The sequence below is a fragment of the Daphnia pulicaria genome, chromosome 6 (assembly GCF_021234035.1).
Source record: "Daphnia pulicaria isolate SC F1-1A chromosome 6, SC_F0-13Bv2, whole genome shotgun sequence".
NCBI classification, from domain to species: Eukaryota; Metazoa; Arthropoda; class Branchiopoda; order Diplostraca; family Daphniidae; genus Daphnia; species Daphnia pulicaria.
Genome location: NC_060918.1, coordinates 10,129,206 through 10,576,993, shown reverse-complemented (window position 1 = coordinate 10,576,993; position 447,788 = coordinate 10,129,206). Strand labels below are relative to the sequence as shown.

At 42.0% G+C, this 447,788-nt stretch overlaps 74 protein-coding genes, 13 long non-coding RNA genes and 1 other non-coding gene across 180 annotated transcripts; 41 read left to right on the top strand and 47 right to left on the bottom strand.

Annotated features, from left to right (window-relative positions):
- Positions 1-4,158: 4,158 nt before the first annotated feature.
- On the top strand, positions 4,159-30,797 carry LOC124343134. 4 transcript variants are annotated; one of them, XM_046796288.1, is made up of 7 exons: positions 4,159-4,650; positions 22,500-23,007; positions 25,976-27,701; positions 27,780-28,595; positions 28,726-28,772; positions 29,697-29,829; positions 29,964-30,797. In XM_046796288.1, exons 2-7 carry the CDS (start codon positions 22,662-22,664, stop codon positions 30,025-30,027), a joined length of 3,132 nt encoding a protein of 1,043 aa, XP_046652244.1. In that variant the 5' UTR covers positions 4,159-4,650; positions 22,500-22,661; the 3' UTR covers positions 30,028-30,797. The 4 variants fall into 4 exon arrangements, with proteins under 4 accessions (XP_046652244.1, XP_046652241.1, XP_046652245.1 ...); XM_046796285.1 differs by lacking the exon at positions 4,159-4,650 and adding an exon at positions 11,255-11,825; XM_046796289.1 differs by lacking the exon at positions 4,159-4,650 and adding an exon at positions 13,834-14,382.
- On the bottom strand, positions 4,557-8,750 carry LOC124343417. The gene is made up of 3 exons (XR_006919251.1): positions 8,520-8,750; positions 8,101-8,322; positions 4,557-4,636 (listed from the first exon to the last, which is right to left on the bottom strand). It is a non-coding gene; the product is annotated as an uncharacterized LOC124343417 (long non-coding RNA).
- Positions 30,798-34,871: 4,074 nt separating the features above from the next.
- Positions 34,872-50,323, top strand: LOC124343135. Of its 4 annotated transcripts, XM_046796293.1 has the most exons (8): positions 34,872-35,168; positions 35,254-35,375; positions 44,841-45,077; positions 45,442-47,626; positions 48,603-49,334; positions 49,411-49,457; positions 49,698-49,824; positions 49,897-50,323. In XM_046796293.1, exons 3-8 carry the CDS (start codon positions 44,873-44,875, stop codon positions 49,940-49,942), a joined length of 3,342 nt encoding a protein of 1,113 aa, XP_046652249.1. In that variant the 5' UTR covers positions 34,872-35,168; positions 35,254-35,375; positions 44,841-44,872; the 3' UTR covers positions 49,943-50,323. The 4 variants fall into 4 exon arrangements, with proteins under 4 accessions (XP_046652249.1, XP_046652250.1, XP_046652248.1 ...); XM_046796294.1 differs by having other exon boundaries at positions 34,872-35,375; positions 44,844-45,077; XM_046796292.1 differs by having other exon boundaries at positions 34,872-35,375.
- A 134-nt stretch (positions 50,324-50,457) lies between these two features.
- On the top strand, positions 50,458-55,417 carry LOC124343410. The gene is made up of 3 exons (XR_006919245.1): positions 50,458-52,227; positions 52,552-52,621; positions 55,279-55,417. It is a non-coding gene; the product is annotated as an uncharacterized LOC124343410 (long non-coding RNA).
- A 714-nt stretch (positions 55,418-56,131) lies between these two features.
- Positions 56,132-70,302, top strand: LOC124343356 (14 kDa phosphohistidine phosphatase-like). 4 transcript variants are annotated; one of them, XM_046796689.1, is made up of 4 exons: positions 56,132-56,254; positions 60,625-60,819; positions 68,642-68,766; positions 70,016-70,302. In XM_046796689.1, the coding sequence occupies exons 2-4, from the start codon at positions 60,657-60,659 to the stop codon at positions 70,109-70,111; spliced, it is 384 nt and encodes a 127-aa protein (XP_046652645.1). In that variant the 5' UTR covers positions 56,132-56,254; positions 60,625-60,656; the 3' UTR covers positions 70,112-70,302. The 4 variants fall into 4 exon arrangements, with proteins under 4 accessions (XP_046652645.1, XP_046652646.1, XP_046652643.1 ...); XM_046796690.1 differs by having other exon boundaries at positions 56,142-56,254; positions 60,628-60,819; XM_046796687.1 differs by lacking the exon at positions 56,132-56,254 and adding an exon at positions 59,829-59,983.
- Positions 60,366-67,870, bottom strand: LOC124343194 (phosrestin-2-like). Its single transcript, XM_046796425.1, has 8 exons — positions 66,578-67,870; positions 65,886-66,172; positions 65,100-65,235; positions 63,892-64,044; positions 63,653-63,800; positions 62,425-62,675; positions 62,010-62,200; positions 60,366-61,516 (listed from the first exon to the last, which is right to left on the bottom strand). Exons 1-8 carry the CDS (start codon positions 66,836-66,838, stop codon positions 61,033-61,035), a joined length of 1,911 nt encoding a protein of 636 aa, XP_046652381.1. The 5' UTR covers positions 66,839-67,870; the 3' UTR covers positions 60,366-61,032.
- Positions 70,303-70,418: 116 nt separating the features above from the next.
- Positions 70,419-76,667, top strand: LOC124343265 (deoxyribonuclease-2-alpha-like). 3 transcript variants are annotated; one of them, XM_046796535.1, is made up of 8 exons: positions 70,419-70,552; positions 71,099-71,279; positions 71,342-71,630; positions 73,091-73,297; positions 73,719-73,830; positions 74,003-74,132; positions 74,293-74,390; positions 75,379-75,527. In XM_046796535.1, exons 1-7 carry the CDS (start codon positions 70,419-70,421, stop codon positions 74,347-74,349), a joined length of 1,110 nt encoding a protein of 369 aa, XP_046652491.1. In that variant the 3' UTR covers positions 74,350-74,390; positions 75,379-75,527. The 3 variants fall into 3 exon arrangements, with proteins under 3 accessions (XP_046652491.1, XP_046652489.1, XP_046652490.1); XM_046796534.1 differs by lacking the exons at positions 70,419-70,552; positions 74,293-74,390 and adding exons at positions 70,565-70,822; positions 70,887-71,001 and having other exon boundaries at positions 75,379-76,667; XM_046796533.1 differs by lacking the exon at positions 74,293-74,390 and having other exon boundaries at positions 75,379-76,667.
- Positions 76,668-81,301: 4,634 nt separating this feature from the next.
- Positions 81,302-84,156, top strand: LOC124343208 (ER degradation-enhancing alpha-mannosidase-like protein 1). Its single transcript, XM_046796446.1, has 10 exons — positions 81,302-81,835; positions 81,906-82,082; positions 82,141-82,312; positions 82,383-82,566; positions 82,630-82,804; positions 82,876-82,975; positions 83,050-83,241; positions 83,309-83,479; positions 83,539-83,772; positions 83,841-84,156. The coding sequence occupies exons 1-10, from the start codon at positions 81,555-81,557 to the stop codon at positions 83,928-83,930; spliced, it is 1,776 nt and encodes a 591-aa protein (XP_046652402.1). The 5' UTR covers positions 81,302-81,554; the 3' UTR covers positions 83,931-84,156.
- A 298-nt stretch (positions 84,157-84,454) lies between these two features.
- LOC124343147 lies at positions 84,455-88,395 on the top strand. Its single transcript, XM_046796332.1, has 15 exons — positions 84,455-84,832; positions 84,900-85,356; positions 85,420-85,554; positions 85,622-85,767; positions 85,819-86,056; positions 86,114-86,233; positions 86,299-86,499; positions 86,563-86,749; positions 86,816-86,976; positions 87,054-87,190; positions 87,265-87,447; positions 87,507-87,817; positions 87,883-88,006; positions 88,068-88,144; positions 88,204-88,395. The coding sequence occupies exons 1-15, from the start codon at positions 84,548-84,550 to the stop codon at positions 88,316-88,318; spliced, it is 2,877 nt and encodes a 958-aa protein (XP_046652288.1). The 5' UTR covers positions 84,455-84,547; the 3' UTR covers positions 88,319-88,395.
- LOC124343370 lies at positions 88,140-89,067 on the bottom strand. 2 transcript variants are annotated; one of them, XR_006919178.1, is made up of 4 exons: positions 88,906-89,061; positions 88,757-88,852; positions 88,522-88,693; positions 88,140-88,450 (listed from the first exon to the last, which is right to left on the bottom strand). XR_006919178.1 is itself a non-coding variant. In XM_046796706.1 (4 exons), exons 1-4 carry the CDS (start codon positions 88,937-88,939, stop codon positions 88,395-88,397), a joined length of 345 nt encoding a protein of 114 aa, XP_046652662.1. In that variant the 5' UTR covers positions 88,940-89,067; the 3' UTR covers positions 88,140-88,394. The 2 variants fall into 2 exon arrangements, 1 of the variants encoding a protein (XP_046652662.1); XM_046796706.1 differs by having other exon boundaries at positions 88,757-88,839; positions 88,906-89,067.
- Positions 89,068-89,142: 75 nt separating this feature from the next.
- Positions 89,143-90,205, top strand: LOC124343342 (uncharacterized protein C1orf50 homolog). Of its 2 annotated transcripts, none has more exons than XM_046796664.1 (4): positions 89,143-89,340; positions 89,413-89,662; positions 89,726-89,810; positions 89,875-90,205. In XM_046796664.1, the coding sequence occupies exons 1-4, from the start codon at positions 89,316-89,318 to the stop codon at positions 90,073-90,075; spliced, it is 561 nt and encodes a 186-aa protein (XP_046652620.1). In that variant the 5' UTR covers positions 89,143-89,315; the 3' UTR covers positions 90,076-90,205. The 2 variants fall into 2 exon arrangements, with proteins under 2 accessions (XP_046652620.1, XP_046652619.1); XM_046796663.1 differs by having other exon boundaries at positions 89,410-89,662.
- A 150-nt stretch (positions 90,206-90,355) lies between these two features.
- On the bottom strand, positions 90,356-93,552 carry LOC124343202. Of its 2 annotated transcripts, none has more exons than XM_046796436.1 (10): positions 92,607-93,552; positions 92,406-92,545; positions 92,205-92,305; positions 91,984-92,118; positions 91,669-91,908; positions 91,455-91,566; positions 91,199-91,386; positions 91,000-91,125; positions 90,700-90,939; positions 90,356-90,631 (listed from the first exon to the last, which is right to left on the bottom strand). In XM_046796436.1, the coding sequence occupies exons 1-10, from the start codon at positions 93,021-93,023 to the stop codon at positions 90,501-90,503; spliced, it is 1,830 nt and encodes a 609-aa protein (XP_046652392.1). In that variant the 5' UTR covers positions 93,024-93,552; the 3' UTR covers positions 90,356-90,500. The 2 variants fall into 2 exon arrangements, with proteins under 2 accessions (XP_046652392.1, XP_046652391.1); XM_046796435.1 differs by having other exon boundaries at positions 91,000-91,137; positions 92,607-93,551.
- A 168-nt stretch (positions 93,553-93,720) lies between these two features.
- On the top strand, positions 93,721-95,716 carry LOC124343355 (protein phosphatase 1 regulatory subunit 14C-like). Its single transcript, XM_046796686.1, has 6 exons — positions 93,721-93,882; positions 94,099-94,315; positions 94,379-94,462; positions 94,570-94,656; positions 94,722-94,763; positions 95,110-95,716. The coding sequence occupies exons 2-6, from the start codon at positions 94,106-94,108 to the stop codon at positions 95,149-95,151; spliced, it is 465 nt and encodes a 154-aa protein (XP_046652642.1). The 5' UTR covers positions 93,721-93,882; positions 94,099-94,105; the 3' UTR covers positions 95,152-95,716.
- Positions 95,629-97,319, bottom strand: LOC124343307 (iodotyrosine deiodinase 1-like). The gene is made up of 4 exons (XM_046796610.1): positions 96,413-97,319; positions 96,226-96,351; positions 95,973-96,163; positions 95,629-95,914 (listed from the first exon to the last, which is right to left on the bottom strand). The coding sequence occupies exons 1-4, from the start codon at positions 96,810-96,812 to the stop codon at positions 95,729-95,731; spliced, it is 903 nt and encodes a 300-aa protein (XP_046652566.1). The 5' UTR covers positions 96,813-97,319; the 3' UTR covers positions 95,629-95,728.
- Positions 97,320-98,265: 946 nt separating this feature from the next.
- LOC124343239 lies at positions 98,266-100,829 on the top strand. 2 transcript variants are annotated; one of them, XM_046796499.1, is made up of 7 exons: positions 98,275-98,676; positions 98,859-99,017; positions 99,076-99,193; positions 99,269-99,372; positions 99,435-100,263; positions 100,330-100,405; positions 100,473-100,829. In XM_046796499.1, exons 2-7 carry the CDS (start codon positions 98,891-98,893, stop codon positions 100,692-100,694), a joined length of 1,476 nt encoding a protein of 491 aa, XP_046652455.1. In that variant the 5' UTR covers positions 98,275-98,676; positions 98,859-98,890; the 3' UTR covers positions 100,695-100,829. The 2 variants fall into 2 exon arrangements, with proteins under 2 accessions (XP_046652456.1, XP_046652455.1); XM_046796500.1 differs by having other exon boundaries at positions 98,266-99,017; positions 100,333-100,405.
- A 101-nt stretch (positions 100,830-100,930) lies between these two features.
- Positions 100,931-104,685, top strand: LOC124343327 (neurogenic differentiation factor 1-like). 3 transcript variants are annotated; one of them, XM_046796642.1, is made up of 4 exons: positions 100,931-103,767; positions 103,839-103,944; positions 104,000-104,229; positions 104,297-104,685. In XM_046796642.1, exons 1-4 carry the CDS (start codon positions 103,467-103,469, stop codon positions 104,410-104,412), a joined length of 753 nt encoding a protein of 250 aa, XP_046652598.1. In that variant the 5' UTR covers positions 100,931-103,466; the 3' UTR covers positions 104,413-104,685. The 3 variants fall into 3 exon arrangements, with proteins under 3 accessions (XP_046652598.1, XP_046652597.1, XP_046652600.1); XM_046796641.1 differs by having other exon boundaries at positions 103,830-103,944; XM_046796644.1 differs by having other exon boundaries at positions 103,830-103,944; positions 104,018-104,229; positions 104,297-104,684.
- Positions 104,686-105,255: 570 nt separating this feature from the next.
- Positions 105,256-108,668, top strand: LOC124343182 (WD and tetratricopeptide repeats protein 1-like). Its single transcript, XM_046796400.1, has 12 exons — positions 105,256-105,515; positions 105,635-105,848; positions 105,909-105,937; positions 106,011-106,219; positions 106,286-106,376; positions 106,449-106,559; positions 106,634-106,745; positions 106,805-107,103; positions 107,167-107,237; positions 107,310-107,732; positions 107,798-107,990; positions 108,068-108,668. Exons 1-12 carry the CDS (start codon positions 105,450-105,452, stop codon positions 108,299-108,301), a joined length of 2,052 nt encoding a protein of 683 aa, XP_046652356.1. The 5' UTR covers positions 105,256-105,449; the 3' UTR covers positions 108,302-108,668.
- On the bottom strand, positions 108,649-110,494 carry LOC124343281 (cleavage stimulation factor subunit 2-like). Its single transcript, XM_046796553.1, has 7 exons — positions 110,261-110,494; positions 110,116-110,194; positions 109,878-110,058; positions 109,486-109,813; positions 109,193-109,358; positions 108,900-109,122; positions 108,649-108,843 (listed from the first exon to the last, which is right to left on the bottom strand). The coding sequence occupies exons 1-7, from the start codon at positions 110,310-110,312 to the stop codon at positions 108,727-108,729; spliced, it is 1,146 nt and encodes a 381-aa protein (XP_046652509.1). The 5' UTR covers positions 110,313-110,494; the 3' UTR covers positions 108,649-108,726.
- A 45-nt stretch (positions 110,495-110,539) lies between these two features.
- LOC124343380 lies at positions 110,540-112,391 on the top strand. Of its 2 annotated transcripts, none has more exons than XR_006919188.1 (5): positions 110,540-110,554; positions 110,712-110,915; positions 111,367-111,469; positions 111,755-111,997; positions 112,065-112,391. It is a non-coding gene; the product is annotated as an uncharacterized LOC124343380 (long non-coding RNA). The 2 variants fall into 2 exon arrangements; XR_006919189.1 differs by having other exon boundaries at positions 110,703-110,915.
- Positions 112,392-112,722: 331 nt separating this feature from the next.
- On the bottom strand, positions 112,723-115,194 carry LOC124343383. Of its 2 annotated transcripts, XR_006919195.1 has the most exons (5): positions 114,862-115,194; positions 114,211-114,774; positions 113,529-113,706; positions 113,354-113,468; positions 112,723-113,107 (listed from the first exon to the last, which is right to left on the bottom strand). It is a non-coding gene; the product is annotated as an uncharacterized LOC124343383 (long non-coding RNA). The 2 variants fall into 2 exon arrangements; XR_006919196.1 differs by lacking the exons at positions 114,211-114,774; positions 114,862-115,194 and adding an exon at positions 113,752-113,914 and having other exon boundaries at positions 113,529-113,649.
- A 669-nt stretch (positions 115,195-115,863) lies between these two features.
- Positions 115,864-120,972, bottom strand: LOC124343229 (ornithine decarboxylase-like). The gene is made up of 5 exons (XM_046796481.1): positions 120,711-120,972; positions 119,795-119,955; positions 119,271-119,723; positions 119,124-119,200; positions 115,864-118,439 (listed from the first exon to the last, which is right to left on the bottom strand). The coding sequence occupies exons 3-5, from the start codon at positions 119,497-119,499 to the stop codon at positions 117,171-117,173; spliced, it is 1,575 nt and encodes a 524-aa protein (XP_046652437.1). The 5' UTR covers positions 119,500-119,723; positions 119,795-119,955; positions 120,711-120,972; the 3' UTR covers positions 115,864-117,170.
- A 4,003-nt stretch (positions 120,973-124,975) lies between these two features.
- Positions 124,976-127,813, bottom strand: LOC124343242 (stromal membrane-associated protein 1-like). The gene is made up of 8 exons (XM_046796502.1): positions 127,499-127,813; positions 127,346-127,435; positions 127,238-127,281; positions 126,954-127,093; positions 126,595-126,887; positions 126,260-126,529; positions 125,889-126,194; positions 124,976-125,826 (listed from the first exon to the last, which is right to left on the bottom strand). Exons 1-8 carry the CDS (start codon positions 127,623-127,625, stop codon positions 125,675-125,677), a joined length of 1,422 nt encoding a protein of 473 aa, XP_046652458.1. The 5' UTR covers positions 127,626-127,813; the 3' UTR covers positions 124,976-125,674.
- Positions 127,814-128,167: 354 nt separating this feature from the next.
- Positions 128,168-131,800, bottom strand: LOC124343146 (exportin-2-like). Of its 2 annotated transcripts, none has more exons than XM_046796329.1 (5): positions 131,715-131,800; positions 131,312-131,398; positions 130,409-131,247; positions 128,685-130,338; positions 128,168-128,621 (listed from the first exon to the last, which is right to left on the bottom strand). In XM_046796329.1, the coding sequence occupies exons 2-5, from the start codon at positions 131,394-131,396 to the stop codon at positions 128,284-128,286; spliced, it is 2,916 nt and encodes a 971-aa protein (XP_046652285.1). In that variant the 5' UTR covers positions 131,397-131,398; positions 131,715-131,800; the 3' UTR covers positions 128,168-128,283. The 2 variants fall into 2 exon arrangements, with proteins under 2 accessions (XP_046652285.1, XP_046652286.1); XM_046796330.1 differs by having other exon boundaries at positions 131,624-131,738.
- A 109-nt stretch (positions 131,801-131,909) lies between these two features.
- LOC124343181 lies at positions 131,910-135,509 on the bottom strand. 2 transcript variants are annotated; one of them, XM_046796398.1, is made up of 12 exons: positions 135,443-135,509; positions 134,859-134,923; positions 134,629-134,795; positions 134,411-134,558; positions 134,098-134,238; positions 133,833-134,033; positions 133,596-133,766; positions 133,323-133,530; positions 132,939-133,259; positions 132,723-132,858; positions 132,188-132,657; positions 131,910-132,128 (listed from the first exon to the last, which is right to left on the bottom strand). In XM_046796398.1, exons 2-12 carry the CDS (start codon positions 134,896-134,898, stop codon positions 132,053-132,055), a joined length of 2,079 nt encoding a protein of 692 aa, XP_046652354.1. In that variant the 5' UTR covers positions 134,899-134,923; positions 135,443-135,509; the 3' UTR covers positions 131,910-132,052. The 2 variants fall into 2 exon arrangements, with proteins under 2 accessions (XP_046652354.1, XP_046652355.1); XM_046796399.1 differs by having other exon boundaries at positions 132,227-132,657.
- On the bottom strand, positions 135,086-136,944 carry LOC124343299 (E3 ubiquitin-protein ligase Siah1-like). Its single transcript, XM_046796592.1, has 6 exons — positions 136,767-136,944; positions 136,400-136,601; positions 136,211-136,268; positions 135,911-136,150; positions 135,645-135,837; positions 135,086-135,591 (listed from the first exon to the last, which is right to left on the bottom strand). Exons 1-6 carry the CDS (start codon positions 136,889-136,891, stop codon positions 135,414-135,416), a joined length of 996 nt encoding a protein of 331 aa, XP_046652548.1. The 5' UTR covers positions 136,892-136,944; the 3' UTR covers positions 135,086-135,413.
- A 191-nt stretch (positions 136,945-137,135) lies between these two features.
- LOC124343295 (solute carrier family 35 member E1 homolog) lies at positions 137,136-138,988 on the top strand. The gene is made up of 9 exons (XM_046796585.1): positions 137,136-137,355; positions 137,431-137,702; positions 137,831-137,901; positions 137,970-138,070; positions 138,135-138,216; positions 138,280-138,360; positions 138,452-138,551; positions 138,628-138,773; positions 138,837-138,988. Exons 1-9 carry the CDS (start codon positions 137,297-137,299, stop codon positions 138,951-138,953), a joined length of 1,029 nt encoding a protein of 342 aa, XP_046652541.1. The 5' UTR covers positions 137,136-137,296; the 3' UTR covers positions 138,954-138,988.
- LOC124343340 (peroxisomal membrane protein 4-like) lies at positions 138,969-140,387 on the bottom strand. The gene is made up of 4 exons (XM_046796661.1): positions 140,126-140,387; positions 139,462-139,723; positions 139,243-139,391; positions 138,969-139,168 (listed from the first exon to the last, which is right to left on the bottom strand). The coding sequence occupies exons 1-4, from the start codon at positions 140,221-140,223 to the stop codon at positions 139,069-139,071; spliced, it is 609 nt and encodes a 202-aa protein (XP_046652617.1). The 5' UTR covers positions 140,224-140,387; the 3' UTR covers positions 138,969-139,068.
- Positions 140,388-140,541: 154 nt separating this feature from the next.
- Positions 140,542-142,580, top strand: LOC124343280 (UV excision repair protein RAD23 homolog B-like). The gene is made up of 7 exons (XM_046796551.1): positions 140,542-140,758; positions 140,844-140,922; positions 140,992-141,214; positions 141,267-141,357; positions 141,417-141,695; positions 141,755-142,051; positions 142,112-142,580. The coding sequence occupies exons 1-7, from the start codon at positions 140,693-140,695 to the stop codon at positions 142,220-142,222; spliced, it is 1,146 nt and encodes a 381-aa protein (XP_046652507.1). The 5' UTR covers positions 140,542-140,692; the 3' UTR covers positions 142,223-142,580.
- Positions 142,581-142,753: 173 nt separating this feature from the next.
- On the top strand, positions 142,754-145,567 carry LOC124343223 (fatty-acid amide hydrolase 2-like). Its single transcript, XM_046796473.1, has 11 exons — positions 142,754-143,240; positions 143,319-143,538; positions 143,607-143,824; positions 143,890-143,929; positions 143,999-144,070; positions 144,140-144,294; positions 144,367-144,510; positions 144,569-144,667; positions 144,736-144,903; positions 144,984-145,166; positions 145,235-145,567. The coding sequence occupies exons 1-11, from the start codon at positions 143,022-143,024 to the stop codon at positions 145,334-145,336; spliced, it is 1,620 nt and encodes a 539-aa protein (XP_046652429.1). The 5' UTR covers positions 142,754-143,021; the 3' UTR covers positions 145,337-145,567.
- Positions 145,568-145,573: 6 nt separating this feature from the next.
- LOC124343309 (syntaxin-1A-like) lies at positions 145,574-147,372 on the bottom strand. Its single transcript, XM_046796612.1, has 9 exons — positions 147,195-147,372; positions 147,022-147,093; positions 146,848-146,959; positions 146,691-146,765; positions 146,529-146,625; positions 146,368-146,456; positions 146,216-146,286; positions 146,021-146,155; positions 145,574-145,953 (listed from the first exon to the last, which is right to left on the bottom strand). The coding sequence occupies exons 1-9, from the start codon at positions 147,222-147,224 to the stop codon at positions 145,762-145,764; spliced, it is 873 nt and encodes a 290-aa protein (XP_046652568.1). The 5' UTR covers positions 147,225-147,372; the 3' UTR covers positions 145,574-145,761.
- Positions 147,373-147,932: 560 nt separating this feature from the next.
- Positions 147,933-151,640, top strand: LOC124343222 (fatty-acid amide hydrolase 2-like). The gene is made up of 11 exons (XM_046796472.1): positions 147,933-148,605; positions 148,668-148,887; positions 148,983-149,200; positions 149,263-149,302; positions 149,982-150,053; positions 150,114-150,268; positions 150,330-150,473; positions 150,556-150,654; positions 150,731-150,898; positions 150,972-151,154; positions 151,228-151,640. Exons 1-11 carry the CDS (start codon positions 148,384-148,386, stop codon positions 151,327-151,329), a joined length of 1,623 nt encoding a protein of 540 aa, XP_046652428.1. The 5' UTR covers positions 147,933-148,383; the 3' UTR covers positions 151,330-151,640.
- LOC124343326 lies at positions 151,432-153,030 on the bottom strand. Of its 2 annotated transcripts, none has more exons than XM_046796640.1 (3): positions 152,439-153,030; positions 152,154-152,372; positions 151,432-152,025 (listed from the first exon to the last, which is right to left on the bottom strand). In XM_046796640.1, exons 1-3 carry the CDS (start codon positions 152,680-152,682, stop codon positions 151,733-151,735), a joined length of 756 nt encoding a protein of 251 aa, XP_046652596.1. In that variant the 5' UTR covers positions 152,683-153,030; the 3' UTR covers positions 151,432-151,732. The 2 variants fall into 2 exon arrangements, with proteins under 2 accessions (XP_046652596.1, XP_046652595.1); XM_046796639.1 differs by having other exon boundaries at positions 152,433-153,022.
- Positions 153,031-157,923: 4,893 nt separating this feature from the next.
- Positions 157,924-160,610, bottom strand: LOC124343312. Its single transcript, XM_046796618.1, has 2 exons — positions 159,793-160,610; positions 157,924-158,122 (listed from the first exon to the last, which is right to left on the bottom strand). The coding sequence occupies exons 1-2, from the start codon at positions 160,608-160,610 to the stop codon at positions 158,110-158,112; spliced, it is 831 nt and encodes a 276-aa protein (XP_046652574.1). The 3' UTR covers positions 157,924-158,109.
- LOC124343155 lies at positions 159,604-164,801 on the bottom strand. Its single transcript, XM_046796345.1, has 3 exons — positions 164,786-164,801; positions 161,501-164,199; positions 159,604-161,428 (listed from the first exon to the last, which is right to left on the bottom strand). The coding sequence occupies exons 2-3, from the start codon at positions 164,117-164,119 to the stop codon at positions 161,351-161,353; spliced, it is 2,697 nt and encodes an 898-aa protein (XP_046652301.1). The 5' UTR covers positions 164,120-164,199; positions 164,786-164,801; the 3' UTR covers positions 159,604-161,350.
- A 6,670-nt stretch (positions 164,802-171,471) lies between these two features.
- Positions 171,472-171,858, bottom strand: LOC124342084 (cysteine proteinase inhibitor 8-like). The gene has a single exon (XM_046795057.1). The coding sequence runs from the start codon at positions 171,856-171,858 to the stop codon at positions 171,472-171,474; it is 387 nt and encodes a 128-aa protein (XP_046651013.1).
- Positions 171,859-173,331: 1,473 nt separating this feature from the next.
- LOC124343268 lies at positions 173,332-175,243 on the bottom strand. The gene is made up of 4 exons (XM_046796537.1): positions 174,811-175,243; positions 174,415-174,740; positions 174,263-174,344; positions 173,332-174,187 (listed from the first exon to the last, which is right to left on the bottom strand). Exons 1-4 carry the CDS (start codon positions 175,034-175,036, stop codon positions 173,592-173,594), a joined length of 1,230 nt encoding a protein of 409 aa, XP_046652493.1. The 5' UTR covers positions 175,037-175,243; the 3' UTR covers positions 173,332-173,591.
- Positions 175,244-175,782: 539 nt separating this feature from the next.
- On the bottom strand, positions 175,783-186,438 carry LOC124343257. 3 transcript variants are annotated; one of them, XM_046796523.1, is made up of 4 exons: positions 185,851-186,398; positions 185,063-185,424; positions 176,674-177,075; positions 175,783-176,602 (listed from the first exon to the last, which is right to left on the bottom strand). In XM_046796523.1, the coding sequence occupies exons 2-4, from the start codon at positions 185,313-185,315 to the stop codon at positions 175,962-175,964; spliced, it is 1,296 nt and encodes a 431-aa protein (XP_046652479.1). In that variant the 5' UTR covers positions 185,316-185,424; positions 185,851-186,398; the 3' UTR covers positions 175,783-175,961. The 3 variants fall into 3 exon arrangements, with proteins under 3 accessions (XP_046652479.1, XP_046652480.1, XP_046652481.1); XM_046796524.1 differs by lacking the exons at positions 185,063-185,424; positions 185,851-186,398 and adding an exon at positions 177,144-177,425; XM_046796525.1 differs by lacking the exons at positions 175,783-176,602; positions 176,674-177,075 and adding exons at positions 184,085-184,707; positions 184,772-184,993 and having other exon boundaries at positions 185,063-186,438.
- LOC124343336 lies at positions 179,502-180,637 on the bottom strand. The gene is made up of 3 exons (XM_046796652.1): positions 180,350-180,637; positions 179,998-180,216; positions 179,502-179,899 (listed from the first exon to the last, which is right to left on the bottom strand). Exons 1-3 carry the CDS (start codon positions 180,552-180,554, stop codon positions 179,679-179,681), a joined length of 645 nt encoding a protein of 214 aa, XP_046652608.1. The 5' UTR covers positions 180,555-180,637; the 3' UTR covers positions 179,502-179,678.
- Positions 181,389-182,395, bottom strand: LOC124343338. Its single transcript, XM_046796655.1, has 3 exons — positions 182,138-182,395; positions 181,814-182,032; positions 181,389-181,703 (listed from the first exon to the last, which is right to left on the bottom strand). Exons 1-3 carry the CDS (start codon positions 182,349-182,351, stop codon positions 181,504-181,506), a joined length of 633 nt encoding a protein of 210 aa, XP_046652611.1. The 5' UTR covers positions 182,352-182,395; the 3' UTR covers positions 181,389-181,503.
- On the bottom strand, positions 183,018-183,650 carry LOC124343371. Its single transcript, XM_046796707.1, has 2 exons — positions 183,332-183,650; positions 183,018-183,263 (listed from the first exon to the last, which is right to left on the bottom strand). The coding sequence occupies exons 1-2, from the start codon at positions 183,501-183,503 to the stop codon at positions 183,100-183,102; spliced, it is 336 nt and encodes a 111-aa protein (XP_046652663.1). The 5' UTR covers positions 183,504-183,650; the 3' UTR covers positions 183,018-183,099.
- On the top strand, positions 186,069-186,141 carry Trnav-cac. Its single transcript has one exon. It is a non-coding gene; the product is annotated as a tRNA-Val (tRNA).
- Positions 186,439-186,711: 273 nt separating the features above from the next.
- LOC124343179 lies at positions 186,712-190,855 on the bottom strand. Its single transcript, XM_046796396.1, has 7 exons — positions 190,154-190,855; positions 189,244-189,492; positions 188,942-189,167; positions 188,670-188,866; positions 188,378-188,593; positions 187,725-188,288; positions 186,712-187,650 (listed from the first exon to the last, which is right to left on the bottom strand). Exons 1-7 carry the CDS (start codon positions 190,491-190,493, stop codon positions 187,325-187,327), a joined length of 2,118 nt encoding a protein of 705 aa, XP_046652352.1. The 5' UTR covers positions 190,494-190,855; the 3' UTR covers positions 186,712-187,324.
- A 7,627-nt stretch (positions 190,856-198,482) lies between these two features.
- Positions 198,483-200,539, top strand: LOC124343414. The gene is made up of 4 exons (XR_006919249.1): positions 198,483-198,578; positions 198,748-198,849; positions 199,005-199,229; positions 199,873-200,539. It is a non-coding gene; the product is annotated as an uncharacterized LOC124343414 (long non-coding RNA).
- Positions 200,540-202,822: 2,283 nt separating this feature from the next.
- LOC124343365 (protein C10-like) lies at positions 202,823-204,328 on the bottom strand. Its single transcript, XM_046796701.1, has 4 exons — positions 204,073-204,328; positions 203,847-203,986; positions 203,719-203,755; positions 202,823-203,182 (listed from the first exon to the last, which is right to left on the bottom strand). Exons 1-4 carry the CDS (start codon positions 204,113-204,115, stop codon positions 203,019-203,021), a joined length of 384 nt encoding a protein of 127 aa, XP_046652657.1. The 5' UTR covers positions 204,116-204,328; the 3' UTR covers positions 202,823-203,018.
- A 3,933-nt stretch (positions 204,329-208,261) lies between these two features.
- On the bottom strand, positions 208,262-221,105 carry LOC124343151. 2 transcript variants are annotated; one of them, XM_046796340.1, is made up of 7 exons: positions 220,470-221,105; positions 218,916-220,394; positions 214,998-215,395; positions 214,796-214,887; positions 212,788-212,840; positions 212,437-212,708; positions 208,262-208,992 (listed from the first exon to the last, which is right to left on the bottom strand). In XM_046796340.1, the coding sequence occupies exons 2-7, from the start codon at positions 220,391-220,393 to the stop codon at positions 208,496-208,498; spliced, it is 2,790 nt and encodes a 929-aa protein (XP_046652296.1). In that variant the 5' UTR covers position 220,394; positions 220,470-221,105; the 3' UTR covers positions 208,262-208,495. The 2 variants fall into 2 exon arrangements, with proteins under 2 accessions (XP_046652296.1, XP_046652295.1); XM_046796339.1 differs by having other exon boundaries at positions 218,916-221,105.
- A 177-nt stretch (positions 221,106-221,282) lies between these two features.
- On the top strand, positions 221,283-222,357 carry LOC124343362 (40S ribosomal protein S12-like). The gene is made up of 4 exons (XM_046796697.1): positions 221,283-221,418; positions 221,531-221,575; positions 221,801-221,935; positions 221,999-222,357. Exons 2-4 carry the CDS (start codon positions 221,559-221,561, stop codon positions 222,261-222,263), a joined length of 417 nt encoding a protein of 138 aa, XP_046652653.1. The 5' UTR covers positions 221,283-221,418; positions 221,531-221,558; the 3' UTR covers positions 222,264-222,357.
- Positions 222,358-222,629: 272 nt separating this feature from the next.
- Positions 222,630-228,588, top strand: LOC124343375 (kelch-like protein diablo). Its single transcript, XM_046796711.1, has 18 exons — positions 222,630-222,881; positions 222,954-223,153; positions 223,208-223,556; positions 223,634-223,792; positions 223,860-224,070; positions 224,129-224,230; positions 224,309-224,668; positions 224,737-224,945; positions 225,024-225,211; positions 226,195-226,368; positions 226,426-226,546; positions 226,625-226,738; positions 226,804-226,923; positions 226,985-227,108; positions 227,178-227,332; positions 227,427-227,486; positions 227,553-227,844; positions 227,912-228,588. The coding sequence occupies exons 1-18, from the start codon at positions 222,858-222,860 to the stop codon at positions 228,100-228,102; spliced, it is 3,153 nt and encodes a 1,050-aa protein (XP_046652667.1). The 5' UTR covers positions 222,630-222,857; the 3' UTR covers positions 228,103-228,588.
- LOC124343402 lies at positions 228,508-230,494 on the bottom strand. Of its 2 annotated transcripts, none has more exons than XR_006919235.1 (3): positions 230,361-230,494; positions 229,089-229,204; positions 228,508-229,036 (listed from the first exon to the last, which is right to left on the bottom strand). It is a non-coding gene; the product is annotated as an uncharacterized LOC124343402 (long non-coding RNA). The 2 variants fall into 2 exon arrangements; XR_006919234.1 differs by lacking the exon at positions 230,361-230,494 and adding an exon at positions 229,304-229,590.
- LOC124343350 lies at positions 228,667-229,977 on the top strand. Of its 3 annotated transcripts, XM_046796680.1 has the most exons (8): positions 228,667-228,734; positions 228,826-228,840; positions 228,907-228,994; positions 229,061-229,196; positions 229,254-229,371; positions 229,472-229,521; positions 229,590-229,677; positions 229,739-229,977. In XM_046796680.1, the coding sequence occupies exons 3-8, from the start codon at positions 228,946-228,948 to the stop codon at positions 229,826-229,828; spliced, it is 531 nt and encodes a 176-aa protein (XP_046652636.1). In that variant the 5' UTR covers positions 228,667-228,734; positions 228,826-228,840; positions 228,907-228,945; the 3' UTR covers positions 229,829-229,977. The 3 variants fall into 3 exon arrangements, with proteins under 3 accessions (XP_046652636.1, XP_046652635.1, XP_046652634.1); XM_046796679.1 differs by lacking the exon at positions 228,667-228,734 and having other exon boundaries at positions 228,751-228,840; XM_046796678.1 differs by lacking the exons at positions 228,667-228,734; positions 228,826-228,840 and having other exon boundaries at positions 228,859-228,994.
- Positions 230,492-239,421, top strand: LOC124343123 (focal adhesion kinase 1-like). 7 transcript variants are annotated; one of them, XM_046796260.1, is made up of 19 exons: positions 230,745-230,843; positions 232,772-233,200; positions 233,419-233,801; positions 233,869-233,984; positions 234,052-234,330; positions 234,413-234,751; positions 234,822-234,902; positions 234,968-235,229; positions 235,319-235,357; positions 235,476-235,661; positions 235,722-235,895; positions 235,967-236,189; positions 236,248-236,438; positions 236,517-236,721; positions 236,786-237,302; positions 237,586-237,711; positions 237,776-238,141; positions 238,211-238,317; positions 238,386-239,421. In XM_046796260.1, the coding sequence occupies exons 3-19, from the start codon at positions 233,477-233,479 to the stop codon at positions 238,567-238,569; spliced, it is 3,720 nt and encodes a 1,239-aa protein (XP_046652216.1). In that variant the 5' UTR covers positions 230,745-230,843; positions 232,772-233,200; positions 233,419-233,476; the 3' UTR covers positions 238,570-239,421. The 7 variants fall into 7 exon arrangements, with proteins under 7 accessions (XP_046652214.1, XP_046652216.1, XP_046652215.1 ...); XM_046796258.1 differs by lacking the exon at positions 232,772-233,200 and having other exon boundaries at positions 230,492-230,843; XM_046796259.1 differs by lacking the exons at positions 230,745-230,843; positions 232,772-233,200 and adding an exon at positions 231,548-231,807.
- Positions 239,422-240,272: 851 nt separating this feature from the next.
- LOC124343394 lies at positions 240,273-241,798 on the top strand. Of its 5 annotated transcripts, none has more exons than XR_006919218.1 (5): positions 240,273-240,405; positions 240,475-240,621; positions 240,682-240,885; positions 241,302-241,580; positions 241,640-241,798. It is a non-coding gene; the product is annotated as an uncharacterized LOC124343394 (long non-coding RNA). The 5 variants fall into 5 exon arrangements; XR_006919219.1 differs by having other exon boundaries at positions 240,281-240,412; positions 240,475-240,616; XR_006919217.1 differs by having other exon boundaries at positions 240,281-240,412; positions 240,475-240,616; positions 240,671-240,885.
- A 373-nt stretch (positions 241,799-242,171) lies between these two features.
- LOC124343396 lies at positions 242,172-244,571 on the bottom strand. Of its 8 annotated transcripts, none has more exons than XR_006919224.1 (7): positions 244,318-244,570; positions 244,108-244,251; positions 243,778-243,889; positions 243,476-243,699; positions 243,275-243,396; positions 242,706-243,136; positions 242,172-242,641 (listed from the first exon to the last, which is right to left on the bottom strand). It is a non-coding gene; the product is annotated as an uncharacterized LOC124343396 (long non-coding RNA). The 8 variants fall into 8 exon arrangements; XR_006919225.1 differs by having other exon boundaries at positions 242,706-242,926; positions 244,318-244,566; XR_006919222.1 differs by having other exon boundaries at positions 242,706-242,964; positions 244,318-244,565.
- Positions 244,572-245,146: 575 nt separating this feature from the next.
- LOC124343316 lies at positions 245,147-247,115 on the bottom strand. Of its 2 annotated transcripts, none has more exons than XM_046796622.1 (3): positions 246,995-247,115; positions 246,200-246,283; positions 245,147-246,126 (listed from the first exon to the last, which is right to left on the bottom strand). In XM_046796622.1, exons 1-3 carry the CDS (start codon positions 247,079-247,081, stop codon positions 245,482-245,484), a joined length of 816 nt encoding a protein of 271 aa, XP_046652578.1. In that variant the 5' UTR covers positions 247,082-247,115; the 3' UTR covers positions 245,147-245,481. The 2 variants fall into 2 exon arrangements, with proteins under 2 accessions (XP_046652578.1, XP_046652579.1); XM_046796623.1 differs by having other exon boundaries at positions 246,200-246,280; positions 246,995-247,114.
- A 54-nt stretch (positions 247,116-247,169) lies between these two features.
- On the bottom strand, positions 247,170-248,823 carry LOC124343247 (neugrin-like). 3 transcript variants are annotated; one of them, XM_046796509.1, is made up of 2 exons: positions 247,435-248,823; positions 247,170-247,374 (listed from the first exon to the last, which is right to left on the bottom strand). In XM_046796509.1, exons 1-2 carry the CDS (start codon positions 248,695-248,697, stop codon positions 247,249-247,251), a joined length of 1,389 nt encoding a protein of 462 aa, XP_046652465.1. In that variant the 5' UTR covers positions 248,698-248,823; the 3' UTR covers positions 247,170-247,248. The 3 variants fall into 3 exon arrangements, with proteins under 3 accessions (XP_046652465.1, XP_046652466.1, XP_046652467.1); XM_046796510.1 differs by having other exon boundaries at positions 247,170-247,375; positions 247,439-248,817; XM_046796511.1 differs by having other exon boundaries at positions 247,170-247,379; positions 247,443-248,817.
- A 296-nt stretch (positions 248,824-249,119) lies between these two features.
- On the top strand, positions 249,120-254,613 carry LOC124343128 (protein eyes shut-like). Its single transcript, XM_046796269.1, has 10 exons — positions 249,120-249,943; positions 250,032-250,183; positions 250,249-250,515; positions 250,593-250,706; positions 250,857-251,100; positions 251,206-252,370; positions 252,441-252,784; positions 252,852-253,071; positions 253,129-253,456; positions 253,558-254,613. The coding sequence occupies exons 1-10, from the start codon at positions 249,690-249,692 to the stop codon at positions 254,292-254,294; spliced, it is 3,825 nt and encodes a 1,274-aa protein (XP_046652225.1). The 5' UTR covers positions 249,120-249,689; the 3' UTR covers positions 254,295-254,613.
- On the bottom strand, positions 254,411-260,058 carry LOC124343345 (plasmolipin-like). 5 transcript variants are annotated; one of them, XM_046796671.1, is made up of 6 exons: positions 259,385-260,058; positions 259,151-259,321; positions 256,491-256,668; positions 256,213-256,386; positions 256,027-256,125; positions 254,411-255,899 (listed from the first exon to the last, which is right to left on the bottom strand). In XM_046796671.1, exons 3-6 carry the CDS (start codon positions 256,623-256,625, stop codon positions 255,759-255,761), a joined length of 549 nt encoding a protein of 182 aa, XP_046652627.1. In that variant the 5' UTR covers positions 256,626-256,668; positions 259,151-259,321; positions 259,385-260,058; the 3' UTR covers positions 254,411-255,758. The 5 variants fall into 5 exon arrangements, with proteins under 5 accessions (XP_046652627.1, XP_046652626.1, XP_046652622.1 ...); XM_046796670.1 differs by having other exon boundaries at positions 259,151-260,058; XM_046796666.1 differs by lacking the exons at positions 259,151-259,321; positions 259,385-260,058 and adding an exon at positions 257,689-258,628 and having other exon boundaries at positions 256,491-256,671.
- Positions 260,059-270,438: 10,380 nt separating this feature from the next.
- Positions 270,439-277,966, top strand: LOC124343233 (PDF receptor-like). Its single transcript, XM_046796487.1, has 10 exons — positions 270,439-271,296; positions 273,462-273,632; positions 273,786-273,908; positions 274,555-274,763; positions 275,241-275,344; positions 275,519-275,711; positions 275,901-276,121; positions 276,209-276,364; positions 276,451-276,634; positions 276,849-277,966. Exons 2-10 carry the CDS (start codon positions 273,584-273,586, stop codon positions 277,164-277,166), a joined length of 1,557 nt encoding a protein of 518 aa, XP_046652443.1. The 5' UTR covers positions 270,439-271,296; positions 273,462-273,583; the 3' UTR covers positions 277,167-277,966.
- A 3,597-nt stretch (positions 277,967-281,563) lies between these two features.
- LOC124343114 (basement membrane-specific heparan sulfate proteoglycan core protein-like) lies at positions 281,564-341,337 on the bottom strand. 19 transcript variants are annotated; one of them, XM_046796219.1, is made up of 59 exons: positions 341,150-341,337; positions 339,879-340,546; positions 321,307-321,877; positions 321,074-321,236; positions 320,836-320,999; positions 320,604-320,750; positions 319,354-319,692; positions 318,225-318,338; positions 314,404-314,517; positions 313,786-313,932; positions 313,186-313,305; positions 312,601-312,711; positions 310,179-310,400; positions 307,984-308,115; positions 307,344-307,451; positions 306,145-306,276; positions 305,864-305,971; positions 304,904-305,011; positions 304,715-304,831; positions 304,347-304,463; positions 303,628-303,687; positions 303,180-303,407; positions 302,909-303,037; positions 302,530-302,667; positions 302,333-302,464; positions 302,148-302,264; positions 301,841-302,079; positions 300,961-301,773; positions 300,798-300,870; positions 300,490-300,615; positions 300,292-300,411; positions 300,048-300,158; positions 299,722-299,841; positions 299,318-299,434; positions 299,081-299,197; positions 298,782-298,895; positions 298,485-298,546; positions 297,708-297,848; positions 297,499-297,639; positions 297,088-297,431; positions 296,609-297,017; positions 296,222-296,542; positions 295,584-296,166; positions 294,771-295,118; positions 294,041-294,358; positions 293,510-293,649; positions 291,856-293,449; positions 291,382-291,545; positions 291,219-291,315; positions 290,488-290,760; positions 289,520-289,669; positions 288,096-288,264; positions 287,925-288,022; positions 287,458-287,621; positions 286,440-287,386; positions 285,667-286,373; positions 285,337-285,537; positions 284,903-285,266; positions 281,564-283,730 (listed from the first exon to the last, which is right to left on the bottom strand). In XM_046796219.1, the coding sequence occupies exons 2-59, from the start codon at positions 339,960-339,962 to the stop codon at positions 283,667-283,669; spliced, it is 13,671 nt and encodes a 4,556-aa protein (XP_046652175.1). In that variant the 5' UTR covers positions 339,963-340,546; positions 341,150-341,337; the 3' UTR covers positions 281,564-283,666. The 19 variants fall into 19 exon arrangements, with proteins under 19 accessions (XP_046652175.1, XP_046652164.1, XP_046652162.1 ...); XM_046796208.1 differs by lacking the exons at positions 281,564-283,730; positions 307,984-308,115; positions 310,179-310,400 and adding exons at positions 283,739-284,717; positions 311,828-311,953; positions 312,165-312,329; XM_046796206.1 differs by lacking the exon at positions 281,564-283,730 and adding an exon at positions 283,739-284,717.
- A 1,403-nt stretch (positions 341,338-342,740) lies between these two features.
- LOC124343225 (formimidoyltransferase-cyclodeaminase-like) lies at positions 342,741-346,280 on the top strand. Its single transcript, XM_046796475.1, has 10 exons — positions 342,741-343,125; positions 343,231-343,317; positions 343,489-343,585; positions 344,132-344,184; positions 344,275-344,442; positions 344,605-345,101; positions 345,195-345,336; positions 345,397-345,558; positions 345,685-345,852; positions 345,968-346,280. Exons 1-10 carry the CDS (start codon positions 343,072-343,074, stop codon positions 346,145-346,147), a joined length of 1,608 nt encoding a protein of 535 aa, XP_046652431.1. The 5' UTR covers positions 342,741-343,071; the 3' UTR covers positions 346,148-346,280.
- On the bottom strand, positions 346,177-349,786 carry LOC124343180 (SET and MYND domain-containing protein 4-like). The gene is made up of 8 exons (XM_046796397.1): positions 349,487-349,786; positions 348,875-349,139; positions 348,223-348,796; positions 347,734-347,831; positions 347,259-347,667; positions 347,116-347,179; positions 346,955-346,998; positions 346,177-346,881 (listed from the first exon to the last, which is right to left on the bottom strand). Exons 1-8 carry the CDS (start codon positions 349,577-349,579, stop codon positions 346,317-346,319), a joined length of 2,112 nt encoding a protein of 703 aa, XP_046652353.1. The 5' UTR covers positions 349,580-349,786; the 3' UTR covers positions 346,177-346,316.
- A 2,556-nt stretch (positions 349,787-352,342) lies between these two features.
- LOC124343209 (fatty acid amide hydrolase 1-like) lies at positions 352,343-355,512 on the bottom strand. The gene is made up of 15 exons (XM_046796447.1): positions 355,270-355,512; positions 354,977-355,180; positions 354,863-354,919; positions 354,700-354,787; positions 354,493-354,628; positions 354,302-354,420; positions 354,141-354,228; positions 354,040-354,080; positions 353,849-353,979; positions 353,554-353,774; positions 353,441-353,483; positions 353,296-353,383; positions 353,060-353,233; positions 352,833-352,978; positions 352,343-352,767 (listed from the first exon to the last, which is right to left on the bottom strand). The coding sequence occupies exons 1-15, from the start codon at positions 355,381-355,383 to the stop codon at positions 352,654-352,656; spliced, it is 1,764 nt and encodes a 587-aa protein (XP_046652403.1). The 5' UTR covers positions 355,384-355,512; the 3' UTR covers positions 352,343-352,653.
- A 185-nt stretch (positions 355,513-355,697) lies between these two features.
- Positions 355,698-357,150, top strand: LOC124343305 (60S ribosomal protein L5-like). The gene is made up of 5 exons (XM_046796609.1): positions 355,698-355,829; positions 355,974-356,159; positions 356,231-356,365; positions 356,429-356,809; positions 356,877-357,150. The coding sequence occupies exons 1-5, from the start codon at positions 355,827-355,829 to the stop codon at positions 357,078-357,080; spliced, it is 909 nt and encodes a 302-aa protein (XP_046652565.1). The 5' UTR covers positions 355,698-355,826; the 3' UTR covers positions 357,081-357,150.
- LOC124343296 (short-chain dehydrogenase TIC 32 B, chloroplastic-like) lies at positions 356,883-358,730 on the bottom strand. The gene is made up of 6 exons (XM_046796586.1): positions 358,451-358,730; positions 358,284-358,391; positions 358,038-358,211; positions 357,755-357,965; positions 357,489-357,690; positions 356,883-357,431 (listed from the first exon to the last, which is right to left on the bottom strand). Exons 1-6 carry the CDS (start codon positions 358,584-358,586, stop codon positions 357,240-357,242), a joined length of 1,023 nt encoding a protein of 340 aa, XP_046652542.1. The 5' UTR covers positions 358,587-358,730; the 3' UTR covers positions 356,883-357,239.
- On the top strand, positions 357,765-359,038 carry LOC124343411. The gene is made up of 2 exons (XR_006919246.1): positions 357,765-357,863; positions 358,928-359,038. It is a non-coding gene; the product is annotated as an uncharacterized LOC124343411 (long non-coding RNA).
- Positions 358,892-362,696, bottom strand: LOC124343139 (transient receptor potential channel pyrexia-like). Its single transcript, XM_046796311.1, has 4 exons — positions 361,428-362,696; positions 360,764-361,360; positions 360,130-360,704; positions 358,892-360,064 (listed from the first exon to the last, which is right to left on the bottom strand). Exons 1-4 carry the CDS (start codon positions 362,528-362,530, stop codon positions 359,172-359,174), a joined length of 3,168 nt encoding a protein of 1,055 aa, XP_046652267.1. The 5' UTR covers positions 362,531-362,696; the 3' UTR covers positions 358,892-359,171.
- Positions 362,697-363,878: 1,182 nt separating this feature from the next.
- LOC124343319 (putative hydroxypyruvate isomerase) lies at positions 363,879-365,328 on the top strand. Its single transcript, XM_046796630.1, has 6 exons — positions 363,879-364,207; positions 364,294-364,342; positions 364,409-364,520; positions 364,606-364,784; positions 364,845-364,964; positions 365,032-365,328. Exons 1-6 carry the CDS (start codon positions 364,058-364,060, stop codon positions 365,217-365,219), a joined length of 798 nt encoding a protein of 265 aa, XP_046652586.1. The 5' UTR covers positions 363,879-364,057; the 3' UTR covers positions 365,220-365,328.
- A 227-nt stretch (positions 365,329-365,555) lies between these two features.
- LOC124343196 (chitooligosaccharidolytic beta-N-acetylglucosaminidase-like) lies at positions 365,556-368,411 on the bottom strand. 2 transcript variants are annotated; one of them, XM_046796430.1, is made up of 10 exons: positions 368,321-368,411; positions 368,029-368,132; positions 367,741-367,963; positions 367,035-367,665; positions 366,736-366,971; positions 366,530-366,670; positions 366,238-366,452; positions 365,993-366,143; positions 365,797-365,921; positions 365,556-365,720 (listed from the first exon to the last, which is right to left on the bottom strand). In XM_046796430.1, exons 2-10 carry the CDS (start codon positions 368,121-368,123, stop codon positions 365,642-365,644), a joined length of 1,896 nt encoding a protein of 631 aa, XP_046652386.1. In that variant the 5' UTR covers positions 368,124-368,132; positions 368,321-368,411; the 3' UTR covers positions 365,556-365,641. The 2 variants fall into 2 exon arrangements, with proteins under 2 accessions (XP_046652386.1, XP_046652385.1); XM_046796429.1 differs by having other exon boundaries at positions 368,029-368,148; positions 368,321-368,406.
- Positions 366,867-368,516, top strand: LOC124343412. Its single transcript, XR_006919247.1, has 2 exons — positions 366,867-366,976; positions 368,435-368,516. It is a non-coding gene; the product is annotated as an uncharacterized LOC124343412 (long non-coding RNA).
- Positions 368,517-368,534: 18 nt separating this feature from the next.
- On the bottom strand, positions 368,535-369,320 carry LOC124343364 (FK506-binding protein 2-like). Its single transcript, XM_046796700.1, has 3 exons — positions 369,047-369,320; positions 368,823-368,986; positions 368,535-368,725 (listed from the first exon to the last, which is right to left on the bottom strand). The coding sequence occupies exons 1-3, from the start codon at positions 369,220-369,222 to the stop codon at positions 368,676-368,678; spliced, it is 390 nt and encodes a 129-aa protein (XP_046652656.1). The 5' UTR covers positions 369,223-369,320; the 3' UTR covers positions 368,535-368,675.
- A 102-nt stretch (positions 369,321-369,422) lies between these two features.
- On the bottom strand, positions 369,423-371,441 carry LOC124343256 (adenosylhomocysteinase-like). Its single transcript, XM_046796522.1, has 8 exons — positions 371,298-371,441; positions 371,034-371,224; positions 370,824-370,976; positions 370,650-370,758; positions 370,505-370,584; positions 370,020-370,433; positions 369,755-369,949; positions 369,423-369,685 (listed from the first exon to the last, which is right to left on the bottom strand). The coding sequence occupies exons 1-8, from the start codon at positions 371,320-371,322 to the stop codon at positions 369,554-369,556; spliced, it is 1,299 nt and encodes a 432-aa protein (XP_046652478.1). The 5' UTR covers positions 371,323-371,441; the 3' UTR covers positions 369,423-369,553.
- A 950-nt stretch (positions 371,442-372,391) lies between these two features.
- Positions 372,392-374,106, top strand: LOC124343293 (V-type proton ATPase subunit d 1). The gene is made up of 6 exons (XM_046796582.1): positions 372,392-372,624; positions 372,689-372,860; positions 372,940-373,276; positions 373,342-373,518; positions 373,577-373,654; positions 373,716-374,106. The coding sequence occupies exons 1-6, from the start codon at positions 372,504-372,506 to the stop codon at positions 373,875-373,877; spliced, it is 1,047 nt and encodes a 348-aa protein (XP_046652538.1). The 5' UTR covers positions 372,392-372,503; the 3' UTR covers positions 373,878-374,106.
- LOC124343304 (probable tRNA(His) guanylyltransferase) lies at positions 374,097-375,438 on the bottom strand. Of its 2 annotated transcripts, none has more exons than XM_046796607.1 (5): positions 375,181-375,438; positions 375,021-375,121; positions 374,780-374,960; positions 374,449-374,722; positions 374,097-374,379 (listed from the first exon to the last, which is right to left on the bottom strand). In XM_046796607.1, the coding sequence occupies exons 1-5, from the start codon at positions 375,288-375,290 to the stop codon at positions 374,131-374,133; spliced, it is 915 nt and encodes a 304-aa protein (XP_046652563.1). In that variant the 5' UTR covers positions 375,291-375,438; the 3' UTR covers positions 374,097-374,130. The 2 variants fall into 2 exon arrangements, with proteins under 2 accessions (XP_046652563.1, XP_046652564.1); XM_046796608.1 differs by having other exon boundaries at positions 375,217-375,436.
- Positions 375,439-376,020: 582 nt separating this feature from the next.
- Positions 376,021-382,177, top strand: LOC124343140. 2 transcript variants are annotated; one of them, XM_046796313.1, is made up of 6 exons: positions 376,021-376,427; positions 376,998-377,768; positions 378,355-379,179; positions 379,237-379,514; positions 380,337-380,383; positions 380,450-382,177. In XM_046796313.1, the coding sequence occupies exons 2-6, from the start codon at positions 377,022-377,024 to the stop codon at positions 381,670-381,672; spliced, it is 3,120 nt and encodes a 1,039-aa protein (XP_046652269.1). In that variant the 5' UTR covers positions 376,021-376,427; positions 376,998-377,021; the 3' UTR covers positions 381,673-382,177. The 2 variants fall into 2 exon arrangements, with proteins under 2 accessions (XP_046652269.1, XP_046652268.1); XM_046796312.1 differs by having other exon boundaries at positions 376,022-376,427; positions 380,447-382,177.
- A 244-nt stretch (positions 382,178-382,421) lies between these two features.
- Positions 382,422-385,156, top strand: LOC124343216 (threonylcarbamoyladenosine tRNA methylthiotransferase-like). Of its 4 annotated transcripts, none has more exons than XM_046796460.1 (10): positions 382,422-382,546; positions 382,667-382,902; positions 382,964-383,035; positions 383,092-383,220; positions 383,280-383,381; positions 383,446-383,840; positions 383,901-384,046; positions 384,115-384,295; positions 384,369-384,515; positions 384,580-385,156. In XM_046796460.1, exons 2-10 carry the CDS (start codon positions 382,683-382,685, stop codon positions 384,868-384,870), a joined length of 1,683 nt encoding a protein of 560 aa, XP_046652416.1. In that variant the 5' UTR covers positions 382,422-382,546; positions 382,667-382,682; the 3' UTR covers positions 384,871-385,156. The 4 variants fall into 4 exon arrangements, with proteins under 4 accessions (XP_046652416.1, XP_046652412.1, XP_046652414.1 ...); XM_046796456.1 differs by having other exon boundaries at positions 382,662-382,902; XM_046796458.1 differs by having other exon boundaries at positions 382,633-382,902.
- Positions 385,157-385,297: 141 nt separating this feature from the next.
- LOC124343221 (zinc finger protein 501-like) lies at positions 385,298-388,817 on the top strand. 3 transcript variants are annotated; one of them, XM_046796469.1, is made up of 7 exons: positions 385,298-385,587; positions 386,452-386,790; positions 386,870-387,038; positions 387,112-387,246; positions 387,317-387,598; positions 387,669-387,835; positions 387,903-388,817. In XM_046796469.1, exons 2-7 carry the CDS (start codon positions 386,474-386,476, stop codon positions 388,459-388,461), a joined length of 1,629 nt encoding a protein of 542 aa, XP_046652425.1. In that variant the 5' UTR covers positions 385,298-385,587; positions 386,452-386,473; the 3' UTR covers positions 388,462-388,817. The 3 variants fall into 3 exon arrangements, with proteins under 3 accessions (XP_046652425.1, XP_046652424.1, XP_046652426.1); XM_046796468.1 differs by having other exon boundaries at positions 386,284-386,790; XM_046796470.1 differs by having other exon boundaries at positions 385,382-385,587; positions 386,500-386,790.
- A 390-nt stretch (positions 388,818-389,207) lies between these two features.
- On the top strand, positions 389,208-392,098 carry LOC124343231 (diacylglycerol O-acyltransferase 1-like). 2 transcript variants are annotated; one of them, XM_046796486.1, is made up of 12 exons: positions 389,208-389,376; positions 389,500-389,739; positions 389,823-389,951; positions 390,047-390,144; positions 390,227-390,279; positions 390,357-390,465; positions 390,529-390,669; positions 390,750-391,006; positions 391,075-391,119; positions 391,188-391,366; positions 391,428-391,578; positions 391,633-392,098. In XM_046796486.1, the coding sequence occupies exons 2-12, from the start codon at positions 389,510-389,512 to the stop codon at positions 391,810-391,812; spliced, it is 1,572 nt and encodes a 523-aa protein (XP_046652442.1). In that variant the 5' UTR covers positions 389,208-389,376; positions 389,500-389,509; the 3' UTR covers positions 391,813-392,098. The 2 variants fall into 2 exon arrangements, with proteins under 2 accessions (XP_046652442.1, XP_046652441.1); XM_046796485.1 differs by having other exon boundaries at positions 389,208-389,415.
- A 116-nt stretch (positions 392,099-392,214) lies between these two features.
- LOC124343361 (ubiquitin-conjugating enzyme E2 variant 2-like) lies at positions 392,215-393,382 on the top strand. Its single transcript, XM_046796696.1, has 4 exons — positions 392,215-392,319; positions 392,660-392,808; positions 392,868-392,993; positions 393,065-393,382. The coding sequence occupies exons 1-4, from the start codon at positions 392,292-392,294 to the stop codon at positions 393,203-393,205; spliced, it is 444 nt and encodes a 147-aa protein (XP_046652652.1). The 5' UTR covers positions 392,215-392,291; the 3' UTR covers positions 393,206-393,382.
- Positions 393,383-394,120: 738 nt separating this feature from the next.
- Positions 394,121-395,705, bottom strand: LOC124342083 (serine/threonine-protein kinase Nek1-like). Its single transcript, XM_046795056.1, has 2 exons — positions 394,406-395,705; positions 394,121-394,340 (listed from the first exon to the last, which is right to left on the bottom strand). Exons 1-2 carry the CDS (start codon positions 395,703-395,705, stop codon positions 394,189-394,191), a joined length of 1,452 nt encoding a protein of 483 aa, XP_046651012.1. The 3' UTR covers positions 394,121-394,188.
- On the top strand, positions 395,354-399,801 carry LOC124343236 (ileal sodium/bile acid cotransporter-like). The gene is made up of 6 exons (XM_046796495.1): positions 395,354-397,446; positions 397,518-398,313; positions 398,385-398,520; positions 398,591-398,762; positions 398,829-399,049; positions 399,115-399,801. Exons 2-6 carry the CDS (start codon positions 397,772-397,774, stop codon positions 399,547-399,549), a joined length of 1,506 nt encoding a protein of 501 aa, XP_046652451.1. The 5' UTR covers positions 395,354-397,446; positions 397,518-397,771; the 3' UTR covers positions 399,550-399,801.
- A 1,190-nt stretch (positions 399,802-400,991) lies between these two features.
- LOC124343384 lies at positions 400,992-401,462 on the top strand. Its single transcript, XR_006919197.1, has 2 exons — positions 400,992-401,107; positions 401,324-401,462. It is a non-coding gene; the product is annotated as an uncharacterized LOC124343384 (long non-coding RNA).
- Positions 401,463-401,816: 354 nt separating this feature from the next.
- Positions 401,817-404,570, bottom strand: LOC124343227 (aromatic-L-amino-acid decarboxylase-like). The gene is made up of 11 exons (XM_046796478.1): positions 404,268-404,570; positions 403,799-403,919; positions 403,604-403,717; positions 403,403-403,522; positions 403,209-403,338; positions 402,991-403,139; positions 402,812-402,926; positions 402,635-402,752; positions 402,470-402,560; positions 402,213-402,413; positions 401,817-402,139 (listed from the first exon to the last, which is right to left on the bottom strand). The coding sequence occupies exons 1-11, from the start codon at positions 404,492-404,494 to the stop codon at positions 401,930-401,932; spliced, it is 1,596 nt and encodes a 531-aa protein (XP_046652434.1). The 5' UTR covers positions 404,495-404,570; the 3' UTR covers positions 401,817-401,929.
- LOC124343400 lies at positions 403,378-408,464 on the top strand. The gene is made up of 10 exons (XR_006919232.1): positions 403,378-403,498; positions 403,579-403,732; positions 403,804-403,955; positions 405,731-406,124; positions 406,366-406,549; positions 406,614-406,751; positions 406,817-406,964; positions 407,212-407,617; positions 407,682-407,946; positions 408,011-408,464. It is a non-coding gene; the product is annotated as an uncharacterized LOC124343400 (long non-coding RNA).
- A 73-nt stretch (positions 408,465-408,537) lies between these two features.
- LOC124343403 lies at positions 408,538-412,954 on the bottom strand. The gene is made up of 8 exons (XR_006919236.1): positions 412,820-412,954; positions 412,463-412,732; positions 412,187-412,387; positions 411,903-412,053; positions 410,366-410,750; positions 409,742-410,034; positions 409,054-409,333; positions 408,538-408,994 (listed from the first exon to the last, which is right to left on the bottom strand). It is a non-coding gene; the product is annotated as an uncharacterized LOC124343403 (long non-coding RNA).
- A 1,499-nt stretch (positions 412,955-414,453) lies between these two features.
- Positions 414,454-417,329, bottom strand: LOC124343302 (RAB6-interacting golgin-like). 9 transcript variants are annotated; one of them, XM_046796601.1, is made up of 10 exons: positions 417,182-417,329; positions 416,936-417,117; positions 416,551-416,867; positions 416,338-416,478; positions 416,043-416,247; positions 415,603-415,972; positions 415,419-415,522; positions 415,280-415,349; positions 414,947-415,208; positions 414,454-414,873 (listed from the first exon to the last, which is right to left on the bottom strand). In XM_046796601.1, the coding sequence occupies exons 1-6, from the start codon at positions 417,258-417,260 to the stop codon at positions 415,940-415,942; spliced, it is 957 nt and encodes a 318-aa protein (XP_046652557.1). In that variant the 5' UTR covers positions 417,261-417,329; the 3' UTR covers positions 414,454-414,873; positions 414,947-415,208; positions 415,280-415,349; positions 415,419-415,522; positions 415,603-415,939. The 9 variants fall into 9 exon arrangements, with proteins under 9 accessions (XP_046652557.1, XP_046652558.1, XP_046652553.1 ...); XM_046796602.1 differs by having other exon boundaries at positions 415,280-415,344; XM_046796597.1 differs by having other exon boundaries at positions 415,280-415,522.
- A 210-nt stretch (positions 417,330-417,539) lies between these two features.
- On the bottom strand, positions 417,540-419,120 carry LOC124343297 (3'-5' exoribonuclease 1-like). Of its 3 annotated transcripts, none has more exons than XM_046796588.1 (5): positions 418,974-419,120; positions 418,760-418,907; positions 418,518-418,670; positions 417,745-418,406; positions 417,540-417,669 (listed from the first exon to the last, which is right to left on the bottom strand). In XM_046796588.1, the coding sequence occupies exons 1-4, from the start codon at positions 419,057-419,059 to the stop codon at positions 417,774-417,776; spliced, it is 1,020 nt and encodes a 339-aa protein (XP_046652544.1). In that variant the 5' UTR covers positions 419,060-419,120; the 3' UTR covers positions 417,540-417,669; positions 417,745-417,773. The 3 variants fall into 3 exon arrangements, with proteins under 3 accessions (XP_046652544.1, XP_046652546.1, XP_046652545.1); XM_046796590.1 differs by having other exon boundaries at positions 417,616-417,630; positions 417,766-418,406; XM_046796589.1 differs by lacking the exon at positions 417,540-417,669 and having other exon boundaries at positions 417,744-418,406.
- Positions 419,121-432,086: 12,966 nt separating this feature from the next.
- LOC124343317 (ubiquinone biosynthesis protein COQ4 homolog, mitochondrial-like) lies at positions 432,087-434,220 on the bottom strand. Its single transcript, XM_046796624.1, has 7 exons — positions 433,954-434,220; positions 433,744-433,878; positions 433,581-433,677; positions 433,418-433,520; positions 433,211-433,340; positions 433,030-433,123; positions 432,087-432,619 (listed from the first exon to the last, which is right to left on the bottom strand). Exons 1-7 carry the CDS (start codon positions 434,045-434,047, stop codon positions 432,463-432,465), a joined length of 810 nt encoding a protein of 269 aa, XP_046652580.1. The 5' UTR covers positions 434,048-434,220; the 3' UTR covers positions 432,087-432,462.
- Positions 434,221-434,366: 146 nt separating this feature from the next.
- On the top strand, positions 434,367-438,892 carry LOC124343195 (G-protein-signaling modulator 2-like). 3 transcript variants are annotated; one of them, XM_046796426.1, is made up of 13 exons: positions 434,367-434,884; positions 435,013-435,168; positions 435,251-435,386; positions 435,459-435,601; positions 435,694-435,817; positions 436,009-436,124; positions 436,259-436,425; positions 436,559-436,656; positions 436,747-436,950; positions 437,195-437,317; positions 437,501-437,654; positions 437,789-438,000; positions 438,102-438,892. In XM_046796426.1, exons 1-13 carry the CDS (start codon positions 434,808-434,810, stop codon positions 438,291-438,293), a joined length of 1,902 nt encoding a protein of 633 aa, XP_046652382.1. In that variant the 5' UTR covers positions 434,367-434,807; the 3' UTR covers positions 438,294-438,892. The 3 variants fall into 3 exon arrangements, with proteins under 3 accessions (XP_046652382.1, XP_046652384.1, XP_046652383.1); XM_046796428.1 differs by lacking the exon at positions 437,195-437,317 and having other exon boundaries at positions 436,747-436,908; XM_046796427.1 differs by lacking the exon at positions 437,195-437,317 and having other exon boundaries at positions 434,368-434,884.
- A 4,582-nt stretch (positions 438,893-443,474) lies between these two features.
- On the bottom strand, positions 443,475-446,794 carry LOC124343294. Of its 2 annotated transcripts, none has more exons than XM_046796584.1 (8): positions 445,847-446,794; positions 445,545-445,672; positions 445,132-445,315; positions 444,980-445,031; positions 444,748-444,883; positions 444,489-444,666; positions 444,256-444,395; positions 443,475-444,177 (listed from the first exon to the last, which is right to left on the bottom strand). In XM_046796584.1, exons 1-8 carry the CDS (start codon positions 445,860-445,862, stop codon positions 443,971-443,973), a joined length of 1,041 nt encoding a protein of 346 aa, XP_046652540.1. In that variant the 5' UTR covers positions 445,863-446,794; the 3' UTR covers positions 443,475-443,970. The 2 variants fall into 2 exon arrangements, with proteins under 2 accessions (XP_046652540.1, XP_046652539.1); XM_046796583.1 differs by having other exon boundaries at positions 445,545-445,675; positions 445,847-446,793.
- Positions 446,795-447,788: the final 994 nt, after the last annotated feature.

The following is a 447,788-nucleotide window of genomic DNA, read 5'->3' as shown; positions in this document are numbered from 1 at the left end:
AACGAGGTTTTTCCCATGCACTTAAACCCCGCGTTTCAATAGAGTACGCACACAACAAGATGGCTCAAACCCAAAATATTTATCTACGCCAGACAATAACAATAACTGGAAGGCAGCAGCAACAACATCAACAATCTTTTGTTGTTTCCAGTCGTTCGAAACGGCCGAAGAAGAAGAGACGGCGGGAAACGAAGCGAAACAAACGACCAATGAGAGGAAGAAGAAACGGGCCTCTGGTATATATATACAAGAGAGAATAAGGCCCAGGTGATTAGGTGGAGGAACAATATTTATAATATCCGAAAGAAGATCCCGCGGTGAATGGAACAACAGCAAGTCGGAGACTTTTCCACGACGATTTAAAGCTTGGCCGAGTCACCTTTTGCCCTTGTCTGACTCTCGTCTTCTTCTATACGCTCTCTTTATTTCTTATTATATAATGTATACATCCTATGCCCCGGTGTGGCATGGGCTTGTGTATCTCTATACAAAAACGCTGATAATATGTAAGTGGCTTCCGAATGAAATAAAATATACAGCGTGGCTCGGCTGCTCGAATGGGCCGTTGTACGTCTACTCTTTTGGTAATAATACTTACCATGCAGCCCCTAGTGCTGTATATATATCTTTCCTATTCTACTCTCTTCATGACCCGTTGCCTCTTCTCAATGAGCGACTGTTTGGTTGGAAACCAAGAAGAAGAGGGGAGAATAGATTAGACTATAAAAGTTCTTCTTCAGGTAAGATTTTTTTCTTCTTGTATTTCATCTTTTCTTGAGAGTTTTTGTGGACTTTCTAGCCCTCCATCGGCCCATGACAAAAGTGAACAATAACTCGGTGTGGCAGCTTCCAGAAGAGGAGACACTCAAGTGGTGCTCTTTTTCTCGTTGCACCTGAAACAAGTTTGTAAACTCTAAATGAGGTGGATGTTACGATCGCAGTGGGAAATAGAGATCCTGTTTTCTTTCATCCCCCCATCGCCCATATGTTTTACACAAGACGTGGCATGACCCCCCCCCCCTCTATACTGGCCCCTCGATTCCATTTGTCGCCCGGCCCTTTTGCTATAACCTTTTTTTTTTACTATTCTTTCATATTCTCCTGGACTAACGAGACACGAGAAAGGAAGCCCTTAGCGCCCTATAAAAAAGGTGAACTGATTGCTACTACCGGGGTCGCCAACAACCTGTCATGGCTCACAGAGTAAAACGATATGCACAACTGCACACAATGCAGCCCTGCGCCACTGGCCAAAATATAGGAACAAAAACGGATGAGGGGGTATATATCTATTCTCTCTTATATACAACTTGTTCCGGCTCTAACCTAGACCATCAACGGTAGCCCATGGCTTATCTAATACTGCCCCCCCCCCCCTTATCGGTCGACATTGTTTAGTGGACTGGCCCCATTTTGCCAAGTTCAAGCAAACCACATGACAAATTCCTACTACTATTCCCTTTTCTCCTTGTTCAATGATATGGGATACTATATCCTCTCTGCGCTGTTGTGTAACATAGACTCAACGTCCTTCTCTATAATAGTAGTACCGGCCCTGATGCAGAAACCTTTGATGTGTCATGCCCAATATCTGCTGCTGCTAAGGTCGCTCTCTTTCAAACCGGTTGAGCTGGACATTGGGTTGCATATTATCATGATGTTATAATTCGTCCCCTTTGGCTTATCGGCACCCGTTTTTTGGTTCTTGTCTCTCTACGATATATCCGGAGCAGCAGCCAAATGCACAAGAGACTGGCCAATCTACTGTACTGCTATTGGCCAAAAGATAAGAAGACAAGAACAAGAGGGGAAAAATGTTACGGGTTTTTCTTGATGGTTATTCTTGTTGTTTCACGAATGTTTTTCCTTGTAAAGCGAATCATCCGGTTTGTGTTGTTTTCCATCCGCCATGTTTGCTTGTGTCGAACATAGCTAACATTACCGCACGATATGTCGTAGACGTCTATTAGCTATTGTCCGTGTACCGGTATTCAAAGTATGTCCGCCCGTTCAAATGTCAGCTGGCTTTTTAGCTATGCTGGCCGTCCACTTTGTGTCGTCATTTTTAAAGGTGAACAAGCACAACAGCAACGACACAACAACGAAAGAAAAGAAATATGCCGTTCGCCAGAACCATTTAATGAGTCCCTATTATTGAAAAAACTGCGGGACTTTTACTTAATGCGCAATAATAATATAACACCGAGCACGCCGAATGATTATTGGACAACCGCATACGCAACATGAAGCGCCAGCCAAGAGCGCCATCACTTTTTGTGTTTGAACACAACAACAACAACAGCAGCAACAGCGGAAAATGTTTTCTTCCTCGGGCCGTGTTACCCGGTGCGTAGTACAAACGCTGAAAGAAAATTAAGAAGAAAAATGAAAAAAAAAAAAAACACAACACCCAAAAAAAGAAGTAGATATAATACAACCAAAGTGGCGATATACCCGAAATCACCTGTTCCAGCTCATCCCATTCCCGCGCCACGTATGATCGTTCTCTTTATATACACATATAAGAGACAAGACAACAAAGAATCCCATCAATCGGGTTGCTGGGCATATATACTCTATCTATAAAAGGACATGAGACAAACAAACCGCTCCCAAAACTGTTTTCTTCTTTTTTTCTTTTTCCTTTCCAATATCGTCGGGTGGAAAAAGAAGAAGAAGAAGAAGAAGAAGAAGAAGAAGAAGAGAATATTGTTATTATTATAACCGGGGTCTCTCTCCTTCGTATAGCGCAACGACCGCTGTAAAAATCGATAACACCAAAAAAAAAAAAAACAGAAAAAAACTCGAAAAAAAGGACGAGATAGAGTTAGTTCGGTCAGCAAACAGCACACCAGAAACAAATAAACACGGCCAGAATACTGTAAGAAAAAGAAAAAAAAGACCTTTGCTTCTTTTTTTTATATCGCGGCATGCAAATAGCGATGGCTGCGATTGATAAACCCAAATCGGATAGAAAGAAAATAAGGGAAAGGTAAACGAGTCGTCTTCTTGGCATCTACCTGCACAGGTAGAAAATTCTAGAGATAAAAAGAGGCTAAATATTATATAATAAATACCATCTCTCCTTTTTGACTCTTCTTTTCTTTTTTCGGTGTTTTGTTTCGATACGACTGGAGTAGAAAGAAAAGACAAAAAGGAGCTTCTAAATGGCTATTGCCGTTCCGCGTGATTGGCGCTATCCCAGCCTTGAAAACGACAACACCTTTTGCCCTCAAAGAAATTCTACAAATGGTATAAAATCGAAAGGGAAGAAGGCGAATCGCTGGGAGCCATCGCATACTATCTATTGCGTCTTGTCGTTATAATAATGACACCAGCACCGTTGACTGGGTTGCCTAATGATTTCGCCCTGGCCGGCCATTGACACTTTCCACACCAAAGTGAGAATTTGATTCGATGATGACGCTGCGTTTGATTCACTCTTTTAAAAATAAATAGTTACTATACAAGTATTCATTAAATCTTCTTTTTGGCCGGGACTTTTGGAGTTGTAATTTCCGTGCCAGTCTCGGAAACACATTCGTCTTTTTCCCGAAGGTAAAAAAAAGCGTCACGTCACATCATCAGCAAATGTTTTTAGAAAAAAGAGTTTTCCGAAAGAATAATTTAAGGACGTCCAAACACACACGTCCAACTTCATAAATACTCGTTTTTTTTTCTTCTTCTTCCCCCCAAATAGTTGACATCCCACAACAAGCCAAAGCCAATGCCACAAGTCAAAGCGGTAAAAAAGAAAGCCCTGGGCTGATGAGAGATGACTTTTTCAAAGTCAAGGGACAGCATGCACAAGTTCTTTCCCTTTTCTTCTTCTTCCCTCATGTGGGATCCCACCGTCACGGTGTCGTGTGCATTTCTTTTTTCAATTTTTTGGGTGGGGGTTTTGTTTCTTGTATTTTCCATGTTGGTTAAAGAGTTGACAAGAAGACGACAGTTCCAACCGAACGCAGCCAAGTTGAATGCGAAGCGAAACATGTACGCTACGCGGAGCGAGGCGAGATGATGAGCCTCTTCTTCTTTCTGTTGACTCTTGAGGAACAGAGAAGAGCAGAGGGCACCACACACACACTGAAGCCGGACCCCGAAAGGGGCCACTGCAAACCCACACACACACACACACACATACTGCGACTCACACACGGAACCTCAAAAGCCCAAGGAAGACAAGACAGACAGTCGAGAACGGACTGCCGTCCTTCCTGGTTGTGTGTTCCGCGTTACGTTACGTTACGTATTTTTTTCTTCGTTTCGTTTTCGCTTGACAGTTTTTGAATATTGACCGCGCCAGTAGACGGGACGACGGAGACATTTTGAATAATTCACCGACACACGAGCCAATGGATTAAATTTTTCTTTTGGGTTTCTTTCGGCTCCGTGACATGTTTCATGTTTATTCATCGGTTGTGAAATAAAAATAAAAACAAAAAAAGAACTCAAAAGTGCGGACGTCGACTGTAAGTTCCTCAAGAAGAAAAATTTTGTCTGAAGACAAATCACATATTTTAATTTTCGCAGTGCCACCGCCACCGCCACACACACACAGAGATAACATGAGTGCGCCGTGTTGTTTTGTTTGAAGGAGGCCGTTACATCACCCGGAGCTGCGTTTTCACCGGATCTGCGAGAAGACAGGTGAGTCATTTCTTTCTCTCCCCGCTGTTATCATCTCATATTATATTCACCGACTCTCCTGTATTCATACCAACCTGCTGGATGGACAATTTGGCACTATAGGGACGGCCATAAAGTCCTGAAACAATTTTTCCCTTTTCTTTTCGAATAAAAGTATCAATTGATGGTTGAATGCGACTTTCACGTAAGTTGAGAAGGTACAACAGGAACGACTCGATACTTGTCTATGGGTATTGCGTGAATTATTTCTATCGCTGATCCTCTTGTACACTGGGAGACCTTACAATTGTCGTTCGTTCGTGAAGAAATGTCAAACCCCCAAAAAAAAAAAAAACGAAACTCATCTTTGAAGAAAAAAAAAAGTTCAAGTCTATCGAATTATTTCTTTTTTAAAACATGTGGGTGTGACCCCCCCGGTTATGATTCATTCAGTTCCGGAAATCAGCGAACGAGAAAAGTAGTTAGGCTACCACGACTTTTTTCCTTCCGAAAATTAAATAAATAAATCAAGAAATTGTTTGACGCGTAAGACGAGGGGCTCTCTGCGTTTGATGTCTCGGCATTTCGCTTGGCTGCTCACGTCTGTTGATCGCATTCGAAGTTCGCGCTGGAAGCCACGTCTGGAAAAATGAACGACTTAGACCAACAACACAAGGAGGTAGTAGATAGGGGCGACTTGACCGCCAGTGAGCTTTTTTTCCTTCTTCTTTTTTTACAGGAAAATAATCATAACGTATTATACGACATGCATCGGGCAGGCCGGTTGTCCGGTTGTTGTTATTTTCCAGTTTAGAATTTTCGTCTCCCCCCACTCTCCTTCCACTGTGTATACAGATAGTACGAGACCCGACGTCAACCCAAACCGGATGAAAAGGTCCTCTGGGTTAGGCTTCAAGCGAAGCGACAAAAAACTGTACACGGTTGCGCGCCGGCCTTAGAGCCATTGAAGCAACAACGAATTGTAAAAAGGCCCTGGACTGCGCTCTATGTCTTCTCTCTCGTCCAATTCTTTCGGTTTGGCCCCTCTCTATCCCGTTCTGTGCTGCGTGTGGGTCAAGAACGGTTAAGTCTTCATATCTTGTTAAGTGAGAAGAACGTCAAAATCACAACTGTAGTAATAACCAAACAGCAACTGACACTTTGACCAAATGTTACGGGGGTTTCTTTCGGGGGGCCTCTCTCTCAACTGCCAATATTCGCCACCGTCAAATCCTTATAACCTTTTTTTCTTTTCTTTCTATTTTGGTTTGGTTTTTACCTTTGGACGACTTCTTGCGCCATCGGTTATCTAACACACACACACACACCGGGACTCCCGATATTATTAGTGTCTAGAATAGTAGTAGTATAACTAGTATTTAGTTGGTTTTTTTTTGTCTTCCTTTTCTCTATACGGCGGGTTCTATTGAGAATAGCACGTTCCTTTCCGCCATTAAAAACAACCATTAATGAAAGATGTTAGACGATAGTTGAGTCACACTGGCAAATGAGCGGCGGCCCATCCTAGTTCGCTGCGCATTATCTCAAATGTACTCCCCGCTGATCTTTCTTTTTTTAAATATCTTTCCTTATAACTTCCTTTTTTTTTTCTTCATCCCAAAAAACAGCTGATGAACGAAACGAATGAACATTGAGTTGAGTGACCATCTTGTTTTTTGTTTTTCTTTCGACCATTTGTGGAATAAAATTAAAAAGAAAATAAGAAAAAAGATTGCGTTTTTTTCTCTCTCTCATTGGAAGTGCGCAGTGTTTCGCAGTTTGGTCGAGGGCGTCACTCGTCAAACAGGCCAGCCATCAGCCAGTCACATCAACTCTGGCCGTCAGTCAAGAGAGAGAGAGAGAGAGAGAGAGATATTTTTGCGCCAGCCAAAAAACAACGAAAAGGGAAGGTGACCTCAGACCGGTTCCGGCATCGCTCTCCCATCTCTCTCTGCCTCTCCAGACTTTTCGGTGCGCTGAATAATCAAAAGCTTTTGGAACTCTGACGACACGTAATACGACTGACATGGACGACCGAGATAACAGTCGAGCAAGTTCACGGTCTCTGCGCTGTTGCTAGAAGAAAACTAAGAAGAGAGAGAGAGAGAGAGACAAACTAAAAGGATATAGACTCACACACACACACAAGAAGAAGAAGAAGAAGGAGAAGATAAGCTGATAATGCGAGAAGCCCCGGCGTGACTGGCCCATCTTCTTTTGCTTTTTCTCTATGTGTGTGTGTGTGTCGGGATTGCGCCGAACCCTTTGCACAAACACCAACGAATGGCGAGTCGCAGATAATATTGTAGACGCATAATAAGACTGATAATATCGTGGCGGCCACATTTCACCCATATAATGGCCGGCAACAACAACAGCAGGATCTCGCGCAGAGCGCAAAAGTCGCGCAATGCAAATTTGAAAGAATAAACATATCCTGTCGTCCTCCAAAAGAAATAAGAGAAGAAGGAAATATACACACAAGACTCTAATGGACTTTAGACTATCCGGCAGCAAAGAGTCTTTCATGGCCTTTTGCATGTACATAAGTCGACGCGCGAAGCCAAAAGTGGTGATTATTATGTGTGTGTGTGTGTGTGTGTATAATACATGGACATGTTATATGCATCGAAAGTTTAAGAGAGAGAAAAATCATCAATGGATCTTGTGTTGTGGGTGGAATATGGCCAGGTGACATGAAAGACGAATGGCGTTTCTTCATCTATATCCTCAAAGTCAATTTTTTTTCGTGTACACGTACGTGAATGTTTTGAAAAGCGACGATGACTTGATGGTCCCGGGCTCGAACAAAAAAATCTACGGTTCACTTCGTTGTTTTGGCTTGGCCTTGATGCGTTAGAATAGAGAAAAAAAAACTCGTCATGAAGCGATTCGGTTGTATAGACAGACGAAAGAAAACGACTCTGAAACATTTGTGTGTGAGTGTACTTGAATGACGTCATACTCCCGGAGATTGTTCAATAGACCGTAAGGGAGAAGGAGGAGTATCCGGTATACTTCAGTCGTCAAATGAAGGCAATTAAATAAGCCAATGGCAACAGTTGCTCGATAACGTTTAAAACTAATTTGATCCCGACCCGAATGTTTGTGTGGGGATTTGCGCCGAACCCCTTGCACAAAAACCAGCGAATGGCGTGTGGCAGATATGTAGAGATAATATCTTGGCAGCCATATTTTACCCTTATAAATAACCGACAACAACAACAGCATCTTGCGGAGCGCAAAAGTCGCAATGGAAAAAAAGGAACAAAAACAAGCCTGATCTGCAGTCGTTCGACAAATGAGATTTTTAGTGATCCCTGACTGAGATAAAACAAAAATGTCAAGAGAAAATAGTTGCAGTCAACCGCCTATAACTCAGGAATAATCGTACTCCGTACTGTATCGCGATTCACAATCAACGTCACCAAACAGTCAAAAAGTAAGAATAGATAGACAAATTTGTCCTACCTTTAAGCCTGGGAAATACGGCCAGGCATCCACATTTGCTCCATCTATTCCGCTGAAAAGTTGAAGACACCGAGAAGGATAGGAAAAAAGGACGTCCTCGTGAATACACCCACACACACATGGATGTACACGAGGGCAGAGGGGATTAAAAGAAAGTGGAAGAAGAGATCCATAACTCCATTGACATCGATAGTTTCTCCAATCCAGAGGGATGCTGTTTATCTAAATGAAAAATGCAAAATGGGTTACGAAAAATCTTTGGAGAAACAACATGTAAGGACAAGTTGAAAATGAGATAGTGGGTAAACCTTAATTGTTAATAACAGGAGAATTTAAGTTTAACATGTGATATGCGTACTGCATTTTTGCAAATCATGCATCTAGCAGGTCACAGAAATCAAAGTAACAAAAATCATTACCCAAATGATGATGTTAAGATTATTGCTGCTGACAGGTGAATACAAGCACAAGCAAAACTGGCATATCTAGTGGTTATGATGGCTGTCTCTGGCCTCAAATCTACCCAAAGGAACAGGTTACATAGTGCAAACAAACTGCCATGCATAGACAAGGGGCTAACATGATAAATGCTATTCAGAAACTAGCATTTCACAAATTGTTAATAAGGTTTACCAATCATTCTATTTGTACAGTATTAGTTTTATTTATCTGATAAACAGCATCCTGGAGTGTGTAATTGAACTATTCCATAAATAAGAAGACTTAAGAGTTTTTGAAAATTTTCTTTGTAAAAGTTCTGTGAAATAAAACGAAAGCAGCAGACGACACACGACACTAATCATTTAATCAGCCATGCTTGTTTAAGATATCGATAGAAATTAAAAATCGACCCCCTCCCCTAAATCTTAAAACGATCAAAGCTGATTTCTTACCCGCGCTCGACGGATTAGCTAAAACGGATTCAGGATTGTATTGGAATAGTCTAATAGATTCATGGAACAGCAGATCGAGATTATTTTCATATCAATCTGTTCGTCTCAACAAATTTTAAAATACAGCCTACCGCCTACCGCCTCCCTGGACGGATAAGATCAAAATAAAAAATTTTCATGAAACCCGCAGAAAGACCAAAAACCCGCCCTAATACCAGAGGACCCTTTTGGAAGCCAAAAGGAAATATATCCTGTCGTCCTCCAAAAGAAATAGAAGAGAAAAATAAATACAGAAGACTGCCGGATGGCATTTCTCCATTTCTCAATTCTCAAAGTTGATTCCTTTTTTCGTGTTTACGTAACGTACGTGAATGTTTTGAAAAGCGTCCTGGGCGCGAAAATTAAAAAAAATAAAAAAAATCGGTTCGCTGTGCGTCTTGGCCTTGATGCGTTATTAGAATGGGAAAAACTCGGTGTGAAGCGATTCGCTTGTATAGACAGGCGAAAGAAAACGACTCTGAAACATTGAGTGTACTTGAATGACGTCATACTCCCGGAGGTTGTTCAATAGACCGTAAGGGGGAAGGAGGAGGTGGGAGGGAGTAGTATCCGGTACTCTAGTCGTCAAATGAAGGCAATTAAATAAGCCAATGGCAACAGTTGCTCGATAACGTTTAAAACTAATTTGATCCCGTCTCACGCGTTTGTGTGGGGACGAATTTGCCAATTTTCCACTTAACCTCCAATTAAGTTTGTTTTTTGTAGCTAGACAATTAACAATCGCTATTTAATTTATATCGTGTTGAAAACTTGAAATGTCCCTGTTTTTTTATTTGTTTGGTTGGTTGTTTTTTTTTCACCAGGGAGGGGTTCTTTTCCGTCACGGGTTTACTATAGACTGGGTCGTCGAGTTGTTTTACAGTTTTCTCGAGTTGCTCACGAAGGACGTGAGTTGGTCGGCTCATTTTGTTTCCCTCCATGCGACTTTGTATTCACGATGTCATTGAAAAAGGTCCGTTGCTTTGAAAGAAACCAAATAAAACCTTTCGAGTTAACAAGGAAAAATCAAACGGCGGGTGGTTATATGCCATCATCCATTCTAATTCATCGGATTGATAAATCAGTCCAGTTTCGCCCCTTTCGTTATTTGAAACGAGTCACGAAATCTATGGGTGATTCCATCGATCGTAATAAGGCAAACACGATTTTATTTTTCAAAAAATTGTGATTTGCTATACCTCGTTTGTCGACATGATTCAAATTGGTGTCTATCACGTAATGGCTGATTTAAAAAAAAAAAATTCCGAATATTTCCCCTGCGCCATTTGCGAGCCCGCGTTGCTGGACACCGCAAAAATCGACGGAAAGTGCCCGCAGTTGTGCGCACGGCACTTTCGGCCGTCGTGCAATCAGTTTTTGGGTGGCCAATTATGAACACGGACGCCCTTCAAACGGCGACCGCAATATATAGTAGAGGCTATTCGCCGTAGTATAGAGACATGGCGAGCGTGTGAACGGCACGCATATGAGCTGGACTTTTCACACCCACATTTGTCGTCCCACATTCGAACAATCAAACACACGGGCAATGGGTAAAGAGAGAGAGAGCCCCATCGTTATAATCGCCCAGATATCAGCACACAATCACAAAAGAGAAATACAGTCCGCGTAGAGTATACACATTATAAATGGCTATGTAGTAGCGGAATGCCATACAAACTACACAGCAGCGCTCTACACTCTAATCAATTGAGAAATCATCCTTGAACCAAACCGTGCCTTGTTTCTCTCTCTCTCTTTCTCGCTAACAATAAAATATATAGAAAGTCTATTTCTTCTCTCCCCCCATCGTTCGGGAGCTGCTGCTGCTGCTGGTCCGACCGGCCACTAATTGCCTCGGTGCGCTATACAGCCAACCACCGATCATCATTCACGATCGGAGAATTCCATTTTTTATTATGGATATCTCTCTCGGAGAAATGTTGGATGGCCAACGAACAATAGGCCTTTGTGTGCGTGTAACCTACAGGTGCGCCACCCTCCAACGTAACCACCAAGTACCTCCCCCCTCGTTGTGTATACGTACCTCCGCTATAAAAGTTATATTTTTTCTTCCCTTGGAGATAGCTGTTGGCCAACTTCTTCTGCCGAGCAACAGCTATACTACTCCATTATTCTTTTTCTACCCTGTGAATAGTGTAGTACTAGTAGTACTACCCAGCCATCTCTCCTCCCCTTCTAGACACTTTGCTCACCAGCCTTGTCTTGTGTATCAAAAAGTACGGGCCTCTCATCGTCATTCCATCAGTGAATCGGATTCCGTCATCGGTGTCGGATCGTTTTCTCTTTTTCTTCGGTGCGCGGACCGACATTCTCGGCATTCCACAACAACAAGGACGGATCGTTGCTTTTAAAAGTCGTTGTGGGTGTTTGTTACTTTGACAATAACGTCGACGACGTTTTTTTTTTTTTTAAAGTGTCGTCATTTGCATCGCAGTTACACACACAAGTCGTGAAAACAACGAATTTCAAAAACGGTTATTGCGTCATTTTCTCCGACTGGGAAAAGTAGAAACTATTTTAAAAAGTTTTCTGTTTAAGGACGAAGGGGGAAAAAGAAAAATCCTGTTAAGAGGTTTTTTTTCCCAGTGAAATCGCGAAATGTTTACCAATGAAACTAATACAAGTTGGCGACGCGCTCCGTTGCGTCACGGCCAACATCAGCATCCGGCGTGCGGCGGTGACGACGACTCTTGTGTCACCGCAACTACCGAATCGACCACATCTTTCCCAATCAACCGAGGCTCCGTCCTTCGCATCAAATCCATTCCAGTAAAAAGAACAAGAATCTTACAGAAAATTCCTTTTTTATTTCTTTCTTTTTCGTTCGAATTTCTTCTCTTCGTCTTTAACGGAATGCAAAAGGTTATTCCACCGGATTCAATTGATCCGTGTTTTAAAGGCGTCATTAACCTAAGAGAAAGAAAAAAAAGAGGCTCTGCGCATGAACAAGTTTCTTATATTCCTTCTGTTTTTCCTCATTTCCCAATTGGCGATTCCAATGGGAGGAAACGACAAAAGTTCTCTTTCAACTCTCCTTTTTATTCATTTTCTCTTAATTTTTGATTTGCACTTGGCTGATGATGTGCTTCAAGGGAATATCAACTCGGGTTGTTGCCAAGTTGTCAGTCGTCCATCAAGCCGCCCAGTCCCAAGTCAATCTCCGTGTCATGCCAGCAGTTGCTTTTGCCCTTTCAAAATAATTGAGAAAACTAAAAGAAAAGGGAAATGAGAAAGAAAAGAATAAGCGAATGAGGAGTAGGGTATATGTGAACCTTTGACCCGCGCTCTGTCTTGGAAAATTTGTTATCAAAACACTTCTCCCTTTCTCTCTCCGTTTTTCTTAGCCGGGCCGGGTCTGATGAGAGACTCCGGAGAGACTCTGAAGAGTGAAGATGGATACGCCGGAAGGGGAGAATTTAAAGCGCAAACAGACACGAGAGAAACGAAAGATATTTACCCACATCTCACTAACTTATGATTATTATTTGTAGACACAAGGAAGCGAAGAAAGTTGTGTGTGTGTGTGTGCGCGCGGGGGAAAACTTATATACGTATATAGCCCCATAGTAGTTGTTTTGCCCGGATTGGGATTTTCGGTTGGTTGGCCATTCCACATGTTATTTGTGTGTGCGTGTCTTGATGGGTTGGCGGCGGCCTTCTGGTTCGGTTAAAGAAGATTTTTTTTTTCTTTTCTTCTTTCCTTTTTCTTCTATTAAGAGAGGCTGCGTTATACCTCCATCATATGAGGAATATATAATGAAATGGGATAATTACTCGCTCCTTTGGAGCCGTCGGTCGTGTTATTGGTTTCTTATAGAGTCTCTCTCTCTTTCTTTCTCTCTGTGTGTATCTTATCGGCTCGTATTTTGCCCTCCCCACAACAACAATAACAACAACAAACCATTTAGAAGACAACACACGAAAATGAAAATGAATCCTTTTTTTCATCTGTTTTTTTACTTGTCGAAAAGGGCAAGTAGAAAAGACGAAGGTGGTTGTGTTTGTTTTATCTTGGATTCCTTTTCCACCGTCAGCGCGGTGTATATCCATATCCATATGCACAGACGGAAGAAACTAAAAACTAATCTCCAAAGAATTCCCCGGCAGTCTCCAGACGGCCAGCAGCGAAATGAAATGCTGAAGAAGAATGTCAAATTGCTGTTTGAAAAGTATATTCCTGCATGGCTCCTGCCATCGTCTATAAGGAACTCCTGGAACTCTGAAAGGGACGATGTTATAATATATCTAAACAACGGTGTCACGTTTTCATCCACCGTCTTCTCCACTTCTGCTGGCTATCGTCTAGTGTTGCTGCCCCCTTTTTTTCTTTTCATTTTATTATTCTTAATTCCTCCTATTTGGTTTGGCGGCCACAAAATCCAAGAAACCCGAAAAGAAAAAAAAAAGCAAACGGATGAGATGCTGATACGAAGAGAAAGAAACAACACCGAGAAAGTCCATTCCCCAAAAAGTAATAGAAGCTCGATACCTTGAGGCACCTCTTCTTCTTCTTATGCATGAGACTGCATATGAGCCATCTGCTGCTGCTGCTGCTCTTCTATAGCGCGTACAATAAGACATGCCAGCAGCACTCCTATCCCCATAGACTTGGTTGTGTGTAGTTGCTCTCCCATAGGAGACCAAGGGGTGTGTGTGGGTAGTACCCACATCTTATAGCAGTCCATGCAGTGTGTGTGCGTGTGGGTACCTTCCTTCTATTTTCTTGGGTTACCTGAGACGGTGAAGGACTCGGCATCGTCAGTCAGTTAGTGCTAGGCGCTCCGAACGGTAGCCACCTCCACATCATCCTCTTTTCTCTTTTCCTTTGGCTGTGCATTATTTTATCACAGCTAGAAAAGTGAGAACTTTTTTTTTGGCAGTAGCTTATAACTGTATGCAGCAGGTGTGTGTGTGTGTGCGCGAGTGAAACTATTGGCTGTCTGGATGCTATTGTCGTTTGTTGTTTGTGTGTTTGTGATGCAGTGTTATTATTAGTAGTATAGTATTTCTAGCCATTTTGGAAACCAGCAACGGAATTCGTTGGCTATTCTTCTGGCGGGGCACTTTTGGAAAAAAAAAGAATAGGAAAGAAGCAAAGTGTTTCTCTCTCGATATATTACAGTGTGTGTGTGTGTGTGTGTCTGTCTGTCCGTTTCATTCCGGACCTGACCGGCATTACAAATGAGCGGCTGCTAAAGAAAGAAAGAAAGAAAAAGAAACAAACAAACAAGGGAAAGGAGGAAGAAAGAAAATATTACAACTCACCAAAAAGTCGAGAGAGTGATACATATATTTTCTCCCCTTTTTCGTCCAGGAACAAGCCCAGGTAAAAATAAAACAACAATTTTATTTCTTTCTGTGTTGGAGAAAAAGAAACAATTAGCGTTTATTAGAGTGGAGTTGATCCAATTTGGTCCAACTCAAACTGGACAAAACGAAAAACAAAATTCAACTCTTAAAGCGTAATGTACCCAGTAAGGGCAGTAACGTATAACTATATCTCTAACCTAAAGAGAGTACCCAATTTTCGGACTACGAAACAACGCCCGGACCGGGCCGTTGCCCTTATTATTGTCCGCCTTCCTATTCCCATGCGTGTATGTTGTCTGTGTGTGTATTATCTAATGGGGAAACAAAAAAACAACCAAAAAGAATTCGGGACCTGTTGGTGAACAAAAAAGGGAGCGCCGTCGAGCTGAGCGACTGACTGCTGTTGTTCATTTTCTCTCCCGGTCGGCGTTCTTCTTCTCCTGGAGAGATTGGGCGGTGTCGGACCGAGCTAGAGAGAGAATAAGACAAAAACAAAACAAAAAAGTATAACAAAAAGATGAGGCAGCAGCGACGATATGTTAGAGCTCAATAAAAAAGTTTCTGGTAGCAGAAGTACTCTGGCATTTAGGTCGGATTGCCAAATGAACGTAGCGACTACTAAGGAAGCGGCTAATGGCTGAATCGGCCTCGTTTTCTTTCTCGACTTTTGGCTCATTGCCTGGACTCTTGAGACTAATTGGACATTGCGTGATCGGCATACCGCGCAAGACTCTATACGGCGACGACTATAGGATGTAAAGGTGTACACACGGGAGAGAAAAGAAGAAGCGGGTCTGAGATAGAAATAATATAAGAGAAAGGTGAAAACCTATCCATCCATTTTGGAAAGATATTCGCAGAAACCGGAATTTGTATGACGGCGGGATATAGACGGGAGCTGCAGGATCCGCTGGCTGTATCTTATACATATATACATATACGTAGATGATGGCTATTATTATTATTCCCTCTTTCATCTCCTTATTGTGTCGAAATCTGCTACAAAACTGGACAGACAGAGAAGAATCGACGGGAAAGCTTTTCTCTCTCTCTCTCAGTCAGTCTCTCTAGTCCAGTCGCTGCTGCCCATAGTGTGTGAAAGGACCCCCCTCTGGTCCCACAACTCCTCCCGTCTGGTATTTTTTTTCGATTCATTCAGTTTCATCTCGCGAAAGACGAGGAGAAGGAGGAGGCGAATCCGGCGGCGATGATCCGCGCTCTGATCGTTTGTCATATTTTTTCCTTGGTCCTTTCTCTCTCTCTTTTCTTTTTGGCTATATATCCAGCAGTTGTTCTACTCTCTCTTGTCTTCAATAGACGCACACAAATTCTTTTCTCTTCATTCCAGTTCATCATCATCATCTGTTCTTCTCCTCCCTTTTGTCATTGACAGACACACCTCTGTATAGAATATCCCCCCTCCGTCGTAAAATAAGAATTGTTTTCTGAAATAGATTTTGTTGGACAGTATATCTGCCAGTCGGGATGTAGCTATCCTTAAAAAATGTAATACGGCGGAAGAGAAAAGAAAAAGAAGAAAAAGCGGAGAAGTCGGTCGCTAGACGAAACGTCCTGGCTGTAGATAGAGCTCTGTAGATGGAAGAAAACATTGAAAATAGATATCCGCCACAGGGGCGGATGATGAAGTGATGTGGAAATTTGTGGGGCGCTCAAAAGTCAAGAAATTTTTTTTTTACTTTTTCCCAAAAAAAGAGTTGGAACACGAAAGATGTGGAAAGCAGGCGCGAGGATGGACCTACTAAACAACAATGTGTAGAGAGCCCAAGTGATGGAGACGGGCCACACAACAGGTCGTGCCATCATGTGTCAGAAAAAGGTGAATCAAAACGTCGGGGATATGAAAAAGAAGAAGGAATCAAAATTCGGAAAAGAAGAAGAAGAAGAAGAAGAACCGGGGGGCAGTTATTGCAGTCGGTCGGGGCCCCAAATTCCACACATATAAGGATCTGCCCGCCTGCGAGGCGTGTTGATATCTAACCCCCGATCCATCTCTCCATTTTCTCTTTGCTTTTGAACACATTTCCCGCCGAGACTTTTGACGTGTCTGTTGACTTACTTCTTACACGGCAAAAGGCCCTATGCTCTCTCTTCTTCTTCTTTTGGGCGGAATTTGTTTCCTTAGGTCAAACGAGCCCAATGGAATTTCTCCATCGCTGCGCACAATGAATCGAAATTTGTCCCCCCCCCCCCCCGACGATGAATACGTTTTCTCTTGTGTGGCCCATTTCTTTTTCTCACAAAAACCATTTCTATGGAGAATTGTTGTTGATGTGCAGAGACGACAACCTTCTACGTGTATATCGCCCCTATTGGGCCCATTTAGGAGCCAAAATAGCCGGCTGCCAGCCCCTGTCATGATAATAACACACAAATAGACAAACACAGCAGACAATGTTGTTGGCTTTGGGTTCCGCCCGGCAGCCATCGTAATATCAAGCCAGCCAAGTGAAGTCATCTGCATCTCCTTCGCTCTTTTATTGCTGATGCTCCTCTAGCCGCCCTGTGTCTGTGTGTGTGTCTTTTCTGCACACGGGAAAAAGAGACTCTCTTTTTCTTTCTCTCTCTTCCACTTGGTTGGATGTCCATCAAACCGTCACAAAAGTTTCTACATCGCAGCCGAAACGACGGCGACGTTATTCCCATTCCGGCTACCGTGGCTTGTGCACAGCCAAACGTCAATGCAAACTCTCAACTTTTCTGTTGACTTATTCTTCTTGCTCGTTGGCCCAGCAAGAAGAGTCGGCAACACAAAAACTATAACCAAGAAAAAAGACGTGAGCGGTACAGTACACGTAAGACGCGCAATTCAGCCATTTTAGGCGATGTTATGGTTCCTTCTTTCTTATTATCAGAAATATGTTTCCTCGTCGCTGGCAACAACAAGTCGAGTGGCCGGCTTGTCTAATTGCGTTTCGAGTCCAGTGGAGAGGAAAGATGACTCGGAAATTGCGTTCACAACACCGAGAAGAAGAAGAAGAAGAAGAAGAAGAAGAAGATGACCAGTATGGATTGTCCGTTGTCAAGTCCAGATTCTTATTCCCAGGTTTTCCAATTGACGGGTTCTTCCAACACCTGCTGGAAACCCTGCCAGGTGGAAATGACCGTCACGCAGACGTGTATAAAGCCAGAGAACTTTTTGGTTTGGAGCTTTTATTTCAGCCAAAGTCACTCAAGGCTTTCCCCCCCCTTTTTTGCCGACTTGTATCTTTTTATGTTTGGGTCTCTTTTTTTTAAACTCTGGGAAGGTTTTGATGTGTTAGAACAACTGCTGACCACATGTGTAATACGTGTAAACCTTTGCTTCTTGCTTGGTGGTTACGTTGATAGTCTTCTAGCAGTCCGACCATTTTCCTTTTTTTTTTCTTTTTTATTTCGTAACTTTTATGTGTGTGGCATTTTGGTCGGTTGGTCATTCACGCTGCTGTACACCTTAATAACACATAGGCCATCGCACTCGCCCAAGACGGCCGAGTTCCTTGACACTCTTTACCCACTGATTGAAATGGCGACGTTCATTGAGTTTGCGGTAAGGGTTATCAAGCGCGCTTATACGTGGAACATCCCAAGGCCTACTTGGGTATCTAATAATAACACAAGTATATGCCCTTAATAATAATAACAAGAAAAAAAGGTCGACATCATTTCGCTTTGATGACCTGTTCTTGGGTTTTTTTCACTCTGCGTTTCCATGAAAAATGGCCAGCAGAACGTCCACAAAAGAGAAATCTTATCCCCCCCCTATCTGCCCATGGACTTGAAAGTGGCAGAAAGAGCCTAAAAGGTCGATTGCCAACTCCACCCCCATCTGTGGCCATGGAGAGTCTGTGAGTCTCTCTGGTGGGAAATCTAAATCTTGTGCCTTGTTTCTCTTCTTCTTCTTCTCCTTGTCACAAAAATCGTTCACAGAGGTGGAACGGTATTTTTCTCTATACCCTTGGATTTTCATCTTCTTCTTTTACCTTTTTCTACCTCTCCCTCTCTCTCCCTGTGTACACCTTTTTTTTTTTTTTTAGTTCTTCTACCTATATCCCCATCAACCTTTTATTTTCTTCTCTCCCTTCCTCCCTTCTTCTTCTCTCCACGGATTGACTTTTTATTCTTTATCGTCTTGTACGGAGAAGAAGAAGAAGAAGAAGGGCCCCAGAAAAACCTTCACAAGACAAGAGTTTTGTCTCTTCTTTATTTCTTTTTCTCTCCCTGGCATTTTCAAATAACCTCAGCACACCTTTCTAGATTTTTTTCCGTCTTCCTGGAACACAAGAAAACTAACCCCCCCTGGAAAAACAAGCCGAGGATAAATATTATACACGTATCTTCTCTATAGAAAGACATTAAACAACTTGCTCTTCTTTTTTCTGGGGGCCCCTTTTTGAAAGCTTTTTCGAAGAATTGATGTCGTCGTCGTTCATTGGAAGTATTGCCAGTTCGATTAGTTTTCGTTCTATTCTTCTGTGTGTTGTTGTGTGTGTGTGTGGGGGAGACCCCGTCCAAGGGATCGACTTTGAGGGGGGAAAAAGGGGACGGATGTGGGGCAGCAGCTCGGCTCTCATATGTGCCCTGAATACGTTGAACAACTTAAATCCCTTTCCAAAAGTCAAGGAATCAGGAAGACAAGAAAAAAGTGGAAGCAAAATGAAAAATCTCTTTTTTGTACATTTTCTTTTGTTCCTTATTTTATAGTTCGTTATAGAAATCCCCCCCTTCCGGTTTGACCTCGTTATCAATTCCGTACGGAGTCTGCGCGGTCTGGCCATTGGGAGATTTTGGTTTTTATTCCCGACTTTTGTCAACATCACCATATTGAGCAATGAGAACAAAATCTTGAAAAGGGTTTTTCTTCTTTCCTTTTCTACGAAAGTGAAATGAGTCGACTTCCCGTTTTGTTGAAACGATTCATTTACGCAAACGAGCGCGGCTGATTTTATCTGACACATTTCACCAAATAAGACACACACAGTTTGATTAACTCTAATTCACAGACTTGATGGACACAATTTTAATGAAAACTTTTTTTCTTTTCTTTCTTGTGTGTCGGAATGGGGAAATAATCACAGCGTATGTTAATCATTCGTGAACGTCTCTCCCGCGCGATAAGGCCACCTGTTGCGTGAACCGTGCTAAAAAAGGTAGCGGCTTAGATCTGGTTTTCTTTCTTTCTTTCCTCTTTTTTCCCCATTTCACATCCCGCGTTTACTATACATCACATCCACTTTTCATTTGTTTCGTTGAAATTTCATTTTCCAACAAACGGCGACAGACTGTTCGTCAGATGGGACTCAGGATAGAGAGAGAGACTCTGCCTGACGTAACAGCTTGACTGCTGCATATATAATCATATGCCCAGTCGTACACTGACACGAAAATGTTCGGTTGAAGAGCCTCCGACTTGACTCCGGCACAACATTTCTTTTTCGTTTTTTCATCACAATTCCCCTTATAATAGCAGTTGGTTTAATAAGTAGGAAAAAAGAAAAGAGAAGGCCAATATTTAGAGAACAAGTTGGGCGTCGTCGTTTTTCTCCTCCTCCTCTCTCTCTCGGATGAATCAGAAAATCACGCCGCCGGAAAGAAAAAGATGCGCGCGCGTGATGAAGAAGGACATGTTAGACCGGCTGCCGCTTGATGATTTTTTGTTCTTCTTAACATCTCAACTTTTGAAAATCTTTTTTTCGTGAGTTGAATTAGATAGATGCACACTCTGTGTACACTGTTGCCTTGCGTTACGTGATCCCCTTCTTCCTGACCGAAAAAAAGAAAGAAAAAGAAAATGATGAGAGTGAAAACGGTGGAGAAAATGGTGTAGATGAGCGTTATTCACAAGTTTCAATCACGATAATGGAAAGGGAAAGAAACACTCAAAAGCGACACGGGAGAGAGTGAGTAAGACTTTTGAACCTGAGTAGATTTGTGATGTTATCACGACCGGAGCATCTTCCCTTTCCAGCAGTTGATTCCACTCGCTGTCGTCTACATATAAATATCTACAGCGCGTACATGTGAAAACTTTCACTACTTAAAAAAAGAACTCTCCGTTTAAGATCTAAGGTTTATGTAACCTGTCGAATGTATCACGGGGCCAAGCACGACAGCCGAACGACGGCCATCGACGTCGTTGTCATGAGCGACAAAAAGGGAATTTGGAAGTGCCCAATAGGCACACAGCACAGCACAGACGGCGGCGGGATATTTCTATTCTTTTTAAAAATTAATAGTGGGTTGATGATTCTCACGAGATTCTCATCAGCCCCCATCACTAAATATGCCGAAAACGCTCTCGTCGTCCTCTTGTTGTTTTAATCCTCCTTTTCTTTTTCTGTTCGTTCCGTTTTCGGTCGGCGTCGGTGGGTGGGTGTGTGTGTGGGGAGGTGACGCCGCTATACAGCGTGTTCTAAGACCATTGATGAAGTGGGCGGTGTGTGGTGGTGGCGGCGGCGGCTCAGGTGAATGGCGGAGGTGGAACCGAAATAAGAATAAAGAATACTTTTGCTTTTCTCTTCTCTTTTGTCGGTTGCCTCTATTTGATGCTGCTGCTGCGTGATTCTTTTCTTTTTCTCGTTATTCATACAAGAAGAAGACGAGTTCTTTCGTTGATTTTTCCCACGACGTGTGCTGCTTGCTGGCTCCCGGTTCGGCCCAGCTTTCACTCTCGATTTCGCCCGAGCGCGCGCGCGTCAAACATTCGACAAAAAATTCACGATAATAAAAACGCCCGAAAGGAGAAGAAGAAGAAGCCTTCACGTTTTTAGAGACGGAACGCTGACGCTGATGGTGATGATGGGAATCCGACCGGCCGATTTCTCACGTGTGCGTTCACGGAGGCCCGACTTAATACTTTTTTTTTTGTACTTGACTCTGACGATTATTCCTCGTCTCGGTGCGCACACAACAGCAACAACAACTCTCAGACGGGCGAAAAGAGAGTTAAAGAATCGACTCGTGTCTTCTTGTATTTTATATTGCCCAAGAGCGGCAAGGTTGTCTCGGAACGCGCATGTTTTCTGGTCGTGATCCGGCCGTACAACAAGCAAACAAGAGATGATGTTGTTGTTGTTTTCTTTTCGGGTATATACTATAAGATTGTTAGAGTGTGCTGTACTTTTCCAGTTTTATTCCCCTAACCATCTTATGATCTATGGGCGACTGTTGTTGTTACCTAACAATGGAGGGAATAAGACGTAGCCGTTAAGGGCACGCCCTTGTATTTTTCTTTCTTCACGTTGGGAGTAAGTTGCTGGCCCTTAAAGTCCCGCATAGTGCATTGTTGTTGTGTTCCAGAATACAGAGTTGTTGTTATTGCCGAGGCTCTTAAACTGGTCGAATTTTTGTTTCTTTTTTTTTTTTACAATCTCTCCCATTGTCGTTTCACTTTCGTCGACTCTGTTTTGAATTTTTATTAGCGCCTACTTCGTCATCCATCACGTAATGCACTCTGCAAATGGAAGCGGGACCACACCGACTCGTGCGGGACCATTTTATATTTTTCTCTGCCCGATCGCGTGACGGATGGGATTCGAAAATAACATTTGACTGATTTCGATATGAATACCAAAGTGTTTTTTTTTCTTTCGGGGTGATCGTTTAGAGACACAGACAAGAGAAACGGCCGAATAATCGGCTGGAAAAAGAGGAACAAGGACAATCAACGCAAAAACCGGCAAGGCACAGTACAAAGACACAGAAACAAAATGTGAAGGTTTTCCATTTTTCTTTTTGATTCGGATTGGGGGAGGCGAAATGGTTTTTGTTTTTTTTCCCGAGCGTTTGAAAGTGGCAAGACATGGAAAACATCACTCGGAATAATAGGCCAGGCCAAAGAGTCGTGATTCATTCAAAAAGGTTTCACCCAGTCCGTGCGACCAGCGTACAGGTGCGCACTGGACAATTTGAAACAAAAAAACCTTTTTTTTTTTAATAAGTTGACAGAACAAAAAACTGAAATCTGACGGACGACTGTGAAAAGGAGAACCTTGAAGTTCTTTTCAATGTAGTCACGCCACTCTGTGATAATAATAATGTGCTGCTGTTGCAATCAATTTCTGTGTGGGTGTTGCTACTTGAAAAACTTACGGCTTCTTTTTGTTGATTGTGTAACCCTTTGGTTTTTTATTTCAGAACGGTGGGCCCATCTCTTGTTGTTGCTGTTGTCGTAGCTCTGACGGCTGGACCGACTGCAGAACTCACCACCCACCACCGACGGCCGGAGTCATCAATAACTCCGGTGGCAAGCCTCCAGGTGGCCATTTTGTACATCCGACGACTACCGTTCAAGTCACGATGCGCTGGTTCCGAAAAGGATCGGAGGACAACGCCCCTCGATTGATCAGTCTGTCGCCGCTCCGACAGTTGGACTCGGCGGCTGCGGCCGATGCCGAGGTCGCCGGTGTCGGCCAGTGGGCCAACTACCACCACCTGCGGCACAGAAATGACCAGGACACGGTATCCACCCTGGATCTGCCAATCTCATCGGGTCACACCATCCAGCACCGCCGTTCCAGGTCGGCCTTGTCGGACAACATGTCGGCCGAGCGTTCCAGCGCCTTCGCCGATCACCACTCCCAGCATCACCTTCCCTGCACGCTGAAGAGGAAGCCGGCCGTGAGGCGACGTAGCGGAGGCAAAGGTATGTGTCCATTTGGAGGGTCTTAATTGTGGCGGTTTCGGTCTCAAAGTAATTATTTGCTGGTTTCGTGCAAATGTTTATTTTTATTGTGTCTGTGGTAGCGGGGAGTAATTTGTAGAGACCAATTATTTTACTAAAATAATTCCGATCCGTTAAGCGGATGTCAAGCGCGGGTGAGAAAACCCATTTTAGATTTAACATAACAGTCGATTTTTAATAGTGTCTATCGATTTCTTAGTAATTACTAATTAGAAGAAAAGAGTCGTCTGCTTTTTTTGTTTAAAAAATGAGACGAAGTTTAGGCAGGTTACCAAACGGAATAATAGGCTAACATTCGAAATCCAGCTGAAGGTAAAATACAATTTGAAACGATTAAAAAGTATGTTGTTCAAGTATTCTGATGATTACAATCTATTGGTGAAGCAATTGTGTTGATATGCTAAAACGTGGTAAGCCTGGTAGAAAAATAAAATTTTCTAGTTTCCCTTTGCTTTTCGAGATTAAAGTTGTAACATTTTTCATTTTTAAGTATCATTAAATTTTTACTGTGTCATGCTGCAGTTAATAATTGTAGTTTCAACAGTTACTTTACAAATGGTTCATTGGTACTTTTAAACGTTTAGATTTTCTTGGAAGAACAGCACTGCAATCATTTGCCAACAAACCACCTGTGTTTCACCATTTAGATTGTTCAACGATTTCCAAATTCAGCAATGTTTTTGCTTCAATATGTAAAAGCAAAGTGCAGCTAGAAAATTTTACCTCCTAGTTTGACTTCTTCACCGAAACAACTGTAGTTGCTACTACACCCTAAAGATAAAGAAAGGAAAATAACACTAAAAGAAGAAGATTTACTATAAAGAAAGAAACTAAAGAATATCAACATAATTGCAGGCCTATTTCTGGCAACGACCTGTTAACGTTCCGCATTCTTTGACTCATTACGTATTCACCCCTCGGACAAAAGGCCCGTGATGTAAAGAAAAATTTTGAAGAAAAAGAAAAGAAAAAACAGAAACTTGTTAGTTCTTTTCTTTAGCCCCGTGTTCTTTTTGTTAGTTTTGATTGGATTGGATTTTGATTTAACGTTATTCCTTTTACCTGGTTAGTTAATAAGAGTGTTACACATAATTTTAACCCCCTCGAGGGCCCTAGATGTTGCCCAAACTTGTCCACAATTTATTGACTGGTTAATCGAGTTGGGAAGTTTAAAGAAAAGCGAAAAAGGGAGCGACGTCGACCGAATCTCATTTGATTTTTCTTCTTCTTTCTTCGACACAAAAAGAAGATTTTCTCTTTCCAAATAGAAGAAGAGAGCTAGCCGAACTCATAGAATTGTATAACTGATAAACATCAAAAAGATGAAACAGGGCCAGCAGGTAGAATACGTAAGAAAAGAGAAGGGGGGCACGCATTCTTCTTCTTCTTTTCTATATAAAACGCACGCGGCCTTGCCCATTCTAATTTGCCGCCAAATTGCCCATTTCGAAACCCACGTCGTCCATATCTCTTATTTCGTCAGCATTCTCTCTCTCTTTCTCTCTCGACTTTGATTGAGGAATTTCCCGTAAATGTGTTTTTTTCGTTGCGTCGTGCTGCCAGGAAATGACGACCGTTGCGTTTTCTCCATTATCTCCTCTGGCCTCTCTCGCCTTGTATTAGCGCGCTGTATATGTTTATTCTGCGCGCATATAAATATGTGGCCATCTCTTTCCAGCTGACTCACAGATTCCTCCCAAAAAATAACAAACAAGCAATTTCCCAAACTATCCCGGATGTGATTTTCGCATGCAATCCAACATTAAAAAAACAACAACAACAAGTGATTGCGTTGAAAAGCGAAAAGAGACTCCCGTGGCATGGGCCAAGGAGATGCGCATTCTATCACATCCGCCGTAAGAAAAAAGAAGACAAAACTAACTACCTATCACCGTACAGCCAAATAGCTCCGGCGACCTCTAAATAGTTTCTAACCTCAACAGTCCTCCTGGAGAAGGAGCTGGCAGGGGCCTTTGGCCCTGGCGACATGTACACGTTTATGCTATACGGTTTCCTTCCAAAATTATAAATTGCCAGAAACCCGCTGCTGCCTGTAACATATGTATAAACTCCACCTTTTAATTGCTGGGTCTTTCTCGGTTATAATCAGCTGATAACTTTTTCCTTATTCGACTCTCTCCTGCTGGCCGTTAACATGTCGGATGCCGTTGTTTCTCCGGCTACGTAATACTATACTTGCAAATTTTTCTTGCACGTCGGTTGCACCATCGTCCTAGTCGGTTGTGTGTGTGTCAATGGGCCCGTCCGCTCCTTTTGGTCGGTTCGGAGTTCAGACGTGAATTCCGTTCGAAAAAGAAAAGAAATGAACAAGGTAAACTCATTATCATCTTGGAATGTCTGAAATTATATACCGGGAGTTATGATAGTTAAGGTGACCTCGGGTATGTATTATAATAATCCCCCCTCTATCCAGCGTTGCTTCTTGCGGCGGATTTCCAAGTTGTGGACGGGTCAGACTTCCCAGTTTCTTTCAATTTTTAGTGGCTTCTTCTTTTTTTTTCCATTTTTAAGTTTCTTTGTTTCTCTTCTCGAATGGAATGTCAATTTTTAAATTTATTTCTTCTCCCGACTCGTTTTTCTCTTGTTGTTGTTGTTGTTGTTGTTCCTCCTCCCGCTGAGTGCTGGAAAACACGGAGGTGGAAGGGGGAGAGAGCCAGTGGCGCGTAGGGGTTTGTGAGACAAGATGTCAAAGATACCACCAGCATAAGAGTCACGAGAGAATCCCGACCATGTTCTTCTAGGAATCTTAATGAATACGCTAGTTTATATCTATATTTTAAATTTCCCGACCCTGTCCGTCGCTCACGGGGTCATCATTATCTCTCATGTCGATCTAAATTTGTTACTTTGAATTTTACCTAACATTTTGTCCGTTGTTGTTGTTTTCTCTCGGTACATTTTTTTCCAGGTTCGTGCGGATGGCGATCGTCCATGTCATCGGCCTCGTCGCCCCGGTGTCTTTCCAGCGCCGCCCTGGCCTTCCCGCCAGCTGTGCCCAAGGTGCCGGTCACTGCGGCTCATCGCAATTTCACGACGACCGAAGGGTCATTCGTCCGGCCGCAGCCGACGCCGCGGGTCCGCTACGCCAACCGAGTCCCGCTCCAGTACGACGAAGCCAACGACGAGGACAACGAGAGCGAGGAATGGATCCGCTTGTATGGACTCTGCACAACAGATGGCGGCACCGTCTCGGCGGCCACTGGCCGTCGCCTCTCGCCCATCCGGGCCTTCGGTCAGAACCACAGGAGAACGGCCAGCCTGGACAACATCATCGATGGATGTAACGACAGTTCCTCAACGCCAACGATGACGTCCAGCCGAAGAAATCGCTTGAGGGCCCAACCGGCCGACTACCAGCCGGCCGCAGTGGTCCAGAATCGAACGCGGCCTCCTTGCTGGAGTCCTCAGCGCTACATGAGCATCAACAAAGGATCGATATCCTCACCAAAGAGTTCGGTCGATGAGAAATTGTTGGCGATGAAACCGCTGGACGACGTAACTCCCACGTCCAGCCCGGGGTTATTCAAGACCAAACTGAAATCCATCTCGGACAAGTACCTGAAGAATCCGGTGGCTGGAATGGTCACCAACGGCAGAGACACGTTGACCGGCAGTCTGCTCAATCGCATCCGCAACCGTCAGCACCACCATCCCATGAAGGAAGGCGAAACTCCGGAGAAGGCCAACCGGAGTAGTTTCCGCAGCTTCTCGTGCAGTACGCTGCCCTCGCTGGATGATTTCCACCGGAAGAGACTTTTGGCAGCTTCCAGCTCTGCTGGCGCTGCAGCCAACACCTCATCCGAACTGCAGGACGAGCTGGATTCGCCCAACAGTCCCATCGTGTTGCGGGGCGAGCTGGGCGACAGCGACAGCGGGATCGTTCCCGAATGGTCCGACTCCAGTTCCATCTCCGAATCGTCCTACATCCGCCACTATCAACCTTGCCAGCTTCTCTCCTCCTGGCGGAAGCCTCAACCCAAAGTGCGACGCTCCCTGTCGCCCATCTTCCAGTACCGAGCCCTGAACACCAACAACATTTCCGTCGATCAGGTGGATTCCTCGGTCGTCACCGTCTCCTCTCCGGGACTGTTATCCACTTCCGGCGCTTACGAGACTCTCTGGCCCAACGAGGAATCCGAACCGCCAGTTCCCGAACACCATTCCATCTTATCGTCGGCCGATTCCACTTCGGCCGCCAATGGATCGGTGGAAGACTCGGACGACATTGCTCCCGTTCGAACCTCGTCACCATCACCGGCGGAAGACGAGGAGGAGACGTCGTCCGATTGCGACGAAGAAGATCGTCATGTGGTTCACACGACACGAATTCACATCGAATATCCGCCACCGCCGTTACCACCTGCGTCCGAGCCTTCGCTGCCGGCCAAAAAAGCGGATCACTCACCTCATTACTTGACGGCTTCGCTGGACAGGCGGGCCGTGTCCAGAGGCAAATCCTCGTCGGCCGGCAAAGTTGACAACAACGGAACAACGTCCGTTCACCTCATCAAAATCGAGCGTGATTCGGACAATTTGAAAGCCGAGCTAGGCATTTTCATAGCGAAAAAGAAGCTGACCAGAGGCAGCATTGGTTACCTGGTGGCTCACATTGTACCTGGAGGACTAGTCGCTCGGTATTTGCATTAAATGTTCTTCATTAAATTTCAAATCAATTGAAAACTAATAATTTTTCTATTTTTTTTTTAAATTAGGGATGGCCGGCTCCAATTGGATGACGAAATCGTCAACGTGAACGGCCGCCGACTTCGCAATTTGTCGATGGTTCAGGCCAGCGCCGTTCTGCGTTTGCCGGTGCCCGTCGTCGAGATGGTCGTGTGCCGGGGCGGAGACTTGCGGGCCAAACGCCGTTCGGTTGACGACATGCTGCAGGAGAATGCGGCGACAATCATCCTGGTCAACGGAGATTCTAAGCCCGTCCACTCGCGTCCGCCGATGGATGAGGAGCCCTGTTACGAGAACGTGATTCTACCGCCAGATGGCGACACGATGGTTCATCGTCTGCATCAGCAACAGCAACAAAAGTCGCCGCCGCAACACCTAGATGACTCTGGCGTGGAGATTAGCGAGAGCGGCAGCTGCAGCTCCGGTTCTCACCTGGAAGCCGACGGTCTCCTGGAATCGGCACCGTCGACCAATGGGAGCAGCGGCGGCGGATCCTTTCGCCGCTCTTCTCAGGTCAGAAAGGCGTTGAACCCGGATAATAATGACCCATCGGCCAGCAGTGGCGACAGCAGCGTCTCGACCACCTCCAGTCGAACTTACAGCGTCAACATCAGTGGCGACCTGGCTGATAGCAGTTGCCCGGCTGGCGCCAACGCCCAGCAGTCCGGCAAGGGTCCGAAAAAAGGTTCCGACTTTTGTACGCTGCCGCGCCGGCCTCGCACGCAAATCTCGCACTCGTTTTACACAATCGTCTACGAGAAAGGCCCGGGCAAAAAGAGCCTCGGCTTTACCATCGTCGGCGGCATCGATTCGCCGAAAGGTCCCATGAGCTTCTTCGTCAAAACGTACGTCAAAACACTTTTTTTTTGTCTTTTCTTTCTTTCTAGACTTTCGATCGTAAATTTGTTCATTTTCCTTTTGAACAACAACAAATGGGCTCATTGTCTTTTCCCTTTTTGTTATTTGTTTGTTTAGGATTTTTCCAAACGGCCAGGCAGCCGACGACGGCCGACTAATTGAAGGTAAGAGACAAAAAAATACTGAGGAGAAAGGAAGACTTTGAGGTTGTACCATTTTCTTTTGGAGAGATACGGGCGAAAAGACAAACGAGTTGCCCACTACCGGTCGTTTACGATAGTTGGAAACACATAAAAAGATAAAAAGGGACAATAAGGGTCCGGAGGGAGAAGAAGAAGAAGAAGACAAAATAAATATATAACAGAGACAACTTTCTAACGCGCTGACGTCGCCAAACAAAGGGGGAAGTGAAGTCGTTTTGACTTTTTTATAATCCCGAAATGTCTGGTTGACCACGCGCGCCTCCTTTTTATTTTTAAATTGCTGTCGTCTTCTTCTTCTTCCTCTTTATTTTCTCCGGCCGGAGGAGAAGAACCGGTCCTTTGGACAACACCGCAACATAGAACAAGAGCGATAGAGCGGCACTCGTGACATACCAGAAAATCCTCCTCCTCCTCCGACACACATTTAATAGAGTGGGAGGGAAAACTAGTCTTATCTCTCTCTCCAAACTAACTCCATTGAGCAGCGATATAGATTACGACGACTGTACCCGCCAACATGTATACGGTCGATGGCAATAGAAAGACAACAAAACCTGGTGGGAGTTGATAGTTGGTAATGGGACTGCCGATTTGGAAATGGCGCTGACCAATTCGCCCTACTTTTCCGTCCACTTACCACCCGGCCATATATAGATAGAATTTCACCGAAAATAATAACAAAGCAAAAACAGACAAAAAACAAGTGTGCTTAAAAAATGTCGAAATTCGCGCATTGTGTTCGGCTCTTTTCTCTTTCTCGGACGGGGAACACTCGGCGGGCCGAAATGGCCGCGCTCGCGCATTCCAATGTCGCATGACCGTAACTAACTCTTGTCTAATTCTCTCCACTTTCTTTGATTTCTTTCGCCCCTTGCTGAACAAAAGGTGACGAAATCCTGGCCATTAACGGAACCGGCCTCGAAGGACTCAGACACGCTCAGGCCATCGGTTTCTTCAAAGCCATCAAGACGGGCAACGTGGCCCTGCAGATCTGCCGCAGGTTGAGACGCAACCAAATGTAAGGCGTTTACCATAATTTTACCTATAAGAAAAGAAAACAATTTCACTTGTTCCCTTTTAACCTGTTGGAATACAGAAAAAGTAGAACGAAAATAATTCACTTCATGGCCATGTTTTTGTGTTCTCTCACAGGAGTCCCGACAAATCCCGGTCGTGCAACGATCTGCTCCAAGACACGGGCGACAACGACAGCTGAATATAAACTCGGCCCCACGGATCGCCATGAATACGTCAGTGATGGGTGAACTTATCCTCCTCGATCGAAATCACCGGGCAACCGTCTCTTGTATCCTTATATACATATTCCAACTTCTTTTTTTCTTTTTTTGGCTTTCGGGGGTTCGATATTTTTAGAACCGAGGAGAAAATGTATGTAAACGCGTCCGTCCGTCAACTGGTAGACTGTCTGTCACTTTGACGACGCAGGAGGGCCGCTGGCTGATCCTTATAATATTCAAAATCTTTTCAAAAATGTCTACCTTGAATTGTAATCTATGCGGTACATCTATCGATTTTTTGCGTAGTATTTGTATACATAATGTATATCCCACTTTCCCTCTGTCAGATATGATTTCTCTTATATATTTATATAGAAAGAAAGGGAAAAAAAAGAGCATCTTTCGAAATGTGTAAATCATAATATTTTCCCTTTTCTTTCTTTTTCATTTTTTCCTGCTGGCTGAGGAAAAGGACAGACATGTCCCACGATATCTGTACATGTGTATCGGCGTTTAGTCATTGCGTGTTCGCAAGTTTTTTTTTTCTTCTTCTTTTAACTATTTCATCCGTCGTGAATGTCTGCCCGGCTGTCCCGTTATTCTTTCTTTCTTTCATTCTCTCTACATGTAGCATAATGCTCGATCGTTTTCATTCAATGTGTTTGTGTGTATATAAATTGGCTGTCGTGTTATGTGTAATGAACTATTCAAAACAGCAACAACAACAACAAAAAAACATTTTCTACGAGTTTTTGACCCCGTTTTTTTTTTCCTTCTTCCTTTGGGCTATATCACTCACCGGCGTATACATCTAGTCCCGCGTCTACCATCCCGCTGAGAGCGTGAACAGATTCCGGGATGACTCGTTTCTCTTATCTTTTCATCTCCTTTTAGAAAAAAGAGGGAAAAAAACACACACAAAATCCTTCGGGTGATTGTATAAGAGAATAGCGCAACGCATATAGACACACGTATAGTACGTACACTGTATCCCTTGGTCGTACATTCATAACTTAAATTGCATAAGAGAAAAGAGTTTTTCCGAGAGAGAGAGAGCGACTTGTTGACGATTTGTTATCATCACACACACAAACCAACTGGCTAAAACGCAAAGCATAGAGTTCCACGCGCTGCCGTTTACATTCGGCCGTGTCTGCATATAATGGTAAGACGTGACCCGCATCGCATAGGGCATTTTTCGTTATTTGTTTCCAGTTGGCTGCTGGGTGAATAAATATATGCCGAATTCGTTCCCGACCAAAGAGCTCGAGAGAGAGAGAGGCTTTCTCTCTCCTTGTGATGGTCAGGCCACCAGGAATTCTTCATCATCATCTCCGGCTGGGTCCGTCGCGGGATATGTGTTCACGTTGCTACGGTCGTCAGAAAGAAGAGGTAAGAAACGGCGACAGATTTACGATCCCCCTGGAAGAGAAAAGAACTCTCGGGTTGACTCATTCGACATTGGGAGTGCACACATTTACCCGTGTGTGTGTGTGGATAACTCGTGTAAAGGGCCAGCGAGCTCGGATAGATTTAGTGGGAGAGATAAGAGTTTATGCAACATACATACAAAACAGAGGTGGATGGCTACACTACACATCTCCCGCTGTTTCTATCCACTTTGATGTATAATACAATGCCGCAAACGGATATCTACGACCAGCAACGACCGATTTGATCGCTTCATCATATCTCGCACGAAATCCATCACAAAAAGAAAAGAAGCGAAACGATGGCAACTCGGATAACTGACGAAAATGAAGAAGTCAAGGGGAAAAAGGAGCCTCGAGGATCGAAATTGTAATTGCAGCCAAAAGATTTTCACACTTTATTTTATTTTGTTTTTTTTCGGTCGCGCCCTTTTTTATCTTTTACATTTCATATCTGTGTGAAAGCATCGCGATCTGCTGGAAGCTGACCCGATTTTTTTGGCGTTTTTTTCTCTGTGAATAAAAGTCGACACGGACAAAAGGAAATAAGAATATTCCTCAGCTTGTCCGCGCTGGCCAATTAGAGCTAATGCGCCACATTGTTCGACCTCCTCTCTGATGTCGACGGCTGCTCACCTCTTTTTTTCTTCGTCACGGCTTCATCTCTCAGACGGGACATGAGCATTTTTTCCTAGTCTATACCTTCTCCTCATTAAGCCGCTTTAGTAATGAAGAGACTGGGCAGTAGGAGGGAAAACATCCTTCCCATGACAAAATCTCTCCTTATTTCTTTTTCCTTTTGGGTTCTCATATAAGCCGACGAAGTATAAGGGGGCAAGAACAATCACCTGATGACAGTCGCTTGTGTATTTGTGGTTGGTGTGCTGTGTGTACTACCTGACGGGGGCCCAACAGCGAGAAATGTCCAGCAGTCATATAAAAACTGGATAGAAGAAGAAAAGAAACAATATTTTGCGCTGATGGGTTCACAGCGGGTTGTCGCTGGGAAAACCAAAAGTCTTTTCTTCTTTCAAAGTCGAAAGAGATTTTCTTCATTCCGTGAACAGCCAACAGCGTTTGTGTTAATAGAATATCTCTTGGCCGGAGAGCAAAAAAGAGTCAACAGAAAAGAAACGAGCCTTTTGTCCAGACAAAATACACACATAAACACACACCGAAATTGTAAAAAAAAAAAAAATCTTATCTTATTTAATGTGTGTCTAGTTCCACAAAGGCACAGCTTTTTAGCAGTTCTTTTAAGAACCCCTTTTGAACTGCGTTGGTGCGGAGGGGGTCTTTTGTCTTTTCGTCTTGGGTTAACAGTGTGACCCCCTACCAGTGACCGGAGGAGTTGCGTCAGTCCCCTCTAATAATTATTTTACGATCCTCCTCCTTCATTTTCTTTTCTGAGATTGTTTTTTTGGAAAAATAAAAATAATAAAGTTTTCTCGGTCGAAAACAACCATAGAGAGTTGTCCCTATCTCACCTTCTATTTTACAAGTCCAATAGAAACAGACAGCAGATGGAAAACGGACGAGTTCGTTTGGTATATTAGAAAAATGAGAATCAACTATATCCCAGGTCCTGGACGGGGAAAAAAAATATTAGAAGGAAATGCAAATGACGTGTGTGTGTGTGTGTGTTGCACTCGGACTTTTGTGTGGAATAATTATTCTGGTGGCTAGTTCTTTTTAGCGTCGATAAAGCTGTCAAACTCCGAGTGTCCGATATCGTAGGAAGTCGAGTGAAAAAAGAGAGAGAGAAAAATACATTGACACAGTTTATGTTTTGTTTGACCTAAACACGGCAACAATAGTCTTATTAGAATATGCACACACGATGTGTGTGGGTAAATAATGGTAATGTATGTAATAACTACTAGTGGTAGCTCCTTTGTTATTTAGGGAACCTGGCATACTGGGACTTTCTCACAGTTAAGACACAATAATTAAAAATTGGGTAACCATCTGACATTCGAGTTGAATTGATCGACGACGTGGAAAACTACACGACGACGAACCCGTACGGCACGTCTGTTCATAGAGTTCCATTCGCTGTACTAATAAACCACTGCTATATGCACACAACAGTATATAATAACGACGACGGCCACAGGGCATTAATGGACCAGCATATACACGTACTGTATAACTACGTAACAGAACAAAAATGGCAAGAGAAAGGTTTCCCGAGACCGCCGTGCATAGGTTGTGGTTTGGCGAAATGTGTTGCGCTGGAGCAGAAAGAAAAAAAAAAAAAAAACGTGCACAGGTGGACAAAGTGAACGGAACAGAAAAAAACGAACAAAAACAAATAAGAGAACGTGATTATTTATACATTTAATTTCTGACTACCGTCAAATTATTTTTTTTACATTTCAGATTTTTTTTTTGGGGGGTTCCAGCCGAAACATTTTGACTGTGTCGTGCAACACGACAATGACGCCAGCAATTACGGAGTATGGAAAAGGACGTCGTCGTCATTATTGCACACACGCTCCGATGAATTCGAGACGAAAAATTCTTTTGGCTTTTGCTGGAATGAAGGAGAGAAGACGATTCCCAAGGACTTTCACCTCTTTTTCTTCGACGTGCCTGTTTGAGGTTTTTATTTTACTGGTGGCCACAGACATGTCGCCAAATGAAAACAAACGAAAGCCATTGATCCGCAGTCGAGCGTGAATTCAAACTCTTTTTGTTTTTTCAAACAGAAAAAGGGATGGAATAACCGGACGATGCACTTTGGTTGCATGCGTTTGGTTTGTTTCATTTCTCTGATTTCCCTCGACGAAAATATATTGTTGTGTGAGGAAGAAGAAGAAAAATAACTGATTATGGTCAAACGACGTGTTTTGGGGGTTATTTTCCTTTTTCTTTTTTTCTTTTTTAATGCTGTGATTGTTCCTAGTTGACCGCCGAGCAAATCACTGCCGGCAACGCCAGAGGAATTGTCGTTAAACGGCAAATGGCGGGGGGTGATAGGAGCGAGGACCCACTACCAGCTCAGTGCCATACAAGAATCCGTTCAGATTGCTGCAGCTAGCTCCGAGTTTACATTGCCAAGTGTTTGCTGGTCATCCACCTGTCAGCTGTGCGGTCTAAGTGGACAAATCCTAAATATCCCCCCTCCAGCTAGTTTGTTTCTTCTTCCCAAAAAATTCCCTGGCCACAAGTTCTCAAATTATATTCCGGCAAAAGCAAATACATAGGAGAGCTAGCTAGCTAGGCTTATGTGTCTAATATCATAACTGGCAGTGTATAACACAAGTGCTCGAGAGTAGCTTTTGTTTCTGCCGATAGAGCATGATGGACTCGTCTGCTAGTGGGTACACCCCTCACAATGCCCCGAGGGTGTCGGTCTGTACTCTCAAGTGGAGGCAACCGAACCGCGTGGAGGGCCAACCCCGACAGTAGCAGTTGTGAACGGCTGGCGAACAGACGTACGTTATTTTCATTCCACCAGCGTCGGTGTGTTTCAGCTGTCCATTGATTACATTTAATCTCTTTCGAATAAAAAGAAAAATATTCAAGTGCAGCCAATAAAAATTTGGACCATTTTTCACGAGACACTTTTGTGACGTCACTGAAAAGCATTTAGCCACCACCTAGCAGCTGTGTCTGACCGAGTTTTTATTCGTCTGCATTGACGTGGGTCGAACTTGGCGGGACCCAAGTGTCCACACAAACACGTAAGATACACACACACACTCTCACGCTGGCAAGAAAAACAAGTCATTCGAGTTTTTTATTTCGTGCAAACCTGAAACGGTGAAGTGTTTGTGGATTTCGTGGCCCCCTGTTTGTTCGGCTGTTGCCAGCGCGTGGCCCAGTCGATCAAAAAAGACTAGCTGAAGGATCTACACACCACCGAGGGCATACGCTACACAGACGAACAGGTGAGTCACATGACAAAATAAATCCCGCAATCACAGTTGGTCTCAAGTGAAGCGTATGGCTGTTATTATTATGAGAGTTATTAACCTACTAGTAGTATTAAGATGATTATTGGCGGTACGTTTCCTTTGTGGCGCCGGTTTTCCCAGTAGATGACCATTTTGTTGTTGTTGTTGTGTGTTTGATTACGACGTCGACCTAGTTGGACGTGGATGGTCGAATAGTCGTCGCCGCATCGTCTTACTTGTTGTTACAAAACGAATTAAGGATATACCGCCATTGCGCATTTCTTTTCCTGTTATCGATTGACTTTTTTCTGTCGTTCTTTTCCGTGCGGTTGTCTACTGCACAAGGCGGAAGAATTAACACCTGAGAGGTGTACCGATGGAGGAACTTGGCTTCAATTTGATGTTGTGAAATCCTAAACTTTTTCCTCATCCTCGGAATTATTGGTGTATCCCGAGGGCGTCCAAATTTTACACGCGGGAATCTCAACTTTCCAACGACGATTCATAGTTTTTTTGTTTTTAACGAAGAGAAAATTAATAAAGTAGATTTTGCTACGGTCGAAGCGATAAACAAAGTGACTCAGTGGCTCATGGGAAACATTATCAAAAAGGAGAAAATGATTAAGAATCCTCAACTTAACCATCTGACACTGGTTAAAACGAAATGAAACCAGAAGAAGCCAAGTTTTTTAAATGGGAAAACGCGGACATAGAGTGGGAGACCCATGTGTAATTAGAGACCCTGGTATCTCTCCTACTACTACTACTACTACCCCCTCCCAGCGTGCTCGCGCGCCCTTTCGTGTATTTTATTTATTTTATCATTTTCTTTTTTTTTTCTTTCGTGTCTGCTGTTGCGCGGTGGACTATAGAGCTAGAAATATCTATTCTTCCAGAGTTGTATAATGTCCTCTCTCTCTCGACTCCTCTTTTTATTTTTAATTTTCACGGCGGGGGTTTTTATATAACATTTGGATATATAGAGTGAAGATCGTGGAGAGAGAAACAAAAAGAAGAAGGAAATAAAAAATGGTTTAAAACACTAGGGGAAAAGCTATGAAAAGAGATTTTTCTTCTTTCAATTTCAATTGGGAAAAATAGAAATTTATATAAAGAAGAAGAAGAAGAAGCTTGTTGATGATGGTCTTCTCTGCGCTGGTCGGACACGCCTTTCCCGCTCGCCATAAATCTACTTATTATTTCTCTCTTCTTTTCATTCGTTACTTTCATCTTTTTAAAAAGCTACAGCGACTATCTCTACTACCCCACTCTCTCCTTATTTCATCTCTTAGTGAGGAAAGTGTATGGCTCTCAGCTGTCACATGCGATGGTTCGAGAAAAAAAAACGACATTTAAATCCAATAGGAAATCTTTTGAGAGAAAAGAGATCCGCAGCGCCTTATACGTTCAAAAGTCTCAAGTTCAACCAACGAGACGAAGCCTTAATGGATGGGAGTTGTCCCTATTCAAAGCGTATGCAAAGCGTGTGTGTGTGTGTGTGCGAGGCTGACGACTAGTTCTTTTTTTTTATTGTACCGTTGATTCTTTTTTTTTCTCTATCCTTTCCGTTTTGGTCAGCTGCGACACGAAGCATAACACAGCATCCCCCCCAGTAGAGTCACCTGTCCATAATCGACGAGAAAGATATGAAAGAGGTTCTCTTCTCGCTCGACTACTACCCCAAATTTGGGTGGTTTGTTGTTGTGTGCGTGTGCAAACGGGAATCACGGATGAGAGAGAACGAGTTTTTTTTTCTCGGTTGTATGTCACCATTGAGTTTGACTCTGATCCCTTCCGCGTCGCCAAACCAATCAGCGATCAGCTGTACCGAGAAAACACGGGGACCGGTAACTGTATAATTACATGGGACATCATCAAAGAACAGGAATCTCTCTCGAAAGAGGAGATTAAACACATCGCGCCAAAAAACAAGAGTCAACCAGCGACAACTTGAGCTGTTCCTGGTTGACTTGCTCCACTTTTGAATCTTCTTCTTCTTCTTTCTCATCTGCAATTTGGAAATGTCCAGAAAAGAAAACGAGTTTTTTCTCTTTTAAAAATTGATGAAACATCCCCAAAAAACAAACACTTGAATATACGTCACTTTATTTGAACTTTCAAGTTCATTCGAGTTGAAATAACTGCATCGCAAACACCCGGAATTTCAGTTTGTTGAAAAATCCGTTTACGGACACTAACAACAAAAACTGGCCCGGAGTTCCGTTAAATTTTGTGTTTGTGTCGCCTTTTTTTTCTTCCCCCAACCATCACTGGAGTAGCAGCTCTGAATTAGATGCGCGCACGCCTTCTTCATTTCCATAAAAATAAAAAAAATAAAAAGGGAAAAAAGATAAGAAAAGAAGCTGTATTTCATCCTGCATTAGTGACTCGTAAAAATTGCCGTTGAGAGCTTTCTTCGCCCGAGAAAATAAATATTTTTTCTTCCGAACTAAAAAAGAATAAAAGAATGAACCGTTTGAAATTGCAACTGACCGTATACGCCGAGCAAAAGAAGAAAAACCAAATCAGATATACCAAAGAAAACAAAATCGTTTAAACGTTCAACATGCAACCGGATAGCACCATGAAAAGAGAGCTTTTATAGATATACTGGTAGATATAGTTTTTTGGCCATCACAAGACAAGGCCGTACCCGAAGACATAGTGCGTCTGAGCACGAAGAAAAAAGCGCCGAGTTTCGTTCAATAGTTGTATAGAAGCTGCTGTGGTTAGAGGTCTCCATTCTCTCTTATCTGCTTCACTTTTGCCCGAGTAGAAAGGCACAAGGAGGCAATAAATAATATACCTGGAAAATGAACGTGAGAAGTCGAGAAACCAACTCACGGAATGATGGCGATTCTTTTATTGCTTTTCAGCCGCTCCTGACGCTAAGATCCGAAAGATGAGGAGCTCGCTTCTAATATAGACTTCGCCTGCGTCACGTCCAGCTGCTCTCTAAAAGTCCATGTTTTCGACCGTTAAATATTGGGTAATATCTGCTGGAGGATCTGCCAAACGAAAGAGAGAACCGCGTTTGTTGCTCCAACAACTCTCACGAAATTGTGAAAAAAAGGGGACACCGGACCCCATTATTCATTTATGGTGATGAATTTCTCGAAATCTTTCTTTTGTGGGTCTGCCAATGATTTTTTACTGTAAAAAAAAAATGCCCATCGCCATTGTTGTTGCAATTCTCCTTTGACGACGTCTTGCGGTTCAAAACTTGTTGGTACAAAAGTCACGACCGAATGATCCGTTCCCCTTGACCGACCTATAGTACTGTAAGACTGGGACATTGTCATTTTCAAAAGAAAACGAAGGACTTGTTATCGGATCGATTTTGTTATTGAGGCTCCATCTTTTTGAAATTTAGAAATTGGGTATAGAAAGTCTTCAAGAGAAATTTGTGTGCCTCTTCTTTTTTGAAAAATTGGCGGCCGTATTTTTTAGGTGTAAATCATCGAAGCCGACTGCGGTTTTACCAATCTTCTCCTTGTTCCGACACCCGTTTAAACTCCACTGCATTTCTCCTTGTCCCTTTTTGTTGGTGTTATTTTATTTTCCCATGAAAATCAAAAAAATTCATTGGGAAAAAATGGTCCCGCTGTTCGATTGGTTCGGTTAATGATGTGAACGCCGCTCGTCCATCGAGCGCGGCTTATTCTTGGCATGCCTATACGTGTGTCTTTTTTTAAATACATCTAGAGACATTAATCAATGCCCACCCTTCTCGATATTAAGTTTCTTTGTGGGTTGCTTTACGTGGGTGTTTAGAGCTTCTGGGCGTTCGGTAATGGCCGTTTCTCGAATTATTCTCCGTTTACTATTTGCTGGAGAAACAACCAAACCTCAGACGAATTGAGGACATGGAAGGAAACGCACAAAAAGAAATATCGATTGGGAACAATCGATGATTCCTCCTTTTTGGTCAACACAGTAAAACATGTACATATTCCCTGAAACAGAAAAATGAATTCCACTAGACACTAACTGCCCCCGCAACGTAGTCCAAAAATGGTGTAAACCTCATCTCTCACTTTTCTCACGGGCCCGAGGGCCGCTTCTATGTGTATCGTCCGTCATCATCTATCAATAAACAACGTAGTCTGTCGGCTACATATTATAGACCACGTTGATATCGAGCTGCATTTGATGTCTACGCCTTCGTTATATAGAGTCGCCAAAAAGACACAGTTGATCGGCTGCTGGCGGCGGTGGGTCATGTTTTTTGGCTTTACTTTCGGACGACGACGATGGGCCTTTTTCCTTCCATGTCCCCAATGACGTGGCGTTCTCATTCGTTCGGCTGGAGCGACACGCTTCCTTACACCAGAAAGGGAAAGAAAGAATAGCTCTACATAGATATCGATACGAATAGCTAGCGAAAAGAAAACGAGACAATCAAGCGGAGAAACTCATTTTTTTTCCTCTTCTTCTTTACTTTTCGGATGATGGGAGGGAGTATAATATATATAAAGAAGGCGGGCTCACAATTTTCTCCGCCGTCTGCGTTTATATATTTTCCTTCTGTTATTTCGATTTGGAGCTGCTGCTTTTATTTTTGCCGTTTGCGTGTTGTTGTTGTATGTCGTGCATTGTTGGGACCCAGCGGAGCGGAGAGCATTCAAAAGATTTCTAGCTCCTTTATTTAGGGGATGTACAGCAGCAAACTGGGGAGGGGGTTTGTTGTCGAAGTAAACGAAAGTTTCTTTGACCCTTTTGTTTGTCTTGTGATCGAAGAAAAAACTTTCGGTTCAATCATCAGAGTAGCGACTGATGTTTTGTTCCACTTTTAGATCTTCTTCTTCCCCGAAACTTTTTTATTTGTTATGATTTCCTTCCTTCCATCGATCGCATGCCGATGATGAGAGAGTCGCATACCAATTGTGCTGTTTCGCCCTGTTATTCCACATCGTTCCACGCACAAATCTTCTTATTCGTTCTGTTGTTGTTGTCAAAAAAAATTTTTTTTTTCGACGAAGAGAGTAAGGATGACTTGTCTTCATTTCTCCACTTAATTTTGTCACGATTTTTTCTCTATAAGAATAGACTCTCGAGTCTTGTTCGTTTTGGATTTCCCGGCGGGGACCACCCATCCAGTTTGACGGAGGTAGACGATGACGACTCGAGAGTGGCAGGAGGTGGTGCAGGTCTACCAGAGAGATATGCCAAGGACAATTCACATGATTTTCTTTTCAGTCCCCCTTTTTTCCACTCACTAAAAAATATATACGTATAAAGAAAAAATCGTGATTTTGACCCGCTCCCGAAATGCGCCAGACCAAGAAAACCCGAAAGTGAACGAACGAAAAACCTCAAAAAGACCTTTAATGATAATAACTCTTACGCCATTTTCGGGAGACTAGATAGTATAGGAACTGAGTTATGATTTCCTTTCGATTTATCTCTCTTAATTCACCATCTACTATTTATTTTTTGTTCCCCCTCCTGTTTTCCGTTCTACCGTATAACCCAGCTAAACATCCCATTTCCACTCCCATATCCGGTTGTACTTTTGCTTTGGCTGTGTGGTTCCGTCACGTTTGTTGTGTCCAAAACTAAAGCAAAAGAGGAAGAACACGTATACATCCAACCCCAACATTTTTACAGTAGCCACCACCCCTGTCGTTCTTCTTCTTCTTCTTCTCTTTTCGCTTGTGTGTGGCGCGTTCACGCAAAGGTCGTAAAATCCACAATGAAAATGTGTCCATAAGAAAAAGAAATGGACAATAATAAAAATGAAAAAAGAGAGAGAGAACGGAAGCGAAAGGTAGAGTGAGGTTTCTCTCCATTGTGTGTGTAGTAGGCACGGTGGGGTTGCGAAGGGTGGAAAAGCGGATGGAAGACGGGTCTCACATACTAAAGGCGAGGGGAAGAAGAATCCAGCGGATATGTGGATAGTAACGCAGCAATTATTTATATACGCCATCATAGTCGTCGCTCGCTACCAAGGTCTGGGCATGGGAAAAGAAACCAAGTTGTCCTACATATGACTGTACACTGAGCTCAAGTATAGTGTATAGTCGGAGCTGTTGTTTAACTCTTCATTCATCCATTGGCCTCATTATTTCCCATTAATGGCGGCTTCTTTTTTTACTTATTTTGGCAGTTCTTACACACACTATATTTCTCCGCTGGTCAAAGACAATAACCTTCCCTCGGCCCAACAACAACAACAAACCCACAAGTATGTGGAGGTTTCTAGTTTGGTCGGCAATACTTAATGGAGCAGAGTGTATTAGAGGGAAGAAAAAAAATCTCACGGTCTTCATCTCTTGCGGTCGAGTTGGTTAAGTGAAACGACGAGTATGTGTGTGTGAGACCCTGCTGTCATCCGTTTGATGCTGCCCATTCCTTCGAAAGGAAATCGATCCTCCATTTTTTTTTGTTTTTCCCACTATATCGGCTAAATATAGTCCAACTCGTTTGGGAATCGAAGGAAATCGATGGCAAATGGACGGGAAAGGACATGTAAGGCTTTTTAAGGTTTTTGATCCACTAACTTGTTGTTGGGAAATTGTCTCAAATTCCTTTGTCTCTCGGCCGTGCGATACACTCTTGTTTTCAGTATCTCTATTTCGGGCAAGGCCAACGGAAACTGAAATATTCACAAGACTAAATCAAACTGATGATGAGGTAACTTGGTAACAAGGACGGGCTCTTCGTTGTTTTTTTTGTTTTTTCTGACCGACATATCGTCACGATTTCACATTCGAAAATAACAATAGCAACCCCAAAAATACCGGTCCCCCCTATATAACCAAAAAGGGAGGGAGTTTCGTTTGTTCACCGGTGAGAGAAGGAAGATGAAGATTGTGAGCCATTGGAGAGATAATCATCACCATTATCGTTTGTTCTGCGTATTCCGTTTTCTGCTTGATGACTGGCCGGACAAAGCACCGCCATCAACAGAAGAGCGAAATTCGAAACCGTCGACCCGCAGACACGTACGTATATGGCGTCATTTCGCTTCAAGAAATCCGAAAAAAACCCTGTCATTAAAGTGGGAAAAAATATGAGGTGGATGAAGGGGCGGTACAGGAGAATGAAAAAAACAAAAACAAAAAAAAAGCTTTCATTCTCTCTCTCTCTCTACGACATAATTGTTGGATACGACTGGTATTGTCTATATAACTCCGTCATACGACTCGTTATGTATTCCGTTTATTTGAAGAACCACCCCTCGTACGTTCTACGGCTAAGCCCCCCCGCTCTTCACTATTATTATAAGGGTCTTAAATGTATTATATTCAATCAGTTTCTCCCGAGAACTCTCTCGAATGGTAGAGGAAATCTCTTCCAATCACAGAAGAGCCCACGAAGAGAAAGAGACGGACACGCTTTACTGCGTTCTGACGGACATCTCAACCTCGCCAGCATAATGAAGTGTGTCTATTGCAGAGCTAGGCACCACATATAGAAAGTAGAATCTGTGTTACTGATGTGGTTTTGTCTCAGATATATTCTGTTTCTTCGGTTGAGAAGAGGAAATCCGATCTAGATGATACGGAAAGCTATTTTCTATCTTTCTTATACTTTCGTTTCTTTTATTTTCTCGTCTTCTTCTCTCATTCGTTCCGCACGGATCATCGAAATGGAAATCATTTCCCCCCTAGTCTTCTTCTCACAATCCAGGAGACTCTGAATCGTTTCACGAATGAAAGTTATGCGGACGGTATTATTTTTATCCGAGCCGTGACAAGAAAGAAGAAGAACTGGAAACAACAACAACCAAAAAGTGTATGGGAAAACACGTAACAATTTGTAGAAATGCCGAGACAAATGTTTTTATAGAGAACGAAAGTTTGGGTCGCCGTTATTATCATCCCAAGGTTTTATTTTCTCAGAATGAGAAATGTGATCATATTATAAAAGAAGAGACCATCAACGACGGGAGAAAAGTGGTAGAGGACGACGATTATTTAACACGACAGCCACCAGTGTGTTGAAGGATGACGCAAAGGACTCGTTTTAAAAATTGCCATTAGAAAAAAGAAGAAAACAACGGAAGATGAAAGAGACAAAGAAGAAGGAGGAGAGACTTTGCCGGTGGTCCGTTTAAGTGCCGCAAAAATGTCTAACGACGTGCGATGTAACGACTTTCCATCTCGGCGCGTTTGTCGACTTGTAATCGAAATCGCTCCGTCAGTTGGTTTCCCAGTTAAAGTATAGTTAGTTATGGCTGTGTAGAGACTATAGTACCTCTGAGTCGAGATAGTTATTATACACCCCTGGTACCTATCTCCTTCCTTGGCTCCGGTTGTAAATGGTTCAACAAGGAGAGAGATGGGGAGGTGTAGGCTGTCGCCGGTCTATCGACTTGTAACATGAACACAAAAGAGGATCATCATTACAACAACTCGAGACTTGATATACGAGCGACACATCAGCCGACTATTTTTTTCCTGCAAGGAGAAGCTATTCTCGAGGGTTTGTTCTCCTTGTAGTAGAAGGAAAAGGCTAATAAATATTGCAGTACGGCACATGTATTATATGTACCGCTGCTGGGTCGGGGAGTGGCCCGTGCGATCTCTCCGTTGTCCGCCTAAACTATTGGGGGGAATAAATGTAATAAGATGGAGGCGAAGAAAGAGAGAGAAAAGGGCAAGTAACAGCAGTCGAGATGGAATAGACATAAAAGAAGAAGAAAGATGAAAGGAAAAAAAAAGTAGAAAGAAAGAAACAGCTGTCGGTTACGTCAAGAGGGAGGCGTGTAACAATAGACGAACGGCAAACCATTCCCGGCACAAGCTGATGGCAACCAGAAGTTCTCTTTCTCCCTTTTTTTTATCTGATCGTCGTGTCCATCTCTTTTCATCCACATTTCTACCAAGTTTTGATAGAGAATGAAAACTTGAGGCTGCGTGGCACCACCCGTCAGAGACGCACGCCAGGTGTGTCGCGTCAACTCTCGTGCCATTTTACTTTTTAACAATAAAAGAAGCAGCAGCTACAAGGACAACCAGTGAAAACAGCCAAGACGACGACCCGTCTCTTCTGCTGAATAGCACACACACAACACAGTATACATGCTGAACGTGTTAATTTATACACAAACAGCCATCCATGAATGGCTATCTCTCGCCACACAGCAACCAGCCTCTGTCTTCTTCTCCTAATGTATTCCGAAATGGGTTTCAAGTTGAGAGTCTCTCTCTTTCTCTTTTCTCACTAAATTCTTTTATTTTTTTCACGTGCCCGCCCATCATCTGTATACCCACATGCTCCTGCTGGGTTTCTTTGGACTATTCCCTTGCAATAACGATGATTCGTTTGAATATTATTCGTTATTTTTGTGATGAGCCCCAACGATGCTATTGAAACCTGACTGCTGAGAGAGATATGCAGCACGGCTGGCTCGTGCTGATTTGATTTGGCAATTTGGATGCGCGGAGAAAGTGAGAGTTGACCTCATCCTTTAATATTTTCCCTTTTCTTTTTGTATTTATTTTATTTTAGAAGATTTTTCCGTCTGGCCTGACGCAGTCGCCATGAGACTGTTCAAGCGACGTGTTTCCGACCCAGCGCCGCAGTTGGTCAGTTTAGCCGCCATCAATTCGGAGATGGACCAAGCTGGTGGATCCAGAGTCACAGCCAATAATCGACGGTACAGCAACAGCAGTGATGACTACGCCGATTATCAAACTGTCACGGCCATGCCGGCCATGGTTGTCGTCGATGATGCCCCCAGGAAACGTAAGTCAATCAGCATCCACGTATACTTATTCTATTTGTCTCATCTTCTATTGTTTAAACGAACACAAAGAGTCCTGTGTTGTCCCTAATAGATGTGCCAACCCACCTCCTTCATGCCAGTCATAAGTAAAATCCTGTTTGGAGATCTTTAGTGGCCGCCTTTCACCTTTTTTTTTCTCTCTTTCCGTGCATGAATGTAGCAATCATGTTTTGTCTTAAAATGTGCCTTGGTATCTTTTCATCGCCCTTATTATATTGGCCCGTTTCTCCCTCCTTGTGCCATCGACGTGATTTCTCTCTTTTGATTATTATTTTCAAAAATGTCTGACTCGATCACGATCTCTTCTCTCGTTGCATTTGGCAGCAGCGGCAGGTTTCCTCACGTGGGGTAAGCGAATGGGCAACAAGTTGGAGCAGCTGAAACGCGGACACTCGAGAGAGCGGTTGGCTCCCTCCAACAACGGCTGTAATAACTTGCTGGATCAATCACTGTCCAATTCGACTTGCTCCTTGAACGCGCTTAGTTCGTTAACGTCATCGCCGTTCGCTTTGGCCGTCAGTCGGAAACCCTCGTTCGATTCGTCGTCGTCGACGCTCAACGTCGAGACGTGTGTCAACTCCCAGTTGACGACGCAGACGGTCAATCGTCGCAACAAGATGCCCAGGCGGCCTCCGGCTGCCAACAACGGAGGTGCCGCTTCGAATTATCAGCAGCAGCAGCAAAGGAGATGCTCGACGGGGACGTCGTTGTCGTCGAAATTTCTCTTCAGGAGTTCGTCAACATCCCAACTGTCGTCTTATTATCGGTGCGACGATCCCAGTGAAGATTTGAACGCCAGTGACATTCAAACCCCTCGAAATCCAAAGTCCCCGACCAAATCTTCTGCGCCTGTGCCGATCCCGACAGCCGCCTCGGCCTGTTCCACCCCATCCACCAGCCACCGATCGTACAACAACAACAATAGCAACAACAACAACAACATGAACAGTGGCTATCTGCCCACCAAGACAGTCAGTTGCGAGAATATCCCCAGCATCTCGGCTGCCAGTCTACAAGCGGCCCTGCAGAAAGTCAAAGTGACGGACGATTCGAATGCTGTTGACCAGCAAGAAGTCTTCATGGCAAACAACCAACAACAACATCAGCCAAACGGTCACAACAATGTGCTACTACCCAGCAGTGGTTCCAACAGCCGGTTCCCTTATTCTTTTTTGCGATCGCGTTTGACATCTCTGCCGGAGGAACAACAACAACAACAACATCAACAACCTCCGTACTCGGCGGCGCCCGTGTCTGTCCCTTACGACGTCAATCAGATCAAAGCGAAAATGCACCAAATGTACACGGATTCAGTGACGAACGGCGGCGGCGGTGGATTGTCGCCGACGAAATTGCGGCTGAGCTCGTCGACTTCGTGCGTCTTCCGTGAATCTCTCGGTTGCATGGGCGTGGCGCCAGCCTATCAGCATCCGCCGTCTCATTACGGCAGCAGCGTCCTCCTGCCGCTGACGCGACAGTCGAGTACCGTGACGGACACGGACGCCGACAGCGGAATCGAAAAAGAAGCGTCGTCCGACTCGAGCTCCCTTTACGGCTCGGATGTGAGCAGCGGCGGAGGAAACAGTTGGGAATTGTTGGGCAGAAGTGGAGGTGGCAGCGAAGAGCGGCACGAATCTCCATCATTGGCGGAAGCCAGCCGGAATCCATTAGCGTCGCAGTTGTACAACAATCGAAACGGCTCCGATTCTCTGGTGCCCTTGTCACTTGCATCGCCGGCGGCAGCAGCAGCAGCGTCAACTCATCATCGAGGCCCGCCGGAAGCCAAGCCCTCGAGCCAAATCATCGGTGGCAACAACAACAAATGGGACTACCGAGAAGTGAAGCATCGCATGAGATCGAGGGCCTCGTCGCTCGACAACGTCAAACTGGGCGAGTCGAGGAAATGGTCGCTACCCTCGGCCGGCGGTTCTGCTCTGCTCAACTCGGCGGATCAGCACCAGTCACCATCGCACCGGAAATCGTCATCAGACTCCGTCCAAGCGAAGAGCCTCAGCCATCAGGCTCCTCTGGCGGCGGATCCGGTTACTCCTCCCACTTCATCCAAAGGGACCGAAAAGAAGTTGACCTCCTTCCTCAGAGGTCATGTGCGATCCGTTTCCTTTGGTCGTGGAGCGTTGACCTTGCCCGGCCGAAAATCGTCCAACTCCCAGCAAAAAGTCAAATCCGAATCAACCAGCACTGGATCGGCGCCAGAGGCGAAAGCGGCGCCACCGTCGGTTCAATTCCAGATCGGACACTCGACTCGTTACATTCCGGGCCGAGAAAACGAAAACAATTGCAGCAGATCGCCGTCATCCCTTCCGCCCAGTGGCGTCATCCAGCAGCAGCAGCAGCAGCCTCCGCCTATGACCAAACAATACCGACTATTGCGGCTCATCAAAGACGAGAGCGGCGAATTGGGAATTCTCATCACATTGAAACGCGGAGTGGATGGATCCCAGCAGGGCTACGTCATCGGTCACGTAGAGCCCGGAGGCGTGGCAGACAGGTACCTACCGTCATTCCTATCAACTAAACTAGTTTCCATTAGACAATACATAAATATAGCGGAGAGCCCATGTAGTAGTCTATACTATCTTATATATATGACTATTAGAACGTAGCCAACCGTGTGTGTGCTGTGCACGTATAAACGCGACTAGCGGCGCGAGACGCACGCAAACGACTCGAGACCTGGTATAGTACAATCATCGTCGCCGTCTCCGTATCTCGAGTTGTATAGCAGCAGAAGTCGTCGTCTTTCGGAGCGGAAAAATTCGTTAATGACGTCCTACAATGGAATGCAGACAGGGGCAACTGATGCCGGGGGATCCTGTGCGGTCACGGTCTTTTTACTTGCAATCGGGGATGCATCAAACGTCATATTTCTTCTTCTTCTTAAAAAAAAAAAGTTTTTATTTGGTTCCCCCCACGTCGTATTAGTGTAGTTTAACTGTTTTGTGCCGAGTCTTTTGTCATTATTCTCTTCCTCTCATTTCCTTATGATTATCATTGGAGGGCCCCGTCTGTTTTTCAATTTCACGCTTTAACTCAATCAGTCGAAAGTAGCTTTTTCGGTAATAAGAATAACGAGCAACAACAACATAACCAAAAGTTTTTCCTTCGTGAATGCCTTTTGCCTCATTCTGCGTGGTCATAATTGTCGAAAAACTACACCGCCGCCACTAGTACGTACATGCATGGGGCTCCTCTTTTATTTCTTTTTTTTAAATATATGAACATTCGTCGTTGAGTATAGGCGCAACGAGTGTACAGCAGTATAACTAGTGAAATTGTATAATAAGGCTCGACCGGACCGCCCGGTTAATCACAGAGTAAAAGTTGAATAAACTACCGGTTCCTCTTTTGTCCGTGTGTGTGGCCGATTGTTGTGCGTACCCCACACAGTTGTGAACGGATGGAAATGTTAATCACGACACTTTTTTCTTTCTTTTCTTTTTTTCCCCCCGGGAATGACTCGACAGGGATGGCAAATTACAGGTCGGTGATGAGATTGTCAACGTCAACGGCAAGCGATTGCGAGGCATCGACGTTGAAGAAGCTCGACACTTGTTGCGCAGCTCTCCTCGCGAAACGGACATTGTCATCGCTCGAGACGATCGTCCTCCGTCCGGCGCTTCGCTCACCATGACGTCGAAATCGCCAACTCAGCGGACCTTGCCGTCGCCTTCGTCGTTACCTTCACCTTCTCTTCCGGCAGCGTACGACCGGTCCAGCATCGGGGCCCATTTACCTCCCCAACACTTACAGGCCAGCACTCGGCTCTGCGGCGATTACAGCACTTACACGGAACTGTCAGCCCTGCGGGAATCTCTCAATTATCCGTCACTGTCCACCGCCGGAAGCGAAGACTACGAGGAGCCGGACTATGTCCGTCTTCCGCATTCCGTTGATTCCAGCGCTTCTTCACCTGCGCCACCTCCTCAATTGAGGGCCAGGAAACAACCACCGATTACCCGTCGTGAAAGTGATGCCTCGACTTCGGGACTGATGATGATGCCGTCCACTTCGACGTCGATATCCAGCGGCGACCGGGTGGATGGCGGCGGATCGGCCCAATTGCGCCGTTCTCGCTCACTTTCCACGGCCATTTGCGAAGTGACATTTTCCAAAGGATCACGCAAAAAGAGTCTGGGATTCAGCATCGTCGGCGGCCGTGATTCGCCAAAAGGATCCATGGGCATCTTCGTCAAAACGTAAATTCAATTTTTCCTGTCAATAGCTTTGGATTTAAATTAATTTCAATTATCTTTATGGGGGCGGATTGATTAGGATTTTTCCCAGTGGCCAGGCTGCCGAAGAAGCTAAATTGCTCGAAGGTATGTAAAAAGCCCACGTAGTAATTTCGAGTTCTTCTTTATAGTCGTCCTTTCTATTTTTTCCATTTTTTCAATAATCAGCTTTTTTTTTCCCTTTCTTCTGAAAAGGGAGGATCTCGACTCCTCCCCCATAACTACTACTAGCACTATACACTACATGTCGCCTTCTTCTTTAGAATTTTTTTTTTTTGATTTATGATCTAACCATTTTGGTCTTGTCCTTGGAAATTCGATCGCCAGGTGATGAAATTCTATCCGTCAACGACGAGTCCCTCGTCGGTCTCTCGCACGCCGAAGCCATCGCCGTCTTTAAGCGAATCAAATCGGGCGATGTCGTCCTCACCGTCGTCCGTAGAGGTGGCAACAAGTAAGTTCACGACTTTTTTTCATGAAGATTTATTGCAACCTTCGAGAAACTAAAAATTATTTTAACCATTAGGTACGGAAAAATGAAATCGATCGACACGCTCGATAAACTCCCCTGAACTATTCCAACCTGAATTGTTTTTAATTAAATCTAAATTAATTACTTGTATAATGTTGATACATAATTTTAATATTCTTGAATAATCTATTACATATGCATACAGTCTAGGCTACCATACTCAGAAAAAAAAACCATTGTGTTTTTTGTGTGTGTCTGTGTTGTAAAAATAATTGCGCACGTTTTTCTTTTTCTTTTTTGTCTTGTTGGTAATAATATTTGAAACAAACATTTTTGGACTTCCGGAAGAGGTTATAAATATATATGGAACATTTCACTGTATACGTTTCTTGGTGTGTTGTATCTGTATCCCCATCCTTGCGTGTAATAACTCGGGTCTGACTCGTTGAATAAATGACTCGTTTCCTAGTAAGCCCATCAACCTCGAAGAAAAGTGCACAAAGCCCCACTTATTGCATCAGCCATCCAACCATAGCCGGGGAAGGCTATATGCTTAGCCCCCGACGGCTATCTCCGGGTACATGTTTGATACAAACACACACACACACACAAAAAAAGGGAATTTCCATCTCTGCCCGCCCACTCTCCCTTATTCTAGACGAGAGCCGAGTTTTCTTTTTACAAGAAAACGTAATTGACTGCCATCGTCGCAGTCCCTTTTTTGAAATTTATTAATCATTCTTCTTCTTCTCCCTCTTCTCCTTCCGTCCTTCTCGAGCGCTTATTTCTCTCTGTCCACAAATTCCGTGCTGTGCACAAAAGGGTCCGGAAACCTCAAAGTTTGTGTCGAGTCAAAAGGAAAAAAGAAACAAGTTGAGAGAGAGAATGGAGGATTTGTAGACTTGTGAATGAAGAAGACAAGACAAATAAAAAAATAAGGTGTTTCGTGTGTACATACCTGCAAAGTCTCAGGGTCTTTTGAGGAACACAGCGACAGGAAAGGAAACGCTCATCATGTGGGAGGAGTATTAAAAATGCGCCTATAGTTCTCTGCGGCTGTGAGTGTTTATACATATTTTCACGCACCACAGATAGTATATACCGTTGATCTAAATAGAAAGCCTACCTGACTCTTATTTTTATTCTTTCAGGCTCTGATTTCAATTGCTGCGCATCCGTTGGTAACGGAGAAATTACCTAAACAAAATGGTCTCCGTATAGTAGCAGTAGTAGTAGGTGAGCACTGTCTACTGTTTCATCGCACTGCTTCTGTGTGTTAACACATGGGAAAGTCGGTTGAACTTATCACTAAACTCTTCTTCTTCCCCCCTCTTTTCCCTGAACAGAAACTTCCATGTGTGTGTGGATGATGGTGATTAAAAAGGCTGGAGCAATTCTCACGGTTACCTGCCTCTATATCAACCAGAAAACGACGTCCTTTTCAGACAAAAAAAAAAAAAAAAAGACGTCGAGCCGCGTGTTACAAACGCATTCAAAAAGGTGAAACTGTCACTGGAACTGGAAGACGAGGAGAGAGTTGAGTAACAAAGTTCAAGGTGTTGCGACCTTTAGAGAAGAGAAAAAAGGCAACTCTTCCATCCGGGTGTGAGTTCATGTCATCACAAATCGTATAACAAAACTTTTGTGGGACCGTTTTCCCTAACATAATAGTGCCAGTCCATGTTTATTAAATTATTAGATTCACGACGTTTTCCCTTTCACTTTGGGACGAATATCGACATCATGCGGTTTGAAAGAAATCATTTCAGTCTATGCAATCAAGCCCTGCAATCTAGATGAATGCTATCATGCTGATGATGGCCTTTGTTTGGCCCTTTTTCTCGCCTTGACACAAAGGATTTAGCTTTGTGTACTTTGGCATGAATATTGCTGGGACTTTGGGTTTCTATACTCCCCAGCACTTGCGGGGCGTCGTGATTGCATTCGTTTATAAGCTTATACACCATTATGTTATATTTTTCATCGCTTTTTGTGTCGAAATATCTTATTGGATTATTATTATTCCCACTCGTGTTGTACATTGACTTTGAATACATGAGGGTGTAGTGTACTATTATAGTAATCATATTCCTTTCACTTTCGCTTTCGATATGTAATTTTTTTTTGTTTTTATTCGAAGGGCTTCTTTATATGTGCCGTTGTCTAGAAATAAATTTATTCCCTCTTGTCCGCTTTTATCTTATATCTTTTTTTTTTTTTGCGGTTGGGATTTAGGGGCGGGGTCGATTTTGACAGCTAGTAAAAGAAAAGTGTCGTCTGCTGTTGTTTTGTTTCATAAATGAACCTAGATACCTTCAAGTTTACCTAATACCAAGAAGTTTAAGAAGCAAAACGGAATGATAACCATTCGAAATTCCACCAAAGGTAAAATGCAATTAAAAATAATGATTAATGTATTGGTCAAATATTTTTAAATGATTAAATTCAATATGGAAAGCATTGATTTGATTGATTGAGGAAAACATCTGGGGAAAACACAAGATTTCATGTTTGCTCTTTGCTTTTATATAGAGAACTAGAGATTATAAACTTAAAACCTTTTTTAATTATTTAAGTTGTGAAACCAACATAAATTGTCAGTCAGCAAATCATTCCAGTGGCAGGAATAAGTTTAAGTGGAAAAGTGAATCACGTAGATATTAGAAATGGTACTAATGGTAAACCTAAAATTTTAATATTTTCTTGAAGGTTCTCTTGAACTCACTTTGCAAAGTGCAACTAGAACATTTTCCTAGCACCACAGCACTGGCACCTCATGGTAAGCAATATAATGTTCTTGCTTCATTTCGTGATCGAGATCCGGGAACTATTCAGCACGCAGTTTGCCATCTAGTTTACATAGACACCTTTCGCCTTCTTCTTTTTTTTTTTCCTTGGCGTTAATCGTAAAGCTACCAATTTCTTTTAACTGGATGCCCCGGAGGAAGCTGTAGAAAACTCGGGTTGCGGAACACTCATCCACACACACGCTCTGTGTATTACACACTTAGGTATTTTATATATGCGCGATATTTCCCATGCGGTAAGATAATTGCACTCGCACGTTTCAGCTTCTCATTTGGTATTCCAATCTGGACGAATATTTAGGATAACAAGTGGAGGAACAAAAACAAGTTATTGTTAGCCATTTCGTTCTACTCTTGGCTGCTGCTCGCTTTTGTTGTTGCATTTCGGTTGTCTCTATATTCCCATCTGATATAGGAAAACTTATTCGACATTTCTTATTCCTTTATTTCTACCGTATGCTCGATCGCATATCGCTTGTCTCATTTTTGGGTAAAAGATCAAAATGGCGTTTGAACGGCGTAGAAACCGGCTAAAGGAATAAAAAGAATTGCGCAGGAAAAAAAAGAATCAAATGGTCAGCAGGGCAGTCAGCAAATATGACTACACGAATAGTCTCCCATTTTGGCCGAGAAAAAGTCCTCTCGGTCCATATCGGGCCGTCACCCCCAAAAAAGTCCATTCTTTCCCTAGAGCGTCGTGGCTAGCGCGTGCCGGACATGAATTTTCATTTTCTTTTTTAAATCAGCAGAAAATAAATAAAACAAAAATTTCTGCCCGTTGCGTGTGTGTGTGTGTGTTACCCTCCTGACTGAAACTCCCCTTCCATTTTCGGCAAATCGCTAAAGGTAGAGCCAACCCTTTTCTGGCTTTCCTCGCGTTCACCAAAAATAGAGAGAGAGAGAGAGAGAGAGAGAGAGAGAGAATACACACACACGCACGGACACAAAATTCTAATAACAATAATAAAAAATCATAAAAATAATCATAATAATAGAAATTTTTTGCAGCATCTCGGCTTTCCGAAAAGTCTTGATTCATGACTCTGCAAAAAGGACCGACACATCCCGCTACAACATCAAACAGACGGACAAACACACACACACACGGCGCAACTCTATGGCATTTGAAGCTCGGCCGGGAGAAAAAAGGAAAATAAAAATTAAAGAAGCCACAAACAAATCTACCGCTCGCTGGAGGAATAAAAAAGAAGAAGAAAACCTTTTGCAGTTCTAAGGTTTCTATCTGATATATTCGTCTATAGCTCTTTGATCTATTCAAATGAGTTTCTATTGATGTTGTTCACCGCGTGATCCTTATTCCGGCGTGAAAAGAAAAAGAAAGGCCACAGCAACGAGAGAACACATAACGAACGGAATGAAAAGGAAATGGCGAAAAGACATCCCTTGGCAATCACCTTCTCGCATCTACCGCCATCGCTTGCCCAAATCGGGGTAGACCGAAACAACCGACAAGCTTCGAGATATGGCTTATATTCACCGTCAACGTAATATAACCAGATTTTTTTTTTCTGGCTATACTCATGTACGTTTACAGCTATAGGCAACTCGATGGTTTACGTTACGACGGTTGCAGTTTCAAGGGCAGCGCGTCCAGTTTTTATATTTCCCTTTCAAATCTTGTCCAAAAAAACATTTGTGACTTGCATTTTCAGTTTTCCCCCCTACAGCAGAACTTCTGGTCTTGCACAAAGAAAATAATATCCACGACTATGCAACGCAACCACACATGTTTTTGTGTACACATCATAATCTTAAGGGAGAGAGTAGCTTAACTTTTGGCCGGTTCGACAATAACGAATGTTGTTTATCCTATATGAACTGATGGCGGCTGGACGCATTCTCTCCCGGACCTCTCTCTCTCCCTACTGTGTATAAACTCTCGTTGCTGTGTTATGATACGGAGGGAGGATCGGCTCTCTCCCCCTCCAAAATCCTCGACAGAATGTGTAACATTTTGATGAAAGAAACACGAGAGTCGGTTGGCAACTTGTAAGGCTACACGGCCCCTCTCGCTGTACAGTTGTCCGATAGCTTACACACGTAAACAGAGCGGAGAACTGTACACAAGAAGAAGAAGAAGAAGAAGAAGACAGATGGTGGCAGATGCACATCTCGGCAGTGTGGAAAAAAGCGTGTGGAACTCAACGCCCGAATGAATGAACTTTAGTCTCTATCACACACACCATGAATAATGAGGCTTTTTATTTTAGAAGATATGGCGTTATGATACAGCGCGATCATTGATGATGATAATTCAAGACACGGCATCATCATCATCATCGAATATCTATCTAATGGCGTGAAGAGGAGAGTCTCTTTTTTTTGGGGTTGTTGTTGTTTTTAATATGACCACCAGTCATAGTCACTGCTGTGTATGGTGGGGGGAGTCGGGGAGATATAGTTCCGTGTCCGGGCCCATTTCTTTATTGTGTATGACCCACCGATTCTTTTTTGGAATAGATTGATGGATCTCTTCATTCCTTGTCTTCCATTCTCAATTTCCAAAAAGGGTGTAGGATAGATTCTATTTTTTGGGTTTTCCTTATGAAACAACGCGGTGGAGATTGCTGCATATTAAATCATTTTTTACCTTTCTCTTTTCATTTAGATTCTCGTAGCCGGATCAACCCCGCCCATGGTAACAAAAACAACTGTGAATCATTATTGATTACGTATATTCCACTTTTTTTGTTTTTTATTCCGCCAAGCCGGTTTATTGTTTGCTGGTCTTTTTGTAATGAAACTGAAAAAAAAACAACAATGGAATGGAAAAATTTTGTGATCAATCGATTCTTTTTCTGCTTCTCTCCCGATGGTCTTAGACCTACGGCGCGTAGGTGCATGCAATAGCGCCATCTCTCTCGCTCATTCGTTGTCGTTTTCCTCCGCAATGATGGACGCCTCTATCTTATCCGTGAAGAAGGTTCACTCACGCGTGGGAATCTCGTCACGTCGTTGAAAGAAAAAGGGAGAAGAAAACAAAATCACCATCTTGACGCTAATGACGTTAGCCGATGATATACAAGGCGCTAAGATAGACGAGTGGCGTGTCTGCTCTGACATCAGCATTCCTCTTTTTACACTCATCCAACAGCAGACACAAATTGAATATAAAGAGCACGCATCCATAGAGGCATACACTGTTTACACATATGTAACGAGCTAACTGCCCTTGTATAATAGGCTATATGATTTAACCGGACAGCTCAAATACCCAGGCCGAGAAATCTAGATCAAATGAGCTGTCCTATAAGTTTCCCCGGCTATTTTGAAAAGGTTTGAATTCTTATTTTCTTTTGGAAATGACTAGGACAAAAATGTAGAAAGACCGATTCATCCAGGCAATACTATGTTGCGTATCACGTTGGAACGGGAAAAATTTCACGATCTGGTTTGTTATCGCCATCAGGTCATCGAGGAAATGACACACTGTTGTGTACCGGCACAAAAGGTGGGAATGATACGGCCAAAAGGCAACGGCGCAGTGGACTGAGCAGACGAAAATAATACCGGTGAATCGATTGTGGCTGACTGCTGACTGGCAGTGCATACATCTCTCTGATATCGTTCCCGTCAAAATTGTGGTAAGTTGGATTTCAATTCTCTCTCGCAGACACGTGACGTTCTCTCTCGTGGACAAGTTATAGGTTATCTATCGTAGATCCACCACGTGATTAGTTTCGTAGTATCCCCACATCTCTCTCTCTAGCTCACATGCCACATGAAAAGAAAATGCGTCTGTTCGTTCGACACTTTAGTTTTTCTTAATTGTGCTGACTGTGCTAGGGTGTGTGTATTATATTCTGTTGCATTCTCCTTTCTTGTGGTATAATTCTTCTTCTAACACCACTAGTGGTCCCGATAAGTCTCTGGCCGCAGGGCGGGTGACTCGACTTGAACAACGAAAAAATGTGTCTAGTTCATCTGATTCGTCGTGAAACTCGTTCAATTTATTATCGAAATATCCTTGTCGCTTATTTCTTTTTAGAAATCCATTCAAAGATGGAAAAAAGAAAGAACCGAATGGGAGAGAATGATATCGTGTAAACCGCAAGACAAGCCAACGACCAGCACACGAAACAAAGGGCGTCCTCTGATTCTTTTGGTTACGTGATGGTAATTCAATTTGAAAGCAAAAAAATAACCAAAACGAAAAAGAATTTTTATTTTTTCCTTGTTTTTCAAATACCATTACCTGATCCGAGTGCCATCTCTGTACGGGATTCAAAGATTCTTTCCATGCAAAGATCTCGTTTTTATTTTTACCGCTAGATGTCAGTTTAAGCACCGCGTTATGTAAGAATAATCGAATTTGTATCATTCTCTTTCTTCATAATCAATCATTACTAACTTCTATTCGAAGAGCAGAGACGAGCGGAGAAGCGATGATGAATTATTGCGCAGTTCATTCATCATTTTCTTTAAATTTCGTATCCGGTTCCTGAGATTCAACGTTGATATCTACTCCTCGAGTGTCTAGTTGGGTCTACATTCTCCAACTGATTAATTAGATAGTGGGTTTTGTCGTCCTCTAATATCCAACAATTCTTAAATTATGGCTTTCAATGAAGTAGAACGTGCGTGTATCAATGAACTACTCTGACATTAACTGTCTCTACCGTGAAAAACAAAGAATAGTTGAGTGCCTGCACGGGTACAGTTCGAAGCAGTCCCCGAGCGTTTCCGCGGAAAGAGTTCAAAGCGGGAGCATTATCATATTCAATAAATCACAAATAACCAAAACAAAGTCTAGGCATTTAAACGATCGCTACTCTGGCAATATAGGTCTGTAATATAGGTGCGTAGCGCAGCCAGGGAGAGAGGCAAAGTATTTAATCAATACATTACACTAAATAAAAGAAAAGATAGAAACCAGCAGAGTATGTATCGTAAATTCGACGGGAGAGAGAGACGGGAAAATGGATTCTCCCTCTCCTACTCAGCCAGAAAAAATCGATTTTTCTTTCTAACTGGTACAAATGTAATCGTGCTGCGTGTATGACGTAGTCTTGTGGCTTTAGAGATGGCTGTGGTCTTTCTTCATCTCGTTTCATTCAATAACCTCTGCATGACGACGAAAGCTACTAGTGAATAGATACAGAATGGAGGCCGCCATGTCCTAGAATCAGCCTCGCTCTGGGTTTTGCCATGAATTATTTTTGTTTCCCCCCTGTTTTTGTTTAGTCAATTCTTTATTTTTTTTCTGTTCGCCCTCATCAATTACGCCGTCTGGAGGTGTGTCGATTTCGCCATAGCAAACAAGAGCAAATCGACGGGAAGCGGAGAGTGAGAGCGAATTTAGGCAGAGCTCATTTGATCAGAGTGGTATTTGAAAGAATCTTTTTTCTTTCTTTCTTTGAGTCACTCTACTTCGATCCGCTCCAAATAAAGATGAAGGCAAACTCCCAATGAAGAACGAACTCCACTCTCGACAAGTCGAGTCGAGGAGTCCTTTATTCTTTAACCAATAGACGAACCATCATCTGTCCTATTTTCTTCCTTCTCCGCCTATCTAGCAAAAAGCTATTGAAAAAAAGGAAAAAAAAAGTTGGGACATCGTCCCTCTTCAAAATTGAGGGTTATTCACGAAAGATATGCACCTACAACGAATGATATATACATATAAAGTTCCGTCCGTCGGAAGATAGGATCATGCACTATGTAAGGCTGAATAACGCTTCTTCAAAAGACTAAACCATTTTTTTCCTTTTCTTTTGCCAAACTCTACTGATTAATAACTTCGTTTTCAAGCCAGGGCCAGAGAGAATAATAAAGAGATTTTTCTTTGGTTTCGATGGAATTTCTGATCACTGTTTGGGGTTTCGACGCTGGGGGACTGTTACGCAGTAGCATTTTCGGGCTGAATAAAGTAACAATCGTCTGGAAAGCAAGGGTCATTGTGTACCGTGTCGTCGTGGAGAGATCTCGATCTTCGTTGTAGATTCCTAATCTTTGTCTCAGTTACTCGCATTGAACGAAAATATAAAAAGAAAAACAGGGCCATTGAATGCTACGCCTCCGCATCTTTATTTGATCACCATAAAATACCCCAAATCTATACAGTGCAGCTACATATAGTGTTGAATACGTAATCCCGGCGGAAACAAGTAAATAACTAAATAGTATAGTCGAAGACCTCTTTGTGGACACAACGGATAACTCTCGCACTTTCTCTTGCATGCATATATATAGTACTCAACTCGCTATCGATCCCTCAGTATCCTTTTTAAAGAGGACGCCCGTTTCTTCGCGTCTGTCTAACCCATGGAACTCTAGGTCTCTCCTTTCCCATTTTATCTCCTTTCCAACCGTCTTCGCTTTTTGAATAAGTAACATTTACTATTGGAAATGGTCTTGTCAATAACATATTGAGAGGCAGGAAATAACGCTTGAATAGACCCGTACGTACCGTCGTCGTACCCGGTCGTACCGATATGTTGGCGTTCGGTCTGACGTATTCATCGTCGAATCTTGTATTTTCTTCCTGTCTTTTCTGCGAGTTTGTTCCGTGTTTAGATAACGTTTTACCCCTCCCAATGCTATGCATATAGACTCATCCTTGCTATCTTATTTTTCTGAGATCTTTCGCAATGTAATAAATCTTCTGTCTATAAAGGCTACACGGTATTGGCAGTATAAACTGACATTTGAATAGAAGCTGTTTTTCTCGACGCAAAGACGCCGAGTTTCATGCCAAATTTAACGGTTCAAATTCGCATTGGTAAAGCTCGCCGACGTGAATTTCAAGTTAGTCAGTCAGCTCATTAGTTGCGGCTGCTGTTGTCGTTCTTATGCTGATTAAAACTTGAAAGATATCAAGACAATTTGTGCTTCGTTATTGCTGTCGTCATCTCTTCTTAACTGTCAGGACATTTCAACAGTGAGATTAGAGTGGCCTATCCAGTCCAAGAAATGAGTCGAATGTTTTATCGGTCTCTGGTCAAGTCGCAATTACATTAGTCGAGATTAGTGATTCGTAATCATTCCCGAAAATATTTGCTAATTCCACTTAAATGCAACTTCAAGACAAGCGAGAAATGTTGATTGAAATAGAGCAAATAAGGCCGTTACATGAAATGCGGTCGGAAGGTACTAATTGTTCGTTGTTGACATGTTTGGAATACCAGCGTCCGTTACTATTGGTTACCGATTACGTCGACTGCTATTCGAGTAATTCGACAGCACTTGAGCCGGCTGAAAGCCTGAGTTTTGGAAGTTTAGTTATATCAAACTATCTTTTAAATTAAATTGTGTCCGCTCTCTCATGCATACAGCCCTTCTTGGCATAACTAGAATATTTTCATCAACAGGAAGTACACAAATGTTTACAACTATTTAGAACTTTTTATGATATCTGAATCCAGGTGTACCCACATTGTAGCTTATACTTACTTACTATGAAATATAAAGTTTTAAATTTTTACAGACAATGTTTATGTGTCTGCCATGTCTATTTGTGCATTTATGGCTTATTTAATGTGATGACTGATGAATGTCGATGGATAAAAACATTCCTGGGAAGTGATACTTCAACATGTGCTTGGACCAGTTGAACGTTTTTTTTAAATAGGTTTGACTCTTGAATATTTTGTTAAATCTTTGTGAGACCTCTTAATTCTGGTGGTCTTAAGAATAATATTTACATATTTATGAATGAAAGTATTCTCAAAATCAAAGAAAAAAAGAAATCTGTTGCTTTCTGGATCATCATATTACATTATTCAACAGCCATGCATACAATAGCGATACAGAGTTTTGGGAGGACATGTAGTATCTAGTTCAAAGTTAACTCTTGGCTTCAGTGGCTTTACAAGTGATTAAAATCTGGTTTTAGTACAAGATGTTTTTAATTTTTGAAGATTTATATATACTTTGGTAATATCTGGCATCTTAAAACATAACCCAAAAGTGTATTTAGAACAAATTAAGTAATTTTTTTTTCTTTTTTTATCAGCAGGAATTCCAAAGCTTCAACTCGCTAAAAGTATGGCGACATTACCGGCGAAATTAGACGCAATCCCTGCTGTTGATATCGACTCTGGCCGGTTTAAATACGTCCTGATTCGAGTGGATTTGCAGGATGATGCCGAGACGAAACAAGAGTTCAACAAAGTCATCGTGCGTGGTTACAACTGGGCCTCTTTCCATGGTAAGGTTACCATTAATCTTATGACGTAAGTCTCAATTAAGATCACACGAAAAAAAGTATCATTCACTAAAATAAGAAGGGAAAACAAAATCTCGGGTTTCCATAAGGACGGCGATCGAATTTTCTTGCGTCCATGTGACCGTCTCTGTGCGCTGCGCGTTATGTACTGCCTTGAAGACTTTTGTGTGTCTTGTTTGATAACGTAACTAGCCTTTACAATTTACCGTCTGTCTCTGCTGACTCCACTTCTTCGTTCTCAGAATTGGAATGAGCATGTAACGGTATTTCTTCAATCTCGTTCAATAGATTTTCTGGGTCAGAAGTGAGTAATTTCGGCTTTGTGTGAAGTTCGGCGCTGATGGGTCCAGTTTCGTCGGATTCGGGTACATTTCCCACTAAACCCTTGGTGTTACTGACATCATTTACAGATGAGGCGTTGTTGCAAAAGGGCACAGGACTGATTTGTCGTTCGGGGCTTTGACTTGAGTGAATCGCGTCTTCGCTCGCGTTTTCGCCATCGACAGATAAGATTTCCGGGCCGTCTCGCATCAAAACGAAGGGAAGTTTAGTGGAAACATCGCCACCAACTCCACTGACGACCAATCGGACTTTGACGTAATAAGAAATGTAGATAGCGAAGAAGTGGCGCTCGTTTGGCGCACTTTTCAATGTCGTCGAGGCCAGCGTCGACGTTAGCCTGTAAAGTTGGCATCAGTAAACAAAACAGAATACCGAATAATGGTGTGCACAGCATAAACAACAAGACGCCGGGTGTTTCACAGTTCATTTGTCTAATTTTAGCGCGAACCCAACCAACTTTATATAACTTTTTTTATTGTTTTTTTATTTTTTATTTTTTTTATTCTTGTATCCCCGGAAGAAAAACCAATTATAGTAACACTACGGTGAATCCTCTATAACCTTCCCCTAGGACTGCCGCGACTACTGCTCGTAATTTTTCGACGAAAGAATTACAGTCGACTGATACACAAAGTAAGAGATAATGTAATTGTACCTAGGAGAAAGCCGATTTGATTTGACAACACTACACAGTCGAGTGGGTTCCGTTGGGAACTCGTCTTCGAAACATAATACGAACGTGCCTGGACGTTACCAGCGACAAGTAAAGGGCCACAACTTGGCCTTGTTTGTAGTTGGAATATATGTCTAAAAAAAAAGTGGTCACGTACCTTCCGTAGCGGTCTTCGAGTGCTACCCAGTGTCGGCCTCCTCCATTTTCCATTAAAGTTAAGCAATACTTGCGATCGAGTGTGTTTCCCCCCGTCAATGGGAGCCCGTCCATTTCCTCCGAAACGGCGATGGTATTTTTGAATTTCCCGTTTGAAAACATAGTAACGTCGACATGTTGAATCGCTCGAATCTTTCCATTTTTGATTGGGAAAATATCAAGGAAATTTCAAAAATGCAATTAGATTTTCAATCCCATTCCCATTGGTTTTCCAACCATTGAATCTCAATTCAATGAACAATCTTGAAGCTTAATTCATTTCAATGAGAAATTTGTAGCGCATAAGAGCAGGGGAAAAGAGTTAAATGAACGGAAAAATAGGGGGAGAGGAGAATGAAATATTGTACAGTCAGTACCTGGATTTTCTTGACAATGCGGGACGATCGATTATGGATGCGAAGGCAGACGTTGATGGGAGATCCTTGAGTGTACCATTGGCGATCAAGTCCAACTTCAACCTTGAGAGCACCTTCGCGCAGTAGAAAGTGCTTGTCGAGCCGCAATAGAGGTGCCTCCGTTTGCTGGATGTCCGTCGAAGCGTATTGCACCAGTCGGATGGCCATGCGAATTTGGCTCCGTCGCTGTGGTTTTTCCTCGATGCTCTCGGCTAGTGTTCCCATTGGTGGGGCGGCATCCCATTCAACAAACGGGTCAATAAAAGCAGGGCGTCAACGTTAGTGGCAACCGTAAGGGGAGAGACGGAAAGAAAGAAGGAAAGAAAAAAAAGAAGAGTTCAGTTTGGAATTAAGAAGACAACAGGAAAAAAAGAGCGGGAATTTCAAATCAAGCTTATCGATCGATTGGTCTAAAAAGAAGTTGCTACTCCGCCTCCGTTGATCGAATGCGGCAACAAAAGATCTTTTGGTACGGTACAGTGAATGTATGAGAAACTGGATTGACTTGCTGAGAGAAGGATAGAGAAACCTTGACAAGGATTTGGGTGGGGTCGACACGGACGCAATCAAACCGGAACTGGGAATCAGAATCCTATTTTCTGTTTCTTTTCTTTTTCTCTAACGCGTTCTGTACGTCGATAAAAAAAAAAGGAAAGATGCCAAATTAAGGTTAAGCTGCTGTGGGTGGGCTAATATTTGGCCGGCGAAGCGAAATGAATGGTCATCACCTCTCTCAAGTCGAATTGTCCGTTCATCAAGTCTGGCAGCAAGCCGAAACTTTCGTGTGATTACCGACACACACATGACTAACATTAGCGATTTTCCTCAACAACGGAAGATAATCTCCTCTTGTGTGAGAATCGTTTGCTTTGCTTTTTGGATGGGAGGTAGTTTGGTTTCTGCATCACGGCTTCTTTGTTAAGTGATTGAAGAACAACGACCGCCTAATTCTCTTGAGAAAACAGGTCCTTGATGGAAGACGGATTCGATTAGGACTAGCTTCCCCTCCCCCCACCCCAACGGGCTAGGTTTTCTTCGACTTGATTACGCTTTTAACCGACCGTGTAGCACGTGACCCGTCCCTTCCGGAATCCTACTTTTCAAGACTAGACTCGCTCCATTTCGTTTACAATGGTCACGTCATACAGAATTCGTTCAAGGAGAAACGTTGCTACGAATAATACTTTACCCGTATAAATTCTGAGATCGTAGTTGATGCCAATCGCGGCACCTCGGTACTCTTTTGCCGGCAGAAGACGGACCGAGGCCGGAACGGAGTGATTCAGTTTCAAGTTGATGAGGTGAGCATTTGGTCCGAGTCGCTTCATCAGCACTTCCTGAAAAAATAAAAATAAAAACTGGATTCAGTCGATACGTTACTTTCCCTAACGTCCGTCGTTATTGAATTTCTTTTTTCTTTTTAAGTACCTGACATTTGGTGAGCGGTTGAGGAAGTGGAGCTCCTGGTAGGAGCGGATAAATTTGCTCGACGCACAGCACAGACTCGTTACTGAGTTTGAGTCCCATAACTTCCTCGTCGTCGCGACCGTAACGAAATGTCAACAGGATTTGAGCAAATATCTTTTTTTTTTTCGTTAGGCCAAAGTGAAGCGGACGGAAAATTTTCGAACGGTCCGAAACAGTTGTAGAAAAGAGATCGGCAAACAGAAAAAGAAAATAGAAACGAGAGAATAGTCATTGATGGGATTGAATATCGTCGAAATGTGACAGTTTGGCCATTAGTGATTATTCCACAGTAAAGATTGAAAGGGAAACCCAGAGTCCATTAGTGCTTAAAGATGAATCAAGTGAACTCGGTGGATGTATAGTAAAAGCAATCGTTACTTTATCCGTCTAGAACTTGGGTCTAATAATAAAGTATCTGACGCGTATGGGTCCGCTCCCTAATGCAAGGTGGAGAGTATATAGAGACTAGGAATCCGTTTCTCAATTATCCAGTCCCCCCGCTACTTGTTACGATACGCTACATGGCACGTAGCGTAATGGAGTGGATGATACTTTTCTGCACCCTACTTAATACTGTGTATCAGTGGCTTTGATTATTTTCCCCTTGCGTAATACCTAGAGAATCGACAAGGCCGTCATCTAGTCTCGCTGTAATCAACAGAGGAGCTCGACTCGGTATTGAAAATCGAAAGGGAGATAATATCGGAAAAAGGGCGTTCCATGACTTACAAGCATTCGCGGGATTGGAGGGAGATTTTCCAACCGGAATAGGTATTCCCAGACTCCCGTCATATTTCTTGTCCTCTTAGCGTCGAATGGGAAATGCAACAAAAGGACTAGGGGATTTAAAAAGGCTTCATCTCCGCTTCATTCTTCTACATTTCTATTGACATTTGACGATGTTGAAGCTAACAATAGAGAAGAACCACCTCTGAAAAATGGAGAGTGGAGAGCGAAAAGCAAACAATTGTGGGTTGTGCTGCTGTCTGCCCGGGAGAAGATTTGAAATTTTAATCGAAATGAATATTCATTCATGTTTCATAGGAATCTGTACCGCAGATAGAGTTTGCGCCCTCTACTAGCTGCTGGCATTTGATGTTACCTAACCATGCATAGACCACCATCGATCTTTTTAAATTTGAATAGACTTAGACGTGACGCATATTTACCTTTTTGTTGCGCACTTCCTCTGCGTCGGCGGTGATGACGGCGTGGAGTGGCGTTATGGTGTCCTTGGTGATGATCAGATCACGGTTGAGAAGGTAGAGTACCAGCTTCCCATTGGTTGAAACCTTCTTGTACACCCTTAACTCGGAGGGAAAACAAGTGGAAATAAATGCCTGTCTCATTGTTAGCTGGGCAATCACGGGACTCGTCATGTAATCATTATAATGGGGAACTTCTGAAGTCACGATGAGATTAAATTTGCTCAGATTCTCGCCATGAAAGGAAATCGATCTCTATTCGTATTTGAAACGTTCAACGAGTGAACGCATCCGCAGAGAGCAGCAAATGCGGTGGGCGGAAGGAATATATAAAGGCCGTTCTTTTTTTTTTTTAATTTTGTTGTTTTAATAAGAATGAGATCTTACAAAAAGTTCTGTGGACTGAACGATATCTTGTTGGCATTTTACAAAAAAAAAAATCGTAGAAATAATTGGTTTCAAATTGTTCACCTAACCCGACGTCAAAGACGTGACAAAAAAGTAGTTTTCTGGCTGATTTTTGTTGCGTCTCCTCCCTCTTGATTCTTGAAAGCAGCTTCGTTAAGTTTTGCTTGTCATCCACTTTTCGCTTTTCTCTACCGTATTCTCTCGCTCTTTCCTTCCCTAATTAGGATCATTTCATTTTCCATTGTAGCCTATAGGCTTCATATTTCACCAGTGAGGAAAAGTCAAAAAGGAAGGAAAAAGACATGCACGTCATAATGTTTAATTTATCTTGTTGTACTATACCTGACTCCGTCCGTATCTGAATCGTCAGTACAAGTAGGCAGAGTTGAAGGGCGTTTCGGCGATGCACAAGGAGCCGATGCTTGTAGCTGCTGACTGAGTCTGTCCAGATTGGCGTCTGTTGCAATGTCTTCGGCGCCAGTGATTGAAATTGGTGCTTTTTGCAGACTTTTCTGTCGTCCATCACAGTCGAGGGTGTTTGTTGGCAGGTGTCTGGGCTCGCTTTTCGTTTCAGTTCCATTAATCAGCTTTTCCGTCTTGTCGTTTGTCGGCACGTCGTTGCAGTTACTCTATCAAACAACCAAGCGAATTTTTTTTTTTTTCGGGATCAGATTAGGTGATAAATAGCTCATTGCCTCATTGGCAGCCAAAACTAGGATTTATAGCCCTCTTCACGGTCGCCTGTGTATACTACAAGTCTAAAGAGAAAAGTTTTAAGGCTACTGGTGGCCATCGCTAGCAGTTTTTATAGCGTTTCGCGATTGTGGGGTACATAGGATAAAAGAAACAAAACAGATGATAGTATCCAAATAACATTTTGTGGCAGTCGACAAAGGGGCTGGGAGTCACGCTTTTTTAGTTTTTCTTGGGACGCAATTTGACCACTGGGTCACAAAATGGTTTACGGCTCCTAGTCACACGACTTTGACCACCGTCTGGAAAGGAGTTAGTGCAAAGAGGAGGGTTTTTTTTACCTGTTCGTCACCAGCTGTGGGCCCAGTGTGGCCAGCGACGACATCACTGGTTGGAACGGTACACGCCGACACCAGATCCGACGCGTTACAGGGCTCTGAAGTCTCTTGAACGCCTCCGACGACGTTAGTCGCTGCTGTACGGGCCGCTGAATTCTCTTCCTCTTCGCTGGCCGTCTTTGAACCAGACCGAAAACGGCTGAGTAGAGTCGCTCCGGCGAACTTGCGCAACCGTCCCATTTGATGTTGCTGATGACCGGACATGGATAGCTCGGCCGGTTCGCCCGACTTATTGGTTGGTTGAACCGGCTGGTCGAAATTCTTTTGCGCCACGTTAGCGGCGGAAGCTAGGTATCGATTGAAACTGGGCAAATTCGCACGATTGGGTCTGTTATGTGATTGTCGAGAATGAACTAGCGAAAATTTCACGACTGCATTCCACGAGACGCACTTTCACCACGTTCGACGACGGCCGCTTACTGACGGCACCCAGCGAGTAGTTTTCCTTACATCTCTTCGATGTAAGACCTTCGACGTCGTGGTAGCTGCTCCCCCGTTCCCGCCCAGTTTGTGTCTCGGCGCCTGCGCACCTCCAATCCGCGCTCAGCGCAAAAAAACTTTCCTTTTCAACTGAGCTAACATTTGTTCCTCGGGTTTTTTTTTTATGGATCTCCATGACTTTGTCGGGTCGTGAATCGTGTCACGAATCTGATCGCTAGGTAAAACTTACATAACATTCATGACAGGAATGTGGCGAAAATACATTCGAAAAAAAAAAGTTATCACATCAAAATGCAGTATTGATCCTTCATTGATTGAATTGTCCGCCTCAACGGTGTCAACGGAATTCTTCTCCTTTTCCCCCAGGCAGGACATGTGATTGAATTGTATCGAGTCGTCAATTCAGTTTACTTCATCTCAATTTGCCTGAACTGAACAAAGAGATTTTCATAAGTCGAAGATATGACAAAATTGGAGCCAAATAATTTAATTTTAATTGTAAGAAAGTGATCCTTCTTATTCCATCTCAAACTTAATTGAAGTTTTCATTAGCGTCTTTCTTTTCCTTCTAAAAAGTTAATAGTTGTGAATATGCTTAGCGTAATTTATTTCCTGCTTCATTTGATTAATTCGGTGCCAAGTGCCAAGAGTGAATTAGTCTTTTAGACATGCCCTGACATTACTGTGTTATTGTTATCCTGCACATTCGCGGAGCTGCCACGCGCGGATATAATCCTCCGCCTTAGCACGACAAAGTCATTTTGTTCCCGGCGGTTTATCTTCTACACCTCGTGTGTAAATTTTTATTAGATGAGACGACGTCAAGGAAATGGGGTCTTGTCTAATTGGAGCGTGTTTTTGTTTTTGTTTCATTTCGAGTAGTTTTTCCCGTCTTAACAGACACGCAAGGCGGCGGTCGAGCAAGTACTACCCCGCAACTTCCTTCGCTTGATTGGAGACGGGTACGGTACAATGGGGAGGGGGTGAACAAGTGTTGTGTGCTGGTACTAAGGAGAACAACTTGTTGGTTAGTCAAGGAGAATGTTCTGCTGGTCGATATAATATAAATATGTTTTCATTTTCTTTTTTGCGCCTGGGCGTAAAAGAAGGAACACAAAAATAGGAGCGGTGTGGATCAGCGGATCCTTAATGCGGTCGTTGTCTAGGTGATGCCTTTGATGACGACGTTGATTGGACGATGGCGTCTCTATTTTCGATGCTGAAAACTTCTTTTTGCCCTTCTCTCCTATCATCTCCTTTTATGTCGCGGTTCGCTCATTATCCAACTTGTTGTGGTGGAGCGGCTATCCGGTCATCATTCTGATCATTTCTCCGTCTCGACATTTGAAACGAAGAATCTCCAAAAAGAAATTGCGTGCCCTCAAAAGGGATCGCAATAATTATCCGAACGCGGATCAAATGTATTCGAATGCATGCGCGCATAAAACGCACGAGAATAGCAGGAATGTTTCACCATGGGCTGTGCTCTCTCTCGTCCATCTTGCACTTTAATGTTAAGTCTACGACACAGACTCACTCACTCACTCCTTTTTTCTACCTTTGCAGCTGACATTTACGACAAGGTGCAAGAGGAATTGGAAGCGGTTGGTTTCGACACCGAGTGCCTGGGTGGTGGCCGCATCCTCCACGACCCGTCTAAGCGCTCCATTCAAGTCTACGGCTATTCTCAGGTTTGTTATCAACTCGCTTTCATCATTTTCAATGACCCAAATGTCCCCCGTTTGGAATTGGAATCCTTGGCGAGCTGGCTGTTATATAATCCTCCAATTGTAGTTAAGCAAATTACTTCACTTCTTGGAAGAAAAAAAAACGAAGAATACGAAGCGGGTCTCAGCAGAACTGGATGGTTTATTTTCTATTCTGCTTCTGTCTCATTCGCACTCTAACTCTACTACTCTTTTCATCCGCCTCTCACCAGTTCGACTATAAGCCTCATTACTGATATAAAAAGACTGGTAACTTGGTTCCTGTCATTTCAAGCTCCGCTTTTATCATCTTTGCACTCAACAGAGGGCCAGAATCGACAATGATGAGAGCGCCGGCCGACCCATTCACAAATCTCGTTAGAACGTCGGATGATTCTCCAATAATTGGTGTTGGCATTAGTATGGTTCGGGGAAAAGGAGAAGAAATGGGAAAAGAAATCGAAATGAGAGAGAGAGAGATGAAAGAGTTGAGGTAATTTTGAGCAAAGCGGAAACTGAAAGGCATTTTCTATTTCTGAGGGAACGAGACACCACAAAACCAACAGCTATTGATTTCAATTACAAGTTTCAGTGATGGGGAGACTCTCGATGGGAGTAGTTGAATGTCAAAAAGAAGGAGTCTGATACTGACTTATTTGTCTTCTCATTTCGAAGAGCTCGTCACCGTTTTCGAACTATCGATCCTTGGTCTATTTCCATGCACACTTGCAATCGAGACGAAAGAAACGGGGTAGACAAAGGCGTTTTTACAATTCGAAAACGTGTCGTATCTTGTGGGCGATAAAGTGAATAGGAAAAGCAGCGACATGTTCCGTTATAGCAATGGAAATATTTTGGGAACGAGCGTGTTTCCACCTGAATAAACACTGCAACGCAAGGGAAAAGGAAAGACACGCCTCTAATAAACAAGGATTGGAACTTTTTGTAAGGCACGGGATTGCGGTTGATAAATATTTACCTCCAGGAATCGAGCGTCTGCGACCGCTAAACAGAGGCACACAAACAAACTGCAGAGATGAGATATTTCCTAGAGTCGTTGTCGTCGTCGTCACGAGTGTTGCTGTAGGTTTCTGTTGATTTGTCTTCTTGTTCTCCATCCCCCACATCCTTTTCTTCCTCCGCATTGGTCCGCCCTGGGAAAGAAATTGTATGTTGTATCTTGTTTCCTTGACTCGTTGACTAACTCCGCCATTCTGTACGTATGTGCGTCTAGGGTTTCGGATTGGCGGATCATGCAGTGACGACTGAACTTCTCAAAGCCCGCTACCCAGACTACGAGTCCATCACTTGGACTAACGAAGGTTACTAAGCCTCCCTCCTCTTTTTTCTCCCCTCCATCTTTTCTTTTTCTTTTCGTTTATCTCCCTCCTTCTCAATTTCAATGCCCCTATCCCAGTGTTGAAGAAGCTGTGAAACTATGTGCAGCATCTTTTTGGAGACGGTCGTTAGAGGAGAATAAAAAAACAAAAACGAGTGAAAAATAAAGTTAACAAAATTGTACGTGAGAAAGAAAAGACAAATTTGTTTCCGCCAACATCTTTGGTTTCATTAACTGTTGGTTGCACTTGAGCGTCATCTATTTGACGTCATTCAACGCTTGTTTAATCTGTGAAGAAATGCATCGCGTGTGGTTGATCTCCGGAACAATGGACGCCGTTCTCATGGCCGTCGTCTTGTTGTTGGTCGCTACTCAGCCGGCGACCGCATCCTCGCTGTCCTGCCGCAACGAGGATGGACAACCTGTCGACTGGTAAAAACATCCATTTTCCTAACTTGTTTTAGATGTGTCGGATACGCTGGCGAATTCTCCACTTTGAGAATGAGCGGGTGATTGACGAGGGCTACGGTTTTGCGACGTACGGATGGATCTCTCCTGCCGGTGCTGCAGCAGCTAGTGGCTGGATTTATTGGCAGTCTGGCCCGCCTCTTTCACGCTTCGATGATGACAAATCCCTCAGTATTTCGTTTCGTCAATTTTTTATAAGCACACCATCGATTTCTCGTCCTCCCTTCAATAGTGGTATGTAATGATCAAGGGATAAGGGGCTTCTGAAGTTGCTTCAAAACACTTTTTTCACATAAAGTAAACAATTTCCCAAGTTTGGTGAATGGCTGACGGATGGACAGTTCCCTAACTGTCGACTCATTAAGAATCTATTGGACGACTTCCTTATATAATAGTGTGGCGCCCTCCATTTGGTGAGTGGAGAAAAAGTTGCAACGGACGTGAGACAATGGGAGTAGACACTTCTGGCTATCCGCAATTTATTTAAGTTAGACCTCAATTTACTTACAGGTTCGTCTTGTACAAGTTGCCATCCAGCAACAGCGGCGGGACAAAGGACGGGCGAGCCTACGTGTATCGGACATCTTCCAGCTCAACCCAGGCCGGCAGCACTTGGATCTCCTCTGGGCAGGCGATCGATTCGCCGAGTTCTCTACCCGGGCGAACACTCGAACCCATCTACAATAGTCCGGTGAGTTTCACTTGAAAAAAAGCAAACGATCCTTTTGTCTTATTCTTCTCTCCTTAATGAAGAAGGAACACCTAGTCGGGGCTGAAGAAGATAATAAACGATTACTGCTCATGTACAACGACGAATTCCCAAATGGAACGAGCAGCGAAACATCCGCCCACGCTAAAGGTGTCGTGGCGTTCGACGGGCAGTCCGGCTTTTGGTTAGTCCACAGCGTACCGCGCTTTCCTCCAGCTCCCGATGGTGGACCACCAGGGACTAAAGGCAATTACTCGTATCCAACCACTGGACTTCGCTACGGTCAAACGATGTTGTGCGTCAGTTTGCCACTCCACCAAGCTGATCTTATTGGTAAGTGGCGTGATCAGAGAGTGCACATTTCACTCTGGCATTGGTTTCTATCGTGTTTCACGCACTGTACATTAAGTTTGGGGCCCAAAACATCAGACTCACGGGCGTGAGTGTGTGTGTGTTGAAGACGTTAGAACCCGTGAAGCAGGTTTCGCTCTCACCTCGAGGCTATGAGAATTCCTGGCAACTTGCGTGATTTCCGCCAGTAATCGATATCGATGCTCAAACTTGGAAATGGCAAGCTAGTATTTTTTTTATTTTATGTCCCACTCTAGACAGCGAGTAGTTAATGGGAAGGGGAAAAGTTCCGTTCCCTTGAATTAATGAGTGCATGCCATACCGTCATAAAAAAAATATCTCTTGATGAGGAATAATAATGACATTAAAAATTAAAAGGGAAAAATCGCCTGAATGTAAACATCACGGATGATTGGAGTTTAATTATTTCTACCCGTTCGCCCAAGATTTCAGATTGCGCGATTCTAAAGTAAAAAGTTTAAATACTCTGCTCCTGCGAAAAGGAACTCTGTGAATTTCACGATCGAAACTCCACCGCAACTGCTCCAGTTTCTGTACGCGAGGGGAGGAGCGGATGCGATAAAACAATGTCGTTCATAGCAACTGAAAATCTTAAAATGATGATGAAAAATAATGGAAAATAAGTTTCAAATGTGCTGTGAGCAACCTTAGTTGAAGAGAAGAAAGCAAGAAACCCTAGTTACTCGGGTGTATCATTAACCATCTCGCAGGCTGCGCGACGTCCTTACTTTGTTGGCGTCTGGTATCGATTAATAATGGGAGGCAGCCCTGCTGCCCCTTGCAGCTTATTAGATTTCTTCTTCATTAAAATAATGAGAATAAGAGGGAAATCCCCTAGATGGAAACAAGGTGAACCTCCACCAAATGTTTGTTGGAGATAACGCTAGATGATTATATTGCTAGACCTTCTTTCATCCGGATCTCATTTCCAATTTGAGTGATTTTGAAAGCCGTCATTTTGTAAATTGGAAAAATCGAGGGAAGAAGATATGCAGCGGTTAGAATTGAAAATGGGGGGAGAATAGGGAAATCTTTTTGGTACGGTCGGATTGGTCCATCTGCAATCGACAAACGATCGATCAGATCAAACACGCAGAGCGCTTTATCGGGACGCTCCGTCTCCGCCGTCAATCAATTCACTCTGTCAAGCTCTTTTCCTCGGAAGGTAAAGTTCAAAAGCAGAAAGAAAAAAAGAGGAAAGAAGGCGGAATTTGCTATTCACAATGTCTCTCCTCCGACCGTTCTTTGAAGGCGAGCTCAGAGTGGAAAGCTTTGCCAATTCATTTTTCTCCGTTGTATGCATGAAATGCGCTTCTTTTTCTTCTTCATTGGATCTGTGTGGTGGCATCTGATATTGTCTGCGTGTGTCGCCGTCCTGATTCTTGTTTCTTTCTTTTCTTTTTCTTTTTGGATTGCTCCAGGGAAACAGCTGCTGTATTACCATCCGTTCGTCTATCATTGGAACGTTTCGTCGGCCAACAAAGAATGGATCCAGATGCTGCCTAATCTGGCGGCTGTGGCTGGAGGAGCTCACATCACTCAACCACCCTGGTCCCGCGCCACTCAGCTGTTGACGTCAGATCAACTGACCATCATCAGTTTTGCTAAATCTCGCCAATTCGGTCTAGGTAAGTCTAATAAGACAACGTAGTCCTCACTAATAAATTAATAATGGGATAGGTTTTAAGAAAACCACTAAGCAGATAACTGATGCTCAGATGCTCATCACGCAAAGAAAAATGAAATCAAAGAACGTTTTGTAGAAGGTCAACAACAAAAAATAGATAAAGCCTCCTTCCTGCTGATCAGTATAGCGCTGCGTGCTTAGTAATATTAGGATTTTGACATGCTATTCCAATCACGCGGGAGCTGCGCAGTCGAGTATAGGAAAATGGGAGTGGTCAGGAAAAAGCACAGCTTTCTCCCACCCGTTGCCGTCCGACCATACATCAATGTTTTTTAGGAGCATTAGGAGTATTTTTTGCTAATGTGTTTCATTCATAAATAAATGACTCGGTGTTATGATTGAATTTATCGATCTCCAACTAGATCTGTACGGGGATTGGATGGCGACTGCGCTGCAAAGTTCCCTGTACGTGGAAACGTGGACTAATGGACAAGGTCATCCCATGCCTTCTTTCTGCTTGAATCGCACTTTCACGTACGTGTTTAGTATTTTGAAATTACCGGTGCATATGTTTCATAAGTCATAACATCACCATTATTTAATAATGACGGGAGCAACCGTATTTCGGTATTTGTTGTGAAAGAAGACGCTCCTACAGAATCACGTTTACTTTTTTACCTTTGAACCTGTTCACGGATGTTGACAGAGTGCAGAACATTAAGCAGGTGCACCTGAGTGACGTCCAAGCCTTCCCGTCGCACAGTGATCACAGCAAATGGGCCATATCCAGTCGCCAGGAGGAACCGTGGGTCTGCATCGCCGACATCAATCGCATGGTGCGTATACTCGTATTGTATAGTGCCCTTTCTTTCTCGAGTTCTTATTGATTCAATTTTCCCGCCTTTTACCTTTGCTCGCCTGCCTTACAACGTGCACTCCAATCTTTTTACTCCCGCTTCTGTCGCATGCCTGAAATTGAGTTGACAACTCAAACAGAAAAAGAAATTCCATCCGCTGGAGTACAACAACAACAACGACATGCGAGAAATTTAAACGTTTGATGAAAAACAGAGCTAGACGATGGCCCCGTAAAGGTTGTTTCTTTTGGCTTGTTTATTTTAATTATTTATTTTTCATAAATTTTTTTTTTTTTTTTTTTTCGTGCGAAAGCGAGCGACTCTATCGCGTATGTGTAAGCTTGTAACCTTGTTTATAATTCAGTTCTACTTGGTTTATTATTTGTTTTTGATTTCCGTCTGTATGTCTTGGTCTCACCGCTCCATGCCTCACCGGTGTTTATATACCACGGATGAGTATTAAAAAAAAGAGCTCCTGCCGTTGCTCGGTAACCGGCGACGAATTCGAAGGAGTAAGTTGAGCTCGAGAGAAAGTGGATACAGACAGTAAAGGCTCGTAAAAGAGCAAAGAGCTATTTGATAAGATTCCGACTGCTACATGTTCCGTGAGTTATCTGATTTTCTCGGCATCTCATCTTATTTCTATCCACGTCAACTAAAAGTGCCGTAGCACTCAACTGAGGATGAAGGAATTCCAAGAAGACAAAACAAAATAAAGGGGAAAAAGAGCAGCAGAAGCAGCTTTCCATGTTTGGCTGGTTGTCATACCAACTATCATGTCAACGCGGTTCTCATCGACATTATTGAGAAAATCAACCAGATCGATGAGAAATACCTCGCCAATGCCCTGTGACGGCTTCGGCTTCTCCTCTCTTTGGCTTTTTCTATTCCGTTCGGGAGACATTTTGAATGAATAAATGAGAGGAAGGTAGAAACTTGGAATTCGATTAAGCGTTATCTTTGATTATTTGATCAGTTCAATGTTTTACAACGATATCACCATGGAAACGAGTGGAAATTCTAGTTTGTGCATATTCCACCTGTAAAAAGCGACCCCACAGTAACACAGGCAGTAATTTACTATGTTTCCTTATTCGTTTCTTTTCGATTCTTTATTATTTTGTTGTTGTCTTTTTTTATTATTATTATTGGAAAGGCTTTTCAACCATATTGGTAATGAAATTTTTTAGCTGGATTGCTGATCGTGCGGTTTTATATTTTATAGGATTCCCAGCGGCATCGAGGTGGCGGATCGCTTTGTTTCCGTCAGCTGGAGCTGTGGCGTGGGTTCGACCAGGCTGTCAATCAACTGGAACCTTGCCCACTTTCATCGACTTTCTTCTCCTCCTTGAATAGGAAGCTCACCAATACTATGAAGAAGAAAAAGAAGAAGCAGAAGAAGCCGATGACGCAACAAGACCTGTTAGTATAATACGCGTAGAGTATAGGTTGATTCACGAAAGAAACTTTCAAACAAAAGTTTGCGACTATTTTTTAAGCTTCCGTATCCTACAAGCTTGTTCCTTTTGGCCCTTCCTACTTGTACTAGTTTCTTAATATCTCGTCTCTCCCTGTCTCCGTCTGACGTCATTGAGGGGGGCCTACAATAACTTTTCTACTCGACTCCCGAATGTTTCAATCTATGGTACACTTTTCCTTGCAGACTACTATCGTATCATATTGCAATTCCTCTCTTTACGATGGAACTCGTCCTTATTATCTCGAGCCACTTTGTCTTTCCCCATGACAGATTTCTAAACCAATAAAGTCAGCCTGCGTTCTGCGTAGTCTTTTTTCCCGCTGCCTTGATGTGCACAGAAGGGAAAATTGGTATTGTGACACTGGTTAGCGAGCAGCAGTAGTCCTCCTCCTTGCGATTTCTCTTTCTCCTGCCTCCGCTTTTTCCTAAGGTATATTGTAGATGTTCTCTTATTGATCGCTTGTAGGCTTCTACTTATTTGATCCTTTAAGACCCGGGCCGTATATGAAAAGTAGTAGGCTATGTTCTGTTATTGTGCTTTTAGCTCCGCTGATATTCAGGTAAGTATATATGAGGTGCATCTGGGTGGATAAATATCCCATTTTTGGCGGATTGGCAGTGCGGGTCGCAAGTTGAATCCCAAGTGATGAACCAACCCGGGTGCATCCTTGCAGGCGTGGTCTCCACCCATTCGTTTTCGTTCCGTAGTCGCCCCGTTTTGACGACTGGGTCCTCAGTATTTTTCTTTTCTTTCCTCCGCTCTCCCTTCTAAATGGAGCAGCGTCTCTCGGACGACCGTAAAACAAAAGCATTAGCTAATGCTCGTCGACTCTAAAAATAGGCATTACTCTCTACTATAAATATAAGATGGAAAAGAGAACTTTAGAGTTATCTGGTAGGCTACATTTTGTACCACTTTGCTCAACCCAGTTTATTGAAACTTTAGCAGGAAATCGTCTACGTTTTGTTTTCGACTTTACTGGAAGAAAAGGAATAAACTGTATCGTTTTAATAAAAGAAATTGTAGAGATCCTATAGGAAGAAGTTTTTGGGACCCCAACTGTTACTGGCTACGATGTGATGTAACACTGAAGGGGAAATTTTTTCACGATGCCAACAGGCACCCCTTCCCACGCTCTCCGCCCTCAACTTTTCCTTTATTGTCACACAGGCAACGAGTACATCCTCTTCTGCTTTTTGTATCCTCGACATTTTTCTTTTGCTTCTTTATTCCCGATTCTCGATTTATTCGTTTCTTTTATTTCTTTCACAGTGCGCGCTCTTTCAAATCCTTCCGGTTTTATGGCTTAGCCTTTATTTACAACTACATCCGACACGTATGGCATAATGGAGAATCAGCTATTACCGATGGAAATCTTCTTTTGTGTTTACTCTATACTAGAGACTAAATGCCCCTCCTTTTTATAGTTCATCAGATTGTATGGCGTTTAGTTTTTACAATTTTCTGCCTATAGGCTATTAATCCCATTGTTGCTCCGTTGCAAACACGAAAAGAAGCTCTGTCGCGTGACTCAGCGTTTTTTTTCCCCCGTAGTTGATGACAAAGAGCGACCGTCGTCATGTAAGGACATGAGACGCAAAATGCCCAGCCAGTCATAACTCGTGCCATCTCGTGCTGTCGGTCGCGATTTTCGGCACGAGCTATGAGGTGATCGATCGTCGGGTGGGTGTGTAGGTCTTTCCTGCCTCCGCCTTCCTGTTACTTCCTTGAGCACGCACACATATTCCAGCGTATAGCGACATTGGGATAAGCCTTATACCATAGCGGCGGACTATTTCTCTCTTATTTCCCCATTCTTGCTTTTATCTTTTCTATCTTGGGTTGCCCGGCTTGCTCCACCGTCATCCCTCCAGCTCTTTGCTGAAACTGCGGCTGACGCCCTGCTCTTTGGCTCTCTTCTCGCTTTCTCATCTTTTTACGAAAAACAGGTCCCGATCGATGAAACGTAACACACAGTGGTGGCCTTCGTTCTCTTTCCTCCCTTCGCAACTCATACGCCACTTTATAATGCTTTGGAGCTTTTGCATTCGAGTTTTCTTCAGCGAGAATGGTCCCGTAGGTAGTAGGTCATTTGGTCTTCCGCTGAATTTTTCAGTTTTCTTTCCTCCGCGAGCATCGCTGATGTATACTGGCGCATTCAATCTTCTTTCTGGATTTTCATTAAAGTGCAAAGTATCGACTCCCACGGACGACCTTGTGGTTCAAGTCCTACCGCCTTGAATTATTTAAAGTCCCTCTGCAATTCATACCTTGACTGTAATCGTAAATAAGAATGTATTATGCAATGCTCCCTGAAACGTGAATACCCTATCCGCCTTGGCACCACCCCACATTCGATCGATCGTTCGTATTTTCCCTCATCTCTCTCAGAGTCCATTCGTCCGATCGAGTACCAATAACTTCATCGGATTGCATTACAAGGGTTATTAATTCATGCATAGTTGGCCGTCTGTGTGGGAAAGGGGGACGAGTACATGAATTCTAGAATCACGATTGTATTTCATTGCCGACTGTTATGATGATGTAGAGAATATCAGTAACTCTGGTTCTCATCTCCGGTAAAATTGTGGAAGCTGAAACTTCCGGTAGAAAAAGACTTAACTTAGACAAAGCTCGTCAGAAATGAAATACCAATCGTGCTGAAATAATAAACTAGCCCGAGTACTGCTACTGGTCCGCCAACGCATCACAAACTTTGAAACGAAGTAACATTCTATAACATTTATCGTGTGCACCATTGACGCACGAGTCTTTCCCGAGTTTACCCTGAATATTTTTCTCTGAATGGTCGCGTTATATAACCTCCACCTGGTTGGTTGTATAACTAGCGAAAATGGTGATTTTTTTTTACCAATTCTCATTTTTCATTATCTGTAGATTAGCAACAAAAAAAAAGACTAAAACTCTGTTATCCTTCCTTGATAAATCATTTTAGGTTTAGCCAATTCGCCTATTCAAAGCCTTGCGTAATTTACATAGTCGAAACCAAATTTGAGTAGCGCTTCCGGCATCGATTGCACAGTTCAGTGATTATATACGTAATGTTGAAGAGTGAAAATGAATTTAAGATGAAAGACTTGCTGAAATTCATCTAGAAAAGTGTTGAGTCTTTATTGATGAGATAAAATTTCTCTCCCTCATTAGCACGGGAGAATGAAATCAGCGTTTCAACTCTGCCGGTCGATTTTTATCGCCCCCGCTTCTTTCACACAAGTTTTCCCGACAGTATCAGTTTTACTATTAAAGTTTCTAAGCGCGTCCGTCATGGGCGTTTTCATGAAAGTAACGATGCTAGGCTAAAAGACGGACAGAAAAGGATATGAGGGCGATCCAAAAAATCCAGCTACTGAAGCTGCTAATGAGGCACCCCGTTCCGGACATCTTGAATAGAAAGGATATGCTCTGCGTCGATGAATTCGCAAGCTTGCAAGGAGTGCCTGCAAACAGCATTTCTAAAACTTTGTTTTAAATGACTGTTTTAATGTATGTAAACCGTTATTATTATACGTATAATAGTTTTCGTAGAACGGGGAGGGTTTTTAGATATGCTACGCGCAGCTTTACTATTCAGTTGTTGCAATGCTGATACGCCCCCGCGGACGGTGAACGACGTGAACGCCGTTTGTTATTCATTTCCAGAATTGATCCAGTCGTGAAAACTAATCCGCTCTTTTGTTATTATGTTGTGGGGGGGGGGGGCGCGTATGTTCACCTAATCTCAACGGCGATTCCTCCGCGCAGAAGTAGCAAGAAATCTATAGTCTACGAAATGTTACTACGTTTTAATTCCAGCGACGATTCTTCTTGGAATTATTAGCGGCGGCGCTTTCTGGAAAGTGTGATTAATGTTTCCTTGGTGAATCGATAAGCAGAGTTGTATTCAACTACTGCGCGGACTTGTTGAATGTCAAAATATTGACGTAAGAAAATGGATATTCAGTTAATAAACCTTCCTGTGTGCGCTGTGGCAGTGACCAATACATCGATTGGCGAGCGTGGTATTTATTTATTGTAGCACAGTGCACTCAACTGGCCGTCATAATGCGCCTGGGGAGTTCTTTTAGAATGGCTGACACTGTGCTTTTGATTCAAGAGTATACCACTACTACCAGACCATCATCGAGATTGGAGCACACGACTGCTTTTGTTCCCTTTGCCAAGCTCTCTTGCATGTTCAAGAAGTAGCCTTTACACTACCCGCTGAATATATATAGTGCATATACTGCTATAGCGAAGTAGCTGAGTATACAGCGAAGTTCGCTAGCCAAGTTTGTACAGGCCTAGTAGCCTACATAGTCCAGTTGTCATCGATGTTTACTAATTTGCAGGTTCCCGAGTTGTTTGCGAGTACTCTGTTGCCTACTAAATAGAGTTCCTGCGCAAATGTGAGCGACAATGGCCTCCGTCAAATGATTCATGTCTTGATTGTCTATATTGCTTTACATATAGAAAATGAAAGCATACCTTTAGGCAGTAATATATACGTAATCAGAGGGGCACGTACTATACACTCCGATAATCATGGAAATGGTTTCCGATGCGGGGGTTGAATTAATGAGTTTCCTGCGTATTCTGAAAGTATCTGCGGATCAAGCCAATAATGTTCACGTATCGACCGCAGTGATCATTGTTTGCTGCAGCAGCAAGATCTCCGATGTGCGTCCTTATATACGCACTATCAAGAAGCAAGGATCGATAATGGGATTACTATTTTCATTACTCGTCGTACAACATTACACAGTAGTCACGGAGATGTATAAAATATCAGAGAGAAAGCCCGAAACATTTGTTCAGTTTCATCAGATGCATACTTTTTGATTCCACCTTATTCTCTCCTTTCTAATAACCGCTGCGGGCGTGTGAAGTTGCGTATATTGTGATTGAGATTTCGAATCGTAGTTGGCTTATCAACTATCTTTGAAGGTTTTCTCGCCAGATCGGAAACCAATAATACTTCCCTTCCTCGAATACTCAGTTCTTCTCGGATGTGATCGTTGAAGCGTCGACGAAGCAATAACATTTCATAGTTAGCGGATGAACGCCTTCGCTGGCAATCAATCCAATGCATGCGTCTCCTTTATGGTTTAAATAACAGAACTTTCTAAAATATTTATTAGTGCGCAGTCAATCATCTCTCGAGGCGCATTTTTCTTTGAGATTAAAGCGGTGAAAGAAAAGAGTTAGAAAGCTAGGCCCCTTTTTTGTCAGTTATCTAAATTCTACTTAAGTGAAAATCTCTGTTGCAGCGTGTGATATTTTTTCGTTGGGCAACAATTAACTATCAGTTGACATGGAATATAAACCGGAAAAGTTCCTACTAATAAAATTGCTGCCTAATAAGATGAAGCAGATCGGGTTGATTACCTGGGAGTAAAATGTTTTACGATTTAAAGAGCGCGCGCCATCTCTATTAGTTTTTACTTGGCATCAATTACGTTTGAACAAGGCTCATGCATGGACAGCAATAACATCTGGCTACCTCGATGCTGACGGGGGTTTCTCAGAAGAACACAACTACCATAGCGAATCATATTAGTTTTATCGGTTTTATGAAATGATTTTTTGTGTTAGCGAAGCAAAATTGGCAATAAAAGCTTTACAAAGCCCCCCACGCACTCATGTTGGCGCCACTTGAGAATCTCGGGATATAGCAGACGAAAGTTGTGTTTATTATTTTTGTTGTGACGATTTGACGGAAATTAGGCAGTTGACCAATGAGATTTCGAATGGTGTCAACGTCAACCCATTCTTGAGCGTTTTATTCGTTTCCTTTCATTTCAATTCCATTTGCTGTCCGATTGTATTTTAGTTGGATTTATCAAAGTGTTTCTAATGGAGACGGGGTTTGGAGTAGTAGAGTAATTTGTCCTAGCCATGTCAACAGTTCTTCAATATAGAAATGATTGGAGTTTCAGGAAACTGTGCCTTTGTTTGTCAAATTCTGATCATACCACTAATTGTTCTGCCTTTAAACTATCCCTGTCTTTCACTTTTGTCAACTTGGGGAGAAGATTTCCAACTTAAATATTCACATTTCCCGGAAAGCCTGAGACTAGAAATGGTCAATGAAACAAAAAAAATGTTCTATTTTGGATATGATAATTACATGAATCTTGCCTTTCCTTTGGATGAGCTCAACCCTATTCTATGTAGTGGAAGAGGACCAGATTATGATAATCCGTACAATGCACTTATTTTACAATTTATATTCTGATATGACTAAATTTTTTTCTTTTTATTTCTTATCCAGATCAAATATTAATATCAATGATGTGCTGGGAAACTACTCTCTCACTTTGATTGATTCCCTGGACACCCTTTTGATAATGGGAAATATCTCTGAATTCAAAAGAGCAGTCAAGCTTGTAATTGAAAATGTCTCTTTTGAACAGGATTCTACCATACAAGTTTTTGAAGCTAGCATTAGGTAATGAGAAATTTACAGTTATTTATTGATCAATAAATGCATTCAATGTATATTACAGACTCTTGGGTGGTTTACTGTCAGCTCACCTTCTAATCATAGATAATTTCAAATACCTGGGTGATTTGGAACTTGATGATTATAACAATGAATTATTAGACATGGCCCATGATCTTGCAGCCAGATTGTTGCCTGCCTTTGATAATACAAAAACAGGAATCCCTCATCCAAGGGTAAGCTGATGGTCCACATGGATTTGTAAATTTCAGAATAACGGTGTTTTTGCTGTTTTTGAAACGTTAGGTGCATTTGATTAACGGTGTTCCCGTTGAGGGAATTACTGAGACCTGCACGGCTGGAGCAGGGACACTCTTAGTTGAATTTGGAATTTTGAGTCGGTTAATCAAGGATCCCGTTTACGAAAATTATGCCCGAAGAGCTGTCAAGTCATTGTGGGATCTCAAAAACAAAGACACAGGCCTTCTAGGTACTTATTAAAGATAATAAGCTGTCTCGTCACCAACTCATGTCTGTTTTGATTGCACAATAGGTAATACCCTGGATATTCAAACAGGACAATGGACTGGGCAGTTAAGTGGCATTGGAGCTGGCATGGATTCATATTATGAATATCTCTTGAAGTCTTTTATATTGTTTAATGAACCAGAAGACCTTGAAACATTCCAAAGTAGTTATGAAACCATCAAAGCTTACTTGAGAAAAGGGTAACTATTTCTTAAAAATTGTTTGTTCTGTGATCGATTATTTATTTCGCTTCTTATTGTTTATGTTGAAGCCGACAAAAATGTAATGATGGTGATGGAGAGCATCCAATATATGTCAACGTCGACATGAAAAATGGAGCAACCTCGACCACTTGGATTGATGCACTTCAGGTAAAAATATTCAATTATTGCGTTCTTTGGAGAGATGACGAGAAACTCTAAAGTCTAAACTGTGCTATTCACAGGCGTCCTTCGCTGGGCTTCAGGTATTATATGGAGATGTTGAAGAAGCCATTTGCAGCCACGCTTTGTATTTCGCGGTTTGGAAAAAATGGGACGCTATACCTGAACGATTCAATTGGCAACGCAAAGAGCCTGATGTTTCGTTCTATCCCCTGAGGCCAGAATTTGCTGAGTCGACTTATTTGCTCTATCAGGTATGCATTACCTTTTCTGTGAAAGCTTGTCTAAAGATTAAGTAATTTATGACATATCTGCTATAAGGCAACCAAAAACCCGTTTTACTTGAGAGTTGGCCAAGCCATACTTGAAAGCCTTAATCTCTACGCTCGAGCGCCATGCGGATATGCAACGCTGCACAGCGTCATTGACAAGTCACAGGAGGATCGAATGGAGTCTTTCTTCCTCAGCGAAACCTGCAAATATTTATATTTAGTATGTTCTTTTAGTCTTACCACCGCATCTCATTCTCTCATAGTAAATTTTTTGCTCAGCTCTTCGACATTCATCATCCAATTAACACGAATGCGGAAAGGTACTTGTTCACCACAGAGGGACACGTCATCCCAATCACTTCCGCTTTGCGCCCTTTCAATTGGGATGACGATGAAGTAGATAGTCACACAGGGAGATTGCTGCCCTCTTCTCGATACAGTCACCGACGTCATGCCTCTCGAGTGTCCGATTCAGATGTAGTGGCTGTGCCGAATAATAGCACTCATAGGGTTGTAAGTATAATAAACCATTCCGAGAGTATTGTAAATTCCATTAATTTCCTATTTTTCGATGCATATAGTGCTCTTCGGTGCAATTAGAACGTGGCTCTCTTCCGCTGAAACAACGCTACCTCGTTCAGTTATTTGATACCATTGGAGCTGAATTGTAATGGTGAATTGATCGAATCTTATGGATTTTAAAAGAAAAGTGGCTTAAGTAATAGGTTTTGGGGGGTCCCGGTTTTTTCCTCTTGAGATCCAACAAAGGATCCAAGTATAACGTTTGTTTGTGATTCCATAGCTCTTAGAAAAGTCTTGGCCTTTTATGAAAAAAGAAAACCTATTTAATAAGCTCTTTATATACAGATTGAAATACAAATTGAATTTATTGTTAAATGCCGAACATTAAAAAAATGTGCGTTTTGGTTGCTACTTCAGGCTTTCCTATTTCAGCCAGTATTATTTGTGATTTGGGTAAATCCCGTAGTTATCTTAAAATTCAAAACAATTCTTAATTTTTATGTTAGTTTCTGACTATATACGATTACTAGCTTCTAGCATAGACAAAGACCACCACCAAGACCAGTGGTCTTTGTCTATGCTTCTAGCTTCTAGGAAATTACATTTAAAAAATCAATGGCGGCTATGGCCATATGGTGACTCTTACGTCGTCTGCTAGCAGACATTAGGCAAATTGGCATTATCGTGAGCAGTCATGCGATCTTGCTTGGCTAAACGTAATATACAAATAAAATTTGTTTATTTTCTTTAAACTTTACATCAAAACATGAAAGCAACTACTGCTGTTTCATGGAGTGACAGCCAAAATGTAAGATCTTTGATTGCTGTGTACCAATTGGTGAAATCAAATGATCTAGGCTTCGTTTTGGTAAACTTTGGTCGTTTGACAGAACGTTTTTATGAAAAAGCTCTGGATCAGAACTACCGATGTAGCTTAACAGTTGCTCAAAATTTGGAGCTGGAAACGGAATTTGCTGCCCTAGCTGACTGGATTCAAAATGCTAAAGAGGGTGTCTTAAAACACAATCTGCAAGTCAAAATAAAACTGCAGGTAAGTTACATTCCAATGAAATTATGAACTTCATCGTTAAAGATATGTTTTGCTCGCGTTAATGTAGATCAACATGTTACAAACAGCTCGTTATATCTTGGTAAAAGGGAGTAAATTTCCACGGGACTATCATTGGACTTGTAACGTGATTAAATTGGCGCTGGAAACTGCCATCTATTGTCACGATGCTAAGCTTTGGACAGAAATGGATTGGTGTTTGAACGAAACCGAATTCTACCAACACAGTTTCATCCAGCGGTGGCACGAGATTCCATTTGAGCTTCGGGCACCCTACCTTTTAGACAGTTATTTACTTCCTGTACTCCGGCTGTTGTGGATTCACGGTTGCAAGATAGACGATGATGAAGCCCTTGATCGTTGCGTAACACTTTTTGATGTGATGGAATTAAGCCCTCAGCAAACTATCATCATCGCTAAAATATGTTTTAATGTTGGACTCGATCGCTTCCACCGCCAAAAATATGAAATGGCTGCCACTTGGCTAAAAATTTCTTATCGCTATGGTATTCCTATTACATCCTCAAATCAACGGTTAACTGATAACGGACATTTATGTTCCTCATTAGCAATTAGCAAACTATCAAGGATCAAACGAGTTCGAACATCTCCCAGCAAAACCTTGTATTTGATGGCTATTTGTCTCTACAAAGCGGATGTGTTGCAGAATCGTGACAAAATTCTTCGTATTTTGGACCTTGCTGGTAATTTGTAGGCTGAAAGATATTATAATCCATTGCTGTGCTAACATAATTTATCGAACATTTTCAGGTGAGACTTTGGCCATTGCAGAACTGCGATTTCGTACCTTAATACAAGGCAAACCACAGCTACCACATTTAGTTCAGAGCGCCTTAAAACTACTTTGCATTCACGTTAATCAGGACCTACCAAATTTCAGAACCAACGTCTTGAAGGTAATACGAATACTCTACTATCTTTAGCATAAACATAATGGATTCTCTTAGGTTTTCATGGAATTAGAACGAAATGGCCATTCTCAAGTGACAGTAGATATGCTCAATGCAATCCCTTGGCATACCGGCAGTAGATCCGCTCTTGATGTGACGATAGTGCAAGATCTAATGCCACATATTAAATGGATTTGCGCTGAAGTTGCCGTACGCCTTTGCATTCAGCGAAAATTTCTAAGTGGTTGCTACCTATGGTTAGAAGAACTCTCTCAGTGGACTCCATCTAGAAACAGTTATACATTTTTTTTTTTCGTTCTTCAATATTTATTACTTATATTTTCGTTCTTAGTTAACTCGGAATCAATGAAAAGTATTTTTGCACTGGCAGAAGCGCAAGCCATCAATCTGAACTCTCATTACCTCGCTCTTAAATGGTTTCAGACTCTTGCCAAAATAAGTCGTCTTCATGGTAAGTTGCATATGCTTAACAAATAACGAATTGGTTTTTAAATATGATTGATAATTTCATTTAAGGTGGTCCCTCTTCTGTTGTTGCCAACGCTATCCGCTACTCACTCTCACTAAATTCTGATCAGGGATTACTCGCTGCCAAGCAGATATTTGATAGTGGAATACCGCTTGCCGACCTTGATATACAAATGCTTCGTTTTAGGCTCTTGGTCGCTGCACTGGATGAAGATCTCACAAAGGCGAATGAAACCTGTCTAGAGCTAGGTTGTTAATTGCGGTGACAAACTAATCAAAAATGGTTGATTTTAGTTTCTTTGTTTACTTTAGATGTTCGTTACAAAAAAGAGGAAAATCTGGAAGCTGATAGCTGGGAGGAAGGTTTGCACACGCTAGAAGTATGCGCAATGGTTGCCTTGAAGAATCACAAAATGAATGAAGTTGTTTCAACCTGTCTGGATGCCATGATCAACGAGATCAGAAAAGGAGAGATCAGCCAAATTGTTCGAGTCATTCGGTATATACGTAACAACTAAAACCACTTTACCTATTCATATTTTGTGTGTATGACCCATATTTTTAGTTTCCATGTAAAAATTCTGTTTCATCCAACAATGGGCTATTTGGTAAATGCTGGGGACCATGCTTTGGAAACGGCGAAGTGCATCGACAATTTGATCTCCACTCTTTTATATGCTTATCGTGAACTAAAAGAGAGTATAGAATCACCAGATGGACCACACGGTAATTTTATTAATTCCAGGTTATTCGTATATTCCATATTTATTCAACAGATTATTTGTTTGCTATTTTGCGGAAAGATGGTAATGGACTAGAGCTTTGGTTTGGAAATCTTGCCTGGTCCTTAGGACGAAAACTAGGTTGCATTATGCCAGGGTTCTCTCGGCATCAGTTCTACAAACTTTCTTATAAATTGCTAAGTTTGACTTCCGAAAAGGTAATATAACGTTTATGTTTCAATATTACATTAGCACATTACTCTCAATATACCGCCACCATTATTACTTATAGGATCAGGACATTAATGACAGAATTGCTATAGCGATAACAATGGCCGTGGCTATCGGTATCAACTGCTTGGATCATCAACATTACCATAAGATACTAGGAATCTGCCGAGATGTAATTGAAGAATTCCCTAAGAAAGGCACTTTAAAACCAATTCAACTACACTTCTACGAGTTCTATATTTTAGTAGGACATTTCTGCGTATGTAGGTAGAGAATAATAAATAATTGTTTGCTTAAATCTAGTGTGAACTCGGAGAAATCAAGCGGATGTGGGAATTGCTGCGACAATACGAAGCGAATGATGGAATAAAAAGCGACCCAAATTTTTTCGAAGCATTAGCAGCTTTGGCTTCCAACGCCAGTCAGAAGTTTCTACGTCAAATCCTGCCACCCGTCGAGTCTCATCAGCTCCCATCAGTCGCACGTGAGCGCAATCAAAATCTGCAAGTGAAACTCTCCTGCATGGCTATTCATTGTTTGAAGATTTCAAACCGCATTCAAGCAAAATTCAATCAACCTTTACCAATTGATCGAATGGCTTTGAACTGGAAAAGGTTAAATATAATATTTAATATTTTAAAAAATGCCAGAGTTAAACGAATTCGAGAATATGATTTAGGATTATCGAATTGTCATCCGAATATATTTCACTTCGAGAAAACAACATGGATGAACATCTGATTTTATGTGAGGAATATCGACTTTTTATAGTCGAGAATCGTCAGCAATTTGATTCGACGGAAGTAAGATTTTTCAGTTTGCCAATGCGAATTTTTTTTTAACCATTTTCCATTATTGGCTTAGGTTTCTTTGTTTTTCAACTATGTTTGGAATGTGACTGTCGAAACCAGGATTTTTAAAGGAACAAAGGCAGCAAACAGGTACAAAACAATGTATTCCACTCACAAGATTGAGAATTTATTTATACTTTTGTACATAGGTGGCTGGATATATTAAAAAATGTGAGTTCTTTGTCCGTGGAACTACAAAAGCAATTTCGGTCACTTCTGAAAGACTTAGAGTACAAATGCAGTAATGGTGAATGCTGGAATTAAATTTATCGACAGTTCCTTGGTTTTCTTAAATAATAATGGTTGCTTAGAGAACAGGAGTACATTTTTCTTGCATTTGCTATGTTGAATCCTCATTTTCTGAACTTTCTTCGTAGTCAGAGTTACTGCTGAGTTCTGTTTAAAAAAAAATGAGTTTGAAATATGAACATGTATGTTGCCTGTTGATTTAAAAAAGAAGGTTATACCTAAAGCAGGTTTCACGCTCAGATTAAGATTTGTTGCATTAATTTGCTGACTTTCTGATTCAACTGGAATAACAATTTCAGAAGATACTTGAATAACATATGGATGATCACGTGTAGTCGGATTATTGGAATGAGTTTGTCTGTTTTGATGTTGCATATCCATTAATTCAATCTTTCAGGATATACAAATTTTAATGAAAGATATCGATGAACATTTAGAAATAAAGTAACAAACCTGTAATCTGTTTACTTGGCTGTTAACTTTTGAGATTAACTCTTCAATAGCTTTCAATTCACATTCTAAAATCTTCAAGTCAACTTAAAAAAAAGGCTGTTCAAAATTTCAATCAGGAAAAGAACTACAATAAAAATTGTTGTTATTACCTTCCTTTCCAATAACTAGCTTATTGGTAGCCATAATAGATCAGAGTTTCAGATCCAGTAGCACAAATGTTAAAATTCTAACATTAAAGTATTTTTTTAGTGGTTGAAACTTGAAAGTTGCTTTGCTTGAGACCCAACGTGCTTGAACCCAATTCAAACGAACGATTCTTCGTTAATGATCGCGATGAATAAGCCACCTAGTGTCTCTTTCTAAAGGTAGTAAAAAAAAACTTTTCGTCTGCTGGCTGTTTACGTTTTTGTCGGGTGGTTACATAACAGCTCATGCTGCCACAACCACAAGTTTAGTAGTTTAACTCGTTCATCACTATCATTCCTTTCGACTCTAAGGATTTTCGCTATAAGGGTTTCATCCTTTCTTATCTTTACGTAATTTAAAATCCGTTGTAACAATGGAACATTTCAAAAATACATCAGGTGATTTTGTTTCTTTTTATTCTGTGTAATTTATAATGTGTGTAACACAATCTTTTCATTCCATTTTAGCAGTTGCTTTAGTCGAACGACCATCGTCGGCCGATTTAGGTGTTCAGTTAGTTGATTCAGAGAGGTCTGGTAGGAAAACACAAAGTGATTTAGTAGAATTGGCCACTCAAATTCAAACAGCTGATGCATTTACACGCTCAAATGTCTGTAACAAACTTCAAGTTATTGCTGATCAAGTAAGATTTCTCCATGAACAAGCCAGAAGGATCCTTGAAGAAACAAAGGAAGCTGAAAACTTGCACCATTTTGCCTGGTATGATTTAAAATTCAATATTACTTGCACAATTCTACTAACTTTCTTTTATTTTAAACAAAGTAATTTCAAAAAGGTTCCTGGTAAAGTTTACTATCTATATCAAAGAACTTCAGGCCAGAAATATTTTGCAATGCTTTCTCCAGAGGTATGTTTTAGTCTAACTACAAATGCAAGTTATTTTCCTAATAGAAATTTTCTCATCATGTTAGGAATGGGGTGCAAATTGCCCTCACACATTTTTAGGAGGTTACAGACTAGAGGCTGATATGTCATGGACACCTACTTCTAAAGTAGAGAAAAAAGATAATGAATTACGGTTGATTAATCAAATATTGGATGGCAACAAGAGTGTGTCGGCTGCGATCGATATGGATCGAAAAATCCCTCAAGGCCAAATAACTTTCAATTAAATCTCTAAAACTGAATTCATACTTTTATCCACTGTTATTACACTGACTTCAATTTGGTATGCTGAATTTCCATTGCATACCATTAACTTTTTTGAAGTAATTGAAGTTAATACAAGATATTATCACAAGATCCCTTATTCAAGACGGCAACTAATGGCACCGAGAAGAGACTACAAGGTTACATCCCGAAGTGAACCAACTAATAGTGGTGATAATATAAGTATTTCACAGTGCATGAATTTATTAAGAACATTGTTTCATGTCATGTTAACTGAAATTCTAATTTAACATACGTAGTGTATTGAAAGTCCTCAATTATTAGTTGCAAGACAGCAACGAAAATTTTAAGTCTAATGTGGATTGGGAGGGTGTTACATCGTACGAAACACGAGATCTTTTTCTACACGTCGTTCATCTCTTCATCATTACAAATACATGCCATTGACTAGATAATCAGCGTCACGCGTGTGCCCACCTCTCCCGCGACGTAAATGGCGTTTCAGTGATCGAAGACGACAGCCGACGAGAAGGACCAGTACGGCCGTGACAGACAAACCTGCGCCCAAGACATTTAAATTAGATCCATTTAAATGTTTAATCTGACACAGAATTGACGTCAGTTACCTAAAGTTAATGCCCATGCTGCGCCAACTGTTTGCCTAGACCTTTCGGCCTTCTCCTCTTGGAAATCAGCTTGATTTACGCTAAAGTGATGGATGTGAGCATGGTTCGCAACGATTTCGGGTTTAGTGATTAAAGAGAGCGATTTGCTCTTGGCTGGAATCGTGATGTTTTGCTGAGCGATTGTAGTTGTTTCCACTGCAACAACTGGAGCGACCGTCGTAAGTTCTGGTGTTTTAACAACTATAAGAAAAAAGCTTAAAATTCAGTTTGATTTCTAATCTAATAATAATAGACTTTCACTTTTCTGTTCTGGTATGGCAGGAACTTTCTGCACAAGTTGGCCAGTGGATTCAACTACCACTGGACGGGAGTTATCCACTACAATCGGAGCTATCGGTTGGATAGGGCGACTCTCGACTGGTACAGCTAAGAAGGAATCTTTCACGTACACTTAAAATAAATATGGTTTACTTTTATTTTTAAAATATCTTAATCTTACGTTGAGGTGGACTGCTATTGACTATGACTGCATTATTTCTTTCCCAATCGTGCTTGCGACTGGGATAGACGTTACTGCTAGCATCATAGGATGGTCGGGCATCCTTTTCGTAGTAGTAAGTATTGTCAACGGCCCGGTAGTCATTCACGTTGCTTATTGGTCGATCTTGGCGTTCAGTCCATGTTGATCTATCACGTTCAATATTATGTAGTGAGAGGTCGTGCAGTTAAGAGAGCACTAGAGACTGTGTTTGTACCCATAGTGGCGAATGTCGGGATTGTAGTAAGAATTGGCGGATCGATCCGGTTCAACTGAATACGGGATAGCTTCGCCACTGATACCCGTTTGGTAAGGAGGGTGTGCTCGCTCTGTGTGGAATAAATAAAGAATAAGAAAATACGGTTTCAGCAGCAGTGTAACAAAGAAAAATGTCTGAAGGGCCCAGATTTTTATTGATATGTACTACGGACCATAGTTCCTCGTATTTTCCTGGCCTGTCCTCCAATGATTTACGTCCGGATTTGGCGGCAATTCAACCGATGCAACTTGATCCCGTTCGCTGTATCGATCGCGTCCTCGACTCCCTCTCCAATCTAAAGGCGGATGTTGGGCAATAACCGAATTCTGTTGGATATCGACCGGAGAATTTTTGGCATTGATGACTGGCTGGTGCGTCGTCACTAATGTCCTAGTAGTTGGAGTCTCCGTGGCTATTGTAAAGTTTAAAATTCCCAAAGTTTTACCATCAGTGTGCATCATGATCAAAGAACCGCTATAAGACGTACTCGTAGCTGGACAGCCAAGTTCGGGAGCTTCGTCACTTCCGTCGGAGCATTGAGCAATGCCATCGCAGGCATTGTAGATGGCGATGCATTCCCTGGTTGTATGACATTCGAACTGATATCGACTGCACGTTCTCACTGCATTGATAAAAGACGGTCGATTTCCATTCAACGCAATTCCTTTAAATGTCTTTTTTAAATGATTTTGTAACCTCAAATTTTACCTGGTTTGGCTGTAGATGGTGGCGTAGTAGTAGTTGGAGGATTAGTAATAGGTATGGTAGCAACGGGCTGTGCTGTCGTAGTGACTTCAGTGACCACGATCCTGTATGTGTGTGTTTGACAAGCCGATTAGTTATTGACTTAATTTCTAACTGACGTCAGAATAATTCGAACAGTAACGAAAAACCGGCTATGTGTGTTACTTTTTTAGTTGAGTCAGCTCTTCTTCGTGAGCGTTCTCACGCCGACGAATCACACCGCTCGTATAATGACTGTGGGAAGTGAACTTGCATCGGAAATCCTCAGCCGGTCCACAGTCGAACAGATAACAATTCCCTCCGTCCTATTTTCAAAAAAGAATATTTTAATTCAGGGATATCTAGGAAACTTTAGCCGGGTTGAACCTTTTCTTCGTAGACGGCCACATTACAGCCATGAAAAGAACAGCATAGATTCAAACATCGATCTCGAGCGTCAGCTCCAAGACTAGTTTCATTCAGGAATTTAGCCCCAAGAGCCCTCGAATCTTTAGTGCGGATGATGGTATTTTCGCTGATTTCGCTCTGTTCGAGGCAACCCCCGGTGCTAGTAGTGCTAGTGCTGCTGCTGCTGCCGAAAAGAGAGCGCTCCAAGCGGCCGTCAATGTTTCCCGTTCGGTGCGATCGATCGTCACCCAAAATGGCAGGCCAATGCACAGCATTGACGGGGACGATTTGATGGGTGAGCGAATGGATCACATCAACGGCAGCTTCTGTTTTACCACTTTGTACGGAGCAACCCAACAACAACATGATGGTAAGGCCGAGAATGATCGGAGCCATTTTCACATTGGTCAATGAAAAACTCCTGTGTTTACGTAAAGTTTACCGTTAGTCAACGACCTATAACAAAACCAATAAGATCACAAGGAGGGGAACAAAATATCACTGTGTGCTGTGTCTGGTTTCGGTGATCGGTTCTCAGCCGAGCACTTTTTGCCGAAACAGGGCACGGTAGCAACCCTCTGACTGCATACTACTCTTTCCTGTCCAAAGTCCAAACTATTACCGACAAGTATATCTGCGGCTGTGCATGCGCATTTCCCACCGACTCAAAAATTGGACGCGACGCAGCCGCACCGCGACTTCCTTTCGAATGCATGTTATTATACAGGGTTTTTTCTCTTTCCTCTGAGGTTATGCAGTCACCGTCAATAGTTAGTAGAAATCTAATATCATGAATTGTGGAAGCGTTATAATAGCGTCTCACCTTTTCACCTGTAAATATACTATACAATTTAAAAACTGACATGTCAGCAACCACAAACCCCATTGTGCAACAATAAGCTGGTGTGTCACCAATCTCCCCGTATATGACGGTAAATAAATAACATTTCTTAGTCACCGGATCCATAGACTTTCTTTTTGTGATGTCGGGACTTAAACTCAAATATTCCTATCAAGCTAGCAACACGTTCACATGTCAGCGGTTTTTATACAAAAGCGTCATCAGCGCCTCCTAGCGTCTTCCCACCTTAAACTTCTCATTCTGCTCATGGAAAAAAAGTCACTAGTGACGAGCTCCTCGCCTAAGACGGTCCGTTTTGACACACAGTGCATTAACATTTTTAGAGCCGACGAATTTAGATTGTGAAGAAAGCAAGCGTGCTTCTGACTGCTTCTCTTCTTACAACCAGCCGAGGTATTGGATTTCAGCCCTTCTATCGTACTCTCGATAGAAAAACTTGTATTCTTTTCGTATCTGACAGTATATGGCCGGTACTTAAGTGCTTCTTGTGTGCTGTATTCCGAGTAGTTGCTGGCCTTGAAAATAATATTTTTTTAATGCAACTTGTTTACCGTTATCGTTCAACTGATCAATTCTAAAATTTTCTGGTTTGTTCATTTTTCATTTCAGTGTGGTAATGGAGCATGGGTTATCATCCAACGGTTATTCCCCTGTACCTCGCATGGATAATCCTTTGAGTACTCGTGTTATTGCTGCAGCATCCCAAAGCTCACCAAACAACTCAGATAAAAATAGTCCCAACAGAGCCAGTCTTCATGTCGGATTCTCTGAAGAAAAAGGAGAAGTCAAAGAGAAGAGGGAGCGATTCCTCACTGCCAAATATGGGGTACTACATGGCAACTGTTTTTCTCATTATGAAAATTTATCTATTATACTTGTTCCTCTCTAGGCACATCAGATGGCACTAATAAGGAAAAGACTGGCTGTGGAAATGTGGATCTATGAACAACTAAATGAATTGCATGGCTGCACTGTAAGAATTTTAAATGATAATTATCCTGAAACAGCAAATGTCTTACATGATTTTAAGTCTAATAGCTTAGCTATAATTTATCTTAATGTGGCCAATTTTCTCTGTAGGATGATTCTGAAAGTCATGATGTTGATCTTGATTTAGACGATTTACTTGATATGGAAGATGACGACGAACGCCGCTCGTACTTACAGGTTTGTTATCGACAAGGCATACACATTTAAGTAGTTTGGCGCTAACTCTTGCTTCCTCTAAACAGAAATTGTTGTCGAACGCCAAAAGTACACCCGAAGCTGTTGATGTAAGTATTTTCCATTATCCAATCAGGTTTCCTATTGCATATCTCGTTTTCAAGTTGCATTTCTACAACACCTGTAACGTAAAACATGTTTATGTCCCGATATCGAAAGTTCATATTTACGTTTAAGACTTTCCCCTGTTGTCTACGGCGTCCTCTATTACGTCTACGGCGTTGAAATCCTTATCTTATAAGGCCGTTTTATTATCATGTGTATCAACTTTATCGCGATGGTTGAACTGCATTCCAAATTTCTTTCATTTATTGATTGTACAGGGGATTGAAAACGATAAGCGAATCCTTTCCAATGCTTCCCCAACTTATCTTTCTATTGTTTTATTTATTTTAGACATTTGTAAGCGAGTTGCTGAACCGGACTAAAGTTTTGTGACGACGAGGAAGGGGAAAACGCCCCCTGTGGTGATGATAAAACAAAAAATAGCAACGACCAACGAAATGACAATGAGTCATTCTCATAGACCTATTCTATTATGCAAATGGATAATTATTCGAAATATCCATCCATCGTTTCTCCACTTAGACACACACCATGCAAGCTCGTAATACAACAACTTTTATATGTAAAAAAAAGTGACACTCCCAAGTAATCGAAAAAAATGAATCCCAAGCAATTTGAATGCGCACATCCTGTGGAAAATCCCTATATCGATACGAGATCTCCCCTTTCCCTTCCGTCGGATGTCATTTTTAAAAATCCAATTTCTTGTTTTTAACTTCTTATGAGATGCATCAAACATGTACTTCTTAAGTCCCCGTAGCTCATTGAGATTTCTGTACGGGTAGCAGCTTAACCACTTGAGCTGACCAGGTTGACCGTATGCTACTTGTTTCTAATGAGTCCTCGATCATCTGGGCAGCGAGCTCTTCAATGAGCCTGTGTACTTCTCAAAATGATGATTGTTTGTCGAGAGGGAATACATAATTGCCGATCTTAACAGGGTTTTAACTCACTGGTAATGAACCATGATGTCGTGAAGTGGTTTTCGCTTGAAATCGGGCACTGTAGCTCCAACTTTTGGGTATCCAACGGGTAGCAACAACAGCAACTTTTCGTTTACTGGACGACCGAGTAGCACACGTATACTCGGACCACAGTTGAGTGGTGTAGTAGTCACTGTTACCAATCCAGCTTCCTGTAATTGAAAACTGTTTTACTAAAGTCTTTTTTTTTGCACAGAATTCATCAAATACTTGTATAGCTGCCAACAAGAAGCCAGTTGCAATGGAAACGCTAATTTCGTTGTAGTAATGGATCTTCTTTTGTCCGTTTCGTTTGAAACCGTGAACCTGTTTGAAAATTAAGATGAGCCAAGGAGCCTCGGTCAGGTACTCTTTCACCCAGGTCGTTCCAACCGGCTGCAAATCCTGGACCCAGACGTCGCCTGTATGTTTGTAATTTAATCTTGACATCTTTGATATAACCGTAACTGTAATTTAAGCACACCCATCCGCTGTTTGTAATTTATCTCTTCCTCTGCTTCAATTATTTGCCTAATTTGTTGTTTCATCTCGAGGTTACTCACAACAACAAATGTCCATGGTTCCGTGTGCGCTCCGCTTGGCGAGGTCCCTTTGAATTAGAAACAAAAGTCTAAACGCTTCACCTTTAAATTAAGAAAAAGGTAATTTACCACCAGTCTTGATGATATTCTCAATTACTTCCAAGGCTACCGGATCTGAGCTAATTTCTCGTACAGAACGACGTTGATTCATTCGACGGTAAAATTCTTCTGACATCCTAATCGAATCAGCTTCACTCGGTTTCTCATATTGGAATAAGATTGGTAGAACATCTTGATCCTCAAGAGATTGTTCGTCATCGTCTTCGATTTCGTTTATTTGCTCAATTGCTGACTCACGTTTCACTTGTTTTGTCTTGATGGAACTGTTCGTGTGCACTCGTTGACTTTTGTTTGCTGCCCGTTCGTGTGTTTGATTAAGTTGTCCCAACGCAACCCCAGCCGCTATGCTGACACTAATCAATCCGACTGTACGCCAGTGGCTTACAAGAAACGGTACATAATTTTCCATGATAATTCTGCGTCGCAGCGTCGGTTATGTTGACTTGTGTTTCCCCAACGTTTATTGGCTTAAGACGTGCAAGCAGGAAGCAACCACTTTTTGAGCTTTAACACCGTGAAAAAGGGAAAAAAAAATATTAGTACACTGCTACCAGTGCTTCCCTGCTGGGTGTTGCGTCGGGAGTTGATTCGTGCGCGCACACCACACGCTCGGAAGACTCGCTTGACCTTGGTGATCAGTTAAACACAGCAGAAAGATAGCTATATGCAACGCCAAGCTAAACCCAGAAACTGATGGTTTTGGAAAAGAAGGGAACAGGTTGAGACGCAGTTAACAAGCGATGGTCTGTCTGGGATCTCTGTTATTGTTTTACCCTTTTGGACTTGGGTATTTTAACATAAACTTTCCTGTGTGTGCTTTTTTTTTCTTAGCATCTCAAGAAGGCCGCGGTCATCGACCCTCCGTCCAAGGTTAAAGCGTTATGCGTCGATGGTGGGAAAAGAGCACCATACAGGTTTTTTTTTTGGGACAGCACTGGATCGTATAGATGTTATACCAATGAAAAAGTAGTAGACATGCCAAAAAATCGTGCGCAGTTTACGCCGATGCGCACCACAGCGGCAGATAGCATAACTAAACTTTTTATTACGCTTGACACTTGGCGTACTTCAAGATATCAGGTTTTCTACTTTGTTCTTTTGACACTACTTTGCATGAGCACTCGCCGAAGCATTTGAAAACCTCATTAACTCATTCACAGCTTTTCCAGATTTTTACATTTTAAAGAGCTTGTTGTTTCAATGAGGAAAATTGATTCCTCCAGACAAAGAAAGTTGTGCTGAATTTCCATATTTCTGTACAACTAAAAGTTTCGTGCTAAATGCACGCTGAAAGTCTGTTCTATTATACATGTTCTTCCCTTAATAATAGGGAGTCCTACTTATAATAATAGCCTTGTGACAATTTGAGTGAATAAAAGAAGTAAATTAAATACTTTTATCTAAGAAAAGAATAAAGAAATTTTATAAGATTATAAGAATCAAAAACCTGATTTAATGTTTCCTGTTAGCAGAGATGTAAATGTTAGACAACGAACAAGTTCCAGACTTTATTTTGTGTTTTTCGTCTTTATCATGCATTTATTCGTCTGGCGTAGCCTCCGACCGACAAGTGATGATTCAGCTGATTAAAGCTGACAATGGAGAAACCAGCACGGTACCGGTATATGGCCCGGTACTCACGGACGCTGCACTTATTTTATTTTATTTCAATTATTTTTGGTAAATGTTAAACTAGAAAAAACCAGATAGATGCTTATCTAAAGTAACTTGTTTCGTTTTATTTGTTAAGAGTCAGTTATCCGAAATTGTTAAACAGGTTTTGTATTTTTAAAATCCTTTTTTTAACATTAGGTGCACTGGTCACGATGATGTAAATTATATATATTATTTTCACGTTTTACATGCGCTTAACGTTTCGTAATTTATTTAATTTTTTATATTGTCCCAATTTTCCAAATTAAAGTAAATTAAAATGGAAATAAACGAATGCTTAAAATACTCTCCGCTAGATGGAGAAACCTGATCTTTGAGAAATAATAAAATATCTATGAATTTTAGAAAATAGATAGATAATGGTTTTAAGATGCTAAAATTGGTGACGAATAATTTACTTAATTTAAACATGTAAAACAATTAATAATTACTATTAACTTTCAGTCCGCTTTCAGTCACGTTTTTATTTCGGGATTTGTGCGCCCAATCTTGATGTTGCTGATTAGCTTCAAAACTTGAACCTTCAAAATCTTCCGTAATCAAAACTTCAAATTTCTGACCATTTCCCTTCACCTTGAGTTAGTTATTTCTCAAGTCTCGTAAGTCGTAACTCATAAATTTGTCTTTAACTCGAAACGTGCTAGCACTTGCTTTATATGCAGTAACCACCATGAGAATATAATAGTATCCAAACATTCTCACAGTGTGTTCGTGCTACAGTAACTTCATTTTTCAGTTCATCATATTTTCCCGCTCATACTCATCGTTTTCTTGTTTGAAGTAATTGGGAATCGTTTTGAGTTTAGACAAGCAATGGATCTTATTGTTGGATATTTATCTGCTGATCCCAGTATTAAAGGGATTTGTCTGCAGGATTATCAGAATAAAGAAGAATATGTTTTCACTGCATTCATAAAACTTGCTTGCTCTGCATTCAACGGTAAAACAATATTCACCATATATTTGTGTCTTGTCATATATTTACTGATATATTCTAGATCTTCTGAAACAAAACAATGAAACAAAAGTAGAAAATCAAGGTTTAACAGAAGAGGTGAAGAAAGAAAAGAAACAATGCTTAAAATTGACCAAAGAATTGGATGCCTTGAAGACAAAGTATTAGTCAATTAATTAATATTGATTAAGATATATGTTTTTTTATAACTTACTTAAAATATTTTATGTTAATAGACGAAAAGAAAACTCAAAATGCAAAAAGTGCATCACTTATGAGGAGGACCGCTTTGAGTTTGAACAAAAATATATGAAAATGGAAAAGCAATTCAAGAAATGTGGTAAGTTTTTCTCAGAATGAATAATTAATCACTTGATGGTAATAATGATGTTTTTGCTTCAGCATTCATTATAAATTCTTCTTTGGATGGAGATAACAAAGTCTTGGGACGGGTTCGGGATATAGTCTCTCAATCAGTAATTGAAAGTAACAATTCTCAAGATTGTAATAAGGTTAGTTCACCAGAAGAAAGACTAGAACTGCAGAAACAACTTTCAAACAGTTCATTCCCTATTGAAATGGATGATGATGATGCAAGCATTCTTGCTCCGTCATCTCCTGAAGGAAGTGATATGGAAACACAGCATTTTGGTGGCCCTGGAGAAGATATTGTTCTTTGCATTCCTGAGACAGTACCATTCGATTATCCTCAAATAAAGAGCAATACTCAAAAGTTCTTCAAGTCCCAACACGTTGCCCCAAGCCCCATTATAAAGCGTAGAAAATCTCCCACTAAACTTTCTACGAAGTGCTTTTCCCCTATCAAAAACAAAACAGTTACGCCTCAGAAGCAATCACAAGAAGATTCTGCATCTCTTTTGGACGAATCCATTTATAGCCCGCCTATTCTGACGGATTTCGGCTTTCCGTCTCGTCCGTCTGCAGTGCTCAATCAAGGCAAACCAACTGCCCAAGAATTGTGCTTACCTATAAAGACTGAAGCTCTTCGTCCGTCAGTGTCTAAAACGAGACATTCGGAAAACATTAATCCTCAAGAGATGCTGAAGAAACCTGGCCATCGCTCTTTAGCGGAGCAACAGACACCAACCAGCAAAAGAAACAAATTGCTCAAACAGACAAAGTTAACGTTGACTAGGTTGCCTAGCGATACGGCCTCCGCTAATGGCGCTAAAATTCGAATGCCAACCAAAACAGTCAGGATCAGTCCGCCGTAAGAAATTTAGCCTTTTTACCCAAAAATTCTCGTGATTCATCGTGACCTTTTTTTATTACATAGTAGGGATAATCAGGAACCAAAGAAAAGGCGCAGAGGAAAAGGACCTGAAGAGTGGCCTTGCAAGGATTGCTATCAAGTATGTTTGGTGCCATTATAACACCCTTTCACATGTTAATATGGTTTATTTTTATTTGAAATCAAAGTTATTTCTTGAAGCTGTGGAAGCCAAAAAGGTTGACGTTCGCAAAATGCCCGTTTCAATGAACTTTTGCGCTGTTCATAGAAACCGTTATACGTATTATTTGAACACCCCGCCAAACTTCTGGGATTGCGGGATAGGTAAGCCTCCGCGCAACGGACATCTTTATCCGCTTGACGCTTCTGCGACAAACGATGACGACGAAGAGGAAGACTTCTTAAAATGATCATCAAATCTTGTGATTCTTCTTTATTTCCAGTTCTCAAGTAGGAGACTATTTTTTTTTCTTTCCCTAGTGCCTTAACTGATAATATTCATGATCATTTATTAGAAATATATTTTTCTGTTCATTCTACCAATACCAGTGGTAAAAGTCGATAAATTAAAGGATAAATTAGATATTAAAAATACTAAAATAGTTACAATTTTTTATTGGAAAATAATCTTACTATTGCGTGAATAATTCGCTCAGTGCAATCAGTTTATTTGATTATTTTTCCAAAAAAAATTTGACATGAATAATTAATCTGTTTGTATCGCAACTAAATCCTTTGGATGTCAATATTTGTCACTAACTGGGTGAGATTTAAAAATCCCTGCCGCGATAGAGAGGACCGGATGGGCGCTTAGTAGTTAACAAAAAATAACAAGGGAGGTTGGCCTATCCAGTAGGGAGGACTCCCCTTCGTAGTTGAATACAAAAGACTTCGCTGGAAAAGAGAGGAAGGGTGGGAGATAGGGGGGAAACGATTTGTCGTCGAGTCCTCTGAGGCACGCGACTCGTTCACCAGCGGCACGCGACCACGATGAGCGTTAAGGGTTGGGAAATGGGCGTTCCGACCGCTTGCTATTGACAGCTTCACGAACGAGTGGGGATTTTTTGTCCGTGAATGTACACTAGACCCCTACACACACACCCAATTGAGATTTCACGGTGGTGTAGTTGTTTGTAAATACTGGTTTCGCGGTTCCCATCTTTCGAACTGTATCCAAATTGTCGGCATCGGTCGTCAAATTAGTTCCGCTTGCGTTGTCACCCATAACAGGAAATAGTGTGATGATCTGGGAAAAACAGTAGTTAAACTTTATCAATTATGTTTGGTACTTGATATCGCCAATCGCTTTTTTTTATTCGTTATGCAAGCGAGCATCGTGCTTATGGGATCTTGATCATGGGAACTCTTGCCAAACGTTAAAGTATAACAAATTGTGCTAACTGATTGTTCAATTGATTTCCTTCGGATTATTTTGTATCTTATAGTTGATGTATCTTATAGTTGATGTCAATCAATGTTTATCTACACTTACTTCTTTATTGGTTTGGAAGCCATCGGACTTATCATGACTTTCAAATGTTGACGACTGTGGGATTCGAAGGTGATTTGGTTCAACTCGTACGAGATGATGACACCGTGTCGAATGGACCGTAAAAACATCTGAATTGATAGACGTCCCCTTCTACTATTTTTCTTCTATCGTCCCAGTGAATAACTTTTTTCGTGCGAATGTGTGTATAAACAGCGAGGATACACACTATCTCTTTTGTAAGTAGAAGTGGGCGTCGCCTTTTGCTCGAGCGCAGCTAGGAACTACCGCCCCTTCACACGCGCTCACGGGTCGTCATGTAACCCACAATTTTCCCACTGTCAAACAAACGAATCAGCTGAAAAACATCACGATTAACTTTTAAAATCCCCAAGTTTAGCATGACGAAAACATATTTTTTTCCTGATGCCACCAGTATATTTGATAACTCCGATTCACCCAAGGATCCCTAATATAATTTTTAATGGAAAATCAACGTGATTACGTAGAAAACAATTACTGAATTCCTTAAAGTAGGATAGTTTCTTTTTTTCACAGTATATCGATTACGAAATGCTAACCTTCGGTTTCGGATGGGTTCAAACTTCGGCAGATTTTTGCTCTTCATTAATCTTCCATCAAGGTTCTCTGATATTTGGTCTAAATTCTGCATTCTAGACCTGTTTTTATTTTATTTTTTAACGTGGTAAGTGTTTAAGACGGAGGAGATTGCCAACCTCATGTGCGGGATTTTGATCTTTTAAGGATTATGGTCTTCCCTGCCCTAGTCTTTTTTATGGTCTTCCTACATGTACGTGGTTTAAGGTGAACTGATTTACATTGCTTTCAGATGATTTTCATTTTACACTCGCCAAAATTCTTAAATTCCATTCGTTTTAACGAAATAAATTTTAATTTTTCCTCTCAAACTCTTCCCAATTACATAGTCATCTTTTAAAATAAAATTTAATAAAAATCCCGTAAAACAAACTTTACAACGATTTTTTTTTAGCTTAATAGGAAATGTAAGTATACAAAGTTTAGATTAACGTATAGCAAATTCATAATGGTTTTAGGAAAGAGGCTGAAGGACTAGCCTACTATAGAGGGCGGAGTTTACTTTGTGTCCTGTGAGAAAGAGACCGACTCGCAAAACTGCAAGGGGATTGGTGGAAGAGATCTGATGGAACGAATGGGTCACATGTTCCCGACGTGAAGCGCCCCCTCCCTCTTCCCTTTCTTATTTGTGGACCGCCGTTCGTGAATCGAGAGAACGGTGGCAATAAGAAACGTGTCAAATGCAGACGAGGGCAGGGAAGAGCGAAAAGGGAAAAAAAGGGAGAAATGCATTGAGATCGAAAACTCTTGTGATTGGTCCAGCTGCTGAAGACGAGGGCTGAAATCCCCTTATATAATGCGTGCTACTTCCATCAGATCCAGCAGCAGCCAGATGATCTGAGCACTAGAACTGAGCGACATATTCTTCTGTCAGTCGAGCTTTACTTTCCCGGACCCAAGTTGTTTTGTAGCACCTCTCTGCTTCTGATCACTCATTCCCGCCTGTTCAGAATCACACAAAAAATAGAAGAAACTACCAACATATATACTAGTTCAATTGCCGAGACGAGTGGCTGATCCATCACACAGCAACGATTGAATCAAGGAATCAAAGTTCTAAAGAAAAGCAGCAGCCATGGCCAGCACCTCTTCAAGAGCAGCTGACGATCAAGTCCACTTATTTGCAGAGGCTTCCTTAACACCAGTTCAGTCTGCTTCGTCGACATCATCGTTTCAACAACACCAGCAGCAGCATCACGACTACCGTTTGTTGGATCATCCAGTCAATTTTGATCCGATAGCAGGACCGTCCTCTTCTTTCTACCATTACGGAGCCATGAATCCTGTCACTGCATCTTCGTCAACAGCCGAACAACATCAGGATGCCACATCAGTCGCCGCTGTCGGAATGGAAGGATCGGAACAATATTACTACGGTACTTTTTCCTTCATTCCATTTTCTTTTAAATAGTGTGAATGATTTGTTATGCAATTTAAGGATACCAAGGTGATGAAGGTGGAGATTCCGGCAATGAAGAAGGATACTACGCCAATAGTCCTTATCGAGTTCAACGCTTTGCAGCCAACATCCGTGAACGGAAGCGTATGCTCAGGTAATTTCTTTTTTGGTCCGGATTCCGTACGATGGAAATCATTGTCGAATTGAAGGTTTTTTCGCTGTGACAGCATCAACTCTGCCTTCGACGAGCTCCGTATACACGTACCTACGTTTCCTTATGAAAAACGGCTGTCCAAGATCGACACTCTTCGACTGGCTATAGCTTACATCGCCCTTCTCAAAGATGTCATCAAGTCTGATCAAGATCCGCTCACTTTTGTCGAAAAGTGTATGAGAGGAGAAATCAAACCCGAACGCGGAGCTGAGTGGAATACCAGTGGTAAGTTTTCCCTGAATAATAAATTATCCGAGTCTCATATTCATCGTTTTTTTTTTTTCCAAAATAGATTTAACTGCCAGACTCAGTTGGATCAAGTGGGAAAATCTTGGTGTTCGCCCTGGTCGCCGCATCGCTTTGGCTGCTCTTGCAACGGTCTCCGTCGCTCAAGATAATCCATACTAGTTTTTTTTTAAAACCTCTATTTCCTTTAATTAATATATCAATGTGTTTCATACCCATATCTAGTCATGTGTGAACATAGCAAGTTCTCCTATTGCAGCATTCGTGTCGCATCGTTGACCTTTCATGTATCATAAACACATAATCCAATATGCCATATTTGTTTGTTACCTTGTAATACTCGATGTGTAAACTCTTTTAATGGATAAACGAATTTAAAGAGCAGCTATTTAAGCCTCTTATTTTATTCTTCTGGAATAAATCGTTTAGACCGGTTTAGACCTGTTTAGACATATAATTGAAATTTGTTCAAATGAATGAACGATAGAAATTATTATTAATTCATTAGATTTTTCATTGCTTTCACTTTTTAATAGATTAATAGCTACTTATGTTTTTGGCTTATTATGTGACACTGGTTTTGGCCAGTTCGTGAATTCTTTGTGGTGCGTGCGCAATTGCGCATCCATGAAGACGGATGGCTGTTACTTCTGGTAACCGTAAATTTGTCAATTTCTCCCTTCCTAAGTTAAGATCGTGCAAAATTAAAATCGCGAAAATTCGAGTTTTATATTCAGAATAAAACATTGGAATTCTAAATTTTTTTCACGGAATCTCCACGGCGTAACATGATAATAAGATTTCTTTTTTCGGTAAAAATAATTGATTTGCTATTTTGCTATTTATTCAATTTGTGAAATTGCGTAATTCTAATTCATACCTGTATTATAGTGTGAATTTATCAATTTTTATGCAACTCGGAACAGTGGCTTACGTGCAGAAAAGAAATCAAACGTTTTTCAAGAATCTCCGCGTAAATTAGATCTACAATCCGCGTAGTTTTTGTGACACACCTGACCATACAATAACAAATCTTTATTCTTCAGAAGACCACACGTCCACTGTCTATGTCTAGACGACTACTTGTCGTTAATAAGAATTTCAGGTTAAAAATCGTAGTTTGTAAAGGAGTATATCAACTTCTCGTTGTCACGTCATGTTTTCGGTTTGAGAACTTTTACTCACATTGAAGTTTGAAAATGGAGGAACACAAATGGTTGAGTGATTCTTTGGTGATGCGTTATTTGAGATCCAAAGAGATAAACGTAAGATTGCCAGTACCTAAATATTCGTAAACTATCATGATGCAAGTCTGTGAAATGCTGTAGATTCAAAATTACCATTTTATTTCAAGAACCACTGTAAATAATTTTGTGTTATGCAGGACTCATTACGGTTGGTACACCAATCTAAGTTGTCATCCATGAAAAGTCTGATTGACCGACTTGGTCTAGATTACGAACTTACTGGTCATGGAGGCTGTGTTAACTGTCTGGAATGGAACAGTGATGGTTCAATTTTAGCATCTGGTTCAGATGACCTTCACATCATACTCTGGAATCCATTTTTAAAGAAAAAAATTGCTAATATAGATACAGGTAATTTGTATATAAGATAAATGTATGTTTGTTAAATGTTGATACTTATTGTATCTACAGGTCATCAAGGCAATATTTTTTCTGTGAAAGTATGTTGAGAAAAATTTATTTGCTGAATAATTTTTTCCAGAAAAATGTAACCCTTTTTTCTAACATGAATAGTTCATGCCACAATCAATGGATGGCTTAGTAGCTAGTGCAGCTGGAGATGGACGAGTCAAAATCCATTGGGTGGACCATGCACAATCTATGAATTCCACTCCTCAGACTAGTCTGCAATGTAATTGTCATGTTGGTCGTGTCAAACGTTTGGCGACAGCTCCTGATATCCCCTACCTACTTTGGAGTGGGGCTGAAGATGGGACCGTGATGTGAGAACAATTGTTCGTTAACACTTTCCATGATAAAATATTAATACAACGCGATTTTTTTTTTAGGCAATTTGACTTGAGGACACCTCACACATGTACGAATGGTCCGTCCAACATTCTTATTAATTTACTAAGCCATATGGGAAAACAGGCTGAAGTAGGCTACGCGCATGGGTTAACCATTATTTATTCCCTGGTCTATTAATATTTTATTTAAAATATTCTTCAGGTAAAATCGATCGCAATTAATCCCATTCGGACCGAACAACTTGTCGTTGGAGCTAATGATCCTTTCATACGCCTGTATGACAGACGAATGATTAAAATCACATCTGTTCCGGTAAATAGAAACATTTTCAACGATTTAGCTTTCTTAATGTAACATTATGTTTCTGCACTGCAAATTGATTATAGTTTTCCGCAGAAAGGCCCAACCGAGGTAGGCAATACTCATTGGCAACTAATTCACAAAGTGAAGAAAGTCGTTCAGCTATTCCGCTTGGATGTGCTCAATATTTCGCTCCGGGTATGAAAAAAAAGTCTTACCTTAAAGTTTGTCATTTAAAAAGCATATCTGTATTTAAGGTCATCTGCCTCAGAAGTTGGATGATTACCGTCGCCGTTTTCGCTCGTTAGCGTCGACGTATGTTACATTCGATCCGTCAGGTCGCTATCTTTTGGCGAATTTAGGAGGCGAACAGATTTATTTGTATGATTGCCTAACACCAAATCCCCCAATTACTCAAGTGCCTCTTTTGGGTAAAGAACCTTTAAATGGAATTAAAGGTTTCACGTTACCCCCAGACATAGAACAAATAAAAATTCAGGCCAACGCGGCCTTCCAGCAACGGCAGTACACTACAGCCATTGGATTGTACAGCAAAGTATGCGTAGCATCATTAAATTGTGGGCAATTAATGTTAATGTTTTTTCTTCTGATTCTACAGGCTCTCATCAAAGCACCAAATTCGCCAGTCTTGTACAGTAATCGCGCAACAGCTTGCATGAAACGTAATTGGTAACGAAAGAATTTTTTATTTAGTTTTGTGACGCCGTGAATGTGTTTTGATCGATTGTTCTGAATAATTAGGGACGGAGACACGTATGCTGCTCTCAAGGATTGCATTAGTGCATTGAAGATCGACCCTAACCAAATCAAACCCTTTCACCGGTTAGCACGCTGTCTATTAGATCTTGGCCAAGTGGTTTTGGCCGACCAGGCATTCAAATTGCTCAGGGAAAGATTTCCTCAACAAGCCAATAGTTCCACGTTCAATACTCTTCATGTCGAAGTCCAGAAAAAGCTTGAGCTTGAAGAACAACGTTCCGAGAAGGAAACTGCTCGGAGAGGAGAGTTGGATGATGAATCTGATTTATTGGAAGATGGGGACAATTCTCCGAGTTTAACAGAAAACGAAAAAAATTGGAGGGCGCAATACTGGGACTACTCCAGCCGTTATTGCGGTCATTGCAATACTACCACTGACATTAAAGAAGCCAATTTTTTTGGAAAGTGAGTTTTGTTTAGTTCTCTACAAAATTGGAAAAATAATATCTAACCAAATGTTTGTCTATTAGCGACGGGCAGTATATTCTAGCTGGATCGGACGACGGATGTTTTTTTATTTGGGATCGTAACACTGGAATCGTTGAACGAGTGCTGCGTGGTGATGAATCGATCGTTAATTGTCTTCAGCCTCATCCTTTCACATGTATGTTGGCCTCATCGGGGATCGATTCGGTGGTTCGCATATGGTCTCCGCTACCACAGGTTCAGATTAAAAAATTTTATTTTTGAATTATTTATTAGTCAACAGTATTTAATATAATTTAATTCTAAACCGTAAGGAAAGAGTCGTCTCAGATCGTTTGGGGAGTGTGGTACTTGACGCGGAATCAGCAGCGATGGCCAATCAACGACGCATGAATGCCGACCCTTTCGAAATGTTTCTTATGAACATGGGTGCGACGGCTGAGGATGCCATGCCAGATATTACAGTTCGCCCTCGTCGTCCAGCCTCATCTCCAGACGATGATCAGGACGAAGATCCTCGCGCAGCCATCCAATGTCGACAAAGTTAAAATAAGGGAATATATCTATATATTTTTTCTTTATCATTCGATTGTTAAGTTTTTTTTTGCGCTGGCTCCCCAATTCGATGAATTCTAAGAAATCCATGTTAAACTTTATCTCGCCTTGATGATTATACCTAACCTGTTTGTTACTTATCGAATAGTCATTGAGATAGCTTGATTCTCACAATTATTGGAGCATCAGTCACCATAACGAAGCAGCAGTTAAATGCCAATTGTACAACAGGTTAGTTTTCTAGTCTTCCTACTTTCTTCCTTTTTAGTTATTTGTTTTCTCTTTTTTTTTGGCTTCACAATTGCATCTGTACTACACACATTTGATGACAAAAAGACGATTCCATTTTGCAACCGAAAATTTGCTGCAATTTATTTAATCCTTCGATTCTGTGTCAACACAAATCATATTGGAACTGTTAACGATTGCTTCTAGCAATTTGATCCTTAAGAACCATAATGCTCTGGCGCTGCTCTGGTGGAAGTAGAGCGATTTGCTCATCAGACAGTTGAAGGACTTGCATAATCAGAGCAGCCTAAAAGAAACCGTCAAAATTATTATCGCAAACGAGCTTTTTTGTCTTAAACATACTTTTTCTTGATCTGAAGTTCCTGGCCCCAGTGCACGTCCAATAGCTCCTGCTGTAGGAGCAGCAGCAACTGGCACATTAAGTCCACCTCCCCCGCTAGGTAAAACAGGTGGAGGAACGTTTGGCTGAGATGCTGGAATAGGAGGTACACCGGGACCCGGCCTGCTCATCCCTGCTCGTGGGTCGCGTGGACCGGTTGGACCACTGGAACGCGGGTCACGCCTCCTAATGTAAAAATGAAATGCTGTTAAATCAGTATGAAGTTCCTCACTAAAATTGCAGCTCGTAAACTTACGAATCCATCTCAGGCATAGTCTGTGCAGGCCTTGCGGGCGGCTGTTGCTGCATCGTTGGTGGCAGTCCTATTCCTCCTACAGCCATGGGAGCGGCCGGTGGTACTCGCAAATCGTGGTCGCCTCGTACCATTCGAGGATCAGCATGACGTAAATCCAAATCTTGACCTAAAAACTAATGTCAGTGCATGCCTCTTGCAGTGACGCTAGGTCACTGGTTACAAAATACCAGTAAAAGGGCGATCTCCAAGGAGTCCCTGTTTGGGACCCGAGGTTGAAACCCAAGGTTCGTTACTTGGCATTGGAAAGTTGGATGTTTTGGCAAAGTGCTGTCCTCCCATTCCCACGTCGGTCTGGCCCGGACCCTTCTGCAGCATGCTAAGTGCAGTGCTGGGGTCAACTACGCGTATGACGACCAAGGCTTGGAGTAGGGCATAGGCAAGTTGCGGGTTCTGCAAAAGCATCTGGCGGGCTTCATTGGGGTTATTTTGCATGCACTGTTTCATCTGTTGCATCAGCTCAAACATCTGCTCAGGTGGAAGAGATGACACAGCCTTTGAAATCATTTCAGGTGCTTGAGTTGGGTCAACAGCATCACCATAGGGGCTCTCTGTTGTTTTTTCCTAAGTTTGAGTATGCTAATATTCAAATTATTTTTAAAGAATAATGTACAACTTAATTTCAAACCTGCATTAGACTTTGCATTTCAAGCCGCGATTTTTCTGTGCAAGCATTATCAACTCTCAATGTCCTTCCAGCTATTTCATAACCATTAAGGTTTCTCATTGCACAAAGAGCTGTCTCCTGATCACGATACTCACAGAATCCATATCCTTTGGGCTTTCCAGTTTCACGATCATAAACAATCCTTTATATTAAGAAGTTTAGAAAGGATACAAATTACATTTATCAGACATAAAATTACTTGAATGAAACTACTGGCCCAGCTTCACTGAAAATATCTTTGAGTTTCTCTTCTGTGACATCATAAGGAATGTTTCCCACTAAAAATTAAAAAAAATTGAAAATGCATCACACAGCAGACACAGTGATCTAAGATTGGCTGTTACCAAAGACGGATCGCAAAGATTTGTCTATTACAACTTGGGGATCGGTAGCCATTAATAAATAGTTAAGTTGGTTTAATTCAAAATATGATGATCAATGTTAACGTATTTAACGTAATTAAGGCAGAACTGGATGAGACGCTGCGTTTTCGAATCGAATATCGGAAGCAAACTTCTGTCAAGCAGCAGACAACTCAAGCATCATCACCTTGGGATTTCGTCTGTTGTGATGCTGCGGTGGTGGCTTTTTGGTGAAGACTTGATACAAATTTTGAAATTTGGAGGGGAGAATATTACGTGAGTAACAAAGTTATTTGCCTTTTATTGTTGGTTTATTTCAATTTCAATTAAGTGTGTCAACGAGCTAGAGCGGACATTCTTATTACTGACTATCGTCTTCGTCCGTGGATGTTAAGTGCTGTCACAAGGTGGCTAAATATTTCAGTGTGTTTAGGGATTAAACTATTCAGCTCTAGTGTGTTGGTAGAGGGATGTATTGGAAAGAGGGTCTCCATAGTTTTGAGACGAAAAACCTAAAAAGGCTAAAAATCTAAAATCATTCTTTTTCTTCCGAGACGCTGGCCGAGAAGGTTACTCCGTTACTCTAGACATCATTGCTGGGTACTTTCTTTCCTGACATTGTTCTTCATAAAAAAAGGTAATTCCTGCTTTTATCCTTATTAATGTGAATATTTTTTTATGGAATAACATGGCCTTAAATTTATACTTGCAAATTCCATGTGGCCATGCCCTGCTGTACACTATTTCAAAATGTCGTCTCTTGCTGCATGCTGCACGTTTCGTCACATGTCAAAGTACTTTAGAACAGTACAAGTAATAATGTTGAGTAACTTAATAATCCTAAGACTTTGTTACTGCATAAAAATACTGTGATTGAGTTTCTGATAGAAATTGAGTTTTTTTTTTAATTACCAATTACCACACTTTTGTAATCAAAAGTTACACGTTAGTTGCAAATATCTTCTGTGATTTGTTTTGCGAATTTTTTCAGTTGAGAGATGCACTTGAATCGAGCTTGCGAAACCATGCATTCTAGTTAATAATAATTAGAAAAGTTTATTTTGCTAATCTTACTTATTTGTTGGCAGGTTGATTGAGATTTTTCTCAGCGTCCAGTGCCAAATCGACAAGATGCCTCTGATGTATCATGTTGCGAGATGAAAATGGGAAGAAAACAGGAAATCTGAAATGGTAACAATTTACTTGAAAGACAACATAAGTGGGCTTGCATTTTACTTAAATTGTAGCCTGTGTATTTATTCTTTGCTTAGAAATTACTTGAGTTGAGTTAAAAATTGATTTAGATAATATTTGACAATAACTGCTTCAAATAAGAGCCTTTGTGAAAATTTTTTCATCAGCTTGTGTAAAATTGTAATTTTGTTAAACAATAGCTTTTCTCTAACAGAACTGAATTTCCCTTTTTATACTAGTTTGAAAATGTTTTTGGTTAACTGATATTCCTTTGCTTTGTAGATTCCTCGGGTCAGTTTGGCGTTGAAGCTGCTGGTGGTAATGTCTGGCGTACAGTGGTGTGGCAGTCATTTTGTGATTGAAAGTTGCACTGAAATGGATCTTCTGCAGACCTGCAGTTCAACTGACTTCAATTTACCATGTTGGTGTCCATGCAGTGTTGAACTTTTGTGTGAAATAGTTGGTGTTGCCTGATGGTCGTCTTACATTTTGGTGTCGTCTCTTGCTACATTTACCCACGTTAAGGTAATGATGGATGAAAAATTTTATTTAATTATCGACTCGGAACTTAATCTCTTTTCTTTCGTTTCAGTTCGATCGTATGCCGCCGTTTCAGACTTGATCCATTGTTGAAGCTGAGGAGTTGCTGAAATTCAAGACTGATAAATCATTAGATTTATATCAATTGAAAATGCAAATCTTTTGTCCCTTTTCCCTAAGTAAACAAAATGTCCTGTTGGTTAGTTAGAAAACCAGTGGTGTAATGATCGAATGAGGAACTGTAACGAGAAAGAAAAGTTAAACCACCAAAATTCTTTTACTCCGATGAATTCTACCGCTTTCACAACGATTCTTAAACATTTCGCTCTTAATCAATATTATTACCTCGTTAAAAAAATATAAATTGTTGAAACCAAAATTGTTTTCTGCTGTGTATTACTATTTGCGTTATTACAAAATTAGCTCTCTAACCCAGCTTAGCCCCATGCGATCAAAGTCTTGAAACAGTCTTTTTCGCAAAAAAATTTTCATTCATCCAAGTCCCGGCTACAGCGTCACTACCCCGTCGTGGCGATTTTCATTTATCCCATTTTTCCTTTTGTTAATATAGTTAAAACAATTTTTATTTTTTTTTTAATTTTTTATTTTTAAAAATAAAATCACATGTATTTCATGGCCCCCAGGGAGGGGGGAGCCTGTGACTTTCCCAACCGGGATAATAACATGCCGTTATTATTTTGTTGGTGCAGAAAGCCGGAGTTTAATCTAGCAGTTGTCGACTATGTCAAATCTAACATAGGGTCAGATTGCCACAATCATACTGCACAAGTAAAAACGCAAAAGACGACAGATGAAACCAATTCAAGTAAGCAACTCACTGGCAGAGCAAAACCACAAATAAAAGCGGATAAAAATATTTAAAGTCAGCAACACGGGATACCGCATAAGCAGAAGCAGAAACAGTTAAAATTTTCAAGTCAGCAATTCGGAAAAATTCTGGCACAGCTGCTTCAGGATAACTCCAGCACAGCTACTTCTGGATAACACTGGCACCACATCCTGCAAACAATGGTTGAAGTTGTCTTCATCACACCTTTCACCATCTGGCTGCAGCAAGAAGCGTGGTTGTAAGAGCTATTGAAGAAAATAAAAAAATTACCATCGGGAAACACAAGTGTGTACAGAATTACACAGGAAGTCATTACAACAAAAGAATAGCAGGAGTAAGACTAAACAGAACAACTTTGATATCTCAAATTTTACAAAACAAGATTTACCGTTGGCAAGGTATTCAAATTTCCACGGTAGCAAAGCAAATTGATCTCTAGTCATATGAAGTTAATACTAAATAGTTGTACGAAATCTGAAGAAAATAATTACTTTTGCTGTTGCATGAGACGAGACGTACGACTGGGTACAGGAGGCACGAGGCACGACATTTCGGCAAATGTACAGGCATTTTCAATTCCGATGGCAAAGTGGTATGAGCAATCACCTAAAAATTGACACATCGAGATTTTACATTCCGTTAACCTAAGAAATTAACAAGAAATACCTTTTCATTTTGGGAAACGTCACGATCGGCATCCCATTTCGGCTGCGTCAAGTAACATAATGGCCAAATTTGGTCCCTGATGACACTCCGGAGTGTCCGGACGGACACCTATTTTAGCCACCTAGCGACAGCAAATTGCATTGCAGCCAACTCCAGTACTCCACCGACAACTAGAAGTCTAGAACCCCAATACCCCAATATTTTAAATAATTTTTAAAAATACCCGACAATAGAACTCGTGCCCGACATTAGAACTCCACTACGCGACTATAGAACTCCACAAATTTTCCAATAATCTAGTGAAGATTAACACTAGATTACTCCAGGTCTCCAGCAGCTTTCCCTATGACACTGCATACAAATTTTTTAGTATAATCTATCTTAGATCATTTTCCTTCACTTTTCCAACATGCGTAGACCCAAACAACGACCCGACAACTAAACAATTATTAATGCAGCATCACAACAGACGAAATCCCAAGCTTAAAATAGCATGAGATATGACTTTTAAAAGTTTGGAAAATAAAAAAAATACAATATATTAAATCTACAAACGACAAATATCCTTATCATGAAGGACTTTAAGGTTTAGTTCACATTATAATACCTAGCCTGTGTGTGCCAAACAGCATCACACTTGGTCTCTGAATTTCGAATTTTAGAATACAAAGTCTTCACTTACAATAATTGACCTGGGCGTCGTCTAGGTTTTGTCAACGACTTTTCCTCTTTTTTTTTTCCTCGTTGTCGTTGGTCGACTCCGATTTTTTAATATTTTCTATGGACAAATGAAACCCAACGGAAATTTAACGAGGATCACGAAAATGAGATCCTTGTCGACGTCTGATCAATAATTACTAACTTTTTGTAAACCGGAAGTAAAGACTGAATCAATCTGTTGGGGAAATGAATCGGGTTTTCATAGCTATGAACAACGAGCTCTGTTCCTTAACTTATTAACCGTCAATTATCATGTAAACATATTTGAAAAATATTAGGTTGTAGCTGTTATCGATATTTATCCGTGAGGGAGCAACACACACTCACTCAGTTCTATGCAGGAAAATTAAAAACAAATCAGTGACACCTAATGGTAATACGAATGATTATTCTTCGACTGCTAGTTTACTTGTTTACTTACGGGGTTACGGCAACGTCAAGATCATGTTTTTTTTTAATTTGAGTTCGAACAACGTGGACGTGGTGATATTCCGATTTTTGTACAAAGGGGCTTAGAGCTAGAATACTAAAAAGAACTTGCCAAGTTTGAATTTCTTTAATATTTACTTTAACTAGATTTTGTTATAATATAATCTATGAAGTTTGAACTCACCTTATCACACGTTATTATCACAAATATTCGTTGATTTCCCGTTGGATATGCCTCAAATTTAATTTCCTCGTAGTCTCAGACCCAGACTCCGTCTGCCACGTTGGCACGTTCCATCAACATACATAAACAAAATCTTTTCGTCTGCTCTTTACCCCCTGAAACCCGAATAGTTGGTATAGTAGTGCCACCTGGTGGGTGCATAGCGTAAGGTAAATTAGTGGCTCGAATATACTGTGACAAGTTCGTGTTCCGAATAATATGACGAAGGATTGGGTTTTCCCAGAATTTTTAAAATGAGGACAACTTTCCATATTAGTAGACACATGCAACATGCATTATAGAATTCAGAATATACATGTCGCTTTTGACACAAACTCTAAAGTAAATTTGAACTATTCACAGTATAAACTAATAATACCTTTTTTTTACATCAAACGTCTCATTTTTTTCACATCAAAAGTGACTACTCACAATCACGTAACATTTTGTGCGCCGGGAAATACACTAACACATATAGAATTCGAAGATTACCAAATTGATTATTTGGGATACCATTTCTGATGAATCTATTGATTGATTTTTACATGTTGACTCACTGTAAGCTGGCGTCCAATGGCCTAAAAGGAGCGTGTTACTTGGATCGATATCGCTTTATCCGATAAAAGAAGCCATCGCCAAAAGTGGGTGTTATCTCCGGTGAAAAAAAAGAAAAGCCTGTACGCCGTATACGGGTACAATGGTACATGTTTCCGTATGGATGTCGGCATGCGGACCGGCCGCGTGACACTACCAACACGTCCGTCGTTTGCAAGTCACATTCAAGGAAATCTCTTCGTGAATAAAAATAAGGGTCGCTAGTCCACGTGACTGGAAAAAAAAAATCATTTGTCACGGGCCGCGTGAGCATTGTCCGCTTTGGGTCATCACACACGTCCTCAATCTTTTGGACCTTTTTCAATAATCGCAGGGTTTTGTTCATTGAAGTACTATCAACGACACGTGTACCATATACACACACAGATTGTATTGGCATATAATGTTTTCCTGTTTTTGGCTCCACTACATGGATCGATGACACTGATGGCGAGTGGGAAGGGGATGGACACACAAAAAACAAGGAAATCAAATGACAATCTCATATTGAAAAGGAACTAAAATAACGCATTTTCTGGTTTTTTTCGCTGTTCAAATAATTTGTATTGAATGAAGTTGAATTCGATCGATAAAAGTTGAATGGCTGAGACCGAGAACAAATCCAAAGCAAAAAGGAAGATAACAGCAAAAATTTTCTTTCAAAGATGTTCTGTGGTTTTATTTTGAGTGTGATACTATCCCCATCGTTGAAAGAATAGCTTTTTTAAGATATATTATTAATAATAATAATCATAAAAACTTAAATTTGAAATAAAGGAAAAAATATCCCCCTGTGGTATGGCTACTGAAAAAGAAAACGCTGCGGAACATCTCTAAATAGACGACAAGAAAATGTAATGAAAGGGAAAATGAACAGAAAAAAAGGAAAAATGACACTGATACCCCCATGACAGTATTGCGCATCTTTTCTTCCATATGAATTCAATAGTTGAAATAATGGGTAAGAAGGATGAAAAAAAAAAATTAGGTTTAAACTTTTTTTTTTAGATTTTAGAGAAAAACAAGTGTTGACGAGTCGAAAGAATTTGCCCAGTCGTTTGATACTTTTGGTAGTGTGGAGGAATGCCTGAGCAAATCCATTTCAATTCGTACAACTTTTTTCCTTTTTTTTTGTTGGTCCATTTCTGAATTAAACTCTTTCCTTTTTTCTTTTAGAAGTCGTTATTTTCTTGGAGTGGAAAAAACAAACAAATGTATCATCTTTTTCTTTTGAAGTATTTGGTCCGGCATTTCATTTTTAGAGAAAAATCAGAAGAAAAGAAGACGCACGTGCGAGGGGGTTTTTTAAACAAGACACAACAAACAGACACACGACGAAACCCATAAAGTTATAGCAGGAAAAAGTGTTTTTTTTTTTTCTTTTTTACTTAAAAATAAGGAGAAATAGAGATAATTTTTGTAAATCAGGCAGAGACTGACTGACGCTTTTGGTATTTTTTGGAGAAAAATTGTTTTGTGTAGACGGTGAAATGCGAGCGATGACGTAAGATCGCCTTTTCCATTAAAACAAAAGAAAATTTGGTGGGTCAGGAAGGGATTGAAAATGAAATCGAAAAAAAGAAATGAAGATGAAAAGAAAAAGAAAATACAAGTTTTGGTCAGTTTCTCTTCTGATTCTTGTTTCTTTGTTGTTGTTTCTTTCTCACGACTGATTATTACATCACCGAAGTGACTTCAAGTAAATCGGCCAAGAAATCAGCCGAGTCACCATAATTGTCGGACACGTCGCCATCCGACGAAGTTGACACGGCATCCGATGTCGATGGATCCTCCGTGTCGATAGAAGATGAGCAGACAGACGACGGCATCAGAAGATGAGTGCCGTTGTTGTTGTTGTTGCTGCTGCTGTTGTTGTACATCTCCATGGCACAAGAAATCTTGGGCAAAAGGTCAGCTGCCGGGAGGGGCGATGGAGACCCCATGACGAAATGCGACTCGGTGTAAGGAGCGCGTTCTTTGAGGAAAAACCAAGTGTGCGGTTGAACCACAGGGTAGACCTTGGGGACGGGAAAACCGTTGAAGCATCCAGCGGCAGCCAAAGTGTAGGCGCCCATATCTTCAAAAATCAACCAATCGCCAACGTCCATCAGTGGCAGTTGAGCGTTGGTGGCGATACGATCCAATCCGTCGCAGGTGGGACCCCAAATGTTGCAGCTGAAATCGGGACCCGGGCGGGGCTCCAACAGCAATGGCGTCACTACAGCGTGATCGTAGAGCATGCAGTTGAAACTGCCGTAAACGCCGTCGTTGATGTAATAGAAATACGACGTGTTGGCCGGTGTACGAGGCCCATCAGCGTCTTCGTCATCGTTGGTCAGCTGACGACGACCGTGAATGCGAGTGGCCAGTGTGAAAGCAGAGGCCACGTAATAGCGACCAGGCTCGGCAATGATGTCAACGCCGCAGCCCTCGGGGAAATGGCGATCCAGCGATGAATTAACGATGGCAGCGATAGAGTTGATGGAAGAGCCCCGATTGCCGGGATAGCCACCGCCCAGATCCAGCAGAGTCATGTTGATGCCGTAGTCACGGGCGGCCAGATCGAAGATCTGGCGACCGATAACGATGCAGCGTTCAAAGACTTCAGGCTCATCACAACCAGAACCAACGTGGAAGCTAATTCCAACCAAATCAACGCCCAATTTAGCGGCCAGGGCCACCAGACGAGGTGCATCTTTCGGGAAGGCGCCGAACTTAATGCCCAAAGGGCATTGGACGCGCTTGGCATCGCAACGGATGCGCAGCACCATTTTGGCCGTGGGATGATGTTCCTTGACCTTGTACAATTCGCTCTCGTTATCAAACGTCATGGCTTGGACGTTGACAGACGAAGCATAGCGAATATGCGACACTTGCTTGGCTGGATTAGCAAAAATGATGCGGTCCGTCTCCACTCCCAAATCCAACACTTTGGCAATCTCACTCTGTTTTTTCAAGAAAACGAGAAAAAGAAAAAGACGATAATTAGTGGAAAGCATGGATGAAATGCAAACAAAGAATATAATTTTGCTTGTGTTTTCGAGTTTGTTTTTTTAAAGAACGTCGGATGGATGACTGGAGCACGACGTCTTACCTCTCACTACGTGTCATTACGTGTGTGAAGAAGTTTCGAGTGTGAGTGTGTGTATGTTACAACAGCGACAATCACACGTAACCAGGTAGTAGTAGGTTGTTGGTAGTAGACAGACAAGGAGGTAACCGGATCAATTCAGCAAATGGATACCACAGGAGGAGGACCCGCAAGTTAAGCAACGCAGTTGGAACACGCGGATGATTGGTTCGGTTGGTTGGGGGGGATTTTGGTCTGAATGTCTCGCCCAATGTCGACGTCATCAGAAAAATCTCCAATGATGTGCCTGTGAATGCCCAGCCGAGCTTCACCGACAGAGAAATCCCTGGTCAGTTCGGATGATCAATTTGTGTGTTTTGCTCCGCGGAAGCTCCGGCAAAGACGACCAGACCAGGCCGTCCGTTATTTTATCCTAGTGTACTATATTCTTAACTCGTCCTCTATTTTGTGGGGGGGATTTGTTTTGGTTTTCGGTTTTTTTTTTTACCCTTTAAACCGTCAACGTCGAGCAATTAGGGTCAAAGAAACACGTTACTACCTTAGAGGCGCAGTCGAAGGAGGCTCCTAGCGAGGCCAGAGTCTCCAACACAGTCCGGTTGTCGTTGCATTTGACAGCTGTTTCAGAGGGGATAAAAATATTACGTCATTTATATGTTATGAAACTTTTAATAAACTGAAATTTTACCGTAAAAGGGAGCGACACGGGGCATTTTGAGTTTCCACTCCTTGTGCTTGCGGATGATGTCGCCAACGTCCAAGACGTAAAAAGCCTCTTCTTGGACACCAGAGTGGGCCACGTCGCGAATGACATCCCAATTCTCCTTGCCGGGCTCCAAAACGTGGATTTTGGGAGTTCCATCAGCCAGTTGACAGTCGGCCGAAGCGTCAACCATTGACAACATTTCAGGTTTCATTTTGTAAAGTGTTGCTTGTTTTTTGGTGGTTTGTTTTGTGTGTGATGACGTTTATGTAACAGAGAGATGTTGCAGAATGGACTGATGGGCAGAGAAAACTCGACTAATTTCCTCTGCTCCTTATTTTTTAATAAAGATAATTATAAAAAACCAAAGAGGCCGAGATCGAATCGACTGTTCCGAACGAAAATCTTTTCAGGATATGCCGTGGTATGCCGTGCAATCTAATAACGAAAAGATAACACGTGAAATTAGTTATCACGTGATTAAGAGAACAAGTGGTTGATTGAATTACTGTAGTCTTGAAGAGTTGGGCAACTATAATCAGTTAGTGCCCTAGGGTGGATATCAGGTTTCAGAAGTGTCCGGACCGGGCCACGGAGGTTCGCGATTCAATGCTATGTGCCAGCTAGTTCGGGTCCAGTATGAAACCCTAACACGCCCCGAGTTGCAACCCTAAATTGATAATAAACAAAATTGTTGAGGATTAAGTGTCCGACGTCAAATATCAAGATTACAACAACATGAAAAAATTCCTTCTAGAAACATCATCTCATCGGTTTATCAGTTAAGTGACATAAAATTTAACTGCATTAGAACTTTGCCCGGGTTCACCTTCTAGTAGCTGCTATCTAATTCGGGACTAGAGCCTTTTTTTTTTCTTTCTTTCAACATTTTATGTACGACGTGTCTATCTACAGCTTCTAGCCAGTTGGCACGTGAAACCAACCACCACCACCGAAAAAAGGAGAATAATAAAACACAATTGGCACCGTTTCAAAGTTCAATGTTCATGTGAGACGGTTCGTTTCGAAATCTCATCGTTCACATGCAGACAGCAATAACGAACGGCTAGTCACGACCACCGATTGACGCAAACGAGATTGTGAAAAAGAGTCTATATCAAATTTCAAACACAACAGGATTTTCTTCATACTCACAAAAATTAACATGCAAAGCCCAGCAAAAAGAAAAGAAAAAAACCTTTCTTTTTTTATTATTATCTCATTTTTTGTTTGAAAAAGGAGCAAAGGACTGGTTCGAGCCAGTTCCAACCAGTTTGGTTGCTGTGGAACCCATCATGGCGAAACGATTTGACGCCCACATCCTAACATGGCTCCCGACACCCAAAATTGGGCACCATTGGCATGATGCGTAGACATTTTTCGTTTAAATTTAAAAGAATAAAACCAACAAAAAATTAACTTTACCTTCTTAGGTGCGCACCCGTTGGGCTTAACTCTTAGCGGCGGAATTCTCAAAACGTTGAATTGGACAAAATCTCAAGAGGAGAATTAACCCCCAGTTTGGAGACAGTTTCGACGGGTTGGCGACGGAGAGAACTCGGACGACTCGTGCTGACGCTGTTACCAATGGCCGACTGAAACAACTGAAAGGATTTTTGTGGGAGAGAAGAGACAAGAAGACTTGGCTGTGCGAATCGACCAGTGTTCAACCTACGACTGAGTTTGCGGCGCAAGCGCGCGCCCACTTGGCTTTTTATATCTTGACCCCTTCCTTCTCTTTCAAATTGGGTGGGTGGGTGAATTGGAGAGTGGGTGGTGCGGGGAGAGACCACCCCTTTTTGTTGTATCTCTTACACAACAACATGACATCTGGCGGAGAATCTAGATTCACGTGTGACTTGCATGATAAAACGCAGACAAGTTTCAAAAATAAAAATCCAGATAAAAATAGTTTATGGTAATCAACTTCTCGAATAAAACTGGAATTCATTTTTAAAAAATAAAATAAACCTTGGTTGATTATTCTAGTCAAGTATGCCATGCCAGTTGCTTCCTATTACGATATGATTGGACGAGAAAAAACCAAACCGGCTTTTTCATTCACACTCTAATTATCTCTTCACTTTTATGATTGAGTGTGTGTAATTCCCCGACGTTGCAAAACATTGTAAAACTAGGAAAAAATTTCAGTCGATGACGACATTGTTAGAAGGACGTACGTTCGTAAAATGTACATGGAGCAGACGCCTTTGCAGTAGATAGGCCAGGACATTGGGAACAAAAGAAAGGAAATGACGCAAATCGATTATAATCAAAAGATTAAAAACGATTTTTCTTTTTTCTGTGTCTCTAAGCTCTTAATTCATGGAAATTCAAATAAAGATATGTGTGCCCGTCAAGGAAAGTTCAAATGGATCAGGCCAGCATGAATCCTTTCATTTGTATGCGACTATACCGAACGGGACGGGATCCAATTGCGGATCGGTGCGCACGCCACTTTTCTTGTCTAATGTTCTGCTGCCACCTGATCCGCGCATTTGCCTTCAAGTAAAGGTGACACGCGATCACCCAGTAAAGTTGTATGGGAAATCGAATATTCCAAAAGTTTCCTTTCTTTAAGATGGTGAGCGTTGGTGTCGTTAAACTTGATTCAAATTGCATCTTTCTAAAAACGTTTTCGGTTTCAGGCTCGGTCGGCCGGTTGGAGAAGACCAGTCAAGTCGAGTTCGATTTGGTTGGAACTGGTTTGTACTGGGTCGGCGCGGATATTTTGTTCCAGCTGGGTAGTATAACTATTGGTTGGCCTGACTGCTGGGTAAAACCACCTCCACCAAGAGCCAAACAAGAGGCAACAACTTCTTCACCACCAGCTGATTTGGTGTGTACGAGGGGAACAAAAATCTAGACCGCATCCATCCCCCCGGCATTGATACTCGGTTTCTTTTCTTCTTTTTTTCTTTTCCATTCCAAAGGTCAAACCCCCCTCCATTAATTTTCTTCTTCTTCTTCTTCACCCTCTATTTATATTGTGTATATACTTGTCTCTCTTCTTCATCTCCCCTTCTAAAGCAACACCCTCCGGAATCCATCCATCCGGAGACCATCTTGAGCGTTTTGCTGCCCCTTCGGACGACTCGGAAAACTGAGGGGGCAAAGAAACGTATTCATATATATTCATGTAAACATCAATTTAAAAATGATATTATTCATTTTACCTGGAATCTGCTATTTGGAAAAACGCTTCGAAATTTACCTTTTAAAAAAACGTCAACAACTTATGTATCGATTCTTTCAAATTTTCAAACCATTCTATACATATTAGAATAACATCAATGGATCAGATGAGAAGCCGTCAGATTTATAAGCTTTCTTTTTTTCTTTCCTTTTTTAGTCTCCTCCGGAGTCCTAATTTCTTTTTCTCTCAACGGAATTTCCTTTGTTTCCAATGCGCCGATCATTCCGGTTTTCTCCAGTCGGCTGTTTTTCTTTCTTCTCTTTTGATATCAACAACAAAATAAAATACTGAGAGGCCGACGAGACACACGAACCATCGACGTTATTCTTAAATATAATTATCTCTGGTATCCTTGCTCGACTGCTGTCTATACGTCGAGACAGACTAGCGTGATCAGACAATGCCCTTGATTTCCATAGAGGATTTTAAATGTCAATTCAGCCAGTCAAAAAAATGGGTGAGATCACGGGACTTGGCGATGATCCTTCTGTTAGTCTTTTGTATTTTGAATACTGAAAAATTCGAGTCAAGGTGACGGCGACCTCGAAAGAACAAACTTGTGGCTACGCTCCATACACAAGGCAACCAACCGCCCGAATCTTTCCTCAAGAGTTTATTTTCTTTTTAGTTTCCTCTCCGTGTGCTTCGGATTTTTCCTCCTGTCAAAATTACACTTTCAAATCTACTCATAATTAAAACGCGCTTCTAATAAATATAAACCCAGGAAGCTGCTAACAGAAATACGCAGTAATGTAAAAGTTGGCAGAATTTATTATATGATGGACTCAATAGAACGACCGCCAACTATTAGTCAAGTCCCGTTTGCAGGTTCACCGACCGACCGGCCTCCCCATTTCATATCATCATAAAAGGCTAGACGATGCCGGTTCTATCCTGGACTGCCATATCTCATGTGTTAACGTCGAAAACTCTGTATACAGATAATCGAAATAGTCAAGAGACGGGTAACTTGATGAGTAACGAGTTCGGTATCCAACTTGAACCATTTACTAACATTCTTCCTGGACAAAAGTTAAAAGGCAACCGCAACCCTCTTCTGAAAAGTAATAAGTTTGGTAAACCGAAATCAATGTTGGTCGCTGACCCAGGAAAGATGTAAAGCTCCAACGATTGAACAAAAATACGCGACACGAAATCGTTGGTCAACTTTCCCAGGTTTCTCCAACATATCGACGTCGTTTAAAAAGTATCTCTTCAATCCCAATTCAATAAGATGAGTTAGGTAGATGTGATCAACGAGCACGAAAGAGATCCATTCCGGTCGGAATGGAAGAAAAATGAGTAGGGCAAGGTTAAACGGGATAAAAATCCCATGTTCATTCCTACGTTATCTTTTGGGAAATGCGGCCCTCACACACTGTAGACATTGTGATGACCCTGACATTAAACCATAGAAAAATAAGAAATCAACATATCAGTCCCAGTAATCAATTATCAGGGACGTAAGAAGAAGGAAGTTGGACTGTAGTAATTCGCTTCTCTTTGGCAATGTGCACGTACAGTTTTGTTGCCGTGCCGAGGAAACAGCCCGGGCAGCAAACGCAGCAAAACTACAGTGCGACATGCATACAGTCTGGCTTTTGTGACTGCACGTCCGTATATAGGACATAAATGGGTGAAGGTCAACGTCGGTACGAACGTCCGAGTTTCCACTTATAGTACAGGGAGATAGACAGAAGAAAAAAAAAGGTCTCGTTCGTCCGCAAAGTCAATTTTATCTTTTTTTCCATCCGTCACTCACGACGAAACTACGTTATTTCCCGTCTGTTATTGACAAGGCAAAAATTCCCAACAACTCACATATTATTTTTTACCCGGCTGGTTATTGATTCAAGGGTTCCCAGGTTGGTTGGGTCGATTAAAACTGGACAGAAAAAGGCGCCTCTAACGGCCAACGTCATCTTATGCTTTTAAAAACAGGCCGGACACAACACACTCGACACTTTCGTCATCAACGGCAACATCATTTTCCACGACCCCAAATGGAGGCGTGTAGGATATCTGCGAATTGCAGTCACATAACAGAAACAGTCTGGTTTCTAGCAGTAGCCAATGATTCGATTTGTAACACTCGATATCTTTATTACACAGCTGATTCAGTGAAATCTAAGAATCACCTGAAAATGAATCGGAACGGAAGCAGACGGAAAAGCAAAAAATGCCAGACCGCCAGTCTATCATCAAGCGGATGATGAGATACTGGCGGCAATCGAAACCTTTCTTTTTAATAAAATTAGTAGAAAAGGAATAAAAAGAAAACCACACGTGCCCTGAAAATATCAAAGAGAAACTCAACTCTCCCTGAATCCCGGACATTCCAGCTCGGTTTTTTTTTGTGTGTTGTTGTCTGCGATTTGATTATGTAGAATAATTGTTCCGTTGCTTCTTTTTTTTGTTTTTCATTCTTATTATTTGAATCAATCTCCATTGACGAAATTGATCGAGAGCCAAGAAGAAAGAAGAAGCCAAAAAAGAAAAGAAAAACAAAATTTTTTAAACATGCCGTAAACATGGAAAGTAAGAGAAATGGGCGGGAGCAAAAGAGTAACAGAGATAATTAGGCAAGAGCGAAACGGCCACAAAACAACGACTTTTTCCATTAAAAAGAAAATTAACTTTTTTGGAGGGGGGAATTCGCACGAGTCCTTCCATTCGTATCAGGTATCACTGTTATATAAACAAAAGAATCACGAACGTATCGTGTGTGATTGTTACTTCCTTCTTTGACAATGAGGAAATTTCAAAATTTGAGGACAAAATAACTTCGATTGATTGATTAATTGATGGGACATGGAATCTGAAGAATTTCTTTTGTTTTACGTGGAATCAAATAAGATGGGTAGCTCTGCTGAATGTCTGCAAACGTGCTGGGGAAAAAAATAAATAGAAAATATCTCTATTCCTCCCATTTCATTTAACCTAAAGATTTTGTTTTGTTTGTTTTTTGCTTTGCATTTAAAAAAGAGAAAAGACGAGAAGGAAAAAATATCTACTACGCCGATGATACAACCACGATCGAAAAACTAACAGCTATAACGAGTGGTAAATCCGATCGGACTTTTGAGAGAGAGAGAGAGAAAAAATTCGAAAACAAACCCTGGGGATGGGAGACCTTTGGTATTTTTCTCTTCTTTAACTCGTTGGTCTTGAATGGAGGAACAATCATCACTTCTCACTGCCACAAATTGGTGGACAAGGTATTGGTGTGGGATTGTTGCTGCTGTTGCTGTTGGGCCGACTGCAGTCCCATAAACATGTTGTAGGGATTACTGTTGTTAGCAGCCATGGCAGGATTCATCGACATGTTACCCATCATCATCATACCTAAAACAATGGCGTTAATCAATCTTGAATTCATTCGAATGAGTCAAATATCAACAACTAACCAGGGACTAAATTCGCAGTATTAGCAGCAGGAATCATTGGATTATGCACGGTTGGGCCGCCAAAGTTCAACCCGTTCAACTGTTGGGATAGTTGACCCATTTGCCCTGCTCCTGTTTGAGGTATCGCGCCGTTCGTTGAAAACATTGGACTAGAAAACATGTTGCCCTGCGCTGGCTGTTGCATAAGCGGATTGAAATTGCCGGCCATCATGCCGCTTGTTTGATTCATTGACGGAGACGATCCAAATGCCGATTGATTTATTGAAGGATTGGGTATGTATGACGGTTGAGGAGTCGAATAAACTCCTGTAAATGAAAACAGTTTCTTGTTTTTAATGGGAACGTCGAAATATTTCAATGTTTTCCACTACCTTGAGAAGCAAACATATTTTGCATAGGTGGAACAGTAGCAGAAGTGGTTGCACCGCCCTGGTTATACAGGGCCATAATTGAATTCTTGTCCAATGTTCGTTTCTCCGTTGTACTGGGTGTTTTCTGGTTGAAAAAACTGTCTTCGTCGGCATTTTTCGAGGCTCCTCCCATTACATTGTTAGTACTACCATTATTAGTGGCAGCTGGTACAGGTGTCGTTAATAATCCACCAAATAAATCATTCCCTGTTGAGCTGTTGATTGCCGTATCTGTACAAAATTAACTTTATGTTACTGTGCTCAATCGTATTATGCATAGTAGAAGTAAAATCTACCTAATCCTAATAGGTCTTGAGCGGCCGAGCTAGTTTTGGTAGGTGCAGGTAGGGATGGCACTTCGATCGGAGCCGGTAGGCTAACTTCTTTTACCGCTGATGAGGAAGTTGAACTGATTGTCGACGTCGATTCAGCAGTCCGAGGAGTGCGTGACGACGATTGGCTAGGAGGAAACTCGAGAGTGGTGGCAGGACTTCCATTGGTCTTGCGTTTGGCTTCCTTTTTTCGTTTCATTTCCATTTCAATCTCGGCATCCCATGACACCTTCACTGGCGGTGGACAAACCCATTCTCTAAGAAAAAATATGGCTGTTCCAATGAAAACTAGAATAAAATCAACAGATAATGAATTGCATTACTTGGCTATGTGTTTTTTAGCTTCATATTTCGCTCTTATGAAACTCTCCAGGGTTGAATCTGTCTGTGGCCTTCGAAAACTATCAGGAAGGTTGGCTTCATACACTGCCCTTGCTCGGCTATTTCCCATTTGCTGCAGGGACTGTAATGTAGTTGGAGAAAGAAATGACTCATTGATGTGGAAATGCATAATTAATAAGGTCAAACTTGTGTTACTAGTGTCAAATTGAGACACAATTTAATGCTTACACTAATGATACGAAATTTTAAAAATGTTAATACTTACAACTACTTGTTCTGGGGTCCACGAATCTAAATTGACTGATTTAACTATGAGTAAAAGAAAACATTTAGCTTTTAAACTTCAGCATTTTACAGGTTTGAATTATCACACCTCTAGATATGTGCACCCCCAAGTTCCGATGAATTCCTGCACAACGGATACATAGGAAAATTCCAAGATTCCATGAAGCCCATCTTGGTCCTAGATATTGAATACAATTTTAGCAACAAAAAATTCACTTAAATTTGTATTTTTAAAAGAAACCTTTGGCATCACAGTCGACGCAATATTTGTTGTCTTCATCACGTAACATCGAGGCTAAAATTGTCTGGCATTTCTCCTGAATTAGCTTCTGTTTTTCCTTTTCGGTTCTGGACACGGGACTCGACATGACGTTTTTGGATGTATAAAATTGTTTCTATTTCCTGATCCACTACAATGGTGCAGTGTGAGGTAACGTAAAAAAAGGGGGCCGATCCAGTGAGACCAAAGACTTTAATCAAAACGTCAAGAGGATAGGGGAATGGGATGATATTGTACGATGGCAGGTGGCGTCGGCTCTCTACTCTAACTTTTTATTGTAGTGAGCACCGATTGGTCAAAGATGGTGTCGACTTCTGCTAGTGGTAAAAATAATAATACCAAACCAAGCTGAATTTTATCCATATGAAGAGTAAATTCATCACATCGGATTAAATTATTAATTGAAATTTTATTTATTTTTAATTAATTTCTAACACTTTTCCATCAAGGATTACCTCGTGAACAGATCCAGGCTGATGGCCCAAAGGCATTGGTAAAACCCAAATTTCATAAGGATGTGAAAGTTTCCCGTTCTTTAAAATAAGGGTACCAGGAAAAGGACACTGAATTACATCATGATGCAAAACGCCCTCTGTTTAACTAGATAACAGTTAACTACTTCCAAATGGGATATTCTCAATTCGTGCGAAAGATGCAGCATTTTATTCATGATCGATACAGAATGAAACGATAAAGCACAACAGCGACTGAGAAATGACAAGGTACGAGAAATAGATGAACATCCTTCAAGCTAGACAGAGATTCGCTGCCTGAAGATACTGCTGAATATAATTTTGAGCCCCCGGTGGCAAGGCAGCGCTAATCATGGGACCGACTCGACCAGGATTCTGCGTCGATAATCGGTGCAGTGCTTGAACGAGATAAGCTCGTGGGTCGGCTACTTCGGCGACTGGGTCGCGCTCTTTCTTGCCTACAAATATCAACTGGGAAAAAGCTGACTGATAGCCAGGTGTGTCCACGATTTCAACAAAGTGTTCGTCCTCTGGCACAGACTCGTCCTCTGGCAATTCAATCAAGCCAATCAAGGCCCCCAACACCGGCCCCCAAAAAGTGCTGTACACTCCTGAGAATTACAAATTGAATGTTAGCAATACAACATATATGTTAAAAGAGGTCAGAAAAATACCTGTAAAACATTCGGGAGTGTCGCAGAGCAGACGAGCGAGTCCAACGGCGCAAATTTTGCGTTCCAAAGTGCCCGACACGCGTTGAACATCAGGTACTATGAGACGATCGAGAACCATGGCGAAGATTTTCGGTTGGACAGCGTCTATGACGGCAATCAACTCTGTGGGACTGTAGCGGATGGCGAACAAGGAGAAAAAGACTATGATCGATTTGACGTACTTCGTTGTTTTGGAGGATGAAAGCCTCTGGAATAAGAGTACAAAGAGTTTACTCAAGAAAGGCGTAAGCGCTTCCTTGGGCAGATATTCAATCATGCTTTGCAGCAGGTAAAATCCTTCGTGATCATTAGATTTACTGGCCACTAGCTTTTGAAAGATGCCTAATAAGGCTTCAAGCTTTTGCGACGCAACAACTTGACGATTGCCAATTTGGATAAAGGCTTGAAGGAGACGCACTAATGGATGGATGTTTGCAGGGCGCTCCCAGAGGACTGGAACCAGCAGATGAGGGAATAAAGCCATGTAAGATTCAGGCACTTCAGACTGCCCACCGCGCAACTCGAGCATAAGAGAAAGAATTTGAAAAACATAAGGGACGAATTCCTGTACGTCCTGAAGTAAAATTTCCTGAAAAGAAGGAAAGAATCCTTCTTCAAAGGAAGCGACGGCTGATCGATCAGCTTTGCAACCGATGCGAACCGACAGCGAAAGTGTTTCAAACAGGTAGTGATTGAAATGTGGCTTGGAAGGGTTTCGGGACACCAACATTAACTTTTGATTCAGGCCAACCAAAGTGTGACCTAGATAGGGTAAAACAGCTTCTTGTAGCGACGAAAAGGTTCGCATGATGGCCTTCATGATGTATTCATTTTCTTCCGATCCCGCAAGAGTCATTGCATGGAACAAGTTTGCCAGCAATGCTTGCTCCATTCCAGACAAATCAGTTGCTTTAATCAAGGCCGATCCATCGGCTCCCTTGAGAATAAGCAATTTGTCGATGGCATTGGCTGCGTAGGAGTGAACGACCAGACTTGGTGAACGAAGCATGTCCACCAAGGGTTTCAACGAGACAATGATGGCCTCGCGGGGTAGGTGGTTGCGGAAAGTCATCAAGTATTTGATTGCATCCGCTTTCAAGACCATGAGCCGGTCAACGTTGGGTTGTTGCAGTTCGGGCACTATGTGCGTGCGGAAGAAATCCACAAGATCTACCAACTGGTTAGTTTGAGTCGTGCCGTGTCGAGCCGTCTGACCTTTCGAGGCTAACGCAATGATGAGATAAACGGCAGAATCCTTTGACCGCCAATTCTTTTCTGGGCTTTGTACGTACGACTCCAACATGACAGCAACGTACCGACCAAAGATTTCCGTCATCTGGGCCTCGAAGGATTTTGAAAGGGCTTTGACTAAGTCACAGGCTGCTCGTCGTCGAGTGTCTACGTCAGAACCTTCGATATCACGCCGAATGTACTCTTCTGGGTTGTCCTCGAAGAGTTCTTCATCCGATGGCCGGAAATCCATGTTGGGCAAAATAACCTTCTCGCAAATGGAACTCAGGATATTAGGGTCAGCGAAAAGGTCTTTGTAATGTGGTCGCTCTGCCACGGAACTCAAAAAGCCGATAGCATTACTAACGAGTGAATCGTACTTGACCTATAGACGAAAGAGATTTTGAACATTAGAAAAACCACTCATTAAAAATAAGTATTCAGCGGTGTCTTACCTCTTTGCCGGTTGAAACCAAAAGATTCCAGACGGCAGTGACAAATTGAGGCAAATAAGGGCGAAATTCTTCATCATACTTCGAAGCGTAGAGACTGATATTATCGCAGATTTGTGATTTTAATTGTTCGCCTAATCCGGCTTCTTCATCGCTGTCACTCTTCAGTAAAGGATTGTCGGTGGTAAGAAGACCAAGAAAGTTTTCCATCCATGATTTCATGTTGTCTTCAAAATGCTCGGGTAGGTCTTGAAAATTCAGCGAATAGAAAATTTTGCAAATGATGGTCAGAGAATTATAGATGACCTTTACAGCTGCCGGATTATTAGCATGTTGCGCAGCCAAACCCATCATCGTAATAAATAGGTCTGTCAGCGGCTTGGCAAAGTTGTCCAAAACCAATTTGATTTCAGTCCACAATTCTTGAGACTTAAACTCGTAGCGATAACGTTTAAAGATGGAATGGGCAGTATGCAACACACCGTTAATAACGTGGAAGTCACCCGTGCCAAATTTGTCCACCATTTCTTGAATTAAATTTGGCCATTTTGCAGGAAAATCTTCACGACCAATAATTGAAACAGCGTCACTGAGCTGGCGCTGAATAGATTCAGGGGCTTTGAGCATTAAATTGATGATAAACTGTTTGACAGTTTCCCGATCAGAGTGATGGATTTTATCTACTGCATCTTCTTCAACCTTCCAATTTCGTTTAATGTAATTCTTGAATGTCACAGCTCCAGCTGTTCTCAGTGTCATGTCAACACCATCTTTATCCACCAAATTTAAAAGCAGCAGTGGGTAATTTTGTTTGCCTTCAATGCTTTCAAGGCATTTTTCAGCTATTGATGAAAAAAACATTAATCATGCATTTATGTCAATACAAAGAATAATTGTGTAATATACCTGATTTTCTTGTAACTCCATCAGGTGATAGCGTCTTTTGAAGATGACCTAATAGTTCTGATAAATTTGCATCATTGATCTCCATTCCTGTCACACAAGAATACAAGAAAATCGTGAATCATCATTTCAGTATGAGGCTCATAAGACACTGAAACATCATTCAGAATTTCGGAGGGAAATTATTAAAAGATGTACCGATGTTACAACCAACTGATTTTTGTTTTAATTTACTTCTCTATTAAAGTTGTGCATGACTATAGCACATGGTCAAATAGAAATAACCAGAATGATTTTAAAAATACTTTGTCTCACCTGACAACTACTTCTAAGCACATCTATCAACACAACATTCATGCAAACTTATTCCTATGGTAATTCCGACGAATATAATAAAATAACTTACTGAAAATTTGTGAGTGAACGGTTGAAAATGACTTCTCTAGATTTAAAAATCGTCTGAACGAAGTTATCTGCCTGTCGGTGAAAATAGAAAATGTTTTACCGACGTAGTGACATAACCACTACCTAGATGGCGTAAAGCGGGAAATTACGAAATTACTATTTTTACACGGATTTGAACTAATAACAGTATTAAAACTCAATTCAGTTATTTGATTTATTAAATGTCTTGTCTGCGAAAATCAATTACAATTCTAAAAATGGGCCTCTTAAAGACGAATAAGTAAAAATAATAATAAAATAATAAGGCGTCATAATAAGGCGTTGATTATTAAATTGTTTTTAAAAATTTGTTTCAATTTCTTCTTCTGAATCAAAATCCGTCAATGTGATACCGTACAAAACATGTGATCCAATCCTGAAACAAATAATGTACGAATATTGTTTTAAAATTGTACAACATCATGCAATTCATACTGTTGATCCGTGGAGATGGAGTTCACTCTACTACTAGACCTTGATGATGATGTTATCGTATCCGACGATGAAGACGCAGGAGAGTATCGACGTTGTTGCATGTTTTTAAAGGTATCGTTGTCGAATACAACATCTTCCATCTCTTCCATTGGAATAGAAGAAATGTTGGGAAACTCGCGGTTGGTCGGACTGCTGTTAGATTTAGTCTTCAAGATTCCACGTTTAGGTACGGCGGGAAGTGGTGGCATGATAGATGACATATCGTTCCCCTCATTCGCTATTTGATCTCTATTGATTCCATTCTGGCGTTGGAAACTGCTGGTGATGGGTGAAACATTTAGTACAGCCGCTGATCGAGCTGGTCCCTGATCCACATTTTTCTCTTGATAAGTAGGTCTGTGACTGTTTCGTGAATAAAATGTTCCTTTCTCCGGATCGTAAACCATTACGGGGCGACCATTTTCTTGTTCCTGTTAAATTAACGAATGAGTTTGAATTTAGGATAAACAAAATAAATGTGTTGCAAACAATTTACGTCAATAACGAAATTTGGATTATCAACACCAGAATTCATTTCAAAGCGACTTGATTTGCCAACGCCTGTGATAGAAATGTCACTGTCGGCGCCTACAGAATGATTATCATTTTTTATTTCGTGATACTTTCTTCGCCTAACCAAAAAAATTTATAAGTGATTAAAATAATCATGTCTTAAGTAATTTCAAAAATATCTAATGAAAAATGTTGTTACTTTTTAGCGTCACGACGCATTTTTTGCCGCCAGGCGATTAATAACCCAAGGAGGATTAAAATAATTAGAATAAGGACGACACCAACAAAGATCCAGTACAAGTTGGCCAAGTCTTCTGGCAGGACGACTTCGTGAATGTAGCCATACTCCCTTACAGCTTTTTTTACTTCTTCGGTCGGGAAGGCGTAAGTGACATCAGTCTCTCCTGTTTTTTGGTAAAACGCGCGGACAATCACATGCGTCAGACCGCAGATGTCCATATCGACATTCCATCCATGATAACAGTTCTCAACTTGAACTATTTGGACAGTACCGACAGCACTAAGGAAAGCAATTTAATTCAATATACCATGTTCGTTGGAATAGAAGAAAAATCGCTCATACGTTAAATTTGGAACTATTTCGCCTTTTTCCAGCATTCCCGATGACTCGGCATACATCTGCAAAATTTCTGCCAGCTGTGAAGATGCTTCGGCGCCCACATAGGTGTGGTAGACAACATCAGTTAAAAGGATATCTGGATCAAATGGCAAAGGCGTGGGGCTTGTAGGCATAGGTGTGGTCATGGGCGCTGCTGTTGTCAAATTCTTTTCTATATAATTGAAACAAAACAAATTATATTTTACCGTCACCATCAACTACTTCTGTTGTAATTACCAATCACTTGGTAGGAGATGAAAAATCCTTTTGCGGAAACCTGTTCAGCGTCGGCGGGTCGTAAAACATTAAAAACTAAATGAGCTTTAGGTCCATCAATCAAAAATTGAACTCCTTTGTTAACACGCCACGAGAGGACAACTGCGCTCTTATCAACCGAAGGTTCCGACCCTGTAACGAAGCGAAAAATACGAATTTTTTTAAATACAATAAATATGCAAGAACTAGGAGAATAACCAGGTCCAAGTTTGATGTAGTCCCCGTTGATGCCTGCAATGTCCAGTACATTAACTGTGAGTAACAGGTCCACATATTCCCCTGCCACATCTGTGACATCAATCACATGTATATCTTCTGTTGTTTGAGATGGGTAAGATATTCCATAACCGGGAGAAGTCATATTTCCTGACGTTTCGTTATAATTGTGGATATTTGAAGCTATAAATAAGGATATAATTTAACTTGAAATTGTCAATGCAAATCAAATAATATATGTTTATACTCAAGACTGTAATGTTGTATTGGATTTTGAAGTTTGACCGATATGCCAGCAGGTTGGCCTCCATCCACAGTTCATTGGAGGCACTTTCATACTCATAGGTCGGATCACCATTTGGTAGCTCGTTTCCACCGTCACTAGAACCTAATAACAACCTTATTTTTAGGTAATATCGTAGACTACATGAACAACCCATCAACCTGATGAAATTTGAGCGATTGTGTTTTTTGGGGATCAACTTAGTTACAAGCGGCGATTATTGAAATCTATAATATATTTAGTAGTACATTCTATCTATAAAGATTGGATTCCTTACCACTCAGCTCCGGTGGGATATTGTTAGCACCAATTACAAGACCGTTACCGACCGAAAATGTGTTAGCATCTGGTCCCAGAAAAAAATCCTCGTCCGTCAGGATCAAGGTAATTTGTGAATTTTCACACGATGAAATTGTTAGTCGGTACTAGAACAATTGTTAAAAATAAATTACGTATGCAATAAAATACATGAAACTCGGTTCTTGATTTCTTTACCTTTCCGGATTGAGAAGAAATCATATTGTTTGGAAAATTGGGAGTCTGTATAAATCCAGACAGTTCACTCTGACAATCTACCTTCAAGTCTACTTGACATTCCTTATTTTGAAGAGTACAAGTGTTCGGGTCACCAAAATCAATATCTTCTGCTCTAGTCAATCCCACTATTAAAGCAAACACAAAACGTTACGAACAAAAGAAAATTTTACATATCTTATTCGTCTTACCATAAAGCAGGCATATTATTAAGAACATCCTCGTCGCCATTTCGATTTCAACTGTGCGTCACAATCTACAATTATAAAAATATCTCAGTTATCACTTGAGGAAAAAATGGCACTGAGACCTTTTCTTATCAGAACCTGACACCATGGTCGTCACCTACATTATCACATATTCATCGCACACCATGAAACATAATCTTATCGTATAATTGCGTAAATTGACGAATCGCTTCGTTTGAACATGGAGCCGTATAATTGATCATTGATCGCAATAGCAAAACTGTACAAGGCAACATGAGAGAAAATTCTGTTCGAACAAAAAAAAAATAATGAAAGGGGGAAGGGAAACAGTCGTTTACAACAGTTTTTTTTTGTTTCACTTGTTCGTGAATTGTGATGTCCAGGTGCACATACGGTAACACACATGCGAAAGACGGGAAACACGATTTTTAAAAATGAGCCATTGTCATCTCGACGGGGGAAAAAGGGAAATTAATTAGCACAACCAAACTTATTTGGCGAGAGGAAATAATGAGTGTCTCTCAAATTCGGAGTAAATTAACACATAGAAATGGTAACATTGATACCCAAATTGCCGTTTTCAGCAAACAACTGGGCGATAGAGGTGTCAAAAACGAGGCAGTCCGAGTTTAGAATGGCGGAAGATACGCCTTCGTGAATGGAGCGTGGCGTCGCTTCCCACGTTAACCGTCGACGGTGACCGCTCAATTCCAATCTAAGATAATTAACGCATGAGTCAATGAAATACATCGGAGTTTTAAAACGTACCGGTAGGCAAAGTTATCGGCCTGCTTTCTTGTGCCAATCAATTGGACGATAGCAAAAAATTGTTGCAACCCGTCATATTTTTCTTGCTTTTCCAGCACTAGCATAAAATGGTGACCAAAACAAGATTGCATCATAACCCAGTCGACGGCGCCGGGGAGTGCGATATCTGTTGCTAAAAAAACAATATCTTCTCCTGAAACAAAACAAGTTTAAAATCAATAGTTAATAAATGTTGGATTGAATGTTAAAAAAAAAAATGTATCAACCTTGGAGAGTCGTGATAGATCGATGTTGATTGAGCAAATGGGGCATTACTTGCTCTAAAGCTCCTTGCCATTTACAGGACGCCCCCGGACACGGACAAGAATAAGGTCGATATTCACAAGTCTCTTCATGATCTCCTTTAGCTGTGTGCAACATTGTAAACTGGCATCCAGAAGTAGAAAATTTGCAAGGAAAAGAAACTGTGGAAGCCACTTTTTCCATAGCTAAATTTCTTATATTGCCTAAATATCAACATTTATTTAAGAATTGGGCACTAAATATTTGTTCTGGTCAATCTCTACCTAAGGGTCCTCTGCAGGTTGGGCAGCAGGTGAGTTTTGGTCTACAGTTGGAACAGACCTACACAATTGTTTGAAATTATTATTTAGTCAATGAAATCTACTTTTTTAGGCAATGAAAGAAAAATATTTGAGAAATTTTAGTTGATGGTCTAAAATATTTATGTAACAAGAAAACACACAAAATCATACCAGATGACCACTTGGGCATTGTAGGATTGGTGGAAGAACATACTCGAAACAAACTGGGCATTCAAAGAAGCTAGCCAAGTCTGCTGAGGAAGCTACTGTAGAACCAGAGACTGATCCAGAACCAAGTGTGGATGTGGATGAAGAAATACTTGAAATACTTGAACGACTTTTGGAACCTTCTTGCTTGAGAAAACTCATCCTGCTGATCAAAACAAAAACAATACATTCTCACACACTTGTTAACACAACATGAGGTGGTATTAGCCAGACAAAAAAGGAGAAACTAAACCATCTTTTTTATCATGTTTAAAGTTCATTCTCTCATTAATATCCTATCTGCTATTATTTCATGAAAATCACAACAAACCTGAGATTAGAATCACTGCAGGATGTTGGAAACGTTATTTCAGTACAGAATTTACTGTTGTTTTTAGGCATAGAAGGTGGCCTCCGTGATCTCAACAAGGGTTCTTCCTTCTTCGTTAACAACATTGACTACCCAAATGCATAAAAAATAAAATAAGGACGGCTAAACAGTAGGTATCTTGAGCAGGCAGCTGACTGCAAGTTGCTCTATTTCTCATAAATGAAAGAAAATTCGAAACTTCTTAAGAATATTTTGTCAATAATTGAAAGAATTTTTTTTAAGAATTTCCAGATAAAAAAATTTCCGCAAAATAATTTATGAAACGAAAGATTAAAGTGACATTAGTTCCCATGACAACCGCTTCGTCCGACGTGGAATTTTTTTTATAATTTATTCAGCTGGAACGCCGATCACTATTCGGTGTGTTTGTTGATCTTAAGTTTGCACACTTTGACATTACATTAAATGACGTGAAAGTGAAAATATTACCGTAATATAAGTTGTACAGTTAGTTCAATTGATTATCAATCATGACGGATCGTCGACAAATACGTGAAGCAACCCGTATTGTTATTTTATGTGTTTTCTGGTTTGTGCTCCCATTTCTTCAATTATTTTGATCTGAACCAGGTCAGCTTTAAGTTTGTTTTTCCATTCCTTAAAGGTATCTCATCTCATCCAGCAACAATGTAATTGGGAAATGGGTTTTAAACGAATTCCCTTATCCAATGACATTAACAATGGTCCAGCTGCTCTCCATTTCTCTTTATTCTGGTCCTCTTCTTCAATGCTGGAATATTCGCCCAGGCCTACAAAGCAGCTTTTCTAAAGATTACTATTGGAAATTGATCATCCCTCTTGCATTTGGAAAGTTCCTTTCATCGGTCTTCTCCCATATTAGTATATGGAAGGTTCCTGTTTCATTTGCCCACACAGGTACTAAGCCAGTAGACTGCTCCTATAAAAATATACAACAACAAATAACCAAATTGAAATAAAGCTTGATTGTACTTTAAGATGTATTCATTATTTTTGCTAATGCCCATTTGTTTACTATAATATAGTGAAAGCCTCAATGCCACTATTCACAGTGGTACTGTCCAGGGTCCTTATGGGAGAAAAACAAACATTACCTGTAATTTTAATTCACTTTCATCTTGACATTTAGTAATTCAATTAATGTACTGTTTATTTCATTTCAAGGTCTATTTATCTTTGATTCCAATCATCATGGGAGTGGCAATAGCTACCGTTACTGAAATATCTTTCGATGTAATCGGAATGTGGAGTGCTTTAGTTGCGACGTACGAAATTAAAATTTAACTTATTTGTTGTTCAATTTGACAAAAATTTTTTTTTCAAATTTAGGTGCGGTTTCAGCTTGCAGAATATTTTTAGTAAAAAAGTCTTACACGACACTGGAGTCCATCATTTAAGACTCCTTCACATGGTGTTACATTAATATTGTTGGTTTTTCGGTACATGGCTTAATTTCATAAATTATTTGTTCTAGTTAGGCCAACTTGCTCTACTGATGTTCACTCCAGTCTGGGCAATTTTTGATTTATGGAAAATCATTCAACACACAAACATCGTAAGTGACAAGGAGTTCAGAAAGCTCTTTATGAATGGTTTTTCTTCCACAAGATGTACGATAATTTTTTTTTTTTTTTTTATTGTTAAAGGAACCGGAGACTAATATGTTCATGATTTTCACCTACCTCTTTCTCGATGGACTGTTAAATTGGCTTCAGAACGTAGTGGCCTTCAGTTTACTTCACTTAGGTGGGGATTACTTTTACTTATTTTTAGAAAGAGATTTCTCAAGCATGTTTTAATTTATTTCGGGGTTATTTATTAGTTACCCCATTGACTTACGCTGTGGCCAATGCCTCCAAACGAATCGCAGTGATCAGTTTTTCGCTGTTCATGTTGCGCAATCCGGTGACCTCTACCAACGTGGCAGGAATGGCACTTGCCATTTTCGGTGTTCTCTACTACAATAAAGTAATCTTAGCATATAATTGCGACATGATAACCTGAAATTAACCGAGATATAATTTCATTTAGGCAAAATATGATGCCAACTTACAAAAGAAGAAACTTACTGTTTTACCTCTCGTTGATCATAGCAATGGAGGAGTTGTTGGTCACAAGTTTGCCCTGAATCGCTTCCAGCACATATAATGTACACAGTTTAAATACAAAAAAAAATATCCCTATATATTCGTAATATTCCACATACCAAAACAAACCCAGTCTATATTTAATTAAGAAAAATTTTAAAATCTCATTGTAGATTTCACTTATTATGCCAAAGAAAATTTTTCAAATTGCTGAAAACGTCTGAGTCATCATACAGATAGACCATAGAACTTCTCAAGCTATCCTGCAATGTCCACCTGTAACAGATTATAAACCAAAGTTAAATAAGCCTTCATAATCTATTGCTTTTATGTACTTATTTAATCCATACCTATGGAATTCGAAAAGCCACAAAACCGATCCCCAAACAAAAGCAGCAAACCAAGGCCAAACTTCGAAATTTGGCTTGCTGATATAACCTTCTTTAACAGCAAGTTTCGCAAAGGCCACTGTAATTCTCGACAACAAATAGAGTACAATCTGCCCAAACAAAAATAGATATTAACGTTTTCCCGGTAAAAACGGATCTGCAAAATATTTCACATGATACCTGTTCGTTGATTTTATCATGAGTGCCAAAAACGAAATAACCGCCGATGAAAGCTGATATGAATGGATGAACGTTGCCTTTACCTCCCTCCACACGCCGCATAATAGCCATCAGGGTTTTGTAGATCAAAACGAAGGTGGCTAAATTTTTTGAGTGAGTATAAGTAGCACGCAGAATCCAGGCAAATTTGTCTCTTAATGAGCCACTTCTGAATAAAAAAGTCATCACCATCGCATGCGGGAATCGGATTTTGGCTCCATATCTGCATAAATTCGAAAAGCAATGGTTATAAATATATTTTTTAAACTCTCAACTGGCAGAGCTATTAACTATTAATACTTAGCTTGAGATATACATAGTTTATATAAATTTGCAAGAATTACATAATTGATTTGATTAAGTCATGTAATTTGTAGTTAAGATTACATTGATGTATATGAATAGTAAATTGATAGCAAGTTCACTGTAGCAATCAGTGTCTATCTAAGCATTATTAGCCCCTACATTTTATTGCTGATGCACACATTCATGGTAAAAAAATCAACCTGACAGATAAGACAATTATAACTTTTAATAATAATCGAGCGATTCAAGCCTAGAGTTGCAAACGACGAAGGTACCTACCAAAAACATTCTAATAAAATACCAAACATGTTTTACTTACACGGCTCCATTTCGAAGTCCTTTAACAATTGCTAGTATCGGGTGATACGGGACAGGAGAAGAACTAAGTAGCTGGTGGAAAAGCGTTGAAAGACTCATTATGGCAGTAGCTTAATTTTATTATATTTACAAAATTACAAGAAACAAAATAAAGGCTTTCTTGGCATTTCTATTTAACTTCAAGGGCAAATTTGTTATTCTGACAGTAGCAGAAACAAATCCGGTCGCACTTCATGACCGGATGGAATGTCGGCTGTGTCCATGTTGCCAGAGCAATAATTCTATACTTCTTAAATTTTTATCTAAATTAAGAATGATATATACATCTCCTAAGAAATTTAAGTTTTCAAAATATTTTTAAGGCATAAACTTGATAAAATAAAAATTTATCTCATTAGCTGTGTGTTCATCCATTGAGTTTGGCAACGTCTTAAATGCATGGCGGATTGGCGACTTTGACGTGATTTTTTGGTAAAAAAAGTTCGGTGTAATTACGGTGTTTCCATCAGTTTCCTCAAAAACAAATTTACGAATTTTTCAAAGACAGCATCGGAATCGAAAACAGAGAATGTTGGTGACGTTCAAAACCCTTCAGAATACTACGTTTCAAATTGAAATTGATCCTTCCAGCACGGTAAAAAACTTGATCTCCCGGCTACAACCGACGTTGAGCATTTAGTTGAGTCATGCATTTTTTTAACTTGGTTACTATAACATAGGTCAAAACTCTAAAGGAAAAGATAGAGAAAGAAAAGGGTGTTGATTATCCAGCTGTCGGTCAGAAGCTCATCTATGCAGGTTAAATTTGAAAGTGACGTGCATTGTAATTTATTAGGTAAGCTGACAGCTTTTTGTTTTTTTTTACAGGGAAAATACTTGATGATGTTAGTGTTTTGTCTGAACATGGAATTGATGAGAAAAAGTTTATCGTCATTATGGTTACCAAGCCCAAGGCTAGTGAACCAGCTACTACTACCCCAGCTGAGACCACAACACAGCCAGCGGCCACACCTGCTCCTGTTGTAGTACCAGCTGCAGCTCCAGCACCTACATTGGCAGCTCCACAAGGAGATGCTTCTGTTTCAACAGGGTATGTAAAAGTTTAAACAACAATTGAAATATTCTAATTTTTTTGATTATAGGTTATTGGCTGCTGAATCAGCACTGATTGTTGGGGATGATTACAATCAAATGGTTCAGAACATTATGGATATGGGCTATCCTCGTGATCAGGTATGTGTCATGTCCAGTTAAGTGTTGTCTTGAGTAAAACATGAACTGTATGTTTGCAGGTCGAACGGGCTCTTAGGGCCAGTTTTAACAACCCCGACAGAGCGGTCGAGTATCTTCTGACTGGCATACCTGACAGAGCGGACGTTGGTGAAGGTGCCCCGGGTGGTGGTGGTCAAGGTCCCGATGAAGCAGCACTCGAATTCATTCTTGGTGGAAGAGGGCAATCGGAAGCTGCATTATCGATGGAAGGAGAGGGTGAAGAAGGCGACGAGCTTGCTCCTGGTGAAGATCCCCTTGCTTTCCTGCGCAGTCAACCTCAGTTCGCGCAAATGCGACAAGTATATTTACCCATTAAGTTTCTTGATTCATGTACTTGAATTATGTATTTTTCCTGTAGGTCGTCCAACAGAATCCATCTCTTCTGAATGCTATTTTGCAACAAATTGGTCAAACAAACCCTGCACTTCTTCAAATGATTTCACAAAATCAAGCAGCCTTCTTTCGAATGTTGACTGAGCCCTCTTCAGGCACAGCAGGATCAGCTAGCGTTACACCTGCTAGCGGTGCTCAACCAGGAACGGGAAGCGGAAGAGCAGCAGAGTCACCTCGTCAGGGCCAGGAAGAAGGTGCTGGAGACTATTTTGCTCCTGGTGTCATACATGTTACACCCCAAGATAAGGAAGCCATAGAGAGGGTATACAATATTAGTAGTTTTATGTATATAATTTAAATCAATGTCTTTATTTGTTTACAGTTGAAGGCATTGGGCTTCCCTGAACATTTGGTAGTACAGGCTTATTTTGCGTGTGAGAAGAACGAAAACTTGGCTGCTAATTTTCTTCTTTCTCAAAACTTTGATGACTGAATATTTTTGACTTGCTGGAAGAAAACATGCGAGTGGGGGCGGTTACGAAATTGACGGAAGAGCTGCTGAGTTATTGTAAAGTTGCCCAATTTTCTTCCTGTATCGAACGTTTGCTCTAGCTGTCACCATCTTTTCTGTTTATCTACTTTTCCACTAGAGTGGCGTTCATTTTGCAGTTAATTACTTGCTGTTTCCCGCAACAAAATAAAACCCTGTATTGTTTGGAAGAGCGTTTCTTGGGTCATTACTTATTAAAAAATGCTCTGAAATGTTCTTTAAAAAAATCTTTTCTGTGTTGTGCCGTGTACCAGCACTTGCCTTTCTTTGAAAATAGGAATACAACAGCGAAAGGATGAAACCCTCTGTTAATAGTTTGTATTCTCCATTGAATATGATTATGATTGGTGATTGACTGATTGATTAACAGAATTGTGTTGTGTGTGGTGGAGTTGCGAAAGGCGAAAGGGTGTGGTGGTGTTTTCATAGTAAAAATTAGTAAAAACATTTACCGCAAGATGACGCGTTAAATACCAAAACAAGGGGAATGGAAGTGAATGTCACAATTGAGATTTGAGATTCGATGATAAAAGTATTAGAGCCCGGTTAAGATAGAGCACCTTGTGATTATTAATCAGTAGTTTTTTATTGATAGTAGATCACTGGATTATCAGATCAAAAAATAAAAGTTCGTCATTGTTCTGAGTAACTCGAACACTTGTTACTTATTGACTGTATTCGTTAACGTAGATTGATTGAACTTTCTCCTTTAAATATCCTTTAAATATTTCCTGCCCATAAAATGGCCTCACAAGCATGGTGTCAAAAAGAAAAAGTGAAAAACAAAGCCTGGTTTGTTAGGATTATTCTAACAGTGTTTTACAGGACCATTGAGATAATTTCAGATATGGTGTTTTGGCTTATACACAAAAAGAAAGAAAAAACAATTCTCCCTGCATTTGATAATCTCCTCTTGCTAGAGAGCGCTTCTAGTCTGGCCAGGAAAATCAGAACTCGTAAGGTATATCTAGTTGTTCCATCAAGAAATTCTGGTTGTAGCGTAACATTTGATGTGTCTCTTAATGCAATTTTTTAATAGGTAACCAGTGAAGAAGTAGTAAGGGTTTTCATTGGCAGAATCAAAACTGTCAATCCAATCATCAATTGTGTTGTTGACAATCGATTTGAGTTAGCATTAGAAGAGGCTAAAAAAGTGGACCAATTGATTCAATCTGGGGAAAAGGATGAAAAAACTCTTGAGCTGGAGACCCCTTTTCTTGGAGTTCCATTTACCATTAAGGATTGTTTTTCTGTGACAGGTATAGAAGTAATTTGCCACAAACACTGTATTATTTTTCAATAAATTTCTGTGTTGTTTGTAAATTAGGCTTACGCTACACTGCTGGCCTAGTGAAACGAAAAGACTTGATTGGCCAATTTGACTCGGATGTTGTGGCTTTGATGAAAAAAGCAGGTGCGATAATTTTGGCAGTTACCAACGTATCCGAACTTTGCATGTGGTGGGAATCGAACAATAATGTATACGGTCGATCGCGGAACCCCTACGATACAAATAGAATAGTTGGTGGTTCGTCTGGTGGAGAGGTGCAGTACCGATTAATTGACCATATTATATACGGCCATTAATTTTTTTTAAATTCCATTTTTAGGCCGCACTACTTTGTTCTGGTGGTTCTCCGTTCGGAATCGGTAACTAGCCTACCAAATCATAACCTATTTAATACCACAATACTGAAACTATTTACATAATTTCGAAAGGTTCTGACATTGGCGGATCCATCCGTATGCCAGCGTTCTTCAATGGAATATTTGGACATAAGCCTACAAGGGGTAAATATTCTCATCAATTAATTGGATATCTTGACGAATAAATCCAAAAATATCGTGTTTTGATTTTAGAAATTGTCAGTAACTATGAACAACAGCCAGTAGCTGAGAAAGTTTTACAGACATTTCTGGTTACGGGACCAATGAGTCGCTACTGTTGCGATTTGATGCCAATGTTCAGAATCTTAGCTGCTGGTAACATAGATAAACTCAAGTTAGATGAAAAGGTAATGAAATTTAGTCATTATAAAGCAATCTTCATATTTAGAAATACCTACTTAATTTCCCATTAAATAAAGGTTTCTGTTTCTAAACTGAGATATTTCTATATGGAAAGTTTCGGCAATATCCCGCTATTGAGTCGTGTACATCCGGATTTAAAAGAGGCTCAGTTGAAAGTAGTGCGTCATTTTCAGCAGGCTTACAACATCCCTGTTTCGAAGGTAGGCATTGAAATCATTAAAAGAAAAAAAAGGTACAAATTCATTTAAATTTACTTAGGTTGAAATGTCAAAATTCTATCACGCAATGGAAATTTGGTTCGTGAAAATGAGTACTGGTGGTAATCCGCCGTTTGTGGCGGAATTGGCAATGCGACAGGTGTGGTCTGAAGCCTTCCTATCTATACCGAAAGTGAAAATTATAACTATTTTTCTATAATCTTTTAGGGCCAAGTTTCTGTTGGGTTAGAGTTGTTGAAATTCTGTGTTGGACAGTCTGATTACACCTTGCCTGGACTTTTTATGGGGTTCTTGGAAAAATTTAGCCTTCCTTCAACGCATCCAACATCCGTAAAAATGTTGGCAATGTGCGATGAACTACGACGCGAGATACAGGTAATCGATATTAATTTCTTCTTCTTTTAACATTTCAAAAGGGGTTTTCGTTCATTCACTAAACCCTTTGGACTTTTCAGGAATTACTAGGTGATGACGGCGTTCTACTAGTTCCACCACATCCAACTGCGGCACTCTACCACAATCAGCCGTTAACGAAACCACTCAACGCTGCCTACACAGCAATCTTTAATGTGCTCGGTTTCCCCGTCACGCAAGTCCCACTTGGTCTTGGTTCATGGGGCGTCCCATTAGGAGTTCAAGTAATTCGAATAATAAATTTTTGCGATTCTAATCTGCATGCATCACTGCTACTTTTACCCATTACTAGGTTGTCGGCAATTTGCATAATGATCATCATACTCTGGCAGTCGCAGCTGAACTTGAACGGGCTTTTGGCGGTTGGGTATCTCCTTCGGCCGTAAATTGCTGATTCATTCCATGGGTCTTTAACAAACCTCGGAAAATGAACACAAAATTCCTACTTTTAGCCTTAAAGGGTTTCTATCAAGTCAAAGGAAGCTATAATTATAATGGCGCAATTAATATATTCCGCTTTCTTTTAAAATCAAGGTGATAATACGAAACATAATTTCGTTAATATGTTTACCGTTATCATTGTGCAATCTACTTATAGCAATACAAATAAAAAATTTAAATAACAACAGAATTTCAAAGTTTACTAGTTTACTAATGTGAACAGATTTTATCGAGAGACATACACGTAACAATTTTAAGGTAAAAATAATTTCAAATTTCATAAATGTCAATCACGCTTAGTGCTTCTGGAGTGTTTTCGTTACTTTTTTTATCGTAAAGCACAAAAGATCCCTGTAATAAAATACTGGACTAAAAAATCTAACCAAGAAGAACAGACAGAGCAATCACAACAGCTAAGATCACTGCTACAGAAGCAAGAGCAATGCAAATAATCTTTTTCTTTCGGAATGAGGACTGTTTCTGTTTTGCTTTTTCTAGACAAATTTTACCGTCATCCACCTGAATTGCCGCTTGAGTGATGTTCATTTCTATGCTGTCAATCACATCTCCCTGTGCACATCATAGTATTATTTTCGCGACATTAAAAGAAGTGAATTATTAAAGATTTTAAAAATACCTGACACTCTACCAAAAGGTTAAGCTCAACGAACAAATCATGCATTTCCTGAATATTCTTTTCCAAGGCAAGCAGTTCTTCATGCCGATCTTCTAAGTCGCGGAGAGCCAGTTTTGCCGCTTCACACTCTCCAAACTAATTCGTCATTTAATACAATAACGAGATCAACAAAATATAAGTAGGCCTATGTAATACCTCTTTCGAAAACACGGATACTCCACTGACCAACGCCGCTTCAATTTCATCGTCACCCATATTGTAGCCGGCTAAATAAAAGTAAATTTTGTCTAGCCACTATAAAAGTCAACAACTTTACAGTCACTAAGGGTAGAAAAAAAACCACTGACCAATTTCTAGTTGACGCTGAATCCGTCTTTTACATTTGTCTTCATACATGGTTCGAGTAGAACACAAATCTTCCCAAATTCCCTGAAATCTAAAATAGTTTGTTGAATAAAAGTCATCCACAAACGGCGTCTTAAAAGGAGTTTAGGAAAAATAATAAGACCTGTTTGTGAGAGAGGATTGCATGTTGCTAACCATTCGAAATTCCGTTTCGGACAGTTTTTTATTGCCGAAATCCTTTGATGATGACAATTTCAAATCTTGATGTTCAATAAACGCGCTTTTAGGAATAGAATTAAAGTTTGACAATCAATTATGAGAGTACCTTTCAAATCTTTTCCTATTTGAGTCATACTGGTAGTGATTAATTTTGATAACTTTTCCAATTTCTCCTTTGAACCTAAATTATTTGCACATAGTTAATAACTGCTTCTAATTTATTCTACATATATAGCTATGTGATAAATTTTGTTTATGTTTACTTTTTTCAGTTGTAGAAGAAGAAAGGATATTTCCATGCAACACTTTTATTTCATTAACTTGTTGCTGAACTGTCCAAAGTAATTCCTGTATGCCTTTGGTTTTTTGTGAATACTTAAAAGGATATTACAGCAACTATAATGTGTGACGTAAATAGTATAATAATTAAAGAATACTTTGGTGGACTGGTGTGCACTCACTTCCAACAAAGCATCACTTTCACTTCCTTGACTTTCTCCATTTTTTTCCTACATGGAAATACAAACAATGAACCAGTACCAGCAATCAGGAAAATTTTGAATTGATAAATCTGATGAAGGGAAAATTGGATGCTTTAAGGAATAGATACCTTCAGTTCCGCTAACCTGTCCTTAGGCATTTTTGTTTATTTGATCTGGTTTAACTAGAGAAAAAGGTAAGACCATCTGAAACAAACACCTGTTGATGCAAGGTGTATGTCGGTCTGTGAAATAAATTCGTTCTGCTACGACGTGACCACTCATATCAGCAGCGCGTCACGTATCACGTCACGCTGGTGGAGTTCTGAAAATTTTTTTTTTAAACTTGCGCAACATAACTTTCTGATTCACTTCCTGATTTATTCGTGATTCATCACTATATCTTATCCTGGCTACTTGATACGTGAAAGGAGAGATTTGAACTGATCTAGCGAATATATTTTTTTAAATCAAAAGACTGAATTTCTTTTTAAATAAAAACTAAATTATTTGTATACTGTTAATGTGTTTTGTACAAATTAAGAAAATATGATCTTTGGCAATGTTTGCTGTTTTATAGTGTAACACAAATGGTATTGAAATCACGCGGTGACTATCGTTATAGCCTACCAACACCGCCAGATGTAAGAACTCCGGTATGGAATGCGCTGCAACGAGCAACATAGTCTAAAAGAGCTAGGCGAAACTAATCATCTCTCAACCTTTCGTTCAGCGGTATACAGGTATCTTGATCTCAATCAGGCATTCTCTCACAAGAACCAGACTATAACCACCTGCCAACAAATTGAAATTTGCTAATAACAAACGGACATTTCAACTTGCCAACACATCATTTAGACAGGCAGTAGACATAACGTGACCACAATATGAGATTGACTTCTTAACATGTGTACCAAAAGAAATAACGTGTTGGCCTTTAACATAACGAAACCGCGATAATTAGGTTCAACAAACATTTATCGCGCTTTGTGGCAAAGTTGACTGATACATTATTACGAGACGAAGTGCATAGTGCGCAAGCAGTTTTAATTGTTTGTTATTTTGACAGTGCTTGTTCAGAGTCTATTACTCTGGCTTGTTGTTCAAAAACTGAAATAATATTTGGACAGAGCAGAACTTGTTATCTCTTTTATTTTCCATCCGCTGGTATCAGGTTGCGATAACCCCGTAGATAAACACGCACGCCAGCATAAAGACGGAGCGTGGATCCTCATTTCATGCCACCCGTGTACCGCAGTTTAAAGAAAGAAGCTGCAAATAAGTTTCCTCGAGAAATCTAATAGCTAGCCAAACATTTAAATGGCGAACTCGCAAGTTTGGTGCCAAGAAGAAAGCGTTAAAAATAAAACTTGGTTTGTTAGGCTTCTTCTCGCCGTGTTTTTCGGAATCGTCCAAATAATTTCCGATGCAATATATTGGTTCATTTACCGAAACAAAGAGAAAACCCAACTACCTGCCATAGAAGACCCGATCTTGTTAGAGAGTGCAACGAGCTTAGCCAAGAAAATCAGGACACAGAAGGTGAAACTTTTCCCAATTAAAAATCCATTTCAATTTTTAAAGATGAAAGTTTGCCTTATTAGATAACCAGTGAAGAAGTCGTCAGCGTTTTTATCAATAGAATCAAAGCCGTCAACCCAATCATCAACTGCGTTGTTGATAATCGGTTTCAGCTGGCATTGAAGGAGGCTCAAAAGGCGGACAAATTAATTCAATCCGGAGAAAAGGATGAAGAAACCTTAGAATTGGAGACTCCATTCCTTGGAGTCCCTTTCACCATTAAAGATTGCTTTTCTGTAGCCGGTAAACTCTAATCGTGAACGGCATTGTAAGTAAACTAATTGAACCGAGTTTCTTCTCCTTGCATTGCGCTCGGTACGCACGTGCGGATTGTTTAGGATTGCACTATACTTCCGGCCTAGTGAAACGAAAAGACTTGATTGGCCAATTTGATTCGGATGTTGTCGCTCTCATGAAGAAAGCTGGAGCTATCATGTTGGCAATCACGAACGTACCCGAACTTTGCATGTGGTGGGAATCTCTCAATAACGTTTACGGTCGATCGCGCAATCCCTACGATACCAACAGAACAGTTGGAGGCTCATCTGGTGGAGAGGTAAACGACGTAAAAAATACGAATAGGAGAATTAATTTAGTACGTTTACATCTGTTTATAAGGCCGGTCTTCTTGCATCTGGTGGTTCTCCCTTCGGAATCGGTAATTTTAAAATGATCTCTAATTTTGATCCCTTTACAATATGAGACGGAACTTTGGGGACTTATGGCTTAAGGGACGTGAGACGGCGGAATAACTAGCAGGACCCATGAATGGCATGGACCCATTGAAGAATAATTACATTAAGCGCGACTTACCAAAATGGAAATTGGTTTAGCCCGTCCAGAATTCACCGAAATTTACCTTCCACGTCTATCACAGTATCAAAACAATCACGAGCAATGACTGAGGGAACTACAGCACTGTAAGCACTTTTAACAGAAGTTACACACAAGTTACACACAAAATCACAAAACGAAAACGCTTGCAAACAAAAATTCATACACGCCCCAGAGAAATGCACCAGCATACCTGACTCGACTAATGACAAAACACTACTGCCACTAAGCTAGTAAGCTTCATTTTGGGTGCGAATTTTTGTGATGTAAAAGAGGAAGGGTCAGGAAACTACGATCAGGGAAGGGTTCACGAAAGAACCTTTTTTTAAAAGGTATACCCAACCTTCCCCTACCTTCAGCTTACTAATTTTTTTACGTATTATACAACGCAATGTAATATCGGGTAATATCGATAAGATGGATCGTCTTCAATGTGATGACTTTATTTTAAGTGATTATCTTATAATGTCGATAGTTCAAAAGTTAGCATATTTTCCAAAAAGGTTCCGATATTGGTGGATCGATCCGCTTACCAGCATTTTTCAACGGAATCTTCGGCCACAAACCAACTTCAGGTAGAGCAATCTTTTTGTTCTGTCAATTAGGTCAATACATTATACGCTCAAAATTTATAGGAATTGTAAGTAATCACGAACAACAACCAGTGGCGGGAAAAGTTCTTCAGACTTACTTGGTAACCGGTCCGATGAGTCGATTCTGTTCAGATTTGCTTCCAATGTACCGCATCCTAGCGGCTGACAATACCAAGAAATTGAAACTAGATGAGAAGGTAACACTACAGTTAGTATTACACTCGATTTCCAATTTCCAATTCCCATTTCACATTTTAGGTTTCCTTGTCCAAAATACGCTACTTCTACGTGGAACATTTTGGTAAAAATCCGATTTTGAGCCGCGTACATCCCGATTTAAAAGAGGCTCAGAGAAAAGTAGTGCGACATATCGAGAAAACTTACAATGTCCCTGTTCAAAAGGTGAGGAGGAAATCAACTTTGGGAGCAAAGACAATAATTAAATGCGCTTAAAATTTCACCAATTGTCATTGGTTGTCGTTAGATGAAATTCCCAAAATTGTACCATGCGATGGAAATGTGGTCCGTCAAAATGACCGCCGCTGGTAATCCACCATTCGTTGCAGAATTGGCTATGGGAAAGGTATCTTACCAAAATACTGTTCAACTAATGACTTTCCTCGAGGATAAAAAAAAGACTAAAGGTTTTAATTCAAAAGGGACAAATTTCTCTGATTGCCGAGTTTCTCAAGTATTGTGTTGGACAATGTGAGCACACATTATTTGCACTTGCTATGGGATTACTGGAGAAACTGTGTCCTCCTTCAACGCATCCGCTGTCTGTGAAGATGATTGAAATGTGCGATGAGTTAAAAAAAGAGCTACAGGTAATCAATAACAATCAGTGATAATTTCCATAGAAGGTGTTAAGAAAAATTCCGCTCCATCCACTTTGGGCAGGAACTTTTGGGAGATGATGGCGTTCTACTAGTTCCACCCCATCCTACTGCTTCCTTTTATCACAATCAATCGTTAACAAGGCCTTTCGACTTTGCCTATGTGGCGATTTTCAACATTCTCGGCTTTCCTATCACTCAGGTGCCACTTGGTCTTGGATCATGGGGCGTTCCATTAGGAGTCCAAGTACAGTCAATTGTTTTTTTCTAATAAGCTACTAAGGAATTAATACCTGACATTTTTTGTGTGGTTTAAATAGGTGATTGGTAATTTGCGCAACGATCACCTGACTCTGGCCGTTGCAGCTGAGCTGGAAAGGGCGTTTGGTGGATGGGTATCTCCTTCGCCAATCTCCTGTTAGTTCACGGAATATCTAAATTTGTCTTGAATTATTTGCAATAAACCATTCCTAATAATTTTCGACCAAAAATCGATTTTTGACGAATTGAACGGATCTTCTCAATTTCCTTATAGGCACACTGATTGTATTGTGGATTACATATTGAAAAATAGCTAATCGCGCAAGTATTAGCCTTATAATATAATAATGAATATAAAAATCTGTCAGCCCAATTTAAACCAAATTATTTGCATCCGTCGTCAAATGTATGATTAGATGGAGACCAATAGGAATCGATAAAGGACATCACGGTGCGTATTCGTTGTACAATTTAAGAAAAAAAAAAGGGGGGGGGGATCTATGTGATGCTAAAAATATTAATAGAAAAGACGGACCCGCACCAATGTAAAAGCGTTATATAATACTAAGGCTGCTGTCCGGCCACTGCAGCGGCAGCTTGCTCTCTTAGAAATTCTTCGACAAGATCAACCACAACCGTTTGACTTTCCACGTCTTGATTGTTGACATTGCCCTGGTGTGATGATGGGTCGATGGGACCCCATGGAGTCTCGACGGCTGGATGCCGCCTTATGGCTTCTTCAATCTGCTGATTTGTGGCGAAAACCCTGTCAACAATGTAGATGACGCCCATGTTAGAGCCGAGGAAAACGGGCTCTAGATTGATGTTGGCTTTGTTGATTTGAATAGCACCGTCGGCTACGTCGATTGAAGGAGTGGTGACGTTACAGAGTCCGATTCAATTGCGAACATGAAACAAATGGTAAAATCATTATTGTTATCATTTCATCAAGGGCACGATAAGGCTGTTGATAGTCTCTATTTACCTTTCGAACCACTGTTCGTCAAAGTGCTGGGTTTTTGATCGGCCATCACGATTTCGGAATTATTAAGCAGATCATCTTTTGTCAATGAACGCTGGACGAAATGATGAAGGAAAACGTCTTGACGCAACTTGGAGTCGACGTAGAAAGGATCGGCAATGTCCATGGGCATAACTCGTACGAATGCCCAGTTTGTCGGAGCAAAAAAGGTGAATTGTGTTCCTGCAATAATCATTGTTAGAGATAATAAATCAAAAATGAAAGTCTCAGTAATGGACAAACCTGTACCAGACAAATTCTGCAAGAATTCTTTTTCTCCCAGATTCAGGTAACTGACGACTCGACTCAGCTCTTTGTGGCCAGCCAGAGCATCTCGAATTTCGCTGATGACATTGGGTGGTGTTTGCTGAGCGTCCATGGCAAATGGGTGAAGCAATCCAAGGACCAAGACCAAGAGGAAAACGGCGTTGAATCGTTCGGTCCGACTGGTGCAACAGTATGACACGAAGCTTGTTATTGTGCCAACCAACATTTTGAGTCGACTGCTAGTCCCGTCTGTTTTTTGTCTGCTCAGTTGTTGCCTGTTTTACAGCAGTCACTTCCCGGTGAGTCAGTTTCCGTCTGTCAGCTGGCCTCGCTTTCGCAATATGGGCACTGGTGTTTACAAAGGAGACCCTGTACTCAGTTGAGTCGATAACCGATAGATGAAGCTCTTGATAAGAAGCGAAATAGAATAGAGGCCAGCTCGAAGTGGAAAAAAGGTAAAACGAATAGAAAATTGAACGTCGATTTCAGCACACGTCCTGGTTAAATCGTCGTGTCCAACTGGGAATATTGCTCCCGGTTGACAAGCCTTTTTATATGTGCACAGATGGTGTGAGTCAAATTGGAAGAATATGGTGGAACCTACACGTGCATTGCGCGTATGTACAGATGTGGGCGCTTGACCCGCCTGGTAAAAAAGGAGAAAAAAAAAATTGTAAGAGAAAACCAAAAACAAACAAGGCGTTGCATAGGTGAGGGTGTTTTATGTGCGGGCCGGGGACTGGTGACATACCGGTACTCTACAAAATGAGTAATGGTACTGCTGGCGTTCCTTCTCTCAGCAGAGTGAAATAAATTACTCAGCAACCTATTTAGAACAGGTTTTGCCATAACTGACAGCTGTTAATTCCTTAAACTAACAAACGAATGCACGCAATGCGCAGCACCTAGTCATTTGAGACAACACCTGTGAGTCAACATATATTGAATTTCTCTCGAAAATATGTTATCAGACATCGTCACCGCAATGTTATAGTTAGGACATTACCGCTAAATTGGTTGCCCCTGTCCTGTTATTGACGTTTAATTAAAAATGAACACGAAAGCGAAATCTTTTTTTAGTCAAATTTCTTTTTAGAAAAGGAAACTATTCGTTCAAAAAGATTCCATTTCTATTAGTGTCCAACCGGCTCACCCAGGTTCCGTTCACGTTTGAGACCGTCCAAACCGGCCGAGGTTTTTTTTTTCCTTTCGTTGCTTCTATATGGGGGAAACACGTATTACTTTTAAGCCATGATAATATTCAGACGCTTTCAGCGCCGGAGGAAATGATATTTACCTAGTTGCACATATTTAAGTGCTGTCCAAGGTGATCCAAGGCGAAAAAGAAAGCTTTTAAAGGACTCTCACTGCTTTGCGGCGAAAGGTAAACTTTCTCGGTTCATGTTTGGATTTTGGTTTTCCTGGTCGGGTTTTCTCGTTCGAATGCTAAAATTAACATAATCGTTCTTCCTGTTAGGTTACGATATTTTTATGCAGTTGGGATATGCAAAGAGCGGGAATATCGAATGATCGCAATCGTTTATTAATGTGAATTCAAGCACCCGCACTGTATTCATGTCATACCACGATAAAGACTCGGTCGTCATACAAAAATCTAAAGCGAGATTTCTGTGGTGATTACATTTTAAAAAATGAATCTCCAGCAATACGTGTTCAATGCCGTGTAAAAAAAGAAAGTGAACCATGAGAACCTCTGGGTTGGTAAAAAGGAGCCACCCAATCTTGCCCATGTCGGCTTTGTCACTTGATACAACATAGTGCGGGACCACGATGTTATTGATTTAATTTTCTTTACAACAGTGTCGGCAGACCAGCAGTAATATTATATCAACAACAACGACTGTGTAGTCCATGGAATATTGCGACAGAGCCAGTTTTTAGCGAATTTGTCTTCAAAGAAGCAATTCATGGGCGGCTCTTTTTTGTTCAAGAAATGGCCTTCAGCTGAAAGACATTAATTGAGTTTCATTCGCTTAGTTGGCCGGTACACGACCATAATGGAGGTGCTGGAATCGTGAGGAAGTGCATCGTCGCACTTGAGTAATTATCAACTCACCTTTGTTATTTTTCTCAAAGTGTTTAACATGATGCAGCTCCAAGCAGGAACAAAAACGGAGCGTCAACTTAAGAGGGGGAAAAATGAGTCAGCATGACGGACGACTTTCACACGGTGAGGGCATCGTGACTTTATCCAATTTGATTTAAATTTAAAAAAAACAACTAGATAAAGATAAAAACATGATGGCTATAGAGTAATCACGACTTGGTAATTTGGGTACACGCTATCAGCATCGTGAGTCACAATGCGGAAAGAAAGATCGGGTGGTTGTGTAGAAGAATTCGACTCAGCACTTTCGTAACTGAACAAGGAAATATTGATCCAGTACGACTGGTTAAATTTTAAGCAAAAGTGGTGTTTTCACATTGTTTTGGAGGTTACTTATTTTAGCCCTGGATTTATTCGAACGAGATTATCGTTTGTGAAAAATTACAGAATAACATAAAAATTAAAAGAGAAACATAAAAATGGTTAGGCAATTTGGATCAGTGCTGCATTGTCAGTTGTGGGAATACATTTAGATTGTGTGAGTTTACGAGTTTTGGACCACCGCTGGTAAAAAACGATCACATCGCATTGGATAGCGCCTTGAACTCCATCTAGCTCCAGTGTCAGTTTGAAATTGATTCCGGCCACGAATTGTGATTTAGCCTTGATAATTTTGATCAGAGTCACAGGTCCCGAGTTCATTTTTTCTGGTATGGCGGAGGTAGCAAATTCCGCCATCTCTTTAACTGTGGCGTCGTTCACGTCGATCGTTTTGTATCCGCCGGAAACGTCGTCGTCTTCGTCGGCGACTTGTCTGATTTTCCTCAATGGAGTACACGACAATCGGACCATCTTCTGGCTGTCTGTTTCGGGCTGATGGAAAACAATCACTTCGCAAGGGAGCGGCACTGATTTGGGACCAGCATTGGCGTAGTCAACTTCAAGGTCCAGTTTGTAGTTTGTTCCAGTGACAAGGTCAGTCGTCTCAGCCTTAACAATCTTGACGAGAACGAGGGGACCTGAGCTACTGGCTACTGACATGACAGAAGTGGCAAAATCGGCCATCTTCAGTACCTTCACGTCGTCAACTTTAGCCGGCGAACTACCAACGGCCAACACTCCGGCAGCAAACAAAAAAAGAACTGATGAAACCAGGATATGAACCATATTTTTCGTGTGGTACAAGCTACGCTGGGACGACGATTAAACAACAACCGATGCGAAGAGTCCGCGTCTAATGAATGGCTAAATACGACGAGAACGACATGTGTTTTATGAAGCAACCATCTTTTTCATGATGCTGCAAGTCCTGCGTCTATATGACTCAGTATACCTACATATAGTCTATTTAAGCTACATCTATCTAATAGAGTAATGTTAATCGCTTTTACCAATATCAGGATAAGTGTATTACAAAAGGAAAGCGAATTAAGTCATTAAAAGTTTTTGTGTTTGTGTGAATTTAAACTTTAAATCAACTAAAGACCACCACAATTACAGGTAACATACAACAGAGATGCAAGGCAAATTTGTACTGCGCAGCAGCAGCAGTTTACTTTCTTGTCTTGACTTGAGTGTCAGCATGTACAGCTTCGGCGACTTTGACTAAAGCATTTTTAGCCGGGAAACATTTACTTTCGCTTAATTTTCTGGTGTTGGTCCAGGACTGGTCGAACACGGTCACCTCGCAAAGGATGGCGCCTTCAGCTCCATTCAGTTCCAGCGTAAGTTTGTAGTTTTGTCCGGCGACGACTTGTGATTGAGCCTTGACGACTTTGACAAGTGTGACGGGTCCCGAGTTGGTGTTTGCCGAGATGGCGGTAGTGGCGAATGCAGCCATTTCTTTGACTTCAACGTCGTCCACATCCAATGGAGAAAATCCACCGGGGAGACCACCAACCTGTCTGGTAGTTTTCCTCTTGGGAGTACAGGATGACCGCAACATCTTCTGGGTGTTGGTTTTGGGCTGATGGAAAACAACGACCTCACAAGGGATGACTTCGGAATTGGCACCGGCCAGCTCGAGGTTTAGTTTGTAGTTGGTGCCGGAAACTGCCTGTGTTTCCGCTTTCACGATTTTGAGCAGCTTTACCGGTCCGGAGTTCATATTGGCTGATACGGCGGTAGTTGCGAAGTCTGCCATCTTGACGACCTCCGCATCGTCCACCTTGGCAGGTGAGAAACCGCCAACGAAACCGATTTGACGTTTGGTGAGTCTAGCGGCGTCGGCGGTCAGCATCGCGACGACCAACAGGATCGTTGTAGTCAGGAAATGCGCCATGATTTGTGTTTAGTATTGGCGAGACAACGATTAATAAACCAACCGATGCGAGGAGACTGCGACTAGCGAATGCCAACAAAGGTAAACAGGACAGGTGTTTTATAGGGCGTGCAATGCCTTTCAGGGCTAAAGCTAGACACTAAAGCGAAAGCAGAACAAAAGCCGGGGCAAAAACCTAAAGTCCTTGGAGAAGTCAACGTTGTGCCAACAACAGAAACCGCATTTCAAATTGCCTGCAGAGATTTACTGTTGTGATGACGTTGCTCTTTGTTATTATATCGTGGACCAATCAGATTCAGCCTCAACATCACGAAGCGCATCACCTGTGTTTTGTTAGCCAACTTTTTTGGGAAAACACAATTTTGAGGCTTGAATTAATAAAGAATATTGCTCACAAAGGCACATGAATCAGCAAATGAGATTGTGAATTAAAGATGATGGGATCAACTTGTTTAGGAAAATACCAGCGGGATATGGTAATCGAAACACGGGCTTTCATTTCATTTACACAAACTCTCCTTTTATTAATAAATGCGCATGACAGATTGCACGGGTCTGGGTTTTTCCACTAGTTAGCAAGAAAGAAGAAAGTTAAATCTGGTTAAGACTAGATGTGGTAAAAAAAAATTAATATCGTGGGGAAACGGAGTTGGCAACAAGCCAAGGCTAGATGCGTGAGACGTCACGCATTATATACTAGCTTCCGTTCCAGCTTTAAAGTACCTGATTTGTAAATATTGTGATGCGCATTTGATTTTTTTGGTTACGCTGACGTGTCGAAAAACGTAATATCCGCTTAGGAACTAATGCGCCGTACACAGAACATAATACGTTTTATTTGTGTTGTCGGCCTTGCAGCGCTTAATCTACAACTAAGAGGAGAATTTAAGTTGCATAGTATAACTGACTATGAAATTCACCTTGAATACAGCAAACCTCCAATTAATTGTTACGACACGCGCTAACAAACAAACGTCACGAGTTTATATGCCATGTTCGATTCTAACAAATAATAAATTTGTAATGAAAAACGTCAAACAGCAGAGGAAAATGTACCCCCTTGTGTTAGAAGCTCAAACGTAAATTTATAATGGTTGATAAAACAGGATGAGGCAACATAATCGAGAAAAAAACGTGTATTTCTTAAGACTGATCCATCTTGAAGTGAGGTCAGTAATTACAGTAAGGTATATAAAGGAAAGAATGTTAACTGCTAACCACATCCGGTTAATAGGAAAACAAGTGATGCGGCTATAAATACAACACATCTAACTAGTCAAACGAATAAACACAGCAAAAAATATTCATTCAAAGAACCACGTAGACACAAATTCGCCAGGAATGTATTCTTCGGCCGACGACGTGCTATTCAAGATTGTTCAAGACGCAACTGTGCTGTGAAAGTTCACGAGTTACGACAGCGTCTTTTTGAGTTGGGTCCGAGACAATCACTTCACAGAGAATTTCGTCTTTATCGGCTTCTCCTTTCAGCTTCAGTTTCAGTTTGTAGTTTATGTCTGTTGCGCACACTTGGGTCTCGGCATTTTCTATTCGGGTGAAGATGCTGAATAAGTTCCATTTGTCAGCTACGGCCTTACTGGCAAAGTCTGCGATTTCCTGTACTTTTGTGTCATCGACGGAAATGGGAAAGAATGGGTTAAAGAGCGGTACTGGAGCGACTTCGGGCATCGCTTCGGCAGATCCGTTGTTGATCGGGAGACAAGTGTAATCAGTGTCCTGAGTCACCACATCAGACCTGCTAATTACAATCAGGTCGCAAAGGAGGTCGTCTTCGTCGTCTTCTCCGTCGAGTTTTATCGTCATTTTATAAAGTGTAGTGGTTCCGTTTCCGCCGGGTACTTTTGACTGACCTACGACAGTTTTGATCAATGTGCTGTTAACAGGCTTCGTGGGTAAAGTAGAGTTGTTGGAAGAGGAGATTTGATGTCCAAAGAAGTCGACAAGAAGCTGTGATTTAGAAGCTCTCACACTGATGGAAGCGGAGTTATCGGCGACTGGCTCTGTTGCGTTGGGTTTGTTGAGCGAAGCTGAAGTTGTGCTGTCAATAGTCAACGCTACTACGACTAGCAGAAAAAGAGTCCTTGTTGACAGGTGAAGATGAGCGGCCATTGTTTAGCGTTAGAAAGAGGCTGCGTGAATTTACCGACTGCTACTGTCACAAAGAGACTGGAGAATGCTTTAAAGGGATGGGCATGAATTAAGTGCTAGTGCATGACGCGTACCCTACCCGGTTTGCGAACGTACCCCGCACACTGCCCCCTGGTGGATCTGTAGCAAAGTACCGGTAGCTCTCTCATTGTTAAGTGTGAAAAAATTCATCAATCAATCATTCAAATCAAGTACCTGATATTTGTAAATATTGTGATGCGCATTTTATTTTTTTGGTCACGCTGACGTGTCGAAAAACGTAATATCCGCTTAGGAACTAATGCGCCGTACACAGGACATAATACGTGTTATTTGTGTTGTCGGCCTTGTAGCGCTTTATCTATCTAAGAGGAGAATATAAGTTGTATAGTCTAACCGAGTCTAACTGACTATGAAATTCACCTTGAATACAGCAAACCTCCAATTAACTGTTACGACACGCGCTAACAAACCAAATGTGACGCAACTGGCATAGTAAAATAAACGTCATACGTTAATACGCCATGTTCGATTTTAACAAATAATTAATTGGTATTGACGAACGTCAAACTGCAGGGGAAAATGTACCCTTGTGTTCGTAACTCAAACTTTAATTTATGATCTTTGATAAAACAGGATGAAGCAACATAATCGAGAAAAAACGCTGTATTTCTTAAACGACTGATCCATCTTGATGTGAGGTCAGTAATTACAGTAAGGTATAAGGAAAGAAAGCTAACCACATCCGGTTAATAGAAAAAAAAGTGATGCGGCTATAAATACAACACATCTAACTAGTCAAACGAATAAACACAACAAAAAATATTCATTCAAAGAACCACGTAGACAAGACTGATTCGTCAGGAATGTCTTCTTCGAACTCGGCTGACGACGTGCTATTCAAGAGGCAATTGTACTGTGAAAGTTCGCGGGTCACGACAGCGTCCTTTTTAGTTGGGTCTGATACAATCACTTCGCAGAGCATTTCCTCTCCATCGGCTCCTTTCAGCTTCAGTTTCAGTTTGTAGTTGATGCCGGTCGCGTACACTTGGGTCTCGGCATTTTCTATTCGGGTGAGGTTGTTGAACGAGTTCCTTGTGTAAGCGACGGCCTTACTGGCAAAGTCTGCGATTTCCTGTACTTTTGTGTCATTGACAGAAATGGGAAAGAACGGGATAAAGAGCGGTAATGGAGCGACTTCGGCCATCGCTTCGGCAGATCCGTTGTTGATCGGGAGACAAGTGTAATCAGTCAACGTTAGTTCGTCCTTAGTCACCAGATCAGATCTGCTCATTACAATCACCTCGCAAAGGAGGTCGTCTTCGTTGTCTTCTCCGTCGAGTTTCAGCGTCATTTTAAAATTCATAGTGGTTCCGTTTTCTCCATGTACTTTAGAATCGGCTTGGACAATCTTGATCAATGTGCCGTTCTCACCAGGCTTCATGGGTAAAGTAGAGTTGTTGGAAGAGGAGATTTGATGTGCAGCAAAGTTGGCGAAATTCTGTGCTTCGGAGGCGCTGATGGAAGAGGAGTTATCGGTGACTGGCTCTGTTGCGTTGGGTTTGTTGAGCGAAGCTGAAGTTGTGCTGTCAATAGTCAACGCTACTACGACTAGCAGAAAAAGAGTCCTTGTTGACAGGTGAAGATGAGCGGCCATTGTTTAGCGTTAGAAAGAGGCTGCGTGAATTTACCGACTGCCACTGTCACGAAGAGACTGTGACTGGAGAATGCTTAGAAAGGGATGGACATGATTGGCTTTTATAGGGCGAGACGAGCTGAAAAAATCGGAGCACACAAGCAGTTGACGTATTTATTTGTCTACATCAAAATTCATCAAGCATGCTATTCTACTTTTTCCTCATGAGGAAATTTGATGAGTCAAAAGAAAACACAACGCAGTATGACGCAATTTTCCGGTTCAATTATTAAACTTCATCGCACGTTTGCGCACGTTCGTTTTGAATTTCATTCAAAATTTTGCAATACGATATGCTGACCACATCATTTGCTATTTCACGCGTGATTCGAATCAAATAACTGAATCACACCAAACAGTTAGTAAAGGAAATGAATCAGCAAAATTAATAAGAAGACTACCGGTATAACTTTCTTTAAAATTGTTTGGTATGATTATTCAATTAGTTCAATCGCTTTAAAATAATTTCCGTATACACTTGATGAATATCAACTTTGTCTATATTATTGTATCCTGATACAATTGGAGAAGGTAAAATATTTACTCTTTGAACGAATAACTGGGTTAACAGAATGAATATAACACCATTAGCATGAAAAATTGTCAACATAGGGCAGAAACATAGGACGCATAAAGAAATAATAGCGCAATTAACTTGATGTCTGGAATGTCTTGGCTTCGCTTATCCACGGAATGATTACTTAGTTTTTTCGTGTCCCAAAACAAGTAGATTCCGTAACCTTCCTTGTGCTTGTCCAAGATTGGTCGAAAACCACAACCTTAATAATAAATAATAATTTAAGAAAAATTAATATAATGTATATGCCTATAAAATATTAAGTAATAATTACTTCGCATAACATTTCGCGGTCTCCGTCAGCCCCTTTTACCATATTCTTCACTCTCAAAATCAATTTGAAATTTTTCCCGAAAAGAAATTTGGCCTCGGCATCCACGACTTTGATTAATTTCAGGATGAAAGGATTGTCGCTTGCAGAAATGCTGCTGGTGGCAAAATTTGCCATTTCTTTGACTTCGGGGTTGTTAACATCGACTGGAGAAAATCCGTTTGAGTTCAGACCTACTGAACTACCAGGGACCTGACGTTTATTGGGAATCACATCGGTGTTATTTTTTAGTTCAACTTCGGGTGGAGAGACGGTGGTGCTGACGACAGGGGCTTCAGTAATCACTTCAGGAATCTTGCTGGATGTTGTTTTATCCGTATTACATTTTGAATCAATTAATATGCGTGTTTGACTTCTCTCCTGATCAAAGACTACAACATCGCAAATTTGTATGTCCCTTTCGGTTCCAATGAGTTCGATAATCAGTTTGTAGTTTTTACCGGCCACTGTTTGGGCTTCCGCTTTGAGAATTCTGAGTAGCGTCACAGGTCCGGAATTCGCCGAGATGGAGTTACTAGCAAAGGCCGCAATTTCTTTGACTTTAACGTCTTCCACATCGAGGGAAGCGAATCCATCGCTGCTGTTTACACCGCGAAGGATAGGTGTGTAGCGAGGAACATAACGTGGACCAGCTACTCTGATAGTTTTGATTGGCAAACAGTTTGATTCGCTTAATATTCTCGTATTCGACCAAGTCTGGAAAAAAACAATTATTTCGCACAAGAGATCGCCGGATTGAAAAGTTGGAATTCCTGCCGTAGTTTCTTTGACCATACTGTCTAGTTTGAGAGTCAGTTTGTAGTTTCTACCGGCGGCATGAGCTTGTGACTCAGCTTTCACTATTTCGGCCAATGCGACAGGATTGCGGGTGTTTGATATCACGTGAGTTGCGAAATAAGCCATTTCTCTGACGTCGTCGGCTTGAACATCGGCGGGAGAAAATCCGCTCAAGGGCGGTAAAGAGGATTCAAGAATAACCTCGTCAATCGTCCTGACTGTTGCATTTCTAATGGGCAAACAAAGGGAATCTGTCATCTTGCGGTAGTCCTCTTTCTGATCAAAAACAATAACTTTGCATAGGAGATTTTCTGCTTTGGCTCCGGCAATGAAATGGTCTAGCTCAAGCGTAAGTTTGTAGTTTGTACCACCAAAAACCCTCGCTTCGGCACTGAGAATTCTTTGCAACGAAAGAGTTATCGAATTTCTACTAGAGGAAATGGCGGTTGTGGCATAGGCAGCGATTTCTTTGACGTAAGAATTGTCGACATCAACCGGAGAGTATCCGTCTTCGACGTGACTTGGAACGAGAAGAATTTCGCTTTTATTGGGGGAAGTTTCGCTCACGTCGACCAGACTAAACTCTTCGTCAAAGGGATTCAGTCCGCCGGGAAGATGAGTTCGGTTGAGCGAAGTGTCTTCCGCCTTTACCCTAGTGAATCCACCGCCAATCATACGCTCGGGAATTTTTTTGAATGAATCTTCTTCTTCTTCCGCATTTCCTTTGGAAAATCCACCACTAGGAATGTGGCGTTTGTTGGGCGGTGATATGTCTTCTTCATTTGTGAGGGGAAGCCCTCCGTCAATCGGTTTTGCAGCGCTTGGAATCGCCAATACATGCAAAGAATCTTTAAACGATAATAAGCTCTTGGTACCTGCTGTCGAACCACGAATAGATTTATCGATAACGGCAGACGGGTTTTTATTCTGTGTACAATTCCACTCGGCCAGGATCCTTGTTTTGGTCCACGGCTGGTTAAAAACAACCACCTTGCAGAGTAAAAATCTTTCGGTCTCGACAACGGCGATGGGCTGGCTGATTTCCAGAGTCAATTTGTAGTTGGTACCGGCAACGGCCTGCGACTCTGCCGTAACAATTTTGGTAACTTTAGTGGGTCCTGAATTCCTCTTGGATTCAAGGACCTTACTAGCAAAGATTGCCATTTCCTTCACTTCCGGATTTTCGACATCGGTTGGATAAAAGCCGCCTCCGATAGGACGAGATACGCTTGGAATGTGTCGTTTACTTAAGATTGCACTATTGTTGATTGGGGCTGAACCACTCAGTCCCAGGTCGTCGTCCTGAGGGACTGATGGGTTTTTATTGGGGAAGCAATGCGACTCGCTTAAAATTCGCGTGGACGTCCAGGTCTGGTCGAAGACAATAACATCACAAATAATCGAATTATCGATAGCGAGAGGTTGGTTGAGTTCCAGAGTCAATTTGTAGTTGATGCCAGCAACATTTTCCGACTCCGCCTTGACTATTTTGATAAGTTTAGTGGGACCAGATTTACTTTTCTTGGATGCTATGGTAGAAGTGGCGAAAGTGGCAATCTCCTTAACCGCAGGATCGTTAACATCAATCGACGAAAACCCACCACCGATTGGAGCTGAATTTTCCAATCCTTCTTCAGTTTTGATTGGCAAATTGGTCTGAAGCTTTTCACGTTTAGGACGAATCCAGGGGAGAAATGGACGTTTGTCAGGGGAAGCAGAGGCGTCGGCGATCAACGCCAGGACAACCGATAAAAAAAGAACCGTTACAAAAAATGTGTGTCCCATTTTTGGATCTGTTGTGTCCAGCACCACGAAACGAACAACCGACGCGAAAACTTCACGTGTAACGAATGACAACTGAAACACTGAATTACATTATATTAGTATTCTCACCGTTCGATTTCACTAAATTTCTAGTCGAGTTTTCTTGTTTGTCCAGAATGTCAAGAGAGAAAATTCGAGAAAGTCAATCGAGAAGGGAAAGAAAACAAATTGGTGTTATCTTTATATAGGAGCGTCGAGGCAAAGAAACAAACAAAAAAACACAAATAACAGAAAACGTTGTCGCTCATATGAAGAAAGTTGAAGCTATTTTGTAAGCAATCACGAACGTATTCGAAATGTGCATGCAGTGAAATCCCTCAATAACGATTGCGAAAAGTCGCCGGACAGTCGCGCAATCCCTACGAAACTAATTGCTAACACAACAGTTGATAGCTTATCGGATATAATATGATACAACATGAAAAATGTAACTTTACTCGTTTAGTATTGTTTCTGCTAATCTGGTATAACTTATAAGTCCGGGCTTCCTGCATCTGGGGATTCTCCAATCGGAGTTGGTAATTTTACAAAAATGTCTGATTCTGAACTTTTGACAAAGTGCGCGACGGATAATCTTGGGGAATGGGAGGTGGAAACTGTTGAATAATTAAATTAAGCGTGACTTACCGAAATGGAAATAGATATCAGCCCGTCCAGAATCCAACGAAAATCACCTACTCCAGTACTCCGTCTCCGTCCATCACACTTAGCACACTAGTGTATTAAAAGAAAACGGTGAATGAGCAATGATTGTAAAGTACAGCACCATGTACACTTTTTAAAACAGAAGTTACACATATAATTTAAAAAATTAAAAGCTCTCGAAGGAAAAGTTTACACGACGTAGAGAAATGCACCTGCAGTCCTGCACCGCCTGCACACCCGACTAAAAAATACTATTGAACTATTGCCACTGTCCCACTGATTTATTTTTTGAAAAATGTAATTGTGATGTAATAAATAGGGGGAGAGTTGGGAAATGAACTATCAAGGAAGTGAACCCTTCCCTTCCCCTGAGAAAAAAAGGAAGATCATAACAAAAAAAAAAGGTATACCCAACCCCATGAAACGCTTAAACCGCCCCAAATTTTCAACGTTATAATTCCCCCTCTCCTTCTTGTCAAAATATGATCATTTTATTACAAAAGGTATACCCAAACCTTCCGAAAAAGGAAGCGAACCACTTCCACTTGCCAAAAGTGCCATAAACAAAATTCGTATTAGGTAAATTTGTATTTTCTTCATCGTGCATTTCTAGGAATCTCATATCAATCATCAATGAAACATAAATTGATTTATTATCAATATCAAATTGACGTATTTCGTAACCAGGGAAAGCGTATACTATTCGAAACATGATTTAAATGAGTAAGGTGTATACTAGGTGATACACAATAACAAAATTGAATAACATAACGAAGGGTAACACAGGAGATGTAATGGGTTTTTAAAAACTGCGAGGCTTGCAAATGCATTACGAATTTCTTCGAGTTGCAAAACAAGTGGACTCTGTTAGTGTGCGCGAGTTTGTCCACGAAGAGTTACTTTTCCATGTCGCCTGCTCGAAAACTGAAACTACACAAAGGAGACTTTCCTCAGCTCCATCGTCCAGCTCTAGCGTGAGTTTAAAGTTTCTGCCGACCGCATCTACAACTTGCCACTCGGCTTTGAGAATTTTTACTAATTTGACAGGTGCAGAATGACCGCTCGACGCCGCTGCCGTGTTGGCCACCTTCATCGCAAACTCTGCTACAGCTTTGACATCAGGATCGTCTACATCAATCGAAGAGAATTTGTTAATATTGTCGATTGCGGCGACAGATACTTCGCGTTTGGGGAGCGAATCATTTTCTTTGCTTGGCAACGATCCACGTGCAGATGATGAATTCTTGGGCGAATTTTCCCCAACAACAATTGGTTTATCGCTTGTTGGGTTGTTATTGACTTTGCATCTGTGTTCACTTAGAATCCTTGTCTTTGTCCAGCTCTGGTCGAAGACCAAAGCATCGCAAATTAGAAATTTGTCAGTGGCCAGTGGCTGATTGATTTCCAGAGTGAGCTTGTAGTTGGTACCAGCAACGATTTGCGATTCGGCCTTGGCTATTTTAGTAACCCGAGCGGGTCCCGAGTTCCTCTTGGACGCAATGGCGGTACCGGCGAAGATGGCAATCTCTTTGACGTCGTTGTCAACATCAATCGGGGAAAACCCTCCTCCAATCGGACGCTGAGTCGTCGGAATTTGGCGTTTAGCTGGTGAAGCATCAGCAGCAACATTGTTCGGTGGGAACAATCCACTTGTGAACGGGTTTGTCCCATCCAATGCGGACTCAACTTCGGAGGTTGAATCGCTAGCGATAGGAATTGATTTAGTGTCAGAGCAGTCACTTTCTCTGAGTATTCTTGTGGATGTCCAGCTTTGGTCGAAAACGACAACTTCGCAATTGATAAAGCTCTTCGAGAAGCTATTAACTTCTTCCTCGTCCAGATTCTCAAGTCTAAGAACCAATTTGAAATTTTTACCTGCAACATCTTCGGCTTCCGCTAGAATGATCTTGTTTAATTTTAGAATTGAATTTTGGCTTTTTGATAGCGCTTTGGTGGCAAAAAGAGCAATTTCTTTGACTTCGACGTCATCTACATCGATCCGGTAAAATCCCACACTTATCGGGCGGGATGTGCTAGAAACTTGGCGTTTGGCGAGTGACTCGTCCACATTGAAAGAAAACCCACCGACATTCTGATTTGAAAAACCAGGAACCTGCAGTTGAGTGAGAGAAGATTCATCGAAAGTAATGGGTGGGAACCCACCGGAATTCGGACGTGAAACACCAGGGACTTGCAGTTTCGTAAACGAATCTTCTTGATCAATCGATGAAAATGCTGCACCTGCACTCGGGCGTGAAACCCCAGGAACGTGAAGCTTAGTGAGTGAATCGTCTTCTTCGACGGACGAAAATGCACCCAGATTCGGACGTGAAAAGCCGGGAACCTGCAATCGAGTTAGCGAAGATTCGTCCAAACTTGACGGAAGGAATCCGCTGGAAATCGGCCCTCCCGTACCAAGAAAAGCGTCATCCGTTTTGATCGGCGTGCTGATGGGTAAGCCAATTGGGCGTTTGTCGCGTTTCACACGAACGTGTCGTTTGTTGAGCGAATTCGAAGTAGCGCCGGCGAAAATCAACACTAAGACGACCAGTAGCAAAAGGCCCTTTGTAGGCAAATATTGGGCAACCATTTTGCGTGTGTTAGAAGAGGCTGTGCGGCTATGACGAAGTGGAGAACTATTACTGACTCCAAGAATTCACATCTGACGTATCTTAACAAAACGGCGAAACCAACTTATCGTCGTTTTTTTTTCGATTTCACTAAGTTTCTATTCAGGTTCCGAGCGTTTGTACCCGTCAGCGAGAAAAGGAAAGTCAATCTGATAGAAATGTGAAAGTGAAAACAAAACTGAATCATGTGTTAACTTTGATTCGATTTCACCAAATTTCTAGTCAGATTTCGAGCCTTTCTATCTAGGAAGGAAAGAGAAAGAAAACATCTAGAAAAAAAAAACGAGTTTAAACAGGTAAAAGGAATTTTCGATTGTCAAACGGTTTTTTGCCATCCAAAAGTGACCTAACCTGTCTCTTTCAGACCGTTATAGCGTTACATTCATGCGTAGTTTTACAATCTCGTGGAAAATACAGTATGTCTATTTTCGATTTTGGTTGTCTTGACATTCTAATAAAATGTAGGGAACAACCAATAGCGCTAATCAAACGATTCAAAAGTAAAAGCCGAATTTAGTTTTCATACATGTAAATTGGTTTCTTTGTCTCGCCGTTGCATTAACAAGTTCTGTTGACTTTTAAAAAGGTCCTCCCGCCAAATGCCAGAACGATGGAAAAAGATATTTGGAACAGATGCGATTTCCAAGAAATGTTTTTTGAAAATATTCCACGGGAGGCGCCAGAAGAGAGCGAAAGTCCTGCTGGCTTGGCAAGTGAATCTCAAATTTCTTTGATAGAGAATATGACTTGATTTTGTAAAGGCCTTTGACAATTGGCCGTTACCGTGCCTACGACGTTGGCGTCATCAGTTGGCCGATTAAATACGTCAATTTGCCATCAATGTTGTTACTGACGAATGTGGCTGAAGCAGCGCCATCAATGACGAGTTTCAATTGGAATATTCGGCGGATGAGCGAGTAGAGAGCAACCAACAGAAGAAGTGACGTCGCCAATGTACGTGCTATTTTTTGGGTTTGGATTTGTTGCGTCGAAGTCATTTTAACGAAACGAGTTGCCAATGCAAAGAGTCAATTGAGAATGCTAATAACATTTTGATTGTTGCCGTCTTTTTATAGGAAGACTGCCTTTCATAATGCAGCGACAACCTTGGTAAAAACCACAAAAGCGCCGAGTCCAAGGTAAAGTGGGCCTCGAGGAGTCCTTGCAGGCCTTGACGAAATTGATAGGCTTTTCAAAAACAATTATTTGCCATTGATTGATCATGCCTTGCGTGCGTACATTCTATTTCACGTTATAGATACGAATATAGATTAACAGGCTACCCCTTTGAATGTATATGGCTATGCAAAGCAACACGATAGAACCGCTTCAATCTAGTCAAAGGAGATCTAAGACAATTGCAAAAAAAAAAATTATGGCAATACTTTCTTTAGCTTCCATACTACATTAACGTCCCTGACTTCATGCTATTTTTTTCAAGATTTTTTAAATAAATTGGTCGTGTTGTAACAAATTTGAACGGTGTCGGTGGGGCGGCAGGTCCCTATAGTTCATAACATTTTCTAGTTGCCCTTCGCTTGAAGTGTTTAAAGTTAAAATTCTGGGAATTTGATTGTTTACCCACAGACAAAGTTGTGAGGTACAAAAACAAGCCTGATCTGCAGTCGTTCAATAATGTGTTATGTAATGAACTCTTACTGAGTAAACAAAATTAAAACTTCAAGATAAAACAGCTCCAGTCAACGGCCTAGCACAAGAATAATCGTACCCCCGTACTACATAACGACTGATAACCAACGACACCAAATAATAAAAAAGGAAGAATGGAGGAGATACATTTTTCCTACCTTTAAGCCTGGGAAATACGGCCAGGTATCCACAACAAGTGCTCCATCCGCAGAGAAGCAATATACACCAGACGGGATGAGAAAAAGGGGGTCCTCGTGAATACACCCACATTCACATGGGTGTACACGAGGACAGAGGGGATTAAAGAAAGAAGAATTTCTCCAATCAAATGGAATGCTGTTAATCTAGATTAATAAAAATTAAAAAAGGGTTACGTAAAAAATTGACACAAACAACAAATAAGTAAAAAAAAGTTAGAAATAAGATTATGGGTAAACCAAAATTTTAAAATAAACAGGGAGAGATTGAGGTTTCCATGTAATACACTATATTTTGGCAAGTTGTGCATCATTAAAATATCTAGCAGGTCACAGGAGTAAAAGTTATGAAAATCATTACCCAAGAATGATGCTAAGATTTCTGCTGATGACAGTGAATACAAGCACAAGCAAAACTGGCATATTGTGGTTATGATGGCTGGCTATGACCTAATACCTGCACAAAGAAAAAGGTTACATAGTACAAACAAACTGCCATACATAGACAAGGGCTTACACGATAAATGCTAAGGAACTCACTGATTTGTAACAGTTTCTCTTCTATTTCTAAGCTCTCACAATCATTATATTTCACTAGTTGTATTCTTAGTGTTCTCGTGTTATTTACCTGCTAAACTGCATGGCGGATTGTGTATTAAGCTATTCCATAGAGAGGCGACCAGAGTTGACACGACAACCACATTGAAAAATGTTTTTGTTGTGCTATTTTTCGTGCAGTCAGCCAGCCACGTACGTTTTCCAAAAGTGATCAGTTCCGTTTTCTTTGTAATCTTTAACTTTCGTCTCTTTTTTTAGACTGGACGACTGGTAAGGAAAAAGAAAGCAGACGACACTAATTTTCTACATAAAGTCATAAAGCCATCTTAATAAGATATCGATTATCGATGGAAATAGATTGATCGACCCCTTCCCCTTTAAATCTAAATCTCTTTGAAAACGATAAAAGCGATTTTCTCACCACCATGTCATCACGTTCGAAATCGGCTGAATAGATTGGGATTATTTTAGTATAGTATCTTATAGTTCATCTCAGTTTAGCCCCCCCCCCCCCCCACACAGTCAAGATAAATGTAAAAATTTACACTAAGCCGCCACAGGCCACAGTTACCTCCCTTGGAAAGCCGAATGAATAAGTTCGATGCGGAAATTGCGGGTACATCCGCATTGGTTAGAAATAGTTAGCGAGGCCTTCGCTCTCAAGTCTCCATTAATCGCCTTTCATTGCGGTGTTGCAAATAAGTTACACCACATTGGGTCGTGGTGTAGTGCACTGTAAATTATTTGTACGGTAAAGGCAAGAAAAAAAAGAAAAGAAAAAGATAATCTTTGAAATTCCCGAAATGTTATTTTGTATTGTCAATTTAAGTGTTACATAATTTAGAAAAATAAATGTAAATCAATATTTGTTGCACCTTGTTGAAACTTTAAACAAAGACAAATTTAAACTTACTACATATGTCCGATGATATTTACGAAGATTTGCACCAAATTTACGCAAAGTTGCAAATGAATAGCCCAGCGAAGTCAACAGAGAACACGGCAGATTGTTTATGCCCCATGTGAAATAGAAGTATAAAATTTTAATCGACCAGTAATTCATTTAACGCATATAATGTTTCATTATTTCGTCTTCCAGCTGATGGCATTCCAGGCACAGCAATCACATTTTTTAAAGGTTATACAACGCCGGAAATAAAAACCACTGATATTGCGTTACCCAAGGCTGATGTCCTTTGCAAAATATGTTGAAACTCAATGAAATACGTCTGATTCCAAAAACGAATAAAGCAACAATATGGTTCGAACGTTACTAAAAGAAGGTAAGCTATGTGGCAGTGTGAAACGAATCGTGCTCGTCGGTGTCCACTCTTCTTCCATTCCGTCAGTGATTTTTACTGTTCATAACAACTGCGATACTCAAACGAGATGAGATCACTTCATACCTTGCAATGAACTTGGCAAATAACAACACGACACTCAAATACGTCCTTCGAACGTATAGGAAAAGAACCTACTAACGCAATTTGATATCAAGAATAAGGCAATTATCAAACTTGTGTTAATTATTTGATCGTGAATAATTCTCATATGAAACAATTTGACAGAAATTTTTATTAAAGATTTGTTTATTACGGCACTCATTATTGGCTACACACTAAAAATATTCAATTCAAAAAATTTGTTTGCCCGTACAAACCGCCATGCAACTGGACTCGCGTAGTCGACGCGTGTTCGTCCACGGCTGGTCGAAAACGATGACGTCGCAGAGAATGACTCCGTCGTTGGCATTTTCCATCTCGAGAGTCAATTTATAATTCATACCGGCCACAACTTGCTTTTCAGCTTTTACGATTCGGATAAGAGTTGAAGGTCCGGAGTTGCTTTTTGACGAAATGGCTCTTCTTGAGAAATCGGCCATCTCATTAACATCGATGTCGTGTACGTTGGCGGGTGAATATCCTCCTACCAAGCCCGTCTGACGTTTATTGAGAGAGGCCGAAGTAGCCGCGTTCAATACCGACACGAGCACCAGGAAGAGGACCACAGTTTGTGCCATTTTCTGCGTTTCAATCTGCCGCGAAGAAGAAGAAAAGAAATTAACATCCGATGCCAAGGATGTCGCTGCTGCTGTCCAGACAGATATACTTACGATAAGGTCACGACGAGTCTTTTTATTACAGAAGTAGCTGGAAGCTTTCGATTGAGCGGAAGCCGTTTTTTAAAAAGATGTGCGAGGCTGAAGATCTGGTAGCCCACTGGCACGGACCTCAGCATCGATCCCAGTTGGCCATCAGTGGACAACCGGGTATTCACCTTGAAACAAATACAGTTTACCCTTGAACCTTCTTACCTGTAAATAATAGAAAGACGATTTCTTACCTGTAGGCCCTATCGCGTTTTCCAAATCCCCCCCCCCCCCCCCGAAAACGTAGGTGAGATACTTAACTAACTTTATTTCAGGTTTTAATTAATCCAGCGAACGGATCAGATCTGCTGCTGTTTCTCTTAAATCTTGGCTCCGTGCCGGAGCCAGCATAAGGTCAATAGACCTTCAATCTAGTGGGTTGGCCATTGGCGTGAAAGCCTTGAGCTGTTTTGCTTTTCTGTTTTCAATGCTTTTCCATCTCAATGGGAACCAAAGCAAAGGACAAAGCTGCGTGCATCCTCGTAGGCTGGAACAGAAGAGGATTTCAACAAGTTTTGCTATTTTATCCGGATATCAACAACACAATACGGATGCAGGTCTATTGCCAACGCTCGCAGTGATGGCATTTAGTTGACTGTATAACTACTATATGTCGTCGGGGCTATCTAATATGACGTTAGAATAATCGTCCACGAAACCCAATAAACGTCGGATGAATGTTTCAGAGGCAGCTCCGTCGATGATCGTTTTCAGTTGGAACAAGCGACGAATAAACGAAAAGAGAACCACGAGCAAGAGGAACGACGTTGTCAGTAAATGCGCCATGATGCTTCCAAGTTTGGAGTGTTACTGACACGATGTGAGAACTGATCACTACTTTGAAAATTGTCGAAATTGTCATAAAGGGCGACTCCCCCGTTGCAGATAGTAAAACGTCTGAGCAAACAGCTGAGAACGTCGCTGTGTACGTACTATTGCTATCTGCCTGGAAATATATATCTGTTCGAAAATAGAAAGCTGATCGTCCCAGATAAATGTGGGATGAACCCAACAATGTCATCTGTTCAATAACTTTGTCTTGATTTGGGGGGGTAGGTTTGTACCTCGACACAAACACAGCCAAGTAGGTCAACATTTGAAACACAACAAAGCACAAGACCTTCAGGGTTCGCGTTCCTTCTGGAGGGTATAAGGGTATTGACCTTGCGCCTATCCTGATGAGTCAAATGTAAGCCTGTTCCTCGAGTATGTAAAAATATAGCCCAAGACCTGCCTCAACACATTCGAAGTTGTGCCGTTAACCTTAATCTAGATGCCCGTTTTCATGTCTCCTTGAACCTTTTAACTGAACTGGCATCTCTTCAAAAAAGGAAGTCGAGTCAATAAGAAGCCCAACGGGCTATGTATTCATTTAAATTACTATGAGAGTATATTTTTCTTTAAATAGTACTCCGTATAAGGCCATATATATAGTAGCCCTTTGTAAAGCTATACGCTGTGGCACCCAATACTAGCTAACAAACAAACGAAGGGGGGTATACAATCTTTTTGGGAATGATAATAAGCCAAGAAAAATTCAAAAAATTGAATGTTGGTTAGCGACACCAAATCAAGACAAAATAATTCATGATTTCGTTTCTTATTTATTTCTTGTAAGAAGCGCTGCTGCCGCCCAGAGGTGGATTGCATTTAAAGGAGCTAACTCGACAGGTCGACGAACAGGGTTGGTCAAAAATCACCACGTCGCACACGGTGGCACCGATTTCGTCACTCTTCAGCTCCATTTTGAGTCGATAATTAATTCCGGCCAGGGTTTGCTTTTCAGCTTTAACGACGCTGACCAATACGAGTGGAGACGCCATAGAGTGGGCACCTCGACTCAGTTCCTCTACAGCGAATTGGGCAATCTCCTGGACGTCGGCTTGGCTGGGCGAAACGTTGACGTAATCGACGAAAATCGGATTGATCGGTTCGAGCGGAGTGGTGCGCAGCGGAATGTTGCGGGTGTGGCTGCTGCTGGTCTTATTCTCCGCCTCATCCGCCGGCGTTTTATCGCATGGCGAATACAAAGGGCCTTTCGGGCCGGTGGGAGGATATTTGCCGAGGATCTCGATGACTTCGTCTCCAGTCATGAAGACGCGATCGACAACGAAGATGGTACAGAAATCGTGGACGAGTTCACTGCAAGCGCAGGCTTCAGTTAGGATTTCGGCTTTATTGATAAACGTCTTGACGGAATCTGCGGGAAATTTTTAAATGTAAGAAATTTTATCTTTCGTTAAAAATAGCTAGACATAAAATATTGTTCACTTACTGACTGCCGGTCCGCATTTGGATAAACAGTCGGCTTCCGTTTCGTATAGATTCTCCGTTTTATGACAGCCGCCGTAAACATACTATTAATGTATTATTAAATTAATAATTAATTAATAATTAAAAATTAATTTATTATTAATTAATTATTGCCTGTTTGCACTTTCCCGATTTCGAGTCGAACGTCCATGACGGAAAGTAAGCCAAACAAGTGGCGGTGTTCTGTTTGGCAACTGGTGGCAGATCGCACGCTTCGACCGTGCTCTTCCTGTTGATGGCGGCCTCTGCTGAATCGGCCATGACGAGCTTGTCCAGTTTAATCAAATCGTCAGTCGAGATGTGCCGGCGAACAAAATGACGAACGAGGACCTTCAGTCGAAAATCGGCATCAATCAGCGGATCGATGGCGTCTTGCGGAGTTTGCGTCACAAAGGCATTCGACGTCGGAGCGAAAAATGTGTAGTTGATTTTCGTCCCATCTGCTCGAAAATGGTTTAGTCAAATGAATAAGACATTGGGTTAATTGATATTTGCAAACCAAATATTTACCAGGGCTGACGAGGGGCAACGCTTTTGCCAGTTCTTCCCGGGATGCGTTCAGGTAATTGGTGATCTTCCACATCTCCTCCCTTCTGTCGATGGATTGTAGAATTTCGGTCACGATATCGGTGCCGTGATGGTAATTGGCGGCCGGCGACGGCTTTGACGATACCAGGCCGAATAGGACAGTTATTAAAAGAGCGATGGTCAACATGGCGATTGTACTTTGTTTCATTTGTTTGTTGTTAGCAGTTTCCTCGGCAGCTTGAGAACAGCAGCAGTCATCAACAGCCAGAGAAATGGGACTGGGGTGCACCCAAGAGAGGGTCAGCCTATCTTATATATCCACGGAAATATACTACACACGACAACATTCGACTGGCCTATGGGAACTGTGTATATATGGAGAGACGTCAGTAGTATGTCGACCAGGCACGGCCCACTCTAGCTGGCCGGCCCAAGCTCAATAACCTTTAATTAGATACCGTTTTAACCTTGAACCTCACAGTTGAACCTTTAAGCAGATGCAGTTGAAATGAGTTCCCTCCTATGAGCATGTTGACGAAATCAATCCGTGTTCCAGTTTGACCGTATTTTGATTCGGTTAATGTAATTGAAGCGCTCTGGAAGTTGCGTGACATTCAAAGACATAACGTTAGATGGGCATTAGATATTTCCTTAATAGCAGATGGTTCTGTTCCTATCCTACTGATGTTGACTGTTGAGGTAGGTCCTTATAGAGTATACAACAATACACACATCAAGGCCACCAAGTTTAAAGGAGGAACATTTTTAGCTATTTTAAATTTTCCTTATACGGACCATTTTATTAATCTAGAAATACTAACAAAGGCAAGACGCTCACCAGCAGCATAAAGGTAAATTGCCACCACCTGTTGATTAAAGTGGTACTAGAAGCAACAAAGTAAAAGGGCTTCCAACACACATACGGTCATATTCTAATGAGAAACTAAAGTGAAAAAGATTTGCGAGCGATTTTTATTCAATGAAACCAGATCAGCCAATGCAGGGAGCTGCAGGGGCTGCCCCAAGTTGGACAGATAACTATAAAATAGATAATTCAGGAACAACCGTTAAAACCAAGACATTATATGGGAAAAAATTATATAACTTGAACTCCCTCCCAAATCAAACGAAGATCAATTTGCTGATCCTTCGGCTGGTGGGATTGGAATAATCTCAATTCTTGGAGGAGCAGCAACGATGGGAGGATCGCATTCGGAGGACGTGATCTGACGAGTGGATGTCCAGGATTGGTCGTAAACGACTACAGTGCACGAAATGACGTTGGCGCTATCTGCATTTTCTTTCAATTCCACATGAAGTCGGTAATTCATACCGGACACGACCTGCTTTTCAGCCTTGACAACCTGAACCAAAACGAACGGAGACGCTTGGTTGGCATTCTGACTCAACGCGTGGGTGGCGAACTTGGCAATCTCCTGGACGTCTTCTTCGCTGGCAGATGCAGCGCTGTAACCGCCCAACAAAACTAATTGCGGTGGCGGAGCAAGCGGAGTGTTGCGGATGTCCAGGGCTGGATCGTCAACAGTGGCATCGTCGTCAGCAGCAGTGGATATCGGAGCATTGTCAGGTGTGCAAGGTAGGCCGAGGCAGAGGGCCGTATTGGGATTGCGCTTGAAATGCTCGCTGATGGCATTGTGCACTTCGTCGCCGTCCATAAACACACGATCAACCAAATAAACCACGCCGAAATCTTGCGAAAGCTGAATGGCTTCCGGCTGGATTTGCGCATCTTTAATTGTCTTGGCCCTGGTATCTAAAAATCACAAGACAATCAACAATGGAATAAGACGGATATAAGATGACAAAGGTCATATCAGCACTTACTGACAGCTGGACCGCATTTGGCGAGACAGGCTTCTTCCGTGTCGAAAAGGTTTTCCGTTCCCAGACATCCGCCGTAGACGTAGTTGACGCATTTGCCCGACTTGAACGTCCATGTTTGTTTGAGAGCATAACATTCGAATCCCTTGTTTTCGATCGGAGGCAAATCGCAGATTTCAATTCCGCTCTTGCCGCTGAGAACGACTTCCTGCGCGTCGGCCATGACGAGCTTGTCCAATTTGGCCAGATCGTCGGACGAAATGCTTTGGCGAGCGAAATGGCGAATCAGGACCTTGTTGCGGAGACTGGCGTCCACAAAGAGCGGGTCCACCGTGTCCTGGGGCGTTTGCATCGTGAAGGCAAACGACGTCGGGGCGAAGAAAGTGTAGCTCAACTTTGTCCCATCTATTTCAACATTCAAAATAGATTAGACGAACCGAAATCAGTTAAATTAATTTACAAAATTTATTTACCTGGGCTGACGAGTGGCAACTCTTTTACCAGGTCGTCGCGGGATTCTTTCAGGTAACTGGTGACTCTCCACATCTCATCGCGTCCGTCGATAGCCTTCAGAATTTCGGCGACAATGTCCGTTTCAGTCGTCGGCTTCGAAGACACCAGAGCCAAAAGGAGGGCCATGAACAAGCCAATGAAAGTCGACATGTTGAAAGTTGTTTTTTTTTCCAGGGTTTTTTTGGCAGCAACTTGTTGGCAACAGCAGCCAGCAGCGGAGTCAACTGGCGACTGAGGATGAACAAGAACAAGTCGCTCCAACTTATATATGCAGTGAGATAGTTTAAACGAAATCGTGCCCGTCTGATTGCAGATGCATAAAAACCAGGTTGTTGTTGACAGACTGTTCAGGTTTTTACAGGGTGAAACGATGGGAATGTTTTTTTGTTTTTTGCTTTTTTTGTTTTTTTTTTTTACAGCGGGAATTGAAGAGGTGGAGGTCAGTTAACATTATGCGGGCATTGTATTTGGTTCGTTCACTACAATTTTCTTGAAACGCTGTGATTATTATGTGGAGGAAAAAAAAAGAGAATAGTTCTCATCCCATTATAAACAAGACACGATGGTAGGGTAAGGGAGTCCACTGGCCGCGTAAATTATTGTTAAACGAGAAAAAGGATATAATAAGAGCTGGAAGAAGACGAGTCATCAATTCATCAACCTGCACTTTAACTGAAGGGCAACCGAAGGGCGAACTTCGTCACAAAGTCGTAAAGATGATGATGGCCGTGGCCCGTTGTTAAGACTTCACGTCAGGCGTCAGGTGTTAAATATAATCGTCATCCGGTTACCATATAAAATGGCTAGTCAAGCGTGCAATCTGATCCTTTCTTTTTCTTTTTCTCGAATTTTGTTTTTGCTATTTTAATATTGCAACAGGCGATGAACGATCATGAAACTTATAAGAACACGAAGGACGTATACCGCTTGTACACATCCTGGTGCTGTCGACGGAGGTTCAAGGATAATAGCCGCCCGCCTCCTTTTCATAAAACTGCGTGAAGAATTTCGTGATTACGCTGCGTGCGGCTAGTGTCTTCTTGAAAGAAAAAATAAAATAAAAATTACGGCACTAATAAATTGAAATGCGAGCCCGCATGTCTTGGAAATATTCTAATTTCTTTATTGTATCATCACAATTATTTCAGGAATGAAGCGGATCAAATAAGACGGCGGCTGAACACAATGGCGTGTGTGACGTCAGAAAGGAAGTAAAGGGCAAATTAATCTGCTTATAGACCTGCCGCCGCCGCAGCATCAGCCGTCCTTTATTTCTTTGTAACATGTAAGCACCTCAAATCCATTCTTCACACAGTCCTTCAGCAGCAGCAGTCGGTGAATGCTGCGCACTTATTCAACGCGTACGCACCGCTTTCAATAAATGCGATCAAGGAAATCCAGCCGAGAGCCGACACACGGGTGCTATAGCAGCGTCGAAGAAAAGCGTATCACTCGATTGCACTGCCACTTCCGCCTCTTGACACTGTGAAAAAGAGCCTTGCCTGTGAGTTGTCTCTTGTGTGAAGGCACAATTGCACGGGCTGCGTGAGTTGGACGTGCTGATAAGAATAAGACGTGACAAAATAAACTTGGCTCCAGCTTAACAATCCAATAAAATGTACAAATCTCTCTCGAGTATTGATTTCCCCTTCGACTGCTGCGCTTCTCCGATTTTTAGATATTAAAAAGAGACTACGGGACACCAAATACTCAAAAAAACTACGTACGTTTCTTTATTATTAGTCAAATTTGAAAATTGAAATCGAAGGGAGGGACGACGACAAAAACCAAATTTTTGTTCATTTTGTCGTTGTGGCAGACTTATAGTTTGGACCCATAGTACTCGGTACTATAATAGCTCTGATTGTGGGTGGGGTAAGGTTATTATTTCGCAGAAATGTCCTTTTGTGTAGAATTCCCTTATTCAAATTCAGGATATGGAAAATGGTAAAAATGACAAGGACATTTTGTTTCATCGTTTGTCACGTCCCAAATATCCAAAGGGTGGCAACTTAGTATTGCTTGTTTGCTCAGTTTTTTTCTCAGATTTGCTTCCTTAGGCCTTTTTTTAGGGGAAGTACGATGTAGAAAAATAAGGCTACCCTTCCCTTAATGTGATGAAAGGAAAAGGCTGCGGAAATTTTCCAAGAATTTAGTTGCCATACTCCTTGAAAATAGCAAAAGGTATTAATTAGTTAAATTATGCAAACGCAGAGCAGAATTATTTATTTTTAATGTTGTTTCGTTTCTTTCAAATTGCCAGTAGTGTTGAGTCGATTGTAATTTGTATTTTATTCACTTTCATCAACAACGGGATATCCGTGTGTCGCATTATCAAGTGTATTTTGGAAAAAAAGGGCAATTTGCTCCATTGTTGCGAATGTGATGGGGAGCAATGGACTGAAGCGACAGAGAGGAAACAATAAAAACGTGAACAATACAGTACGACGGAGTGCTGGAGTACGTAACGTATACGTAATGAGAAATCTGATTGCTCATTGCCTAGGGAGGAATACGGGGGCATCGGGAGGTGGAGGCACGCCAAAAAGGCCGAAACCGGAATTGGGATTTTTCACGGAATGGGCTCTGATGGCCTCGCCGACTTCCTCGCCGGTCATAAACACTCGATCGACAAAATAGACGGTGCCCAAATTATTGGACAGTTGAATGGCTCCCGGCTGAATTTCCGCATTGTTGATCCGATTGGTTTTCGTGTCTGCAATTGATTTTTCAAAAAATAGTGTCAGTTACTTCCAATGATTTTGGACATATCTCTTCTCAGAAAAGTAGCCATTGTGTAATTGTTTCTTTTACCAGCAGTGCGGGTGAGGGCAGCTTCTTTGGCATCGGCCATGACGAGTTTGTCCAATTTAGACAAATCGTCGGACGAGACACGTTGCCGTGCAAAGTGGCGAGTCAGGACCTTGTTGCGGAGACTTTCGTCCACGACGAGCGGATCGACCGCGTCTAGTGGCATTTGCATCGTGAAGGCAAACGACGTCGGTGCAAAGAAAGTGTAACTCAATTTGCGGCCTAGATGCAACACGATATAAAGTCAATTCATTTTGTAATTCACTACAATCAAAAATGATTTCAGCAGCAACAGCTAAGCAACAGTTAAACAAGGTTAAACAGGACTTGAGCTCAAATGCGAATCTATTTTTACCTGAACTTTCCAGAGGCAATTCTTTGGCCAATGCGTCACGAGACATTTCCAAGTACCTGGCGACGCTATCCATTTCATTTCGGCCTTTGATAGACGCAAGAATGACGGAGACGAGGTCCGCTCCAGTTTGAGTTGACGTCGTCGCCGAGGAGACGGTAACGGCTAATAGAGAGGCCACCAACAGGCAAGACATTGATCTGATCATGGCTGTGGCTGTGCTCAACTAAATTTTGAACCGACAACAGTGGCCAGCAGTAGACTGGAGACTGGGATAACTGGAAATGGGTATCCGTCCTTTTATATCGCGTACGTATAGTAGTGTTTACTGCGTGATCCGAATATGTTCGTATATGGCATCGCTATATAAAAGAAATACCCTAGCAACTAAAAAAGAAAAAAACCCGGAGAGAAAGTTTGGCAAGGGCGACTAAAGGGCGCGATGAAGAGTATAATAAAGAGGCTATGTTCACTTTTGTGAAGATGGCGTAGTAATTAATAAAAAAACACTTTGTCATCGCTTCTCAAGGTTGTCTTTGCATCTGCCAAACGTTTTCCTATAAAAGGAAAAGCTCTGAATTGAAAATGTTATGAATTGAATTTATTTTAATTTGGAATTGCATTACCACTGTTCCGCCTTATAACAAATGGAAAATTTGCATAGGAGAAAAGGCTCAAAATCAATAAATGAAAAAGGAAGAAACTAACAAACCCTTTCTAAAAGGGGGTTGCGATGTTGTTCGTTCGTAGTTGTTCCCACTCGCCCGAATGTGGTTTCATTTACTTTAGCAACTATACAAGTTGAAGAGAAAACGACAACACAATTAAATAAGAAGCTATGAACCGCTTGACGGGGATTTTGGGCTAAAAGAGAAGGGTAATAAACAATTGCACGCTCAACATATAAACTTAACGGAACTAACCTGGTTTTCTTTTATTTCGATGCGTTACTTAATATCATCCCTCCAAGTTAAGATTATCAAGGCGATGAATTTGATGATTATTTTTAGCTAATTTGCATATTTTTCATTCGCATGCAAGATGATGCAAGAATTCAAGTGTATTCGAGCGTGGCCCCTAGACCGTATTACATTATTAAGAAGTATTTGCAGTGCCATCAATCAGTTAGTACCGAACACTATGGCTCACGGGGGGGATCAGGATTCAGGAGGTGGAGGCACGCCAAAAAGGCCGAAACCGGTATTGGGATTTTTCGCGTTATACGCGTAGATGGCATCCCACTTTTCATCATTGGTCATAAACACTCCATCGACAACATGGACGATGCCCAAATTATTCGCCAATTGAATGGCACCCGGCAGAATTTCCTCATTGTTGATCCGATTGATTTTCGTGTCTGCAATTCATTTAAAAATAGTCTCAGTTATTTCAGATGATCTTAACATCCATTTAGTTATCTTTGTGATGATTGAAAAGAGCCATATTGCATACGGTAGTTTCTTTTACCAGCAGTGCGGGAGAGGGTGGCTTCTTTGGAATCAGCCATGACGAGTTTGTCCAATTTGGACAAATCGTCGGACGAGACACGTTGGCGTGCGAAATGTCGAAGCAGGATTTTGTTACGGAAGGCGCCGTCAGCGGTAAACGGATCCGCCGTGTCTTGCACCATTCGTCTGAAGAGAGAAAAATCGGTCGGTGCAAAGAATGTGTAACTCAACTTGTGGCCTGTATGTGCAACACGATAAAGTCAATTGATGTCATTCGCTGCAGTCAAATATTCAATTCAGTATAGTAATCGGTACTTGAGCTCAAATGCACATTTTTTTTGACCTGAACTTTCCAGAGGCAATTCTTTCGTCAATGCGTCACGAGACATTTCCAAGTATTCGGTGATGATACTAACTTCAGATCGGCCTTCGAGAGACGCAATAATTACGGAGACGAGATCTTCTGTTTTGGCTGTTGTCGACACGGAGGAGACGGTAACGAACAGAAGAGAGGCTACCAACAGGCAAGACATTGATGCGAAAATGTTTCCGATCATGGCTGTGGCTGTGCTCAATTAGATTTGAACCAACAGTGGCCAGCAGTAGACCAGAGACTGTGATAACTGAAAATAAGTCTCCGTCCTTTTATATTGCGTATAGTGTGTAGTGTCACCACGCAATCCGAATAAGTACATACATGGCAGGGGTAGTTTAAAGGAATACCTCCAGCAACTAAAAAAGCAAATACGGCGAAAAGGATTTGGCAAGGGCGACTTAAAGGGCGATGAAGAATAAGAGCGATGTATATTTTATTAGGATGATGGCGTAGTAATCAATTAAAGAGAAAATGGTTTAGAATCAATAAATGAAAAAGGAAGGAACTAAATAACCTTCCAAAATGCGGGGTTGTGAACTTGTGATGCTGTTCGTTCGTAGTTGTTCATTTACACCTGCATGTTCAAGAGAAGACTACAAAAATCAAGAAAGAAGCTGTTGACCCGCTTAACGGGGATTTTGGGCTAAAAGAGAAGGGCTATAAAACAATTGCATGTTACACGTATAAAGCTAATGGATTTCCTGGTTTTCTGTTGTTATTCCGATGCGTTACTTATCATCCAGTTATCAACCCCCGATCGAGTTTTAGACAAGTTTAGAATATCAAGGCAATGAAATGAATTATATGAATGTTTCAAGATCATTTGCATTTAATTAAGACATTTGCATACAAGATTTCAAGTGTATTCGAGCGCGGACCCAGAACCGGATTACATTATTATTATAAATATTTACAGTGCCATCAATCAGCTAGTACCTAACATAGAAATCAAAGACCTCGGATTCGTAAGGGTCGGGTTCGACTCCGCACTCATGTTTCATACAATGGCTGACCCAGCTCTCCCAACCGTGTCCGAATCTCCAGTCCAGTTTGCATTGCTTTACGCAACTTTCCATATGTACAGCCTCAAGTTCTGCGAACACGTCAAGAAAAAAAGAGAATAAATTTCTAAAGTATTTGAATATTGAAATAAAAACCTACCATCCGGCTTGTAGATGGGAATCGATCCAGACGCTTGAGCCGGTTTGTCGCTACTAGGCACATTTTTCAGGGATACACCTTTTCCGGTGTCAGCCGGAGTTGGTTTAGATGACGCCATAGCCCAAAAAGTGGCTGCCATCAACACACAATTGACGATAGTGTTATGCTTCATGCTAGTAATACTCTCGTTGTCGACACTTGAGTTTCCCGCATACAACAGTCGATTGATGACTAAAAGAAAATGCGAAGAAGACCTTTGATTTATACAAGAAAAACAACTTGCAACCCAGACGAGTGCATCGGTTGATATGACGAACCGGGAGGAATTGCTTGAATCAAAACTAAACAAGAGAAAAACAAATACCGTAGCCTATAAAAGGTGCGGATTGTGTATGCAGCTGTGCTGGTTCAGCAGCAGTAAATTCCATTTTCAGGTTACGTGTACTTTAAATTCAAAATCCCGAGCAACTAAGTATAAGAAAAACTGGTAAAGAAGAAAGAAAAAAAAAGGGATGCACCGTAATGACGAGATAGCAACTGATGGGAATTGAGTCCCGAGAGATGAGCGATAAAACTGGTCGTCTCTTTTGTTTTTTGTTGCCCTGATGAAATGTCGACATATTTGGGTTTTTGACCCTTTGACTGTGCGCGCTCGGTTAACGAAGTCACGGTTGCTCTTCATAGAATGCTCTATTTTCTCTACCGTTACACACCAAGAATATAATGGAAGAATACGCAATAACAATATACTAATAAGAGCTCATCAAATAATTTAATGAAGGGATAATGTTCCAAACGGTTCCAAATGCTATGAAATATTTTCAATTGATATCAGTCAGGGGATGTGAATGGTTAAGGGGTACATTGGAATGAGGTAATCTGACGAGTCGCCGTCCACACTTGGTCGAAGACAGTCACTTGACAGTCGATGAAATGATTTTCTTCGCTTTCCAATTGTCCATTGAATTTTAATTGGAGTCGATAATTGACGCCGGCAACAATTTGCTTTTCAGCCTTGACGACGCCGATCAAGACGAGCGGCGATGCCTTGTTGACACTCAACGCATTCGTGGCGAATCTAGCCATCTCGAGGACGTCGGCGTCGTTGATTGAGACGCTGGTGAAACCGCCCAAGATCGGGATGGACGGTGACGGAGCGGGTGGTGGCGCAATAACGGTAGCACCACCTATGGAAGAGCAGGGCCGGCCGAGACACAGAGCAGTGTTAGGATTGTTCTGGAAATGGGCGCTGATGGCGTTGCTCACTTCATCTCCGGTCATGAAAACTCGTTCGACTAGGTAGACGTTGCCCAAATTTTGCAACAACACGATGGCTCCTTGTTGGATTTCCGCGTTGTCGATTGAAATCTTCCCGTCTAAGGAATGGACAACCAAAATAAAATAGTCGAATAAAATTTAAAAGACATATGATTTGCATACCAGCTGTTCGAGTTATAACGGCCTCTCTGGAGTCGGCCATGACGAGCTTGTCCAATTTGGCCAGATCGTCGGACGAGATGCTTTGGCGAGCGAAATGGCGAATCAGGACCTTGTTGCGGAGACTGGCGTCCACGAAGAGCGGGTCCACCGTGTCCTGGGGCGTTTGCATCGTGAAGGCAAACGACGTCGGGGCGAAAAAAGTGTAGCTCAACTTTGTCCCATCTATTTCAACATTCAAAATAGATTAGACTAGAACTAATGAATATCATATTAGAATTTGTTAATTTTTACCTGAACTAAGGAGGGGCAGCTGTTTCGCCAGGTCGTCACGTGAGGCGTTCAGGTAACCTGCGACTCTCTGCATATCTTGGCGTCCATCGATGGCCCGCAGAATTTCGGCGACCACGTCCGTCCCGACTTCCACTGTCGGCTTCGACGACACCACAGCCAAAAATGCGACCATCCACATAACATAGATGACGTACATAACATAAACGACGACGTTCATTTGCTTCATGTTTGAACCCAAACTTCTAGCGACCATCAAAGACTGGCGACTGGGGAATAATTTGGAGGCAACTAGCGTTGGTTATCCTGTGGGTTGGTTATATACCGGTAGCGGGTAGCTGCATTGGAAATTCCAGTACGGTTTCCTGCCAGGTGAAACGAGCCATTAGTTGGTGAATGGTGGCGCTATGGATTGCTGTGATTCGCTCGCGCCACCGCCTTGATTAGACTAGAGAGACCCTCACATGTCATTGCATTAAGCAATTAGTCTAGAGACCCTCAGACGTCATTGTATAAGGAAATTAATGCAAGAACTCGTTAGAAAACTTGTGCGATCGCTGTAGTAGAAAGGAAAGTGAAACACACAAGGGCAACGTATCGGATCAAAAGCGAAGAATGAGACCACTATACATAAGTAATGACGTTTTTGTGAGTTGTAAAAAAAAAAAAAACAAACAAACACGACAAACTTTTTTATTACGAGTTTCAAAGTAGTTTAGTAGATCAAGACTACTTTCGGCTGCACAAAAAAAAATAACTCGTTTTCAGCGAAGAAAGTAGTTTCCACCTACCGGAAACTACGAATCACTGATACAGCACGACTGACTGGCCAGCGGATGTTGCACGATTTAAGGAAGTCTCGACTAGTTGGGACAACTTCTAAGGGGATTTCCACACTAATTACTGTACACAATTGAAAACTGCTGCACAATTAAAACATCCATATTAGCTGGTGATGTGAACCATTCATCCAGATTATTAGATTACACATTCGATGACATTTTAATAAGCATCTGTAGTGTAGTGGTTATCACGATTGCCTCACACGCAATAGGTCCTCAGTTCGAACCTGGGCAGTTGCAAAATTAATTTTATATCGAAAATACTTCTTTAAAGACATGAGAATAATTCCCAGGAAACTATTAGAAAGTACTTGAACAATCTACACAACTTTGACTAGAGAAATCCTGAATTAGGAAAAAATGAACCAGGTGCGCACCAGTTGCATCTACTAAGGGCTGTCAACGTGTTTTCTATGACACCAAAACGAAAAAACAGAAAAAACACGCGCACGAAATAAATGTTCACTTTATATTCAGTCTGGTTTCCTTGAATCCGAGAAAAAATTTCATCGATACAACAAGTCTTACTTGCGATAATCAACTGAACGCAATAGAGAATGCCGCCCATCATGATCTCGCGCTGTTGAGAGTTTCCAACAACAACTTTCCATTTCCATATGCTAATGGCCTTTTATGGAAACTCTTTGAATGCAACCTGGAACAAAAAAAACAACATCCAAAATCCAGTTCTATTTCCCCCAAATTATTCTTTCCTGTTTTTCGTTTTCCCAAGGTCCCATCGGGTTGAACGCCGAATTTTCAACGGGTGCAGCAGCTACTCCACCATTCAGCAGATGACATGAAAACGAATCAATTTTGCAGATAATATATTTTTCATAATACAAAATGTAATAGGGTACAGTACTGAAATGCACAAAAAGAAAATGGTTGAGGATGCGTCTCGGCACACGGCAATAGTTATAGTATATACGCTGATTAGATTACATATACAATTATAGATACGTGGTGATGGGTATATAAAACGGTAAAAAAAAGAGGTGCCTATATACTATTATTATATATGTATATACGGTTTGTGTGTAATAAAATAAAAGGGAAAATAGTTGGAGGATATTATAGAAAACATTAGTATGAACTGCTCAAAATAGAATAGAATAAACACCAGTGGCTACTTGCACGAAATCGCCAGGTAGATGCAAAAAAAAAAAAAGGCAAATTGAACGATCGTCGCGTACGCCCATCAATCCCAACATTTCTCATTTGTACATAAAAAATTAGCGCTTCTTTTTGTTTTCTTTTGTTTTGGGCACTTTTGAATTTAAAAAATTAAAAGGAAAAAAACTTGGTCGTTTCGATGGGGACGACGACTGGCAAAAATTGCAAATCAAAATGGCACTTGTATAGTGTGGTGGAGGGTATCAAATAATTACGTCATCATCGATTATTATTGTAGCCTGTCTTCTCATTCGCGAATGACGAGTTTGCCCGCCGTCGACTCGGTGGTCGTCAACTCAGCCAGCAGGTCGACAACCAGCGTCTGACTTTCTTCTGCTGCGTTATTGTGAGTCATCGCCGAAGAAGAGGAAGAAGAAGAAGAAGAAGAAGAAGGTGGTGCGCCATCTGTTCCGCTCAAACCGAACGAAGGGATGCGGTCGGCGTTCTTGGTCAGCACCTGACTGATTCGCTCCTGACTTGCAAAGAGGACCCGGTCGATCACGAACACCGTCCCCAAATTGTAAATGAAAATGTCGGCCTCTTCGATAATGGCGTCGTTGATTTTCGTCACATCTGAATTGGCATCGTTAAAAAACCGTCAATTTAATCAAAATGCATCAGGAAAATTCAACTAGAATTGATCGTACTTGCAACGCGGGAGATGGTGGCCGTCTTGTTGCCGGCCATGGTGATGACGGCCCCGTCGACTAGGTCTCGATCGTGATACAACCGACGTCGCACGAAATGGTTGAGGAAGACGTCGCGCCGGAATTCGTCGTCAATGACGAACGGATCGGCCGTGTCCTGCGGCCACAAATTGAAAAAGGCCGAGTCTTTGGGGACGAAAAAGGTGTAGGTGATCATCTTCCAGTCGTCGTGACTGGGCAGGTCGTCCCTCAGCTGCGGCTGCGTCTGGTTGATGTAATCCAGAGCCAGACTGAAGGAAGGATGGCTGCTTCCGCTTCCGCTTCCGGAGACGATGCTGGGCGACTGCTGGCGAGTGCTGAGCTCCCGGTAGGTGTGCGAGAGGAACTGGGACGAGTACCAGGGTGATGTGACGAGCGGGGCCGATTCGACGTCGCGATGGCGGGCGTTCAACTCCCTGACGACCGTCGAGTTGACAAAGAGCAAATCGCCGACGAATTGAATGTTGCCCATGGAGACGGGCGTGTCGCCGTCAAAGACTTCCAGATCGTTGACTATCAATTTGCCTGTCGCAGTTTCGAAAATGTTTTTTGAATGAAATTGAATGCGCGCCAAAAATGGGAAAATGAATTTTCGTTTTCAAATTATTGATTACCGATGGGCGAGAAAGAGAAAGTGAGCGTCTTGCCGCCGAGAGTCGTCAACTCGTCCCCGTCTTTGATTTCCTTTTGCTTGACTCGCCCTCGAACGAAATGATTCATCATCGTCTCTTTGACGAAGGATTCCACGTCGAACGGATTGAATCCCCAATCGATCGGGTACCACTGGGCGAACGAGTCGTCCATCGGGATAAACGCCGTGTACTCTTCATCTGCATAACCACCGTAGAATGAATGATTTACTGTAGTTGGATAAGATATAATGGCGATGAAAGTATTATGTAATACCGTCCAAGAAGGAACTGGAAATGTTGACTTGTTCCAGGTAGCGCAAGAAATCGGAAGTGCCGCTGCGGAGAAAGTTGAGCACTTCCACCAGCTCCTCGTAAAACGGCCGACTGACGTTGGTCGGGATCAACTTTTGGCGATCGATCAGGACCGATCCAACTGGTTCGTGTTTCACCGTTTCTCCCTCGTGTCCACCGCTGAAATTCAATGCACGAAATTTAATTAATCGTTTATTTTCCTCGACGATCAGGTATGTGATGTTGATCGTATACCTTTCGTCGTCGTGAGCGGTGCCCAATTCGATCATGGGAAAGTGATCGCTGCCGTCGGAGGCGGTCACCATGGGGATGGCGCTAAACAGCTGAGACTCGGATCCTTCCACATCGCCGTGATACTCGTCCATGAACAGGTAATCCTCCAAGACGATGATGACTCCGTTGGGTGGCACTCGCACCTCTTTGCCAACAATCCTGATGCCATTGACGACCGCTGTCCCGTCTGATTCGCCCAAACAATTTTTGAAATGTTTAATTTACAATGACGTCATAGTGGGCAGTGGTGATGTGAAATTTACCTTTTCTGGTTTTGAAATGAAGTTGCCTGCCGCCCAAGGTGGTGACAGTCAGTGTTTTCTTGTTGTTGAGGCTGTTGTCTTTGTACCAGGGCGGGCTGAGTGAGGAGGACAGGTCGGATGAGATGTTGACGGCCCGTCCCAGGACGATGTGATTGAGCAGCAACTGGCGGACTCGATCCTTGTCGTCCGCAGTGGGTGACGGCCTCATGGGGGCGCTATTGCTGGGCGCCAGGATGGTGAACTCCTTGTCTGCGTTACATTCGGGTACAAATGAAATTGATTTTGATTATAAATCTATAGACCTGTTTTTGCCAAATGAGTCTTTCCAACAGAAATGAAATTGATTATGGTAAAGATGCGCCGATTTCTCCCGCGTGGCCTCGCCAAATTTAGCTGAGCCAGAGTGACTGGCCCTTTCAATATATTGGCAAATGTCAATGCCATCACACGGCGCATGTGGCTGCTGTTGCTGCTGCCCATCTGCCCACTTGCTGAGCTTGGGTGATGTGTGCCCTTGCGGCCTTTGCCTCATTCGCTTTCGTTGCCTTTCCCAGCCACTTGTCTCTCTCTCTCTCTTTTACCTTCCATTCCAGAGACATCATTATCCGCAGCCCATCTTTCTCTTTTTCTGTTGTTGTTCCATTCTCTTCTTCTTCTTCTTCTTTTTGAAATTTCGAAAATGAGAGAGAAATGCGAGAAACCCAAAAAGTTGTGACGTCACCCCGTCCCTTTTTTCCCCGATCCCCGCCAGTGATGATTGCCATGAGTTGTTGATTTATTTTTATATTGCTATAGGGGCTATAAAGGGAAACGTGAGTTGTTGTTGTTGTTGCTGTCGTCGCCTTGGGTGACGTGAATCAACTGCACTACAAAAAGAAGAAGAAGAAGAAGAAATGGGACTCGAACTGACCTGAGGTGAAGACGTCGTCGTCGAGGAAGACGAACCACAAGGAGAAGAATCCATCGACGGATAGTTGTTCCGTCAAATCGCCCGGAATGAAGGCCGTGTTGGGGAATTCGATGCCTCCATCGTCGGCTGGCTTCTGCCGGCTCTGGCTGCCCATCAACGACGACGCGTCGTCGGCCAACAACTGGTCGGCCAGCAGGAGCGACGATGCGGATGAACTCGTTCCTTCGACTTTGGTGGTGACTTCCACCAGGGCCGACTCGGACGTCCACTGGTCGACGGGCAGGGCGTGGGCGGCGCCAAATACAAAAATCAGCAACAGGTGGACGAGTGCCGTCGACATGTCGTCAACGTGCCGGGGTACGATCGCACCCGTTTTGTTTTTGTTTCTAAACTTGACGGAATTTCTTTCGGCTTTCACTTGTTTCGCCCAGCTTCCAACGTCTCTCTCTCTGACAGTTGTGCTACTGTTGTTGTTGTTGTTGTCACACCGTTTTTTTTTGCGATTGGGCGCCAATGGATTCACTTTCCACCACGCGCTCGGCTGTCCGTCTGCTGGGCGTTGAATGAATCAAGAAGAAAGACGGGAAATGGGTTTTTTGGGTTGAAAAATGAAAATAATCGACACACACACACACACAACGACGAAAAAGAACGTGAGAGAGAGAGAGAGCCGAGAGAGATAAAATGAAAAGAGATGCAATGGGAGAGAGAGAGAACAAAATTAAGGTAAAAAAAAAAAGAGAGAGGGATTTTGTGTGTGTGTGTTGTTGTCGGTTGCTGCTGCTGTACGTGTACAGGAGAGAGAGAGAGAGAGAGAGAGAGAGCCTGAGCAGTTTGACTGTGACTGCGTTGACCAGATGTGGGACGGACCCGCTTTTATACTCCAGTCTCCATCACATGGTGGACCAAAAGGTGGTGGTGGTGGTGCTGCTCTCCGTCGCCTCCCATCCAGCCGCCCTCCCATTTCTTTGGTCCCATCCAGCGGCAGTAGAGACTCTCGGGTGCATTATATATCTCTCTCTCTCTTCCATCAACAACAACAAATAACGACATACAAGTTGCTGCTTCCTCCCACCCCACCCTCAACTCTTTTCTCCTTATTGCAGCACATATCGAGTGCTGTTGTGGATCCATCGGTGGTGGGACTATCATGTAAATGCCATGGGAGAATGAGAGAGAGAACATAGAGGCATCGCGCCAGGGCCATGCAGCAGGGAATCAAGGAGACATTAGACGAATCGAATCAAGAAGAGGTCACCCTCATCTTTTTTTGGTTTTTGTTTTGGGTTGTTTTGCACTAGCTCAACACGGCCAGCAGCAGTGCAGAGAGATACAGGTGTTTTTTTTGTTTTTGTTTTTTTGGGTGGGAATAAGAGTGAGAGAAATAGAAATATAACCCTGAAGGAGAGATAATAAGCTATTATTGCTAGACCCCCTTTTTCTTTCTTTCTTATACTCCTCAAGGTAAATTGCATCCCGGTACACAACATATGCAGCAACAGCAGTCAGCTAGCTCAGCTATCACCATGAGGGTGAAAGAAAAGAATCTCAGCAAAGAATCGAAATGAATAATGAATCTCTCCGCTTTTTGTGCTGGGCTCGATTGATTGATTGACTGATTCAAACGGCAAATGGTTATATAAAAGATCGATGGACCGGTTAAATCAATTGGTCAGTTCTCTTCTTTTGGGGGTCGAGTTGGAAAAAAAGAAAAGAAAAACAGCCACGTCCGTGACAGTCGGACGTGGTGTGAAGCAAATTGAGTTTCTCGGAAAAATGTGTCCAAACAACAGTATATAAATGTATACATATATACGTGTAGATGAATGAATGAATGAATGATTTTTGATTGATTTGAAAGAAAGAAAAGAAAAAAAAAAATGAGTTTCGCCATATTTTTGGTTGGGCGATACCCCGACGACCGGTTTGGCGTGAATATAAATAAATATCGCCGTCTCTCTTTTTCTTTTCAATTTGACTCATGCGCGCTGCGGAGAACTCTTTCTCTTTTAATGATACCAATCTCCAAATGATTCATTGGAAACTTGCGAGAAAATTATTATTATTTGCGTTTTTTTTTTACAAGGATAGAAGTTGACACCACCACCGGCACCGGATATGGAACAACAACGTCGTCATACCTGCCGCGCGCTGCTCATCTTCCAAATGGATTTTTCACGAATAAAAAGTAGCAAGGAAGCAACCTTGTAATAGATTCTCAATGTCGAATGCTGTTGTTGTTGTTATTGCAGAGCCCATCGGAATAATTCACGTACGAACGTCGACCGGAGAGGACAAAGTGTAAAATGTGATGTAATGCGTCGTGTAAGACCCCCAAGTATACCAGCAGACAAACATATTGGCAATCAAAGATTCATTTTGTATCTAGAAAATGTTGGGGCATATGTTTTCCAGGTCGAATTGAATTCAGAAAATTACCCGATGACTGTTGAGAAATTTACGAACCAAGGCACAGCAGCCGTGAGAGGTGAATCGGCCTCGACCCAGACCCAACAGAATTATACACCCCGCCAGATCACAAAATATAGTTGACGTCATCATCGTCTTTCATGGAATTTCCAAAACGAAGGTACGGAATTTTTTTTTTATTAGTTTTTTTTCAAATTAATTGCGTTTCAATTCGATTCTGCTTATGTAATTATCCGCACAATTGATCCATTTCATGCAGCCGCTTTTACGAGCAGTATAACAGTGTATATCCATCAATGGGTAATTCGAACGGAAGGCGATTAACGGTTTAATTTATACGAGAAACCGCCCTCGCAAGATGGTAATTCCGACTATGACGAGAAATGGGACAGGTCCAAATGTGGAGCAATTACGCAAAACAGATAGCAATTCTATCATCCGTATTGTGACGCGATATGTAATATGCAGCCGCCGTTGGTTTTTTGACCGGAATCAAGTCTTTCTGGTTTATTGGAGTTTTGTATTCGTTTTGTCTGTTGGGGAAAAAAACGAGCGGCGCATAAGTTCGACCGACCACCAGAAGCCAAATAAACGGACCCCAAAAGCCAAATAGCCCGAAAAAGGTAATTCTTTTTCAAACACGGGAATATATAAGGAGAGAGGGAGGAGGAGGGCATTTCACTTTCACTTTCTCCCGACAAGCGACCGATCGACGACGGACTCTTATAGCACACACACAACATGTGATAGGACACGACGGCGGCTAGGCTGCCTTTCCTCTCTCTCTCTCCTTTTGATTTTTATTTTATTTTTCCATTTGGCCCCACGGGGCACAGCCGAAAAATAGACGGGCCAATGTCCAGTCTCTTCGTCTCCTGTTAATAAACCAAGCAACTATAACACTACCACTGCGCTAGCAATGTGCTCTCCCCCTCCAGACTAGTAGACTCCTGACACACACTCGAAATGCGCCGTCTAATCTGGGATCTATCATCCTCTTATACGTAGATATGCCTCCCACTTTCGTCTGCGGCCCAGTCTACTGTTCCACACAGCCCCTGCTGAGCCCAGCAGTCACTGTGCATCAGTTTCCACTCTCCTGCTTCCTCTTCCTTGCCCACTTAATACTGGTGGCATTAGATAGTGAGAGACGATGATCCACATTTCCATGCTGCCGAGATAGTAATAGGTTATGAATGAACCAGACAACCAGTCGCTGCGTCTCGTCTCTGGTCGTCAATTTGAATTTCCAAAATTATGTTTCCTGTCTGCAGGACTGCAGCAGAAATAGGGACAGTCAGATCTATACGCTAGGCGGAGAACTGATCGTTCACGTAAATGTATTCGAACGGCGTTCATCAGATAAATGTCAAACTGGTCTATTCGTGTTAACTGTAACAATGAATCAACAGTCGGTCGACTGCTTCATCAACTCGATCAAGTCGGCTGCACGCAGTTTGGGGCTTATTCCGCGCGATGGATACACGTAGACGGTGTCTACCTATATACCAACACCATTTCAGCGCATTTCAAGCGAATTGATTCGAGTTGTCAGCTCTCCTGATTTCCAACGTAACCGGCTCCTGTTTTCTCACAACTCTCAAGTCCATTCTGCTGTGGGAATATTCATTTTTCCTGGTAGCATGGAAGCGAGAGAGAAGTGTTAGATATATCTTCTCTTAGATTATCTCGAGCGAAACATCGCGCGTCGTCTATAGAGAGCTACCGAAAAAGAGCCCGCGAAATTCGAATTCATTAGCGACGCGCGGATGATTGAAAGGGAAAAGTTGACGGCGGCGTTTTAATCAGAGAGCCGAGGCTGTATGTATGAGAAGAAGAAAAAAACGAAAACGCCATACAACTTTAACTATTTAGTTTCTCTCTAGACCGCCGTTTGAGTTGACTTGGCGATCTGGGATTTATTTAGTGAGAGTGAGAGTGAATTTGGTTCTTTTTTCTGCTTCTGTGGAAATAAGAGACTTGAAAGAAAAAGGAGAAGGGGAAGACGGCGGCTGTTATACGCTGCCTGCCCGTGTGTCTGCTGTGTCTGCTGCCTACATCTCACCTGTAATAGTCGCATGCCCAGTTCGGGCAGCAGCACAAATCGCGACCCATTCAACGCGCTCTCTAACTTCTTCTACACACACACACACACACATGGAGCTCGCCACTATACTTGTGTGCATAGTATATATATTCTTGTCACCGCGAATGTGTGTCAAGGAGACGACGGCCCGCGCCAGCACCACCCAACCCACCTGTAATATCCACCTTATAACCTAAACGTTGGATAGTATAGTACTACTATTATATACACCACCCAAAAAAAAAGCCTCAAATAAAACAAAAGACACAACTAGATTTCTTTTTACCGGCTTCATTTCACTGTCATTTTCTATTTGGACTCGTGTAATTTGTCGTTTCACTTTTATCGGGGGTGACGTCATTACACACAACAACACTCGGACGAAATTTTAGTTTTGGGTCGGGCAAGTGCAGAGGCGCCTTCTGGGTTACCAGGGCGCGTGAGTGGATGTCATAAAATTCCGGATAAAGAAAAATGGCAATCAAATTGATTCCGTTTTTGCACAATCTGTCTACAGCAATTTCGATTTCGCGAGTGGTCTACTTATTATATGAAAGTGATTGTTTGCGTTGATTGTTTTTGCGCTTTGATTGCCGGCGTGACATTGACACCAACAACAATTCGGATAGATTTGTGGGTGTATAGACATTTCTGTACGATCATCAATGACCAGTGATGGTAAAGAGCTATATTTAATAGTCTAAAAGTTTCACTGGCGTTGTTTGCCCTTGGCCGTGCCAGGTATTTTCAAACAGCGGGATATGATTGACCGTCAGCTCGTGACCTAAATGCTGTTATGCCAAAACATGTCGCTACTATCCCACAACTTGAGTATTACGGACATGTGGTTTTCCCGGGCTGTGGCAACCATTTCATCATCCTATCCATTTTTTGAATTGCGCGCCTATCGGTTAGTTAATAAAAAGAAAAGGCAAATCAATGCCATCATCCTTGAGAAGAAGAAGTTTCATCACTCACACATGTCCGGGTTCGTTGGTGATACACGTCCTAATGATTATATTCTCCCACGGTCATAATAATTCGCCGGCTGAGCGACAATGATTACATCGCATACGCCGGAATGAATCGATTCGGACGGAGAATCGACCGAGTCATAATAAATAAATCAAACAATGCGGAACTGAGCAGTGTCAGTGCTGGATGAGAGTCAGTCCCCACATGATGCAGGATATACGTAAATACACACAATGACTGAAGGTCCAGCGATAATAATAATAATAATAACGTACAGCAGACGAAGAGAGAGAGAGAGAGAGAGAATCACATCCTGCTTCGCAAACAACAGGAATCGATGCTGTCAACATAATAATCAATCGAATGGATTCGCCGAGGCAACCAGGATCCTCTTTCCTCCTCCTCCTCCCATGCGCCTGTGTTTACTTCTATCCATCCATCCATCCACAATAGGATGCTGTGTGTATCATTATGAATTTTATGTAGGGAGACTGGAGAGTCACAGTAGATGGTATTGTGATGGAGGAATACAATATAAATGGCGCTCTCCATATTCTTCTGTGATTCTTTGCTGGTGCAGTCAAGGATGCGTGAGATATCTCCATTACGGCCATTAGTCTCTGCTGGATGTCTGCCTGTTCATCCATCGACCGGCCATCCAGCACAGGGGGAGAACGGGGATTCAATTTGGTGGGAAATAAACTCGTAGGCTCAGATGGTTGGAGACGTGAGAAGAGAAACGGCCAGTCAAAAAGGATAGAAAAATCAGCGGGGGAGAAGAACGCGGACGTGCGCGGATGGCCGTGTGGATGAGAGAGAAATAGAAAATGTGGCGATACGTTCGTGCCGACCAATTTGCGATTAGATAAAAAAAAGAAAAAAAAAAGAAACATCAAGCGAGCGGCCGTGATGATTATTCACGTCATCTCGTCACGAAGGTCCCGGCCAACGAATGGGCGATCTTTTCTTCCATCGCCTCGATCGTCCCATCACTGGAATGGCAAAAGTGCAACAACAAAAGGAAAAATAACAACACATACTACAACAGAGTGTGCTGGCGACGGAGTAGTCATAGGAGAGGAATGTCGGTATGAAAAGTGGCTGGAATGCGATGAGATATGCCAAAGCCGCAAACGCCAACCGGACAGAGAAATGCTGTACAAAGTTTCATTCTCCCCGCATCGTGATGCGAGCGTCATCGATAAAAAACACCCGCGCCGCTTGGCTTAGCATCAAACTATCAAACCTCATCCTCATCCTCATCGCGCTGATGTTGGGCTGATGCATTCGTGCGAGCTGTTATTCGTGTTCCCCACATCATCAGCTTCAGCTATTTGTTGATGCCGGCTGATTGATTGGTTTCATTCCTTTTTTGGCGAGGTGTTGTTTGCTAGATGATGATTATTTCGCAGCCGCACTGCCGTGGCGCATAACGGTCAGGTGAGACAGCCGAAGACGGTCGGACTGGCGACGCTATGTATAACCCATAAGACACTATAGGCGATTTACATTGGAAAGGGGGGGGGGGGGAGAGCTATTGATGGATAGACAACACAAGCGCGCTGACATGTGTGTAGCATCCATCCATCTATCCCAGGCAGGCAGCATATTGCAGTGTATAATCTTCCATTGATCCAAGGCATTGACAGGAACGCAGCATGAGCGGAATTAAAGCAAGAGAGAAGATTAGGCCGGACAGGCTGGCGCCTTCCTTTGTGTGATGAGACGTCTCAATAGATGAAGCATTTCATCGTCGTCGTCGTCAGAGGGTTGTTGTTCAATCAAGAGTTGTACAGCATACCTGTCTCTATTGGGGAATTGCTTTTGAATAATGGATATACAACTGCCTATTTTTAGAAATGGATTCACTATACGGACCTGTGTTGTGCTGTTGAACTTGACTTATTCAAGACATATTTCAGCCGCATTGAATGTAACCTTCGTCGAATAGAATGCCTATATATCTGATGATGTGCCTATGTATGTATAGTAGGTCTATATTTCGTGTGATGGAATGGAACACGAATGTTATTATTCCAGATGCTGGGGTACGCATTGGATTACTTTTCTACGTATTTATAGTTATGACGCATATAACCAGACACTTATTAAATGTTGAAGTAGATATAGATTCACCTCCTAATGACCTAATCCTTATGGTGACGCGCAGAGTACGAGAGTATTACTACGGAATATCCGGAAGTTTCGAGAGTATATACGGTCCCATTTCTCTTTGTACCTTTAGAGTCCCCACATAAAAAGGAATCCCCCAAGCAAAAGAGTAGATAGGCAGAAAGAGGAGCTCCCAAAAGTGTAATGCGAGACTTAAGCCTATACCCGCGAGGGTATAATAATGAGGAGGCATTGAACAGGCCCATAACAAATCAGAATCGAAGGAGCATGAACTTGAAATCATTAATTACATATACCTAATTACGTCGAGTTGCATCATGTGTTGGAAAGAGGTTCGGATGACTCATTAGTCATCTAATCCCTATGCACTACTACGACGTAGGCTATATATTTACTGTTTAGTATTTATGTGAGGACGTTTTCATTCCCTCATTCCAAAAGGCTCCTGGAGTCAGAGTCTTATTGTCGAGGTTTCGATCAAGATACTATCTACGGTTTTCGTGCTAATTTTTACTTTTATTTTGTCAGTGGACATAGAAATAATACCGATCCGATCAGCGGGCTTTAATAACCGCTTTTATCGTTTTTGAGCGTTTTTGAGCCGTTTAGATTTTGGGGGTCGATTTTAAATAATTTCTATCGATATCTTAAGATGGCTAATTAAAATTAGTGTCGTCTGCTTAGTTTTGTTTACCAGTTTGGCAGTTTCTCTAGTTTCAAACAAAAGTGTGATCGTCAAGTGTCAACTCTGGTTGCGTCTCTTTTTATGGATAATTTGCTTAATTAAATGCTGTTCAGCAGGTAAATAAAACTAAGAATACAAATGGAATGAGTATGTGAGCTTAAATGGAAGAGTTAAATGTGTTCAAAATTTGTGAAATATTAGTTCTTAACTTTAGCATCCATCATGTAAGTCCCCTGTTGATGCATGGAAGTTTGTTTGCACTATGTAACCTTCTTCTTTGTGCAGGTATTAAGGCCACGCCGGCCATCATAACCACAAGATATTCCAGTTTTACCTGTGCTTGTATTCACCTCTGTCATCAGCAATCATCTCAGCATCATCGATTGGGTAAGGTTTTTTTGTTCCTTTTATTCCTGTGACCTGCTAGATATTTTAATTATGCATGCTTTGTACACATGCAGTGTATTATAGTATGGTACTGTCTCATTTTCAACTTGTTTCTGTAAATATTTTTCGTAATCCATTTTTAATTTTTAATTTAGATAAACAGCATCTCTTTTGATTGGATAAACTACCGATGGCGCTGTCGGTCGAGTTAGGGATCTTTTCTTCTCCTTTCTTTAAATTCCCTGTGTACATCACCCCATATGTGTGTGGGTTTATTCACGAGGACGCGGGATGCCCTTTTTTCCATCCCGCCTGGTCGATTCAACTATTCTGCGGATGGAGCTCTTGTGGATGCCTGGCCGTATTTCCCAGGCTTAAAGGTAAGAAACATTCATCTCTATTCTTCCTATGACTATCTGGTGATGTTGATTCTAAATCATTACATAGTATGGCGCGGTACAGAGTACGATTACTCCTGAGCTAGGCGGTTGACTGAAACTGTTTTCTTTTGGCGTTTTTGTTTACTCAGTATGGGTTCATTGAATAACTTATGAAAGTGGGAAACTTAAAATTTTAAATTTTAAAAATAACTTATTTGTAGAACTACTGCAGATCAGGCCCAGTTTTGTACCTCACAGCTTTGCCTGTTTGTAAATAATCAAATTCAAGCATATTAAAAAAAAAAAAAAAAAAAAAAAAACACTTATTCAAGCAAAGTGCAACTGGAAAATGTTATGACCAAGCAGGACCTGCCGCCATACCGGCACCTCCTCGTTAAAGTTTGAATATGATTGTCTTAAAATTGAAGGATAGAGTAGACCTCGTCCCCAACGAAAATGCAAAGTCCCTCTCGCGGGTCTTGTTATTTTTCGGGAAGGTGAGCGATCGCCTGGGTCAGGTGATTGACCAGCAGCGCCTGTAATACTAGTTATAGATACAATCCATAGTAGATAGGAACGAATAAGAAGAAGAATGAAGAGGCCGTTGAAATCAAATCCATCATTTACTTTTGTATCGTGACAGCTCGCAGCCAAACCAAAATCTGACCTGACAAGACGACCGGCCATCTTCCTCCTATTTCTCGGTAACTTTTGACAGGCAGTTGGGCTCTGCTGTTAGTCCTCCTGTCCCAAACAAAACGTTGGGCTTCCACTACATAAAAGATGAACAAAAAGCCAAGGCCGGTCGGGCGTCCCGTAATATGCGTACCAAGTGTAGAAGAATCTTCCCGTTGTCTTGTCTCGTTTCATCACGGACTGGCGCGTACGCCGGGACATTGGGGCGTCGCGGCGCCAATAGTCCGTCACTCCCGAAGGCGTCCCAGAAGAACCCTTTGAGCACCGAGCCAACAATTAGGGGGGAAAAAATGTTTTTCTGTAGATGAATCAATGGAGCAACCAACGCCAACTAAGAAACGAAGAAACGAAGAAACAAAAGAAGAAGAGAGATGCAATCAAAAATCAATATACCTACAGACTTTTGGGAGCTGCAGGATTTGCGAGCTAGACAAGAGAGAAATGATACGCCAGCAGCCCAGATGGGAAATGAAATGGGGGGGGGGGGAACAATCAGCACCCTCCTTATTATTTCCCTCCTTCTTTCGTTGCACCCTCTTGAATCTCTCTCGCTATAATAATTCTCTTCATTTTTTTTGTTTTGTTTTACGAATAAAGAGAAGAAATTCTATCGATCAAAACCTTTGCTTTCATGGCTACAATAATGGTATAGCCAGCCAGACGGACTGACAGAGTCGTTTATATGGTTTACAGTCTACATGCATCAGACACTATCAAATAAGTTTATGTATATCAAAACAACAGTACAGATTCACGTAAGAAGAAGAAGTGGGGGGGTAATAAATGACCACGGGAAACGATTGCGCAGCAGGTGCATCAGAAGGGCCCGCTGCTTTCGTCTCTATATAAGAGAAAAGATATAGGAGGCAATCATTAAAAGAATGTCTTCGACTTTCTTCGCTACTGGGCTGTGCGCTGAACTTAACTGCTGGCACGTGCCATTGATTTAGACAGGCGGATCAGACATTCGCAGAGCGAAAATTAGCATCAGCTTTATTTCACTGTAGAGCGTGAGCGTCATTTTGCACTGCCGAGGGAATTAATCATCATTCTCCTCCCATTATTATAATCGTTGGTTGTTGGGAGTGAGACTGGCTATGAGTATTGGACTCAATTTTCTCCCAAAATTCTCCACCGGTTTCTTCCACTGAAAAAGCTCAAGGCAATAGACTGACGGATGAGATGCTCTTTGTTTACATAACCAGGAAAAAAAATAATGTAGAAGAAACAAAAGCTCAAATGGCTCCAATCACCAGGCTGTTAGCGAGGAGGTGCGTGTAAGTAAAAGAAAAAAGAAAAGAAAAGAAGAAGGTGCCAGGGCGTCACGGCGCCGCGTCTATTTTTCCCTTGATAAGATTTTGGATTGGATTGAATATAAAGAGGCGGAGAAATCGGCAGGCGCTTTTCATTTTATTAGAATTCTTTTCTTTTTCGTCGTGTCTCGAACGCGTGCGTGGAATACAATCCCCCCTCCTAGGCTCCCGCTTTATCATATCAAACAAACACCAGCAAAGTGTATGCGCGTCCAGTATCTTCTGGCACCGGTGATGGGGCAGCGCGGCTCAACCCAACAACACCAGCAACAACTGATGCTATACAGCAAAACAACAACACAAACTGCATTCCGGGACGTTGAGGCGCCGCCTGCAATGGCATGCCAATCACACACTCAACAAAAGTATAACCCGAAACGCGTGTGTCCCGTGTGTGAAGAGAACAAGGCAGCAGCAAAACGTTGAACTCGCAACTCTCTGACGGACGGCCTCGACACAACTATTTTTGTTTTTTTGTTTTTATTATTATTGGACTTTTCTTCTTCTTCTTCTTCTCCTCTTTGTGCTGGAGGTCATCATCTACAAGTCGGCCAGGCGCCCCGCCTAATTTTTAATTTTCAAAAAATGGTGTTTGCTATTTCTTTGCCAATTCAAACAACTGTTATGGGACAGATGAACTGCTGTTGTAGTAATAACTTGATAATAATATCACATTCGCAGAGTCACATCGCAACCGGCTGAGACATTAACAGGTTAATCATATGGTAATTTACTGCTGAGACTATTGATGGAGCTAGGAATAAGAACAAAGAAGAAATTGGAAAATTTCGAATAGAAAATAATAATTTAAGAAAAAAAAAATGAAATCCTTGGAGCAGATCTGCATAATCATCCGTCATATTCGTCTGGCCCTAGTTAAGGGACAAGGAAGACTGGAGACGAGGCGCCAGTAGAGTTGGATTATTCATCCGATTACAGCAACTTGCGCAAGTCACGATGATTTCCCCCCATCACCTAAATTTCCAAAATATAAGGGCCATGGACAATCCAAAATTTCTTCTCAGTAGTACGCATCTCTGCTGGCTGGATGACATAATCTTAAATAAGAATTCCCATTTTTGATTTTCATTTTGCTAAGGCACTACCTTGGATCGATCGCCGATTGCGTTAGTGCTTTCATTTACAATTAGGGGGCCAACATTAAACAGTAGCCGCTGGCGGCCAATAACTCATCAGCACATATCTCTGCTCATATCCGATGGATATCCATTTGTTAATCAAACAGGAATTAGCAAAATTATGCGCACAATAAATGCGTGTTGCAAAGTTCCCCGTTGGACTCGACAATTACACTGTCGACTGACTCTAATCAACTCTCTCTCTCTCTCTCTCTACTTTGTTTTTGAAAGCTAAACATATACTGTAGCTTGTAGCACTACTGCTACTAAATGGACTCTTTCCACCTAGAAAGAGATAGAAACAGCGCCAGCAGCAGAGGCACTATAAACGCCATTAGATTCCATCAACTCTCTCTCATCCCAACGCTCTTTTATCGACTGATAAAACTCGTTAGCAAGGACCAAAACGGCTACGGTGCAACAGAAAAAAAAAAGAGTCGAACAATGGAGAGAGAAAATAATTCGTTATTATTGCAAGGAGAGAGAAAAGGAATAATAACAACAATCGACGTGTAATCCAGAGGGAGACATTATTAGTTTTTCCATAAAAATGAATTGGCTTCTTCAAATGGCATTTGTTCCTATTGGCTTGGCTTTTACTGCACTTAAAAAATACAACACACAACAACGAAACGACAGAATTATTGCTGAGGTGCACCGTTGCACTGAGGAGTTGACGTTGGTATCGAATGGATGGGGGCCGTCATCGGTGGGAGGAAATGGGCTCGAAGTTCGTCGCTTAATCGCCCGACTTCCCCGTCCTCCTTCTCCAGCGAACGGACCAATTGAAGAAACTGCGCTGCACCTGCCGCAAAAAGAAGAAGAAACGCAAACAGATGTCGACATCAACTCTCAAAAGTCATCAATAACACATCACAACTGACAACAAGAGCGCCGATCGATTGCGTCACATTAGATCGAGTCAAGCCGAAAAAACACATGTCGTTGAATTGAATTTACATAACTAACATAAGTCGGCATGATTGTCGGGCTGAGCAAAGAAGAACTGCAAAAGGTAAAAGATATGAGAGGCAAACATCTGCTATGCACAAACATCCATTAAGCCACCATAAAGGACTGATGATGCTAAGGAATGAGAGCATAGCACATAGCAAAGTTGGATGGTCCTTCCCAAAACTGGTGCTAACCTTCAACTTTTCAACTTCTCAGTTATTCAAAATCCAAAGTATGTTTCTGTTGGTACTAATATAAAACTTTTACCCATCTATGATTCTGAGCATTCAAAGTTCATGTCCTGACCTGCATGACTTATTTTCATTTAACAAGGATTTAACATTTAGCAATACCGTGACTGCTGAGATACTGAAAGTTTGTTTTTACCTTCACCATCTCCAGGAAACCCAAAACGTTGAATAACCTAAAAAGACAAGTTGAAATCAGAGTGCTTACAAATGCGAAGAAAAATATAAAAGTTTTTAAAAAGGCCAAATGAAAGGAGAACACAGTACCTCTAGCTGGATCTGGGTAACTATGGGGAAAACCTCCCTCATGACTTTAACCATGTCGGTGCCAGCAAGCTCTCTAGCCCGGGCCAATCTCTCTGCATTTCCTGGTTGGCTCAAGGCTGCCAATATATCAGTGCATGCCTCTGTTTCAAGTTCATTGGGTTTGAAATGTCATCATAGAGATGCCTCATTGACGAAAATGGTATGATACCAAAAGCACAAAACATACCTCTAGCCTTTTCGGCGTCGAATCTTAGGACACAGTCATTCATTTTGCTTTGGTTGAGTCTTTTGATCTGGTTGTTAGTTATCCTATTGAAACTTCAAAGTAAACTATGTAATCACGTGCATATACAGAGAGTGCAGTGAAAACAGGGACTTTAGAGTCTTTGAACAAAACATATGCAACTCGCACATTAATCCACTATGGCGTTCTGTCAAAACAAATGGCTTCAAACGTAGTCTGCTAAAATTTCATTTTGCTTTGCCGACTCCGGATCTGGGATTCCGGAATTGAGCATTTTCTTGGAGGAGTATTCAATTTTCTGTTAAGTGGGAAGTCATGATTTAACATTTGAAATGTAATTGTAATTGAGTAAGCAAACGTATTACGAGAAACATTTAAACGATGTTACATAAACTTCTGAAGATTTAATCGACGGATGGATTTTTTTCAATTTTGTTACATTTTTGTTGACGAATGAAATCTAGATTGATCCCAAATGAAAACTTACATTGATTAGTTTTCTCTTTTCTATTTTAATTTTCTTTTTACCAAATTCTCTTAAAAAATTCTTTTTGCAAAATACGACCAACCGCTAGATGGTACTGGTTTGAAACAAATCCGTGCAACGCCTGTGAGTTTCCCTCTTGAATTGATAGCCAGCTTCAAATGTTTTAATTTTAATTCAAAAATTGGAATGAAACCTGTTTTCTGTTTTCTATTTTTTTTTTTTTTTTAATTTGGATTTGCGGAAAGGTACGGAATTTAGATTCTCATTTTTAGAATACAGCGCATTTATGGGAAATAATAATGACAATAATGATCGATATTCATTAATTCATTACGGTCTAATACTAAACTATGGACCATTATATATCTCACTTCCAAACTTACCCCCTGATTTATTCGATGCCCTGTTGCAGCAAAGGGCATCCATCATAAAAATCGCAACCCATAAAACTCGGCTACATCGGCTTTGGTCTTATACGCTCCGAAGTTGACTTCTCAGAGTCGTTCGCCAGTTCGCCTACTATTACCGATTACTTAATGCTGTGCAAAGCGCTCCATGCAATTTACCACTCCAAAATACCGTCCCTTTTGTCTATATTTCAATACATTTTCTCATTGAACAACTCTAAGTTATTCTATCCCAACTGTGTCTCTAATTACATTTAAGTGAGATGACAGCTTAGCCATCGTCTTCTCTGCAACATCCTATAAATTTGCGTATCATAAATAAAAAGGGTTATTTAAAAACGTCTAAAATTTAAAAAAATGAAGATCCTTCGATTTCTCCCTATCATTCTGAGAGGATAGCGCCGTCTTCTCGAATAGTGGGGGGCAGCTTCGTCTCGGTTAGAATTCCAATCGGCGAATCGGGAATCACGGGATCAAATTTTACGATGTCATAAAATGCGGCCTTGGCACGTCGATTTGTCTCGCATGATTGCAAGCAATAAATTCCCATTCAATAATTCAAAGCGATTGTTGTGAATGTTTGGCACAATGTGACCGTCATCACGTCATCCAGAGTGTCAGGTGTATGGAGGGAAAAAAGCCAAATATAGGCGCCAGTGACGTCAGATCGTTTTTCTTTTTCTTTCTTTTCTTTTTCACAAGAAAAAGTTCAGCCATCCATGTGCCTTCTTTTATTCAATCTCGTGTACATTGTCGACGACGAAGGAAACTGGAAAAGTTCAATTTTTCACTACAGGATACGTTCCTAGCCTTTTCGGCATTATATTATTTGTTCTCCCTTCATCCACTATATATACTGTGCCCGCGAGCTGCTGATCGGCTCTTCCACTCGACCGAATATCCTCTCTCTCTTGAGCAGTCTCTCCATTCCATCAATTATTACACGATTCAATCCGAATGAAATGACCCACAACAATCAAATGGTTGGATGCATAGTTCATGTTTTCGATTCAGCGCGCCCTCGCCCCTGTTTTATGCACGTCTGATCTGGCCCATTCCAATCGGGAAAACACAAAATCGACCCGAACGTTGAAAAGTCATGGATTAGTAAAGCGCCCAGCATGCTCTGTCGTTCTCAATGTTTAACTGCCACGTGTGCGTGTAATTATTAACCGAGCGATAACTGTTGTACACACTTCTTCTCAGCCCGTTTATTTTCTCATTTATTGCATACAAGATTCACGGCTTTGCGCTTTGCTCTGCTCTAATTACAAATTATGATAGTTGCGGTGGCGATCCACAAGGGCGCATCCTTACATAATAGTGCCGGAATATGTGAGGGGGACTTTGTGTTTTCTTTTTTTTTTTTAATAGAGGACTCAACAACCAAGCAACCATGCAATCAGGATCTGTGCCAAGCCAGGAATGATTCCAAAGTCTTTAATTAAAGGGAAAATCTTTCGTTGTGGGCGACGACGTTGAGGAAACGCGCGGAGCTGCGACTTTGACGCATTCGTCAGCAGCGACATTTGAACGATTTACCACATTCTGGTATGATACCACGAACGATTCTATTTACCGAATCTTTCTCGACAATAAACGTGTGCGTGTGTGTGTGGGAGTTTTTGTGCTAGTGGTGAGATAGTTTGGACTAACGAGCAACTCTCGAAGCAGCCAGCAGAAGGATCAAAGACACAGACGATCAAATAACAAGAGTCGCACATTTACCGCATTGTTAATGATGGTGTATAGTATACAAGCTCTTGTGGGACATCAACAACTTATCTTCTTACAATGTTTCACGCGCTAGAAATTTCACCAAGAAGATTTCGTCATCCAACAGCCTAGATGCAGATAACTAAACTCAAATTAATGACTCAGATTTATGAATGATGGAAATATGAAGACGGGTTATGAGAAAAATGAAAAAAAAAATCGCATTTTTTCTAAATTGAATTCTTATGGGGGCGTCTATAGATTGAGAACAGTGGTAGATCCTTGAAACTGTTTGGGGATGAGTGCGTTTCCTGCTACCTTGGGTTTAGTTTGTTAATTTGTTTTCTAAAAAGTAAGCCACAAGTTTTCTTTTTCGACCCCTTTCTCCTATTATTTTATCTTTCGTTATCGACTATTCCAGGCTTTTCCTTTCGTTATTGCGTAGTAGCGAAGTATAGTCCTTGTCAGCTGTTGTCAAGTGTTCACTGTTCAGCTGAATTTCTCCGACCGATTTTGATCCTGGCGTGAATTTTTTAAAATGTGTTTTCAACTGTCTGTGACTGTGTTTATAGGTGTTCTCCTTCATCTGTTGAACAGAGTAACTGTCAATCAGGAACCAGTTTCTTCCAAATATCTGGAAGGTTTAAATTTTTCGGTAAGTCCTGTTTGATTTACTTATTCAGTAGGCTCGCGCCGTCCCCAGATGCCCCCAAAATAGTTCCTACATACGTTGAGAGAGGAAAGTTACTTCCCACTCAAAACTTTAATTTCCAAATCGCGTGGCGTTATTCCTTAATAAGGCCAAAAAATTGTGTCGTGAATAACGTGCAGTACAGTCTAAAAGTGTGGATTTATTTCACTAGCAGACTTCCATTCTCAGCCGGAGGAAAACTTTTTTTTTAGTTTAGCCCCAAATAGAATAGTTGTTGTTGTTGTTGTTTCATTTGAAATTCGGTGGAGACTGGCCGAGGTCAAGAGGTACTATCTCTCCCGTACTATTCCTAGGATTGGATTATAATAGAAGAGCGAGTGCTCTGCTGCTAAAAGGACTTTCTCTCGCTCGTTCAAAGGGAGTGCGTAGATTGAATAAAACATTGTACACACAACAGCCAAGAAATAAGGGGACACGAGTTTCTGTTAGCTTTGCCTTTCGGCCTGTCTGTCATCCTCTGCAGGTCCAGCGACAATGTGCACCGCACCCAACAATCGAAACTGGAGCTTCTCCCTCGTCGCGTGGACGAGTGCCCAAGAGATGAGTTATAAAGTGCTGCTGCCAGGAGGCGCCGTTAGAAGCGTGGAGAGAATCTATTTTCAAACTCATTAACGTTTATAGCGCTAAATGATGGAAGGGCATCAGCCAGCCAGTCAGCGGATAGAAATGTGTGTTCTCATCTTTAATAGAACAGCTAATTGAAAAGGTGTTGCGCAGCAGAGTCGCCTGCACTTTGGTGACGCATTAAAGAATCACAAGAACAAAAGAAAACAAAAAGGGTGCTCCCCCGTAATCTGTCGCATGACGCAATGGCGCTCGTGCCGATGATTCAATAATAATAACGGAAGCCAACGTGATATGATCGATGTATTTATAGACGGTCGTGTCAGAGGGAGCCCAGCTGCAGACGGTATACACATTCATATAGAGGGGGGAAAAAACAAGCAGATAGATGAGGAAGAAGAAGAAGAAATGGACAGCAATAATGATGGCTGTACTTTATTTAAATTGAGAAAGGGGATATGTTTGAAATTTTTTGGAAACAAATTTTGAAAGCGAATTTTCTTCGGGCTGTTTTTTTTTTCACAGAACGTGAAGATCTTCGCAGGATCTCGATTTGTTCCTGTGATAATATTCGGCGCAGGTCCAAACGGCTTTGCCCAGCATCCGGCGGACCCGTAGACTTGCCGATCGTCGATTAGTTGATGATGTTATCCGATATCCACCGGTAGCGACCCCTGCTCCTGACGTGCTGATGCAACAGGATCCTTCACCCTCTCCAGCAGCACCTGCTGAACCACCCTGATAATTAACTCTGTGTTGTTGCTGCTGCTGCTGTTGTTGTTGTTGCTGCTGACGTCGACGTCCACTCCTCTTTCGGAACAAACTCCTGGACGATGAGGAGGTGGACGACGAAGAATTTGGCGATGATAGAAGCAACTGCATTTGCTGTTCCGTCTTTTGTATTTTCAGCCGGATCTGCTTGAGGATTCCGACTAGCAGTTCGTCGACGTTGTGCTGCATTCCGCTCGACGTCTCGATGTATTTGCAGTCGAAAGACGTCGCTAAAGATTTGCCCGCTGCCAACCCCAAAAACAAAACAAAAAATGAATATCAATTTTCTAGTCTTCTTTTATTCTATTAGCGTCATATTTGTTTGAGACCCAATTGTTCTGTTTCTGACGGGCTGTACACTTCAATCTTTTAGACTCGATTTTATTGACATTTTGGGCGTTTCTGGCTGTCGCCAGCAACGCTATTAGGAAATGTCCAGCAGTTCAATTTGGACCAGGCCAAACTTTTTTGACTTTGATGCCATTCTGATCCACTCTGGCGTCGACATTCTCTCCTACTAAAGTTGTATTGACGTGTCAACAACATCTATATAGACTCCTGCACCTTGTTCCGCGTAAAGCGCTTTAGGCGGAAATGTTTTTTTGCGGAAAGGGGAGGGGGGGTCTAAATTCAATCAGCCGACGGTTGACGAGTTCTTAATCATCAACAAAGTCGGCAAGAACTTCAAAAAGGAACTGTACTTGCTACTTTGTGGAAGCGGAAGACATTTGCGAAAACTTTGGTCGCCTTTGAACTTGAGGGGGTAATTCAAAACAACTTCACGTAGGCAATTTTCCGCTTCCGGTACGGAAATAAAAGTGATGGAATCTGGAATCGAATCCCTCGGTACACGAAAAATTAGCAAACCAAACGTGGGTCACTATACGTATGGCCAGGAGCGCTTTCCCCGCCGGTCTATAATAATATGGGGGGTGTAACATTTTACTATCGGAAATTCCGGACCTTGTTGGCGTTTAATAATTCCGGGAATGAGCAAATATCGGGAGCGTGTGTGTGGGCGCGGACCTTTTCCTTTGGCTTGGACGGAAAATAAGAAATCCCGCAATATAGATGTAGATTACATATTGGATTTGGAGATGAGGAGCGAAAACATTAGCATTTCATTCTCATTCCACCCGCTGGGGAATCTTTTTCGCCCATTCTCTTTTCATCAAAAGAAAAAGACGATGAAGCTCTTCCTGATGACTGTCACGTTCTCATTCAGCTCCTTTTGCCCAGCCATCGTGATGTGTACAACACACCGCCGCAATGGCTGCCTCTAGCTTTCTATTGTTTCTGTCCATTTCCTGACTCCCCCCCCCACCCTCGCTCATATATATTGGAAATGATTTTCTAGATCCGATAATATCGATTTCCCTTCCCCCCACCCCCTTGTTCCGTTTTTTGTTTTGTCCTTCCGGTTCCCGTTCCAACAGAAGCAGATGATGGAGCGATTCTTTTCTTCTTCGCGCATTCCCACCGGAGCTATTTCTTCTGTCTACACAAAAGATTTCTGGCGATATTGATTCAACAATTTCATCTTCATCTGCATATTATTCAACTATCTCGCCCTTTTTTATTTATTATCTAGTTGTATAGCAGCCGTTATTATGTAATTTAAAAAAAGAAAAGAAGAGAGGGTACCGTATAGTACGGTAGTGGTACTAGTACACTTTGCCATTTTTCTTTCGTTCTTTTGTCTCCCGTTTCCGGTTGCTCGTCTTCGTTCATCATTATATTCATTAAAGATTTCTGAGAGAGACGTGAGCGTCAATGCGTTTTTCGGCTGCTGCTGCTGCTGCTGTTAATGAGAAAATCTTTCACATTTCTTTGACTGCCTCTTTTGTCATTTTGCTCGTCCTTGTTCCTCGGGGGCTTTTTGGCTGTTGTTTATTAGGACTAGAACTTTTTCATTTCCTCAATTTAATTTCTGCTCGATATTGTTCCTCTCATCACGGCTGTTTTTTTTTTTCCAGTTATTTTTATTCATTAGATATTTCACTTGAAATGCTATTCGGATCCTTTTAAACTCCCATTTGCGTCATCCTTTTTCCCATTAGCATCACAGACGGACCGTTTCCGCCTCGTTTAATTCTCAAGGCCTATGCCGCAGTTCAGTTCGCTCTATGGTTTAGTCGCAAATTCGGGGTTTGGATTTTTATATTAAGTTGTAAAAGACCCTTGAAGCTCTGCGACAGTAAATGGATGACGGATATGCTGACGGACCACCGAGTGCCGCCAGCCCGAGGTAGAAAAAAATAAAAATAAAAATAAAACGAGAGAAAAATTCGGTTGACAGTCATTTGGCAGCAGTTGCGACGTCCTGTTATTTTCTTGCCATCTAATGGAATTTGGTCAGAAACAAAAAGAAGAACGGACGATCCGCACAGCCTTTAACTGATCTACGGGCCTCTTTTATACCCATGTTTTAAAAAAAGAATGGGTTCCTTATACTATTTCTCTTTTTAATGGACCTATCGGCGAGCTGTAATATTGAGCCAAGAAGAGGTTTTTCCCCACTCTTCATCACCATCAGTTTGTTTGGCTGCAACATAACTTTTTCCCGCCTGTAGATTATTCTCTTATTGATTGCATCACACGCCCCAGCCACTCTCCCTACCGACCGTAATAACAGTTCTGCCCATATACTACACGGCCTATATGAGCAATGGATAGCAGATGGAGGGGCACTACAGCCATTTCTATTATATTGGTCTGTATGGCCGCCGCCATCCATTGGCTGGTTCTTTTCCTATATTGATCTTTTTTTTTTCTCTCGGTCCTATATATATATTGATGGTATTGGTTTATCCGTCTATATGCGGGACGCAATTGAGGAGGGAAGACTCTCTCATTCCATAGATAATTGGTTTGGCCGAAATGCGTTCCTACAGCAGTCTAGACTCCGGCGACTTTTTTCCTCTGCTGCACCACCTGTGTCCTCCTCCCCCCCCCCCCCCCCCCCCCCCTATGGATGGCCCCCCATTATAATCCGGCCAGCTTTATACTCTTGACTGCCTATTTTTGTCTTATTTCTCCATCTCAAATGATTTTCACTCGCCTTTCTGAGACGCGGTGCTGCCAGTCGATACAGCAGCAGCAGCAGTTAATGTCGTCATCAGTTCACAAGCATCTGTTGGAATCATGCAGCCGTCGCCTGTTTTAGAAGGAACAATCCCCAAGTTGCATGAGAGCCCGGGGTACGATTTGCTCGAATAATTCCAGTTGAATTCAAAATCCCCGGCATATCCTCTCTCTCTCCGTTATAATACCCCCCCAAAAAAATAAAAAACGGAGCCGAGTTGTACACAGCAGCAGCAGCAGCAGCTCGGCTCATTGTCTAAAAAATATTAGAAAGCACAGAGAGATCTCCAGGGCGATTCTCCGCCCTCGTACCGATCGATATGGTTATAGGGGAGCAAAATGGATGGTGGCTGCAGCGGCAGCAGCTTGTGTACGGTGATATAGAACAGCAGTTTCTTGCTGTCACGATCCTTTTCACTCCCGCGATTAAATTCTTTTTCTTCCTTTTAGACAAATCGATCCTTCAACATCCTACACACTCCTCCTCTTGTATATAGCGCGTCCTTTTAGAAAAAAGACTATGGGGTCCTGATACGATTTGAAATCGCCTCTTTTTGGGTTCTGATTTTGTCTTGTTTCTTGGTCTTGACACGCGACTTACGTACCTTGCGGAGAAATGATTCGGCAGCGGACCAAGTCGATTTTATTGGCCACCAGGATGACGGTGGGTGGCGGGAGCATTTGAAACGGCGACGTCCGGCTGTTGTTGCTGTTGCTGGGTGTCAGGGAATCGTCGACAGGTAAACTGATTGTGTTGTGACGCTGGCGGCAGTAGGAGGACGACGATGTTGAGCTGTTGCTATTGTTGGTCAGCGAGTGACGCCACAGAAAGTGGAGGATCTCTTCCACTTCGCGGAGACTTTCGGCGTCGACGACGCTGTGTAAAACAAGGGGGAATTTTAATCAAAATTATTAGTTGGGAAGATTCGATTGGCTTATTTCGGTCGTTTTTTTACCTGTAGACGATGACGTAGGCGTGCGGATTATACGTCGCTATGCAATTCTCCACCTGATAGGTAATCAAATATGTAACTGACGTTAATGCTATTTCAAGGTAATTTTTAAGATTTCCCCGAAATGAAATTCATTAGCAACTCCACGTCGCTGCGTGAATCTTAAACGATTAATGAGATTCTTATTTGATCCGCCCCGTAATAATAATGACGGCAGTATCCATCAGTCGGCATCAACTTATAGAAGGTTAGGGGCTCTTAAACACAAATACCCTTTTATGTATCCACCCCTGTAAATTTCAGCCACCACTTTGATCTGACAGTGCAACTAACGGAGATTGTAGCCATCTCAAGTGAATTGCCATGCGGATGCTGCGGATGCTGTTGCCAGCCGTTGGGTGTCGGTCGCGGGGCAGTTGCGTGTTCCGCTGAACTGCTCGGCAGTGTACTTGGAGTGTGTCCTCTTTGACCCTGCGGCTGCAGGATCGTCTCTGAGACTCGCCTTTGGGTCTGCTAGACTCTGAGACATCTCTGACGTTGCAGGAACTACTTGAAGGACTTTATTTTTCTCTCTTTCCACTCTTGTTCCTTGATCTTTGCTTCGGTCCACGCCCAACCACTTTGCCATTCGTCATCATATTTCCCTTTGATCTTTTTCTTCTGAGGCGACTCTCCGCTTTCATTTCTCATTAAATATGGCTCGAATCGAGAATTGCATATGCTCAGTTGCCTACCGAACTAGTCGTCTTGTATTTATCTAAATCTTTTCGAGTTGTCGCGGCAATATATTGACATGTATATGCGACTTTTGGGTCATGTCTATAGCGGCGATGGCAAACTTTCCCCCGTCAACTTTTATGTCGTTGGACACACGACGCGCTCACCGACGGTTCAATACAACAAGAAATGTAACGCAATATATCATATTTCCTGAGCTCTGCAACTTTTGAATTTGCTCGTCTCTTGTGCGTCTTCTTCTTGTTTTGTGTATCAAATTTCAAACCTTCCGCCAGCAGCGGCTGGATGGGTGAGTTGGGGGGAGTACAATATATTAAGCCCCGGTGGCCTGCACGAAATGTCCCGTAACTTTGGCGATGAACACTGAGAGAATCTAAAAGAATAATAACGAACGCGGAGCGAGTACATATATATTATAACAGTCGAGAGAAAGAGGATGTTAAACTGGTGTAATACCTGCCCGGAGGGGTATTATGGGAAAAGTTCCACATGTTGTGTATACGCTCTGTTTATTGCCGACTGATTCAGAATGGGAAATAAGATGTAAGGCACGCAGGCGAGATGACCGTGTCTATATAGTCTAAACACGACATGTTTGGTTCTCTCTTTTTTTAGTCTGTGACATTTGCGATGCAGACAAGCTTGCTTGTCTGCTGCTGCTGCTGCTGCTGCTGCTGGTTTGAATATTGCAGCATCGCAATGAGACGCGGTTGAATGCGTATCATTTTAAATAGATGCGTCCGCCACAATAGTGTACGCATATGCTTTTAGAGCGAAAGGGGTTTATTATTAGTGAGATGGCAACTTTTTCCTTGTTCATTCGGTAGAATTTCCGTCAGTTCTTTCCATCTATTTTTAAGCGCGCGCGCGACATCTCAAATTTCATTTGAGTTCTCCATTTTTTTTTTTTTTTTACTTTTACCGGGAAGCCCAGGCGAATAGCGCCGAGTCATCATCGAATTTGTGAGAGAGCAAAATCCAATTGTGAACTTTCAGCCAACGAATATTTCCTCTGCTGTTATTACGCAGTGGGGAAAATCAAATCTTATTACAGTGACGTTTGCGACGAAATTTCCGTTATGATTGGGATCAAGTTCCTCAACAGTAGATACTATACCTTCGTCTCAAAAGTTGTACCTGCACCTCGGCTCTATCTTGGTGGGATTGCAGTAGGTATATATCAATGTTAGTACGTCTCTATAAAGTTGTTGGACGCGGTACTTAATTATGAATAGAAGGATGGCCAATAATAGCGAGAATATTGGAAGCTCACCGATATTTCGCCGTGCGGATGATCGATGAAAATCAATTGAGATTCCTCGCCGTCCAGGAGAACCGAAACGGAACGGTCGCAGGCGTCCTCGTCTGTAAAAACAAAAGACATTCGTCGTCGTCGGATCATTTCACAGTCGACCCCGGCCATAATAATCAAATGAATTGATTCGATTTCGAAATGAACTTTATTGCGTGTCTACCTAATGAAGCTTCGTACGTGTTGAGGTATTCAGACGTCATGAATTGGGCCGTCAGGGCTGTTTTACCAACGCCGGAAGCTCCGAGCATCAGAACTCTGAACGGTTCAGCTGTGGCTGCCCCCAACGAATAAGGGCCCGATGGCGGCGACGGGCCAGCTGTTAGATATTGTTGTTGATCAGCTCCGACCATCAGCAGAGATAACGAGGCTCGTCTGCTGCTGGATGATGACAGCGGCACGGCGGCCGGATGCTGTTGAACTTGATCCATGGACGAGTAGTGCTGATAGGGCGCAGACGAGTAGTATTGACCCTGTTGTTGCTGGTAGTGTTGTGGCTGGTACTGATACTGCTGGTGGGGTTGTTGGATGGGCGGCGGTGATCCGGCAACATTTTCCGTACTTGATCAGTAAGAGAAAAAAAAGCCAATTGCATTTGATGTGAGCAGTCGAATAGAAATAAATAAATTGTGTCACGACGACCCTATCAGACGACGACAGGGCGCAATGTCGTTCGGTGTTTATAAGATAGTGCCCACCTACGCAGGTAAAGTGCCGCTTTATCAATTCGTTTTAGGTGGTGTATAGAGGGGCGAGTGATTCTATTTATAGGCCGGAATCTACGCAGTGTAGTATATAGTCTACCGGTGCGTCAATTGCCTAGTCTGTAAATGCAATTGACTAAGGACCGAAATGCAATTAAGAGTGTTGGCTATTTCGGGACTGCTGTGTTGGATGCATCCAATGCAGATAGCCAAACTTTTACAATTGCATTTGCGGAGATGGGGGTGGAGGGATTAGAGAGAATGACAGCTTGTTATATACAAGTATTCGGAGCTAGTTCTTCGGTGCGCTTATTGTTCTGTCGAAAGAAGAAAGCAAATAACAATTGAGCAGTGACGTGGAACTATCCAGCAGCATCGGCATCAGCAGCCCTATAGCACATGTCGTCATTTTCAATCTTATTCTTTTAAATTGTGATGGCCAACTGTGTAGGCCAATGCGAATCTCATCCGCGCTGATTATTTCGAGCTTTATTTCGGTGAAATGATTTGCAAAACAAAATAGGAAAAAAGGATCATTGTGTTAATAATCAGAGATGGCGCTCAGCCGCACTATCCTCTTTGATTTCATGGGACGACAATCTAAGCCTGTCGTGTGTGTGTGCAAATAAATAGAAAAGGGCTCGAGTGCATCACCGCCCTATGCTAGTGTATAATAATAACAACAACACAAAGAAGATTAGTGTACCTAATTGGCCCCGACTGTTTTTTTTTTTCAAAGGGGGAAATCCTGCGCGGCGTCTATACGCAGAAAAGTTCTATTGCTATTGTAATGGGAGATAATATCAAATTTAAATAGCAACAAACAGCCCAGGCTCTGCTGACATGTTTTGTTCAAAAGCATTTTCAGATTCGCTGTAATCCCCCCGCCCATTTCAACGTGATTCCTCATTTATTATTTACCGATGCGCCGTCAGTTTTCGTGTAAACCCACAGCCAATCGGCACAGGCTTGAGTGCATCCCGTGTTGAACATTGAAAAAGGGGATCACCGACGCGGGTCTGTGAACCTTTCTCCGAAATGGAAACGTTCCGTGCATCAACAAGAATATTATTCTATCCAACATTCTCATCATTTTTAATAGGCCGTCGTCGGAATTTTATTAGTTCGAATAGAGGGAGGAGGATAATAACGTGTATAATGTACGTATATAGCCATAACCAATAGTCCTGCGATTGAATAAATACGTTGATTTTCCCACAGTGGCGGCCGGAGCGGTTGATATACTACACACGCGATCCGAGTATCGACGTCGATTTCCCTATAGATTGCCGCCGCTGCCGTCTGCCATCACGCCATCGGCTGCATTTGGTGGTGTTCCTATTCGTTGCCTACGGGCCGCACGGCCGCCACCGCCGCCATAGAAAAAATTCATAATTGATATTCCACCTAGCAGCAGCAAGTTTGTGTATTTATACATCTGGGAAATGATGGTGTATTTATAGACCCGTCGTCATCCTCCGCCTATACATAGATAATAAGAACGTGTACTTTCCTTAACTTTTTCTTTTTCCTCCGACCCTTGCGGGATCAGCTTGAGTCTGCGGACAGGTTTTGATTTTGTAGTGCGTCAGCAGATCCCCAACAACAACAACCGACAGTCTATGCGCGCATTCATGTAGCGCTTCATTGCCTGGCAATTTTCTTATCCAAATTGCCGTTCTATATCCATGCGCAATTTGCTATTCTTTTTCTTACACACCATATTCCTTTAGATATTTTCCACCCTTGTATAATTTGATACGTATGTTCTATTTAGAGACGCTGGATTCGCCCCTTTTCTTTCCCCCGACTCGAATTTGTACCTCGGGGAAAAACTCTGAGAATATATAACCAGTCGCCACGCAACAGCACCTCCTCTTCAAACAACACACACGTAATGTTTTCGGCTCCCGAACGCGTTGCCTGGCGCTCTCGCTTCGCTATATTCTATAGTACACAATTTAATGCGCGCCAGTTGAGTTACGATGGAGAGTTCTATATTTTTGACTCGCTCCTTTTTGTTATATATGCACTATATACTAGATCGGAGAGAAAGTAAAAGTTCATCAAGTTTGTCCGGTTGCTGCATGTGTGTGTATAGAATGGGTGTATGCTGATGCGTGTGACACGCATCTCACGAGACGCAACCAACAAAAGAGACTTTTTTGTACACATAATACGGGCGGAATTACAGTGACTTTTGAGGCTGTTCAAGGAAACTGAGCCGCGTGTGCAACTGGCACTTCATTTCCAAACGTGAGTGGATGTCGTCCACAACGTTAGCGAGCCTCGTCAAGTTTGGTTTTTTCAGTCTCTGCCCAATTTTTGTGTGTGTGTGGGTCTATTCGTGACCGCGCTATTGTGCTGTCCTCGTTTTAATTCATGCGGGTGTTTGAACTAGTTATATGACGAGCGCTGCAATAATTCACGCACGGACTTTTTTGCGTCTTTCCAAATGCAGGGGGAAGTATTTAGACATTAGCCCAGGTTAGTAGGGAAAAGTTGGACTTGGTATGAACTGTATAAGCCCATTAGAGACGGTGACGGAGCATGGCTGAACAAACAACAACAACGTGCGCATCTCTCCAGTCCGGCAGCAAGTCACTGGACCTACTACGTATAAGACTCTGATGTGGGTGATCGTAAAATAACGTCTGTATAGCTGCAAACCCCCCCCTTTTGCTCTTGTTTGGACGATCTATATAGCCTTTCGCCTATAAAAGAAACCTATAAAACTTACTTGTGCACACAGACACATGGTAAATATACACGGACACGCAGGAGCAGCAGGAGCGAGAACGTCTGGTTGAAATTGTTTACCAAATAAATGTGTGTGTAGGATAGACGGCGATTTTTAGTGTTGCACGACGAGGCTATTTTCGTTCAGGGTTGATTGTTTTAAATAGGAAATTTGTGAAAGTATATATATAAGCTGATCCTGCTGGGTGGGGGGGTCACATGAAAAGCGCAGAGCTTATATAACCTTTGCTCGCATATTCACTATGTTATACTGTATAGCCGCTTTTATGCCGTCAGACGATCTATAAAAACCTTTTTTGCAATTGAATCGGCGTTCACCGGGGTCCATCGGGACATCTATAAACGTGAGTCCCAGCACCATCAATATAACTAGTACACACAGTCGTCGTCGTCGTCGTCGTCATGATAATAACACTACAAAGTGGGGCTGTATGCGATATGCCCAGCTGTGCAGCCGTAATGGCCAATTCAGCAGCAGCAGCTCGGAAATATAAGACGTAAACTCGTGCGTGTTTTGATGACTCACTTTGTTTCTCCCCCCCGTCCGTTTTGTTTTTTATTTTGTTGCGTGACATCAAACAAGAAGGAAATTGAAATGTTGATATTATCATGTGTACCTGATGCTGGATGTGCTGGAATGTTGGCTGATGGCGCCGCCGCTCTGCTGTTGTTGCTGCTTGTGGGATCGCAAGGATCGACGGAAGGAATCGCCTCGGTTGACGACTTTGTTACTTTTGCCGTGTACGATAAAATGCCTCAACAGGTAATAATCGGCTTCATCACCTTCGCCTCCTACCGTCTGTTGATTGTTGCCGTAATAATGTTGTTGTTGCTGTTGTTGCTCCTCTGCGTTGATTGCCGTCGTCGCGGGATCGACCCGGTTGGTTCCCGGCAAACTGGTCCCTCGAGGACGGACCTTGATGGATTGCTGATGCTGCTGGACACTGTTGTAGTCGGCCAACAACTTTGGCTGATTGATTGAACTGCTGATGTTGTTGTTTCGGTTGCTTGTTGTTGTTGTAGTTGTAGTTGTACTGCGGGGAGCCACACGGACCGATTGCGAGCGAACGTGATGATGTTGCGACGTCGACGACGGACGATGATGACGCAGCGATTCCTTATTAGTACTCGTCTGCCCGGCCGACGATTCCAAACTCGGATTGGACGGCCGATGATGAAGCAACTCGCTGGCTGTTCCGCCGAAACTGTTGTTCTGCTGGAGTCGGCGGCCGGGAGCGGCCAGCGAGCCGAGGGCTCCCGATGGTGATTTATTCCTCATAGGCGATGCCGGAACTAATTCCAGACGCTCGATCGAGACATTGTTTCGCCCGCTGCTGGCCGTCTTGTTCTTCTTCTTCCCAGAACTGTCGGCAGCACCTGGCACGTTCAACCAATTACCAGCGACGTTATTATTGATTGCTCCTGCTGGACGTGCCGACGAGGTGGCCGATTGATTCCGCGGCTGCTGCTGCTGCTGCTCCTCTTCAATTCGACAACGTCTTGTCGGTGCCGATCTCTCGCGGACCAGGCCACGTCCGGTCACGGACGTTCCGCCCTTATAGACGTCCGTGAACACGTTGGACGGCAACACGGTTAATGACATGGGCACGGCGCCGGCCGACGAATGTCGACGACTCAAACGAGAGGCCCTGACCAGAGCGTCTTGCTCCTCTTCATGTTCCTCTTCTTCTTCGTCGTCGTCCTCGTCGTCATCTTCGTCGTCGGAATAATGACAACCCTTATCGGCCGACGAATGACGCTGCTGGGCCGTCCCCGTGTCGTCGCTCTGCTGATGACCACCGGCACTGATTATCACGTCGAGATGTTGCGCTCCCGACGCCGACGGACTCTGAAGGGTTGGCTCATCTTCAAAATGCTGATGGTCATCATTGTCGTCGGTCATTCGGCCGTCGACGGCCACCAATGGAGACGAGGAGGAAGAAAGTTGACGGGCGAAATCATCAGAAAGGGACGACATCATCAGCACGTCCTGTTGTTGTTGATGTTGGTGGTGGTGACGTTTGCGGACGTTGTTGGGCGTCAGGATCGTCACTTCGGCCATGATTGGCGCTGGATGATTGTCACCGCAATTCATTCTTGATAGAAAAACCACCCAATTCAAACACTCTTCTCCGTTGGAATTGCCACACTCGAAAGGAATGAATTCGTACCGGCCATGAATGCGTTCCGTCTGGCAGCTCACGGTCACGTTCGCGTTGGTTTCGGACAAAGTTGAATTTTGGACGACTAAACCAAATACAAAAGTGGGAACGAATATAGCAAATAGAGACTCGGGGATATATGTTGTGTCAAGTTCTTGACTGCTGCTGCTGCTGCTCACATTCGATCCCGACGGACTGTTGGCCGCAACAGAACCGAGTCACTCCTGCGCGCGTGCCGTTTTATAGTCACTCGGTTGGTATACACACACACATTTGAAGTTGCCTCATGTATAGAAGAGACCGTGGACGCGCATGACCAAATCCACCACCACCGGGTAAAAGAAAGAAAGACAAAAAGTTTCCGCTCGCTGCAGGATCCTCCCCGCCGGATAGTCCATCATATCAACGAAAGTATCGTCACCACTCGAAACTGTTTAGTACTAGTACTACTACTACGAGACTCTGAGATGTGTGTGCTATACATATTGCATTTTCCTCGAGACCAACGCAATATATAATATCGGCCCGTCACTCGGCTTCGATCCTTCCATATCAATTTATTTATGCCCATAGGGGATTATTTGCTATTTATTGCCTAAGGACTTTTACTCAGTTTTCTGTACTGGGCTAGGAATTGATTGAAGAGAAACGTAAAACAATTATGTTATATAATTGATTAATTTCTGGAAAATGTTGTTTTAAGATAAACAATTCATTTTAATTAAAATATCTACATCATTTTGTATTGTATCCCACATTTTGAATTGCTTTTTCATTTGTTAATAAGGAAAACATATTTTCATAACGAATGTGTGTGTTTAGGGAAAATCCAAGTTGGTTGGTACACGTGCGGACTTCCAACTGATTGACCTGCCACCTGGTGAGCAAGTTCTCTTCGTAACAAACGCTACTCGAAGATCCGTCTGTTAAAATTTTAGTCCTTTCGGGCATCGTCATCGTAAGTTTTGATTCATCCAATTTTATCATCAGCATCCATTATATTGAAATAATGGCTTGCCTACCCGTTTTCCAAGCTTTTTCACTTTACTCGGTGTTTTTTCAAATTGCAGAAGGAGTTCCATTTCAGCAATTAAAATCATGTCTGACATGGAAGGGTAAGTTTGGTGATCATTCCACTGGTTGTTTATATTTCAATAACTTAAACTCAGTTGTATTTTGAAAACGTTTGTTCAAACTATAATTTAGTCAAAATTGTAATCCCGAAATTTTAGTTTCGTATGTACATGCTAACTACTGATTGCTTTTAAAAGTCGAGTGTTGTCACATGTCCTGGGTGTCATAACTAAGTTAATGGTAACCATTTTATTTGTTAATTACAGAGGTGATGTGTTGAGTGCCCCAGTTGCCGGTGGCCCAATGGATATCAACACAGCTACACAGGAGGTTCTGAAGAATGCCATGATCCATGATGGTTTGGCCCGTGGTCTCCATGAGGCTGCCAAGGCTTTGGACAAGTAATGCTCATGGTTATTCCAGTTTCCTTCACAGTTGACTAACAAGTAAAATTTGATGAATAGGCGCCAGGCTTTGCTCTGCGTGTTGGCTGACAACTGCAGTGAACCCATGTACAAGAAACTGGTCACCGCTCTCTGCCAAGAACACAACATCCCCTTGATGAAAGTTGACAACAACAAGAAGCTTGGTGAATGGGCTGGTCTTTGCAAGATCGACAAGGAGGGCAAGGCCCGCAAGGTCGTCGGATGCTCCTGCGTCGCCGTCAAGGATTGGGGTGTTGAGACCGAGGCAACTGCTGTCGTTCTCGATTACCTGAAGAAGCAGTAAATTTCAACGACTGACTTCGAACGAGTTTAACGGGATGTGTTTACCTGCTGCTCATGTATCATGTTGTGCATAAATATATCCTGATTGAAGTCGACTGTGTGATTCTTTATTGGAATAGTAGTTATTGAAATGATTCGGGGTTTGGTGGTTTTCGGAATTACGTTTGCCGAGGTATTCTATTGAAACACTATCATGGTTGAAATTTGAATTGAAATCTATTGTAATTCGGCCTAATATTTTAATTTATTTGTCAATCAATAATTAAGTAAAACAAAATTGTAAATTTGTAATGTAATTTTTTTTAACAAGTTAACGGAAATGTGTATCGACGACATCTACCGGTAAAATGGAAAACTGGGTCAGTCTGGCGTTTCCCTGCCCTTACGGACAATTTGTACACAACTGTAGAAAGAAGAAAGTTTCCATCCGACGAGTTTTCACAAACAACATATTCTTCTTAAATAGTTCCACTGGATCTTTCAGCAATTTAGTGAAACCCGTTTATTGATCATCTGATGTGTTGGTTAACTTATTTTAGATAGCTGTGAAGCAGCTCTTGTGATTTGAGCTGTAGGCAATCCTCACTTTTCAGACATGTCCATGAAAGTCCCAGAAGAGGTGTGATAACATTGTTACATTATTTCATTCTCCAAACCGATTTTACAAATCTAACCTTACCTTCGAATATAGTTGGGTGCCGTCACGATGAAAATGGATGGTGTCAAGTCAGTTAATCCACTTGTGGAGAGATCCCCGTCACCTGCCTGCCTAGCCTATACATCTGAAAAGCACCCTAGGGCCTGCCTTGCAGAAATTAATCTGCTTAGAAGTCACAGAGAGCTATGCGATGTTGTATTAAATGTAGGCATCAGGAAGATCTTTGCTCATAGGTCAGTTTTGTGACAACATTATTTGAAATCATCTAATCTTTATTATTGTTACAGAGTTATACTGTCAGCGTGTAGCCCATATTTTAGAGCAATGTTTACTGGAGAGCTGGCTGAATCCAGGCAAACTGAAGTGACCATCCGTGACATTGATGAACAGGCCATGGAGTTATTAATAGATTTTTGCTACACTTCCTACATTCTGGTGGAGGAGACAAATGTGCAGACACTACTCCCTGCTGCCTGTTTGTTGCAGTTGCAAGAAATACAGGATGTGTGTTGTGAATTCCTCAAGAGGCAACTTGATCCCTCCAACTGCCTTGGTATCAGGGCCTTTGCAGACACCCATTCTTGCAGAGAACTGTTGAGGATTGCTGATAAATTTACTCAACACAATTTCCAAGAAGTATGTCAACATTCATTAAGACACTTTTGCTAAAAACACTGTTACCCACATAAATCTACTTCACTGATCAAAATTAGGTAACAGAAAGTGAAGAGTTTCTCCTTCTGCCTGTGAACCAGCTTATTGACATCATATCTAGTGATGAACTCAATGTCAGATCTGAGGAACAAGTCTTTAATGCAGTTCTTGCCTGGGTTAAATACAATGTCGCCGAACGAAGGGGTCATTTGCCCCAGGTATTTAATAATCCAAGATATGTCATTACATTTTCACAAAAATTTAATCGTTTTGTGGACTGTTTAGGTTTTACAGCACGTCCGGTTGCCTCTTCTTAGTCCAAAATTCTTAGTGGGTACCGTGGGCTCTGATCTGCTTATTAAGAGCGACGAGGCTTGTAGAGACCTGGTAGACGAGGCCAAAAATTATCTGTTGTTACCACAAGAGCGACCATTGATGCAAGGCCCTAGAACGAGACCAAGGAAGCCCGTCCGAAGAGGCGAAGTCTTATTCGCTGGTAAGTTCGTTGCAGTTAAGAATCCTTTGAGTCCATTGACCGAATTTGATCTGTTTAGTTGGCGGCTGGTGCAGTGGAGACGCCATCGCCTCGGTCGAGCGTTACGATCCGCAGACGGGCGAGTGGAAGTTAGTAGCGCCAATGTCCAAGCGAAGATGCGGTAAGCGTCGAAACCAATTCGATATACCTTTCCCCACTCGTAAACCCAAAATATAATAATTTCTTATTTTTTCTTTAGGCGTTGGTGTTGCTGTTCTTAGCGACTTGCTTTACGCCGTTGGCGGTCATGACGGTCAGTCGTATCTGAATAGCATTGAACGCTACGATCCTCAGACCAACTTATGGTCGTCAGAGGTAGCGCCCACGTCTACATGCCGAACGAGTGTCGGTGTGGCTGTCCTCGATGGTTATCTGTATGCCGTTGGCGGCCAGGATGGCGTCAGTTGTCTCAATTATGTTGAACGCTACGATCCAAAAGAAAACAAATGGAGCAAAGTCGCCTCGATGAACACTCGCCGATTAGGTGTAGCTGTCGCTGTATTAGGCGGATATTTGTACGCTGTTGGTGGATCGGACGGCCAGATGCCTCTTAACACTGGTAATAAATATCTTACTTTAGATTTTTTAGGAACAAATTAAATATTCAATAATGTTATTTACTTCCAGTTGAAAGATATGATCCACGCCAGAACAAGTGGACTTTGGTTGCCCCAATGTCAACAAGGAGAAAGCACTTGGGTTGCGCCGTGTACAATAATTGGATCTATGCTGTAGGTGGGCGAGACGACGCTACTGAGCTCTCGTCAGCTGAACGATACAATCCAAATACCAACACCTGGAGTCCAATAGTGGCAATGAGCTCAAGAAGGAGTGGCGTAAGTTGCCCTTTATTTATTCCCTTAAATGAATCTGATTAAAGATTTACTTATAAAATATGGACTGGTTTTCTATAGGTTGGACTTGCCGTGGTCAATGGGCAACTATACGCTGTAGGCGGTTTTGACGGCTCGACTTACTTGAAGACGATCGAAGTCTACGATCCGGAGCAGAATCAATGGCGCCTGTGTGGCACCATGAACTATCGGCGGCTCGGCGGTGGTGTAGGCGTTGTCAAAATGCCTCAACACGAGACTCACTTGTGGTAACAAGGGCCACACTTTGGAAAGGACTTTGGAAATTGTTGTTGGGACTCACACACACTTCATCCTGTCATAGATTATAATCGAAATTTTGTATGCGTTTCCTTCTTTCTCGTCGTACATGAAATATTGAAGCGCCTTGCGGAGTAGCAATGGAGTGGTACAATTTTTTTGTTTGTGTGTTTTTTTTTCATCTTACATTTTCGTTGAAGATTCTCAATTAAGACTTTTTCCCCGATAGTTCTTGTGCTGGACGCGGTGTCACGCACTCACGCATCTCTTACCAAAAAAAAAAGAATACACGTTTCTTGTAACCATTTAAATTAAGCCTTGATTTTTTTAACGATATTTTTAACTGAAAAATCTTGACATAGGTAATTGATGTGACAAATATTGTCTTTTTTACATTCCTGCCGTTTAATCACAGATAAAGACCACCGTCTTCTTTATCTATGGTTTAATTTTAATTCAATTACTAAAATACGTAGGGGCTTCGTTGACGAAAGTAGTAGCTCTGTTTCTTTCACAACAATCGTCGTCTGCTAATGTTTTTGGCTAAAGTTCTTTTGTTCTCTTTTCTTGCTTCTTGGGACAGCTCGATAGTTGATCTTGTGCTACAAAATATCGCCACAAAAGATCTGTGCTAATTGTGAAAATGAGCGAAGAATGTAATGCAAATAAAGCAGCCAGTGAAGGTGATGATTTAAATCCTAATATGAAAGAAGTTTCAGAACCTGTGGATATTTCAAAACCTGGCTCTCTTCATGCTAAGTATAAACTCTTTTACAAGAGAAATTTCCAGAATGTTTGTTAGCAGTCTAAGGCAATTTGAAGGCTAAACTATTTTATAATTTGAAAAGGTCTGATGATCAAGCAGAATGTGGCCCTAGCAGTTCATCTGGGGAAGCAACTCCAAAAAGGTTAGATATTTTGCAGCATCTTTTAAATAGAATTTAGGAACTTATTGTTTTTTTTTTCCAAACAGGATAAGAACTACTTCACAGTCTGCCCCTGCATTTATTTCTGCATCTCCTCCAGGATTTGTCAGTCTTGAAGAAATTATGAAAGCAGCCAACAGTGTTTCAAAGATGGCACTAGCTCATGATATAGCTGTTGATGACGATTTCCATTTAGAAAAGGTGGATTTGCCAAATGGAAGGTAGTCTTTATAATCACATGTCACATGGTTTTAAAAAATTAATGTTTTGTGTTTCAGTATTCAGAAAACAATTAAAGATATTGCACACAAAGCTTTTTGGGATTTGCTCAAAGAAGAGTTTGAAGAGGATCCTCCAAAATATGATAGAGCTCTTACACTGCTTGAAGAAATTAAAGAAGTAGGCCTAATTTTTCATGATATATTTTTTAAAATCTCTTGACCAAGTTCATAATATGCTAATAAACACCTTTTTAAGTGGTTGCTGTCATTGCTGTTACCCCATCAGACTAGAACTCAACAAGAAATCAAGGACAAGTTAGACACTGATCTGATAAGGCAACAGATTGAAGCTGAAACTCTGGATTTACATGTATGTGGGTCTACATTAATTATGTGGCTAAATTTTAAAGCAAATTCATTGCATTTTCTTTACAGAGCTATTCTCAATATATTATATCACTTATGGCAAAACTATGTGCTCCTGGACGTGATGAAAAAATCAGGGAATTAACAGCCATGCGAGATATCGTCCCACTTTACAAAGGCATTTTCGAGGTAAATCGTCATTTTATCTTAATTTACCCTTGAAAGTTCCATGTAAGTAAGTTTTTACCAGACATTGGAGTTGATGCGAATCGACATGGCGAATTTCACGATCCGCATGTCCCGTCCACACATCGCAGCCTGTAGTGTAGAATATGAAAGAAGTAAATTCGAAGATTATCTCAAAATAACCCCTGGTAGGAATTAGTTTTTATTTTGGTGTAAATAATTTTAAACATTTTATGTTTTCTTCTGTGTGGTACCAGATGGATTACGACACACCCGAGAATGGCTTCATCGCAATCGAAAAGAAACTTCGCAGTCTTCAGCCAATCCCACAAGTGTCCAAATGATACCCTCTGTTTTGGTCGATGCCTTCATGGAATTGCTCTGCTGGGATGACAGCCATTCGTGGCCTGAAGTAAATTAACATTTTTCCTTTAATCTTTTACGATCATGTCCAATTTTAAATAAAAAAATGGTCAGTGAAAAAGCATCTTTTTGTTTTTTTCCAGACTGTAGCGGTTGATGAACAGCGATTTTCAGAAATGCGGCAGAAACTAAAGGGCATTCAGGTGATGACGCCATTAAGTTCTAAAAAATTTGTAAAAAATATTTAATTATGTTTTGAAATCAAATAGATCTTGAGTTCAGTCATTCTGGTTTCCTTGAATCGCGATATCGGTTTGCAGCAAGCGTCTCCAGAATTTCGCAACAGTGTTAAAGAACATGCCGCTGTTGTGCTTGGCAATGCCAGATCTCCGACGGAGCTGGAGAATGTGTTACCCAATGTAGGTGCTCAGGTTGTGGAGGATATTAATAAAGCTCTGAAAAGTCAAGGAACTCCTGAACTTTCAGAAGACACAAAGAAACTGATTAATGCTGAAATAATGGCCCTTCGTGATCCAGGGAATCGAGTGATGGAGATCATACGTAAGTAACGAAATATGATTTCTTATATTGGTCTGAATGATCATTAGTTTTATGTTTGTTAAATTAGATTCTCGTATTATGGATTTCTTGAAACAAGTTATCAGCAATGAAGTGGCACGTCCTACCCAAATCCCGATGGGACTTTCTTTGTTGAAATCTGAGATTGCCGGGGTGGCTGGACGTTTTGCGCGTCTTGTGTCTCACAATCGTGCTATCTTTGCCCAACATTACGCAAACTTAATTCAGGATCAGGCTTAAAATGGTCGGTCAAAGTGTTATCCCCCCCCTTCCCTTTGAGCAGAGAGGCCTTTTAAATGAGACCGGAATCGGTAAATTCTTCCTAAAATTGTTGGACATGTTTTCCTTTTTCGTTTGTCATCGATCTAAAACCTAGGACTAACTCCCCAAAATTCATTTATTAGTTAAGGTAAATGTGACGTTAAGCGCCACGAATACGGTCTTTCTCTCGTCGGCTTTAGTCAAACTGCAACGATTAGTATGTCTAAATACCCTCCTTAACAAAACTTTAATTTTAAAGAACGAAGCAAATATTTTAACAGCTTCTTTCTCCTCAGTGTGTTGAAACGTGTGAGACATTAACATTGGAAATTCCAAATTCGGATTTATTTTTGCCAATACGATGAAATAATTTCTGGTGTAGAATTAATGCCGCATGAACAGAGTTCTGTATTTAACAAATGTTTAAACGCAAAACAGTCGTTAATAAGAACATTTCGTACTTAACGATCGTGCCGCGTATTATTCAGATGTGTTTAACAATGGCAAACAAAAGAAAACAATTGCATTATGGTTCTTACCGCACAGAAACGAAATAAACGAAAATGAAATTAAGAGGGAATACGTTTCAAAGAAGAGGGAGATTCATGCTGGTAAGCCAGGTGCAAACAAAAATATCACTTCCGCCTGTTAACGATCCGTCTTCCCCTCTTCCTCCATTATGCCTTAACGGATAAAAACAAGTGGAGCGATCGATAAGTATATCATTTGTTGTCCAGTCGACAGTAAGATCCGCTGGTTAATGAAACATTTCGCCTAAAAAAGGATGTACAACTAACTCATCACGACTAGAAGAGTCTTGCGATGTCCGATCAACAAGTTCTACCATATCCTACCTCGTCGTTCGTTACTGGTAAAAATATTTTCACTAAATTTACACTTTACCTGAATTAAACTACACCAAGGAATTACTTTTCAGTACAAGAGGGAAACGCATTTTCAATCACCTGGAATTCTGCGTCGCTGGGTACACAAGAAGAGAACTTCCGTCCGTACAGCAATGGATCATCTGCTACTCATTATTCGGATGATATTGGCGCCCACGGAGCAGGAACGTAAGTTTCTGTAGCGTTTTGTTAGATATTAATGAATTAGGTAGCAATTTTGTGCAGGGGGAAAAAGTGTAACATTAAATCCAATTATCGCCATATTCCTCACATACCTCACAGCGTCCGTCCAGCGTTTCAAGTAGCTCGACGAAACGCACGAGAGAGACGTCGTGTTCAATCAGTAAGCGAATTATTTTTTTAGATTTTCTGATTTCAAGCTAATAGTGTAGTTACAATTTTAATGTATTTATTCGTAATTAAGTAAATTATGTGAATTTCAGGTCAATGTTGCCTTTTCAAAACTTCACCAGGTTGTTCCAACTGACTTTGGGTAGTAAATTAATCACTATGAATAAAACAAGATTCACTTTATTACTTATTTCTTTATCACAATTTTAGAGAAAGCGAAGGAAACACGATCGATAAAACCAGAGGTCCAGCTTACGAAGATGTAAGAGCTCGTCGTTCGAGTAAAGTTGCTATCTTGGTAAGGCTGTACATTTGACCCATTAAATTTTAACGACTTGAATCCATCTGTGTTTTTCTAGAGGAGAGCAATTGATTACATCAGACTTTTAGAAGAAGTTCTGCTCATTCAACATCAAAGCGCTGTTATCTCCTACGTATCTGAAATCTAATGGTCATCCGTTCTACTAATTTTCGCTTAAGCATACTAGTTTTTAAGACCGATAATTCGTTGTCATTTCTGACAGTAATATGATAATCATGTGTTTGTTCATCTTTACAAAAACTGTTGGTTTAAAGTCTTCACATTATAAAAATTAATATCCTTAAAATATTTTGAGACTTTAAGGGCCGAGGCTCATAGATGGCTGCCTGTTATCAACCAAAGACAAACAATGTTACGAACCTTGCTTCATCTACAGTCATGCCGTCTATATTCGTGCGCACCATACAATTTCACAAGGTTACATTATCATTCACGCATTCCGCTCTACTTTTTGTTTTGATGAAGCTTATCAGCATTCTTCCCTTTGTTGGACACTGCAGTCTAAGAGATAGTATACACTTAGTCTGTGTATGGAGAAAATAATTTGATTATTCTATTGACCATCCTCAAACAGTATCGTAATTCCATCTTTCTATTGTGAACGTGAATGTCAGGGCGTGTATAGAGTAGCGAAGCGTGACTGTTATCTGCATAGTGACCTTCAGTGATCGGCGAAAAATATCCATATAAGGAGCGTTCTGTATAGCCAAGCGGAAAGAGGCCGAGACTTCGGGAGGATGAAGCCAACCACACTTACTCTTTAAGGAGCGCGTGCAACACGCAATCCAACTCTTTGCCTGCATATATTTATTCCCCACGAAAAAAAAATATTGCTGCTGGAGGAGAAAAGGTTACAGTAAAAACAAGAACTTGCCTTTTGGCTTCTGGCCTGTTGTTTGCCGCTTCCGTAAAAAAGGAGAAAACAAAAATGATTTGCGTGGGACCAAGTCAGCCTTGGGCGCTTCGTGAGTTGAGTTGCCCGTAGTAGACAAAAGAAGATTGTGAAGTCCGTAAAAGTTGTGTTGATTTTCGAGGAGGTTTTTGTCTATTTCTTTCTTGTATATTGAGTTATTGACAGTGAAATTCGATTACCAATGGTTTTCACACACTATTACATCAGATGAAATCATCAAATTCTACAGGTAAGAACTTTTCCCCAGTGTTTAAGCGTAGTTTTGTTGATCTAGACGGCTTGACCGAATGGGTCACTCAACTGTCATTATTGTCTTTTTCTCCCAAATTCCTTTGAATCAGTTCAAACTGGTTTTCTCCTTTATACAAGTTCATACTGAATAATATCTCAAATTCCAAGAGTTCTAGAAAGTGGTTCATTTCTTTCAAAGATGTTGCTGGTTGCTTCTTACCCGTTTCTATTGTTGAGACCAAACCCATCGTCAGAAGAGTCTTTACTTGCAAATGTGGTGCTGGTCTCAAGACATATTCCAATTTCACAACACGCTGTGAATAATTTCACATAGGTAGTAGCCGTTGCTCTGGAATATGTTTGGAATTGCCCTGTCAAAGTAATTATGCCAACGAGCTGTCAGCAGAAAACTGCAAGTATTGAGGGGTTGGTGGACCTAAGACAATGCAATGCACATAACCTTGCAAGTTTTGTCAGTCAGACAACAAGCAGACGTTTGGTTCATCGAATGCCAGCGGCTGGGTCTCCGGTTGTGCGCATTTGTTTGTCAGAACAGGGAGTGCGTGGTCTTTGAAATGTTACAGCACATTTGGCAGCAGCTTATTGAGACTCGTGTTTGAGGGGTGCGGGAGTTGTTAGGGGTGGGTGGGGTGTTATTATATAGAAGAAGGTCGAGTTTCGACACCTCTGCTGTCTCGTGAAATGGAATGCTGTCTCTGTGCGTATGTGTTCATGTGAAACTAAAGCGTCTAGGATAAAAAAACGCCACCCGAATGGGAGGGGATCGATCGACAAAAACTGTGTCGTGTCTTGGTCGTCGATGATTATCGTCTCAAAAAGAAAAAGGGAGGAGTGCGCTTTGTACTGTCGGGTGGGACGCACCAGAGTTTCGTGAAGGCGTGAGCCGGTCGTTTCGGGTTTATTTTGGAATCTCAGCCGCTCGCCGCTCGAATTGGAAAAAGGTAGGCGGAGTAGAAAAGGAGAAAACGAGAAGAGAGTAGTGGTTACTGTTTGTCTTGAGTGAGCGCGCGTTCACTAGATAAAAAAAAAAGGGAGGAAACAAAAACAGCGCGTTATTTACTGTCGACGTAGTCTTAGTGAAGAAGAACTCGACTTTGTTTCTCATGGATGAGGAAACCCCAAAAAATCCCCAAACAATCGAATCGTCAAACGAGACAGATAACTTTTCTTTTCCTTGTTTAGTGTGACGTTGTTGGGCTTGGTATTTTGACACGTTGAGCGATCAAAGAGGTGTAGAGTGATGATGGCGTTTGTCTAGTTATGCCCCCTGCTGCAGTCCTTGAATCAGGGCCCATTCAAATGGGTCGCACTTTTTATTTTTTCTTCATCGTCGTCGTCCCTCACTTTTTTAACGCCTCCACCACCATCAAAGACGCCCTGTCGAGGACAGATTTAACCTCGAGCCTTGTCGGGATCCTATGTAGTAGTACCCTTTTTCTTTCTTTCCTTGCCTCTTTCTTCCGTTCTCTCCTTGACGTGTCTGTTTGGCCTTTGAAAAGGGGAAAAGAAAAGAAGATGAAATTGGAATGGTGCCGGATCCCACATTCATAGAGCGTGAGTCGTCGGCCAGCGTCGTCTTAGCAAAACTTTCAGTTAATCGAATGGACTGACGACGACGAGTTCCCTTGCTAGAAGACGTCGGCACGGAGAAGAGACTCGACGACGTCGTGAGTCTCTGCGATTAGTGGCCGTCCGACTTCTTATTCTTCTCTCTCTAGAGAGAGATTTGCCCATTGCGTGTGTGTGTGTGTGTGTGTTTTCGTCTGTTACGTATCTATATTGCTCCTTCGGTCGGATGATGACGGACTAAATGACTATTGAGGCGGCCAAAATGGAGCGCGATTGGTCTTGGAGTGTGGCGTGTTTTGGTCAACAGAAAGACTATATGGATCTCCCTCCCCGTAGTTGGGGCGAAAAGGAAGCGCAGCAGCAGCAAGGGGAGGAGCCGGAATTGTGGACCAGCGGCGGTTATCAACCGGCCGTTGACTGCTGGTCGGCCAACAGTTGTGAAAAATTGCTCTCCAGCAGTCGAACTCGATTGGTGGGGGAGTCGACCGCCACCGACGTCATTTCGAACGGACAAGGAGATTCTTGGGGTCTCCGTCGCCGAAGTCGAAGTAGTAGCAACAGCAGACAACATCAAGTTGTCACTGATTATATTCCTGCTCCCAAAAACTTGACCAATTCTCCCAATTCGTCGGTCCAATTCCCACCTTTCTCACCGCCAACAAGTTCTTTCCACCACGAATCTAGCCCGTCTCCTTCTTTGCGACGGTGGAAACAGTTGAAATACGCCGGACGCAATTGGCGGAGTTGGCGACGCCTCTACAGCAGGTACCACAATACCTCCCCTTTGGCTGTCCGGCTCTGTACAGTATGACATTTACATCCGAAACATCAACCAGTCGAGCAGTTGCTGCTTTCTTGTAACATATTTAGCCCATTGGTCGTAGTCTAATCGCGTAGTTTCCTCCATCTCAACCCAAGGCTAAATTGACTGTGTGTTTTTAGAATTACTAAAGTCTTGGCATTTTTGTTTTTAAATGTTTCAGTATTGAGGAATTGCGCACGCTCCCGTCAGCAGCAGCAGTCCCGTTCCATCAGCGCAGAATGAGCGTCAGCATGACCAAAGAGCAGCAACAACTGCACCAACAACAACAGCACCACCAGCATGGCAACGAATGGAGTCCGCTCCAGGTGGCCAGCAGCACACGGCTTGGGCTAGCACCACAGATGGCCCGGCCGCTCCTCATCCAAAGCCACCACCACATCGGCGGTGGCAACAGTAGTACTAGTAGTAGTCACAGTGATATTCGGCCTCTGCTGAAACAGCAAATGTTGCCACCCGAACTGCCGCTGAGAAGGGGCGGATCGGTCGACCGGGTTCTCTTGCCCACGGAAAATTACAACACTAACACAACCAAATCATCTAATAGTGAGAAAAGACGGAAGTCTTAAGATTCTTTTTACATTATTGCTAATGACCCTTGAAATATTTTTAGGCGAAAGCGGAAGTTTATTCAATCCCATTAACAGCGTTCTCACTTTCAAAGTGTTTGGACCCAATCCCACCCAAGTGGTAAACATGGTAAAATGTTTGGAATCATCCACTGTCGAGGTATTGAACTTCTCAAAGATCGATGGGAATTATTGATTTACAAAAATATTTTGGTTCTTTTCAATAGGAAGCCATAGCTCAAGTGACGGAACGATTATCGGCCGGTCCTCGTGCCTATCAGGCCCTTTATGGCTTTAGAATAGTTGAATCGAGCAATCCAAAGGGCCCCCATTATTGGTTAGACAACACCTCGACACTCTCACAAGTGCAAGAGCGTTTCGCATTAGAAATGGTTGGAGCATCTGACAGCAAGTGGCGAGTCGAATTGCGAATCCGTTGCGTGCCAAAAAATTTGCACGAACTTTACGAGAAAGACAAGTTCACATTTCTATTTTACTACGATCAAGTGAGTCATGCTGTGAAGGCCAATTACGTCATCCTACCATTCATTTACCACCATCATTCTTCTTTGATTGAATTCTTGACAGACTCGTTTTGACTATTTGAGCCACGGATCTCTGACAGTCGACCCGGACCTTGCCGTGCATTTATGCTGCCTGGAGATTCGACGAGTCTTCAAGGACGTGTCCCCTTCGACGCTGGAAAAAAAGTCCAATTTGGAATACTTAGAAAAAGAATTCGGGTTGCGCAGTCTCTTGCCAGAGTGCGTCATTGCCAACGTCAAATCCAAAAATCTGAAGAAGATGATCCAACAGCAATCGAAAAAGTGTGTCCCGTTAGGTGAAGCAGCCTGCATGTTCAAATTTCTCGAACTCCTTCGCACAGTTTACCGATACGATCGAGAAAAGTTTCAGTGCGATTTAGGGGTAAATATAACACGAAACATCTACCTGTTTTACAGCTCATTATTTTTATGACTATTTTTCTTTGCTACAGACGGGTTGGTCCATTCCAGTTGAACTCATTATCGGTCCGGATGTTGGCATCTCCTACACGGCTAGTCAAGCGGGCAGTCAGGTTTGTTTTCCATTCAATTGTCGATTGAATTCTTCGCATATAAATGGTCCGCGTTTTCTCCACAGTTGATTTTAGTGGCAGATTTCAGTCACGTGTCCCAGGTGGAGACCCTAATGTCTGCCGACTGTGAGAGCCACAATAATGTACAGCGCATTGTTGGTGGGGTCAGCAGTAACAAGGCCGTCGTGCAAATCAAAGTTGCCGGCTCGCAGGAGCCTTTGCTCATTACTTGCAGTTCAATCGAGATGGCAGAAAACATTGCCGATCTAGTGGACCGTTATTGCCGTTTGGTCAACGGCACCAATCTCTCGTTGTGGAACAAACGAGGTAAAATTTTCGTCCTTTAATATTCTTTTATTCTTTCGTCATGTCGGAAATGTTCATTAACCCTCTCTCTGTGCGCTAACTTTTACAAGCTTCTCAAATGACTTATTACGGATGCCCGTGCTATCACGGTAATGTATTTCTTTTGAAAATCGAAGTAGTCTAGATTTCTTGGTTTGTTATTGGACTCGTTATAGCCTACCATGCTCTGTTCCGACCAGTTTTATTGAGCATTATTTCATTCTACAGATCTAGTCAATCGTTCGCGACCGGGATCGCGTGTCAGTACGACCAATTCTAGGAGTACCAGCAGAAATGGTAGTCCGGCTCCAATGGGACCTGGGCATCGAAGTCGTGTGGGCGGCGAACCAAGCAATGATACACGCGACTACGCTGAATTGTTCGATGAAGACGGCGACTATTCCACTCCTTCTGGTAATATTCTGATGAAAGAAATTGTTGCACGATGACTAACGAAATAACTGGATCTTTTAGTGCCTAATTACGAGTTGCCGCGAAATTTGATCGAATTGCAAGAAATCGTTGGATTCGGTCACTTTGGTGACGTCCACCGAGGAATTTTTCGCAACGGCAGTGGTGAACCGACAATGGTAGCTGTCAAAACGTGCAAAGATCAGACTATGGCCGACAAGTTCCTTGAAGAAGCATGTATGTTTTAACCCTTGACGAGCAAATGAATCATGAATTTTTAATTCACATGAATTTGATTTATCTAACAGACATCATGCAGCAATTTGACCATCCAAACATCATCCGTCTAGTTGGAGTATGTTCTCAGGCGCCAGTATGGATCGTCATGGAATTGGCAAAATACGGTGAAATGAGGGCATATTTGCAGAAAAATCAAGCCCGACTAGAGCTAGATTTGGCCACTCTTGTATTATTCGCGTACCAACTCAGTACGGCACTCTCGTACCTTGAATCAAAAAAATTCGTTCACAGGTATTGGAATGTCCTTTTTTATTATTTAGAAGCATTTTGATTGATGAAATTTCTACAGAGATATAGCAGCTCGAAATATTTTGGTATCTGCCGATGATTGTGTGAAATTAGCCGATTTTGGTTTGAGCCGTTGGGTGGAAGAGTCGTGCTATTACAAGGCATCAAAAGGAGTGCTGCCAATCAAGTGGATGGCTCCCGAGTCCATCAACTATCGGCGTTTCACCACGGCCAGTGATGTTTGGATGTTTGGTAAGACCCGAATTCTAGTTGTAATTCAGAATTTTTACTCCTGTTTGTTTTAAATTAATTTAACACTTTTAATGACAGGTGTTTGCATGTGGGAGATCTTTATGCTCGGAATCAAACCATTCCAAGGGATCAAAAATAGTGATGTCATTGGTCGGATAGAGAGTGGCGAACGGCTCCCCCTTCCAATTATCTGTCCCCCCAACCTTTACAGTTTGATGCTCCAATGTTGGTCAAACGAGCCTTCCAAGCGTCCTTGCTTCCGTGAAATCAAAGAGACCCTATAGTATGTAGTTTTATGATTCCGTTTTGAGAATGATTTCATGATCCTTCCATTATTTGTTTTTTAGTGAAATTCTGATGGAAGAGCGAAGGGAACGTGACGAAACAATGTCTCGAGAGAATCGTCGAGTGGCTGCTATTTCGTGGAGTTCGACCGGTTCCGCGGGTAATGGAGAAGACCTTCCTCCACCCAAACCTTCTCGGGTACCGGCCACTTACGTCGGCATTGGTGGAGGTGCCGGCAAGTCCGTACCTTCTGCATCCTCGGAGCAATCGCTTTCTGGACCAACGACGTACCTAGTGGCTCCCAACAGCGAAGTGTTGGCGCAGCTGATGCGCGACAATGAGACCCGCGCCGACGCCGGACATTACACCGCACCTGCCTCAGCCTTCAATACGTTCACGGTAGAGTTTAGCCACACAAGTTCGTCCAATTCCAATCCCGCTTCCCCACAACATAAATCCAAGACAAAGGGTCGCAAGAATCAACCAGTTTACGCCAACATCATGATGGCCGACGCAACACCACCATCAGCAGCAATAGCAGCCGCAGCGGTAGCAACCAATCCAGCTCCATACAAAGATGTGAGGATTAGCGCATGTCGAGTCGAACAACAACATACACCCCCGCACCTGGTTGGAGTCTGCATGGTTCGGCGTTGAGTTTGCCCCTTTATCCCTCCCATCAAAACAAAACACATCCAGTGGCTGCACTGTGCATGGCTTATCGGATTATGATTTCTTTTTTTTTGTCCCCGTTTTTTAGAATTTTTGGTTCTTTATTGAGTTATTTGTATTCACAGTAGAGTTGTTTTATACCCTGGTTGAATGGATTTTGAAATTTTAATTCGTGTATTTGTTGTCACAGGAACCAAACGAACCATCTCGCGAGCACATGGAGCAAGAAAGACGAATGCTCGAGTGGAAGTTGCGCCAACAGCAACGGCAGTCGGAAGAGGATAGTCGCTGGTTGGCCGAAGAAGAGAGCCATTTGGTAAAAAAAAATTTCTTTTGGGTAGCTTTCATTGGAATTTCTCATTGGCATTGTTTTTACGAAGCAGAGAAAGAGGTTGTCTGTTGCTGCCAGTTCGTCCGACCGATCCGACACGGATTCGATGGACGGAGCGAATGCGTGTCAAAAAGACAGATCAACACCTCTCCAGGGCAATCCGTTGGATGACCGGTCTGTGGTAGTGAAGAAACTGGAGCCTACACCGACTGCCCGTCTGGACCGAACACATGACAAAGTGTACGACGCCACTACATCAGTTGTTAGGGCCGTCATGTTGCTCTCCCAGGGCGTTCAACAAGCCAAAATTGAAAACTACGTTGACCTTGTAAAAAAGGTCGGTTTGGAACTGCGGACCCTTTTGACTAGCGTCGATCAGCTGGTTCCTCATTTTCCTCCCAGTACTCATCGAGAAGTCAGTTCATTTTCCGTTTTCTTTCCTTTTGGGTCCTCAACGTTAACCTTTTAACTTTTATTGAATAAGGTTGAAATGGCACACAAAGTGCTCAGCAAAGATATGGCTGAACTGGTCAGTGCACTCAAATTGGCCGAAAGGTACAGCAACACCACGTTGGACAACGAGTACCGCAAGTAAACAACGTCGTGCAAAATTTTATTGTTTGAATTTATCATAATTCAGAATGATTTTTATTTTCCAGGGGAATGCTGTCTGCAGCCCACATTTTGGCTATGAACGCCAAAAATCTTTTAGACGTGGTAGATCATGTACGCATCAAACATCCCCACGTCAACGTATATTTTAGTAGTTCCAATCGATCGCAGGACTCGTCTGCTGGCTGTTCTACTGCGGATAACACTTCCTATCAAATCAGCTCCTCGTAAGAGTACGTCCTCACGCATTTTTGAAAAAAAAAAGAAAACATCCTTAATTTTCTCTCTCTATCGCTTCCTATTATGACGATTATTATTATTATTCGTCGGCTGTGTGTCGCGTATCCCGAAATTCCAAGTTGAAATTATATGAAAAACAAAATAACTCGACTCGGTTCGCGCGACTGTGTGTAGTAATGTTTGCTGGTGCATCAGCTCATAGTGTATCACGAGCCTATGCCAATCACACACACAGACAGCAGTTTTTGTCATATAAGTAGTTGTGTGTTGCGTCCATTCTACAGATCCCCTTACTAGTCCTGACTTTTGTTTCCTTTTTCAATGAAAATGTCGGTTCCATCGCGTCAATCCTAATTCAACTATTAATTGTTCAACGTGGACGTTGAATGAGGCACAGTTATATGTAAAGATATAACCGGTCATAGTATTAAAAATCGTTTTCGATCGGTTGTATTCCTTTACGTTTTCCTGAAGCGCCGATGACTGCTCTCTTCCTACTCCCACCTCCTATTACATTCTTGTCGATTTTTTTTTGTTGTTTCTGTCACCCTATACTACCACAATTACATTTCGAAATAGAAAACGTTAGGTGAAACACCAAATACAGTACCTTTCGCTGGCTGTTCAGCCGTCGAGGAGACTAGAAAAACACACTACAAATTCAAATTCTTCTACACCAATTATAACCGGTTAAGGAAAAAAAAATAAGAAAAGATTCGTGGATGAAGAAACAACAAACTGTAATATGTTTATTCACATCAATTTTGTAATTGTCTGTATCATCTTGTCTTTCACCGTTCTGCTACGCATTGATTTAATACATGACGTCTTGAAAGCTGAAAATATGGGTCTGATATATGCTCGTTTGAATTCACCAATACCATTTTACCCACCGAATACTATATGTAGTATTAGTTTGTCGGTTCCATGCATCAAATTAAGCCTCTTTTTATGACTATGCTGAACTTACGTCAGGCCGCTAGCCGCTGTAGTCTAACGTTGCGCTATCTAATTGGGGTTGCTGACAGTAGAACTCCACCATTTTAAATAATTTTTAAAATTTCTTTGTATGCGACAGTAGAACTCCAACGACAGTAGAACTCAAGAGACACAAGAACTCCTTTTTTTAAATATTATTAAAAATACCCGACAATAGAACTCCAGTGCCCGACTGTAGAACTCCACTACGCGACAATAGAACTTCAATAATTTTTTTAGTTATTTTCATGTCCGATAATAGAATTCAAACGATTTTAATATTATAGAACTCCTTTGAATTTTAAATATTTTAAATGTCCTCCAACGATTTTAAAATTACATACTTCTCGGTCAATCATTTGTCTTATTAGCCGGTCTTGCCGAATGAATCGGATCATCGGATGTATCTCAGATCAGGAACATGGCGTTTTACGGCCAGGTCTAGTGAGTCAACTTTAATCATACATCATTAAAATTTTCTTTAACTTTAGCGATAAAAAAATGGCCCCATACCCCCAATCTCATCAGATTTATTTGTATGTGATGTGTATCAGATTATTCATTTCTCGTGAGTCGTGATGTTAAGCTTCGGAAACAGAGTTCGGAAAGCAATCCACCATCCGTTCCGTTTCCGTACAGTCAATCGTGGTAATCGTGAGAAATCTTTTGGCTGTCGGTAGGTGGCTAAAATGGATTGTCCCCCATCCACCAGGTGACGGCTGTGACGCGAGTGTCTTCGTGAGGACGAAATATTTGCCATTTGTTTCCGAGACTCTGACAGTCTGACTGAAAGTGTATTCCAAATTCATACGGAATTGCGGTGTCGATCTACATTTTCAGCCATGAAATGTAATTGGTAATGCTAGTTTGGATTTATTATATTCAATTAATCTTAGACGTTTCTATCTGAATTTACAGGAATCTGGCATATAATTTCACTTGGTCAAATAATGTGACGACGTGGGTCGAAAGTCGAAACTGCTGTCCATTTTGCCGAAATGTCGGCAGTTGTTAAAGCCGTACCGTACGTCTCATCTCGTGCAGAAACACTTCAGAGCTAGTAAAGTAATTATGTTGATCAATTTCCCTGCAATAATGCATTATGTTTTATTAGTTGATGTTCAGGTCAGAGATTCCTTTGCTCAACTGTTGTATTTATTGAAAAAATGACAAAAGTCTGAGCTTCATGGCTGTTGTAGCATCAACTTGGTTTTGTTGCAGCCAGCTGGTGGGAAAGGTGTGATCAAGTCAAGTTCAGCTGCAGCTGCTTCATGCAGTGTATCGAGCTGTTGTTATCCCATTGTTACAACAGGAAGACTTCTTGAATTGGTAATTTGATTGATGTTATTGGTTGAACTTGGGAAGTTTTTATTTTTTGTTTGTTTTTAAAATGTTGTATTCAATTGACAATAGTTTAAGATTAGACTAAATTGTAGAAAATAATGGGTAATATTTCTTCTTTCCAAATAATTGTTTCCGTTCAAAGATAGCCACATTGTTAATCAGCTTCCACTGTTTGTTTGTTTTTTTCAATTTTCTTCCAATCCAACTAGAACAAAAATTCCCACTCAGTAGAGATTACCAAGATTTTATAATATATTGGAAGTAGATGTACAGAATTCTTTCCTGGTTTCTTTTTCAATTTAATTTAATTATTAATTGTAAATTAAGTAAAATTTATTATCGGTTCCCTTTTTTCACATTTCAAAATGTTATTGTTTCATTAATGTTCTTTTGCTTTGTAGGAATTCATGGTCAGTTGGAGCCGTTTACGTTGTTGCAGTTGGTGTACAGTGGTTTTGCAGTCCCTTTCCAGTTGAGAGATGTCCTGAAATGGAGCTTATGCAGACTTACAGTTCAACATCATACATGAATGTGTCATTTGCCTATGTTGGTGTTCATTCCGTATATGCAGTGTTCAACAGTTGGGTAAAATAGTCATTGTTGACTGATGGCTGTCGGTATTATTTTATCGGTTGCATTTTGTCGATATGTCGTCTCTTGCGACCTGTGCCGGCGTTGAGGTAATGCTTGATGTTTCGTTCAGTCATTGACTTTGAATTAAAGCCTATTCTTTTTTCAGTTGAATCGTTTGCTGCCGTTCCATAGACTTGATCCATTGGTAAAACTGAGGATAGGTTGCTGAAATTCAAGACTCGTCAATATAAATTATGTAGATGTAGAAAAATTACAAGTGCATATCTGGGCTCCCTTCTTCAGTGGCCCCGTTTCCCTAAATAACCACTAACCAACGCTCGCCAGTGGTCACTCACTCGCTGCGACAACCAGGAGGAAGGGAGATGTTTGGTCCAACGGGGACTTGCAAGGCGCATGATTCGATGAAATCTGTTGGAGGGTCATGAGTCTAAGCCGGAAGTCTACTATGACACACTGCTCTCATAATAACTGCTCCTCAGCTTTTCCGGTTTCTCTTAACCATGGCCGGGTAATCTCCCTGGTCAAGTCAGTCGGGCAGTGTCACCCCCTGCTCGACTGGCAGCAGATTGTACCGGACGGTCTGTTTATTAATATATACGTATATCATGTTAATCATAAAATTAAAACATTAAAACAATATATTATTTTCATCATTTATTTTACATAACATGTACAACTTTGACGTATAAAAAAATAGTTTATTTATTAAACAGACTGTCCGGTTCAAACTGCTGCCAGTCAAGCAAGGGGAGACACTGCCCGACTGACTCAACCAGGGAGATTACCCGGCCATGGTTAAGAGAAACCGGAAAAAGAGCGAAGAGAGCTGAGGAGCAGTTATTATGAGAGCAGTGTGTCATAGTAGATTTCCGGCTTAGACTCATGACCCTCCAACAGATTTCATCGAATCATACGCCTTGCAAGTCCCCGTTCGACCAAACATCTCCCTTCCTCCTGGTTGTCGCAGCGAGTGAGTGACCACCGGCGGGCGTTAGTTAGTGGTTATTTAGGGAAACGGGGCCACTGAAGAAGGGAGCCCAGATATGCACTTGTAATTTATTTCTATCTACATAATTTATTGACGAGTCTTGAATTATCTCAGTTTCACCAATGGATCAAGTCTATGGAAAGGCGGCAAACGATTGAACTGAAATGAGGAGAGATTTTAATTAAAAGTCAATAATTAAATGAGACTATACATCAAGCATTACCTATACGCCGGAACAGGTAGCAAGCGACGACATTTCGACAAAACGAAGCCGATAAAATAAGCCCGACAGCCATCAGGCAACATTGACTATTTTACCCAACTGTTCAACACTGCATGGACACCAACATAGGCAAATGACACATTTAAGTATGATGTTCAACTGCAAGTCTGCACAAGCTCCATTCAAGTGCAGCTCTCAACTGGAAAAGGGCTGCAAAACCACTGCACAACAGCAACACCAAAACAACTCAAACATCAAACTGACCATGGAATCACACAAAGGAAAATAACATTAATGGCCCAAAAAACACCTAGTAGTTAAGGCAATGATTAACTTCAAATGTACACTAAACTAGGGAAAAAGAAATCAAAAATATGACCATAGACTGTGTTATGTTTTTAAGAATGAAGGGAATTTCTGTTCCGTTAGATCTAACAAAATTTACAACTCTTTACAAGAACTTTCCACAAAAGCTAACTTATTTAGAAGCATGAAATAAGATGTCACTTGTCTTCGACATCAAGAACAAAATGCTACCCTACTTGATTTATCTTACAATACATTATTACCATCAGATTTCCTGAGTGTTTTCATCACATTTTGTCTTGCAATTTAGTAGAGACCCTCTGAAAAGCGCATCTTCGTGACATGGCAGCGATAACGTGGAGTAAGGTAGAAGATCTTCGACATGCTTTTATAAAATAAATCAAATTTAATTTAGAGAAGACTAGAACATGGACTTTTCGAAAAGTAGAAAATCCACGACTCACTAACTTGCTTTTGAATTGTTCACTTTCAATTCAGCTTGGTCGAATGGCGTGGAAATACCTCATGGTTTTTCAAAGTAAAAGCGAAAAACACCGTCAGCAACACATTTACATTTCCGTCTGTCTCAAAAAGCAAATGGCGGAATCGTCACCGCTCACCGTCACTCACTCACGAACAAACACTCCGCCACCTGGTGGACACAATTTTACACACCTATTGACTACCCCTAAAAGTGTGAAAAAATAAAGAGTTAGAGAATGAAGATGGACCAGGCAATTCTTGACTTCAGAAAAGAAACATGTACCAAAATTGACATTTGAATAAGTAAATGCAGGCTGAAGTGAATAGGCCTATATCAAACATCTGCTTCTGTAGTTCTCATTTCCCAAATACCCCGAAAATCTAGAGTCAAGAATCTAGAGCAAACAAAGATGTAAATTTAGCATTTCAAATAATATTATTCAGAAGAAACATGTAAAAGAATAATAAACAATAAGAGAATGAAGATGGACTATGCAATCCTCTAGAAAGTGCAAACATTTATCACAACCAAATGAACGTGGAAGGCAAGAGTAATAGAATTAGTTAAAAACATGTTGACACATGGTATGGTATACTATATACATATACTTACCATTTAGCATGCTGAATTACCCAACAAACCACAGCACGCGATAAGCACAATTTCTTCGAAAAATCAAATTGCCTTACCTTAGAAAGATCTAGGCATCTAGCCTGATATTTGGCGTTCAGCTCAAGATTTCACGAGAACTGGCACCTACATAACAAAGTTCTGCTTTATATTTTAATTGGTTTGCAAAGCAACAACATGAAGCGGATATACATTACAAACCAGGACGATCACTACTGTGGGGATCTATCAGTTGTTGTCGATTCTCGTCGTGTCGACCAATGCCAGCAGCCATTTTGAAAGTAACGCGCGAGGTGCAGCATTGCCATTTTCAGTTTTGCAATTAAAAACGTCCGCATATGCATATGGCATCATATGGCATCTCCGCTAGCCAATCAGCCAAAGCGGCAAAAGTCTGGCTGTGAACTGTGAATAATTTTTGAATAATTTTCCAATAAAAAATAAATAAAAAAATAAAATATAATGGACATGACTATAAAAGATGAATGAGGAGAAAAATTTAAAAAAATCATTAAATGTACCAACAGCCTTTACAAACAGCGTTCTGAAATTCTTCTAAGTTCTAACAGGAGTAACAAACTAACAGCTAAGCAAAGGGATCTCCTCCTGCACAGCCACAATCGATGACAATAATGCTACATGCAAGTAGCATTAGGAACGTAAGATGGAATGAATCAGATGAATAAATGTTAAAAAAATAAATTTTGTGTGTAAATTTGTAAATGCTGTTGCGAATCCTTCAAAATTACTTTAAAATCTAATTTAGCAAATGAGTAATGAGTAATTTCTAAGCCCTAATTTTAAACATTTTAGACAAATGTAAAGAAAAATAATTTATTGTCTAAAACAAAAATGTTTTCCAAAAACCTTCCGGACTTTTCATATACGAATATAAAAAAATTCAAAATGAATTTTTGCCAAATGTTTTAATTTTTTGTTGCATTTAGTGAAAAAGGTTTGTTTGCAAATGACTGATGAGAGAAGCAAAAATTATTCTAAATCTCACAGCTAAAAAGTTTGGTTGAGTTTTAAAATAGAAGTGTATTGATTCAGGTTCAGGTGTTTCAATTTCGTTTGTTAAATACGAAGTTTTGATTTACTTCACTAATATATAAACGGGCCATATTTTTCATTTATAGCAGCAAAAATATAACGTTTTCAGAACTGAATAACTTTAAGGAAATAACTTTAAGCTTAGTTTTTACAGAGGGGTTATTTGATACCACAAGCCGAGGAATTTGATATACCACACCCAGAAACTGAATACTGAAAAGGAAGGCAAGGATCAATGAAAAGTAAAGAACTTAAATACTTAATATAGTATTTGAAGGCAGATTTGAATGGTACAAGTTTAAGCTAATTTTCGTCTTCGTATTCTTCCTTATCTTGCGACTCGCGTTTCGATTTTCGATATTGAAGTGTTTTATAAACGGTCCATCCAATGGCCATACCAGTGAAACCCAAGGAAACCACAGTGGCTCCAACAGTTGCAGCCAAAGACGTGCAGTCACCAATGGTAGCAGGTAAGTTATTGGCAAAATCGGGTGATATTTCACGACAAAATGTGTGTGCCCACGATTGACAATTGGCAAAGATAAAATCATACTTGCCCTCGTTAAGGCGTACTTCCTTTGCACGACGAATAAGTTCTCGGGGTGAGATTATTACAGAGCCAACAAATATTTGGCGCTGCACTTGTTCTGGGTATTCGCGTTTCACTTTGACCACGAACTCAGCACCCGTTAGACCACCTGACGTGTCAGCATCCAGCGTGTAAACGGATTCCGGCGACTCGAATTTAACTACAACACTCCAATGCATGAAAGCTTTCATATCAAGAAAACCAGAGGCCAATCCCATGCTTCGACCGGAAGAAGCTAATGACTGAAGTTTAGTAGCGTAGACATAGAAATGAGCCATCCTTTCGTTGATATCTTCTTCTACTATTTGGCCTATATTGACGCTAGACGACAAGTCCACCAGAGCGATTCTATTCTCCTTCTAATGGAAAAGGTATTTTAGCATTTTGACAAATGATAATTTAACACATTATATATATATTATTTTTACTAACCCGATCATTTGGAGTGGAGTACGATGAAGCACCTCCTTTTATTAGCGAATTAGATCTGAGTCCGGTTGTTAGAGGTGAGTTCTGCTTAAAAAAAGTAACCAGCATTAACATCTCACACTACGAGACAGAGACCACACTAAAATAAAGATACGACGCCTTTTTAATTGCTGTGAGCCTGTATTTCTGTAGTCCCATGAATCACAATGTTTGCTGATTATAAAAAAATAAGCTCTTAAATCCAGGAGCTTGGCATTTTTGGTATGCAAAATGTTGGCTTTGGAACTGATTTCACAGACTCTCTGGTTGTAACGATCTTGCAAAACTGTCCATGACATTCATAGGAATTGAGGCGGCATTACATTTCACTATCAATTGAGTTAAACTAGACTTGAGTTGGCAAGGGAATCAAGCTTGATCGAGCCCTTTCTTGATCTTCTGCATCAGACTGGGGAGCTGATTGATGTGGTAGTTGACACAATCAACAGCACAGCTTTCAAACTCTGCTCTGAAGCGTTTCATGTCTCCCTCACTAGGAGAGGGTCCAACTTTTTCCTTGATTTTGTCCTGACACAGTAGCACCCCTCGCTGGAGCCGTTCCTGGAACTGCCCCATCTCGTTTTGCACGAAATTCTGCGCCACGTTAACATCACGAGTGCAATGCTCCACACAAGCATGAACACTGTTCATCGATGCCGTGCTATCAGAGCAGCACTCTGCCGCGCACAGGTGCATGGTACGCTGATAAAAGATAATTTCAACACAAGTCAAGGAAGTAATTTAGCCATGATCTTATACCTGCATCTTTCGAAGTTTGGATTTTTCGATTTCATCGACGAAATTGGAGAGAGCAGACTCAACACGGCGCTGTGCATCTTCGGCCATGGTTGCAAAGTGATAAAGAAATAAGAAACACAATCGCCATCTAGCATTCAGGGTTGTAACTTTAGAGACAAAACTTCCTCATTACTCATATGACTAAACGCGGGTTTATTTCAATAATCAATAGAAACAAAAACTAGCCTTCAACTTTTAAAAAGTTGTGAAAAAAACTATTTCGATAAATTTGGAACTCGATAAAGAAGTTCTCCGTCTGCCGTGTAGAATGAATCGCCTTTTTGGTAGATACTATCAGTATTTTCGCCATTTTCTGTCTTCGTCAAGATCCTTGAATGTTGCTGTTGAAAACATTGATTACAATTTAGAGATAATTATGATTAATAGAAGTATAGTAATACCGTTTGACTGTCTCTATCTTCGCTAAATTGTACAATTTTCAAGTCAGCCTCATCGAGGACTTTCCGTTCCGAATGGGTTGACTCTTGAGATGACCACTTGGGAGGAGATTTGCTCGAAAGGTATTGAAGCACCAAGTCTTTGTCGACGCTAACATCTTCAGGCTCCAAATCAATTTCTGTAGATTTAAAATTGTTCTTCACTATACTTTCTTCTGTTACTCCCATGTCTTTTTTCAACTCCTGCAGAGTCACTCTCTGGTTTTCCTTGAACATTCGTGACTTTGATGGATGTGTTGAAGTTCTTGTAATTTCCTGCTGTTCTTCTACAACATTTGCTAACGGATGAATTTCAATAGGGTTGGATAGATTTAATTCCTCCGATTTTGTTTTTTTGGGAATCCATTTAGCAGTAGCAATAGCTTTAGCTACTTGCGGTTCAATGCGAAAATGCTCTGCAATCATCTCAAATGTCCACTGTTGCGGATCACTGTTGTGTAGAAAACGAATATGTTCCTTATCTGACCACGAAAGAGTTTTTCCTTCAACCGCATCTTTGAAATATTTTTGCTTGACCATCTTCATTTTGACAAGTTCCTTAATCTCTTGTTTTTTGCTCTGTGCTTCATCATACATTTTGTCAAACTTGTTCACATTCACTTCGTCATCAAAATCTTCTTCCCTTGCGAACTCATTTTGATTAGCAAACTCTCCAAGGGCTTCAACCTGTCTTCTTATGCCAGGGTTTCTTTTGACTGTGAAACTGGCCATTTTCTTGAAGTCTCCTCGGCACTTATTCTGAATTTCCCTTAGTCTGTCAGATTCTTTGACAAAATGATTACCAACTTTCCATTTGCTGGGTACACCAATTTCTGATAGATTTGCATTTCCCTGATTTCTTTCTTCACCATAATCTTCTCTTTCTTGGCTTCTGAATCTAGAGGTGTAAGTATCTCTATTATTTGAATACCTATTTTTGTGTGCAGGACGATCTTCCCAGCTGTCTTCATCATCAGCATTGAAACTTGTATGTCTGCTCCCTGAATTAGAATTGTATCTCTGAGGATATCCATCACTATTCTTTTTGTAATCCCGGCTGTTATCATTCCTTTTTGGATAGTCAAAATCATCCTTTTTCACATACCTTTGTCTCTTTCTTTCGAAGTCTGCATTTGAAAAAGATGCTCCTTTATAGTCGGTAAAATTATGACTAGATGTGGTAAGGCTTCTAGACTGAGACAAACGGGTGAGTACTGATTTCCACATACTGAAAAATCAAAGATTTTTATTTTCTTCTATTAACAAGCACGTGTGTCAAACTGAATTCAGAATAACACAGACGGACGGTCGGCAGAATCAGACAGCAGACGAATTTTTCAACAACATTGCCAGATGTGTAAATTCGAACCTGTCACATGGATAATTTCAATAAAATAATTTTGGTTTTTTCAACATGTTTATTTTTGTTATTTTTTGTGGTTAAATGATCACAGCAATGGCTTAATGTGACCTTCTAGCTTCTAGATGTTATCGCAACAAAATGGAGGAGCAAGTCAATGTTAGTGCAGCAGTTATTGGCGAACGCCATTAGATAGAATGAGGGAGGATGATAAAGTCTATATTTTCCTCGTCTATTTCATTATTTGACACACCCTTGTCGAAACATGTTGGAAAAGGAGGGGAAGTGGGAGGAGGACGTTCAAGTAAACCAGGAGCCATCGTGTGGTGTTATTCGTCGTCTCCGTCGTCGTGCAGGTTATGTATGCGTGACTTGAACTTTTTTTCTTATTTTATTTTTATTTTCCCTCGGTGTATCAACAACTGAGTCTCCATGGAAACGTCCCGGAGTACCTAGCACAGGTACATAGAATAAGGTGAACACTGCACTCCCCCACGAAACTCACATCATCCGATTCAACTCCCGCGGTCTTTCCCCACACGACGACGTCGACGGTGGCCAGTTCCTTTCGGCCGTTCTTTTTTTTTCCCCTACCACCACCCTCTTGTGCACCTCCCCTCTCTCATGTAGACGTCTACTCAGGAAAAGCTAAAAGTTCAGGTGTCGTCTTAGCCGACTAGTCTGTCTGTACACGGACGAAGGCGAGTTAAGTCACGGCGTTCGACGTGAAGCTCGGTTGGCCACGGGATTAGAAAAACACAAACAAACCTAGTGCAGCGAGAAGGATTATTATTGACAATCAGTTCTGCAGCTCCTGTTTGTTCCGCTTGGTCGGGAAGGACTAGCGAAATCGAGCAATATGATTGGAATCGACTGCTGTGCTGTCATCATTGGATTGGCGGCTTTTCTCATGGCCTCGTCATCTGCCACCACTCAAAGCTCATCATCTGACGGAAACAACAGCATCAACGACCCGGAATTGATAGAGCAAGTAGAGCTCCACTATCATCATCCGCCCTCATCTGCTGGTGCAGCAGCAGCACTGCGTAATGATGTTTTGGCGTGCCAGTCGGATCCTTGCTTTCATGGCCTTTGCATTGATCACACGAACAAGTAAAAAAAATGTCCCTTTTTTACATTGAATTGAATTTTTTTATTAAAAATAACTTTTGACTTTATTTTATGTTTAAAAAAAAAAAAGTTCTACTTACTCGTGCTTCTGTGAGGACGGATACACGGGTTATCAATGCCAAACCAACTGGAACGAGTGCTGGAACGGACCCTGCAAACACGGAGCCACTTGCGTTGATGGCATCGGACGATATCACTGTCTTTGTCGACCAGGTTTCACGGGTAAATTCTTTTATCTGTGTGAATTGAAGAGAACGCAATTGAATTGACTTCATTTATTGATGAAGGCGACGACTGCCAAGTCGATATCGACGAATGTCAATCGGATCCGTGCCAGAACGGAGCAACGTGCCAGGATGGGGACAACGGGTACCGTTGCCGCTGCTTGCCCGGCTACGAAGGTGCATTTTGCCAAGTGGACGTTGCCGTTTGTCGACATCAGCAACACAACAATGACACTAGCAGTCGCGATATTTTTTTACCGCCTACCTGCCGACACGGAGCGCGTTGCGTGGAAGGACCCGGTTTAGCCTATCATTGCCTATGTCCAGAAGGTTTATTTTGGCTTTTATTGTTTCATATCTATCGGTAACCCCCCTTTTTTTTAACTCATTTCCATACGAAAACCAAGGTTGGACAGGCAAACACTGCGAAACGGACGTGGACGAATGTTGTAGCAATCCGTGCAAGAACGGAGGCCATTGTATCGACTTTATTGGGAGTTATCAATGCGCATGTGCTCATGGTAAATATGCAGCTGTTGTGTGTGCACAGTAGACCGTAGACTAAAAGTACCGTTCAAATTATGCTCTGTCACTTATTGAATATTTGATGGAACGGCCGAACCGCTTTTCCTGACGCATCCATTAACGCCATATCGGGACGAAACAAATAGGTTTCACCGGTCGGAATTGCGAGACGGCTTTGGAGCGATGCGACGATAAGTTATGTGGCTACCAGGGCATGTGTTGGCTTGATGGCGATGATGGACAGACTTCCTGCTACTGCCGGCCCGACTTCCACGGAGCCCATTGCGAGGACCAATATAACGAGTGCCTTCTACCGGGGACCAAATGTTTGAACGGTGGCCAATGTATCGACCAGGTGGACGGCTATTCCTGTTCATGTCCGCCACTATGGTAAATTGACACATAACGTGCATACCAACCAAAATTATTGGACTCCTTTTATTCCTTCTTTCATGACTGATGCCCATAATAACGAGGTCATTGATTTCTTGTCAGGACTGGATCGCGCTGCCAATCTGTCAATAATCAAACGGGGCACGAAGAAGAATACGGAATGACATCGACATCAGTGTCGCCAGCTGTCTCTACAATGTCATCAAGGCAGCAAGCAATTACGACGCAGGAATCGACAACAACACAAGTACCACTCCATCAGATGGATATGACGACTCTATCCAATGGCAGCGACGAAGTTTTATCAACACTCGAATCGGATCGCGTCGACAAAGAAACCGAGCAAACAACGACAGTAGAGTGGACCACATGGATTGCTGTGACGACGACTAACCTTTCGCGAGAGATGGAAAACACGATATGGACAACGGAAACTACTCAAGAGACAACCAACGGATCAATACCGAAAGACATGCAGACGTTACCGACGACATTGTCAGATGAAACGACGCCCATGTCCACGACAACCGATGCGTTAGAGACCACCACGACTACGCTATTATTAGAGACCATTACAACTGATACGGCCATCCAGACGAAAACGACCGTTTATTCGACTGGGATTCCTAGCACAACCGTTCCGAACCCCGCCGGACAGTCCAGGAAACCGGAAAATTGGGGTTCTGATGGCCGTGAACGTGAGATGAATAATTTCACGACGCCAGTCAGTCATGTCAGTTTCCCTTTTGATCCGACTAAATTGACCACCAAACCTGCCATCTCCTATTCCACTCAATTTGATGATCGGATTCCCACTACAACAACATCCTCTACCGTCACTTTATTTACGCTGCCTAATGATAAGCCTCCGGAAGATGTTACGTCCGGCGTTACAGCGATCCATCAGAAGACGGATGGACGACCTCCAGAGGCTGATCTCGTTTCAATCACTTTGGAACCCGAGACGGAAATGGCGACTACAAGTGCAAGCTCCGATTTGGATATTCCCCTATCCATCTATCCGGAAGAGAGCAACACTACAGATACTCCGTCTTTGCCAACGGATCCATCTGTGGCAATAACTACCCTCCCGACTGAAGCCGATAACACCAGAAATCACACGACGACGGTAAAAGCAATGTCTGGAGAATATCCACTGATGGAGCCAACTTATCCGGCACTATCACCCGGAATTCCGGCCGGCTCGTGCACCAGTGATGTCTGCATGAACGGGGGCACTTGCGTTATGACCCAAGAAGGATGGCAGGTACACACGCACATCCAGCTCTTAAATCGAACGGCGAATTTTTACAAATTTTTCAATTAATCTCTTTTAGTGTCGCTGTTCGTGGAGGAACGAAGGACGTCGCTGTGAAACGGACAGAAAACTACGAGTGCCGCAATTTCATGGAAATTCTTACCTCAGTTACGCGGTGGCGGACCGGATGCAGTCAGATGATCCGAATAATCAGCAGGTGTTGGAAGCTCGACTCGAATTTAGTACCACTGCGCCGTTGGGTTTGATCTCTTACATCCACAGCATCGACGCTCACGTCTACCTGGCCGTTTATGTTGAAAGAAGCGTCCTAAAATTCCGGTTGTCTTGCGGGCGTCAACAAATGACGCTGGTGGAAACAAAGTACAACGTTTCCGATGGAGATATCCACGCCATTTTTATGAGGTTAGTTCTATTTGTAAATAACTTTGAGCTAAGATTTAGACGAAGTTTATAAAATTTGCTACTATAGATTCCTCAAAGTGGAGGACAGAAATTCTTCCAGTACCTTTTGTATGGGTTCCGTCAAACTGAACAATTCTTACTCGATGAACGGCGAACAGAGATTGGCCGATGACGAACGATTCACCTGGCCGGGTAGACTTCACATCGGTGGTCGACCAACTGGAGTACCCACTCCGGCAGAACTTGTCTTCTTGCCCGGAATAATCGGATGCGCCTATACTTTAGAAGTAAATTTGCGTTAATTAATTGATGCAATCATCTTTTCAAATGCAAATTGTTACCAGGTTGACGGAAATCGGTTGGACATGATAGCAGACGCTGTTCAAGGAAAAGCGCTGGATGAGTGTCCGGATCGTCGAGCCAACTGCGGCGGATTGCGATGCCTCAACGGCGGAATATGTCGCACCCACCTGGATAACAACGAAAAGGAAGATGAACAACAATTTCAAGGTGGTGGATGCCTCTGTCCGATGGGATGGGTGGGGGACCAGTGCGAAATCCGCCAATGCCCGTGCAATCCGTGCCAAGTCAACAGCACCTGTTTAATGAGCCCCAACGATCAAATGGTTTGCGTCTGCAGTTACGGCCGAATTGGGTCACTCTGTGAAATCGGTAAGTCTCTTTTTACAAAAATCTACTTTCATTTCACTTCTTAGTTTGCTACTCTAAAAATCATTGGGAGCGAATTCAACCGTATTCAATTGTTTTCACAGCGGTGAACGTGACCCGCCCGCAATTCGACGGCACGTTCATGGGCCACTCGTCTTACCTCAGTTTGACTCCGCCGCCATTCATCCGCGAACATTTTGAACTCAAATTCAGTTTCGTCACGGACGACGCCCGTCAAGTGGCTCTGCTTCTCTTCATTGGCCAGCAAGTCAATGCAGATCAAATGACTGCATCTGGAATCGAAGAGAAAAAGGACTTTTTGGCTGTTAGTTTCATTCGCGGTCATGTTGCTCTTACGTGGGACTTGGGTTCGGGAGCCAGGAGGATTTTTACAGCTCGCCCTGTCTCCGTCTCGACAATGGGAGGCCACTCGGTTCACGTCGGGATGCGGGGCCGAGTGGCTTGGCTTCAAGTCAACAACCAGCCGACCGTCACCGGGAGATCGCCTGGACTCATGTCTGTTCTCAATGCTCATCCTAGTCTGTTTTTAGGCGGCCATTCCTCTTTCAACCATTCGCGATTACCTTCCGACCTGCCGCTGCATTCCGGCTTCCGCGGATGCATTTACGACTTGGTGTTCCGCTCCCGTGAATTCGCCGACCGTGACCAAGAATTCGATCATCACAACACAATCAACCATTGGCTGCCGCCCGTTCAGTCTGGCCGAGGTGTTCGCCAGTGCTCCATTCCGTCGTGCCGACTGCGTATGTCTAAGACCATTGGAGAAAACATCACGTCGTGGAGCGGCAACGACGTGGAAGATCAATTCGACGATTGCTAATGGAAAAAAGAAAAGAAGTTATTTCAAAACATTCGCGAGAAAACAAAGAATAGCAAAGTTAGCTGGTTGAAAATTTCACTGCTCTAAAATGAAAACTCATTGAGAAAACAATAGAGTCGCGCGGGAGGTGGGGAGTGTATTTATTTCTCTTATTGATGATTGTAATAGTACAATCTCGTTTGTTTTACTTTTCCGTGACCTTTGTCTCTTTTTTTTTTTTTTGGTCTCTGCCACCCCAACAAATTTCTATAATCAACACACACGCACACACACACATACATACAGGATATGAATTTAGGAATATTGAATGGAGAGAAAACGAAAAAAAAAAAAAAAAAACTCAAAATGTCGGGAAAAAAGGAAATGTCGCTGCTGTGAAACAGGCATTTGGATTTCTCACGTAATACTTGAACCGGAAATTTTTGAATTCCCAGTTTGTTTTCTTTTAACTATTATAAAGCTGCGATGTACCGGTGATGATGGGAAGAGACTAAATTCTCAGTCCTGCGAATGGTGGCATCTAAATGCCCAGCCTTAAAAAATACACACACACTTACACACAGATGAGATCATGCGAGTAGGAGGCCAGGGAAGGGGACTGAGACAAACCAAAATAGGGAATATCATAAAGACGACTAAAATTGGGAAAAGAGAAACATCGGGAGTCGGTCTATCGGGGCACTGTTCGCTTGAATGAAATTTACTCGAAGAATTAACCACGAAACGATGAAAGCTATTTCATAGAATTGTCATCCGAATATTATTACATGTGAAGCAATTGATATAAAATAGATTCGGATAGGCGGTGGAAGCTTCAAGCTATTTGTAATTCCCCACAAAAATTCAAATGTTTATTCCCTGTGATGACGAGGGAAAGATCAAGCCGACTGGAGAGAGAATGAATCAACCATTTTTTGACTGCGAGAAATCAACGGAAAAAAGACTCTGCAGTTTTGAGAGAAAAAGAAATGTTTTCGTTGGACCTACACCCCTCACAGGATGAGAGGGGAAAAAATACCTAAACGATAGACTAAAATTCCGATCACTAGCTTTTCTCTGCCAGAAGGCGCGGTACATTAGTAATGAGGAAAAAAAAATCGAGTGTGGGGGAAACTAACAGAAAAACAGCTGCCTTTCCACGCATACGCAACACACATGGTTAAAAAACGAGCAAATACTCAGTGTAAAATGGTGGCTAAATGGAACACATGTTGAGTGGCCAACAAGCTGCTACAACGATAAGAGGGGGTCCAGAAATGCCTTTCTAGAATGTAAAAAAAAAAGCTGCCGAGTTCCATTGGATTGAATTTTAACGGTGGAGGCTATTGGGAAAAGTGAACGGAAATAGTTTCTCGATCACGCTGTGTAGTAAATTGAATTTGCATATGACCGAAAGGAGGGAAGTATGGAAGGTGATGGGCTGTTTTTTCTTCTTTTTTTTCGTCGTAAAGAATTGTTAGCAGGTTAATAGGCAGGAGTGCCTACGGTTTCGCTCTTTTGGACGCTTCGGACTCGTTCGCCCTGAGCAATTTCTCCTGCGCGCCAGCCCTTGAATTTGAAGAAAGCGTCGACTCCGTAGACAATCATGGAAATGAATCCAAAGAACTGCACAGACAAATAGAAATGTAAAAATATAGCCAGAAGAAACAGACATCAATACGCCAAAATATTGTAATTTGGACCAACAATGGAATGAAATTCCACCTGAAAAACAAGTCAATGGAAAACTCACCGAAGCGGCAGCCCAAGCTTCAAAGAGGCTGCCTTGAGCAGCGCATGCAGCCGAAGCAGTAAGCATGAAGAAACACCACAGGCCACAATAGCCCATCTCCTGTTAATATTTTCATGGATTATTATAAATGCATCAAAATGAAATAAACCGACCGCCGGGTGCTATATAATCAACGGTTGTACTAACCACCATAATCCAGGGAACGAAATAAAGCTTCTCGATGACGTGAAAGAGGTAGAAGGCCAATAAGATGCCCGTGATCCAAAAGCCTCCCATCGCACAAAAGTTGAACCAGTTGGCCCTCGAGTGCCAATTCACTTCCGAAACCATCACGCAGATAAAACCGAGAATATTTAAAACCTAAAACGTGATAGTCAATGCAATTAGCATAACACATTTATGAACCAAACCAACACAGTTAAACATGTAAATATAGACATAAAGCCGAGAAGGAGCTTCATTACCATAATGGCTATTTTCAACATGCCCGGAATAGTACGGATGTAGGATGGATCAAAGCGGATATTAGTGGTGACTGTGGTAGCCGTCTGTGTGACGGTCGTCGTCGAGTAGGTTCCAGGAAATCCTGTTTCAGCCATCTTCTCTTAATTCCTTGTTGATACTTGTAGTTTCCAGCTGCTGCTGCCGCATCACGTCGTGTTCACGTATTACAAAAAGAAAGAAAAAAAGGTTCAACCGATATTAGTGGCGTGTGCCGATTAAGCATGTGTCAGGAAACAAGTATTCAATTTCCGAGCTTCGTTATTAATAGACATTTCCCTCCTTGCCCGCCCCGCTTCCTTCTCACAAGGAGGTGTCGACAGGAAAAGAAATTGCACTAGATAAAAACGAGACTATGATAAGCTTAAAGCCGGTATAATCTCGTTGCACGACTAGGGGGAGGGATGACAGAACGAGCTTCGTGTACACGACGTCATTGGATTGGATAGAAAAGGAGAGGGGGGAAAACGATCCTGCCAGAACTTGAAACATGGTGGGCAGTCGTCGGAAACTAGGAAGGCAAGAAGAGAACAAGATCGGAGTGTGGCGAATGGAAATGGAAGAGGCTTTATTGATCGGATCCCTTTCGCCAGGACCCGCTAAAAAAAGGAAAAAAATAAGAAGGAAATCAAATGTCGTGAAACGCCCAGTCGTCCATCAAGCCAGTCGTCATCAGATCATTGGGTACATATATATCTGGGCCTGTTGGCTAGTATACCAACCATTATTACTCTCCACTGATCTGAAACCTATCGAGCAAAGGGTAACCATAGGAGAGCTAAAAAAATAGAGTTGGGTTCTACCATCATCATTTATGCATTCAGACTAACACCCACAACAAGGCCCAGGAGAAATGTTGTTGGCATTTGTGGCCTTACTACATATACATGTACAATAACTTCACTTGGGGCTTCACTTGCAGTTGTTAGTCAGTTGCTTGTCACGTCTCCGTTTCTGGGAATCGATTAGAAAACCGTTTGAGCTTAGTAAGGACACCCAGGGACGACGACGCGATGATGTCACGAGTCGAGGCTTCCAGCTCAGCCAACCGTCACAGGCTTACCAACTTGATAATGATTTTTGCAATACACAACTCAGTTGATAAGTAAAAACCAAGGACATGAATTGGGCAGAAGAACAAGTCAAACGAACGAGAATTACCTGCTGAATTGAAATAACACTTGACTAGGCACAGGATCACTATTTGACGATTCACTAAAAAAAACTTGTGCTTTGTTGAGAGAATCTAAACACACGCAACCGTCAAGCCGTCAACGTATGAACGTAGAGTGTTTTCTCAGTGGGGTGGCAAAGCGGGAACTTGGGGGAGGAGGAAAGAAACATCATCACGCATATATCTGCGCATGGCAGCAACGCCAGCACCACCTAGCGGTAAAAATAACAACCTCGTTTACGAAACCTAGATTTTGGGCCGTACAAGTTTTTTGGTGTTTTTGAAAAAACGGAGAACAAAATCGGCAAAACGAGGAAAATTTAATTAATTGATCGAATTGGCCTGGATTGAAAAATGTGCGTTATTTAATTTATTTCAACAATCAAAGAATTTAAATTGAAATCTCCTCAATTCTAAAATAGAAACTGTACGAATCCGTGCTCCAAATGGAACGCAAATGTGGTATTGGTTTACTTCATTTATAAATAGGTCAATAAGACATGAGATGATTGGAAAAGAATTGAAGAAAGTCAAATCATGCTTACTTTCTTTGAAACCATCATAAAGACATTTTGGGGGAATAGGGTAAAAGAAGACGAAAATAAGCCGCAATACATCTGCGATTCCAATTTGGGCGGTTGGAGATACACTAGACAGGATTATAATCCAGAATTCGCCGGATCAATGTCATCAGTGATGGACAGCAATGAATCGTACCATTTTACCAATGCTCGATGTGAATTTCTGGTTTTGCCGTCGTCGGGAACCCAAGGTCTCCCACTACTCGACCCCAACTGTCGTCAGCCCAGCAAGCCGTACGGACATCGCAAACCGCCCAATCAGTTAGGCTGGATTGAATGGATTTACCTCGTTCTGACCATCTAATTCTCTTTCTTTTCATTCGCTGAATCAATCTTTTCTGTCAAACTCTCGAATAAAATCATTTTCAATCAAATGTCTAAAATATTAATATTTCATTTCTTTGGCCTTTTTAAAAAAATCAATTTCCCGCAGATGGGGGCGGATGGCTTTTGATGGTAAATAACAGCTGGAGTCGTGAAAAAGTATTAAGTCGGCGACTGTGTACACTCGTGGCAAGGGATACTGAACTGCGCAACTGACCGGCTGATAAACAAACCTGTCAAAACTGCCATCAAAATAAAATGCAAGGCAAATATTGGCTCAGTCTGCAAAGCGCTTGGTAACGGGCGAAGGAATATTGGGGAACTTGGCGACCAAGACGACGCAATTCCGCAAAGGGAAATCTTGCCACTTCAACTTAAATTCTTTGTACTAGTCGAGTGTTAGCCTTAAATGCTCAATTGCTCATCGATTGATCAAAGAATATCTCGGACAGGGCTTTCCGGAATCGGGTTGATTTTGCCGTTTTTAATCGGCTTTGATCATCGCAGCTGGGCGTTGGCAGTATAGCGATAAAACTGGACGTACCGGCAAGTTAATGACGACCATTTATTTGTGCGTGGGCGGCTGAATGTCGAAACGACCAAGTTTCTGAATCGCTGCCTCTCTGATGCTGGCCCTGCTGCTCTCCCGTCACGTTTCCCGATCTGCGACATGCTGTGCAATGATGCAGTCTTTGCTATTTCAAACCACCTAAAGCTATAACCGAACGGCTATTAATAAATCAAGAGGGTTAATGACCAATGCGGAGAAGTAGTATACTCGAGTTGATTGTCATTAACGACATGACGAATGAATTTGAATCCGAGTTCTCCGGGCTCGTAATTCGTTTAAATTATTTAAAAAAAAAAAAAAAACAAGAAGTTAACGATTGCATCCTCGCTGATTTCTATGGGCACCAAAGAGGGGCATCCATCCTTCGGCGTCCAAATAAAAAAATTATAAATCGACACGATAACATAAATAGAATTTCCTGGAACTACCGTCGAATGAAAATGCCAAAATGCACGGTCAAATGAGCGATGATGTTTCATCTATTGATTTTTCATTTTTCATCCTTCCGGCAATGATGGCCAGAGCGAGTGTAGAGGAGGAGAGAGTGGTAGGTTGTGGATATTAAATTATAATAAAAGATGGTGTCACTGGCCTTCTATACATCCTCTTTTGGCTGCTGTCTGGACGGGCGCCCGTGCCGTCGATTCCGGCGAGAAAGAGTGTCACACTGACAGCAACACTATCCCCGATATGGAGCGTGCTCGAGTTCTTATTTTATGGCGGCGTGATGAAAGCTGTGGAGGAAATGGCGAGCCCATTCGGCGATGACAACCAAGATTTCAATCTTAATTTCCTCGTCGAGCGACACGTCAAGGTATATCTAACATCAGATACATCATACGATTCACTTCTCTGCTCTCTCACACAACCCAATAACACATCAAATAACCTAACCCTTTTTTTTTTTTTTTACCATCTCAATATACTTAACTTTAATTCCAATTTCGGCTTGAAATTTTCTTGGGAGGCCCAAGGGGACTGCGCCGTTGAGCGTTGATTTGCTGGGCGACAATTACTCGCCGCTCGATGATCCCGAAGGAGAAATCAAATATTTCAGAATGGCGCCGCCAGAGTTTCAACCGATGCGTCTGCAGTTCCGCACCCAATCGCCGCAACAGCTCGGTTCCTTTATGTTACATTCTGCGTGATGGCAACAGCGGCAACGTATCCAATCTTTGAAAGGAAAGGAAAATCAAATATAAACCAAAAGCCACCGCTATACCGCGCTCTATGGAAACAGGGCGAGATTCACAACGCAGTTCTCTCTCTAGTTATTCCCATCGCTGGGTTCATATCGCTGGCTGCATTTGAGTTTATGGGCTATTGCATTTCATTTTATCAATTCCCAAGCAGGGAAAATATTCGATAGATATAATAAGGTATATTGTGGTAGGCTCTTTCTACTTGGCCGAGATATTCCGATTTTCGTTCGCCCGGTCCGTTCGTTCCAATTCGTGATGCGCAGGACGACAAGCGACGATCACCGCACAATCGACCAAGATCGATCTGTTTGCTGTGTCTCTCCTCTAAAAAAAAATGCATTTAATACGCGTATATTCCAATTCGAATATTTCCTCTTTTTTGCGCTTTTACGATCACCATAACAATAACATGATCTCGTCCGCTATAGCAAACATTCCCGACTGCATTGCACAGCTTCCATTTTTCTTTATACGATGAATGCCATATCTATCAAATATAAAAATACAAGGGCAAATAATAAAAGGGAAAAAGAGAAAGGACTATTCACATGACCAAATAATGAATTCGCTTTCCCTTTTTTTGTTTTGTTTGTGGACGATTTCATGAATCGGCCAATAAAAAAAAAATAAAAAAATTAAAGTCATGCAGCCAAAGAGATCCGGGGGGGGGGGGGGGGGTAGGGGAGGGTTTATTTGGTTTGCCGGGGCCAAACGTCGTTCCATCATCCAATCAACAAATAGTATTTAAGTGAATAAACACAAACTATACCGCTGATGACCGTATATACACACACACACAGACCGCATGAATTGTTGATGTTTCTGAGTGAGTCCTGACTTTTCCTTGATTGAATTTCTACTCGCTCCATCTTATTTCATTCCCGTCCGTCCCTTAAATCTTCGTTCGCCTATCGCCCCGGCTGCTTTTACTACGAGCAGTAAGCGAAGTGAGGAGGATTTATTGACACAGCGCTGCCGCTTTCGTTCGTTATTGTCCGACGAGTCTAGACGATTGGGGGAGAAGCGATGACTTTTGTTGGAACAGAAAAGCAAACAAGAATAAGCGTTAACGGCGGACGAAGAGGCGAATAAGATGGCGAAGGCGGAAGTCTCTGCTGCTGAAACTTCACATGGGTCTCGCCTCCATCAAGCTGCTGCTACTATTCTAAACAATACAATCTATTCTATTACGAAACACACACATCAGACACTCGAAGAGGAACAAGAGACGGAGAGAAGGGGGGGGGGGACCCATTATTACGAGAAAATATATATCCAGCACGAAGCACGAATGATGTCACAACAACCAGACGAGCTCCGCGCTGGCTTATTTACATCGGCAGCACGATGCCCGGTCGCTCTGCTTCAAGATTTGGAGTCGCAACAACAACAATAACTTTTTTCATTCCTCGGGTTCTTTCTCATCTCCAGAGGTTCCGCTGCCACATCAATTCGGTCGAGAGTGAAAAGACCGCACAGATTGTCTTTAAAAGATTACAACGACAAGGAGCCGTACAATAAAAACTCTGGTGATTACTTTTTATTATTATATATGCCAGGAAAAAACAGCCCCCCCCCCCCCCCCCTACAATGGAATAGACTTGACTAGACTGTAGTTGTGGCCTTTGTGTGATGGTTGGCTGCCAATATGAAATGGGAAGAAAAGGGGCAGCAGACGGCCGAACGACCGTACAATAACAACAGGCTCTTCTGAGTAATGCTCAACTCGTTCATGGGGGGCCATAACGTGTAGAGTAGAGCGCCGGCCAAGATGCAGGTCACGCTCTAACCTACTCCTCCATCTCGGATGCGGAGGAAACCGCAGGTCGTCTGCTCTCCGTCTAAACATCAACCGACGCAAACGTAAACGACTTCCCTCCAACCCCCTCACCCGCCCCCGCCTCACTCCTTTGTAGTAGGCGCCTTGTTCTAGAAAAGAAATCTCGTCCAGCCGCTAATAACGCCCATCAGCAGCACATGTGGTACCGAGTAGAATGGAAAAAGAAAGAAAGAAAGAAAAAACCTCCCGAAAATGTGGGAGGGATCTATGAACGCCACACAGACATGACTAACCTCATTTAATAACATAAACTAAAACAAACCAAAAAGAAGAGTGAACACAGGAGTACTAGTATCGTACACGCAGCCATTTGGGCTATCCAGCAGAGTCAGAGACTACACGCTTATCCTTGTTGGTTTGTTTTAGACGCGTCTATAATTAGGTGTGTGTCTTGTCTGTCGCTTCGAGTCTTGTGCAAACCAACACTTTTATTTCTGAAAACAAAAAATGTCAGAAAAATGTTTTCTTGGCTTGCTGTTGGCTTGATTCAGTCGTCGGTCGTCAGGCAGGCACAAATCAAGTTAGAGATACATTAGACATTCAACAGAGATGTTTGCATATGTTTCATACAATTCATCGCTTATCTCCGGGTAGGCGGGGTGGACGGCAGCAGTCAAGGAAAACGCTGGGCGTCTCACTAGACGTGTTTTTCTTCTTCGTTTACCCGATCCCGTATTAGTTTATGTGGCATAATTATGCCGTGGATATAGGCACGAGGTCCGCCACGTCTTTTTCCCGCGGCTCCCGCCTTTTCTTGCGGTGTAGTGTAGTTATAAATTTAGATGAAAGCAACAAGAAATAATTGGAGCAAAAGCCCATCGACTCATCACCGCAACTCGGGCGGCTCTAGGCTGCAACCGAGACAGGTAGAGCTGCTGTCAAAGTCAACGAGATAATCAAATCGTAACCGGAGAGAGTCAAGTCAAGTCGCAAGAGAAATCCTTGGTATATGGTAGTAGGTAAAGTAAGTACCTACTACGTGACCGGAAGGCGGATGCTAACGATGCTGGCGCAGAGATAACGAAAGGTCGTTTCCGCAAGTCAGCAAATATTGAAATCAATTAAGATCAACAAAGAGACTATAGAAGTGAATATGCTTGGACTTCCTACTATCTGGCGAGTCTAAATTTTAATCGAAATAACCGATGCCAAATGATTCCGTTTCCTTCCTTAATGGCTCCTGTTTGTCCCTTTTAAATGATTATAAGGGCCCTATAAGTCTATAACAATAACAATTGGCAAATGAAAATGGACTGATGGTTTGAGAGCAATAAGAAACGGATACGCATTGTCGTCTTCACCGGCTCGTTAACTTGGTGACGTCGGAGACGATCATCATCAGCAATCAGCCAACTAAAATATTTGCCACTCTCCCTTCATTAATGTGCGCTCGTCTTCGTTAAGAGTTTAACGACGTCACTTTGTACGCCAGCGGCAGCTGATGGAAGATATTGTCATATTATTCAGGACACTAAGTATACGTGGCATGGACAACTTTGGCCCTCACTCACTCTCCCTGTCTTTCCCTGTGCTCTCCAGGGAAGCTGTCGGGACGTCCATCAAGCCAAAATACTTTTGCGGGAATTCTTCTGAATGTTCTTGTTTCTTTTGCCTTATTCCGAAGCTGTGAAGTTTCAAGAGCTTCACGGTTTGTCGAGGGCCTTTATACCGTCAGTCAGTAGTTGTTGTATGGACAAGTAGTTATAGTCGGCCCAGTCTATTTGCCCAATATTCCGCCTTTCCCGTACAGTCCCAGTCGGCAAGGATCTTTTCTCTGAATCGCTCCAAACAGCCCTGCATGGGTTCCAACTCTTTGCTGTTATAACGGGCTAGTCAATATTGGTTTTGTCCTCTCTCGACCGTCCCAGAAAAAACCAGAGAGAGAAAAAAAGGGGAGAAAAGTGGGATGTAGTCCATTTATATATATCGATGGACCGTGATTTTTTAGCACAAAGCAGAAAGGAACTCGACCAACTTTTCGGTGAATACACATAGACAAGTCTTTATCGGATGGTTAAGCAAACACTATAGATGCACGACCGAATGACTGACTGGCTGTCTGCTGGTTGCTTGCTTGGCCGACTGGGATTGCCAATTGTGTTTGGTGTCGCCCTACATATAGCCAAGGCACACACATAAAAAGCCTCTATGTTCATAACATACAATAATAACATTAGGCTTCTCCAGTAAATGAGGGTGCGAAAAAAATAAGATGGAGAAAGGAAGGACAAGCGTCTGACGAGTCTATTGAACCAGTAAGACTTAAATGTGTATGTATAGTGTAGGTTTGTCCGGTAATTATACGTACATCGCCCACCCCAAAAATTGGTTACTTCTAGTCCCTCCAAAGGAGCGCAAAAAGAAATCTGCTACACGTGAGTGAGTGTGTCTCCGTGTCTAGACTAACGCTGGTTCATCACTCTTGATTGCATCTTAACAAACCCGTCGATGGAGCGTGGAAGATCTACAGAGGTGCTGGCCAGTTCGATCAACGAGCCAACAAATAAAAAATAAAATCCAATAAAAATTGACAGGAAATCAAAGTATAGGAACAAAAGAAAAAGAAGATGGAGCAGCAGCCTGCTGGGGGTAAGCGGATAAAAAAAAAACCCAAATAACTAAGTCGTCGACTGACAAAATAAAAAGGGGGAAAAAAATAAGGAAACTGCTGGCGTGAACTCGATTTTGCGCTCGTGAGCCTGAAACATATATATATAATCTTCCTCAGGATGCGTCATCACTTCCGGAGGCGGCAACCAATTGATGAGAAAAAACAACAAAGTAAAAAATAAACTGTGAATGGATGGCAGAAAAAAGGTGCTCAATATTGGCTTGGAACTAAAAAAAGAAAGAAAAAAACACAACTGGGCTTCAGGCTTCTGTTGATGAAATCTAAAGCAATCTCGTTTCAGCCTACAACATCCGGTCGTCATCCTATGGAAACAGGATGTATGGATTCGATAGGATTCATCGTTAAAAGCAAGAGTACGGAATCGCCATGCACTTTAGTCGTATACATACATTGTACAACAGTGCCTGATGTAATGCTACTTCTGCAGCAATAAGTAGTACCTACTTTATCCTAAGGTATCTACATAATAGATTGCGGCAGTCATTAGTGGTGCATCCTGTCCGCGATCTTGGCTCCTTCCGCCCGCTTCCGCCCTTATAAAAACACTTGAGCGACGAACCAGAGAAGATCATTAGCCGATCTATAAGCAAATGCAATTTCTCCCGCTCACGATCTTCCTTCTGGCAAAGTGAGCACTCGCCAATTCAAAAGGGCACCCATGGAAAAAATGCCAAAGAAAAATAAAATATCTACTGAATTTGGCATCCATTTCCAACTATTTGAACCCTGAAAAGAAAAAGGAAACAAAGTGAAAGATTCGAATGGGATCTCGAGTTATCTTTCATATATCCCACGCAGCAGTAATGATGCTCTCTCGATGGTTAAATACACAGGATCTTTTGTGACGGCCGTGTCTGAGTGGGAGCTATACTGTGTGAATGGCAGCCGTGCAACAAATTCGGCGCTTTTCTCTCTCTGCTCTTAAAGTAAAAATACAAAAAGTTTGATCACGACGATGCCCAACTCAATATCTTTCTGGACTTTCCATCCGTACTTCCTCTCCCCTCTTTTGTTTCGGATGGCGAGCGTAAATCATCATTCGCGCCTCCGCCATTGCTGGGCTGCTGCTCCTGTGCCGAGTATTATACACTGACTCTGGCACGGACTGGTGCTGCACTTTTCTTCTCCGTTCCATTCCATTCCTGGCCCGCCGCTCGTTCCATCATCTCTCTTTTGGCCTTTTCAACTTGCTCTAATCTATCTTTGGAGTTTCGGGCAAACTTTCTCAAAGGGTAAACCGCAAGCGCAACGAATGGACAAGTGACAAACGGGTGCGGTCTGCCGAGTACCCAGACTCCCGATGCGGCGCTGGTCACGGCGGCAAAAATGATACGTTCACCAAAGATAAAAAATAAAAGTCCGTAAAACTTCTCACAAGTTGCCGAAGCTGCAAAAAAGGGGGCCTCGGTGAACAAAAGAACGCGTGGAAAAAAAAAAAAGATTTGCGCAGTTGTATTTTATTATTTTGTAATTTTTCAGAAAGAAAACGAGAAACAGAGTCGACCAGCTGGAACAGAATTATTATCGGGCCACAGCGCAACAACAGCCAACAGCCTCAATATCTCAACTTTTTGAAGGAAAAAAGATTTCGCACGACGAATGGGAAACGTCGTCTCCAGCATTTGAATGCGCTCAAACGGAATGAACCGGTCGTCATCAATCAGTTTCTGATTGTAATTTACGAAATGTACGACCGATAAGAGCCAACGCCAACCTCACTATACGCTGAAATATGCAGATATTTCATGAAATGTACCAGACCAGTTTGCAAGTCCACATTCAGTACAATTAGTTATAACTTTATGTCGTTGCAATTTTGAAAAAAGATAAATTTGGGGATAAAAATTTCGCAATCAATCGTCAACGTTATCTCATTCGGAGAATTTCTCGTTCGATTCCCAAAAAAAGAGAGAGAAAGAAGAAGTAATACAAAGAAAATGTAAATATAAAAATGAGTGAGACGACGGCGAAAGCATTTTGATATGATATGCGATGACGCAAGTGTAGAAACGGGGGCCAGACAGACGACAGCACGAGCGCTTATATTAAACTGAAAAACGCATAGAAGTGGAAAAAAGAATAAAAATCGAGGATTCCTTTATTTTTCGCCGCTCGAGGAAGAAGGGCTTGTAAAATTTAAAAAAACTGACAAATAAGAGAAGAAAAAAGGGTGGGGCCGTGTGTGTGTTATTTGTTTGGTTGTCGTCAGGCGTGAGCGTCGCGTTCTCAACAGCTATAGGACGACGTTATTAATATTATTATTATTTCATTATTGGTGTGAGCGCCTATACTGTATGGGGATAGAGCGGCGTCGATAGTTGCCATGGTTATTACATCTCCACGTGTGTATATCCCAATTGATAACAATCAAAACTGAAGAGACGATATTAAAAGACAAGGAAGGAGAATCAAGAGTGGGCGGGCTGCTCAGACAAGAAACTGTTGATGGCAATAACCTTCAACACCCACATAGAGTCCCCAACTGAAACTTTTCTCGATTCTCATATGTTTAACACGTTCTCTCTCTCTGCTAGCTAGCCATTTCCGAGTACACGCATTACCAAAGGCTGTGCACTGCAGCTACCCAACACGTCCCTGCATCTCTAGACTCAGCCGGAAATGGAGGGTGAATGAATGTATTGAATACTTCGATAAATAACGCAAAACTTAGTACTTCAGGATCGGAATCTCCGATCCACGAGACTGACTTACGAGTAGGTAGTCTTTTTTATAAAAGGCAAAACAATGTACGGCATTAAAAAAAGTAAAACGATAACCTTCTGTATTTGTTTCCCGATGCAATATGCAACAACATTCTCATTCCCCATCCGATATTCCTACGGACCCTACTATAGCTACTAACGGAATACCGCCCCAAAGTTGAATTCTCAATAATGCACCAGAGGAAAGGATTTCGGAGAAAAGAGATCGGGAATATAATAATACAAATAAAACAACGCCACGCGCTTTGACATCAAAGAAAAAGAGAAAGAAAGAAAACGAGCCTTTTTTCTATAATGCGATACAGCACATCCTTAGACTAATAACAAACAATAGTAGGAGGAGGAGGAGTTTTTGCCAAGTCGTTATGTTCGACAGTTAGATATACTAGATGATTTATCGAGAAGAAGAAAACAAGATAAACAAGATTTGTTTTCTCCTTCCCGCTCCCGACGAAGATAAAGTATATATAGAGATCTAAATATTCATGCGGCACTTGATATACATCCAACGGTATATACGCTATGAATAGGAGATTTGCAGCAGGAATAACGTTAGGTGATTACATCAGGGAATACAGTATGGATCTGACGAGCAATAGCAGAGCTCTAGGCAGCAGAGACAAAGCTGCTGCTGCTGGAGAGCAGAAGGAAAAAATGAGCTGCAAAGAGCTGTCTGAAAATTTTAAACATCATTAAAACTCTATAGAGCACGCGATTGGATGTGTACATATATATAGCCGTCGACTAAATATTACAGTAACAAAATCACCAACAGGGGAAACAATCAACAACTGAAACTAGTAAAACGGAGTCGGAAGATAAAAGAAATTTACCAGCTGTTCTACTGCTGGAGGCTTTAGCTCTGCTCCTCTCTGTCTTACATAAAGTTTGAAAAGAAATTGAGAGCTTAAGTGATCTATGGGGGGGGGAAGAGTGACGGGAGGGGAACGTAAGAGAGAGAGTGCGTCTTGAGCTGGGCTGAGTCCCGCAATCTGTGATGAACATCACCGGGAGACGTGACGAGACGGGACGTGTCGTGTTTACTCAGTTCAGTCGAATTCTCAGCCCGGCTCGCTTCTTGCTCTTCCATGTCATTTTGCAGTCAATAAAGGGGTTCCCTACGTGTTTGGCAGAGAACTATACTATAGAGCACATACACTCAGCCGACCCAGCACATGCACACTGCTACTTTCATCCACGAGCTTCTCCAGCATCCAAGGCAGCAGCAATGAGGTAAGGGACTAGAGAGTAGAGAGTAAAGGAGCCGCGTATAGGAGAAGGAGGAAAATAAAATTGACTTGGCCTATAGACTTTTTGGGATTGTCAGCACAAGTCAAGTCGAGCGTGATCTATACCCAGTCGGCAATGTTTGCTCTGGCTGTTTTACGGGACCCAAAGGGCAGCGATTCCCGAAATTTCAAATTTTTCATAAGCGTGGAAGGAAGGATGGTAAAACACAAATCATGTCGAAGCGGCAAAAAACTTATTATTGCTCACAGCTATATTGGATAGAAGTGCTAGACATATCCAGTTTCGGCTTTCACGGAGAAAACGAAAAATCCCGACTGACAACCACAAGTCGGTCCCGTGGCAGTCGCTGATGATAACTGTTATAGGTTGAGCAGCGGTGCCGTTAAGTAAGACTCTCATACAGTCTTACCACACCAACTAATGATGTAACTCTCCACGCTGAATCTACTCACTAACCGCAACTAACAACTAGAGAGCCAAGCAGCTTAGGAAAACCGCCAACAGTACACGCCACTAAATCACTCAATTAAGTAGCTAGGGAAAAAAAAGGACCACAACGATTACCAAGGATAGCTGAAGTTGTCCTCATTTCATTCGAGCCAATTCAAGCCAATTACATTGCCGCTGCTAGTACGATATACACAAGCAGCACAAGGCAATGGCAACAACAAGCTTCTATAGAGGACAGTGGTGTATAATTGGACTCGTCTGTCAATCCGGCAGTCGAAAAAATACCCCTACCTACTACTTTTATGTCTGTGTGTGAGTGTGTGTGTGTGTAAGAGAGTAGGCATCACGATAGAGGTGGGTAGGTGGAGTACATAAATACATTCAAGCGGCGACGCTATGTGTGTACTAGTAGTCACGTGCTGCTACTGAATTCCTTCAAACGTCCCCGATGAAAAATAAAACAAAACAAAAAAGAGAAAGACGATTTTCTCCGCACGGCTATCAAAAGTCGTGGAATAGTCACAAGTCCTAGAAATGGAGAAAAAGAGAGAAAGAGAGAAAGAGAGAAAAGGCCAAACACAAGAGGATATGGAATAATAGAACCGGTTGTGTCGGATGAGAAACTCCTTCGTGCTGTCCTCTCCTCTAATTGGCAAAGCAACAAAATCCAGTCCTTTTGCCATCGGTCGCCAGGCAAGGCCATCCAGATCAACAACGACAACAACAAACTATATACAACTACACATGAATATCATCATTAGAATACTTCTGCAACCCCCCCCCCCCTTCCCAGCAAACCCAGAAATAAAAATGCAACGACAAGGAGAAAAGGAGAGTCCGCTTGAATAACCAAAAGTAAAAAAGCTTCCAAATGGTCGATCCAAATGTTGACATGAAATAGATTCCCTTTTCTGGTCAGTGAAAAGAAATCGAAAAAAAAACATCAAAAGTCCAAACAAGAAAGTCAAACGTAGAAGAAGATGAGGGTAAAAAGATACTGTCGAGATATATCATTACGGTTCTAATGGGCGGGAAATGATTTCAGTGGAAGCGAAATGGGAGAATCACGACGTAGAAGAAGAAGAAGAATAAAACAAAAATTATACAAGAGCAGGTGAGGTGGGCGGGAGCAGAACGGGGAGGATAGCGCGCGCACGGACCTCAGCAGCAGTGCCGGTCGGTCGGTCGGTTCGCTTTGGAGTTGTTTGTGAGAGTTTGTACGACTCTAAGAAAAAAAAAAAGGTGGCAGCGGTGATGGAATGAGGGTGGGCAACTTTTAGTGGAGCATGCGCAACACCAACACGCTCGTCTCTCTTCTTTTATTTCTTTCCTCCCTTTGCTTTTCGTGCTGCATTTTGTTCTTCAATCCCGTTGGTGTGTCTATAAAAATGGACAAAGATGAGTGAAACTCTGCCGTCTATAGTGTGCCGAGTTGATCAGCGGCGACTACAACGACGGCGAACGACGCTGGCGACGGCCAGGCCAACGGGAATAGTGGGCAATATATAACAAGTCCACGGCACAAGTCAAAAAGCTCAGAGTCGGTCGGGAGTCGTTAGTATGCGCCAGAGTGCCAAACCCGCCGGACCAGCGGTCGTACAGTTCCACAGACATCAGCACAACCGCCACTCACTCAACAACAACATTTTTTGGTTGCTGCTGATGGTCATCATCAAAACGAATTTACCTGTTTCTTATTTTTACCTGTGCATCACCGTCTATAGTTGTGCAAAGGCACAGTGCCGTTGATTGATACGTCTACTGCAACAGACTGACATCGCGTTATTCCTCATTCAAAAAGTTATTGTCCATTAAAAACGGCTTTCCCCCATTTTTTTTTATACAAATAACAAATTCGGGGTTCAGTTTTGTTTGTTGTTTTTTTTTTCGCTTCAAAAGTCAAGAAAAAAGTGCAGGTGTGCCGTGCAACAACAGCGTGGAAAGAATCAACTATGGCGAAATCACCCATTAGCGGATCTTAATAATACACGCTCAAACTCTATACGACGCCAACGACGACGGTAAGTGAGATTTCCGCGAAATGAAACTTCACTTATTTCCCAACTACCTGATGAGCGTTTGTTTCCGCATGTTGTCGCCCCGTTTCGAATGAAAAGGGATTTAGGCTATCTAGGCGACATCCGTCTAGCTCTAAGAAATAAGGGGACCCTACCTCATTTGTTTTATTCTGTCCAAGTCAAGGAAGTCGTTTAATAATGATATTGAAAGCCTGGCTCGCAGGTGTATTGGCATTCCTCTACAGTTCGTTTCTCTTGATCCGTTTTCGGAATACTAATAAATAGAAGAAGAAGAAGACTGACACAGCCACAGTTTGCCGGAAGTGTCGAGTTTACTTGAAAAAAAAAAAAATGGGGGGGGGGGGGGTATTCGATTTGGTTGCTGGTCGCTGGACAAAAGCTCAGTGCTGTTGCTACATTTTCTAGTTAGAGAGATGATGGATTTTCGCCCCGTGAGGTCTATTGAAAGATAATTACATAGGCTACGCTTTAGAGCTACCGCACCGAAGTACAGTAATACACCATCGGATGGAGAGAAGAGCAGCGTAGAGCCACTGGGCATCAGCAGCAGCAGCACTTCAAGCCCGTCAGCAACAAGAGGGGAGGAACAAAAAAAGCCCACACACAAACACTACACGCGCTACTCTGCCATTTTCATGTTCTCCTTTTTATCTGCGGCCTTATAGTATAGACTTTATGGCTTTAATTTAGTGCCGCAAACTCGTCCAAGCCCAGGCATCTGACTCTCGCTAGCAGTTGAGCCCAGTCATCCGATCCCCTTCCAATCTTCCTTCACGCATTCGGCCGATTGGCAAACGGGCACAAACACTTGACATTGTGTCCGACTCTCTCTCCTATTTCTGTATACGGGCGACGTGCACGAACTCTAGAAAATAAAAAGGACAGAGAGATTATAGACGAAGAAATGTTAAGCCAAGCGTGGCCAGCGGACGTGATTGCAGACAATCGCTAAGATTATTTAGGCCCGTTCTTTTCCTTTTGACCCAGCAGACCCACGGCAGCAGCAAACATCGAAAGCGAAAAGAGCAGAAAGGAAAATAGGACTCGTTCGCAAAGGTGAAACGAGTCCAAAAGAGCAGCACTGCTGCAGCCCTCACATCCTGGAGGATTCGAAAAAAGTATCCAATCTACATAAAGACGTTACTCTTTAGTTTGTTTGATGTCGAAGCGCCGCTAGGAGTTTATACAAAAGAGAAGAGTCAGTCGGGCGTCTAAATAAACATAAAGGGTATAGAAAAGAGTCTGTGTCGGTGAACACAAGTCGAGTTACAGAATCGCGTCGAATGAAATAGGGGAGGCAAGGTTAGCGCTTGGACGAACCCGCAGACAGTAGACGAAGCGCAAAAGGTAAACTAATAATAACATATGCCCGCGGAACAATTTCGCCCGTTGGCTCTACCAACAGAGAGAGAGAAAGATCGAGTTAAAACAAACAAGGGAGCCGTTCGAATTCGGTTGTTCTGAACTCTGGAGAAAAAACAAGCTGATGCGACGGAACGTATCACTTTCATCTGACGTTGGATGCGTGCTGGATTGAGGAACATGGGCGTTGGCACCAGGCCGACGTTGCGAATGCTGCTGGAGGATAAGGGTCAAAAGTAAACAAAGTCTACAAAAGGCCAACTTGTCGGTGATGGAAATCTCTCTGGCCGTCCAACACGAATCTCAATCATCGTGTGGTCTCTGGAGAAAGAGAACAGTCGATCCAGTCTCCTCAAGTTCTCCCATCTGCGCCCTTGGCCAGCAGGCAGACAGGACACGATCGCCGGTTGTTGTATAGTTGCCGGCTGTATGTTATATCACACCAAAACAGCTTAAATCCATCCCCAAGACGAAGGAGGGAAAGAAAAAAACAAAAACAGGAGATTTGTGTTTTGCGTTGTGTCTGTGATTCATCACCGTCGCCGGGTCTGCACGCAACACCTGCGGCTGGGACCGTCCCGGTATGGGGAATGAAGGCGCATCCTTCATGACGCGATCACGTCATGAATTAAATGAATCTCTTTTTTCAAATTTCTCTCTCGTTATATTCCCATTTGCATCTTACCTCATACCTCCTCCAGTGCTCCCTCCGTCTCGACTCCTTTTCTGATTTTGTCTCCCCCCTTTTCATTCTGATTTCGTTCCTATTATTCTTTTATTCACAGATCAACGGCGGCTGACACTTGACACGGTCGTCATTCTCGTTAGCACATTCGCAGATTTTCACGTTTCGCTTTGGTTTGATTGTCTTGTCCACCCACACCCACACACACCGGTTCGAATCATCATGGAACAGTGTCGCCAACTCTACCAGGAAGCTCAACGCGACTTAGAAGGTAAGTGCCGCCTAATTGATTGGTTCTGGCGATAACAAAAATGGACCGGTCGGAATACTTTTAGCGGCTGATCCAAACGTCAGATTCACATCATTAGTTTTAGATGATAATGAAGTCGGCATTTTTCAATTGAAATTTTTTTTTTTTAAACAGAGACGAGTCAATTTCAAGTTTTTTGCCGTGTGACGTGGGATACTCTCCTGTGCTGGCCGCCGACGAGACCCGGTGAAACGGTCCACTTGCCCTGCCCACCGCGCCAGGGCATCGATCCCACTCGTACGTATCAAAAACTCAATTCTCTACTTTTCCAGTCACTTGGCGGTTCCACCCAATTTTTTCCTACCCTTTAGCGTTGTGTACGGAACCGTCTAATAACCTAGAATGCGAGTAGAGACGGACTTGCAGACTTCAATTATTGCAGACAATACGCATTGAATATACAAGGGTAGGGTTAATTCAAGTGCTCATGGTTCATATAGTACAGCGACCACAAGGAACGGAATACAGAAGAAAGAATTCAATAATATAGACCATAGTCCATAACAACATCACGTTAGCCGACCACTAGGATGAAGAAGAAAGAAACAGCCGCATGTTCTTCGTAACTTCTTTTTCCTATCCATATATGTAGGGAAAAAGAAAGAAAAAAGATTTCCCTGGAGGGGTATAGCTGCTGCTGTGAGCCTGCAGCCCCCCTACCAGTAACAAGAGCAGCAGCAGCACTCCAATCGCATCAGCTAAAGAGAAAATTGATTAGTGAACTCGGCACTGTACTTTTATTTAGCGTAACGCATATACGTGTTGTTGCAGCACACGCAAGATATACGCCAACTCTTGCATCACGCCATTGATTTTTTACATAATACTACCGCACAAAAAAAAAAGAAATGCCTAGTCTGATCCTTGTTCTTATTTGCTGCAGAATGGGCCGAAAGGCGATGCCTAGACAGTGGAGTATGGGAAGGCCCACCGCCTTCGGACGCCAGCGACGCGGCAGCGGCGGCAGTGGCCCTGCAGAACGACGCCGATGACATGCAGCAGCAGGGTTGGACAAATTACAGTCAATGTTTCCTGCCCGAAATACGAGACTTGATGAAGAGATTGGACAGCGGCAGCGGTCAAGACGCTGAGGTGATTCACTTACGTACATATCTAGACTGTATGACCAAAGGGTGGCCAAAGAGCCTAGAATTTCTAGGCGGATTATCGGAATAAATTCGCCGATGCTTCTAGAATAGAATTGACGTCCTCTGACTCGAGGTCGTGAATGCTAAACACATGAAATTGACAGCCGACAACACATCAAAGGAGCTAGATTGCATCAGACAGATATTATGTGTGTAGCGGGGTGTGTAGAGGGAGATAAACCGTTAATCAACAGGCTGTTGGGCACAGACAGCCTCCACCTTTTTGTCTGATGTCTATTCTACTCGCCAAACAAACTCACGTCCGTTCAGTCTATGAGAATTTTCATCTGAATCCAACCGGAATGAATCGAATCTAGGGAGGACCACTAGCTTCAAGAAAATTCGGCGAACATTTATTTGGATAAATTAACAACGGGAAATCTCGATCTCTCTCTCTTCTCTTTTTTACTCAACGAAATAGAACAAACTGATTGTGGCTCAAGCGACCCGAGTACTGGAACTGACCGGCTTGACTGTCTCGCTCATCTCCTTGATGATTTCCCTCTTCATTTTCACCTACTTCAGGTGATTTATTCCATCTCTCCCTCCCTTTCAATCATCATTAATACGCCACTCTCTCTCTTTTCTTTCTTTGTGATCCGCCGTCACGTGCTTGGAATGCACAAAAAAACGTCCGACCGAACAATACAAACAACTACATATTGCTACACACAAACAACAACAACATGAAAAAAAAAGGAGTTTACAAAATCACCGGACCCGCATTCATAAAAACCTGTTTGCCGCTATCGGCATCCAGGTCATCATCCGCATGACGCTCTACTTGGACCAGGCCGTTTTCGTCTCTGAAATGGTGGGTGGCGGCAGCCATCAAACGCTCATCGATTCCAGCACGGTAGCAGCCGCCGGAGCCAGAGGCATCCACGAAACCGTAAATAAATTCCTGATGCCATCCAAAATTTGTTCTTTTCCTTTCTTATTGATTATTAATGCGATTACAAGTTCTAATGATGACGCCATGCCATAGCATGATTGATGATTAATATCCTTTTTCGATTTTTTCCCCCCTTTTCCATATGCAAATCTCCAATTCATCTCTGACTCCCCAAATAAATAATAGCCGATTTTGTGTGAGTGGTTTTACATCGTCCTCGAATACGCCCGCACTACAATGTTCGTCTGGATGTTCATCGAGGGCCTTTTCCTCCACAATCTCATCACAGTGATGGTCTTCCGGCCGGATACTTATCACAAACTCTACCTGGCGCTCGGCTGGGGTATTCCCATCATCTTGACGGCCATTTGGGCCGCATTCACCGCAACTCATCAGACAACTTCCGCGTAAGTGGGCCAGAATAATCATCGGCGCGAGACAAAACAAAAATGACGACAGAAATTATGACGAGACTCAATTGGCACTGCATTTAGGTGCTGGTTGGGTTACAATTTGACGCCGTCCTACTGGATCCTGGAAGGACCTCGCCTAACCATCATTTTCATCAATTTACTTTATCTGCTCAACATCCTGCGTGTTCTGGTGACTAAACTTCGCAACAGCCAATGCAGCGAAGCGGAACAATTAAGGTGCGCTATCTTCAATCGTAACCGTTCAGATTATTTTCTCGCTCGACCATCACTATCACCTCTGTCTCTCTTTCTTCTATAATTAGAAAATCGGTAAAAGCAGCGATGGTTCTCCTCCCGTTGCTGGGCATCACCAACGCATTGGTGATGATCAAAGCGCCACTGGATCGATCAGTCGTCGAATTCGCCCTGTGGTCCTATTCTTCCCACTTTCTCACCTCCTTCCAGGGATTCTTTGTCGCGCTGCTCTACTGTTTCCTCAACGGCGAGGTAAGTCGTCCAACCTCTTTGTTTCCTTTTTTTCTTTTTCTTTTTCCTTCTTTCCTGTTTGCGCTATCTGACATGTGACACTTTTATGGAAAACAAACGGCACGCAATCTTTCATCATTTATTTCTCCTTGAAAAAATGTGATGCGCGTGGCGCTGGATATTATTAATGCGTTGACGTGCCTGAATTAAAACTTGTAAAAATAAATCAAACAAGGTTCGCTCGACGTTGGCCAAAAAAATGCGCAACTACCTGACGGACCGACAACTCGGCACATCCTTTTTGGGTTTCGGTCCTGGTTCCACTCGCCTCATGAGTCAATTCGCCAACCCGTCCACTCAAGTCGAGACGGAGCGTGAGGCTCGCACGGTGCTCGACGACCAGCAACTGCAACAGTTGCAACCGGGATCCACGGCGGAGAAACATCCACGACACCTTCTAAGGGCTTCCTTCTCATTGTCGGCTGCTGCCCAACAGCACCAGGACACCAGTCTCGAGCCCATCAACAAAATGATGACCACTACGCTAGTCTAACGAGTCTCGTTCGTCACGCCCGCCATCAGCACGAACGGCGGAAAAAAAAACAACACTACAGCATCACGCGGCGTGCAGTATACTTGTCTCGACACGCCGTTCAGCCGAGGAATCTTTTTTGACGCGCCGTCAAATTCCTTTTCTTCCTTTCATTTTGTCACGCACTGGATATAGGATCAAACAAAAAGAGCTCAGCCTCACTCCGCCTGTTTAAAAGAAAAATCCTGGTCCATCAACGTCAAACAACCAATTCTCAATAGGACGAACCGAGATCATTATATTATGTGTCACATACAGGGACTCCTCGTCATCGGCTCCTCCCATTTGCTCGTCGTTCAAATTTTTTTCCCCCGTTCGCCCCCGTGTGCGTGAATAATGCGTGCAGCAGTCCAACGGTCGCCAGTGTCTCCAACGCCATAGGTCAAAAAGGATATGATTGTAAACGTGACTGGCGACTCATCGCACTAAAAGAAGAAGATGTGTTTTGTGTTATATAATATCTGTTTCTAATACGTACATGGTCGTCCTAGTTGTCATATTATGATTAAACTTCTCTTTTTCTCTCTCTTTTTTTACGGCATCATCTCTTTATCTTTCTTCCCTCGTCTACTCCATCCGTGTTATTATGTACTGTATACATCTCTCACTGACACGCCGCCAAACTATATCCCACACTATATATATCGCTGCCCTGCTGCTGTATACGACGCAATATAAAATATCTCTATTATATTATAATATATCGGACAAATAGACGTTATACGTTCCCCCCATCTGACACTTGCGCTCGTCTTTTTTTACTATCGAATAAACACATCGGCTGCACAATGGCTCTACCAATAACGCTAGTGCGCTTTTGGCCATAAAGTATGGCCTCAAGTCCGCCCTACAAATGAGTCTGTTGTTTCAGAATAACCGAGAATAACCAAACAGCGACTTTAAAGTTATTTTCATTCCTCTCTCTGCCTTCATTAAAAAGTATGTTCAAATGGATTTCACAAAACAGATGAAGCCAGAAAAAAATGTGGGGCCTTCGGGATGATGATGGTGCGGAATTGTTCAACATGGCGTGGAAAACAGATAGATCACAGTTAGGAGTTGAACTTGCACCCGGAAAGAGCCAAGAGCCAAAAAATAGTAAAAAAATGAAAAAGTCGGGAACAAGAACAAAAGCTCGTGATTGGTCGTTCTCGGCCGCTATTAAAACAATCCAAAAACCGAGTTCACGAGAAATCAATTTGCGTCAGTCAGTCGGGAGTGGATGATGGACGGACGCGGCACGAGATCCATTATGATTGCCCCTTTCTCCCCAACTCTTATCCCGATTCGAACTTGGCACAATGGTGAAAGATGGAAGAGATGCCTTTATGGTATGAAAGAGGGACAGTCGCCTAGTAGAGAAGATAGGGGGGTTGATTATTAATCAGTTTTGATTCATCACTCGAATTCAGTCGTGCACGACTCGAGGGTTTCCAAAGTAAAGAGACGAGGGAGATGGATAGACACAAGAAGAATAGGATAACAGAGAGATATATCGGTCACGGGAGAGCCTCGTAAGCAGATGAACAACTTGGCACTAAACTATACGTATAGGTGAAATAAATTTCGCTAGAACTCATTTTTTTGTGCCATGCATTACTGAGGCCAAAATAATAAGGTCGACACGATACCGGAGAAAGGAACGGCAGCACTTTTCCGAGTACTCTTATCTGCTATCACTGTGAGTTTACGCAATCGACCAGCACCAATAATAAAATTGAGAGAGAAAAAAAAAGTCTCTCAGAATTGGATTGCCGTAAAATAAAATAGAGGAAGAAGTGAAGGGAGGAAAGTGAAACGGGCACGCGCTGTTGAAGACTCGCCTATATATCCTATATATACGACATGAAAGGGCAAAATAGATGGATGAAAAGTCTCTCTCAGAGGAGCAGGATATACCCGTCTATAAAGAACTCCCGAAAGCAAAAGAAAAAAAACGAGAACCGTCGGCACTCTGCATGCGCCCCTGTGTTGCATTCTCTCCAACCTGTTTCATTTAGGATGAGTGCTGATGTTTTAGTCTGATGCTCGGCACTTGAAATATGTATCGACATGTCAGGCGTGCCCAAGGGCACGGCCAAAGTTTTCCTCCTTTCTTCTGATTTTAAAAAAAGATCAAAATTCATGATATAAAGACGGAAAAGATTTCACTTTCTTTCTCGATAAAAAACGTGAGTGGGAGAATCACCGGAAGCGAAGGCGAAAAAGAAAGTAAAAAATAAATAAAAATACGGAAATGTTCCGGTAGATCGGACTCGAGCTATCACCATCTGTTCCACTTGACTGAAATCTCCATGGCTTTCTACTTTTTATTTTCTTATGAATAACAAAAAGGCTTTAGAGAGACCAAAACTGACATCGTCAATGGACGTTGGAGGGATGATCCCTAGTCCATTGACAAAGTAGTTGTAGCATCCGTAGCAGCGGCGCCTTACGTCGCTTCAACTCGTCGTTATCAATGCCAATTGGAGCGTCGCCCCCAACAACCTGATGTTATTGGGCGTGCCATTGGGCTATGACAAACTATTTCCGTAACAAAAAGAGAATTTATTTGTATTCCATTTTCCTGTGAAAACTTGGCTATTACAGCCACGGGTAGGTAAAAAGGAAAAAAGAAATATAAGTTGGTAAAATGAGTTTTAATGGGTTTAAGTTTCCCTGCTGGCAATTCAAATGTCGTTCGTCGTTAACAAAATGGTCGAGGAGGATCGTTTGCTTAGTGCCCGTGTAACTTTAGTCGAAACTTTCTGCTTTGGATTACGCAACCGCGCCAAATGACGACACGACAAACAGGGAGGAAGAAAACAAAATAAATTCTGCTTAATGCTGGCGCGGGACCAGCGCCTGCAGACTAATTCGGGACAGATTCATGTGCGTGTGCCGGGGCGACCGTGGGGACGACGACAAACATAAGAATTCTTGTCCTCACTCTCCAGTGAGTTATTCTCACGTCTTCAAGGCAGCAATTAACAACAACACACACACACACAGACTGGCGTTGAGTCAAACACAGAAACGTGCAACAAATCAACAGGCGACAATAATCAAATGAAGCGAGAAACATTTCTAGTTTAGGAACGGCAACGCATGCAGCACTTCGTTTCACAAACTTTATTGTGTCGAGGGCTGTCACGTTTCTATGGCGCGTCGCTAAAGCCGGATGCTGATTGCGGATGCTCTTATTGGCTGCGAGAAATAATAACCCCGGGGGGTTGGGGGAAAAAAAATCTCGGCGTGAGGAAATTTTTCGTGAGGAATGTTGTGACCCCCCTCAAGAAAAACAGGCGACGAAAAAAAAAGACACAACTTTGACGTTTGTTATTGTGTTTGAACCAGCTGAGGTTCCCATAACGTCGTTTCGTCAAGAAAAAGGCTTTTTACATGAGAATGTCAAAGATGAAAAAGAAATGGTATGTACGTACGTTCCTGTGAACCATGCAAATCCATAAAATTTGAAAAGAGCACTGAGAAAAGCATTTGAATTGCCTTGCCAACTCAGTTTAAACTGCTTAATCCACATGTGGAGGAAAGCACCTGGGGCAGCAGAGAAAACTTGTCGGTGTGTAGACCCTTGGGCCAAGCCTTTTTTACTCGCATTGAAAAGAATGCAGTTGAAACTCCCTCAAACTAACTTAAGGTTTACTTGTATGTCTATATGGTTGCTGAACTTACTTGGCAAACTTGCAGTGTAGCAGAATAATGCAAAAGTGATGAGGGGAGGTCTTGGAGAATCTCGAATTGATGTTTAGCCAACCTTGATGAATGTCCAATTCCTAAAACAAAATCAACAGTTAGCAGTAAATTAGCACTGAGAATTCTCACAAAGCAACAGCTGTTGCATTTGATTTATGAAAAGCTACATACATGGAAAAGCTGTAGATGGGAGAACCTGAAATGCTCCAGGGGAGAAGTGTGTGGTCCTGGGATCGAGTTTCGTTGCACGTCAAGCACTGTACGTGAGATTATTGACTTTGATGGAAGACACATATCTTTTAGTGTCTACGAAATCTAATAACGCCGTCGACTGGACTGATCTCAAATACATAAGGCTACAAATTGCATTTGCATGAGCACTGGTCTCCATCACGTGAGCGATCGTGACAATATGGTCGATTGAGTTTCCCCTTTCACCTGACAATTCTCACAAATTCGCAGTATTTGCAAGTATTATTCAGCACATGGCTAGTTCACAATCACAAAATGAAAATGGAAATTCACTTCAAATATAGACGAAATGAAAATTTCTGACAGCAACAACACATTGCAAAATTTTCTGAATTCAACGAAAAATATGCAAATTTTTCCACTTCATTTTTCTCAACTTTGTCTGCTGGAATCATCGACAAAAACTCCAGATGTATAAGGAAGAACGCGTATTGTGTATTGATAAAAACATTGTTAACGGATATAGTTGGCACAAATTGGGTCACGTTATTATAATAATATTGTATATTAAGCTCAAGTCAAGTTAAGCTACCCAGTCCACATATTATTAATATTATATTTATATTAGATATAGAATCATCTACATGGGCAGTAGCAAGAAATAGCAACGCCCTGGTTATTAATAGTTGTAACGGGATGAGAAAGACATTGACAGAATACCGAAACTGATGAGCTAAAAACAAGAGAGACAAAAAGGAGACGTTGGATTACACAACACCCACAGCAAGGAGCACAAAGAGACACAAAATAATAAAAAAATTTAGTGGATATAATAATAAAATGCAAATTATAAAATAAAATAAGGACGCGCGTAGTTTCAAACCAACAAAATAACTGAAAATACCGGGCTCCCGCGTGATTCATAAATTCAGCGCTACCGGTGATAAGCCTGTCTGTGTGTGTATATCTGTGTGTGTGTGTCTGTGCATGTAGATACTTGCGCGCGTGCTTGTTCTCACTGGAACCCTACCAACAAATATTCCTCTTTAATTTTTTAATTTTGAATCAAATATTACACAATTCTCCGAAGCGTTCACTTCTCGCAGTTTGAAATAGAACAACACGAAGAAACACATATAAGAAAAGAGCACTGGCACTGGTAACGAAACAGCATCAGTAATTTAATGATTACGATGATTACTCGGGTATACATGTAGATTGTCTTTTTTAAAACTAAATATAATCCTCTCTTTTCTTGATTGCTTCTTTTGTTTTGTAATAAAGGACTTCTTCTTTTGTTACGGGTTGAATCATTTCCCTTTAATCGTATCAAAAGTTTGACTTGCAATGGCGCAAATGAAAAACAAAACAAAAAGGCACTGGCTACATCGCATTCGTGGGTTTCCCTTTTCGCTTGAAGCAATCACCGTAATCGTTCATCATGAAATTTTAATTCTAGATCGAATAACAAAACCAGGTGCAACTTCGAGAGCCGGTCGTCATTTTTTAACATTTCAAACTCTTTCTTTTTATTCAAAGATTTATTCTTTTTTGGTGGATTATTTTATCTCTAAGAAGCAAAACAGCAAATTCTCTAGTGCATCATATTATTCAGTGTCTGTGTATATAAGTGTTTGTGTTTGTGTGTGTATGTGTGTGTGTAGCTCTGGATGGTTAGTAGTTGCATATACCGTTTAACAAATGAACAACAGCAGCAGAGTCAATATTTAAGCTATTTTAGCGTAGTAGCGCTTCCACCCATAATTTTTTTTTGAAAAAAAGGAATAATAAAAGAAACAACGAATCGTCATCAAGTTGATATTACATTGCATGCATTATATAACCGGTGAGAGAGAGAGAGAGAGAAGGCGGATATATAATAGTTAAAAGAGGGAAGCTAAAAAACAACCAAAGGAAGAAAACATTTTTGTTTTTAAAAAGTTTCGGTGAGCTAATCAGAATCTCTTTGTCACGGAATAAAAATGAAAAAACAAAAACAAGGAAAAATTGTCAAAGAATATTTCAAAAAGAGTTCAACAAAATGGCAGTGACGAAATAGAAGAAATTCCAAGAAAAAAAAAAGAACTCGTTTGTTATTTTGTGGTAAGATATTACATCATGAACTTTTTTCTAATAGAGCCGAGTAGAAATGCTACAAAAAGGACAAGAGAAATTGCATCTTTTTTTTTTATTATTATTTGTTTTTGTTTGTTGTGTAAAACATTTTCCAATCTTCTTCTCGCTGCGCCTCTTATCACAGGCTGTCAACGGCCTCTTCTTCCTCATCTTTTAAAGTTGATCTCTCTTGTATTTCCTTTTTTCTATTGATGTTTGTATCAACAGTTTGTGTTTGCCAATAAACGATGGACGTCCCGAAATTCTTCGATTTTGTTTGCTGGCTAGAGATGACGAATAAACGCGGGATAGTTTTACATGCCGGTTGTAGACAGCAGTAGACGCCCCTCAAAAGTTACTGATGTTTTGGACAAACTGTTTGTAGTTAAAATTTTAGTTTTTCTTCTTTTTCATTACGAGAGGCTCTTCTTTTTCATTGGTGTGGAAGACTAATTAGTAGACTAATTAGCGGGCGGTTCGTAGTCGTCATCGGCGTCGTCTTCCATCAGCAACTTCAGCTCTTCACTGCACCCGATCAAAAACAAAAAGAAATGAAAGAAACAGAAAAACAAACACACACAGAATAAATCGAGTCGCTAAGCAGTCAATCAACCGAACCAAGATATTATATTATATATGTATGTGAAACACGAAGATAGTAAGAAAAATAAAAGATATTAAAGACTATTTTTTTAGGGACAAAGAAAAGAGGATTTCAAATGCAATTTCGTGTCGTAAATCGAGTTTGGGCGACGTCATCGTCTGCACGCGTGGTGGCCATGGTAACGTTAGAGCGGCAAGAGCTCTCTCACTCGTCCTTTTGAAGTGGCACTCGAGCGAGTCGGCAAAGTCGATTAGAGAAGACCTCTGTAACTCTATTACAGTTGCCAGCCTCAGTTATAATACGTAGTGGAGCTGGAACGGTTTGTTAAAAGGTTCAATTTCATTTTAGAGTAGAGTTTTTGGCAGGCAACTAGCAGCAGCCTGCCTGTGCACCAAAGCGAAGGGCCAATTGAGATCAATAGAGAGACGGGCGTGGACGGACGAGGCAGAGAGGGCCAAAATAATTATGACAATGTTTCTTCTTGTTGTTCATCACGTATACAACAACAGGTTGTGCAATCTTTTCTACGCACAAAGGGCCTCTATAATTAAATGACGGTTCAGTTCACGAGTCTTGCACTGACGACGGCAAGCAACAGGGCGGCTCCTATCCTGTACAGCGGCGGATCCTGTTGCCTCAGACAAGTGGACGAGGAAGCGGCCGTTCGAGATTTTGGCTTCAATACGTCCCGCTGCCCGCTATTACTGCTGTTGGGATGGACTTTCCCGTTCTTACTACTCCCGCCGCCCTTGTACGATTTAGAACGGCGACCGGATTCGTCCGGATCGCCAATTGCCGTGTAATAGCTCTGGTGGTGTTCATTCCCACCCATTTCCAAAACACTTGAATTCGTATGGCCAGCTCCGCCTCGACTGAGAACCAAAGAAGACGACATCATGGACATGCGTCTATACTCACCACCACGTTACCAATCAAGTGAAGGTGTTCCAACCAGTCAGAGCAGCGTGATTTGGGGTGAGAACAAGAACAAGAGAGTGGACACGTTTAAAACCAATTTGGTTTGAGATTATCGGCGATCCTTAAAGAATTAGGTGTGAAGGAAGAAGAACAGTAAAAGAAGGTGCCATGATACCTTGAGCAAGGAACGACGTTGATGGCCGACAGGGCTGCCCGTTGAAAGTTAATGACTCCCGATTCCTGGATTTCCAGATGATGGATGCAACCTTTCAGGCCGTGGATGTAACGACCCGTCGTCATAGCTTCGGCGTTCGGTAATCCACCGACGTAAATGTTGCCCTTGGTGTTGAGGACTTGATGAGGTCCTTCCGGACTGCGGCCATTCTCTAGGATCACTCCATCCAATTCAAGTGATCCGTCGCGGGCCGTGCGACGGGCCACGGCTCGGTGCCGTTTGCCGTCATCAACTCGAACGGGCGTAATAATCTGAACAGGGCCGGAGCCCAACTCGTAACTGAACTCCAGTCGTCCGTCCACGACTATTTTTAAAACGTGAACAAATTATTGCATCCATCGTCATGGTATTGAAAATACCATGATAGAAGTTACCTGTTAGTGAAACAAAATCTTGTCCGCGGCCAGTCGATTCGGGTTTCTGTCCGTGCCACAGCAAAATGCCATTGGGCTCCAATGTCGAAAACTCGACTGTGATGGTCTCAGCCGTGTTGGCCAATGTGTGTGGGAATACAGCTTTGTCTATTTCCACGTAGCTGTCGCCCTGGAAGAAGGCCTCTTCCGCAACATCGACTTCTGCGGAAGCAAGTAAATAAGTCAGACCACCGAAAATAAACATGCGGAGGCGTATATACGTAGGCGTAAGAAAAATGGAGAGCAAATGACATCAACGAGATAATCGATCGGCTAAAAAAAGGGACTTACTGCGTTCACAATTGCTGCCTCCAAAGCCCATGGGACAATTGCATTTGTAGGCGTTGTAAGTACCGATGCAACTGCCGCCATTTTGGCACGGTCGGATCACCTGGCACAAATCGGCTTCGATCTCGCAGTTCTTGCCGCTGAAACCTTCTTCGCACTGGCACGTGTAGTCGGTCAAACTGGCCCCAGTCTCCGTGCACAGGCCGCCATTGGAGCAGGGCTTCCGCTCGCAAGCGCTGGCTCCTCCGCAATCCTCCACGTTGGCCGAATCGATGACGGAATTGACCAAGTCTAATTCCATTCCTTGAACTTCAAACTGCGACAAACATCCGTCGAATGAGCTGGTCACGTTCACGCCTGGACTTAGACGGACGTGTTGACGATCCCATCCGCCAACAAAGAGACGCGAGTTGAGGTTGAGTCCTCGAGTCGAGCCGGGCGATTTTCCACGAACTTCAGAGCCGTCGTTGACGAACAAAACGCCGTCGCGGAAACTGCGGTCGGCCGTGATTTGAACCCATTCACCTGCTCTGATTTCCCGATCGCTTCTCAAAATGGCTGGTCCTGATCCGGAATCGAATCGGAACTCGACCCTCTTGTCTTTGATGGCCAGCGATGAAAAATCACCTGATCCGTCCTCACTTTGAGCGCAATAGGCCAACAAGGAATCTTTGATTTGACGCGGCTTGATCCTCATCGACATTCTCATTCTTTAAACAATTAAATAAAATTAGAAATGAACGAATTAATTACTTTAAAAAATAAAAAAAACTTACTTTCTGAGGGCGTTCTTCGGCGGAGTAGGATAAGCGATGAAGGATCCTTCCGTAAAAGCGGGCTCGTAGATGATAATGTCCTTTTCGCAATTCATGCCCGATTTACCCATAGGACACTGACAGTCGAATCCACCGGCCATGTTGACACAGCGACCCATACCGCAGGCACCAGGATAGCAAGTCTCACCGATTTTGTCGCAGTTCAATCCAGAGAATCCCGACGGACAAATACAAGAATATCCCTGTTGGGTGTAGGCTTCTTGACAGACTCCGCCGTTCTCGCAAGGATTTAAAGCGCACGTCTCACAGGTGGTGATGCCACGGCTGTTGGTGGCATCACGGACAAGTTCGTGAGCGGCAGAGCCAACCACCAAACGGCCAACGCAACCGACAAATCCGCGTGTGAAACCGGCCAGTTTGTGGATGGAACGAATATTCGGTACACCACCGATGTAGAGGGGCTCGATGAGATCGAGGCCGAGGAAACGGCCCGTCACCGATCCGTGGAATGTACCGCCATCCTCGTCGACAGTCATGGTTCCGTTTTTGCGATTGCGGGTCAACTTGACAGTGTGCCACTTGCCCATGTCGATTGGTTTGTCTGACTTGATGATGGCAGGGCCGGCGCCGATATCGAAACGGAATTCAGGGTATCCATTGTTGATGCCGAAGGAAATAAAGTCTCCACTACCGCCGGCCTGTTGTCCGTTGTAGAGGATCAGACCGTCGGGAGACTCGGGTTTGAAAGAGATTTCAATGTCAAATTCCATGTAGGCGTTGGGTAACGTGGGCATTTGCATGTAGGAAAGCGGAGCCTGGGCGAAGTAAGGCACGACACCAGTCACCACCAAAACGGTTGGGATATCCATCGTTTCTTCCGTGTTACGGGCCGTGCAAACATAAGTTCCAGCGTCTTCGGCTCTCACTTCGGGGATCGACAATTTTGACTGGAAAACGACAGAAATTGGTTACATTAATAACGGAATGATTTCAATAACAATCAAAAACTTTTTCTTACGCCTTCGACTCTGGCGGTTTTGGGAAGAATGCCGCCTTGTCGTGACCAGGTGTATTTGACGGGCTGACGTAAATCCGTTCTGCATTCCATCATGACGACAGACTGAACGGGAGCGGTACGCGTCTCGACTGCGATGTCGTCGTTGTGAGGCATTTCATTATCGGCTGTCAAGCAAAAGAATCGACAAAAGAATATTCCATTAAAAACGAGGAATCACTGCAGATATTTAAATTCTTCAACGAGATAATGCAGTCAAGTGTGAAGTGAAAGCCGTCGGTTGACTTACCGAGGTATTTTCAACATCCATTTAAAAGAGAGAAAGGTTATAGGGGAGAAAATGACACGTACAGGTTAGAGTTACAACATCAATTAAGTGAGAACAGCAAATACGAAATGTGCGCACATGTGATGACATCAAAGATATGATGATGAGCATTTTCAATTTATCGACAGAAACAGCTGCATACCTTGAATGGAGAGGACGTAATTCTCCTCAAAAGTTCCTGCCGTGCTGAGGACCTGGCAACGATAGACTCCGCCGTTCTCGGGTTTAACATCTGTGACCCTGTTTGAAGTAGAACATGGCATTTACAACGGTTATTGGTAACTGGATATGGGCAAGCAATTAATGTGGTTACCTGAGGAGATTGCCGAGGACTTGAGTGTTACGTGAGAGGGAGCCACCAATACGGCGCCACGAGACCAAGGCCGAAGGATCGCCAGTGACTTCACAGCGGACTTCTAAATTGTCGCCACGACGAACCGTCTCCTTGTTGGGCGTGAGGCTGACAGCCAAGGTGGGCGCTCCTGAACACGTAGGAAAGATCCCAACCGAAAGAACCGACAGCACAAACAATCGACGAAGGATTGAAGAGAGAAAGAAAAAAAAACGACAAAAAAGAAAAAGGAACGATCAGACACCAGAGAACCAAAAATGACTCTCAACATGTAAACCCCCAAAAGCGACACAATTTCACCGGTGACGGTGAGACTGAAATACCAACAATCAAGCCCCCAAATAGTCAAAATATTAAATTAAATAAGTTTAGAATCATTCAGTGAAGCTCATGCTCCCGATCAGACACAAAAATACACTGACCGAGTCCAGAAGCAAAGACAAAACAAACAGACAAACAAACACAAAAGACAACATGGTCGGGGGGATGATGATGGGTAAGAGATCTGATGAAGCGAAAATAGTAATAAAGTATGGGGACATGTAATAGATGACGTAGGACAAACATTCTGTACGAGATACACATAGAGAGGACACAAGACGAAGCAAAATCAAAGCTTCAAAGCTATTTCCTTCAAGGACAAACATTCCAACAGTTGAGAAAACTGCTTTGATTTTTTCAAGAAATAGAAATGCCTATAGCGCCGTGTCTGGTCGAAGGATGCAATATAACCTGTAAGGGTCCGTTCGTTCCCGATTGTAGGCATTTACAATCTAACACATCTTCGATCGATTTTTTTGCCACCTGGAAACACAATGGATCAAAAGAGCGCAGCCCCAGTTGTTTGCCCCCACGCGTGAATAAGAAGCGGAAATCGGTTCAATAAAAAAATGCCATGTGTTTCCTTGCAGGGGAATGTGATAAATATTCTCACACCGGCCTCGTTCACGGTGAGGTGTGATTGGGTGCGTGTAAGTATTGAACCATTTGAGCGTGTAAAATGTCCCCCTTTTGCGGCTTTGCGAGGCAGTTAAAAATGAAGAGTGGACAGAATTTTGTTGAGTTTGTGTGAGCTGCTGGACACGACGCGGTCACAATACACGTAGCCAGTAGTAGAATAAATGACCAGTGTGTGGGCACACTGGCAGAAGAGAAGGAGGCGATAGTAGGATTGAATTTGTTTTGAGTGGTATCCCCCGCGAGATTTGAAAAGAAATTATTAAAAAATTTGAAATAAGACGTGGACGAAACACTGCGACATTGGCTGCTGTGGAGCTCCCATTGGTTTTGCTTGGGTTTATGTTTCCCAGCAATCAAAGCTTTTTTGGTGTGTTTAATTGAGCGGCGAGAATGGACGGAGAGAGGATTTGATATTCGTAACGAACCGCGTATCTTGCGAGTTAGGTATCCGTTAAAACAGTTGAGCTCGTCAGACTTGTCATCGCAATCAACTTTGCGATTGCATCGGGCCGACATCTTCAGGCACTGGCCGCTCTTGCATTGGAACTGATTACCGGGGCACTTTGCATTTTCGGCTACACACACATGGATCAATGAACAATCAAAACGATTTTGTTTTAGAATCTGATGTGCAATCGTGCAATCAATTGAGAGAAGTTTTTGTAGAGAGCGTGAAAGAGGAAAGTTCACCGATCGAGTCTGTTGTTTTGTTAAGTGTTGAACAGTGTGAAAGAGTGAATGTTAATTTTAAAAAAAAGAGCATTTGAAAAGAATAAAGAAGACAAGAGAAATGGCTGCAAATTTCAAATTGTTTGCCGATCGTACAAATGTCCGCAAGCCAAAAAAAAAAACAACAATTAAAGGAATAAAATGGGTGAGGATAAAACGGGATACGTCTGGTGACCTCTCTCAACTAAAAACTTGAATTCATCCGTTGTTTTAGAGAGCCAGAAGGTGTCAAAAAGGGTTTCATAAAAAGGTGTGAAGGTGACACAACACGTTCCACGACGGCGTTGACTCTGTAAAATCCTTAAATCAAGTCGTCAAAAAAATAGAGAGACAACACTGGCATCTACAAATTGGAATTTGGGGAAATCTTTTTTAAGTAAAAGGGCAGTGGGTAAGGAGTCCTGTAGGCATAAAGGTGCTGGGTAAATAGGGCGGGGAATTTGATTAATAAATCAAATAGGCACTTATCATTAATAGGAATTTAGAAAGTTATTATCATTATTATGGTTCATTTGGGTTAATTTCTTTTTTTTTTTTCCTTTTTTTTTTGGGCAGTATTATTCATTGCGGCGTGACTGATGCCTTCTACGGGTCTCGGCAGGCCGGGCTACGGCTTCCTGGTATTGGCCCCGGGCCCCCCATGCCCTGTTGACGGTCGGCTTACTTTTGACATTCAGAAGGATGTATTCAGACGAAGTTCCTTGACGTCCAGTCACTTCGCACTGGTAGCGTCCAGCGTCGCTCGGTTGCACGTTGGTCAGCTCCAATTTGTTGTCAGCCGTCTTGAAGGCGGTGGGTGGCAGAGTGCCGCGATCGCGACTCCATTGGATCCGGCCGGTTGTTCCGGCTGCCAAGTTACAGCTCAACTCTACTGTGCTGCCGATGTAGACGTCAGTCTGTCGACTGCCTCCCTGTGTCCCGCTGACGATTCGATCCTCTGTGGTTGCCATCGTTTGTTCCGGAATAGGTCAAGGAATATTTGTGTCATGCGAATAATAATCAACAATCCAACTGATATAAACATCGAAACATCGAAAGCGAAAAATAAAAACAAGACATGCACAACGACTCGAATCGACCCAAAAAGTCGGAACAAATAAATAAACGATCCAGTAAAAGGTTTGAAACTCCCGAAGGATTGCAATCCTAACCTCTGCGAGGTGGCTGCTCACGAAACTCCCACATCCAATTAGGACGTGGCAGAATCGGAGCAGACGCTGTCCATTTTTTCCAGTTTGTAGCAAATTGAAAAAAAAAGGTGAAAAAAAAGAAGAAACGCAATCGATTCATATGTTTTTTCTCCATTTGGTTTTGAAAAGTTACTCGATAGGCGGGTAAATGTTCAATGATTGATTTGATCTAATTCAAAATAATAAATGAAATGGGGAGACTTACCGTTGACGATGACTTCAGCCACGGCTTCAGCCTGACCGACGGAATTGCGAGCCGAGCAGACGTAGCGTCCAGCATCAGAAACGGCGATTCCACGGAACTTCATGAGAGAAAAGATGTTGAATTAAAATCGAGATTAATTTCAACGAGATTAATTTTAGTTTACCTGTAGTTGGCCATTGTTGACAAGAACTGCTGGTGGGAGTACTCCGTCCATTTTGAACCAGTTGATGGTAATAGGCTGGTCACCGGAAGCCTCGCAGCGGATATCCACCTGATCGCCTGGTCGAACAACTTGTCGCTGAGGTTCCAATCGGATGCGTGGCGGTGCTGTAGCAAAATTATTCCAATTTGATGAGTAATAATAAAAAATGAATAAGGCAACTAAATCCCTTTAGGTTTAAGACTCAAACATAACTACAACTTTTGAATAAACTTACCCTTCCGAGCTGAAGGTAAAGCATTAAAATAAAACAGTAAATTATCAATTCGACAATTGGTTAAAGTCAACTCTAAACTATCGATTTGTACCTTTATTAATGAGATCACATGGATCTCCTATTTTCCATATTGGTAAGCATTAAGATAAGATCGATGGATAAAGAAGGAGATTTAAATTTTTAAGAAACAATCAACTTACCGACTACTTCCAGACGTCTGTCAGCACTAAAGATTTGAGTGCCTTGGGAACTGATGCCGACGCATGAGTAAACTCCAGCAGCGTCTGGTTGAACGTTGCGGATGTAGAGGATACCGTCACGAATCTCCTTGTCGGCCGGAAGAGAACCACCGTCACTGCGCACCCAATCCAGGTAAATTCCTTGCTGCGATCCAGTGAGGACGCACCGCATTTCGGCAGTGCCTCCAACAGGAACTCGGAAGACATCATCACCGATGACGTTGCCTCCGCCAGTGTTGCTACTGCCGTCCGCTTCAATTTCATTCTCTTCAATGTCGCCTCGACCGCTGGATGCTTCGACAACGATCTGGATGCGTTCTTCCGTCAATCCAGCGTCGTTTCGTCCAGTACACGAGTAGGTTCCTTCATCGGATTGCGTCACGCGCGTGATGTCGTAGACGGCGATCTGCTGAGTCTCCTTGGCATCAATGGCGTCGTAGAGGAATCCGGTGCGGAGGCGCTTCCAGGAGACTGATGGCGCAGGATCTCCTTGGGCTCGGCATTCGAGTCTAACACGCTGACCTTCCTTGACACGGATGGGTCCGCTGGTAGGATTGGGACTGATGGTGACGATTGGGATCGACTGGATAGTCAAAGTAGCTACACCAGTAATGCTTCCGGCGTCGTTCTCGGCAGTGCAGACGTACTGGCCTTGCTCGTTGCCTGTGACTCTGTTGAAACGGATCACTCCGCCGTCCAGTTCTTCGACGTTATTGGGCAGAGGTCGACCGTCGACACGGGCCCATCTGGCGCGAGGAGTTGGGATTCCGGCCGTCACACGGCATTGGAACAATGCGCTGCCTCCTTGCACCACAGTCTGTTTGGTCTGCGGGTAAAGTTCGACTGCAGGCGGTTCTCTTCGTTCCACCTCGACGATAGCCGATGCCTGGGCAACTCCGCCGGGATTCTCGGCCGTACAAATATACATTCCTCGATCGCGGACCATGGCGTTGACGATGCGGAGAACAGGTCCAGTCACCAAAATATTGCTGGTGAAATCTTCTCCAACTTTAGTCCAGCGGACGGTGGGTGACGGGTCTCCAACGGCAAGACAACGGAGTTCAGCCGAAGTTCCTTGAGAAATGGTCTGTCTGTCCGGTTCGATGCGGACAGTAGGTGGGCCTCTGTATGCCAAAACAGTGACGCGGGCCTGTGACTGTTGAACGTAGCCGGAAACGGTTGTCACCGTACAGATGTAAATGCCTGAATCAGATGGCGAAGCGCTTGGGATCGTCAGCACTCCAGCGGACTGACCGGCGTTGACAGGTAATGCGCCTTCAACTCTGGTCCAGCGGATTACAGGAACGACTCGGTCGCCAATAATCTCAGCTCGGCATGTCAATCGGATCGTTTCGCCGCGTCGAGCGGTCGTGTCGGTAGGAGCGATCACCACCTGGACGGGATTTTCTTGTGGTGGAGGAGCAGCCTCTGCTCGAACAAAGATGTTGACTCGTCCTGTGCTTGTTCCAGAAGGATTGGTGGCAGTGCAAGTGTATTCTCCTTCGTCCGATTTGCGAACCGAGGCAATTTTGAGTACTCCGTCCGTTGTGGGTACCTAATTTGAATGAATCCATTTAGTGCAAAAATTAAGAATATAAAATTTTGAAATAATTACGAAAATTTCGCGAGCAGAGAGCCATTGAATGCTGGGGACCGGGAATCCTTGGGCAGTGCAACGGACGTCGATACTCTGTCCAAGTGTGGCTTCGATGTAACGAGGCTCAACCGAGACGAGCGGTGGACTGGGGCTTTGTCCTAATTGTTCGAAATCGGCCAAACATTTTAGACGTTGTTATTACTGAGCTCTGGTTTTTTATAACTAACATGCTGGCAATAAAAATCGACCAGAAAATTCGACATGCAAGTAAAAACTCAAGGAAAAGATTTGAACAGAGGGTTGTGAAACAGCAAGGAGTAACCCAAACTGCGATGGAATGTGAGGATAGATTATATACCTGTGACTGTGCCAACATCCATAAAGAAAGCTGCCAATCGTGCCACACAAAAAATGGATTAAACAAGTGAATTGGCCGATGAGAATAATTAGTGTTGGGTACAGGAAGGTCGAGGAAAACATTCATTCACATCCGATCAAATGGATGGTTGGCCAACGGATCGAGATTAGAACACGAAGAATGAGACAAACCTCCGACGTTGAGAACGACCGTTTCCGTAACGACATTGATGCCGTCCTGGCCGCTACAGACGTATGTGCCCGAGTCAGTGTGCCGAATGTCGGTGATGATAAGAACACCACGACGATCGTCTTGGGCACGACCGGAAGGAAGTGAGCCGTCTTCTTTACCCCAACGAAGAAGCACTTGTCGGCCGACCAAAGATTGGCCGCTGCAACGGAATCTCACCGTTGAGCCAACTTCAGCGATCTGGATCCTAGGATCAGTCACCGTTAGGATGATAGTAGGACTGGCTTGAGGTGGTGGAGCAGGAGGACGTTGATCGCCATCTAATGTGCAATGGAGGAAACAGTGTAAAAGCAGTCGATTAGCGATTTCAAATTCTCTAAAAACATTAGAGTTAGCAAACGAGACTTTTGCCACGAATATGAACAACAACTTTTAAAAAATCAAGCCACGGACGGACAGAAATTTGTAAATGACAACCGGACAAGCGACACATTGAGGCAAAGCGATATCGAGGTTAATGTTATATTGAGTTTCATCCGTGTCTGTATGTACGTGTCGTGAAACGTGAGCGCAACGGAGAAAAAAACACGATAAAAAAAGCGCGCGCAACATTGTCGGTTTGCGACGGACGATTTGGACGACAGACGATTTCGTTTTTCATTTTTGTTTTATGCTTTTGTTGGATTGCGCGATTGAAATAGTTTTGTTTTGCTTTTGTGATTGACAGGGAACCTGCTGGCTGGATCAGAGCCGTCAGTTCGCCGAGGATAAGTCCGTCTGCGTTGACGACGCGGCATTTAACTTGGCGGTGACCGGCGTCGATGCGGAGTGAAAGTGTGCGCCGACTGCCCCACGCGAAACGATCCAGAATGTCACGGACAGGTTGGCCAAGCATGAGCGACGTGTTTGACAGCGAGTACTGGGCAGAATTGGGAAGCAATTTTCCATCAATGTGATTGTGGCCGATGGGCTGGAGATCAATTTCGAGCCGTTCCATGCTGAAGTAAGCGCAGACGAAATTGACGACTTGTTCGGGAGCCGCTTGAACCCTCATGGGAACCATTTCCATTCGAATTCCACCTGGTTATTTTTTGTTTTGATCCCGTCCGATGTTTCAGCGCAGAGTCGACATGCAAGTGGGTCCATTTTTAAGAGGATGCACACAAGATTTGGTGAGAAAAAGAAACATGCACTAGCCTACTAAAATTGGAATTGATTCGCCCCCCTTTTAACTGAACAAATATTTACCGACCACAACACTTGAAAGAAGTGTCACGACCGATGGACAAGATCATCGCTTCTGCTTCCGTGACTAACTGTACCAATAAATGGTGGAGCTTTATCAAAATAATAATACAGTGCGAATTTTGAAATAAAAAGTTTGCAAAAGAAGAAAATGAATAAAAAATTGCTGGTTGTTACAGCCGCAGTCAAGGAAATAGCAAAAACCCAGAACCAATAGTCAGCGAAGTGAAGTAAGAGAAATAATTGAATGAGATTCCCATCATGCTTGGTTCTAATCAGAAATCAAATGTCTCGTTTTACCTTGAATCTCGCAGTTGCGGCCGCTAAATCCTCGACGACAATTGCAGATGACTCGATTGTCTGATTGCTGGACGCAGCTCTCTTCGTTGCTGCTGCACGGACAGCGACGGCACTGGCCACTAAGGCCGGCCGATCGGTCCCGGTAGAAGCCTGTAGCGCATTCCTCACAGGAGGTGCCGATGTGGCCTTCTGGGCATCGACATTCTTCGACATCACGGGGTTGTTCCTGGCCATTGTTGTTGGGGACGGCCGTGTCCATTAGGACGTTGCTGATGCTGGTGTAAGCCATGCTGTAGCTGTACGTGGCTCGGATCTCAATTGTCTGCAGGTTGGATAAAACACGCATCATATCATCGCGAGTGACAGCCAATCCAGTGTCCAGTCGACGCCATCCGCCCGATTCCCTCAAAGGAACAGTGTACGTCACAGTTTGACCCGATTGGATTTGGTTGGGGTTGACAAATGCCAATGAGATTCTTCCACTCGTCAAAATTACGTCGCTGTCGGTGAAACGTTGACCGACCGCACCTTGACGCTCGTCGTAGCGTTGCGTGATGGAAATTTGGCCTCCGTATGATGTCACCTGAAAAGTATCGTTTATTATTGGTTTCTATTCGAAAAGAAAATGTCTAATGTACCTTGTTGCCAGTAAACTGGGGAGGTAAAGACCAGTAAAGTTTCGGCGATCTAGCAGGTGTCGAGGAGAATGTGTAGCTGATTTCGTTTTGGTCGATGTTGATTCTCAAGTTGGGCACTGAAACACCATTCCTCTCGCTCAACGTGAAACCGTGTTGGGTGTCAATCACTTGCTGGATAATTTGAGAGCGCCAGAGCTTGGCGGAATTGCAGTTTCGGGCCACTCCTGAGCAGAAGCAACTTAAACAGCCTTGTGGATTCTGCTCTGTCAGACCAAAATGTCCTTCACGGCACTGGTCACAACGATCTCCTTGACAATTGGCCTATTCATTCAGAAATTTTTATAAGAAAACACAGAAATTCACATGTTTTAATAGTTTCAGGTATACCTTGCAAGAACAAGAACGTCCGTCGGGGCAGTCGGGACGGAGAGATCCACGAGGATCGCAGGAACAAGTTGGTGGGCGACCACCATCAGGTCGGCAATCGTTGGAAGTACCCAATGTGGCATCACCAGTGTATCCGTCTTCGCAGAGTTCGCATTCCTCACCGGTCGTATGGTCACGGCAGTTCATGCAAACGCCAGAATCTGGGTCACATTCGTTCGAATGGCCGTTACAGTTACAAGGTTCGCAAAGTCCCAAATAGACACCCTGGACAGAACGAGTGTATCCAGTGTCGCAGTCCTCGCATGAGAGACCCTTGTACCCGCGCGGACATGTGCACTGCTCGACAGCAAAGGCTCGAGTCTGTCCGGTGTTGCGCTCTTCGGCAATGTCCATCGACACTTCAGACAATCTTAAAAAAACAACAACAAAATTTAATTAGGATTGATTTGTGATGAATTATACCCCCAGATTGAACTTACGAGGCTTCAGATGTGCGCGTAGTGTAAGTGGCTTTGATCAAGATTGAATCTAAGTCGGCCAAGACCATCAGCAAATGCTCACGATCGGCTGGGCGTCCATCTTCGCGTTGCCAATATTGCTCAGAGATTGGCACGGAAACCATCACAGACTTGGAAGCGTCAACCTGTTCTCGACGGTAGTGCAACAGACGAATGTTGTTTCCTCGAATGTCTACATCTGGAGCACTGTTGGGAGAGCTGCGCCCGCCCGGTTGCGGAACGTAACGCACAGTGTAGTTGAGGTGACCGCCATAAGATGTCACTTTATCCCCAATGAATTTGGACGACAGCTTCCAGTAATGGACCTTTGATGATTGAACAAATATTTAATATACAATAATAACAATGAATGATGAAATTAAGTATAGTTACCTCATTCGACAGTCTGTTGAAATCGCGGTAAACAATTTCGCGGCTGACTGAATTGACAGTGACGCGTTCGACAATATTTTCACGTCTGTTTTTGTCAGTCAAAGCAAATCCTTGAATGTCGGTGGTGAAGACGGTCTTTATCTAATGAGGAAAACGAGTCTCAATCATGACATTTCCCTTGACAACAAATAAGAGATGAGTGAAATTACCTGTTGACGGAACCAAGTGGATGCAGTGCAGGTTTTGGTGATGCCCATACAGAAACAGTTGATGCAACCGTCCTGATTATCGGGATTCAAATGGAAAGTATTGGGTTTACATTGATCGCATCGCGGACCGGTGACCAGATCCTGTAAAATCAAGAAGTGTTCCATTAGCACCAGTAATATCCAGAATGGGGTATGAGAGATTGATCGTGTTTGCTGATTAGTGGCGACAGATCCTACTGCACCATCACATCGAGGCCACCACACAATTTGTGGTAGGTTCTTATTAGCATTACGATACAATGGAGACGAATAGAGCTGTCCCAATCGTCACCGAAACATCAGGCAAGAAAAAAACGAATCGAGACAATCAAACGGCTCCTTATTTCTTTATTTCTTAAAAATTCAAATTCATCAACAATTGAATAACTTTTTAAGCGTTTCGCAAAAGGCGGAATTAAAACGATTTCAACATAAACGCGCGTACGACTCTACCGATTCGACTTTCTAGCCTGATAAATTCGATTCGAACTAATCTACTGCACATCTTTTGTGTTTCAATGTTAACAAAGAATAAACAAATAACGCGTAATAGAGCTTCAACGACACCTACCATTTAATAGATTATGAATCCACAGTAGTGAGGAGCATTGAAAAATAGACATTTAATTTTAAGCACAATGTAACTCGTAGACCAATCAAGGGTCCTTTTTTTATTGTTATTATTATTATTATTTTTTTTTTTGCTATTCTTAAATCGACAAAATTATGGCTAATTACCTTGCAGATGCATCCGCTACTGGTCGATGATCCATTGACGATTCCAGCTTGGTTACATTGGGCTGTGTTGAGGTAATCAAAATCAAATGTCATTAATTGAAATTTTTTTGTACAAGATGGGGAATGTCGTTCCATGTGTTTTCGGCATAAAATCAAAGTTGTCGTGTCAAATGTTGATTGTGTGTTAAGTGTCGTGTTGTTGAAGTGATAATTGTCCAACTCCCTCCCCCACACGCTTCAAAGTATATAAGTGGTGCGATAGAATAAGAGAAGCCGAGAAAGAGAACACGAACTTACCTGAGAAACTGAACTCGTCACTGCCATCGTAACAATCGTCTAAACCGTCGTTAAAGAGTCGTACACCTATGCAACTACCGTCGCCACAGGTCCAGTGAGTATTGGGGTCGCACGCTTTGATTGTTAAGTATAGCGCATGCAGCAAAGGAATGAAGTAGAAGAAGAAAATAAGAGATGGAAGAGAAATAGAGTAGTATAGTGATGCTAATACTAGAGATTAGACCTCATAAAAGAGAGAAAAGTGGATAGACGGAAGGATAGACTAGAGGTAATTAAGACATGCAGGAAGAAGGACTTACTATAAGTGCAACCAATTTCGTCGGTGGCGTCTCGGCAATCAACCCGACCGTCACATCGCTCTGACAGATCGATGCAGGTATTGTCAGCGCAACGGAAATGACGATCCGACCCGCATCCTTAATGATCCAATCACCCCATGTGAAAAAGAGTCTCAACAAGCCAATAAGCCAAACCAAGCCAAGTTTCTAACTCTAGAAATTGGGCTCGGTTCTTCTTTTGTTTTTGTTAACACAAACCTGGGCAATTGCATTCATCGCTGTGGTCTTCGCAGTCGAATTTACCGTCGCAACGAAGCGACTTGTCTAGGCAGAGTTGACCATTAGCGCAGCGGAACCTGGTGGCCAGGTCACACCCTTACAACAGGGCGAGGAAAGGTATAAATTCAAAGCCAAATACAAGGAAAAGGGAAGGCATTTCAACCAGAAATAAAAGCAAGCACTCCAATAAATGTTTCTAAATTAGAAGTTTAACATTCTAGTGTCAAGTTATTCTAATTCAATTTGATAACGAATTAAATAAAGAATTTCTCAAAGCAAATGAGACGAAATCAAATTGAATAAGACCAAATAAATAAAAAGAAGCAAGGACTACTGTTAATTCTAATGAAAGTATGATTATATGTTGGTGATAAAGTAGAGACCTTGAATGGGGCAGTAAACTTCGTCGGTTCCGTCTGCACAGTCTACGTTACGATCGCAGTATTGAGCAGTGTTGATGCATTGACTATTAGCGCATCGCCATTCCAATCTGGCATCACAGCCTTTTTTTGTCAATTAATTTGTTTGTGTTGTGTCACCATATCACCACCGGACGAATCATCCACCAACGATCATGCAAAAGCCAACATTAGCACCACCAAAAACTAGAACACCCAAATAATAATCCAACTACTACCCTACAAAATCTAAAATACCTACTGAACATAATAACAGAGAGCCATTGAACTACGCATATTTATATAAAAACCTTGACAGTTGAGTTCGTCGGTGTAATCGTAGCAATCGCGATAGCCATCGCAACGTTTACTAGCATCGATGCATCGGTCGTCGCAGCGCCATTGGCTACTAGGATCGCAATCTAAACAAGCACGGGTTCGAAGGTGGTAGTGCGAATGCAGCATGCGGTTAATCAGGTTGAATTAATTCAAATAAACACTCCACTTGTAGCACTACCTTAGACGGTGTTATTTAAAAAATTGAAACTTTCTTACTTTCTGTTGGGCATTCGAATTCGTCGCTGCGGTCCCGGCAGTCCAACTGGCCGTCGCAACGTCGTCGGACATCGATGCAGTTGCCGTCGCGACAAGTCCATTCGTAATTAGGATCGCATGCTGTTGTGTGAGGTTTTTTTTAAAGTTATTATGGGTGTTAATAGCATGCAACTACAAGCCTAATGTGAAGTTATATACATCGATTTGGTTGGCAGTCGATTTCGTCGCTACTATCGCGACAATCTAACCGACCGTCGCAGCGTCGCCTGTTGTCGATGCAGGTGCCATCGCTAGGACAAGTCCATTGGTAAGACGAGTCGCAAGCTATTTTCAGCCGAATTCATACAAGCAGCCGAAATGCGTAAATAAATGCCATGCAAATTTAAAGAAAAGATGTGCCATGCAAATAGAAGAGCAAACGTCAAAAATAAAAATCCCCCGGAGTCGTGTGTTTCTGTCAATGAAAAATGAAACAAGGATAAGGCTAATGGATGATTCAGACTTACATGTTTCAGCAACGCAGCGACCCAAATAGCGACCTGTGCTGGTCTCCTCGCGAACATATCCGGGTGCGCAGGACTAGAATAGACAAGAAATTCGGTTATTAAGAGGTGTCTAATTGGTCAGACATAAAATTTATAATTGAATTTGAATGTGATTATGTTTTACGTCGCAGGAAAGGCCGATGTAACCAGGTGGGCAACGGCACTCTTCGACCAAAACAGCTTGTCCTAGGTTGTAGTTTTGTTCGATGGCTGTATCCATCCGGATGTTTGTGATGGTCGTGTCCAAAACGCTGCTCTCCACGTAAGACGCTCTGATTAAGAAGTACTCGATAGATTGGAGGACCATCATCAAATCTTCACGTCTGGCTGAATCACGAGAGTCTGCGCCTTTGCTCCAGTCTTCCGGCAGGAAGCGAATGATCACTTCGACCGGCTGGTTGGGCTCCAGTCGAGTGCGGCTTTCGTGGTACAGGGTGATGCCGTTGCCTCGAAGGATCACGTCCGGTGCACGGATGGAAGAACCCGAACCGCGATAAGTCAGTCGGTATTTAATTTGGCCGCCGTAAGAGAGGAGTTGATATCCGCGGTGTGATGGCGGCAGGTTGAAGAAGGCCACCTCACTCCTCGCGTTGAAATCACGTCGGTAGGCTTGGATTCCGTCGTTGGCACTGGGCGAACGCAGGTAAGCACGGTTGGCGGTACCGGAAGAGCCGACATCTCTCGATGAAAATAGGCGGGCGCTGGATGAGCTACGGATGGTGTCTGTGCGCAAGGTGATGAGCTGGAACTGGTCGCTGGGAGGTGGCAATTGGCTAACGTAAAGCGAGCTGGAACTGCACTCTTTGGTGTGGTCGAAACAGAAACATGGCAGACAATCGGCGGGCGAAACAGCAGCCGAGTTGAATTCCTCATCAATGCAAATGTCCGCCGAGGGTTTGACAACGACGATGCAGTCCGGCACGGCAAAGGTCGAACCCTGTGAACAAACATTTACTTATTCCTAATGATTCCAAACGGGCAAGAGATGATTAATTGAGCCGGACCTTGGCGTTGATGGCTTCACAGCTGTAAGCGCCCTGGTCGATGATCTGTGCGTCATTGCAAGTCAAAACACCATATCCCGACTCTGACGTCATAGTGCATTTGGATGGTACATGACCCCAGTTAAGACGCCAGACGACTTCGGGAGTGGGAACACCGACGGCCGTGCAATTGATGACTATCGTCGTGCCAATGTTGATGTTGATCATCGGTGGTGGGGGGATGAGAATCGTCGGTTTGGCTGTGTTTCAAAATAACATTTGTTAGATTTATTCATTTCAAATAAAAAGTTTGAAAAATTCTACTTACAGCATCCGATTTCGTCACTTCGATCTTGACAGTCGAGTTCCATGTCGCAGTGGAAAGAGCGCGGGATGCACTGATTGAGCGACTGGCACTGGAATTCGTCGTGACGGCATGGAGATCCTTAAATACCCCATAAAAATTTAGTGTTAACCACTTGGCGTGAGAAAAACAATAAAAATGTATTCAACCTGGAGGACTCGGTTTGCAATAAAGTTCGTCCGAGTTGTCACCGCAGTCGTCATCGCCATCGCATCTCCAGTTCTTAAGAACGCACCGTTTGTTGGCGCACTGATATTCGTTCGGCTGGCAACCCAAGAGACCTAATCGAGCAAGGATCGTTTACATCACAAAAGATCGCGATTACTGAAACAAGCTTTATTCTTACTGCATCGCATCTCGTCGGACTGATCGGAACAATCAAAGTCTCCGTCGCAGACGGCGTTCTTCGGGATACATTCACCGTTCATGCAAGTGGCCTCATTGACTCCACAAGCCGTTGGAGGACGTGTCGTCGGTTCGGCAACTGTCGATTCAAATCGAATAAATTAGAAATCTGAAGAGATATACAAGTACAAAGCAGACAAAGCTGAAGAGGTTTTTTTTTTTTTTCATGCGGGTGCGAATTTAAATAACGAATGAAACTAAACAACTACAAAGGAACAAAATTTGATTGGGCAAAGTTTGGCCCGCGTTTGAGCATGCTTCATCATGCAATTCCGAAAAAGGAATTTCTGTTTTTCTACGTTTTGGTGCTCCTATTTTACCGTGATCGGATGGGAAAAGGAAACGATCCACATCCGACTGGAACTTGTGAACTGTGTGACTGAACGGAATTTGGGACCGGGAGCCGTGAGACACGGACCGATTACCCGTTCGTGCAGATCCAGCAGGAGCTTGTTTGCGTGAGAAAGGACGTGGATGTGAAGCAATTTTTGTTTGGTTAGATTGGGCAATGGCTCGAGTTTCGTGTTAGTCTTTGCAAAGTACAAGAAGGAAAAACAAGTTCAAGGGTTCATAGGGAACTATGTAACTTACAAGGATCGACTTTCAGGTAGACGGATACCCGAGAACCAGGAGTCGTTGACGGATAACCAACAGCTTCGCAAATGTATGTTCCGGTGTGTTCCGGCTGAATATTTGGCATTTCCAAGCGTCCGTTGTTATCGCGAGTGGACGGAGGTAGAGTCATTCCACTACCGCGGGTCCATCGTACTGGAGCTCGAGCCGGTCCTTCATCTCGACATTGGAATACCACCTCACGACCTAATCAAATTACATTCAATTCAGATCAAATGAATTCTTCCAACTGACAAAAAAAGGAAGAGGGAAAGGAAACGACGTTGGGAAATTCCTTACCGACCACGCCTTGATTTTTTTTCAAAGCAGCGTGTAAATGAAAATAGATCACAGTTATAATGACGACACAACATTTGCAAAATCACTCCAAGAAAATCAATAGCAATCAAAGAGATTCAAAAGTTACCTTGGAGGATGGTCTGGTCGGCGGGATAAGTTTTCAAGTTCAATTCGTCGTTTTTGGTAGCTGTCAAACCAAAAGAAGATGAATAGTTAATAGAAATCACGAAACTTTTTATTTCATGGTTGGTTGGTAAAGATTTTAGGTTTGAGTTTTAAGATGCTAGTCACCATTCAGGTTAGTTAGACACTTGGACAGGGCACGGTTCTATAGACATTATTAAGTTATCGATAAATGATGAATCATACGGAACATACTAGCCAATGTCTAACATAGAGTTCTTAGTGAGTAGTAGATAACACCGTTCTTTGAGGCCGATTATACATACATACACATAAAGGCGGGCGTCTCCTGTTCAGAAGTTGGCAAAGAGTTGGCAACGAGCTGCCGAGGATCGATGAAGCCAAAATGGAGGAGGAAAAAGAAGAAGAGAAAAATATTTGGAATGGAAAGAACAAAAGGGGGTGGAGCTACAAGAAAAAGGGACAAGTCAAGACAAGGAAAGAAGAAGAAGAAAAAGGAGCAGCATCAGACGCAAACATGGGAGTGAGTTATATCTAGATGAGATGGGGATCACGCTGTTATTTGTCTTTCTCTCTTGACTGCACACACGAACACACACACACAAAAACTGCGCCTTTCTTTATTTTCAGAGGCTCATTTATTTATTTTTGTTTTTTATTTTTTGTTGTTTTTGTTGTTGATAGTCGACGTTGAGCACTTACGACAGTCGAATTCGTCGCTGGATTCTGGGCAGTCAATGTGGCCGTCGCATCGCCGCTCCATCGGAATGCATGGCCCGTTCTCGCACGAGAACTCTCCCTCCGGACACTTGGTCCATTCTTCATTATTGTTCCATGACACACACATGACACGGTTGATGGCAGTCCAAGTTATGTACAGTAGTATTATACAGTATACCCAATTATTCATTACATTATTGGACGTTTCTTAATCTTAATTTAATTACCTTAAGTGTACTACTATAATAAATATAGATTAACTAATTTTAAAAATACGGCCGTGTGATGGATGAAATCATTTTTTGATGAGATGGTAAAGAGATAACAAAAAATGGGTGGAAAACACTTACGGCATTCGGCTTCGTCGGAAAAGTCTTGGCAATCTCTACGGCCGTCACAGACTAGGCTGTAAGGGACGCACTGGTCGCCGCTAACGCAGCTGAATTCACCGCTCTTGCATTGAACACCTAAACATATTCAAGATGTTGGGTATACCATTAATCAAAAATCAAATGAACAAACACGAACGGGGAACTTACCACAATTGCTCTCGTCACTTCGGTCGGGGCAATCGACGGTTCGGTCGCATCGTCGGTCGCCTTCGATACATTGGCCACTGCCGCAGCGGAACTGATCCGTCCGACATTCTAGATGTCGGCGGAAGGGAAAAAAAGAGGCAAAAGAATAATAAATCAAAACCGAGTCTCATCATGTATTATTTATTACACTGAACGATCACGAAACCAAACGTGCTGACGACCGCTTGGAAACGGCCTTCAAATCATTCAAAACGAAAACATTTCAAACAGAAAGTCGAATTTAACCGATGAAAATCAAAACGGACCACCATCACCATTGACAGTGATTTACTCTGCCACATGCGAAGCTTTTTTTTTTTGTTGACTAAAAAGAGACGAGAGGGAAATAAATCTAGACTAGGATATCTAAGTAAAATCAAGACTGCTACTCGAATTAGAGAAACAAGCAGGAATTCTAACAAGGCGAGTTTGACGATCATTTACTACTCATATGGGATTATTAGTGTTCGAACCGGTGCAATTCAACTCGTCTGTGAGATCGATGCAATCGTAGAAATTATCGCATCGCATGGCCGGTTCAATGCAGCGGGCCAGATCGCAAGCGAACTCGTTCGGCTGGCAACGCTGGCGACCTAACGTCATGTCGTCTAGCGATGGTGAAAATGAGCCTGTTTGTATATATATACACACAACACAGGAGCCATCAGCACCGTCAATGTACAAATCAAAGGTTAGAAATGAGCGTGAAAGTCGGGAGTTGGCGCATTCCAATGGGACCAATTTAACGCCGATTAGGACACATCAAACCTCTTTCAATTACGTCCTCCATTGAGAGTGGCAAATGAAATCTCTTAGCTTGTGCTTATTAGTAGTCTGTACAGAATTTCGCCATGTCTTTTTGTATAGAAGCGTTAATGGAGAGAAACATTAAATTGTATTGAACAGGTAATGAGGACTTACGACAATCTTCTTCATCAGAGCCGTCGGGGCAGTCGTTGCGGGAGTCGCAGCGTCGGCGATTGTCCAGGCAAGTTCCATCTCTGCACTTGAATTGGTACTCGGTGCAGACTGTCACGTGAAAAACGAAATGAATTAGTATAATTTTAAGCTAATAAGATTAAGTTAGTTTTGATTGGATCAATGAATTAAATTCCATTGATTTCCATGGATGACATCCAGATAGATGAACAAATAACAAATAATAAGCAGAAATAACATAAAATTGGAAAAATAAAGAAAACCTGGCGGGGGAGGTGTAGGACAATCAAGTTCGTCTTCCCGATCCGGACAATCGACGATTCCGTCACATTTTTGAACCGACGGAATACAAAAACCACTGGTAGTACAGCGGAACTGACTGGCCAAACAAGAAGCTGCACGGAACGGACGAGAATTGCAAACAAACAAAAATTGCAAATAGAAAGTAAGAAAAGGGAAAAAAATATAAAACACAAACAAAGAAAAAGAGAAATGTAGAAATGATTCAGGCCATAAAGAACGCATAAGCAACAGAGAACCCAAGAAACAAACACGAGCGAATTAAACCTTGATAAAACGTATAAAGGTATCAAATTCAACTAAAAATAGGAAAACATATCCTGAATGATATTGAATTCTTCACTCTCCTACACTTGATTTGAATAAAAATCAGCTTATGTCATCACCGCTATAACTTGACTGAACAATATAACCCTTGGTGTTAATCTATATATCCTTGCAGGCTCGGTTTTATGAATCTCGATCCCGTTTGGCAACTATAAATTGTACCAACCAAAAGAGGCCGACTATAATATCTGGAAAAAGCAATCAACAACAAATCCAATTTTCAAAAGTTGTCTTGAACATTATCTGTGTAGAAGCTAAAGAGTAAAAGAAACATTGTCAGCCCCATAAAAGATGACGAAGAAGAAAATGAGAAACAGCTAACCATTTCCCCTTACTGGTGACATCTGCGATGACTGTCGCATAATAAAGGATCGACGTTATAAAGGAAATAATCCACTGAGAGAAATCCCCAGTAACTGCTGGTCACGTAGACTGACATAACCAATCAGAGTAAAAGCGTTGGGCCTTGTAGAAAAGCTAGGACACAGCAGTGGACAATGAAACGTAGGAAAGGAATAAGAATGCCAGGGGTGTGAGAATGAGATGATTGATAGGAAAAGAAATAACGGATACAGGAATACAGTGGCGGACCCAACGACACGAAAGGCACGACTAGCGGATCTTGGAAAACCCTTGGGCCAACACAGCGCAAGAATTTGCTCGCTCGAGTGATGAGCAATTCATCTTGACACTGGGTTGAGGATTACAACAAGACATCAGTTGTGTATACAACACAGTATCATGTGTGGAAGGCTCAGAGAAACCCAAAAAGAGATAAGCAAAAAGAAAAGCCCAAACAAAAAATATGATGGCTAAGAATAAGTTATGCACTTACTGCAGTTGATCTCGTCGGATCGGTCAGGGCAGTCGTCGTATCCATCGCACTTTCGCCGGATGTCAATGCAAGTTCCGTCGGAACAGCGGAACTCGTTGCTATGGCATTCTTTGGCGATACCGCGGGTCGAAAAAGAATCATAATAGCAAGTAGAAAAAATATGAGTGAGTATGTGAAACGAGATGAAGATGATCAAGGGACAGTCGACTCGGAATGATCAAAACAAAAACAAACAAAAATGTCAGGGACGAAATGCAATCAATCAGATGACGAACAATCGAATCAGCAGATGCAATGCAACCCCCACCAGCGGCGGTGATCACTTTTTCTCCTTTTTATTTTTGTTTTTTTCCTACCAACTTTCTCTTTTTTTTTGGCGATCGATGGACGAAGATGATTTCGTCAATTTGATTGGCATTCGAAGGCAATAAAAGAGAAAGAAGGGATGAAAGAAACCATAACAAATCCCCCGAAACCCACGACAATCATAGAGACAAAAACACTGACGACACAAACGGACATGGAAGCAAAGGGGGAAAAAAGGGCGTTCGTGCTGAGTGAAAAGGAGATAGAAAAAATATATTTATATTCCACACAAGGCACAATAAAATTGGTGGTGAAAAATGAAAGTGGGCCTTACGAATAACGCAGTCGGCTTCGTCAGAGGAGTCGGCGCACTCGGCGACGCCATTGCACCGCTGAGTGCTGGCGTCGATGCAGGAGCCGTCGCCGCAGCGGAAAGGATTGGACCACGGACACGGCGGGGTCAAGCCTTTTGCGTCACCAAGAAGTTGTAGCGGAGTCGATATGGAAAGCAACAGACAACATTGAGCACACACAAGTAAAAGCCAACGGACACAAAGGCGGAAATATCAGCAGGAAATGGCGATGAATTGGGGAAAGGCAATCAAAAAAAGAAGTAGAAGAAAAACGGGATTCTATCGACTACGGACTACCAAATGGAGTTGAGCGATGATGTGAAACAGTACTCGACAAACTGGCACGTCATTACCGTCTTCATTCACTTTGATAAATACCGTCTGTATCCTAGAATCGTATTTCTCTGCCGCTGCTAATAGCGCGCAATTTATTAACAACTCGTCCGTATTAAATCAAGACTGGCGCTCTGAAAGGGCTTTACGGATCAATAAGTAATCGTTTGATGTTGTTAATACTTCGAGCTCGTTTTTCTTTTGCCTCCTACGCCGGTAATTCGTCGTCAATTTGGGATCGGGGTCACTTTGGATCCTTGTTTTCTTCCTGCTTTTATTTTTGGCGACTGGAAAAGATGGGAAAAAAACCTCAGCAACAACCAGCACTCGTCTAGTCCCGGCCGCTCGGTAGACTTCCGTTGCCGGTTGGCATTGTTCCAACAAAAGTGAAAAAGAGATGGAGGCAAATAAAAAAAATTAAAAAAAAGGACCTCCAAGGCGGGCACATCCAACGTTATAGACCAATCTCTTTATAGCAACTTTCATTTGGAAAGATTCAACCTCCCAAGCTCTTCTTTGCAGCCATTCCCTCCTCTACTCTCCCCCCTACCGAAAATCAATGCTCGATCAAGAGAACCTGTCTTCTTTATTGAGTTCCGGGTCAGCGAACACTACCGAAGGAAGAGCAGGGAGAAAAAAAAGAGAGAGAGAGAAAAAAGGAAAAGATCACTGGATCAATCCGTGAGGTTTTGTAGAGGCGGGAAGAAGATGAAGGAAATATAACGACGTATAGTCGTATATAGTGGGATTTGATGAAGCCAAAGTCCGGCTTCTTATTAGAGACCAGAAAGTCTTAAAGGAAACAAAAAAAATAATAACCGAGGCGCAAAAAGAACTTGCGAAAAGGGCAATATGGGATGGTTGTTGTCCTCTTTTCCTCCCGCAACAAAGTCGATTTACTATGTAAAGCCTCCTATGGTAAATGGTGCCGGCATAATGAATTTTGCAGCTTTTCTTGTTGGTTGAATGTCCGAGTCTATTATTATGTAGGCGACTCTGGCAAGTGAGAAAAGAGTGAACAAGACTTACGAGTGTTTCTAACTAGTTTGCGCAAAAAAAAGGGGGAGCAAGAAATTTAGCAAGAACAGCAATCCCATCTTCTTTCGCCTATTCTCTTTTACTGCGTAGAGTATAGTCGGCATAAACCATGATATCCATATACTATACTATACTCACACACACACACACACACAGGATATAGCTTGTAGTATGTATACGTTTGTTGACTGAACATTTTCAGTTCTCTCTATCCTTATCCTCCGGATATGGTAATCTAGTCCTACGGTCTACATATATAAGGTTGAATCTAATGCAGTTGCTCCAAGCCCACAGTATATTATACTGCTCATGAAGAGTCTGGCGAGCTGTCTGCATGCATTCGGGCCGTCTCAGCAATATCCGAGCATACTGCCTCGTCTAAAGGGAGGGCCAACGAGATTTAAGCGCTGAGAGCAAAAGTAGAGAGAGAAACGATGGCTCGCTGAATGGGCAAACATGATTCCATCAGCGGATATATGGCCCACTGGAAAAAAATAAAATGGGCTTCTCCAATGTACTACCACAACAAAAACGGACGTCTGTTTCTCTTGTGGTGCCCACTAGCGTAATTCGAGCCCAGTTCATTTCTTTCTTTCTTTCTCAAATGAGAAATCCAAGAATTTGAACGAGTGTAGGTTTTGGTTTGGTTGCGGCCATTTAGTTCTTGTGAACCGCCGGCCTCACTTGAACCATTGAAATGATGTAAGTAGACACAACCAGATGATGTTGATTACGAATTAAAAAGAAGGAGCGGAAAGAAGAAGGCGGATCGTGGAAAGAAAAAAAAAAAAAGAAGAAAACCTACTGCAGTTGTCCTCGTCGCTTGCGTCACTGCAGTCGGGCACGTTGTCGCAACGGAAATGTCGCCCGACACACGAACCGTTGTCGCACTGGAATTCGTCCGAGCGACAATTCGAAGATGAGCCTACACCTCCAGCAGACGAATCGACTACTGGAGGAGCGGCTGTGGGACCGGGAGTGGGTTCAATCGTCACCACATTGGAAGGCGTCGTCGATTCCGTCACAACTAAACTCATCGGCACGGGTGGAGTTGGATGTTTTTAAAAAATGATTTTTGAGGGGCAGCAGATTTGATAACGAGACAGTGACATAACAAAAGACACAAACATTGACAAGAAGTTAGTGATCGTGCTAGGACGCATATACACAATCATTACACCGTCACCAGAACAGAAACTTCCACCACTGAAACCTCCACCATTGAGCCTTTTGATTGCGATGGATTGATTCGGATTGCAATTAATTTGCGTCGCACGTTACGGCTCGGTTTCCATGGCTGATTGGAATGTTGAAAATAATCCTGGTAACCCACTATAGTCTAGTACTAAATGACTGGCGCCGGGAATATAATAACTGTTTACGATAGACTTTTGGTAAATGAGGTCAAAGATTCCACGCATCACTGGAGGTAGAAAAAACCCGTCTCGACTCTAATCAAAAGAGCTGGTCGTCGATTACGTGCGATGTTCGTGTTAAACCCGACTAGGAACAACCCCGATGAAAAGAAATGATTCGAGACACGGTGGGATATCTAATAAGAATATATGATAAAAACAAAAAATTATGCGCTGGAGAGAGAGACTGTTATCATCTGGAACCTGAAAATCATCTGTCGATGATCGGCACCGACAATTTAAGATTTCCTGGAGCGCATTGTTAACTTTGGAAACTTAATGAAGTAGGGGAACTTCAAAAACAACAGCAACAGCAGGAGCACAGGAGCGTCAATTGCAACAAAGGCGACGATAGGTTAGACGATCGAAACCGTCAGATCCACACGCTCCATCCGTGTCTTATGGCGCTACCCCCTCGCTCTCTGAGTCGCTCTTTACATACGAGAGGAGGCCCCATACAGTCTCAACTGTAGAATATGGTATGGCATCAAGTAACCCGATGATTCCAGACACACCGGGAACGCTGAGCGTCCCAACCGACGGCATGAAATTCAGGTCAAGATTTCCGATGTATTAAAAAAAAAGAGATGACGACGACGACGCTATACATTCGAAATTCGACCCAGCTGGATTGCAACCCCCAGACTTTGGCTCCTCCTTCCATTCAATCTAACGGCAGCTCAAAAATCAGTTGATAACGCGATGCTGGCACACGGCGTCATAATTGCCTTGCAAGGCCCTTCCTGATTTTTCTTTCTTTTCCTACTCGTTTCGTTCCTCATCTTTTAGCCTTTTCCGAGGGGGGAATAAATTAGTGACTAACTCTCTTAGATGAAACGCCGATCACACACGCTATACAGATGCCCAAGTCGATCGTATAATGCTAATTAACTGAGAATGACTTGGCCCCGAAAGATGGAAGTCTCATCAGCCTATGGAGATTTAAGGAGCCGGGAGAGAAAGTAGAGCCGAGGACAGCACGAGATGCGAAGGACGACGCGGAAAATATTTAAAAAGAAAACGGTTTGTGTTAATATACCCTCGCAAAGGTATTCGTCGGCTCCATTGGGACACTCGGTGACCATGTTACACCTGACCGAAACGGGTAAGCAGAGCCCATTACCGCAATTGAACAGATCGGGTCGATTGTCAGAGCAGTCTCTATCTGTCGGTCGTGGTGTGGTAGTCGGCATGCAGCAGGGGTCAGATGAATGAATGAGAAAGCCATCGAGGTTAAGCAGATGAGATCAAATAATCATGCAAATGAATCAGGTTGAAAATGATATTTAAAAAAAAAAGCTCAGTTAATTCAATGAATAATGAGGAATGATTTAAGCTGATGGTAGTAGAAAGAATGTTTAACAGTCGATGTATACCGCAATCAACTTCGTCGGAGCCGTCGATGCAATCGTCGATCGAGTCGCATTTTTGCCATTGCGGAATGCACTGGACCTTTGTACTACTTCCAGTGCCACCGGAACCTGGCACGGGCCGGCCGGATGAAAGGCACTTGAATTGATTGCTCGGACAAGTCGCAGCCGCTGTGGTATACACCATGTCATTTTAGGTACGTACAGCAGTCAAGGATGTGTTTGGTTTTTTTAGGTTGCGTTTGTTGATCGTATCGTGATGATGACGATCGTAATTAGTTACAAGGGCCAGCAAAGAGGGAAGTAGCAGCATGCAAATGGAGAAAAAAAAAGCAGCATCGAATATGATGAGAATGATGAACTAGCATGTTGAACTACGGTACATGTTTCATGCACCGATGAGTGAAAAAGAGCTTGAAAGATGTTTGATTGCAAGACTTACGGCAGTTGGCCTCGTCAGACTGGTCGGTTGGGCAGTCCACTTTGCCATCGCATCGCATGCGGACGTCGATGCAGGAGCCAAAGTCGCATTGCCACTGATCCTTGGAACAGACTGGGTGGCGAGTCATTAATCCAGAGAGAAATTAAAAAGAGAAAAATCACATTAGCACGAGCTGAGCACGAGAGCGTGAACTAGGCACCGCTGGCCAAAAATGGGTGTAACGCATAGAAAATCCAATTTGGCAGCACTTTGCAAAGGGAGCTGTTTACTGGGAAACAATTATAAGATGGGGAAATGTTGCCACACATGATGGATTAATACGAAACTTTTAGACATTTTCTGTTTTGGTAATAAATTCAATTTTCTTTTGACTGATTGAATGAGGAAATATTCCGACTGTGGATTCAAAGTGTCAAGGAAAAAGTGCTGAAATTTATGTACTAGCCTCTCTATATTTACACCGTCGGAATTATTACGGGGGCTCTGGAATGAGCTGGTTAGCGGGAGCAAGGCGGAAGAGCGCATCAGTTAAATTGATAAGAAACTGCCGCTCGGGTAAAAAAGGAAAAAAAGTTTGTCACTTACGGCATCCGATTTCGTCGCTGCCGTCTTGGCAGTGCTCTCGGCCGTCACAGCGCTGAGCAATGGCGATGCAAGTCTTATCGGTCTTGCACTGGAACTCGCCGGCCTGGCACGGTTCAGGTCCTGCAATGTACAACGTTGACGCATTTTCAATTCCGAAGTGAAATTAGAGAGTGAATCATCATCGTCGCATGATCCTCGACAACTTTTTGATCTCACACTTCACAGACTCTTTAACTCTCTCTCCTCTCCGTTTATTCTGGTGTCCGGCGTCACATTCCGAGGCCGTTTGAATTTTGGCGCCTCTCCCATGCACAAACACATAAAACGTGTAAAAACACAGCAGCCAGAGCGCATTCTCATTCAGCAACAAAAATGCTTTGTTGTTGTTGTTCAGGAGCTTGTATGTATACATACAGATCAATCAAGGGGCTTTGGGATAGGCCGGCGTCGTATCAAGACAGCCGGCCATAAGCCAAGCCCATCCATATTAGACAGAAACACGTAAATGCAAAACGGAAATGCGGAGCTCACCATTCGATGAGCTTTTATAAGCTTTTAGCTCTTTTTGTCTTTTCAATGCCAAAATAGCGGGTAACGTACCTGATGTTGGTGGTTGTGGGCAGTTCAACTCGTCGGAGAAGTCGGGACAGTCGGCCCGTCCGTCGCACTGCCTAGAGGCATCATCCAGGCATGTCACTCCGTCACTACATTGAAAGCCTTGGCAAGCAGCCGGTGTTGTCGGCGGTTCTGTATTTTTTTTTTTTTTTTTTTTTTTTTGTCAGCATCCAGCCAGCAATCCATCCATCCATGCAAGCATGCCATATTTCCGGGTTTTTATTTATTATTAATTAAACAAGGTGTTAATTGATTCAACACTTTGAGGACACGACACACACAAACACGACAAGCAACAAATAAAACAAAACACACGAGCAGACGATTATCACAGGACAAAGACATTTTTTTCCGGTGCGGATGCATCCGCAATTCCGCATTGTTTTTTTGGATAGCCAAACTAAACAAGGCACGTAGAATTTGGACACAATCACACAATCAAAAACGTGATGTGTTGTTGTTTGAGTTAACGCCAAATTATAGACGGCGGTCAGATTTCACGCAATTAACCGTCACGCCAAAATGGCGGATGATCGCTTGTCCGACCGATTAACGGATTCGATGAAATAAAACTACACAAAAAGATGGAAAGAAATAACTTACCAAAGATACAATTTTCTTCGTCTTCACCATTGGGACAGTCGTCGTATCTGTCGCACGTTCTGGTTTTGTCAATGCACTGGTTGTTGTTACACTTGAACTCGTCGCTTCGACATTCTAAGGATCATAAAAATGTTTGTGAAAAACCCGAAATTAATAATTAATGAAAAAGGAAATCCCTTTAAGGATTGTCATAGCCTTAAGACGCGAAAGAAATTGGCTAGAAAAATCATTAGGCAGTCTGTACGGCGACGACCTTCTTTTCTAATTAACTGATTTAATGATTCAATTAAATACATAGATACCTTTGGCCGATCTGTGGCCTTTGGCTTTTTGGGCCAGAGCTGACCTTGATGACTCCACTAAAATCACGCAAAGAAAAAACCAGACGAACAACGACGAGCCGACGGGCTTCATGTTGACGTTGAACCGTCCTCAAGTGAAAGAGAAAACGAAACGACGGAGATCGTAGCCGATTGAATCGGGAAAACGGTACACGCAGAAGAAAAAAATGAAATAGCGGCACGAGCGGACAGATCCGGTTTTTTCTTTTTTTAAAAAGAAGAATTTTTCCGAGGTGCCGGTGATTACAAATTGATTTCGATTGTGGAAAATGCTACAGCACACTAACACCGCCACTGGGCCGCTGCTGGACAGGGCACTGGACTGCACGACTGCACGACCGATATAATAATAATTCAAGGCAGACGAGGAGAACCAGAACCCGGACGGGATAGAGGGAAGAGGGTGGGGATTCTTGTTCGATTGGATCACAACACACACAGCAGCAGCAGCAGCAGCAGCAGCGAGCGCGGAATTAAATTTCTTCCTCGTCGTCGTTTCGGCTCGTCTCGTTCAAACGAAATGTAAATGGATTCCGACGAAAAAGAACCGAGAGAGAAAAAAGGAATGAGGTGTGTGCGAGAAGAGAAGAAAAAGGAATCCCAACCAGAAAAAAAAAATTATGAACGGCAGCAGCACCGAACAACCACAACAACAACAACAACTTTGGCTGTATGGGTGCTGCTAATAATTCCGATGTGTTTTCTCGTTTATTTTAAAGAGTCAAATGCGAGTCAGGGGCTCCAGCCACAAAGACGATCGGGAGGATGACGGGCCGACGCCAAAGATTAAGGCCGGATCACGCGTGATTCCCCAAAAATGCTATTACTCTCTTCTTTCCTTTCTTTTTTCTTTCTCCCGAGTTATTATAGAAAGGCGGGTTGATCCGTTGGCGAACGCCCGAACACGAACGATCACGAATCCCGGGAATAAAAGCACACGGACAGGGCAGCTGCAGCACAGCGCCACACACACAATATCCCTCTTAAATTGCGTCCGATTCGGAGGAGGAGGAGGAGAGAACAACAACAACAACATCAACAACAACAACAACATCAACAACAACAGCGGTTATATGCGCTCCAGTGTACGGCCGCACGTAACACGCACCGTCTATGAAAATCTTTTCTTCTTTATTTCTCCCCCGAGGGGGGAAAATGAATCGTTTGGGATTTTTGTTTTTCTCTTCTCCTATTTTTATATTGTTTTGTTCTTCTCTTTGTGATTTGTGCTTGCAGCCTAGCGTTCAACAATCACGATCAACAGGGAATCATCATCATAATCATTCAATAATTCATCATCTTTGCCGTTGTTGCCTCTTTTTCTTCCTCGTTCGTGAAAGATGCGGGAATTTGGAAAGCGGGAAAATAAAATAAGTCGAGTTAAATCAATCGCAGCACTTTACGCATAGATGAATTTTTTAGAATTTGCCCCGAATGTTCGTCAAATGATTACGGCACACGGACGCAGACACACGGATTGAGGTCAAACACTTTTGTGGTGGCGATGATTGCACCTAACGGGGGGTAAAAAACACCCCCGAAAAGTTCCCGTTGGAGAGTAATCAAGGAAAAATTGCTCGTAGCAATTCTTCCGGGTAAAATTTGGACAATGGAAGCTGAACAGGTTTTTCCTCGACTTGTGAAAGGAGAATGGCGAAGTGTGCGAAAAAAAACGAACAGAAGATAAGAGAGCGCGCAGCAAACCGGAGCTCGGGACGGTCAGAGTCAGACTGATGAGAGAAGATTCAGATGATGGAAGGAAAGGAGCGCAGCAGTGCGAGCCCATCCAACCAGCAACCCGCCTTTTGCTTTTCCTGGGCTGCTGCGCATCTCTCCTACAAATATCCCATTCTTTCTTTCTCTCTCTATATATATATTATACTACCGTCTACACAGTCGCTGCTGAAAGTACTACTCCATTACTCCGGCGGGGACCTCCTTCACGCGGGATTCTCTCTCCCGCTTCCCCCCCAGTTTTTTTTTATTCTTCTTCTCTTTCAGCGCTGCCCTTTCGGCTTCTGTTCGGATGATGACTCGGCATTGGAAGCCGCTGTGTTTTCTACGTACGTCACACACGTGTAATATATATAAAAAGGTGCCCAAAAGAAAGAAGATGAGCCAGCGGGAGGGAGGGGAAGAAAAAATAAAAAATAAAAATGATCCGACGAAACTTGGCATCAGACGAAGAAAAAGCAGCAACTGGAAATGGTAGAAATCACCCGCCTACAGTTGAGCTACTCAATCGGGTGATGAACCAAAAAGATGTTGGCCTAGACTCGAGCTGCTTGTATAGAAAAACTGACAAGCAAGTGAACCGTGACGTCGTTATCATAACATGGGGGGACCACCAAAATGACGTTTCTCCTTCTTCGGAGCTTAGCTTCTTCTTCTGCTGTGTACTATTACTTACATTCACTTGTTCACATGTCGACCTATTGACGTTGGCCCAACCCATACGTTCACAACCTTTGGCTTATCCCCGACTCTTTTATAGCGACTCTACAACGTGAGGCCGTCTATTACACATACGCTAGGGCTCTATACAAGAAGGGGTAACCCCATTTCTGTTCTGCCGAACCCCTTTTCTCATTCTATTCATTCATTTGCCTACTCATCGCTCCAACTTTGACAATGCGGGAGGACCACAACAGTCAACATTCCGCCCGTGTGTTTGTCTCTTTTTTATTTTCCTGATTTCGTGACTTTCGGCCGTGACTGCTGGAATTTACTTCAATGCTCTTGTCTTTTCCCCACCAGCAGGCACCATCCATCGAGTGGCATCGACCCACATTTAAGCCCAAATGTGGTGGTGCTGGTGGTGGAGCAAGAAACATTATGACAAGTGAAAATCTACCCAAAGAGAAAAAAAAAGTGAGAAAGCGGGAAAAAACTCTCTCATCACCTTTGACCCCCGAGAACAACAACACCAATTGTCATCTTGAACGTTGTTAAATACAGGGGGATTCTGCGGAGAGAAACGCGAGGAGGAAACCAGGGCGGAGCGTTTCTTTTTTCACGCCCAAATTAAAAAAGGAAGAAGGAGAAATAAATGTTTCAGTTGCTGACGACATTAATGGCTACACGGAATTAGGGAGGGCGATGGACCGCCTATGTACGTTATGAAGTGGTGATGAAAGAGTTAAAAGATTTCGTTGGAACGGGATCAGGTGACGGGTGACGTGCGGGCGGTCGAGCGGCCGTTCAGTCGACTGGTTATTCAATGGGACGCCGGGTCACACGATACTTTTCCTTTCTTTCACGCGCATTCCTCCTTGTGTAATTAAGAATTTCCTATCGTGTCAACACATTTCAACTTGTTGACTGTACCCTACGAGGCGTGGATGATTTTTAAATTTTCGAGCTTTTATCCGAATATTTAAAAAGCGCGCTTAAAAATTTTTTACGCAAAATAAGGCGAGGCGAATGATGGATGCGAAGAGAATAATAAAATAAAATAAAATAAAATGATTGGATGTGTACCTGTGACGATGCAATTACTTTCGTCTTCTCCATCTGAACAGTCGGCCTGACCGTTGCAGAAAACGGAAAAGGGCAGACACCGGCCATCGCAACTGAATTCGTCCTCTTGGCAACCTTCTCGTGAGCAAAGGGAAGAAGAAAAATGAAGAAAAAATCCAAACGATTTATACAAATGATTCGAAATAAAAGAAAAAAAAAAGAAATGAAAGGAATAATAATCAGCAAATGCCCTGAATCGACCATTAAAGGCTAATCAATCAGCTCCCACTGATCATTTATATACATAATAAAGGCGAGCAGTATAAAGATAGCGGCGGACATGATCCGCAATCATGGGAGGAATGGACGAGTAGCCGAGAACCAACTGGCCGGCTCAACAGACACTGCATATACGCACTCATCATCCATCATCGTTTTACAAATGATTACGTTTTGATGGTGGAGAGTCGAGACTCATGCCCGCATCACTCGTCCAGCTCCCATGGAAATCAGCTGATAGATATTAAGTCTTTCTTTCTCCCTTTTGTTGTTGTCCGTCTTGTCTGTCTCCGCTGTCTGAATGCCTGTTTGAATGTCTGCTGGTTGCTTATGTAGTAGAGAGAAAAAAAGGCTCCCATCATTCATGCCACCAATCCAAACGGCTATCTGACGACCTCAGCAGTCGGCACTCAAACATCTATTCATGTCTGAGCTCCTTCCGGAGCAGAACTTGCACAACATTCTCGCAACCAAAGCCTTTCCTTCCACTTTCTCCCATGGCCAAGAGAGTCGATACAGTATTATACAGACAAATAATGCAGTCAGACAAATGGAAATTCATTTCCTTATGAATACATGTCAAACCTGCAGACGGTGGCGTCACCAGACCTTGCCGACGGTGTTTGATTGATGTAAATCAGTCAGTTGAAAAATACAAAACAATAAAACGACGATGCCGGAATTTCGCCATTTACATATTACGAGGTGCGTCATTTTTTCTCCCCCCCTAGCTCAATCACTCATTCCACGCCCTGTGACAACCGACCTTGACGTCATGGATCCTTATGACACGTTCAAATTCCAGTTGGAAATAATATTCAGAAGGAAACTGCTGAGAACTATAAAAGGATGTTGAAATTGAATCAATTACCAACGGGTGGTGGCTCTGGGGTCGTCGTTGTAGTTGTTGTAGTTGTTGTTGGTTTAGTTGTTGTGGTGGTGGTTGTTGTCGTCGTCGGTGCTGGAGTCGTGGTTGTGGTGGTGGTAGTTGTTGTCGTTGTTGTCGTCGTCGGATCCGGAGCGTTGGTGCTGGTCACCGCAACGGAGCAACCCTCCTCGTCGTCGCCTTCTGGACACTTGACGATTCCGTCGCACTGATCTTCCTCACAATAAGATAAACCGTTGGGTCCTCGACATTTGGTTTTGATGTCTCCACGGCAGTCCAGCTCTTCCGGTGCTGGTTCAGAACCGTCCGGTTGAGATGGGGGCGCTACCAATAAAAAATCATTCATCATCCAATATTATAATATGTCATTGAAATATTAAAACCGAGAAATACAACAAAACAAACTGTGTGGAGAAAGGTGAAAAATTATTGGAGATACCAGGCCATATAAAGATCGAAGTTAAGGAGGAGTCGACCTTTGTCTATTTTATCATTTCCCTTTATACGAGTGTCTGTTGTTTATCAATTTTTTATTCCGATTGTGAGGATCGAGATGACAGCTGGATTGAATTTGCTACATATGGATATACAAAAGCTGCTGCTGCTGCTGCATCAACTCAGGTGTGATCGATTGATTGGAACAACAAACACAAATACCGGACGGGTGGTGGTGGTGGTGTTGTTTTTATGTGATAGTAACAAAACTAGACAAACAAATACAACACACCCGTCTGTCCATCCCGTCGTCCATTATTGTATTATCAAGGATGTGAGGATGGACTGAGGCAGGGATTTGTTTGCCGGGACTTGATGGACTAGCGAGGGCGTCCTAATAGCGAGACCCTCTCTCTTTCTCGCCTCTAATAATCTTTCATCATCCCCTTTTTTTCTTTCTCATTCTTTCCATCTATTTTCATCCCTGGCGTTCTGTTTATGATCACGTGGACATGTCCGTCCATGGGCACGTTCCATTGACTTTGTTGAGTGATGGAGTGATGAAACTCGAGATGATTACCATCAAACCCAGGCATAAAACAAAATAACAGAAGAGAGAAGAAAAAACCTTTTCGAGGGGAGGAAAAAGGAGGGAAATGATGAAGAGATCCTCCTCTTCCTAAAAAAGGCCATTCCAACGCCCACCATTGTTATGGACGCGTGTGTCGGCCGGTCACGAAACAAAAAATTGGAAGAGGAAAAAAAACAGGCAAAAGAAAGGCAAGAAATCAAAGACTTACCGCATCCTTCCTCATCGGATCCATCTTCGCAGTCGTCGATGCCATTGCAACGCTGCTCCAATGTGATGCATTGGCCATCCGATTTGCATTGGATCTCACAATCGTCTGGATTCTCAGGAGGAGATGGAAGTGGACTAATGGCGGAACCTACAGACGACCATTCCATCCGATCGACAGATTAAATTAAAATCAAATCAAGTGACAAAACGAATACAGCTGCAGATCGATTTACCTTCGACGACTCGGAACGTGAATCCCTCAGACTCGACGTAGAATGACCCAATTATGCCGTTTTGCACGGCTGAACGGAGAGTCGACTCGATGACTTTTACATCGTCAAAATCTTGCGATTCGATATCGAAATTGACTTTGGTCAACTGTCGTTGACTTGTCCGTCTTAAAAAGGGAAATAGTATTTTGTAAAAAATCTAAAATAAAGAAACGTAGTATACGCCAAATTGAATACTTACTCGAATGTTTGGACATTGGTCGTCTGAGTGCCGGATACGCGCAGGTAAAGATTATCAACGGCAATGTTGAAGCGATCCGCCATTTCACTAAAATCGCTGCTTTCTCGGTCGCCCAGCTCCTGATTGTACGGTTCCTGGACCAGCAACGAGCACCGGTACATCTCTGCAATCAAATCAAAAATTGGCGCCATTATTTACAATTCACATTCGGAATAATAAAAGTTGTATTTTACTTCGTGTGCCGATTCCAGATCCACCTTGGGAAGGAGGCGACGGAAGAATAATTTCACCGTCTCCTGATCCCGATCCATCGCCCAACATCAAGTCTTCATCATCGTCGTCAATTTTCAATACAACCGGGACTTTCTTGTGGTTTTTCTTGCTGTGATTGCTCTTGTGATTGTTGTTGTTGTTGTGCTTCTTATGGTTCGGTTCCAGTTGCTTCAAGTTGGCTCTGGTAACAACTTGACTCTTCTTTTGAGCAACCGCCGCTTTGTGGTGATCGTGGTGTTGTTTCGCGTCTTTTTTCTCATCTGTTTCGGCGTGTTGTTGCTTTTGGTGGTGCAATTGTTTCTTGGTCTTTTGCTGGTGGCGATCCCAGTGACCGAGAGAGGCCGATTTAGTGCTGTGACTGCTGCCACCATTGACCAACTGTCGATGGCGTCCACCACGGCGCTCTCCTTCCTCCAGCGACGGAGGAGGTTCGCGCTTCACTCGGCTGTTGGCCGTTTCACCCGCAACAGAAGACCAAACCTCCTCGTCATTCCCAAAGAATCCATCATCGAAAACCAAGTCGCTATCATCCTGCAAAAGAGAAATAAACCAATCAAATTAAGTGGATTGATTTTTCATTCTTTTCGTTCAAAATCAAATCAATAATAAAAAAAGAAAACAACAACGAGGCGACAAGGCGATCCTTTTTTTACTCCCCAATCGATGTTGTTCTACATGGAAGTCAACAATGTCTCGATTGTTGATCCCATCGTCGTCGGCCCGTTTTGGTCGTCAGCCAAGAAAAAAAGAAAAAAAAAATCCCGTCTTTATTTTTTTTTCTGCCTCCGCCTCACTTCCTCTTTCCACTTTTTCTACATTTTTTTCAGGAGCAAAGTCTTTTCTTTTAGGTTCCACGTTAGTCTGCTCGTTTCGCTGCTGGAAGATGGAGATGGGCCGATAAAGGAAAAAGAGGGACCGAGATATCGATCGGGAGGAAAGCAGGAAGGAGCCAAGGAGTGTGTGTGTGTATACTTCATACAAGTCAAAAAGAAGGAGGATGGCGGAAAGAAGCGGAAGGGAGAAAAAGGGCGAAGATGGAGTGAGAGGATACGCGAGTGCTGGAACATTCCAATTCCATTTCGCTCTCGGTCGAGAAGAACGAGATGGACCAAAGGAGGCGCCCACATTTTGCGCAATAGCTCACTCTCCCTTCTTCGCCATAGCGCTTCTTCCGCTTGATCCATTGAATGTATTTTATCGACACGAATTGCGATCCGGGAATATGGAGTCTCCTTAGTCCACTCTCTCTCTCCCCCCAGTATCCATTTAGTGATATGCTGCGAGGGGGCCAAGTTTTGTGCAGCCCAGCCGATAAGCATCAGAACCCGACCGCGCCCAACAAATCAACACTTTCTTCACGCTACGCGGATCGTGTATAGCGGCGGGAAATGGCGGTTTCGAGATCCTGAAACTGTTGTGTTGGATGATGTACTACTTACTAGGGGGGGGGGGGGCCCGTGACTATTTATTAGATACATTCCATCCCCTACCGATGGGATTTCTCGCCATTCTCCGCCGCCACTTTACTCGGATTGGATCGCACCGGGGGGAAAACAAAAATAAAGATTTGAAAGAATCTAATCAATTGTTATTTTCAAAGCTATTTTCTTTTCTCCCAAACTCCCACCTACGCAGCGGTGCTATTTGTTTAGTTGAGATGTTCTCTTCTGCCATCGTTACATCATTGAGTAGCAAAAGAAGCGCTGCTGTCGCGCTTCTTTTCGGGGCGACAAACGAGCCGATCCATCAAAGTGACGCGCAATGGCCGAGAGAGAGGAGAGAATAAATAAAAATACTGCGGGATTCGTGACGAAAAGGAGCCAATAAAAACACAAACACAACGACACAAGAGAGAAGAAGCTAGAAGCCCGGGTGAAGAAAGAGGCTTTCGGGTACAGCGGAAATATGGAACCGATATGCATACCGACTATTCACTATCTACTTGACTGGATTTTATTCATTTATTCAAAGTGCTTTATAGAGACTCCTCCTGCCAGAGATAGCTCATCCAGCGCCTAGTTCCAATATTTCCAGTCGACATTTATAGGCGGCGCTGCGTTAAAGACGTAAACACAATTCCCAATCCTCTCACTCGTCCACCGAGCTTGCAGCTAGGACATGCGCTAAATACAACGTTTATATCGTCACATCAACTGGAATAAGTTTGCCTATAATCTTTGATTCCAGCTAGCCCCCTGAAAAAAGGGGGACGTAGCAAACAATCAATTGGCCGTCGTCCAGCAATTAGTCCATTTTGCCTTTTATCGCCTGACGCATTTGATGTTGGCAATAAAAAGACGATTCGTTTTTCTTTCTTTCTGGATTGAAAAAAAAAAAGATGCGACGAAGTGTGCGCCCAGTTCAAGTCTGTCCATCATTTCCTGTGTGTCTCCGGCGAGAGGTGAAGGATCTGTCCAATAGATCTGCTAGTTTGCAATAGCACCAAAAGCGTATCAAATAAGAGATAGAGAGACAAAAAAAAGAAAAGCACAAGATGGATTCTTTTCACTCCCTCGCCCGTCGACGTCAAGACCAGAGGGTGGAGTTTCTTGGGCGCCAGACAGTCTGAATGCCAAAAGCGTCTTATGTTCTTAAGGTTCCCTCCCTCCCAACCACCACCACCCCACTGGTATTGAGGCTCAAAGCTACGATGGCGAAATGGACCGTGAAGGATCCGACATCAGACGAATCCTACACAGCAGAAATGGATGGCCTAGCAACGCGAATCAAATGCCGGAAAGTCGAATGGTTTGAGGCAACCAACTGAGAGCTGTTTGCGAAATGCTACCCCTGCAGGTCCCGAAACAACAATTCCTGCCGCACGAATGGCCAGGGCAAGCTACTTTATTTATAAACAAGACCCAAGACTGCAATGAATACAACACACGATGAATAGACAATAACCAAAAGGTCGCCGCTCCCTCCACCAAAGTTTCAATCCCAACAATAACAACAATGGCATGTCGACACTAAACCTCCTCCTCCGCATTTATTGACTGCCATTGTGACGTAAAGGTAAACCCTGTTTGTTATTTGGTCCGACAGGATGTGATGGCGTCATCCATATAGCTTTGGGAAGACGATATTACTTTTGAATTCGTTTTCACTTTGAAATAAAACGCCGCCCTTTTGCCCTCGACCGACTCCTTTGCCCAACAATCTATGTGCCTCCTCCGCCTGTAGGCACGTTACTCAAGGAAGAATGCCCGTCAATATTGACTCGTAGGTTAGTCGGTAACCGCCTTACCGGCCGCAAGAGTAAACTAACGTCACCACCACCAAAAATAGATTCAACAGAAATGAAATGAACAGACTAACAGAGCGGGAGGGGAGCAATTTGATGTGAATAATTGTGTTTCATTTTAAAATTGCTAGACTTTTCTGAATTTATAATGTAGGCTTATTAATTCACAGAGACTGGCGGCAATAAAAAAAGGTGGTTTCATTACATGGCCATTGTTCCGTTGGATATTATTTTCCCCGTTTCGCAATGGCCATGACGTTTCACAGTTGGGATTGGGTGGGTGGAAACACAGAGAGAGGAAGTTGATATTGACACTCTCGAGTTTTCAAAGAGATTATTGACACACTGCAAAATTGGGGGATCCAGCCAGAGAGTTCTAGTAAAACTAACACACAGTGCATTTCTTTGTTTGCACGTTGGGTCTGATGCGCTCCACTTGTAGTTGCTGAGCTACGAATAAGCCCAAAACAGGCCAGCGCCCATCAAGTGTGTGCAAAGAATGTTTGCGTCAAGTCTTTTAGCTCAATTCCTTTCGTCTCTGTGTTCTGGCAACGATGACACACAACACAAAGTTTGCTACTCATGTCCCTGTGTATACAATGTACAGCTTACGTGGTAAAGTCAACGTAAATATCAAATCTTGTTCACAGTTGCCTCTGAAAAACGTCGCATTTTTCTTTTTTGCGAATAAACGAATTGACACTGACATTCAAATGAGATTGAAAAGCAAATACTCAAAAAGGCCAATTGCAGTGGCTTGTTTGCGCATTTGAATGGAATAAAAAAAAAGTCGAGCAACCGAGACCAATTTTTGAATTTTATTATCTACAGCGGCGGGGGTGAAGAAAATCCGAGACCGACTACCGACACCATCTAGCGGCCGGTCGAAACGACCCTGAACGAATCGGCTAGGCAACAACAACACGACGACGGACCACCCGGTACGATACCGGCGAGCTGTGCTAGCTCGAGCTAAAGATTGCCCGATAATAATTCAAAATAAAACACCAAAAAACAAACAAAACACACTATGCACTCAAAAATTTGCCCTTGGCGAGACTATAATAATACCAACTCCAATAGCAAACGGTATCAATTCCCTTCCACCACCACGTCGCTCCGAGCTCAAATCCAAACACGAAAAATAATCCAATGAATATATCTTTGTGCAATTGCGTTCAAATTTCCAGATATGGAAGGGAAAAGAATAAGCAGGTGACGTCATTGAGGGCTGGAAAAAAATGCAATTTGGGAGGTCTTTAAGTGCCTAAGAGAGAGAAAGTCGTCATACATAAAACTTGAATGTGGAGTGGAATGTCTTTTCTGTACATTGTGTAACTTCCTGCTCAAGGGACAAGTGGACTGTCACCCTACAGCAGATGTTTCATGTGCTTTATGTCTTGTGATCCCATTCAATTTGATTTTCAAACGGAGCGATAAAACGTACAGAGGTACTACGTATTCCACCCTAATATATAATAAACCCTCCTAAACTACGTGATTATTCTTGGGTGTAATGTAAGGGGTTGAATGTGTCGCTTGATGCCTTTTCGGACCAACCCTACCAATGAGGGGGGTGGTAGACTCTTTTAAAAAGACATGACAAACACACACTTAAAAAAAGAGTTTCGAGTATTTATTGTATATATAGTCTGTACAGGGACTAGACTACAATGGCGAGCACTATACACCTTATTTCTAACGGGAGATTGGGTGGGTGGGTTTTTTGTGGGGGACTGGCCTTTGGACCTTTGGGTCGCCGGTTTCAACTGTTGTGTGTGTGTGTGTTGTTTCCGTGCTGTGCAGCAATTTCTTCTTTTTAAGGAATGACGTAAGTCTATACCTATTTGTCCCGGCCTCCTCTTTCAAGCCAAGAGGAAACTTTTTGGTGTTGTACTGCACAAACTGGCGGTGGTCGTTGGCTATTGCCCCGTCATCAATCCGATACTCCTTTATTCTTTTTTTCTTTTTTCTTTCCCTTTTTTTCTCTCTCCCCGACATGTACATAAACCTCAACCTATAACCAGCCGAGTGTATAGATGAGGAGCGTGTGTTATTACACATCGCAGCACCGCAGGAGGGCCGCAACCCCCGAGCAAACAAGAAAAAGAAAAAGTTAAAAGCTTTAAAAGCTATAATAATGTAATAGAATGCAATAATATGCGGGCATAGATATATATATATGGTGGTCTGCTGTAGAATACCTTTAGACCAGTGACACGGACTGACCAAAAGAGACGAAAAACGACCACGACTGGCGATAACGTCGGGTGGACAAATAACAAACAGCCCTCCTCTCCAAAGCAAATTGTGGGTGGTAGTTGCGGCTGTATAATATAACGCATACATGCATACAAACACAAGAGTCCAGGGAGAGTTATAAAAAGGCTCGCCTCTCTATCCGGATAAGATGGGGGGAAATAATAAGGTGGACGTGACTGAATAGGGGGACAACACACTAAACCCCACCGATTGTTGTTCTGTTTGTGGCCAGTACCAAAAAATCTTAACGAAATTATATGGCGATCATGTTGATAATGCCTTTTAGAAGTTGGTTTTTGGTTGGTAAAATTTAAAAAAGGAAACCCTTCAACTATTAAAATCTCTTCTGATTTAACGTCGTACGAACAATTAAAACTGGACGTTACAGGGGAAATAATCGGAGAAATGTGGGAAACGACAATAAATCCGTCACGACGCGGGGATTACAACGGAACACAATTTTCACGCGGCGTCCATAAAAATGAGTCGACAATTTTTAAAGGAATGTTTCTGGCCACGACTTTCTTCCTTTAGATTCTGTTTGCTCTTGTTGGCTCTGATGTGTCATTAAAATTCACACGCCACTAAAAGCGAAAGAAAAGAATCAAAACGCCACAGTCAACACTCAATTGACAAGATGACTGGGAGTAAAAAAAGAATCGGCAACCCAACATTTTGTTTTTAATTCGACCTCTTGTGTTGATTATCATTCGGCTTGGCATGAGAAAGCAGAAAGCCAAGCCACACACTCGTCGCCAGTTCCTTCATCCGCACCAGACGTCCAGAAAACAAAAATTTTAGTTGTGGGCGAGATAAGAAATGAAAAGCAGCTTAAAAACTCGACCAGATCCATGGCAAACTCTTATTCTCTCTCGGCACAGGTGCGCTGCTGAGATAATGATACGACACGTGCACACAGTTGCCAGCATCATATTTGATAGCTCAGCGACTGTGGACTATGTGACTAGTCGAAGAAGAAAGAAAAAAACATCTCAAACGGTAATTCTATACAGAAAAGGCAGACAAGAGAGGGAGAGATAATCAGCAACTAAAAAGCGACGCACAGAGAGAGATCTTTTTTTCTTCCTTAGCTTCCCTATATGCTGTACGAGCCAAACTGGTATGCAGGCAACTGTTGTTTATCTTTTTTTTCTTTTCCCCATTTTCTCGAAGAAGAAATACATTTCCAGGAGCGTTGCGCAACAACATTTGTATATATACACGGCAGGTATTTCAAATAAGCCGCGCGATAACTTGCGACTTGTAGCAGCTGCGGCAAATGTCACGGAGGCTCGCGGGAACAGCGGCCGGCATAAATTTCCCACATGGAACATGTCAATAATCCATTCGACCGTACGTACAGGCTCATTATTACGATTGCCATTTCCATAGTCTACTCACGTTTTGAGATTACTATACAGTCGAATAATAACGCAGTAACAATCTAACGTGAATCCACTACCAACACAGTCCGTATAGGATTGGATTGGTGATTCAGGAATGGCTACCAAGTAGCAATGCATCAAAAAATGAATCTACCGGTTAAAGAGTACACGCATTACATTGTTATTAGAATAAACATGCGAGCAAGAGGGGAATGTGAATCGACGACCCTTTTAAGGTCTTGAATGAAAAAATCTCAGCGAAACAAAAGGGAAAAGAAAACGAGTCGACGTGGAAAAATGCTGATGATGAATGACAAACGAAACAACAACTTGGAACCCGATGCTGACTGGTTGCTGCTGTTGGCTGGCCATCGGTCGGTGCCATTTGTCACGAAAAAACGGAATAACATTGCCCCAGCACACGCTACATTTTTTTCCATGGATGTAACACATGAGATCGGGATCCTACAACAACAACTAGTCCTTGAGTGAAAAAATCCAGTGGGAAAAATGAAAAGTTTCTCCGCTTATGATGACGACGTGATGAATAACGAATGAGAAATTATTAGAGCCATTTAGAGAGACAATAAATGAATGAATAAGGAAGCCAGAGTCCGGCATGACCATGGACGTCCGTGACGAATCTCAATGTCATCTCTCGGCACGGACAAAAATCTCGAAAAAAAAAGTTACAAGAGTCTCATTGTAAATTAAGAATCATAAAAAAGCAACAAAAAATTGAGAACAGGAGATTGAAGACGAAAACGGAGTTGACAGTCCGAAACAATCAAAAGCCCCGCTCAAACAGACAAAAAAAATCTAAAAAAAAAAATTTGTGTCGCCAAGTGTTTGTGAATCAAAGAGCCGGTCTGTCTGCTGGCCTGCAAAGCTCTCTCTAGAACTTTGTGTATTCTTTTTCTTTCTACCGTATCTACTTAAAAAAAAAGGCTAGCAATATTTTATCATCTATTCCCATGTTTTTGATGTGTGTGTGTCTATGCAAATCAAGTTTTTATAACCATAACCAGCTCTCTCTCCATCTCTTTCTCAAGGATTCCAGTGATTTTTCTGGCAGTTATTTGTTTCACCAGAAAAATTCAGAAGAAGAAGAAAAAAAAAAGACTCAACAAGTTTCGTCTGGTCATTTCTTTGTCGTTTGGCATCTTTCTTTTCCATGTCATTTTTATTTTCCCTCAAAAAAATAAGTTAAAAAAGAAAAGCGTGTTTTAATGAACCCCCGAAAGGGACGTGTATACAACCTCCCGTTGTATTTCTTTCTTCATCTTGTTTAACTATTTTGTTTGGTTGGTGACCGCATCGAAGGTGATTCAACGCTATCCCGGCGGTCACCCCGCCAAAGAAGAAGAAGAAGAACATTTGCATGAATACGTGTATACATCCGTAGTCTAAAAAAACTATTAAAAAAGACCTGCTGGAAGCGCGTCCTCGGCTCTGCAACTCCAAACTCTCTCTTTTAAAAAAAAACATCTTCTTGCCCTCCTGGCTGGCTGGCTCCTGGAGCCCTGCTGCCCATTGTACATATAGGTACGTATAATTTATTATTCCTTCCTTCTTTGCGTCAATTTATCGTCTATAGCCTCTTGATATTTTGATACAAGTTGCATGACCTAAGGGCGAGAATGCTGATGAAAGTATCTATTCCCATTCGTCTATTACACACTAAAAGTCTGGCTCGTTTAAGGTGAGAGCAGCAGCAGCAGCAGCCGCCCATCCCATGGCCATCAGGTAAGGACTAGACAAGAAGACTTTTTCTCTCAATCGGCTCCTTATTCTAGCTAGCTCGGCCCTACCTTGTTCTCCTTCCCATTTCGCCCGGACTCTTCGTGTGTAAATCAGATGGAAATGAATACGACGTCAGCGTGAGCACGCGCGCTCTTGGCGTCCTGTCGCTGCCGAAGCGCCCGTGTAAGAGACGACAACAACAACAACGAACCAACAATGAACGACGGTTCTCCTTTTTAGTGTTATTTCTCTACATCGTTACCCCGGCCAACATTTTCACCATTTCCTGATCTACCCAGCCGATAGGGGGCGCAGTTGCAGAGAGATAGACAAATACCCGTATGAATAATCAAGTCACGTCACGCGCGCATGAAGTTTAGAGAAAAACAAGTAAAAGTTAATAAAAACACAATTTCACCGATAGACGATCGTCAAAAAAGGCCGTCCTCTTCCAAGTTGAAAGTCAACACTTTTAGAGCTTTTAGACGGCGCTGGATTTAATTAAATTTGAGTTGTTTCCACCACAAAATGACCGATAAGACATTTGAAAAAGTAAAAAGTAAAAAAGGGTGAGGTGAGTGTCACGTAGTTCTACCATATCGACCGCTATAATCTACCGGAATTTGACTTTCCATGACTCGTTATATATATAGGACCTACAACACAACACAATCCACATTCTTCTTTATCTTATTCAGATCACCTTATTGTGTTGTGCCCAGTCTTCTGTTGTTTTCTACCCTGGCACAGTTAATCTTTTTTTGTTCTCTCTCTTTCGGGTTGAAAAGGATCGCGACTGGGAGGAGGTCTGCCGTCTCTTTTTTCAAGTGGTAGGCTGCCAGATGGGCGTTGCCCCCGTCTCTCTACGCAGCGCAATAGCTAATTGCTAGAGCACAAAGCTAGAGCCGAGGGATGCCATAGTTATGACCTTTCTATTTTATTATATTAACTATAGAGATAGGGTTAGCAGATGCAATCAGGGCAACTATTCTACCCTCACAATCGGACAAAAGAAAAGGGGGAAAGAATTAAAAAATTCAAGAATCCCGAAATCCAAGAAAAGACAAATTTGGAAAAAGACTTTGAACTCGTCGTGTTAAAGTAACGCGATAGGTGAATCCTTCAAAGTGTCGAGCGACTAAACATGAAACAGAGTCTCGCCCACATTTTGCCATGTACGTCGTAGATGCACCTTTAGACTTTTTGCCCTAACGTGATCGTGTCTTCGTCCTCCCTGTCGTCGCTTCGATATTCCACCTCCTATAAATGGTAATCCAATTTCCGATCGAATTTTCGGTCGAATGTGATCGACAAATACCAAAATATGCCTAAACAAATCTTTTACATTTTTGCCTTTTCTTTTTAAAACTTGTCTCAGATAGTTGGGGCCTTTCTTTTTCTTGTTATTTTCTTTACTGACAGGCCAAAAAGGCCGTCATCGTCCAGCATCTTTCGACTTCCCTCGGCCCATTCGTTGATGAGCTTCCATTTAGTTGGGCGCCCAGTGTTGATGATGTTTCTGAGGGCAAGGGGATTGTGCGTATGTTTATGTTTTCGTTGAAGAATTTTGTCGACGACGTCCAAAAGTGAAAATACACCGAAAATAGGAAAGAAGGAAGTTGAAGTTGGGAAAGAAAAATAGGGAAACATCTTTTATTTTCCCTACATAAATTAGAGGAGAGGACAGAAGAGACAAATGGGAAGCAAAGGCTCAACATGGGACGAAAAGGTCATTCATCAATGATGCAAGGAGCTCACAGCTGCCTCACAATTTCGGCCGCGATTAGCCACGCTCGGAGAAAGTGACAACGACCCAACACATTTCACCTTCTTCCCAAATTTTTTCCGCTTCGGCCGTCACTTAACTCATATCCACAAGTGAAAATTATGTCTACATAAAGTATCCACCATTTTCATTCCACATTTTATTATCAAGGAGCCTCTCCATACCTTGAACCCGACGGGGTGTACGCGTCTATCTAGGGGCGGAACAGGTTAAGTCATAACGATTCGAGACGAATGGGCTCTATTTCATATTGACCGTATCCTGTGAGTTCTCCGCTTCTGAGAGGGAAATCTCTCGCAGGGAAGAAAATCAGAAAAAAGAAAAGCAAGAAGCCCCATTCGAGTCGTCTGAAAATAGCAACGCGGAAAAGCGCATCACGAACGGAAAAGAAAAACGACCAGAGCGCTAACAACCTCGGGAGGAAGAAGAAAAAAAAAAAACATTTTTTCCCATCAAGAAAAGAATTTTTACTTTTAAATAAAATTATGAAAACAAAAACAGCTGCCTTTTTTTTTAAATCTTTGCAGGCCCAGTTGATATCGACCAAGGCCCCCCGTTCCACCTCAATACCTTGAGAGTACGAAGGGTCTGTAATCCGCGCCACGATAGTCTTTCTCTATTTTCCCCTCGTCCAAAAGGTAAACGAAAAAAAAATTGGCAAATTGGATGGAAATCAAGTCCGGAAAAGAGGGAAACCCCACCTTTCAAAAAAGGTTGTCTCGTCTGTGAATAATGAAATGAAAACTGTAGATGTAATAAGCTAAAACACTTTTGCCTGTTCTTGCATGAGCCACCTAATTCTTGTGATCAGTGGGTGGTGTGGAACCTCTTTAGCTAAATGGTTTCGCATTTTTTTATTTTTCCACTTTCCTAAATTTTCTTCTTCAATTTCATGTTTTTAATCCAATTTGAATTTCCATCCGACCCCTACTCACGACTAAAATCAGGGCAGCATGTGATTTTACACGTTCCTTTTCTTGAATCGTATCGATTTCTTAGGTAATTTAATGTCTTCTCCTCCCTATAATAAATGACCGTCAATACTGCTCTAGGAGCCAAAAGTTTAGATCCTTCCTTCCTTTCTGAATGGAGAGAGAGCCCACATCCGTCCCAGAAAGTCAACAAATATGAATGGAATGGGAATGAAACGGAATGGAAAGTCATCGACCGCCGCGCGGCCGTCTGTCAAAATTGAAAAGAAGAATCTCTCCCCCCCCCCCCCCTATAGACTCCTGCCCTGCCCAACATCTCGACGGCCAGTTCAAATCTCACTGGTCCCAGCGTGCAGCAGGGGCGGCTGAAAATAGACAACCCCCCGATGTCCCGAAAGCCGCTCCAGTACACACAGTAAAAAAAGAGAGCCTTTACCTCTCTCTCTCTCTCGTCTCTGCTTGTCTGATTGCTCCATGTCTCTTTTCGCCTCGTGTGTCGACGTTATATAGCCTGTCCGTCTCTCCTCCTGTACAAGATTCACTTCGTGTAGGAGGATCCCCACAGAAAGTGAAAGACAAAACACCGCGGTATGTCGAAACAAACTCCTGGAAATTCGAGGGGAGAAAAAAAGACGAGATTTTTTTTTGTTGTTTTCCAGCTCCTCCTGTTGCTCCTGATGAACTCTAAAAGAAGGAGACATACCCTCCTCCTACTCCACCCCCCTTACTGAGTATCACGCGTGAAAGAGAGAGCTACAAACCGCTGCCGTTCATTGACTATTTGGGATGATTATACGTTCCAACCAAAAGGAAAGCAACGAGAGACATCAGAAAAAAGATCCGGCTGTTGTCGACAGGAGCACATCAAATTCCTGTAATGGGAGTGACATGGTCCCCCCTCTACAGTCATCATTGGCGCCGTATAAAACCGGCCACTTGGCTGAACCGTAACCAGCCCTTGGCCACAATCTTTTACTGTTTTCACACTTTTCTATTAATATTTAACCTGGAGATAGGCTCAATCAACCCAACGGGTTTAGACTTTAGAGTTTATTTCTTTTTTAAAATAAACATCACGAACGGCGGCAAATATGCGAGACGGAGGAAAGGTTGAAACGACCAAAGGTTCCTGATAAATCAATTAAATATTTGACTGATTCTGCGTCAATCACAAAACCACAGCTGCGAACCCACCAAATAATAAAATTTTAAAAAATCCTTCCCAACAGATATTCAAATGGAGAAAAAAGAGGTGCCGCGGTTAGTGATATGAAAATGATGGGCCACACAAAGTACCCTAGCCTATCATCTTTCTATCTTTTGATTTCCCTTTCCTCCATTTCATTGATTGGGAAAGAATGGGGAGAGAGAGAGCTCGACACTTATATCCAATGTATCCTGTTGTTTGGAATGTTTGCCCCGAAAAGCTCTAAAAAGGATTCAGCATCTTTTACGGTCGGAAATTCAACAATGGAAATGAATCACCAACCAGCTGTTGCATCTAATATTCACAGGAAGGATGGTGTCATATCACCTTCAAAGGATTTCTTGTTCTCGTGCTGTGCCAATCCGTACACACAAATCGAATGGCAGTTTATAGAGATTGTTTATGATTATTACACGTACGGGAAAGGTCACGCAACTTGGTTCCTACCTTCCAGCTATGCGCAGTCTCATTCAATGACGCTTACATCTCATTTCTCTTCATTTGCATTTACAGGAAATAAATAAATAAAAAGACTTCACCAGAAAAAGAACAACTGGAACCAGTTTCACTCTCCCTCCCACCCGTCTCCCGTTTGATACGCTGACACATAATCAGGTCATCAAATGATTGACGTAATACATCAGAGTGTGGAAATTTTCATACAACAAGCCTGCCTTGTAATGTGTGCTTTCTAGCCACCAGATAAGAAAATTTACATGTTTTAAGAAAACGGCCTGAGCTGTTCAACCAAATTCTGGATGGTCGACACCCAAAAAGAAAAACGGGACATGTCGCCATGAAATATGGAAGAACGACAACGGCGCCGGTTGGGAATCACACAACTCGATGCATTTATGTCTTGGAAACAACAAAAGCCGCGGGACGAGAGGAACCTGCTGCTCGCTATCCGGTAGAAAATATTAAGTTACCCAAAACGCAGCATGAACCAACTCTTTTTCTCTCTCTTTGTAACAAGTTTCTTACAGTCCTGAAATGTACACCTATAGCTAGTACGTTGGCGCATACCCTACAACACACCGAGTATACCTTCTCGGGGCTAATGCGTGTAGGTACATTAGACACGCAAAAGAAAAAAAAAGGAATTAAGACATAATCGAGCGACTGTCAAAAAGTTTCTTTTCCCCTTTTTTTGATTATTATTATCCTTTTTCTTTCTTTTGCTGCTGCCTACTTGAGGCTATAATCAAGTGATGACTAAACAGGACATGCAAAACAGTGTGTACAGCCCCACAGAATCCGCGGCCGCAAAAAAAAACACTTGGCTCTTAACTCTGCGTGGCTGGGCTGTTGATCGGATGACGAATCATTGGCCGTCGCGCCAGAATCAGTTGCGGACAGTTGCGCTCAGACGCAGAGAAAGAAAAGGCAAGGAAACTAGAGGACGGATTGCGTCACTCGTTTCTCTTCTGTTTCCAAAATAGACGGCGACATACAACAACTGGGACTTGCTCCGTCTTGCTGTACAACTCTTGTATATCTGTTGTGTGTATACACCAGGCGGCGGCGGCGGTTAGAACTTAGAACAAGAAGAAGAAGACCGGCGCGCTATCTCTATGCAAATAAATAGCCAGCGCTGGCGACGATGTTTCGCATTTGTTTCTTTGCTTTATTGCACACACATGCAGACATACACACACACACACACACACCCAATTCAAAGAAAAAAGGAAAGGAATAACCTCGAAACATTGGCCTCCACTCCGGCCATTCCCGCCCGGTTTCTCGGCAACTGCAACACTTAAAAAACTTCCCGTCTCAACAAACAAAAGACAAGCACAGACAGAGGAGAAGATCCAGCCAGTAGGAATTTGCTGCTGTTTGATGAGCCAAACAAGACGAAAAATTTCTCTGCGGCACTCGCAAACTACTTGAGGTTTCAAACATTTGAACAAGACCCAAAAAACACGGGAATATTTTTTAAAATGTGTCAAAATGGCGCAGGGTAATAATATTCACGACGTGAATAGGACGCCACCTGAAGAAGCCGTCCACGTATACACAGTTATAACAATAACCATCAGTCACTCGTCGCCTATTTACACGCGAGCGTCTGAAATCGGATATTTTTAGTCTCCAACAAACTCTCTGGCAACACACATTTCATCCCTTCTTTCATCAAAAAATAAAATTGCTCAATTCAATTTCGCCTTGATGAGATTCAGACCTCAAAAGAAGAGAGAAATGCTATTCATTATATTTTCACCCAAAAAAGGGGCCAGTTGGTTTTTTACATAATCGACCGGCCAGCGCGTCATATGTCTTTGGGAGAGCTCTGCCCTATTGAAATAACTTGTATAAGGTTGTTATCTGACACTCTTTTGCGCTCTTCGTTCGTTCGTTCGCCATCATTCCACGTTACAAGAGAATTTCCCAGTCGTTTTTTTTTTTCTATTTTTTCGTATGGAGGGAAAATGAATATTTTCGGATGTATATATAAGCCGAGGGGCGTTCTTTCCTAGCTCTTGTACCTTTCTCGATTGTTGTTAGTTATGGGCCGTTTAAAAGAAAAAGAGGAAAAAACGAGGGGGGGGGGAACTTGTGACGGCCTTTTTTTTCTACCCTTCTTGTACAAGAAGGGTAAGATCTTGTGTGTTACGTAACACACAAGATCTTACCTATAAGCTAAAACCTGATACACTCACCGAAAAAGTAAAAGAAACAACGGCAAAGAGATGATGGCACTCTAATCTTAGTTTTATCTCTGATTTTTTTAGGGGGGAACTGTTAACGATTGGGGAAAAAAAAGGTGAAAAATCACCTGCTGTTGTTGTACCGTTTAGGGACGAAACCAACTTCTTTGACCGGTCCGTGCCAATGTTGTTGTTGATGGCATGATGACGCCAGATGCACGCGTGTAGGATCTAACTAGAAAACCCCATTTGCCTCATTGACTATTCACGCGTGAATTATCTCCATTTTTGAATCAAAAAAAGGGAAAAAATGGCCTCAAGGTGATGGTTCTTTCATATTCATCATGACGGGCTGGCCCAGCCCAGTCGTACCTTCTATCCTAAAGAAAAAAGAAAATAACCAAACCCTTTTTCTTTTTATTTCTCTACCGTGTGTGTTCCTAACTTTTTACCTTTCCTTATCTCTATCTTCTTCTTTTCTATTTTCTCTCTTCTTCTTTTTTTACAGTCGACTGCTGTCCCTAGGCCTACATCATCATTTTAACAGCCACAGAAACACGACGACGGACGGGACGGACTCTCTGCTAGAACAATATTTGTTTAGATCTGCCTTTTTTTTGTCTTTCTGTCCTCCTTTCTTTTCTTTTGAGGCCCATCCAAATGGTGTCCATCCTCCATTTCTACCATGCGACTGCGATTTCTCCCCCCTCTCCTGTCCGTCCTTTTCATATTTGTTCTTTTTTTCAGCCGTCCATCCAACAGTCCCGACAGGCAGGACAACGGAAAAAGAAATGGCTGGGAAATGAATGGGTGGCATTGTTGAATGACGTGTCATGTCCGGGGGTCAGTCGTCATCAATTCAATTAAAGCGCCAGACTATTTTCTATTGGACAATTAGACACGACACTGTTTTCAACATGTCCAAGATTCGAAAAAATTCCCATTCAAAGAATTACAGAAATCAATTTCATTCTCTTTTGTTCTACACAAAGACAGCTAATTGGAGCCGTGACCGCTGGCTGTCGTCTCGTCCACATCCTCCGCATCTAGACACACTTCGTGCTCTGCAACCAAAATTCCGACCACGCCCCTTCTTCCTCTCTCTCTCTCTCCCGACACGGAACTCGTAAGAAAAATAAAAACCCCAAAACAAAAACAAAAATAAAATGAAAAAAAAAAAAATCCTAATTCTATTCTTGTATACAAGAGTGCTACTAGTGGCAGTGGGAGTATAAATAATATCCATCTCATCCATCGGTCGTTGGTTCGTTCGTTCCTTCGGTCTACATTCCGTTTCAGTTGTTCAACTTGAAATTTATTTTATTCCCATTTCATTTTTGGAGACTTTGATGGGTTCTTCCACGTGATTTTTTTGTTTTAATACTTTCTGGCGTCGTTCATTAGATTTCCGACTTGTTGGTTGCAAACAATCGTCACCGTGAAAAAAGAATAAAATAAATATCAAAGAAAGTTAACGAAGAAATGGGACAAGGAACACACAAACGACCCAAGAGCGTTCCGTTCGTTCCCCCATTCAGTCACGTTCACGAATATCTTTAGCGAAAGGCGCCATGCACAGACATTCTTATTTTTATTTTAGATTTGTTTTTTTCTAAATTCATATCTGAAAAATTCAAAAATAAAAAAGATAAGACGGTGATAAGAAGAAGAAGCGGCGGCGAAAAATAATTGAATCAACCAATGGTAAAAAAGAGGCCAGGGACGATAACGCTTCCGATATGAATCACAAGACGAATTTAAACACGAAATCGTCATCGCTTCTTTTGTCTGCGAATTAAAAAAAAAAAAAGAATTTCTTCAATCTATATAGTGGTGAGAGCAGCTCCGCCGCAAGCCTAAACGCGATAACCTTTTACCTCATGGCCCATCGTCTATTTTCGGCCCGCCAGTGATGCAGACGACCGAGTCATAAATCTCAATTCACTCCCGGCGCAATACACAAAGACGTTTGAGCCGGGAAAGAGAAAATTCCTTTTGTGATTCCTTTCATCCCATCAATACATCATCAAATGTTTTCCCAAATATAAAAAGGATTACGAAATCATCATCGAAACATTACAAGAAAAAGAAAAAAAAAGTATTGTCGTCGCCTCCGCCCATGTTTAACCTCCACCCGCCCTTTACGTGATTGAATAATCCCTCCGGAATAAAAAGTCCTCCAGACACCACAGGTGAAGCTATATCAAATAGCACCCTTTTGCGATGACGAGGAAATCGGATGAGATTGCCATAGTCCTCCCAAAAGTTAAGAATTTAAAAATGGCAGTTCTCAAATAAAAATGGGAATATCCAATCAGGAAGGAAGAACGAGGTAAAAGAGTAGACTGGTGAAACATGACTCAACCACTTTCTAGACGACGGCCACCACCAGTAAATAATATTGAAGAGTCTGTGGTGGTGAGCGGCAACGCGCAAAGAGAAGAGCCTGATAAAAAGTGGGAAGAAGAGGAGAAAAGGAGGTTGATGGCATCAGACACGAAGAAGAAGAGAGAGTAGTCGAACCAGCAGCACATGAAGCGAGCCATGACACATGACCAAATACGGGGAGACCCTGGGCCACAGCAAAGCAACTGTATAGTACACTAAACTATAGCTACACTTGAATAATAAATATTAATATTATTCAGTATATGGGATCCTGGGGTATGTAGATGTATATGGTCGAGTAGTCGCAATAGATGGAAATGATCCCCGAAAAAGGTAATTCAGTCTAGAATGTGTCTGTGTGGCTTGTGCTGCTGTCGAATCTCTTCACACTCCCGAACGTCCATTTTAAGTTATTCCGTCCCAACAAAAATCGGATAAGTGTACAAGATATACACGGAGATGTCACACTGAGGACTCGGACATCAGTGATGCAGGTAGAAATTGACGAACGGGGTCAAATTAAAAAGGTAAAAAACACGCGAAGGAGGTTTACTCAACTGTGGAAATCCCGAAATAATAAGAAAAACCCGTTTCCACTGGACGAAACTCTTTTTTTCTTTTTGAGCTTCGAGAGTGTTCATCATCATCATCCATCATACACACGCACAATAACATCAACACAATAATAATGCTACGTCCACGACTTTGATTCATCCCCATTTATTCGACTGACTAGAGTCCCTGATAGGTAAAACTCCTCCTCAACGTGATGATGAAACTACTTTTTCGCTTCTTTTTGGAGCGCCTAATCTCACGCCCGGTAGAAAAAAAATAACTATTCAAAACGGTGAAAGCATTTTTCAATTTCCCGTTTTCCTTTGAAAATCGGTCGACAAACTCACGCACGATAATAAGGGGGAAAAAAGGGACTTACCTGTGGATTCGAAGCGTCGATGGCGGCCATCATCCCAACCAAAAGGCCCACGCCGATGATGGCAATAGCAGTTGATTTCTTCATCCTCGGATCGGTCGTTGTAGTGGTCAGAAGAAAATGGAGGCGGATGGACTCCACCACAGATACACGTGGGTCCAACCAACACGCCCTCACCAATTGATTGTTTTCCGTTCACTCCTGGGTCGTGTGTGTGTGTGTGTGTGTGTGTGTTAGCACCACGACGTCAAACGTCGAGATAATTCAAAAGGGAACGAAATCGGAGACGTTTTTAGCCACTTGTTCCCCAAAATTTCACAACACAAAGTCACAGAGAACGGGTTTTTCAAGTCTCAAAAAATTCGGTCCGTTCCAAAAAATCTCACACGAGAAATAAGGGGGGAAGAAAAAATGTCAAAGAAAAAGGTGCGATGAAGGAGAAAGATTCGATTCTTCTCCTCAGGTGTCACCGACAATCAATCACTTGGACACTCACACACACAACACACAATCACACATATACAAGAAGAGACACCACTGGGCACACGACACATACACACTCCGTCTGTCCTTCTTCTGCCCAACAAATTCAAATCGGTGGGGGGATAGAAAAAGATCCCACAGCCGAGGAGGGGTCCTCCCGTCCAAAGGCTTGAACACAACCAACGAACCTGTCCAGATGAGCAACAAAAAATGATCATGTAATCATTACAACCCAAAAAATGGGACGACCACAGTTTTATATAAATAAATAGGTAAGTGAAGAACACACACACAACAAAATATGAGAGGTTTTTTAAATGTTTTTCGTTTCAGTCTGTTGGACGCACACGCGTTTCATGTGGTTTTGTCTCCCCCCAAACAACCGGTTTACTATACGTTTAGTAATTTTTCTTTTTAAATCAAAACAAAAGGAAAACAATTTCAAGATTTTAGAAAATGGAATTGGAAAATGTCGTGAAAAGTTTCCAAGACGGTAGCCAACAACAAGTGGTCGGACACGAGTTCCTTCTGAAAATCCCAGAAAACAACTAAACGTAGATGCATCATGACATTGATTCATTTCACCATAAGATGCGGGTGAAAGCCGGTTGCTTTTATTGGACCAAAACTCTTTTTTCTTTAAACGAAACCAACCAACCAACACACACAGAGTAATACAATATGCAAAGAAGAAGAACCCATTTTTCCCTCCAAAAAAAAATGGCCGGTATAATTTGAATAAAAAGAATCTCATTAACACGAGTCTATGAATATTGAGGTTCAAATCTCACCGGTGGATCTCCTGGTCTCGAAACGTGACGTTGACAAAAATCGGAAAATTTAAATATTTTGTGAAGTCTCAAACATAAAAACGAAAAAAGAAGGGGGGAGGGAAGACAAGAAAACGGCGACGGGTGGATCGTCGAATCCTCACGCAGCGAAGGGAGGCGAACGACTGAACTCGAGTGGCCAACGGAACCGTCGAATGGACTTGTTGGCTTCGGCAACACGCGGCACCATAATCAGTGGGAAAAAGTGAGAGGGAAGACCAAAAAAAGGGGGAGGAGCCTATCCGCATCTTAAAAAATCGGTTTTACTTTTTCTTGATTCTTAACAAAATCATTTGAATAAGATACAGCAGCAGCCCTCGAGAAGTTTTCGGAGCAGAAGAAGAAATGTTCTCTCGAGCGTTTTGGCACAGAAAATGGACACCCACCACAAATGGGCGCGAACATCTTTTTCAGTTTTCTTGCCTTTGTCAATGTGTCGTCTGTCGTCCTTTTGACCAAAAGTCAACTCACCTTTTTGAGAGATGTAATGGAGGAGTTGCTCTCACAGGTTCAACACAAAAGAGAAATGGTCTTCAAAGGCGAGAGGGGGGTCAAGCAAGACGTCATGTTCATGTACAGTACACGCCGGTGTTCTCTTATCGTCACTTCCGGTATATTCCAGACCTCGTGTCCTTGGTTCTCTTTTTTCCGTCTTTTCTCTCTTTCGCTTGTGCAAATCAACTAGGCGTGCCACCACCACCACCACCGTCGACTTGCTTAACGCCCATGTATTACAGTCTGTATACCTTTTTGGCGACCGACAAAACGACTTTTCTTCATTTTCTCCTAATTTTTACGAGATTTTATTTTTTTTAAATAGACGAAATATAACCAAATAAACAAATTCCTGGTAGCTGTTGGAGGAGAAAACGAACGTCGTCCATCTTTGCCCTGATGGCGATTCAAATGGTCCGGGGTCGGTCGTGTCGTGACGATTTGTTGAGTCTTTGGAATTGGCGCGGGACCATTGGGGATAACAAACAAAAAAAGGAAAAAAAAAACCACACGGATGGAATTTCATCGCCCGTCGTCAGTTTTTCATCGATAGCCCAACTGTTTTTGTTTTCTCTTTCGACGAGATTCTGAAATGAGAAAAAAGATTTTTTTGTTTTTTAATTTTCTAAATTATTTTCAGTGGACGAAAGGAAAAGAAAAACAACAAACCTTTCGCCACCTATCGGTGCAACAGTCCAGCAGCACCAACCCAACAAAACACACAAAATCTTCGGCCCCGTGTGTGTTTGTTTGCGTGAAAACGGTGCAACGACCGACGACGACGACGTCCAAATCGGCGCCAGGAGGCAACAACAACTCACGCCGACAACACTGGGCCGGGAACATTTTCGCACAAATATTTGATCTTTCCTCGTCTGGGCTCATGCTAGACGAAAGAGAAAACGTTTCTTGTGTTGTTGTTGTTTACCAAAAGGGGAAAAAAATAAAAAGAGAAAAGCCTTTTTACTGGTGCAAAACAAGGCCTTAGGGCGACCATTAAAACTTGAAGGTCGTTTAGTTGTCTTCTTTTATTATGCTGGGAATTCTTCTTCGGCAGCTCACAGAGAAATCTCTCGACGATACATACACAAGTGAAGAAGAAGAAGAAACGAGAGAAAGTCGAAGGAAAACATTTAAATGGCGAAAATGTGGATGAAGAGACGAGAATAAGGAGAGAAAATAAGAAAAAAAAACAACCACCCAACTTTGGTCAGTCAAGTTGTTGCTTACGACGTAGTCGGTTCAGAGTTGCATTTGCTGACTCGACCGTATAGTCTCTCGCTTATTGGTACTACGTCGTCGTCTTGATTATTATTGGGTTTCCACTCACTGAGATAATATTTGATTTCTCTGGTTCTTGTTTGTCGTCGTCGCTGCGAGAGAACATCATGTCGAAAATCGTCGAGTGCGTCCCGAATTTCTCCGAGGGTCGTGACCCGCAGGTTAGTTGGCATCAGATATTCGCCTCAAAAATAATAATATCTTGCTGGGTTTTTTTTTTTTTTTTTACCAACCAAAATTGTCTCGTTTCATGTAAATAATCACAGATCATCGAAGCCATATCGACTGCCATTCGCTCGGTAACCAACGTCTCGCTGCTCGATGTCGATCCTGGAACTTCAACCAACCGGACGGTTTGTTTTCTAATCGATTTGTTACTATCGGCTTATTATTTACTTGCCACTCGATCGAATATCGTGTATAGCATTACCTGCATACTTACTCATATTTTACGGTTTTTACCGACAAGTGAAAAAACAAAAGAAAATGGGAATTTGTTCTTTTTTGTTTTACGTGGGTTACAGGTTTACACGTTCGTGGGCTCGCCATCGGACGTGGTTGAAGCCGCTTTGGCCGCCAGTCGTGTCGCTTATCAATTGATCGACATGGCTCGCCACAAAGGTAACACAAACTATATAATAATATAGAATATTATAAACGTAGGCTATAGAGATAGTATAGTAGCTGTACAAAACCTGCCAGGCTCGTTTTTCTTCCAATCTTTCATACACATCCATTTCTCTTATCTGTGCTGCCCATAGGTCAAAAACATTTTTTCTTTCGATGGGAAATCGACTTCCGTATCTTCTTCTTTTTAAAAATAAGAAAGAAAACGACGCTGTATTGTTTGACTAATAAAGATTGAAACGTTTGAAAAGACAAACACATGGACGACCGGCGCCAATGGACGTCGAAGACGTTAGGGTTCTGTAGGGGGGCGACATGAACGCGGGCTGATAAATGAGCCTGTCATTCGTGACGAATGCTCACGCCGTATAGCGGGACTCGACTTTTTTTCACCATCTCTCCTTTCAGACTATTAGAAATGAGTTTCTCCGTCTTCTTGGCTTTTATTTCGGTCGTTGTCAAAGGCAAAGAAAATAGTTGGCCCGTTTGTGTGACCGACTTGCAAACCAATTTAATCTGACTCACTCGTGAAAACAACAGGTGAACATCCTCGCATGGGAGCCCTCGACGTCTGCCCTTTCATCCCCGTCCAGGTAAAACCCATCAAATCTTTTTATTAGTTGGCCGTTTGGTAACTAAATGAAGATTCATTGACACAATTTGGGGCTGTGTATCTTATACAGGGGGTCGATGTTGAGGATTGCATTCGATGCGCCAAGGAGTTTGGACGTCGTCTGGCCACTGAACTTTCGGTGCCCGTTTACCTGTACGGAATGGCGGCCGAAAAAGGAGCTCATCGGGTCACTTTGCCTCAAATCCGGGCCGGCGAGTACGAGGCAATCAGCCAGAAAGTAAATAGAAAAACCCCAAAAACAAATTTCCCCCATTTATTAATGTTATTCAGTTTCATGTGAGTCAAGTTTATTCCGTCTGTGTGTGTGATTGATGATGGATTGGTTGTAACTCTTATGTACACACGTCTAATGAATAATTTATCGCCGTTAAACAAAAAGATAAACAAGGAAGAGTGGAAGCCGGATTTCGGCCCGTCTGAATTCGTTTCACGTTGGGGCGCCACGGCGACGGGCGTCCGAAAATTCCTGATCGCCTTCAACGTCAACGTGCTGGGCACCAAGGAGCAGGCCCATCGCATCGCTCTGAATTTGCGTGAGCAGGGCAGAGGCCCTAACGAGCCGGGCCGTCTCAAGGCTGTCCAGGGCATCGGCTGGTGGCTGGAAGAGGCTCAGATCGCTCAAATATCTCTCAACTTGACGGATCACGATGTCACGCCTATTCATACGGCCTACGAGGAGGCACGCAAGGACGCCGGGCAACTCAACGTGGCCATCACCGGCTCGGAGATTGTCGGCCTCATCCCACTCAAGGCCATCCTCCAAGCGGCCGACTATTACGTCCAAAAAGAGAAGTTGATGGTCCTGGAAGAAGAGCAACGAGTCCGGCTAGCCATTGACCGCCTCGGTCTGGCCGCTCTTCATCCCTTCAACCCAAAGTATAAATGACCCAGTCTAAATTCATTTTTACCTTTTTCTTCTTTTTTTAACGATGGAAATAAGATACACACGTGCCCATTTGTCCTTATAAGGGAGAGGATCATCGAGTATCGAATGAACATCATCAATGTCGGTCCTCTTGCCCGGCTGTCCGTTGAAAAATTTGTACTGAGCGTCGGAGCCCGGACTTCGGCACCCGGAGGAGGTTCGGTCGCCGCCCTTTTAGCTGGACTGGTATGTTTTAATTGTTTACTTTTATCTTTTTTATTTTAAAATAAAAAGTTGTTGTTGTAGGGCTGCGGCTTGTCGACCATGGTCGGCCAAATGACTTACGGCAAACGCCAATTTGAGGATGTGGATGAAACGATCCGGCAGCTGTTGCCGCCGCTGTACAACGCCATGATTCACTCGGTTCCGATGATCGACGCCGATACGGACGCTTTCAACGACTACATGGTCTGTGTTTTGTTTGTCTATACTCGATTTAACGGGGTAGTAAATTAACGGGTGCCACTGACAAATTCGGAGAGAAAACAAAAAGGTAAAACCATTATTTTGAAATTCCTTTCGGCGGGGAGACAGAACGCTATGAAACTGTCACCGGAGGCTGGGAGGGAATCCGCCATGGATGCCGGATTGCGCCAGGCCATTAACGTCCCGCTCAACTTGGCCAAACATGTCGACACTGTCTGGGACACGCTGGTCCAGATGGCCGCCGTCGGCAACATCAACTGTAAATCTGATCTGCAGGTATTTTTTTAAAAAACAAAAGAGCGGAGCGAATCTATGACCTCGTTACGGTTGGAAACGGGTTGTGTAATGACACGGCCGGTGATGGATGGTTTGTTGTTTCTTTTTTCTTTAGGTGGCGGCCCGGTGCTTGAAGACGGCCGTCCAGTCGGCCGGAGACAACGTCATCATTAACTTGTCGAACATCAAAGACGAAACGTACAAAGTGGAAACGCGTCAAACGATCGATCGACTGGTGGAAAAGGCCCGCGCTCAATGCCGACAGGTGCTGGACGTCCTGGATAAAAGGGGATGACCCAATAAAACAATTTCCAGGCAATTGCATTGAATGCCAACTTCCATTTTATATGACGGTAGTACTAAAAAAAAAAATGTTGTAGAACCACAACAACAACATCACAAAAATAAAACAAAGTTTTGACTGGCAACAGCAGCTGCTGGACACTCCTGTCCATTATAAAATTTTATTTCATCGTGTTGTTGGTCACGGCTTTCATCGTCAAATGGGTAGTGGCGCAGTATTTGGTTCCGTAAGTGCCCAGGCAGAGGCGGAGGGCTTCCTGCGCCAGGAGGAGTTCACGGACCGGAACGTCTGCCACCAGCGTCTCCATCATTTCGATGTAGACGCCGAGGACCCGGATGGCTTTTTCCACTTGGCCCAGGTCCATCAATCGCATGGCCGTCTGGTAGAGCGTCGTGATCTCCGCCACCGGCCGGCGGATGGCCTCCCACAGCGATTGCTTCTTGCACTTGAGGCAGCGGGCGTAGGAGTCGTTGACGGATTGAACGGTCCCGCGACACAGCGGGCAGCAGGTCAGGATCGTTTCCATATCAGTCATCCCGTCGTAGACGGGCCAGTCGTTTTGGCAGGCCAGACATTGGCAGTTGAACCAATAACGGCCCTGCAAACTCTGCTGGCGGTCCGTCAGATGCTTGTGCGTGAAAATCGGCCCGTAGTTCTCCGCCACCATTTGGCCGCGTTTGACGCAACGGGTCGATGTGATCACCATCGTCGTTCCCAGGAAGTACCTGAACGAAACAAATCAAATGAAAACAAGTTTGGCAGGAAACTGAAAGGTCAAGTCGATGATTAATGACGCACCTCGCAACATCCGGTCGACAGCTGTGATTAAAAAAGGCGACCGTCTGTAAATATTCAAAGATTAGGCTATATCAGTCCGAGGTCATAAACATTTTTAAATGTTGGTTGCATTCGACAACAATTCCATGCAGATAACGTCATCATGTTACGAGATAACGCACCGGATAAATGCCCACGCCAATGTAAACCGTTTTCGTGCTTCTCATATTCTTTTCGTTCAATTGCCTGTCGGGTTTACGAAATCCAAATGATTATCAGCAAATTATTAACATGTATAACTGATTTTGAAATTCATCATTTTTACACGAATTCGTGGATTTCGTGAGCGTTGAACTGGAGCAACTGCAAGTGCCGCAGGAGCAAAGAAGCGAAGTAAATCTCGTCCTCGGTGATGTTGAGGGAATCTTCTTCGTAGCGGAAGCGCGTCTGCAGGTAGCCGGAAGCTCTGAGACACTGGAAGAGGAACAGCGCCATAAAGGTGCGGTCGAAAAAGTCCTTGTCCGACCGCAGGTGGGACAGCGTAGCCAAATGATAAATGCCGCTGTAACTGTCCGGATTCCGGGCGGAAGCGAGCAGTCGCCCGCCGTCTCCGTCTTTTTCCAGCTCCTCGCGAGCCTCCAGGAAATCTTCCATCTTCCCTTTCGTCAAAATCCTCAAGGCGATCCAGGACAGGATCGAAGAACCCGAGGCGATCATGTAATCGATGATTCCACCTGCGACATTCAATTGGATGAAAAATGAATGAACCGAAATAGAAAAGATTCAATCAAATGAATTACATTCGTATTGGTGGTAAGTTGAAGCGGCTTCATCACGACACTCGACGCTGCAATAGAAAACCCCCCGGCAAGTGAGGCATCCCAGCGGAGCGATCAATCTGTCGTTCGGGAAAGAAACAAAATTCAACACATTTATTCGGCGTTGATCACGAGCTGTTCAAACAACATTATACAACAACAACAGCCAAAGCCAAGTATAGGGCTATAGGCGGATGTTACATGCACCGGACTTGTTATTATTACATTGAGATCCGTCAGTGAATTCAATCAGCTTTTAGTGATGGAATAACATTATCTAAATATCGATGGAATTTGTTCATTCCCACCCGCTTCCTCATTGTTACGCCCAACATTATCACGTCGAGGGGTTAGAAAATGAAAGAGATTATTCAGATTTGAGATTCGACGGCACGCCTGACCCCGCTATTCCGGTCGATTCTATTTGATATGGATTTCTCTCATGTATATACGGTTGTATTATATATATACCTGACGAAACAATGATGGCAGTGGCTGGTGAACTTTCCAGGAAGGAGACAAGCAGCGTAGGGTTTCTCGCAGACGAGCGTCTGACCCGGTTTGATATCGTCGGCTGCCACGTAATACCGGCCCGAATTGTCGTCCACTTCCATGGCCAGACTCTTTGATGCATTGGGGATATTTGAATTGGCCCCGGACACCAATTCGGGCAAGGCGTTGGTGGCATTTGCATTGGCTGTTGAGTGGTTGCTGTTGTTGCTGTTTGATGGATTATTGGATGGTAATTTAGCTCGACTCTTTTCCACAGTTTGGCGCCAGTTGTCCAGCGCCGCTGGCTCCAGATCGCTTTCCTCGAGACAATCCAAGGCGATGGTGTAGGCCAGCCGGGCTTTGGCCGTCTCGCCCAGCTGTTGGTGGCAGTAGCCCATTCGATCGTACAGCTTGTACCGTTGTTTCTCCGGGTAGTTGGATTGCAGCGACAACTGGATGTCCCGGATGGCCAATGCGAATTCCTTCAAGTGAACCAGAACGGCCGAGCGATTGGCCAGCGCCAATGCCAAAGTCGTTCGCTCCAGTAACGAACCTTCAAGCAAAACAATTCCCTCGTTATCTTTGTAGTTATAGACTGAATGAATTATTATTATTTATCGTTTTATTATACTGTAAGGAGCGTAGACGACGCTCTGATTGTACATGACCAGGGCTTTGCGATAATCTTTCTCCCTGAAAGCTTCGTTGCCTTGCTCACGTCGTTTGATCGACTCGTCGGCCGATTTGCCACGGTACGACGGCCGGAAGCTCTTCATCGTTTTGTGTAGGGCCGGAAGTGTCCAGCAGTAAACCACACGATCGCGATCCGTTTGCTGTTTGGTGAATCCTTCAAACTCCTCATCGCTAACTTGGTCAACGATCGCCGAAAGATAATCCTGTAATACACATGTTCATAAAAGGAAAATGAGAAATATTCCCGACTAATTATCAGCATTCGTTCTGGTATACACTTTTATTAGAATATTTATCGCTTTATAGTTTGAGTGTAGCTGTTGGCTAGTATTTTTTAATCCCGTGCCGGTTGGAATTTGTTAATGGCGGGTCAAAGTTAAATGAGTCGAGATTATTGCAATCAGTTGTATAAAACCCCATTGAAAGAATATATAGTGCTGCGGCCCATTTTGAATGAGATACGAATAACATTTCTCAGGGAAAAGGTACACAAAGTAAAGTTTAAAAAGAAAAATATATATTCCTTATATCTGTCAAGCCATTTATATACCTTAAAGAATCCTTCCTTTTTGGTCTGGAGAGTGAGATCACTACACAGTCGGCGGTAATCCGTGAGTTGACCGAGTCCATCAATTTCATCCATACCGTTCTCTTTTTCTTTTTCCTTACTTCTTTCTAAGAAATGCAAATGCAAATCACAAATAGTGTGTGTTGAATACAAAAGAGAAAGCTGAGACGTGCAGCACAAACACACACGAGAGCTTGTCGTTGGCAAAACTTTCGGTCGGGGGAGAGACTGCTAAAGTAATCTTCGACACTCTGCTGGTCGGGACGCAGGTCTTCTCTTCTCTTTCCCCATCAGAAGTTAAAAATAGTTCATCCCGCCAGCAGAGACCTACTTTGCGCTTTTTCCTTCCTGAACGGCGAACGGTACAGCCTTCTCCCCTTTTGCTGCTGCTGTCCTAATGTCGTCGTGTTCTTTCTCTATTTTTAAAAAAAGAATCCCTTTTTTTGCTTTAACTACCGCCATGGACGGCAGAGAATTACTTTTTAGTTGCTTTCGAAGAAGATGATGATATCTTTTCAGGCGAAAAGTCATCATCTTTTTAGAAGCTGTAGAGACTAGAGAGAGAGATCGAATGGTTTTATTTATTGTTTAGCCAAACAGGCCGAATGGTTATACATCACTCGGACATTTTACGCGCATGTAGAGAGATGAGAGAAGGAAATGATATGCTATACAACAACAACAACAACAGCAACAGCGGACGATTTATTGTTATAAGATTCATCTGATAGCCGCATCGACTTGAGGGGGAAAATTCGTACCGTGAACCCAATTAAAAAGAGGTTGGGTTTATATACGTGCGCGGATCAAATGTATAGAGACGGGCAACAAGACGAACGACCGATCCAATTTGGGCGATTTTTATGGATGGACGTAAATAAAAAAATAAAAGAAGAAAAAACAAAACGTGTTCTTTACAGTATTTCTTTATTTCTTTATTCATTTGTTTCTGCTTATTATGCACATCACCATTTTAATTTTTTATTACTCCGCTGTTGATTTCAGATTTTCTTTCAACATGAAAGTCACTAAACGACACGAATGCTGCCTATATACAGTCGGCTGATCATTATTTGCTCCAGTTTAGCTGGCCGTCGCTTTGTTCCTGTTATGTAAAAGGGGTGCGGCCCAACCGGACGACACGGACCGCGCTGAGTCATCCTCATAGACACCTGCTCTCCTCGGCAGGGCTGCCGTTCCCCTTTTCTTTTGATTTTTAAAGATCGAGATAAATCAGTTATCACGGGCCGTGTCTTTTTTTTTTTATTATTATGGAGAGAATCCGTCGGACCATTCACGACAACTGAACGGGTTATTTTATTTTTCGTTCGCGAGAGGCGAGGAGAGAACACGTACGTGGTTTTATTGATCAGTTCGATTTGGTGCCAACAGATGACTTGAATTAAAACATTCACATTTTTCAATGGGATGATTGATTTCGATAGACATAGGATCATAGCCCATAAAAATTCCGATGCGATGGCTTTTAATAATGTCGTAAAACTGGAGAAAATTGAGGCAACACCCAAGTTCAGGGTTCATAAAGATGTTCTCAGATACTTTTTTAAAAGCTCATAATTAATTGTATTTTGATAAACACATTATCCCTAGCGCATAAATTGAGAAAGACGATATCGTCTAAATGAGACGGGTGCGGTAATTCTGATACTTATTGAATATGGGCTCTCAAATCCTAACTCCATTGTCCCATTTTGAAAGCCACGCCTAGAGTATCCATGACTTTATGAGCTTAAACCAATAAGAAAAAATCTAATACTTTTAAGCGTTTAATTTGAAAAGAAGGAAAATTCACTAAAATGACGGATACTAATTTTCTAGCTGAAAGTAAATCAAAAGTTGATGGAATTACAATATCAAGAAAACCATCCAGAATGCTGGACGTTTGCAACAAAGTATTCTTGTACTTTCTGCTGTTTTCCAACACCTCCATTCGTCTTCGATGGTATCGGCCCCTTGTGTCACCAAAGATGTTATGGATGACTCTCTCGGTTAACTTGATCGCCATCCTGACGGATTCCTCGTCCAACGCCCCCCCCCCCCCTGAGCTCGGTCCATTCACCTGCTGGGGGGGAAAAGAGATCACATTTTCGTCATCCGGCAACCGATCGTTATCTTCCTGTTGGTGGCTTTTTTCTTGTGTGACATCATCATTATCAGCTGTTTGCGTGTTCATTCTCTGCTGCAGCATTCTGGTCCTTCCTGTCCACCCTCGCACTCGATCCAGGATAGCCGCAAGCACAGATTGCAAACATAAATTGCTTTGCCAGTGTCTAGAAACTGTTGAGTGGGAACTTTGACCGCCGAAAAAATTCGAATTATATTTTGAAAGTCGATTTACGGAAGAGTATCGATTTGACATCCGGCGGCATCCACTGTATAACGGCTAAAGCGACATTTTGAAATTTTTGAAGGCGGCATAGATTGACGGGGTAACGTTCAGAACATTTAGGCTTCACAATTTGGATTTGGGCTCCAAGGGGTCGGGTTTCTTTAAACCGTACACTTTGACGTGCTCTCATGACTGGCGCGAAATAAACGGACGTGAAATGCGATTTTTTTCTTCCGCGTCTTTTGGTTTCTTTGAAGTCGCATTCTCTCCATGTCGAAGGGTTCGAATCCCTTGACGTATTGGCTTATATTGGAGCGAAATTAGAAGTAGACATATTCTACGGAACACCTCGTGATGCGCAGCACAGACTGATTGGGTAATCGACAACCCGACTGCAGGTTTCCTTTCAAGTTTTTCCAGGTCAAAAAGTCAGGCCGTGTAAAACATCCCTCCCTGTTGAACTTTTCGGGAAAACATCAAATGATTGCTTTCTTTGAACGCAAACACATTTTCGCATTTATTTTCAACGGTTTTGTGCTACAATAAACTGTTATGGAATGTTGAAATCTATTCTTATCCCCGATACTTAACACAACTACCTGCTTTGATTACTGTAATATCACAGTAAATTTAACATTTGTAAAATCTCTTTCCATAATATCAATAACTATTAATTTCAAAATCTTTTAATTGTTCCACAACCTTTCCTCTAAGGATCCAAGTGGCTCTTGTAGCACACTGTCGTAAGGACGGAGAAACTGAGCACTGCGCAAAGTGCAATGATTACGTAAGAGATAATTCAGACTCGGAAGGCGGAATCCAGGATACTCATAGTGCGAAGCACAACTTCTTCTTGATAGGGAAGACCAATAACTTGGACCGGTATAGGCAAACCAGTAGCTCCCCGAGTAGTCTAGGCAAATAGGAATCAAACGTTACGATTGGATAAAACTCTAAATGATTGATTTTTTTTCTTACCTTTTTAACAAGTTTACAGACCAAATCTCTAAAATCATAGCCACCATTCATGAGAATATTTTGGTCTTCTTCCGTTTCTTTGGTGACGGGAACGATACCAGCCGGTAAGTCGAGGAAATTGTAGAGACACGCATACGCAAATGCAGCTATTAGTCGGAAGAAACCAATAAATTATGTCATTAGCTAATCCGGGCATAATTAAATTTTGCAAGCGGTGCACCACTTACGTGTTACACGGCCAGTGTCTTTGGCTAGAGGAGCAGGGCAAGCGAATCCCGGACCGATGCATGTATCCAAGCGAAGATTCCGCCAATCAGCCAGAAAATTCGCTTTATATTCGCTCTGCTTAAGTATTCCATGCCAGAGTTGGTAAGAATGGCGATACTGATGCCCGGCAGCAGCTAATTCGGCGAATGGAGTAAATTTTAGGCCGTCATTTTATGCTAGAAGACTATCGAATTACCCATGAAACATGGCTCGAGACGAGGTGCGATTAAAGCCAGCAATGGCCGAATAATTTGCTTTACAAGGTGCGGTAGCTTCAGTGCAACCTAAGAAGACATTCGTTTAAAAACTTATTATAGTAAAATTGAAACAGTTCAACTTACTTTGATTTGTAAAACTAACAATGGATCAATGTCATCAACTGAGCTGTAGGAGAAGATCAAATTAAATTATTAGATTCTTTTCCAACTAAACTATTGAAAAGTCGGTGACTTACAGAGCCTCCAACACGTATCGGCCTTGATCCGCATAAAACATGCTGATGACAGAACTGATAACATAATCAACGCGTGGTGGAACAAATGGAATGAGTTCGTGCCCTAACGCCTCCAACTTTTCCTTAGCCACTCGAACAGCTCGTCGGACACCAGGTGTACAGGGAAAGTAGTCGCATTCTTCGTAGTAACCGATCCGTAGTTTGTTAGAAAGGCCAAACATCTAGTTTACGTTTAATAATTTTATATTACAAACGTTTTCATGGGAAACGAATATTTTTACTAATAATTTCTTACTTGTTCATTCCAAGGAATTGGAAGCAAATCGGGATCGAAGTATCTCCGGATGTAACCATCGTCAAGGAGTAGTTTGCAGAGCATTATCACGGTTTTTGAATCTCGCGCCAAGATTCCCGGTACAGAAGGAACTACAAAATTGGATTACAAAATTAAAAGAATGTAATGGTTTTAAGGTTCTGTTGCCTTACTTCCAATGCAACCAACGGCCGATTTTCTAAATCCTTTGTAGCTAGATAGACAGAAAAATATTTCGAATTCAGGGAAGTGAATAACCAGAATATTGAAATACCTGAGTCTTAAACTGGTAGGTTTAATTGAAAAAACTCCACAGAAAGCCGCCGGAATGCGAATACTTCCCCCAATATCACTACCAATTCCTGGTAAATGTTATACACGATTTTTTTCTAAACTTTATTTCAATATAATATTAATGTATTCGAAGAATTTTACCGAGTAGGGAACCTCCAGCAGCAACTAAAGTTGCTTCTCCACCAGAGGAACCGCCTGGTGTTCGCTCTTTACAAAAGGGGTTTTTCGTAGAACCCCATATCGGATTACTACATCCAAAACTGTTGGGAGGAGACAAAATGAATTTAAACGTACCATTCTAGCTACACGCAAAACTGCATTGGCAACTATACCTTAACAATGTTTGGGGGACATTAGTTCGGCAAAATGGTATGGCCCCAAGGCCTCTGAGTGCAGAGACCAAAGCGGCATCTTCCACTGCAGATTGATCAATAAACTTCGAAATTCCCGCCGTGCAATCATAGCCAACTAAAAACAAACATAGTGTTTTAATATTATGCTTGATTTTAATATTCTGCCGGCAAAACGGCATACCGTACCGACACTGACGTTATCTTTGACGCTAAACGGAAGACCATGGAGCGGTTTTTTTGTATCAGTGCTAGCGTCCAGTTCTTCTGCCCATTTCTGAATAAATATGCATTGCAATTGCGTTAACATACAAAGGATATACACAAAAATTAATTCAGACTTTGACAATACCTCTGCTTCTTTGATAAATTCTGTGACACAGTTTAATTCTTTTGTTACATCCAGGGCCTGAAAGAGTGATTAATTTTTATCAGAAAAAACAATTGAAGACTTGCTAGAGATTACCTTTGCTTGATATGCTCTCAGCACTTCCATGCAGCTTAAATCCCCATTTTGAAGCTTCTTTAGTAATTCTTCTATATCTAGCTGGATTATCTCCTTACGCTTTTCAATAACTGGGTCATCATGATTTTTAAGATGTTGTTCCAATTTATTTTGATTTTCTTTTACCTGACCCAGTTTGCGCCTGATTCTTTCTTTCATCAACCCCTGAAATAATCCCAGAAACATTATTATTACAGAAAAATCATTTTAAAATCACGCGTTGATATCTGTACTAACACACAATGCTTACATACCCTCTTGTTTGTGTATTTTAGAACTTTAAATGTTATGTAAACTAATCCCAATCCAATCAAGACCATAAGGAAATTGGAATCCTTTAACCATTTTGCACTGTCTTCAAAATACATGAAGAACACAAGATTAATCAACACAACAAGGAGAACTAAGGTAAACAGCAAACAGCAATTTTCCTAGGCCCAAGTAGGCTAATATTGCGATTTTCAAATTTTGACAGCTCACACCTGACATAAGAACAGCAAAACAGCTGAGAGATTGAAAAATGACATTTGTTATTTTCTATGAATTATGAATTTATTGAAGCTTAATGCTATCTATATTAATTATAAAATATTTTTTTTTGTATAAAAATTCAATTATTAAATGAAAAATAATAATAAACAAGTAAAGCGGACTAAAAATTTCCTACTTGGCAACACTGACAGACGTTGATTTCAGCTTTAAGACCAATCATACCTTTCTCAGTTAAGCAGGGCCTCGACGAGTAGTCGAAGCCACAGTCCGGCCATTTTTCGCCCTTAAACCGAAGCTATTCAAATAATATATCTCCACCATGGTAAGTTTCTAACATATAACTTTATGTCTAGTAACATCCTAACCAAATTTAAAAGTTGCATAATGATAGATGTCGTGTTAAAGTTGTGATATCGTTGGATACAATTTGACTTGTCATGCCGCTTAACGTGTTTGTTTTTTACAGGGATTTATTAAAGTGATCAAGAACAAGGCTTATTTCAAGCGGTTTCAAGTCAAGTTCCGCAGGCGTCGTGAGGGAAAGACCGATTACTATGCCCGCCGTCGTCTTGTAGTTCAGGACAAGAACAAGTACAACACCCCTAAGTACCGCATGATTGTTCGATTCACCAACAAAGACATTTGTTGTCAGGTAATTTTTGGATCACCCACTGACTGCAGTCTGTTCATGTTTTGATCTTTCAATTTATTATTGTCTTGCAGATAGCGTACGCTCGTATTGAAGGAGACGTGATTGTTTGTGCTGCATACAGTCATGAACTTCCTCACTACGGTGTCAAGGTTGGGTTGACTAACTATGCTGCTGCATACTGTACTGGACTTTTGCTCGCAAGAAGAGTAAGTTTGACGGTGTTGTTCAAAAACCAGTACAATGATTAAACTGTCAACATTTTCCTGTAGCTGTTGAAGAAGTTCAAATTGGACACCATCTACCAAGGCTGCACTGAAGTTACTGGAGGAGTCTTCAATGTTGAAGATGTTGACGATGGACCAGGTGCATTCCGCGCTTGCCTCGATGTCGGTTTGGCCCGCACCACCACCGGTGCTCGCATCTTTGGCGCCATGAAGGGAGCCGTCGATGGTGGAATTGACGTTCCTCACAGCACCAAGCGTTTCCCCGGCTACGATTCCGAATCCAAGGATTTCAACGCCGAAGTTCACCGTAAGCACATCATGGGTGCCCATGTTGCTGACTACATGCGTCAATTGGTGGATGAAGATGAAGAAGCTTACAAGAAGCAATTCTCTCAGTTCATCAAGCATGGCATTGTTGCCGATACCGTAAGTTCAGTTATTCATATGATTTTCATTAAAAAAAACGTAGTTTCTATCTATTATCATTCATCAGGTCGAGACCATGTACAAGAAGGCCCATGAAGCTATCCGAGCTGACCCCGAGAAGCAGAAGTCCAGCAAGGATCCATCCAAGATCAAGAAGAAGCGCTGGAACGCCAAGAGGCTCACCCTGGAAGAGCGCAAGGCTCGTGTTGCCACCAAGAAGAGGGAATTCCTCTCCAAACTGGAGGCTTCTGCCGAAGCCGACGACGAATAGATTATTCGACTTCGTTTGTCTGTTTCTCTGTACTCTACGATCCAATAAATCGGAGGATTGCAGCCCTGAATCATGTTTTGTTACTTATTTTTTTCAGTTAGAAACTAGAAAATGAGATCTTTGGTTTTTGTTTGACATGCTTTTTATTATAGGGATCATTTACACCTTCCCGAATTCTTTAATATCAAGTAGTTTGTGTGTTGCATCCCAAAGCTTTAATCGCATACTCGGACATAGTGAACCGGTGGCGGGTATTGTTATTTTGCAACCAGAAAAATAGCAACCACTGGAGTTTTCCAATTCGGGTGAAAATGCTGTATACAAAACTCGTTGAGCTGCAACTGGTTCTCTCTATTAAAAGTTTGTAAAGATTTGAGTAAATTTACTCTCGCTTTCCTGTAACTATACCTTAAGTAAGAAGCCGACGATACGAAGACCAATTTTCAAGAACCTTTCATTGGCGTACCAATTGGACTGAATAACACCCGGATGGATGGCGTAGCACTTGACAGGATAGTTATTTTGTGTCAAACGATCATGGAGCATTTCGTTAAATAAAACCTGTGCTAATTTGGACTGGGAATAAGCCACGAATCTGTTGTAAAAAGACCTTTAAGGAATGGGGTAAAAAAAAATTATTAGCTGTTTACTAACGACCCTTAGAAATATTATACTTGGCGTTTAAGTCATTGAGTTCTAGATAGCCGAGGTAAGATGCATCTGAAGCAACGTTAACGATTCTTGAAGCATAACGATGATGCTTTCCTGCTTCAATTAATCGAGGTAAGAGTAGGTGAGTTAAGAGGAAATGTCCCAGGTAGTTGACAGCAAACTGTTGCTCTAAACCGTCTGTTGTCAAGCCATAGGGTGTGAACATGACGGCGGCTGTTGTTGGAATCAAAACAAAATTTGTCTTTAATAAATGTTTGCCTTGAATAATCACGAGAAAACAAATACCATTGTTTATGAGTAGACTGATCGGGATGTTTCTGTCAGTGACAACTTTTGCAAAATTTCTGACCGAATTTAACGATGACAAGTCGAGATTTATCCATTCCACTGAATCGGCTGGAATACCAGCTTCTTCCAAATTCTCAAATAGTTGTTGTTTACTTCTTCCATCCCGGCAACCTGTATTACGTTAACAGTGTTTAGAATTTCGTCCATTTTGACAGTAGATTTAAAAGAAAACCTGTTTTGTACCTGCAATGACTTTCATTCCAGAAGCCTGCAAGCCCAGAAGAGTGTAGAAACCTAATCCTCGATTCCCACCGGTGATTATAGCATATTCTTCTCGTCGATTCATAGGATCTGATGAACAAAATGTAAAATATTCAATCACGAATATGGAAAATAATTTCTTTGTTTACCATTGAGTGGTTTCACAGTTCTGCAGGCTTCTTGGAACAATTGTTTTGCACTGAGATAAATAAATTTAACCATGATGTACAATTCGTATACAAAGCTTCGAAAGGCATCCATGGTCACACGAAGATTTAGAGACATTTACCCTGAAAGTTATTTACCAACGAATGATATCAAGTTAGAAAGACAGGCACTGACTGACACGGTTGTGTTCATGAGCCCTGAGCAACACAACACTCTAAGGCATTTTTACTGCCTAACGGTCTTACCGTTGTCATGCACTCATGCGCTTTACAACATCCTGCTGATGGAACATGCTAACTTTTTTCAGTTTTTACACTTTAAAAAATGTTTTTCGTAAGAAACTTTAAATTTCACGATATTATATTAAATGTAAATTATGAATTTCTCATTCTTTGATATGGAATAGCAAAAATTGTTTCCAATCACGTTTCGGTAACCATTTTTATTTTATCTCGTAGATGCCCTCCAAACGGAGCGAACAAAAAAACGCTATGCTACAAGTTCTACAAGCTCAGACATAATATCACTTGTACAAAAGCTGGATCCATACCACATTTCCCGGATATTTGGTAATTATATTTTTTTAAATAATTAGTGTTAGTTATCGACTCGAGTGTGGAAATTCATGGAAATGAATTGACCGTTGAATATGTTATTGAGCAAAAGGTTATATACTGATTTTAAAAATGGGTGGGTGGATCATCAAGCCAGTGAACTCATTCCAGGAACACTGAAGGATTCTTCGTTAATCATGGAACAATCACAAGAATGCCTTGTCTGTCGTGATCGAGTCGATGGGTAGTTGTATTTGGCCGTCAGCTGCGCGAGTTGATCTTCTATCGTCGAATTTATCGTAACGATTTGTGTCATGTAATTATGGAAGAGTTCGTCAACTCTGTTCATCACTTCCGTAAAGAGCTCTCCGTTATTTGAATCCAAAGGTATCGTTGCAGTTCGAATGATTGGTACGTGGGACGACTTTTGTTGTGCGCCTTTCTTCTTGTTCGCTATCCTTACAGCAATTATTTTCAACAGGCTTTCTTTTATTTCGGGTGGGAAGCTTTTATCACGCGGATCGTTGGGTCGGAAGTTGTAATTTTTCCTGGTTTTGGGTGACACGACCAGGACATTTCGCCGTATGAATTCACGTCTTGGAACCTTTGACCAGATACTGGAAAAATGGATGGGCCAAGGAAAGAAAACGAAACTTTCCATGCGAGCAATTTGTTTTGTTAATCGAACGAGGCGATCCAGACCAGCCGATTTCTGCAAGCCTTGAATATCGGAGACGGCCAAACCGACGAGTAAATTCATCAGAACGATGACGACGAAAAGAAGAAAAACCAGGAAGACGAAATGGGTTGTTCCGGGATATTTGATTTTTCCCTCGGTATACATGTCGGCGTAATTCATTTCGCCCGTCATCATGACGATCGTCGTCAAAAGTGCGTAGGGCATGTTGTTATAGACACTTTCCGAAGGAAAGAGAACTGCGAATCCTAGAGAAAATCCCACGATGAGACTCATATAAGCCACCAACAGTTTGCCAATGTTCCACGCGACAGTCGTAAACATTTGCACGTACAGACCAAACACTAAAGAAAAATAAAATCAATGAATTAGAGTCTATTAAAAATGGAGAGATAAATCAGAACATTACCAGGAAATCGACCGACGTGCAACATGAGATTAATCCATGCCACGATAATAACGATGGCGGCAACGTGATGTTGCCAATCACCATTATCGGGCTCACCTGTGTGCATTGGGTGAGGGGAAAGGATAAGGATCATTCCAAAGATGGAAATGAGTTGGAAATAGTTCTCTATATCCCTCGCATATTCGTGCGCATTGCAGTAAAGTTGGAAAAATTCCTTGACACCTGTCGCCGCCCCCAATAAGACTGTCAAATACCACAATGTGGTATCCAACTCCATTGGCCAATCAGTGAATGACGTCGAGTTGTTCGTCGTATTGTTCGTTGTTTGCGTATCGTTTACTCTCGTGTTCATTTTAACAACATAAATGGAGTAAATGTTGGATGTCAGGGCGAGAACGTATAAAAGTTGAAAGATTAGCGAGACTACAAAAGTGGTGCGAATTTTCATCCACTTCAAGTGAAGAAAAGCCCCAATGATTGGATGCTGAAGAATGTGTCGTTGTTCGGCCGCCACCAACGACGTCAGGAAACCCATTTCTCCAACATTTTGCTGGTTGCCCCCTGGTACTAAAACTCTAAAGGAAAAACCATATTAAAAAAATCTATATATAATTACAAATAAAAGTCAAGTAACCTTAAATCCAACTTCAATTGACAATCAGGATCGGCTGGCTCGTTGTCGACAACGTCAATAGCTGAATCTAACTTGCGTGAAATGGCTGTCAAGGCGTCGGGAACTCGTCGGACGACTGAGGCCAAAGCCGAAATTTTTGCTCGATTCTTAATTGACAGATCGGCTCCCGAATGGATCAAAAGGATAGCCAATTTTGAATTTTCATTAAACGCCGCTATGTGAAGTGGCGTTTGTCCAAACTGATCCTTTGCATTGACATTGGCTCCCTTGAAAATTAACAACTTGACGACGTCGGTCGACTGACGACATTTGACTACAGCCCCGTGAAGTGGCGTCTCCTTCATTTCATCGCAATTGTCAATTTCCGCTCCGTTCTCCAAGAGTTCTTTAACCGAGTCCACTGATTGAGAAAGGGCCGCCAAATGTAAAGGTGTCCGACCTAGGGCATCCTTGGTGTTGATTTGCGCTTTGCTGGTCTGTAAAAGCAATCGGATGCATTCCACGTTGCCTTCGAAAGATGCCAAGTGAAGAGCATTCCTCCTCTCGGCTCCGAAGACCACACGGATGTCTGCTTGATTTTCCAACAGCAATTGCATACTGAACCAGTAATTAATTAATTATTATTATTAACTATTAATTTATTTAATAATTATAATAATAATACCATTGAACGTCGCCTTGGACAGCCGCCACATGAATCGGCGACTCAGTGTAAACCTGCAAACTGTTGACAGCAGCACCGGCCTTGATTAGTCGCGTAGCGCAAACTAAACTTCTGGCTCTTATGGCCCACAATAAAGGACTACTACCGTCCAAATGTTTGGGATCGGAAAGCCCTGCATTGACTTCTGCTCCGGCATTTAAAAGGACTTCGACCAATTCGATACGACCTGAAGCGGCGGCGCAAATGAGCGGAGTCGCTTCTTCGTTTCGATCCCACACGTCAACGGCTGCACCGTGTTCGATTAATAGTTCAATGCACTGAGGGGCGTTTGAACTAGAAGAACTGGCCGCGTAATGTAGGGCCGTCCTGTTCAGCAAATCGATGGCATTGGCATCACCTCCAAGTCCAAGGAAGTATTTCAACATGTCAATATTTCCTTTGAGAGCCGAGACCAAAACACCAATACTATGACAATCACTGGGCAAAGTGTCCCAAGCTGGTTGGTCGGCTGAATCGTCAAGAAAAGATTTACACATGCGAATGACGAAGGCCTCTTTGGTGTTGATCAAGTCCTCAACGGCCGCTGCCAACATTTGCTGCAGCCAAATTGAGCAACCGCTGTACCAAGGCATGGAAGAGAAATTCTCGTGGTGATCAATTCCTTGCAACTCGGTATGACTGGTATTTGATTCGCTGGAAATACTGAACGCTCGCTCCAATCGGTGGCCATATTCGTCCCTTGGCATTCTTTTCTTTGACGATTGTTTTTTCTTTGTTGGTGCAGCGTCGTGGTTTTGGGAATCTCTGAATTTTCGTTTTGCGCAATGCTGCCGATGGTAAGCTTTCCTTTTCTTTTTATCCATGCTCAAGCGTCTACTCTGATCTTCCGCAACGCCATCGTCCTCGTTTTCATCCTCGATGGCTTTATTAAAAAAACGGTTAGCACTGATTGTCTTTTTAATGGTCGAGCGTCGATATTTTTCTATTTCTCGTTCACTGTTGCCTACTGGTGGGCCCTCGTCCTTAACGAAGGCGTCGTTACTGAATGCACCAGATTCTTCTAATCCACCCGTGTCTTTTTTAGTCGATTTTCGATTAGACATTTCGATTTTGTTTTTGGGGCTACATCAACAAGGTGAATATATGCACAGGATATCACGGGGCAAAAATACTGAACGGTATTTCACAGGCCACTTTCACGCACGACCAAGCAACTGTACAATTGTCCCTTGAATGATGTGAAGTCACTGGAAAATGAACTTTTGGCTCACCTGTGGGCATGTGTTGCTCATAACAAGTTACAATCCTTCGGGCATTTTTGCCTCCTTTCTCTTCTCTGCAACATTATTATGTGCCGTTTCGAAAAGGAAGTTTGGAGGCTGTCTGCTTGTTGGATAGTGAAAGTTGGTTGCGAAACGTATACGTATACTTCCTTTAAAACACTAAACAAAAATCCCCACAAAAGGATTCGACTTTCATTTAGGTTGATCTTCTGATATATGTCCTCAGCATAACAATCCGGTTTGCCTTCAAGCAAGACCGGTGGGAGGGGACCCAGCAACACATGATATCACGAACCTGTTAAGAAACCCTCCTTCGAAAATTCGTCTTTTCCGATTCATTCCAACGTCAGAAAGATTGAAGAATAAATTAAAGATGCAATGAAACTAGTCAAGAATAAAGGCGTGACCAGATCAAGGCCTTAAAGAATCTTTGGCCATGAGTTGGTATCGTTTCAGTATGTGCATAACAGCTTCATTCAGCAAAAATTAATTTTTCTTTTCTCTTTTATTTGTCGCTTCGTTTTTCCTTAAACTTTTTCTTAAAATAAATACGCAAGGTCCTCAGAAGCCCAGGGCTACAATCCAAAGATGGTTTCCGTGTTTTGAATTGATGAACCGAGACTCATCAGACTATGCGCACTGCGACTCTTTTGAAGAATGTGCTTAATTTTCAAGGTTTTTGGGACGTTAAGATTCGGAAGATCTTCTGATCTGATGGCGTGAATCTCATAACATTCTTCGCATGATTTGGTAGGTAGATTACATTTTAAAACTTATGTATAATAAATCACTATTTAATAAATAAGACGATTCTATCAATTATCAAGGTTGAATTTTTATATCGGCGACATCAATTTGCATAGATTTTTAGAGCTTTGAAGACTAGACAATCCTTGCAGGTTTTTAACTTTTTTATGAATATTTATGAACGTTTAGTTCCCCTTGAAACGGCCTTGTACTTGTACGCCATCTGTCCATAAAACAGTGTGAATGTTTTCCGTTTTGAGTTCAAACAAACCACGGATATTAAACAAGAAAATTAAGCGCTCTAATTATTTTAGATTTTCTAAGTTAATATTAACGCAGAGAATGCGTTAACAAGCAACCTTTTATTCTCTACGTTATGCATTTAGTACTTCGAATATTCAACGCTAGAGTTTACCAAAAGCCTTCTTCATATCTGTAGTCTGTACTGGTTGCCCAGCTCTCATGTGGGCCTGTAGAGAATAGTCAAGGCAAAGAGATCGGCGATAATAACATCTTAAACGACAGAATCTCGTAGTGTCCTTCGGCAGTTGTCCAAATCTTGTCCAAACTTGAACGAATTTTCAGCGTCAGCATAAGAAAATGGTTCTGAAATTCTGTGCCAATTTGTCTTTCATGTTTACAGAGAAAACGGACAATTTGTTGGAAAGGTACCAACTAGCCTCACAGGCCGGATTCAAAGCTGTCGAATTCACATTTCCATACCAGTTTAACGTCGAAGATGTAGTTAAGGTAAATATTTGTTCGATTCAGAGCTTTTGTCCATTATTGCCGTGTATTTAATTATTAATTTTAAATTTCCGAATATGTTATTCAAGGCAAAGTCAGCTGCAAACGTGGATCAAATTTTAATCAATGCCTTCCCAGGTAAGAATATATAATATTAAAATATTGATATCGCCTTTTGATAATCATTGATGCCGATACACATAGGTGATTTGGAACGTGGTGAATTGGGCCTTGCTATCATGAGCGGACGACAGAACGAATTTAGAGAAAGTCTGGAGAAAACTATGGAATACGCAGCCGCATTAGACTGCAAAAAGTAAAACATTGATTCTTTTTAAATAATTGGGCATTAAAAGCACATGAACAAGTACCAGATAATACTATATTTTGTATGATTTCAGAATTCATATTATGGCTGGAAAGAAATTTTCCGGAATTGTAGACACTGCAATGGACGATGTTTACAAGGACAATCTAGAGTATGCCGCCAAAGTTTTTAAAGAAAAAGGTTTCGTTGGTTTAATTGAACCTATTTCAGAAGTTGTGATTCCCCATTACTTTATGAATTCTGTCAGTAAAGGTGAGTTTAGGATATGATGTGATAGGATTTTACTTTATTATTGACTTTTTGTTTTCTTAGCTTTGCAATTGGTGAAAGAGATTAACAGCGACTCGCTAAAACTTCAGCTAGATATTTTCCATTTGCAGTTAATTGAAGGAAATTTGACCAACCGGATTAAGGAGCTTTTGCCATATATTGGTAATTATTCGATTTGATAACTGTATTGCGCAATTAATTTTTAACGCACTTATAACTCAATTTGCAGGCCATATTCAAATTTCTCAAGCGCCAACTCGTGATTCGCCTGACAGCGAAGGAGAGATCAACTACCGCTACATTTTGAAATTGTTAGAAGATCTTGGCTACGAGGGTTTCATAGGGTTGGAATACAAACCGACTAAAGCAAGTGCCGATAGTATTGGATGGATTAAAGAGTGGGGATACTCTTTGTGATGTCAGTATCTATGAACACGCAAATGATCGTAAATAACTTGATTTAGAATTTTTATGGGGTATTAAGTTTTTGTACTTTTGGAAAATAATAAATTTATTTCGTGGTTAATGTTGGTGATTATGAAGAGACTGATGACGTTACGTGTTACGTCAAATCAATTTTGAATTTCGGTGATTGATGTTTGTTCTTGATTGTATAACGGCGGATAGGTGGCAGGCAATGTCAAGAAATAGAACAAAATATCCACACGTAGCAGACGAAATACTAAAATTTCCAGCAGTACTGGTTTTTAAACACCATCAAAACAATTTTGAGAAACATTATCAAACCAAGTGAGCAGTAAGTATGTTTATTTGTGACTGGAGGAATAACTATATATTGTTATTTAAAGTGACAGGATATTGTGAAATAGCGTAAATCATTAAAGTATGCAGCTACCATCGTTCTGCACGCACCATTCCGGCTGTAATGCATCGGCGGTAATGCCTCTCTCTACCATTCTATTAGTATTTAAAGATTACGTTAGAATAAGGAAGACTAAAACATGTTGTTAGTGTAATCTGTAAAGTATTCCACCTTTCGCGCTGAATGTGCAGACGGGTTTCAGCAGCAAACCAATTAGTGTCTGGATCGGTCCACAACCGTTCAGCTAGAGCAGATAACCGTGGCCATAATTTGCCTTCAATTGCACCCCCTTGAGACTGTTCCAAAAAATAGTTTTAATTTAATCTGTTTGTCAACTGAAAACAGACATGTAGCAAATTAATCCAACCTGCTCAGCCCATAATGCTGCCTCACCACCCAAGATTTGATCTTTGTTATAAGGTAGACTGAAGTTTTGAATCATGACTCTAGGGCTGTTCTCGTAAATCAGTTTCCATCCAGTGTATTGAGGACACCAGTTGTTCAACCCGTTTCCAACCCTAAGATAATAATTAATTATTCCAATGTCTGTAAAACCTTACTGTAATATTATATATGGATTATGTTTATACTATCAGTTAATTATATATTTACCAACTGCCGTATCCACAGTCGAGATAAAGAGCGTCATAGTTGGATATAATCAGCTTGTAACCATCTTCATAAAGATCTTTCAAAATCGTGTTGTTCCATGTATTCCAATACTGAATGATGTAGCGATTGGGGTCTAAATAGTCTTTTGCGTGTTCCTTGGCCGTAAGATCGCTGTTCCAAATTATTACAGGTTGAGTCTTTCCGTGAGCCTCGTCCTGTTTTGTTTTTTATCATTCGATGTATAGAGGGGGGTCAGAGATAAAAATTAAGTGTTAGACAAATTCTGAATTACCAATTTAGCCAAAGATTGATTCTGAAAGTAGCTCCATAATTTCAAATAAGGATTCGGATCTTTATCCCATTCTTTATCAGTTAGCCATTTTTTTATACTTTCCGACTCGTTCCAGCATCTCATGTTGACTTCATCGCCGCCCTATAATAATAGGGATATAAATGATTAATTATATTATATAACTGGTTAACTATATTAAACCATACCATATGAAACATATCGCTTTGAAATACGTCATCCATATCTTTGTAAATGTTTTTCAACACGGTATAGATTTTGTCGTTGGTGGGATCGAAGATTCCGCACGGTGGTTGCGCACAATACTTGTCCCATGGCTGCTTGTCGAGACAAATAATCAAGTTGCCCATCCCGTAAAGAGGCCCCCAATCCCATCCAGCACCTACGTGACTTGGAGCGTCCAATTCCGGAATAATTTTGACTCCTGTGGTAATATAATTTGATTAATTTTTAACTACATGTGTTAGAATATGTGTTAACTTTTAACCTCGGACTTGAGCGTAGTGGACCAATTCTTGAATTTCAGCTGGGCGATAGACTTTACGAGCAGAAGCGGCCCCGTAAATGGCCATAAGGGGCTCTCGGGTCGAGACAAAAGGGAAGGAATTAGAGTCGGACATGTGCCAATGAAGAACATTGAGTTTATTGTACGATAGGCCGTCTATTATGCGCTTGATTAGCGAAATTTCCATGTAATTGCGTGCCGTGTCGACAGCGAAGCCGCGGTGTGGGAAGACGGGCGAATCTTCAATGTGAGCGTTTTGAATCACTACCAAACTATTTGACAGTTCGTCCCAGGTGATGAGTTGACTCAGCGTTTCCATGGCGTGGCGAGCTCCGAAAAAAGTTTCAGCTACGATGTAGGCCGTTGTAACGGAATTGGTCGTTTTGACGTCCAGTGTGTACGACTCGTCTGTATCAAGAGCCAATGGTGCTATGTTCTGAGTGACGATGACTTCAACATTAAATAAATGTTCAGATGAGCTGTACGGTGCAGCTGAGGCGCAGGTATTGGCCGATACTGAACAATCGCGAGTCGAACCCCCAAGTCCGTTATTTTCCATTTGTTTTATGTGCTCCGAAAAAATGGCGGCAGCCTCTTTTAGCATGTCCTCTGTCTTGTTTTCGTTTATTGCAATGTTCATTAACGCAAATATTTGTGTCTAGAATTTCGTGGGAAAATTTAAAAATACCTTTGTCGAATTTGATGTTAGTTTGGCGATTCGAACGTTGTTGGCGAAAAAGGCGCTAACATCTTTAGACAAAGTCGTTTTACCGGTAGGCAAAGGCCATAAAGTTGCTGAATCATAACAAGTTAACTTGCAAACGGCATTTGACTGCCCTTGGGTTGTTTCAGATGCCCTTGTCCGAAGGCACTTTTTTCCTTCACAGGTCCAAACCCACGGCGACGAGATCCTGCATTTTATACGAAAGCAGGAAGTTATATTATTTTTCTAGATAATCTTCAAACATTTACATACTCGAAAAAGGTGCTCTGTGCACTAGCCAGCCAAATAATGTTGAGAACAAAGAGCCATTTTAAAAGGCAGTAGGTTCGTCTAGAAGGTTCCGTCATGGTTTCAAACTTGATTTTAAAAAAGCTATAATTAAAGTCGTAGGATCTGTTTAGCATGGATTACAGATTGAACTAAAGGTTTCTTTGATGTAACCGATTGTAATGCATGTAGCTATGCAATTCCGTACCAATATAAGTATTCCACATTTTTTTAAATGTAACGTTTCCTTTCTTGGTTAGAGAAAAATGTTTCTTACCTGTAACTCTTGTTGAGTGCACCACTCTGTGTACGTAACTACGTATGTTTGGTGTTCTTATAGGATAAACCTTTGCCACACCCGATTATATTATCTTTGACATTTCATTTTTAGTCTTGCGACACGCAATCAGCGGTATGTGTCGTAAAGGGGAGTCCCGTACAACAACGCCACAATTGTGAAAACACACTAGGTAAATAACGGTACATTTGGGTTTAATGACGATAAAAATGGTTTATTGCGTTTATTCCCCTGTAGGTAGAAAAATCACAATTAAAAGCGAACTTCATTGGAGTGACGAATCCGTCCTACATTATCGTCTCTCTTATTGGCTGAAGATATGAAGCCACGCAATTTATGACTTGCTGATGCTGACAAGCTCCACATCAAACAAAAGAGTAGCACCTAAAATTATCATCAAGGTATAATGAATTAGTATTTTAAAGTGATTTAGCTATGTAAAATGCTTTGGCTTTATAGAAATCATCAAATAATTGCTTACCTCCTGGAATCACGTTGCCAGCTCCTCTCTGGCCGTAACCCAACGCACTTGGGATCGTTAACTTGCGTTTTTCACCTGGGCACATTTCAGTCAAACCCAAATCCCAGCCTTTAATGACCTGCCCGGAACCAAGACGGAAGCGAAATGGTTGGTTCCTGTCGAAGCTGTTGAGAAATGTTGTAATTTAACATTGATGCTATTGAGGAATTAATAATTAACGTTACCTTGAATCAAACTTTTTGCCATCAGTTAGTGTGCCAGTGTAATGCATTGAGAGAAAGTCGCCGTTTTGCGATTTCTGCAGGCAATCACTGGGAAGAGAAACTACATCAACTTTCAAACCATTTTGTGCCTCGATCAACCCAATAGCGTAAGCAATGAGCACAATGGCAATCTTCATTTTCTTTTAAATTCAAGTCTTGTAACAGTCCAACTAGAGAACTTCTCTTCCACAACTGAACAGCTAGAGAGAAGCCAACAGAATGAACTTTCAGAACAAGGAACTGGGAACATGAAGGCCAAGCCACGGGACCACTAGGGACTGAGGTAAACAAAGAAGCCCCTAGGGCACCACAAAATTCGAGACAGGTACATGGAAACTTCGAAAGAAACTGGTTTATATTTTGATACGCGGTAATATACGGAACAGATCGTGCTGGCAACCGTAAAAAATAAACAAAAATTAAACAAAAAAAGGACATGTTTTAATTAAAACAAGATTTTAGATTGCTTTAATATCTGTAGTGGTCTGGCTTGTAGGGACCCTCGTGATGGATTCCCAAGTAACCGGCCTGTTCCGGCTCCAAAACGGTCAGCTTAACACCAAGTTTCTCCAAATGCAGAGCAGCGACTTCTTCATCCAACTAAATCATTGAAAAATTAGGAAGAAAATTAGTATGGAAATTTATCGACTGATTGTACGGAAAAGATACCTTCTTGGGTAGAATGTGAACACCAATTGGGTATTGGCCAGGCTTGGTCCACAATTCAATTTGAGCCAGAACCTGGTTGGAGAAGGAGCAACTCATGACAAAAGAAGGGTGTCCCATGGCACAGCCAAGGTTAACCAGTCTTCCCTCAGCCAAGAGAATGATGTGATTACCATTGGCCATACGGTAGCGGTCGACCTAAGATGTTAAAATAAGACGTTCAATACCAGTGTTTCCCAAGGATCAAGGCCATTTTATTTTTAAATACCTGAGGCTTGATGGTGATCTTCTCTACAGCGTTGGCCTCAAGCCATTTGACGTCGATTTCGCAATCGAAGTGGCCAATGTTGCAGACGATGGAATCATCACGCATTGCGTTAAAGTGTTGAGGGCGGATAATGTCCTTGCAACCGGTGGCAGTGACAAAGATTTGTGCCTTTGGGGCAGCCTCATCCATAGTGACAACTTCGTAACCCTCCATCGATGCTTGAAGAGCGTTGATGGGATCAACTTCAGTGATCAAAACACGAGCCCCAAAAGCCCTCAATGACTGGGCAGATCCTTTGCCGACATCACCATATCCGGCAACAACACAGGTCTTTCCGGCAATCATAACATCAGTAGCTCGCTTGATGCCGTCCGTAAGAGACTCGCGGCATCCGTACAAGTTATCGAATTTGCTCTGTGATAAAAAAAAACAAAAAAAAACAGCGTAAGTTAAATTTTATTGGAATATTATCTAAATATTTGTACCTTTGTGACTGAGTCGTTGACATTGAATGTGGGCACTTTCAATGATCCATCCTTGACCCTCTTGTAAAGATTAAGAACTCCTACAAAAAGTAATTTATCAAAACTGTCAATATGTCAGATCTTGGCAGTGGTAAGTTTCACTAACCTGTAGTAGTCTCCTCTGAAATACCCTTGATGCCCTCCAACAATTGGGGGTATTTGTCATGAACCAAGTTGGTCAGGTCACCTCCATCATCAAGAATCATGTTCAAAGGCTATAAAAAGACATAAGATTCAACCTTCAGTAAAAATAATATAAGTATATTTAATTTATCATTACCTGTCCATCAGGGAAGTAGATGGTTTGTTCAACACACCAGATGTATTCCTCATCAGTCTCTCCTTTCCAGGCATAGACTGGGACACCAGTAGCAGCAATGGCAGCAGCAGCGTGGTCTTGGGTGCTAAAAATATTACAGCTGGACCAGGTAACCTGAACAAAAACTTGATATATCATTTCTGAATGTCATGATTTAAAATAACAATGTACCTTGGCACCCAGCTCAATAAGAGTTTCAATCAAAACGGCAGTCTGAACAGTCATATGCAAACATCCCGCAATCCGCGCATCTTTCAGGGGTTTAGATGGGCCGTACTTCTTACGAATGGCCATTAAACCGGGCATTTCATTTTCGGCCAAAATGATTTCTTTGCGACCGAAATCAGCCAAGGAGATGTCAGCTGTTAATGATAAACAATACGTAATAAGTAATGACACTCAAAAATAAATAAACACAATATAATTTCCACTTGCCAACTTTGTACGCTGGTTTGCTCATGATGCGACTTTTTCGGGACTTTGGAGCTACGCTTACAGAATACTTGCACGATGATCGGGAGTAAAAAGAGACCGTCAACGTGGTCTGCACGACTTTTTATACCCATCGATGGGTCACGACATCTGGCGGCAAAAATGAATTGACACGCCTACAAAAACAATTTCGGAATCGGAACCTTAAATCCTTAACGCAGTTGCATTCTACAAGTACAGTGCTTAATTTATATGTTTGCTTATTTTTTTTTTCTATATTAGTCATTAAAACGAACAATTATTTTTTTGTCTTGCACCTTATTTTATATTATATAATGTTTTCCATTCTCCACAGAGTTTATGGTTAAGACTGAAGCCTGTACTTGCTAGTGATTCCGTGGGATCCACGGCGACGGCGCCGGCAATCCCGCTCCCGCATGGCAATTGGCGACTCCGGGGGGTTTTTGCATTATTAGCTTAACTGTTTTTGTTATAGGAGGAGAATTGCAATGTGACTTTTATCTGATCCATCGCTTAAGAATTAGGATTGCATAATTGACGTGGCGTACTGGGCAAAAAAATAAATAAAATAAAGTCAGTGCTCACTGCCCAAGCACTCTTAACTGGCCCTTGGGAGCTGAACGCATAATATCAAGGAAAACAGATGGGACTTATATAAAGATCCACAAGAAAACAAAGTGTGTGCCAATATTTAAGATTTGGAATAAGAAAAGATAAGTTGACTATAGTTCGTATTTTCGAAAGACATCGACGGTGAGATTCAATTGTTTTCCAACAGTATAATCAAATTTAATTATTGCTTTTGGAAACGACAGAGAGTGAGAGAGTTCAGTATCAACTGTCAACATGTCAAAACAATATTGGGTTTAAATGTGCGGATCAAAGCGGACTCAATTTTGCTCTGTTGTATGATTTTGACAAATAAAAGTAATAATTTTTGCCAATAAATTAAAATCCTTTCATTATTTACTTCCTAAATAATAAAATTTAGTTAAACAAGTTTATATGTTGACATTTTACTGCAAATTTATTTTAATAACAATCAACTTCAACGGCAACCCCGTACCAAGTGTCATGTGATTCTGATCCGTCGTCTTGTGACATTGGTCTATCCGGGTCAATTTTTGATTATTTTCTCTTAGCTTTTACTTAGCCAAACAGGTCGCTAGAACATATTTAAGTGGTAAAATGAGATTTCAAGAATTCAACATCGACAACGGCTACTTGGAGGGGCTTTGCCGTGGTTTTAAGAACGGAGTCCTGAAACAGGCGGATTACATCAACTTGGTGCAGTGCGAAACACTTGATGGTAATGTTTACCGAAGACTCCTCAATTTAGCGTAATGGTCTTCATTAAATTGCTTGATTTCTAGATTTGAAGCTGCATCTGCAGAGCACTGATTATGGACAATTCTTGGCTAATGAACCTAGTCCGTTGGCTGTTTCCGTTATTGATGATCGTCTGAGGGAAAAACTAGTCATTGAATTTCAGCACATGAGAAATCATGCTGTTGAACCTCTGGCTACCTTCTTGGATTACATTACGTATGATGAATAAGAGTTGTGGCGCTATTCATTCCCCTGCAGTGTTATTATTCCTCTTAATTTTTTTTTACATTTGCAGGTACAGCTACATGATTGACAACATCATATTGTTGATTACGGGCACTCTGCATCATCGTCCCATCACTGAGCTAATCAGCAAGTGCCATCCTTTGGGAAGTTTTGAGCAAATGGAAGCTATTCATGTTGCTTCTACTCCAGCTGAGCTTTACAATGCTGTGCTGGTAGACACTCCATTGGCTCCTTTCTTTGTAGATTGCATCAGCGAGCAGGATTTGGATGAAATGAATATTGAGATCATTCGAAACACCCTGTACAAAGCATATCTTGAATCATTCTACCAGTATTGCCAAACACTGGGAGGAACCACTGCTGAGGTCATGTGTGAAATTTTAGCAGTAAGTTCGAATTTTATTGTGCAAGTCCTGTGAATTTCTATTAAGTGTTCCGACTGCCAATTTAGTTTGAAGCTGATCGTCGCGCTTTGATCATTACTATCAACTCTTTCGGCACTGAACTTTCCAAGGACGACCGAGTTAAATTGTATCCGACATGTGGCCGACTTCATCCTGACGGTCTTGCAGCCTTGGCTCGTGCTGACGATTTCGAGCAAGTCCGTGGAATTGCCGAATATTATGCGGTAATTGACATAGTTTTATTTCCAAATGATTCTGATTACGATTTATCGGGTTGTGTAGGAGTATAAAGAGCTGTTCGATGGTTCTGGTAACAATCCCGGTGAAAAAACCCTCGAGGACAAGTTTTTCGAATACGAAGTAAGTCAAAACCCTATTTCTGACGACTGAAATTGAAGCCTAACAACTAATTTATCAACAGGTGAAATTGAACATGTACGGATTCATGCAACAGTTCCACTTTGGCGTATTTTACTCTTATTTAAAGCTCAAAGAGCAAGAGTGTCGCAACATTGTTTGGATATCCGAGTGCGTCGCTCAAAAGCATCGCGCCAAGATCGATAACTACATTCCCATCTTCTAAGAACAAATGCACCAACACAAGCCATCTAAGCCAATGAACCTTTTGTTTATGATTTTTTTTCTTCTCCCACGTTCAATAGCTTATCTTATTACCATTGTCCTGTCGTTGAAATCAGATTATATTAGACTACTCCTCTTCCCTACTTTTTTTGGTTACTTTTTAACACTATTTGGTAATTCGTCTATGTGGCTGTAGATTTATTCGGTGTGTAAATATATGTTAATTCAAATTTGTTGTATTAACACTAACACATTTAGGAAATGGTCAACAGATGATTATTTTCGTTCCAAAATTCGTCACCAATAACATCTGTGTGCAGCTGGACGATTTGAGATTTTTCTCGTGTTCCACTGCCATCAGGTAGAGCAACTGGAACTTTCCGACGAACGAGAATCGTTCCTTTACGGAGCATTTCTGGCTCCTTATTGTAGTTTATAGAGAACTGAGAAAAGAGGATTTCATTTTTATCTCCTGAAAGTGTCCCTTTCAGCTTCTGTTCGGCCTAAAAAGTTTTAATTGTTTAAACAATCAAGCAAATAGAAAAAAAAGTAAGAAATCAAAACTTTATTACCTCTACTGCGGTGAGACCTGCCTTAAGTATTAAGGCCCAGAATGTCGTGTTGTAAAGATTATTTATGTGGCAATCTGCCTGTCTCCAACTGAGATAATCCCTGATATTCTGATTAGATGGATAAAGCACAGTTCGACCGTCAAAAACGGGTGGATAAAGCGGTTTGCTAGAGGGAAAGTGTTCACTCCAGTAATAAACAAAAGCAGAAGTGAAGAGACTGCACACATTTGTAGATAATTTGGCACTTCTTCTGCTGTAAACTTGAGTCTCCTTCCTATAATAGTTTTAAATGCATTTTAAGAATATATGTAAAAGCATTTGACAGTAATACCTGAAGACAAAGCTGTACTCATCGCTCTGTCCATATGCCAGACATATGTCTTTAAATTCTTCCATGACCGATGTTGCAGCTTTATTCATGAGAGATAGAGCTCTCATGTCATTGGGTTTCTCATAGTCATGTTCTGTTGAGAACTTATGAAATCCCTTTCCATCCACACGGACAACAATCCCTAATTCCAATAAATTGTATTCATGACAAATAATGAATTGAAAAAGAAATATTCACTCACAGGAATTTGGCAAGCAGCGGTCTTCAGTTTCAAAGAGCCTTACATACTCAAATTTGCTTTTAGCCATAGTTGAAGATTGATGAAAAATTCTAGCATGTGACCTATTTTTTTATTTTTTTATGAGAAATGTATAGATTTACAATCACTAGCCAACTTTTACCAAAGCCCTAAAATATTTCTTCGAAAAGCTTCCCACCTGACGAAAAATAAGGACTTGGATGGACGGAATGTTTCCAGAATCACCCGACCCAAACATAAACCAATGAACATTGGCTTCAAAGAATTCCAAATCGACGTGGGAATATTGGTTTCCAATATATTTAATTGGGCTAATTAAAAGTTAAAAGGAGACGACGAAATAGAACATAGGCTCTTTTTTGTAAGCAGACATAATTTTGAATCAAAACAATTCTTTACAACAGCGATGCCTACTATCTATATTTCATGACGTCGATTAAAGTATATTTTTAAATAAAGGTTTGGGATTTGAAATTCCCATGTGATTTACCTTTTAAAAGATATCGACAAAAAACTAAAGCTTATGAAAATTTTATTATGTAACAAATCGTTGTGGTTTGCTAAACGGCCTTGGGAAAAATAAACCGGTTACGGCCAATTCCCAGTTTGTTGCGTAACACCTTTATGAATGGTCTGCTACACGTCTAGGAATGGGAGGAAGAGAGAACACACACAGGTGGAGTGGCAGAAAAAAAGGGGTTGAGAAATCCGGCCTCCAGACCGGATCGTACGACGACACGTCGAAATATTCGTCCAGTCTGGTTTTCGTTGTCTAGCTGCTACCCAAGGTGCTACTTTCTCCCATCCTCTCTGTCGGTGGTAGAATACCCACTCTTTTTCCAGCCTGTTGCGCGGGGTATCGTTGTGTTTGTCTACGTCTGTCTGTACCCAGCAGCACAGGTCAGTCACAAAAGAGGGGGGAGGGGGTGACTTGGCGAAAAAGAAGGGGGTGGTGGTGATGGTGGGGGTGGTGGTCGTCGGCCGACAGGGCCTTTTTTATTCAAAAGGGAATAATCACCTCGTGTCTGACTCACAGATTAGATAGAAGAAGCACAGCAGCCGGTCCTGTTGTCTCTCTCTCTCTCTACACGGGTGGTGGGTTATTTAGTCTCTCAGGTTAATTGACGCAACTTTTATTTTTAAAAAACGAACAGCAGTGATCTTCGTCAAGTGTTTTGTGTGTCTTCTGCATGTCGTGAACAAAACAATAACCTTGCAATAAGGTTTTTCTTACTAGACATATATTTGCATGTGAAATTGTTCGGCAGCAGATGACATATGGAATCTCGTTTTTTCAAACCGTTTGATTGGTTCTTTTCAATGTCTCGTCACGCCAGCAGGATTCATGCCCACAAGCAGATTGACCGCCAAACCAGTTGATATTGCCAGGTAAATTTATTTGTTCTTTTTGTTTAAAAAATAATAATTTAACGAGGGAAAAAATTGACAAATGCAATTATTTTTCTAGAAACTAGATTTTGGCATTTTGCCCGCGTAAATTATTGTTATTTCATTCATTCGTTTTACAAGGTTTATTATAAAATTTGACTCCCCTGCCCCAATTGTGTGTTCCCGGCATATCCCGAGGTCTATTGACCTCTGTCGAGTCCGTCGTTTGACCTCTCTGCCCATCCGAAAAACTGACCATTTCGTATTCTTTTATATTTTTACTCTCTCATCCTTCAATTCTTTTCTATTACTTTTGAGGTCATATTCTGACAATGAGCTTTCAGTCGTTGTCCGGTCGTCACCGAAATCTGACATGTCTTCACGGGTTCTTTTAATTTTCATTTAATAGTTTCCCTTTTATTTAGACCACGTAGACTCTTTACATTACGTCTACATACGTCCGCTTCAGTGCAATAAAAATTCCCCCAGTGTCGCATTTAGTCGTTTGCTGGGAGGGGTTGCGTGTGGTCGCACATTTTTAAATCTTCCGTCGGTGTTTGTTGTTTTTAGAACTCTGCGAATAACTAACAAATCATGACGTCAAAATTACTTGGAGGGTCCTGCAGTCCGACTCCTCCATCACCACCACCTCCTCCGTTACCTCCACCTAATCCACCACCTCCACTAGCATTCATTCAACAAGAAATGCCGAGTTCTTCTTCTTCCATCGAGCAACGACATCATCATCATGATGTTGTCATGGAAGGAACAGTGACGCCACCAATAATACCATCGACTTCAACTCATCAAATCTCACCTGGTGCTTCTACTACGACGTCTACTCCGTCATCAACTTCATCCGCCAAGGGAGCTGGATCATCCGGATCGGCCACTACGGCCACGACTGGAACTACCGGAACGACGACCACTACAGCCACGAGGAATAAACGACAAGAATTAAGTTTCGCCGAACGGATTCAGGTGATCCAGGCCCGAACGTCCGGTAAAAGTATGCGCCAATTGGCGCTTCAATTCGGATGCGGCAAGACTCAAATCCTCAACATTTTGGGTCAACGTGAAGCTTATTTAAAAGAATGGGAAGACAAGCAGGCGGAATCTAATCCGCACATTAGCGCCAGGAAAAGACGTTCTAGGCGAACGGGTAATGAAGAAACGAATCAAAAAGTTTGGGACTGGTACAATAGACAGAAGAATATGGGCATACGAGTCACTGGTCCCATGCTCCAGCGAGAGGCTCGATCCATCGCCCGGAATTTGAATATTCCCAATTTTGCCGCTTCCAACGGATGGCTTGACAGTTTTCGACGACTTCACAACATCGTGAGTATTTTTCTCTTCTTTTTTTAGATTTTTGTGGCCTCATTTTGCCTTCACTGTTGACCTGGAAAAATTGAAACGACCTCATGTGACCTTTCCCAACAAAAATGGAACAAAAGGAGACGGAAGGTACTCTTGTTGCTATGGGGCGTTTCTACCACAAAAGAAAATTAAAAAAAAAAGGGACATACGGTCACGTACGATTTTAACGAGCCGACCGACAATTTCCCAATACTGTGTATAGGCCTACCAAATGTTTTCTCGATTGTCACAGGTCAGGGTTTATCCGAACGCTAAGGGGTGATTGTAGATAAAAATAGAAACTTTTTTCGGTTTTTTTCGGTTAACCCTCCGATTGTGGACCGGACTCATGTCGCCCTCTTTTCCTATTAGTGAGATTTCGAGATGGCTCATTGGTTATTCCGTGTGGGAAAAAAGAAATGCCCTGCATTAACAATTTTTACAGTGACTTTTTTTACCTGTCAAAAATGTCTTCTGTTATCAGAATCGTGGATCGCAAAGGACTTCTCATTATATCTTTATTTTTCCTGCTAACTTTGCTATTTTTTCTTCATTTCTTTTTATGTAGGGTCCGCAAAATAAAGGAATGGCGGATCGTCGCAGTGGAAATCCATCGACTTCTGCTGCTGGGACCGGAGGCGGTCAAAGTTCGACCACCCCAGAACCTCGTCCTGGATATGGTTCCATGATGGCGGCTTCTTCTTCCACTGAGTTTCCAGGCTCTTCGCACTCTGCGCAACTCCCGACTAGCAGTCGGGATCCTCTTCCCGCAACTATTCAACGACCACCTCCTCCTTTAGAAGCTTTCGGTTATCCGTTGCATTCTTCCGGCTATTATCATCCGCAAACCCGTCTTGAAGAAGAAGACGAAGAAGACGACGACGAAGAAGAAGAGGAAGAGGAAGCCAGAAGAGATAACGAAGATATTGAATTTGATCCATCGCGTCCTCCACTTCAGGCTATCCATTCGCATGATCATGATCAAGGAGCTATACATCATCCAGGGACGGAATTTGGCAGAAGCTTTGCCCTCATGACGAACTTTCACGATTCGTCCAACAGCACAGGAGGACTATCTACTAATCATCCATCTATTAGTCCTTTACCTTATCATCCAGCACAGTCATCATCTTCCGTGGATGCTTCCGATTTCCACCGTCATCGCGGAGGATATTCCGATCCTTATGATAGGCAACTCTCGTCCAGCAGTAGCAACAGCGTGGCGTTTTCTCCTACGGATGTCTACAGCCCATCGCGACATCCAGGCCATCATCATCAGTCATCCATCGGGGGCCATCGGTCCAACAATAACGGATCTCGTTCCACGGAAGTTTCACCAATCGATTCTCGCCGAGCTCTTAGCGGCAATCTCATTTCCCCTTCATTCCAACAGGTATTTCGATTCTCAATCATTTTCTAGATTACCAATTAAAATTTTTCTCAATGCCAGGTTTCCAGCAGTTTGTTTGAACATGATTTTACTCCAGCCCCGACATTTCAGTCGCAAGAACCTTCCCGATCCATCATACAAGATGGCCGTGCTAGAGGAAATGGAGGAAGCAGCTCTTTGATTGGTGGTAATGTGGCCCTTCAACAACAACAGCAGCAGCGACGAACTTCAGTTTTAACTTCGACTCATGCGGTCACTGCAGCCGCCGCGGCCGCCGCTGCTGCCAGTTTGGAGAATCAACAACTGCAGCAACAACAACAACAGCTGATCAACGAAGAGTATGAAATTTAAATTTTTCCGTCAATTTTAAGAGTATCTTAAATTCTACACGGCCGATTTTGGATAGTGTTTTAGATTTGCAATTAAGAAATCAGAATCTTTTTAAACGGAGGAAGAATGGAGATAGAATTTGTTAGACAAAAGAATCCACTGGATTGGAGTCGTTACTATGATGTCTTTTGTGTCTGTTTTCTCTTATTGGTTTTGAAACTGAAACTTGGCCTGTTGATTAACTTCACACAGTCCGGGTGATGTTCGGATGATGGAGCTTGAAGCCGCAATGGGCAACGGCGGCAGTCTGATGTCTAATCAATGGCTCGATCTTCTGAGCTCAACTCTCAATCTCGATCTGAACCGCTCCTTTTCTTGAATAGAAACAAGCACACACACGATTACATCAGTGACGGATTCACGGGAATATTTCCCCTCCACGAACCGATCCTTCTTCCATCCCTACTCTTCTTCTTTTCTTCTATTTTTGATGGGTACTGGTTATAGCGAATTTGGGTCCGTTTTTTACTTTGTTATATCTCTTTAGAGTATGGACAAGGCTTAAAAATGGTGTTGTCGTCAGTCGAACACGATAATTTTTTTACATTTTTTAATACATTTTTTAATTACATTCTTTTTTATTTTAATTTATTTTAATTGTTTGTTTATTTACTTTTTTTTTCTCTTTTTCTCTATGGATTTTTATCTCCTTGTCTCATTCTGTTTATCCAACTGTTCACAAACAAAAACAAAACAAAACAAAAACAAAACTAAATCGTGTGCGTTGTTCTTGAACGATTGATCGATCATTTTGCAACGGGAAAAAAAAGGAGGGCTCGGTCGACGTCCGCACCAGGACTGGATCTTTTCCCACCAGGTAAATACATTTTAATCACTATTCACATCCAACTGACTTAATTGAATAATAATTATATAATAGTAGGAATATTTGGTGCTTTGCTATCTATGGTGCGATCCTGCGGCCTATCGTGTTTGGAATACGCCGATGATCGAGGCGATATCTGGTTGGAAATTAAACCACCTTCGTTTGCTACTTTCCGCGTTCCATCCTTTGGTTATCGAACGCATTTAATGCGACTCCTCGTCGATCGTCATTTATCCTATTGGTTCGAAGTATTGGGCCACTGTGTACGCTCTGGAACTTTCCGCTCTCTCACTTCCGGTGGAATTGATCCGAGTCTCGTCAAGCCGCTTTTGGATTCTCTCAATGGAGGCGCCACCGTTTGCCACGGACGTGGCAGCGTTCTCAAACGTGTCCACCAATTCCATCCGAAAGAGGCCTTGGAACAAGGATTGGCCGGGCAGAATTATTTCACTTTACCGGATTATCGCTATCGATCCTACGACTGCTCCCGATTAATTGATGCTAAAACCGGAGCCACTCAATGCTTCGCCTGTTTACAACCGTACGAACCTCATCGACCGGAATCTCCTCTGGACGGCATTCACGCTTCATCCGTTATCCGACTTCAGCAGCAACAGCCGCGAGATGGTCTCTCGCAACCTTCTGCAGCGTCGCAACAGCAAGAAGAACAACACAATCGGCAACAACAGCAGCAGCAGCAACTACAACAGCACAATCTTCTAACCAACGAACCGTTAAATTTGAGTATTCATCCGATAATGGAAGAATCAGTTATTAATTCACCAGAAATGAAGAAAACTGAATTCCACTTCGTGTCTTCCGATGGAATTCCCAATAGGAACATAATTTTTTCAAATCGACGTCTTCTGACGCCTTCGCCTTCCGCCGTCGCACGACAGTCACCTCTGTTACAACTTGCAGCAGTACAACAAACATCACCTCAACCTACAATTCAGCAACATCATCATCATCACCATCATTACTACAACAGTGGTAGTAAACCCAATGCCGCAGATCAGAATCCTGACGATTATCGACTGGCCAAGGAAGCAGCTTTTTTGAGTCTCACGAACGAACGTCCGTCCACGAATGATCAACGTCGAAGTCAAGATTGGCAACATATTTCCACCACCAACCGAGAAAATTTGGGTTCCAAGTTAGGAACGGGAACTGAAGTCGATATGAAATCGGATGATCCTGAATTTTCCAATGAGTGGATCAAGCAAGAAGTTTTGGATTCCAGCAACACGAATACAAACAACATGATTACCTTTAAATAAAGAAGTGCGTAAATAAACAATGCCAATAGAAAATTAATAAAAAGATTTTAGTAGAAGAAATAAAACGACAATCAAAGTGTATTATCAAGGATCTCGTATTTCAGGGAAATAATATTTAGTGTGAATTATTAGGAAGTGAATTATTGGCATTCGACAAATGTTAGAAAATTTGGTCGTTTTGAAAATTTTTGTCAATTCTTTTTGTTCTATTTTTGAGTTGTTTATTTTTTGAAATTGTAATTGTTTTGTATAATTGCCTTTCCATCCGCCACGCCTTTAAACTGCGTCTTGGCGATACTCAAAAATTTAAAATTAGTACCTTAATATTCCCTATCCCTTTTTTTACATGCAACTAAACTCTCATTAAAAATAAGTTTTTTGGTGGACTTTTCTCTCTATCTTTCCCCTTCTCTCTTCAATCTACTAGAACATCTCATCTCGATTCAAAATTTCGGGTAGATTCTAGAATACAAAAAGTCGCAAATTCACAATACAAAAAGCAACTTAACGATCTTGTTTTCAATTACTATTGTTTTGAAACCCAGTTGTAAACAACCATGAACATTTGAAAGCGTGAAACTGATTCTCGTAAAAAACAGCTTTCCGAATTTCTGATTGATTTAAAAGAAAAAGCAAAAGGGCAAAACGGCAAAGCCAGAGCTCTGGGCAAAAGCGCAAAACTACAAAAGAATAAAAATGAAACAGATTTCGAATGGGACTAGAAGAGGCTTTATTTCTCTGTTAGTAGTATACTCGTGGTCGACTGGTCGTCTGCTCGAAATTACACGTTTAGAATTTGGAACGAATAACAAGCAAAATCTGTTTAATTCAAAAGATTTTGCATTAGTTTTGTTTTAAGTTGTAGCACTTGAAGGTATGAAGTAATTTGTTACACTAGTGTGCAAGCTATGCTCAAATCTGATTTTCATGCAATAGAGATCTTTATCCATTTGGTTTTAGTTTTTAGTTTGAGGTCTTTTGTAATCCAGTGTAGGCTTTGAACATCGAACATGTCAGCCGATGATGTTTTGGACGATATCGAAGACATTGTAGGAGAAGGAGATTTGACTGCATTAGAAAGATCTGTAGCAAGATCTAATGCTGTTGGGAAACGAGTAAAAAAAACTCCCAACAACAAAGATCCTGCCAAGTCCAATAAAGTTATCCCCAAGGTGGAGGAGAATGGAAGCATTATTCCTGGCACCCAAAAAATCTGGGTTAAAACATGGGGTGAGTGAACTGATAAATTCATGAAACAACCTATTAATTAATTTACCTTGTTTTCTCTCAGGCTGTGCACACAATAATTCTGATTCTGAATACATGGCAGGACAGCTGGCTGCTTATGGATATTCATTAACTGGTAAAAATATTGTAAAAAAAATGTTTGACGCTAAGACATAAACATTAAATTTCTAGATGAAAAATATGAGGCAGATTTGTGGCTTCTCAATTCGTGCACTGTTAAAACACCTGCAGAGGACCACTTCAAAAATGAAATTGATGATGGGAGAGCCAGAGGCACTCCAGTTGTTGTGGCTGGATGTGGTATGCTATGTCACTCTCATAATTTTATTTGGTTTCTTTATCAAGATATTGTTTTTTAGTTCCACAGGGACAACCTAAAGCAAATTACTTGCAAGGATTAAGTATCATTGGGGTTCAGCAAATAGACAGAGTAGTTGAAGTGGTAGAGGAAACTTTAAAAGGTTTTGTTCTTTTTAATTTCACTTTGCAACAGTAAGTCTAATTGTATATTAAATCCATTCTTAGGCCATTCCGTTCGTCTTTTGGGCACGAAAAAGGACGCAGAGAAGAAAAAAACTGGAGGAGCTTCGTTGCTGTTGCCCAAAATTCGAAAGAACCCTTTGATAGAAATCATCCCAATCAACACAGGCTGTCTGAATCAGTGCACATATTGTAAAACCAAACACGCACGCGGAGAATTGGGGAGTTATCCACCAGAAGAAATTGTAGCTCGAGCTATCCAGTCTTTCCAGGAAGGCGTTTGTGAGATTTGGTTGACATCCGAAGACACGGGCGCCTATGGAAGAGACATTGGTAGTTCATTGCCGGAACTCTTGAGGCAACTCGTTCAAGTTATTCCGGATGGATGCATGCTTCGGTTAGGCATGACCAATCCGCCTTACATCCTTGAACATCTTGAGGTAAATCTCATTTTAATTTCCTGAAATACTTTGCGCAGTTTTAATGATTTGGTTGCGCAGGCGATAGCTGAAATTCTAAACCACCCCCGAGTTTACGCTTTCCTCCACTTGCCCGTTCAATCCGGCAGTGATTGCGTCCTCACTGACATGAAACGAGAATACTGCGTAGCTGATTTTGAGAGAGTCGTAAATTTTCTTCGAGAGCGGTAATATTTTAAAATTTGAATTATTAGATTTGAATGAACGAACTTTATGTAAAAATTCTTTACGATAGTGTTCCGGGCATTTCAATCGCCACTGACATAATTTGTGGATTCCCTACCGAAACGGAACAAGATTTTGATTTGACGATGGAACTTTGTTCCAAACATCGTTTCCCTAGTTTATTCATTAATCAATTCTTCCCGCGGGTAGGCACGCCCGCCTATCGCATGGAACGCGTTCCAACTAAACAGGTTGGCAATTACTAATGCAGTTAAATTTGTCATGCAACTAACAGATCATGTTATTTATTTGATGACTGTTCAGGTGAAAAATCGAACGAAACGACTTAGCGAATTATTCAAGTCATATCAACCATATGATGATCAAGTTGGCCAACGGCAGTCCGTTCTGGTTACGGACATCTCTCACGATAAGAATTATTACGTTGGACACAACAAGGAATACGTTCAGGTAAACAAATGCCAACTCATTATTCTTATCGATGACTGATTATTTTACTCTTTCATGGATCAAGGTGCTAGTCCCGATGGAGCCAAACTACATGGGGAAAATGGTAGAGGTTCTCATAACTTCTGCCAGCAAGTTTTCGTTAATGAGCGAACCTCTGACTAGTCCTAAACGTCCAGACGTCCCAGAAGCCCTTGAAAAGGGCCAGATATCCGGACTAGCAGCTTCCAACATCAGTAGCAATCCTGGTGCTCTATCATCCAGCAGTTTGAGTGGGAGACTGTGGCCTATTCTGGGCATTTCGTCCGTCATTGGTCTTAGATTGGCATGGATTTTTTACTGGCGTGGACGCCGATAAAGAAACAACCGGCAATTTCACCATTTCCTTATTTTCCGTTGCTGGTTCATACAAAATTCTTATTATTATTTGTACAGCAATTGTGTGGCGTTTAAGTCTCTTTCTGACCTTGCCACTGGAGGGTTCTTTGCCCTTTGGATGTTTTCTTTTTAAATTTTGCTTTATGGTCAACAAGGAAAGAGAAACAAAATGAACTCAACTTAGTGTGTCAAAAGTCTTTAATCTTATCTCTTTCTTTTTCTCCCGTGCCTGTGTTTGACGTTTACAGTACACGGGCACATCCTCATTTGCTCTGCGTTACTCTTTGGTCAATGGTCGAAATGACCACTTTGTTTTTGTCCTTTACCGTTAGAGATAATCGCAGTGAACTGTAGTTGCGATAAGGCCTCACCCACCCGCTAGAAGAAGATATTGGAGGAGAAAAAGAAAAGAAAAAAGTCGCCCGGAATATTTGGTGGGTCCTATTTTTATACACATTTTTTGTTTTGAATTTCTTGCTGCGTAACGAAGGGAAGCTCATGCGCATAAGCGTCGCATTCTGCTCCCCCGTTTTTCTTTTTCAAGTGGAGAAGGGGGGAGGAGGGAGAGGAGGAGGTGTAATCCGCGCAGACGCCGTTCATTTCATGGCGGCCGTCGTCGTCGTTCATCGCCGTCGCCCGCGTCAGCCGCACGTTCACATCTCCGTGGATCTTTCAACTCCATCACACAATTCACCGTGTAAGTCTCACATTTTATTTTCTTGAACCCAACATGATTTGTTTCGTGTGTTTTTCTTTTCATTGCGAGAAATTGTTTTCGGGATCTTTGGATTTTTAAAAATAAAGTTTTGTTCGTTTTATTTTGACTCGAGTCGTCGTGTGCAGTATGTGTGTGTGGCTGTTATCGGAATATTCTCTGTGCTGCCTGTGTTCCCTCTACTGCTCCAGATATGAACTCCCCCTCCCCCCCCCCCCCGGTCTACCTCCCTAATGTTATTGAGTGGGTGGGTGGGTTGGTTGCAGGGGAGTTTTGGAGGGGAAACGAACGCACATGTGGTGTTGTGCTGGTGGGGCCGTTTACTATATAGAAGCGAAATTCAACACTCGTTTTCCTTCTATGTGTTTCATTCTGTACGGCAGACAGGCTGGGGCAGGCGGGTTTCAAATTTTTTCTTTGACTTTTCTTTTTTTTTTTTCCATCGCCCACTTTTTATGTTTTGTTCTGCCTCCCTGTCGTTTTGTCCAGTTGGTCTGTCCGTCCAATTTGTGGGTGTTTTTATCTTTGCCAGCTTTTTCTCGGTGATGGTAGTAGTGGTTGGCGGCTGCGGCTCCCATCGACATCTCTTTTTCCCTACAGACCTGTTTTCATTTTAATTATTCAAATTATTCCTCATTAATTAGTTCTCTTCATTTATTTCTCTTCAATCCTTATTAGAACAAACATTTCTCTCGTTTGTTTCAATTGAAACTAAACGGACGTCACTTCTTTATTCGGGGTGGCGGCTTCCATTTCCGACACGAAATTCTTTCTGACATTCTTCTTCTTCTTTCTGGTGGTGGTGGTTGTTGGTGTTGGATCTCCTCTTTGGCGATTCAAAAATAGCCAAAAGACTAACCATTTCGTTATGGCATCGACGAAACGGTTGCGCAGCCGTACGGTTCAACAGCCAGAAAAGAAACAAAACCAACAGCAACAAATTGTGAAAGAAGAAGAAGACGAGCCAGTGACTGAGGAAGAAGAAGAAGAAGAAGATGAGGAGGAGGAGGATGAAGAAATGGTCTCCAGTGACGAAGAAGAATTGGACGAGGAAGACGAAGAAGAAGAAGAAACAGGATCGAAGAAAACCGGCAAAAAGAAACACATTTGCTCCACGTGTCACAAAGGATTCGGTGCCAAATCCGACCTCCAAAAACACATCCGCATCCACACTGGAGAACGACCGTATTGTTGAAAACATGTTTCTATTCCCCCCAAAACCTTGTTTATTCACCATTCATTTGTTTGCCACATATGACCACAGGTTCAAATGCGACGTGTGCCAACAGGCCTTTACTCAGGTGGGCACTTTCAAGGCCCATTTGGCTCGCCACACGGGACTCAAACCTTTTTGTTGCGAAATTTGTGGCAAAGCCTTCCCTGTCAAACAGCGACTCATCGTTCACCTGCGTGTCCATTCGGGAGAGAAACCCGTAAGATTCGATTTCATCTTCTTTCGGTTAATTCATTTTCATCCGTTGTTTTCGTATTTATATTAAAATACAGTACGCTTGCAGCCATTGCGGGAAGAAGTTTGCACGAGGCGGTCAATTGCTGCAGCACGAACGAACGCACACTGGCGAGCGGCCATATCAGTGCGACCAGTGCGATCAGAGATTTACCTGTTCTACCAACCTCAAAGTGAGTTCAGTTCAAATATCTGACACTGTTTTAATAACTTGCTGTAATTCGATATTCCAAATGTTTTCAGATGCATTTGAGACGACACACGGGAGAGAGGAATTACCCGTGTCCGGTTTGCGGCAAAGCTTTTGCCCGATCTGACGGGTTGCGCAAACATTTGAGCTGCTACCACGGCGGCATGAAACCCTTCCAGTGTCCAGTCTGCCAGCGATCCTTCAAAGGGCATTTCCTCCAACATTTGCGCACTCACACGGACGAAAAACCCTTTAGTTGCGAAACTTGTGGCCACAGCTTTGCACAGCGTTCGCAACTCAAAGTCCACATGCGAACGCACACTGGCGAGCGACCGGTACTTTGTTTTTATTCCATTCGTATGTATTTTGAATTAAACGAAAATTAATTTATTTGAAATTGCTCAGTACAAGTGCAAGATATGCAAACAGGCCTTTTCCCACTCGACGGCACTCAAGTTGCACATTCGACTGCACACGGGCGAAAAGCCTTTCCAGTGTCAACTCTGTTCTTCCTCTTTCCTCCAACTGCCTCACCTCAAGAAACACATGCGCTGCATCCACAAACAAGACCGGTCAGTCGTCTGTGCACAAATTCATAATTCGTTTGACTGACCCACTCGACTCCTTTTATTGATTCAGGCCCTACGTCTGTCTGCCGTGCAACGAATTCTTCCAGACGAAAAATGAACTGACGTTGCACACGGCCTCGCACAACGCCAAAGAAAATCAGGAAGATCAAGAGAACCAAGAAGAGACGGACAATGACGAAGAGAATTCATCCGCCAACAACGAACCGTCCACCGATCAACAACCCAACAACAAGACGCAATTGGTCGAGCTGCCCAACGGCACTAAAATTGAATTGCAAAACGTTCAAAACGGTCAGCTAATGTCCCTGGAGCGAATGCGGATGCTATTGGCTATTCTTTTGAAACGCATTTCCACTCCCAATCGACTGCGACGTCTCGGCTACGGATCCAAATTGATCGATATTGTTCTGGTCAAGTCGATCGAGAGCTCGGGACGCAAGCCAGTCGATAACGCGACGGCGGGATCGGTATCCGAACTCGACACGAGATCCATGCTAAAGGGAAATATCGAGATCCTTCTCGACTGGACTATACCGCGAGAATACATGGATCATTTTCGTCAGGAAAAGAAGACGGTAGAAGAAATCCTGGAAGAACTCACGTCTTAATTATCGTTTTTTTCTTTTTTCTTGTCTGCCGGCGTGAGTATTTGATGTTGTCGTTATTTTATCCGCCTGTCTGATTTCATCCCCATAAAATTCAGCCATTTCCATTTTAATTATTGCCTAATATTGTCAATAGAACACGCGTGCAAAAATTGCTAGTCGTACAAGAGAAGACGTTGGTGCTTCAATTTCATTCACACCATATGAGTATCTCTTTTTTTTTTTTAAATTTTCCTATCATTTTTTGTGTGCTCCATAATATTGAAACTATAACTTGTCATTTTGGTCAATGGTCTTGTTTATTCATAATTTCGTTTTGTTTGTTCACCAAAGTCAATAGAGTAATTTTGTCCATTGCACGTGTGAGCTACTTTAATTATCTTTTGACGTGTTTGTTTTTTATCTGATAAAACACCATAGACTACCGCAAACCGAAAGAAAAATGTGTTGGGCAAAATGTAGCTGGGATTGCTACATTACGGTATCTTATCAAAACATGACGAACGAAAGTACTTTTTTTAACAGTGTATATATAATTGATGATAACTTGAAAAACAGAAATTTTAATTATTGATTTTTTAAGTTATTTTAAATAATAACTAACGAATAATAATATAATATAATACGAAATAAAAAGTTCAAATCGTTTACAAGTAAAGCTGTCGACCCTGTAAATGTCATCTTGAAAACTGAGTTGCCCCTTGTTTACTATTTACATATACCGGCCTTATCTTTTGAGGTTTGAGCTCCACGGATCGACGAGGACACGAGTCAACACCAACATATTGATCTCAACAAGCGATTAGTCATAGACATCGCATCGTCTCAGAAATAGCAGTGGAAATCGTCGCAATTGACCAACAGCTCAACATCCACCCATTCAGTTGGCACCCTGTTGCAAAACGGAATTTAAACAAAGTACTGTTACATCACTTTTTTTCTTCTAAAAAAATTAAAGTAGGTGCCAATTCCTTGAATAATTTAAGACTTTTGTTTCTGTAAGCTGCATAATTCATTATGTAATGATTTTTTATTTGCAAGGCAATTCAAAATGCTGCCTCCAAGTGAGGGTGGTGAAGCCAGGATGGTACCCTCAGAACCTATTCCAACTCAAACTGTCAACAGTTTGTCAACAGATGAAATAGATGGGAAAAAATCAGTCACTTACCTGGTTGATGACAGGAGGCAAAATCTGAGGCTGAGAAGAACGAAATCTGTAGCCAGAGCAGAAGAAATCACCAAAGAAGCTGAAAAAGTCAGGAAATCACAACCAGATAAACCGTAATTAATAACCATGTTTGAATACTCTCATAACTTCATATCATTATAATGTTTTTTTTTTTTTTTTTTTTTTTTATATAAAGATGTCACAAGCCTAGGGATTCATTGTTTTCATGGTCTTCAGAGTTTCGTGACTTCACAGGACTTGTCAACTGGGGTTTCTTACTGCTTTTTATGGGAGGACTCAGACTTTCTCTGGAAAATTTGCTCAAGTATAAAGAAAACAACTTTTTCATTATTTTACTTGTAACACTTTTGTTGTCATGAGAAACAGGTGTTTTAATATTATATTATCATTTGTATCTAGATATGGAATCCGTATTGATCCCATTCAATGGATAATAGTACTTAACGGTGGTACGGCTGAGTTCAGTATTGAGAATCCATCAGTTTATCTTTTTATTTGTAAGTATTTTCATAAAGTTTTTTAAAAATCTTATATATTTATATACACTGGTAAAATTTAATACCTTTTTGTGTTTTACAGACATCAATGTTCACATACTGTTTACTCTCTGGGTTGAGAAGCTTTTGGCTAAGGTAAATTACAAATTTAAGGAAAATGTAGTTTTTTGTTGTTGTAATTTCTGTTATCCCATTTCATTTTCAACGTTCAGGAACGAATAAGATGGAATCAGGCGTTGCTGCTTCATATCTGTAATTTGTCTTTGATCATAATGATTCCAGTAATTTCTAGTTGGACGCTAAAAAACAAATTTGGTCTTGGTAAATCACACTTCAGATTTAGTTTATTATTCTTATTTTTTAACTGAATATTTGTAAACACAGTGGGACTCACATTGCTTTGCACTGTTTACACAATCACATTCCTGAAATTGTGGTCTTACATCCACGTCAACTATTGGTGCCGTCTCGTTCGGAGTAAAAGTCAACAGCACCGACGCCGAGCATTCTCCGTTGCTCAGCCATGTGCGTACTAGCCATAACTTATCATTCAAGGCCAGTTATCCTCTAAACCGGTTTCTGATTTATACTATTTATTTGTTTAGATCCTCCTGATGTAGACAACGGCAAATCTATGAACGAAGTAGTGTCCTATCCAAATAATCTGACTGTCCATGACTTGTATTTTTTTATGGCTGTCCCCACGCTGTGCTACGAACTCAATTTCCCACGTACTTCCCGTATTCGCAAGCGGTTTTTGATCAAACGAGTCATCGAAGTGTTAGTGGGAATGCAAGTTGTTCTGGGTCTTTTCCAGCAATGGATAATTCCCAGCGTCAAAAACTCGCTCGAAACATTCTCGGTTTGTCCTTTTTTTTTATTCATTGATTCATCGATCATAGATCATACTCTTGTCATTTATTTATGCAGAAAATGGAACCTGTACCTGCCACCGAAAGATTATTGAAATTAGCGGTGCGCTACAAATAAGATAATTTTCTTATGAAACTATTGTTGTTAAACTGTTTTCTATTTTTACACAGATTCCCAATCACTTACTATGGCTCATCTGGTTCTATCTTTGCTTCCATTCCTATTTTAACATGTTGGGCGAGGTTCTTAAATTCGCCGATCGCGATTTTTATGGTGACTGGTGGAACGCGACTAATATCGATGTTTTTTGGCGCTCTTGGAACATGCCAATTCACCGATGGGCCGTTAGGTATGGTTTACTTTAATTATCGGTTAATCCGTGTAATGTAAAAATATATTTTAATATTCAGGCACTTGTACATGCCACTGATCGAGAGAGGTTATGGTAAAACTGTCGGTTCCGTGTCCGTCTTCCTCCTCAGCGCGTTTTTTCACGAGTACTTGGTCAGTGTCCCATTACGAATGTTTAATTTGTGGGCGTTCTCTGGCATGATGCTGCAGGTATTACAATTATCACCTTAATCGATTTTTAAATAACTCAAATCTTTTACCCAGATACCATTGTCTGCCTTGTCTCACTTTGTCGAGAAAAAAGCTGGGCCGCGATTAGGTAATGTTTTGGTGTGGATGTCGCTCATACTCGGTCAACCTCTTTGCATAATGATGTACTACCACGACTATGTAATTACTCATTTTGGTAAAGACTTGATGGAACAGTTCAGCAAAATGCGATAAAATTCACTCCAATGTCTAAAGTGCCAAGTTGGGGTTTTTTCAACCAATTGCTTTCCTGTTAACTATGCTGGTCTAAAAACGTTCCTCATGAAAAACAATGGTGAAATTAGTCTATTTAGTTCTGAAATATTCCTCTTGTCATTCCGCACGCACGCGTTTTTTTTACACTCCTTTTTTGTTACATGAAATAGTACTCAACTACTTTGTGATCTGCCTGGGATTCCTATTCTAGTTACTTGTACCCCTTGTTGTCCAATGAATAATAAACCATGGATTATTAGCAAAATTTTGTCTTAATTTGTTTGGTTTAAAAAAAATTAAAATACAGTTGATTTTACACAACAAACAATGTTGCATTGTCATGCATTGTCGTTGGCTGATTCCTGAATCCTGATTCTGATTGGCCCATTGCGTTGCGACGCTTGAGGTGTGTAATCTATCTGGCAACCCGGCGCGTAAGAAGTTTGTCTTCATACAAGATGGCAACCACAGGAGTAGGATCAGCGGGTAATTCTTACGTCTCTAAATTTGGTTTTTAATGATTTAATTCGCATGATTGACATAAGTTTAATGGAATTCAATCAAACTTTACGTGTCTGACTTCATTTGGATCATTGGGCATATTAATGCCAATACCCAGGGTTCGGATAAAATCGTATCGGTTTTCTGACTGATTAGTTGTTTTGCTTTTCTCCATTTTTTGCTGTCAGATTGTGTCAAAAAATAGAAAAAAAAATTTAATTGGCCTGACTCTTTAAAGCGATTATTTTTCTAAAGCTTATTTCATTTTCATATTATCAGCTAGCCATATTATCAAATTTATAATTGGTGGATATTGTAACCTTAGATGTGGTGGTGCCACGAAACTTTCGATTATTGGAAGAACTTGAACAAGGACAAAAAGGAGTTGGTGATGGAACCATCAGTTGGGGTTTGGAGGATGACAGTGATATGACCCTGTCACACTGGACAGGCATGATCATTGGCCCCCCTCGAGTAAGCTTGTATTTAATCACACCTTATAACATGATCATCATTTTGTGCCTTTTTTGTAGACTGCTTTTGAGAATAGAATGTATAGTTTGAAGATTGAGTGTGGTATGAAATATCCAGAGGAGTGCCCACTGATCAGATTTACAACTCGTATCAATATGAATGGTGTGCACAACACAACAGGAATGGTAAGTAATAATCTGACATTGTTTTTATATATTAATGTATTTCATTTATTTTACCAAACTATTGTTGGTAGGTTGACAAACGAATGGTGAGCATCTTGGTCAAATGGCAGCGCAACTATACGATCAAAACGCTATTGCAAGAGTTAAGAAGGATGATGACCCTTAAAGAAAACATGAAGCTGCCCCAACCACCAGAGGGAACCAATTTTTAAGTTGTTATTACGGAAAAAATGATGTCGTCGTCGTCGTCATGGTGGAAAATAATAAAAGGAAACTTTCATTCTTTCTTTGCGGAACGTTCATCCTATTGGCCTAATCCCCTTCTCAAAAATGATGTAAAATCTTATAGCTTCATTGGAATATAGGCCAATACACATGCAAGTCAAATATTTGATTTGGTTATGATAAAAATCACAACCAAATAAACAGAAGGACAGACATATTCAGTGTTTTTTTTTTTTTAATCCGTTATCACGTTTCACTACATCACCTTAATACATAAATTTGTAATTCTAATAAGAGTGGTATCGGACTACTCGGCAGTATCAGGAACGAGTTTACTGGCGCCACACTGACCATGCCATCTATCCAAGGAATGTCCAAGTAAGAATGTAAGCATGGCATCGACTCCTCCCACTTTACACTTTCTTGTTTTCATTCGTATTTTTTACGTGTGTGTAAGTAAACCTCGTGTGATTAGTTTTTCATTATAGAAGCAGCACATTTGTCCCGGAAGGTTGTGCTGGATTTTGGATTATCATAACGTTATAGGGATTCTTTAAGAAATTATAATCATCGTTTTTAAGTGACAGTTGTGTTTTGAAAACATTCGTGTTTTTTCCTTTTTTCTTTCTTCAGGACTCGTGTCTAAATAGTAACATGTTTTAATAGTAACCTTACCTTTGATGAAATTGAACATATTCTAACATACAGCTGTCTTGATGTGTCTACTGTCAAGTTGTCAGCATGCACCTTGTCTATTTATTCACAATGAATTTATGTGAGAAGCTTGATGCAAAATTGACTTATTCAAGGTCCCTAGGTAATTTTTCTAGTTCCTAATCTAAGTGTTCAAATTAACACTTTCCAATTTGGTGGGTTGTCATTGTCAATTAAAAGTTGCTCAATCTTTGCATAAAAGGTACCCCAAAGTTTTATTTCGCACACATAAAGAAAAAATAACAAATCAAAATATTTAAACACCCAAATTGCTGAGGTAAAGACGTCTTTGAAAGGTAAAAAAATCCACCAGCTCATTGATAGATGATTCCGAAATTTTATTAAACAAAATGTCACGTACGACGTATTCCACTTCTGATATCGCTGCATTCACCAGACGCCCACTAACTTGAAAAAAAGACATATAAATTAATTACATTATTCACGAGCCAAATATTAAACTTTTTATCTACCATCTTTCAGTAGTTTGACGCCATGGACTGCTTCAAGAGAGACCATCCAACGTTCCAGCCGGTGATATTGCGTTTCATCAGATGTCCTCACGATAGTATTCCGGTCGTTGATGCAGCAGAGAATATCGGAATCAACTGATTGCTGCGACTCGTCTGATTCATCGTAAGTATTCTCAGAGAGATGATCAAGTGACCATGATCGGTCATTGGTCAAAGTGTAAGTAGACGTCGCGTCCGTCAGTGTTAACGAGCTGAGAGCACCGATTAACGTTTGCGTTGGTGGATTCCACCTTCGACGAGGATCTTTTTTAGTCTTAACAATTTGGCTCTTACTTTTGACGAATGTTCCTTTTGCAGGCCGTGTTAGCGGGGTAGCATAGACCGAAAGAGACCCGAACGCTTTGCGGTTGATGGAACTGATTACTAGCTTTCGTTTGGTAACAGACTGATGCGTCTGTTTGATGGAAAAAAGGCGTTTCCTGAGGAGAGCTTCAGCTGATGGTCGGTCTTCGGGATTCTTTCGCAACATTGTTGCTACAGTCTGTCGCAGTTCGTAGCTGTAACGGGCCGGCATCGGGGGGAAGTGGCCGCGCACTATGGCGATCAACAACTGGTTCATGTTACGCCCCGTGAATGGCGGCCGAAGGGTCATTAACTGGTACAAGACACACCCCAAACTCCAGATATCACTTTTACTGTTGTATTGGCGATTCCCGCAAATCTCAGGCGACAAGTATCCCGGCGTACCGACGCACGTCCGTGCCATTTGGCCAGTCCGTTCAAGCACTTTAGCCACACCGAAATCGCCAAGTTTCAGTACCGAAGGATTGGCCGTAACAAAAATGTTGCCCGTTTTGATATCTCTGTGTAGGATTTTCCGCTTGTGAAGATAATCTAGGGCTGATGCTAGTTGTTGAAACCAATTGAGAATTTGTGTCTCTGGGATTGGAACACCTCGTCGTTGACGAATGACAGCTGCGACGTCACCTCCTGGGCAATACTCCATCACGAGACATAAATTTCCGGTGACGGGTGATTCAAAAGAGTCGAAATAGCGAATGATATTCGAGTGATTCAACTGAGACAAGAGTCGGCCTTCCTGACGGGCAGCATCGCGTTGTTTTTCATCTCGGATGCAGATTTCCTTTAGCACGTAATTCAAGGCTCCGTTTTCAGGACTTTTGCAATTGCTACGTACCCCGTTTGCTCCTTTCGTCTCCGTCGTCGCCATTCGTATCAAGAAAACAGTCCCAAAAGATCCACGACCGAGCACTCGTTCCTTGATGTAATTCAACGCCATTTTGTTGTTGTTATTCTTCCGCTCTGTGCGTGTGAGCTGTACGCGCTCGATTGATCTCTCCCTCTTTCTGTGATATCCCTTTGTTTACTTATTTTCCGTCACCTAGGCAACCGTAACTATTTAGTTCTAGTTAGTATATATTTCTTCGAATAATTTGTCTTTCTTTTTGCTTTTAGTCGATTAAATCATACCACCTAAAATCTAATATAATAAGAAGTTGAAATAGATTTACGGACTTTGGATAACGTTGGTATTCATCTGCGCATTTTACTTTTAGAAAACAAATTGACTATGGCGCTACTGCGCCTGCTCAGTTCATATCCATTCACTACTCCTGTGCTGACTTTTATTTGAAACTTGAAACAGCCCAAGTAAAATTTGACGTGAAAGTAAATGTACGGTAATTTGTGGCTCTAAATAAAAATTATTTATGTCAAAATTTGTTTAAAATGTTTCAGCTCATTAAGCGTTAGTCATTAAACTAAATAAGTCTTAACAATGCGATTTTTCGGTACTTTAAAAGAAACGATTGCGGTGCGCTCTTAATTAGCGACTGCGAAATATTCGACATTTTGAGAAGGGAGCGGGAAAAAAATTCCAACTACTTCGCATGACTTGGTTTACGTTAGCGGTGGAATAGAAAGGCGAACGATATGATTGTATCACGAAAAAGATGGACAGCGATCTAACCACTAATTCTATTTTATAGACGTAGGCGGCCGTATTTGCTTTGTATTAACGGTACATTTTCCATTCGTATAAAATAAAAATCTATTAACACTTCCTTTTCAAATGCTCATTCACACGGAAATTCTTCAATTTTTTTAAATGCAAAACAATGGAGTCCGTTACCTTTTTTGTGACGTCACCGAGTTCTTGTTGGTTGGTTTGTCCATCGTTGAACTCTCTCGAAATCTTTTGGATGTGCATTTCAACGTGCTGGTTCCCTTATTGAGTTTTAATAGACGTAACCGGTTGTGAGTATTTGGTTGTTGACCAGCGGCGGGTTCACGACACTCCTTTATTTATTCTCGATGCGAACGAACGAGAGAAAACCAAGAAATGTTCTACTTTTCTATTTTATGTTATCGTTTCTTTTGAAAAAAGGTGAAAATTGTGGTTGCGAGTTTCTTTTCTTGACTGCATTTATGCATAAATTTAAATTTTCATCCACAAATGTCGTCGTTACATCATAGTAACAGCAGACAACAGACTGCTAATCACAGCTGTCTGCTTAGTTGAATTTATGCAACAATGGGTAGAGTTGGCGGATGGGCGTGATTTCAGAATAAAAAAGAAGTTCACCTTGCCGTGCAACCTTCCTCCAAGGCAACCCAGACATATCACTCGACTGGGGGGTAAGTGAAGTAAAGTATTGGTTGCGAAGTGCGTATCAGCCGTGTAGTGTTGAAGTTCAACAGAAATCATCATCCAAAATATTCCTACTAGTTCATTTTAACCCTTCTTTCACATTTTTCAAACAAGTGTTGTTTGGAAGCACCTTAACCAAACATCAAACAAGTTTCTGAAGAGCCCATTCCCCAGAACGATATTATCGAGATAAAGAGAAAGTCCAAGACTTTCACCATCAGCAGAGACTTTCACGCTGTGTTAGAGGCCCACACTGCCCCGGGACTTGAACGCAGTGCTAGAGGCAATCAGGATATACATAAAATTTTTTTTTTCTTTTTAAGTCGCAGTCATATAGAGGAGACCGACTGTTGCAGATGTCGTGCAGCGGGTAAGTTGGCCAATTTTAAATTAAACTCAGGAAATGCAAAATAATTTGCCCTTTGTTGTTTGGATTGACAGGAAGCCGCTTGTTTAATGCACAATCACGCAGTTGTCGGTTACGAAATGCAGGTACAAAAGCCTTTTTTTGACAGAGTTTGCGTGAGCATAATATAATAGTACGAGCTTTAACAAAGAGAAAAGAATCAAAGTCGGCCAACTAAGCCACATTCTCCCCAAGTTGCGCGTGTTTTTATTATTACAGAATATAGTACTGTTAGTTATTATTTGAACAGCAGTGTTTTCACCAGTAGCTCAGTGTCTGTGTCCTGGGCATGATGTGCATAATGTGGTCGGTGAATTCCTTACTTCGTGCGACGTGTTTATTGATTCTCACTGTAATTACAACAACTAGTTGTAACGGTCAATATGTGAATCAAACCAACACCTACAACTCCGAAGGTCCGTGGGTCTTGACTGCTGATCCACTGAAACTTGAAAAAATCACGGAAAAATTTCCGTATACCATCAATCTAACCTTGAGTTATGCCAAAAGTGAGGATGATTCGCCACCGGTTTACGCAGCCACACCAGAAGCCTTTCGTTTTGTCGTAAAAGTCTCAATGTCAAATCGACAGACTGTGGCAATTCAGGATAACAACCAGAAAATCGAGTTTACTTGGGCCGAAATTACTGAAGGAACTAACAAGTCCATCGAAGTTATCGGGCAAGTAATTGGTTACGTCGATCTCAACTTTGTTTTGGACATTTTACCAGCAAACGATTCATCCGTTCCTGTGAAAACGATCCCCATTTTATCCAGCTATTTGGTGACCGTCGTTCGGGCTAGTGATACGCTGGATAACGTATTCACCATGTAAGTAATGTTACTTAAAAAATTCTATCAGTCAATTAACTTTAATTTGTTCTTTATTTCATTTTCGACAGTATTATGATTGTAATGGCGGTGCTTAATTTAATCAATATGGGATGTGCACTTGACTTGGCTATCGTAAAACAAAACGTTCTCCGTCCAGTCGGATTAATCGTTGGATTCATCTCCCAGTTTACTTTCATGCCATTGGTAAGTTGATAAATAGACGCGTGAACTGATTGTGTGATGAATAACAATATGTTTCTTCATTTGCGAACAGTTTTCATTTGGCGTAGCTATGCTCATGATCCAGGACCCTCTGATGGGTTTTGGATTGTTGGTGATTGGCGTTTGCCCCGGTGGCATAGCCTCGAATTTTTGGACGTTGCTGTTGGACGGTGACGTCAATCTGAGTATAACTATGACCTTCGTTTCGTCAATTGCTGCCATGGGTAAGTAAAGAGTTACATTATCGTTCAGAATCCCCACGCACGAAATTAATTATTTTCTATTCGTAGGAATGATGCCATTGTGGCTTTGGCTATTGTCTGGGTTCTTCTTACCTAAAGGATCTTCCGTCAAAGTGCCTTATGACAACATGGCCCTATCTTTAATTTTATTGACATTTCCACTTGGAATCGGAATTTTGATTCGTCGATTCAAATTTTCTCTCGCCGAATTTTTAACTGGGAAAATTCTGAAAAAGTTTTCCGTCTTTTTCATCATCTTTATTATCGGAGTAAAACAATAATTTAAGACCAAACATCATGACTTGTGACATAACAAGTTGATTTCTTTTTCTAGCTGGGAATTTACAGCATGTCGCACATAACCGTTCTAATGGATTGGATTTTGTTAGCTGCCGGATTAGCCGTGACAGTGTCGGGTTTCCTGTTTGGCGCTGTTTTCGCTTGGGTTGCGCGGCTCAGTCGCCCACAGATTATTGCCGTGTCGTTAGAAACGGCTATGCAAAACGCCAATGTTGCATTTGTCCTACTGAAGACAACTTTACCGACTCCATACAGCGATATTGCTGCACTTCCGGCAGTGGCTCAGATAATCATGACAACTTCTATATTGTTTTTCTTTTTAGGAATCAATACCACGTATAAATGCGCTCAGAAATACTGCATACAACCCAAAAAAGAAAAAGAAGAAATAGAAACTAACAATTCCAGCGGATATCGCAACAAAGCATACTGCGCCGATGAAACGACTGCAGTAGGAAATCCATTGTAATCCAATCTCTTGCAACTGTAAATATTTTAAAAATCCAAACGAGTATAATAGACTAGAGCAATATGGGATATATTGCGGTCTTAGGAATCAGATATGCTGAGGGAGTCATTGAACGTTTTGATTACATTATTCAGACAAGCACAATTTATTACTTTATCCAAGTGACATAAAAATACCTTAATAAGAATGCCAAACATTCCTTTCCAATTTTGTATTGTACTTGGTGATTTGTCGAATAAACATTTGAATTTTGTATTGTTTGAACTTTGAACAAAATTAAAAAACCCGCTAACTTGATGTCTGGAGCAAGTTTTTCCCTAGGGCTAGGAGAGCTTGCGTTGAATTGAATGCTTACAAATTTATTTTAATCTTAAGAAAGAAATTTTGATTAGTGGAATGTTACTGAATCAGGATTCCCATAAATTGAGGGAACAATCTTTTAAATCAAATAATAAGGAAAACATTTGGACTCGATTTTCAAATTTCAGTCTAGTGCTAGTCTCCCTAATCCCTATCACTCTGAGAGGACAGTGCCATCTTATCGGATGATGGACGAGACAGTAAAAAATATACTTTCGTCCTCCAGATGTCTCTGCTCTATGATACGAGTTAATGTGTGCTTATTGTACAGAGCATTTCGGTCACTTCTATTTCTTCACTCACACGTGCTGTGACATCTTATACTACGTCGCCATTGTAAAAAATTTTTGTTACCGTAAATGTTAAACATTTAGTTTGATTTAGTTGTCAGTAGAAATGTCTTTTTTGTAATTGGAAAAATCTGAGTTTCATTTAGGTTGTTATATAGTTGAGTTATACTTTAATTTTGATTAATAATGATGTTTAAGTCACATGTATAAATTTCCGATCATCGTCCGTCAAGAATGGTTGCTTGAAAGGTAAATTTTGCATACTATTTGAACGTTGTTACATCCTCCTACTAATCTTCCATTTCTCTTTGGAATGGTGGAGTTATAAGAGGGAAAAGTAAATGAGTGGGCACGTTAGCATTCAGACTGTTACATGGTCTTTGTGTATCAAGAAACTCTTTCAAAAATCTTGAAACTTCTACCTATGTGATTTTGGTTTATTATATTTATGTTATTGCCATCAACAGGCTATTTCCAGTGAGGAGTCCACTTGCTGTTATCATCCAACGGTTGATGTCCAATTCTTAAAAAGATGGCTTGAAATGTCAGCATTCATATTTGGTCGTGAACCAAAAGGCATGTTATATTCATTATGATCATTCCTTAGTGTAACCTCTAACTAATCTGGTATTTCTTTATGGAGTAGTGGAATTTTAAGGGGTGAAAGTACAATGAGTGGGCACGTTAGCATTTAGACTGTTATTTGGTCTTGATGTATCAAGATACTCTTTCAGTTGATAATCATCTATTGTCTATTCATTCAATGTTTATTAATTTTATTTTTGTTCACAGGTGCACTTCCATGGGAAAGCCATTGCTGATAAACCTTGAGATGACTGAATTTCACTGAACTGAATCTTTTTTGCATGAAGAGATGGTCATAAACATTCACATCCTTCATTAGAAAGGTATACTTTCTCATTTGTTTTATAACCTCTAACTAATCTGCCATTTCTCTTTGAAATGGTGGAATTTTAAGAGGTAAAAGTAAATAAAGAGTGGGCACGTTAGCATTCAGACTGTTACATGGTCTTCGTGTATCAAGAAACTTTTTCAATTGGAATTTTATTAAAAATTCCAATGGTTACTGTAATTAGGGTACTAACTCTGTCTTTTTTCTCAAGGTTTTGAAGATTCTCTGGAGGGTAAGTGTTGCTGTATTTCAGTCATTGTATATATGAAATGGTAAGTATTACGAAATACTGGATTATACCTCATAAATGTATCTATTTACATGTAAAAAAATACATTTTTTCTTGATTATCCGTTTGTTTTATTGTGTCCAAATGCCCCAAGGGTTTTGTTAAGATGAAAGAGGAAAAAAAATTACCTGAATTTAATTTGAAGAATGCCTGAGTTGAAACCGTGTGAAAAGAAACTTACGGCTAAGTTTCTCTTTTTTGTTATGAGTTAATGTTGGGTATAATAGAAATATCGAAGGGGGACTAAGTAAAAAGTGAGATCGGAAGTAATATGGGTATTTAAGTTAGTATCATCGAGGATGACATTGAAATTGTGCAGATATCTTTTAGAAGTGTTTAAACTTAGCTGTCGTTACACATGACTGATATAAATGTAGTATTTGGCAAGCTGTCTGGTAGGCATTCTATTTTCCGCAATGTTCATTCGTGTATTCTTCGTGACGTGATAAGTAGAACAGATTATAGCGGGGTTCTTACGCGATACATTGAAATGTTACAACATTGAATAATATGTTAAACAGATTAACTTCAGTTTTTCAACAGTTGTTGCTGACCCGTTAGAGCATCGGCGTGACTTCTAAGTTCCTGCCAAGCAAAAAGAATATCGCGTGATTCGGTGTAACGAGAACAGACGGCCAGTCGAAGAACGAATTGTCCGCGAAGCTTAGCCGGCACCATGTGTATCCTTCCCGCATCGTTGATTCTTTTCAATAATGTTTCGTTCAAACTATTTTCTCCCTTTGTGTGCACATAATTAATTGAATAACAATTTTTGGTCGAAATCCATTTTTTTAAGTCCAATAGCCAATACCTTCATCCGGAAGCAAACAAGGCCTAAGGCAGGAGGAACTGGAACCTCAAAGCGATCGTCGTTGACCACCAGGTGGTGGAATTCACAGGCCAGTTTGATCTGACGGCGAATGTGAGCCCGCAGTCCTTCCGCGCCGTAAGTACGCATTACAAACCAGAGTTTCAGTGAGCGAAATCGCCTCCCCAGGGGAATTTGCCAATGCTGCAAAGTGTAAAGTTTCTTTCAATCTACTGTATACAATTTAATATAATCTCTACCCGGTAATCCGGTGCTTGTCCCTGTCGATCGTGTTTCAAGTACAAAGGATCGACGTTGAAAGCATCTACCACATCATTTGCATTTTTCAACCTATCGGTAATAACCAATATTATGTCATAGTAGTCTAGTAAAATTTGCGTTTGAACTCTGTTTCAGTTTATTACCACATAGCAGAGCAGTCAAAATTGACTAAAAGCCATTTGTGCGGGTTGAAGTTGAACGAATCGGCCAACTCTAGACCATTCAAATGGTGGCGGTATTCATCGCAAATGAAAGCTGAGCCTGTACAGTTAGAAAAATGTTGAAGAGAAGTAAACCGGATTTTTTTTTTAGATATTTACCAGCATAGGCGGCGTCAACGTGCAGCCAAATGTTTTCAAATTGATGACAGACTGGGCCGATCTCGGACAGGTCGTCGAAAGCGCAAGAAGGTGTTGTACCCAAAGTTGCCGTAACCTACGTTTCCACATATTTCTGTGTTTTTTATTTAATTATTTTCATTAGGTTGAATCTATTATACAAAGAACGGGATGAATCCTTTAGCTCTATCTTCTTCCATTGCCAATTTTAGAGTTTCTCCTCGCAGACTGAAAAGTTCGTCACTTTGAAGAAGACGAACCCGAACGCCGGCCAGAATTCCAGCTCTTTCCACCGAAGAATGCGATTGATCTAGAAGATACGCATGTTTAGCAATGATAGAAATCACACTGAACTACAGTAAAAAAACATTTTGAATACCTGAAGAGTAAGCAAGCAATCGACCGACAATTTGGCTTTCATCGACTTCTGGATCCATTGCTTTCAAACGATTGATGGCCTTCGCTTTTGCTCCCAAGAGAGCCACAAGGGTTGCCTCACTAGCCGTTCCCTTTGGAAGAAAAATTCAATTACTTTAAATAACTTAAAAGTGATAGTAAAAGGAACTAGGATACTTGAATCACGCCACCTCCTGTCCCTCCGGAACAGGCGAGAAATTGAGAAGGAAGACCGAGTAGTTGTCCCAACCAGTCCATCATGACAACTTCTAGGTCAGTACAAGCAGGACTCGCAATCTGTTCCCACATTATTTCAGTATTACATTAAAACTTTTATTTTAAATAATTAACAGATAAATTGAATTGTATGGTACTTACCCAAGAAAAGCCAATGCAACCAATAGCGTCACTCAAAATATCAGCTAAAATAGCCGGCCAAGAATTGCCAGTGGGAAAATAAGCGTGGAAATGAGGAGAGTGCCAGTGAGTTACCTAAAAACAAAATAGGTTACAATCTCCATCTATATACTACGTAACTTACTTACTACGTAAATTTAATCAGTGATTAATTACCCCAGGCATAATAACTCGTTCAACATCTTGGAAAATTTCTTGCCATGGCTCCCCTTGTTCTGGTGCGGTTGCGGGTATCATATCCCGAATGTAGCCGGGTTGGACCGTCGGCAGGACACGCCTACATGATAACATTTCATCAACGACACAAGCCCACGTATTATTCTTTTCCTACTTCATTATTGCATATTAAGCTCGCCAATAATTCAGCCCAAAAGAGATCTCCAGTTAATTGGACAATGAATCAGACTGTCTCATTTCATTAGTTTCATCAACAGAATAGAGGGGGAGATGAAAAAATATAATAAGGGAAGGCGGATCTCTTCCCCTACTCCTTTTGCCACCGACGTGATAACACTTGCTTCCCTTGAGAAATGTACAGTCACCATATCATATCTCATACTGATTCCTTTCTTCTTTCTGCTAGTGAGACCGCGTGATTCCTTTAATCAACAAAAATGCGACTAACCTGCTGCGGATATTTTCCAGATAGTCGATGATGAAGTCAATCATCTCGTGAGCAGCGGAGCGAAACTGTTGCGCATCCATGTTTTCAAGTAAACAAAAACAACTTGTAATTGATTTCAAATTCGAATAGATACAGGCGCGAGACGTCGTGAAGATGATGTCGTGAAGGGGAGAAAGACTTGGAGTGGGAGTGCCGAGCTTGGTCCAATTCTGCTGGTTTTTATACATTTGGCTAAAGTAGGGAGGGAAAGAGGGCGGATGCGCGCATGTCTGTACATTTTCATCTTGAAAAGAGGGAAGCGATAGCGTATATAGCTACAATATATGTTTAGAATACAATCAAAATTGATGAAATTAGGTTGAGTTCATCTCAATGGATTGCATTAGCAAAGCGAAATGCTGTGCAGTATGGAATAATAATCAAAGCGATCGGGATCGATGGTTCCAATGTACATAAAAAGAAGCTTTCAGCTCGAAGCGATTGGACGGCGAAAGTCATTAATTCAACGGCTTTTTGGATGGCGATGCGATCTTGAGTGCACCTTGATGGCTAAACAAACAGAAGAGTATCGAGAATGAGAGAGTAGCAACGGATGTGCCATCTATCAAGCTGCCGGAATCCTTATTCAACCAGACGCTGTCCCTTGTTTAGTAGGTTTTATATTCTTTTTTTCTTCTATCTTGTAAAAGAAGAGACAAGTGTGCAATCTCGTAACGAAAGCTCAAATGAAATTCAGTGCGTAGGATGGAGCTGCGGTTTCCAACTCCAATGGCTGTCACATTTGAGCGTGCATGCTGCTGCGTGATCAACCCTCTTGGCCGTGACAACCGTCTAATTGCTATTCTTAGCCATCTTTTATTCTCCTCTGTCGTCATTCGCGCAGACGAAGATCTGGATTGAAAATAATTGGCTATATCAACGTTCCAACATGAAAATAATCCTAGTCGAGTGAGCAACTATTCCAATAAAAGACTGATTGTCCCGTACAAAAGATGTGTAACGAGCAACTCTTGTGATCCGTACCAACGAGTCTATTCTTCTGGAAACGATTCTTCGCCTTTGATTCGTTCTTGGCATCGTCTCGCATCGATTTGCTGTGACACTTGTTTGCGATGGTGGCTGAAGACGACGGTTATAACTATCGGAATAGTGAAATATTCTCCTAGAACTTTTTTTTACCTTCTGAAAAGTCTTTGTTCGAGTCCGTACTTTATATTCCATATTCGCCATTCAACCCATTTTGGGGACTATATCATATAATCTATCTTTAATTTATCCTCATCTGTTTGAACTTTGAAGTTACACACGCAACAAGTAAAATCGCGTTTTGCGTGTGGTTGTTCAGTTATTGCAATCGCATATCTTTTCAATAGACTTAGACTTCAAGATTATTCGTGTTCATGTTTGTTGCACGGTCCATCCATCTCACCAGCTGTTAATGTTATACCTGCAATTTTTTTTAGGTCGCGATTTTGGAGATGGAAGATGCGCCATTACTGTTGTTTGGTATGCTTCATTTTTTTGCTTTCAACGACTGTTGGAATTAATTGGCGACATCACAATTGGTTTCACGTTTCATTTGTAAATAGTAGTTGCCTGATCTATTGTATATTTAAATTAAATTAATTACACGGCATGTCGATACCGAAAAGATCGCAACCTGGTCTCTGATGGCGCGCCAGTACGTTCCCTACCACACTTTCCTTTATTTGGTTATATTTGGGATTTTCACTAGCCCGGTCGAATTTTAGCTGCATAACGAATCTTTTATCCTGTCTCTTGGTTTGTGATTTTTTTTCTGCATAAAAAGTCAACATTAAAAAAAAACAGTCTACCGGAACCGGAGCATTAATAAAGGTAAGAAGGTGTGCTGAAGTGTTTTGTTAATCATAGAAATTCTTTAGATTTGTCAGTCGATCTCGGATCTGGAACGGGTAACGTGTTTTTCTTTATTAAAGATTCTAACACAATTTTATTTTTTTAAACTATTTTTTAAAACTAGTCGTTAAGCCCAGCCGGTTATAATGCTGAACAGTAAACATTTTTTAAAAATTCACAGTTCACACTTCACAGCCGAATTTGCCGCTTTGGCTTTTAGCAATTGCAGGGATGCCAGATGCGGACTTTTAAATTGCAAAACTGAAAATGGCAATGTTGCGCCTTGCGCGTTACTTTCAAGATGGCTGCTGTCAGTTCTACGCCAGCCTCTTCGGGTACTGTTACGAGACATAATTCAACTCAACTTTCTCAACTTATTTTCCCTGGCATTATTCGGCAAAATGGTAACTCCTTCTTGTATTCATTTAAGGCTATTAAATGTAAATTTTTTGTCTGGTGCATTAATAGATAACATAGTCTGCAATTTATACTTAATACTTGGCAATTTCATCTTATCATGTGGCCTGAAACTGCTGTTTCCCAAAATGTCGTCTCTAGCTGCACGTACCGGTTGTACGCTTCAGAACAGTAAATGTGATCATATTGGTACATTTAGTTAGTTGATGACATTTTTTCTGATAATAATCAAGTTTCTTTTTTTCAATTAACAGCATGGTGAAGTTTGGGCTTTTTCATTGCAGTACAAAGTGCTCATGGATTTGTTGAAGCCAGCTGGTGAAAGGTGTTGCGCTTACAGTCTTGCTACCTGTACCAGTTGTAGCTTTCGTCACACACTGAAACACTTCCAAACAATTTAAAGTAATTACATTGATCAACTTTTTTGCTGTAAGGCTAAACATTAAATTTGTTGATGACTAGCTCTTTGCTTTATATCTGTTGACTTTTCAGTTAAGACTGTTTTAAAAGCTTGCCAACTGTTTATTCCTTTTTAATGTTTGTTATAGTAATTCTTAAAGATAGCTCAGTTTAACTATGCTTCTGTTATTTTCTTATGTTGCACATGACTTTGTTTCCTGACAGTAATTGAGTTTTTTTTTTCCCATAGAGCCTCTTTGTTGCAGTCCAATTTGTACATGAATTTTGTGCAGCCAGCTGGAGAATGGTGTGGTGAGCTGTTGCATGCAGACTGGGGTGCTGGTGTCGTTTGTTCATTTCATTTAACTATGGACTATTTATCGTAAGAAATCTGTCACTTGCCGCGTAAAATTGTGTCCACCAGGTGGCGAAGTAGGTTAGCATTTCGTTGTTGATGTCGAAGATTATTAGACAAGTGACATCTTAATTTGGGCATCTAACTAAGTGCTTTTGTGGAAAATATTTCTTAAGAGTTGTAAACTTTTGTTGATGAAACATAACAGAAATTTTTTTTTCTTTTTAAAAACTTGAAATGATATCTTTGATCATCTTATTGATTTCTTTTTCTCTAGTTTAGTCTTTAGTCTACATTTCAAGTAAATCATTATTGTATCTTTTTTCAAATTTGTATTGGTTCATTTATGTTCTTTTGCTTTATAGGTTTCCATGGTCAGTATGTTTGTGGCGTTGCTGTTTGGGGTACAGTGGTTTGCAGTAATTTTCCAGTTGAGACATGCGCTGAAATGGAGCTTGTGCGGACTTGCAGTTGAACATCATACTTTAATGTGTCATTTGCCTATGTCGGTGTCCATGCAGTGTTGAACTGCTGTGCCAAATAATCGATATTGCCTGATGGCTGTCGGGCTTATTTTATCGGCAGCATTTTGTCGTTATGTCGTCTCTTGCTACCTGTACCGGCGTTGAGGTAATGCTTGATGTATAGTCTCATTTAATTATTGAATTTTAATTAAAATCTCCCCTCATTTCAGTTCAATCGTTTTTTTCATAGGCTTGATCAATTGGTGAATCTGAGGTTGCTGAAATTCAAGACTCGTCAATAAATTATGTAGATAGAAATAAATTACAAGTGCATATCTGGGCTCCCTTCTTCATTGGCCCCGTTTCCCTAAATAACCACTAACCAACGCCCGCCGGTGGTCACTCACTCGCTGCGACAACCAGGAGGAAGGGAGATGTTTGGTCGAACGGGGACTTGCAAGGCGCATGATTCGATGAAATCTGTTGGAGGGTCATGAGTCTAAGCCGGAAGCCTACTATGACACACTGCTCTCATAATAACTGCTCCTCAGCTCTCTTCGCTCTTTTTCCGGTTTCTCTTAACCATGGCCGGGTAATCTCCCTGGTCGAGTCAGTCGGGCAGTGTCTCCCCCTGCTTGACTGGCAGCAATTTGACCCGGACGATCCATTTAATTAATAAACTATTTTTTAATTTATCCATATTGTACTAATTACGTAAAATAAATAAAGAAAATAATGAATTGTTTTATTTTTTTTATTTACATGAAAAAATAATCTAATAAATAGAACGACCGGGTCAAACTACTGCCAGTCAAGCAGGGGGAAACACTTCCCGACTGACTCGACCATGGTTAAGAGAAACCGGAAAAAGAGCGAAGAGAGCTGAGGAGCAGTTATTATGAGAGCAGTGTGTCATAGTAGACTTCCGGCTTAGACTCATGACCCTCCAACAGATTTCATCGAATCATGCGCCTTGCAAGTCCCCGTTCGACCAAACATCTCCCTTCCTCCTGGTTGTCGCAGCGAGTGAGTGACCACTGGCGGGCGTTGGTTAGTGGTTATTTAGGGAAACGGAGCCACTGAAGAAGGGAGCCCAGATATGCACTTGTAACTTATTTCTATCTACATAATTTATTGACGAGTCTTGAATTTCAGCAACTTATCTTCAGTTTTACCAATGGATCAAGTCTATGGAACGGCAGCAAATGATTCAACTGAAAAAAGAATATGATTTAATTCAAAGTCAATGACTGAACGAAACATCAAGCATTACCTCAACGCCGGCACAGGTCGCAAGAGACGACATATCGACAAAATGCAACCGATAAAATAATACCGACAGCCATCAGTCAACAATGACTATTTTACCCAACTGTTGAACACTGAATATACGGAATGAACACCAACATAGGCAAATGACACATTCATGTATGATGTTGAACTGTAAGTCTGCATAAGCTCCATTTCAGGACATCTCTCAACTGGAAAGGGACTGCAAAACCACTGTACACCAAACTGCAACAACGTAAACGGCTCCAACTGACCATGAATTCCTACAAAGCAAAAGAACATTAATGAAACAATAACATTTTGAAATGTGAAAAAAGGGAACCGATAATAAATTTTACTTAATTTACAATTAATAATTAAATTAAATTGAAAAAGAAACCAGGAAAGAATTCTGTACATCTACTTCCAATATAATAATCTTGATAATCTACTGAGTGGGAATTTTTGTTCTAGTTGGATTGGAAGAAAATTGAAAAAAAAAACAAACAGTGGAAGCTGATTAACAATGTGGCTATCTTTGAACGGAAATAGTTATTTGGAAAGAAGAAATATTACCCATTATTTTCTACAATTTAGTCTAATCTTAAACTTGTCAATTGAATACAACATTTTAAAAACAAACAAAAAATCAAAACTTCCCAAGTTACAACCAATAACATCAATCAAATTACCAATTCACGAAGTCTTCCTGTTGTAACAATAGGGATAACAACAGCTCGATACACTGCATGAAGCAGCTGCCCCAGATATGCACTTGTCTACTTCATAGACTACTTCAGTCAATACACTCATGAAAAATTAAGCAGAACAATATTTGTCTGAACACCAACACACTCCAGGATAACACCGGCATCACAGACTCCAGGCAACAACTAAACCTAATTTGATGACACCTTTCACCAGCTGGTCACAACCAAAAACCATGGTGTTGTGTTAGAGATAGATGAAATTTCACCTGTAAAACCTATTTATAAACTGAAATTACTTTTGAGGAACAGATTCATAATGTAGTAACATGTTGCTGACAGGGTTGAATTAAGCAAGTTCCACACAATTATTTTGATACAAGAAATTATACAAAGAAGTCTACAGTCTACAGTAAACTAGAATTCCAATTACTGAAAAAAATGAAAATGATTAAAATTTAATCAAGTAAAATCTCATGTACTGTACACAGACTTAAAATTCTACTAAAGTAAAACAAAGGAATTTAGAATTTACTCTTTCTATCTTCAATCACTAAATCTATAGCTTTCTTTAAGGGAAATGAATCAACATAATTGCAATCAAATTACCATTTCAAGAATGCAGTCTAATCAGGTCTTGCTTCTATAGTTCAGGAAAACACCAGATCCATAAACTGCGTGCAGCTGACTGATACAGTGATACATATACATCACATTGCCACCGAGTCCTGTGGAAAAAAAGCGCAATTATCAAAGACCAAATAAAACTGCTTGTGTACCAGATGTAAAAGAAAACTTGTAAAGTCAGGAAAGTAAATATTTATGGCAAGTTTAACTCAATATTTAGATTGAATTCAAGCAAAAATGAGCTGTTTCTATACTATTAAACATTAATTATAATACAAAAACCTTTCTTTAAAATCTCCTAGTCTCCGACTGAAGTTGTTTTCAGAAGTTACCCGAGATGAAGCTTGATCCATTCAATTCTTTTTAGCTTGAATAAAAATAAATTTATATCAGTGGCATCAAGCGATAAGTTAACAACTCAGAAATTTGGACGTTTTCCTTGCTGTCACTAGAATCTTTTTTTTTTTTTTAAATAATAGTTTAGGCTAGGTTATATTATTTGTTTGGTAGGCCTACACTTTATTTTCTTACTTTTCAGTTTTCTGAAACAATTAATTACAAATCAATTAAGTAAACGACTTTATAGTTGGTAAAATTACTTCCTAAAAGAGAAACTATGAAGAACTACACAAACAGAGCATTTGAATTCAGATAAATTAAAGTAAAGAAATTTACTTCCTATACAATGTAAACAAAGGGTGGTCATCAACCTATATTCCATCCTCTTTCCATTCAGTAATTTCCGAATGTGTTAATCTGAATGTGTTACGATAGCGCATATATTGTTCGACGCCTCCATCTGGGAAACCTTATAGGATACGTAGACACTTCCCAATCCACTCGAAAGTGAACGGCCTTATGCATGAAAGGCCACTAAATCGCAAAAAGGGAAATTCGCAAGAACAGGTGGATTGAACTGTACAAATTTGTACTGCTCAACAACAACCTGCAGGTAAATGACTTTTGAAGTGTTATAGCATCACGTGAAAAATTTAACCCTCTAAGGAATTATGGAATGAGGGAAGGCCATTTCGTAGCAAAACTACGTCTAACGGTAAAAAATTGCACAAGTGGTAATGAACAAATTCTGAAGCTTGCAAATTTTGAATATTAATGTTTAATTGATTAAAAAGTGATAAATTAGTTAAATACGGCGATCGTAACGAAACAGATAACAGAAGATACCGTTATATTATTTTAATTTGGCAAATTGAAGTGAATTAGTATCAAACGAATCTACATTGGCATCGCACTTATAGATCCATTGCCCATTAACTTAACTGCAAATGCATTTCAGGCAGGAGTTGGGATACTAAATGGCATTCCTAATTTCATATCAATTCTTTTAACATTAACCTTGGCATTTGCATGTACAATTCAAATTCACTATGGAATTGAAGTCTCACAGCAAACCACCCAAACATATTGTACAAGATGACTAGATTAGATTGGAGTCTATAGCTCTGGATTAGCTACTAACACAAATATATTTAAAAGAAAAAAAAGAAAACTTGCTTACCATTAGTCATTCAAAAACGCAACAACGGATAGTTCCTCGAGGCGGCGACAATAGATGACAGAGGGATGATCGATGAGACCAAGGCGCAATTGAGTCATCACCACCATATAAGTGGCATTTAGCGAAAGCATTGACTACAGTCTGGCCAAGTCTGTGGCAAAAGTTAAGAAAATAAACAAAAGACATCAAGTAGGTTAATCAAAAGTGCTGGGAAAATTGTAATAAATTCCGATAAATTCTATACTTAAAAATGATTGGTTGGAAAACACATAATTGTGAACTACCTAAATAAGGGGCTGTTGAAAAAAGGATGGATGGTAGTTGGTAGCTGATTTAGATTACCCTGTTCGCTTTCACCATAGACACAATTGAATAATGTATTCTTCAAAATGTATCCTTCCACAGTTTATTCCCAAGTCATTGCTCAAAACCTAGGATTCATCATTTCTTTTCTTATGAATCATTCTTTATCTAAATTTTTTAAACTATAAAACTGAAAATATTAGAAGCCTAAAAATCATAAAGCGGTAATCAACAATTGATCAATTCTTGCTACTTACTTACGACCTAAAAGCTAATGTTCTCGTTAGACAGGGACATTTAATTTCATCCTCCATGGCAGTACTATGATTTTATGATTCAGAACTTTTTGGTAGTGCAATTTCTAGGCAATGCTCCTCTGTCCATACCAAACCAACATGTCAGTAGAAACAAGATTTAAAAAATGTAAATTTTTTTCAATACTTCCACCATTTCGTGCTTCGTGAGTCTGTGCCTTCATTCCCGCCATTGCCTTCTTCCCCATGATTTACCCTTGCATCACAAAAACCCTAATAATGGAGGTAAAATTTCTGGATGACTACACTTGCAAGCTCAAGGTCAAGACATGTAGTGTTTGCAATCAAAATGAAACCTACCCTCAGCAATTAATAAGAAACCAAATCAACAATTCTCACCCTCTCAGCGTTAGCGGTCTTCATCTAGTTTCGTCGACCATGCTTCTTGGTTCTTGCAACAAGTCAACAACCGCAGATCACATGAAAGTTGCTACCTCACGTGCAAACGGGAGTAAAAAATGAAGTTTTGAATTCGTGATTCGTCAGGTCTCAGTTCGTCTGCTCTCTGCTTTTTCTTTGAATCAATCATATTTTAAAATGTGGCAATGCCTAAGTTAGTCAATGCGACTTAAAATAAAGAGCGGTAAATTAAAAAATGTCGAATTTTCATTGCTAAAGATCTTTTTTTAGAAGTTGTTAAATAGTTCAAAGGCCAAAAAATTAATTTTCATTAAATTCGTGAACCAAAATGGCATTAAATCCAAGTACAGACAGTATGACTACAAAGGAGATTTCACACAGGATACATAGGAGATTTCACACAGGATACATAGGAGGTTCACACCGCGACACTATATGAGACTTGAACCTGTTTGAATTAATTTTAAGTCTAAAATATTGTGTTGAATAACGTGTGAATTAATGGGTCCCACTTAAATTTATTAACAATTTATTGGGGGTATTCACAAAACAACCAGTAATCAATGAAAACTGTTCCCTCCGACGACTGCAAACGACAGACAAGGGAACCAAGGTTACATAAGTTTCAAGCAACGTCATCCATCTTATAAGAAAGCCACCCTGAGAACTGAGAATTAATAGGGGTTCAAGTTTGAATAGTACCGAAATCAAAATGAGTGAAAACGCTCCTTGTGCATGTTGTTTGGACGATCGGTCATGGACTTGTATTTTGCTAGCAAACGTAGTGTTTGGCCTTATTGCGGGTTGCATAGCGGCTTTGATTGTAACTCAAACAAGTCTTATAACGCATTTCAAACCAACACCTTACCATCCTCCGAACACCACATTTACTGTTGACTACCTCTGGCAAGGCTATCGTTACCATTTCTATAAAACAATGGAAACATACGAGGATGCTAAAAAAATCTGTGAATATCACAACACTTCGCTGCTGGTATTTGATAGCAATCAGGAAGAAAAGGAACTTGATTGCTATTTAAACGCTAGAAACAACGCCGAGGAACAGCAACTTTCGATCTGGATAAACGAGACTTTTCTTTTTGGAGGGCCATTCATGTACGCAAGACCGGCTTCGTTTTTCTCCGATTCAAGAGAAGCCGTTGTTTTGAAAGCCAATAAAATCATTGAAGAAAACGGATGTGACGTACAGGATAACTTTGAAGAAAATCAAGCTTTATGGACAGAAGATCAGCAAAACTCGGAAGCTGAAACAACGTATTTTATTGAGAAGCTATACGGAAACCATGGCTTGCGGGGCCCAAAGCAAGGCAGCACCAATGGCTGTTGGAACTTTGTCCGTTTTAATTTAGCAAAAGAGAAGAAGAATTTCTTTATTTGCAGATCCATTAATCCGACAGTTCAAGGGACAACTACCACAACTTCCTTAAGCAACTTCCAACGGCACCAATTCTTTTCAGAAAAGTATTGTTAACCACAATGATACAATCAATTTCAATTTTTAATTTTCTTGATGATTTCTTAAATGCCAATAATAAATATGTTCGTCTGTGGAATTGCTGAGTTAATCCCAATTTATTTTCCAATTATGAATGAAACAAGGGGTGCAATGCTTCTAAATAGGACCAATTAAAACACAACTACAAGCAAAATCAATGGTTGATTAATAAGCAACGACAAATAAGTGAGATATATAGAAGCAAACAAATTTTTTTCGAAAACTATAAACATTCAATAAATTTCAGCACATACAGCCAAAAATGATTCAAAAGATGATTGCGAAGATCACCAATGGGCCGCTTGTTTTATTTTTTAGCGTGGTGGTCTTCTTTGTCATCTTCGTGGTCGTGCTCACCGTGCTCTTCATGATCGTGTCCGCTGTTGCTGCGTGATTCAGCTTCCAAATCCTCGAAGTCTTTCGTATTGGCGAAAGTCGAAAGCTCAGAAGTTTTGTTGGTCCCAAAGCCGGCCGCCGTCTATACTCAATTTAACAAAAATTTTCAATAGAAGAAGGGAAACAAATTTCTAAAATCAAAAACACATTTTTACCTGACCAAGCTGGAAACCAGCACGCGGAGCTTGGTTTTCTTCAGCCTGGTGCTTCGAATCAGTGTGTTCGTGACCCTTTTTTCCATGAGCTACAGTATGGTGGTGATGGTCTTTGTGGTCCATTTCAAGCAATATGAATACCGTAGTTTGGATAGTTGTGTGTGTTTATCTTGGACGTCAGATCGAGATTGTTGAATTTGCGCTCCCGCACTGCCGTTAAATAGCCGCTCATTCCCGGTCGGTTGCCCAGGAAACACAGCAGCTGGTTGACATCAACAGAATCGAAAACAAAGACCACTAGGTAGGATAGTGGATGATTCCATTTGATCGTACCTTTCATATTCGATGAGCTTTTGAATTAAATATTAGCTTTGGCCTTCCATGTTTGGTTACTAACGCTGCGCTTGACATCCAGACCACAGTGGGGATCGGTCACCATGGTATCAGAGAAGTAAACAGTAAAGTAACATACCCATACGCTTTAAAGATGCAGCCCATCCCCATCATCCAAGAATTCGATTTCCTCATTCCAACTATTCTAAACTTCAAAGTTGAGTTTGTTTCCAAGAAAGGTACCTACGCAAATGAGAAAATAAAATAATGAGTGGACTTGGTTTGGTATGCTCGTTAACTGGTCATACATAAATAACGCATACCTGGGAAAGCTCGACCTAGATCTGCAATGAAACAGCTCGCATTTATTCTAGACTGTGAATTTTTATTTTCAATATTTTCTCCCTTAACATTGGAATAACAACTGAGTGCTTCAACCTCAGAGTCCAATACTGTAAATGGTTCGTTGTGTATTTTTGGTTAAGTGAGATGTGCAATAATCAATAATATTTAAAAATATCAAATAAAATCCTAAAGTCATAAAAAGTAGCAACAACATTCAGGTGAAATGATTAGTGAATGATTATGATTCATTATAAAAGGCAATTTAAGTAAGGCACGCATAGTGAAGAGATTCCTAAAGCTGCATAATTCGTAATTTCAAACTTCATCAATCGTCACTGGATCTATGAGCTAAAAAAGTTTGACCCATTAATCTGTCTTCGTGGTTTTCAAATCGCATATAGTAGCCTAGTTTCATTACCCGGTTACCGGCAGGTAGTGTTTCTGCTCGATGATCTTCGTCGTCTAATTGAATCATCAAGTCGGTGAGACGATGTGCTTTTCGCATCTCATTTTGCTCAATAATAGTACAGAGATGCTCAGTTAATAGATCTTTGCGTTCTCTTTTGTTGAAGAGTAACTGCTTAGCTTCGACGAATTCACGTTCAGCCTTCGTATAGCGTTTCCTGATTAAAAAAAAAAAAAAAAAAAAAAAAAAAACTAACAGTTTTATTCGGTACCGTAGATGGTTGTTTAACGAATTATTCTTCTTTTACTCAGCTTCTGACAGCTCCACACTTGCTATTTCAATATGGCTTCTCAAAATGCAAACATCATTGCTCAAGTTTGCATCAAGTTTGGAAAGCTCTTCTTGAATTTGGTGTATCTTCAGTGCTTCAGCTTGAGTCTTCATTTTTCTATCATATTCCATAAACAACTGAAAATCAGCACAAGAAATAATTTTAAATTCATCCAAGACTGATACAAACCTAAGGGCCAAAGCTTTTGCCAGCATCTGCTTTTTTAGACGATTTTGTTCTTCAATGAGCTTTTGTTTCTTTTCAAATTCATCCAGGTTAACAGGATCCTTTTTGCCTCCATTTTGAAGCAAATCCACAGACAATGTGGAATTTGGAGGCTGGCAACAAGTTGATTCATGCCCTTCATCACTGGCATTTTGTGATTCATCACTTCCTTGATCATTTATGCCATTTTCAAGAGGTGCTGCTTCCATGATCTCAAATGAGGTAGGTTTATCTTCTGAAATTCTTAGTTTAACATGAACTGGAGATTCAGGCACCTTTTCCTAGAAAACACATTAGTTTTAATTATAGTTTGTGCTGTCATGAGGCTTGCTAAATATTTAAATTTAACCTGTTTGGCTTTAGCTGATAACATAGCCTCATTAGGGAGATCATTTGTGTGACAGGAAGATATGGTAGAATGTGATGTTTTCTTTGGGTTGACTTTGTTTTTTTTCTGCATCACTATTGATTTTGCTTCCTTGTTCTCGGTGCTGATGTCGGCAGTCTGCAAGGCACTGTCTGTTTCATTCTCTATACAGGCAATTTACATTACATAAATAATCAATACAAAATTTCTCAGAAATTAAGTGCTTACTTGCTTCACGTTTAATATCCAATTCAGATTTGATTTTTGCCTGATCTTCAAGCGAAAAACCAGACCACGAAGTGGCCATTTTTTAATAATTCAGTTATGCTACTTCAAAGTTTATTTACCTTTTCCGAGTGACACATCATGATCGGAGCCCTCTAGCGGAGATCATGCAAAGCTTTTACTCAAACTCAATATCTCAATACAAAAAATTGCGGAATTTGAATTTGTTACTGAATCAATTGCACAGCAATAAACTAATAAAGTAAAGGACTAAAGGGTAAAGTTATATAAGCTGTATTTATGAATGAGTGGTCAACAAGTTTTTGGAGGGTGAAAACATAACTTAAAGTGGAAAAAGCATAGCTTAAAATTTAATTTTCAAATGTTGCCTTTGGTTAGTAGCGCACTAGCGCTGTGATTTTGCAAAACGAAATTTTGGGATCTGGATTTTCCTGTTCAAAACAAGCAAAAAGCCGAATGTTTATTTATTTTCATAGTATCAGTCGATTTTATTTCACTTCATAGTACCTTAACTCCTTAATTAACAAAATTTCTATCTTAAAAATGTATTTCTGTGCCCTAGTTACCTTTATGGTTAAATGGGACTGCAAAGAGCTTCCTGATGTAGGGCAGATTCTAACCTTTTCTTTAGAGTTCTAACTCTTTTTGCTGCACGTTTTAATTTATTCCTTAGTATTTGTTTGGTATTTGTTAAATTATCTGCAGTTTTTAAACCCTTGGCATGTACTTGGGTCTTCTTGTTTCGACGTTTTGCCTTTCTTTTCCGGTTCTTTTTGGATTTAATTTGATCATCTTTTACATCATCTTTAGTTGAAACTTTCATTGCAGGAATTATCTTCTTGGCAGGATTCTTTATCTTTGCCTTCTTTTTAGCAGTTAGAACTTTCAAATTCCTTATTTTAACTTGTGTGGATGAGTCGGCACTTGTAAAATTCGGCCTTATTTTACTTTTCTTGGCTCGATTGACCACTAACTTTTCATTGAACGTTACGCACGCTCCGACCGTTAAAAGACGCTGAACAATTGAAGCAATATTTCGGACATCATCTATGCCGCTATGAGCTCTTCCTTGAAATTCACGTCCAATGTCTCGAATCATATTTTTTAGGGACAGACATTGCATATTGCCATTTTTGTAGAAACAAGCGAATGTTTTCTTAATATTTATCCACTTCTCGCAGTACATTGGAAAATCTATTTTTGAAATCTAAATAAAAACAAACAAATAAACAGCAACGAAATGAAGAAAAAAAATGTGAGCGGTTATTGTTAACTGTAGGATGACGATTGAATCGCACTTAAATTCTCTAAAACTCACCTGACACTGCTTCTGTAAAAATTTTTGAATGTCGTTACGTCCATCGGTCACAACTGCGAATGAATAGTTTGAACCAAGAACCTTGTTCTGATGCAACCATTCTTCAAATGAGACATATACTTCCTTGAATAATGGAGCTTTGTCAACAGCATCCTGTATAGGGACAAATATAAAATATGCCATTGAATCACGAATAACTGTTTAATTGTGGGCTCGAATATAATATTTAATAAATAACGAACCTGTGTGATTCCTGTTAAGTTTTTACAAAAATTTGTCAATGAAGGGTTAAGAACTGGCCGGCAGAAAGATTGAAATTCATCTTCAATTATTCCATTGTGACCATTTAGTAAAATGGCAGGGAATTCAATTATTTCTTGGATTCCACCTCTAAAATAAATGTGGTATGAATAGTAAAAGCATCACATAAGAAAATTGAAATTTTATAAAATTTACTTGATATATCTTGGGTTTTTGAGAAATCCACATGTTCCTTCAAAGTCAATTATTACAAAGTAGTCAAACTCGTGAGTATATTCCATGACTCACTGTTTCATCTGGTTGGGTGCTAGAATCTGTCAATTCCTCATCTTCTGTTTCAGCTGTACTGAAATTTGTCAGTTCCTCATCTTCACTTTCAGCACTGAAATCTGTCAGTTCCCCATCTTCACTTTCAGCACTGATATCTGTCATTTCCCCATTTTCGATTTCAGTACTGAAATCTGTTAAATCTTCATCTTCTATTTCTTCCCATTTATAGACATCCTGGGATTCTTGATTGGACACAGATTGCATGTTCTGCGTACAATTTTAATTAAGCTTACCAGATTGTACGTATTTCTTGAAGTTGAATAAAAGCCTATAGGCATTCAAGATAAAATGTTATCGCACACGATCAACGCAATTTAGATACGAACTGGTTTGGTTTGATAGTAGATGAGGTGCACTGCTGCGTACGGTGTATCTTGTTTCCATCACGTCGCTGTAATGGTCTTTTTTATATTCCGATATCATAATATTAATATTATTTTGCAATCAAAATTCAAATAGGAAGTCAGATAAACAAAAGATAAACAAAATCAGAGCCTCCTAACGGAGAACATGCGAATCTTTTAGTTCTCAGATTTAAAAGTTACCCTGCACAATATTTTGGAAGTTTTCATTAACTTAACATTACAAATATTAATTCTTACTTACACCTCATTACGCTATTCTAAAATGGGTATAGAATGTCACCCAAATTGTTTACTTTTTACAATTAATCTAGCGGCACACATAATATAAAAACCAATAAACGGTTTCATTCAAAAAACAAACTACGAAAGAAAAACAGCCACCGAAAAACCTCCTATTAACTTTTGAAATTGATTTCGTCGTTCCACATGAAATGCCTAGATATTGTAGTGAATGATGATGCTATAGCGCGAACTTGACACTGATAGATTCACTTTTGTCGCGCCAACTGTTCCATTTCCTTTATGGATATTCGACGCCCTATCTTAAATTTAGAATCAGTTGACAGCACGCAATATAACAACAAGCTATATCCCTAAAAACACACACAGCAACAGCACACACACATTTCTGTCTCTAAGATGATATTACAAAAGCAACGATACACCAACAGTCTGCCATTTGCCACTTGGTCGCACGTGCAATTTATCGACGCGCCCAATATTTTTATTCATTTTTATTTATGAATGTCATCAATGTGTTTCAGGCGGTTTCAGCAGTCCTGCAAGAACAAAACAAAAAATAATATTAATCAAGAAAACAATTTTCTCAATTCGCTTGGGTTGTTCGGGGGTCCACTTTAACAAACGAGCGAACGGTATATGGTAGTAACCGGCGACCATAAATTCCTTTGTGTTTCCAAATGATTAACGTTTGGTGTTTTGTGTTTTTTCGCTTTTGGAATGGCAGACATCATAGAAATCGACAGCAATTGGTGATGTGAAAGGTCAGAAGCAAGTGTCTCTGAGTACATCGCCACCGTGTGTTTCATCATTTTATAGATCCCGTCGTCGTTGCCAGCAAAAGCCCGTGAGCGGGCGGATGCTGTGGCCGAAAGTTGGCCGAAAGTCTTTGTTCACGTATTAGATGATATATAGGACGCGCCGACTCCGTCTAGCTCTCCTCTACTGTGCAAAGACAAAAGACAATTACTACTACGTGCAGTTTCCTGTCTCGCTTCGTTTGGCAACTCATTTCTGCATATAACTTGACAGCCGCGGATATACACACGTGGAACGTGTGTGTGTGTTAGTACCTCTGTACTGGGGGACACCAAACTACTCTGTATTATTTTCACACAGAGTTTTTATCAACTTTTCACTGATTTTATTTTTGTTCCTCGAGTGTTCGTTTCCTCGAGATATAGACCTTTACATGTTGTCAACAGCAAGTGTTTTTTCACCGTTAATTGGATGAACTCTCGACGAATGTCTACAACAGACAATATAAAAAGAAACTAGGAAAATATACGGAGACGGATTGATATTGGGTTTTCCAAAAGTCTTTTGCCAACCGTTTTCAGTGAACAGGTGCCGGGTCAATATAACATGAACCTTTGCCATGATTGGCTCATCTATTTTTTTATTTTCTTTTCCTTTTTCAACCGGCAGGGGGGAAATATACAAAACGGATGCGTAGGTTGCGCGGGGTGGTGCGCCACATGGTGACGGTCACATCCTTTTTCCGTCCATTGAAAAATATCGCTCAGAGTCTGGCAGCAAAGAATTTCCAGGAGATGACGTCTCTGACAGAAAAGAAGAAATGGACGGTTTGGTTGGCGTTTCATTATTCATACAGCAGACGAGACACCAGATCAGATGAATTCAGACCCGTCACAGCACCTTGATGGCTGCTGAATTCGATGTTTCCTCATCAATAATTGGTTTCTCGCAGGACGACGACAGCAGCATCGCGGCAGCTTCATCGTTAAAATAATAAATCTCATTTCTTTTTTCCTCCTAAAGTTCTCAAATGATGAGACAGGCGACCGGGAAAGAAAAAGGAAAACAAATCAAAAAAATTTCAATAAAACTCCCGTCATCACCGTTTTAGAAATCTATAACGGCCCCGCTCAGTTGATGATGAAAAATCCGTTGAAAAGAAAATAGAAAGAATCACCTATGATTCAATATATATCCCGTTGTGAATTCAGGCATTCAGTCGCCTCTGGTCGCCTCCCAGCTGTCACCGGCAGCAGCACCAGCTCACGTTTCTGCTGGCCCGGCTCTATAACTGATATTCGGTGAGTGTTGACGGGTTTTATCGCTCTCCTTTCGTCTGGCTATATAAAGCTACGATACACACACGGAAAACATATATCACCAGCAGCATTCGCGGAAGCCTTTAGCTCCTGCTGCATACAACCTCGACGCCCCAAACAGGAAAGAACAGAAAACGGCGTGACGATCCTGGGCCGAGAGTCTTTGGGGAAAGACGAACTCGACAGGCTGGCTGGCGGAACCAAAAGGAATGATCAACTTTTCTATTTCTATAACGCACATATAACTTAACGGCTAGGACTTTCATCCGTATTCATCATATTACGACTTGGACGACGACGTACTCTACGAACTGTACAACTTTTTTCCGGCGGCATTTAATGTTTGTCACATAGCGAAACAAAACAAAAAAATCCTGCCGGAAAGTTGGCCGCTGGCTAAAGTCGAGAGTTCATTTTTCCTGAAATTCGTTCGCATGTACTACAGTAGCCTACGCACAGTGTGTGTTTTATTCAGCGTGTATTATATAGGAGAGAACATTGGCATACACTCGAATCAAAAGAGCGGGTGATTTGAAATAAATGGGAAATTGTCGTGTGCGTCTGGTTATGTATTGCGCGACGGCAGCATGTACTCCTATTTCGTTGAGTGTGTATAGTTTTGTATAGAAGCAACTTGAGACACGCGTGGAATTCGCATGATTGTGACATGTACGCAATATAACAAGGAAAAACGGCTCTCGTTTCATCGTGGAAGTGTTGTCGCAAGCTTATTATTGGGCGCCGCACACAATAGGCTGACACTTGTTGTAACGAGCGCGTTGAACCATTCGCAAATTTATAGGAGATAGCGCGCGGATCGAGGATTCCATTTACGTTCCAGTCGTCTTCCAACATCTTGTATGAATTTGCTCTGCTCTGCCTCGATCGAATTATTTCTGAAGTGCATAGCAGAAAGAAAGAAAAAAAAGATGATCATCATGCAGAAAAGCGCGTTGACATTTGACGTTTGCGAGACGGAAATAAAGCGCGGGAGAAGACACCGGAACTGGCCATAACAGAGAAAAAAAGGCCGAGAAACGGAAGTTGAGGGAGAGAGAGAAAAAAAAAGAATCAAATCTCAGAGGAGTACGACTCATCTTTTCAACTGTACAAATTACAATAACAAAACGAAATCAAGTTTAGTCTATGCGCTGCTGAAACACTTTTATTTTTTCTCTATCGGATTTTGATGATGCCCGATGGCGCTGTTGGTTAGATATACAAATAGTGCATCAGATGTAATGATAATAACCCACAAAAAAAAAAGTATGTGCACGTGTAGCGTATGGTAGAGTATACATGTCTAGCCGAAAGTTTCGAGTGCAGCAGCAGCCGACCGACCGGCACTATTACAATATTATCCACTATGCGAGTTGCGATTCCAATATATATATATATGTATCTATGCTGCGCACTTTACGAGCGGCAGTATATTTCTGCACATATAATATACGTACAGTCTACACACACACACACACACAGGCGTCTGGGTTTTTAGTGTTGCCAGGGGAAAAAAAAAAAGATTGTTATATGTGTGCTGTTGGTCGTGTGCAGTGATATTGGGTGAGCCAGAGAGAGCGGTGCAGGGGGGTATATACATATCCGACTTAACGAGTGCAACTATTGCATTCCACTTAATCCCTAGCTGTCGTAATTTGAATTCCTAGCCCGCCAAGTTGAGAGAAAGGCAATCGTTCCAACTATAACCAAGCCGTATAGGGAATTGATGTTATATAGATAGTATAAGTTTCCACGGTGGCAAACACACACGCACACATTAATTGGGAATCTCGATTCGTATATTTGGTCTTATAATATGATGTAGGGAAATATATACGCTGTATTCAGCGATTCTATTTTGATATATAGTTTCGATCCGACTTAAGAAAATAAATAGGCAGAGATAGGAATTAGTTGGTGGAAAATGAGGATAAAAGAGGAAATAGTTCCCTGCTGGCTGCTGGCTGCTGGAAGGAAAGCCAAAAGGGACAACCGGACTTCAAACGTGAACCTTGACTTTGTCGGGAGCTCTTCAACTTATTTGAAGAATCAAAAAAAAAAAAAAGTGGAAAAAGGGGAAGAAACAAAACTTGTGAACGTTTGATCTGGAGACTTTGGCTGTCGAATTTCACGGGCTCACTGTATCTATATAATAGGTTTACACACATGCGCACAGACAGACAGCAGCAGCAACGGCTGTAAGAAGAAAAAAAGAACCGGATCCGCCATTTCCCTATAAAACGGTAGAGAGAATCTATGTGAAACTATTATACAATATATACATAGAGGAGGAGGAGGAGTATAGAGCACTCGATTTTCTTGAGATGTAAAACGAGTCTGATATAGAGCAAGCAGCCAGCCAGCCAGTCCAATATTAGGATATGGATCGATTTCTAGACGTGAAAAGAACCCACGACGGGAATTTGCCCTGCAGCAGCAGAGCCAAGTTCGATGCCAAAGTGCACGTACTATAACACACTCTGTATTACGTAGTGAATTTCAATCTGTGAATATATATCTATATCTATGCGCACTCGTATAGATTGTGGGTCACACAGTACGTTGTATTCTCTGCGCTATGGCCGTTCGGCGGGAAATATTTGACGTTTTTTTGCAAGTCCCGCCATTCGGTTGGCAATCCGTCTCCCGCCGGATGTGAAATCCACTTTTCTCCCGCCGTGCGCGCGTTTTCATCGAATTTCCTCGTAACAGGTCGATAAATTTGTGTATATTTCACGATACATTTATATTATAGTACAACGTATATATAGGGAGCGCGAAAAAGGTGTGTAGATTACACTTTGGCTAGATTAAACAGGCGAAAGAATAATGGACGATGTGTATACATAAAGCACATTACCCGCCAAACTTATTGATTATGAATTCACGGACGTGTAAGTTTTCGGGACTCGATGAAACAGAAACTTTTCTTTCTAGTCTAATTGAAAATCTCTTCTTTTATCTACTGCGCATTTGTTTTCCTATTTCTATATTAGACCCTATACGTATTCACTGCGCTAATCATTACACACTTATTCAAATCCTGCTGTGCAGAGCGATCTATTTACATTTTTGAAAATCGTTTGCTTTCCCGCTCTGATTCCACGAATTGATTCGACACATTCTCAAACACTCGATCATTGGGGGTTAACGAAAAGTGGGTGATGACGTACTGCTCCTGTCGTGCAGAAAATTGTCGTCACAGCTCACAGGGCGTGTGCATAGAGCTCCTTTTTCCTTCTTCTTCAGTCTGTTGCTGGTCTTGTTATCGACGCTTTATCCACGCCATTTAGATAACATACAAGAAGAGCGGAGAAAGCGGTGGCAGCAGCGCAGGAGCTCACGTTCGATAATTGATTTTGCAGACAGCGGAATTGGATGACGACGACGGGGGGGTTAGAGAAAGTTCTCCTAGAAGTGGTCGTCCTTTTTTCTGCTAGCTCCTAATTCGAGACTTACACGTGATGCGCACTAATTACAAAAAGAGTCTCAGCAGCAGCCAATGCACAGAGACTCTGGCTGTGCTGATTCTTTCTAAATGCTTCCTTCAACAGCGTCAGCCAGCAACCAATAAGAATATAACAGAGCCGAATAGACATGAAAAGGGGGAAAAAACCTTTCCCTTTTTCTTCATATATAATACATATTATACACAAGAAGAAGCGATTTCGTTCTTTTTTTTTTTTACAAGAGAGATCCTAAAATAATGACACTGCTGCTGCTGCGTTGGCTGGTCTATAACTCTGATGTTGACATTCGAGGTTCTCCCCGTTCAAAGCGCAAAGGTTTTTTTTTTTCCTTTTTTTTTCCCGAACGTTGGCGTATCAATAAGGTTTTTGCCGGCGAGTTTCTTATACATGCTGTTTGGTGGCTGTTCAGCCCCATCATTTTCCTTTCACAGAGTATCCCCTTTCATTCGGCAGTCTTCTTTCTTATATCCTACGTCGTCTTCTATTGAAGGGTTTTTTTTTTCTTCTTCCAGCAGTGGCCAACCCTCAGCACAGCAGCACCAGCTGGATCGTCTCATCTTTCCGTACGTATCAAGCCTCTTCTTCTTCCTTCTTCCTTTTGTGTTTGTGTATTTCTCATTTTGCCCGACGCTTATCATTTTTTTTTAATAGTTTGGATTTGATACACTATATAATAGACGCCACGGTAAATGTCCAGCGCAGCACGTTCTTATATGTGGCCCCGACAATAACAGCCCATTACGTAAAATGCGATTCAAAAATGTATATGACGTAAAGGAGAGCAGCAGCAGCAGCACGCATTTGGACTTTTTATTATTATTATTTCTGCTCTTGCAGCGTGCTATGGCCGGGGGGGAATGTAATATCGTGCCGACAAAGATATAGGCCTATATGGACATATTACGTGTGCCGCCCATTTTCCTTTATTCTTGTGTGTGTGCTGCTGTGGGTAAGCCATACGTGACAGTTTGATGTATGTCTGAGTAAACGGAAGAAGGGGAGGTGGTTACATAGTCAAGACAGTCCCGACGAATTCTCGAGATGGGGAGAAACACGACCATAAAGTTGCTGGTTGTGGAATCATATAATAATAAGAAGAAATGATGATGTATTACTGTAATACTCCTTTTTTTTCTTTCTGCATGGGGCGGTCTATTGTGTATATGCTCCATCTTTCTGTTTTCTTTCTTTTTTCCTTTGGCACATATCAGTCCGCCGATGGTTGTACAACAATTGAATCCCCTTTTTGAATGGGCTCTATATAGCCTATATGATAGCTTCGGGGACGATGTGGATCAAATTGATGACGGCCGGGAGGAGAGAGATCGAGTTTCCCGCAGCAGCAGCAGCAGCAGCAGCAGCAGCAGCAGCAGTGATGTATTGAACTGCTGTGGGTGTTCTATTCTGGAACGGCCCACATCATGAAACCGCAGACAACAATTTTATTTTTTTCTTTTCTCACGACTATATAGCCTACACCACAAATACAATCAGTTAGTCCGTATAAATCTATCAATTCTTCATTAGATTTGTGATTAGAATTCGACTTTTGTTTGCTTCTTTTATATAGGATAGATCTACTACTACTCGGCATACGGTATGCTGTAATAATAACCGCTTGAAAATACCCTATTACATTCTTTCACATTATTATTGGGGATGGATATTATTTCTCACATCGTATCCTATAGAGCAGCAGCAAAGGCATTCGTTATTAATATGTATTATACACCCGGGATTTATCTTTGCCGCTATGTTACGCCTTTTTTTTTTAAATAAAAAAATAAATGAAATTTTGACGTCAATGTGGCAAATCATCAAAACGTATAGCGAAGTTTTAGCCGCCGCATATTCACAAGGAGTTTAGCATATTATGAATTTTTTTTCTCGGGTCGGGAATATCGACCACAATGAATTTCACGGAGGGGGGACACGGCGTGCGCAGATGCGCACAACACAAGAGAGACGAGAGAGAAACGAGCGGGACTGTATACATAAGCCGGCATTATAGACTAACATTCAAATGACAAAATGGTAATAAAAGCTGTATATGAAAACGTCGAGAAAGCCCCTGATCGCCGTCCTATACTTATGTGTGTGTGTAGATAGTCTATAGCTCCTCTTCTCACTGAGCGTTTACAAATGTGGCAATGCACTGTCAAGAGAGAGAGAGAGCCAGAAGTGGATTTCAAAGAGAGGAGAGATATTTTTGCATATAATCGCATGATGGAGGGGACTTCCACTTTATATATTTCTCGGCCAAAGTGTCTATACGTACTAACTCTCTAATGGCATGAAAAATAAAAGTGACGGTGTGGATATTGGCCGGGTGCTGTGAATGATATAACGGAGGGTGGCAGCGCACCGAGTATACTACTCCACGTACATTCCGCGCCCGACGGTATTTTTCGATGAAATATACTTGGAAATATATAAGAGCGCGAATATTTCTAGAGAAATCGATAAGAGGATTTTCATTCGGCAGCTTTCAAAAAATGGAGTGTAGTACTAGACGTATAGCTCTCATATCATTCCACGGGATTGGGCGTGCAGCCTGGCATACAAATAGCAAACAAAATGACGACGGATATCATATCTATATATATGTGTAGTACAAAGATTTTTTCCCATATCGTTATACGAATGTACTAGCTACTTCCACATCTTTTTCTTGATACTACATCTGCGTAGAAAAGGAGTAAATATTATGTGCCAGCTATACAGCAGAAACGTATTGTGTCCCGTACAACCAGGGTAAAAAAGAAAGTGGAAACATCATCGGAGATTACATATCGTCCTGTATATTTTATTTGGAGGGTTTGACTCGCGTTTGACTCCACCCCGAATCCATCCGTGAGTATATGGAGGAGATGTGACGTGGCCCAGACATGTATCTGTATCTTAGTTTAGCTTGGCCGTGTACACATCAACGGGAGAGGCCATTCTCGCAAACATCACAGTTGCCATCAGCACACCCTGGGCAAATATTGGATGATCACCCATCAACCGGGGGCGGCATCTCCTGCAGAGTGTGTTCCGATTATTCTTCACGGGCAAAGCGGCCAGCACACAGAAGCTAAGAAAAGAAAAAGAAATGAAAAGTAAAGACCGTCAACGTCAAAAGCTGTTTGAAGCTGGTGGACTCGGTGACTCCCTGGCATCAGGTTTTGTCACGCCATCATCAATTTCTTCTTCTTCTCTTTGCCTAGATGTTCAGTCGGGAGCGGCTGCTGGGCTGGGCTGGGCTGGGCTGGGCTGAGCTGAGCGCTGTGTGCAAGTGACACTCGGGTTGAAATATATAAGAGACGGCCGAATGCTCATCGGTGACCGAGCGGGCGGACAAACCCTGTTTGTCACACTCCTTTTACCCACTCGATAGATATATGCTAATAAACCACTGCTGCTGCTGCTGTTTAGCCGTCGAGCCCTTGAAAGTTTGATGCCTCTATACGTCTGTGAGCTCCGCGGGCACTAGACTAATTGTCATAATCCGCTTTTGAACTTGCCGAGATCCAATTTCGTCTGGCCCGGTAAATCATTTCCGTCGACCAGCTTGAACTGTGTGATCATCTCCTTCTGACTCGGTCATTTACTGGAAATTTAATAATAGTCTCTACACCATTCGGGGAAATATGACGGGATTGAATAAAGAAGATCCTTGGAAGGAATTCATTTACCAAGAGGATTCTGAACGTCAAATCTACAAAATGTCGTACGAAAGTGCTGCTTCTCGGTCGCCTTATTACTAATATCATCTCTCGGTGGCGTATTCTTTTATTATCGTGAAGGGTATAGCATAGCCCAGCTCTGTTGGTGAGTAGTATTGTCATGGCCGTTTCTTGTGTCAAAGTGATTGCTGCGGGCCAAGTCAGGGGGTCCGACCCATTCGGAGAGAAAAGGCTTGGCCCTATATAATGCACACTTTTGATGAAATGAAGGTTCTCGCGGCCGGCTGCCTAATCTCCTGTTGCATGATGAGAAACAAAGCTGAGCTGTCCAGCAGCCATATACAACACCGGGAGTCGGTAGACTAGAAGAAGAAACGAACAATGCCAAGTTGTGTCGTCGTCGTCGACCAACTTGTGCTGACAAAAGACAAGAAATCGCCACACGCCACACGCGCATCAGCGCCATTCACAAAGAATGTGCTCCATAGCTCTCTCTCTCCACTCACGACGCCAGTCTGATATAATCCCGCACAGCAGAAGAAAGCGCGGAGTGCTGGATGGGCCTGCCAACGGTCGGCTCTCAACCGGAAATTGTGAGTCGATTAGAGACGAGCGTCGTTCAGCAGTTCGTGTGTCACCGTCCGACATTGAACTCGGGCTGATAAGAATAAAAAGAAAATGAAATTTACGCCAGTTCATTCCGACTTATTTGTCTTCTGATTTTTTTTTTCTTTTGATTCAATTTTTTAACCGACGACGACGACGACCGCAAAATCCAAATGGGGAAAAAAGAAGAAGCCATGAAGAATAGAAAAGAAGAGAGAGATAAAGAGAGACGACACTTTTTTGTTTTGTGCCGAAACGGCACTTGATGAAGTTAAGCGGGACTATAGAGAAGAAGGGCTTCGTGTGTTCAAGCTGAGTCATTTATTTCGAGTTGGGAGCGTGAGTCGAATTGAAACGCCATCACGGCGAAATCAGTTTGCCCCCCGCGCGCGCGCTGAGAAAGTCGCAATAATAACGTGAGTGGCGCACATTTGCGAGTCGTGACTTGTTCTCGGTATAACGTGTACGTCGTTGACTTTTTCAAAGGGGTCAGTCTCTCAACGACGACTCTGATGATGTCAAAAACTGCCAGGCACATTACTTCTTCGGGAAACCCGGCTGCTATAGCAGCTAGCAGCTAGTAGCCGGGGTTGTTTATACTATGCTGCATCAGCTCGTTCTTCTCATGCAATCCTGTTAGTCATCTCTTTTCCCCTGGAGGACGCTGTTGCTCTCCTTTCTAGCTGCAGAGAAAAGAGAAACTGTATGATATGCAGCTGCAATGGTTCAGCACTACGATATCCTCTTGTCAAATAATAAATAAGAAGACCAGCGCTACTGCTGAGCTGCATATCGGCATCATATCATAGACAACACGGGACGGACGGACGGACGGAAGCAGCCGCAGCCGCGCGGGATCGATGACAGTTAATGAAGTCATGTTATCTCGTGCGCCTTGAGATTCCAGCGCAACGCTCCAGCGGTCGGCATCCGGCCAAAAAGATGCGGTGGAGGGGTGGGGGAGTGGGCCATTGTCGATGACGAGCGAGCCCAGCATTTTCTCTTACGAAACTGCTGTCCTTCGAGTGTGGAGAAATTCAGTGTGCGCTGGGTCAAGGGGAATCATTATCCTTTATACATTCTCTGAACTGCGACTCGACCATACAAAGGATGTACTATGCTTTTGTCATTGTGAGGCTGCTGGATGGATATTTCTACATGTTGTAGAAGCTTCACTTGTTTCACCCGCACAGTCTCGGAGGACACACCCAGTCGATACGGACGATGGCATATTTATGCCGACATTGTCAGTAGTCTCTCCATGAGAAGATGACAAGAGCCCAATGCCAAGACATTATAACGGCACCCACTCAAATGTAGTCGACGAGGGACAAAGGAGATTTACTTCGTTAATTAATATTCCATTCCCAGCAGTCGAGATAAGGCAACAATTCAGATTGACTTTGAATGAGAGCATCAAGGCAGTGTATAGCGCGCTAGGCTTAACTGGAAATCTCGGCTGAAAATGAAGAAGGGACAGACACTGCTTTGAATGATGACAATAAAGATCAGAGCCACCCCCCAACCCAGAAAAAAAGTTGGATAGGGATTCATCTTATCCGCCATAACATTTTTCATCGGCCCGTTCGACCCCATTTTTTCGGGTTCAATTAGAGAGGAGGCCCGTTGTGCTGCAGCTCTCATCACTTGACTGCACATGGCCGGCAATTCGATAACGAAGCGGAACGGCCCGAAACTGGGCACACACTGAGTGATATTCAATACGAATCTTGCTGGTACGGTACAGTCAAGTGAATTTGTATAGCCGGGCAAGTTGGGCGACCAGCAGCACGAACAATCATTGCCTCTTCTGAACACACACACACAAAGCGCGAGATATATGTACGTCGTCGGGCCGGCTCTGGCCCGAATTCGTTCAAGAGGAACGACAATTCATCCAAGGTAAACGAATTGACTGTGTTATAGAGTTAAACCCAGAATGTACGTCCGGTTGCAGTTGGTTTGGCCGGCGAAAAGAAGCAAGTAAACATCCGTGCTCTCCCGAAAAAAATTTGTCCGTCTTGAGTTTCTTGACCAAGTAGTGCCACTCGTGGGGTCTTGAGTGACCGTTGCGTTGGCGGGGCCATCAAGACTTTCATCTGATTCGACGCGAATTGACTTTAAGTCAACGAGAGAAAAGGGGCGGGTCACCGAGCGGAATAATTCGAGCGGGACACGAAAGGAAAAATAAAGAAATCGGTAGGAAGAAAAAGAGGTTGAACTCACAAGACTGTCGTCACCAACTTGATAGATATTATTGATTTTCTGTTTGGGGCTCGTCGCTAGTAGAGTAGTCGATCACATTTGTCCTTGGTACAGCATGCAGGGACGAAAGAGTGGGCGGCGTGAATGACGCCGCTCTCTCTCTACGCTGTTGCGCTCCCGTTCCCAACTTATTCCAACGGCAATTCGTTCCATGATGATGACTTGCAGGGCCGGCCGGCCGTCCGTCGATCCCTTTGGTATTTCAATTAAGCGCGAGTTGCCGGGTGCGGATACATCGGGTAGATGCATTGCAATAAATAAATAAATAAAAAACAAATCTATTTAATAATAACACACGCGTCAGACATCAATTCTTTCAACGCGCGAGGATGTATTCAATCAGCCGTCCATTGTGTCGGCCAATTCTATTCTCTTCTCTATGAAAATGATGGGCGCCCATCAGGCCAGGTCCCCCGGCTGGCGGGAGGGAGAAGAGACACTCAGATGGGACGAAGAAGTACCAATCAAGAGAGTAGGGAAATATATAAAAACGACAAGAGGGAAGGAAATAAAGAAAGAAAAAGAAAACAACAATTATTAGAGACTGAAAGGGTCCAAATTTGTTGGCGAGAGTGGTGGTGGTGGCGCATCTTTGCGGGGGGTTCAGTGTTGTGTCTCCGCATCCGGCAGACGTCGGTCTCAATGGGAAGGCGGCAGACCTATCAAACCCCAGGTGGAGTTTCGATTTTCAATTCGTCACGCAATTCTGCGATATCTTGTTCCCAGCGTCGCTCGTAGAAGACGTTCATTAAGAAGCTGCTCCTCGAGCCCACGCCTATGGCCCACGGTAAGTACTTGCTCAGATAAGTCGACCGGTTCCTTGCACGAACATAATAATTGACAAAAGACGGGCAAAGAAAACAAAAAAGAAGAAGCTCATTAGTCTTGGGGAGGAGACAAAAGCGGCTCAGCGTGCCACACTCGACCGAACGAGAGACAACAACCGCACATGGGGGAGAGAAGCAGAGAAAAGAAATTGAGAGGAGACCCAACGAAAAAAGGAAAACGAAGAGAGAAAAAGAGGATGCTCTTATTACATCAGTTGACTCAATTCAAATTTATAAAAGGGCTTCCTATTATTGTCACACAGCTGGATTTAATTAACTGGCTGGAAACGATCTGTCCACTTGTTAGTCTCTTTTGTTTGTTCCACCGTTTGCTGCCAATGTTGTCCTTTTTTCGTTGTTCTAGTGTGAAGGAAAAACGGAGGCAATGAATTGTCTATTTACTTCGGTTTCAAGCGGATAGGTCCAAACACAGCACCACCGATACACATGGGCAATTCTGTCTGAAGGGCTTCAACCCACTTGACTGCAACTTCGCCTATAAAAAAAAGGAAATTTGCTTTTCAGGAGCATTTCCAAGGCAGCACAATCTAAACTTGCCGGCCAATCGTGAATGCGACTATACCTAGCATGTTGGTGGGACATCCCAGCAAAGTGTGCACCAGGTCGTGGGTTTCGCGGTAGCGCTGCATCACGTAAGCCAAGTCGGCGTCGTCAACAAAGCGGACAGGCAATCTCGTATCCGGGCTGACGTTCTGTTGAATCAGCCCCATTTATCTAGTCAGATTTATGCTCACGAATTGCGAGAGGGCTTTGTAACTTTGTAACTTACATTGACTTCGAGAAACTTGGTGTATTCTCTTCCTAAAGTTCCGTCTGGGTAAGATTTGAGCTTCTCAATGTCTATTGTGCTCGAGTTTATTTTAGGCCTCTCCCTGGTTAGCAATGATAATGAGAAATTATAATCTTGATAACTAACTGGAAAGATTGATTACATGAGAATTTGTCGGCCTTCTTCACTCTCCAGCATCTTTCTGTGCATCTTTTTGAGAGCAGAGTGGCCAGAACTTTCTCCATTGACAGCGACCATGTCTAATTTCGGATCAACAATAGGAAACTTATTTTCAGGCCTTTTGAGGTTTTTTGAGCTCTCATCACCTCCTCTTGCAGGATCTGTCAGCGCCACAATGCTAGAACCCACAGAAAGGACAGCTCTTTGAAGCAAATTTATGGGAATGTGCCCATCATACAAAGGTTCGCTTTTCTTTGTTGTTTCCGACTTCATCCATCTCACTTAGAAAATTCAATGTAGGGCAAACATCCAGTTAAATTATGTGCATAAGAGAGTGAAGGCAAATTTTAACTTACAAATGTAAGGAATTTGGGTTGTCGTTGTGTACTGTCGCTCGATGAAAGCAACAGCAACTCGATTATGACGAGTAATCAAACTCTTCATCAACATTTTGTTCCTTAATAACCAGCAGCTGTGAATGTTCAATTTCTTCCTTCACCGTAAGTAGGTTCTCACGTAATCATCCATGAATAACAACAACACGGAAATAATTAAAAAAAAAAAGAAAACAAGTAAAACCACTTTTAACGAAACAACTTGAAAAAACTTGTTTTTTCGTCTGCTAAATTAGCTTCAAAAATCGTTTTCGTTCGTGATCCATCTAGTGGCAGAAGTTTTCCCGCCAGGGGCATTTAGCCTTGGTTTTTTGGCGCCACATGCTAACTATCCACTCCAACGGTCGTTTGGTCGAATTGAAATAAAAGTTGCGCGGAATACAGACAAGGGCGGTTTGTTTCTGCGATTGTCTCATTTTATTCGAGACGTACTGTCTTAGTTTTCAAAAGTTTGGCCAACGTTTTTCGAAAGCCTGATATAATGCTATACTGATTTGAATTCTAGCCTACTGTCACACGCATTTGATTCATATGTTTTTATTTTTACTTCGTGGAAAAAGAGCAAGCAACGCAACCAGTGAGTCTAGCCGCGCGCAACTCGACAATCAATACTCTGTCGGGAGTCTCTTGAATTTGAACTGGACGTTCCTTAGTTCAGTCGTTCAGTTGGTCTCCTGAAGTCGAGGCTTTCCCAGACACTCGTCTTCTTATTCGTTAGGTTTACCGACTTCTCAACACAGTGGGACAAGTTATACACTAGTGTTTCTTAGTCAACATTTAGCCTCGCTGAGTCAAAACACAATCATCCTGACAAAATGACAGACATGGATAACAGCACATGCCTTGAATTGGCGTTAGAAGGAGAACGTCTTTGCAAAGCTGGTGATTGCAGGTAGAAACTTTCCATGTGCCAAGTTGTTTTGCCCTAGAGGAAATCAGCTTGTTGGTTGGAAAACTTATTGTGATTCACACATAGTATCAAACACACTTGGCAGTAACTTTGTGTTTGCTTCCTCGCAGAGCTGGTGTCGCCTTTTTTGAAGCAGCAATTCAAGCTGGAACCGATGACTTGAGGACCCTCAGCGCCATTTACTCACAACTTGGAAATGCATATTTTTACCTGGGTGATTACACCAAAGCCATGCAGTATCACAAACATGATCTTACTCTAGCCAGGTAATTGTTCACATACTATATTTGTTTGGTTCTAATTGTGGAAAAATTAAAATTTTATTTTCTTACCTGCCATATATTACAGAACCATGGGTGACAGACTAGGTGAAGCCAAAGCCAGTGGAAATCTTGGAAACACATTGAAAGTAATGGGCAGATTCGATGAAGCTGTTCTCTGTTGCAAAAGACACCTCGACATTTCCAGGGAGCTTACCGATAAAGTACAGTTTTTTTTAGCACCTAATATCGTTTTCGTCGCCTCTAATGTAAACATGGCTCCCACGCATTTCCAGGTTGGAGAAGGAAGGGCGTTGTATAACTTGGGGAACGTTTTTCATGCGAAAGGTAAACATCTCGGCCGGCTGGGTCAACAAGATCCAGGCGAGTTTCCCGAAGACGTGCGGAACTGCCTGCTAACAGCCGTAAATTATTACGAGTGAGTTTAAATTTTTTCCAAGAGGAAGTTTAGATTGGATTTTACTTACCCGTTCTGATTAACATTATCTCTTTTGGTTTTTGTCTTAATAGAGAAAATCTTGAACTCATGAGAGAAATAACCGATCGTGCTGCCCAAGGTCGGGCATGCGGGAACTTGGGCAATACCCATTATCTCTTGGGTAGCTTTACGCAAGCCATAAAATATCATCAAGAGGTGAGCGTTTTTGGCTATAAAAAAATTTATATCTTAAGATATCGTGTGTATGGGTTGTAAAAGAAACGAAGGTTTAATAGAGAAGGCTTAGGGAGATTAAAATCGATACAATCGGGACAAATTATTCGTGGTTTACGTGAGCGAAAAATCTTCTTTCATCGCCCACTTTATTTTTTCAATTGTGCTTCTAGCGACTGAATATTGCTCGAGAGTTTGGGGACAAAGCAGCCGAAAGGAGAGCCCACAGCAACCTGGGAAATGCGCACATCTTCCTCGGAGAGTTCGAAACGGCTGCAGAACATTACAAGTAAATACAGCGACTTCCTTTTTACTGATCGAAAGTTTCCGTAATTTGCGTATGAAAAGGATGGAATCGTCGAGCGTCTTTAAACTTTAAAGAAATCCCATTCAAATTCAATTTACCCCCTCTCTCTCCCTCAGGAAAACACTCCTACTTGCACAGGATCTTGGAGATCGAGCCGTCGAAGCGCAAGCCTGTTACAGCCTGGGAAATACGTATACTCTGCTTCGCGATTATCCCACAGCCATCGATTACCATCTGCGGCACTTGCGTATTGCTGAAGAGCTCATGGATAAAGTTGGAGAAGGTTAGTCGGTGCTGAGAACTCGGTGCTCATTTTCTTTCGTGTTGTTTTGTTTTTGTTTTTTATTTGAAAAATCTTTCTGCCCTGTGATCGCCATTAACATTGTTCCGGTTTGTTTCGTGACCGTCACCAATAGGACGTGCTTGCTGGAGCTTGGGGAATGCACACGCTGCCATGGGAAATCACGAGAAAGCCCTGCACTACGCACAACGGCACCTTGAAATATCCCGCGAGGTGAGCCAACACGAACCAATCAACTGACCTACTAATGGACTAATGGTTATGGCGTAAAATGACCGTTACCCTCTTTTCTCCCTCTCAAAGATTGGCGATCCGACCGGCGAGGCGACAGCACAGATGAACTTGGCCGACTTGAGACGCACGTTGGGCGTTGACGGCGACGGTGGTTGCGGCGGCATGGGCAACTCAACGAAAGGTCACGCTTCCGAGGCCGACGACGACGGACTCTACGGAGCAGATAGCAAGGCAAGGCGCAGGTTAAGCATGGAGCGCATGGATTTGCTCAAGGTTTGTTTGTGTTCGTCCGCTTTTGTCGCTTTGTTATTCTTGGCTTCTATTTTCTCGCATACCGCACCCTCGCGTTCAAACTTGGGAAGGTGGGAAATCTACCGGAGACTTTCCAAAACATCTATTTTTTTTTTTCTCTTGGCAAAATCTGCAGCATGGCGATTTTATTATTATTTTTATTACCGTCATGATTGTTTTCGTTGGTCCGTTTCAATTTCGGTTGCTTGCACTGTGATTAATCCAGCTGACGCCGGATGTGAAACAACTTCATAGCAAGGGACGCCGGGAACTGCATGAAATGGATCCTGTGTGGCCTAGACCGCTCGCTGGTCACCCGTTGGTTAGACGTGATATGCTGCCCCCGTTTGTAAGTTTCAACAATCCTCTCTTGATCCGGCTCTATCGGATAGCTCGTTCGTCTGTCTGCTTCTTTCGCTGCCAGTCTATCACAACTGTCACATCTCATCTCGCTTGTTGTTTTTGTCTCTCTATTTCTGTCCGTTACTACCCTGTTGCTAACCGGAATCCACTTCGTTTTGCAATACTATAGGCCAACGGAGACGACGCCATGGATGAAGAGGAATCCTTTTTTAATTTGGTCACTCAATTCCAATCGAAACGCATGGACGATCAGCGTTGCTCGTTGGCAATCGTAGACAACAAGGAGAACCAACAAGCAAGTACACTCCCGTCGAATATTCACGGTGAGATGTTTTTCCAGTGAAACTGGGGAGGGGGATACGCGCTCCTGGCGTCGCCCCGAGTTTTGTTTTGTTTGCCTGCTTCTACGAGGGAGGGTGTTTTTATTTTCTTCTTTTTTCGCATATTGTTTCGATAGAGAGTCCCTCGAGATTGAAGGAAGATTTAATGGACCTGATCGCCGGCATGCAGAGTCGCCGGATGGATGAGCAGAGAGCTTCACTACCGCGACTACCCGGCCTGAACAACGCCAATCCAGACATTTTACGTCGGCTGTCGGTGGAGCCAGCCGGCGAGGATGCAGCCGCATTGCCCGATGAGAATTTCTTCGAAATGTTGATGCGGTGTCAGGTTAGATATTTTTCCACCTTTTTTGGGCCGAATTTGTACTCGTTTCTTTTCACGAACAGCTCGTTAAATCAATTTTTAACTTTTTTTTTTTTAACGTGTAGGGCACGAGGCTGGAAGATCAGCGCAGCGCCTTGCCGGATTCATCGCCTCGGCGGCACAGGGGGCCCACCATGCCCGACGAAGATTTTTTTTCGTTGATAATGCGACTCCAATCGGGTCGACTCGAGGATCAAAGAGCCGAAGATCCTTCACCTCTCATCGCTGCCAACGGAGCTGCCGCCACTTCCTCCTAGACGGAACGGTATCCCTAACCTCTCGGAATGTTTTACCCCTCCTCGCCATCAGCTCTCATCCATGATCGAAATGTATGTTGACAGTCTCTATCAATACCCTCTCTCCATTTTTATTCCTTTAAAAAAATAGCCATTCCCTTTTTCTTTTACTTTTGACCGAGTTTTTCTTTTCCAAAACTCTTCCAACTTCACATCCATTTCATTCGCTCTCTGCCTCCTCCTGGAAGTAGAAATCGCGAAAACAAAATCTCACCATTCCTCCTCTGGGAGGTTGGGCGACAAAAAACAAACAAACAAGGGGGTGGGGGCTTGATTGTCCGTTCCCGCATGGTTGCACACGAGTTCAAAGGAGTCCCTTTTTTTCCTTGTCTTCTTTTTCTATTCCGTTGGCAGAGCATTGTTCCTACTCCCAACGTGAAAGGCAGTTAGAAGACAATAAATAGGCCGTTTCCTCGTTTTATTTATTTTTGTCCCCATCTATTTTTTTCTTTCTTGGATCTGCAGTGGAAAGTCATCATTGTTGTCGTGAAAACGAAATTTTTTGTCATGGAAGTTTTAGAGATGAGATTAAGTTGGCGACAGTGTGAGCAAGAAGGGGGGGGGGAAACAAAATTCGATTTCTCGTTATCTTTTCACTTTGGTGCTTGGTGGGCTCCTTTCCTTCGGGATATTTTCGTTTTATTATTGTAGCGAAATGAAAATGTTTCTTTTTTGTCGAGGGATGACGTGAAAGAGATGTAAATGCAGATGCCTATGGGGGTGGGGGGTAAACGAGTCGTGTTTTTGTTTCCTCCAGACAAAAAAAGCGAGGGCCAAAAGGGGATTGGAAAGAGAGCACTTTGTTCTATTTTTCACGCGAGTAAAATGAATCCTGTTTGATATTCAACATCTTCCATACGCGTGCGCAAACTGTTATTACTTTTTTTGTGTGTCTGTCTTGTTGCACGGCAGCGATTCTGTTCCCTCCCAAACTTCCAAGGCCCACCCCTCCTCCTCCTCCTCTATTGAAATGTTCAACTTGAATTCTTGTCGCCCATTTCTTTTTTTTTGTGTTGATACAACATTTAGACGTGCCGCCATGTGTAATCCAATCCAGCTGCGTCGTTCTCAGTCCAACTTCTCTTTCTTCCTCCTCGTCTGTATTTCTCTCGCCCCAATTTTCTCGATTCCAACTGTTGGGTCCAGGTGGGCATTTTACGAGAAGAACATAAAGATAAAAGTTACAAAAAAAATAATAATGATAATAATATTCCCTAAATGGACGTGTATGTCAGTGTGTGTATCGCGCCGATTTTAGGTCTTACCTGCATCTCCGCCTCGTTGCTTTTCCTATACACACCTCTCTTAGGCTACACATCTTGCCCGGAACAAACTCCTCCAGTCTTTTTAAGGTTGAACGGTCTTGTATGTGCAACAGTTTCTGTTTTCACGATAAAATGAAACTGCCGTGGCGACTGCACCAATCCCCAACGTTTTTTCCATCTCCTCCGTGTGCCCCCCCCCCTCCCACTTGTAAAACGTACATGTTTTCTTATTATTTTCCTTTTTTTTTTCGTTGCTGTCAACGATGATGTACAAATTATGATGGAGCTCAAAATTGGGTTTGACTTTCATTTCAGTCCTCATAAGCATTAGTAGATTGGTACGGCGTCCAACACAAAGAAAAATGATGGCGTGACATTCTCAAGTTCCTTGACGACTCGACAGTCGACGACTGCGGTGACTTGGTGCGTCGTAAAGAAAATGGCGTGTAATTTCTCCACGAGTCGCTGGGCTGTTTGTTAACGATCCAAGACGAGATGAATTATTGCAGTCTGGGCGTTGGTCGAAGGCGGAACGAGCCCCCGATGGGTTGCCGACGTCATCCGCGCGCTTCCGTCACGTCCCAGTCGCTTAGACCTTGTACAAATTTTGGTCGTCCCTCTTGATTTTATTTGACAAATCGCTTACGATTCAAAAGACGAACTGGATGCTCCTTATAATGCCGGATAGGAGGGGTATCAAGATACCGATACAGCGCAGATGGGTATCCGGTTTTCTGTCTTTCCTTTTTGCACACGTCGTCCGGTTCTATTTAAAAACTTTTTTCTTTTTTTTTTTTCGAATCCGATTGAAGCGAGTCGACGACTAGAGCAAACAAACAAAATAAAAGCGATTGCGTGATTCTTTTTACATTTCCCTCTTTTATTCCTTGTAAAATTCTCCACGATTCGATGGCAGAATCATGTCCGTCGCTTCGGTTCGCAAAGTTCACTAGATCTACTTGCTTTTCCTTTCTCTCTCTCTCTCTCCGTTTTATTTGTTTCCTTTCTCAAATACTGTCTGGCTGAATGTAGCAGTCTCGGTCTGGTTCCTCAGGTTCTCCCCCCCCCCCCCGCCACTTTGTTGTCGTGTTTCTTTCGACATCGAACCTTTTATATCTCTCGGACTGCGGGAGTCATCGGCAAGGAGAGTCCGCCTTATTTGGCGCATCTTTACGTGATTGCCATCGATCTCGGAACTTTTCACGGACCCTCACCCCCGGTCTTCCTAATATTCTTTTTTTTGTGTGCTTTACTTTGCTTTGGCGTTTATTTGGTTTTTCCATTTCGTTCACACTCGACTTGAAACGTCGAACCTGATGTAGTGCGTAGTCGTATTCTGCTTTTCTTTGATTTGTTGGACCATTTTTTTTTTTTGGGGGGGGGGGGGGGGGATAGCTGACCGTGGCGATATTGGACATCGTTTTTCTTTGATTTGATTTGATTTACTTCTTCTTCCTTACGTATTCTTCTCTCATTTCTGGGAATCCAATCCATTCTACACCCCCCTCGGGTTGGTCCATTTTTCTTTTCTTCTCTCCCTTTTTGCTTTTCTTAGAGACATAAGACTTATTGGACAAAAAAGATGGATTTCACGTTTCTGTTTTTATTGTGACGCACGTGGGTCAAGTTTAGACTCGACTACTGAGACGTAGTAGAGGCCGTGCCGGAGATGGGCACCGGTCGTGATCGATCCACCCCTTTCACTCTTTTGACTCCTGAATGTTGTATATGTATACACTCCTATACCTACCATGCTCTCTCCCTTTCTCCTCCGTTCTTTATCTTCCAGGTATACGTATATGTTCTTGTGTGTCTGCCTGTCTTCTTTTGAGAAAGGATCTTTTTTATTTCCTTTTATTTCTCCATTATATTTGTTAGTGTCCACCGGCTTCTTCTTTTTTTCCTTCCTTCCTCGTTTTATCTCGTCTTATTCCACGTCCTAGCCCTTCGCCGGATTTGTTGCACTTTCGTTAGTGCACTTTGTTGATTTCCAAGATTACTTTGACTTATCTTCCCGTTTGGCTTCTCTCTTCTTTTCTTTTTCTTCTTCTTCTTCTTTATCCTGCGAGCTTTGTTATTGTTCATCTTGACTAGGGATCGGATCCCTTTAAGTCTCAATTTGTAATCACGTGAGGTAATCGAGAATTTGGGCAGCCAATGAGTTAATGAGGGATAAATTCTGTCTCCCGAGCAACGAGTTGCCGGCCAGTCTCATTATTATTTCCCAGGCGAGACACACGGGAGGGGACGAGTAAATCCTCCATCCTGTTGCGACCCTCATCACAGCGCTCGCCAGTATCAGGTAGCGCCGTGTTCCGGTTGCCTCGTGCCCCGCAGGTCTTGGAAGGTCTTAATGAGAATCAATTCAGTCAAAGAGAAGGAGGCGAAGTCAAGCAAGGAAACCATAATGGAATGTCTGATATATAGCCTGCGCTCGGCGAACTTGGCGAATTAGTCGATCCTGTATTCTAATTGAAATCGTTAACCGGGCGAGTGTGGAAGCCAAGGAGTCTTGAGAGAGCTGAGTTAACCGTCGGCCCAATGCCCGGCCATGGAGTCTACCCAACTCGAGCATACAGATAGTAATCAATAACAAATCAGCAATATCGTCGGCATCCTTTCCATAATGCAAACTCATCGAGTCGAAAACTCTGCGAGACTCTAGGGGCTATCCTAATATCCCATATGGATGCCGGTCGATAGGGGGATGACTGCCCCGGTCGGGAGAAGGTCACTCCATTCTTGAACTGCCAACAGTCCGGCCGTATTTATTATTGTTGCCGAAATATAGTTATTTTTTTCCCCTACCTATATAGACTTCTTTCCTTTTACACGGATACGCTGCGAAGGTTTATGTTACGAAATTTAGAGTGGAAAACCGGATATACCCATGTAGCCTACATCATCCGCCTGGCAACAGACGAGAGCTGTTATCCCCTCTATACCGCTTGTATAGTTTAACTAACTACGGAACTATTTCTTACATAGAATTCGACTAACTCTGGAATAGTGAATCATTCCATGGAATATTCATAATCGACTCTCATTAATTCACTTTTCGATCCTCGTACTGTTGAAAGATTTCCTAGTACGATTTCCACCGGGACATACTAGTCATGCCATGGTCTGAAATGTAGCACTCCTTAATTCCTCCTTTCTCCTTGATGATCATTTAGATCTTATCGTAAATGCAATGCAAAACACAATACCGTCAAGCTACTAATTGCGGTTGCCAATGCACGCCGAAGGTGACGTGTGCTATCGCGAGTAAATAATAATCGGAGCGCAAAGCTCACCGCGCGACTTCTACCGGTCGCCGGGCAAACCACAAGTCTCAGACCGTGAGCGGCGTGAGCTTGCGTGAATCGACCAAATTTTTTGTTGTTCCCTTGTAGTAAAAAATAACCGACACTAACAAGCAAAAATAAAAAAATGCGCATGCATAATAGAGAAAGGAGAGAAAAGAAGAAAAAAAAAACACATCCGGCCGTCTCGTAGATCCATTTATAGGAGGAGTATATATGAACACCAGCTGCGTACCTCTGGTCTATACGGCTGTCATAAAGGGCCAACTCTTGTCATTGTCACAAAAGGTTCGCATCATACATATATATACAGTATGTTGATGATATGCATTGTCTAGTCGTTCATAAACTAATCGCACCTATAAGGCAAAACCTTGGCCACCTTCATGTTTGCCGAAGGAACGGGTGGGGGTTTAAAAAAAAGAATAAAATGAGAGCCACACCCTTTTTCTCATATCATCACGACTAGACGCCATTATTCTCATTCACCGAATGATGAAATTTCCATACGGGAATCCATCTCCCACCCTTCCGGTGTCGGTCCGTTCACAAGGAAGGAAAAAAGGGGCAAACACCGCCGAGCGCGTTATTATTATCCATCCAATTAAGTGTATCCATATCTGTATAAAACGATGTAAAAACAGTGACAAAACATGATCGGAAATGAGAGAGAGAAAGGAAGAGAAAAACAACTGGGAAAGAGAAAAACAAGACGAGACACACTGAACGTGAATGACGCTCGTGAAAGATGAGATAGAAAAATGGCAACTAACTTTCGTAAGGTGATGATATTCAACAGTAGATTCGAAGAAGAAGAATATAATATCGATAGCCTAATTAGGAATTCCAAGAAAGGGACGAACGGTTCGTGTTTCTTTTTAAAAAACAAACAAAAAAAAAATTGATTTCTCAGTTAGTTATGTCGTATGGTTGTTGTAGTTGTGCAGTTTTCCACCCTGTGCTGTGTCAAGTGGAGTCATCAGGTCCAACTTGCAAATGGCCCTGCGCGTTATTTTGGCAACGAGTGTTGTACTATTCACTTTTTTGTCGGTCAGTCAGTCAGTCCTGTTAGAGAGCGGTCCGCTCGTTGAAGACGATCACAGCATCGTTGTGGCCGACCAGGGAAACCCTGCCGGACAGATTGTCACCATTGTCCCGCACCGCCGTTGTCTTGGCCGTTTTGTTGATGGCCATTATGGCGGCAGCGTCGTGACGTAGACCGTGATGAGAGCGTTTCGATCCCATTATGGGCACCGCGCAGCGTCCATCTTTCTTCTAGCAAATCAAATCTTGTTTAGATAACGTTTGTCTTTGGTTAAAAACCAAATCTAGCGGTTGCTGCCCAAAACATACCTGGTCGGCATTGACATGGCGGCTGTTGTGCTGCTGAGCAGAACGAATGGGCGGCTTGTTGCGGGCCCAGGAGGGCAAAGAACGGGTCTTGAGCTCGTTGAGGGATCCATCACAATTAGACCAAGATCCATCCAAAACAGCTGCGTTAAATCAAGATCGATTATTAGAAAATATATCGAAAGAAGAAGAAGACCTATGTGGCCGCCGTTGGGGGATTTCCTTTGATATAATACCATTGCTTGACGTGCTTAAAGAAGACGAATTTAAGGATTCTTCGTAGAAGCTGGGGATGTCGAAGGCGATGTAGTTGCCGCACCCGACCAGCGACATGTCCTCGCAACTGTGGCGCTCAATTGTCGTCTGATGCTGCGAGTCTTCCCCTTCGACAGCGTTGGCCGTCGTCACAGTACTCTACGCAATCAAAGGCATTCCAAAAGCTTCACAAATCGATAGCGATTTAATCAAATGTCGTCCAAAGGGAAAAATACCAACCATGGTTGTCGTTGGGGTCTCGGTCGTGAGGCGGACCAACTCGCAGGAATTCGATGCCAATTGGTTGCGCGCGGCCGTTAACGACGGACTGGCTGGTTTGGAAGGCGACATTGACATGGCCAGAACTGATGGATAACTGGTAAACATTTGAAAAATTTCCAACAGATTTTCACGATTAGTTTTATTTTATTTTTTTATTAATTGAAACGGGACTATTATATGGGATCCTCACCTGCCAGTGGATGGCGAATGGATGACGGGCGTACGGCCCTCTGCATTGATCGCTAGACAGCAGAAGAAGAAAAAACAAAAAGTTAAAGATATTCAATCAACAAAGTGAGTTGGGCCAGTCTGTTGATAATAAGTTGTAAACTAGTTTCGTACCGAACGCTTTTTCCCGGAGTCGCTGGAAGTGACAGCATCGCCAGGCGACGAGCACGGCAATGAAGAGCAATAACAAAAGTACGCCTGAAGAGATCCCAATAATGATGGGAATCTGGTAGACGTCGACGGGCCAAATGCCAATCATCCAGGTCCTATCCAGTGGCGGAACCATGCTGTCTTGATCCTGATCAAACGTACACACAATATTGAACTTTTCTCATCTTTCCCCTGCAACGAATGAACGATCCCGACACGACGACATTCCCGAGAAAAGTGGGGAAATGGGTAACGACGCGCTCCGCTCTCTGTGTCCTGTTTGTCACGTAGTCGCTTGAACGTCGCGTGTGTCTCGGGTTGAGTGGGTTCTAGTCGAAGAAAGCCTAATCAATCGTAATCCTTTCGTTTAGTATTACCTCTGGATGTAATTGGGCGATGAAAGTCACCGACTCTTCAAACAATTTGACTCGATGGCCGTCGCTGCGGTTGGCGCCGACCGGGCCAATCGGCTCGCCCGTGTAATGGACCCACGTTGAGCTGTGATCTGCTGATGTCATAGAAAACACAAAACAAAAGAAAACAAACGGAAAAACGATAGAGCTCCAAGTCCACTGTATCGAAGGAACGTGATCACGACGCTCGATTCATTCCCGCATGCGAGGAGCCTTTACTCTCGGATCAAGTGACGAATGATTACAAGAGCTCTAGTGCAGCATACCTGTGACACGTGACATCCTAGATATTCTCTTTTCCTTTCAGGTCAGATACGCCCCACTTGAAACTAAATGAGCAATTGCCAGGAAAAAAGGTCGCCGAGTCCTCTGTTTTAGCCACTTGAAAATAAGGTAGGGTTCCTACACAAAATCGAACCTAACCTATTCCTTTTTTTGGTTCCACCCGACAATTAGTCTAGACTGGTGCAACTTTTCAGCGTAACTGTCACCGGGTTCAACACGGAAGGTTTTTTTTATTATTTTTTCTTTTTTCTCAACACCTGTACAACACATAAGGCAAAAGGACGATCCGGCTTGCGACTCGTCTGCCAACTGACTGAGCTCGTCTCTCATCGCGCTCTTCCGTCTCTCTTTCCCTTTTTACTTCTTCTTCTTCTTCTGCCTCCCCCTCTCTCTCTCTTTTCTATCCCGATACGCGACTCGTGCCGTGGATGTTATTGTCGTTCGTCGTCTTCCTTCCTCCGGGTCCTCCCCCCATCCAACACCCTCCTCCCCCCTTCCCCTGGTTTTACCCCCGTAAAGACCAAGCGGGTCAATATTACGTATATACCGCTGTCTATAAAGTATATTATATGCATCTATAGATGTTTTTGTAGCCGACGACGAGGAAAAAAAAAAGTCCTACGGATAAACTAGGGGAGTGTTGTAGTGGAGAGAGGGGGAGGGGGATGAAAATCAGTGCATGTTATGTGGACATAGAGGGGAGCCCATCATGCATGAGATTGCATTATTGCGTGCCTAGAAAGCTTTCTAACCTTTTTCGGGAAAAAAAGTGAAGATTAATGGCCTGTCGATCGATACGACGTTTACTTGTACAATTCAATCATAACCAGATTGAGCTGTTACATTCAAACACACGCATCATCATCACAGATTCACAGGCGTCGGATAAAAACGGCAGTCGGTCCTTTCTTTTGTAATGTTACATTGTGGGTGGGTACCACCGGTCTCCCCCCACATGACGTAAAATCCAAAAAAAGCTAACGGTATGAATAAATAACAATGCCATCATAAGAGACTTACGTATTATTATTCTCTTTTTTATTTTTCGTTCGGCAGGAGCAGCAGCGGTTGTTTTGTTTGTTTTTTGGGTGTAGGTGGCACGAGTTATGGAAACAGATGCAAGCGTTGACTCGGCAATTCAAAGGGATTTCCCGTTTGTCGGCGGTAACAACGGTCGCTAACTTTTATAGATGAAGGATCGCTTGCTTCCAACGGCCAGCAGGAGCTGAGATGAAGTAGGGGTGGAGTACAAGTAGGTCGTGCAGGACTAACTGCAAAGAAGGAGCGATGGTGCTGATGGTTGCCATCGAGTGACGCCGTAATGGAAGAAAGCCGTAATAATACAGATGAAAGAAAATGAAGAAGAGAGCCAGAAATCTCTGAGGAAAGAAAGGAAGAAGAAGAATCAAGAAAGCTGCTGCTGCGGCCGCCCGTCCCGCAATGAGATTGATCAATAAACGCCAGGCTGACCATCGGACCAAACATATTAGAGAGAAAACACCGATAGCCCATAGATACACTAGCCTACTGCCCTTCTATATATCAGCACTGATATGATTTGATGGCAGCCGAATGTTCTCTATTGGATGGCTGTCGATATAAGATGCTGGGCCTTGAAGACTGGCCGTTCTATATACTGACTGGGCCTTTTTTTGTCTATATTTGTTTCCTTTTCATGTATCCTGTGTAGTAATATAGACGGGATCAGCTAGATCACAACAACCTTGTTCCCCTTTTCTCTTCATTTTCATTGATTGAATGGGGTTCCCCACAATCCGCCGGGAGCGGAGAAAGCGCATTGCATTTTGTTATCGCCAGTTATATTACATAAAGAGAGTGCGCGCACCGTCAGTGTAGTATACCTGATTGTGTTCTAGATTTTTGTTTCCCCCCTCTGTGATCTTATATCGTCTCCTGCTGGTC

What these genes read in the sequence shown, in the direction of transcription:
- LOC124343309 (XM_046796612.1), bottom strand. Translation starts at nt 147,224, where the DNA reads ATGCCTAAGGACAGGTTAGCGGAACTGAAG. An exon ending in ACAGGTTAGCGGAACTGAAG is followed by an intron (nt 147,094 to 147,194) that starts GTATCTATTCCT and finishes ATTTCCATGTAG; the next exon opens with GAAAAAAATGGAGAAAGTCA. An exon ending in TATCCGTGTTTTCGAAAGAG is followed by an intron (nt 146,156 to 146,215) that starts GTATTACATAGG and finishes ATGACGAATTAG; the next exon opens with TTTGGAGAGTGTGAAGCGGC.
- LOC124343326 (XM_046796639.1), bottom strand. Translation starts at nt 152,682, where the DNA reads ATGTTGGTTGGCACAATAACAAGCTTCGTGTCATACTGTTGCACCAGT. An exon ending in GCAGAATTTGTCTGGTACAG is followed by an intron (nt 152,373 to 152,432) that starts GTTTGTCCATTA and finishes TGATTATTGCAG; the next exon opens with GAACACAATTCACCTTTTTT. An exon ending in GACGAACAGTGGTTCGAAAG is followed by an intron (nt 152,026 to 152,153) that starts GTAAATAGAGAC and finishes CAATCGACGTAG; the next exon opens with CCGACGGTGCTATTCAAATC.
- LOC124343151 (XM_046796339.1), bottom strand. Translation starts at nt 220,393, where the DNA reads ATGAATTGCGGTGACAATCATCCAGCGCCAATCATGGCCGAAGTGACG. An exon ending in ATCCGCACGGCGAAATATCG is followed by an intron (nt 212,841 to 214,795) that starts GTGAGCTTCCAA and finishes ATTACCTATCAG; the next exon opens with GTGGAGAATTGCATAGCGAC. An exon ending in CCGAATCATTTCTCCGCAAG is followed by an intron (nt 208,993 to 212,436) that starts GTACGTAAGTCG and finishes TGGGGTTGGCAG; the next exon opens with CGGGCAAATCTTTAGCGACG.
- LOC124343350 (XM_046796680.1), top strand. Translation starts at nt 228,946, where the DNA reads ATGTCCGATCAACAAGTTCTACCATATCCTACCTCGTCGTTCGTTACT. An exon ending in TACCTCGTCGTTCGTTACTG is followed by an intron (nt 228,995 to 229,060) that starts GTAAAAATATTT and finishes ATTACTTTTCAG; the next exon opens with TACAAGAGGGAAACGCATTT. An exon ending in GTTGTTCCAACTGACTTTGG is followed by an intron (nt 229,522 to 229,589) that starts GTAGTAAATTAA and finishes TCACAATTTTAG; the next exon opens with AGAAAGCGAAGGAAACACGA.
- LOC124343312 (XM_046796618.1), bottom strand. Translation starts at nt 160,610, where the DNA reads ATGGCCGCTCATCTTCACCTGTCAACAAGGACTCTTTTTCTGCTAGTC.
- LOC124343239 (XM_046796499.1), top strand. Translation starts at nt 98,891, where the DNA reads ATGGATCTTATTGTTGGATATTTATCTGCTGATCCCAGTATTAAAGGG. An exon ending in TTGGATGCCTTGAAGACAAA is followed by an intron (nt 99,194 to 99,268) that starts GTATTAGTCAAT and finishes TTATGTTAATAG; the next exon opens with ACGAAAAGAAAACTCAAAAT. An exon ending in CTTGCAAGGATTGCTATCAA is followed by an intron (nt 100,406 to 100,472) that starts GTATGTTTGGTG and finishes TTGAAATCAAAG; the next exon opens with TTATTTCTTGAAGCTGTGGA.
- LOC124343317 (XM_046796624.1), bottom strand. Translation starts at nt 434,047, where the DNA reads ATGTTGATGAAGAGTTTGATTACTCGTCATAATCGAGTTGCTGTTGCT. An exon ending in ATGTCCCACCAACATGCTAG is followed by an intron (nt 433,124 to 433,210) that starts GTATAGTCGCAT and finishes TTTTTTTTATAG; the next exon opens with GCGAAGTTGCAGTCAAGTGG. An exon ending in CCTATCCGCTTGAAACCGAA is followed by an intron (nt 432,620 to 433,029) that starts GTAAATAGACAA and finishes TGTTCGTGCAAG; the next exon opens with GAACCGGTCGACTTATCTGA.
- LOC124343327 (XM_046796641.1), top strand. Translation starts at nt 103,467, where the DNA reads ATGGCCAGCACCTCTTCAAGAGCAGCTGACGATCAAGTCCACTTATTT. An exon ending in ATCGGAACAATATTACTACG is followed by an intron (nt 103,768 to 103,829) that starts GTACTTTTTCCT and finishes ATGCAATTTAAG; the next exon opens with GATACCAAGGTGATGAAGGT. An exon ending in AGCTGAGTGGAATACCAGTG is followed by an intron (nt 104,230 to 104,296) that starts GTAAGTTTTCCC and finishes TTTCCAAAATAG; the next exon opens with ATTTAACTGCCAGACTCAGT.
- LOC124343342 (XM_046796663.1), top strand. Translation starts at nt 89,316, where the DNA reads ATGGAACATTTCAAAAATACATCAG. An exon ending in AACTTGCACCATTTTGCCTG is followed by an intron (nt 89,663 to 89,725) that starts GTATGATTTAAA and finishes TTTTAAACAAAG; the next exon opens with TAATTTCAAAAAGGTTCCTG. An exon ending in TTGCAATGCTTTCTCCAGAG is followed by an intron (nt 89,811 to 89,874) that starts GTATGTTTTAGT and finishes TCATCATGTTAG; the next exon opens with GAATGGGGTGCAAATTGCCC.
- LOC124343319 (XM_046796630.1), top strand. Translation starts at nt 364,058, where the DNA reads ATGGTTCTGAAATTCTGTGCCAATTTGTCTTTCATGTTTACAGAGAAA. An exon ending in ACGTCGAAGATGTAGTTAAG is followed by an intron (nt 364,208 to 364,293) that starts GTAAATATTTGT and finishes ATGTTATTCAAG; the next exon opens with GCAAAGTCAGCTGCAAACGT. An exon ending in TATGAATTCTGTCAGTAAAG is followed by an intron (nt 364,785 to 364,844) that starts GTGAGTTTAGGA and finishes TTGTTTTCTTAG; the next exon opens with CTTTGCAATTGGTGAAAGAG.
- LOC124343336 (XM_046796652.1), bottom strand. Translation starts at nt 180,554, where the DNA reads ATGATCAGATCAATGTCTTGCCTGTTGGTGGCCTCTCTATTAGCCGTT. An exon ending in ATTGCCTCTGGAAAGTTCAG is followed by an intron (nt 180,217 to 180,349) that starts GTAAAAATAGAT and finishes TGTTGCATCTAG; the next exon opens with GCCGCAAATTGAGTTACACT. An exon ending in TGCCCTCACCCGCACTGCTG is followed by an intron (nt 179,900 to 179,997) that starts GTAAAAGAAACA and finishes AATCAATTGCAG; the next exon opens with ACACGAAAACCAATCGGATC.
- LOC124343139 (XM_046796311.1), bottom strand. Translation starts at nt 362,530, where the DNA reads ATGTCTAATCGAAAATCGACTAAAAAAGACACGGGTGGATTAGAAGAA. An exon ending in GTCCAAGGCGACGTTCAATG is followed by an intron (nt 361,361 to 361,427) that starts GTATTATTATTA and finishes TTACTGGTTCAG; the next exon opens with TATGCAATTGCTGTTGGAAA. An exon ending in CAATTGAAGTTGGATTTAAG is followed by an intron (nt 360,705 to 360,763) that starts GTTACTTGACTT and finishes TTTTTCCTTTAG; the next exon opens with AGTTTTAGTACCAGGGGGCA.
- LOC124343340 (XM_046796661.1), bottom strand. Translation starts at nt 140,223, where the DNA reads ATGAGTCTTTCAACGCTTTTCCACCAGCTACTTAGTTCTTCTCCTGTC. An exon ending in ATGATAAAATCAACGAACAG is followed by an intron (nt 139,392 to 139,461) that starts GTATCATGTGAA and finishes TTGTTTGGGCAG; the next exon opens with ATTGTACTCTATTTGTTGTC. An exon ending in TGGCTTTTCGAATTCCATAG is followed by an intron (nt 139,169 to 139,242) that starts GTATGGATTAAA and finishes AATCTGTTACAG; the next exon opens with GTGGACATTGCAGGATAGCT.
- LOC124343268 (XM_046796537.1), bottom strand. Translation starts at nt 175,036, where the DNA reads ATGAAACAAAGTACAATCGCCATGTTGACCATCGCTCTTTTAATAACT. An exon ending in AATCGGGAAAGTGCAAACAG is followed by an intron (nt 174,345 to 174,414) that starts GCAATAATTAAT and finishes ATACATTAATAG; the next exon opens with TATGTTTACGGCGGCTGTCA. An exon ending in CAAATGCGGACCGGCAGTCA is followed by an intron (nt 174,188 to 174,262) that starts GTAAGTGAACAA and finishes AATTTCCCGCAG; the next exon opens with ATTCCGTCAAGACGTTTATC.
- LOC124343365 (XM_046796701.1), bottom strand. Translation starts at nt 204,115, where the DNA reads ATGAATGACTGTGTCCTAAGATTCGACGCCGAAAAGGCTAGAG. An exon ending in TTACCCAGATCCAGCTAGAG is followed by an intron (nt 203,756 to 203,846) that starts GTACTGTGTTCT and finishes TTGTCTTTTTAG; the next exon opens with GTTATTCAACGTTTTGGGTT. An exon ending in GTTTCCTGGAGATGGTGAAG is followed by an intron (nt 203,183 to 203,718) that starts GTAAAAACAAAC and finishes TTTTTGCGGCAG; the next exon opens with GTGCAGCGCAGTTTCTTCAA.
- LOC124343179 (XM_046796396.1), bottom strand. Translation starts at nt 190,493, where the DNA reads ATGTCGACGGCACTCGTCCACCTGTTGCTGATTTTTGTATTTGGCGCC. An exon ending in CGACGACGTCTTCACCTCAG is followed by an intron (nt 189,493 to 190,153) that starts GTCAGTTCGAGT and finishes AATGTAACGCAG; the next exon opens with ACAAGGAGTTCACCATCCTG. An exon ending in TCATTTCAAAACCAGAAAAG is followed by an intron (nt 189,168 to 189,243) that starts GTAAATTTCACA and finishes TGGGCGAATCAG; the next exon opens with ACGGGACAGCGGTCGTCAAT.
- LOC124343231 (XM_046796486.1), top strand. Translation starts at nt 389,510, where the DNA reads ATGCTGCCTCCAAGTGAGGGTGGTGAAGCCAGGATGGTACCCTCAGAA. An exon ending in ATCAGTTTATCTTTTTATTT is followed by an intron (nt 390,145 to 390,226) that starts GTAAGTATTTTC and finishes TGTGTTTTACAG; the next exon opens with ACATCAATGTTCACATACTG. An exon ending in TCTCTGGCATGATGCTGCAG is followed by an intron (nt 391,579 to 391,632) that starts GTATTACAATTA and finishes TCTTTTACCCAG; the next exon opens with ATACCATTGTCTGCCTTGTC.
- LOC124343265 (XM_046796533.1), top strand. Translation starts at nt 70,419, where the DNA reads ATGCATCGCGTGTGGTTGATCTCCGGAACAATGGACGCCGTTCTCATG. An exon ending in CCACCAAGCTGATCTTATTG is followed by an intron (nt 71,631 to 73,090) that starts GTAAGTGGCGTG and finishes GGATTGCTCCAG; the next exon opens with GGAAACAGCTGCTGTATTAC. An exon ending in TGCTTGAATCGCACTTTCAC is followed by an intron (nt 73,831 to 74,002) that starts GTACGTGTTTAG and finishes GGATGTTGACAG; the next exon opens with AGTGCAGAACATTAAGCAGG.
- LOC124343236 (XM_046796495.1), top strand. Translation starts at nt 397,772, where the DNA reads ATGATGTGCATAATGTGGTCGGTGAATTCCTTACTTCGTGCGACGTGT. An exon ending in AGTTTACTTTCATGCCATTG is followed by an intron (nt 398,521 to 398,590) that starts GTAAGTTGATAA and finishes ATTTGCGAACAG; the next exon opens with TTTTCATTTGGCGTAGCTAT. An exon ending in TTCGTCAATTGCTGCCATGG is followed by an intron (nt 398,763 to 398,828) that starts GTAAGTAAAGAG and finishes TTCTATTCGTAG; the next exon opens with GAATGATGCCATTGTGGCTT.
- LOC124343140 (XM_046796312.1), top strand. Translation starts at nt 377,022, where the DNA reads ATGACGTCAAAATTACTTGGAGGGTCCTGCAGTCCGACTCCTCCATCA. An exon ending in CAACAGCTGATCAACGAAGA is followed by an intron (nt 379,515 to 380,336) that starts GTATGAAATTTA and finishes GGGAAAAAAAAG; the next exon opens with GAGGGCTCGGTCGACGTCCG. An exon ending in ACTGGATCTTTTCCCACCAG is followed by an intron (nt 380,384 to 380,446) that starts GTAAATACATTT and finishes ATTATATAATAG; the next exon opens with TAGGAATATTTGGTGCTTTG.
- LOC124343208 (XM_046796446.1), top strand. Translation starts at nt 81,555, where the DNA reads ATGATTGGAGTTTCAGGAAACTGTGCCTTTGTTTGTCAAATTCTGATC. An exon ending in GTTTTTGAAGCTAGCATTAG is followed by an intron (nt 82,083 to 82,140) that starts GTAATGAGAAAT and finishes TGTATATTACAG; the next exon opens with ACTCTTGGGTGGTTTACTGT. An exon ending in AAAGCTTACTTGAGAAAAGG is followed by an intron (nt 82,805 to 82,875) that starts GTAACTATTTCT and finishes TTTATGTTGAAG; the next exon opens with CCGACAAAAATGTAATGATG.
- LOC124343371 (XM_046796707.1), bottom strand. Translation starts at nt 183,503, where the DNA reads ATGAAGCATAACACTATCGTCAATTGTGTGTTGATGGCAGCCACTTTT. An exon ending in TCCCATCTACAAGCCGGATG is followed by an intron (nt 183,264 to 183,331) that starts GTAGGTTTTTAT and finishes ACGTGTTCGCAG; the next exon opens with AACTTGAGGCTGTACATATG.
- LOC124343295 (XM_046796585.1), top strand. Translation starts at nt 137,297, where the DNA reads ATGACGGATCGTCGACAAATACGTGAAGCAACCCGTATTGTTATTTTA. An exon ending in TGTTTCATTTGCCCACACAG is followed by an intron (nt 137,703 to 137,830) that starts GTACTAAGCCAG and finishes ACTATAATATAG; the next exon opens with TGAAAGCCTCAATGCCACTA. An exon ending in CTTCAGTTTACTTCACTTAG is followed by an intron (nt 138,552 to 138,627) that starts GTGGGGATTACT and finishes GTTATTTATTAG; the next exon opens with TTACCCCATTGACTTACGCT.
- LOC124343114 (XM_046796206.1), bottom strand. Translation starts at nt 339,962, where the DNA reads ATGAAGAAATCAACTGCTATTGCCATCATCGGCGTGGGCCTTTTGGTT. An exon ending in GTAGCGGATGCATCTGCAAG is followed by an intron (nt 297,849 to 298,484) that starts GTAATTAGCCAT and finishes TTGATTTTACAG; the next exon opens with GATCTGGTCACCGGTCCGCG. An exon ending in CCCAGTTTACTGGCAACAAG is followed by an intron (nt 296,167 to 296,221) that starts GTACATTAGACA and finishes GATACTTTTCAG; the next exon opens with GTGACATCATACGGAGGCCA.
- LOC124343304 (XM_046796607.1), bottom strand. Translation starts at nt 375,290, where the DNA reads ATGTTCATTGGTTTATGTTTGGGTCGGGTGATTCTGGAAACATTCCGT. An exon ending in CCGCTGCTTGCCAAATTCCT is followed by an intron (nt 374,961 to 375,020) that starts GTGAGTGAATAT and finishes TATTGGAATTAG; the next exon opens with GGATTGTTGTCCGTGTGGAT. An exon ending in CAGGTCTCACCGCAGTAGAG is followed by an intron (nt 374,380 to 374,448) that starts GTAATAAAGTTT and finishes AAAACTTTTTAG; the next exon opens with GCCGAACAGAAGCTGAAAGG.
- LOC124343194 (XM_046796425.1), bottom strand. Translation starts at nt 66,838, where the DNA reads ATGTCCGGTCATCAGCAACATCAAATGGGACGGTTGCGCAAGTTCGCC. An exon ending in CCACAGCTGGTGACGAACAG is followed by an intron (nt 66,173 to 66,577) that starts GTAAAAAAAACC and finishes GTTGTTTGATAG; the next exon opens with AGTAACTGCAACGACGTGCC. An exon ending in TCAGATACGGACGGAGTCAG is followed by an intron (nt 65,236 to 65,885) that starts GTATAGTACAAC and finishes CTCCGAGTTAAG; the next exon opens with GGTGTACAAGAAGGTTTCAA.
- LOC124343180 (XM_046796397.1), bottom strand. Translation starts at nt 349,579, where the DNA reads ATGGATGAAATTGATGGACTCGGTCAACTCACGGATTACCGCCGACTG. An exon ending in AACTTACCACCAATACGAAT is followed by an intron (nt 347,668 to 347,733) that starts GTAATTCATTTG and finishes TGAATGTCGCAG; the next exon opens with GTGGAATCATCGATTACATG. An exon ending in CACGAAATCCACGAATTCGT is followed by an intron (nt 347,180 to 347,258) that starts GTAAAAATGATG and finishes TAAACCCGACAG; the next exon opens with GCAATTGAACGAAAAGAATA.
- LOC124343134 (XM_046796285.1), top strand. Translation starts at nt 11,655, where the DNA reads ATGTTTACCAATGAAACTAATACAAGTTGGCGACGCGCTCCGTTGCGT. An exon ending in TTCGCATCAAATCCATTCCA is followed by an intron (nt 11,826 to 22,499) that starts GTAAAAAGAACA and finishes TTTTTATTTCAG; the next exon opens with AACGGTGGGCCCATCTCTTG. An exon ending in CCTGGAGGACTAGTCGCTCG is followed by an intron (nt 27,702 to 27,779) that starts GTATTTGCATTA and finishes TTTTTAAATTAG; the next exon opens with GGATGGCCGGCTCCAATTGG.
- LOC124343229 (XM_046796481.1), bottom strand. Translation starts at nt 119,499, where the DNA reads ATGAAACCTGAAATGTTGTCAATGGTTGACGCTTCGGCCGACTGTCAA. An exon ending in CCGTGTCGCTCCCTTTTACG is followed by an intron (nt 119,201 to 119,270) that starts GTAAAATTTCAG and finishes CCTCTGAAACAG; the next exon opens with CTGTCAAATGCAACGACAAC. An exon ending in CCTTCGACTGCGCCTCTAAG is followed by an intron (nt 118,440 to 119,123) that starts GTAGTAACGTGT and finishes TTGAAAAAACAG; the next exon opens with AGTGAGATTGCCAAAGTGTT.
- LOC124343338 (XM_046796655.1), bottom strand. Translation starts at nt 182,351, where the DNA reads ATGATCGGAAACATTTTCGCATCAATGTCTTGCCTGTTGGTAGCCTCT. An exon ending in ATTGCCTCTGGAAAGTTCAG is followed by an intron (nt 182,033 to 182,137) that starts GTCAAAAAAAAT and finishes TTGCACATACAG; the next exon opens with GCCACAAGTTGAGTTACACA. An exon ending in CACCCTCTCCCGCACTGCTG is followed by an intron (nt 181,704 to 181,813) that starts GTAAAAGAAACT and finishes AATGAATTGCAG; the next exon opens with ACACGAAAATCAATCGGATC.
- LOC124343356 (XM_046796687.1), top strand. Translation starts at nt 59,935, where the DNA reads ATGCATACAGCCCTTCTTGGCATAACTAGAATATTTTCATCAACAGGA. An exon ending in CAACTGGGCCTCTTTCCATG is followed by an intron (nt 60,820 to 68,641) that starts GTAAGGTTACCA and finishes CTACCTTTGCAG; the next exon opens with CTGACATTTACGACAAGGTG. An exon ending in AAGTCTACGGCTATTCTCAG is followed by an intron (nt 68,767 to 70,015) that starts GTTTGTTATCAA and finishes ATGTGCGTCTAG; the next exon opens with GGTTTCGGATTGGCGGATCA.
- LOC124343195 (XM_046796426.1), top strand. Translation starts at nt 434,808, where the DNA reads ATGACAGACATGGATAACAGCACATGCCTTGAATTGGCGTTAGAAGGA. An exon ending in CCAGGGAGCTTACCGATAAA is followed by an intron (nt 435,387 to 435,458) that starts GTACAGTTTTTT and finishes ACGCATTTCCAG; the next exon opens with GTTGGAGAAGGAAGGGCGTT. An exon ending in CATGGATAAAGTTGGAGAAG is followed by an intron (nt 436,426 to 436,558) that starts GTTAGTCGGTGC and finishes CGTCACCAATAG; the next exon opens with GACGTGCTTGCTGGAGCTTG.
- LOC124343280 (XM_046796551.1), top strand. Translation starts at nt 140,693, where the DNA reads ATGTTGGTGACGTTCAAAACCCTTCAGAATACTACGTTTCAAATTGAA. An exon ending in GATGCTTCTGTTTCAACAGG is followed by an intron (nt 141,215 to 141,266) that starts GTATGTAAAAGT and finishes TTTTGATTATAG; the next exon opens with GTTATTGGCTGCTGAATCAG. An exon ending in ATAAGGAAGCCATAGAGAGG is followed by an intron (nt 142,052 to 142,111) that starts GTATACAATATT and finishes ATTTGTTTACAG; the next exon opens with TTGAAGGCATTGGGCTTCCC.
- LOC124343128 (XM_046796269.1), top strand. Translation starts at nt 249,690, where the DNA reads ATGATTGGAATCGACTGCTGTGCTGTCATCATTGGATTGGCGGCTTTT. An exon ending in TGCATTGATCACACGAACAA is followed by an intron (nt 249,944 to 250,031) that starts GTAAAAAAAATG and finishes AAAAAAAAAAAG; the next exon opens with TTCTACTTACTCGTGCTTCT. An exon ending in TTGTCGACCAGGTTTCACGG is followed by an intron (nt 250,184 to 250,248) that starts GTAAATTCTTTT and finishes TTATTGATGAAG; the next exon opens with GCGACGACTGCCAAGTCGAT.
- LOC124343297 (XM_046796588.1), bottom strand. Translation starts at nt 419,059, where the DNA reads ATGGAATATACTCACGAGTTTGACTACTTTGTAATAATTGACTTTGAA. An exon ending in AAAAACCCAAGATATATCAA is followed by an intron (nt 418,908 to 418,973) that starts GTAAATTTTATA and finishes CATTTATTTTAG; the next exon opens with AGGTGGAATCCAAGAAATAA. An exon ending in TTTTACAGAAGCAGTGTCAG is followed by an intron (nt 418,407 to 418,517) that starts GTGAGTTTTAGA and finishes GTTTTTATTTAG; the next exon opens with ATTTCAAAAATAGATTTTCC.
- LOC124343233 (XM_046796487.1), top strand. Translation starts at nt 273,584, where the DNA reads ATGGAACAGTGTCGCCAACTCTACCAGGAAGCTCAACGCGACTTAGAA. An exon ending in AGCTCAACGCGACTTAGAAG is followed by an intron (nt 273,633 to 273,785) that starts GTAAGTGCCGCC and finishes TTTTTTAAACAG; the next exon opens with AGACGAGTCAATTTCAAGTT. An exon ending in ACTGTTTCCTCAACGGCGAG is followed by an intron (nt 276,635 to 276,848) that starts GTAAGTCGTCCA and finishes AAATCAAACAAG; the next exon opens with GTTCGCTCGACGTTGGCCAA.
- LOC124343222 (XM_046796472.1), top strand. Translation starts at nt 148,384, where the DNA reads ATGGCGAACTCGCAAGTTTGGTGCCAAGAAGAAAGCGTTAAAAATAAA. An exon ending in ACAATGTCCCTGTTCAAAAG is followed by an intron (nt 150,474 to 150,555) that starts GTGAGGAGGAAA and finishes GGTTGTCGTTAG; the next exon opens with ATGAAATTCCCAAAATTGTA. An exon ending in AGTTAAAAAAAGAGCTACAG is followed by an intron (nt 150,899 to 150,971) that starts GTAATCAATAAC and finishes CACTTTGGGCAG; the next exon opens with GAACTTTTGGGAGATGATGG.
- LOC124342083 (XM_046795056.1), bottom strand. Translation starts at nt 395,705, where the DNA reads ATGGCGTTGAATTACATCAAGGAACGAGTGCTCGGTCGTGGATCTTTT. An exon ending in CGTCAAACTACTGAAAGATG is followed by an intron (nt 394,341 to 394,405) that starts GTAGATAAAAAG and finishes CTTTTTTTCAAG; the next exon opens with TTAGTGGGCGTCTGGTGAAT.
- LOC124343316 (XM_046796622.1), bottom strand. Translation starts at nt 247,081, where the DNA reads ATGGCCGAAGATGCACAGCGCCGTGTTGAGTCTGCTCTCTCCAATTTC. An exon ending in CCAAACTTCGAAAGATGCAG is followed by an intron (nt 246,284 to 246,994) that starts GTATAAGATCAT and finishes ACTTTTTTTAAG; the next exon opens with CAGAACTCACCTCTAACAAC. An exon ending in ACTCCACTCCAAATGATCGG is followed by an intron (nt 246,127 to 246,199) that starts GTTAGTAAAAAT and finishes CTTTTCCATTAG; the next exon opens with AAGGAGAATAGAATCGCTCT.
- LOC124343362 (XM_046796697.1), top strand. An exon ending in GCTGCCAAGGCTTTGGACAA is followed by an intron (nt 221,936 to 221,998) that starts GTAATGCTCATG and finishes TTTGATGAATAG; the next exon opens with GCGCCAGGCTTTGCTCTGCG.
- LOC124343345 (XM_046796670.1), bottom strand. Translation starts at nt 256,625, where the DNA reads ATGGCTGAAACAGGATTTCCTGGAACCTACTCGACGACGACCGTCACA. An exon ending in TGTTGAAAATAGCCATTATG is followed by an intron (nt 256,387 to 256,490) that starts GTAATGAAGCTC and finishes ATCACGTTTTAG; the next exon opens with GTTTTAAATATTCTCGGTTT. An exon ending in AAGCTTGGGCTGCCGCTTCG is followed by an intron (nt 255,900 to 256,026) that starts GTGAGTTTTCCA and finishes TTGTCTGTGCAG; the next exon opens with TTCTTTGGATTCATTTCCAT.
- LOC124343305 (XM_046796609.1), top strand. An exon ending in GACTTTTGCTCGCAAGAAGA is followed by an intron (nt 356,366 to 356,428) that starts GTAAGTTTGACG and finishes ATTTTCCTGTAG; the next exon opens with CTGTTGAAGAAGTTCAAATT. An exon ending in ATGGCATTGTTGCCGATACC is followed by an intron (nt 356,810 to 356,876) that starts GTAAGTTCAGTT and finishes ATCATTCATCAG; the next exon opens with GTCGAGACCATGTACAAGAA.
- LOC124342084 (XM_046795057.1), bottom strand. Translation starts at nt 171,858, where the DNA reads ATGGCACAAACTGTGGTCCTCTTCCTGGTGCTCGTGTCGGTATTGAAC.
- LOC124343364 (XM_046796700.1), bottom strand. Translation starts at nt 369,222, where the DNA reads ATGAAGATTGCCATTGTGCTCATTGCTTACGCTATTGGGTTGATCGAG. An exon ending in GGCAAAAAGTTTGATTCAAG is followed by an intron (nt 368,987 to 369,046) that starts GTAACGTTAATT and finishes ATTTCTCAACAG; the next exon opens with CTTCGACAGGAACCAACCAT. An exon ending in TGGCAACGTGATTCCAGGAG is followed by an intron (nt 368,726 to 368,822) that starts GTAAGCAATTAT and finishes TGATAATTTTAG; the next exon opens with GTGCTACTCTTTTGTTTGAT.
- LOC124343181 (XM_046796398.1), bottom strand. Translation starts at nt 134,898, where the DNA reads ATGGCGACGAGGATGTTCTTAATAATATGCCTGCTTTATG. An exon ending in ATACAACATTACAGTCTTGA is followed by an intron (nt 134,034 to 134,097) that starts GTATAAACATAT and finishes CCTTATTTATAG; the next exon opens with CTTCAAATATCCACAATTAT. An exon ending in CATCTCCTACCAAGTGATTG is followed by an intron (nt 133,531 to 133,595) that starts GTAATTACAACA and finishes TCAATTATATAG; the next exon opens with AAAAGAATTTGACAACAGCA.
- LOC124343216 (XM_046796460.1), top strand. Translation starts at nt 382,683, where the DNA reads ATGTCAGCCGATGATGTTTTGGACGATATCGAAGACATTGTAGGAGAA. An exon ending in GGTAGAGGAAACTTTAAAAG is followed by an intron (nt 383,382 to 383,445) that starts GTTTTGTTCTTT and finishes ATCCATTCTTAG; the next exon opens with GCCATTCCGTTCGTCTTTTG. An exon ending in GTAAATTTTCTTCGAGAGCG is followed by an intron (nt 384,047 to 384,114) that starts GTAATATTTTAA and finishes TCTTTACGATAG; the next exon opens with TGTTCCGGGCATTTCAATCG.
- LOC124343225 (XM_046796475.1), top strand. Translation starts at nt 343,072, where the DNA reads ATGTCGAAAATCGTCGAGTGCGTCCCGAATTTCTCCGAGGGTCGTGAC. An exon ending in ACGCTTTCAACGACTACATG is followed by an intron (nt 345,559 to 345,684) that starts GTCTGTGTTTTG and finishes GCGGGGAGACAG; the next exon opens with AACGCTATGAAACTGTCACC. An exon ending in ACTGTAAATCTGATCTGCAG is followed by an intron (nt 345,853 to 345,967) that starts GTATTTTTTTAA and finishes TTTTTTCTTTAG; the next exon opens with GTGGCGGCCCGGTGCTTGAA.
- LOC124343196 (XM_046796430.1), bottom strand. Translation starts at nt 368,123, where the DNA reads ATGACGGAACCTTCTAGACGAACCTACTGCCTTTTAAAATGGCTCTTT. An exon ending in CCACTACGCTCAAGTCCGAG is followed by an intron (nt 366,972 to 367,034) that starts GTTAAAAGTTAA and finishes ATATTACCACAG; the next exon opens with GAGTCAAAATTATTCCGGAA. An exon ending in GACTGTGGATACGGCAGTTG is followed by an intron (nt 366,144 to 366,237) that starts GTAAATATATAA and finishes TTATTATCTTAG; the next exon opens with GGTTGGAAACGGGTTGAACA.
- LOC124343147 (XM_046796332.1), top strand. Translation starts at nt 84,548, where the DNA reads ATGAAAGCAACTACTGCTGTTTCATGGAGTGACAGCCAAAATGTAAGA. An exon ending in GTGGACTCCATCTAGAAACA is followed by an intron (nt 86,057 to 86,113) that starts GTTATACATTTT and finishes TTTCGTTCTTAG; the next exon opens with TTAACTCGGAATCAATGAAA. An exon ending in TAAGTTTGACTTCCGAAAAG is followed by an intron (nt 87,191 to 87,264) that starts GTAATATAACGT and finishes TATTACTTATAG; the next exon opens with GATCAGGACATTAATGACAG.
- LOC124343221 (XM_046796469.1), top strand. Translation starts at nt 386,474, where the DNA reads ATGGCATCGACGAAACGGTTGCGCAGCCGTACGGTTCAACAGCCAGAA. An exon ending in CGCACACTGGCGAGCGACCG is followed by an intron (nt 387,599 to 387,668) that starts GTACTTTGTTTT and finishes GAAATTGCTCAG; the next exon opens with TACAAGTGCAAGATATGCAA. An exon ending in TGCATCCACAAACAAGACCG is followed by an intron (nt 387,836 to 387,902) that starts GTCAGTCGTCTG and finishes TTATTGATTCAG; the next exon opens with GCCCTACGTCTGTCTGCCGT.
- LOC124343209 (XM_046796447.1), bottom strand. Translation starts at nt 355,383, where the DNA reads ATGTATTTTGAAGACAGTGCAAAATGGTTAAAGGATTCCAATTTCCTT. An exon ending in TAAAATACACAAACAAGAGG is followed by an intron (nt 355,181 to 355,269) that starts GTATGTAAGCAT and finishes GGATTATTTCAG; the next exon opens with GGGTTGATGAAAGAAAGAAT. An exon ending in AATTTATCAAAGAAGCAGAG is followed by an intron (nt 354,788 to 354,862) that starts GTATTGTCAAAG and finishes ATATTTATTCAG; the next exon opens with AAATGGGCAGAAGAACTGGA.
- LOC124343123 (XM_046796254.1), top strand. Translation starts at nt 232,677, where the DNA reads ATGACTATTGAGGCGGCCAAAATGGAGCGCGATTGGTCTTGGAGTGTG. An exon ending in TGGCGACGCCTCTACAGCAG is followed by an intron (nt 233,201 to 233,418) that starts GTACCACAATAC and finishes TAAATGTTTCAG; the next exon opens with TATTGAGGAATTGCGCACGC. An exon ending in TTGGACAACGAGTACCGCAA is followed by an intron (nt 238,318 to 238,385) that starts GTAAACAACGTC and finishes TTTATTTTCCAG; the next exon opens with GGGAATGCTGTCTGCAGCCC.
- LOC124343256 (XM_046796522.1), bottom strand. Translation starts at nt 371,322, where the DNA reads ATGAGCAAACCAGCGTACAAAGTTG. An exon ending in TTATTGAGCTGGGTGCCAAG is followed by an intron (nt 370,977 to 371,033) that starts GTACATTGTTAT and finishes GTTTTTGTTCAG; the next exon opens with GTTACCTGGTCCAGCTGTAA. An exon ending in TTCACATTCTACCCAAGAAG is followed by an intron (nt 369,686 to 369,754) that starts GTATCTTTTCCG and finishes TCAATGATTTAG; the next exon opens with TTGGATGAAGAAGTCGCTGC.
- LOC124343302 (XM_046796598.1), bottom strand. Translation starts at nt 417,260, where the DNA reads ATGGCCACTTCGTGGTCTGGTTTTTCGCTTGAAGATCAGGCAAAAATC. An exon ending in GGATATTAAACGTGAAGCAA is followed by an intron (nt 417,118 to 417,181) that starts GTAAGCACTTAA and finishes TTGCCTGTATAG; the next exon opens with AGAATGAAACAGACAGTGCC. An exon ending in GTGGAGCTGTCAGAAGCTGA is followed by an intron (nt 416,248 to 416,337) that starts GTAAAAGAAGAA and finishes TTTTTTAATCAG; the next exon opens with GAAACGCTATACGAAGGCTG.
- LOC124343307 (XM_046796610.1), bottom strand. Translation starts at nt 96,812, where the DNA reads ATGGAAAATTATGTACCGTTTCTTGTAAGCCACTGGCGTACAGTCGGA. An exon ending in GAATATCATCAAGACTGGTG is followed by an intron (nt 96,352 to 96,412) that starts GTAAATTACCTT and finishes TCTAATTCAAAG; the next exon opens with GGACCTCGCCAAGCGGAGCG. An exon ending in AAATTACAAACAGCGGATGG is followed by an intron (nt 96,164 to 96,225) that starts GTGTGCTTAAAT and finishes ACAAACATACAG; the next exon opens with GCGACGTCTGGGTCCAGGAT.
- LOC124343296 (XM_046796586.1), bottom strand. Translation starts at nt 358,586, where the DNA reads ATGTCTCTAAATCTTCGTGTGACCATGGATGCCTTTCGAAGCTTTGTA. An exon ending in TGGAATGAAAGTCATTGCAG is followed by an intron (nt 358,212 to 358,283) that starts GTACAAAACAGG and finishes AACGTAATACAG; the next exon opens with GTTGCCGGGATGGAAGAAGT. An exon ending in CAGTCTACTCATAAACAATG is followed by an intron (nt 357,966 to 358,037) that starts GTATTTGTTTTC and finishes TTCCAACAACAG; the next exon opens with CCGCCGTCATGTTCACACCC.
- LOC124343257 (XM_046796523.1), bottom strand. Translation starts at nt 185,315, where the DNA reads ATGGTCGCTAGAAGTTTGGGTTCAAACATGAAGCAAATGAACGTCGTC. An exon ending in GCTGCCCCTCCTTAGTTCAG is followed by an intron (nt 177,076 to 185,062) that starts GTAAAAATTAAC and finishes ATGTTGAAATAG; the next exon opens with ATGGGACAAAGTTGAGCTAC. An exon ending in CAAATGCGGTCCAGCTGTCA is followed by an intron (nt 176,603 to 176,673) that starts GTAAGTGCTGAT and finishes TGTGATTTTTAG; the next exon opens with ATACCAGGGCCAAGACAATT.
- LOC124343355 (XM_046796686.1), top strand. Translation starts at nt 94,106, where the DNA reads ATGGAGCATGGGTTATCATCCAACGGTTATTCCCCTGTACCTCGCATG. An exon ending in TCCTCACTGCCAAATATGGG is followed by an intron (nt 94,316 to 94,378) that starts GTACTACATGGC and finishes GTTCCTCTCTAG; the next exon opens with GCACATCAGATGGCACTAAT. An exon ending in GTACACCCGAAGCTGTTGAT is followed by an intron (nt 94,764 to 95,109) that starts GTAAGTATTTTC and finishes TATTTATTTTAG; the next exon opens with ACATTTGTAAGCGAGTTGCT.
- LOC124343135 (XM_046796291.1), top strand. An exon ending in CGATGATGCCCCCAGGAAAC is followed by an intron (nt 45,078 to 45,441) that starts GTAAGTCAATCA and finishes TGCATTTGGCAG; the next exon opens with CAGCGGCAGGTTTCCTCACG. An exon ending in ATGGGCATCTTCGTCAAAAC is followed by an intron (nt 49,335 to 49,410) that starts GTAAATTCAATT and finishes CGGATTGATTAG; the next exon opens with GATTTTTCCCAGTGGCCAGG.
- LOC124343293 (XM_046796582.1), top strand. Translation starts at nt 372,504, where the DNA reads ATGAGATTTCAAGAATTCAACATCGACAACGGCTACTTGGAGGGGCTT. An exon ending in GCAGTGCGAAACACTTGATG is followed by an intron (nt 372,625 to 372,688) that starts GTAATGTTTACC and finishes CTTGATTTCTAG; the next exon opens with ATTTGAAGCTGCATCTGCAG. An exon ending in ACCTTCTTGGATTACATTAC is followed by an intron (nt 372,861 to 372,939) that starts GTATGATGAATA and finishes TTACATTTGCAG; the next exon opens with GTACAGCTACATGATTGACA.
- LOC124343242 (XM_046796502.1), bottom strand. Translation starts at nt 127,625, where the DNA reads ATGTCGAGTCCCGTGTCCAGAACCGAAAAGGAAAAACAGAAGCTAATT. An exon ending in GGGGGTGCACATATCTAGAG is followed by an intron (nt 127,282 to 127,345) that starts GTGTGATAATTC and finishes TTTTACTCATAG; the next exon opens with TTAAATCAGTCAATTTAGAT. An exon ending in GGACCCCAGAACAAGTAGTT is followed by an intron (nt 127,094 to 127,237) that starts GTAAGTATTAAC and finishes ACTACATTACAG; the next exon opens with TCCCTGCAGCAAATGGGAAA.
- LOC124343299 (XM_046796592.1), bottom strand. Translation starts at nt 136,891, where the DNA reads ATGTTGTTAACGAAGAAGGAAGAACCCTTGTTGAGATCACGGAGGCCA. An exon ending in AACCTGCAGAGGACCCTTAG is followed by an intron (nt 136,151 to 136,210) that starts GTAGAGATTGAC and finishes GTTGATATTTAG; the next exon opens with GCAATATAAGAAATTTAGCT. An exon ending in ATCTATCACGACTCTCCAAG is followed by an intron (nt 135,838 to 135,910) that starts GTTGATACATTT and finishes GTTTTGTTTCAG; the next exon opens with GAGAAGATATTGTTTTTTTA.
- LOC124343294 (XM_046796583.1), bottom strand. An exon ending in TCGCCCAATTACATCCAGAG is followed by an intron (nt 445,316 to 445,544) that starts GTAATACTAAAC and finishes ACGTTTGATCAG; the next exon opens with GATCAAGACAGCATGGTTCC. An exon ending in TTTAAGCACGTCAAGCAATG is followed by an intron (nt 444,396 to 444,488) that starts GTATTATATCAA and finishes GATTTAACGCAG; the next exon opens with CTGTTTTGGATGGATCTTGG.
- LOC124343202 (XM_046796435.1), bottom strand. Translation starts at nt 93,023, where the DNA reads ATGGCTCCGATCATTCTCGGCCTTACCATCATGTTGTTGTTGGGTTGC. An exon ending in ACCATCTACAGCCAAACCAG is followed by an intron (nt 92,119 to 92,204) that starts GTAAAATTTGAG and finishes TTATCAATGCAG; the next exon opens with TGAGAACGTGCAGTCGATAT. An exon ending in ACTTGGCTGTCCAGCTACGA is followed by an intron (nt 91,909 to 91,983) that starts GTACGTCTTATA and finishes ACTTTACAATAG; the next exon opens with CCACGGAGACTCCAACTACT.
- LOC124343375 (XM_046796711.1), top strand. Translation starts at nt 222,858, where the DNA reads ATGTCCATGAAAGTCCCAGAAGAG. An exon ending in CTCAACACAATTTCCAAGAA is followed by an intron (nt 223,557 to 223,633) that starts GTATGTCAACAT and finishes GATCAAAATTAG; the next exon opens with GTAACAGAAAGTGAAGAGTT. An exon ending in AGGCGAAGTCTTATTCGCTG is followed by an intron (nt 224,071 to 224,128) that starts GTAAGTTCGTTG and finishes TGATCTGTTTAG; the next exon opens with TTGGCGGCTGGTGCAGTGGA.
- LOC124343227 (XM_046796478.1), bottom strand. Translation starts at nt 404,494, where the DNA reads ATGTATAAAAACCAGCAGAATTGGACCAAGCTCGGCACTCCCACTCCA. An exon ending in AAGGATTCATCCCGTTCTTT is followed by an intron (nt 402,927 to 402,990) that starts GTATAATAGATT and finishes GTGGAAACGTAG; the next exon opens with GTTACGGCAACTTTGGGTAC. An exon ending in CGTTGACGCCGCCTATGCTG is followed by an intron (nt 402,753 to 402,811) that starts GTAAATATCTAA and finishes CTAACTGTACAG; the next exon opens with GCTCAGCTTTCATTTGCGAT.
- LOC124343146 (XM_046796329.1), bottom strand. Translation starts at nt 131,396, where the DNA reads ATGGAGATCAATGATGCAAATTTATCAGAACTATTAGGTCATCTTCAA. An exon ending in TGGTTTCAACCGGCAAAGAG is followed by an intron (nt 130,339 to 130,408) that starts GTAAGACACCGC and finishes TTTCGTCTATAG; the next exon opens with GTCAAGTACGATTCACTCGT. An exon ending in CACTCCCGAATGTTTTACAG is followed by an intron (nt 128,622 to 128,684) that starts GTATTTTTCTGA and finishes TGTAATTCTCAG; the next exon opens with GAGTGTACAGCACTTTTTGG.
- LOC124343281 (XM_046796553.1), bottom strand. Translation starts at nt 110,312, where the DNA reads ATGGCTACCGATCCCCAAGTTGTAATAGACAAATCTTTGCGATCCGTC. An exon ending in ATCCAACTTTCCAATGCCAA is followed by an intron (nt 109,359 to 109,485) that starts GTAACGAACCTT and finishes ATTAGTTTTTAG; the next exon opens with GTCAAGATTTGGATTTACGT. An exon ending in ACTATGCCTGAGATGGATTC is followed by an intron (nt 109,123 to 109,192) that starts GTAAGTTTACGA and finishes TTTTTACATTAG; the next exon opens with GAGGCGTGACCCGCGTTCCA.
- LOC124343223 (XM_046796473.1), top strand. Translation starts at nt 143,022, where the DNA reads ATGGCCTCACAAGCATGGTGTCAAAAAGAAAAAGTGAAAAACAAAGCC. An exon ending in GTGGTTCGTCTGGTGGAGAG is followed by an intron (nt 143,825 to 143,889) that starts GTGCAGTACCGA and finishes TTCCATTTTTAG; the next exon opens with GCCGCACTACTTTGTTCTGG. An exon ending in AACTCAAGTTAGATGAAAAG is followed by an intron (nt 144,295 to 144,366) that starts GTAATGAAATTT and finishes CATTAAATAAAG; the next exon opens with GTTTCTGTTTCTAAACTGAG.
- LOC124343370 (XM_046796706.1), bottom strand. Translation starts at nt 88,939, where the DNA reads ATGGCTACCAATAAGCTAGTTATTGGAAAGGAAG. An exon ending in GCTAGTTATTGGAAAGGAAG is followed by an intron (nt 88,840 to 88,905) that starts GTAATAACAACA and finishes CTTTTTTTTAAG; the next exon opens with TTGACTTGAAGATTTTAGAA. An exon ending in GCCAAGTAAACAGATTACAG is followed by an intron (nt 88,694 to 88,756) that starts GTTTGTTACTTT and finishes ATATCCTGAAAG; the next exon opens with ATTGAATTAATGGATATGCA.
- LOC124343247 (XM_046796509.1), bottom strand. Translation starts at nt 248,697, where the DNA reads ATGTGGAAATCAGTACTCACCCGTTTGTCTCAGTCTAGAAGCCTTACC. An exon ending in AAGATAGAGACAGTCAAACG is followed by an intron (nt 247,375 to 247,434) that starts GTATTACTATAC and finishes TGTTTTCAACAG; the next exon opens with CAACATTCAAGGATCTTGAC.
- LOC124343361 (XM_046796696.1), top strand. Translation starts at nt 392,292, where the DNA reads ATGGCAACCACAGGAGTAGGATCAGCGG. An exon ending in TGATCATTGGCCCCCCTCGA is followed by an intron (nt 392,809 to 392,867) that starts GTAAGCTTGTAT and finishes CCTTTTTTGTAG; the next exon opens with ACTGCTTTTGAGAATAGAAT. An exon ending in TGCACAACACAACAGGAATG is followed by an intron (nt 392,994 to 393,064) that starts GTAAGTAATAAT and finishes TATTGTTGGTAG; the next exon opens with GTTGACAAACGAATGGTGAG.
- LOC124343182 (XM_046796400.1), top strand. Translation starts at nt 105,450, where the DNA reads ATGGAGGAACACAAATGGTTGAGTGATTCTTTGGTGATGCGTTATTTG. An exon ending in TTAAAATCACATCTGTTCCG is followed by an intron (nt 106,560 to 106,633) that starts GTAAATAGAAAC and finishes AATTGATTATAG; the next exon opens with TTTTCCGCAGAAAGGCCCAA. An exon ending in GCTTGCATGAAACGTAATTG is followed by an intron (nt 107,238 to 107,309) that starts GTAACGAAAGAA and finishes CTGAATAATTAG; the next exon opens with GGACGGAGACACGTATGCTG.
- LOC124343155 (XM_046796345.1), bottom strand. Translation starts at nt 164,119, where the DNA reads ATGGGACACACATTTTTTGTAACGGTTCTTTTTTTATCGGTTGTCCTG. An exon ending in ACCGCGAAATGTTATGCGAA is followed by an intron (nt 161,429 to 161,500) that starts GTAATTATTACT and finishes TTTATTATTAAG; the next exon opens with GTTGTGGTTTTCGACCAATC.